This window comes from Fundulus heteroclitus, chromosome 2 (genome assembly GCF_011125445.2).
Source record: "Fundulus heteroclitus isolate FHET01 chromosome 2, MU-UCD_Fhet_4.1, whole genome shotgun sequence".
In the NCBI taxonomy this organism is placed as follows: Eukaryota; Metazoa; Chordata; class Actinopteri; order Cyprinodontiformes; family Fundulidae; genus Fundulus; species Fundulus heteroclitus.
The window spans coordinates 19,882,169-20,458,884 of record NC_046362.1 but is presented as its reverse complement, the minus strand read 5'-3'; the positions used below and the strand labels follow the sequence as shown (position 1 = coordinate 20,458,884).

The window sequence follows — 576,716 nt, the reverse complement described above, 5'->3', positions numbered from 1 at the left end:
CAACGGAATTAAAAGTAATACGAATTCAGGCGCATTGTGTAGTAACAATCCAAGTGGCTCAGATGCAGAGAGGTTTGCTCAGACTTGTAAACCTTTGACATAGTTGCCATTTTTGATAAGCATTACCTTAATAAAATATCATATTAGTTATTTGATACAAAAGTTATCAACAGGTTAATGTTGATGTGCTACCAGATTTATCTGAGTTGAGACTCATAAAACAGGTATATATCTCACATTGCATAAATGCACCCAGAAAAGTAAAGGAAAATCAAAGGATATGTAAAGTCTTTATTTAAATGCTCTAAAAAGTGACAAAATATGTTTTCATATATCAATGACAAAATATCCGTCAAAACCTCTAATTGTCATCATCTCTGAGAACATGACTGACTGACTGTTTGAACTTTAAGAAAGAATTATCCACTCTTTTTAATTTTAAATCCTTCTGAATTCATCCTGCCCAGGAAAATGTTTGTTTTTTTCTTCAGGTTATACTTAAGCAGCATACCTGCAGTTAAACAGCTCACTCAGATTTAGAAAGAAATTAGGTAATATTTATTTGTTATCATGTTGTCCAATGGTTATGTTTCTCTTTATGTTGAACAGCACACTGTTAAGAGTTTGCTGAAAAATACATAGGATGTAAAGTATAGACAAAGATTAAGCTGTAAAGTCACAGGAGAGGTGTACACATTTACATACAGATTAAATGCATTGTATTTTGAGTGAATGAGTGACTGACCGGGTGTTACTGCATCATCTGTTTAGGCCTCTCCTTCAGCTCATCCATGCACTCTTATTGTCAGAATGTTGCTGCAGATCGCCTCATATCATTAATCAATTATTCACCAGTAGGCTGTTAATGTTTAATGAGTGAGGCTGCTGCGGTCAATTACTAATGAATTGTGGGCGTGGTGAGAAAGCTCAGAGAAGAGGCCAAAAACATACTGTATGCAGAATGGGTACAAGTGCCCCTGTGTGAAATAGGTAAACACAGGACTCTAAACACAAATAGGTGATTCGTCCATTTAATGAAATTACATGTTTTGGACCACACATATGTTCTGCAGTTCAAACCCACTGTATTATATAGATTATATGTATTACTTAAATTAGCATAAGAACATCAAATGTCTCATAAGTTGGCAACAAAGAAAGTTCACGTTTAAAGCATCCTGGACAGAAGGTCGTTCACATGACTCTTTACAAAGTATTAATTTGTGTGTGCATGAGCGAGTGGATGTGTGTGTGTATATACATGCGTCTCTGTGCGGGGCCTGTGAGCAGATGAACAGTAGACAGGTCAGTGCTTGTCCTGTGAAGTGTGTGTGGCCTGCAGTCTGTTGGCCATGCCTCTGTGACCAAGATAATTAGACACCAGCCCCCTGTTAGGGGCTATAAACAGCTTAAACACAATGCACCATCTCAGGCACGGATTTTTTCACTTTGCCATCTAAACGGCATTATGGATATTTTTATTTCAATAGTGGCTTCAACATTGGTCTACTGCACATTCAAAGCTTGGGATAATGTTTTATGAGCAAACCCTGCTTTAAACTTCTCCGCAACAGCGTATCCACCTTGCTTTTGTTTTGTTTGTTTCTTAGTATTTATAATACTATTTGATCACTAATGCTCTTTAACACAACTCTGTGGACAAGATGTTGCACTGAAATCTTTCTAGGGGTGTCAGGATAAAGGAGCCTGAATACAAATGCACACCGCACTTTTAGGGTTTAAAAAAAGGATTTTAAAATCATGTATCCTTTCCCTTCTACTTTACGATTATTTGCTACTGTGTCTTGGTCATTCAAAATATCAATTATTGAAGTCCATGGTTGTGACATTACAAAATGTGAAAAAAGCAGTTTAACAACTTTTGTGAGGCACTTTTTGTTTCGTCTCCAAAATAACTATTAATTCCCATGCCAACAAAGAATTAAGGGAGAGGAATGCATTCCTTGCTGTTTGTCAGCAAGATTACCCAAAAATCCTCTTGCCAGATTTTGTGACACTTGATGGAGCCATGGGGCAGATAAAAGAGGAAGCTATTTAACTTTGGAGCTGGTCCAGATCATAGACATTATATAAGTAGACGCCCCATGGACTGACACTGCCTATTGGAGCTGACATTTCAGCTCAGCCGCCATCTTGGCTAGGTCTTTCACGCGCCCTCAATGCATTTACGTGTACTAAGGAAGCAGTTTACCCAACTAAGATAAATCCTAACTCCTTGAATCTTTACCGAATTTTCACATGGTTTGGGTTGTTACAAATGGCAGAGATGTGGTTATGGTACAGGACGCTGTCACACTTAAAAAAAAAACATGTTTTAATGCTGAAATACGTTGTTTAAACAACATATTTCATAAATTAATGCTCTTTAACAAACAGACATATGGTGTATTATTGCATATATACATGATTTCATACTGAAATACTTTGTTTTATGCTCTTAAACAAAGAGACATGGAGTATTACAAATTAATAAATGTATTAATTAATACATTTTAAGCAAGTTGGATTGCTCATTTAAATCTACAGTATTTCACTGTCTCTCACACATGTGCAATCCTGAGCCTCTAAACGGCAAAAATAATTAATTCATGATTTTGCATGCTATGCATCCACACAGTTTTTTTTAAGGACCTGGAAAAATGTTTCTTTAAATTTCCAGGTCATTCCAGTGTCTTACACTACCCTGCTTGTAAATAGGACTGGGGCTTAAGACCCTAGAAGAACAATTGTTTTGCACAGCTTCCTGCATGTGCTGGTACTCTGTAACTCTATGATACTTAATGTGGCAATGTGATTCCAACCTTAATTTGTGAAATACAGGAATAACAAATTAATAAACATAAAATTATGGTCCATCTGTTAGGTTTCTGCATTGTTCTCATTAAGAAAAAGCTCATCTTCAGAGCCAATCTCAGCCCAATATGGTGATCTGTACCATGGCTTAATGCAACCGTAAACTAACCCTAACATACATACAACCCTGATTTTTGGGACTAAGGTCTAAGTTCTGACAATGGCAGGACAACAATTAACTCCCATTCAAATGGTGGCACAACAGGTACAACAGAGAAATGAGATTGCAAGTTGAACTAGCACACATTTGAAGTAAACCCTATGTGAGGAAATTGCAGTTATGGCTGGCCCAAATAGTATGATCATGGCTGTACTGGTGTGTGTCAGTGCAAGGTGATAAAATCAATATGCGTCAGTGGTTGGTAGGCTACGGTCATATTCAATTCAGTTTATTTATAAAGCGCCAATTCACAACATGTCATCTCATGGCACTTTACACAGCCAATTCTATTAAATCATGCAGACAGATTGATTAAAAAGTCTTCTATCTAAGGAAACCCAGCAGATTACATAAAGTCATTAACTTGCAGCATACACTCCTCCCAGATGAGCATTCAGCGACAGCGGACAGTTGCCTGCCTGGTGTCATTAACTATGCACCAACCCCTCATACCGGGCATGCATGTAGTGACAATGGAGAGGAAAACTCCCCTTTAACCGGAAGAATCCTCCAGAAAAATCAGGCTCATGTGAACAGTTTGAGAAAAGAGAGCATACACACAAAACTACACATAAAAACTGATCCAGGGCCTCGTTTTAGAAAGAATGGCCGATCTACCCTGAGTAGAAAGCTGCTACTCTGAGTAGTTCTACCTCAATCTGTCATATTCCACGTTTTCGCCTTCAGAACTGATGATATCAATCAGGTAACTAAACTCACCATCCAATCAACTCTGAGTTAAGCGTGAGCACGAGCATGAAAGAAGCCCTCATCAATGGAACGCAGATAATGTGATTCACTATGGCAACGGCAGGAAATAAGAAGCTTCGAAGTGAACATTTCCCGCAAGTGAAATTAGAAATCTTTAATGAAGGCATATGGAGAATATTAAATCATAATTAACAAAAAAGAAACAATGCTGTTGCTGCAGAAATAGCGAGTTAATGGCAGAGAATTGCTGAAAAAGTCAATCCTTGATATAAGTGATTACATGTCTAGGTGGCAGCAAATCAAGATGATGTATGAAAATACAGTTTATTCAGGTAAGGTCCAGTTATAAGTTATTATTATGTTTAACCTTAATCAACTAAAACATTAATTGGCTTTATACCATGGTCTGAGTGAATACTCAATTCTGATTGGCTGAAGCAACCATTCTCAGCTTCATATCTGAGCGTTCACACCTCTGCATCGTCCATTAATTTCTGATAATTGTCCCTTACATAATCAACATTCGCAATTAGTGATGGCATGGTGTGAGTTATTGAAATATCTGATATCTGATTCATTAATTTTTTTGCCAGCATGGCTTCACCCATCCTTCTAAAACTGAGTTGACACTGATTTCCTTGTAGGCATATAATTTGAGTGAACCTCACTTTATATTAATCATAAAAGCCATATTTATATTTTAAGTTGAAGTAAATGTGGTGTTATTTAAAGGAAGAAATGTGCTGTAGCCCTAAGGGTGTTCGGGGAGGGGGGGTATATGAATGGAAAATTAGAGCTGGAAGTCTCAAAATTCGATACAGAAGAAATTATTGATTTGGTGTAGTACTTTGGTGAGAGAGTTAGGACTATTCTAAGGGCCCCTGACTGACAGGGTCCCAAAAACGAAAATGTTTTATATATGTATAAAGTTTAGGGATGATTTAGTTTTTTTTTTTTTTTTTTTTTTGTCATGGGCATGGGCGGCACCCCTGGCCCAAATAACTGTGCTCAGTTGTTTCAATGAGTAATTTGTTGGTTTAATTTCATTCAGGGTAAAGGCTTTTGAGTTGAGCTTTCTGAAACAGAAAAGCCTGGGTATGCAGGAATTTACCCCAGACATTACATTGAATAGCCAATAACCCAGCTTTCTGAAATGGGGCCCAGGAGTACTTTCTTTGTGAGAGAAAAGTAAAATGGTTGCTCTATCTAGGAATGAAATGCACCCAAGAACACAAGCTCTGAGTCAATTTTCAAGTCAAGAGGATGAAAGAGAGCAAATAGTAGGTAGTAAAAGTAAGCAGCAAACGCTCCGCCTCTTGCTGTCTATAAGAGGAAGAGAGATAAATGGTGAAAGACAAGGCCAACTGTATTATCTATGGGAGAACATGACCCTATTGGAAGCAGTAGCTCAGCCGATGCTACCTCCAGGACGGTGTCACAGCTTAACAAGTCAGATGTAGCTACTATGAAGAGAAAAAGCAGTCTTCTGTTTATATGAATAGATCATAGAACATAATATGACTAAGGTGATGTCATTAAAGAAAAAGGTGACTGGCTTTGGTGGCAATGACTTATGAAGTTAGCTTGTTGTATAGTTTATTAAAAACTATACAACAAGCAAACTTCTCATACGTAAAAGCTAAACTGTGGAAGCATTCACTCCATGTTTGCGGCTAATGTGTCATGTTGTATGCAAATGAGGACCCTGAAGCAGAAGGAAGCAGGGAACTGCAGCAGACATTCAGAGTGTGGTGAGTTTTGTATAATAAAGTGGAAACACGTGCAGAAAACAAGAAGCCGACGAGGACTGGCAGGGATCAAACCACCATGAATTGGGAAATCAAGGGGCTGAGGCACTGAGGGAAGTGATTGAAGGAGATGGCTGATAACAAAATTAAACATCACAAAGGAATGCAGGGGTAAAGGAAAGCACCCTTGTTATCAGCTGTGTATTTGTGTTCCCGGTTAAACAAAACGTAACTTCACCAACAGACGTAAATGCCTGTCACTAAACCCATTGTCTGAGCAATGCTCACCACACTTCTGAGGATGTTCGCTTTTCTGTTGCAAGGCTTTATCCGTCATAAGGCCAAGACAGGACAGAGGACCATGGGAAATGAAGCATGGCTAATTCTATTAACGCAAGGACACAAACAATCTGTGGGGAATCAAAGACGGAGGAAACAAAATCCCAGAGGACCTTCTTCCTGCTCCTTGGGCTAGAGCACCATGATGAGGCAAAATGTTAAATTCCTCCACATGCCCAAAAATATATAAAATCTCATCAGTGCAGCAAGCTTCAAATCATCGGGATGTCCTTGATTAGCATTTATCACACTGATTTCTTTCTTTCTTTCTTTCTTTCTCTCTTTCTTTCTTTTTATCTTTCTTTCTTTCTTTCTTTCTTTCTTTTTTTCTTTCTTTCTTTTGTGACCCTGATGGAACAAAGCTGGCTTTCTGGGCTTTTTGCATATATGCATGCCATACAGACAATGAGGTCTTTATTAGAGCGACCAGCATCTCCGAGCTGGAACGGCAGGATCCATGGATGAGGTCCTAGAAAGCCATGATTGACACAGGGAACAGTGGGAAGTGGGAAGTGTGCATGTCTGCGTGTCTGATTTCCACATCCACGTTATCATATGTGTGTGAGAAAGTGTGCCACAGAGGTGTGAAGTGGAAGCTCTTTCCCTTCCACTCCTTCAGTGAAGTTGTCAATATCTTTCCCCGCAGTGTTTTTCCATACTATATGGTGTCCTGCAAGACATATATGAAAAACACCTGAGCCAAAACCTCCTGTTACAAGACTTCTGCATACATAGCAGACAAAACAACACGTCGGGTTCTTTGGATGCAATCAAAAAGTGACTCCTAGCAAGTCCTTACATGGTGGATGTCCAAGCACTTGACAAACTTCCTACAATACATAAATCAGGCCTCTAGCCTAAGTGTGTGTGTGTGTGTTTGATTGTGATGTGCATTTGTGTTCAGCAGAGAGAGAGAGAGAGAGAGAGAGAGAGGGAGAGAAGACGGGGTTTGACTCAGTCATGCGTGAAGAGGATTTTCTGTTCAATAGGAGCTGCAAACTTGCATACTTGCATCCTAATGAATCTGTGTGCATAATCATACAAACAAGTACAGATGCAGCACTTACAAAGATCACTTAAACAACTTGTCTTTTTGGTTCTGATGTTACACCTTGCTTTTCCAAAAAATGTGTCAAATCACTTAAGCCATTCCACAATTTGGCATGTTAAAACCTTGTATTTTTAAAAAGAAATGTTAACTTTGCACTTCTTTATGTGCAAGGTGGTGCATAACTGTGAGGTTAAGGGAAATTCTACAAGGAATTCAACATTTAAAAAGTGTGGCATACTCAGATACCCTTACATGAAATACAATATAGCCAAATTGTTTTTAGAGGTCATATAATTGGCCCTATGATAACTACAGGAGAGCTTCAGAGATCCAGAGCTCAGGAGGAAAAATCGGTTAACAGAGCAATTGTTAGTCATAGACTTCATGAATCTGGCTTTTATGGAAGAGTGGCAAGAAGAAACTCATTGTTGAACGAAAGCCAAAAAAAAAAAAAAAATCATGTTTGCTGTGTGCCACACAGAAAAAAATGGAAGAATGTGATCTGCTCAGATGAGATCAAATTTGAACTCTTTTGGCTACTTGTATAACATGATGTACAGTGGAACACTAACACTGCACATCAGCCCTAGCCATGCTTATAAAACACGGTAGTGAAAGCATCATGCTTTCGGGGTGTGTCTGCATGAACACTGGTTTGAATTCAAAGAGTAGAAAGATTAAACTAAGCACATTACAGTCTCTAAAAACCTGTTCGATTACGCAAAAAAGAGTCGAGATAACGGAGGGGGCTTCCCTTTCAGGGACAACAATGCTAGTTATGCAGCTTGAGCTATGATGGAATGGTTTATATAAAAAACATTTTATATTTGGGGACAGTCCATGCAAAATTCTGATCTAAATACAATTTAGAATATGTGGCAAGATTTGACAACTGAGCATCACAAATCGTCTTCATTCAGTCTGATTGAGCTTCATCCATTTTTCAAAGAAACAATTTTAATCTTTCGAAGTGCAAACAATTTCAGCTATCATTTGCAGTGAAAGGTGTGTCTACAATACAATGAAAACAGATGTACAACAGTTTTCAAATTTTGATCAGTAAAAACTTTGAGAAACATGCAGGTCCTTCCGTTTTAGAATGTACACTATTCAGCATTGGATACCTCTGAACATAACCTTCAGTTATAGCTCTAAAGGTTCATATTCAGCACTGTGCCACACAGCAACCATTGCGTTCTTGAAATGTAGCTGACCAAGTTGGTGCATGGACAGCATGCTTAGTGTGGTTCTCTCACTTATATTTTTTTCACTGACCTCAAACAGTGTAATAATGTGTTAAAACATGAATGGCTCTAGCTTCAAGCCAAAAGAAAAACAATGAATTATTATTTTTGTTCTGCTAGATGTGCTTTGAGCCAGGTTGCAAGGACACAGATGCAGTCGGATTTTGCACCTCACACACGCGTGTAAGATATTCACCTGCGGGAGCATCTGTCTGCCCCCCTCCCCCTCTCCACCTCTCTTCTTTCGCACTACATCAGTTTTGGACCTTACTCACTAAGGCTTGAGTTGTTGTTTTGAGAAGTAAACATGTGCTATGGGAGGTGAATGGCTAAGTTATCTTTTTATCCAATAAAAATGTCTCCTCGCCAGATCGATTGTTGTTGCTAGGAGACTGAAGCATCCTTTGGCAAGGGGCTACATCTCTCCACGTCTGTTGTTTCCCTCCCATCTCTCCCTCTCGCTCGTTCTCTCTCTCTCTCTCTCTCTCTCTCTCTCTCTCTCTCTCTCTCTCTCTCTCTCTCTCTCTCTCTCTCTCTCTTTCGCCCTCTCACTCACTTTCTCTATGTCCCACGTGCACGCGCGCACGCGCACGTCAATGGAGCTTGCGCGCGGAGCAGTGGCGCCCATCCTCTCCCTCAGTGCGACTCCTCCGAGGGATCAGGAGTAGACTAAGTCAAACTTCCAGCGGCTCAAGATTTGTGCGCAACCCTTTAAAAAGGATTGAAGTCGCCAAGGTAGGTCCAAAAATTTCACACATTACTCACTAGCGGGTTATTGGGGAGCTATTTAAGATTACAGGTTAGGGGCGATAGAGTGCAGAGGAAAAATTGACAGTCTGAGAGCGTTCAAGTGCGCGTCAGCTAGCCGTTTGGTGGGGAGCAATTGCTTTGAACTTTGCGCAGGATTTGAACACCCAGTTGTGCTGCATGCACGTACTTCTTATGCCTTTCCTTTTACCAAATACAGACAGCGATCCAGGGGTTGTGATAAAGGGGTGGGGGGGAACAAGCCTCGCAGCTAATATCTGCAATAGATGGACGATAAAAATAAAAGGGGAGACTGGAGACAGAGTATCTGCAGTTGCGTATCTTTGTTACACCCAGAAGTTTATTTCGGTTCAGAGAAACAGCTTTAAGACATGTCCCTCGGCTTTAGGCGTCCCATGGGGAGACAGGAGAGGGGGGTGGGGGTGCGCTTCTAAAAGCAGGCGTACAGGTGGATCAGACAAGCGGATCTGTTTACTGGTTATTAGCAGCATTACTCTCCCAACAGCCAACCTACACCTTGCACCAGAAGACAGGCGCGTGGACTCGGGCTGCAAAATGTAGCTGCCCAAATGGGATTTTTTTTTTTTTCTGACTTTAGACAAGGACTCCTTCATGCACGAGCAATTTTATGCTTTCCATGTGCAAAATTATTAATGTTATTAAAAAAACACGAACTTATAGGCTAAAGGACATACAGTCCAAAGTGATTCTTCCCAGTTTTTTAAATCTAATGCTTTAACCAGTAAAATGCAAAAAAATAAAAATAAAAAAAATAGAAAAACAAATTGTGTAGTTGTTTTACCTGCAGTGAAGGTAAAGAACTGTTATTCTCAAATTTACCCACAAGAATGCAACTATTCTGCACAATAGTCTTTGTCCACCCATGACGACTTTAACGCTAATGTTTTGATCAGTTACAACTGTCCCTGAATCAAAGCGCTAGTTTAGACTGAAAACACACTTTTTTTTTTATTCAAGCAGTTTTGCAGTAAGACTTGCAGTGATCATGGGAGTGGCACGAAATAGTACAAATTAAGGAGGCTCCATCACAAATATTTTTTTTCCCATATTTTCTTTATGTATTTCTATAACAAAAGTGGGGAAAAACTTCTGAAGCTCATTTCAATTATAGTAATAATCAAAAAGAAACGTGACATAAGCCCACAGAGTGTATTTTGTAACAATTAAAATCAACATTTCTTATTATTTTTCTTATTATTTAAACTGCATTTAAGGGTGGGGTGAGAAAGTTGCGCTTGTGTTACATATCCATGTATTCCATAATTTTATTCACCTTTACCTTTAAAAATAGATTTAAGATACTTGCATTTCAAATTTTTCTGCATTTCAATATTAATTTATTGGTGTATGTCTGACTTTATGCTTTGAGTCAAGGCACTTAAATCTGTGCTTTCCTTGTTGTGTAACTTGTTAAATAATCCATTATTTATTTCTTACCTTAAAATATATTTTTGAGTGTCTTCAAGGGTCTTGGTGTGTGTTTGTCTATACTGGATGGTCAAACATGGTGTGACAGAGGAGAGTTAGAGCTATGGGTGGGAACCTTGTGGCCTTGTCACAACTTGACATCTTGGCAAGCTTAATGATACATGTTTCAGTGTGTGTGTGTGTGTGTGTGTGTGTGTGTGTGTGTGTGTGTGTGTGTGTGTGTGTGTGTGTGTGTGTGTGTGTGTGTGTGTGTGTGCGTGTGTGTGCATGCATGTATGCATGCATGCATATGTCAGTGTGCTTCAGCTTCTAAATTGGCTTCTAAATTAACAGGGCCTTGAGTTTCAGCATTTTTTATTGGTAGCTGTATGTGCATGGTTTTGTGATTGTTCATCACTGTGTCTGTGATTACATGAGCAGGAATGGCCTTGTAGCTTTGACACAGCTTCTTTCACTGGGCTCTGTACAGTACAGCACATCACCCAGAATTCTGCAGTAATATTACCACGCATTGAAAAATATGTTTCATAGGACTACTGCTATTATTATTTAAGCTATTTTGTGCAAAGAGAGTTTAAATATTATTTTGTTGGAAAAGCTGGTTAAGTGAGATGGCTTTACCTGAAAGGCTTTCTACAATTACAACTGGAATTGAAGCATATTTGCAATATCTTTAATTTACTGAGTATAATTAAATGTGTTCTGACTTTTGAGTTTGTTATATAATTTGAAAATCTTCCTCTAAAATGATGTGATCTCCTTTCTGCTGAACCTCATGCATGTCTAAAAGTATGTTTACACATGCTTAAGACGTAACAAGAAAAAAATATGTTTATTTTATTATTTATTAATTCACATTCACAATTCACAAGAACACATTATACATTCTTTACAGTTTTTAAATAAAAAAATGTGAATGGTCTAATTTTTAGAGTTAGTTTTCCTTTTAGTTCAGTCATCAGAGTTATGTCACCCACTGCAAACTCAAAAGTCAGACATTTTCATCTATTTAGTTGTATTTCTTTATATTAGGCTGTTTATCAATGAAAACCTAAAGAAGTGTGTTTTTTTGTTTGTTTGTTATACATTTATTTACTAAAGTGTGTTCCAAAAAAGTATTCAGAAATTTCAGTGCAGATGAATTGATTTTGTGTGATATGCAATGCCTTTTGTGCACCTGCTCTGGCAACTGTGACAAACAAAATACAAAAACTGTGAAAGCACACATGTAATCAAGCAGCACCTGGCTATTGTATGTATCATTCGGTATCAATCCAATTGAAAGTTTAAATGCCACTGAGAAGAACTGAAGCGCTACAGGTTTGGAGCTTCTTATGCCACTGTCCATGGTGCTGGATTCAATAAAATTTATTTTCTATTATTCACAAACACATTAACTGTCTAGAAATGTTTGTTGAAAATTATATATATTTTTTAAATGTTTTTATTTTTTATTTCTTGTTCTTTTCTTTCAAAGATTAAAATATGGGATCGCATCACAACCACTCCAACCGGAGTCAAACACAATAAGAAAAAAAAGGTAGGTGACTCAATTTATGTCTCCCATTTCATATAGACATGAACTTAGCCAAACCTGAAAGGGAAAAGTGTGCAAGGAATTTCATGCTCCCTTTAACAGACAGATTTACACAGATTTGTTAAAGACTTTCAGATCTACCATTTGAAGAGTGAATCGAATAGGATTGTTGTTTTAATTATAATTATGTTATTGACTGACTCCTTGCAACACACAAAGCTGCTAAATATTTTAAAAAAGGAAATTGAGGTTGAGGTGTCAAGCCTTTTAAAAATGTAATCTTTCTTTCACTTTAGTACAGAGAAAGATCATGTTCTTAAATATTAAAATTAACATTATTTAGCTGAATGTTAAGTTCCCTTCTAAAAAGCAGAAAGCAGTATAACATTTGTTATACTCAACTTTTTTACTGCAAAATCTTAATTTTCTTAATTTAAGCAATGCCTAACGCTAATTTGTGTTAATGCTGAAGAGCTGCCCAAAATGTCCATACCATGGCCGCTAGTACCAATACAGAAATATACCAGTTAAATTCAATCAATGTTGTGTGCACTTGTATTCATCCTTCTTTACGCAGGTACATCCCGACTACCCCCTCCCAAAAAAAATAAAATAAAAAAAAAGGCAAGAAGTTGCCTCCATATCTCACTAAATTAGTAACCAAAGTCCAGATGTGTGTAATTTCATTTATGTATAAATATAGCATAAAGACCTATGCTATAGAAGAATCAGAAAGCGCTTCTCAGCACTTTTGGAGACATTATCAATCAGAGAAGAACCTAAGAGGCCCCAGGCTACTCTGGAGGTATTGCAGAAATTTACAGCTGTTTCAGGTTATGTTCTGTTGAAAAAACACATACCTAATAGTCATTGACATAGTGGCAATTCAGTCAGTCCATCTGCATTGAATTAGAAGGTGGCATAAATAAACGTTTTGAAATAAATCCTGTTTATAGTTTTCACAAAATCACCTTGGGGACATATGGGCAAAGACATCGAAGAAAGTGCTGTGGTCAGATGAGACCAAAATTGTGCTTTTTACTGTACACTCAAAATATAATGTGTGCAGAAAACAATATCTGCCCAACACCCTAAACCCACCATCCTCTATGAATCACTGTGGTGGCAGCATCTGCCTGTGGGGACGCTATTGTTGAGCAGGAAAAGGGAAGCTGACCGGTGTTCATGAAAATATAGATGGAGGTGACTGCAGGGAAATCCTGGAATGAAACCTGCAAAACACTGTAAAAGACTTGAGATTGTGGCAAACGTTCACCTTCCAACATGACATTGTAACCAAATAACACAGCCAGACCTTTAAATCAAACCATATCTGTCTGTTAGAGTGGTCCTGTCAAAGTTCAGAGCTTAAAACAATTTAGAATTTGTGGTAAGACTCGAAGGGTGATTCTTACAAACACTCACCATGCAGTATGACGATTTGGGCTATTTTACAAAGAAAAAAATTGTCAAATTTCAGTCTTGAAAGGCAAAACTGGTAGAGACATCCAAAACAACAGCACAGGAGTGGATCTAAATGTATTTAAATTTTTAATTAAGTAAGACACCAATTATTGGAGTCATTAAATACAAGAAAACATTTGCACATTTTACACAGCTCAATTTAAGATTGTTTATTTTATTTATTGATTATAAATGTACACTATACAGTTTTAGATTTTTATTTGTAAAAACAAATTTGAAAAGCATGTGCAGTTTTTCATCTACTTTGACATTATAAGACACAAAATACATTGATTTATTGTAATTCTAAGGCTAAAGAGCAAGTGTACATACTTTTGAAAAGGCCTGAGATGATTACTTATTCTTAAGTGGAGGGGAAGGGATTTTTTTTTTTTTTTTACGAAAAATCCTTCTGAATGCTTTTGATTTGAAGACCTGTTGAAGTTCGTTGCATGCCAAGTTTTGATTAAAAAACTGTTGCTGCACTCTACATGTTCCTTACACTGTTCTGCTCCAGTGAGGAAACAAGGAGGTGTCTGGAAATGACTGCTGTTTCCCACAGCTCGCCTCTCATCCACTACAGTCACAACATACACTAAGGTGTGCACACACAAACCCACACGTACCATTCACACATCCTGGATTGTGTGTGCGCAGACACACACACAAACACACACACACACACACACACACACACACACACACACACACACACACACACAGCATACACATCACAATGTCTGTTCGCTGACACCCTCCTGTTCCCTACAAGTACAGACACTCACACATGCATACGTCCGCTCAGGGGATGAGGCAGTGAAAGGGCAGTGGGATGTACAGCTGTGATGGTGTGTGTCTACGGCAGATCAGACTCTTTAATAAATGATGATCTGGAGGAAGAAATATGTGTGAGTGTGTGCAAGAGTCTGTGTGATGGTGTGATGGATAGTGAAAGGTGCTTTTCGGGTCATGCTTTGTTTATTGTGGAAACAAAATCTACCCATAAAAGTTATGGTGTGCAGATGTCTTTCCGCCATAGTTTAATGCCCAGTTCTTAGGTGATGAGGCAGGAATTCCTATCCATGACCATCTAAAACTTAAAATTTGCTTTTGTGGAATTTCAATGATTTTTATTCTTCATAGCATGGTAGCTTGCAGCAGTGAAGAAATAATATTGTTCCTGTAAGCAAAACACCAACAGTGTGGGTATACACATCTTTCTCAGTAACGTCAGAGGTTTCACAGTTACGCATGACATGTTTGATTGTTTTATTTGTGGACTGAGTTGGTTTATTTATGTCATAACTGATGAAATGACTTTTAACACAAGCGATTACATTACACACCACTGTTCCCCTCATTTTAGATTTAAAAGAGAAACCAACCACTACAGCACACAAAACATGCTCCTGATCAACAAAGATAAAAGTAATGGCTACACATAAACTGGATTTTCCAGTGAAGTTAGGAAGCCTTTGCTGGCCATTTAAAATGTTTTCCAAAACAGTTTCTCCCTCAAATATGCATTCTCTCCCATGTTATTGATAGATTACAGGCAACAATTGCCCTTTTAGTCCCTCTTCCCTGTTGCATCTGCTATGGCAACTACCCTGGGCATTCACTGCTAATGAACGGGTCGAAGCATCTCCATCGGACCGCTCAGCTTTTCCTTGCTCACTGCTGTGTGGGCATCTGCCGCACACTCAGGAACTGCATGCGAGCTGCGAATGTCACTGAGAAGAAATCAATGTAGTTTACAGCATTTAGCAGAAATGCTTAAACTGTGATTCTAACTTTTTGTTAGGGCTGGGTAGTTAATAAAGTTTTATTAACTGCCCGCCCTCACTATAACAGATATGACACTGTGTTAAAATCAATACTATGATGGTCCATTAATGTGCATGGGTGCTTTTGCAGAGGCAACTCAAGGTTATTAGATGGGGATTTCAGTAGAAACTAGGATTTTACAATGATTTTATTTTGTAACAGAAAAAAAGCAGCCCAAACCTGCCTGGCCCTATGTGAAAAAGTATTTTTATTAGGGCTGCACAATATATCGCAAATATATTGTCTCAATATTAGTTTGTGCAATATTCATATTGTAAAAAAACTCTTTGGAGTGCAAAATCCGTCAACTAATTTATTCCAAGTGTTATAAACATATATTTGAATGCTAATATTTAGCCAGTTGGACAGAGTCTCACAGGTGCTCACACTGGACATGCATGAAATTGGCCAAAATGATAAATGTCAGACAATGTAGGAAGCACAGATGAGAAAGAGAGTAAAGAAGAAAATGGGGATAAAAAAAATTACTATTTACAGAAACAATATTCTACAGATAACCAATAGTAAGAATCACAGGGTGCAGGATCCCCAGGGGTTTGATTACTTGTTTTAACTCCCCGGGGATCCTGACAGAGCACCCCCCCTCCCCTTATGTCCTAGGGCAGAAAAAAATAAAACTACAAAAAACAACCCAACCAGGGTGAGCAGAGGGGGTCTCAGAAGGAGGCCAAGAATCAAAAAACCAGAAAACAACAAAACCAAACCAACCAGGGTGGATGGAGAGGACCTCAGAAGTAGGGCAAGAACCAAAAAACTAAGAAAAACATAGTTTAGGAGGGCGATGCAGAGTTCAGGAGCACAGTCATGAGGATGTCCCGATGAGGCAAGGAGTTCAGGAACATGGTGGTGAGGTTGTTCCAATGAGGCAAACAGTCCTAGATGTCGTTGATGGTCTAAAGGCCGGCAGCACATGAAATCACAATGCAGCAGACTGGAACCACAATGCTGCAAACTAGAACCAGGACCTTGATGCTGCTGGCTGGATACAGGACCTTGATCCTGCAGGCTGGAACCAGGACCTTGATGCTGCAGGCTGGGACCCGGACATTGATGCTTCAGGCTGGGAGCCAGCCGGATCATGATGTTGCAAGCTGCAGCTAGGGTCTGGGCTGTGAGGACAGGACCCAGGTGGTTGGAGAATAGATTCCTGGAACCCACAGCAGAGAGACTAGTGGTGGCTGGTGCACTGGAACCCAAGGCAAACTCAGCCTGCCGAAGGCCGAACTGTTGGAACCCATGGGAGAGGTCTGGAGGAAGGCAGTAACTGAACCACTGGAACCCCCAGGGGAACTCTGAAGGCCAGACAGGAAGCAGGAATACATGAAGCATGACCAGATAAGGAAGAATAACCTAACTAACTAAAATGAGAATGGGCAGGCGACAAACTAGGGATAAAACAGAAATATGAGTAAACTACTAACATAATGAACAGAAAACGTAACTAATAACATAAACAAGAATCTACAGATAATAACCAATACTAAGAAGTGCAAAACACAAACAGACTTCTGGATCCCCAGGGAGCTAAAAAAAAGTAATCAAACCCCCGGGAATCATGACATTCTGGAACCATGCTGTAGGCTAAAAGATCTCAAAAACCAAGCAAGACACATAGACCCAAATTAATGGAATTTATGAACAGATGGGCAGTTGTTGACATTAGTATGGAGTTGAAAAAGCAGTTTCTAACAATTTGGAATTTGAGTTAACCACAGAGAGCCACTGTTAACAAATTCAGAAAATATGGAACTGTGGAGAAACTTCCCAGGAGTGGCAAGCTTATCAAAATAATTGCAAAAGTGTAACGATAATTAGGTTAAACTAGGTTAAACATCAACAGCAAACAGGTTGGTGATCTTAACAGTTGAGCGGTTGACTTAGGTTGCAGGTGAACAGATGATTCCAGGGAGGTTGTGAGTCAGCACATGGAGAGCTGTGATTGGCAGTCTGAGTGGCAGTGTGTGTAATGGATTTTGGAAGGGAAATTTTTGGTGGTGGATGTAGTAAGGTGAATAGGCAGTTGATAGTTCAACGGAGCGACAGGATGAGTCTTTGTCAGTGCAGGAGCATGGATGAACAGGAGTTCTGGAAAGGCTTTTGAACAGCCTTACTTGGCAGCCTTACTTGATTTCTCTCAAGAACACAGCTGTAGCGGGGTGAAGGTCCAGCACCATAAAACAACTGTCCAGCCAAGGATCTCAGGAACAAGGATCAGGTCACCACTCTGGGTGCGCTAATGTGCTATAGTTTCCTCATGACTCCTGCCTTCTTTTAAGTCCATTAGATCCACCTTGGACTGAAGCCTGCCATTCGTGCACTACAGAGAGACAGAAGCAACACAAACCTCCAAATAGATCTACGTACCTGACATCAAGCTCCCATGGTTGCTTCCTGCCTGCTGTCCAGAGGAAGAAGCAACAGACTGTTCGTGGTTTCCCAGTCGGTTTATTGTTGACCCTTCACTCTGTACTGATCATGAACAGTCCTCTGAACCATACCCCTCCCAGTCAACAAGGTATTGGGTACCCCAACTTCTATGGTGAGAGTCCAAGATGCAGCGGACAGTGTAGACCAAGCCCCCTTCACCCGTCTGTTTATATCTTGGGCAGGTGGAGGGGGCCTGGTCGGAGGGTACAGGGTGCTGGAAATAATCAGATTAATCTGGAACACATGGAAGATGGGATGATCATGAAGATGGGCGGGTAACCTGAGGTGGACCCATGTGGGACTGATGATGGTGTTGATTTTGAATGGGCCAAGGAATCTGGGTGCTAACCTCTTGGAGTAGGCCTTGAGTGGAAAGTTCTTGGAGGACAGCCATATCTCCTGGCCAGGTGTGTAGATGGGTGCTGGTATTCTTTTCCAGTCGTCTTACTTCTTCTTCTGGACAGAAGTACACTGAAGAACCACTTTGGCTGACCCAACGCTCTTTTACAATTACTAAAGTGAGTCTTGGCTGATGGGAAGATGGTATCACGAAACGATCAAGGCATGAGTCTGAGCTGGTAACCAAGAATTCTTCAAATGGGGAGAAACTGTTGGCAATGGAAATGTTGCAGTTATCAGTGTAGGCAAGATGTTTGCATCAAGAAGTTGGGTTTGTGTTGCAGACAGCAAAAGGTCTTTTTTGAGCTCCTGGGTCATACACTCACACTGGCCATTGGTCTGTGGGTGAAAACCAGACGACAGCTTAACTCTGGCCCCAAGAGATGTGTAGAAGTCCCAACCTGGGAGATAAATTGTGGACCTCGATCAGAGACAATTTCGAAGGAGATTCCATGGAGTCTGAAGATGTGAGTGAAAAGAAGTCTGTCTGTTTCTGCAACAGAAGATCCGTCCATCCGTCCATTTTCTTCCGCTTATCCAGGGTCGGGTTGCGGGGGTAGCAGCTTCAGTAGGGAGGCCCAGACGTCCCTCTCCCCAGCCACTTGGGCCAGCTCTTCCAGGGGAATCCCAAGGCGTTTCCAGGCCAGCCGGGAGACATAGTCCCTACAGTGTGTCCTGGGTCTTCCCCTGGGCCTCCTCCCGGTGGGACATGCCCGGAACACCTCACCAGGGAGGCATCCAGGAGGCATCCTAACCAGATGCCCGAGCCACCTCAACTGGCTCCTCTCGACGTGGAGGAGCAGCGGCTCTACTCTGAGTACTCCCCGGATGACTGAGCTCCTCACCCTATCTCTAAGGGAGAGCCCAGACACACTACGGAGCAAACTCATTTCGGTCGCTTGTATCCGGGATGTCGTTCTTTCCGTCACGACCCAAAGTTTGTGAATATAGATGAGGGTAGGAACGTAGATCGACCGGTAAATTGAGAGCTTCGCCCCAACGGATCGGTACAGCGCCCGCTTCACAGCAGACGCCGCACCAAACCGCCTGTCGACCTCCCGTTCCATCTTCCCCTCATTTGTGAACACGACCCTAAGATACTTGAACTCCTCCATCCTCCCCAACCCGGAGAAGGCACTCTACCCTTTTCCGGTTCAAGACCATGGTCTCGGATTTGGAGGCACTGATTTTTATCCCGGCCGCTTCGCACTCGGCTGTGAACTGCTCTAGTGAGAGATGTAGATCATGCCCTGAAGAAGCCAATAGGACCACGTCACCCACAAATAGCAGAGATGCAATCCTAAGGCCACCAAAACGGATCCCCTCAACACCTTGGCTGCGCCTAGAAATTCTGTCCATAAAAGTTATGAACAGAATTGGTGACAAAGGGCAACCTTGGCGGAGTCCAACTCTCACCGGAAATGAGTCCGACTTACTGCCGGCAATGCAGACCAGACTCTGACACCGGTCATACAGAGACCTGACAGCCCTTGATAAAGGGCCCGGTACTCCATACTCACGGAGTACCCCCCACAGGATCCCTCGGGGGACACGGTCGAATGCCTTCTCCAGATCCACAAAGCACATGTAGACTGGTTGGGCAAACTCCCATGCCCCCTCCAGGATCGTGCTGAGGGTTTAGAGCTGATCCAGAGTTCAACGGCCAGGACGAAAACCACACTGCTCTTCCTGAATCCGAGATTCGACTATCCGACGGACCCTCCTTTCCAGAACCCCTGAATAGACCTTACCTCGGAGGCTTAAGAGTGTGATTCCTCTGTAGTTGGAACACACCCTCCGGTCCCCCTTTTTAAATAGGGGGACCACCACCCCAGCCTGCCAATCCAGGGGAACTGCCCCCGATGTCCACGCAATGCTGCAGAGCCTTGTTAACCAACACAGCCCCACAACATCCAGAGCCTTAAGGTATTCAGGGCGAATCTCATCCACCCCCGGAGCCTTGCCACCGAGAAGCTCATTAACAACCTCGGCAGCCTCAGCACCAGAGATGGGAGAACCCAACCCAGAGTCCTCAGGCTCTGCTTCCGCAATGGAAGACGTGTTGGTGGGATTAAGGAGGTCTTCGAGGTATTCCGCCCATCGACGCACGACGTCCCGAGTCGAGGTCAGCAGCACACCACCCCCACTATAAACAGTGTTGGTACTGCACTGCTTTCCCCTCCTGCTTTCCCCTCCTGAGACGCCGGATAGTGGACCAGAATTATGTCAAAAGCCACTATTGAGTATTAGGGAGAGCTGAAAGTGAGGAGGGGCAGAGACAGGGCAGACGCAGACTGTAACGGGACCGTGGGGTGCGATTACTTTCCATCTATGTGATCTCTGCTCTGTTTCTCAATAAAGTGCTGGAACTTGACCACTTCACCATTTCCTTATTCAATAACTCTGGGAGGTCAGTTATTGTTTAGAATTCCAACCGCAGTTGCCAACATCATAATTCCCCCCAAGTGGAGTGAAACGGCGAGAGAAGAAAGCACATAGGTGGAGATTGTTATCTGAGGTGGAGTGCTGGGACAGGATGGCGCCCACTTTGGTGTTTGAAGCATCCACCTCAAAAATGAAATGGTTCTTGGGGTCTGAATGAGTGAGAATGGGGGCTGTAGAGAACATCCTCTTGAGTTCCAGGAATGCTAGGTCGGCGTCAGGGGACCAAATGAGTGTTATTTTGGTGGATGTGAGAGCAATGAAAGGAGCGGCAGTCAAACTGAAGTTCTTGATGAAGCATCTCTAGAAATTGGCAAATCCTAGGCAATGGAGCTTTGCATGTGGACAGTGTGGGCCAGTTTACCAAAGCCTGGACCAGAGGTCTGACGTTGAAGGTCGTAAACAGTACGTGGAACATACACTTCTCTGCCTTGACGAAGATCTGGTTCTCCAGAAGCTGTCGAAACACCAACCTGACATGATATCAGTGTTTGTTAAGGTTTTTAGAAAAGATAAGGATGTTGTCAAGGTACAGAAAACAAATGTTAATGAAGTCCATAAGTATGTCGATGACCAGAGCCTGAAAAACTGTGGTTGCGTTAGTAAGACCTAAGGGCATGACTAAATACTCCAAGTGGCCAGTAGATGTCTTTAAATGTTATTTTCCATTCGCCTCTTCCATGGTCCGAACTAAATGGTAAGCGTTGCGGAAATCTAATTTGGAAAAAATGGAGGATCCTTGGTGGGTATTTGTTTTTAATGGTGATTTGATTTAACCCTCTGTAGTGCATGCATGGCCTCAAGGTTTAGTCTTAGTAACAAAGAAAATGCTGCACCGACCAGAGAGGAGGAGGGCCTGATCATGTCAACTTTAAGTGAATCATTGATGTCATTTTGCAAGATTTCATGTTCTGTACCAGAGTTGTTATACAGACGACCAGACAGAAGAGGAGTACCAGGGAGGAGATTATACGGGCGGTGAGGAGGAAGTGACAAGGCTAAATATTTTCTAAAGACCTTCTGATGGTTATGGCATTCTGGGGGAAAATCAGAAAGGTCAGGAGGTTTGGCCAGAGTGGTCGGATCAATGGTAGGGAACACTGGACTGAAGGCAGGTGGCTGGACAAAATGGACGCCAGGATTCAATATGTGCATCCATCCAATTAATAAAAAAAAGGATTGTGGGTGGCCAACTAGGGATACCCTATCACAAAATTCAGCTCATGAGTGGGAAAACTAAAAAATTTAATATTTTCATGATGATGAGCTGGATAGGAACAGTTCTATGAGTGATAGTTTGAATGGCATTACCGTCTAGAGCAGATACTCTAACTGCTAGAATGAGTTAAATGACAGGAATGTTAAGTTTCTTAACCAGACTGGGACATATTAAACTCTGCTTGGAATTGGAGTGAACTAATGCAGTGGTGGAGAATTATTGGATATGGTTAATCAGAGTGGTTAGTTGTCTATGTTTCTGCTATTAAGTGTGTTTTCCCTAGCTGCATGGGCTAAGGGGACTAGGAGGACTGATTTTCTTGCTGCAGTCTTTAATGGCACAATCACAATGAGGAGTGGATGTTCTTGCACTCCTTTGTTAATCCTCTCTTGCAGCGATAATGAACTCAGCCCAACGCAGAGAGCTTGCCCCCTAAGTAACCCGATGATGAAAGAGATTTTACTAGAATTGCTGTTAAAGGAGTGAGGAGCCTCAAAGAGGAAACTATCACACTGTCATGTTTTGAACGTGTGACTCTGAATGAGTGTAATAACTGAAGCCAGTTGTAAAGATGTAGGTGAACAAGAGTATCTGCTGGTCGGAGGTCTTGTGGCTCTGCTGGGAAGAAGGAGAGGACGGTGAATACTTGAGCTTGGGATAGAGAAAAGGATGTTTGGTAGTTGAACTCACAGAGGTGGTGGCTTGGGCTTGATCTAGGGAAGAGGTGCTGTTCAATAGTTCAGGTTGTTGGTGCAGGTCCAGTTCCTTTCTCTGTGTTGGTAGTTGGAGGGTGGACAGACAGGCGAGCGCAGGCAGGAGGGCTAAACAGAAGGGTCTGTAGTTCCTCTCTGGTTTGAGATAGTTTCCAGGTGTTCTTCTGATTCTGGTCCAAGGCTGAGGTTACCAGGTCTTTCACTGGTTGGCTTTGAGGTTCTAGGATGAAAAGGAGGTTAGGTTCAGGTGACATAGGTTCTAGGGTAGATAAGGAGTAAGGTCTGTACCGCACCAAAGTGTAAACGAACTGACGCCCTCCTCCTGGTTCCAGCTCCTTATGAAGGGTGGTAATTAGCTCTGATGGAACGCACCTGCCCGACAGATCGCTACAAGTGACCCCTAGCCTCCCGGAGATATAATTGCATTAATAAAATCGAGCGTTCTAGAGGTTTACTGAGAAAGTCTGTAAAATGTTATTTCATTAAATAATGTTTTGTTTAACTCAGGATTTGCATCATGAATGGGTTGAAACGCTTACCAAATGTTGTTCTGAATTAGCTAAGTTGAATTTTGGTTCTTTAACTGAGATCTGCAGTGAACCAGGATTCACTGAATTATTCTGATGATGCTGATGATGATGACAACCACTTTATTTTGTCTTTTGTTTCTTTTGTGTGTACATAGCTCCTTAGCTTCTTTTTATCTTAATTTTGCTTAGTAGTTGTACTTAAGTTTCACTAGCCTCGTAGAGGGGATATGCTTTGTTGATTGAAATATAGTGTTAATTTCATATAAACAGCATTCTATAGAGATGTTCTCTGGATGTTCATTTTATTTCTGTTAATAAATTCTTGAACTTGAAGAGAAGTTGTCTCTCATTTATTGTATATGTGTGCAGAGTTTGCTGTTAAAAGAATGGCAATGTTCAAATCATCCCTTTAAACTATTGTCCTGATATCAGCTCTTGGGCTGATATTCACCGGACAATACCTAAAAGACAGAGAATTATTTATTAAACATTAAATAACTTTAAAACAGTGTGTAATTGCACAACACCTGTCCAGGAGTCTTTGTCAATTCTGATGGCTCGCAATTAAGCAACCCATAGTTGGTCCAACTACATGTTGCTCAAGTGACATCCTCCTGACATCCTGTGCCACTGACCTCCAAAGTTCTTCCTGCGCCTCCAATGGCCTCCAAATCTTCTTCAATGTGCTCAACCTCCATGACTGGCTTCTTTGGGTTGACCTCCCCGTCACCCTCCTGAACTCTGGATATCATGCCTCTAATCCAGGAGCTCTCTCCATCTGCATATTGATCGATATCGATTATTATCAAAAAATGTATACCTATATTTTAAGTGCAGCCCTGGTCATTTTATGACATTGCTAAATGACTTAATTTTAATAAAGAATACACAAACACCTAATTTGAATCAAATCTTTTTTAACCAACTTTGTTTTAACCAAAAATGATTTTTATTTAAGAAAAAAATAACTCAAGAGACCTAAATGTTGTTAGTAAATACTGACATAGACTAAAGTGACAAGAAAAGTGACCAAAATAAAAATAACAAATAAATTAACTGAATAGCCTATTTAGGTGGGGATAACACACTACCAGTTAGTGGTAACAAAAAAATGGTAGGACTAGGCTACCATTTGTAGATGGTGATCGGTGATGGGCACCATCACCGATGTAGATGGTGCCCAAAACACTGGAGCCGAGTCCAGTGATTCAGTGCTGTTACTTTCACAACGTTACCACCACTATCAGTTGTGACGCATACAAGTTTGTCTTCATTCAGACCCGATGACTCCAATAATTCTGTCAAGCCTTTTGCAATACTTTCTGCTGTATGGTCGTCCGGAAAGTAAGCTATGTGATGAATTGAGAGGCTGAGGTAGGGCTCAGAAGTGCAACTTGACCAGAGGTCTGACGTTGTGGCATAGTAAGACACAGATTGCGTCTCATTTTGCACTGATTCCCTGCACTTATCCTTATTAATTAGGTAGCGCTGTGTTAGAGAAATACTTGTGGCCCAGCACTTCATATCACGACTCAAGAGTGGCAAAAAGCTGTTTGAAGCCAGGTTTTTCCAACTGCAGACAATGGCAGCATATCCATTGCTATGTTACTGCATGAGTGATGTCCTAATATCACTTGGACACTTTGTCATATTTGTCACAAAGCAGGAAGCCCAGTTCAGCTTGTTTTGCCTGCTTTGTTTTGGCAGAAGTTCCAGATGACTCCTCCGGCGACGTGGAGCAGCGCTGAGCAGTTTAAGTAATAAAACAAGTTGGTTGTGTTACCAGACTTTGTTTTTACCGATACCCTGCAAATTTAGAAATTACTGTGGTTGGCTTTTTGTCTGACTTGCTATAACCGAAATGTTGCCAAACTGGCAAACAACTAAAACCCTTTTTTGTGACAATCTCCTTTGCCTCTCCTTGCTGTGACATCTTCACATGCTCTGTGTTGTGGTTTGAGAGGGTGGTGCTTTGTGACTGTGTGCCTGGGTCTGCGATTGGTTGGGAGGAAGTTGTGACTGTAGCATCAACCTGCATGATAGGCTACACTGAAAAGGAAGGAAAACTGTGTTTCTATATCAAACTTTGATCAACCTTTTTTCTTTTATTGCGCCACACTTCTATCGATCGATATATATTGTTATTAAATTATCGTCCAGCCCTACTTTAACTCCTCCTCAGATCATATTTAGCATTGTCCCCTAGTCATTTGAGAGCACTAAGCAGCTGCTTAGTTTGTGTGTGAATGTCACTAAGGTTTTGAAGAGTGAATGTGGTGGAAAGCTGAAAAATCTATAGTAAAGTGCATTTAAAATAGGTCTGGCCTTTACTATATACAAGTTATAAACTATGAAATAATATCTTCCAAATTATCGCTTCATTTCTTTCTCTGCTTTTTGATTACTACTTGGGATTTTTGGATTGAATTTGCAGGGCACTGCCAATAAACTCTACAGCAGAAGGAGAATTTATAAGAAAGAATAGAGGAATTAATCCGGATCATTTGTGGGCAGAAGCTTTTAAAGCTAAGTTTCTTGTCTGCTTTGGAACCAATAAAATGTTCTCTCATTTAATTATAAGCATCCAAGGAAATATAAAATTATCTGTTATAAAAGAAGTCTTACAACTGGTTGTTTTTCAGGATTTATCTAGAGGAAGTAGAGATAGATTAGCAAGGTTTTCCAAAAAGAGCTGTTACCAGCAGTTGCACTCTGTCAGCTTGAAGGCGGCTGGTCACAACCTTTCTGTCAAGGGTGAAAATGATGCTGTCTTGGCTTCTAGTTGTCTTCTAAATTAATTCCCTACTCGTAGCTTTATTCTGTCTGGGATAGTCACGTTCTGCCAACATCACCTTATGTTTTCGATTACATCCTACTAAGAAGACGTTGCTAGGATAATATAAACCCTTTTTTTTGAAATGCACAATACAATTTTGATAAAAAATAACAGGGTCTTATTTTTTAAGTTTTTCACAAGGTGCCCTGCATTGTTATATGAATAAAAAAATCATATAGTGTTTGGATTGTAAACTCCTCTTAAACAGAAGAAAGTGTGGATTAAGCTAAAATATTTATTGCAAAAATTTCTCATGATTAATTTTAACATTTAAAACGGAAACTACAAAAAACCTTGTAATCCGAAAAACAAGAAAAATGTGTTTAACGAAAATGACAGTCATGTTGATTGAACATATTTAAAGAAACAAAATTATTTCTGCTTAACTTTGAGTCAACAGTAATTAATGTATGATTTTGTCTTCATTACCTTCTAAAGTGACACAGATGGAGAAAGGACCAAATTAATTAGCAAAATAGAAGGGAACTGATATAAATGAATAAAGGTTTATATCCCTCATATTACAAAATCCACATGATCCCTTTCATCATAAAAGAATAAATGTTTAGATAAATAAATAACTGTTCATACCGTTTTCATACAAATTATGTTCAAACCCAAAACTAAAGGCCATTGTGCTGCAGCTGAAATAATGAGTCTTACAACTTTATGAGAATGTAAAATAGTGAAATCCAAGAATAATATGGAGAGTTAATCAGGAAATACATTATTTAAATTTTAATAATTAGTGGGCAATGACGGCCGTAATTGGTTTTTACACATCACTACCTAACCTGAATCATCCACAACAACCAACATTATTTCTGTCTAAGAGGCTTTTGTGTTCACACAAGCGGATTATATGTATTTGTGTAACTGCCTCAGATGGCCGTGGTCACCATTGTCTTTTTTTCCACCTTCATAAGTGCTCACCCCTGTATATCAGTGTGAGAGATAACAGACCGGCGTGTGTGTGAACATGAATTAAGTAGTATTCAGTTAGACCTGTACCATGGCAAGGTTGACTGATGCCTCATGATAACCCCCAGGGTCATTACATGACAGTTAAGTTGACAGATTCCATCCACGGAGGGGTAATTCTCCATCTGACAGGCGTGCCGCCTTGTACCATGATTAAATGTGGACCTGATGAATGCTTTCACACATTTCTCCACCACTGGTCTGTTTTTAGGCTGAACAGACATTTCTATCCAAGTCATGTCAAATGAGCTGTGGATCATCAAAACTTAGGGAATACACAGTGTGAGCAAAATGAAGACAGAAACTGTTCTCACTCAGAGAATGTGCCAAACTGTTGTCAAGACTGCTCCTCGTTATGCCACTGTGGCTGCACTGTAGTTATTCTTACAGAAGCAAACATAGCCAATATCTGCTTTTAGATTACAGGTGTTGTGCAGAATTGCACCTCCTTTCAATGAAATAAGGAGAGTACCAGAATTAAAGGAGCAATAAGTAATACTGACACCTAGTGTTACAAATCAGATCAACACATACACAACACCTTTACAGAGAACCCCACTGAACTTTTAAGTGTATGATGTTGTATTCTGTTGTATTTCTGGTCCGCATCTTTTAATGGCTTCCATGTTTACAGGTTGCTGCTCTTTTGCCAAGATAAAATACCAAATGCTGCCCTCTGTTTTGAGAACCCTGGGACATCTCATATGATGAGCAGGAAGTAAACACGAGCTACATTCTGAACCAAAGCAGTTCCGGGCCGTACCTCTAGGTTTGAAAGGAGAAAAAATGTTTTTTGAAAGGAGAAAAAAAAGACATTGTTTTTTGTTGTTTTTGTTTGTGTGTGTCCTATCTGGCAATGTAGCTTTAAGAATTGCTGTCTTAATGCCAATGAGAACCCAACAGATTTTACTTTCACAAGTGGAGCATTACTGCTTTCGCAATAGTGCTATGCGTTATTTATATATGCAATAAGGACGTCCCGATAACTTCCTGTGGTAGAGACAGCGGGTTAGTGATCAGGATAGGAAGGGAAATGGTCGGGAGGGAGTGAAGCTGAATCACTAACCTGCTGAGAGCTGTAAGTCCGGCTGCAGACTGTGTCTGCGGGGCGTAAGCCGTGGGGGCGGCAGCCGGGCTGATGGTCTTCTGGGACTCTCCTGGTGTGATCCAGAGACGGTCCAGGAATAATCACTTGTTCACCGGGTGCACACAATGTTTCAAAAAAAGGGGAAATCCAAAGGCAGGTCCAGGTCCAATCCAAGGTTCGATATCTTGCGGGCTCAGATGTACAAAGGGAGAAGGCAGGCTCGGTAACTCAGACAGAATGGGGTTCAGGCTCACAGGCAAGCTTTCCAAGGTCAGACAAATCCAGGGTTCCAAAGACAGATCAGGGTCGGGAAACAGAACAGGCATGCAGAATCAAAAGGGCTTGAAAGTACTCGAGAGTTAGCTTGAGACGATCTGGCGCTGGTGGTTTGTTTGGCGGTGGTTTATAAGGGGGTGGAACCAGGTGAAAACGGTGAAGGTTCATTGCAGTTGGGGTGGAGCCGAGATAGGTGTACTGAGTGAAGAACAAACCAACCCCAGTGCCAGGATCATCACAGTTTTGAAATGGCCCATAAGTCCCGACTGAAGTATGTTGGGCATGGCCTTTTACAGGGTGTTAATGTTGAATGTGGTTTTCTTAAAACAATTCTATAAAAAAAGAGTGGACCATGCAGCACTCATCCACAGTGATGTACAACCCTGATAATCAGCTATTGCTTCTGTCTAATGGTGGCACGACTAGTTATTAGAGGGCAATTACTGTTCAAATTGGTTTGTGATCTGAAACAAACTTAAGTGTGACAAAAGAACAAAAACAGAAGAGAGATGGAGCAAAGCACTGTACAACACCGTATGTTCAAGTGTCATACACACGAACATTCAACAAGGCATAAATGTCATCATCTGAGAATATGCAGCCAGTATCTCAGATCTAATGGAAAATGTACTGATTTTTGAATAGAGGTGCACCATTGATGCTTTTCCAGATGAAATACTGATTTCCACTTTTCTTTGCAGTCAACATTACTGAATCCAATTTAGTCCGATTCCCGTTGTTATTTTTTCTAAGGATTACAACACATAAAAGAGAAAAGGTGTGCTGCAGATTCTTTAGTAGAGCCAGTGGTTTTCGATTGAACTAAGAATGTATGACTTTTTGTGCATAAAAGCATGTCTCTAACTTTTATATAGTGATTCTTAAACTCAAAAGGTGCATTACAGTAAAGTGGTTTATGTATTTTTGAATAGAAAATTGCGGGAATTCATAGTTTGTATGTGTTAAATGAATAGGGAAAAAAATAAGCGCCTGGCTTACCAATCAGAATTAGAAAAATCAGAATCAGCTTTATTAGCCATGGCTGTGTGCACATCAAGGAATTTGACTTTGTTTTCAAGTGCTCACTGTGCATAGACATTAAGTATAAATATATAAACTTTATATAAAACGGACTAAAAAATAAAAGGAACAGTATTTGCATGTAGTGTATGTGTATTTATGGATTTTGTATATAAAGAAAAGTAAAAAAAAAAAAAAAAAAGAATGCCAGGTTGCGGCAGTGCAAACATGCTTATGCTTTTCACAGCAGAGTTGCAGACTGCTAGGGCTGCAAGTTGTTCATTGTGTTCATCAGATAGCCAGCCTGGGGGAAGAAGTCTCTCTGGTGGCTGGTTTTTGCAAATAGCTCTCTGTAGCACCGACCTGAAGGTAAAAGTGTAAACAGTTTATGTGCAGGATGTGTTGGGTCTTCAGAGATCTTTAACCCAGACCTGTATAACTCTTAGATGGGAGACAGGTCTTCCCCGATTATCCTTTCTTAAAATCAAATAAAAAATTGTGGTTTGTGGCTGAGCCAACTCGCACAGTGATGGATGATTACAGGGCAGCCAGAATAATGACAGTGTATGACCAGCAGACCTATGGTATGTTGTACTTCTTGAGTTGCCTCAAAAAGTAGTCTCTGCAGGGCCTTTTGCGGAACAGTGTTTATTTGGAGGAACCAGCTCAGGTCCAGAGAAAGGATGGTTACAAGGAACTAGAAGTGATCCACTGCAGACATAGTGTTGTTGACGATGGTGGGTGGAACGATTCCGGGGGGTGTTCTCTGGAAGTCTACCAACATCGACACTGTCTTGAGTGGGTTAAGCTCCAGGTTGATCTGAATGCACCTATTGACCAATCAATCCACCTCCCTTACATATGGAGACTTGTCATTATCTTGACAGTGAACTTCTGTGAACTTTAGGAGTTTCACAAATGTGTCTGCTGAGTTGCAGTTATTTTTATACAGAAAGGAATGGGGAGGGGGAAAAAACACCCATGCAGGGGTGCAGTTGGTTCTTGTGTGGGGGAAGCTGCTAGTGCTGATGAGACAGGAAGTGGGTGATCCACTAACAGGTGGAGGCTGATAATGCAAGCTGGTCTAGTGGAGGATGTATGGGTTGAAGGCCAAGGTGAAGTCCACAAACAGGAGTCTGGCGTGTGCCCCCTGGGTGGTAGAGGTGGTGCTGGATGAGGTATAGTCCCAAGTTGACTGCATCATCTGCTGACCTGTTTGACCACTAAGCAAAAAAAAAAAAAAAATAGACCTGATGTGCTTCAAACGCTTCAGCACCAGTTGTTGAAAAGATTTCATGACCACAGAGGACATGGCTACAGTTTTGTATCCATTCAACCCTATGGTGGGGAGTTTCATGGGGACCGAGCTGCTGGTGGAACGCTTGAAGCAGGAGTGAACCTCAGACAGCTCGAGCGACTTGTTGAAGATTGGAGTGAAGATGGGAGCCAGTTGGTCAGGGCAGGCTTTCAGGCATATATGAGAAATATTATCAGGACCTGTGGTCCCTGGTCTTCTAACACTGAAAGAGCTTATTTACATCTTCCTCAGTGATCTGTAGTGAAAGGCAGGGGGTCAGAAGGAAAGGGGGGTTTAGAGTTGTTGGTGGTGGGTGTCAGTAGTCCTTTTGTGTGCATGTAGGGTGTGGGTGGATGGGTTGGAGGTGTGAATCGCTGTTTTTTTAAACCTGCAGAAGAGGCCGTTCAGTTCGTCCACCAGTCGGGGTGTGATCACTTCATTGGGGACAGGCTCCTGTAGTCAGGCCCCTCTGAACTGCTGCTGTTTATCAGGCCTGTGCAAATTCTTAGTTATCTGGGTCATGGCTCAAATTGGAGGCATCCGGACTTTTGTTCAGTTTGTTCGAAAACGTTCCAACACCTATCCAGCGGTCTTTGGGAATTCTGGCCACTCGAACTTGAGCGACCTGTAGTTGTAGTACTGCTGTTTTTAAGCATATGGAGGCCCATCCTTTATGTGCAAAGTGTAAATAGATCAGACATTATAATCTAGTCCAAACATGCCATATTAAATCATAATTATTCTTTTAGAATAATTCAAACAGAGATGTGTTTAAATTCAAAATCTTACCCATTATCTTTTCCTCTGATTCTTTCTAGATGAAATTATATACCCTACACCTGCTGATAAATAAAGCCCAAATCCTATCTCAAATGGGAATTAAACTTCTGCAGAGCACTGATTTTTTTAACATAGCATCATATATATTTGCTGCAATATGTCTGGACCTGCCAGCTCTTCTCTTCAACAGATACAATCTTTTTTTGGCAATATAAAGGCTTGACCCACATGCTGGATGGAAGTCATGCATCGACTTTCCTGTGCTGCAATAAAGTTGCGACTGTTTTATGATGGGATGGGTTAAAAATTTACAATAAATTCTGTGATTTACAAGTTATGTAAACCACAATGATAAAAAGACAAGGGTCTTGTAAGGGATTTTACAAGGCAAAAATAGCGTGTAAAATATCAGATTCACAATACAGAACATGTATGTACATAGCTGGAAATAGATCTTTGAAGATCAGTGAGAAAGTAAAGTTCAGTTTTATATTTCTAACAGGTTGTGGGCATTTCAAAGTTAATTGATCATTCTTGTGTTACAAATCACTTTGATCGTGTCTTTTGGTAAAAAGTGCTACAAAATAGTTCACACTGGATGCTGCCATGCGGTCTAGATTTTTCTGTAGTGCTCAAAAGTCCTTTATTGAAGAACCCTTCTGGAGCACAAACTGCACATGAGAGCACAGTTTAGCCTCAGTGCCCCTGAAGCACAACACTTCTTTGGACGGTTGATTATAATTAAATTTTAAAAGCCCTTCTTTCTCTGTCCCAGCATGTGGATTGCACAATCTGCAGTGCCAGGTTATCGCCATGCAAAGAAAAATACAAATGTGGGTTAATATTACACATTTCAAGGTTGTGCAAAACCAATGAGAGTCGATTTTTATGTTTCTAACATGGCATGGCTTTTAACCTTTGGACGTAATTCTGCTCACGAAGGAGACTGATTGATCAAAGCAGGACAGGCTGAGCTCGGAGTACCTGATTATTGACTTTGATTGGCAAATGAAAAGGGCTCCAACTCAAGTAAGCCAAGTGCTAAAACATCCCACACAAATTCACAAAGAGCAACTTGCCAGAGTAACTCGCTCTTTTTTTTGTTTGTTTGTTTCTTACTGGCATGTCTTGCTGGCCATTTGTTTTTTTTATAACTTGTTGTGTCTCTCTGTCCTATTTATGGATCATCAGGCTTTCCCCCCTTAAAATGTACTTTCTGAATAATTAATGACCACAGCCCATTGCACCCTTTAGTCTGAGTGAAGCCTAGGATACCATATAATTGTTTAGTGAGGGTAAAGTTAAAGTAGTCCATTTTTCACATATTTAACAAGGGGTAATGATAAGCTAATTTTAACACATAATAAAGAAAAACAATGAAGTGATCTAACATTTGTTTCTTTCATTTTCCAAAAACAAAGCTTTTGATATTCCACTCTCGCTTCTTTTTCCTTTAACACACATTTGCACATAGTGCCTTCCCTTTAGTGTGAGATTCACGCTACTGTTGCAGCTGTGAGTTCTGTTAGCTTCACAGTAGGCCGATAAACAAGCAAACAGCGCATGCACACACACACACACACACACACACACACACACACACACAGAGTGAAAACAGACCTAATACACGAACACACGTGAGTTGTGGGGCTATCTCTCCTCTCAGTACCGCGGTCCATCGACCCTGCATAGCTACTCACAGCTGGATACATGTCATCCACAGCAGCCGTGCCTGTAAGGGGGAAAGTGAGGGCTGTGGAGGGTGCAAGGGAAGTGGAAATAAATAGAATGAGTAAAAAAGAAGAGTGGATGGAAGAGAGAAGAACAAGGGGTGCAGGAAGAGTGCCTTGGAGAAAACAAAATATGAAAACCTAAAGATGAGTGCCTTGGCCTGTATGAAGCTGACTCACCGACGTAGGGAGGTCAGAAGGGAAATGGGGTTTTCTGTCAGATGTTACTCTGCATAATAACTCCCTGGCAGAAGGGTCAGTAGTACACCCTGCTCTTTTCTTTTTTTATTTACAGTCATCCCTGCAGATCTGTTGCTAACCCACCATGTGTGTCTTCAACATCTCTTTAAGGGGTCTGAGGTGATGCCATGCGCCAGCTGCAATCTTCTTCTAATCTTCTTAAATCAGGTAAGGCATCTACTCACTCTACGTGCAAATATGCAAAAGCAGAATTTCTAACAAATTGCTCCAACACATAACTGTCGTCTAAACTACAAAACAGTTAGATTAAAACTAGTTACATACAGAGTTCCATCTTTTTTTGGCATCTGATTTTGTTGACTTGTTTTTTTCTCAGGATTTATTAGGAACAAAAAAAGCACGCTACAGGTTTCTTAATAGAGGATGTAGTTTTGAATCAAACATAAAATAAGGAATTGTCCCAATTTATGCTTGAATGTAAGTCCTGAACCTTTAGATTATTTTTCAGTAAAGTGTATCAATTTGCACTCTGATTGATGTGTTTGTAGACCTAGAATGGTGGGTGTTCTTAATTTCAATGAATAGTGCAAAAATTTACATTTTTCAGTATCTGACCAGCCACTAACCAGTCAGAGGTGATTAATGAGAAAAAAATTGCCAATTGCGATCTAAGGTGGAGTGACCTTTGCGTTTCTAAATACAACTTGTAGTTAGAGAAAAAAAGTTGGGATGGGTTCAAAGTAAATTACAATAAATTCTGTGATTTAATGATAACAGGACAAGGGGGTTGTAAGGGATTTTCCATGGTAAAATACTGTGTAAAATATAAAAAATTCACAGTATGACAGTATTTTGACAACAATAAAAATAATTATCATGACCAAACTGTTTTTGTTTAATCAGAAAAGTGTTAAGAATGATAATTAATCTTGATTATCATGTTATATTTTCCATAACACTTACTCATTGCAATTTTCACTTTGATGCATTGACTTAAACAAAACCATAGAATTACCAGACTCAAAATTTAGGAGCAGTTTTCAAGTTCTTATGGGGCAAAATGTTGCAGCTGTGCTCTATATAGACTTTACTAAGAATCTAACAGTGTTATACTAGCTAACAGCTGGTAATCAGTCAGGCTATCTGCTCAGGTAGTCAGTCTGAAGTCAATTGCTGTAACAGACATGCTGCTCCAAGCTGTCAAACTGCAGTTTTAAACCAATTCATAGCTTCTTGCATGTGACCAAACGTCTCTCAGTGAGCCAGAGTAACGATTGCACTAACGAGCACCCTATTAATAGGGGATTCCATTCTGCATGTGATGTTAGATGTGCAGAACAGCAAACTCCAAACAGATTAAAAGCTGGGAACTTCCCCCCGCACTAGCTTTGAAATGATAAGGAATGAAATGTTTTCAACTACAGGAACTGAAGTACAATTGTTCTGCTTTTTAACACTTTTTGGATTTGCGATGTCCTGGATGACTGAATATCTTCACCAGCCTGGCGGTCAGTTACTCTACACAACATAGTTTGGTTATATTTTTTGTAAGTCAAGAGTTCATCATTTTTATAAAGCTGTCAAGACAATATATTTGAACTTGTTGAAAATGTCCAAATTTATTAATTCTGAATTTTAGTAATACATATAAATATATTCATAATATATTTGTTTATAATATATTTCAGTGATCCAGAAATCTTTCAAAGAGCAGAAAAGAAGACTGAAAAACAATATTTAGGCCCTAAGATATACATCTACAGATTTTCTGGTTTGTGAACTCAATTCTCCACTGCATCCATAAAAGAAAAATACCTATCAAACAAATAATGATTTTGAAATAGCGCCCCATTGACTGGCTCCAGAGTAACTTAGGAAGGACAAAGTCAGATTGGAAAATGATCCTGTGGTCTTACCAATCAAATTCTAAGGTATATTTAAAACTTAAATATGCTGTCTCTTCTGAGCTAACCTGGAGAGACATTGCTATTCAGAGAGCTAACAAGTCAGCAAATACCATTAGTCTTGTCTGCATTAGTGTAAATGGCATGTACAAAACACACTCTGGGGAATAGCATCGATTTGAGAGAAACATTAGTTCAGTCTGTGTCTGCTGAATTCCCAGAATTCACCTCCTTAGTTATTTCAATCTGACTTTGTCAAAACAATTAATGAATTTCTCAGATAATGCCAGGTTCACACAGCTAGATAATTAGCCCAATATTTTCCCTGATCTTTCCTTTCCAACATTCTTAAGGACATAATGATTATCTTGATGGTTCTTAAGATAATGTTATGCGATAGTCCTGCTGTTTGTGGTGTACTAAGAGGGATCTAGTCAGTTCGAAAGGACGTTGGAAATGCTCTGACATCAGAAATTGAAAAAAGAACAACTCACCCCCCTGTCTGACAACACGAACCCGCCTTTGTTCGTGTTGTCTCCACTCCTTTAACCAAAGGCTTTTTTTTTGTAATGCTTTTTTCTTTGTTAAAATTAGTCCACAAACTATTGCCATTGTTCTTCCTCGTCTGACATGTTTAGTTACTCTAAACTTATGTTTGATCTTGAGAGATTTTTCCATTTGATGTCTGCACGTTCTTAAAGGAAATCTGTTCTGTTCTGTTGTGGTGTGTTGTGCTTGGCAATTGATCGGAGATCAAACCTGTTGGATCTAAGATCATTTTATCGTTATGTGTGGGGTCTCTCAGTTTTTGAAAATCAACCGACAATTTTAAAAATCTTGCCGTGAGAAACAGGCATAAGTGATGTAGAAATCTTAACAGTTAGATTTTTTGTGCGAGCTTTCCTCCCCGCCTCCCCCGAAAAAAAATTCATCTTAAATCAATCTTCTCAAAACTGTCCTTCAACAGAAACCATTAGGCATACTGTTGTGTTTTTCTGCATTGTTTTTATTAACTTTTTTATAGAAGACTGATTGATCATATAGTGTCTTGTTTGCTCACATTTCCAGTCAGCAGTCGTCATGTGGGCTGTGACACGAGGATTTGTAGTTTAATAAAGAGGTTAGCACATGCCAAAACTACATTGATTTATAATCACCTATATTGTAGCCCGCACTCACACATCTTTAAACACAGGAATGAAATGGTTTTCGGTTTCATACCATGTGCTTTGCTTCCTTAGTTGCACTGTTTCTTGCACCTTCAACGAGGTAATAATGAAGCAAACATTCAATTTCCTTGAAAACCTTAGGGGCAATGAAAATAATAATACTGGCACATATTGTTTGGCAATTCTTTAGAACATCATTTGTTGTGGATGCCATTTTGAATAATAATCGTACTGTAAAAGTAAGGCATTAAATTAAACAGCTACTACAGATCCACCTTCAGAAAAGATCATGATTATCATCTAAAATCCATGCATGGATGGACCTGTGCTTATACACAAACAGACATAACCACAGAAAAATAAACAGCTTCAACCTTGTTGCAGTGTTGCCATCAATAAGCCCACTTTCATGTGTTTTTTTCTCAAAATGACCTCTGATAATGACTTTCTGCCATCTTCATTTTTTCCAGTGCTATTCGGTTCCTACTTTTTTTTATCTTCATTGGAAAAACACATAGCTTGCAGATATTAAAGCATTGAGAATGCACATAAATATATGGTTGAATTCAGAGCCCAAGACCGCATGAGGCACTAAGAAATTTATTCTGAGCCCCACCTCCGTTTAAGCCAGTCACCCACATGACAGAAATAAACACCAATAATATATTTTGAATAGACCAAGCTTTGCATGTTATGCATTTACCCCACCACCATATAACTGTAAGATACTTATTAAAACATAATTGGTTTCCCCTTACTAGTACATTTGTTTGCTTTTACACTTTAGAATAAGCATAATTTTTGTAAAGAACATTAATTAATAATTTAAAATTATCATATATTTGATAATCCAAACCTTTTAAAGATAATTCTAAACTAAGCTAATTCTTCATAAATGTGTATTTAAAATTGAAATAAATTGTCTGTCTAAAAAAAATAAGGTAGTTGTAGTTTTCTCTGTTTAAAGAAAGCAACATCTTTAAACTTAAGAATGTCATCTGCCTACCTGTTCAGTGTTTAATATTTAAACAGTTGCCATTCAGTGGGATACTGTGAATCAGGGAAAGAAGAAAGTCACAAACAAAGAAACTCCTTCACTTTAGGGAAACGCAGAAAAGCAAAGGTTAATTATTTGTGCAAGCATGTTTGTGTTTGTTTGCCATATTAGAGAGCATAGTGGTAAAGGTGTGGCTGCTGCCTGCAGAAAAAATATGAGCTGTGTGGATTTAGGAGATGCTGTAATCCTCCTACCTGTCCACCAAAGAGGGATTCTTCCGCTCTCCAAACACACACACACACACACACACACACTTCTAAAATACAACCGTGCTTTGACCGTGCTTTGACTTCCATTCATGTTCAAACCTTTACCAGTAAATATCCTAAACCTAACCTAAACCTTAGTCTTAAACCTAACCACTAACTCAGAAAAAAAGTGAGGACCATAACAGGGTCTTCACTTTACATCAAAGGCCTCAATTTACTAGTAAAAATGCACAAAATATTTTCTCACTCAGCTGCAAGTACAAGCACAAATATACACACACACACACACATACAGGCACACATTGTAATCAATCAACATGAATTTCCCTATGAGCTTGCTTCAATGATTTTCTTATTCTCAGAATCAGATTCTGCACAGTAAATTTGTCTGAGTAAAATGTACTCAAATTGAAGAAAATGTACACAGAAAAGAAAACACTTGGTCCCACTCAAAAAACATTTTTTCAATTTGGGTACATTTTACTCAGACAAAGTAAGACTGTGTGTGTCTGCGTTACTGTGTGTGACATTATTATTGTTAAGGATCAGAGAGAACCAAACAGGCAGAACACTTTAAAAGGAAAAAAATGAACATGTTGAATTATTTTAATGTGAACTTTTTATAATTGTTAATGTTATCAAAGATGAATACAGAGAGAGAGAGATGAGAACACTAGAAAGATTGGAGGTAAACTACAAGGTAAACCTGTAGACAATATGAATATAAACCTGGTTGGTCATGAAAATGTTGTACTCTAAGACCAACACAGTAGTTTACTATTGATAACCAAGTTCAAGTTCCAGAACCTACCCAAATTATTGTGGTGTTCCTCCTGAAATGGCATCTTGCTTGATTAGCATGTTAGCATTAAAATAAATCAAAGAGGGGGGAAATAGTTATATAATTCAATATTATTTGTAAATTACTGACTAATGGAAAATGAAATGTCTTGTCAATTGGTCCTCGTCTTGATCTTTGCTGGCAGACAAATTTTAAGACCTTTTTCATTTTTTTTTTTGCCAGATGCTTGTAGAATTGTTTGGTAGCATATTATTGCTTCGGTCTGTCAGCTACAAGAGGTTAACCTTTGCAATATCTCAGAGACACTGCAGTACTTCACTCTGAATGCATCAACAGTATAGAATATAATAGAATACCTTTATTCTATTCTATTTATTCTATTATATATTTTTGGCATGGGCAAAAACACATAGATAGAGGACATCGGGCTTACACACTAGATTAAATAATATTAATAAAAACCTAATTTAAAGTTAAGCTGTAGAGCAAAATACAAAGAATATCAGAAAGGGAAAAAAATATACCACGCAATTATCAATAGGCAATACGGCATAGTTCGAGAAAAATGTAATGTTCAAGTTGAAGTAGAAGAAAAACAACAATCGATATACAGAACGTTGTAAAAAATAAAACTGTGCAATATGCACTCCCAGAGAAGTTAAAAACTGTGCAAATAGACATTAGCATCTAGCATGCAGAAATATGTCACCAAAAGACCTCTGCAGTTCTGCAACAGCTCCATGCATGGGATGGGAGATCTTGTGCATCAGTGATGTTATTTTTCTTACATAGCATCACTGATGCCTAACATTCCACATTTGAACGCAGGAGGAAGGTTGCACTTTTTTGTAAAAGTTCATATAAAAAATACTACTTTATGCATAATTTTACAAGCGTATTTACCAAATTTTATGACTTTATTCATATAATCCCACCCACCCAAAAGAAAAAAAAACACCCTCCAAAAGGGGGTCATCAGTCTGCGACACTGTCATTTTGGGGGTCACAGGCTGAAAAGTTCGGGAACCCGTGCTGTTAAGAGCATCTGTGTTGTGAAACTAGTCCAGTTTATTGCTAAAGTGAACACCCAGATAAGAGTCCACCATCTCAACATCACTTTCCTAGATGTTAACTGGCATCAGTGGGGTGAGTCTGCACCTCCAAAAGTACACCACCAGCTGCTTAATTTTCCCTGCATTTAACCTGAGATGGTTCTGTTGGCACCAGTAATCCAGTATCCACTAGGACAGGTGTGTGGTCCACTCCTGACTGCTGCAGCTTCTCCATCAGAAGTCATGGTTGGGTGGTGCTGAAAGCACTGGAAAACTCAAAGAACATGATACTGACAGTGCTCCCAGGTCTCTCCAGATGGGCCAGAGCTTGGTGTTGTAGAAAGATGATGGCATCACCCACCCCGATGCCAGGCTGGTACGCAAACTGCAGTGGATCCAATGAAGACTCCACCAAGGGGTGACGATGGATGAGGACCAATCCCTTAAGGGTCTTCATCAAGTGTGATGTTAGTGCTACAGGCCTGTAGCTGCTGATGTCCTTTGGGTGTTTGGTCTTAGGCACTGGTACCACACAGGAGGCTTTCATCTGCTGTGGTACTCTCTCAGCCTTATTTGCTGTTCCTCATAAAAGAACTAACTGTCTTCTGTTGCTGTACCTCAGTCTCACTGTATATTTTGGAGTTTCCTACAACACAAAACGGCACAGTTAGCAGGACATAAAAGTAATCATAATCAACATTGTAATATTAGGCTCAGTCAGCCAGCATGCAGCACAACAAGAGACCGATCAAACAGCAAATGATACCAATCTGAGCTAAAAAAAAAACATCCTAAATTTGGTACGGCAAAATTATTATTATTATTATTATTATTATTATTATTATTATTATTATTATTATTATTATTATTATTATTATTATTATTAGTATTATTAGTATTATTATTATTAGAGATTATGGTTCTGATATTTACAGCTATCTTTCCAAGCCATCGAACTTCAAAAAAATCTAACAATGTCATATGAAGTAATGTCATATGAAGTGTTATGTCAATACACCACTTCCTGTTAGGATATTTTAGATTGTACAAACCAGGACCACGGACGAAGAACAGTGGGACTTCTAATAGCTCTCTTTCAACAATGGGTTTCTTCTTGCTATTTCTTCCAGAAAGGTCAGAGCATGTGGCTAACAATTGTCCAGTCAACTCAATTTCCCCACCTGAGAGCTGGATCTCTGCAGTACATTCAGAGTTTTTGATTACCATTACATTCTCAGAGAATGGCCATGTCTTACTATTTCTGATGTTGTGCTATATTCTCCCTAATATTGACAGCAATTTAACAGTGCCTTGTGATATGTTGAAAGCTCAGGATATTAATCATAACTTTATCCCTGGCCAGTCTGTTTCTTGGTCTTTATTATTCTTTATACTTTGTTAGCGTTCTCTAAGCAACTTCTGAGGCCTTCAGGGAACAGCTTTATTTATCCTAATATGAAATTACAAACAGGTGTACTCTGTTTATCTACTATGTAACCCTCTATGTAATACTGAATGTAAACAAACTCCCGTAGATATTTTAAAAACAAGTGAACAACTGAAAACATAAGCATTAAGTAATACTTTTTAAAGAAAGCAAGAATAGATTTTATTTCTGGGGAATAACAATGTACAGAGTTTTTTATTTTTTAAATAGTTTCTTAACGTCCGTTAAGCTCTTTGTGACTTTTTCATTGTGAAAAAAAAACTTTTGACCTCCCAAGTTTGACTTCATCTGTCGCAAAAAAAAAAAAAACATCTAAGGAGGCCATTAGAAGTAATCTTATTGGCTTTCAAAGGGAAATATATGCTATTTTGAACTGTCAAGAGTATTGCTATTTTTTTTCTGATGTTAATTTCTCAACAAAATAACAGTTACTTGAGTTTTCAAAGACATCAATATAATTTAATTATTTAATATCATTTTCAAAATGACCAATATGTGAAAATGGCCTTAAGTAACCCTATACTGGTCCATCAGCAAGTCCTCCCAGAAAACTACCACAGCTTATGATAAACCTTCTGTTGGAAAAAAAATCATGTTTGAGGTCTAGTTTAGGGAAATTGATCTAATCGTCCAGGAAAAGGCTTCCAGTTCTGAATTTTAATTTCTGTCCAAAGATTGTTGATGATATGTAGATGAAAAAAACTCTGAACATTATCTTAAAACTGTAAAAGCAGTCATCTTGATACACTGTAATATTTATATATTTCCTTGGTTTAGTGGTCTAGTTGAACATTTCTTCCTCTTAGTAAACTGCTTTTAAAGCCTCAAGATTCTACGCAAAACCAAAATATAGTCAGTCCCGCACATTGTTTAACAGTTTCTTTCCTTTTTTCTTTGAAGTTAACTTTACTCGGTGTGCACATTTTTTTTTCCACATGAATTTGTCAATCTGTATCATTAGCCTAGTCTATCGATTAAGTAGACCAGGCTTCTTTGTAGTGGTTCATGAACATCCTGTCATAACCTTCAATGTGGGGTAAATTACCAAAATACAGGTCTGGGAGACAGCTTGCAGTCAGGTACAACATCACTAGAACTGAAATTTACAGGAAAACAACTAAAGTATGCATGGACCCAGGGGAGTAATTACGATTGGCTGCAAGGGGGTTGATTGGAAACAGAAACCCACCCTGTGTTTGAATTGAAGTGATCCTCCTTTCACTATTTAGGGTGCTATGTGCAGATTTTATTGCCTCTCTAAATCAAGAAGTTTCAAGTCTATACAAAATGAAATAGGAGAACCATCTACAAGGGAATAAATGTGATAATCATTAAAATTAATGAAATAATGAAACAGGAATGAGGGACATTTTGCTCTTTTTCCAGGGTCTTTTTATGCCGATTTCTGCCTCGTCCACTCAACTCCCTAAGTCCTTCTAATGGTCTTTTGCAATCAGAGACGGCTCTAGTCAATTTGGTGCCGTAGGTGAAATTATGGCTTGGCTCCCCACCAATCCGGGAGGAGGGGGGAGGGGGGGGTGGCTAAGGCACAGTACAGATACATGGTTGATTCACCAGTTCCTGATTAGTACAAACACATCATGGAGCTGCAGAGGACAGATATGTTGAGCAGAACACTATTTAGTTGAGATTATACATTTTTAAAATGAAAGAGGTCACATTATATAGGGTTACAGTAATATTGTCTACAGTAGCATTACATAAAAGGAAAGCAAAACTGCAACATTTTCTACATTTAATATGCACAAATCACCTGAAAAAAAAATTCCTATCAAACAACATTTAGAGGAACCTCAGTGCTGTCCACCACCAATAAAGACATGGCCTGAAAATATAATCCATTGTCTTAAAAATTCTCAAATGGAGCAAAAAAAGTATATTCTTTTGAAGTTTCATGCAAAGCTTTATCAATTTATGTTTACACTAAGAACATGATAAATAAACAGTTTAAGATAACAGGTAAAAGAAAAGCTGAAAACTTCCTCTTGAGCAACTGATCTTTTACAATAATTTTAAACAGGGAACCAGTCATCCCATTTGTTACAGTGGCAATTGTTTCTGTTTAAAAGAAGGAACATTTAAGGGTGTCAACTGGCAGATAAAACTAATTAGAGACTCGTATTATGTTCATACTTAATTTAACGTTTAGCTTTTTGGCCAACAGAATGATGCAAACTATGAAACAATTAATGGGAGTGATATAGAGTAAAAAGATATTTATGTGTTGTTGTTTTTTTTATAAATATTAATTAATTGTCCACCTGGTGTGGTCTCTCCTGTTTTTATCCACAAAAGAAATTCTTTCCAACAACAAAGTAGTTGCTAAACTCATACAAAGCAGTTCTAACATCGGATCACAGCTACTTCAGGTGTAAAACACAGATATAAAATTATTCAGTCTAATTGTAACTTATGAAGCATATGAGACATGTTAGCGATCACTATCACATTACAAACTCATTTAAACATTTATTTGTACCTACTTACCTTTAATAAGCTGATTGTGGGGTAAGGAGGATTTGATTGAGATCGGTAGGAGGTCCATCAGAATAAGGAACTACAGCAGCGAGAGCGGAGAGGTTCTTGTTTATATTTTCAGAATTTTTATTTGCAACACAGAGCATGAGAATAGGGTGCCAGTCAGTTCTGCGCATTTCTGCTATTATTCATTTTATGTTTTCTCCTTCTTCTTTTTGGAGCTGTTACAGCAGCGCCCGCCTCAGTAGTTGGCGCCCTAGGCAGCCGCCTATGTGGCCCATGCCAAGAACCAGCCCTGTTTGCAATCAAATGTGTAGCTGTTTCATTAAATAAGATTTAATGACTTCTAGACCTCAGTTTAACCTACCTTTCCATTTTACCTCCTGTCTCTTAAAGGATTTAATAACAGAAACCTGTTGGTCCTTTTCAAGACGTTTTTCCTTTTCCTTCATAAAATGATTTTATTTGTAGTGTTAGACAATACAGTTATGAGTGATGTCAAGTAATGTAAAAAAAAATAACATGCACTGTTAATTTCGCAGTTCAGAAATATTCAAACCATCATTGTCTTGATTGAAAAGTTTTCAGTTTTATGCTATCTGTAATTATTTAAAAATGTCCACTTTTCCAAAGAATATTCCAGGCACTAAAGCTAGAAATTCAGCATTTGTGGTATCTGTTCAAAAGCAGAATAATCCAGTCCAAGTTTTATTAGTCTTAAATCAGTGGTCTTCAACCCTGGTCCTCAGGACCCACTGTACGTTATGCACCTGATTTAAAAATATGGATAGTTAATTGGCCTCTGCAGCCTTTGATGGCTGCTGAGGAGGTCATGCATTCATCTGATTCAGATGTAGTTGAGCAGAGACACATCTGAAAGATGCAGGACAGAGGGTCCTAAGGGCCAGGGTTGAAGACCCTGGTCTAAGTTTTTCAGACTATGATCAGGAGATGTAGCATGTGTGGCCTACAGGTTGTTAAATAAAATAAAATAGTCTTCACCACGGAATAGGAATTGGTGACTAACACCAACTTTGACATCATTTGCCATTTATGGTATTTAAGTATATTTTCTTTACACTGTACAACACAAGGAGGCACATGCAGACTGGCTCTGGCTATGCCAATTATTATTATTGTTGTTGTTACTACTGCTACTTTTACTAATACTACTTCTATTACTACTGTTGCATTGGTCTTACTGCTCTCTGGCAGAATGTTGCCATGTGCAGTGAGCTGAGTTGTCCATATCAACAACAGTGAATGTATTCCTGTCACAGGTTTCTTGGGGGAAAATGCATTAACGTAAAGATTCAGTGCAATTTGCTGACTTCCTTTTAGAGATGGCTCTTTATGCTCTTCTGAGTTTGAGTCTGTTGTTTCACAGTTAGATGTGCTTGAACTATACTGGAATGAATCGGATTAATTTGGATAAAATCACCTCAAGCCTCCAACCGGATGTGAAAAATCTGCATGATTTTGGCTTTTAAAGTTCCTAGGAATTACTTGTAGTATTGGAAAGTGGTTGCTATATAAATTAAGTAAACTCTTAATAAAAAAAACATGAAATCCCAGTTTGATTACTACTGTCAATGACATGTTAAAGTTAAAATACATCTGTGAAGATTGATCTTTATATTTAGGCTTACATTCATTAATATATTTTAGATTATCTTAGTAAAGGAGAGCCAGAGAATGATGGGCAGCAAAATTGTTGTAACTCAACTTTAATTGAGTCAGAAGCTGTGCTCAGCTGCATCAAATTTTGTTGGCCTTTTTGTTGTCAGATAGCATCTTTCACGATAAAATCCATTCAGTCCTCACACTCTAATTATGCATGGGAGAGTGGCAGTAATAAATATCACACACACACACACACACACAGAAACACAGAAACACACAGACTCTAAAGCATAAAAAACTCATGGGCAAGAAGAGAAATGTTGGGAGGGAGATCAGATTAGGGAATCTTCTCTGATCTGTGGAATGAGAAGACTGGGCTCATGTATCAACCAGCCATCTAAGCTGGCGTATCCTGGTACAACCAGAGGCACACACACACACAGCTAAAATACGCATCGACATACACACATGCACTGTGAAACAAAGTTTTGTGAGTGATGTAAGAGGGCAGGAGAGAGGAAAAATCTCCAGACGATTTAATATCCCTGTACGGCTGAGTTTCTGCAGTAAAGCAGAAATGTCTTTGAGCCGTTCTTAACAATATCTCCAAACACAACGAAAAAGTCTGATGCGTCATAGTACCAACACCATACTAGTTTATGTGATTTTTTTTAATCTTCTTTTCCTGTTCTCCATATTACCTTCAAGGAGAATTGATGCCCAGATGGTTCGCCCCTCCGTGCGTGGTCCAGCTCAACACTTCCTGAGCATTTCATGGGCCACAAGCAGACTCCGACATCCACGGCCGCAGCTTGACTCAACCCCTCTCTGTTCTCTGCTCCTCATTCTTCGCCCCTCACCCCTGACCTCAGCGACCGTCCCCCTTCCCTCCTCTCCCTCACCCTCTGCTTTGGCTCTCACCTCACATTTTGACAACCCAAGCCCTCGCTGAGCCCAACATGGTGCCCCGCCTTCCCTCTTTAGTTTTTGTCATGATGTGTCAAGGCGCCCTGCTGACAGAACCGCCTCCGTCCCGTCGTGAGATCCGCATCGAGGGCGACCTGGTGCTCGGCGGCCTGTTTCCTGTGCACGAGAAAGGGGCCGGGATGGAGGAGTGCGGACGTGTGAACGAGGACAGAGGGATCCAGAGGCTGGAGGCCATGCTGTTTGCCATAGACAGAATCAACATGGACAACACTATGCTGCCGGGTGTCTCACTCGGGGTGCACATTCTTGACACCTGCTCAAGAGATACTTACGCGCTAGAGCAGGTGGGTGAGCACTGCCACTTTTCTTAAAAATGCCGTCTTTATAAATTGTGTTTGATTGAACACAGTTTCTGCCTTTATGCTGATCATTACTCCGCACACATTGTGGCGTTTTGAGTTGCTTGCACATTTACGGCTGAAAGTAAACAAAAAAAAATTTGCACAACAGTGTGACAATTCCGACTTGAACCGAGAAAAACACTTAGGTCTAATTAGAACTACGTATTCGAGTACTTCCATGACACCCTGCTTTGTTCTTTTAACAAAAACGGGCCAAAGATCTTGTCTCTAACGATAAGAGTAAAGACAGACTGAACCCGTTTCCATTCAGGAAAATGAGCCAGATTAAAAGGAAAATCACACAGCTTCGCCTTCGGGGATTGTTATCTTTACAAAAAAATTAGAATATTATCAGACTCGTTCATGAAAACCATAGATTCTCAGCGTTTGATTGCTCCAAATCGATGATACATTCCCACATAAAGAAATATGTTGCACTACATTGCCTTGCAAAAGTATTCATAACTCTTGAACTTTTTTTTAAAAATTTGCAGCCTCAAAATTCAATGTTCTCAAGTAGGAATACTTAAGAGATACATAAACCTCGCCATTTACTGGGTTTTATCACACAAGGACAGCATAGTGATGCAGTAGCAAGCACTGTTTTTTTGGAAGAAGAGACTGAGTTTGAATCCCAGCTGGGACTCTGTGTATGGAGTGTGGATGTTTGCGTGGATGATTGTGTGTCCTGTGTGTTTCTGCTTGGCCCTGTGATGGACTGGCAAGATGGGCAGAAGCTATTCCACAACATTGCATGTATAAGCGAGTATATGTGATGGATGGACGGATGGACGGACAGATGGATGACTCTTGTGCTTTTCCCTGTTCCTACTGTAGAAAAGAATCCCCACAGCATGATGCTGCTTACACTGTGTTTCACAAGGGAGCGTTATGTTCAGGGTTGATTTACAGTTTTGTTTTACTATTTGAAGTGCAAACTTTAAATAGGACTTCTTATGTCTTTCTTTCCACAATTGGTTTCTTCTTTCCACTCTTGCATAAAGACCAGATGTGTGTAGTGTGTGACTAGTAGATGTCTTGATCACAGCTCCTTTTTTTTCTGCCTGATTTGTGGATCTCTGCTGCTCCTCCAGAGTCGGTTTGGGTGGGCAGCCTCTTCATTAAACAGTAGTCTGTGAGACATTCCTAGGGTGGGATACAGTTTTATAATCCTAATTCTGATTAATCTAGCTCTATCCCTGAACTGCATGCTGTGTCCCTTTTTCTTCATGTTCTCTAACACACCTTTGAGGTCTTCACAGAACAGCTGTATTTATACCGGGATTAAATCACACAGTGATGGATTCTATTTACCAATTATGTGACTTCTGAATGCCATTACTTGGTCGGGGTTTTATTTATGAGTTAAAGAATAACAAGGACTGATTAGAATATATGTGATAGTATGTTGTTATTAGACCACATTTTCATCACATTTATTTTTTACGTACCTAATCATCTTATCCAGATCATTTTTAGCTTCAGGATTTGAGCTTATATCCCTAATACTTTATCAGCGCCCTTGAAGGCAATCAACAGCCCTTTAAAGTTCATCCAATTTATCAAATATATTTTTGGCATAGAGGCTGTGAATGCCTGGCACTGGGAATAGAAAAGGATATATAATATCGCATCCCAGCTGTCCTTTGTATTTGTGATATTTCACACATAATGTAAAACAATTTGCAACTCTACCAAGCATCATTATCCTTTTGCTTCTCAATTATGCACAAAAATCCATTACATCTTTATAAAATACTAAGAAATCCATGGCTATATGATAAGATGTGAAAAGGTTCAAGGGGTGCTTTTGCAAGGCACTGGTTGTTTTACCTTGATTCCATGGAAAGCATTAAAAGCGCTATACATTGATGATGACTTTCAGGCTCTGGAGTTTGTGAGAGCCTCCCTCACCAAGGTGGATGACACAGAGTTCATCTGTCCTGATGGATCTTATGCTCTGCAAGATGACAGCCCACTTGCCATCGCTGGAGTCATCGGAGGATCTTATAGCAGTGTCTCCATACAGGTAAGACTAGTATTTGGCACAGCAAAGTATTAACAACAAAATCACCCCTGTCCCGCATTTTTGTCTTTGTGAGCAACGTTTTGTGTTTTAGAATTCCAACTTAAGTATTTTGAAGGTGACATGTTCCAATTCCAGTGGTTCGACATTTGTGTGATTGTCTGTTTGTTAGTGCGCACATGCATGTTTCTTAGAATCAATATCCGTCAACATGTTCGTCTGAGTTTTCCGGGTCTCTTGTTGCTCTTGTCACAGAGCTGGTTAATTTACATAGTTTAGCATAAAACCTCTTTCTCTCTTACTCCTCTGTGACTGCACAAAAGCCTCCTCCTATCAGTTCTTAAATCCCTAATCTGAGCAACTGTCTTTCAGTCTTCTCACCCTTTTCTTGTTCTGTCCCGCTCTCTCTCCTGTTTGATGCATTGGTCTTTTCATGTACTTCAAATCTTTGCTTTGCTCTGTTTCATTCAGGGCTGTCTTTATATGCATCCGGAGGCTTTGCCCATGGCTATTAGAGGAGAGATCAGTGTATGCTGACCTCAGCTCCCTTCTCCCCCTCAGTCCTGAGCCAGTTATTGTCAACACTTCTGCTCTGCCTCTTGTCCATCGTTACCCAATATCATCCTATGCCTCCTTTCATCTTATTCTTGTCGCCCTTTTTTTTTGCTTTTGCCATTTTTTCACCTCTGTTTTTAGGTGTTAGTGCGGTTCCCAGGACCTTAATGCTGCCCTACTTTCTGATCTCCATCCTTTAAAGCTTATCTAGCTACACCTCTCTACTTGGCCACTGTGTCTCTTGCTTCTTAATGAAGTCATAAGGAATTATTTTATGTCAAACCATGCCATTCGATGGCTTGAAGGCATTTACTGAGCAGTCATCATTATTTCCTTCCATTTATGTGTGTGAATGCGCCTCAGTTGATGTGTGCTTATGTGTGTACATGTGCTGGAGTCTGATCTAAGTATTACTCATGTTGTATTTCCTTAAAGGTATTTATACACAATCGCATCAAGTGTATTTTTAATTGCAGAAATAATTGGGCCTCCTTAGCCTACACACATCTAGTTTTTAGGATAAAAACATGACAAGTACTGAACTAGGTAATATCCCCTGAAATCATGATGCATGAGTTAGTGTACCAGTGTGTGTGTGTGTGTGTGTGTGTGTGTGTGTGTGTGTGTGTGTGTGTGTGTGTGTGTGTGTGTGTGTGTGTTTTCCATGCCTTCTCTTTCCTCCACTACACTATCTTTCTTATTTTCAGTTTTCCCATATTCAGCTTATTTCAACATTACTCCAATCTTCTCAACCTTCTCTCTCAGAAATAAAGACAGCTGAATTCTCCATGTCTCCTCAGACAAGCCTTGGTAGCTGCGGTCAATGTATGGTGGCACCTCACCAAGCAATCCAGTCAGATGTACTTTCAGTGTGACCTATAGTGACCATTAAGTTAACACTGTTACTTGCTATTAGAACCATCAGACCTGCCCAGATAGCTATAAGCAGACATCAGTGTGACTGTGCGAGTGTCTAAGAGTGTTTGTCTTGGTCTCAACTGCGTGCCTTCTACTGAGCTCTGTTATTAGTCTAATAGGATTTTGACATGTTGTCAAAACAGCTCATCAACTGCACTATGAATGAGATTTAGGGAAAAAAAATCAGAGCAACGCAGTCTGGAGGGATTAAACGTGGCATTTCTATGCAGTTTGTGTTGATTTGTGCATGCAGTTTGATTATGTTTATTTACGGGTCTGTCAGCATGAGTGTCTGCAACAGCTGTGTTTGCATTGTTTGCATGTGATCACGCTCTAGGATTTATGGAGAGAACATGCCTAGATTCCAATCATGAGGGTAGACAAATGTTATGGACACCATAGAATTCTTTATGGTGTCTGTGTCTATTTTATGGACGCTCTACAACTGGTTGTGACCCCCTCTAGTCCTCAAGAGCTGCTATAAGGACTCAGGTACCAGGACTCGCTGCCAGGACTCTGAGAGAGGGCCATTAATTTGATTCAGATGTGTTGGAGAAGGGAGGCTTCTAAAAGCCTGTACGGTTGTGTTTGAGTTTCTGCGTATGAGGGGTCTAGTATTGAACTTGTTCTGAACGATGTTCAGAAAGTAAGTTGGGGATCAACACAAAGCGTGGAAAAAAATGGAAAATGATCGAATAAAGTAAAAAGAATGAGCAAAATACACAACAATATAGTCTCAACTTCAGTTATTGAATTTGAAGGTTGAAAAAGAAGTGGGGAAAAAGCATACAGTAAAAAGTATACAGTTATTCACACACCTTGGCCAGAGGACGTCCCTCCATCATTCCATCTGTGAAGGGTCTTGGAGGTGGGGTGGGGTGCTGCTGCCTATCTCCAGCGATCATTGGACGAGAGGTACACCCTTGACAGGTCCCCAGTCCCTCACAGGGCAGCCAGAGGACATTGGTTGTTATATTGATTAAAGAAAATTAATTCCAAGATTTGAATAACAACTGACAGCAACATTTACTGAATACCTAACACCGTTCTCTTGTTTAAACGTCATTAAGAACACATTTATATCTTATACAGGGTTTTTTTGTGGCCATTGCCTTTAATTCAGACAAACTTTTCCACAGCTTTGACTCCTCACAAGAAGAGTCTTGAAGCCGGAAACACCTTTTCAATTAGAATTCTGTTCCTCTACAGAAGACACGCTTTGAATATTTCACAGCGATTGATTATTTTTTGCTCAGAGCAAAACTTGTGCTATTTTGAAGTTCACTAAATCAGGACATTTCAATATTACAATATTTACTGCAATGTTTGTTGATGCTTAAAGCTGCTGTCACACTATTACCTATCTTGCCATGCATGCAGGCATATTTAAAAACGTAGTTTAAATAGGTATAAACATGAGGAAAGGGGATTTTGTAGAACAGTGCCGTCACTTCTTTGAAGTATGTATGTCACTTTTTGAAATGCTCCTGTCAGCGGAGCATGTTTTCATATGAGTGAAATGGCTCATGGCTCAGGTCAGCACAACCAGGTGGGTGAGGCAAGGAGCCAAAAAAAAAGACATATTCATCAGTGGGGCTTTTCATTATTTTAGCAATTGTTTTATTATTTTGGATTTCATCATCTCTAGCACAGATCTGGATTTAAAAAATTTACGAAATAGATATTTCGTTTTCTTCAAATTAGGTAATTAAAAGTTACTGTTTTTTTTTTTTTTGGTTGTTGTTTTTTGCAGAATAGGTTTAGTTTGCTGCATCACCATGGAATAATCTGGCCATTACATAACAATTATTTTTTATATTTAGGGGTGAACTGACAATCTAGGAACAACATTTCAGAACTTTATGTGAGCCCCCAGGTGGTCAAATAAATATTACCTGAATTCATCGGAAAACAGGTCAAGTTATCACTTTCACGTTCCATTTTAAGTGTTCTTGATACGGTGAGAAAAGCTTCATCAGCGCAGAGAGAGCGTCTTCATTGTGTAATGTGAGATTGAGTGATGTTATTACTAGGTAGATTCTGCAGCATTTGAGCATCACATACTGAGGAATTTTACCAAAAGTGATGCTGAAGCATTATTTACCTACGGCAGCTTATCTTCATACATCAATGAATTGTATGGCAGAAATGTACTGGTGTGACAGAGATATTAGAATCAATTTCTTCAACATGATTCTGCAATCCATTATCAGCACCAGAAAGGGCCCGTTCATTTGAATCTGTGCAGGTGTATTTAATCTTCTATTCCTAAATATAATTGTTTTAGTGTAATCCTAATTTAATAGAAGTTTGTTCTCATCGTATCAACTCTTCAATTATTTTTCTTCTGATAATAGATATTTTTAATGTCTATTTTCCAAGATACACTCGGGCACCTTATCCGGTCAATCTGAATACATAAAAAGTAGCAATCATTTAACTTGATAAAAGTGTCCTCTGTTAATTCACTATTCCTCAGCCCAGTTGTTTTTCTTCTTTGTGAATACAACATGATGAATTTAATCAAATTTCATGAATAACTTAAATCTCTGAAGCATTCTACTGAGTCTAATAGTGGCAGTTGATTTGATCATTGTATCTGAACTCCTTCGCATTGTCAGTAACTGGATGATGTATGTTTAAAATATTTCCCTTTGGTCATTTGAGCTTTCAAGGATCTTTTTTTTTTTTTTATGGAGACAGTAAAGAAACACCCGTTGTTTTTTATGTTGGTCGCCAGATTGATACAAAGGCATATATTTAGCTATTTTCATTATTTCAGGAAACATACCAGTTTTGAAATAATAAATTACAAATGCATTGTTTTTTAGGTAATTTTAACCAATGTCATAGCACTATAAAACATCTAATCGATCAACACTATAAACACCAACCACAACTTTAAATTATGGTTGAGCTTGAGCAGATGTTCTGCAGTTGACAATTTTACCGCTTCAAAGCAAAACAACATCCCCCATAAACTTAGTCTGAAACATCTTTTGTGCTGCAGTCCCAGAATACACAACCTCAGGCTCTTTGTATAATAGACTTTTCAAGAATTCTCAAGTACAGTAAGTTATGCTGTGTTGGTCACCAGAGCAGGGAAACATTTAAAAAATGTATGCTCATAACCCAAATAAACCTTATATCATTAAATTGAGGATGTTGTTCACAAAGAAAAACAAAAAAAAAACAAATAAAGTATTTTTAAAGCCTTTGTGGAATTCAGTTAAATTATTTATTTAAATGCAGATGTTTGTTTCACAGAGACATAACTTCTCTTTTATTTTTAAAGGAATTATACTTTATTATTATTATTATTATTATTATTATTATTATTATTATTATTATTATTATTATTATATGATTTAAGCGTGCTTATAATACAGTATGTTGGCCCTCCGTGGAAACCAGCACAATAATGCATCAAAACTTTTACAGTTCTTTGTAATAATCAAAAAGTTCGGTAGAGGTAAATGTGAAAAAGACAATAGTTTGCATTTGCATCATTACTTCAGGAAATGTCTGGCCACATGCATGTAGAGACAGTGGAGAGGAAAATTCCCCCCTTAACAGGAAGAAACCTCCAGCAGAACCAGGCTCAGTGTGAACGGCCATCTGCCATAACGGACTGGCAGTTTGACAGGACAGAGCACACAATTAACATTAATGAAGCATTGGCCCAGCAGTATTTTCTATATACAGTATATGCACCATGTTGGCGAAGATCATGGTTCGTCCATTGTTCTCATTGATTTTAAGTATTTCAATCACTTTCACACAGGATCACATCTGTATAAAAGCAGGCACCTAGGCATGCTTACTGTCACTTGAAATTTTTTAAAAGCATATGTCATCTCCAGAAGCTGAGCAAATTCCAGGATGGCACTGTGCTGAGAGGCCACCTGTAGGATTAGCTCAGTTGAGATATTTCTTCATTATGAACTATTCCACAGTTGGCTGTTTTTGGTATTATCACAACAGAGAGAAGAACACTTTCAGTGGCCAAGCAGCTGCATCTCTACTGCTCTAGAGCCCAGAGCCTAACAGACAGGTGTCCTCTGGAGAGGTTAATCCCACTTCTACACTCTGGGCAGGTCACCAGTCCATCACCGGGCAAATCAGAGACACCACAAACAACCAAGCACGCACACTCTCATACCTAGATCTAACTTAGAGCAAACAGCTCATCTAACCGTAATACTTTAATTTTATTTCTTTATTGACTGTGGAAGGAGACCAGAGAGAGCCCACGCATGCACTGGGAGAACATGTACAACTCTCCATGCAGAAAGACCCCAGACTCAGATTCAAACCCAGGACTTTTTTGCTTCAATGCAAAAGTACTAACAACTGTGAATAAGCATACAGTATAAACTTCATTACATACGAAATACGTGATTTAGTTGTAATGTCATACCTTCCGGTTAGATGGCTGTCCTCCTTTTAAATGTGAAATGTTTAGAATTATTAGTGGTGCATTGTTACAGGTAAGGGGATGAAAGTGCAGAGTGATGTTGTTCTAGAATTTAGACAATTGGGGAAAAAAATCGCATCCCTCCAGCTCATGCTAAAATTACTTTAAACTACAGGGATAGTATGAAATTGTTTTTCATGTTTTGATATATAACTATGGTATATATCATATAACTATGGTATTTTTTGGCAAAATAAAACATCACTATTAGACAAGATTAGACAAGAATGACGCTGTTGCAGAGCTGGAGAGCTCCTTAAGTAACAGACTGCTGCTGTTAAGATGCATCCTTCCTCCCAGCAACTGTTAGACTTTGCTGCTTCCAACAAACTGAATTAGTGTTTACATTCCTGTTGTTTTAGCAGTTTTTTTCTCCCATTCTTGTGAATATTCCATTGGTTGGGCAGTAGTATAAAGCTTGGTACTGCACATTACTCCAGACTGGATGACTGAGAATCTTCACCAGCATATTCCATTGGTGTTTTTTTATGAATAAAAATATATATACGCATGTTGCACCTTTTTGCTATTCACCCTACTCACTTGTAACCTGACCCTTGCCAGATTGATATCGCTCCGCCTAGTTCCGCCTAGCTTTACTTACATCCATCTGGGACATCTCCCATAGAGAGTGATTTTTCCAAACAATTTTATTGTCCAGCCAATCAGGACGCAGGGCTGGAATTTCATAGATGTGACGTAGTGGATATGAGACGGCTCGCATCGAGGAAGCAAGCGTTAACATTGATGCTGCTATTTCTTCTGTGTTGTCCAATCTACCTAATATTGTTTCATTAAAAGAACATCAGAGAACGGCTCTGAAGGCTTTTGTTGGTGGAAACGATGTTTTCCCCCTTCTCCCGACCAGATTTGGCAAGTTTTGTTTTGCGGGGCACGCCCGTGGCGGAGCGGTTAGCGCAAACCATGTTAGGAGGCCTTTAGTCCTCAACTAAAGTTCCTGTCAGCTCACTGTCAATAAAGGGCGTGCCACTAGAGCCACAAACACATAAAAAAAAAAAGTTTAGTTTTTTCCTGCATCGCTCTCACAGTGTCACGGGTTAGCTTCAGTGTGAGTGGTTGAAATAGCACGTCGATAAAGATGACAAACAAGTGGCTTATCCAATCATATGCAAGGATTTTTGATAAGGCCCAGCCTTCAATAAAGGCAATTCCTATGGATCTGTTCCAGATGGATGAGTGGAGCTAGGCAGAGCGAAACCCATCTGGCTAGGGTCAGGTTAACTCACTTGTGCATGTCTTTAAATTTTTACTATGCAGAATATTTTTCTTCTGCTTTAAATTTGCCATTACTGTACAGTATCTTATTCTTATTATTTCATTTGCATTTCACTTTGCTAGTAGTACACCTAAATGTCTCCACTGTGGGGCAATAAAGGACATTTACATTCTATTTCTAATCTATTTTATAACTACTGGTGTACTGGTAACCAGCCCAAGTTGCCAAAAAAAAAAAAAAAAATGCTGAGAAATACATTGGCATATGCAGTTGGTCTTGGCATTAGCATTTTTTGCAATGAGCAATTGCAATTCCATGTGTTTGATCTTTGAAACGAAGTATGGTTAAATCTGTCTTTCCCAGATCCAAGTTTTAACTATAGAGTTACATTTCTACTAGGCCTTGGTCTTGGATCAATGTGGCTAGCTTCAGTTCAAAAGGGAATTTCTAGAAATGTTCTCTACTTTGGATCACTTTTGGGTAGTTTGTTTGAAGCAGAGACCAATTTGCTTGGACAACTCATCTCTAGCTCTACATCAGTGTGTATTTGTTCAGATCTGCCTTGCAAAAGATTACAACAAAAGCTTCTTCAAAAGTGTATGTTCCACTACCACTGCTTGTACCAGTCTGGGAGCCATGGTGTCTAGACTATCCAATCTTTGTTTCATGTCTATGAAAATAAATCACTGTATAATTGTAATGGAAAATATGAACTGCTGCTTTAGGTTAGCAGAACCAAATTCACTGGAAAGAAACTAGCACCATTGTTGACGCCTCACAAAATATATTTGATGTATCTGAAAAAATATTAAAAGAATCGGTTACTCTCATGCTCTTGTATGACCATGTGGTGAAAGATTATGGATACAGATGATGTCAACCCCTTGTGATTCATTTGGGAAATGTATATACTGTGTTAGGAATAGTTTCCTATGATTTATCTTTTATTTTACTGTATCTCGCCATGCAGGTCGCCAATCTTCTCAGGCTCTTTCAGATCCCTCAGATAAGCTATGCTTCAACGAGTGCCAAGCTCAGCGATAAGAGCCGCTATGATTACTTTGCCCGCACTGTCCCACCTGACTTCTACCAGGCCAAAGCCATGGCAGAGATTCTCCGGTTCTTTAACTGGACATACGTCTCCACCGTGGCATCAGAGGGCGATTACGGCGAAACCGGGATAGAGGCCTTTGAACAAGAAGCAAGAATGAGGAACATCTGTATTGCTACTTCAGAGAAGGTAATGAAAGAAACTGAAGTTGTTTTTAATCTGAAACTTTAATCATCATTGCACAAAAAAATCACTAAGGTGCTAGATTTATGAGTCTAATATTTAGCTTTCATGGCTTATCTTTTGTTTCTATGAATTGGGGTTAATATCACTGTGTTATCAGTGCTAAAGCAGAAAATAGAAGCTTATCTCTAAGAACTCTTTCTGACTGCTTCCACAGTCCTATTTTTCATATAATTTGCTGCAGAGGTGCATGTTGGTGTGAGACGGTTTCTTGCTTGTTTTTCTCCCATTAAATGATGATGATCACAGACTGCAAACAGCTCACATTAGAGTAGGAGAAGCTTTTGTGTTTTTTTTTTTCATTCCATAATCCCTCTTTTTACTCCAGGTGGGACGTACGAATGCTAAGAAGTCTTATGAGGCTGTGATCCGTCAGCTCCTCCAGAAGCCAAATGCCCACGTGGCTGTCCTTTTCCTGCGCAGCGATGATGCCAGAGAGCTGATTGCGGCTGCTGCCAGGCTTAACACCTCTTTCATTTGGGTGGCTAGTGACGGCTGGGGTGCTCAGGAGAGCATTGTAAAGGGAAATGAATTAACTGCGGAAGGAGCTATCACACTTGAACTGGCAGCGAACCCCATACCGGAATTCAACCGCTACTTCCTAAGCCTGGATCCTGTCAAAAACCACCGGAATCCCTGGTTCAGGGACTTCTGGGAGCAGCGGTTCCAGTGCTCTTTGGGAGCTGGAGGCTTAGGATTGGCGGGAACACCTCTCCCGCCGTGTGACAAGAACTTGTCGATCGACAAAAGGTATTTCGAACCAGAGTCCAAGATCATGTTTGTGGTGAATGCAGTGTATGCCATGGCCCGTGCCCTCCACAACATGCAGCGGAGCCTGTGCCTCAACACCACCAAACTGTGTGACAGCATGAAGGCCCTGGACGGGCGCAGACTCTACAGGGATTACATTCTTAATGTCAGCTTCACAGGTAAGTGAGCACAAGAAGAGACTGTTGAGCTCCAGATAAGGTGCTGAGAGTGGATGAAGCGCAAAGGGAGGTAAATGTTGGAGAGGAAGGGTACAAGATAAGCAGGAATAGACAGGAATTCGAGTGTCTTGTCTGCTTAGAAGTCTTCTAATGAACACATGGCTGTTGTCCATCTTGTATGCCAGTGAACATGAAAAGTACTGAAACAAATCCTCCTAATTGTTATGTATTGTCAGCGCCAGCTTGCCATTGACACCTTTACCCATGCGTAATTGACACGACACTACAAAGTTGCTTTGAGGAATGAGAGCTGCAGTTAATCCGCGATCCATATTCTTCTCTCTTGCGCTAATGAGATTGTGTGTGTGTGTTATAATAGCTCCTATAGCATGCTGCCTGCCTGTCTGTCAGTCTCAGAAGAGTTGAGAGAGAGCAGACAGAGGATTGGCTTGACTGACAGATCACGCACAAAGGAAGTGTTATAAATAAACTGCTGCATCTTGGGGACTGACACAGGTTTAGAGGTGCTTATTCCTCCGCCAACCGTGACCAGAAGCAGACTTCAAAACACCCTGGCAAACAACATTAACACAGCAGCTTTGCCATGGGACATTGGGGAGAGTGAGCAGGAGGGATGGAAAGAGGATGAGGGAATGGCATCATCCATGAAGGATGGAGGGAGAGAGAGGGAGCTTACAGATAAGACTGACAGGGAGACTAAAATGAGAAGACAGAGTTTTGGGTAAGGTGAAAAGTAGTAAGTGAGAAGAAAAGCGGTATGGAGAGGATTGAGGAGTAAACAAGCAGGAGTTGCAGCAGTTCCTGAGTGGGACAGCATACGCAGCAGAAAAAAAAGATATTTTCTTTGAATTTCCCATCCTGAATATTGGAATAGATCAAATAATTATCATTGACACATATAACATTTACCAAATTTTACCAATACAGAAATTGAAGGTTTCAGGCCCGATTAATCATGAAATCTCTTAGAAAGAAACCGTCTTACAACTTGAAGTAGGTTAAAGTATTTGGTTTTTGTTTTCATTTGTTTTTCAGACACACGTCATGCCTCAATCTAAAGAAATTCAATAGCATGAAAAAAAAAAGTAACTGATATCTATCCAACTGGAAACGGTTACAAAGCCATTCCTAAGGCTTCAGGACTCCAGTGAAACACAGTGAGAACCAGTATCCACATTTGAGAAAATCATGGAAACATGTATAACTTTGCCAGGATTGGCCAAACTACCAGGAATTAGTCAGGTGAAAACCACGATTGACCAAAAACAACAAAAAGCCCATTTCACATTTCCCCCAAATCCTCTTGAAGATCCCAAAAACTTTCGGCAAAGTTTTCAACCGTCTGATAAGAGAAAAGTGTGGGGAGTTGGAAGTTGTCTGCCCTTTTGCATCTGGCATAGATAGTATTCTGGGACTGCTTTTCAACTTCAAGACCTGAACAACTTTCTATTAATTGATGGCACTATCAGTTCTGCTCTACAAAGAAGGTTGTCCATCCATCAGTTGTGATGAGGACAATAATCAGAAACTCAGGAAAGATCTTAAACAGTTAAAAACCCTCCCAATGTGGCTGAATATGAAAATTCTGCAAAGAAGACTTGGCCAAAATTCCTAAACAGCAACTTAACTTCACAATTAGGGACAATTAGCTTTCACAGAGGCCACATTGATTTGCATAACTTTTTTCTCTTATGGCTGAAGACAGTATTTGTAACTCCTTTTGGTATTTACTCAGGTTATCATTATCTGAATTTAGGATTTATATGATGATGTGAAAGCATGTAAGTCTGATTTAAAAATAATAATCTGCTGCAAAAGACTTTTTCACAGCATAGAATTGTGCTTTTTATCGTCTCAATCTGAGGTGGTCCTGATGCAAAGATATAAACCATAAAAATGTCCATTTCATGTCTTTACAAATAAAACTAATATTTCAGAAATTGCTACAGTGACTGTTTTAAATAGTCTATGTTTGGTTTTAAATAATCTAGCTCATGTTTGACCAGTCTAAGGATATTACAGTTTGAACCAGAGATAATGCTTTGGTTTATGTCCCTGCTTGAGCCAGCTACGGTGCACAGCCCTATTTACCCCCAGTCCTCACAAAATAAATGTTATCATGTCTATTACCCTGTCACCATTACTTTTTTCACAACTGATACACAACATGATACCAGTTTAACAGTTGTTGAGGCTTCATCTGTGCTTATGTAGCCAAGTGTTTTAGCAGTTTCTGAGCAATCCTGTATTAGTTACATTTACCCAATAGGGTAACTCAAGAACTACTTCCTTTCATACTTCAAAATAAGAGTCTCAAAGATACATTTCAAGCTTTATTTCTTAATTTTTATATTGTATTCTTCTGATAAAGGCCTTACTGCACAGACATATGGGAACAACTTCACTTTGATAAGAACTAACAAAACTTTTCATTTATTATCTTGTTAAAAAAGAGTATTATCTAATTTTGAATTACCATTGAAAAACAAAAGCACAGGGCAAATGAACATTATTAAAACTTGATTTAGTAAAATCAAAAATAGGAGGTGGGATTTTTGCTACTTTTCCACCACTTTTCTCAGTAACTTTCCTATGATGTCCTATGATGTCTCTTCCTTTTGTTAACTTTCAGTACGTCAATGAGATGCATGTATTCATTCAGAGCATGTATAGTGATAAGAGCTTGATTATGATTCAGTTAACGTGAGTACAATAGAACAGCATTTATCTTCAGTTGTTGGTTGCCCCTGAATGACTCATTCCAACCGCTCTGTGTAGCTGATACAGTGAGTCAAGAAGAAGGTGAGGTGTGTTGAAGTTTAGCTGCAGCATCAATATCCGCAGTGCTCTCAGTCAGAACCGGAGAACCAAAACTCTTCAGTGCTCCATATATCTAATGCATACAAATATGCATGTTTATCAGACATTTTGTATATTACATCAAGGCTTGATTCTCCATATGCTGAAATGTTAGCTGCTTTTATTGCATTCACTCTCACGGCACAGCGGACGATGTCTTTTGCTGTAATGAGGTTGTTTTGTAGTGTTTCGCTAACAGTATATGTGACGCACTGATGCAGCATGTTGTTTGGTTAGGAGAGTGTTTTCATACGCAGCTCTCTTCATCTAGCCTCATCGAGCTAGTTGCTATGGTAATAAAGCCGACTCTATTGCCAATTGTTGAGGTGATCTGGTAGATCACGGGAAGCGCTCCGTAAGAACTAGCAGCAGACAGTGGGACAGATTTGTGCATTTTGTGCATTTTTTATGAGCACTTGTTACATGAGTCAACCACAAAAACATGGATGAAGATGCAACAAAAAAAGAGACATAGACAGGAATCTGCAAAACAGTCAGCTTTCTCTTTTTTTTTTTTTTTTTTTTTTTTTTTTACAGAGGCAACTTGAAATGCTTGCTTTTTCTGCCAGCATGAAATTGCAGACACCCCCAACCCACACACTTCTCAGAGCCATCATTCAACTCCCACCCACCTCCCCGATCTGCAGCAAACAGAGAGTATATACACACATGCATGCAGTCTCTGTTCAAATAGTGGTGATAGATGTGATATTCCCCCTTCTCTGCACCGTGTGTGTGTGTGTGTGTGTGTGTGTGTGTGTGTGTGTGTGTGTGTGTGTGTGTGTGTGTGTGTGTGTGTGTGTGTGTGTGAGATATGTCTGTGTTAGCAGAGGCGGTGTGCCTTCAGGGCCATATTGAGCACAGAGCTTACTGCAACGTTCAGATGCAAGTGAACAACCTTCACTCATTCTCTGCCTTGTTTTCACTTCACACTCTGTCTCTTAACCTCCATCTTTTTGTCACTCTTTCTCTGGCTGTATCCTTTCTTTTCTTTTTTTTTTCCTCTCTCTATCTCCTTTCCCATTTCTCACCCTGAAAACATCCCACTTTCTCTACATTCAGAAACAGCACATCCCACACAGATTTCACAAGGTTGATCTCCTTCTTTCAGCTGTCTCTCCACACCGGTATGTTCCTCCACCCCTTTTTTTTCTTTTACTCATCCGTCCATCCCTCCTTCACCTATTCTTTATTGATTCCTACCGCTAAAGAATTTCCTCCTTTCACCTGTATCTCTACTGGCATGACATTGGTTTCTTGTACTTCCACTGTTCTATTTCCTCTATTCTACACTTGTATTCACCTGCCTCTCCTCTCTTGTCACCTGCCTCCTTTTCTTGCGCTTATCTTGTCTCTTGGCCCATCCTCCATCCCAGTACCTCTTGTTTTTGGCCGGAGGTTTCTTTCTTTTGTCCAGTCTGTCTCACCCACCTTTGTTTCACTTAGGTCTCCTCTGCTTCCCTCCCTCTGCCTCCCTCCCTCATTCCAGACTTCCTTTTCTCCCTCCTATCTGTCCTCTGGCATTCCCATGTGGCCTTTTGCAGTGCGACCCAGGCAACGCCTCCATCCCCCTGGATTTAATCTGCTGGGAGAAGAAAAAGCTAATGCAATCTCTCTTTTGTGTTCATTTGTGACATACGAGTGCATTTTTGTGTATTTATCTACAAGGGTTTAGGGATCCGTCTGCTTTAGACGCACACTCTCTGACACAAAAGTGCAGACCTTTCCTCAATGGGTCTCTATAATTCTCTCTTCACCGCTTTTAAAGTGACTTGTGTTTACTTATTCCTCCTAAGACCATTGGTCTTCTCTCTGTCTCCCTGCCTTTAACGCCAACGTCCCCCTTGAGCCTTGTGTTAGCCCTTCATGGCTGAGGACATATTTAATTTCTCACCTTCTCAATAAAAAGCTTTCTTCGCCATGCTTCTAATTAAGTCAGAATAATAAGGGGTTTCTCAAGTTAGAAAAATTATTAAAGGTGCCATGACATCACTGCATAAACCGTCTCATGTGGTTGATATTACTGCGTATGTAAATTCTCCAAAGGATTTCATTTAAAAAAAATGTCAGCTTCTTGTTTTGTTAGGCCAAATGTTCTTCCTCATTAATACAGCTCTACCTAGTTGACTTCATTCTGATTGGCTACAACCATTTTTGGGAGACCTGTCAAACGTGCCCCCCCCCCCACACACACACACACACACACACACACACACACGTTAGTCCCCCTCTATCCACACCTCCTTTCTTGCCGCAACACTCTGTTACAAATCCATTATTATGGTTTTATGGCTAGTGGAAGTGTTTGTGTCGCAAGATGTCGGACAGGCAAGGTCGAGCTGACCAAAGGCTTTAACTTGGTGCCGCGATTCAACACAGTGGGGCCGCAATAAATTGCCAATAGAAAGCGGCGCAGCAGGGAGCTCACTGGGGCAGCACTGCCGCAACACAGGAATATGCAGCTGGGAGCCAGCTCTCCACAGCTGTGACTGCGGCGGAGATTGGATTTCGGTGGAGGAGGAAGGCTGTTTGCTTGATAGTGTGCTCTGATTGGAGAATATGAATTATGTAGAAAGACAACCAACGTAGAAAGATAACTCGTTTTCTGATCTGACCGTTTTTGAGCGAAGCCGACCCTGTGCAGGTCATTTGGTTTTCACTTTTGATATTCACTGGGCCTCATCAGTGCACAACAGATCATATTATACCCCCAAAACCTCAGAAAAATTTGATTTGTTGTCATGGCCTCTTCAAAGCATCAGAAACTTAGAGATCTTTTAATGCATACGTTTTCTGAATTAACTGAATTTGCTACTTTGTCCTGTTCTGTTTAGCTAACTTTGTCAAAGCAGTGACCCTGTAATGCTCTGTTTTGTTTATTAATTCATGTCTTGTAGGGTTGGTCTCGATTTTGTTAGCTCTTTCATGTGTTAGTCTTGTTTTTCATATTTTATAGAGTTTCTTTGCTATGCCGTCTTACCTGGTCTTTATTCTTTATTACCAATCAACGCGCCTGCCCTTCATTTTGTGATTTCCTGCCTATGCCTGTTGGTTTCTGTTGTGCAAGAGCTTTCATTGCTTTAACGTAAAGCTTTATATGGGTTGTATTTTGCTTTATATTCTTTGGTTTATGGACAAATATTTGCTTCTAGGTGCATTACATTCCTTGCATATTACCTCCATGTAATAAAACAGGAAAAAAAATGCATTTTTCCAGTCATAATGGTTGATATGGCTGGCGGCTAGTTGGCATTCACCAGCACTTTTTACTTTTTCTTTTTTGTTACAAAATAACACATTTCAACAACAGGCATGACTTGAATTTTGTGAACATTTAGTGAAATATATTAACTTTTTTCAAGATTAATAGTATACAGTAGATATGGCTGCCCTAGGTCGTTTGACTTTATGTTTTAAAAGATGACATTTAGCAAAGAAAAAAAAGTTTTTGAAAAAAAAACCTTGTATCTTTATTGCCTCCTGAATAAAACTTTACTATATGTTGAATTTACTGTATTTTGGAAGGGCTAGGGGAAATAAATTAGGGTGATGCAATAACCCTGTTGAAGTTTTTTTTATGTATATTTGCTCTATTATTCAACTACAGGCAATAGATATTAATTGTAGATGAATAGTCTGAGCCAGAGGCGCCCAACTCCCGTCCCCAAAGACTGATAACCTGCATGTGTTAAACATGTCCCTGCTCCAGCATAACTTTCTCAAAGGCATGAATCTACATTGGTGTTTTACCAAAAAGCCTCTCAAGTATCGATTGTTTTTAATTAATTACTGAATTTTCCAATTTGATATCAATGTCAGGAACAGAAACTGAGGGCTCAGTATTCAGTTAGACAACATCAGGTTTCGTAAAAGGCTGTTTATTTTGGAGGTAATGTGCAGGAAGAAGCGAAGCAAGCACAGAGCCAAAAACGGGATGACAGAGTCAGGCAGGAGGATTAGAGGGGATATCAGAGTCCAAAAACCGAGAGCAGTCCAGAGTCAGAGTCGGGAGATCCGAAATCCAAAACCTTACCAGAAATTGTTTGCCTAAATATTACATCACTTAATCAAGACAAAAATATTTAGATTTCTTAAAACCTATCTGCACATTATGATCCATATCTACATAAGCACACATATACATATCTGTAAGTACATAAGTACATAACTTTATTTTACACTGATCGTCACTGTAAAATAGATACCCTTTAGATGAATAAACTTATGTGAAGTATGTAAAGAGATCCTCAAAAAAAATTGGTTGTGATATATTTACAAATCTGAGTACACTAACGGCAATTAGTGGGTGAGCACACTTGACTGATAATTAGCAAGTATCATCACCTATATCAAAGAGATGCTTTTCATTTTGTTGGTTCCAAGCATTTGGCTTCATATCACCACAAGTCAAAGAAGGAAAAACTTCAATGACTCCAGAGAAGCAAGCATTGCTGCACTTCTGTCTACACATGATAATAAGTACATCAATAAACAATTTGGCAGCAAATATTGAGAACGGTTGCCAATTTTCTTTTTTTCGTACAGCGGATGTTTTAGTAGCTGGTTCACACCGGTGTCAGACTGCGATGCTAAAAGTAACTGCAAAATATCAACAGCTGCACCTCAAATATGTCTTTTTCTATTAAAGGAGTCTCAGCCTGTAGTCATAAAGAGTGGCCTGTAAGGAAAAAGAAGTAGCCAACAGATGCCTGTCCAGAAATGAGGACATATAGGGGAGTAAGTGTTTAAGTTCAAGCCTGAACCACGTATCAATATAGCAGCAGATAAAAGAAAGGCTTAATTGTTGGGTTGAGCCACAGGAGGGTACTTAGGAGGGGTAAGGAGTTTGTGCAGCAGTCTCATTTTAGGATTGTTTGCAGGCAGACACATAGGTAATCTTGATAAAAGCAAAACAAAGGACTTTCCCAACAGTCTCACTATGCCCAGGGTTATAGGCTGAGCCTCGCTCATGGCTAGTGTTAATGAGAGTGAGGTTTGCACATCTGATGTGGCGTTTTGTAAGTAAAGTTTACTTAATTGCCTTTCACAGACTAAACTGTCACAAAGCACTGTACAGAAAACCAATAAAAATATTAAAAAAATTAAGTGTCATAATAGCCAATTAAAAATATAAAATTACACATAATGATATTAAACACTCAATGGGAAGGTTGATTAAACAAAAGTCCACAGGGTCAACAAAACGTAGCTGCAGAACAACAAGAACATCCTGAGCCTTTGAGCCAAGAATGCGAGTATAGCTGGCCAAACTGTATATAACAGTAGCATATTTTGAGAGAACATGAGATAAATAATATGGGGCCTGGACTACAGGTAGGGACGTATACAGACACACACACACACACACACACACACACACACACACACACACACACACATAAGCAACCTCAATAAACAAGCTTAATTATGTCTGACAAGAGGTTTAGTCAAATATTACCTGTGCATCCAAATTTTGTTTGAAAATTCACTGAAGTTGTTTGTTCTATACTCAACAGTTCAAATAAATGTCTAAAAGCGCAAAGTGAATGACACTGATACAGGTGTTGAATGTAGGTAAGACAACAACATATGATTATTGTGATTACAGCACAAATAAGTATGTTGCCTCTTCACAGTGGTGACTGGGTTGAGATTCAAAGAGAAACCATCAGCCTCCAATGCATGCGTGTGCTCTCTCCACCCAGAAGAGTCGTAGAGAATTGCACAGGCTCAAACTTGCACTCGCAGACACTTTCTTAATAAGGCATTCAGTCAACTCAGCATATCCACCTCCATGCAGTCTATAAAAAGTCAGGAGTCCTCACAATCTATTTACTCCCTGAACTTGATTTTGAGGGAAATCAAGGACGACACGCACAAAAAAGAAAGCACCATCAGAGGCATCTGTAATCTTTTAGGCTGCTGTTATCTCTGCGTTACATGTAATTACCACCTACAGCTCATTAGGCTTCAGTACACAGCCATGGTCCTGGCAACATCATAATTGGCTGGTGGCAAAGTCTTTCTAGAAGTGTGTTTGTGTGTCTTACTGGCAAATAGCCTGGCTTACCTATTACTCAGTGTAATTTGGAGGACTTTATTATATGGCAGCTGCTGGGATAATGATTTATATCTCCTCTCCATCTTTTGATATTATCGCCACATTCTTATTGCAATAATTCAGCTGTCAACTAAGGATTTAGCCCCAAAATTCAAATAAGACTTGACGCTTTGAATTTCCTGTCACAGAGGGGAGGAAGGAGGAAGATAAAGGGTTTTGCTGTCTCTGTGATTTATGGATTTCATAAACGCTAACACCCTCTGCTGCCATCTGACACGCCATTCTTCTCCGAACACACCGGGCTTGCACAACAATAGGACGGCTTTAGCTGTTGTCAGTGCCACCCGTACATGCCCGCGTGCACGTGGAAACTAACAGCGGGGTCAAGGCTTTGGTTCTGTCAGCACCGCCTCCCACTGAGCTCAGAGCAATACCTCAGCCATCACGCAGGGAAGTACAACCTAATGAGGTTGCCACACGCATTTGTGTGAACATCCTCACGGGCAATCTGACAGCTTACTTGCAATCTGTGTTCTGATTTATCCTACTGATCTTGTCCTGTGTCTGTATGGTATAAAAAATTGAATTTGACCCGCAAATTCTTTTGCTAACCCGAGCACAGAAAGATACGAGGAAGGCGTCCCGGTGTTATCGGCGCGTCTCTCCGCTGAGGGGCTGAGACTCTTGTTATATGTTGGGGAATCAGAAACCTGGCATATCTCGCAGTATGCCCAGTCGCATCATCATTTGACAGGCGGCACTTTATAACACAGCGCTCCGTGTGTCAGCGGCACAGATTTGATTGCTCCGCTATAGGGGCAGATGTGGCATTGTAGGAGAGACACACTTTGTTCGAGTCAAAAGGACCAAGTGTCAGCACTATCGGGTCGGATCCTGCCAACAACGCGTCAGGTTACTGTTTTCCCAGTCCACGGTCATTTTCTCCTTCTTTTTATGGCTTCAGCATCGTGCCAATTTTACGATCTCCTTTCTTCCCACATCATCGGGGTAGATGGTAATCCTTTCATAACAATATGTATACAAACCAATTTGGCAGTTCCAGCCTGCGTGTCTCCCTCGCAGAGGAGACACGCGGGCTAATTCCATCAATGAGTGGGAACTTATTACATTGCCCAGGGTTTTTATTCCTGTGCCGTTATGACTATATGGTTTTATAGGCAGAGTCCTAACGAGGCCTTTGGTGATACACATGATCAGATGAGAAATTAGGCCAGCAATTTTATACCTATGGTACCTTTGAGAGAGATGAGAAGCCAGTGACATGCGTTTCATCAAGCAGCGCAGGCGCTCGCAGCTTATTTGCTAATATATGTGAAAGTGTCTGGCTCCCAACAATAAAAAGATAATTTGAATGGCCTTCATTTTGTTCTCAGCTCATAGGCCGAGATAGCCATTGTTTGTCATCTGGTCGCCCACAGCTGCGTTTGAAAAGCTTTGGTGTGCTGCTTGTTTCTGACTCCTATATCTTTTGTCTCCTTTTCCCCGCTGCAGCCCCTTTTTCCCCTCCAGGCAGTGAGACGGCTGTGAAGTTTGATGCCCAGGGGGACGGCATGGGCAGGTACAACATCTTCAGCTACCAGCGTTCTGGCGAACGTTATGGTTACGTCCCAGTAGGCGAGTGGGCAGAGACTCTGAGTCTGAACGGCGATCTAATCCGCTGGCCCAAGGAGGCAGCGCCGACCTCACAGTGCAGCGACCCCTGCGAGCGCAACGAGATGAAGAAAATGCAGGCAGGTAGGAAAGGGAAGTATAACTTGTCAAATCGAAGCCACGTTGACCTTATATGGATGTTCCCACATGTTGCTCATATCACCGTTTCCCAGGTGAGTACTGCTGCTGGATCTGCACGGCGTGCGAACCCCATGAATACCTGGCCGATGAGTTCACCTGCTCGCCCTGCGCTCCTGGTCAGTGGCCCACTGACGACCTTACATCATGTTACGACCTTCCTGAAGACTACATCATGTGGGAAGATGCTTGGGCCATTGGTCCCATTACCATTGCATGTGTAGGGTGAGTCAAAGAGCAGACTTTTTAATCAAGGAAGAGATGGATTATACAGTTTTATTTTGATAGATAAGTTTATCTGGGACTTGTGATTATAATTCGTATTGACTAAAGGTGAAAATAGAGGATCAGTTTCTTAGTTTGGAGTCAGTTATTTAAAACTATTATATAAGGGGTAGTGGATATGTTGGATGGGATGAAGATCAGAACTGCCAAGTTCTGAAGAAAAGGGAAAACCACAGAGGAGCTTCTTAGATGTAGGGCAGAATTCAGAGGGTTTGGTGTGACAGAGATGGCTCCTTTAATTAAAAACAGTTTGAGACCAATATCTCTTTTGTGAAAAACACTAGAATAAGTCCCTTCTGATCATACAAAAGAGACTAAATTATTTTTACTTAAAGTAAAATTTTAATGGAGTACTTTATTTTTTCTTGAGTAACAATTTACACTTTACCTAACTTTACCTATATTTAGGTCATATTTTATCAAAATAACTGTACTTTTACTTGAGTTCATTATTTTGGTACCCCAGGTAAGTCTGCCATTCCTATACTTTAAATAAATGCACATTTAAACTGAGGTTGAATACAACAATTAAGAATTGGTTACTGAAAATGTTCTTAGACCAATATATTGGATTTTTCTATTTACAAACCAATTTTTAAGTACAACCATACCTTTTTGGAACTCAAACCTAACAAGAGTAATTATATTTTATAAGATGTTTTTTTTTCCACTAAACCCATATTTAGGATTTTGTTATAACTTTAACTTTATACTTTATTTCTTAACTGAATGAACGTGATCATTTTACAGGCATGTGTATAAAGAAAAAGTTAAAGAAAGTCTTATGCCAGAATAAAGATCGACTACAAGCAGAAACTGCAAGACTGAAGATGAAAGATCTATCAGTTAATAGATTGAATAAAGTACATAAATATGGATAAAAAAAGAGGTTCCCCTTCCAGTAGGCCAACGACCCTAAACAAACATCCAGAGCAATAATGGTATGAATCATTAGAACAATTTGAAAATTGATGCTCCTTATCCAATCTGACTGAGCTTGTGCTATTTTGGATGAATGGAACGTGCATATATATTTACTCAAGATATACCTCCAAATTCTGCAAATACAGCATAAAGCAAGTTTCCAAAATAATGACTCAGGGGAGCTGAATCCAAATGCACGGCAAACTTTTGTTTTAAACACATTTTTGAAGCCTTGTATAATTTTCTATTCACCTCTCAACTGTGCACCACTTTGTGTTGGTCATTTTAAACTCCAATAAAAGGGATTAAAGTTATAACATGACAAAATGGGAAACAAATTATTATTTTAAATTAAGGGACAGCATTTGCTTGTATTTTTTTTTTTTTCAACATTTGTACTCAAACAAGACATATACAACACAAGCTGTACTGTAAGTTCACGGCATTGATCGTCGGATGCGTGCTCCTTCTCTGCAGCTTTGTGTGCACCGGTCTGGTGTTTTGGGTGTTCATCAGACATAACAACACACCGCTGGTGAAAGCATCGGGCAGGGAGCTCTGCTACATTCTCCTCTTAGGAGTCTTCATGTCCTATGCCATGACTTTCCTCTTCTTGGCCAAACCCTCTCCTGCCATATGTGCCCTGCGGCGCCTCGGCCTGGGTACGTCATTTGCTGTGTGCTATTCCGCCCTGCTGACCAAAACCAACAGAATCGCCAGAATTTTCAACGGCGTGAAAGACGGAGCAGGCGCAGTGAGGCCGCGCTTCATTAGCCCTTCCTCTCAAGTGAGTGAGCGCTGCATTTCGTCCATCAATCTGCATCAGCAAGACGGATGGACGGATTAATTGACTCACAGAGAAACTCAATTACATTAATTCTCCTTTCCTTCCTTTCTTTGTCAGGTGTTTATCTGTCTGAGTCTGATCTCTGTCCAGCTAGTGATGGTCTCAGTGTGGCTGCTGCTGGAGGTTCCTGGGACGCGGCGCTTTACGTTACCGGAACGACGACAGACTGTAATCCTAAAGTGTAATGTGCGAGACTCCAGCATGCTGCTGTCACTGGTATACGATGTGCTCCTGGTCATCTTGTGTACTGTGTAAGTTTATGCTGTGCTAGACTCTAAAAAACACAACCAGCGCCTACGATTTTTTTGTCAATCCTATCTGTCTGTGTTTCACACATTATATAACGTGCGTTTGTGTCTTTTTCTAGGTATGCCTTCAAGACCAGGAAATGCCCCGAGAACTTCAATGAGGCCAAATTTATTGGATTCACCATGTATACCACCTGCATAATTTGGCTGGCCTTTCTTCCCATCTTCTATGTCACATCCAGTGACTACAGGGTATTTTCTTACACACTGATTTGCATGAAAATACGTTAGAAATTACAGTGTTTTCAAAACAGGAAACAACTATTAATGTCCACATTCAAAGTTGGCTAACTGTAGTTTTATGTGAGCAACGTTCAAGATGAAAAGACTAATAAATCACGAAAGATTTAATTTAGAAATATTAAAAGATTCTGTAAATCTCTGCGGTATAATCCCTAAGGTATTTGTGGTGCTAAATGTGTGCAAACCTGGCATTGTGCATGTTTCTTATTCTTAGATCATATGCAAGGTCAATATTGGTCGTGAAACCCAGTTTTCCATTATTGAAATTAGGAATTATCTGTGCGTATACCCATTTTATTATTATTATTATTATATCTAAATAACAGCCAGAGAAAATTGCCTGTTATTTACAAAGACCAGAAGGTAGAATCTATCCGCTTTGCCAGTGATGCCTGCCAGATACTTTTGTCAATAATTTTTCTAATCAAATAAATTGCATAAATTGTATTTAAAATCATTTTACTTTCTTAATTTCAGAATACAACACCTAGTATTTGTGGAACATACCAGCAGATGCTTTGCATTAAAAAAGGACTGAAATAAATTAACTCTATAAAGAAGGTCTATGTGTGTTACATAACTGAGGCACAGTGAGAAAACTGTCTCACTTAGCAAACTTAGGTGTAATCGCACAACTATCCCTCTATTAAATTATTATTTAATCACAGGTTTGTGGTGTATATTTACTTAGAAACGTTGCAATTTTATAATCAGATGCAATTTTAACTTGAATCTGTAATCTCCAAACAAATTACTCAAAGCGATGCTCTTGAAATGTCTTTTCCAATCTGCAGAATCACTTTTGTTATAGAAACAAAATTCTAACATGATTCCATCAGTCAGATGCTGCTCTTAAAGTTGTGAGGAGTACCTCATCAAGTCAGAACCCGGACGTCTCTGTTAAAAAAAAAAAGTAAAATCTATTTTCTCTTTGACCACTTATGCACTTTTTTTACCTTTGCAGAAAGAGAGGGTAACAGTAACCTGGTGCAAAAGTGGGTGCAATAGGTTGCTCCCCTCGGCGTTTATGGCTTTAGTACACTGTTCTTCATCAATCCACAGAAAACAAACAAACAATGAAAGGAAGACAGTTGAAAAAATGAAGGCAATTATGTTGCCTTAGACTTCCCCCCTCAGAGAAGAGGGATTAATTGCAGTTCATGTACAAAAAGAATATATATATATATATACAAGTACCTGAATTCAAAATCCCCAAAATAACACTGGGTAATACTGAGATTGGTCAGATGTTGTTTTTTTACATTTGATCTTTTTTCTTATTTGTGCTTAATAAATAAAATTATTATTATTATTACTGTTTTGTATGATTTACAAATCTGTAGAAAAAAGGATACATTTAAAATTCAAACATCATTTAAAATTGAAAACATCCCTACTTTCCAGACTTCATTTTTAGAGCATCCTCTCCCTCAACTTCATTGACAAAAACTGTCAGAGAACACAGGAAATAAACCGGTGCGGTGGCGACTTTGACTTGTGGCTAATCCCAGTGGCAGATGTCCCAACTCTGCAGTTCTGAGGTGACAAACAGGCTCTGTTAAACTGCTGACACATGTCCAGACTTACCATCAAAGGCGAATCAGTGTTCTCCTGAACTGCAAAAATCCTAAGTGTACACTATACACCTTGAGCAGACAGGTTCACAAACACAGCCTGTGTTTCAAAGGGCATGAGAGAGAAGTGCTGATACCTGAGCTGCCCATTTGATCCCTGAAAAAAGTGCATAGATCTTAGTTTTGTTATTTCTTTATTTATTTTTTTCTCCTGTGCCTGTCTCTTTAAATGTGTCCCTCTCGTCTGGAAAAACATTTTTTAAAGAAATCTTTAAAAAAAAGATTAGTCTGGCACAGACATAATATCCTCCCACATTCATAAATATTTACATAAACAGAGGAGATGTTGAATTGTTGATTACTGACGAATGTGCTCAGCTGTGGTGTGAATTTTCTTGCTGTAACACTTAGAGCAGTGATTAGGAGAACCCGAACTGAGCATGCAACAGACAACTCTGCAGACCTGTGATCAAGAGAGTGGGGAAGCACTTAGCATTGATTTACACAATGAACTACATAGAACAAACCTAAAGTGAGCAGCGAGAGACTATTACGTTTGGCTTCTGTGTTCTCTGTTGATTGAGTCTTTATTGATCAAGTCAGTAATTGTTATTCTCCGGACTGTTATAAGGTAAGGAGATCTGAAAACAAGAGTTGTACTCTAGCTTTATGTGCCTCGTTGGCTGTATGCATGATTATAAATCAGCCACACCTGTATCTCTCTAATAGAAGTTTAATGTTTGGTTTTAGAGGTCAGTAAATCATGCAATTTATCTAAAGTACAACTGTAAACTTGCCTTGTAAAAAATTTCAAACCCTTGAACTTTTTTCACTTTGCAGCCAGAAACTTCATTGTATCTTTTGCAACAGGCCTGCACAAAATAGCGCATGATGGTGAAGTGGAAGGAACATAGTAGTTGGTTCTCCACTGTTATATCCCCTGACAAATTTCTACCACCAAGGTTCACCCTGGATGTGGTGTCTAGAGGGGATATGTTCGGCGTGAGTTCTTGACAGCAGATAGCGTCATTTAGGTGCTACACCATTCAGTGATTTATAGACTAACAGAAGTATTTTAAAGTCTATTCTCTGAGATACAGGGAGCCAGTGTAATGACTTTAAAACTGGGGTGATGTGCTCTACTTTCTTAGTCTTAGTGAGGACACGGGCCGGGCAGCAGTGCTCTGGATCAGCTGCAGCTGTCTGATCCACTTTTTAGGCAGGCCTGTGAAAACACCGTTGCAGTAATCAATTCGACTAAAGATGAATGCATGGATTAGCTTTTCCAGGTCATGCTGAGACATTAGTCCTTAAATCCTGGAAATATTCCTCAGGTGATAGAAAGCTGACCTTGTAATTGTCTTTAGATGCTTTTGGAGGTTCAGGTCTGAGTCCATCACTACACCCAGGTTTCGGGCCTGATCAGTGGTTTCTAGCTGAAGCGACTGAAGCTGTGTGCTAACTTTTGATCTCTCCTCAATTGGTCCAAAGATTATTACTTCAGTTATGTTTTTATTTAACTAAAGAAAGTTTTGACACATGCATGCATTGATTTCTTCTAGGCATTTACTCAGTGCCTGAACTGGTTTATAGTCACCTGGTGACATGGTGATGTAAAGCTGTGTGTCGTCTGCATAGTTATGATAGCTGATGTTGTTGTTTTTTATTATCTGAGCTAAAGGGAGCATGTAGATATTGAAGAGGAGGGGACCCAGTATGAACCCTTGGGGAACCCCACATGTGATTTTGGTCATCTTTGATTTAAAGTTACCAACTGATACAAAAAAGTCCCTGTCCTTTAAGTAGGATTTAAACCAGTTGAGAGCTGTACCAGAGAGGCCGACCCAGTTCTCCAGGCGCTCTAAGAGGATGGAGTGATCAACAGTATCAAATGCTGCACTGAGGTCCAATAGAACCAGCACGGTGGTTCTTCCACAGTCTGTATTTATATGGATGTCATTAAACACTTTGATAAGGGCGGTCTCTGTACTGTGGTGAGCACGGAAACCTGACTGGAAAACGTCAAAGCGGCTGGTCGTTGTTAAGAAGGTGTTTAATTGTTGAAACACAATGGCTAAACACAAATGCATGCCGCACTTTTCAGATTTTTAGCCCCTTCTCAATTATGCACTATCTTATATAGGTATTTCAACAATAAATCATAATGACACACTGAATTTTGAGATGACTTTTATGGTCTACTCTGCACATCCAGAACCAGAACCAAACACGGAGAAGCCGCATTCAACTTCTATGCCCGTCAGATCTGGAACAAACGTCCAGAAAACTGAGAAACAGCCGAAACTCTGAGTTCCTCTAAATCAAAACTGAAAACCCATTCGTTTAGAGTTGCTTTTGATCCACAAAAATAGGAACATTGACCAACACATTTCACGTGTATTGTTGTTTTCACTTGATACAATTTAATGTTTGTCACTTGCCTCACAGCCGGTGACCATTTTGATGTGTTTATGATGTTATGTTTTCATGATGTAAAGCCCTTTGAGCTGCCTTGCTGCTGAAATGTGCTATACAAATAAAACTTGACTTGACTTGTTACAATGTGAGAAAATATTGACAACTTTAAGGGGTACCAATACTTTTACAAGGCACTCTGCAGTCAACAGTGACTTTGAAATCATCAACTAAGTGAGCATAAACTTTATTAAGCAAACAAAAAAAAATCTAAACTTATCATTTATTTTCTTACAGGTTCAAACCACTACCATGTGCATCTCTGTCAGCCTAAGTGGCTTTGTAGTCCTGGGCTGTATGTTTGCTCCCAAGGTCCATATCATCATGTTTCAGCCCCAGAAGAACGTGACCAGCCACCGGCTTACCCTCAACCGCTTCAGTGTCAGCGGGGCTGCCACTACATACGCATCTCATGGTAGGTTATTTTTATTGCGATGGCATGTTTTCTCTGACAGATGGGCTTGTTTGGCATTTGGTGGTTACCACGATTCCTTGTGCTTAATCCTGAATTGCTGGAATCTTATGTTTAATTAAAGTTATGTGTTTATAACCAATGCTCTTGATCAAAATAGTGAAACCTAATGTTAAATGTAAATTAAAACAGATTTGTCACCATTTCCTATATTTTATTTCATAAAATAAATAAATATTTCCATTATATTCCCACAGAGGGGAAATTACTCTCTGCATCTGTGGTCCAGGCACCCAGAGTTTCAGACTGAGAATTGAACCCACAACCTCTGGGGCCTTTCCAAGAAACAAATGCCCAGCTCTCTAACCACTTGGTAACCACTTCCTTATATAGTGCAAAAATACAATAACATAGGACGAAAATTATATATTTTTTTTGTTAAATTTCATGTGGGGAAATGCTTTATAGTCAGGGGAGACAAAGATTTAGTTGTTTGGTCAAAATGACTAGAAATGTGGCGGAGGGAGTGAAGGGAAGGCTTTAAAACCAAAGAGCACAGGTGACAACTGTCTGTCGTGATAGAGGCAGCATTATACTGAGGGTCTAGTTCACAGACAATGATCCCAAAAACACATCAGAAGTTATTCTGAAATGGATAAAATAGGCAAACATTAAGCTTCTGACATGGCCCTGACCTCAATTTTTGAACAAGTCTGGTCGATACTTAAAAGGCAGATCTATTGAAACCCCAGATCTTTTAAATTAGATCTAAGATTTCTGATGAGAAGAATGTTAAAATGTTCAGCCACAATTATGCCAAGAACTTGTTGATGGCTACACAAAGTATTTGGCTTCTTCACAGCTTGTGAACGTACTTTTATTTTTAATTTTTTCAAATATTAGCCAATAAGTTTGCACTGTGGGGACTGTAAGTGCAAAAATACCCATGGCCCATGAGCGTGGCTTACAGCTTATTTTATGTATAAAATACATTTGAAGCTAACTCGATTTGTTTGAAAGATCTTGTTTGTCACGGTATGAGGTTGCATATTGAACGTGGCAGGGGTTGGGTGCAGAAATGTGAAGGCAGAAATGTTGGTCTGTGTGTCTTTCTTGCTTCAACAAGACGATTCCCAATCACAATATGGGTGTTTTACAACTGAGTGATTGAGCTAAGAATTTTTTACTGACTTCCCTAACCTCCACGCCTGCCACACGGCAAAACCATTTCATGCAAAAAAAAAACAACTTCATGTGAAAGAAAAAAACAACAACGGGGGAAACTGAGTTCTTGATCGATTTAAATTATATATTGGCCAAAAATAAACTACTGCAGTTGGGTTCCTCAAATCTTAAAAACAAACTAGTTGATCAAAATAACTGCATGTGACCCAACTTCATTCAAGTAATCACATCCTATTTTTTTTTTCAAAAACTATATTCTCCATGTGAACCAAGTTTCTGATTGGTTAGCCTCCCTTTCCCATATTTTATTGGTGATAATGGCAAATAAATGGAAAATATCATACAACATTTAAAAAGTGATTTGTAATATTGGGAATCAAACAAATCATTGAATAGGTTTTGTTAGAAACCTTAACAGATGAAAACCAAATGTCTGTGTCATGATCTGGGCTGACTGCTGTCTCCATTCCTGCCTTTCCTCCCATATTCAGTGATAATTAAGCCTCATGCGTTGCACCTGTGAGCCTGCAATCAACCTCATTCCACACACCTGCTTCAGGCTCTTTTTAAGTTCACCGCTGACAGCAAATCAGTGCCAAGTTATTGAAAGCCTTATGCCTGGTTCACACGGCAAGATTTTAAAATTGTTGCCTGATTTTCAAAGCCTGAGCGACACCACACGTAAAAATAAAAAAAAATAGAGATATAACAGGTTTGCTCGTACAATGTGTGGTGTCCGGTCAAACGGCAAGCACAACTCACACCACAACACACTCAGGAAAACCTCTCAAGATTAAACACGAGTTCAGAGTAAGTAAACATGGAAGACGAGGAAGAATAATGGCAATAGTTTGCGGACTAATTTTAACAGAAAATAACATTACAAAAAGAAAAGGCAATTGTTAAACGGGTTTTACGTTTGCTGCACTATGATATAGAGGTGAGTTTTTTCACTCACCTCCATGTCAGGGTGGAGGTGGGGGGAAACTGGGGGGGGGGGGGGGTTCCAGGTTTCCTTTCTCACTTTCTGATTGGCTACATGTCATATTTAACAGCTCATTTGTCCCCATGGAACACCACACACACTAGGATTTCAGGCCAATACAATCCAACATGTTGAATTTGAGTTCGGAGCGGTCCCGATGTCTTTCAGAGCAGACTACATCACTCTTAACACACCACACACAGCAGCAATATCTCTTAAGATTATCATAAGAGTGATCCCGATAATTGGGGCATGTCAGACGGGGAAGATTGGGGCAAAAATCTGAATTATAATCCTGCCATCTGAACCCGTCAATGTCCATCTTGAGGTTTCCTGTCTGCACTTGCTTCCTGATAATTAACCTTTTTAAATGCAACGCCCATGTTTGGTTCAACTATTGGGTTCCCTGCCTGTCCGTCACATTAAACTGTCTCAAAACGATGGTCTCATATTTTGATTTAATGCAATTTCCAGTTAACAGTGACGTTTCTTGTAAAACAGCAGGGCTAACTACCCTTTGAAGTGTATTCTATTTTACATAATTAGATCCTTTTTTGTGGGGGTTTTTACATTATGAATAGAGCACATAGGTATGGTTTGGACATTAACTTTGCATGTTACTAATTCAGCCAACAGTTCAAACCCAATTCATCCAGTCCAAGGTCTGGGAAAGTCATGCCTATTGAGCAAGAGAAATAGCCTTAAATAGTCTTTTTTGCACAAAGAGGTGCTATTCTATGTGCAGAGTTTGAGTCTTGACCGACTCTGTGATCTTTGAAGAAAGAATTTGCTATTTATTGGCATCATTTCTTGCCTATGTCCTTTTTGTTACCAACTCTAAATAGACTTCAAATACCTTGTTCTTTTTTTAAAAGTCCTTTTGTTGTTTCAATTAACATTTGTCATTCTAACCAAAACCTGTGGAGTCTGACAACTGTTTCTTAGCCCTTTTTGAAGATTCCTATCATATTTACCTTTATCCATCTGTTTATTATGCATATTCTCTTCTCACCCTTCCTAATACATGGGAAGTATCAAGTTAGCAACTGTGATATGGCAATTAGAATAGAATATTTGCAAATATTTTTACTGTCATTTTTACCACAAAAGAAGCAAGTGGCTGAGTTTTCTCATGCGACAGCAGTGAATAAATTGAGCTGATGTCCAGGTTGTCAGAGAGGAGAGAAGAGGTGGTGCTGTTTGCTGACCTGCTGTACCTGAGGATGGAATTGGCGCTTAAATTGATTGGCTCTGGTCTCACAAGCAGTTGACTTTTTTTTCTCCTGTGGGTGTTTGTCCTAGTTTCATTGTCAATCAGTCCGTCACACACTACAGACAGAATGCACAGGATGAAGTGCAGCTGATCAAACAGGAAAGGATAAAACAACATGGCCCATTGTAAAGTCAATGCCAAAAGTCTGAGGAATTCTTTTAAAAAGGTGAAAAAAGCTACGGATAGATTAAGAGACAAGAAAAAAACAGCATCAATGAGAAATTGTATGAGTTTAAACGCACAAATCAACATTTTGCAACATTTTCTTTTTAAACATCCAATATGCCAGAGGCCTCCGTTCTGGCACTTCCACATTTTTTGGCACATTAATTGTTTCCCGGTTCGCAGGCATTAATACTTCATAGCAGTTTTCTAAACAGTATCAAGGAGACAAAAAAAGATGAAAAAAGTCAGGAGCCATGTCTGCGTAACACTCAAAAATTGGATTAGAGGAGGCAAATGGAAATATTTACTCTAACCCCCAGATTCCACATCCTCCGCTCCTGTACTTGTTTGCTCCGTTCCAGACCGCCTCCGTGAGTCCATGGAAAGCAATGCCTGCTACATCCGATGTTACTGCGTCTTGCTCCGCTCTGAGTTCCTTGGAGCTAGAGAGCATGGGCAAGAGGGACGAGTTCACTCAATAAAAAAGGGTCTATAAAGGACCCAGAACACAAAACAAACTAGTCGTTCATCGTTTTAACAGTGTCCGAAAAGTTCTCTATTAGTGATTATACATCGATTCAGTGTATTTTTACTTCCATCAAGTATGGGTGAGTTTGCTTCCTTGGTCGGTGAAAAAAACTGTAGTTTGCATCCAACATTTAAATTAAACAGTCAGCTTTTTTGGGAACATTTCAAAAAGATGGTTTAATTTGTTGTTACCAATCTCTCATTAGCCTATTTAACTTTGACAAACCGATTATTGTTAGCGTTCTTTTTCCTGTTTGATGCGATTGCAATTGTGGAGCTTGGCCTGGCTGGAGTCCGATTGGCAGAGAATAGGCTTGCTCCGTATTTTGACGGTGAACGACGGAGAGCTTGTCCACTGATGGTAACGTTCGGAGAAGTCACGGGAATGTGGGACCGATTTCATTGATTAAAAAAAACAACGTAGTTTCTCCGTCAGACGGACTTGCACGTACGTGAACGGAGCAGTCACTGAGGATGTGGAATTTGGGGGTAACACGCAATATTAACACAAAACAGCAAAAGGTAAGACTGTCTTTTATGGCTTCATGAAATAAGACTTTGTTGTTTTTTTTTCTTCTGCTCCGGCTGCTTGTTCAGTGAATCTTTCATGTAGAGCGGTGATACTCATATCATTGGAAAGAGAAGAGTTTGGGCTTTAAATTAAATCACTGCTTGTCTGGTTTAGATTGTATTGCGCTGAGGTTGGCATTTGTTTTTCCAGGTATGCGTCTTTGGCGTCTTTTTACTGTTTTCATTCAGCTGCTTAGTGTTGGAACTGTGTCTTGTTTACGTAGAAAATACTGTTTCTATTATTCAGACGAGCCTCTCCCTGTTAGATGGATGTAGAATATGCATTTATGGATTAATGTGTAGCACGTGTTTGGAATGATTTATCTGGTCTGAGCCACTAGATGCTCGGGTTATACGGGTTGTATTTTGTCTATTTGATATAAACTGCAATATAAATATCAAGGATTTTTTTGTATAAAACTTGTGGACAAGTTGTGTTAAATGATTTCATACTCTGTGTGACACACAGTATTAGTGAGTGAGAGCTGTGAGTTTAGACTAAGTACTGTATGGTACATACTAGTCACTGGGCACACAAGAGAACTCAGCTGTAGTACCAGTAGTTCACAGGTGGTTTAACTTTTGAGTCTTTTTTTCATGATCTAACAGCTACCAGCCAAAACAATAGGGAGCAGGTGGCAACTGGAAGTGATCGACATGTCTTAAATTTAAACGGAAGTACGTCACTACTACTTGTGGCATACAGACTATTGTGTTCAGGTTTGAAGCCCATTGAACTTCTTTTTTTTTCATTCCCATGTCTATTTTTCAGTAATATCCAAGAACAAGAGCATAAATGAGAAACCTATGAGAAGGCAGTCATGAGAGCAGCTGAAACCTGCTGAAAATAAAATTTCAAAATTGCCAACGCAAAAGTTGTGATAGCAAAATCTCTAGTTTGAATGTAAAATTTTTTTGTAAGGCAAAGATCTTTATGAAGATCTTGTCCAGTAAGGAATGAATAAGTCAGGAGAAATGTTGAGCAGTAGCATGAGGCTGTAAAAAAAAAACAGCATCCAGGCCAGTTTTCCAGAAAATTCTATAATAATGAAAAGGACTACAGTCACATGAATATCATATGTATTTGGGTTTGAATCAAAAAGTTAACCATGATGTGTAGTTGTGGTTCCTTTTTTTTAAATCACTGAAATATAAAATAATAATGCTTGAAATTAGGTGGAAAGGCAGAGAAATGGAATCCAACAGATCAAAATAGGAGTATGGAGAGGGTCATGGAAAAAACAAGGTATTAATGATTCACTTATTTTTCTTCTTTGTTTTTGTTTGTTTGTTTGTTTGTTTTTTGCCAATGATTTTTAGGATTTGGTTCCTATCCAGTGAAATTGTTTGTTTTTTTGCCAATGATTTTTGTTGCAAAAATGACAATAAAGATGATTATTATTATTTATTATTATTTCAGGATTTGGTTCCTATCCAGAAAAAAATATTTCTCTTTACTTGCTAATGATCAATCTTCATGTTTTAATCATCCTGTATCCTCTTGTTCCTAGCTTCTGTCAGCGCCCACTTCGTCCCAACAGTGTGCAATGGGAGAGAAGTAGTTGATTCGACCACTTCCTCTCTGTGACGACATCCGGTCCGCTCTTCAAACCCGCCCCAGCGACTGTTAGCCAAATGACGAATATTTCTCATCCCAGCTCTGTTCTATACCCCCCTTTTACACACAAACACTCTTTTACATAAACACACAAGCAAACAAACACACACACACACACACAAACACACCGAATCCAAGCAAACGCCTTCCTTGTGGACTAGAACTGTATTGTTTTACAAATGTAGAAAGTGTGTAACTATAATTAAATTATTTTCTAGGGATGTATATACATGGAATCAACATTGTACGTAGAGAAACAAAAGAACAAAAAAAATGTTTTTAGGAGGAATTTTTTGGAACCTTTGTTTTTGATAGCTTTGTTTCAATGTAAATAGACATGAGCTTAAACATGGTAGGGGGACGGAGTCCTTCCATCTGGATGCACATTTGTGGCTCTGCTTGCCTCACTGCAATACCTACAAGACTTTTGATTCTCATGCTTTTTGTAGTACTTCATTGTAATAACTAACTGTGTATGCATTTCTAATGTGGATCTGTACATTTGTATATTATTCTACTGATGGTTCAAACAGCACAATGTTAAAGGTCTTGTGACACTAGAATGAATGTGGATTAAAAAAAAAAGCTAAAACTGGACAAACTAGAACAGCCAGATGAGAAATTGTAAAAGCGAGGGAGTGAAGAATGAAGAAAGGAGAGATCCATCTAATTTAGTGATATATTTCTGTTTGAGAGTATATCATATTGCATCTTAATAGATGTTTGTTGTGTTCTGGATCTTTGTAAAAGAAAAAAAAACTTCTGTGGCTGTTTTTGGCAGAAAAACATGTTTTACTTTTGATACAAATGTTCTTATTTTCTAATTATGGGATCCCTTTATCTAAATGGCCATAATTCCAGACGTGTGTTCAGCAAAGCATCGCTTTTACACTCCCACTCGTAAACTGCCATGTCTTTTATAGACTGCTGCGATGTATTACTAATAATAACGAATATCTGCGCTGACAAGACCGTACAGTTAACACTTTATTTAAGCCCCAAAAGAACAACAATAAATCAGTTTTTCACCCAGTAATTAAAGTGCCTTGCAAAAGAATTCAGACCCCTTGAACTTTTTCACAGTTTGTCATGTTACAACCACTGACTTCAGTGTGTTTTGGTTGGATTTTATTGGATAGAGCAAGAAAACGAATGATTTTCAATGCAAGAAAAATACTAGACGTTAACATTTTGTACAAGTAAAAACCTTTGATAAGAAGTGGGGCATGCATTTGTATTTAGCGATGCAGAGTCAATACTTTGCAAAACCACGTTTAGCTGTAATTAAAGCTCCAGGTTCTTTTGGTAAACGTGTCTACTGGCTCTGCTCATCTGAAAAGTGAAATTATTAGCCATTATTCTTTTCGATGCAGATCCAGTTCAGTCAGATTGGATGATTACCCTCTTTGAACTGCAATTATCAAGTCTTGATGGATTTTCAATTTTATTTGAGGTTTGGACTTTACCTGGATCATGTGAATAGGATTTGATCAGAACCATTCCAATGTAGAACCAGCCGCATGTCTAGTGTCGGTATCTGCTGGAAGTTGAAGCTCAAACTCAACCTGAAGTCTTTTGCTGCCTCTAACAGGTTGTTCTTCACGATTGCCCCGGACATTACTTATTCATTGTCCCATTATCTTGACTAGCTTCCCTGTCCCCGCTGAAGGAAAGCTTTCCCACAGCATAATGAAGCCACCACCTTATTTCAGTGTGCGGCTTGTTTGCACAGTGTGGTGTGGATGGTGTTAGTTTTTCACCACAAATAGAGTGCGGCGTGTAGGCCAGAAGTTTGATGTCGGTCTTGTTTGACCAGGAGCATACTTCATGCACATATTTACTGTTTCCTGGATGTCTGGTGGTAAATAGGACTTTTTGTGGCTTTCTATCGACAATTGGTTTTCTTCTTGTCATGCTTCGATAAGGGCTGGATAAGATACGTGCACGAGTAATGGTTCATCAGTTCATCTGATTCACCTACCTGAGGTATTACTCATCCAGGGTTGGTCACTTAAGGTGCAAGGATTAAACAATGCTCTGTTAGTTTTCCAAACTTTGGGACATTGTTCGATACCTTCACCCCTCCCCTGTCTGGTGTGTTCCTTGCTCTTTAAGATGCTGTTTGTTCACTAATGTTCTCTAACAAATATCTAAAGATGCTCCTGAAAAAGAACACCCGTATTTATACTGACACTGAATTACACATAAATGGTCTCCACTGACTGACTGACAACACTGAATTTTCACTGGTAGCATTTTAAGAGGACCGGATGTACATGCATGCCACAGTTTTCAGATTTGTATTAAAAAAAAAAAAAAAAAAAAACATTTTTAAACCCACATTTTTCCTTCCACTTCCCAATAATGTTCTTCTGATTGTTGCTCTATTACGTAAAATCCCAGTAAAATACATTTAGTTTATAAAATCACAAGAATACTTTTGCAAACCACTGAAGGAACGTTGTGTTCTTAAACTGCAAAAATATATATATATCAATAAAGGTAAATGGTATGTTTTGCTGAATACACGTTGAATTTTTCCACTTATAGGGGAGTAGTAGCTTATGATCCATGCCCCATAGATAACGTCTGTGGTGATATTTTGAATATGGCTATGTGCCTTAATGTGTGTTTGATAGGTTGATGTTGTTAGAGATCAGTTTTACTCTACCAGCTCCAAGTCTTCGTTTGGTAAATGTAAATAAGTGGCCTCAGTATGAAGACCATGCCACTAAGGCAGCAGATTTATTTCATGTGAAGCCCAGTGCCATTTATTGTTTACCTAAAGTAGTGGACGAGTGACTCTTGACAAATCGCAAACTTAAACTGGCTTCCTCCAGGTTGACGTAAAGAAAGACAGGAGTATTTTTTAAAACATATCCACTTCCGGGTATTATCTATCCCCTCCACCACCTCAGCAGATCCAGGTAAAGAAGGGAGGGGATGGGGAAACAGGCTACATCACTGGGAGGAATTCAGTGAGTATTTGACTTGTTGAAGTGTGCAGTTTACAAGCTCGTGTTAAAATGTGTTTACGTTGGGAAGCACAGTGGAGCAGCTGGCTTTGGCAGTCCCACGGAGGCTCAGGAGACGAAGCAGAGCACATTTTGTCAGCTGCTGGCTGATCCCTGCTAACAAAGGATGTTAGAGTAGAACAGATATGCATAACATAAAATGAAAAAAAGGATTAGGTCATTCATACAGATGCAAACGTGGCAAAAAAAGACTGCAGGCTCTCTGTTGAATGTGATTGATAAGATTGCTAAATAAATTCAATAAAAAAAACATGTTAAGTTCTTAGGAGGAAGTTTGAATAACTAAAGGCAGTGGAGTAATTTATTAAAATTTTTATTTCAATCGTTTGGCTTTCCTGCAAATATTTGTTGAATTTAGAGATAGTGGTAATTTATTACTAAACCGATCTTAATGTTTACATATAATATGCTGTCTAAAATAAAGTGTGACTGTTACATTTGATGTTTTCAACAAAATATGATCAGAATCACTTTTTCAGAGCCGTTTTCGTCAACAACAAACAAAAATGACAACGCAGACGTGGGCAGAACTTTTAGGGATTCCATCTTTTGACTGGTCAGCGTGTTTGCACAGCCTCCTGAGATTACTACACTGAATGATAGATGGAAAAGAAATTTCAAAGGATGTGTCAGGAGGAGGCGACCTACATTGGGGTGTGTTTGTTAGGTGCAGAGAGCAGCAGGAGAGAGCGATGTGGCAGAGAAGAGGGATGCTGCTACTGCTGCTGCTGCTGCTGCTGGATTATGTAAAGCACTCCCACAGCCCAGAAGTCAGCAGCGCCTCTATGGAAGCTCAAAGCATCTCAGAGATTCACAGTGTTTGTTAGAAGAAGGTTTACCCATTCACTCTGTGGTCCTGCTCCCACAAGATACACGCCGCATGACAGGTTGTTATGGACAACCACAACTAACGCATCCGATGCTGGAATGTCTTAGTTGTCAGCATGAAGAGAGGGGGTGAGGAGTGGCTGAGCAAAGAGGAACAGAAAGAGAGAGATGAGAAAACAAAATCAATGGTTCGGATCCAAGTTGGCAAGGACCGATGAGATCGGGCTCTGTAAGGCCCTGTACTCACGGCTTTTAATAGGCACACAAACAGAACACTTAACCCTGATTCTCCACTCATTTAGTCCCGAGACCAGTCCGAGACAACAGTCTCACACTCTTCTCTGACCCGCTCTCTCACAGTCCACCTCACCCTTCAACCTTTCCCTCACCACCTTTTGTGCACCCCATCTCCACTCGGTGTGTGAAACTTGTGACTGATTCGGTCTCAGCCAAGACCACCAAAGCCAGAGCGACAGACTGGTGGCTCACACTTGAACTGGAGCGCTCTCCTGGAGCACATGCCACGGAGGCTGCTTCGACGAGGTTAGAAAAGGGGATGGAGGCATGTCCGACAAAGGATTTGGGGAAATGAATGGAGTGGAAATGAAATTGAAAACTCAGATGTAAAGAAGCAGCATCGCTTTAATGCTCATTATCTCACGGAAATGATCATCTCATCTCCCCAATAAATGAATCTGGAAACTTCTTTAATTGGTTTTCCTCATGAATATCCTTTTCAAGCGGCCATCTATTAAGGACACTGTTCCTCTATTCAGGCTTTGCCAACCGTCATGTGCTTTTACAAAGGTCTCCATGCTGTAGCCCCCTTCTATATAACAGAATGTGTCCCTGGCCTCTGGGCTTTGAAACAAGAAGGGATCTCAGGAGACAAAATGAAGCGGATGCCGATCTGAACTCTGGAACTGGCTGGTCACAAAGCAATAGCTCCTGCGTTTATGAAATGTGCAATAAAGAGGCTGTGTTGACATCATAATAAAGACCATGAAGCAAACATCTGCTGTTGTTTCTTCATCCCTCCCTCTGCCGGGTACGGAAAAGCGGGCCCGTGTGCACGGTCAGCCACCATCTGAATGCCGAAGGGGGAAAAAAATGAAATAGTAGGTAGATTGGGCTCATCAGAGGCACCATCACCTACACACACAGACACACATCTATTCACAGTGTTTGTTGGAAAACGTTTAAAGATGGCTCTAACACTCTGCCTCATCTGTTCCCTCAAGTAATGGCACTCCAATTAAACCCTCTATTGGAGAGCTCCCTGCTTTAGGACAATGCGTGATAGTGTTGAATACCAGCCTTCTTCTAAAGAAAGGGTGACAGTGGTAAAAAAAGAAGAGGAACAGAAGATAAAAGACAAGGAAGGTTTTAATTTCCTTCCGTTGAGTTTTTGAAGAATCTGTGACTTTTTCAACATTAGAAAGGGAATTTTAAAAAAAAAGCAAGTGCAGGATGTTGAGTTAGTTTATTTTTTTATGTTAGTTTAATTATAGCCCTTTCCATATTAATCTCTTAGGGTTACATCATGATTTTTAAAGTTCCCATGAAGAGAGCAGGGTGAGGAGTCTGTCCTTTTACCTTCGCAATGATCCCCCTCTGGTGGTCGGCTCAGATCCCTGCAACGTGCATGCGTTTTTACAGGTCCCAGTTGCATTATAAAAACACAGGCGGCACATGCAGTGCCTTTCAAAACTCTCCCTCTCAAATTTTTACACGTTTCGTCACAACAACAAACTCCAGTGTATCATTATTTGGATCTTATGTGATAAACCTGAAGGACCATAACGTTTTCCACCCCAATTTAGCTCTGTCCATCTTCTCAGCTCCTCCTCTAACCGGTTTCCCTGTTCCTGCAGCAGAAAAGCATGGCCACAACCATTTGCTTTGAACAAAATGTTTGTTTCATGGTGAGGATGGGTTGTTCAAAGAGTCAGTGTTGTTGTTTTTTTTGCCACACAGAATTTTACACAAAGGTGAAAAAGTTCAATTCTGGTGTGATCAGACCGGTGCATCTTCTTCCACACGTTTTGCCACACATAGCGTGTGGCAGATGGGATGCTTTCAGGCTTTCAGTCAACAATTTAACAGTCTTGCTGCTCTCCCAGAAAGCCCTGAGCCGTAGAGGGCATGATTAGTAGTTGTCCTATTATATGCCGGGGATCTCCCACATGTTTGCAGGTTTCGTTTTATGGTTCTCACTTCAAACAGGACTTCCTTTTTTATTCTTTTAATGTCTTTTCTTTTCTTTGCCACCTGAGCTGTATGGTTCCTTGGTAGCTCTTCCAGAGTTACTGTGGACATTTTACTTGCTCTTTGATTAACGTTCTCCTAGCACAGCCTGCCAGTTTAGGTGCCGGTCCGGGTCTGTTTATGAATTTTCAAATAATGGAAGAAAAAGTGCTACATAATTTGCAGTAAAACATATTGGCAGATCATGGATGACTATGTCATGGCTTTGTAATTTTCTTTTAATACAATTCAAATTAAAGAAAAATGATTGTTAATCCCTTGTAGAAATTAAATGGAGGCAGATGTGTGGACTTATTTTGAGCCAAGACCATTAACTATCTGTTGTCTCTCGTGACATCATGGAAAAAAAATCAAAAAGCATCACAAAGATGGGGAAGAGAGCTGTGGACCTCCACAAATTCAGCTCATCCTTGAGTTAAATTTCCAAATAGGCCTTCAGAGGCATAAAGGGTGGTAAACACAGACACATCATACCATTCAGTAAAGAAAGAGGTTATTTGTCTCCGAGATAAATGTGTTTTCGGTGTGAAATGTATGAATTAACTCCAGGTCAAAAGCAAAAGAGACCCTGAGGATACTAGCTAAAGGAGCCACTCAAAGGCCAATATTCCAAAAAGCAACATAAAAAAGCATATTATACTTTGCAAACACATTAAGAAACAAAATAGTAGTTTTTGGTGACATCTTCAGTGGTTTGATGAGACTAAAATATAAGAGCTTGAGTGTAATGACCCTTGTAAAATCTTGAAGAAAAAGGGGAACGCTTGTAAGCCTGGGAGCAAAATCCCAACTATATAATAAGAGTAAGCCAGGAAGTTCAGTCTTGAGCGCAAATGGGTCTTCCTAATGGACAATGACCCCAATAATACAGAAGTTGCTTAAGAACCACAAAGTTCTTAAGAGCAGTCATGACAAAGCCCTGATCTCAGTCTCACACAGCATTCGCAGGCATGGCTGAAGAGGTGGTTCTACAAACCTGACTCAGGTACACCAGATTTGTCAGGAGGATTGGCTCTAAATTCTTGTAAATAATTTAGAGGCTTGTGGAGGGATGCCCAAAACAGTTTGAAAGATAATTCTGCAAAAATTTAAAGGAATGTAAGGCTTTAAATTTAATAAAAGTTCTCTAAAATGTTCTCTCCTCATTGTGGCATTTAGCAATTAGATTTTGGTAATCCTAACTGACCACAAAACGTATTAGTCTCACCTAATGTCAGGCAGAGAAATAAGGTTATGTATCCATTTAAACACTATATATAAATCTCAGATTTTGACAGTAATGTATGGCCCTTTTTACATTTTCTGGACGTTTTATGCTGCATTTATTCTTTAACCAGAATAAAATCTTCTGTGTAAACACTTATTTACATGTTTTTTTTTTCTGTGGAGCAGCAACCAAGTTTAAATTAAATTAGAATTTTCTTTCCATACTAGACCCGTGATGGATTAGTATGTCACAGTTATTTTTACTCTAAAGTAAGGCCTACCGCATTTTAAATGTAATATTGATCTTTTCATTTGGTGCAAATTGCTCACCAGTGTGACTTCACAGCTGAATCGTTATGAGGTCAAAACACACACACAAACGCACGCACGCACACAACCAAAGTCGCCTGATAGCCATTTCAGCAGCTGATTTCTTAAAACGACTTTTAAACTTGACAATTTAATCACACAGAGTCAATTTATACATAAATATGTCATTTATTTGAAGCACAATCTCAACAGCTTAATATAGCATGTTCATTTTCAGTCCTCCGTCTTATTTCCTCACTACAATGACTTCAACAAAGCGAAAGAATCAAACAAACAAATGACAAAACCATTATTATAGGCAAAAACAAACCAATCTGATAGTTGATCTATGGGATATGGAAAGACGCCAACAGTCATTGTGTGTCTTGACATCAGTATCTCCACAACCAAAGAAAAAAAAAAAAAGAACATGATACAGAATTAAATACATTTACACCAAACTTAACAAGAACTCACACGTTACCTTGTATTACCCTGAGCTCTCTAAGAACATTTTCCAACAAAAGATTGAGCCAGAAAATGTTAGAAGTGTCGTACACTCCTGTGTCACAGTACTATGGCTCTGTTGTACCAAGGTTTAAGGCCACCATGTTAGCGTGACTTCTTTGAACCTGGCTTTATATGCAGAACGCATATTTGGATGTATTTGTACACACAGGCGGTACTGCAGGTACCAAAGCTCATAACAGGGACAGTTTGTAAAGTGGATCACCCGGTGGAGAGTGTTTTTTTTCTCCTTCCAGCTCCTGCTCACACAGCTCTAACTCCACACCAATGCTTTCGAGTGGGACGAGTTCAGCTGCACATTTTCATAACGCTCCCCATTTCCCTGAAAGCAGAAGCAAAGGTGTTTATTCTGCAGCTGTCTGAAAGCTTTTATCACAGTCAGACATCTCTTTCTGTGATGGTGCTACGACTCTCACCTTGGACGCTATGGCTTTGAGTTTGCCAAGCAGCGAAGGTTTGGTGTATACAACTTCATCCTCCATGTCTCCCTCGTTCTCTCCCTCCATCACAGCACAGCTGTCAGCCACCGGCATTTCACAGTCCTTATTGGCAGACATAACCAGCCGGGAATACTTGTACTCCAGCCTTGCAAAGAGACGAGAAGGTGAATCGATAGCAGAAAGGCAAATGGGTCTAGTTGAAGACATGGACAACTGACGTGACAAGAAAGGGAAAATGAAGCAAGAAAAAAAAGGAAGCAGAAAAGGACACTAAAAGAGAAAAACGAGGAAATGCAAATGTAAAAACAAAGGAAAGAAAGAAGGAAAAAAATAAGCCAACTAAAAGGAGAAGAAAGCAAAGGAAATGAGAAAATAATGGTAAAATGGTAGGAAATTAAAAGAGAAAAGAAGAGGATCTAGGAAATGAGAGCAAGAAGACAAGAGAGAAGAAATGAGAGGAAGGGGAAAAGGAAAAAGGAAACAAGAAAATGGCAAATGAATTTAAAGCATAAAGGCATAATGAAAGGAAACGGAAGGAAGGAAGGAAGGAAGGAAGGAAGGAAGGAAGGAAGGAAGGAAGGAAGGAAGGAAGGAAGGAAGGAAGGAAGGAAGGAAGGAAGGAAGGAAGGAAGGAAGGAAGGAAGGAGAAATGGAAAAATAAAGGAAGGAATCAATAAAAGCACATAAAGAAAGGAAAGAGAAAATAAAATATAAAAATATGGGAAAAAATTTAAATAATAGGAAACAAAAAATTGAGAAAAGGGATGGGAAAAGGTAAAAAGATCAAAAAGGACAAAAAAAATCCAAAAGGGATGGTAGACAAAAAAAGGAAAAGACGAAAAGTAAAGTTAAAAACAATAAGAAAAAAAAGGTAATAGGAAAGAAGAAACAGATAACAGAAACTGAAAACTACAAGAAAATCTAAAAACAGATGAAGAAGAAAGGAGAAAATCTAAGAAAAGGGGTAAGTGCTAAGTGACGTTAAGCTAAATAAACCAAACAGGAGGGAACAACAACGACGGTGAATGACAAAAAGCCTTAGGAAGAGGAAAAACAGGGCAGCATGGATGAAAATACTGGAATATAAAGGAATCTTGGGGGGTGGGGGGTGGGAATGCAGAACGCAAAAGAGAAAAGATGGTGCGGTGTTGAGAGGTACCGTTTATTCTTCTTCCAAAAGTAGCAGGTAAGGCAGACGAGCAACACTGCAGTAAAAATGCCCATGCCCGCGCCAAGCCGAGTCCAGAACTCCATACCCTCACATGGCACAGTTTTCTTTTCAGGCAAGGTTACGCCCCCTATACACAGCTTCGGTTCGGTCCACACATACAGCATGTCCTGAGGAAGATCACACATATATCTATATATACACACAGACATATACACACACACCAAAATAAAAACTAATTGGACAGAACCATGAAAGGAACCGACCAGAATCAGAACTGTGGGTTTCCTGATTTTGACTCAGATCCTTTATTGTTTTAAAGCTTAAAGTCGGACCAAAGAGTCAAAAGAAAAGATCTTGACTAATTGATGCTATTTGCCAAACGCGCAAATGTACCTGATGTCCTCCTTTGCAGACTCCCTCTATCAGATGGTAGTCTCTCTCAGTGCAGGTAGGACAAGCCCCTGAGCTCTCCCAAAAGAAATGAAAGGTGCAGCCGTCGCACGTTCCCTCAGGACACTCACTAGAATAGCCAAAAGAAGACTGTATTACTTTATTGTCAACAACATAACAACAGCACTAACGTTTGTAACCTTAACAGCGATGAGAAAGCTAAATACATAGTTGGCGCCTAAAATGCAGCAGCAGAGAAATGCAACACCTGGGAACTGACACCACTCCTTTAGTGCTCATTTCGGGATTACAGCGTAGGGTCACCACTGTACTCCGACCGGACTCACAAGACGAAGTTCCCTCTAAAGATCTTTGACAAAAACAGAAGAAATAAATAGAAAAACAAAAATAGAAATGTGGGATGCAAAAGGTAAACAATGTCCATGTCTAACTTTGTTTTCTTTGCTAAAACTAAATTATGTGATAAAAAAAATACCTGTAGAAGAAATTGACATCAGGCACTTTTTTAGACTTCTTAGGAAACAAAGCCGGCCTTGCTTGTATTCCATCAAGATTATCATCTACAGTTGCACCTGAAGAAAACAGCATAAAATGAACCGTATTTATGTATCCAGAGCTTCACAATGGAGCGATGGTTAGCACCGTTGCCCTGCAGGAACAAGGTCAGGAGTCTAAAGGTCTAAAGGAGCCTTTCTTGCATGAGGCAGACACCCTGTCTACTTTCAAGACTAGGCTTAAAACTTTCCGTTTCCTTTTTAGGGTTAGGCTGCTGGAGGACATCAAGATCTATTTTTCTCACTCTGCTGAGTTTTCCAACTGCTCTCCAATTTGCATTGTTTGTTGTTGTTGTTTAAACTTTAAACTTTAAACTTTTTGCTCTGTCATTTTTTTGTTCATAGTGGGTGCGCCTGGTCTGGCGTTCTGTTAGATGTGACATCATCCAGGAGAGACAGATCATCCGCTATTACCATATAACATAGAAAAGATTCCTGGATTAATGTGTGCTTCTGTGCTTTTTGTCTCTCTGCTCTGTCTTCTCAAACCCCCAGTTGGTCAAGGCAGATGACTGTTCACAGTGAACCTGGTTCTGCTAGAGGTTTTCCTCCCTGTTAAAGGGGAGTTTTCCTCTCCACTGTCGCTTCATGCTTGCATCACTGCAAAAACGGATCTAAAAATAAGTCAAATGTTCTTAAAGTTAGTGTATTTGTCCTTGATTTGAACAGGTAAATAAGATGATCTGCCAATGTAATGAGTATTTTGACCCCTAAAATAAGATAATTAGATACCCTGCACTTAAAATAAGATGGAGATGAATTGTTCCTATTTTAAGTGGAAAAATCTTATTCCATTGGCAAATCATCTTATTTATGTGCTCAAATCAAGGACAAATACACTCATTTTAAAAGAACATTTTACTTATTTTTAGTTCCGTTTTTGCAGTGATCAGTATGAGGGATTGCTGCAAAGCCATCAACAATGCAGAGGACTGTCCCTGTGGCTCTACGCTCCTTCAGGACGAGTGAATGCTGCTTGTCAAGACTTGATGCAATCTACTAGGTTTCCTTAGATAGGAAACATTTTGACCCATCTGTCTAGATGATTTGATTGAATTTGACTTTGTAAAGTGCCTTGAGATGATATTTGCTGTGAATTGGCGCAATATAAATAAAATTGAATTGAATGTTGTCCCCAAGCATGTATGGGTTCTTTCTGGGAACTAGGATTTTTCCACACAGTCCAAAAACATGACTGCCGGGGTAACTGGTTAAACTACATAGCTCTTAGTTATGACCTTGGTTGTTTCTATGTGTTGCCCTGTGATGTACTGGCAGCCTGTCCAGAGTATAACCTAACTCTCACCAAATAACTGTAGGAGGTAGGCACCAGCTCCCCCAACGACCCTGCATGTCCAGTCACCGAGTTTTCAATAAGCTTTAGTCTTTAAATGAACCTATATTTGACGGCCTTTCTGTTGACTTTTAAAGCAAAAACATGGTTGAAGAAAAACAGAACAACAAATGTAGTTGAAGTCATCTCTCCCAGTGAGCGATCCGATGTTCACTTACCAAGAAAGGTGTCAGCCAGGTTAATGGACTGAGAAGAGAGCGCAGAGTGGAATCCCTGCCTGCTGGCTGGGATTATTGTTGACTGACATATGAAGGTCTTCACAGCGCTGGGTCCCTCGGCTTTCTCGCCCTGGGAACTGGAGACCGACACGTCTGTAACGTTGTCTGAGCATACAGCCATGTGATCCTTAAATACAGAGAAAAGGGATTCCATCTGTGCATAAAAAAAATCTTTAAATTTTAGTGTTGTTTACACTTAGGAGTGGGTGTTTCTCTGCGCGCACCTGTCCTCCGCAGAGGCTGATGTTGAACATGTGGAAATACTTGGTTCCCTTGGAGGTAAACTTTGGACCATTCATCAGCGATCCCGCTGAGCCCAGTAGACTGAAGTCAAAAGTTAGCGTGACATTGCCTTCTGTGTGGGTAAAGTGACAGTCACTGTAACACAGTTTGTGGTCCTGGAAAGCACAAACACAGTTTATACGGTGAGTCTTCCACCCAAGCATTCCTAAAATGAGAAACAGCTTGAGCCATCAATCTGCACCTTGTCTACAAACCTTGTCGCTCCTGCTGGCTGGCCCACAGGCTTTGCAGGCGTCAGAACCCGACGTCCCGTGAGGCTGGAGGTAACTGTTGCGTGGACACTCTAAGCACTTGCTGGTGACCGAGTCTATGTAATGTCCAGGTGGGCAGGGTACGCATCCCGAGCTGGAGGCCTGCGTGCTGAGGGCACAAGCCCGGCAGCTGGAGGACACGCCGTCAACAGCGTTGGTCACAGTGATGGAGAAGATGCGCGCCACATCATTGACGTACCGACGTACCTGAAGGAGGAAAACAGTGCCCAAGCTCTTCCATTAAAACTTACTTATAAGAGTAACATTATTATTATTACTATTACAAACTTTACTGTGAAAAAGCATAATAATAATAATAATAATAATAATAATAATAATAATAATAATAATAATAATAATAATAATAATAATAATAATATCCTTTTAAATGCAATCTCAATAATATTTTATTCAGAGTAATGAGAAAATTACAGAAGAGGATAAGGGCCATTCAAAAAATAAAAATAAAGTCTATTCAATTACTTACTTATGACGGTAGATTAATATTAAATGATATTATTTTAACGCAAGTTGACTATTTCAATTGCTCTTCAAATACCAAAATATTCTGCTATTTTTGCATACTTGGCTTCTAATGATTCAGACTTTCTAGTCATTTTAATCAATCTAAACGCATCACCTTTAAGAATAAAGTCAGAATTCTGACTTTAATCCTCTTCCCTAGAAAATAGGTGTTTAGCTCTTTATAAAAAAAAAAAAATTGTGTACCAGGTAACAAAACTCTGACATATTTCATCTCCTGATTTACACTCCCCTGGATGATCATGTAGCAACAGAGGTCAGTCACTCCTTTGCTTGTGTAATAACCATTCCCCAAATAGGCTCGGTGTAGGATCACATTTTAATGAATCCATTAAAAAAAACGGCAGTATCTCCCACTTGATCCTCGTACTGATGGCTGAAAACCCTTTTTAGACCTCCATTTAACTGCTACTTCAAGAGTTTTAATATCCGCAAGACTTTTATTCTTTCTGAGAAAGAATAGAATGGAAAGATCCTGTTTTGTCCCACGGTGGGGGGATTTCAGGTGTACCAGCAGGTGTACTTACATCTGAAGGTTGGTTTGTCCTCTGGAAAGCCCATGTGAAGGAAACCGGGGCATTTTTCGTCATGACATGCGTGTAGGTCTGTCTTTTTTGCGTTTTCTCCCATGACTGAACAACTGTTGTACTCTTTCTATTAATATCCTAAAAAAAAAATCCAATAAAAAACATTGGTCTACAAGTATTTTTATATTTATAAGCAGAGCGGCAAAGCTACGTGAGGAGGCGTTCTCACCATCATGAAGTAGAACTCACAGTCAGCCGTGCACGCCGTTTCAAACTCAAAGGTGATGCGGCCAAATTCTGTCACTGACTGGGTCGACACCGACGTTGGCAGCCTGATGTTCAGAATGAGGAGAAAAAGGATGGCATCAGTAACAGCAGAGAGAAACAGAGAGCTTAGAGACAACAAATGGAACGTGATGTGACTGCACTCACTTGAAGCCAGGAACATGGATGTTAAGGATGAGGTAATCATTATCGGAGCCGCCTGCTCCGCTGTGAATATGATCTCTCGCTGCTTCCCAACCTGAAAAAGTCAGCAACCAGAGATCAGCTAATCTCATCTGTTTTTGATCAACATTTCAGCCCTACATTCTTCTCACTGCAGCAGCAACGAGGAGAGACAGTTACTTTTTGTTTTAAATGGTTTGGCTTTCTTGCCTTTAGAGGTCTTCTTTTGGATTGTGTCAGTTTCTTTATTTGTCCTTGTACATGACCATGAAAACATTTTGCCTAGTGTGTGTGTGCATATGTGTGTGCGTGCGTGTGAGAGCGTAAACAAAAAAATAAAGAAAGTGGATTACAAAGGAAGTATCAACTATATCAGGTTACACCTGTTTATTTCTCTTGTTGGTAAACCAATTTTTGAGCAATTATTTAGACTAATCATTCAAAAAGTGGGTGATGGCACTTTCCTGTACCTTAGAAAGCCGGGCAGGTAATTATCAAAAGAGGAAAAGTATGAATTATAGATTTGAGCAGCACACCTCGGATACATAAATATTGTACGTCTATTTTTTAAATAAAAATTCAGAATGTAAAAATGGTAAGTAAAATAGGGGAAACACAACATAAACCAACTTTAAAAGGCCATGAGGGCAGCCGCGACACGTTCACATAATTCATTGGTTGACTATAACAAAACAGGTACTTCAATATTTTTACTGAACATATTATTATGGTTTTATTTCTTTTTAAGTGCGGTACCAAGAGGTGGGCAGGTGTTGCATTTCTTTTACTATATCCAGCATTTGAATCAGTTGCCACTGCTCAACCTCATGAATACTTCTGAGAGGTCTGTATTTAACCAGGTGGGGGCGCCAAAAATATGCAAAACCAGAAGTCAACTGCAGGAAATAATAAATGTAAAGGTGTTTAGCCTTCTGTTAACAATTAAATTAAAACATACATTATCAAGCTATTGAGCTCATTTTAATGAGATGGATGCAAACTAAATTCTTCATGCTTTTTAAAGGTTGTATTTTATTTTAACATGTTTAACAAAGTTTTAAAAGCTGCAGCTTATAATATGAAAAAAAAAAAACTAATAGTTTTTTTATGGGTAATATTTGCATAGGGTTTTATATTCCAATTGTACCTTTATATGTTCATATTTGCACCCTAGGTTACTTTCACAAAATCCAGATCAGTTCATTGAGGATGTTTGTGGTTTTACTGAAACAAACAACACATTTTTCAATTAAAATTTGATTATTTATGTGTAATTTTGACTTGATATGTTAATAAACTGTCCATCCATCCATTTTCCAAACCGCTTTATCCCTCATGGGGTCGCAGGGGTTGCTGGTGCCTATCTCCAGCGTTCACCGGGCGAGAGGCGGGGTACACCCTGGACAGGTCGCCAGTCTGTCGCAGGGCAACACAGAGACAGACAGGACAAACAACCATTCACGCACACACTCACACCTAAGGACAATTTGGAGAAGCCAATTAACCTAACAGTCATGTTTTTGGACTGTGGGAGGAAGCCGGAGTACCCGGAGAGAACCCACGCATGCACAGGGAGAACATGCAAACTCCATGCAGAAAGACCCAGGGTGTACTTGAACCCAGGACCTTCTTGCTGCAAGGCAACAGCACTACCCACTGCGCCACTGTACAGCCCTGTTAATAAACTGGTTTAATAAAAATAAATTTAAATGTAAATGCATTATGTTTGGAGTTGTGTATTTTTCTCAAAGTACCCTTCTTTTACATTTCAAATTTTTTCAAAAAGTTATGCCTTTTCTTTACCTTGAAATTACTTCTCTTACTTCAGTGTTGCTCTAAATGTGTGTAATTGTGTGTAATCCCCTTAATTTAAAATTACAATTTATGTTTTATAGCTTGATTAATCATGTTTGAAAATTTCGTATGTAAGATCTTCATTTGTGTAAACCTGGCTGTATTATACTAAGTCTGTCTTAATATCTACAATTAATTTTGGCTTTCCGTGTGGGGAGTTTATTGAATATTTTCTTCCAAATGGGTTTAGAAAGACCACAAATGTGATCAACAACGTTGGATAAGAGGAGACAAGCTGCAATATGGTTTTTGGATTTATGAAGATATCCATCAATCTACCAATGCAATATCAGATATTCTGCTTAGATTTATATTTGAACACCTGCTTTTGGTTGGACTTTTATTTGAGGCATCAAATAAAATTTTACTTTGGCTCTAAAAAAGCTAAAACTCCTTTTGTGTTTAGGAGGAAATCTTTTTTTTGTTTAGATTGCTCAAGATTACTAGAAAGTCTGAATCATCAGAGGCCAAGTATGTAAAAATAGCAGAATACTTGGGTATTTAAAAAGCAATTGTAATTGTCAACTTGCGTTAAAATAACATCATCTAACATTAATCTACCGTCATTAGTAAATAATTCAAACCAATCACTGCAATCAGTTAGGAAAGAGCACGTTTTTTGTTTTTTTTATTATTACTGTGTTGATAATATTATGGTATGTAGAAAAATAGAAGGTTTAACTAATGCCAGTAAATAAAAACATTTCTTTAACAGGACTAAAAAAGATTTTACTATTTTTCTGTGGTAGTAGTCACAGATCAGCTCAGCCATCACACTTAATCACTTTGGTGCTTTCAGCTTCCTCTAGCCCAATTATGGAATCGCCTTTTAACAAATTGGTCAAGGCCAATTTTATTTATATAGCACATTAAAAACAAGTGTTTTAAAGGCCAGACACAAAACTCATTTACAAGATAACTTGTAAGTCCTACAAGATTAGGAAGTTAAAAACAGACTCCTGGTTTTTAAAAAAGCCACTTAAAAATCAACTTGGACTAAAAGGTTTTGGGCATTCATAGAGGTAGGCTGTTCGACAGAAGGAGAAGGGGACTGCAAAATGCGCAGTCATCTTTATTCTCGTTCTGGGAACGTTTAATAAGATCTGCCCAGATGAACTCAGAGGTCTGCTGGGGGTGTGGAGACTGGCCAGTCAGCTAAATACTTCAGAAAAAAACACAAACATTTAAGACCTTGAAAGTGAGCAGTATGATTTTAAAGTCAATGCGAAAAGATGAGCGGAACCAGAAAGATATCAGATAAAACCAGTGCCAGTATCACCAAACACATAGAAAAGGCTAGAATTAAGACTACCCACCAGACATTCTGTCACATTTAGAGTTGCCCACATTGAAGCAGGAGGTCTTCATGTTAGATGGAAGAACATTCCACCATTTATACTCGTAGCCCAGGATGGGCTCTGTACCTGCTGGACACCTCTGACAAGCTGGAAAAAGAATATTAAAAAACACTATTAAGTTTACTGGCTAATACAGAACAGGATGATGGTGAAAATCAAAAAAATAATGATAAAGAGATCTTACGTTTTAACCCGTCAGAGTACGTCCCGGTTGGGCAAGGGGAGCAGGTGGCCGTGTCATTGTTATAGAAACCAGGGTTACACGGGGGGCATTCCTCCTGTTCGCCACTCTCAGGCAGCGTCTCTGCTCCAGAGACACCCTCCAGACAGATCTTGGGCTCAATCCACTTATACATGACCTGTGTCTAAAATTACACAATCATCAGAAACTGCGATAACGGAACACGTCTATTCAGCATGTTTGAATTGCCACCTTCTCCCTCACCTTGCCTTCCTGGTCACATGGTGCGTGGATCTGGAAATAGTCCTTTTTGGAACAAGGAGGTCGGTTCTTACACTCAGCCGATTCTTCCTCTGTCAGGCAAAACGGGATTATCCAAGGCACAAAAGAAGCATTAGTAAGGGGGAGGATTAAATAAAATGACCATTTTCTATAGGGAAATTTTACATAAATTCAAATTAAATCAAATGAGGATGTTTTTAGAGGTTTTTCCTAACACCTATCTTAGACAATACATCACATAAACTCAATTCCATTCAGAGGGGCACAAAAACTCAACACCTATTAGCAGCAACTAATTTTTCTGTGATTAAAACAACCTGTCTTTGATCAATTTTAAATAAAACAGATAAATTAGCATAAACCAACACACTAGACATGACATTTTATATAAGCTAAACGTAATAAAAATTTTATACATAAAATTACAAATAAAGGCTCACTAATAATGTTCATTTATTGAACAGAAAATATTCACATCGATCCATCAATGAGCCAGCAAGGTCAACTAACACCAGATTGTCCAACACTACCCGGCAGAACGTAAACGTAACGTGTGCATCTCCAGTATTTCAAGGCGCCTTAAGAGGAAGTAGCCTACCGAGCTTGTCAGTTTTCTGGCAGACTTAAAAATATAGACACGCGTGTTTCAAACAGAATTTTATTGTGAAGGGAATCTGTCTTTTTTTTTTTTTCTTTTTTATTATTCTATAAAGGCCGATCCTGTCCCATTGATTATGGTGAACATAGAGCTCCATAGCGACATCTGGTGGGGCCTGGCCCCACTGGCCCCAAATGCAGAGACGCCACAGATTACATTGCTCATCATTGACAAATAAATTAGTGTGAGTTTTTTTTTTTTTTTTTTTGGCTTATTGATAATAGAATAAACCAATAAGTATTGAGAATTCAGATACTTGTTTTAGTTTTATTTTCTCCTTACAGTGTTATTGGATCTGTATCCTGTACAGTAGAAAAGGAAAGTTAGGTGACATCCATGACCTAATTTTTACTTCCCAGTCTGCTTGACCAGGAAGCCTCTGTGAGGTACACCCACTAGGATGGGCAATAGGTAACTGGCCTTTTTTAAAATGCACGAATAACTGACATGGCTGCCTGTATTTTTCATAAAATGGGCATTGGAAAACAAAATGCAAGTAATACTGGCAATTTAGAAGAGTGACTGAAACTATAGTGTATACCCGTTTACGCAGGTCTGTAGAAAAAGACAGAGCAAAACCTTCATTTAAATTAATATCTTTAAAAGGCACAGGCCCCATAGATCACGGACGGATTTTTAAGGGACGAGGCGCTGCTGCTGAATTTCATTAAAGCTCTTTTGGAACGCAATTCTAAGAATTTATTTGTTAAATATTTGTGAATGTTCAAGCCTTCTCTAATTTGAAAGGGATTCTAGTAGTTTCACAGTATAAAGTATGAAGAGATGGCTAAAACCCTTTGTTTTAGTCCGGATCGCTGCAGTATCTTATAAGCTAGAGAACACAAATCTCTTTCAAGTTTGTTGCAGTTGCAGCTTTCCAGGGACTTTGTAATGTAACAACATTAGTTACAAAGTATAATCGCTTAATCCTTGTTTTAGCTTCATCGCTTAAAATCATAGCTTTTAATTCTGAGATTTCAATCGTTGGCATATCTTAGTCAATTAGACACAGTTGCATCTACTGATCTAAAAGGCCCTGGCCTAAAGTGAAAAACGGCCAGTGAAGAGAAATGTTTTGGGAAAAGAAGTCCCTGGAAAAATGTTCCTGATCCCATAGTCAAAATGTACCTTCAGGTATACTCTGTGTTTCAGAGTACAAACAGTAAGTAGTCTACTTGGCATACTACAATGCAGTAAATTTGGCAGTGGTTATTAAATTAATGAATGAAGCTATACAACCGCTTAGCCGTACCTGCGTACTGAGTGCTAGTGTTGCACGGAGTGCATGAACTGGCTCCGTGGCCAGAGTAGGTGTCCCGAGGACAGGATTCACATACAGACGAGCCTGGAACGCGGCTGAATGTCCCAGCCTTACAAGGGAAACACTCTGATGTGTAGGCAACACCTTGTAGAGAGAAAATACAAAATGAGAAAAGGGAACGAACATCGGATACGTTTCTAAAATGTCCTTTTGCCACACAAACAAATTGTAGCCAACAGGGAGAAAGTTGCTCGTCTCTGACCTTCTATTTGGATGTTTTTCAGCAGCACGGGCTTCACCACGTTGGACCCCATCACCACACCTCCTGTCCGCCAGTACAAGATGTTGGTGCCAGATTTCAAATCCACCTAAAAAAAAAAAAAAAAAAAAAAAAAAACCACACACACCGTGCATCATCAGCTCACAATAGATTTGCTTATTGGAGGATCCAACTGGTTTTTATTTGGCATCTGAAACTACCTGCAGAAATTCACTTAAAATTTCAGTTAAGCATTTCGCAACACAGACGAATCTCAATAAATTTAGAATCTCGCTGAAGGTAAAATATGATTCATTCATTGAATGTTTCAATGTTTCACTCGTTGCTGTTCATTTTTATCATTATTATTTACAGCTAACGAAAACATCAAATTGTTTCTCAGAAAATGACTACATTAATTAGATAAATTACGGAAGATTACTAAAATACTACATTACATAAACCCGACCAACAAATGAATTTGATACACAGATGTCTCTGCAACTAGACTTGCAGAGACATCTGTGTATGAAATTAATTTGTTTTGAAAGGTATGATCGCGTGCTGTATCGTCTTTGAACTCAATACTTGGTTAGGGCTCCTGTTGCATGAATCACGGCATCAACGTGATGTGGCTCTATTGTTAAGTTTCCTTTAATAACAGCCTTCAGATCATGTTTTTTTTTTAACTTTTATTTCACCAGAAAAGACTCATTGAGATTTAAATCTCTTTTCTAAGAGTGTCCTGGCCAAGACAGCAGCAAAGCATACAAGTTTCAAAGAACCAAACACATTCAAACAATCTCAATGTTAAACTACTTTAAAACCGTAAATTCAAAAATACATAATACATCAACTATATAAAATCCTCAAATCAAGAAAAACATGGAGAGTCTGGTGTCTCATCTTCCTCTTGACAATACCTCATAGATCCTCCATGAGCCAGGAGGACCTATGGCCAGCTTTGTGCCAGGCCAGCTTTCCAGTACATCCAGAACAGCAATACCATGTCTATTAAAGCCAGTACTGGTACTTTTGGCAGTGAAGTCTACTAAGTCAACAGATCAGCATCTCAAGCAAAGGTTGTCATCAGAAATGTAACATGTCCTAGTAATGACTGCACTGACATTGGACTTGTAACAGAGTGGTCCAACACCAACGGATGCATTGCTCCCTAAATCATCACAAACAGTGGAAATCTAACCGCACCTCAACCAACTTGGATTCTGTGCCTCTCCACTCTTCATCCAGACTCTAAAACCTTGATTCAAAATAAAATAAAATAAAATAAAAACCATTTTCATCTGAAAACAAACCTTTGGGCCACTAAGCAACACTCCAGTCCTGTGTGTGTTGCAGCTGTTGTGGAACTGAGTTCTGTCAGTCTGGGCCTTGTTAATCTCACGCAAACTCTTGAAATTACTAGACTTCAAAATCCTGTTTGTGCTGCAATCATCACTGATGCATGTGTATCGTTTTTAACCAAACTTTTTCCTTCCACCCAACTTTCCACTAATAAGATTAGATGCAGCATTCAGCGAACAGTCAGCCTCTTTACCAATGTGGCTCAACTCTCTGTGTAGGGGGCGTTCGGTCTGCCAGATATCTATTTACATATGGTCATGTACATGTGTATGTATGGTGATGTGTAATATAATTATCTGAAAATTATCTTACGGCATTTTATTAGCCGTAAGCCATAATTATCAAATAATGTTCAGAATCAAATAAACATTTAAAATATAACACTCTGTGTGTAACAGATATGAGCTTCCCTTTCTGTATGGAAATACTGCAATACACTGACTTTTATACTTGATGGCTGTGGTATACTGGAAGTACAGAGATCAAAGTTGAACAGTAAATAACACAAGCAAAAAAATTTAATAATTACGTGGTCAAATTCAATTAATGACATTCTATGCTACCTCATGGTGGTCTCTGTTATACATAAAGATTTATTGAAATTAGATGCCGTATTATAAAAAAAATGTTCAACAGAATTGGTTCATAAATGTTTAAAATATTTTAGCTCACCTACATACATACCAACTAAAGAAAAAAGGCATGGAACCTGTTTGTGAACACTATGATAAACCCAAATTAATTATCTGAGTTTATAATTTGGCAGGAAAATTACAGCAAACAGCCTTTCGTAACTTCAGTGTCCTCCTGTGTACTAAGCGGCTTCCTGCATGTATCCACCCACTGTTGCTGCTCAAAGCATTTATTTTAGAAGATCAGGGCAAGCTGCCAAAAATCTGTCCTTTGTTTGTGCTACTCATCACAGAATGTGAAACACCTACCGTGTGGGTTGCCCATTCCCCATGATTGGTGAGCTTGAGCCACTTGGTATCAGCTGACTGATCCATCTCCTGACACTGATCATTCTGGATCTAAACAAAAAATCAGCAGAAAATAATCAGATCTTTTTTTTTTTTTTGGACAAAAACAAATACATATATATTACCAACAAGATTTAGAACTGCTTGTAATGAAAACGAATGCCTGTGGGTTACTCACAAAGAATTCAAACAACAGGGTTTTATCCGGATACTGATACTCAAAGCTGACAGAGCCCTGCTTCTTCAAGTGAACGGCATAAATGAGGGAGACCGTACACTCGTCCCTGTTGGACTCCAGATAGTTTCCTTGAGGCACCCAGGAAGAACTGTAATAAAAATAATGAAGTGAATAAAAATATATGTTACAGATGCAAAACGATTCTCTTTTTTTTTTTTTTACTCATTAACCTGTTGCAGCTGAGTTGGGCATCTCTGTGGAGGTCATTCCCCAGGGAAGTTGCCAGGCTACTGAATCCAGATGGCATCGTATCCCATTGGTCGAACCGGATACCACTGCCGAGGGAGTAGCTTCCCGCTGCGCACTGGGTGCACTCCTGAGCAGACATCTCCAGGAACTCCCCGGCTTTGCATGAGAAGGCTAGGGGACGCAAAGGAGGACACAAAATGAGACGGAGAGGAAGAACTGCACAATAAATAAGTCATTCCTCATCCTACTTCCCCTCACATTTTGTTAAATTCAGATACGCTGAGAAAGGGTAAAGCTGGCAGACAAACAGCGGTGCAAATCACTGCTGCAGCACAGCCGTGGAGGAGCTTAATCCTTACATCCTGTTACACACTGTGTCTGTCTCTGGGCTTTTTTTTTTCTCTCCCCAGAGCCATCAAGTTGTGGTGTTAAGGGTTTGTTTGACAGTGTCAGCATTTCCTCATACCTGATCTGGCTTACTGACAAAACAAAGAAATCCAAAATCTTTTTTTGAGAAATGTAAGTAAAATAAATGTCAATAACAAGCAAGAGTGAATGAAAGTGCTTGTAGATGGCATCTGTTGATTTCAAGATGGTGATCCATCTGTGGATATACTAGGCGAGAATTATGCCAGCTAACAAGGACACACAAGAAATGGGTGTTCTCTCAGTGAAGTTAATTGAAGGCTGGGAAGGAAGAAGGAAACAAAAACAAAAACGAACGACAATGAGCCTTCCTACCCTGCACCAATTTTTGACTTTTTCACAGGTATACGGCATAGGAAATGTAAACAGATTCCGGTTGGAGACAACCCTTATGACTTTTCTTAGTTTCTATATTTCATGCCACCTATACAGTTGTGGATGTGAAAGGTAAGAACCTAGAAATGGTTCTCTATCTCCTTGTTTAAAATCTGTTAAATATAGAGTAACAAAAGATTAAGCTTGTGTTAAGACAACAGCAAATTCATGTAACAATAGTGTTACATCACTATGGGTAAAAGGATATAATCTGATCTCACATAAATGAACAAGTTTTTTTTTTAACTCAACAGGATAAACAGGTTCTAAGTGAGTCTAAAAGAATAATTGCATCAACACCTTGCAGAAGATCCGCATTCATTACATAGTTAAACTCCATCTTCCTGGATCCATTGTCAAAAGGTTTTTATGAGGGCAACTTCCCAAAAGCCAAAAAAGGATTCAAATATTTTTTGATACCTCCAGAGAAAATGTTTCTGTGACTTCTGTCTATAACTTGGAGCAATTCTAAGCCGAGTCGTTTGAAACACAATTCTAAGAGGTTACATGCTTCTGCAATTAAAGAATGTAGCTTTTTCTCCCTGCAACACGCTGCCTGGGTCAGTTGTAACATACCTAGAATTGAAATGCAACATTATGAGAGAACCATCACACAAAAAAATTTTTTTATGAAACAACATCTCGAGCTTCTAACATCTCGCAAGTCATCTGAAAATGTAAGGCACAGGTGTCAAACTTAAGGCCCGCTGGCCGAATCTGGCCCGTCAAGGTAAATTATCCGGCCCACAAGAGCCAAAAAAAAGGCATATCATGTCATAAAGTAGAGGTATATATCCTTTTAAAGTGTATAAAGTGGCTAAAACTGTGCCTCCTGTAAGGGTATCTCACCCCAATATCAACTTTTTTTGCAGACAAACTGGGCCTAAGGTTGCTACTTTTATGTTACTGTGCATTTTTTATACTTCTATGTGAACTGGAATGAAATTCTGAAAAGTATCGTCTATACACGTGCAACCGGCCCTTTTAATGACTTCATGACGCCAAAGGGGCCCCATATAGAAATGAGTTTGACACCCCTGATGTAAGGAGTACAGCCAAACACCAAACCCCAGCAAGACACGGTCTACAAGTACATCAGAAGGTGCGTCAGAAACTTAATATTGAAAAATCACCCTGAACACACCATCCCCACATTAAAACATGGTGTTTGCAGCATCATGCCAGAGAAAAGATACTTTATGTCAATTGTTTCTGCAAAGAAAAATGGGGAGCAGTTAAAAATATAAAATATGCAGAGTAAATCACATAGTGTGTGACTGGCATAGCTACTGGCAAACAGAAAACAATACAGTGATTTAATGCATTATTCTTGCTTTCCTATGTGTTAGACCAGGGGTCACCAACATGGGGCCCGCGGGCACCAAGTAGCCCCGAGGACCACATGCGGTGCACACGAGCCTGTTAAAAAAAAAAAAAAAAAAAAAAGCCCAATCCACCAGTGAGCTGTGTCTGTAACGTTACTTTATTCCATTATTCTTCCTGTTCATTCACACCTGCATTTATATAGATTTTAAAAATGACAATATCTATAACAAACTATGAAAAAAGATTCCAACTTACTGCACTCCGTGCCCCTCACTGGCTGCGGTAGTCCGGTGCAGGACCCGGGATGCTTCGGGATGGCCACTCTCCACCGAGATCCTGTGCTGTCACACTCCGTGTACTCATAGTAGTAGTCCATCTGTCAAAGATACACACAGCATCTGCATAAGACATCCAGCGCTACAACGGGATTGGCACTACACAAAAAGAACCAATGAGGGCCAGAGGCAGGTCATCACTGTGAGAGGTTACCCCCTCCAAAGCAGAGCGCTGAGTCATCTCAGTGGGAATATCCGGCCAAATCAAAGCAGACTGCATAAAAGCGCAACCGCAGTCGCAACAGACACCCATATCCCTTTCCATAACCACTTGACTCAAAAGAAGGCAAACAAGCCAAGGGTGCCTGCTCTGGCTGTTATCTCTTAAGCGCTGACCCCTCCCCGGGCCAGGGCGCATAACATACTATCACCATGGAGATGGCAGCGGGGACAACGGCAGCGGAGAAGGTTATTTTTAACATTTCCCCACTGAACGCAACTGTTTCAGTATTCAATACATGAAGAGAAATCTAGTCGATTCATTTTCTTGAATGGGGTTTTTCCTCGCTCCTTTTCCGTATGGAGACAGCAGGCCTAATATCTGGCTTGTTATTATTTACGACAGCAGATGCGTCCCGTTGTCTGTAAATGGAGCCAAAGCCAAATCGCAACGACTATAAAGCACATGCGGAACACATCTAAGGCGAGGTGACGAAACAGGATCATACTTGTATTCTACTGACTTGTGCTACTCTGAACCCTGACCATCTCTTTTTGCTCCCACAGAAATTGTTAACAATGACATAAATGGACGTTTTTCTGTATTTCTCAGAGCAACTAGTAAGAATGTTCTATGAAATAAATCAAACTGAATCAGATTGTTTTTTTCTCCTATGACACAATGCAATATAGTCAATATTTCTTTCTCTTTGCTATTTTATCATAAAATCAAGACAAAATCCCCCCTCCTAGACACGAGCTTGCATGTGGCTATGCCTCTAGTGAAATCATGTAAAATATCTCATCAGAGTACATCTAAGTTTATCAGCTTGTAATATTTTTCTTCATTTTTCCTAGGTTTTAAATCAAAGTGCTCCTTAAAAAAGGAGTTTATCTTGGTATGGCTGGAGACAGACATCCTGAAAACCATATGGTCAGCTAAGATTATTTTTGAGCACCAGTGATGTCTCCTGCAGAAATGCAGCATCACATGCAACGTCTGCCGAAAATGATCCACAAGCTGGCGATCAGATTCTGGCTAAAACTTGTGAAAGTTGAACCCCTTGCAACTCAGATGCTACAAGATATGTTAGAATTAGTCCAACTCTCATCCCCCATAGTGTTGACCAATTCCAGCTAATTAGCACAATTCATGTTGCGTCTTCTGATGTCATACACCCAAATACATACAAGAGCAGAATTAAACGTTGTTTTTTTCCTTCGGTTCACTTTAAAAAAAATCTATTTTGTAAAGTCCTGCTGAGTAAATCCATACTTTGTAATCCAGCTGAATTTTTGTTGTAGTATCCTTTTTATATACTATCCTTATATGCACTCATTTAGCAAAGTCAGACTTGGATCTGTTTTCCTGTCAAAAAGGCATTTGGATTGCGATGTCACACTTCATCATCCCTCAAAAACAATGTTGCTTCCAGAGAACCGAACGCCACAGATGAAAGGGTGCCACGACCTGCTGCATATATAACAGGAGAGCAACATTTGAGCCAGTAATTTAGAGGAATGTTGCCTCTATCTGCTGCTTGTATGTGTGACTGCGCTGCCAGCCTCTTCTGAGGAGGTGTTGAGGGAAACCAGAGTCACAGGGAAGGAAAGGCCAGTCCATGCAGGAAACTGATAACAGCCTGAACAGCTCTGAGTGGTGAAGTTCAACACTCCCCAGACCTCATCATAGACTCATGCTAACAAAATCATTACAAATCGGAGCGGCGGTTAAAGATGGCTCCCCATCTGTTGTCCGTTTATTATAGGGGCTTTAACATAAACACATTATCACTAACCAACCCGGAAATGTGTCTTCATCCATCTTAATCGTATTCAGGCTATCCACTTAATTTGTTTGCAGCCCCAACAACTAGCCGACGCGTCTTTGTTCCTAAATGTCAGCTTTGGCATCACTATAAACACAAGACATCTGCTGTATTCCCTCACCTCAGTGCACTGCTGCTGTCCTTTGGCTCCGTCCATCAAGCAGAGCGTGTGGAGGAGGATGAGAGCGCATCGGGCGACGAACCGAGCCGAAGACCGCATTGTGGATCGCGCAGAGGAGCATTCAATTTGATTTGGGGAAATCAAACCTCGATCCAGCAGGATTGCCTGTATAATAAATGAACCCGGCGAGATAAACCCTCTGTCCGACCACCGCTCGACACCTGCCTCTGTCGCCCCTGTGGCTGGCAGATATTCAGCCCGGCCTCTCCACCTGCGATTATCCCCAGATTGTGCGTGCGCTCCAGGCGCTGGCGCTCATCTGATCCGAGCCGGGCTCAGCAGAACACCACTTCCGCTCGAATGTCAGAATAAAAAAGCGGAGAAGTGCACGTAGGAAGGCCTGATCTTTCGTAGCAAACTAAAACCATACTGACCGGCCTCTTTGGATTAATGCTGACAGTATATGCATTGCTGTTGATGTTTCTCTCCTTACAAATTTTATGAAAGAGCAAAAAAATCTGGTGGTGTATTTTGAAAGGGAAAAGCTGAAATGCCTTTTAGGGAGGCGTGTCTACGCTGACTTGACGCCGCTGGGAGTGTTTGTGTTTTCACATTATGAGCGATCTTAATTGTTGTCTGTGACGCTGCTCTGTGGTGAAACTCTAAGCGCGTAGGAAAACTTAGCAGATTTGGCTCGGTAATCCTGGATAGGCCTGCTGACAAATAAAAAACGTTCTGTCCTGTGTGCGTTTTTCTGTACATGAGCGTCGGAAGTCCACAGTATAAAAATCGACGGTGCTGTAGTTCATCATAATGACCACCAGAGGGAGATAAAACTTCATATCAGTAAACATACGACCAGATTTGTGCAGATCTCACCTGGCGCCGCTTAAAACACAAACCAAATAAACGCAACCACTTAGGAAGTACAAAAAATGAATAAGCAATCAAGGTTTTAAAAGCAATATATATATATATATATATATATATATATATATATATATATATATATATATATATATATATATATATATATATATATAAATTTGGTATTTCTGTGCATATTTAGGATGGAAGCGTGGAATCACTAATACGGATATTGTGAGCGTTATAGTTTATTGCGCATGTCATGTTTTTAACGCTTCTTACTGTGTGCATTCAGTACTGCGATGGCTCGGGGAGAGAAACCGTCTTAGATCATTCCCCTGCTGCATGACCCAACTGGCTGCTGTTGTAGTTTTAACTGTGATGTAACAGGGACTTTATGTTCTGTTTGGTAAGCAGTGCTTTTCACCTTTTGGCTCTTCAATGGATGCCTTTTTGGCCCACTCTCTTTCTTACTGTTCAGTCATGAAGACTGGCCTAAAATTATGCAAGTGAAGCCTGCAGTACAATATATGTTGTTGTTGTAGGGAACAACAACATATATATATATTTATTTATTTATTTATTTATTGATAATGGATTTGTATTTGTAATGTGTCTTTTGGGGGCATGATGTGAAATATGTAAGCATGTCAAAAGCCAAAACAGTACAAAAGCTATTACCCATATAACCCTGCCACTATTGAAATGAAAAACCTTGCAATATACCAGAAAATGTTATTATTTTTATGGGATTAGAGAATATCTTCAGGTTTACCAGATCCTAGCTAGAAATATTTTTTTGTGTGTGTAACTACTGGGCCTAAACATGGCAAATATAAATCATATTTTAAATGTTGTAAATCAAGCCTTTAAAAATGTTTCTAAAAATTAAACAAGCAGTTTTCTGTCATTGTAGCTGTCTCCAAGATACTTACAAAGTGAGAGGAAACGATCTCTGTGTACATCCCAGGACAAAAGACAAGCTCATGTATGTTTCATACAAACACCACAGCTCGGTTTGTCAAGATGCACGACATTCACAACATCAAGTTACTTGAAGAAGTGGTAGAGGCTGGCAGAGACACGGTTTGTGCATTTTAATCATTCATGATCTGGTTGGCTACTAAGAGGGAACAGAGAACACAAGTAATGGAAATGTAACCTTGATGGACAAATTGAATGTACAGCTTCCTAACTAAGAAAAGTTGAGTTTCTCCAACCACTTTGCCCAAATTCATTGGATTTAAATCATGTTTTCACAAAACACTGTAAGGATGGTTAATATAAAATCTGGCCTTTTTGTGAACTCACACCGACCCTTTGGAAAGACATGGAGCTCTTTGGATCTTCCCCATGCTAAAGAGAAGAAAACAAGATATTTTGTGCAGATACTATGTGCAATATCTTCATAATAACGTGCCCTGCAAGAATATTAATACTTCGATTATGTCACAATTTACTCTTTTACAGCCACACAATCCATTGTATTTTTTGTAGAAGTGAGACCAACACAAAGTTGTGCATATTTTTGGAGTAGAAAAAAAAAAGTATGCATGGTTTTTTAAAACGTTTTACAATTAAAAATATAATCGATGTGTGACTTGCATTTTAGTTCAAGCCTCTTAAGTCTCTGCTTTGCAGAACCCGCTTTTAATGCAGTCTCAGTTCCAAGTCCTCTGGAGTACGTCTCTACCAGTTTTAGCATTAAAATGAGAAATTTTTCAGAGACAGTTTTCCTTTTCTTATTTGCAGAATAACTCAGGCTCAGTTAGTTTGGATGGACAGTGTCTGTGAACTGCTGTTTTTCCACCTAACCTCTATCGCACTGAGGACTAGGTTTTGACTTTGCCACTCTAACATCAACAATGTCAACATTAACCATTCTAGCATAGCTCAGAATGACGCTGTCAACGCCATGTTTAACTACGGGCTAGCCGTATTCAGGGTGATGTGCGTTATTTATCTCTGCAACACCTCACATTTTGGAAGCTCGTGAAAAAGCTTCATTTTGGTCAAGAACACAATAATTCATGTTTGCTTGGCAGGACTTGTGGCAAACTGTCTTTTTATTTTGCTCTGACTTTGTTATCGCCACTTTTCCATAAAGGCCAGATTACTGGAGTGTTTGGTTGTTGGTCAGGTCAGGTGGACGACAGTGTTTTGGCAGATTTCCTTTTCATTTTCAGATGAAGGATTGGGCAGTCCCCTGTGAGATGTTCAAAGCTTGTTATATTGTTTTATAAAGTAACACGGCTATAAATGTCTCCATATTGTTGACCTGTCTGGTGTGTTGCTTCTTCACGGTGCAGTTTGACACGGTTCTCCTCTAGCAAATGTCTGGGAACATCACACAACAGCTGTAGCTAGGCTATCAAGAAGTGACACACAAGTTAACTCTATTCACTAAGGATGACTTCTAAAGGTAGCTGGTTACATTTGATTTTATTTAGCAGTATTTGAGTAAAGAGGGGTTTAATACAAATGTGTTTTTCACTGTTATTCTTTTTTTTTGATACTGTAAACCATCCGTTTTTTATTATGATGTGATAAACTGTGAAAAACCCCAGAGTGTATTAATACTTTTGCCATGCACAGTAACCAAAGTAAGAAGAAGACCTCTGTATTGTACCATTATGATATATAGTCACATATCTTATAAAAAATAGATCTAAACCAGTGAGCCAGGCTTGATAAACAACTGATGCAGAGCATTTGTATGAATATTTAAGCAGCAGTCACCCAATGGCAGCCGAGTGTCTCCTCTCTCGCCCTTTCTGCGAGGAGTGATGCCAGTGGGCCTATCTGCCCCGTCTCTTTCCCCCATTCCCCCTTTCTCTTTTTCATCGCAGGCCTATCTCTTACAGCGTTTGACTGTAACCTGAGCTCTCAAATTCAGCCATCTGTAACTCTCCCATAATATATTCGATAGCCCAGGCCACAGCTCTGCGATCAGATGAGCTCATTAATTAATGCTGGTGAAGTGTGGGGCAAGTGTATTAGCAGCTGACCCTGAGTCAGATGGTAACCGGAGTCTAAGCCTGAACCGCGTGGGCCGACCCCAGCCTCCAAGCTCACAGCAGCCCAGGCACTACCCGGCAGGGTAATGAGACACCCAGCAGCTAACGCATAAAAAGTGTCAGAGAGTTCAAATGTGTGCAGGTTTCCGGGCCTGGACAAACAAGGGACGTTGGAGAGCTGAAGGGAATACTTGACAAGAGGATAGGATTGGAACATGGTTGTGCCTGGACAAGTCGGTAACCAAGGGTTGTTAGGGTATTAAGCCCACAAATTAATCTAAATTTAGATGTTTTCTATATTTGACTTTTACACATAACTTTACAAGTTTACATTGTATTTTGTTATGCAGATGAGATGGTTTAGGCTTGTTTTCATTGGACAGAAGCTATTCCCAGCTAACTAACTGTGGCTCTCCATCCAATGTCTCTTGTATCCGCCTCATGTCAGTGAAAGTAAGATTTGTGTTTTTGTCTCTCGCGGTCATTTCTCAATCTGCAAGCATGCGCGGGCTTCCTTGCTCATCTTTGGCCCTTTGTTTTGGCAACTCCTCTGATGTTAACACCGATTCTGCACCCTCTGCTGAATCGAACGGCTCCGTGAGCAATAGAAACAGCAACGGACTCTCAGCAGCCGGCCCTGTCACATCCCAACCTGCCGAAACCCCTCTCAGCAGCGCAGAGGAAGAGCAGCATAAACAGCTTCAGAGGACTTTCACGTGTATGTCATCTAACTCCAGAAGAAGCAGGGACCTCAAGGCAACCAAGTCAAACTCTGGCCGCCATGTGCAGGACAAAGGTGAAGACTCATGTTTTGAGTCTCCTCCACTTGGCAGGAACTTCTCTGGGAGCTCAGATGATGAGCTGGAGTTGGACCGTTGTCCAGAATTGGAGCACAGATACCCTCAGATCCCAAGACCCTCCATAATCATCAGATACCCAAAGGTAAGGAGGTCGTAAAAGGTTGAAAAAAAATAAACAAGTTAACTTACCGATCATGCTGTAAAATGAAACCCCCAGTTAACCTTCTCGCTTGCTGCAATACCACATATACCCACAGGGTGGCATTTGGACCCTAAGTAAAGTTGGAAATCTGCTTTTGACATAATGAAAGTCTGTGAAAAAGTGAAACGTGATCATTTTTATCAGTTAACTGTAAAACTTTTAGTCTCCATTCTGTGGTCAGAGTGACTGTAGACAAAATGTCACTGAAATGACTCTGAGCCCACATTCAGCATGACCTTAGCGTCTTGATCTCTCCAAGCATCTGTGTCTTATATGTGTGCCTGTGAGTTTCTAGTTGCCATTGCCATTTTTTAGCATTTGACATTCCATGCAATAATAGATATGATAAACAAATTTATAGCGAAAAATGACTGTAACATGCATTTATCACAACCTTATGGCAAACTAAACACTGCCGAAGTGAAAACACAATTTGAAAAATACAACAAAGCAGATAAAATGTAAAGAGTTTAGGAATTATGTTTTGAAAAGTACACATTTAAGTCAAAAATGAGGAATGAAAGACAGCTCTAGGGCAGTTTGATCCTCCATTTATCCATTATCTAACACGCCTATCCCTTGTGGGGTTTGTGAGGGTTCCTGGTGCCTATCTCCAGCTGTCAATGGGAGAGAGGCGGGGTACACCCTGGACAGCAGTTTGAACCTTTTTAATTAAAATTGTATGTGACAGACTACGACAAAGTAGCACAATACTGTGAATGGGGAGGGAAAATGTCAATTGATACATAGTTTGTTGATGTTTTTGTCAATTTTCCTTTAAAGAAAAAGTTCACCCTCAGATTGGATGAAGATGATCTGTGAACGCAAATATTTCCAGTCTTGCCACATATCTTCAATTGGATTTATGTCTGGACTTTGACTGGGGCATTCTTAGGCTTTGCCACTCAAAGCCTTTTGTGTTTAGGTTCTGTTTTGGTCTTATCTAAGCAGAGACATGATTTCCACATGACTTGTATGTCTACATGGCATGTGGCAAACAAACAAGATTTAAGGTTTTCTATCAATAAATGCACTCTTCTTATCACTCTTACATAAAGGCCACATGTGGGAAGTGCAACAATAATAGTTGTCTAGTCAACAGAGTTTCTTACCTGAGTGAGACATTTCTGCAGCTATTGCAGGCTTACCTTTGTAGAGCACCTCTATGTATACTAAAGTTTAATTACCTACAAGTTTACTTCACTAATTAGGTGACTTCTGTAGGCATTAGGTTGCACTGGATTTTATTGAGGGGTGTCAGGGTAAAAGGGGGTGAGTCCAAATACATTTCACAGTTTTAAGATTGTTCTTCGAAACTCGTGTTGTTCTGTCAGACAAAATCCTAATAAAATACATTGAGGTCTGTGGTTTTAACATGAAAAATTTGAAACATTTAAAAGAGGATGAATACTTTTGTAAGGCGCAGAAACTATTGACTTAAAACAAAAACAGCACTGCAAACCACATTGTTTTTTTTTTTATTGTTGTGCTTTTATAAAAATGCGACGTACAGTTTTATTGGCTATATCATTTGTATAAGTGTTGGTGTCACTTTAAAGGCTCGCATTTTGTGTGTGTGTGTGTGTGTAAGGTTGATGAATCCACGATGATGAAACCATGTTTGCTGTGAGTCACAACTCAGCACCAATTATCCTATTTGCACTGTAATTTCCTCATAATCCTAGAGGAGAATGACACACAGTGCAAGCTGTGTCCTCAAGCTATGATCAATATTGCTGATCAGCTTTGGAAACTCGCGGAGAATGAGACGTAGGAGGAGGGGCAGGTTTCAATTTGCATCCTGCTATTTAATCTGCAATCTTCTTAGTGCTTCTTCATTCAGAGGGACTGACTGTAACTCATCCGCTGATGCTTCGACGTGTTGGGCTCATAATCTCGTTAGGTTATTTTATATAGTCTACATTAAGAAATTTGCTGTAAACACAACATTCATTAAAGGTGCTAATAAGACAAAAGCTTTATAAAAGTTAGATTTTTTTCTTCATTCAGAAAACCTGGACTTATTTTAACCATTTAACCATGCTTACAAGCTTGAGGCGAACTCAGAAAGAAACTGTGGAGAAACTGCTTCGTTTAGCAACGATTGTGCTGAATCACAGTGACTTTTAACGATGTTATTTGAGCACTTTTGTCACTTTATATGGAAACATGAAAAAAAGGCTTCCCTTTTTGTTACTTTACCAAACAAATATTAATCATGTGCAACACCCACACTGGCTTCCTCTTGATCCTGACAGTAGTTTTGAAAGAAGGCAGATAAGCTGACTGTCAAGCAAACGTGATCCAACCAAATGCAGCACCCTTCTTTAGCTGAGTGACAACACACAGCCTAAAGCTAGACTGACTCCAACCCGAGGGCGAAAATTAATGTCCAATCTGTTGCAATGCTCAAGGGGGAGTGAATGTGACAACAATGGCATTCAAGACTAAAGGCTTTGTAAGAAAGAAATGTGTAGAAAACTCAGCAGTCATATTATGAGTGATATAGGTTATTCTAATTCATTTGTACAGTTTCTGATTCAATCATTGGAATTTGTTTTTCTAGACTTCCAGTTTATAGTATATAGCTTTCATCTGCAGGACTTGGAAACCTGTATCTCTGTGTATCTATATCAGTGAATCATAAATCTTCAGCATGCCCATCCTTTCATACCCACCTAGGTTTTATAGGTTACTTCCTCAATCCAGCTCCAGCTCTCACCTGATCAGTCAGATTATTTCAGAAACACGCTAACAATGGTTTTATTGTTCCTGAAAATGAAATGTTCCTCTTTCAAACAATCAAAAAAGTATTTTAACACTGCCCCCACAAAGCTGCACTGCTGTGACCATGTCATTAGCAGAAGAGAGGTGTTTTTTTTTTTATGATAGCGAACATCTGCTTTTAAAAACAGTCACAATCATCAAGTTTTAACATATGAAAGGAGAAGAGGGTGAACTAATTTTAAAAAGTGATTGGGGAAACATTTTAAAATGTCAAGCAAAATTCACACCAAAAAGGTACAGTTACAGAGAAAACAAAGAGGAATATACGAGCAAACTGAATACTGAGTATATGAGTAAACTGTTACTTCTAAAGGAAATGCATTAAGTAAATTTTCCCAAATTGAGCTGTTCATATGTGGAAAAACCTGAAAATGAAGAGGGCGCAGTCTTTGTGAGAAGCTATCGATAAATGCAAACAGTAAATGATAAACAGAACTGTCCTTGCTCAAACATTCAATGCATACTGACAGAAACCATGCAGAAGAGCAGGATAAGCAATGTGAAAATAAAGTTTTTAATGTACATTTTTGTTAAAAGTCGTCACATTCTGCTTTAGCTTTTTAAAATAACAGACATATGCTCATACTGTTGCAGCTAATGGAGTAGAGAGACAATATTAGACAATGCATGTTTAAACAGTAAAATTTAAAAACTATATATATATATATATATGTATGTGTGTGTGTGTGTGTGTGTGTGTGTGTGTGTGTGTGTGTGTGTGTGTGTGTGTGTGTGTGTGTGTGTGTGTGTGTGTGTGTGTGCGTGAGAATAGTTGTTTGTCCTGATTGTCTCTATGTTGCCATGCGACAGACTGGCGACCTGACCAGGGTGAACCCCGCCATACGCCCAGTGAACGCTGGAGATAGGCACCAGCAACCCCCATGTGGGATTAAGCAAGTCAGAAAATGGATGGATATATATATATATTATTTTTATTTTTTTATTTATTTATTTATTTATTCAGTAAGCTGTTTGTAGCCACAACATTTATCGATGTTTGTTGTTAGTAATGCCACTCATTGCGTACTATTGAAATTAGTTGTTGATTAGACTAGAAAAGTGAGTGTGACCTTTATAGGGAAACCTACTGGGTATTTCCCCTTTGCATCTGAATGATATCTTTACTCATGCCAGCTACCATCATTTTACAGAGTATTCTATATAAGTAAAACCAAGACAGTTCTTGTTTTTTCTGAAGTCCCTGCAAAGCCCTAAAAAGTCTCAGGAATTACGCAATTTGCTATTAGCATTTTCCAGGTCTAGATAAGTATAGGAAGAAAGACGAGTGAGAATGAAAAAATTTTGATTAATCTTATTTCATCTTCTACCGGACAAAAAGCATTGTGTAACAAAAGATCCAAAAATATTTTTTCCTTGATTAGAGAAAAGATTAATTTGAATCCAGGTATTATAGAACCTCTGGATCTACATTTTACAAATGGAATAAGGTCAACACAGTTTGCTAATTATGCTTTAAATGATCTGCATTTAGTTTATGATAATCTGTTTATTTCTGTTTAGGTCCACGAGTTATATATTTGTAAATAAAGGTGACCTAAGTTGGTTCATATTTTATTTGCTTTATTTAAAAAAAAAAAAAGCTCTTTGCCAGACTTCACAAACTGGAAGGAAATTTCAGAGTTGCACTGTTTCGTGAAATGTGAAACGTACATATCATAAGATTCCTGAGACTTTACAACTACTCAAACCATGGAAATGTTTTTTTTTTTACTCAAATGTCCAGAATTTTGTAAAAACCACAGTCAAAACTTCAAAAAAATTGAATCAGGAAAAATATGATATAATTTTAAAACTCAAAATGTGCAAGAATCATACTTTTTTCCGAACAATTAAAGTCCATGACTCTTTAAGGTGTCATGTCCATTAGATAAATGTGTTTGTTGTTCAGCTATGACCTTACAACGACTGACAGTATCCGTTTTTGTTCTCTTCCCACACACTCCCCTCAGGAATCAGAACTCCAGAAAACCGAGTCTGACAGGTCTGATAACAGAAAGACAGAGGATGGAGGGTTATCAGGTATGGAAAACAATACAAGCTTCTTCCTTTTTACTTCCCACTCTCTTATCCAACCCTACAGCTTTTACGTAGGAGCTGTGGGTTGCTGATCTGAAAATGGAAAAAAAGTTTTACCTTCCTGCTGACGGAAGGGCAACTTAGATTTTAATGTGGAGTGAAAAGATGGGGGAAATGATGAAGTTCACACAGTTATGCTCCCAGTGAGCCAACATATTATTATAGAGGAAGTTTTTTTTTTCACTCTACGACCAGACGTTTTATGAAGGATTGGGGAAATCTTTTTCTGTCAGTGTGTAAATCCCATTCAAGAGAAAAGAGCAGACACAAAGTGGGTGCAGCTTTGTACGTGTTTCTCTGTGGGTTTGCATGTGCATTCTCCCACCTTGCCTGAAAGTCTGGGAGGAGTTAAGTGCTGCCGGTTACCTTGGGAATGAGTCTCGCACCAGAGCAGTGGGAGGAATGGAGAACTATAAATGGGTAAAAAGATGGAGCTGAGTGGCTGATTATTAATCCGATTGAGTGTGTACATTGTGTGTCTGTGTAGGTCTTCATATTGTTAGTGTGAGTTTGAGGCTGTGCCCGAAGACCTCCAGTGTGTAGCGAAAGCTTTGCAGGCCTTTCAACTAAATCCATTTGACAAACATTACAATTAAGTGATGATTTAGGGAGATGTATACATCTGTGAAAATAAAGTCATCAACTTAAAATGTATTGTAAACTTAAAAAAAAACACTACAGCACAAACTTTCAGGTGCAGAAAATAATCTATTTCATTAGATTTAATAACATTTAGAATGTTCAAATGATTAGGAATTTATAAGCAAAGTGTGGATGACTGATGAATAGTTCTCAGACATCCAAAAATGGGTCATATAATAGGTTTTACCAACACTGAGACTCCAAAATTTGACATTTTACTGTGTTGATGCAATACTGAACACTCTGAGCTAGTTCACTGCTAGTAGAAAATGAATATTAAAGTAAACTTCAGCAGGTTTGTAAAATATATATATATAGTTTTTGCACATTTGTTAAAACTGTCACTATGTCCTGACATTAGAAAATGAGACAGATGATGTGTGGGGAAAAATATATCAAGCTTCTCTGGTTCCTCCCAGTGGTCCTACCGCCACTTGCAGAAATACACCGCTCCCGGTCATAAACAACCAATCAGGACCTGGAGGAATTTCTCAGCAGTGTCAATCACATTCTTGTACGCGCTGCTCACATCACTCCTCCAAACAGCGCATATTGTCATTCAAGCTCAATATTGCCAGTGTGCTGCAGCTGTGCTGCTGGCGGAGAAACATCTTGCTTTACAGGAAAACTGCCAATTTTTCTAGTGACACCTGCTTGGAGAACAAAGACGGGTAAACAGAAGAAAACCGAAGATGAAAAGCAAACTAAAAAGAAAGAATAAGGCAGAGGCCAAAATAAAACAAGGGTAAACATCGGAGCAGCACGGCAGGCTCTGCAGTGGGGGAGGAGCTGTGGGGTGTGGGCTGTAGCACAGCAGAGAGCAAGGGGGAAGGATCTGTAATGCTGGGTTCACACGGCAGGATAATTAGCCCGATTTTTGCCCCAATCTTCCCCTTCTGGCAGCCATCGGGATGGCTTTAAAATAATGTTATGGTAAATGGCTTGTACTCTTTTAACGCTTCATCAAGTCCAACGACCCCAAAGCTCTTTACACAACAATCCGTCATTCACCCATTCATGCACACATTCACACCCTGATGGTGGTGAGCTATGTTAGTGGCCACAGCTGCCCTGGGGTAACCTTGCCTGCAAGATGAAATTTTGTGGCATTTGTGCATTCACAAACACACAAGGATTCATCTTGTACCGCATCGGCTTCAACCCATTGTATCCAAACCAAAATCAGTTCGGGCCAATCACATTGCAGTATTGAGGTTTAAGGTGGGACGTCCCGGTGTCACGAAAGCAAGAGTGGCTGAGCCCACAACCAAACCAACACAAGCATGGCGGCGCAGGACGACGCACATGTAGCTGCTGCCATAACATCTGTTTTGTAACAATCCCCAATTTCTTCTTTGATAGTAAAACAGCAAGAAGTGCCTTGACTAGCCTACCTTCTAGTGGTTTCTCATTACGCTCATGGTTTAATTTGATACTAAAGAAACCTGAGGTGTGACATTTACTGGGAGGAAAAACACTGTCTCTTTGAAAAACACTAGGAAGGATGGAGTTGCCACTTCAGAGAAACTTGTTTGTAATAGCTGTAAACTCGACTAAGTGTGGATGTAGTCCAATGTTGGGTGTTTTGCATTGTCATCGTAATACTAAGAAGGTCCCTGGTTTAAGTTATTGTCACGGTTTTTTAAATGGTGTTGTCCTTGTTGTTGCTGTCTCAGTGCAGCTTTCTCTTACATTGCAGAAAAGCTGAAATACATTGTCCAAACTGAATTTAGAACTTATTGTGAGTGGACAGTACATACTTGCTTGCTTGTCTCCCTTTTGGTCTGTTATGGACTTAAAACGTGTCCAGGGTGTAACCTTGACTCGTGCCCCTTCCAATCCCGTGGGATCGAGAGGGGCAAGATAGAGTGAATTTTCAAACTTAATTAATACATATAAAAATGTTTTGTGAGCAGTCAATAAGTGTAACAATTTATCAGCATGAAGGAAGAAGGAGAAAACAACCAAAACGAAGCACAATGACTAAACCACACAACTGAGATTAGTGCCTTACTAACCTAGAACAGTGTTTTAGATGCTTTTAAAGGATTAACATCTCTAACTGTTCCTCTGTGGTGGGGGCATTCATACACAATGATGGGCACTGATAGACAAAGATAAAACAGTAGAGCATCTGTTACATCTTGCTGTCTAAGGGACGTTACAGTGACACAATGATCCCCTGGAACACTGACTACGGCTCCCTTTATTTCAGTGAGAGAATTTTAAACTATACAATCAGCGTTTCTGTCCCCCCACAACCTTCTGGGGATAAAGCAGAAGAGATTATGATGCACCGGGGGGAGCAGAAGAACAAAACCTCCTCTATGTCTCTCTCTCTCCCTCGCTTGCTCTCTGACACACATACACACACAGGGAAACACACACACAATTGTCACACTGACCTCGATTTCCTGCAGTCATGGTCTGGCCGTGTTGTTGGAGGGGTCTTCCTGCTCTCCTGTGTTGGAAATCCTGCTTTTTCAGCTTACTCACACAAACACGCTGAGAGGACAAGCACAGCGGGGTACAAAAGGTTTTGGGTCTTGCTCTCCACCATTACATGATCACCTGTATTATTTTCTGTCTAGACTCTGTTTATGGTTGATTTATGAGCTAGCAGTGCCTACCCAAGGAACCTGTTGGCTCACCTCAGGCAAGAAAAGGGCATGGCACATATTTTAACACCTAGAACACACGTGAAAGTAGCTACCTGTGACCTGTGGGATGAAATGAAGGACAGAATTGTTAAGAACAGATAAAGAACTAGCAATAATCTCCCAACCTGGTGGATTTTGCCCTATCTGTACAGCAACAGAGACCTCTACTTCCATTTCTGCTGCCAGTCATTGAGTTAAGTGGAACGTCTTTTCACAACAAAACAGAATAAGTCTGAGTGACTTGATGTGACTTGAACTTAATGACCGTCAAACCGACTGTATCCTGTTGTTTTTGCATATGATCACTGGCATGACATCCAAACACATGCAAACACGGACGGACAAGCAAGCATGCAAATGTAGGAAGTGGTATTTACTCATCCTTGACTGAAGACGTTTTTGCTTGAATCCATTGAAAATATGTTCATTCTTGTGTGACATAATAGATAAAAATGTGACAAAAAGAAAAAAAAAAGATTTTGCTGTAGAAATTCAATAGTAACACTGAAAGAACAAATTGAATTATTTTATTTATTTATTTGTAATTTTTGTGGCACTAGTGGTCTTTAATAAAAGTAAGCTGACAGGAGGGTGACTGAGAGTGAGGAGAAAGACATGCGGCAAGGGTCCAAGGGCCGGAGTCGAACTGCATCAAGGACGAAAGGTGGGTCGCAGGGGTACCCCTGCACCACCAGCACACTCCCATTTTGAATTATTTGATCTATAAAAATGCAGCACTATGCAGGAAATAGGTTGATATTGTTTTATACATTGACTTTACTAGGTGTGTTTCTTTAAATTCTTGTTAACACATGAAACATGGCAGGAATCATATGTTGAAGGATAACATGAAGTGAAAAGAATGATCAATAAAAGAAGAGCAATAAATAACAAACATGAGGTCGGCGTGAGTTTGGTAGTGGGGCTTTTTCATCCCTCAAACTGACAAAAGCAAATAGACAGGAAGGGAGTACTATCAGGGATACAAACATGCACAATAGTCCTAAGAGAGCGCTGTACTGCAGGCAAAATAGACACGTGCTGTTGGTTAATAATCATGTGATCAAAATGGATCAAACAGGAATGTGGTAACACCCAGATCGAGGCATTGTTTGCAATATGCAAGTAGGCTTTTCCATGTGCCCATTCGGGTTAAATGTGAAGATTTTGTTGAAAGCTAGTGAAAAACAGTTTTTAATAAATTGAGTTTGATGATGAGTTTACCAACTCACCCTCTTTTCGTAAAAAAAAAAAAAAAAAGAACCAAACAAGCTAGTTAGTGGATTGGTCACTCATGGAAGGAAGTTTCTGATTTTAGGCATCCAGACATGAGGAAGACGACTTGTTCACTTAAGGACAGGTCCAAGCTGTAACCAGCAATTACGTCTAGAGAAAGGATCATCAGACTGCTTTTCCTCTGTCTAGGGCTGGTACAAATCTGCAGTCAGGTAAAGGGGAGCTAACATCCTGCACACAATGTGTTTAGATTCTCCCCTCAGATTGGTACTACAAAACACTATTTATAAAAACCAGGAGTCACAGAGACAGTTTCTTTCCCCAGGATATATGTCTGAAGAACACAATGAACACCTTAGCCTGAGTACTCTGTTATACAACTGTAAAACAAAATACTCACAACTCACAACCTACCTCATTTTTCTTACTTTATATATTTATACCTAATGTTTGTGCGCTGTGAGGACAATAGTCACGGTAAAGTCTCTTGATTGTGCACGCTATCATGGCCAAATAAAGCTCATTGTGACTATGATTCTGATTAATTTTAAGCTGAGCACCAGAGCGGGGAATAAAACAGAGGATTTACATTACTTAGAATATGGTATGATTGTTGTTGCCAAACTTATTCCCTATGTTTTATATTAATATTTTAAATATTTTTGTTGTGAGTAAAGTGGAATCAAAGTAAAATTTCTGCCTTATGTGCACAAAATTTGAGGAGAAAGAAAAAGCTTCTTCTGATTCTGATCTCCCAACACAACACATCAAAACTGGAAGAAGAGCAACAGAAGCAAAGGACCACATAAGTTGCTAATGTTCAGATAGGAAAGGGAAGCTGTGGCTGCAGTTTGCACAGGTTCACCATAATCAGACAGTGACATATTGGAAAAATGTTGCCTGGTCGGAGGATCCTCGATTCCAGCAGCCAATTTCAGATGGTTACGTCAGAATGTAATGTAAAAAATACAAAAACAAGTATCTATTTGGCATTATGTCAACGGTTCAGACCAGTGAGGGTGGTGTGATGGTTTGGATGAAATTTATATGGGACCTTTTGTACAACTGTGTATATTCTAAAAGCCATACACCTACCTGATTATTGTTGCTTACAGTACCACCTACCTTCTGACGGCTTCTTCCAGCAGAATAATGCACCATGTAACAAAGCACCAATCATCCCAAACCGATTTCTTGAACACGACAATGCATCCATAGTACACTAAGGCTCTGTCAAACACAGAAGTTTGGAATATTTCTGGAATGGATGTACAGCCAAAACATCTGAACAATGTTTCTGACACCTTGAATCAAAACATGTCTGAGGGAAATAACAAGGTGTGATTGAAGGCATTCCTCCTCTTAGCCATCCTCATAAAGTCAACAACAGGGCTATGTTTGTGTACAGAACGAAACGGTAATGCAGTCAAGTGAGCTTCCAGAATGACAAAGCATGTATGCACATTAGTTTATAGAAGAGAAGCAGAGGGGAAGTGGCTAATGAATCTGGAGAAGAAATCATTTCACAAGTGTACTGGGAGGCTGACGCAGCACTGACCTCAAAAACCACTTGGAGCTGGCGATGCTGGGTGTGTAGGTTTGTATGTGTGTGTGTGTGTGTGTGCTAGTCTGTCCCTATCCCTCTGTGTATCTGTTGGGAAAGGGACATTGGTGTGAGTCATCCAGGGGTGATTGAATTAACTGAACTTTGGCTGAACACTCACGAGGAAGACAGGGGAAGGCAGGAACAGCTGAATACATTACCTCAAGCACTGGATAGACATGTAGATCTGAGATAAACAGACTAAGGGTGGGAGGCTCATCCAGTTTTATTTATTTATTTTACTTTATTGACTACACCCACTTCACAACAAACCCTCACAAGTCACTTCGAACGCACTAGTTGGACGTTTTTATTACACCATGTGGAGCATTACTTAAGTATCTTGTGATTTCCTCTTTTGTGTCTATGTTCCTTCGGCTGTTTTTCTGTCTGATGTGAGGGAGGTAATGGTGGAAAAAATGGATTACGTCTGGTTAGGACAGTGGAAAAAAAACAGACTATGTGGCAGATTTTTCTATCAGAGGCAGTTTAGATTCAGCAGAGAACTTTCAAACATAGCCTGCTTCTATCTATGGCGAGTGTATTGCTGCTATAAACCCCCAGTCGCGTGTAAGTAGGTCAAACAGGCCGGGGATGGTATTTACGCTCGCCACAATTACACGCAAATATTTACAACAGCTCCTTTGCTTTACTTCGTGCTTATCAGAATTGACTATCCCCAAACCTGTCTGAGATCATTTTCACTTTCAATGTTTCTGGGGCATTCTATATTAATTTCAATAGGTGTTATGGGGGGTGGAGGGGGGGAATAAAGCACAAATTAGTTCAGCTTTAAGACCTGCTCGTGTTTACAGAAAGATCTTTATTAGATAACGTCAATATCCCGTTTAAAGTCATAAAACACAGACCAAAAGAAAAATAAGGGCTCTTACGCACACACTGCGAACACAAACATTTGCGCAAACCATGGGAAAACATGGAGCGATGACAGAAATATCTGTCTCAGACAGCAGTCTAAAGACATCAGCACTGTCAGATAAGGAGGGAGCAATCAGAGCTTACACCGTTTTTTTTTTTGGTTTTTTTTGCTGCACAAGTTAAAAAAAAAGCACTCTCTGGAAATGCGTTTTGTCTACTTGTGTCTCCAATCAACTAGTAGGAACAGAGGTCCAAAAAGCCAGTCATAATACTAAAATAAATAGCTTACAGTAAAACCATTGTTTCCAGTACACAACACTTATACATAGGGGTTAAAGTGCTCAACACATGTACCTCCAATCAAAGAACAAGTTATTCCCCCCCCACTCAGATCAGTCTTTGGGTGTGTCACAGTCCTGCCGCTGTGGTTCAGAGAAAACACAGAGAAACTTCCCTGAAGTTTGAATGAAACCACCATGAAACTAGTAGCGGAAACTGACAAAAACGAAACACCTCTGATCAACTTGTTCCACTTTGCTTCACTTCAGATGAGCTTGTTGCCATAGCAGTGTGGAAGTGGTTTGCACCATCTTTGGCAATAGGTCTACTCAGTGTGATTGTGTTCTGCCATAGATTAAAAAAGAGATATGAAACTAAGACTAAAGTTATTGTCAGGTATTTGAAATAAAAGCTTACTTTTACATATTAGGATTAGGATATCGGTGCATCGAGTGCTTTGCAAAAAGTATTCACAACCCTCACACTTTCTCACATTTTGTCACAGTACAACCGCAAATCTTCATGTATGTTGTGTCATAGACCAGTACAAAGCAGTGCATGGTTCTCAAGAGGAAGGAAAAGGAGACCTGAGCCTTTTCTTTTACTAATAGATATTTGAAACTGTAAATTTTCTTTCAGCCCTCTTTCATTTGATACCCCTGAATAAAAATATGTGCCATCAATTGCCTTCAAAGGCCACATAACTAGTGAACACAGCTTACAGTTGTGCGATGTGATTTCAGTATAAATGCAGGCGTTCGGTGAAGGCCTCAGAGGTTTGTTAGAGAACATCGGGAGAACAATCTGAATCGGGAAGACCAAGGAAACTCACCAGGGAGGTCAGACTTGGATAATAAGACAACACCCCAAGCTTTGGTGGACAAAATATGACACAGCTGTGAACCTAAAAAACGTGGCCATCCACCTAAAGTGATAGTATTGGGCAAAGAAAATTGCTTAAAGATGTCGCTTAAGGTCCACTAGTTACTATGGAGGTAGATAATCTGTCAACAGGACAACTGTGAATGGTGCTATCCACAAATATGACCGTTATAGAAGAGCGGTAAAAAGAACAGCAAACATGTGGAAGAACATCCTTTTATTCAGATGAGACCAAAACAGAAATTCTTGGCCCACATGCAAAGCACTTTGTGTGACTAATCCCTTGCACCACGCATCACCCTGAGCACAAAATGCTCACAGTGATACACGGGGGTGGCAGCATTATGTTGTAGGGATGTTTTTCGTAAGAATGCAGGGCAAATATGGTAGAAAAACAGAAGGTCCAAAAGATTTTAAACTAGAGCGCAGGGTTCTCCTTGTGTAGGACAATCAGTTTAACCATGCAGCCAGAACTATAATAAAATGGATTAGTGTGTTGGTAGATCCACACTTAACTACTAGTTTGCTTCACTTTAGTTTACTTTGCAGTCAATACTTTAAATACATTTTCTCATCCATTATGTTTCTTTTATTTATTGAATTAGCTTATTTTTGTCATCACACCTTACAATGTTTATATGGAGTGCACACATATCAACACTGCTAGGTCAAAATTACCTTAATATTTTGTATTAATACTAGTGTTGCGCCGATGCCATTTTTGGCCCCGATACGATACCCGATACCTGGCTGTGCATTATTGGCCGATAACGATACCATACCGATACCATCTGTTTGAAATTGATGTGTGTGTGTGTATATATGAAGAACTGCATACTACTTAGGGTAGTAAAACTTTTTATTACCTACCTGGAATGGGTGACCATAGTTGAATAAACTTTTGGCTCTCAAAGGCCAAAATAGTTCAACATTCATGAAATTATAACATGTATAATAGTAGTGCAACAGTAAGACAGTAAAATTACATTAATAATTGTATAATCTCTTTTAAACCCTGAGTTTTGGCTCTCAAATGCCAAAATAGTGCAACTTTCATGAACTTATATAACATGTATAATACTAGTCGGGAGAGAGAAGGCTGCGTTCAAGTGACATACAAACATCAAAATGGTGTCGGTGCCCTATTTGTTTGTACTCGCCGATACCGATACCACCATTTTAGTGCTGGAACAGGGCCCTGTCCGATACTGGTATCGTTATCGGTGCAACACTAATTAATACATATTTCTTTGTTTGAGTTACCTGGGTGTTTGGCCAATGGCTGAAGGACCTGATGTACATCCAAAAAATAGGTTAAAAAATGAAACAACTGGACTTCTATTCTGAATCTAACGACGTTTCACTTCCCATCCTGGAAGTTTTCTCAATCCAAAATGTCTGGAGCAATGTTTTATAGACGTGCCGGAGAGGCCTCGTTGGAGCTTAGATTTGCATGTAGATTAACCTGGAACTGATAACCCTACTCGATTGAGAGTCGTTAGGCTCATCGTTTGCCTGGCTCCCAGGAGAAATTTTGTGATCACATGCATGAAGGTGTGAATTGGGGTGAAACTGTAATGAATACACTGGTGAACCCAATACTCAGCCGCACACAGAAACATATTTTTAAAAAGGTTTATTGTAAGGGATGAATAGTGACGGGTGAGGCAGACAAAAGAACCAGACTTGAACAGATGAGTTATGGCAGATGGTGTGGGCAGGCAGGGATGAGCAGGAGACCAGAAGATGTAGGTAGAGAAAAACCAGAACAGGCGATGTAGACTGAGGAACCATCAGAATGGGGAGAGCAAGTGGCTGGGACTCACAGAGAAACAGGCAACTTTAACTGAAAAGTCCAGCTGGCTGAGCACACAGGATTGATAGAGACATGGTACATCACACTGGAAGACGAGAAGAGGAGAACAGATGTTCTGGCAGGGATGAGTTGGCTGATGCAGGTATATGTAGACTGGCGCACAGGTGAGTTGAGTTGACAAATTAGTGGCAAAAGGTGGAGACAATCTTGAGTAGGGTGGTGGCTGGAGGGAGACTGAGCTGATTGGATAGTGGCTGGTGGCTGAGAGATGACAGGCTGATAGGAACTTAAATCATGACAGAAACATGGCAGGAATCAACCCTATCGCTGTGTTGGAAGTTTATGAAAGTTGAAACCTGAGCCTCCGGTTAAAGTTGTTTTTTTCTCAGTTTACGTAAATGGCTTCCTTCATCCCTCTCTCAAACCATCTGTCTTCTCTGTCCAAACTGTGAACACCTTGGTCCTCAAAAGAGTGTCCTTTGTCCTTGAGGTGCAAGTGGACGGCTGAGTCTTCTTCTGAGGAGGTACCTCTCCTGTGTTGAGCCATGCGTCTGTGGAGAGGTTGTTTGGTTTACACCACTCTGCTCATCTTAGGTTTGGGAGTTTTGTCCTTAGGATGGACCAGCCTCTGTCTGAGAGTCCTGTTGGGGTTAAAATGTACTGGGATCTTGTGTTTAGAGAAAATCCTCCTGAAGTTCTCAGAGACTCCAGCAACATATGGGATGACAGTGTTTCTACATTGCAATTTCTACATCCCTCACACACCAAAACTGGGAGTTGGTTCCACAGGAGAGGAGCCTGATCACTAAAAGATCTGCCTCCCATTCTACTCTCTCTACTCTGGAACCACCAGTAGACCTGCAGTCTGAGAGCCAAGTGCTAAGTGAGGAACATATTGGGTAATCAGATCTCTTATATATAATGGAGCTTGATTATTAAGGGCTTTAAATGTGAGAAGAATAATTTTAAATTATATTCTTGATTTAACAGGAAGCCAATTAATGTAAGCTAAAATTGGAGAAATATGATCCCTCTTGTTGATTTTCATCAGAACTCTTTCAGCAGCATTTTAGATCAGCTGAAGACTTTGAACTGCATTTTGTGGACTTCCTGATAGCAAAGAATTACAATAGTCCAGCCTTGAAGTAACAAATGCATGGACTAGTTTTTCAGCGTCACTCCTGGACAGACATTTCTAACTTTTGCAATATTTTGGAGGTGAAAAAAGGAAACCCTGGAAACCTGTATAAGGATACTAAGGATATATTAATCATGTATAAAATGGGGGTATTATTCAAATGGAATACTTCCTTAAATAGCTTGATGGGGATTGGGTCTAACGTACTGGTTGAAGGTTTAGATTAAGCTAAAATTTAGATAACTCATAAAGCTCTACTGCTTAACAAGCTCTACTAAACAGCTCAAACACAGATCAGGTTCTAAAGATTCCTCCAACGCTGCCTCACTTACTGAGGACGAGTTAATCATGTTTGAGAGAATGGCAATGTTTTTATTTTTAACAGAATCAATTTTATGTATATGAATTATCCCATATTTATTACTGTTGAGAGCTGAGGGAATGGATGGATGAACAAAGCTCCGACTAAATTTGGTAACCGTACTCAAGAGAAACTTGGATTATTTTTATTCTCCTCTATTAATGATGAAAAATATACTGCTCCAACTCTGCGAAGGGTCTCTTTAAACAACACTAGGCTGTTTTTCCAGAATAGATAGGATTCCTCTAGATGCGTAGATTGTGAATGGGCTATTTTGCAAAGAATGGAAAGAGATTTCAGTCTCCAAAAGACTGGTGAAAGAGGTTGCTTCCCCAAAGTATTCACTCAGGGAGCTTGAATGCAAATGCATACCACACTTTCCATATTTATAAAACCATCTATAGTTTTTCTTCCACTTGACCATTTTGACCCACCTTGGGCTTATCCCAAAATACAGTGAGGTTTGAAGCTGTAATGTGACAAAATCTTGGTGGGATAAGGCACAGCTTCCTCTCGATGTTGCTACACTCCTGAGGACAGCTCACAGAGCAAACATGTGCTATAGTTCAAACTTTTTAAAGTGGAAAATATCCACAGTTTTCCGGTTGCTGTGTAGCTGCTACTTTATTGTCCAGCAATAAAAGCAGTCGGAATCAATCTCTTTCCGAAACAATAAAACATGTGATCTTCTCCAAGTACATTCCCTATATATAATTTGATGTTTGTCCTTACCCATGCTCTTTGTGAAAATGCAACCCTTCTCCCGGGTTACACCATTTTATTAGAAGTACAGTGCAATAGTATGGAGAAACTGGCTTGTTGACAGTTGATTTGCTATAAGTTTTTACGTTTTTTTAGACAACTTTCACTCCCTGGAGTACAACCATCTGCATGCACACACTCTCCCACATGTTTTGCACATCTGTATCCTGCTTGTGAATATTTCTGAGTATAGTGGTCACTGTAGGGAGTATCCTCTGTGTCTGTGATAACTCTTCCCATGACTCATCCTATTGTTGAGCGCAGTTCTCTTAGTCAGCCCTCTCCTGAATAATGAGAACGTACATAGGAATGTCTTACGTCTGTCTTGCCTTCTCCCTCAAAGCTCAAGCAGACTATTTTTTTTCATGATTAGTTTTGTAATTTCCAGTAAACCTGCCAATTATGTTTGAGCAGAAACATCCTCCAACAGAGACTGAATAGGAAACAAATACTTTTTAGGTTGATATACAGGTCAATTTTCCCCCAAAACAAGATAAGCAATCTGAGGTGACAGGTCATGTTGAAACTAGGCGTTTTAGAGAGCTGATTTAACAGAAGGGTGGTGGGTAATCAGATCCACAGACCCCTAAGTGGTAAGAAGATTATTACTTATCACACAGAATGCTCAGGGTATTCCATGTGTGGCAACACAAAGCAGAATGCTGATCTGTTATAATCAAGAGAGGTGTGAGCAAATCACTTGAACGCAGAAACAATCTCAAACCAGGTCACCGAACAAATGAATGGGTGGTAGCTGAAATACCAGTTTGCTTCATTAACCCTTATAATGAAGAGCTTTAAACATTTCAGGTGATACCAAAATCATGATGAGAACTTTGGGAAGAAACTATCCCTGTTGAGTCATGTGAGACTATTTCAAATTGCAATGGGAAAAATAGAGAAATCTTGCTATGAAGCTTGCGCTTGTTTTTAGGTCATATTTTATTATCTTATTTAATCTGAGTTGAATGTTTAAATTCCTTGCGTTGTTACTGTAGTTGTAACTTATTTGTTGTTGTTTTTTTTCTTGTCAAAATCGGTCTCTGTTGGTAAATGAGGTCTTAGACATCAATGAGACAACCTGTGTAAATGAAAGGTTGAATACACAAATCTTTCAAAAGATGTTGCTTAGAACAGTGTGTAACCTAAAATTACTTTGCACGACAATATTCTTTCGTCAGCCTAAGTTTCAATCTAGGAGATTTGGTGATGTCAAGCATAAAATGTGCTGACCTTTTTTTAAGCTTTTATTTAATGTTTTAGTTAATGGTTGAATGAAAATATTTTCATCAAAGTTATTAGGGATTAGAGGGTTTTCTCCTGTTCTGGTCAGTAAATGTGGAAACAAGTGGAAACAATGTTTAGGTTCAATTTCAGATGTGGTCTACTAAATCTTAAACAACTTCAATAGACTGAGCGCTGCCTTAGCATGTTCTTGTATTGTAATGACAGCAGTTGTACAGTAAAACATTATTGTAACTTCAAAATTACCAATCGAGTTTGGACTCTCAAGATCCAGAATGTCCCGTCACTGTTTTGTTGTAATAGTGTAATAGCTTCCTAATGTTTACAAAGCATAATTTATTTCTGTAAAGTTAAGAAATTATGAGTAATTTTTATTCTTAGCCTGGTTGGGACCAATCCATCAAGAATAAGACATATTATCTAAATGAAGGAGGGCACTTCATATCTGCATTAACATCCAACTATATTATGTCATTTTTCATTTCCTCATTAAAGTCTTCTGGAAGGAAATGTGGTTAGATAACAAATCCAAGGAGATTGCTTATGGTTATTTTGGTTTGATTAGAGGCCATAATCTGCTATATTTTAAAGGTCTAAATGGGGATCAGATCCAAAATCAATGGCAATAGAGTATACATCTCTTTGAGAACACAAATATAATTCAGTTAAATCGTCTATGAGATTTGAGCCTGTATAGGACTATATATCAACAATAAATTAAAATACTGAATGACAGAGAATAATAAAAGGAATGGCACAACTGTTCAAAAACATGGCTTGTGTTGTTTACAGGTAAAAATGTAGGAAGTGATTAAATGGGTATGCAGACAGACAGAAAGACTACTGCAAGTAGTCTGTTTCTGGTTAAGTCCCCACAATAAAGAGCCTTTTCATGTCACTGTTCTTGCATAAACTTTTGGCAGGAATTAAGCTTTTACAAGAACATTTATCTAATCTAATATGTACAGTTATATGCCTCATAAAATCTATTATGTTACTTCTCTATTATTTCCCCTTTACCGGACATTTCATAGGAAACGCTGCTTTTTGGAGCTGCACGCGCTCCAAACCCGCCCCGCCCTGAGCTCGTGGGGTCTCCCCCCCCCCTCTCTCTGATCTAAACCCCGCGAGCAGATGAAAGAAAAGAAGCGGTTAAAGGAGGAGGGGTCAGCCGATTGCGTCACAGAGCCCCTCCCTTCCACTTTAAATTTACAATTTCTATGGCTCCTGGCTAAGTGTACGTGTGTGCGGTGCGGTGCGCGCTCGAGCTATTGAACAGTTTTTGCCCAAGGAGACACACCTCGAGCCGAAGAAGTGACCCGGAGAGGCGCTTATGGTGCTCGGACCACTTTGTCATTTTGAATAGTAAAAGAACAGAGTTGGAAAAGTCGCGTCGGGTTCTACTTTGAGGTAGGTCTATGTGTGTGTGTGCGTGTGTGTGTGTGTGTGGCTCTGTTTTTTTTTTTTTTTTTTTTTCGTTTTGCTCTATCGTGAGGGGTCGTTTCACAAGCGCACTAACAAAAGCAGCACGTTTCAGCTGTCTGTCCCACCCCGCCGCTATACAGTGTGTAGAGGCTGGGTAGGAAGGGGGTGTTTAAAAACTAAAAAAAAAGAAAAAAAAGTAACGAGTTTGGATGGAGCAGACAGAGAGAGAGAGAGAGAGAATGAGATGGCAAAACACAAACTCCTGCTTGCTTCATTGTCTGCTATTGTTGCGGCGCAGGACTGTAGGCACGGGACAGTGGAGAACAAACACGCTGGGCTTGTTATTGTTCACCACGTACAGACTGCAAGATCTCTCTCAGTCTAATCTTTTAGGGGTTGGGGGGGGATGAATGGAGGAAAATGGACTTTGTTTACTATCTCTGTTTGGCTGAGATTAACACTGATGAGCATAACGTGCAGAATCACCGTTGTTTAACTCACTCTCGCACGTTTAAACATTTGGGCTTTATGTCATAAAGCAAGTAATATCCTGAAAAAATATCCACGCATTAGAATTGGTGTATTTTTGAGTCGTGAGTCAGATATAGTGTGTGTATGTATGTGTGTGTGTGTGTGTGTGTGTGTGTGTGTGTGTGATCACCCAGCAATGACTACTGCTCTGTGTGTCAAAGAGCTGACAACCATGTGCTGTCATCGAGGCAGACTGGCCAGCTGTCATGTGAAGTGTTGTCTCTGCACAGTCTTGAGGTTGTGAAATTTCTGTGGGCTTTCTTGTCAAACTTTAACACCGAGCAAACAAGCCGGGGGGGGGGGGCCCGAGGACCCAGCCAGGGCCCTATATTATGTGTATTTACTGGGTGGAGGCTTTTGGAACATTGGCTTCTTGCGAAGAGGGGAAACGATAAGCTTACCTTCAGGTGGAGTAGATGAGATATGGGTCATGAGATGAGAAGTGGCAAAAGCAGATGGGAGGATCTGTAAGTTCTGAGCAGCGTGTTTGCACTTATGTGTGTTTAAAAAAAAAAAAAAAAAAGAAAGAAAAGGGGGGGTTCTAGCACATGTGTTAGTCATTTAGAGAGGAGCTTGCTGAACGATTTACATCTGTTTTCTGATCTTTGAACCCCCTCCTTCCTTCTCCTTTCTCTTGTTTCCCTCGGTGAGTGTCTCTTGCGTGTCCTCCGTTTCCAGTCAAGGCAGATGCTGTCACTGTGTGGTGGGTGGGTAGTTTTCTAAAAAAAAAAAAAAAAAAAAAATGAATTTTTTTGTCTGCTCCATTATTATTGCACTCAAAGGAATTTAAATATGTAGGGGGGCACTGAATAGTTTCCTAGCTAAAATTGGAAAGTGTTCATTTGTGGTTCTGGGAACTGTGTTTGCACAGAATTGGGGTCTATGTTAGGACGTGTGACCTCCAAAAAGAATCTTTTTGTCTTTTTTTTTTTTTTTTTTTTTTTTTTTAACACAGGGAATAGGTGTGTGTCTGCTTTAGAGGTGTAAAATTACCAGCCCCGTGTGCCATAGTCTGGCCGATCTGTCTGCGGGTACAACATTTTTATAGCTCAGCGGAAGGCCCTCATGCTTACAACCCACAAATCTAGACGCAGCTCTACTGGGTGAATGTTTCAGGGTGACGTTTGTCAGTTACATTTTGGCCACCGACAGTGAATACAACCTTTTTTTTTTTTTTTATCTTCTCTGATTAGAGAGCATGGAAATGCGGTTTTGGTTTTACCTCACGCATCTTCTGCCTGGCTAGAGTTTGCTCAGAACTATGTTGTGCGCAGAAATTTGTTCCCCTTTCAGCTGTTAAAACTGGGAACTACAAGACTGCTTTTTTTTTTTTTGATACTGTTACATAACACTTGCACTGTTGATGCCAAACTATTGCACTTTTTTTTTGCATAATAACAAGAATTTCAGCTTGTTTGCTGATCAACTAGGAGGCTCAGATTTTACAGACACAATGTGTCAGAACAGCACCATAAGTGTGTATTAAGTTATTTAGTTTTCTTAAACAGATCGCTCATCGTTGCCCCCCCCCCCCCCCCCCCCCAAACTATCATAAGCGGGGTTAGTTTAGCAAAAAAAAAAAAAAAAAAAAAACATCCTTTCCTTCTATCATATCAAGTTTTAAACTAAAGTTTAAAGGAAGTTTTTTTTTTTTTTTTTAATTTCTTCAGCTCTTCTAGCATCATTTTCACATGTTTTGCTAGTTTTCCCACTGTATTTGTGACCGGGCCCCACTTTTGTGACGCCTATCTTTTTCCGGTTTTCTTTGACATCTGACCTGTTATTGCATTTTTGTTTTTCTTCTGAAAACTTTAACGCATAAGAGAGAGAAAAAAATGGCCGCTACTTTCTTTGAGAGAGGTAGCTGTTTTGAATCAAGCGGAAAAGGCAACAAGCGCAAGATGGTCCCAATCTATAACCTGACAACAGCCAGCTGCATGTATCGCTCCGCCTAGCTCCACTCACATACATCTGGGACACGGCTGATTGAAAGTGATTTCCCCAACCAAATTTTTGGTCTGGCCAATCAGGACGCAGGGCGGGTGTTTCATGGATGTGACGTAGTGGAGAAGTGACCGTGAGATTCCAACAACAATGGCGGCTCGCATCGAGGAAGCAAGCGTTAGCATTGATGCTGCTATTTCTTCCGTGTTGTCCAATCTATCTGATATTGTTTCATTAAAAGAACATCAGAGAACGCCTCTGAAGGCTTTTGTTGGTGGAAACCATGTTTTCGCCCTTCTCCCGACCGGATTTGGCAAGTTTTGTTTTCCGGGGCGCGTACGCGGACGCGCAACGCGGACGCGCCCCGGAGCGGTTAGCGGTTAGCGCGAACCATATTAGGAGGCCTTTAGTCCTTGACGCGGTCAGCCCGGGATCGACTCCGACCCGCGGCGCTTTGCCGTCTGTCTTCCCCCCTCTTTCTGTCACCTCACTGTCAATAAAAGGTGTGCCACTACAGTGTTTCCCGCAGGAAGTTGCTTATGCGAGGCGGACCGACTCGCGGAACGGGGGGGGGGGGGTGGATGACTTTTTCTCCGCGGACCGGCTCGCGGAGCGGGGGGGTGGACGACACGTTTTTCGCGGACCGGCTCGCGGAGCGGAGGGGGGGGGTGGACGACACGTTTTCCGCGGCCGCCTCGCCAAGATAGCGCTGCGGGAAACCCTGCACTAGAGCCGCAAACACATAAAAAAAAAAAAAGTTTTTTTTTCCGGCGTCGGTCTCATCAGCGTCACGGGTTAGCTTCGGTGTGACTGGTTGAAATAGCACGTCGATAAAGATGACAGACAAGTGGCTTATCCAATCATATGCAAGGAGTTTTGATAAGGCCCAGCCTTCAGTAAAGGCAATTCCTATGGCGGTGTCCCAGATGTATGTGAGTGAAGCTAGGCGGAGCGATACATGCAGCTGGCTGTTGTCAGGTTACCCAATCTATGCATCAAAGCACACAACTTTTATCTGAGATGGACTGAACTAAGAAAAAACGTGCAACAAAGTAATATCCTGTGGACTCAGAATGGTGGGAGTTTTGATGTTTTCAACTTTTTTTTTAGTATTTTTACTTCTTGATCAGATCTGACCTAGAGAAACCTGTCCTTTTCAATCCCTGGCCGATTTAATGGTACATCCCTACTTTGTGTGGTAAGTTCCTGAGACGTGATGCAACCCAAACGCAAGTGATGCAATCACAGCATCCTCCAACAGGCCGAAGAATCTGTTTACTTTCGTGTAGTTTTGTTGCTATGGCGTTCGCCGATCTCAACCCAGGGACCGATTGTCAGTGTGGATGCCTTCACGGGGAGGGTGGGGGTGAAACAATTCATGTAAAAGCCAGGCATGCAGTGACTTGCTCAGTTGATTAACTTATAGAGAAGATACTCGGCATGCATACGAAATGCTGAGGCCCGAGCATCGACGTGCGCACCTAAAGAGAGTGATCTTTCCAAAAGAACCGCATTGATTTTCCTGCTCTTATGTCAGAGCTTCAATCACAATAAAGCGCCATTACTGCGCTGGCTGGTTTTGCGTCGTCTTGGAGAACGGATGGCACGCGTGGACTCTAAATGCTTCCCTCTTTGTGGCTTGTTAGGCGGAAGTAAAAGGAGGCCGGGGATGAATGCCGCTTGCATTGGAGAAAGACACTAAAACACAAGCAGGGACATGCAACCAGATAAGAAGGCAGGAATCCATGAGGTTTCCAGTATTTATTTTATGTTCTTAGCAAAAGAAGGTTCAGATTTTTTTTTAAACTATATCATTACCTTCTCTTTTAACGACCCTTTTAAACATGCCTTTGTGCTGTACTTTGTATCCTGTGAGACGTCAAATCTGAGTCAAACAAAGGGTCCTCAGTGTTTGGCTTCTTTGTTATCTCAAATGTTTTGTGCAAGTGCCCACTACTTGCACCCCTGTGGGGTGTCTGCCGGGTTTGTCTGGTTGTTCAAGGTAACAGTTGTTATTAGGGTTTTCTCTGCTGGCATGTAAACAAAGGAGAACCTCCCCAGCGCTCCCCGGTGTGGCCTGCAGCCAATGAGATTTGAGGTCCCAGCTGGGCTCAGCCAGTAGACTGCCAGGAGGGGCGGGACTCCGCTCCATGAGGAGAAAAACAGCAGTTGAGCACAAAGCTTTGAATCTGGACCTGGAAGAGACTGCACAGCCATAACAAAGACTGTTCCCATACAACCGAACAGCATTTCCCACTGCTAAGCTACACACAACGTCTCTGGAGCTGAAGAAAAGTACACTACCTGGCAAAAAAAAAAATAATATTCACACCCCTTGAATATTTGCTCATTTCGTTTTACATTACAACTACAAATACATCGGGATTCTTGGGATTTTATGTGCTAGACCATCACAGAATGGTGCATAGCTTTATTGACATCAAGTATTACCATAATGAAATTCTTTGAGGCAGACACCAGCTCTGAAGGGACATAATTACACATAACACACAGACACAATAAGACATAATCTTGCCATTTTTTATATATATAAAAAAAACAGTTGATTGCACTACCCAATAACACTCAAAGGGGTTTAAGTGTGCATACTGTATATATCTGCTCCTCCAAAATACATAATGTTCCACTTGTCTAGAAGGCAAATTATTAGTAAATAAAATCCATCTGTGTGGGAAGCATAGAGAAGAAGCAAAGAGGCATTGGTTGGGAGAATCACATTACAGGACCTGTATTAGTCGTGCACTAGAGATCTGGCCTCCATGAGAGGAGTGCATCGTGGAAAGAAAGCCTTAAGAAGTCCAGTTTTGCAGTGTGCCACAAACCATGCAGAGGATGCAGCAAACATGTGAAATTGGATGTTTTGGTCTGTGTTTAAAATGTGTGTATCCAAAAACTAACATAGCCAATTATCATAAAAAAACACCATCCCCTGGGCTGGCCATGGTGGTGGCAGCATCATGCTGTGGGGCTGTATTTCTTCATAGGGGACAGCAAGGCTCGCCTGAGTGGGTGGGAAGATAGATGGAGAAAACCTGTAACGGGTTGAAGGGGACTAGACACAATGAAATGGGTTTAGACCATTCTAGATTCCTGTGATTTGAATAACCTAAGTTCTGACCTAAGTCCAACTGGGAATCTGTGGCAAGACTTGATAATTGTTTTTCATAGATGATTGACCTTGAGCTAATCTGCTTGGTAAGTTGGGCCAAAAAATTGGTTTCTGTATACATGTGCAAAGCTGGTATTTCATGTTGTTCCTTCATGTGTAATCCAGATAAAATACATCAAAGTTTACGGTTGCAACGTGACAAAATTTGAAAAGTTCTAATAACTATTTCACAGCAATGTATTAAAGCTCCAACCAGAAGCCCGGCGTGCAATATTAGGCGTATGTTTACATCAAAAGTCCACCTGTCTTGTGAGCATTGGCCCTGCGCGTCACTCACGTCTGGACTCGAAGCAGTTGTCACGCTCATATGTCTTCTGATAAAACCACCTGTTCTCAACAGATCCAAGTGGACGTGCATACAGGAGCATGTGTCGGGGCCAGCTGTGAAATGCCACAGACCAGCTTTTTGTTTTAACCTGGCAGGTGTGACCCCCCCACCCCCTCCCCCACGCACACCAAACTGTGACCTTTCACCAGTTATTCAGGATAAGACGAGGATGTGCGCACACGTGCGTAGGTCTATGCGGGTGCCCCTGTTTTTGTCCACGCTTGCTGTTGTGGGTCCAAAGCAGTAATCGGTGTGCCGGTTCATCACATTCCCGCTGCATGACTCAAAGTCATGTCTGTGCCTTTTTTTGAATCCATCCCATTCTCTCCCTAATCTGCCTGACCCTGGGGCTTGTACAGTCTTTGCACAAGCCGTTCCATGAAGTGACTTCAGTCAACGCTGAGCGCACACTGTCAAGCCGCTTGTGTGTAATTTCCAAACAAGCTGAGAAATAACTTCTACGTGTCTGAGAAACATCTGAACAGTAGGAGATAAAGCCGTGGCGTGTGATGGCACCCGGATGCTACATCTGATGGAGCTGCGTACTTGCTTATCTAGCAATCAACTGATTAAAGCCTACATGTGCTTGAGGCCAGGCTAATCAGATGAGTCAATTTTTTTTTTCTAGAGTGGTTGCATCAGAGCTAAATGTCACAATGAGATGTGTGGAGTAAAGCTGGATCTCCTTTTCTGGTGTTACCATACACCTACATCCTTCCTACACCTGTCCCTTGACACTTGATGCAAATAGAGATTGAAGTTAGGGATGTCCTTACTGAGGTTGGAAACTTTAATGGGAATTAATGTTCACATATTTCCATTGTTCCCCAGATAAACTTCTCTTGGAACGTTTCTGAGAACCTTTGTGGACGATGACTGAACATTTTATCCCTAACAAACCTTATCAATATTTTTTTTGGCCACCAATATCAATTAGTCATTTACGAAAAGGCATTAGCAGATACCAACTCCAAGTCTGTTGCATTTTTACAAATACTGCAGTGGATATTCTTTAAAACGCATTAGCTGCAGAAACCTTGTGCAGAAAAATAGCACAACACACGGTCCTCAGTAGTAGACACGCAAATAGTGTTGTGATTATTGGAAATGTCTGGGTTTTCTGACAAGGATAGTTTTTAAAACATAGCTGATCCAATATGTACAGCCACAGTTTTCAGGGTGTGGTACAGACATAATTGCTAAAAACGTTAGATTTTCTGCTTCATAAACTTCGCACCTTTAAAGACATAGGATTTAGTGATTAATGCTCCAGCTGAACTCACCTCTGCTCGATCTAGGGACATCAGACTATAGAACAGAGCAGGTCACATGACAAAGGCAAATTGGAAACGGTAGGTATCTTTATAGTCTCTGTCAGTGTGAGCATCACTGATTGTTGGGGTGGGAATGATTTATAAGATGGACAACATGTTGACAGTTTTGTAAGCTGTACACACAAAACGATTTATGTGCAAATTGTGACCAAATACCTTACTTGGTTGGCAGTAGAGCAACAACAGGCATCAGTAGTTGAGTTTAGTCATTGTCATGGTTGAGTTTTGGTTTGGCTTTGTTTTTCTGTTATTTTCATTTTTTCATCTCTTTTGGGTTAGGTTTGACTTTATTTATTGTTAGTTTTCAGTCATCAGTTATTTTCTGTCAATTTTCACCTCACCTCCTCAGCAGTCAGTCACACCTGAGATCATTTGCTGGTTAATTAGTCAGACCCTGGTGTCACCTGTCAGTTCTCTATTTAAACCTCCCTCTGTCTTTAGTTCAGCACTGGGCCGTCATCATCATTCCACACCTCTCCATGCCAGTCCCCGTTTTGCCTTGGAAGCTTTGTTTTTTCTCCTGTTAAGGTTAGTCCAGTCAGTCACTCTAAGGACTGTTTGTTCACTGTTTGTTCCTGGAGAAGTTCTGCTCTGTGCCCTGTTGTCTCTCAAGTTCTGCTAACCTGACTAGCCGCCCTGGAGAAGTTCTGCTCTGTGCCCTGTTGTCTCTCAAGTTCTGCTAACCTGACTAGCCGCCCTGGAGAAGCTCAGCTCTGAGCCCTGGTGTCTCTCAAGTTCTGCTAACCTGACTAGCCGCACTGTAGAAGCTCAGCTCTGTGCCCTGGTGTCTACAATGAACTGCTAACCTGAGTGCTACGAGGCCTACTAGCCGAGCAACACCAAGCAAGTGTGGACTCTCTGTCTCCGGTCCGCCAGCTCCTGCCATCACCTTCTCTCCGTTCCTGTGCAACCAGCTCCTCTGGCCTCATCAAACCTCCACCCATCAACCTTGTAATAAAGACTCTCAAACTTTTAGTCCCGTGTGTGCATCCTGAGTTTATCGGTAAACAAAATCGTGACAGTACGGCCCAGTCACAAGGTGAACTCAGGCGCCATGCGGGACTTACCTGCAGGAGTTGACGACCCGGAAATCATCGCATATTTAAAGATGTGCCAACGTCAGATGAGGGAAAGGTACGCCAGGATGGCTTCTGCCCGGAATCCTGCGCCACCGATCCGGGTCAACTCTACTCCCCTGGTGGTCCAAGTGGGTGTGGTAACGGCTACTACAGAGCCCGGGGAAGGAAGCCGCTCAGCCTCTCGTCGTCTCGGTCATCATCTCCATGACTCACAGCTGGCCCCTCGAGTAAAGCACATCGTTCCACCTAGCAGACCCCCACGCATCAAGGAGAGCCAGTTGTGGGATTTCTTCTACGGTGACCGAGACGACCTTCTGCCCTGCTGGTCAACGGCCACCCCCGAGATTGCCTCGGATTCCACATCTGTCCCCTCCCGGCGAAGAAAGCAGAACCACCGGCGCGGAGGGTCCGTCGAGGTTCGTGAGGAGGATCCGCCTCCAACGGATGCCTCTCTGAAGCCTGTAGCCCGGCGCCGCTCTCCGAAGCCTGTAGCCCGGCGCCGCTCTCCGAAACCTGTTGCCTGTCACTGCCCGAAGTAGCCGAGGAGTCATTTCCGCCTCCAACCCCACTGCCCGCTGAAGCCTGTTGCCTGGCGCCGCTGCCCGCCGAAGCCTGTTGCTCGGCGCCGCTGCCCGCCGAAGCCTGTTGCCCGGCGCCGCTGCCCGCCAAAGCCTGTTGCCCGTCACAGCCCGAAGTAGCCGAAGAGTTGGTTCAGTCTCCGCCCGAAAGCTCCGTTCTGCTTGCCGCCGAAAGCTCCGTGCCGCCTAAAACAGACCCGTCGGCCGACGAGGGAGTTGTTTCGCCTCAAGCCGAGGCCTCCGAGGGAGCTGTTCCGCCTCAAGCCGAGGCCTCCGAGGGAGCTGTTCCGCCTCAAGCCGAGGCCTCCGAGGGAGTTGTTCCGCCTCAAGCCGAGGCCTCCGAGGGAGTTGTTCCGCCTCAAGCCGAGGCCTCCGAGGGAGTTGTTCCGCCTCAAGCCGAGGCCTCCGAGGGAGTTGTTCCGCCTCAAGCCGAGGCCTCCGAGGGAGTTGTTCCGCCTCAGCCCGAGGCCTCCGAGGGAGCCGCTTTGCCTCAGCCCGAGGCCTCCGAGGGAGCCGCTTTGCCTCAGCCCGAGGCCTCCGAGGGAGCCGCTTTGCCTCAGCCCGAGGCCTCCGAGGGAGCCGCTTTGCCTCAGCCCGAGGCCTCCGAGGGAGCCGCTTTGCCTCAGCCCGAGGCCTCCGAGGGAGCCGCTTTGCCTCTGTCCAAGTCCCGTGAGGAGGTCCAGGAGGACCTGCCTCCGCCAAAGTCTCGTGAGGAGGTCCAGGAGGACCTGCCTCCGCCCAAGCCTCGTGAGGAGGTCCAGGAGGACCTGCCTCCGCCCAAGCCTCGTGAGGAGGTCCAGGAGGACCCGCCTCTGGCCTCGGTTTCCACCGAGACCTGTAGCTTGGCATTGCCTCCAACTGATCTGTTTGGCCGGAGCCGCGGACTTCGAGCCGCTCGACTCTGCCTCATCGGGGCCGTCCACCACGGCGCCCGCCTCTGACTTCTCTGTTTGGCCGGAGCCGCAGACTGCGGACTTCGAGCCGCTCGACTCTGCCTCGTCGGGGCCGTCCACCACGGCGCCCGTCTCTGACTTTCCTGTTCGGCCGGAGCCGCCGACCGCGGTCTCCGGGCCGCTTGACTTTGCCTCGTCGGGGCCGCCCTCCTCGAGGATTTAGTCGGGCGATGCTGCTCCGCCGCCTGCCTCGTCCAGGACGACCTCCACGAAGACTTTTCTTTTTTGCTTAGCAGCCGTTTTTGCCTGAGCCCTTAAGGCCAGTGCCTTCTGTTATTTTTTGGGCTCGATTTCAGTTTTTGAATTACTTAGGATTTTTGGGGTTTTAGAGTTATTTAGGGGTTCTTGTTTTCTTAGAGTACTTGAGTTTCTATTTTCTTTTGTTTTTCCACCTCTGTTCTGGTGTTCCAGGTTTGCCTTTAGTCTTCCGGTTTTTGCTTTGGTCATTTGTTTGCTTTAGAATCCTAGTTTTTTTGCCTTGTTCTCTGTTTTTGTTTTTGTTCTAGCTTTAGTTGTCTAGTGTTACATTAGTTTACCCGTTCCTGCCCTAGTTTCTTTGTTTTGGTTTTGCATTAGTTTTATAGTTTTTCTTGAATGTCTTGATCTTTTTCCTAGTTTTTTGTTTTATTTTGATTTTCTAGTTTTTTGCTTCGGTTTTTCTTTTGTTATCCCTACCCTAGTTCTTCTGGTTTTTGTTCTATAGGTTAGTTCATGCCTGGTTTTCTAGTTTTTGGTTTAGATCTTTAGTTTCCCAGCACTCTTTAGGTCCCAGCGCTTCTTAGTTTTGTTTTGGCCCCCTAGCTCTTAGTCCCCTGGCGTGTTTGACGCCCTCCATTCTCCGGAATTTTGACGCCCTCAGTTCCTGGTATTTTTGTTTCCTGGCGTGTTAGGACGCCCTCTGACCCCTGTAGATTTCGTGTTTTTCTGGCGTGTTAGAACGCCCTTTGTCTCCTGGCGTATTAGGATGCCCTTTGTTCCTGGTTCCCTGGTGTTTAGATTTCTAGCGTTTAGATTTAGTGTTCCCGACGTGCTTAGACGCGCTCTGTTCTCGATTCCCCAGTGTGTTAGGACGCCCTCTGTTTTCGGTTCCCCGGCGTGTTAGGACGCCCTCTGTTTTCGGTTCCCCGGCGTGTTAGGACGCCCTCTGTTTTCGGTTCCCCGGCGTGTTAGGACGCCCTCTGTTTTCGGTTCCCCGGCGTGTTAGGACGCCCTCTGTTTTCGGTTCCCCGGCGTGTTAGGACGCCCTCTGTTTTCGGTTCCCCGGCGTGTTAGGACGCCCTCTGTTTTCGGTTCCCCGGCGTGTTAGGACGCCCTCTGTTCTCGGTTCCCCGGCGTGTAAGTACGCCCTCCGTTCTTGTTCCTAGGCGTTTTAGATGTTCCTGCTTCCCTCATATCCCGACGTTCTCTTCCCCAGCCCCGGCGTTTTCCTCACGCCCCGGCGGGTTTCCCTTTGGCGCTAAGTACACCCGTTCCTTCCCTTTGGCGCTGTCGTGCGCCCGTTCCTTCCCTTTGGCGCTGTCGTGCGCCCGTTCCTTCCCTTTGGAGCTGTCGTGCGCCCGTTCCTTCCCTTTGGCGCTGTCGTGCGCCCGTTCCTTCCCTTTGGCGTTGTCGTACGCCCGTTCCTTCCCTCTGGCGTTGTCGTACGCCCGGTTCTTCCCTCTGGCGTTGTCGTACGCCCGGTTCTTCCCTCTGGCGTTGTCGTACGCCCGGTTCTTCCCTCTGGCGTTGTCGTACGCCCGGTTCTTCCCTCTGGCGTTGTCGTACGCCTGTTCTTCCCTCTGGCGTTGTCGTACGCCTGTTCTTCCCTCTGGCGTTGTCGTACGCCTGTTCTGCCTTGTGGCGATTGTTCGCCTGTCAACGTCGGTTAGACATCTTTTGTTTTGCCTACCAGCATCTGTTAGACATCCTTTTTAGTTCGCCCTAGTGGGTAGTTTTGGTTTGATTTTAGCCCACCATCCTACCTTCCCTCCACCCACCCAGGTTAGATCAGCTTGGTTATGACTCTTGCCCGCCATCCTGCCGTCCCTCCACCCACCCTGGTTCGGTCACTTTGTAGTTTGTTTTGTTTGATTTTAGGCCGTCCGGAGTCCGGCCTTGAGGGGGGGGGTAATGTCATGGTTGAGTTTTGGTTTGGCTTTGTTTTTCTGTTATTTTCATTTTTTCATCTCTTTTGGGTTAGGTTTGACTTTATTTATTGTTAGTTTTCAGTCATCAGTTATTTTCTGTCAATTTTCACCTCACCTCCTCAGCAGTCAGTCACACCTGAGATCATTTGCTGGTTAATTAGTCAGACCCTGGTGTCACCTGTCAGTTCTCTATTTAAACCTCCCTCTGTCTTTAGTTCAGCACTGGGCCGTCATCATCATTCCACACCTCTCCATGCCAGTCCCCGTTTTGCCTTGGAAGCTTTGTTTTTTCTCCTGTTAAGGTTAGTCCAGTCAGTCACTCTAAGGACTGTTTGTTCACTGTTTGTTCCTGGAGAAGTTCTGCTCTGTGCCCTGTTGTCTCTCAAGTTCTGCTAACCTGACTAGCCGCCCTGGAGAAGTTCTGCTCTGTGCCCTGTTGTCTCTCAAGTTCTGCTAACCTGACTAGCCGCCCTGGAGAAGCTCAGCTCTGAGCCCTGGTGTCTCTCAAGTTCTGCTAACCTGACTAGCCGCACTGTAGAAGCTCAGCTCTGTGCCCTGGTGTCTACAATGAACTGCTAACCTGAGTGCTACGAGGCCTACTAGCCGAGCAACACCAAGCAAGTGTGGACTCTCTGTCTCCGGTCCGCCAGCTCCTGCCATCACCTTCTCTCCGTTCCTGTGCAACCAGCTCCTCTGGCCTCATCAAACCTCCACCCATCAACCTTGTAATAAAGACTCTCAAACTTTTAGTCCCGTGTGTGCATCCTGAGTTTATCGGTAAACAAAATCGTGACAGTCATGGAATCTGATCTGATCAATTCAAAATGCAGTGATTGTGAGTGGATACATGGAATTGAACCAATACTCAAAGAAGTTCCTGCATCATCAGGTGTTGCCGCTTCCTAAACGGATGCAATGGTTTGGCATGCCCTACTGCTGCGTAAACTCATAAAACATAGGTTTAGAGGTAAGCTTGAGATCAAACAGGTGAAATGGGATTGGGCTTAAGACAAATGCCAAATATGGGTTAATTTTTTTTTTTTAATGAAGATGAGCTTTTCCCCTACCATTATCCAGGGAGGGGCGCCCTGCTCCACCAACGACAAGTCTCCTGCCAAGTGCCGACACGCAGCGGTACAGTAGATTTAAGCGTGAAATGTGGAGAGACAGAAAAAACTAACAATAAAAGATAAAGAGGGAGACAGAAAGATGGGTAAATAAGAGAAAGATGGAGAGACGGCTAACAAACATAAAGAAAAGACAGAAATAAACGCATAAGACAGACTTTTCCTTTAGCAATGTTCTGTCCACCCCAAAGACCAAATTCCTTGGGGAAACAGTGAAGATCATACTGTCAATTCACTTATAGTTGAAATCCGACAATCCATGATTAAACATGAGAAGTAGTGTAAGATATGTTCAAATCAAGTGTGAAAGGTTGTTTTCATTCATTTTATTTGCGTGCAGTGTTTGAAGAGATCCAAAGTATAAAAGGCTCTTCTATCTGGGTCCATTATCATGTTACAGATTGTGATGAAGAACAGTGGAGTGTTTCTCTCGCTAGTTCTCATGGTATTCAAAGTTCTGTGACTTCTTTTAACAATGTTCTCAGAATAAAGATAACATGTGTCTACTTATGTCCACTTTGTAAAAGAACTGTATGCTGTTTATAGAAATCCTAGATAGTTATCATCTATTGTTTATAAAACTCAAAACACTCTCAACAGTGTCCTGTTGGCATTTTGGAACATATCATCTGCATAAATGAAGACTTGGTCAGGAACAGCACAAGTACAAAAATAAACAGCATTTTTTTTCTTTTTGCAACAAAAGAACAAGAATACTTTGGTGGACTAATGTGTTTAAAAAAGGCAAGTATGCAGACTTTTCTGGTTAGAATAAAACAGTGCTATTATTGACCTTCAAAAAAGGAAGCAGTTAAGAATAAAACAAGGGAACCAAAGAGCCACATTGAAGTCCCTGCAGAATATTCCACTGTTTTTCAATAACCCTTTGTGTTCATAAATGTGAAGTTCACCTTTTAGATAAAGATGTATATGTGTCTTAAACTGACCTAGCAGAAATTAAGTGTTTTGAAGCGAACAACGCATAAAACCAGACGCATTAAACATACTTATTATAAAAGACGCAAATTAAAAAAAATCGCACTAAGTTGATTTTGATTACAATATATTTAAAGGAGCATTAAGCAAAATTTCACCACAAGATGGGCTGTTGACCAAAACAACATGTGTGACTCGTATGCTCATATTTCCAAAGGATAAATAAACAGAAAAACAGCATCACCTTTCAGAGGAACATGTGTAGTGAAGAGGTAAGAAACTCATAACTTTATAATGCTGTTAGCAAGACAACATTTTGATCCACTGGGCATGTTCTCCGCCATTTTGTTCCTGCATTACATTGCTCTGACTGTGGCATTTTATGTGCAGGGAGCGGATAAGCTCTGAGTGGCAGCTGTTCACATGGACGCACTTGTACACGCGGCCGGCCCAGCTTTATAAACAAGACACTAAAGAACAGGAGAGATTGTGTGTGACGTCATACCATTTCCCATGTAAAAAGACACAGTTCTTCACATCGCTATTATTTTCTTTTTTTGTAAACTTTTTTTTTTTTACTTTCTCCAAATACAAAAACAAATTCAGAAGACTTGGATATGTAAGCTTCGACGTGAAAATTACAATCCAAACCTGAGCGACTGCCTATGCAGCAACCACAACTTTGAAGCCTCCGAATACAAGCCGCCATTAATGCGGTCAACTGGCTACAAGCCGAGGCAGCAGGCACTTTTGCCCAGAGCTATAAGTTCTTGGAGGCTAGTGTTGGTGGATAGCAGATGATGAAAATCAGAAACAGCGAGCAGGGCAACAGCTTATATCAAGAGAACCAAATTTTGCACAACACAATACCATCCACAACAGCTACCTACACATATTTACTTTACGAACGTTTGCTGTCTCTCATGTAGTGTGCTATGAACGTAATGAATAAAACACCCAACAAAGAACTACGACACCTCAATCCAAACATATTTAAAAACCTATGTTAGCATCTCTGTTCTAGGGACCATATGTCATGGGTGTAGTTTGTTCTTACCATTCTACAGTCTCAACTTCTTGTCGGCCATGACGGTTCTCATAAACAGAATCCCAGTCTGATATTTCACTTTATTTTGGAACTCCAGTTCAGGTTCCTACTGGTTTGCTTTAATACCAACTGCTCCCATGAAATCTTCTGGCATTTCTTGATATTCAAGAACGGGTTCTTATTCCATGGCTACTAGTTAGCTATTGGAGAGTAGTAGCGTTTAATGTCGCAACTTGGCCATCGAGCGCATCTTTTTGTTGGCCATGACAGTCTTCATAAACAGAAAATTTTACTTCATCCCAGTAAACAAATGGAAACTAATAATATCCTTGGTTCGTGTTGTAGCTGGCCATGGCTCACTACAAGAGAGGCGGCTCAGCCTACCAAAATAAGCCAACTTTCGCAGTAATTGACAAAAATGTTAAAAACTAGTTATTAAAGTTTGAAGTTAGAGAAGTCTGTCCCTTGAAGGTTTTGTGGAAGTTTTTTGAATTGCCTTGTTACTGAAAAGTGCTTTATAAATTGCTAACTTGCCTTGCCTTCACTGAATGACATTCCACCTATTTCAATATTGGCAGATTTTATATAATTTCTGCTTTAATGCTCCCCTATGACCTGCAGCAAAATTGTTTGCATCAAGTCCAGGCTTTGCACTGACAAGATAATTACAGTAAACATTTTTTTTTAGTTTTAGTTTGTTACTCTTACAGTCCAATTGATAACTATTCAATAAATGTGATCTCTGATATCTAATACAGGTGTTTCCCCACCCGTTGTACATTTAGGATTGGACGGATTAGAAAAGGTTTTTGTGGCAGTTTGTATAAAATGTATATAGATATTTTTTCACCCATAAATGGTTTTGGAGGCTAATGGTATAGTGTGTTGGTCAGAAACTTTTTAATGGCGTCGGAAACCTTAGCTAACTCAGGCCGATTTTTTTTTTTTTTTTTTTTTTTATAGGAAACGTTAGTTCCATCCTGGGTGACAAATGAGAATGATTTAGGTTGATTTTTTTACAGTAAATATCTTACTTATAGCTCCTTTAAATCTTGATTGACAAAGATTTTTATTTCAGTCATATACATTCCATCAAAAACACAGAATTGCTGGATATATAAAATCATTTTTCTTGAGTCTCATTTAAATCATAAACTTTATCTTTGTTTTTCAGAACATTTGAAAAAAAGTTGCTGTTGCTCCATTTAAAAATTAATTTTAGTTGCTTAAACGAGGTAATCCAACTTAGCTCTGCAATGTATTGTCTTCCTTTACTCCTCCGCAGGGTTCAATGTTTACCCCCCCCTAACAATCTAAAAAAAATAGAAGGAAAAAAGACTAATAGAAATAGTTTATCGGTAGTTAATGTCAAATTTTATGATGAATAGAAAGGAAGTGCTTTTATTTTGAAGTGTCTTTATATTTAGGCACAGATCATCTGTTGATCCAGGTGCTCAAATTGTCTTCAATGGGGTGTATATTTGTATTCGTCACATTAACCACACTCACAGACTTTACTCCCATGATCTCTTCATGAGACCCGAGTCCCACCACTTGCGTGAAACACGAGTTTGGAGTCTCTAGACGGCAAGTCTAAGTCAAGTCATACGACTTGAAGCAACTTAAGTCCCCAACTCTGGTAAGCTAATGTAATTGAACGCACTGACATGAAGATTTAAGCAGATCAAATAGAAAGTCATAAACTAGAATTGGATGTGAAGTCTGGAACAACAGTTTGTCGTCTGAGGTTACGAGTTGCACAACCTTGCTTTGACTGAATGCTGTTAACCAGCCGTAATGTGACCGGGATCCATAACACTCCATAGAGCTGCCTTGTTGTCCCTTTAATGTATTTTATGTATCTGCAGACAGAAACGTGCTGCATCGCTGAAAACTGAACTGTCACATGATGCGATGAATTATTCCCCCTCGTGGGTGTTGCCGCACGTTTGCTGCTCCGTGAACCCTAAAACATCGGACTGTAAATTTCCCACACACCCCCTACGTCGGTGCATTGTGGGAGCAGAGGTGGCTGTTCTGTGGAGGTCAGTGCGTGGTGAGGCCCACAGAATTCCCCCCGCTCTTCTGCTCCATTGCTACATACCCCCAGCTCTAAGGCAGGAAATGTAAAACAGATCTTAACCCCCAAACTCCCAACCACGCTTTTGAAGAGACATATTTTCCTCAGCACGCCAACCCGCTCCGTCACCCTCAATAGTTTTATACTCCACAGCCAAATTACAAAACAATATTGTTTTATTTTCTGTGGCATTTTTAATACATTAGAAAAAGATTTCCCTAAATTTTATTTGCAGCTCATCTCTATCAGCTAACTCGGATATTTTGAATAACCTCCCCAAAACTTAAAGCAATCTCTAACAGATTAGTTCTCACATCTCTACCAGCAACACAGGTGTCAGTGATTTACGTCTTATTTTTCTCTCCTCTGGTATGTGTTTTCCCAGGGCGAGCCTTTTAAACGGGCATGTGCGTACACAAAGAGGTTTCTTGGAAATGATCTCATTGTTGGAGCTCGCCCTTCTCTCTGGCTTCTCACAAGGGCCCTAACTTGCGTGCGCGCGCTCACGCTATTGCGCTCCTTCCCTGTGTCCCTCCCGAACTGTCAATTAAAAGGCCATCTATCTGCGCATTTTAACTAGGGCCTCGTCTGATTTATGGCTCATTGGCTGCTTCGTTAACAGAGAGGCTGGGAGAGCCGTGGCCAGATCAGTCCAGCTTGTAGCGCACAGCAAAGAGGGAGGGCAGTTTGTATGTGACACTTCAGGGAGAGAAGGAATAAGGAGGGGGGGTTCATGACGCATTTTTCACCCCGAGGGGTGGACCTCCCATCTGTGAGTGGGTAGACTGAAAGATCTGGCCAAGAAGGAAGAGATTAGAAGCGAGGGGTTGAGAAGGTTTAGCTAGAATAAAACATGTTATCCCCTGTCTTGTTTTGCCACTAGGAGCACTGTTACAGATGTGTGTTTCGGGCGGTTTGTTTATTTTTCCCTCCATAAAGCGTCTGTAAGTGGATGCTCCGGTTGTTAAAAATCCTCACGGTTGAGGACGTGGGCGTGGTCTCCCGTGTGTTCGCGACCAATGGAACAGCTGACTACCCGGCCCCACCCCGTGCGTTTTCTGTTTGTCCCTGTATCCTTGAGGACAACCGTGGGCTCAGATAGTGAAGGAGGGCGCGAGCTGCTCTCATTACCTTCATCCTCTCTGTTCTGGAAAGCTGTAGAAGGAAGAGGGGGCATTCGTGACTTAGGAAGCCCAGCAGAAGGTCAATGTTGAGGTTTTTCCTGTTTTCCAGGCTGCGTGTCCTGGCACAGATCCCAACATAAATCTGTCAAATAATTTATTTCCTCCGGCTTCTTGTTCCTAATGATCGACTTTCTAAAGTGTTTGTCTTTCCGTGCGTCTTGATAGCGTTTATTTGGCCGGTCTAGCTTCTCATCTGAATCCATTTTCATTAGCCATCCTTCCCATCTGGGATAATCGGTGAGAGCAGGAAAAGTGCTCCTCTGTATGTTTCATTCATAAATTTCAGAATGCACATATTAAGACCTAAATGAAAACGATGCCACGTGTCTCATTATAGCACTTTGTACTCTGTTTACCAGCTTGACATAGGCCTCAGTGCAAATCTAAACATATTAAGGCTACAAATACTGCCGCAGATACACTTTGCTCACTATTTGCACGATGCTTAACTAGCAGTTTACTTTCCAAAATGATTTAAAGTTTTACAACTAAGCATATCAGTATCTCGATTGGAGCTGCACAATATATTCAATTGCAGTTGTCATTTACCGGGAAGCGATGTTTGGGAAGCGGTACTATTTCTAAGACAAAGCATTAAAGCGCCGCTTTCCAATGTTATATTTTGCCACTTGTGTCAAGTCTCAGTGCCCCCCTTCACTTTGTGACCGAGACCCTACAGTGTGAGGAGAGTGTTGGAAACACTGCGATGATGGTGAAGAGCAGTGAGGAAAAGGTTGATTAATTGATTTCATCACAACACCATGACAATGTCATGTTTTGCTATTGCAAAACATGACATTGTCATGCAGCACTAGTGTCGGTGTACATGCAAAGCAAAAAATGGATCCAACAGCCTCTGCTTTCAGTGGGCATGCTCCGATCAGTCTAATGACGATTTCTGGTTTTCTTTGAGATGCGACTAACTGATTCCGGTTCTGACCGATTCTGCTTTTTTTTTTTTTTTTTTTTTTTTTTTTGTTTCCCTAAAAGCCAAAGCACACAATAAAAAAAGGTGGTGCTGTTGCTACTTTGATATAGGAAGTAGTTTTGAATCCAAGCGAAATTTAGGAAATTGCTGGTTGTTGGTTAACGCATCGGTAAACCGAAAATGTTGGGAGTTCTCAGTTTCGATGCAGCTAATAAATAGAAAAAGGAACAATTATTGACAATCGAAGGAATCAAAGTAAAGTCCTCCCATTCTAATCTCTCGTCAGTTTATTGCTGCCTCGCTTGTTTTTGCAGCATTGGTTAATGTAAAACCTGCACGGTGTTTGGTTTCTCTGTGGATGAGGAACCAATGAGATTCCCGTTCACTTACAAATCCGAACAGAAAATGAGATTCTTTGCTAATTTAGTTTAATTTTAATTCTTTAAGTCAAACATGATTTACAGAGAAAGAAAGGGAGAGGGTCAATTGTGACAGCAAAGCAGCATGTAAAAAATAAAAAACCACTTTAGTTTGTCGCCTCAGCAGTGAAATGATACAGAAATAGAAATAAAGTATTGATGCCTCCACACCACAGCGTGAGGTGGGGCCACTTTAGCAGATTTTAAACAAGTGTTTGCTTAGTTTCTTGGCCTTTGTGTCTCTGCACTGTTGTTTTCCTTGCAGCAGTTTAGAAACACGCTTTAACACAATTTACTCAACTATAGTGTGCTCCCCTTCCAGTGGAAACTGTGGTAACCTTTGTCGAAATCAATCTTTTGCCACATCTGCTAAAGTTTCCTGAGGCGTGTAACGGCTTCTTTTTTTTTTTTTTTGTCCAACTCAAAGAACCTAAAGGCTAACCTATCGGCTAAAAGTTAATATCAGCTCAGAGTCATTCGTCTTTTGCGCTGAAGTTTAATCTGTGGGGTAGATTAGGCAAATGAAGTGTTCCCTACAGTCCTCACTGAAGTGTTGGAGCTGCATTGATCAGACAGTCTGCGAAGGACTCAAAGCTGGGAGTGTTCCTCAAGGTTCACGCAAGGAAAAACCAGTTCATACGGCACGTCTTAAAAGCGCTGTGCAACAAACTGTGTTGTGCATTATTGTTCAGGACCACTTAGATTTCCCACCACACACATGTTGGTTCAAATGTTGTACCCTGTCCTCCATTCTGACGATTCAGGCACCGTGAGCTGACTTTGGATGTGGCTTGCAAACGTTGCACCGCTGAAAGTTAACACACTTTATGACCTGCTTTGCAGATTAAAAGCAGAGGCTCAACACTCACTAAAAAGTTTGGGTAAACTTTTTTTTTTCTTTTTTTAATCTCACTTGTATAGCCTTTTTTTATTTTTTTATTTTTTTAAACAAGGGCTAACTTTTTTTTTTTTTGTAGAATAACCACCTGAGGTTCCCCATTTGTAGCGACCGATTTAGCCACGATAAAGTTGTTTGTCAGGAAATGTATTTTAATTTGACATCTATAAATTGAGTCGTGGCATCAGAATCAGCTGCTAAGCATGCGTTCTCCTTCAGAGCCGTTTACCCAAATGAGACCGTTAACGGTGCCGTATTGCCGCTGCCACTTTGAGAAAAGCAGAAATCAGCTCGTGTGATCAATGCGAGCCTCTGCTGGCTCATGCAGCTGAGCTAACCACAAATGATGCAATCAGTTGGCACAACCTCGGGCACGTCGCCCCCGCCAAGATCCGTCCCTTCTATTAGCTCTAATGCAGCCTGCAATCATCGGGTACACTTTCACGCACGACCACGAGTGCAAACACGACCACTGAGTCACTTCTTTTATAATCAAGTAGCCTCGCTTTTATTATTTCAGTCTTATGCCGGCGGAGGAGTAGTATCCTGCAGTTCCAGCACTGTTTTTGTTTTTCCTTTTTACTCCTATTTGCAGAATTCTTCAAAGTAGGATGTTTTCCATCATTAAACTCTATAAAGTTTTAAGCGTGGTCAAACATTGGAAGGACTGAAGGGGAGGGGTGGAAATTAACCGAGGGTGAAACGGCCCTTTCCTGGCTCGGCGCTGACCCACTTTTTTGTTGTTTTTAACGCAAAAAGGACCTCGTTTTATCCCTGAGCACTCGAGCACTGCGAATAATCTGAACGCCAGAGGCTTCTTCGTGGACATCTTGCAGGATGTTTTCTTAAAAGGCTCGTTATCTGTGTTTGTCCGTTGTCTCTGTAGTGTAGGGCGTGTCTCCAAAACTAATAAACAATCTGTTGTAACAGGATTCCTGAAACTGAACAAATCTTTGGCCCACAACTCCTGCACCGTTATTGACGTCCTACATATATATATTTCTTTTGATGCACGGTTTGAATTTCCATGCGGGGGCTTAAGCTGTCATTAAGACATGATCTGCATGGACGTTGCCGTTTCTAGCTGTTAGAGAGCACCAAAAGGGACACGAAGTAAAACATGTTAAACGTCTAATTATAAGCGTGGCTTTAAGCTTTGCTCCAATTTGAGGGCGCAGGTTCCTTTTGAACTCCCTACGGTACTTCCTCTCTCTCCCCGGGGCACAGAGGAAGTAGGAGCAGATGTGTTGCGCTAACGGACACAGTGACAACACTGCCAGTCTTTAAGTTCCCTCTGCATTAACACCATCCACCCGGGAGGTACCACGCAGCTTAATGGACCGCTGCGCATCCACGCCATCTCAGAGGCAGCCGTGTTTTTTTTTAAATTCATTGCAAGAGGTTTCTCTCCACGAGTTTAAATGTCTGCTTTTTGGATGTTGATGTAAAATGTGCAAAACATGATGCTTTTAAACTGGGGAGCCATGATTTTTATGAGTCAAAGCTGTGGTACCCAAAAGCTTTTATTACAAGTACCGCCTTAGACACTTTTTAAACCATATCGCAACAGAATTTAGCGATTTGTGGTGTTGTTGTCATCTAAACAAATAAGAATGAGGCGGTGGGGGTGGTCTTATCCAGTTTATAATAGCTTTCTGGCTGAAACCAGAAAGTTGGATTATAATAAAATAATATACTGCCTTACCCTGCGATGCAAGAACACTGTTGTTCCTTTTATATGTTTGTTCTGCACGTGAATTATCAAGACGTGGGGTGGCTGGGCAGCAATGAACGGTGAGCCCTCGCTTCGATTTTTGTGTCCTCTTCATCAACATTAATTTGCTGACAAATGATGTCGTGATTCTATTTTTCATATATGCCTATTGCAGTCCTTTCTGTCTGGTCCTCTAAGACATTTCCAAGGCATTGCCCCAGAAATTTGAGACGATTTCACTGAAATCACTGTGAAATCCATGCATGCCGGGGGGCTATCAATGTTTGCCAGCCATAGCAACAGTAACCATGGGGGGCGGGCCTTAGCGAAGGATGAATTGGTTGAAGGATGTAGGTTTAATTTTGTGTTCCTTGCTGTTCCTGAGAAGTTGTTATGGCCATGTTTTTGTAGTTTGGGGTGGGGGGGAATCAGACTTCTGAGCAGCGGAGTCCAGAGTTTCTCACAAATACCCCAACCTCAAAATCCATGTGCTTACAAAACATAGTAACAGCTGCAGTAAAAAAAGAAGCTTATTTACTTTTCAGACTATTTTCCATCCCTTTAAGTTGCTTCCAAATACAGTTTTTTTTAAGAGCCTACTTTAAGGAACATGTTTCCATAGAGTTTGAAAGCACAAAATGCAGGAATAAACTGTTAACTTGCGTTACAGGTATAGACTCGTCACTAAGATTTTTCAATCAGAGATAAACGGATCACAAGTGGTTGCTCTCATATGTTCTTGGTTTGTCATCATCTGCTTTAGCACGCAGATGATTTGTACTCTGTCAAATAATTGACATAACCGATGAGTTGTAGACGTCTCTGTCACACTAGTTATTTATTTGTAAAAGTTAACATCAGTTGGCTTGAACGTCAGTTTCTTTTGATTTTTAGCGCTACATTAAAGCTGATATATAGTTTGAAAATAAGTAATGCCACTGCTGCTACTTGCAACAGTTTGAAAACCATAGTTCACTGAAAATGTATCGGGAGGTTTCTGACAGAGGCTTTTAAGACATTTCCCATCTAAACCGTGAAGGCATCACAACCGAAATGGGGAAAAAAAAAATAATGTACCCCCTCCCACTGAATACTTTGTGTTCAGAGTAATGATGTTACAATTTGTCTACATGCTGGTGTAACAGCCTCTTTGTTATGAAACTGTAGTCTGACATGGTTCGTGTGAACTAACATCGACCTCTAGTGGCGTCTTGTTGTCGTTACATTGGTCTTCCAAATCTAGGCCATGTTATGAATTTGTGCTTGTTGTCAGCACGTGCAGTGAAACGCGTTTCGGGGTGAAACTGGCTGTGATTGGCCCGCTCGCTGTTTGTCTTCAGTCCCAGACTCTGACCTATCCAGGATCCCCAACGACAAGATGACGCCTCAAAATCACAAGTGCTGGCAGCAGGATTGCTGATGGTTTTTTGAGGGAGTCCTCGGCCAGTCTGGGAACACAAATATGAGGGACTTTGTCTGCCAATGAAAGCCGTGGATCCACCTGATCCACAAATGCACTGTTACTGCTTAATTGTTCTTGTAAGAAGCAGTTTCCTTATTGCAACGCCCCCGGTACTGTGCTGGCAAACAAGTCATTGTTGTATAAGTCGATGGCCAAGTGCGGAAATAGCTTCCTTATTGATGAAGGGTTGGCTGTAATTGATTGGTAGAAATTTCTATTGGAAGTGAGAGGGATAGAAGGAAGGAGGGAGGGAGCAGAAAGGGAGAAAGTGTGTGTGTGAGAGAGAGAGAGAGAGCTAGCTATAAAACAGGCTGTGGGCTCCAAGCAGCTCAGTCAGAGCCAGCTGTGCAGGACCAAGCGCCGCTTCTACGTCAGACTCAGTGACATACTGACATACACGGCGAGCTTTAACTCCCTTTCCTGGGAAACAGACTCACAAACAGAATAGCCAGGATGGCAACTATGTTCAGATATCCCGTCTTTCCTCATCTGCAGGGTGAGTTCTTTCAAAAAGCAGTTCTGTACAGTTTGTACACTTTTTGTTTTTGCACTGTTAGTGGATTCCTTCTCTCTTTTTGTAATGGTATAAGACGTGTCTTCAATGAGGAAAAACTGCTAATAGACAGTTGCACTCATATCTTTGATCAATCTGTTTAGATGTAACGTGGCAACAATTTGCAAACAGTAGCTTGTATAAAAAGTTCATTATTGTGACGTTGAAAGAAACTCCGGACTACGGTAACGATCCAGCTAACCCTGGACTTTTATCATGCCCAGTTATATTATATTTGATCAATAAATGAATGAGAGGTATTTTTTGTGCAGGTAATAGTTAAACAGCATTTCTAACTCCCACCTGAACATGAAAAAAATAAAAAAAAATATATGCGCGTACACAAGGAATCTGTTCTTTATGGACCTTAGATGAACCATATGTGCGTTGATGTGTTTATGGGGAATGAATTGCCTTTATTTTGTAATGTTATTAGCCTCTGAGCCAAAAGTACATCAGCAACATCTTTTATTTTATGTTTTTAAAGCCTGCATCAAAATGTATTAATATCTGATGCTGTCTGGGTTAATCAGTTGTTTTCCAGAGGTTTCTTTTACCACATGGCAGAAAAACAACATGTTCCACTTCACTCAGTCTGGAACAATTATGTAATGTGAGCGCAGAGTTCCCCGATGTCGATTCAGAAACTTATGTCAGAGTTAGTTTGAGGGATGCTGGCTACTGTTGTTAAGAGCAGGGTTATTGATTTCTTTTGTATAAGTCAGTGTTTTGCATTAAATACAAAAACAATAAAGAATAAGACCAAAGATGAAGGCACAACTTTAAAATATCTGTACTTTTTTTGCCAGACTACCTAAAAACAACATATTTAAGATTTTTGAACATATACCAATGGACTTTAAAACCATAGTGCTGTTGCAGATAGTCAGACAAAGATGCAGGAATTTGAGTGCTTATTATTATTATTATTATAGGGTTTTTTTTATTTTATTTTTTTTTTAGTATTGTTAAGTATTAGTAGGATTCTAACTGAACTAAGCCCATATGTCCCAGATAGGCAAATATTGGCCTCCTTTATTATATGTCAGCATCCAAATCCATTTCTCAGCAGGACTTGACATTTTTCTCATTTTTCCCCTGTTTCTGCAGCTCCGTGTGATCCTGGGAGGAGAGTCATGGCAGAACCGGACTACCTGGAGGGAGACTGTGATGAGCTCATCCAACCCAAAAAGCTGATCAATCCAGTCAAGGGCTCCCGGAACCACCAGGACCTCCACAGAGAGCTTATTATGAACCAGAAGAGGTCAGGGGATGAATAAAATGTGCTCAGTCCGTCCTCATCATTGCTTCAAATTTTCTTTGATCTGTTTTGTAGTTGGCAATTATTATTATTTTTAATCAAACTAGGACCCAAATAACACAAATCAACAAAGGTTTATACATTCATGGAGCATTAAAACTCTTTAAATGATCATTGCCAGAGTATAATTATAGGCGTTAAATAAACTGGTTAGATGAAGGAAAAAAAAACATGGGTCTGTGTCCAGATCCACACTAATTTGGTTTCATCCTTACTAATAGAGGACGAGCGGATCCAGTCGTCCGTACAGACTGTACCGACGCTTCTGCTGCGTGTCATTTAACCTCATGGATTTAACCTCCAGCAGCATCATCACTTATGTTAATGTAGAAAACTTTCATCAGACGCATCACATTAAAAAAATAATAAAAAAAAAAAGTAAAGGAGTCTGCCAAACAAAAAAAAAAACGTTTATGTAAAAAAATCCTTACAAATGCAAATGCACCTGATTATGTGAGGCGGTGTGAATGCACATGTTCCAACGCCTGCGATCGTCCTTTCAGCCCTGAATGTTTGTTTTCTCTCACCGTGCAGCAGTGGCCACTTTGTGCCTGAGCTATAAATAGCAGTGCAAATACTCCCGATGCTGACAGCTGTTCCGAGACAGCATCCCTGCCCCGTCTTTAAACGGGTCAAAGACTTGGATCCCTTCGTAAAACCAACAGGAGATTTCATAAAAAAAAAATAAAATGAAAAAAGGAAAAAGTTGCGTTTCTAAATGCTCCATTTAGAAGTGTTTTATCGAGGGGTCCAGACAGGCTGAAGTGGGATTTCTGACGAGACGAAATTGGTTTTATCAGGCTTTTTATCACATACTGATATAAAAAAAAAAAAAAAAAATGTTGCTTGCTCAGTGGATTAGTCATAGCGATGATGGTGCGGAGGAGAGGCGGGCAGGCGGGCTGGCAGGGAGGGAGGGGTGGATGGATGGATAGATGGATAAAAAAAAATGTTATGTAATCAAGATTACAAAACCGTCTCCAGCTGAGGGCCTTTCTCTGCCTCTGCTACCTTGGCGACAGTGACCCTTCCCACGCACAAGCAGAACACCAGAGTGATGTGGAAGAATTTCAGAAAGACGGCCGCGTTCCTTTTCGTGAGAAGATGCAGATTACCCAGTCGCTTCCTCTCAGCGTTGCTGAGTGCTTTCATAAGACACGAAAAGGAAAACGGTAGTTTGACTGCAGCAGTGACTTTACAGGAAGCGACGTCTCGTGGTAAATGAACTCCCGCTGCATCTTGGAACAGTCTGAACTCGGTTACGTAAGCGACGGGATTTAATCATGCGTTTAATTAAGACGATGCTGGCGCTGCACCGTGGGCAGGTAGAAACGGCGTCCAGATTCGGCTCATTGTGCTCCAAAAGCAAGCCGTTCTGAGAAATTTTGATCATTTCTAATCGGAGGACTTTTTAAATCGAAATGATGGATGGCTTTTTATCAAGCGCAGCCTCTCTTAGAATAATGAGCAACGTTGCTACTTGGGTCGTGTGATGGATTTTTTTTTTTTTTCCTCTTTTACAGTCAGTTTCTTGTTGGCGTGATGTTCTGTTTAACAGTCTCAGCCCGCCCCCGCCTTTTCTCTTAATTTGGAGGAGTTTGGTAGATTATGTAACTAAACAGTCTCACGTTTGATGAGGGTGACTCTATGTTCTTTCTCAGTCATGCACTGTTCCCTCTGCTTTCCCTCTGGCTTATATGCCAGGAATCTATTTTAGGATAGTTTAGATATGCAAGCAGCCAACTACAGTGCCTCGCAAAAGTATTCACACCCCTGGAACCTTTGAGTGTTTTTGTTAGGTTGCAACCTTAAAACTTGGACGCGTTATGTCAGGATGTGCACAAACATGCCCCCCCCCCCACACACACACACACACACACACACAGATATGTAGCTCAAGCTCTGTGAGAAGCAATTCTTTGTCTTTCCACAGAGTCCCTATTGGATTTAGGTCAGGACTTCAGTAAATTTCAGTAAATCAGTAAGTTTACAGTTGTCTTGCCAGAAGGCCAGCCCCCGCCCCAATCTCATGTCTTTTGCCACATGTAGCAGGTTCTCTTCCAGGATTAGCCTGTATTAAGCTTCATTCATCTTTCCGGAAAGTCAGACCGGTTTCTTTTTAGGGGTCCTATGCAGTCTGGAAAAATATGGAAGTGTTGCACAGGCCTGGATAATTACTGGAAAAAGGATAATTATGAGCATGGAAGAAAAAAGTTCAGCCATTGCCTAAATGTTGAAATCTTCCTTAATTGTATCCTCCCTTTTCTTCCCCGTCTTCTTCCTTGATTCTTTTTTCACAGGTTCCACATATAAAACCTACACATTGCAGAACTTAAATCTGGTAAAACTTAAAAAAATGTTATCATTTAAGATTGACTTAAAGGGCTGGGAACTCTGGAAAGATGACTCTGGAAAAATATGAAGCTCTTACATGAAAAGGGTTTAAGAAGCCTGTTCCCCATTCCTGCTTAGGAAGAGCATCCCCACAGCTTGATAGTTATTCTCCACATGCTGTTTTGTGTGTAGCTCAGAGAGTTTAATTTTGTTCCATGTGAATTTAGATTCACCTTCTAGATTTGCAAAGCTGGTACGGCAAAAGTTCTGTACCAGTAATTGCAGCAAAAGGTCTTGATTCAGGGCCATAGACATGCACATCAGACTTCTCGTATTTTCATCTGTATTTTTATTTATTTATTTTTTTGAAAAGCCATTCATATAATCCTAATAAAACACATTGATGTTAATGTGAAAAAAAAATTGGAAAAAGTTCAAGGGGTGTGAACGTTTTTTCTTGTTCTTTGGCACAGCACTTTGCTGTTTTAAACTCTTTTTCGGACAAAATCTCCAGTTGGTTTAAAGTCGGAACTTTTTTTGATGCATGACTGTCATGTAATCCAGATGATGTAACACGGATATACCGTAGCAACCAGAAGGAGGTCATGATGTTCATCTGTTCTGAATAAATCTCTTGGAAAATTGTCCTCTAAATGCGTTCCGGAAATCTCATGAGCTTGTAGTAACACAGATTTGTTTTTTTCGCCTGGTTCTGGTGACATGTCTTACTGATTTCCTGCTCTTTATTTCTCTTTCTCTCTCTCTCTCTGGGTCCAAAAGGGGCCTTGCTCCTCAGAACAAACCAGAGCTCCAGAAGGTTCTGGAGAAGAGAAAGAGGGAACAAGTCATCAAGGCCCAAAAGGAGGAGCAGGAGGCACACAAGAAAAGAAGCGACTTGGAAATAGAGCTCATGAAAAGACAACAGAAACTAGAGCAGGTAAAGCTTTGTCTATTCTCGGTGCTTAGCTGACGCGTACATTTCTGAGCTAAAGACCCATTTATTCACCTTCGCTTCTCTCCGCCGTCCAGCTTGAACTGGAGCAGCAGAAAAACCAGGAGGAACAGGAGAACACCCCCGAGTTTGTGAAGATGAAGGGCAACCTGCGCCGGACCAAGCAGGAAGCAGACGGGGAGGAGCGAGCCACCTAAAATCCAGCCGGGGTGTCTGGGTCTGGCTGACTGAGATGCCATGGAGTGCGTGAGTTGTTGTCTGTGGTGACGCGGTGGTGACCGGACTCAAGATGAACCTCTTGGGCGTTCCCTTACCCAGCTGTTCCTTCCTGCAGCGAGGAGAGAGACTTTAGAGACTTAAAGACCCAGCCCTCTGTCTCCCTGCAAGCGGACCGCCAGCACTCGCACCTATCCAGCAGCACACAGCACCCCCCCCCCCCTCCTCCTCGCAGGAGGCACCCAACACGGACATGTTCCACGTTACACGCTTTTTCAACGCGGGCCAGCAAGCTTCCATTGAGCTCGAGTGGAGGAAATGAACCAAACCCCGATCTGTCTTTAGCTCTTTTTGCTGCTCTGCGAGCTGTCGTTTCAATTTACTGTCATCTGTGTTGTCATTGTTGTTTCTGTTCTCATATTCACGATCATAGCGAAGTCAAAAAAAGCGGACACTGGATGGACTCTTGAAGCTGTGTAAAATAAAAGCCAAACAAATGTGCTTTTTTTTTTGTTATTTATGTTGGTAGCTTTTAGCCCAGGTGTAGGGGAGGACACTTTTTTTTTTTTTTTTTAGTCATTCTGTGTTTTACTTTGTTTTACAGCATAGCATTTAAAGCCAGAACAAGACAAAGGGAGTGTGTGGTTGTATGGAAATATGCTTTTTGTTCTTTTTTTTTATTTCTGCACATGATATCTCCTCAGCTAATGCAATTTTAAGCAATAGTAGAACTCCCAGGCATGAGAGTGATTTCTTTTCTTTATATATTCTATTGTTTTGTATGGAAAAAATGTGTTCCTTAATAAATAATTTACATTTTATTTGGCTTTTTTTTCTTTTTTTCAGTGAAAGTCCCGGAAGTGAATGATCTAGGTTTGACCATTAGAGCACTCGTTATGTTTTTTTGTCACAATGTAAAAAATAAACAGCTAGAGGCACAGGGTGTAATTTATTTTGCTTGCTGTTTTGCTTGTTTGCAGATCTAATTCAATTCAGTTTTATTTATAGCAGTAATTATGTCATCTCAAGGCACTTTATCAAATGGTGCAGACCGATTGGTTAAAAACTCTTCAATCTAAGGAAACCCAGAAGATTGTATGGGGTCATTCACTTGCAGCATTCACTCTTCCTGGATGAGCATGTAGAAACAGTGGACGGTCGCTTGCATCGTTTACTTTGCAGCAATCCCTCATATCAAGCACGCATGTAACAGCGAAGAGGAGAACTCCCCTTTAAGGAAAAAAACCTCCTGCAGAACCGGGCTCAGTGTGAAGAATCTGCCACAACCTACTGGGGGTTACAGAAGACTGAGGGTAACTTTTTTTTTTTACTTTATTACCAGACGCCAATTTAATACCATCGAGATGAAGTTGAATGACATTAAACTTAATTGCTCCAAATAAGAGCCCTTTGTTCATCAGTGGATTGCTGGGCATTTGAACCAAAGTAGAAATCAGATTTAGATCTTTGAATAGATTAAAATCATGTAGATCCCCTAGAACTGAGTGATGTTCCCACCTGTGTGAAACGCTCCACCATCATCCCTGTCCCCATGAAACGGACCAAAGCTGGATTAAATGACTACAAGCCTACTGACCCGAGGTCCGTGGTCATAAAATCCTTTGAGAGACTGGTGCTGAAGCATCTGAAAGACATCACAGCCCCCCCTGCTGGACCCCCTGCAGTTTGCTTACCGGGGAAAACAGGTCGGCAGAGGATGCTGTCAACTAGGGCCAACACTTCACCTCGACCATCCAGGGGCATACGCCAGGATCCTGTTTGTACATTTCAGCTCGGCTTTAACACCATCATCCCTGACATCCTCTGCCAGAAGCTCACTCAGCTCACAGTGCCGCCCCCCGCCTGTCAGTGGAGGACCAGCTTCCGGACCGAACCGTCACCAGCAGGTGAGGCTGGGGAGCATCTTCTCCCACTCAGGAAGAATCAACACAGGAGACCCCGTTTGTGAAATTCTTGATGTTTGCAGACGATACCACTGGTATCCAGGACGGTGACGAGTCGGTGGATCGGCTGGTGCACTCAGAACCACCTAGAGCTAAACCTGCTAAAGACTGAAGATGACGGTGGACTTCCCCAACGCTCGCTATCCTCAACAACACTGTGTCTTCAACTATTACTCACTTCTGGTTCCAGAACCACCCTCTTTCAGGACCTGAGATGGTCCTCACCCATTGACGTCATCCGAAAGAAGTCCCAGCAGACACTGTGCTTTCCTGTGGCAACATAAGAGTTACAACCTTCCACAGGAGCTACTGATCACATTCTACACTGCCATCTTCCAGTCTGTCTTGTGCTCATGTATCTCTGTGTGATTCAGTTCATCTGCTAAACTAACTGGTCCAGACTTCAATGAACAATTAGAGCTGCAGAGAGGATCACCATGGCTGATCTTCCATCCATCCACAACCTGTGCAGATCCAGGGCCAGGAAAATGGCAGCTAACATAGCTGTTGACACAACTCCTCCTGGTCACAGGTTATTCAGACTTTTACCCTAAGGTCGGTGCTACAGTGCGCTAATAGCTAAACCAAGCCGACACTGAGCCAGCTTCTATCCCCAGGCGGTGTCTCTGAAGAACACCTTACAGTCAGTATATTTTCTTTAACTCGGCAGGTTTTTACCCCTTGTATGTACCCTCTACTGCCCTGTTCTGACCCCTTATTATAAAATGTTTTTTGGTACTTTGTATAGATTGTAGTTTGCTGTTCTGCTTGTTTGCCTGTTTTTTTTGTTTTGCTTTTTTTGGGGGGGGGGGGTTATGATGCACATTTTCTAAGTAAAAGTCCCTGTTTGTACCCACAAACTTGACAAATGAAAGTGATTTTTAATTCTGAAACAACTGCATTTTCAGCTGAATCGTTATTTTAAGCTCTAGGTCAGGTGTATGTACAGTTTCAAGCAAAAACACTCAACTGTGCTCAATGGATGGCAAATCATTGTAGCCAAAATGCACGTTTGTGTAAGGTGGAGGTAAAACCATGTGGATAGTGAGAGGACCTCCAAACCCAACACAGAAAGGCCAGCAAAGCCAAGGTTAGATCCAAAGACCTTTCTCTGAGCTGACAGTCCCACCTCTCACTTCTGACTGTTTGAGATAAGCCCCAATCCCTTGCAAGCTTGCAAGGAACAAGTTCTAAATCAGTATCTCTATCAGGTCAACAGCTCGAAAAACTTGGGGGACTGGCTTTGCATTTGATTTTACACACAGCTGTCCGTTTGTTTTACACATTGCAGCTATTTTTCAGACTTGAATTTATCAATTGTGTACACAGTAAAACACCATAGATTTTTTTAAATAACAACATTAAATATGAATTACACCAGTGATTTTGAAACAGTTTAAATTTACTTTAAAACAAGAGTAATTAATCAAATAGATAATTATAACAATGATGAAACAAAACAGATAAAAAAAATAAATAAAACTAACATCTCAAATCCGAATTGCAATAAAGCAGAACAGAAAGGAAAACTGAGCCTGGCTCTGCTGGGGGTTGTCTTCCCTGTTAAAGGGGAGTTTTCCTCTCCACTGTCGCTTCATTCATGCTCAGTATGAGGGATTACTGCAAAGCCATCAAGAATGCAGACAACTGTCCACTCTACGCTCTTTCATGACGAGTGAATGCTGCTTGTAAACAATGCAATCTGCTAGGTTTCTTTAGATAGGAAACTTTTTAACTAATCGGTCTGGATGATTAAATTGAATTTGACTGTGTAAAGTGCCTTGAGATGACATGTGGTGTGAATTGGTGCTCCATAAATAAAATTTAAATGAAAATTCTGAAATTGTTCAAGGTAAACAAAAGTTCAAAATGCTCCCATGGAAATGTTGTCATATTTCAGCGTTTAATGCAATAACAATCTAAACAAAAAATAAGTTTTTTTTTTTTGTTTTTGCTTTCTTTTTGTGTGTTTTAGATTGTCCAAATAATCTTTAGGTCTACTCTAGAAAAATGTCACACGAAAAAAATAGCAGCCAAAGCACCTAAATAAAACATGTCGTCTCATCGCGCTGTAGTCTCATCAACGGCCAGCAGATGGCAGCAAAGCGCCGCCGTCGTCTCTAAAGCCACCGTAGAACAAGCAGAGCCTCTCGCTCATCATCAGTTAGCGGCAGAGATGGCCGCCAGTGGCTTGCTCCGTTCATTTTCCTCCAACTTTTCCACAGCTTGGCCTTTACTCACCCGCTCCGCGCTGCTGCTCGCTCCACTGAGACTGTCACCCAAGCCTTATAATGGGAGAACGATCGCTTCTTCAAGCCGATTATCCGCAGGTAATTTGGCCCCCGGGTGTGTTCAGAGTAGCATGGTTAGCTCACACAGTTTTCACAGCAGCAGGAGGTGGAAAGGGCATTGGTAGAATGTCAGCGGCCGTCACATCCAACCAAGGACTACAGAGGCTGTTGTTTTATCTTGCAGCACTTAAGTTCACAGACAAGCACGAATGGGTTCGAGTAGACGATAACGGGACAGGCACGGTGGGCATCAGCAACTTTGCACAAGTAAGTGTCCGAGCTGTGGACCCTCATGCACTGGACGTCGATCCTTGCGGAGTTGACCTTTGACCTTGTTTTCGATGGTTTTGCAGGAGGCTTTGGGAGATGTAGTTTACTGCGGACTGCCAGAGGTGGGGACGCAGCTCGCCCAGCAGGGTATGAGAAGCTTCCTACGTGGGTTTGGTGGTCCATGATTTGTAAACAGTGAGCAGCTTAAACAGGGAGGCTTCTAACTGATTGAATAGAAGCGTGTGTGTTTTATTTAAATTATTTATGTGAATCAAAATGTAAAAAAAGAAAAAAAAAATCTTGATTCTTAACTCTAAGCAGATTTATTTTTATTTGTTTATTTGTAGTTTTAACTGTTTTTATTTGAGCGGTAGCATATGAATTTAATTTTTGACAAATAATTTATTTGCTGGCATTTCCACCCTCGATACTGGAAACTTATACGATACGGTCATCAATCCAAGGAGTTTAGGTTCAAATGAAAACATTTCAATGAGAGCTGATATAGTTCCGATTAGGCTTCGAGGTCAGACAGTCTGACGGCGTGGACCAGTTTTCACGGGTCACGGAGCTGCAGCAGAACCATCCTCACTGTCTGCATGGCAGATGCATGTTTGTCATATTTTAGTTTACCGTCTTTCCACTACTTGGGCATATATATATTATACATAGATCTCAATGTGCAATGACAGGGATTTGAAGGCAAAATAACTATTATGTGCAGATAATATTTCTAAGTAGACCAAACCATCAATGTACGTGTGTTGTTTCTCACAGATGAGTTTGGAGCTCTCGAAAGCGTCAAGGCAGCGAGTGAACTTTATTCGCCTCTGACTGGAGAAGTTGTGGAGGTCAATACACTACTGGCAGACAACCCTGGTTTGGTAAACAAATCCTGCTACAAGGATGGTGAGTACGCTCACTATCTGTTAGAGCCCTACGGTCTAGTTGTTTCCTTCAGGTATTGTTAAGAGAGGGAGATTAACTGAATAGCAAACATGTTCTCTCTCCTTTCAGAGACGCAGTTGTTTTGTTTATACCGTATTATTTAGACTTTAAGGCACACTTAAAATCCTTACATTTCTTAAAAATAGATGGTGTGACTTATATAAAATTACTGTACTGCTTACTGACTGATTTTATGTGGTACAACGCGCTCAAAAATCAGTTAAAATATGTCTACAAGACTGCCTGACTGTAATGTTTAAACTAGAAGGGCATTCATGTAAGGCAGCCCGGGCCCGGAGTACGAGCTAACAACAATACACCCAGTAAGTTAATTCAATATAAGAAGTTTATTTTGGCCTAATTTTAGAAACAGGGCAGTGTAGTCCAACTACTCTGTCCCCCCGACAGAGACGGATAGCTCTCCCTCTCAGGTAGGATGTGTGTACGCGGAGGGACGCAGTGATATTACAAAATTTGGGAAGAATATTGAATGCGTCCTATGTGTGAACATACCGTATTTTTCGGACCATAAGGCGCGCAGTGAATTAACGTGCTTTTGTACGTCTTTGTCCAAATTTAAACCGCATTAAATAAGTATGTAATATCACTCCGCGGGCACAGGCTGCCTAAAGGCTCCCACATGTGGGACTGTGAGCATGGAGGACTCCGCGGACGTTTTACCCTTCATAGTCGAGCGTACCATTGCCTACATTTCTTGGGGCAAATTCCTACAGTTCCCACACTTTCTGCCATTGGGACGAAACGGCGGAACGGATCGTAAAATCTGTGAGTAGCTAGCTGAGCACCTAGAGCTGTCTCTTTTCCAGCAGGCTCCCAGTGAGAACACAGAGGGACTGTGATGCTGCGTGTCCTTGCGGCCGCCTGTTTGGAGCAGCTCAGTGTATGAAGCATCAAAAACCATTCGACGTAAAGACTTCCTACTGCTGAGAAGTTTTAGTGTGACACACCGTACCTGTATCCTAGTTTCGACATTACAGTCAGGCAGTCTTGTAGACAGCTCAGGGGTCTGATCAGGTAGTGACACAGTGTACCGTAATGCTCCAAATATCCATTGAGCAGAGCGGCTTCGTTGCTTACCGAAGTCATATTTACACAGATTTTTGAGCACATTGTACCACATAAAATTGGTCAGTAAGCACAACGGTAATTTTATATATATATATATATATATATATATATATATATATATATACACACACATACATACATGGAACACTGGATTATAAGGCACAGTATCAATTTTTGAGAAAAATAAAGGATTTTAAGTGTGCCTTAAAGTCTGAAAAATACAGTAGGCGTGTTAATTCACAGTGCGCCTTATAATCGGAAAAATACAGTATATATCGTTACGTCTGGAATCACATCTTACTCCGATTTTCTTTAGGTTGGCTGATGAAGATGACAATTGCAAACCCTGCTGAGGTCGACGCTCTGATGGACGAGGCGGCATATGAGAAATACATCCGCTCCATCGAGGACTAACTCTAGGTTGTTTCAGCGATTACTTTTCTCGTGCGATTATTTCCAGCACCACTGGCAGGGAGATGCACTCGATGTGCCTCTCGGTTCCATCACGATGCTTAACATCCAGCAGCAAAGCTTTCCAGCTCTGGACTGCTGATCTGCCTGCGCTGTAGAAATGTGAACTTTAGTCTTTACCTACTGAACATGACTGAATTTAGGGGACCGGTCAGTCTGCACTGACTAACCAGCCTGGCTTCTTATAGCTTCAAAATCTTAAAACACGAGGAATGAAACCAAGCCAGTAGAAAAGCTTCCAAGTATTTCTGTGAAACCTGAAATTCTGCTCTAGTAAACATAGACTTAAAAAGCACTTTGGTCGTGATGGTGTTAATCAGGTTTGTCTACACTGTGGATATATGGGACCCGTGTAATAGAAAAATAAACTTTTCCTTACATATTGTTTTGTGTGACATTTATTTCCCAACTTTCAGACTTTATATTAAAAAAAATATAAAATGATCTGTTTACAGTTTGTGTGTCTATGTCATTATGGCTGCACTGAGTCCTACAAAGGAGCATCATCATATTCAGCTTCCACCATCAAATTATAACGCATGCAAAATGCAAAAAGACTAGAAACTGATAACCGCCTCCAACTAGGCTGAAGGTCTCCTGCACACCCAGACAAAAGACGACGGGTGGACAAGGCCAAGGCACCTTTGGCTTTAATAATTGATGCAACAGAATAAACTGTTATGGCTTTACCACCCAGCAGAGAAAATTGTTTATATAGGGACGTGTTTCTTTATTAAATAATAGCTTAGTCTTGGCTAACTTGACTTCAACCAGAACAGCTTTTCCCCCAATGCAGGCATTAAACAGGTTCTCCCTTAGATTATGCTGGAAATATGTCAGGAAAAAAAAAACAAGTCTGTACCTGCACCTTGGTCTCCCTTTTCAATGAGATTTTCTTTTAACAAGTTTAACCTTAAAACAGCAAGTTAAAAGCTGTTGAAATACCCTGAGAATGCCTACAGGATGCAGTGATGGAATTTCAAAGGTAGCCTTTGTAGGTGGTCATACTTTCCTCACCTGAATGTTGTCAAGATGGATTTTTACACTCAAAAGTTTTCAGTTGAAGTATCAGGAACTTTTTGAATTTCTTTAAAAACACAAACCTTTAAGGGATTTATGTGACAGACCAACAAAAAGTAGCAGAAATTTAAAAAATGGAAGGCAAATGATGCACGCTTCATTTTACAAGCCAAATCTATTACAATGGGGTCAATTTGTACATGATCCCTTTGTCATGCACTGCTAAAAGTGCAATAGATTTTCTTTGATATACATGTAATTGGTAAAGTTCACTTGTTTGTGATTTAACTTAAATATAGCTGTTTTGTGAGGGTTTCAGATGTTTGTTATAGAACAAGCAGCATCATGAAGACCAAGGAACATATCAGACAAGACAGATCAGGTTGCAGTGGGTTTAAAATTAGTCACAGAGCACTGTTCACACTCTGGCACAACGTCCAAAGCTACCCTGACATGGTCGTCCACCTGAACTGACTGGCCAGGTAGGGAAAACCTTAATCAGAGAGGCAACAAAGAGGCCGATGGTAACTGGAGGAGGTGAAAAGAACGGCACCACAAGTACAAACAGCAGGTGGAAGAAAAGTTAGATTTTGGTCACATCCAAAGTGTGGTGGCTAATTTAACACTGCACATCACCCTGAAGTTCTCATAGTGAAAAATGGTGGTGGTCGCTTCATGCCATAGAGATGTAGGGAACAGGGACGCTGGTTAAAGTTGCTGGGAAAGTTAATGAAGCCACAAATAGGTCAGTCTGGAAGGGGCAACTTCTGGGAAATTGCAAAAAACCTATGTGTGGAAAGGGGTTTACCAGGACAAAACAAAGTTTACATCATTGGCTATTAAAGCATATTTCTATGGTAAAGTGGCCCAGTCAAAGTCCAGACCTAAATTTAAATAAGAATCTATGGCAACTTCAAAATTGGTGTTCACGGACTCGCCCCACCCAGGTTGAGTTGTTCTGCAAAGAAGAAAGAGCTCATATTTCAGTTTATCAATGTGCAAAGTTGTTCGAGGCATCCCACACAGGACTTGAGCTTTAATTGCAGCAAAAGGTGGTTAAAAAAAAGTTTTGATTCGGGATGGATGAAACAATGTGTACAACACACTTTTGAGCTATTTCTGGAAAAAACTGAAAGCTACACCCGTTTCCACATAAACATCATGCGCTACTTTGTGTTGATCTGTTAAATAAAATCCCAATAAAGTACATTGAACTTTATGGTTTTAATTAATTTTGCAAGGCACTGCAAATACAGGATTTTGCCTTAGAATAGGCAGACTCACTGCTGTCTCAACATCTTAGTGTGCTCATGGAGTGACAGAAGCCCTACTTTGAGATCCAGCTGCTCAAAACAAAACCACCCAAGAAACCTTTTAAACCAAAACAAAGACAAATCCATCTCTAACTCAAGTTCTTTCAACATATTACAATATTGTCACTTTGATCCTTTAAGCTACTTCGTGCTGGTCTCTGGTTCAGTTCGTTGAAGCGATGGCACCACCGGGTACAATGGAGAATTTGTCCTTGGCTGTCGGAGTCCTTCTGGCCCTTCCACGGGGCGAGGGAGCTGGGGGTAGACCCTCCATTCTGCGGCGGTCCCTCTCTAGCCTCTCCTGTCTCTGTGCTCCCTCGTACATAACGCTCGCTGTAAAGTCCCTCTCGTTGAGGAAGGCTATGGTCTCGTCCCTCTTGCGGCTCACGTATCCTTTGAGGACAGCGTTGTAAGGGTTTGACGCTGCGTCAGCGTCCGGGTCCTCGAGCTGGTGTTTGAACTCCATGCGGGTGATGACGGGCAGCAGGAACTCCTTCCCTTCTGTCACCACAGCCCCGTCCCGGTGGGACAAACCCAGAGTCTTGGAGACCAGGCGTTTAGGCAAAGGCACCAAGTCGCAGCCCGAGCGCTTGTCGACATACTGCTGGAACTGCTTGCGCACCAGAGCCACATCTTGTAGGGATTTGCTCCTCCGCTCCTCCAGGTCGGTAACGATTCGTTCGGGGTACGTCTGGCCAAACGCCACACCTAAACAGGGCGGACAGGTGTGCAGCAAGGTGAGTCAGGGCTCCCGGATCAGAAGCTGTTGAAGCTGAAAACTGTTGTTGAATTCCTCACCCGCTCGCCGCAGCATGGACGCCGGACACGCCCAGGGTTTGTGGATGAGCTCATCTGGCAAACCTGCAAGCTCAGGGCACCATTTCCTGACGTAGCTGCCGTACGGGTCGCAGGTCATCGCCGCGTCGATTGGATGCATGACGAAGTTCCAGTGATCCAGGCCGCACATGCCGCCATTCTGCCACATCATAGCATCTATAGCAACATCTGCGTCCACCAGGGTGTCCTAAACGTAAATGAATATTCAGAACGGTTAAAAAGTCTTTGCTTTTCTGTAAGCACATACACTGGTTTCAACAAAGAATGTTCTTTAATTTGTTTTTTTTTTTCACAAAAAGCCCTCATAGTTCCCAAACTGTTTAGAACAATGGGTACCGTAGCATCTGTAGTTCAGAAGAGCTAATTCAAGGTTTGACTAGTCCCTGTCAGAGGTGGTCAGAATAAACGGTTCTCACATCCCAAACTGGGTTTTTAAAGGATTTATCTGTGTTAAATATGCTGGTGAAGATTCTCAGTCATCCAGGTCATGGTCATTCCAAAAAAAAAAAAAAAAGTAAAAAAACAAAGCAACTGGACTTGTTTTCCGTAGTTGAAGACGTTTCGCTTCCTCTCCAGGAAGCTTTCTCAATTCAAAAAGTCTGGAGTAATGTGAAGTATATATAAAAAGCTTGGCATTCCACATTACTCCAGACTTTTTGAATTGAGAAAGCTGTGTTTTTTATTTATTTTTTTTTTTATTCTCTGTGGTAAATTTAAATAAAAGCTGATCAAATGCAGTCCAAGCTCATTACAAACCAATTAAACGGTCCTTTAGGTGCTAAGTTGGAAGCTACAACACAGACACCAACTTCAGCATCATCAGCCGCCTCTAGTATGAACTGCTATATTTTTATTAGTGTGTGTTCACACTAATAAATATCCATTCCCCACTGCTAAAATATGCAAAACAGCAATGGGAAAGTTGATCCGGATCCCCCCTGACAGATTACCGTTTTCCAGAGTTTCTGTGACGTCTTCTACCAAGACCTTGGGCCATGTTGCCCAGAAACCGTCATTGGAAAAAAGAAAAGGCTTTTGTACCTCCTTAAAGTCTCACCTGGAACCAGCGATAGCCCTCTTGCCAAGGCAGATGGAGATACGCAATGAGAAAAGATGCCACCACATGTCGCATGTAGTTGTTCATCCAGCCTGTCAGCCACAGCTGCCTCATGGCTGCGTCCACCAGAGGGTAGCCGGTTTTACCCTTCTGCCAGGCCTTCAGGTGGCTGCGATTGGTGCTCCAACGCAACGCCTGCAAAGAACAGAAAATTAATAATTTTTTCTTATTTCAGAAACTTCTGCCATCCCATGGCTTCTATTATATGGAACTAAATTGAGGTTACACCTTGGCCCAGTTTGATAATGTGCTAAAATAACGATCCATCTAACCTTATATGGGGGTCTGAGGGATTCCCAGGGCAGGTCGGGAAACAGTGTTAGCTGCCAGTAAGCCAAATCCCTCCACGCCAGCTTGCGTTGGAACTTTGGAGGTCGACATCGCGCTCCTTTGGCGTCCCACAGGAGCCAGCGTGGACTGAGCTGACCGAAGTGCAGGTAGGGAGACAGGGAGCTGGTGTTCGGTGCATCCGCCCTGCCCGACTCTTTTTCATACCTATACACACCTGCAAGTTGAAGAAATAAAGAGCAGCTGTTGAATGCGTAAAATGCGCTTTCATGTGTTAAGTGCACTGAGATGTCTCACCGTCATGAAGAAAGGCTTCCAGGCGGGCATGTGCTCCATCTTCACTGAAATCCCAGGACTTGCGAATGTTTGCAGCCCAGTCAATCTGAATGCAACAATAAGCAAAAATGAAGGAAGGAAAATACTCCTTGAACCGTTCTACATGTTTTCAGATTAAACCATGACACAAACTTTATTTCATTGTTTATTTAGGTGATTAATCGAGACAAGGTAGTATGTACTTTTGAAGCAATAGAAAAATGGTACAGGTGTTCCCATTTTTATCCATGAATATAGGAAAATGTAGAAAGTGAAGCATTTGTTTCCACCCCTCTTACTCTAATATCCCGAAATAAAACCCAGCTGTTAAAAGTTGATGAAAACACTTGAAAGTGGTCATTTTTGGAGAAGGTAGCAAACAACTTGAGACTGGATCAAAGGGCCATGTTCCAGCAGGACGGAAGGGTTTGGATCAAAGAATATTTATGTATTAGAACGGTTTGGTCAATAATGCAGTCCTCAGCAAAACTGTCAGTCATCAGATGTGCAAAGCTGGTAGAGACATACTCTAAAACGCATGTGTCAAACTCAAGGCCTGTGGACCCAATCCGGCCAGTCAAAGCAATTCATCAAGAGCCAAAAAAGGCATATCATGTCATAAAGTAGAGGCATATCTATCTATACCTATATACCTCTATCTATATCTATACTTTTAAATTGTGTAAAGTTGCTAAAACTGGGCCTCCTGCAGCGAATGTTGATTTTCTTTACTATGTAGTTACGACATCCTGCCACTAGATGTCAGTTTTCCCACAACACATTAAAACAACCCAGAAATGTCAAAAAAAAGTGGAAAAAGTGATGGAGAATGATGAGAATTTAGAGTGTAACTCATCCCAATATCAACATTTTTGCAGATAAACAGTATAAACTGAGCCTAAGGGTGCTACTTTTATGTTACTGTGCTTTTTTTAAATATTTCAACGTGAACTGAAATGAAATTCTGAAATCAAAAGTATCATCTTTACACGTGCGACCAGCCCTTTTAATGACTTCATGAAGCCAAAGTGGCCCAGTATAGAAATGACTCTGACCCCCCAGCTCTAAAGCTTTTCCTGTTGTCAGAGCTGGTTCTAAAAATATTCGTCTGAAGGGCTGTAGACAAATATAAGCAACATTTTTCACATTTTCATTAGTAATAATAATAATAATAATAATAATAAAGCCATGGATAATTTTTCTTTCACTTAAAAGTCATGCACTACTTTGTGGTGGTCTATCACATAAAAACCCAATGAGAACACTGAAATTTCTGTTTGTAATAGGATAAAATGCGAAAAGTTCAAGGGATTAAATACGCTGCTCAGAACAGTTAAAGGAACACTTTTTATTCAGAGTATAATATTAAGTTGATTAAACTTCTGGAACATTGATCTGGTCAGTTCAGTAGTAGAGGGGGTTGTTGATCAGTGCCGGCTGCTGTGGTGTTGATGGAAACAGTTGAACTAAAGAGACATGAGGCAATAACTGGACCCTGCAAGTTGCACAGGCAGTCCAACTCCACTAGGATGGCACATCAGCACGTGCCATTGCCGGAATGTTTGCTTTGTCTCCCAGCACAGTTTCATGGAGGACATTCCAGGAGACCAACAGTCACTGTAGGAGAGCTGGACAAGACCACCGGGGGCCCTTAACCCATCAGAGGACCCGTATCTGTCCTTTTGTACAAAAAGGAAAAGGATGAGTACAGTCAGAGCTCTACAAAATGACCTCCAGGTGGTCACCAGAATTGGCAGGTTCAGCACCAGTGCCTTGTTCTTTTTACAGATGAGAAGCTGTGGTTGTGCTGGCTGCAGCATCGCTCAGCGTGATTGGTTGGTTGTTGGGTCGGTGTTGGTCTGGGGAGGTATAGCCATGAATGGAAGCACAGACCTGTACTAAAATCTAACTAACTGCCATTAGTTTTTGCAAAAACAAATCATTTGACCCATCGTTAGACCCTTCGCTATTGCAGTGGGTCCTGGGTTCCTCGGTGCCTGATGATGCCCGGACTCATGTGGAAAGAGGATGTAGGAAGCTCCTCAAGGGTGACGGGATCAATTTCATTGACTGGCCTCCATGCCTCCCCTGACCTAAACCCAACAGAACATCTCTAGGACATCATCTATTCGTTTCATTTCAGACTGACCAAAAGCCATGATGCCCTTGTCTGGATCTGGGAAGAGGCGAACCAGGAAGCCATCTGTCATCTCTTAAGGCGCATGCCCCAACGTTGTCAGGCATGCATACAAGTATACAGCATGTACGTCACATCAGTTTTTCTGCTTCACTTTCTCTGTGACTACAGACTGAACACCCTGTAGGTTGATCATTTTCATTCCCATCAAATGATGTGGCATCCTTTTGCTCCTAATACATTACCCATTCGTTATCAGTATGGACATAAAGTATGGCTTTGTTATTCGATTGTGATCTGATTTGTTTTCAGAATGTTCCTTTGATGTCTTTGAGCGGCGTACCTTGTATTTTTTTAGATAAAATGTCAACACACGTCATTTAGCTTTGGGCGACGTCTTTGCCGTGCCTACTTACGATTGTGCCGTCCTTCCTGCGTGGCATGCGTGCGAGGTCGAGTGAATCCATAGGGACCCCTTGTGGCCAAAGGGCAGGTGAGGGAAGAGACACTGGTGGGTCCAGGGGAACCCCTATGGCAGGACCCGGGTTCTGTCTGCAGCAGCTCATGAAATGAGACACTGAACCAATTCCTACGTCACAGAGCAAGAACAGCACAGCCTGATCAAAATGTTCCCATTTCATTTTAGCTTTCATTGAAAAGTGTTCAGTCACGACAAACCTCTGAGCCCCACACCCTCGGTGCTGACAGAAAACGGATCTCTGAGACAGTAGGAGTGGAACATCTCGCAATCAATGCCCTCTTTCCGAAGGGCCGACAGGACCACATCATCCCTCTCCTTCAGCCACGGTTCGTACAAAGCATTAGCCAACACAGTTTGTGCCCCGGTCTCCTTCACTAACGTTTTTAGAGTATGCAGAGAAGACCTGCGCTCATTTCCCTCTCCACCGGCCTTGAGGAAGATCAGACGGCTGCCGATCTGCTCCAGGGATGCACAAAAGCAAGACAACGCCTGATGAAGCCAGTATTTACCTGTTTAATAGAAGAACACCCAGTTAGTAAATATGTTTTTTTTTTGGTTTTTTTTAGCATTTAGCTGTATGAAGGTTTCCAAAAGACCATTTCTGAGTCTTAGGGCAACTTACAAGCTCCCCCCATAGCCACGGTGACCCCTGGACCCTCCTCCTCTTCAGGGCACCAAATAAAGACAGGGATGACAGGTGCACCCAGCTCCAGAGATCTGATGAGAGCAGGGTTGTCACAGAGTCTAAGATCTCTCCTGAACCACAGCAAAACAGGCGGCGGTGCTGATGGAGAGCAGGCTAAACCTACAATCTGCTGGGCCGCCGCTTTTCGCCGCTGCCGCCTACTTTTAGGACGTCTTGGTTTCTCCGACGGATTCACATCTCCCTCCTGCATCATTTGGTCACTTTTGGAGGTTGCGTTTGGAACGGAAAACGAGGCAGAGGACACTGGAACACGAAGATCCTGGCTCGTCCCAAGTGACTGGTGATCAGCGCTTTCAACATGCAAACCTTTATGAGTCTTGGTTTCTGGTAAGTTTTCCTTACTCTTGGAACTTGACTGTACTGGGAGGGCACTTTTTCCTCTGCAGTGTACATCCTGAGGTTGGGTGCAGGTCCTTCCCTGAGACTTTGGTTTTGAACTGAGGAGAACGGAGCTAGGATCGTCTCTGATTCCAGGCTGGAGGGGCGACTGGTTAGGGGTTGGCATCGGGTTATCTTTCATTTCCAGAAGAGAGAGCGCCAAAGCAAGTTCCAGCTCATCGTCCTCAGGCTAGAAGAAAATGAACAAAATAGGCCTTTTATTAAACTACCACTTTTGCAGTTTTTACAAAAAAAACATTTTTTTTCTAACAAATAACTGAAGTGGTAGCAGTAGGTTTATCCAACCTGAGCCGTTTTATGTTCTTTATGAAAGGTCTGCACTGTAGGCCTAAATACACAGTAGCTTATTTGAGCAAATCTAAACTGCTGATCTTTGCACAATCAGGGTTTTAATTTAGGCACGCTCCGCGCAGAGCCCAGACTTTTGTGTTGTCAAATCAAAAAGATGTTTAGATTCATCATTTTGGGAAAAAAAAGCAATAAGACAATAGCAGCTCACAAACAAAAATCCCCATAAAGATGTCACAATACACACATGTAAGCAAACACAAAATAAGTATGCCGTGTGAAATGATGTTTTTGATGAGCTGCTTGGCTTTCAACATAGACCAGCATTGTATAACTGCTGACTAAAAGAAAAACCACAAATATTATAGTTATTCACCGCTCTTTACTCTGATATCCCTAAATATTCAAGTGCAACCAGCTGTCTTCAGAGGTCACGTGTAGCTATAGCCAATAGAGTCAACCTGTGTGCAATTTAATCTCAGTATAAATCCAGCGGTTGTCCCCAGACCACAGAGGTTTGTTAGAGAACTTTTAGCATCAGGAAGACCAAGGAGCACAGCAGACCAGACAAAAATGAAGTGGTCAACCTCAGAAGAGACCTTTGAACAGGCGCACAACTCCAACTGCAAACCTATCAGGACACACAACACCTGTTAATGAGCTGCAGAGATCCACAGCTCATGTGGGAGAATCTGAATCATCCCTTGGTAGAAATGCGTGTCACAAAACAGGTTCTAGAAGCACTGACTGATTGGGCTGATTGGGCACGTCACATTTTTCAGATGTCTGAAAATAATATTTGTGTCGAAAGTAGTGACTTCCCTTCCACTTCACAATCATTCACTATTTTGTGTCAAAGAAGAAAGAAGTTAAAGAACACTTTCTTTCTTTTTTTTCTTGCCAGTGAGAGCATATGCGACAAAATCTCGCTCAGATGTTCATTGTGAATATGCACTTGAATATAATAATGCTGATGTACCAAACCGAAGCAAACAAACAGAAAAAAAAGAAAAAGAAAGAAGAACAAACAAAACAGCACGGTGACATTTAGGTACTTGTTTACTTGTAAGGTGTAGTTTGATGGTTTCGATCTTACCTGTTGCCATTTCCTCTGGTGATGCTGTTACTCAATCATAAACATGCCAATATGCCATCAACACAAGTGCCTTTTGATTATCAAAATAGTTTTTTTTTTTTTTTGTGCCTTTAAAGTTGCCATTATTATTTTATTTTATTTTATTATTATTATTATTTTTTTTTTTTTGAAGTAGTCTTTTTCCTCACTGACCTTTGAGAAGTATTGCTGGTAGAGGGCGCTGAGGACGGAGTGCAGCCGGATGTTGGCCGTGGACAGCGGCTTGATGATGGCCAGAAACTGGGAGCGGGTCTCTTGGTGGCCCAGGACGGACACGCACATCGCGAAGAAGCCCTCCGGATCTTCTCGGCCCACCAGCACCTCCCTCAACATCTGCCTCACCGCAGCTTGGTCCCCGGCGGCCGACGGAGGCATCCTAAATGCTACTTAAATGTGCCGGTAAATTACAGCCAAAAGTGTTTGATAGTGAAACGCCAAACACTACATTCACAGCCAACACGACCGGTTACACAACGCCAGCTGACTTTTACTTACAAAAGACATGTGTGCGTGTGTTTTATAACCTCTGTAATAAGTCAACCTCGCCAGCAGGGGGAGCAAGAGCTTAAGGAAAAGCAGAGAAAAGGAGACGAGTGAAACTGCTTCGCTGGCTTTAACCATGTGGGTAACAGATGGGAGTCCTTGTTTACATTTCATTAATTAGATAGAAGGTAGAGTGGAGCCGCGTGGATTAATCCATGCTTTGCAAATTTCGACGTCGGCAACACACCCAAGGCTTCTCTGTTCTTCGACGTTTTATCCAAGGTGTAAGTACTTGGATTTAAAGAATTTGACAGGAAGTTCATCTGGGGGCTCGAACAGAATCAAACACAGAGCTGATGGATGTGGAGGTGCTGTGAAGTCACTCGCTTTGTTTTTTTTTTTTGTTTTTTTCCAGTCGGTTATTTTAGCAAGGCTTTAATCTTTGACAAGAACCTGTTTCCTTTCCAATGTGCGCCCTGTGATGAGAGAGCGAGTGAAAAAAAACAAAAACCCCAAAGCCAGGAGACGGTGTGCCCAGCAGTGAATTTTTAATCATGGTTTGCATTCCCTGCTGTTTAAGGGTCGCTAAGTAATTGATTTTTCTAATGAGACAACGTGCAAATTTTGAACATACGCAGCAGGGGACGGTGCTTTGCGGCACCGGCGGGCCAAATTGCAACCGAATGCACGGATAAGATGATAAGCAGCATCAGAAAATGTGCCCTCAGACTTTGACGCCAAAGGGCCCGCCGTGTTTTTTTTTTTTTTTTTTTAACTTCCACGTGAAGAGCAGCGACGAAAGCTCCGGTATGCGAGGATGGCGATCCAGAAAGAGAGGAAGAAGGGAAGGAGATTGAGAGAGAGGGAGAATCAATAGTGTTTAGACAGAGAAGTGGAGTCTAAGTGTGTGATCAATAGAGAGCAGAGAGGAGAGATTAGCTGCTTTTCTCCCTCAAACTAACACTGACAAATTGGTGAATTGGTGTATCGGCCCTTGGGCTAAACGGATTGACCTGCTGTTTCCATGTTCCACCGTGTACTGTCAATAAAGATCTGTGTTCGTTGCGACTCTCAATGAAGAGAGCGAACGTAGCGCCAGAGAAGAGGGAACGGGCGTAGGGACAGAAGGTAACAAAAATGCAAGAAGTGCAACCGGCAGGTATAAGGCTGGATCCACGCAAAATGTCCTCACCTCTGTCTCATTAACAAACGCGCGCATTCACACACACGCGAATCCTCGTGCACGCCGTTATAAAACCATAATAACATCTCCAGGAAAATTAATGGAAAGACAGATTAAAAACTAAGTGAGGAGAAACGGGGCAGTGGTGTAGCTATTTGCAACTCATAAATCATCCTGACACACCCACGCGCATGTCGACACACACACATGTACACACACACGCACACACGTACTGTAATTAACCACAGGCTATTTACTCTCTCCTGCTGTAAATTAGACATGCAGACACAGTTATTACAGTAGGGAATCTGCCATGCAGAATGCTAACAGGAAGAGGAGGGTTGGGGGGGGGACACACTTGCGCACAACACAAGCAGCTCATATAACATAAACACACACGAGCGTGCGCGCGCTTACATGTACACAAGAAAGAAGCTATGGAAGAATCATAGACTGACAGGAGTGAAAATGAAGCTGCAGCACAGAGAATAGGGGCCCCCAGCTCTTTGTTCCCTGCTGCATTTCATTATCTGAAACGCCAGCCGACTCACACACACACACACACACACACACACACACACAGGCAAACACACTTCCCCCTCCCCTAAAGCTGTCTGCCTTCCACTCTATGCACACCGCATACACACATAAAAAAAAGAAGAGGAAAATAGAGATACTGCGTCAGTGCCATTCGCTGGCATCTGGAGTTGGTCATGAAAAGCGTGTCTGCATGGTCATCTTTAAATCAGCAAGCGCAAGAGCAGCCCCGAATCCCCCCCTTGTCTGCCCTTTACAGGAAAAACACAGTTCCATAACTTCCATTTTTAAATACAACAAAAGGATAGGTGGGCTTGATTGAGGCAAGTATCGATATTCTGTCTGGGGGAGCTTTTTGCAGTTTTTATTTTTTATTTTTCATTCTTGCAGTCTCCCCGTTTGTCCTCTTGTTTCCCCTGCCTTCCTCAACCCTCTCTGTCCCTCTGTTTTCCCACGGTGATCGATAGCTCATTACAATCATTGACTGCAGCTCATCAGCACCTGTTAGAACTGGGGAGACGGAAAAAGGTGCATGAGGCGTCTCAAGATTATCGATAAGCAGTCGGATCTGCGTTGAATTTGGCTTATGGTTTCAAATCGGGTGTTTTCACATGCACATCCGTCGCTGCAGGTGTCTAGTTCGTCTGTGCTTTATGGTCCGCGGTCTTGGGGAACATCTTATTATGCAACTCACGTGAGTACCGTGGTTTGTTGCTATGGTGATTGCCAGGGGAGCTGGAGTATTATAGGTGTTTATCCTAGACAGGAGAAGGCTAGTCTCCGTCTATCAGGACATGCCACACAGTTTGGACCACACAAAAAGATCAACACAGTCACGTACGGGCAAATGGGAGACCCATTCAAGAGCAGATGTGAGCTACGACACGGTTTTGTTGTTGTTTTCATTTCACACATTCATATTCCAAGGAAAATAGAACCTTGTTCAAACCCAAAGTTATTGGTTTGACGCATCACCCCGTGGTTTGTTTTTGCAGTGGATAGATTGTGAGCTAAAAGAGGAAAAACAGAAAATGGGTCGAGTCAGAGACACTATTAGAAACTACACATCCTAGTTAAAAGGATTGAGAAATGCTTTTTTTTTTTTAAAAGCAAAATAAAATCTCCAAAGATCCCCCATGGATTCCCTCTCAGGATGTGGTCTAAGAAAATTGGTGTAAGAGTGTGAATTTTTAAGGAAAACAGGATATAAATGGGGGAACACAATAGCGGTTGGAATAATGCAGAAGTGTCTCCCTTCGTGCATAAATTACACACATCATTTACATATTCATTATGTTTTGTGTTATAATGAGAGTATTTGCTTAATAGCTTCACCACCACTGGCAGCTTTTGTTTGACACCACAGAATTTAAGGGGGGGAAGGAAAAACAAAGCATTGTAGGTCATCTTGGCAAAGTGGGTGAGGTCAATGGTACACAATCAATTTTACTGATAATCGCATCAATCATAATGCTGTACAGTGGGAACAAGCACAACGTGCTCAGGGCTTTTAGAGATGTGAAACGAAGCACGGAGAGGGGGGTGGGTTGGTAAAAGTTAATTAAAACAACACAGCTTTCTCCTAACTCTGAGCTCTGGTCGTCCGTTTCTTGTCTCAGTGGAATAAGTAACCGCAGCTGTAATTACCTGCAGTGCAGCCACCAAGATCATTCCTTCAGGTGCTAAAATAGTCCTCCAGATGACAATCGAGGCTGACTATTTGTGTCGGTCCAATAAGGAAACAAAAGTTCCCGAATGTTTCAGTGAAGTGGGGTTGGCTGTGTGCGTGCCGATGCGTAATTAACTGAGAGTTAACGATTTAAAAAGTGAATAAATGAAATTAGCGGAAAAAAAGTGGGATGGAAATATAGAGACAGGGGGATGGGCAATGGAAGAATGAGCTACAAATGAGAGCGATGGCGGTGGCAGGTTGGCACGGTGCCATCCAGTCAGGACCGAAGCAGGGGCGGGCATGGGCATGGGCGAAGGGGCGAGGAGAATAAGAGTGAAAGACGAAGAGAAACAGACCTCCACATTGCTTCTATGATGCCACCTTGGCACAGGGAGAGCGGGGCGCCAAGAACGGAGAACCGGGCAGAGAAAAGGAGGATATGGAACAGACGCGGGTACAGCGGAGCGTTGAAGTAAGTGAGATACCATCTTACGGAGGATGACTCAGATGTGAGTGGATGACGAAGACATAAGAGGATGCTGAAGATGGATGAAGAAGTGATGATTCTCTAAAAGTGACCATCTGCTTCGAGATGTATACTGGATTCTTAAAACGCAATGATCTTTTCGACATTTTGTTCGCTCTCCCAACCAGTCGCAGCGTGCCAGCCAGCGGGCAGTGTGCCAGTTTGTCCTCGTGGCATACTCGAAGCCCTTAAACCAGATGGCGGAGAACTGTTACAGCCAAAGACAAAGGGACTCGTTTCAGAGGATTTGCCTCTAATCACTGTTTGTTTACTCGGACAAAGCCAGGAAGAAGTGCCCGGGCAGTGATTGCCAGCGGTTGCGATGGCATCTTTTGACGGGCGGCGAGGCAAAGGAAGAAAGGTGGCATGATGCCAAGGCAACGCGATTGTAAACAGAAACATCCATATGTTGAGCGGAATGTTTTGCAAAAAGCCTCAGACGTTTTTGCCAAAACATCCCCTCAAGGGAAAGGCTTAAAACAGAGATGGCATCATGCCAAACGGAAACCACGAGGCATTTACAGGCATCAAGGCTGTGCAAGCAGGTGGAGAATGGCAACCCCAAATAGTAACAACATGGAATAACGACACTTACAAATGCAGCTTTTTTGAGTGTTTGGGTCAAGAACCCTTGATGTCAACTCGACCTTGTGCCAGCTGCAGTACTGAGGGGAGGGTGGCTGGACATCACAAGGAATGAAGAGGTGTGACTGTACCATTGCCCGTAGAGAGGAAGAGAAATAATGAGCAAAAGAATTGAAGGATGTGGAAGAATTTTGTGCTTAACGAAGAACAGTGGGAATGGGTCGGCGGAGATGATGAAGAGCCTCTTTCCTGCATTCGCACACCTGGGATGTTCTTAAAGGGGAATCCCCCTCAGACTGCTATCTGTGTTAAAGGGAGGGACGTGTTGGCATCATCTCCAGGGTGTCAAGCTGTGTTCCTCTACTGCCATCCAGGGAGGGTGCTGCTGGAGTCGTCAGGGGCGGGCAACAGTCTGGGCATCTCATCTTCAGCTAATTAACAGCCACACACTAATTCTAACAGCCGATCATAATTAGCGATTTAATCGCTCGTCAACGCCACCCCACCCCCCCTTAAATTGCGCCTCCTATTTGGACACGTGCGGATAAGCCAAGGAACGCTTGATCCCAGCCCCCACCTTCCTCCACTCTTCCTCGATTCGTCTTTTCTTCATCCTTGGCTCCAGACTCCAGTGGGATCTTAATTAAGCCCGGGCTTCATTATGCAAATGGAGTACAATAAGCGACAGCAGAGCTGGAGGTGGATACAGACTGAAATGGAGTGATGGAAGTGGAAAGCTAGAAATGGAAAACAGGACGTGGAAGGCTGCTGAAATGTTCTTTTCATGTTACCGCGTTGTCATAACTGTGCATTGTTCTAACATTGGATGTGCTCAGTGCTTGTGCTACTACCACATGTTGTCTGAGAGCAAACACCTCACTCGATGATGCGCCGTAGCTGCTGCCAAGGGGGAAAACTTCCATGAAATAACACTGGATATTCAGAATGTCATCTCTCACAAAGAAAATTCTCAGGGGAATCATGACAATGAACCCTTTAATATCACCAGTTGGCTGGATGCAGAGAGAGATGGTAGCGATAGGGGGAAAGAAAAGGAGGCAGACAGAAACACTGACAGTGGCAGCAGCATGGCAGCTAATGTCATCTCAGTTTAATCATCGCATAGGATCATGGGGTTCATGAAAATTCATTTGCATATCATTAAGTGGAGAGAGGTTATTTGGTGCGGGCCAGCAAAATGGGATTGGAAGAACGAAGGGGGTGAAAAAAAAGGAAAATGGAGGGGCTCGTTATTAAACCGCAATGTTTTATAGTCTGCCAGGCGATTCATTTAATTTGGGCATAATTAAAATGTGTCAGGCTCAATCAATCATGCCAACAGGGATACTATCAATGTATCAGTTTGAAAAAGGACTAATCAGATGATATGCACTTGGACACTTTCCAATAACAGTCAATGAGAGTCAATCCTCTGGAAGCTTGGCCAGTCTTCTTCTTCCTCCGGGTGTGCAAAAGTGCAAATACAGTGCATTATGTAAAAGCTCTGACAAATGGTCACATTACACCGTTTCTTTCTGACCGTAGTGAGAAGACGTCCAAGTTAGGTTTGTATGCGGATGCCAGTGTGCAGTCCTCATTTGCATAAGTGATATAATTAGACCGCCCTTTTTGTATGGAGATCAGTTTGACAACATGGCAATCACCCTCACACACGTACAGTCCAGCCGTGGTGTTTACACACACGGCAACACGCGCCCACTGCCAAGACCACCCCCACACCCTATCCCCAATTTTATGGAGGGTCTGTTGTCTGTGAGCGGAGAGTGTAAAGATTAACATAATCCAGCTAATAAGTGTGAGTAATATTCACACAGAGACGCGTGGCATAGACACTCTCCCGCTGATGCGTATTTGTATCTCATTATAGATGTAAAGTTCTGTGGCTGCCCGCCAGTGGGGTAACGGGGGGGTTGGTTTAGAGGCAGCGTAGTGGGGGTTTCATGGCAAAAGGGTCACAAAGTGTGGGCCACAACAATAAGATGTAACAAGTTATCCTCCACCACTTTAAAAAAAAAGAACCTATGTAGTTTACAGATAAATGACAGTAAAAGAGGGCCAGAAATAAAATAAACTGATACTTTTTTTTAATATTTCTACAAAAGGCGCTGTGTCAATTTTTAAGCAGAATGGAGGAATTATAAATAGCGTATTTGCGCTCGCAGGCTAGCTCTACAACATGATTGATTAGGACGGTGTGACGACCATTAAAAAGTCATTTAAAAGATGGATAGGGACCACATTTCCAAATAAAAACCACTTTATACCTGATGAAGTGCTGAACAAACTCTTCTGCAGAGACATTTACTGATTACTATTGGGGTATGAGTGAGTGTAATGCGAGAAGCTATGTATCAGCTGTGGGGAGACGCCGAGGCGATAGTCCGCCATGCAGTCAGGCGGTGGGTGGTGACGGCGACTTTTACCAGTGCTCAAATTTGAATTTCGTTTTGATTAAAAAGGACAGATATGTACCAGAAAGCAGGGACTGGGGGGGGGGGGGGGGGGATTGCCACAAACAGCCTTACAGCTGCACGCTTGTTAAAATCTATCTAATAGCGCCATGTGGCTTCAAATGAAAGCTTATCCTCAGAAGCAGAAGGTGTGTCTCAATGAGCGACCGCATTTGAGCTCTGTCTCTTTAAATCGGGGCTCCACCACCGCAGCATGCTTCGGGATTCATGCATAAACATGAGCTGGCCTTTCAAGCTCTCTCCTCACATAACCAATCTAAATCTAAATGAGCCCCCACTACAGATATACCAGCAGGCAATGACATTACCCCCTCCCCACCCCGCCGCTTCCTCATCCCCATCCCCAACCCCCTACTTTACTCCACTACCCCCAGCGACACATATACACCAGCAGGCAATAATTTCACGCCGTCCCTCAAAGCCCCCCCTCCCCTTCCACCGACGCTCCACGCACACACAAATGCACTTGTACCCCCTTTTTTGCCGCAACCCCACCAGCTGCACAGTGCTCATTTGATTAAGAGGGGAGGACAGGGAGAAGGAGAAATGGTGGGGGATCACTTTATCACAATGACTTTCTAAGATGGCTATCAACCGATACGCAGCTATCTCAAAGCCCTCTCGTGTGTTTACTTTGCTTTTGTTCTCCACATGTATCTGTTTTTGTCTCCCCGTCCCTGCAGCCACAATCAGATCATAACATCTTCACGGTTACATTTTCCGCTGTTGCATTTCTGTGTCGAGGCTAAATGAACAGCCCTCTCGCAGGAGACTATGAGGCAGATGCCAGTTTGGGTTTTGACTTGTATGTGACTCTGAGAGAAAAGCCACATTCCAGCGCTGCCGCTTCAAGACGTTTTTTTTTCTTTTTCTTGAGAAAGAGCAAAAAAATAAAAGTCTTATTCACCGATCCTACGCTGTGCTCTTTTGAAATGTTTCACATGAATATCAGTTTGTCCAAAAGGTGCTGCAGTGTGCAGTTTTTCCTCCACTCTCTCCCAGAGCCGTAAAACACATTATCATCATCAGCAGCCGGAGCAGCAAAGTAATTCATCCGAGGTCGTTAATATTCATCATATCATTTAGTCACAAAGGAAACTCATCTGGCTGAATGTCAGAGATGTAATTAATGAAGTGACCCTAGAGGTCAAGGCTCCATTCACCAAACGCCTTCCACACTCAGCACACACACACACACACACACACAACTGCATGCAAAATGCTTTGCTGCCAGATGTACCCCAATACCAAACACAGAGCACGAAAGATCCACAAGAGAGCTGATCCCCTTACATAGAACATTCATAAAATTACTTTTCTAAGTTAGACCATAGGGATGACACCAGAGCGTGCACCAAAGCAGACTTTATTTAGCTCAGTGGAGTATGGGGGGAGGGCAAGGGGAGAAACGCACAACATTGGGGGGGGGGGGAACTGGGATGAGGATAGAGACACACTAAACCACTGGAGCAGGACATAAGGACAGGTGCACATCACAGGTATCTTTTTGGTCATCACTATGGCAACAACATATCCAGAAAAAAAATGAAAAACTGTTTTACCTACAGTAAGGTTAACAGAGTCCCTTTGTCGTTAAAGGACTCCAATATGTACATCTTACAGTCACTACAATCAAGAGAATACGAGAAAAATCAAATGTTAAATCATCGGTCTTGAACAGAAAACTGCCTTTGTGGTATTTGGAATGCACATTTCTGCACAGAACAAAGCTCATTGGTATTGTCGTAAACATTGGTTAGTTTAAAAAGAAAAAAAAAACATGACAGAGTTTCTCAGTCCATATCCTTTGGAAACTTGGCTGTGATGTCAGTCGGAGTCAGCAAAGCTGTTTGAGCTGGACTTACTGACCAGAGACATTGCAACACAGAAAGACACCGTACAAGTGGAAGGTTTGGGGCTTAACTCATTCAAACATCTTTGCAGTATCTTCAAATGCATTGAGAGGTTAATGCCCAAATAAGATTTTTTTGTTAAACTGGAGGCCTGAAAAAAATATTTCTAATAACATGAAATCCATTTTTTGTCTTGCGTTGTGGGATACTGATCAAGAAACCTGATGGAATTGAGCCCCACACATCTACAGTTGAAGCCAGATGTTTGCCTACACTGTATAAAAAGATATATTAGCTTTTTTTTCTCTCACTGTCTCACAATTAATCAGAATAAATGTGTGCTGTCTGAGGTCAGTTAGGATTACCAAAACTATTTGTATTTGACAAATGCCTGAGTGATAAGAAAGAGATTTTTTTGGGAGGAATTTGTTAACTGAGGGCACACCAGCAGATGTATTAAAGGCAACACTTTAAATACACAGGAAGAGAATTGTGGTCCAAGTCAGTTGCCTGAATGTGCCTTGTTTATCCGTTCAAATAATTACATTAGATAAAATGTCCTGTGGTATGATGAAATTAAAATGGTTTATGTGTTTAAACAGAGTGACCATCATTAAATTGGAAAGAAAAGGGGAGAGGCTTGAACGAATACCATTCTAATTGTGAAGTACAGAGGTGGCATCATCTTAATTATTGATCATGTTATGTGGGTATTTTGTTGCAGGGCAGACTGGTGCACTTCACAAAAAAATGTATGTATTAATTAGGAAAGAATACCGTGTGGAAATGTTAAGGCAACATCTCAAGACATCAGCCAGGAAGTTAAAGCTTGGGTACAAAAATGTGATCCAAATGGACAATGAGCTAATCATACGAACCAATAACTTACAAAGTGGTTTAAGGACAGGTCGGTCTTTTTACAGTGGCCATTACACAGCCCTGATTTCAGTCCTAGAAAAATTGTGGGCAGAGCTAAAAAGATACGAGAATGCAAAGTGGCCTATAAACTTGGCTCAGTTACAGCAGTTCTGTCAGGAGGGATGGACAAAAATTCCAGTAAACTGTTGTGAAAAGCTAGTGGAAATATGCCCAAAAGATTTGGCCCAGTTTAAATAGCAATTCTATGAAATAACTACAGATTTTTTTTTTTTTTTTTGTAAACTGACTTTGAAGAAAATAAAAAATGGGAAATAAAAATAATTTCAGTAATCCAAACTGAAATAAAATGGGAAAAGTTTAGTCTGATTCAGTGCCAGAAAGCGAGAAACAAGATATATAGTGCATGTAACCAGCTGGTTTCAACTGTGTAGCCTTTGAACACAATGACAGAGGAGCATTTTATCAACAGCATCACAGGTATCATTACAGTTTGTAGTCATTAAAGCCTAGTGGTAAAGCGATCAGAGCATGCATCTTTCTACAATATCATTAGAAACTACAGTACATTAGCAGCAAACTGGACATCCTTAAGGGCTGAAGTTCAACACTATGGTATAAAAGAAAAATAAATGCAACATTTCTCAGGAGAAGTAAAACTCTTCAACCGCTATATTACAGACTGCCATGGCTCTAGTTTGGGGTTTTGGTTACAGTCTCCAGTGTGCTTATGAGAGGCAGAAAACAGTAGCTTAGATACAGGGACTCCTTCCTTCTTTAAAAACAGCAGTACATCAAGTAAACAGTAGCGCTTATTTTTGTAGTTCATATTGTTAAAGTATTATCACGTCTTTGGATTTTTGTCTTAAAGCATTAACTATTGTTTAGCTATTATTGTTATATTATCATTATTACAGGTAGAATAAGGACTGGTATTAATCAAACTGAGAGTAAAAATCAAAAAAATCATGTGTGAAGGGAGAAGGAAAAAAATAAATTAAGAGTAGAAAAATAACATCAATAACATCCAAAGTGTTTTTTTCCCCCAACAACTTTGCAGAAAAGCTCAGTACATGTGGAAAAGAGAGCTACGCGTCAAACATCCAATGAAGTCTCGAGTCAACCATACAAAAGCTAAATACTGTACATTTACCCCTCACACTATTAAACACTTTAGTTTCAATAAGTTTTTTGTGACAATCACTCAGAGGTGAAAAGCTCAGATCTTTGAAATGCAGAGATGTTTGTGTAGGTTTCCTGAAATTCTTAGTTCAAGTTATAACTATAGGCATCTTTTCTTTTAGAAACAGATTGATGCAATTTGAAGATCACATCTGAAGAGGAGCCATGTTGATCCGAGCATAGAAAGCTTTACATTTATCACATAACATTGTTAAGCCATTGGTATATTCAAATAAAACGGAAAGGTAGCAATTTACCTTACCTGAACATATGAAAGCTTGTCTTAATCTTTTCATTTTCATGACACACTTATATTGAAGCAAGACCGTCTGTGTCAATCCATAAGATTTTATATTAAGAAACTATCACTAAACACACACAATGTAAATTTGAGTTTGGTTAGAGTTTTCATATACAGTATAATGGTTGAGTGCTATAAAAAATAGTTTACCCCCCTTTGGGACAAACTGGCCTTTACATACTGTGCTATTTGGACTTTTATCCACTAAAGGAACATACAAGGAGTCACATGTACAACAGAAGACTTATCATTGGCTTTTTGGGGGGTGAAGTGGTACTCTAGCACCACACCAGTCTGTTGGTACTCAGTTCACCTACGACAGCTGCAGATCTCACCCCCTCACCGTACAGACGTCCGCTCTGCAGTTTCTTACTGAAAACAAACACATTTAAACTAAATCAACAGACATAGAAAATTTTGGTTATGAGCTTTGGAATCTGAGACAGTCTTTACAAAAGCTCTACGCAAATACCCAAAGGTATTTCAAGGATATTATTCAGTTTTTTTTTCCTTCCGTTTCCACTGCTTTGTTTTCTTCAAGTTTCTTTTTTTCTTTTTTGGAGTTCTCTATTTACACTAAAATCTCTTTGACAATTTATTTTTCCAACTTTGACCAAACTGGAACTACATGCTACACAGCTAGTTGTCTAGCAATGTCTGGTGGAGGGCCCACTGTGAGTCTGTCATGCAGACTGAGAGGTAGACTGCAGGTCTAGCTGGGCAGTGAGGTCACATACTTGAAGAATGCTCTTTGGCCTCTGTGGCATGGTTTTTTTTCTATAAAGATGGAGTTTGGTGTAGTAAGGATTCTGGAGGAATTGGGAGAAGAGCTTGTTTCAAAAAGAAAGGACAGATCGGGAAATAGTTAAGGAGCAACATGAAAAGAGGAAAGCTCTTGTAAAAGAGGACTTTGTTTGGGCTCTCCCTCACCAGTTAAGAGAGTTTCTTCTTTGGGCCACTGTGGCTCTGCATCTTTGGGGTGTTCTGGTTATTGGTTTGGCAGCAAGTAGACAGGGTATGTGTGGAGTCAGACAGATGTTTGGGAACGGATTTTGGTGGGAACATGTCTGAAGGAAGCAGTCTGCCTTTCTAAGCTCTGTCTCTCTCCCCTGCCCTGGCTGAAAGCTCTGCTTGTTCCCTCTCAGCAGTGTCAGAGGTCAGGGTCTTGGCTCTCTTCTCCTTAGCTCTGGCATTCTGGAACCACACCTGTAAGAAGTATTTCCGTCACTATGCATCACACACTGACCTTGAAGAGGTGGATTGTTAATCTTTACTTGGTTTGGTTGCTTTTGACTCACCTGGACCACACGAGAGGGCAATCCCAACTCCTGGCCCAATGTCTCACATTCGAGGCGGTTTGGTGTACGGTGGCTCCTGTAGAAGTTTTTTAGCTGAAGTACCTGGAAGTGGCTCATCTGTGTCCTTTGGCGCTGCTGCTGATGGTGGTGGTGGTGGTGCTGCTGCTGACTTTGCGTCTCACTCCAATCTGAGCTTTGATCCCCTGATATTTCAGGACTTGGAGAACCTTGGTCAGCCATACTGGAACTCTCCTCACAAGGGTAGTCGTCATCATCTTCCTCATATTCATCATCGTCTTCTTCTGGGTTTTTCGGGTTGGTGGAGGAAGAGAAAGAACCAGCTGGTGGCTTCAAGCTAAACTCTTTGTTGCGCATGTCATAGCCAGGGTCGTGGATAGGATTAGAGGAGTTAGACGGACCTGGTCTCTCTGTGGCAGATGTCAACGCCATCACAGTCTGTCCACTGGATCCATTACCTATTGACAGATTGTAGCCTGTTCTTTCAGCCTCCGCCCAATGGCGTGATCTCATATGGGCATCAAGTGCACTCTTCACTTTGAAAAGAGCCCTGCAGAATGGGCAGCGCAGGTGGTTCAAACCCAAGGTGAAACTTGATCCTGGACCCACTGACCGAAACTGTCCTTTTCTTTCTCTTGCCCGCGTATTCTGAAACCAGACCTGTGATAAAACAAAAAAACAACAACAATGGATTTCTCAAAATTCAGCACAGACAGATAATAAAAACAATTTACTGCTCATCACATGAATAGTACCTGAACCACACGTCTTGTGAGACCTACATCTCGCGCAATACTCTCGAGGACTCCTCTGGTGGGGTTAGAGTCCAAACTGTACCGCTGATACAACACTTCAAGCTGTTCTGGCGTGATGGTGGTTCTTTGACGTTTATCCCTCCTGTGCTCCTCTTCAACCTCCCTATTGGCTCTTTGGCCTTCAAAACTAGTCTCTGATATATGCTTTGTAGTCTGCTTTGTGGGGGTCAAGGGATTGTTAAGGGTGTTACTAGAGTGATCAGAGAATGTGTTCTTAATTTGCATGCTGTCCAGGTGTGAAATCATGGGATGTGTGGGGTTGGGATGTATCTGGGACATGGCCCCTGAAAGCATTTGGCTTGCCATTAAAGTTGGGTTAGGGTGAAGCATCATGTAAGGCATGGGTAGGTCTGTGAATCCAGAGTGTAAAAGTTGTACCTGGGACTGAGCTGCCAGGAGATGCCTAGTCTGATGTTCTTGCCACATCTGAAAAGATGGCAAAGACACTGGGCAGACACTGCACTGGAATTGAGCCGGAGCTTGAGGCTGTGGCTGGGTTTCAGTGGATAGGCACGCTGTTGTGTCAGGTGTCCACGACTGAATTGTTTCTGAATCTGGAGCGGAGGAGGGGCTGGTCATTGGCTGAGCAACATTTTCAGAGAGTTGTTCTCTTAAAGGACTGCGTGCAATTGCCAGGTCTGATTTAGCCTTAGACAAGATTGGCGTTGAACTATTTTGCGAAGATGATTCAGCACAATGTTGGGGCTTATCTGCAGAACTTCTGGGTAGTGGATCAGATGGTGTCTTCAAGGTCTGAGATAACTCTTTCTGTTGCATATCCTCTTCTGAAATTGTATTTTGACTGTTCCCAGATGCTGAGCTAGTGGTAGCCTGAGCAGAGGTTATTTTATCTTCTCTGTTTTTTGCAGCAAATGTTTGCTCACCTTTGGCTGCTTGATGCTCACTTTCAGAGCAGTGAACAGAGGAATCAAGGGAAGGCGAATCAGGGTGGGTGTAATACTCATAAGTCAAATCCATGGAATTATCATTATGAGGGTCACCTTGTCCTTCATTATCATAGCTGTTATCCTGATGATCAACATCTGTCATGTAACAATCACTTCTCTGTCTGTTGATGTTGTCAAGATGGCTCTTCCCCTCTGTTCCGTCATCTGTTCCACGGTCTTGATTCTTGCGAGCTCTCTGTCTTGCATTTTGGAACCACACAACAATAACTCTGTTAGGAAGGGACAGGATAGCAGACAACCTGTCATATTCTTCCTCTCTGGGGTAAGGGGTGGCCTCAAACACACTCTGCAGAGTCTCCAGCTGTTTCTCTGTAAAACGAGTTCGGGAAGAGCGTCTGCCTCTCTGGGGCTCTTCTATCACCTGAGGTTGTGGGGAAGAGTTGGCAGAGAGGTCTGGGGAAAGTGAACATGGAGAAAGGGTCAAACACTGTTTTTTGATGTCCTCTCTGGACTCATCCAGGGCTGTGGTTGGGGGATTATTAAAATTGTAAGGAGAATCTTTGTCTCGTTGACGTTCTTTAAAAAGTGTGTTGCGAAACCAGTGTTTGATTACTTTGTGAGGCAGACCTGACATAGCAGACATCTTGTTGATCTCTTCATCACTTGGAAGACTATTAATATCAAAGTGTTTCCTTAGAACAGACAGCTGCTCCTCTGAGATTCTTGTCCTGGTTCTTTTAGCCTGTTGTTGTTCCAGTGTGTTTGGACTGACTTGGCTTTTCTGTCCGATTTGGCTATTTTGTGATGGTTGACCAAGCAAAGTTGTGTTTAGCTGTGGGGAATGACTTAACAAAGCTGAGCTGGCTTGAGGTTGCTGGGAGAGCAACGCTGGACTAAGCTGTGTTTGTTGCCCAAGAAGTGCTGGGTTAAGTTGAGACTGGTAAAGTTTTGCCAGCTCAGGGTTTATGCTTGAGTCTAACCATGGTTGAGTCTGGAGAGCCATAGACTTCATCACAACAGGTGGTAAGAGTGGCAGCTCCATGGAAAAAGGAATTGGTGGAAGTGGAAGCTTCGGTATGGATAATGGGGGTATGGAAAGCTGAGGCAAAGAAAGAGGGAGCATGGGTATTTTAGGCAATGGTAGAGTTACTGGGGTTGTAGTATGGGATGTGGCTGTACCAGATGTATCAGAGATTGACACCTCCTGATGTTTAGGCTCTAGTGACTGAGATGGGGAAGACTGGGATGATGCAGCAGGGACAGCTGTTTTCTGTTCTTTTGCTGTGACACTTGCTTTATTTATTGGATCCGAAATGGATGGCATTGGTGAAGATTCCATTTTTTTCACTTGAGTCTTAACAGAGTCTGTTGGGGGCTCTGATTCTTTGCATGTGCCTGGGGTAGAAGCTGCAGCTTGGGTGGAAACAGCTGAGTTCTCCACCGATTTATGCTCGGCGAGGGGGTACATCTGGTCATATTGTAGTCTGTATTCTTTAGAGAATTTCTCCAGTGCATCAGTGGGAAACAACATTCTATGCAGATACTCCTGGTGGCTTTTTAAAATCAAGGCATTAGAAAACAACTTGCCACAGTCTCTGCATTTCTCCCCAGTTTCACAGCATTTCTGCTTTGAGTTTGCAAATGCATTATCTTTAGTAATTGTTTTACAATCTATGTCTTTGTTGATTTCTGTTCCTTTACAATTGTTATTCCACCCTTCCATTTTTTCATTCTTTAGATGACCAAGTTCCTCTTTTTTGGTCTCTGAATACTCTGCCACCTTACTTATGTCAGTGTGTTGTAAAATCTGCAACTGGTGTCTGTGTCTGCTTTGTAAATACTGCAGAGCCATCTCATAGCCATAGCTCTGTAGCAAAGCTCTCAGAGGCTCCCCATTTGCAGCAGCATAGGGCACTCTTGGAGGGGGGCATTCTGATCCTGGATGAGTAAATGAAGAGCAAGCCACTTCCTGCTTCTGACTCTCCTTTTCAGCATGCATCTCCTCCGGTTCTTCCTTAACTATGGAATTGTTTTGCTCCATTTCAGTTTTATTCGGCTTGCTGGAGGACCCACTGCAGACCACATCGACATTGGCTTCCCTTTGTGAATGGTCAGTTGGCTGGCTAAAAGTAGAATTTGCACTTTGTTTGTGGGTGTGTTTTTCTTCCGACTGGGACTCCACTTTGAAATCTGTCTTAGCCTGTTCTTCTGAAATGAATTTGGAAGATGCTTCGAGGCCAAGGTCTTGGCTCTTCACCATAAATTCTGGGTTAAGCTTCACATCTCCTGACAAGTAAAATGGCAAGAGTAGTTGCTGTTGAAGGGAAAGTAGGTTATCCGGTGCCAGTGCGAAATGCTGTTTAAAGAGATTTTCTGGTCCTAAGGGAAGGTGGTGGATTGCTTGGGACTGAAGCAGTGCTGTTTGCTGTTGCAGTTGAGCCTGGACCTGTGCCTGAGCTAGCTGTTGCTGCTGTAGTAACATTAATTGATTTCTTGATGCAAGAAGCTCTGCCACTCTCTTTTTTGCTTGCTGGGACTCTGCTGGGTCAGAGAGGGTTGGTTGATTCTCAGCTAATAAACTAGAGCCCATTAAGGATGGGGTCAAACTGCTTATCCCATCTGTTTTTTTGGCAACAGGCAAACTTTTGGATGTTTCTTCACTGATGCTTGTAACCAGGGCAGTGGTAGGGGGGACTGACCCTGGAGAAGTCAAAGTTGACTCTGGAGTCTGCGGAGCTGAGTTTTGGGCGGCACGAGCTCGGGTCTGATGAAGAACAGAGCGAAGATGTATGTCGAGTGTAGAACTCTGGCTATAACCTACTCCACATAATCGGCAGCGGTAGGGTCTAGGATCTGGGCCACGTGGGGCCTCAGGGGTCAAAGAATTTGTACCAGAATCTTGCAAGGCTCTTCTGGCCCGATGCAGATGGGATACCGAATTATAGTGGACCAGAAGAATTGTTTTTTGAGTAAAAGACTCTGAGCATATGGTGCATTTATAAGGCCTGGAGGGATCTAGATAACGATCCATTGTAGGGTTTGAGCTTTTTTTGACATGAAGGCTAGAACTAGGTTCTGATACAACCTCCTCTGGTGGCCCTTTCTCAAACTCATTTGGATTCTCCTCAACTCCATCAGCTTCATGGACAACCTCCTTCTCTTTAGTTTTGTCTTGTTTTTGTTCCTCCCTCTCCTCCATGCCCAGTGCCTCTTCCTCTATCTTGTCATCATCACCCTCTCCTGCTTCTTGACCAACTTGAGGTGATAAACTGAAATCTTGCTCAACTGAGCTCTTATTGTGCTCCATGTATGGCACAGTGTGTGGTGCTAAGAGAGCATTCTGTTCCTGTGTGCTGTCCTGCTGTGAGTGCGTGTTTTGCATGTGTCTCTGCAGGGCCTCCTGACTGCGGCATTGTCTAGAACAAAGGGAACACTCTGTCGCCGCCCTCATGGCATGGTACTGCCAGTGCAGCTGGAGCTTCTCCTGAGTGGGAAACGCCAAGCTGCACCTGCTGCAACGAAAGCGGTAACCATGACGATCTGAAAGGGGAGAGGGGTCGCTGGGAGGGGAGGTAGGTGGAGAGGAAGGGGGTGTTTGAGTTGGGGACCGAGGAGCAAGTGTGCCATTGGAGGGGTGAGTGGTGTTGTCTTCTAGGGGTGGGGTGAGCAGTGCTGTGACATCTTTGGGTGCGGCAACATCTCCCTCAGTGTTCTCCACCAAGATGCCTGTGAAGTGCACCAAAAAGACAGCTGTGAAAATTTAGTTCAGAAGAAAGTTTTTTGGAAAAAAAACAGACATAGTTGTTTTTTCTACAAGATATAGGGTTCAGTTCTATATATATAATTTTTGTTACAAACCTTTATTTTTCTGTGAACCAATAATTGGCTCTGCAGTACGGGAGCCGTTTGCGTCATTGCTTGTCTTAGTTTTAGTGTTCTGAATATTATTAGTAATCGTATCCTGTAGGTCTGTCTCCAGCAGAGGCTCGATCTGTTCCATTGATGGTGTCACCTGCAAACAAAACATTGTCACACATTGTCCAATGTCTTCGTTTCTGATTTACAGTCATTCTAAGAGGCCATTTGACAACTCAAAATAAATGGAATCGCTGATATTCATAATGTTTTTCTTCCGTCTTCTATTTTTTTTTTTACTCGGACAATGCCTGGCAATGAAGTTTCGGGCAAATGTAAATTGTGAACGTGAGGTTGAATGACAATAAAATCGGTCTATGTCCATGTTTTCTTTAATCTATCAACATGAATAAAACATGTTTCCTTGCAGAGTAAAATAGTAAGCAAATACCAAAGGGTACAAAGACAGACACGCGATGATTTTAACAATGTTATAAAACATTCAAATGTATTAAGTCTTGCGTCTGCCTGTGTAGCAAGCAGCAAGGCACATCAGTTTGTTAAATACGCAGTTGAGATGCATTTCTGCCCTTCAGTTTCTACACCATATGCCCCAAGGGTTTAATAAAACTTTACTGAGGTGAATAATTAATTTATTTAAAATAATTCTTCATATAGGAAATCCCCACTGCTTCCAGCAGCAAGGGTAAATAGTATATCTATGCAAACAGCTAGCCACCCTGAGGAAAGGACAGAGAGCCAAAGATGAGATTTACATGACAAGAGTCTTCACTGCGTAACAGCTTCATAGCTGCAAAAGCGAAGAACAACCACACATACACACTGCAGGGAAAACTGAAGGTCATACTTAATCTAGAGAGCGTAATTGGAAAGCAAGGTACATAATGGCCATCATCACCTCAGTCTGAATTAATGAACCTCAATTACTATCAGAGAGAGTGAGGGAGGGGAAGGGTATGGAGGGACGGAAGATTTGGGAGGGGGGGGGCTAAAGGGTGTAGAATATGAAAAAGAGATAGAGCAAGAGAGAGAGGAAGTTAGGGGGCACAGAACAAAAAAAACTGCTTTGGAGAAAGACAGTGAGCAAGGGAGGGGGTAAGGTATAAGAAATTGAGACAGGGCTTGGGAGAGACAGCAGGAAAGGGGCAGGACAGAAATTGCAGAAAAAAAGAGTGATTTGAGAAGCCAGAGGGGGGGAGGGAGGGGCAGCAGAGGGGAGAAAGGGTGAAAAAAGCAGTCATGAAGAGGAGGGAAGAGAGCAAGAGACAAAGGCCACTTAGCATACAGGCCAGGGAGATGGGAGGATGGTGATGTGGATAGATGACCGGTCATTGTTAGTTGGAGAGACACAGTAAAAAGCATGGGGGCCCCTTTTTAGCTTGACTGCACTTCTGTTAATAGAGGGCTACTTAAACATGCATTATAGAAAGACTGGCTTTTCCTACACTCACTCACTCAAACCTACTCTCTTTCCACTATACAAGACGCGTCCACACACATCCACCGAGAACGCGCGGCTGCATCAAAGATGATAGCGAGGAGCTACTTAAACATGCATTAAAAAAAAAAGCGGCTGCCTTTCTCTCTGGTGCCTTCTTAATGGAATTGTCTCCCTACATTTCAATCGTCCCCCACCATCCCCCATTGCTTCGGCTTCTCGTTTTATTTTACTTCCTTATGAATGCACGCACAACACATACACAGTTGCACACACATACCGCGCTGATGAGCTTGTCCACGCAGTCTTGTGCCACACTGTGCACGTGCGTTAGATGCTGTCGAAGGTGTGAGCACGGGAGTCTGACCTGGCACAACGGGCATTGGACAGTCTGAAAGTGAAAAAGATTGGAAAATGCGACAAGAGTAAGAAAAAACCACATGTGCGTCATCAGAATTCATAAAACGAAAGGCAGCGCACGAAGTGCCCATGAATTCTAATGTAATACTGCAGTTATTGTGTACTTTATTACATCCCATATTGACATGAGCACTTTTGAATTATTAAAATGTATTTCAACTGCTTACCTGCTGGTTCTCATTTTGCTGGTGTGTTTTGGGGCGCTTGGTTGGGACTGAGGTTTCCATTTCTTCATGTATAGAGGATGGCCGCTTCGCCGTAGGCAATGAATCTCTTCTTTCTTGGTCTTCTTTCGTTTTTACTTCAAGTAAAAGCATACACATTTGAAAGTGTTTACATTCGCAATGCAATATATAAATATTTGATTTTATATTGTAGGATTTGTAAGAGCAACAGTACCTGTTTGCTCAGCGATTTTTGCCCCTAAATTACTTGTGTCTTTGGTTGTGTCCAAGGGATCAGTGCTGGTCTCACTAAAAGTCTCCATGTCCTCAATAAGCTCTCCTAGGACAGGACAATACAAGTAATTATGATATGCAAACACATTGCCTTATTTAATATACTCTAACAAACAGACTAATTGCCTTTTGTATTATTTTCTTGGCAGCATCTTTCAAAAAGAACAATGTATTTGAACCACACTTCATTCCTCTTGCTTGCCTGCAAACCCTATCGATCACACATTGATTCTGCATTAGATTCTCTCAGAGGTGGAGTAGACCTAAAATGGACTGGCAACACACAAGCTCCTCTTAATGTGTCTTAATTTGCAGCGAATCAAATCAAAGGAGAGATTCATTTTACAAATGAAGCGTTGAACTACTTATTCCAGGGGTTACGCTGTCCACACACTCCAGACAATATAAATACAGCATTTTATCTTGAGCAGTCTGTGGAGTAACGACTAATTTCCACCTCCCACAGTCTTTTTCCAGCTGATCTGCTTTAGTCCATTGATTAGCAGGTGCTAGTTAGCTGTTGTCAGGGGTGATTGGGAATATAACAAGGATGTGTATTGACTAATCGCTTTGTTTGATCAATATCCCAGCAACAGCCATTGCTCATTTTGTCTCTGTTTTCATCTCAATCCTCTGTCTACCCTCTGGAGTTAGCAACCGCTTGCCACGTGAAACCCACCACATAAAGCCACACATTCTTTTAGGCAGGTGGTTGGGATCAAAGTATACCAAGGATATAAAAAATTAGGGCTTCCAAAATTGCTAAAAATTTTCAATGATATGGTTCCCATGGGTAAAAAGGCTTTTTAATGAGAAGACAGAAGCGTTGGTATGACTGGAGTTTTCTTTGGCTGCATGGAGTATAGAGTAACAGTGTTGTTTAGCCCCCACTTGTTCCTGCACACTGTCTGTCAGCTGGCTGAAAGACTGCTACTGCACTTTTCCATTCCTTGCAAGAAAAACAAATTTGTCCTCGGAAATATTTCTATCCTAAAAAAATAAATAAAAATAGCTATTCATAACTGAAGAAGGGCTTCTAAACGAGCCTGTTAAGGTAGCACTGTTGTGGACATATCATGCTTTTAAATCCTCCCTTTTGACATTTAAATCATTCAGTTATGGTCTATATAAAGTGGAACTACAATGCTTTGGTCTGAATTTCTGGTTATTGTTGCCCCACAGCCCCTCTTTGTCCCCTGTCCTGAGGTTTGTCTGAGAGCAACTCGTTTTGGTGTGGTCTCTTTTGATGCAAGTGAAGCACTTCATACCCTGCACCCTTAAAGCTCGCAGAGTGTTCCACTCCACCCAGTTTGGCCATTTTTGTAGTCAGATAGCATGATTATGATTATCTAGCAGCGCAGAAAATTTTTGTTCCCAAATTGATTAAAGGATGTCAACAACTTGTCCATCCAACCTTACATGTTCATTGCTCATTTTGACTTTTCCACTTGCAGCTTCCGCATCCTTGACCTTGGGCTACAAAATTGTTGATAGATAATAAAAATGGCAGCATTACAAAATTGCTTAGCCGGAAACGCATGACTTTGTTTAGCAGATCCGCAGCAAATACTGTGAAATAATTATTGAAAAAAAACATAGTGGGTAATAGAGAAAACTGAACAGATTGAAAATTATGATCCAAACAGAATAAAAAGATATCCACGCAGCTCCTGGGGAGACTACATTCAACTTTACCTCGACTCCTCAGGACTCCAAGTACTCAACAAAATGTATTTAAAAAGGAAATGTAAATTTTTTTCAGTTCTTCCTTTTCTCATTAAAATCATTCAGTTGTAGGTTAAACTGTATAAAGTGGAACTGCAATGCTTTGGTCTGAGTTCCTCATAAATCAAGCTCAATATTCCCCCTGTTTTCCCTGTTCTGAGGTGCGTCTGAGAGCAACTCGTTTTGGTGCGGTCTCTTTAACTCTAAAGGAGGCACTTCACACCCCGCCCCCTTCCAGGTCGCACAACGTTCCCCTACACCGCGATTGGCCATTTTTGTAGTATGCTGGGTGACGGTGTAATGAACAACCAAACATTTTCACTTATCCACTTGCATCCTCCAGCGTGGACTACAAAATCGCTCTGAGAAATGAAAATGCCGGATTCACAAAATTGGTAAAACAGAAGTCAGTACCTTGTTTAGGCAAATAATGTGGCGCAATTCTCCAAAAAACGTCATAAAAAAACTAATAAAACTGAATGGTTTGAAAAATATGACCCAAAAAGAATATAAAAATATCTACGCAGCACCTGGACAGACCATATTAAGGTTTTCTGCATTCCTAGAGACTCCGAGTACACAATAAAGCGTGTTTATGGGCTAAGTGGATTTTGCATGATATGTCCCCTTTAAAGCTACCAGTGGCAATCTAAGAACATGTTTGAAGGTTCTAGCTGAGCCGATAACCTCAATAATTAACAAGATAATATCAGTCTATTAGGCTCCCAAAGTTACTCCACAAAGACCAGTATGGCAAGAAGGTAGAATATTCTACACACCATACACATGTTTACTTAAAAAAATACCATCAAGTTTACTGAGTGATCTTTTTGTTTTTCTGCTCGAGTCTATGTAGAAAAATAAAAATGACAATAGATCAATATTATACATAAATTATGATACCTTATTTTGATAAATATTTTTTCCAGAAGCAGGAGTAAATTTTGCTCTCCTGTTTTAAATAGAAGCAATAGAATGATGTAATATTTTTTTTCTGTTATGTTTGTAGGGTGGCAAATTAAATGAATTTAAAAGTAGAAAGCTTTCCAGGGAAATTCCTGCAAGTTAAAAGGAATTTCTGGGACTAAGTAGAAATACCCATTGGAATTTAAAATATTGAATGTTTGTCATTAACCGGGATTTTATATATTGTTGAGGAAAATATATTTTAGCATATATTTTACTAAAACAACTGGATTTAATGCCGCACATTTGTGAATATCTATGTGATAGATCCACCATTGTATACGCACATGAATAGATGATTTCCAGTACTCTAGGCTGAACTCAAATTGACTCGTTCATTGAGTGAAGTAAGTTTTGATACGTTTACTGTGTAAATGTTCACAAAGTATGAATGTTTAACCTGGACATATAATATGGAACCGTATTAATAAAGTAGTTCACTAAATGATAAGTTGCTACATGTGTGTCACGTGGTTATTTCTGTCTATTGTCATAAAATGTTATTTAATTTGCCTATATGTCCCATAATCCCTAAGGAAAGTTTCCAATTGTGAATATTTCCGCCTTTTGCCATTCTACCGGGAAACCACATTTTTACTGCAAGTTACAGAGAAAATCTCAGCATGGCTACCCACAAATTTCACATTCTCACCTGGGATGCCACTTTGGCATTTTCTGATGGTAAAAATGGCTGCCAGCTCTTCTCCACCCATTGGCTGCAATTGCAGGAGCCCTTCTCTTTGTTGATGGGCTGAAGTTTGACTGTGTTTCAGTACTTGCAGTTTAGAAGACGAGGAGTGGTTGCATAGAAGACAATGGAACAGCCACGAACCTCCATCAACCTCCCCATCATACTGCTGCAGGAACTGAAATTAAGGTAAAGGTAGAAAGAAAAGAAAATATGAAACTTCAAATTAATCATTACTATTGGAAAACGGCAAATTCTACCCCACACAGAGTTCAGTAGAAATATAATAAAAAGGTGTTTTTGTGCCTTACTTTGTACACTCTGAAGCTGGCCCCATGGTGCGGAGCAAGGGAATGTCCCTGTAGCTTCTCCAGACTGCTCGTTACAAAGTCACATAGGTTGCACCGTAGCTGGATGGGGTTGCCCTTAGCAATGAGGGAGGCTCCCTCCTGACCCCTGTCTCCACCCTCCTGGAGGTGAGCAGCTAGCTGGTAGCGGGTGCGGTGTCTGTCAGTCTGGCAGTGTAAGGAGAAGTTGGCCCTCAAAGGGGTGGTGTAGCCACACAGTCTGCAGTGGCAACCACCTGCAACAAGGGAGCACCACTCAGACTGAGGCAAGGAGCGGGGCGCATTCAGGTGTTTCTCTACAGACTCTAAGCTGTCGGAAGAAAAGCACAGGCAGACAAGGCATTGGAACACGCCCTGGGAGAGGGGTGTAGTCGGAGACATGGAGGGGGCTGGGGGAGGAGATGGGGAAGGGGAGGGAGACGGAGTGAGCGTAGACCCAAGGGTGACTGGTTGTTCCGGGACCTGCTGGCCAGTCAGTCGCATGTTCAAGGTAAGCTCGGCACCTAAAATGGAGTAAAACAATTAGCCCCACTTTAGTGCAATTGTTATTTAAGTAAGTGACGTTGAGCGACTCATCCCTCACCTGTGTTTTGTAGGTGTTTAAGATGTGGGGCCAGACCCCTGCAGTGAGACAGGTAGTAGCCTCTCTGGAGCCGCAGCATGTTGTGTGTGTGTTTCTCACTAGTGGTGTGTATGCGCAGGTTGCGGGCAATGCTGGTTTCGTAGTCGCATACGTCACATCGCCACCGCTTACCATGAGAGTGGGAGTGAGCAGGTGATGGGATTTTAGCAGGCTGGGCAGTGGGTGTCGGAATAGCGAGCGGGAGCTTGCTGTAAGGCTGTTCATCCACTGGGTGACTGCCAGAAGAGCTGCTGTTGTTGGTAATGAGAGCACTTTGTATGTGACTATTTGCATGTCCCCCATTTTGAACATTGTTCAGATGTTTGTCGGACTGCATGTGTATGCTGAGGTTGCCCTTTGACGAAGTAGCATAGTCACAGACCTCACAGCGGTAAGGCTTGTAGCCACAGGCGTATGTTTCACCCCGGGCCAATCGAGGATGGGGTTTTCCAGAGGAGCAGTACCCACACACACCTTGTGTTCCACCACCACAGACACACTTTCCCCCAGAGGTGCCACACACGCACTGGCCTCCCGTCTCTGGATGTTTGTCCTTCATGTGAACTTGCAGTGTATGCTGAGACTTGTAGTGCCAGTTGCACTTTGGGCATTTAAGAGTCTTGCAAGAATTGCGTGAGTGCATTATTGTCATGTGACTGGTCAGAGAGTTATTTGAAAGGTCTTGGTTGAGGCTTTTAGGGACCCCTTCTTTTTGTTCTTCTTTGTCTTTCTCGTCATCCCCCCCTGTGTCTAACTGACTGTCATTTGGTTCTGGAGCTTTGGCACCATTTCCATTGGAAATGGAAGAGTGAGGAACCCCGGCTCCCACATCATCCTCTGCAGGTGCGCTGGCAGGCTCCGTACCTGCCAGCGGAAAAGCCATAGAAGACTGCTGGGATCTAAAGCTCTGCGGAAACCCAGAAATCCAGCCCTGATCTCCTTTAATGTCTTTTACCTCTGTCTCGCTCAGCAGGGCAGAAGAGGATGATGGACCACTGAAGTGCTTTGGAGAGACTGAAGAAAAAGGGAAGGGCTTTGGACAAGAGGGGGGAGTGTGGGAGGGCTTTGGAGAGGCGGCTGTTTTGCTGTCGAGTGTGCCACTGGCCTTTGCAGTGCTGGAAGAAGAGCTGTACTGGCTCTGTTGAGGTAATAAAGAACATTTGGATTTTGTTTGACTTTGGTTTGAAATGGCCTCCTCCTCTTGCTTCCCCTCCTCTCTGCCTCTGCTGCCGAGGGCCGCTGACAGGCCCCCTGTATGTGAGGCGTCTGCCACACCTTCATGCGCCTGTCCTTCTTCTTTCCTCTGCCCTGACAGATACCCCTCCCCAAAGTCTTCTTTAAACCCATGGTTTTGAAGCAGTCCTTTCTCCGGCGGATGTTGGCTCCCTTCTTTCTGCTCACCTCCCTCTCCAGCCTTGGACCCCTCTGCGCCCTTCTTACCCTGCTGAGGCGGGGTCAGGGATTCTTTGGCAGGGGCCATGGCTGAGGTATGAGAGGACAGCCTCTGCTCAGGAATGACTGCCAGGGTCAAGAGAGGGAGAGTTAAAGCCTGGGGACTGAGGTCAGCATCTCTCTCCTCTCCTCCCCCTCCATCCCCTCCCCCTCCCTCACCGGTGTCCATACCAGAGGCTACAGCTGCCGCACATTACCAGACCACCTGTGTATTTTGGAGAGATAGAAGATAGACAGAGAGATAGCAAAAAGAAAATACATGAGTCATCTGAATAAAATTGCATAACAGCGGAATCATTGATTAGATTTCTTAGATAGCATCTGTTCAATACAACAGTCACAGCACGCAACCCAAAGGCTGGTTACCCAGGGGTTAGCGTTAGCCCTTAATGGGAAAATCAATAGCATGAGTGCTAAACTGGGTTGAGGAATGTGGGTAAAGGCTACACAGGAGGTCTGCAATATTCCTCAGGGAACAGGATTAAATGAAGAACGGTACGCTGCAGAGCTAGAGGGCTTCCATGGAATTGCCACACAGAAAATAGACGAATACTTTTTAAAGCCAGTATATTGGTCTTGGCATCTTTCACTGTGCATCAATGAAAACTTACTGTAAGCGATGCTGTAAAACAGCATCGCTTAGAATAAATTATTAAACCCTTAATACATTTCTTGCCCATATGTAAGCTTTTGCTAAATGTGGCCAGTTTTGTAATAGTCCTATATAACATCTGAGCAAAATATTGAAAACTATTTATGTCTGCAAGTCATGCAGTTTCTTTAGACTTCCTTGCAATTTCTTATGTCACATTCTTTTCGTCAAATACACTCATGCACATGAATATTGTGTCCTAAACCTCATTAGGAAAATTATAATTTTTCACCTTACTTTTTTATTTATTTATCTGTGACCCATAATAGAATATCACATGAATAAAGGTTAACGGTCAATTAAAGTAAAAGAAAAACTGCATAATGTCAAACAGCTTTTCTTGGAGTTAATAGCTGCCTCACATTTTTTTAATACCAGATGCTAAAGACGTTTTTACAAAATACAGCTATCTTTTTTATAAATATTTTTTAATTATTGAACTAAATTAGTATTTACTTCAGATGCCCTAAAAATAGAGGAGGCCTCCACCCTCTTAGGGTTCACTGACTGACAGGTGAAATGCCTTGCAGACAGATACGTCTCTGTTAGTCCATGTGTGACTCACAATCTCATCACTGACTTTTTTTTTTTTTTTTTAATCAAGGTGAGACCTTCATCTACCCTTTCACCTTCCGCTTCAACAAACCCTCCCCCTCTTCCTCCTTCTTAAACACCCCATCCCTCTCTTCTGTGTCCAGCCCCCACCCCTTCGTCTCTCTCTCTGCAGCTCCAAGATATATGGCTCATATCGGCACCATGATAGTGCTTTAATGCACTGTGTTTATGTCACAGGCCACAGACCCTTGCCCACTGCAGCTGTCCACTGTCGTGCCCAGCGATCGCCGAGGGGGCCGAGCCTGGCCTGCCAGAGGCTGAGAACAGCCTCTAATCTGATAAAGATTTTCATTTACACTGCAATCAATAACCCGGGGTCTATCGGCAATGTAACTATTTATACAAGCATTCCTGGCTCTGTATTGATCACAAGTGCGGGAAACCATCATTTAACGATGGGTGTGTTTGTGTGTGACTGTACGTTGGTGTGTGTTAATGAGTGCTCATCCTTTTGTGCTTCTGATTCTGATTATGTCAATTAGGTACACTCACCTGAAATTAAACATGCATGAGCTTATTACAGCCCCATTAGGGCTGTTTTATATCAGTGTTCAAATATTAATGCACATTGTTGTGTTTGCTGTTGCTTAATAACACAACAACGATGTAAAAACATGCAACAGAAATTATAAGTGTATGCCTGGATTTCCCAAACTGGTGTGTGTGTGTGTGTGTGTGTGTGTGTGTGTGTGTGTGTGTGTGTGTGTGTGTGTGTGTGTGTGTCCAGCATAGACAGGAGAGGCAGGGGTGTGCAGGGGGCTGAGAACCAGACAGACAAGAGTTGTATGGCTATACTTTTCTTTTTGTCATTATTATTATGGGATATGGACACGAAGCTGGAAAATTACTTTTATGAAGACCTTGTGGATGGCATTTAAGCTCCACCAGCCTCAAGGTAAACAACTAAAATGTATTTAGCATTTTCTTTTTTTACCGGAAACATGGTAGCAAAGGGGGGGTTGGAACAAAACCCGCACAGGCAGCAGCATGAATAGTTCACGGATCGACTATCCGAGTCTTCTACTTCTGCCTTTGTTTACACTGTGTCCTACACTACCGTAGCACTTTCTGGTTCGACCCAAACCGAGACTGATCGCGTTCAGTGGCCGGTAACAGGTGATTTGGTTCGCAATACCACCTAAAATCTCGGATCTGTGAGAATTACAGGCTGCACTAACCTAAACGCCTCCCCTCCTCTTCCCCACACCGCCGGCTTGCTCCCTTCAGCTACCCCGGAACATCGTAAACAAACGGCACACTTACATTTCTGCAGCTTCCCCGGCACAAAGCTCCACACGCTGAATGTCTAGTAGTCCAGAAAGCAGTCGCATGGAGTCTCCGCTCATTCCTTATGAATGATCCTTTGCTGTGTTTTAACGGAGCCAAGAAAAGGAGAAAAAAATGGGGAAAAAGAGAGGAGGGAGAGAGAGAGAGGGAGCAGCGGGGTCCAAGTTGTTTCCCAACAACTGTGTAATTAAAGCTACATACAGAGGCTGTAGTAAACAGAAGAGATGGGGACGGAGGGGTTTGTGCGAGCTCCAGAGGTAGAATGAGTTCTGATCACTGAGGGGAGGAAAAAACACTTGGCTCTTTATTCCTGCTAATTAGTTTCCTTCAAAAAATGGCTGAGATTATGCGCAGTGCGCATGTGCGTAATTGCGCAGACACCGCTAATTAGCCCGTTTGGATCAATAGGATTCCGCGAGAGAGAGAGAGAGAACGAGCGAGCGAGAGAGAGAGAGAGAGAGAGAGAGAGAGAGAGAGAGAGAGAGAGAGAGAGAGAGAGAGAGAGAGAGAGAGAGAGAGAGAGAGAGAGAGAGAGAGAGAGAGAGAGAAACGGAGAGTCTATACCGAAGAATGCTTATAAAGAATATATGAAAAAATATGGAAAAGTATGAGATTTTGCATCTTAAATCTGGACTTTTCATTTTGAAAATATATGGACGTAAGAATTGTCTTTTAGATTCCGCTAAGAAAATGACATACGATGAAATATGCTTTATTTTTCAAATATTTATTTCTGACAAAAATGAAGGAAAACAAAAGCAATGGAATAAAACGATATAATTTACAATGTAAAGTCGAGAAAGACGGACAAACTTAATATTCCTCTAAAGTGAAAAAAAGCGACCTCCAACAAAATGTGTCGTTGTCGCCGTGTTGTTCACACAAACATCCTCACACTCTCAGGCCCCGCAGGACGTTTTTTTTAGGATGTCATATTGACATTTGTACTCTAGACACGACGCAATGTTTAAATGAAGGTCCGGATTTTTAGACAGAATCTAGAAACCTCATTATTTTGCAGGAACAGTGATATCTGAATTTTTGTTGTTGTTGTTATTTTCTATCCAATTTAGAGCATTTCACATTAAAATAATTTGATTAAATTTGACAACGTTTTATTTAAAAAAAATTAAATTGCTGAATCAATATTAGAGAGTGGTTGCCTAAAACGTGCTTTTTAAATGAATTGCTGATTTTGAACTTGAGCTGATTGCGTAGGCTGCGTTTATATTTACATTTCCCTCAGCCTGAAAAAAAAATCAAAAATCTCAAACCCCAAAATGACGTGTCCATTCCAATGTTTGTCCTCAAACAAGACCTTTGGGCGTTTTTTTTTTTCATCCGTCTTCTCCGATCGTCCGTCAACTCAGCTCCATTGTTATGATAATGCTATTGTGAATTTCACGCTGGATATGCAATCTGTCGGTCATCCATATATTTAAATAGCATCAACTGCATTTGTTTTTAAGATCAGATTGCATATTACATAAAAAATAATATTAATATTATAAATAATATTGGCGTATAGTATGAGGTTAGAAATATTAATAAACCCAGGGCAATACAAGACCATACATACCTAATAAAGATGGCGATATTTTCCTTGTTTTTTATTTAGAAAAAACTTATTGTACAGCCACAAATGTAAAAACAAACCTCAAATCTTTTATTCTAGTTCTCCCCCAATTAATTAAGCGCCAAATGATTTGTCTTATGCGTCTGTGAAACATGATATAAATATTTTACGATTCGACCACGTTCGAAGTGATGATCTGGCAGAGGCCTCTATCAAAAGACTGCAGGTTATCAAAACCATAAATCACTGCCTGCTCTGTTGTCTTTAGGCATACATGGCTTTTTTTCCTCTCTTGTTATGGCTGCCGTTAAATCGGAGACAATTTGTCATTTCCCGAGACAGAAGATGGTGACACGAGTTTCAGCGTTTGTCGTCCAGACGTTGGCTATGTGCGTCTTTTCGGCGTGGTGGGGTTCACACGTGATATAGGGGGACATGTTATTTTACAGATTTGAACAAAAAGATAAAAAAAAAAAAAAAAAAACTGATGTTTGGAAGCATTTTGTTTATGTTTGCACGTGCATGATTTTACTGGTTGTGGTGCTTGTTCTTGTAAAATATTAGGCTTTAATAATTTGGTTTAATTTAATCAGCATATATTATCATCAGAACATATTACCATATATATCTTTGCAGAATGAATGTATTTATTTATTTATTACACCAAAATGCAGGTGGACACTATTAGCTGTGAGGGGATGTGGCAGACGTGTTTGTTACACGTAAATATACAGAGTAATGTATGCATTTCTATGCCTTTTTGGCGAAACCCTCTTCATTAGTTTGCTTTCGTGTTTGTAAATTCACCACACACACGCGAACAGAGACGCCATTTCCACAGAAATGCATGTACTGCTGTGGTATTCTACCTGAATGAAAGCTGACATGCAGCGCCTTGCAAAAGTATTCAAGCACCTGGAACTTTTTCTTATTTCGTCACCTTACATCAACAAATTTCAGTATTTTTCGTGAAGATTTAAGGCAACAACCAACACAAATTAATGCATACTGGTGGAGTGAAGGACGAATGTTACATTGTACTCCTCAATAAATTCGAAGTGGTGGCAGCATCATGCTGTGGGGAGGCTTTTCTTCTACAGAAAGGAAGGCAAGATGATTCAGAGTTAATGGGTAGGTGGATGGAACAAGATATAGGGCAATGATGGCATAAAACCTGGTTGAGATAGGAGCAGAAGTTCACCTTCCAGCAATTATTACAGCCTGAGCTAATAGTTTAGCATGGTGGTCAAAGTCTGGACCTAATTCCAAATGAGAAGCCATGAAAAGAATGTCCATCCTCAGACGCTCTCCAGCAAGCCTGTCTGAGCTTGAGCTATTTGGGAAAGAATGGGCTTAATTTTTGTCTTTAGACCATACAAATCTGGTAGATACATGTCCCCAAACAGGTGCCATATTTGCAGCAAAAGTTGAGTCTGCACAATATTGACTCAAGGGAACTGACTCAAGTGCACGGCACATGTGTTTTTCTTTCTCAGATTTTTATTTGTAAGGCAATTTTATTACCTTGCATAATTTGTCTACTAATTCACAATTACGCACTGCTTTGTGTTGGTCTACCACGCCACATCCCAACGAAATGCATTGAAGTCTGTGGTTGCAACGTGACACAAATGAGAAAAAGTTTTGGGTTTTCTGAATACGTTTTGCAAGGCGCTGTATTTGTACACACATTGCTCACACAAACATGGATAGGTTGTGCTGTAACAGGCACTGTGCTGCCATGCCCTAAGGTGTATGCCAGGGGTTTGTTGTTTTCACTGTAATATATAGTTAGCCCTTCCACCAATTTACCCTGTCAGTGCTAATGGGGCAATTAACCGCTGTGATACCCCCCAGGCAGAGAAGGAGTCCCAAAAAGCTTCCCAACTCCAAACTTGTCTTTATGACATTTATATGACAAAAAAAAGTGGGGGAAACTGGGGACTCATCTGACACCTTGGAGGGTCCTTAATGTCACTCCCTTCCTTGCTCCCCACCCCCCCTAACTGCCCCGGGGTATGGCACCAAGCTGGAAGTGTAATACATCATGTACAGTAAGAGGCACAGGCCGTGTCCAGCAGGGAGAAACTTCTGCACCACTGCAGACTTGCACGCTGCGTCCCGTTCCGCATTGTTCTAATTGTTAAAACCCAAACTCGCCCGGTAACATCCTCCTGCGTGACCTCTCCCTTCAGTTAACGCCTCGTCGGGTGTCTGTAAGTCCTTTTGTCTGAGCTCACATTCCACCTGTCCTTCTTGCTTCCCCAAGGAGGCAATAACCTCACTAGCAAGAGCTTCCCCTCGAGCCGTTGTCATAGTAACTTGTGGGCTGGTCGACATGACAACCCCACCATGGTCCAGAGATAGATGATAGGGCAGAAATGGGGAGGGAGCATGCACATGGGGGATTTGCACCCCCCTTTAATTTGGTTCGGCTGCTTTAAAATGTATTTTTTTTTCTCCTCCCTCGCTCTTCCGTCTTTAAAGACGATGTACTGCCTGCATCAGCCCGCGCTGCATTCACACAGGTATTTAGAGGCCGCAAAACGTACGCCTGCTGAGCTTTACGGCACCTTGATGGCCACTGCATGCGGAGAAATTGAAATTATTTCTGCCTTTTTATTACCCAGGATATCATAGAAAGGGCAAAATACTGTGTTTTATATATTTTTTTTATTTTTTTGTGCCTGTTACATTAAAGAAATGTGATGTTTTTCTTCAATAGCTAATAAACAGATACATCGTCTTGCATATTTGTTAACGCCTGTCTTTTAATATATTTTGTCTCATCATAAACACAAACTGCAGTGTATTTCATAGATATTTTATGTGACAAAGTGGTGTATAATTAAGAAGTGGAAAGAAAATGCTAGGATTATGTTTTTTTTTAGTTTCCGTTTGTGTACCAATTATTATCAAAATTATAGCTGCAAGTCTTTCGGGGTGTGTGTCTACCAGCTTTCCACATCTGGAGATGCTCTTGCTTCTTTAATAAATATCTCCAGCTCAGTCAGTCTGGAGGGGTGGAGACCCTTCATGGTGAAGAATATTTGACTTTCATTCAGGGGACCCATGTTGAAATCCTGGTTGTGTCAGGAAAGGCACCTGGTGTAAAAACTCAAAGTTGTCCCTGAATAAGGGAGCAGCTTAAAGGACTCTCTCAGTCAGTCAGTCTTCATGGGTAGTGTGTTTAAATAGCAGTTTTCAAGTCCCGTCGCACATTCTCAGTTTGATTTTGATCTGAACTTGACTGGGCCTTTCTAAAATATGAATATGCTGTGAACTAAACCTTTTCATTGTAGCTTTGGGCCTGGCTGGATCTTTAGGGTTGCGGTCCTCCTGGAAGTTAAACCTTTCCCCTTAGTCTCTAGGCTTTTACAGCGCTTCACATGTTCTCTATTTTCTGGGATATGTTCTGTATTGAGCCCAGTCTATCTTTTCATCAACTCTCTCGCCCAATAAGCAGCCCCATAGCATGATGCCGCCACTCCCATGTGCTCAGAGTGACCTGCATGTGTTAGTTTTCAGCTCCCGGCGTTTTGCTTGTCGGCCAAAAATGTTCTATTTTCCTCTCACCCTTGTTTGCTACGTCCTCCACATGGCTTGTAGCAAACTGAAAACGAGTGCGTTTGTACCTTAATTCAACAAAGGCTTTTTTTTTAAAAAACTCTCAGAGACCTTCACAGGAAAGCCATATTGCCACTGAGAACGAATTTAACACCTTTACACATCAAAACACATTTTTTTACACCTTAATTGGCTTATGATCCCCATTGTCTGCAGGTGTTGCCATGCCACACCTTTCAGAGTTTCATTTATATTAAAAACAATGAAATCCTGGTATCCTTTTTCTTCTCACTATTCTGTGTTGGTCTACCACATTCATCGTACTGGAAAAATTATAATGCTATACATTGAAGCTGGTGTTTGTAATGTGACAAAACAAAAGATTCCCAGGAAGTACGCGTTTTACAAGGCACCGTAGCTATTCTCCATTTTGGGTAATGAAAGCCGAGACTGTTTTTTTTTTTGCTGTTTCAAATAATTTCAGACGAGGAACGTGCAGCTGCATGCGGAGTGGGAGCAGAAGGGCTTCATTTGTTAAACCTCAGTGTCAGCACCTGGTGATGTGCTGACTTTGTCATAGCGTGTTTGAAGCAGGTCCACTGTTACCGCAGTCCGTTTGATCTTTATGTCAAGCTTGCTGCCTGTGAATGAAAATTCTGAAAGGAGACAGAAAATAGTAATGTCTGAAAAATATATCCAGAAGTGTCAGTTGGTTTGATTATTCATTGAATGCATCAAGTGTTAACGAAACATCAGAAGGCGTCATGGCAGTTGGGCTAACTGCTCCTTTTTCATCACAAAGGTGTTTCTGAGCACGTTTGTTATTGTACACTGTTTTTTTTTATCAGATGAAGGACGAAGAGGAGGCTTTCTAAAACCTATCATAAATAATAATCAGCCGATATCCACTGTCTTCTGAAACATGGTATCATAAATGGGGAATGTGTGCATTCTTTTTACTTTTAATTTCTTATTTACATTCAGGGAATCACTTTTAAAAACATTGAAATATATTAAAGAAAACAATAAATACAATATTCCATGACCATTTTTTCATAAGGTATTGGATTACATTTATTCACAAGAACAATTATCCCTGTTTGAACTTTGTTTCGGATTCAATTTTCTTCCTGATTAGACCTCTTCCTGTTTGCGTGACTGTTTCGCTTTTATTGTTGTTGGGATTCATTTGTTTATTTTTGAATATCTTTGATGTGTTATTCGTTTTATTTTATTTTTTTGTAGCCTCTGCCTTTGACAGACGAATTTCCCCTTGGGGATCAATAAGAAATATCATCTTATTTCGTTTCATCTCATCTCATATAATCTCATCACCACAGCTGTGGACTGCTGCAGTAGGACATTAATAATAGTAATGTTGGATGTACTTGGGAGTGCCTACAGCTAGCCAATATTTAGAATAAGACTTTAAGTCCTCTAGACGGACGAATGAACAGACAGATAGATTTCTTGTGATAGACCAACACAAAGTAACATATAAGTTGAAGTTTTGGCCTGTTAGAGTTGACAGAAAGACGGATGGAGCTTAATAAAGGGCAATCCTGGAAGTCGACGTGTCAAAGACTGCAAAAGACGAAACCGTGGGTCTCAAGCAGGACAGCAGCTTCATACATTGAGCCTCAGCTACAATAAATGGTTTAGATCAAAGCATATTCACCAGTTAGAATCGCTCAGTCAAAGTTCAGACCTAAATCCCAATGAGAATGTGTGGCAACACGTAAATATTGATGTTCACAGAAGGTCTACATACAATCTTGTTGAGCTTGAGCTGTTTTATAAAGAAGGGCAAACATTTTAATAACTAGATGTTGAAAGCTTGTTGAGACATACCTCAGTAGATTTGCAGCCAAAAATAACTGATACATAGCTATATATATTTAAAAAAAAGAAAGCATAAGACATGTATGATTTTTCTTTCACTTCACATGTATGTACTATTTCATGTTGATATGTCAAATAAAATCACACTAATGTACATTGATGTTTTTGGTTGCAACCTCGTGAAATGTGAAAAGGTTCGAGATATAAGGATACCGTTGCAAGACACTATGTACACAGACAAATTTTATGAAATTTGACTGTTGTGAGATATTCCTCAAAAGCTAAGCAACAGTGCCCTCTTGTGGATTAAAATGTACCTGGGAGACGCAAGCGTGCAAAAGCAGTCTTCTCCCGGCCACCGTACAATTGACAAAATTAAAATCGTGGTTGTGAATAATAATCGAAGCGAGTTATCTGCAATCTGCGATATCATTGCTCTATTTCAGGTGTTTGGAGATGGATGATGAATGGGAAGAAGAGGTATTAAAACACTAATTGTGCTCGCGTTTAGCTTAGATAGCCGTTGCGCTATTAGCTTGACGTAGCTAACAGTTAGCCAACGACTGGTTAAATATATCAGACTTCTGTGAATCATGTATGTTATTTATGGTATTTTGAGAAGGTTATACAGATCGGTGTAGTTAGAGCAGAAAGAGAGGGTTAGGTTTAGCTAAGCAGTAAACGTTTATTAGCATGTTTATTTGTTTGTTTTTTGTTGTGTTTTTACAATGTGATGCTGAAGTTGTCATCCTACTCGGAAGTTTCCCATTTGGCCCATGGTTAAAAGGATCATTTCACTGCAGCTATCAGCTCTGAACTACTTGTAATCTTCTCGAAATTTCACATACTTGTTTAAACCTGAATTGGATCTTTAAAAAACACTTGAAAATGACACCATCTTGGCAGGTCAAACGCAGACTGAATCACTCCACACTAATACCAGATCATGGAAGAATTTGTCTTTTTTTCCAGTTTTTTTTTTTAACTCAGTCTTTTTTTTATTTTTGCTCCTGTTTTTTAGCAGCCTAGTTGTTTTAGATTACAATCTGGATAGCATCCAATGTAAGGTGGCGAAGAAGCCAAACTATGCTTTGAAACTGCCATATTCTACGTTTCAGTAAATGTTTCGCAAATCATGAAGTGTTTTTATAGAAATTATGCAAAAAATAATGCAGTTTATGAGAGACAATTTCGGCTATTATAGATTTTAAATTAAAGCCAGGTAGTCCAGAGTTGTTGAATGCACTGAAACAACACTTTAATGAGTGCAAAATCAGACTACAACTTTAGTACATTGTTTGTTAGACTTGGATTACTAACTGGATGTCTCATAGGTTTTGTTCTATGTGTCGGATTTAAAAATGTGGACGTATTATTACCTAAAGCTTTCTGTTTTCCAGCATGAGTCATTATTTCTGTGTTGTGTTCAGGAGCAGCTTGTTGTGGTGGAGCTCTCTGGAATAATCAACAACGACTTTCTATCAAAGTGCCAGACATGTAAGATACTGGTGAGTTTTTGGGTATTAAAATGTATTTATGATGATTCTAAATACCAATTTCAACCCACTCTGGATAACTGTGCACTAGAGGTTTTCAATCTTGTTCTTTTTTACTTTTTTTTTTTTTTATTTAATTTAGGATATAGATAGCGAGAGGCCCATGATGCAAGTTGGACAGTATGTGTTTGCAGGGGAATATGATGGTAAGCACATAACATATGCACATATGATGGTAAACACATAACATATGCAATTCAAGTGACTTCAGCCTGTCAGTTTATTTAATTTTTTTACTTGGATTTCCTTTCGTGGATTAATTTGCAAAATCCACACTATTTCAGTAATGTTGAGTCTGTGTAAAAAAAAAAAAAAACTACAAAATAAAAAAATACACCTCTTACCATATTAATTAAAACTACCTCTAGTGTATAAAACATGAAACTGTTTCCTTATTTATAAAACCAAGATGGAGCCAAAATTGAAATACGAAGTGAGAAAAACTTAAGAATACCCCTGTTTCAGTGGCTTGTAGCTCCTTTAACAGCAGTAAGTTGAAGTAGTCATTTTATGTGTGACTTTATCATTTTGGAGAAAATTCATCTCTCCTTGGCTTCTATTTTTGATGAAATGCAGGGGTTTCCTTTCACTTTGTTGTTGAATGAAACAAATTACATGGTTGGACCTTATGTCTGTTTTTTAACCCGTGATCTTAGATGTAAGTAGCTTTAGACCCTGTTGGATCATGTTATCTCCTGACAGCTACAACTATAGAGTAAACCAGGCTGTGCTTTTTTTTTCCTGTGATTGTCTTTCTTTTTTCCTTTTTTTTCTTGCTTGGAGCTTAAATGCTAATATTGTCAAGAAATTATATTATTATTATTAATACGTAAGCAAAAAAGATTGACAAAGGGGAAAGTCAGTAAATTTAAGATAAAAGATGATTCTTAAACTTCTTAAATGATCCTAATCGTCATTTGTAGGTTCTTAAGCGCTGAGAATGTTAATAGCATATTTTTTGTAAAAAAAAAAAAAAAAAAATTCCAGCTGTCGTTTCAGTACGCTTTAGTTTACACCAGCATGCTAATCCCATTACCTGAAGCTGTTCATGGTTTGTGTATAACAGATTAAAAAAAATCATGATTTGTTTTTTTTGAAAGAGCATCTGTTGAGTCTTATCAGATATTTTGTCATTTAAAGGTATAAGATAAAGTAAAATAAACATAAAATCTTGCTATCTTGCTCTCTGCAGACGCTTTGGGAACGTGTGTGCTTTTTGAAGAGTTACCAAAAAAGGGTGAGGACCTTCTCCAATGATTCCATTGTTCATCAACTGTGCTGTGTTCTAAGTTCTTCTGGGTGTTTTTTTTTTTTGGTGCCTCCAGGAAAAGCAAAGGAGTCCCCTGGCCTCCGATACATGTGCCACACTGTTAAGAAGCTGACGATGCAGCGGATCTTTCTCACCGAGAAGAGGGAGGGTGAGATGATGGCAGGTCAGACAGAGTATCTTGTTTACAATGGGAGGGTGTTTAACATTTGATTGACCTAACTTGGTTTTCCATCTGCAACAAATCAAAGTATCATATTTGCGTAATATTGCTAAAACAAATTCAAGTATATCTGTTTTTGCTCCACCAGAGGGACAGGGTGACAAACAGCAGGACACAACCTGTTTGTCTAATCAAAGCAAGACCGACGACACACATGGCACGTTAGAAGAAAGTACAAACAACACAAACTTGGAGGACTCTGCAGTTGGCTGAGAGATAGACGTTTTATTATGACTTCCCTCTGCGAGGATAAGAAATCTTCCACCGATACACCGTCAAGGACTTGGATTGAGCGGTCTTTGCATATTTACAGCAGAACAGAGACAGGTTTTCTTTCTGTGAAATAAAATCTATTATTTTTGTTCGAAGATACAGTTATGCCTCCCCTTGACTGAGCCTGAAAAATATCTCAATTAGTAGTTATTACACAATGGTTGCATTGTCTTCAGTTGATACATGAGGTTTTGGATTTTATTTTTCTGACTTTTCTTTGCTGGTGTCAAGATCTGGTAATGCATGGCACAAGAAAACTTTGAGTCTCTCTGAATGGAATCTAAATAGCATTGCTGCTCTTATAAAGAAAGCCCAGTTCCAGGTACGCGAATTGTGACTCTCATAAGATGCACAGCGTGTTGACAAAAGTATTCAGCTAGTTCTCTCTTCTTTACATATCAAGGATAGTTTTATACAGTTTTAAGTTGAGTGAGAAAATACAGGTAGTTCCACAGGCATGTTATAAATGTGGATGAATTGTAACTTATATAACCAGCACAATAGTCCACAATGATGTAACACATGCAGGTTTTCCTAACATTAGGCAGCCCTCATTTGAATCGTGTTGGTCCAATTGAAAAGTGTTTTTAGCAGCAATGCACAATTTCACTATGTACAATGTACAATAATCATTCAATTTAGCCTATTCAAAAAATATAGTTGTTGTTTTTTGCCGTTTTTCTTGGAAAAGTGTGAGGAAAATCTTTTTTTTTTTTTTTTTTTAAAGAATGCTACTTCACCTACTTGGATCTAAGCACATTCATTGTGTAATTGATTGAAAACTCTTCTTGAAATTTTAATGCAAATCTTTTGGTTTATCTTTTATTGTATTTTTGTATTGATTTTTTTTTTTTTACACACTTTGAAGGTTTACAAATTTAATTGTTTTGGATTTGTATGTAAACCCTTGGAACTAGTAATATATTTTACATTTTTATAATTTTGTGTTCCCTTTGTATTTAATTATAAAGCAATAACAAGCTGTATCAAGCAATAAGTTTCTCTGTTCAGAGAATCGTCTCCTCCGTAGTGTCAGTTTATGAATGAACTATATGTTGTTGACTTTGAGGACGTGGCGGTTCTCGGCCAATCCAATCAACGGTGCTCCCCTGAAGTGGACCAATCAGCTGGCGACATCACACTCGCCTTCCATGAGCATGATTGGTCAGGTTCCCGATCGTCCACAGGAAGTGTACTGATGTGTTTCCTGTGGGCGGGCCTAAAGCGTCAACGACGAACTTCCTTGGGAGACACCGGTGAGTTTTCTGGTAAATTGTGGAATAAAATAAGAAAAGTGAGGCGGGGTTAAATTATGGAGTTGCAATTTCCGAAAGGTATATCATGTGTGATAGTATGGAGGTTAATTGTCATGAGTTTAAGAGGGAAATTGCAAGACAAAAGGCGAAATTGGCGGTGTTCTGCGTTAGCCAGACTGGGTCGACCTGTATTGGGTTGTAACTGTTGCTTTGACTGAAAATAACGGTCTGCTCTAAACCGTGGTTATGAAGACAAAAAAAGCGACCAAACGTGCACACATGAGAACTGTTTAAGTATTATGGTAGCAATGAAAATGAAACCATAGCCGTAACAATAAAAAAAACGGTTTCAGTGAAAACTAACGTTTCTTTATTTCGATAGGACGTTCATAGTTGGTGCTTGTATAAGTTTTCTGTACGAACATCGGGAGTCCTTTCGGCTGCTCCCTTATCCAGGTGTCGCCACAGCTAGTCATTACAATTTGCGCACAGAGATGGCAGAGATTTTACGTCGGATGCCCTTCTTGAGTCATCCGGGATTCGAACCTGGGCCCCCTGAATCAAGGACGCGGACCTAACCCGCTATACGACCAGCCTTTGTTGTTATAAGCCTGCGGATATGACACGTGCCATTGTTTGTTTGTGCGCTTAAGGTACCACGCATTGGGAATATTTTAGGAAGAAAGTCGATATATATCACATATATTTGTTGCTCTAGTTGCCTTTTTTATTCTCGCTTATACACTAGAAATATGTTAAATAGCTGAACGGACGGACGGACGGACGGACGGACGGACAAACTCAAGAGAAAATAGGAGTAAACAGTTAAATCCTCTAAATTGTTCTCGAAGGTTGATCTATGCTGACAATACGCCCAATTGTGTATATATATATATATATATATATATATATATATATATATATATAGTCCCCAAATCATTGTTTTATTTTAACCAACAGGCCTAGTATAATTTTCATCTCAGTCTAATCCTTGAAATAACTGAAATCTTTCACTATTGTCCTACATTTGCAGTGAAAACATTGCAGATGCTATTATTTCTTTGTTCGAATGTTGCATGCTTTGCAATGCTTAAAAGACAAATTGGATTGTTCAATATTAGACTTGGAAACGGAAAATGAGAGCAAAAACTCTTGAAGGAAGGTTGGAGGCATAGTGACTGTCAGCAGTATAATTTATTCTTTTTTTATTTATTAAAGGGCAATGCACTTTTCTAACCATGGTGGAACCCTCTAAATTTGTCTGATTTAGTCAACAGGATAATTTTCATCTGTAGTCCCTGGAGGTTTAATGGTTTACACTTTAACGAGAAATGGTTTAATGGTTAACACTTTAAAGAGAAAATTCAAAATGCATTGTACCAACAGACAGATTAAGTCTGAAACTCAATAATTCTCCCAATACTTTCCACTAAGGTATACTTTTGGAAGTTTTCTTGCAATTTATTAATGTTAATGTGTTTTTTGTTCACATCTACAGAACCTAATTAGTTTTTGAGCTTCTTTTTTAATTTTTCTGTTTTTAATTGTGACATTGTTTTTATGCTCTGATTTTTTTTTTATTTTTTTATTTTTTTTTTTTACTGGTCTAAAACATGCTTACCTTTGCTTATTTTCCAAAACCTTGACATATCTTCAAATCTATACAAAGCCTGAATCAGGCCGCTTACTCTCAACAACCGGTATTTTTCAGGTATAACACATCTACAGCAATCTTTAAAGCTACGAGCCATGCTTAAACAAAAACATTAAATCAATCACATTCACTTAGATATAGTTTGTCACCTATAGAACAACCCTCAATGTGTGTATTTGGTTTTAAATTGTTATTTAATATGTAGAAAATTAACTGCCCCCGGTCGCCGGTCTTCCCAATCCTTTACCCTGGAGAAGCGGTCTTCTTTTATTGATGACTTCTTGAGTAAGAAAAGACTCTTTGAGGCAGAAGCTATACTAAATATAAACTAAAAACAAGCTTCCACATACATGTATCTCTCGTGGCGTCACACAAGGCAGCTTCAATTTACCCGAACGCTTCAGAATCTGTCTTAAACTCTTGCTTGTCTGCCTTAATGTTTACTAGTCTCAGATGATCAGCTCGATTCCTGTGCCTGTTGTGATGATGCAGAGGCACAGGAAGCAACATTCTTAAATAAAATATATCAACCATAAGGCAGTTTTACTCAGCGGTTCCTGCATCGTGTGTCAGTGGTGAAACTAATTGGGGTTGTGCGTCTAAACTTGCTTCCTATACACACACAGGACTAAAACTGGGACAAATTGGGATTGCATCAGCTTCAAAGGACTTGCAATAGCTTTGGTATGAGTCATAATCTTCTGCCTTGTTCAGAGTTGGGCTAAAAGCTGCGATCAGCGCAGGCAGATTGTGTATTATCTTTGAAAAGTACGACGTACACCCAAAACAAGCAGGCGCGCAGATGCTTTTATCAGACTGACTGAGTTCGCCTTTACTTTCTGGCGCAGAGAGCGCTGGATCAAACTCAGAAATGGAGCTGCGGCCACTGGTGATGTGCTTCGCTCTCTGCGTGGTTTACGCCACCAGCAAACCCACGGAGAAGAAGGACCGCGTCCATCACGACGACCCTCTGAGCAACAAGGAGCACGACGACGCTGAGAACTTCGACTATGACCACGAAGCCTTTCTGGGACAAGAAGAGGCAAAGACCTTTGACCAACTCACACCCGAAGAAAGCAAAGAGCGGCTTGGGTAAGGTCATCACAAACTCGTATGTTTTGGTAGTCATAATGAACAACGTAAATCAAATATTAACCTTTTACACTGTTGCTTTAATGCAGGGGTGTCAAACTCATTTTGGGTGAGGGGCCGCACACAGCTTAATCTGATCTCAAGAGGGCCACAAGAGTAAACTCATTGCAAGATTAAATAGATCTAATAAAAGTGGACTTGTTGTTGATTTTTATATTAAATCAATTTCACTTTTACACAATAGATTATGAATAACCTCAGCATTTTTAAGAAAAGTATGTGCAATTTCAACAATACTTTTACTCAGTTAAACATTTACTTGTGCATTATGCATAAGAACTGATCACAGTGATTATACAATGTTGAAAAACATTTATTCACATTTTTTGGAACTTAAAAACACTGTCCTGCATGACAAAATACAAACAGATAAAAATTAAGAAATGATTTAAAATCAATTTTTCACATCTGAAGCTCAGTGCTACCATCTGCTGATTAAAACACAGCGCCCCTTGTGGACAATATAGAAACGGCAGATTTTCAATTAAACGAAGTACATGTTTTTTTTCAATAATTGTTTTATCATTCTCTTCCTTTTATCTCCTCTTTCTATCACCCTTTCTTTTGTTCTTCCTTTCCTCTCCTACTTTCCCATTGTAGTGTCCATATCATTTGAGATATTCTCCGCATGAATCATAATAAAACTATTCACATTCATAAATCAAGCGGAGCACTATGGCAAAAGCAGTTCTGCTCCGCTTGTGAAAGTCAAATCTGATGAGCTCTTTTTGGCATTAAGACAACAATTCTTATTTTTTTGACACCCCTGCTTTAATGTTTTGCTCTTGTTTTGTTTTTTTTGTTTTTGTTTTTTTAAACTCATTAAGGTGTAATTGTTTTGTTTGAAAAATGTCTCTCTGCAGAATGCTGGTAGAACGCATAGACGAGGATAAAGATGGCTTTGTGACAGCCGACGAGATGAAGAAGTGGATTAAGCACGCACAGAAGAGGTGGATCTATGACGATGTGGACCGACAGTGGAAGAGCCACGACCTCAACGGGGATGGAATGGTCTCCTGGGAGGAGTACAAGAACGCCACGTATGGATACGTTCTTGGTACGTCTCCAGAACGTATTCACTTCCTGTTGTTTTAGATTCCCCACATATTGTACATGGCAGCTCTTTCAGTTTAACGTTTGCTTTGCCAAGCTTGGGTGTTAATATATAAAAATAAACAAAAAATGCTGGCTTTCAACCTGCAGACGATTCCGATCCTGAAGACGGCTTCAGCTACAGGCAAATGATGGCTCGTGACGAAAGGAGATTCAAGATGGCCGACCTTGACAAAAATATGAAAGCCAACAAGGAGGAGTTCACCGCTTTCCTTCACCCCGAGGAGTATGATCACATGAAAGACATCGTGGTGTTGGTGAGTGATGCGCTAAAATGGGTTTTATTTTATCAGTAATGCTGGATTTTCTACATGCTCAGGTCTCCTCATTTTTCTTTAGGAAACTATGGAAGACATTGATAAGAATGGCGACGGTTTGATTGACCTGGATGAATACATAGGTGAGTTCTTACAGCCTGTTGACATTGCTGGGTTTTTATAGAGCCTTTAAAAAACATTTATAGCCTTTGAACTTTACCTCATTTTGTAATTTTACAACTGCAAATCTTCACATTTTTAAAAAAAAAACTTATGTAATAGATCAAGTTAAGTTAATACTTTGTAGAACAATCTTTCATCACTATTAAAGCTGTAAGGCTTTATGGGCATGTCTCTCCCAGCTTTGCACAATCAGAGACTAGTTTAAATTTCTATATCTTTCCTCTGCCCTTGCATAACTTGCGGCCAGGTTGAAACTAGGGCTGAGTATTAATTCAAATTTCAAGAATCGATTAAAATCTGATTCTCAAGATTTTTTTTAGCTGTTAACTGATTTACATTTTTTTTTGCTGTTACCTGATTTATACAACTGTGTGGTTATGCATCATATCGATACTAGGATTATGTTAACATTCAACAGCATGTTAGTAAAGTAACGATAGTTAGTGGCGGCTGTAAGAACCTAGCGCTCTCCCTGACCGTTGAGACGATTGTTTTCATAAACATGCTGTGGGGCAGAATACCCAAACCGGTCCAGGGTGGAAAAGAGAGGACCCGGGAATACCGGCTCACACATTTAAGTTTGCAGTGGAAATCTTTTATTATTATTATTGATCTTTAGGAATTAATCTGAGAATCCATTAAGAATTTATTTTATCTTTTTTGTAACACAGCCCTAGTTGAAACCAACCTTTTTGTGGCTTTCTTTCAACAATGTCACTACAACAAACCCCAGATTTATGGAGTACACGGCTAATAGTTGACACACACCCCCAGCTATGGTAGACTTCTACAGCTCCTCCAGAGTTACCATGAGCTTCTCTGATTAAAACTCTTTGCCCAGCCTGTCAGTTTACGTGGACAGCCATGTCTTGGTATATCTACAGATGCAACATTCTCTTTCCGGTTCTGGGATTGTAGATTGAACAATGTTCTGTATGGGATGTAGAAAGCTTGTGATATTGTTTTGAAACCTAGCCCTGCTTTGAAGTTCTTCACAACTTTATTCCTGACCCTTGATGCTTTTGGTTGCCGATATGTTCTCTAACACATTTCAGAGGTCCTCACAGAACTGCTGGATTTATACTGAGATTGAGTGTAAAGTTGACTTTAAAACACCACTGATTTAACAGGATTTTATTTAATTGTATCAGATTGTGAGCGATTGTGAACTGTAATCTCCCTCTGGGATTATTAAAGTATTTCTGATTCTGAATCAGTTGGGAGATCTTGCCTTGGTTTATGACTTCATTCACAATTAAATCAATTGAAATCTCCAATTGCAGGGGTTTGAATATTTTTCCAATTAGTTATTTATATTTTTTTTTATAGCAAATTCAGACTCAGTATTTACCGCGTTAGCACTTCTAATGTCCTTCGTTTGTCTCCTTTCTCTGTTGTCCCGTGTTCTAGGTGACATGTACAACCAGGATGGAGATAACACAGAACCCGAGTGGGTGAAGACCGAGAGGGAGCAGTTCACCGAGTTCAGGGACAAGAACAAAGATGGAAAAATGGACAAGGAGGAGACCAGAGACTGGATCCTACCAAGTGACTACGACCACGCTGAGGCCGAGGCCAAGCATCTCGTATACGAGTCAGACGCAGACAAAGTATGTAAAACAGAAGCTCTTCACAGTAAGACTGTCTCTTCTGCAAAAAATATTATCAACTGTAGAACGGGGAACGATTTTGTTTGGGTTTAACAAATAACTCCAAGGGCATACTGTGGAAATATAAAGTAAAATAAAGAAAGGGCTAACTGTGTAAACTGTTACTCCTCAGGATGGCCGACTGACGAAGGAAGAAATCGTCGACAAGTACGACCTGTTCGTCGGCAGCCAGGCCACCGACTTCGGGGAGGCGCTGACTCGGCACGACGAGTTCTAACACCCAGCCGTCTGTGTGCTCATCTTGTGTTTTTCACCACACCGATGAGTCCTTCCACAGAGCACAGAGCGTTAAAACAGGATGGGCTCATCCGATCCTGCGCCACGGACAATAATTTATTGAATTTCCTGAATGTGTCTCATCGTGCACACACTAACATTCTACATGTTCAAGCTTGGCCAGTATGTTGCGCTTCCTATTGGACTCTTTTCCGTTTGATCTGGTCCCGCAGACTTTGCCATTTCTCTAGAGACTTGGCAAGGAATAGTTCATTTTTTTTGTAAAACTTTTTTACAACCGGTTTGTCCTTTTTTTATATACCAATAAAGTTTAACGTTACAGTCTGAGGAAAACTTTATTTTCCTAATGCACCGAACTGTGTAATTTGGTTCCTAAAGGAAACACTAGTTTCTAGTTCAGTTGTGTTTCAAGTCATTATAAAACACGTGGTTATCGGGGGAAATGATCGCTTGGAAAGGAGAACAACATCTTAAATTCTAGTAACTGCGCTGACCATTTGGCGTTAGTGCTATAAAGCATCTTAGTGACACTTTATAGTTTTTTTTGTTTTCTGGTCCATATTGACACAAACTCTGTGCTCTAAACATAGACAAGAGGCTTTTGTAATAGATGAAGGATTGGAGTTGAATCTGAGGCACAGTTTGGTTCTGGGTTGGATCACCTCCGCTGTCTGACCTCCAAACCTAAAGACAGCAGGATGTACTCCAGGCTGATCCAGTCTAAAACTAGCCTATAGCACACTGCTGGTTCAATTGTCAAAGCTGCTTCCCTTCTTTTATTTGACTTCATCATAATCATTTCAATTGTGTGTGCATGTGAGTGTGTACATATGTTACTTGTATTATTGATAACTGATTTTACTGTATTTGTTTTACGTTTTATTTGATTTAACTGAATTACTAACTCACTTGTGTGCCAAGCAAAAATCGATGAACAGTTGAGGGGAATAAAATGCTCTTCCCTTTACATTTTTTCCTTATGTTTTGCTTATATCATCACTTTTATAACCACTCATAATAACTTTTATGTTTGCCTAATTTCTGTGATGTTTGGGTCTTTGTTTTATTTTTATTATTTTTTTCACATGCTCACTGCAGCCGCAGGCCATCGACTTGTGAGTTTACTGTAAATAAGTCAGTGGCCTTCAAACCGAGCACCCTAACTAGTTTTTTTTTTTTTTTTTTTCGACTGAGAAAGAGTCTCAATAAAAATATAAAGTTGATTGAATTTTATTTATTTATTTTTGTCCTGCTTAACTACACCTACTTACAAAAAGTTTTAGTAATTGCTTTTGCCTTTTCCATGACTTAAGTATAGAGAAAAAGACCATGTAAAAAAATAAGTGTTTCACTCAGTTCTATTATCTAAACACCTAAGGATAACTTTTGAATTTCTGTTAAGAAAATGCTTTTAATGTTTAATGTATAAATCAGGTCACCTTTGTGGTTTATCTTTGGCGTAAAATCTTGAGTTAAATATTTTACTCGTCAGTATCCTATTGAGTTACCGAGAGCAGCAAAGGTTTTAAATTTTGTGAATGAATAACAAATGATTAGCGGGCCTTGTTAAATTCAGAAATAAGTCGCACAAGTTCAGATAACTTTATGTTTTGTATACTTCTTGCAACTTGTCGGAAGTCATCATCTTTATTTTTCTACTCTAAATGGGAAGAGTTTTACAGAATAAGCATCATTTGATACAAATCCCCAGTTCTCTCACATCCCAAAAGCTGCTTTGTTCGACTGAGATCTAGTGGCTGTGGAGGCTGAAGGCTACAGTCGGCTTATCGTCGTCTTCTAGAAACCCGTTTGATACTATGTGAGCTTGGACACATGGTGAATTCTGCTGTTGGAAGGAGCCCTCATAAAATGAATCGCTGTGGCTGTAAAGGGAAGGATATGGGCGACATCGATACTCAGGTAGGCTGAGGTGTTGCATTGATGTTTAGTTGGTACTAAGGTGCTCAAAGCGTGCCAGGAAAATATTACCCGCACTGGTTACCCTGGCACCAGCCTAAAATGGTATTAGACGAGAAGATGGATCCACGCTTCTTGTTGTTTCAACCAAATTCTGGCTGCACCATCGGAACGTTGTAGCTGAAAATAGAGCCTTATTGGGCAGTGCAACATTGCTCAAATCTATTATTGTCCAACTAAATTGTTGCCTCGGATTCCTCTTCTTAGCCAGAGGTGGGTAGTAATTAGTTACATTTACTCAGTTACATTGACTTGAGTAACATTTTGAGCAAAGTCTACTTTTAGGAGTAGCTTTACTGCACTGTACTTTTTACTTTTGTCATATTATTACTCAATTATCGCTACTCTTGAGTAAAATTTCTGACTACTCTACCTACTGCGAGTAACTTCAGGAATGAAAAAAAAAAAAACATACTAGTTTTAGTCAAAAATGCACCAAAGACACGAAAACCTGGAGTTTATGTTAAAGTCAGACTTCTTATTTGTACACAAGCTTTGTTATTTTAATGTTATTTTCTATCTGCGGAGCTCATTGAGGCATTAGGATGTGAAATGAACGTAGAGTAAACGGTGGATATTGTCATTGGAAGGACTTTTCACTGTTCTAACACACTGTGTAGATTAACATCTGTAAGTACTGCTTTCAAGTTTAATGTTGAAAAACTTTATTTAGAAAAACGTTTTCCTCTGCCTGAATGTGTTTTGTAATTATGTCAGCTGTTGTATTTTACTTATTTTCTTTGTCTTTAAAATACCAGAATTTGAACATAATCTTATATTTTTTGTCTTTACCATTACATCATTTTTAAATATTAAATCATGAATTGTGGCGATTAGTTACTCAGTACTTGATTAGCCTTCTTACTGAATACTTTTTAACTCTTACTTAAGAAATTTCTTGGTTGACAACTTTTTACTTTTACTTGAGTAAAAGTATGCTGAAGTAGAGCTACTCTTACTTGAGAACAATTTTTGGCTACTCTGGCCATCTGCTTCACGTTGTATCGCGTGTTCTGAGCTGATACACAATTTTTGTTAAGCAGTTGAGCAGGTTTACACAATAAAGTGGCCAGTTATTGTGTTATTGCCTTACAGAGATCTTTAAATGTGTTTACTCTTATTTCTTTAACCTTTTCTTTTTCTTTACCATTTTGATGCCTTGCAATAAATTTAAACTGACATAATTTAGGGTTTGACTTAATGTGCCCACACACAATGACCTAAATCCAGGAGTTAATCAAATAAAAAGTTGCTGTTTATTTTTTTTTCAACATCAGCTGTTGCTTTGCACCTTCACACTTTACAGAAATGCCTAAATTAATTCTGGCTGTGCATTGTTGGAGACAGTGTTTACGTTAGCCAGTATCATGCAAATTTCAGATAAAAGTGCTAAATCTGATTTTGCTTTGGATTTAAGGCTTGCTTTGCGACAGCAAAACCCATCAAGCTTAAAGAAACGGGAACATTTTTGCTTTGAGGAATGGGTTGAATCTATCCAATATTAGCAAGACCCATTAAAGAGACATATCTGTAGACATTTACAACTGTTCATGCAAAATTTTACCTCCCTTTAATCGGGGTTAAAGAGAAACCCCCGCATGTGTTGATTAAAATCTCGAAATGAAACAAAATGCTTTTTGTACAATAAATACCCCCTTGGACTTCATGCTTTATTATTTTCCTGAAACTAAATGTATTTTACAAATCCTTTAACAGTAGTGGTGAACTAGTGGCCATAGGCTGCAGAGTAGATAAAACAATAGTTTCACTGTATGCAAAATGATAATCTCTTATTATAACCTTAGAACACCTAAATGCAGATGTTTGTAACTCATCTCTGTCAGAACATACTCCTCTTTCTTTAACCAGTGGAAATCTGTCATTTCTGCTTATTGTATGAGTAAAACCTTTAAAAAGAAAATTGGTACTACTGGTATTTCTTCATACTTTCTACACGTTTAAATTTTTGAATAACACAACACAGAGGAGGTTTGGCTTTACTTTCCCATGTGGCTATAAATGTAGAGCTATTTCTGACTGCTGCCATGTTACAGCAGGCAAACACAAAGGTTAGAAACTGGCCACCATGGAAACCAGTCAGTACTCTTTGAATGATGGGTACGGACGTTTGATGCAGTTTAAAAAAAAAAAAAAAAAGAAAATCTGTCACAATCAACGAATGATATTTATTTGAATAACTGATGTCAACTGCAATGAGTTTTCATTCGTATGTCCTATCTAAACCAACTGTGATCCGTGGACTCAGCATTGTGGGTATTCTCAACTTGGTTGTGTGTTGCTGAATGTTCTTTTCTTCTTCTTGTATTGACATGTTCTCTCACATGCGCAAGAGTGCCTCCTCATCCACGCCTCAGCAGAACCAGTCCAGTGTTTCTTTCTTGCTCGGTGTCGTCTCAGCTCTTAGCCATCCATGTTTATTTTAACTGCTCCATCTTCTGTACTCTGTCCGGTCGCTCTCAGTGTCTGTAATAAAATGAACGTGTGACTTAGAGACTGGGAATATAAACGGGACTACAATAGGCAGTCACTCTTAGCAGCTCCTCACCTTCACTGTTTCTGTCCACATCATCGTCACCAAGAAAGCCCTCCTCATCCTCATCCTCACCCTCACGACTGTTGGGGGTATTTCCTGAGTTTGTCGAGGTTCTCCTGTCCAGAGATGGGCTTTCAAAGTCCACCGGCCCTCCTCCTGACTCTGAAGGTTCTACATGATCCAGGGAGGTGAAAGGTTGGTCTGCCTCAGCAATAAGAGTCGGTCCTGATCCCGCTGGCGATTCGGGAGGGGTGTCCGTAGGGGTCGTGTCGATATGCACCAAAGTGGCTTTTAAAGGGCCGTGCTCCGGGGTGGGAGGTGGGGTTCCTGTTTCTCTGGCCGGCAGTGGGGACAGTGCTGGTGAATGCGAGAGGGTCTGCTCATTAGCTTTTGGGATTGAGGTGTCCATTTCTGCTGAAGTCAGTTCACCGCCAGACGGAGGAGAGGGGCTGCGGGCTGACTCGAGGTTGTTGGACGTGGTTGTCTGTAGATCTTGCTCGTTTAAAGGAGAAGGCTTGGTGTCGTGCTCAGTGGCTGGTTCTAGACCCGTGTTTGTCTGTTCTTCAGAAAGGTCTGGGGCCACATCCTGTGGTAAAACAGCATTTTCCTCAGGTAGCCTGCCGGCATCTGCCACATGGGTAGGGCTCGGATCCTCCTCGGCCGGGTGACAGTCAGGTGAGCTACAGGAAGTTTTAGTTGGTGTAGAAACATTGTTATTTAGGATCACGGGGCTTTGAACGCTTTCGTAAGTGGGGGTGGGGTTGGTCTCTGTAGCAGCAGGTGTTCTGGGTGAGGATGGTCCTGGGTTGAGGGGAATGTCCTTTGTGGCGTTAATGCCTGGTTTGTCTCGGAAGCTAAAGGATGGATTGCAGGTACCATATTCCTCATTTTGGAAGGATGCCTCCTCCATGTGCAGCATAGCGGTACGATGATTCACCTGAGGAGGAACCACAAAGGGGGCGTATCAGTAGACTTTGTTCACATTGAGCTGTTGAGCACATTCCCGCCAGCGGTACGATTAGTACCTGCTTTCATGACCAATTAAGGAATTTTCTGTTTTCTAAGCATAGACTGTTGAAAGAAACTGTGGTTTTCTGAGTCCAGTAATCAATATCTACCAGTGGGAGATGTCTTTTTTATATATGGTGAAATCTTTAATGTTTCATATGAAATCAAATGCCCAAATGTGGACCTGAACCAAAACAAATGGAATAGGGTATACATACTCAAGTTTTAGAAAACAATATGCTATTAAATTAAATTATGCACAATATTTGAGCATTTTAATGTTTTAATATTTATTGGCCTAAGTCATGAAAATACCTGACTAGAAAATAGATATGCTAATTTGTATGTTAATGGGTACAAAAATAAAAGTAGGAAGGGATAAAAAAAGGGCTACGAACTGATGAAGGGTTGAATTGACCCATAGCAAGGTATTATGAAACATATAGGCACAGGTATCAAAAAGGAAAGGAGTAGGATTGGCTTTAATCAAAAACTCACCAGTTGGAACCAACGTAAATTCTGTGGGAACATAATACAACAAATGTTTAGCGCATATTGAGATTAAACCAACAGTACGACATCATCATAGCTGTCAACTTAATTGAAAAGCTTGAACTTGCAGTTCTGTGATAAATTCTGTATTATTCCATAGACAGTTGTGGATTACCAATAGACTTGCAGGAGTCTTTCGCTCTGAATATCAGGGTAATCACCAGCCTCAGCTTCCACTGACCTTATGAAGGCCTTCCACGGTTTTATCTTTTCAAGTGTTTATTGTTTGGTCCTCCACAACAGTGAGAAAAAGTTGATAAAAGTTTGCTTTAATCAGCAGAGCATTTTTATCCTGCTGGGAGAGCGGCTCTTCCAGGATGTTGCTGAATTTGTTTGTGAACTTGTATTTTAACCCAGATTCTGAAGCCAGTGGAAGCTTTTTTAACCTTCATTACAATGCTTAATGAATGTGCAACGTGTGCAAGCTTGCCATCCTGTTACTCATCACTTGGGCAAAAAGGAAAATAAAATAACCTCACCACATTAGGGTGTTTGCCCTGGGCCACGCAGCCTCTCTCCAGCGGGTCTCTCATTCCTTTATGTTTCCTCTTTAGCCACATCAGCATGGACAAGACACATCCAAACGCACCCATGAACACCATAGTGAGGAAAAGCGCTTTGCCCACGGTGCAACCTGTCAGGCGTTCGTTTCCTGAAGGAGTGCGAGGGACTGCAGTGCACATAGAGAACCACCTGTAGTTTTTTTTCTCAGTGTTAAGCCACATTAGAAATGTTGGTAGTGTTGCTTTAGTATGGCCACTTACTTGGTTGTCCTTCAGGTAACACTTCCACCACTACAGTAGCACAAGTAGAGTCACCGGATTCTTGGTCTACAGCTGTGACCTGGAAAGGTGTTTTAAGTTTATAAAACATGAGTGATTTGGACTAGAAAGATATTCAAGCGTGTTTAACAGTTTTCTGTGCCAAAAGTTAAATGAAGACAACCTCCAGAATGTGCTTCTGCTGCGGCTTGAGACGACTGGTCCTTGCGATCAGGAGCCCCCCGTGTGTGACTTGATAGATGTCAGAGTGGTTGGATGCAGCACCAAAGGTAAAGTAGATCATTGGATTGAAGCCCTGTGAGATATACATACATACATACATATACACGTGTATATATATATATATATATATATATATATATATATATATATATATATATATATATATATATATATATATATATATATATATATATATATATATATATATATATATACATATATATATATATGCCCATTGGTCACAGGAGCAGAAATTCATCAGCCCTTTTTAGTTATGTGTGCATAGTTTGTACATTGTCTTGCAAAAGTATCAGAACCTCTGGAACACATTTTGTCCTGTAACAACCAAGGACTTTAATGTAATTAACTGGGATATTATGTAGTAAAGCACCCTAAAGGTATGTGTATTTGTGACCTTAGAGGTCCATAGTGGATTTAATAGTTTGCAGAACCACCTTCTGATTTAACTAAATCAGAAGGTGGTTTTATTTATTTTTTTATTTACTTTCCAATTTTGCTTTTAAAATTAGCCAGTGCTCATATTGGATGGAGAGCATCTGAGAAAAATCTCATATGGATTTAGATCAACGCCATTGTAACATAAATATTCTTTGACGTGAAACATTCCAGTGAAGCTCTGGCTGTATGATTTGAATCTTTGCCCTGCTGGGACGTGAATCTTTGGCTCAGTCTCAAGTCTTTTTCCACCTCTGACAGGTTTTCTACCAGCAGAGCCCTGTGTTTATCTTCATCCATCTTACTGTCATCTTTGACCAGCTTCCTTGTCCCTAGTGAGGAAAAGTGTCCCCACAGCATGATGCTGTCCCCCACACCATCATTTCACCATAGACAAGGCTGTGGATTGAGTTAGTTTGTTTTCTGCCACACGTCTTTTGGTTTTTGTTGTGTTTTGTTTTTCTTCTGTATTGCTTCTGGCACATTTTAAATGGTAATTTGTTGACAGCAATTGCTTTCTTCCTGTCACTTTCCCTTAGATGCTAGAGTTTTGGAGGGCAATGATCCTGTCGATAGATTCTCCCAAATGAACTGTGGATCTCTGCAGCTCCTCCAAAGTTCAAAGGGGCTTTTGGCTGCTTTTCTCGTTAGCGGTGTCCTTTTCCTACCTTAGATAACATATCTGTCTACAGTTCATGGCTTGGGGTAGTGTCTTAAACTATTCCAATACTTCATTCTTGGACCTGTCTGCTATTTTCTTAAGTTTTTACAAAGCTGTTTGTGCACTAATATTTTCTTAAAAAACATTTGAGGTCTGAAGTTATACTGAGATGTAATGATACACAGCTGTATTGCACGAAGACGGTTTACCTTGCTCTGGATTTTATTTAGGGGTAAAAGGGTCGTGTAAGCAGGCATGCATTGAATACATTGAGAGCCATTGATCATGAGCATTACCCTGTGTTGGTCTATCACAAAACCCCCTAAAGAAATCCAAAAGGTTTATCATTGTAACAAAATGTGGAAAAGATCAAGGGGTATGAGTACTTTTGCGAGGCATTGTGTGAATGCTTTAGAGCTCACATTAGCAAAGTCTTGGTCCCGGACATTTAAAATCAGCGCTCTGTTGTCGTACGTATTGACCAGAGAGGCTGCGCTCTTTCCAGCGGTAACGAAACCACAGTATTCAGGCAGCTCAAACTCCGGATGAAACTGGTTCACGGCCAGAACGCGGACCAACACTGTCGCAACAGAGTACTTCCTGGGATCATCGTCCTGGTATGCCTGCACAGAATATGGAAAATCATGGTATCAAGGTAGAGGGATGCGGGCAGCACTGAGAGAATCTTTCACAAACAGCCCATTTCCAGAGGACAGAAGTCTTACCATGACCTGAAGACGCAGCACTGGATTTACAAGTCTGTCTTTCACGCCCTTCGTCAGTCTCAGCTCACCGGTTTCTCTGTTGATACTGAAATGCCCGTCTTCATCTTCTAACATGAGCCCAAACAGAGTTAAAGAGGCGTTTATGTGACATCTGCATATCTCACAATTTTACATATTTTGTCATGCGTGTTGTACCAGAGAGAATGGCATAGCTGATGGAAGAACTGAGGCCTCTATCTCCATCCACCGCATGAATGGGTCCCGGAGAAAACTCCAGCACAATATCCTGTAGCATGGAGTACACTTGTTGCTCAGTGAAGCAGATACAGCTGAGATCTATCACTTGGTTTGAAAAGAATGAGTTCTGGATTGGTCCAGTCTGCCTGAAGTCTCAAACAACGATTAAAGGGTGTATCGTATTTCAAGGAGAGTAAAGGTGCTGACCTCCTCTCCCTCGGTGACATTGACCATGTACACAGGGCTGGTGCAAATTCTACTGGTCTCATCCTGGAATAGCAGGACACATGGCAGGAACTGTGGGTACTGGTCGTCTCCATCTTGGACCGTGATGGTGATGTTGGTGCTGATGTTGTAGTGCTCAGCAGTGTTCATTTCCTGGCACAGCAACAAGGCAGTGCAGTAAATCGTTCAAGGAAGACATAGATATTGAAACTTAAAGTGCAGGGTTGAATTAGCATACAATTATTATTGGCATGAATCTTGCTTTTAATGGTACATTCAAATAAAATAAAATGAATAAACCACAGATTTGGATGCACAGAAATTAATTTAATCTGGATTTTCCCTAATCTACACAGTATGTGGATGAGGAGAAACACCCGCAGGCTCAAATACACTTAGCATATGCCCATCATCAGGGGGGCAATCTCAGCGCAGAGAGATACCCAGACGTACGGAAGAGGATTAGGGTCATTCAAAAAAAACATATTTGAGAGAAAGGTCAGAATTGAATAGACTTCTTTTTTTTTAATGGTCCTTATCCTCTTCTGTGTAGATGAGAGCCGGTATTCTATTTTTCCACCCTTACGGGCAGAGCTCTGCCCATTAGGCTGTTGCTGCTCCGCAACACAGAGTGGGGTTAATCAGAGACTAGCTCCAGAATTTTGAAGAAGAGAGGGTGAAATGGGTACACCAAACACTTCTGAGATCAGCAAATAATAAATAAAACAGCATGGTAATAGCAATGTTACGAACAGAAGCACAGATGGTGACGGTGAGCTGAGTTTTGGTCTCGTAGTCCAGAGGTTTGGAAAGGATCACCTCCCCACTGTTTGGCAGATCAATCCGGAAGTACTCGGCATCAGGCTGTAACATAGAAAACATAATCTACAACCAACGACTGGTTTATCTTTTATTTATCCCATTTAGTGGTTTAAATGTCAAACTTACGGATGTTTGGTCAATTGAATAAAGGATCTTATCATTATCAGCGTCCAAGGCTTGCACGCTAAAAGCCACAGTATTTACTGGAGTCAGCTGAAAAAAACAGAGACAGACAGGCAGGAAAAACAAGCACGACCTTAGAGACGAGTTTGAATACAAGGTCAAATTTGTGTCACTGCATTTGTGAAATCGTCCTACCTCGCTCAAAGTAAACGACTGAGCACTCGTCTCTGAAAACATGGGCAAATTATCGTTCTCATTGAGAATCTCCACCATGATTCTGTAAACAGTCTTCGACAAAACCAAAATATACGCCCATTCAGGTTTTAATTTGGATTAACACGAAAGAGAACCACAGGAATTGGAAAAATGGTTTGAAATATACCTGAAACAAGTCTTCCTCATAACATGACAGCTCCGCCATTAAGATTGGACCAAGATTCTGGAAGACACAGGACAAACATGGATGCCTAAAATTTATTTTTACAGTACAATATCTTAGACACCTCCAACTTTTTAAAGGAGCTGGAAATGGAACATAACAACTTCAACCAGATGCAAAAATATTTAAAGAAATGTAAATAGACTGAGTGCCCGAGAAAGAAAAGGCAAATTTGGTTGACCTTCAACTGTGACCATTTCAAGGCAGCTGCCTGAGAACAATTTGACAAGATAAAGTGTGAGATATGAGGACAAGGGTGGAGGAGTTTGTTTTACCAAACATTTGATATAACGCGTCCGTTGTGATGCCAGACTATCACAAATGTTACTAGTTAGATTGCAATGATGAAACATTTTATCTTTTAATTGTATTTCCTGTCGAGGCGGTCCCCAAACTGCTCGAGCACTGTTAAAGGAACCGCCTCCTCGTTACCTCTCTATCAAGGATCCTTTCAAGTGACGTGTTCAGCCGGATGTTTCTTCCGTCTAAGTAGAACCAGTGAGCATCCCTTCCAGACAGACTCCACCGAACCCCTTTCAGGTCGGGGTTCGCCTCGAACTCAGCAACAATATCCCCATAGTGGCTGTTTTCTTTGATTTTCGCAAACACGTCCTGGCCATCCGAACATTCAGACCAGCCGGACATACCTGACAGAAAAAAAATAAAATAAAAAATAAAGGCAGTGTGTACGGAGATGCACTCTTATGACATGTTTACAGAAACATTTAAAAAGAGTACAAAATGGTTCTACCTGCAACCATGCGTAGGCATAAGAGGACCAGTGTCGTGTGGAACAGAGTTGAAAGATTCGTCTCAGCACGGGCCATTCCTTGGGAGCCAGATCTCGTTGAGCAAAAAGAAAGGAGGCTTCAGTGGCTTTAAAGTCTATTTCGCTCTGTCTTTACAACACTTGCCGCTTCTCCTTTCTCAGACCTTTTTAATTCTTGAATGCTAACCACAGCCACAGTAGTGTATATTGATCACTGACGACTGTAAGGATTGCATTGTGTCCTATCTCGGTAATAACTCTCTGTACTTCAAGAACCCAGGTTCATTGACATTATCAGAAGTTTCTGTGCTCTTTTTATCCAGCTTGTTTGAATATATTCCATCTGCAATCACATCCGGATCACCTTTAAAATTAAACCCCCTCAGCATTATGAGAGACACGTCCAGTTGCTTGCCGTTGCATGCCCGACTTATCTGACTGTGATGCGGTACGATCCACACGGTTTTACGACACTGACTGACCTGTTCTTGTCAAATCCCTCGCAACTTCCCTGTCAGCCTCCATCTTCCTCTGACTTGTGATGGATGCGACATGTTTGATTCCTGAAATGCCCCAAAAGAAAGCTCGTAAAAACCGGAGGAGCAAATGTAGGAAGAAGATTTAGGGAATAAACAATGACCCGTCGTAGATTAGACTCTGAGCCACAGGCAGGCTAGCTAAGCCCCCACTTTCCATCCAATCACCCTCCCACCCTCCCCACCTTCACGTTAAAGAGCAGACAACAGCTTATGCTGTGTGTCCTGGGATAAACGTCAGCTCAGAGGCTGAAAACTGAAGGTGGGGCTTTATCTGGTCAAGGCTCCAATCAGATTAGAGGTGGCAAGAACCTGACTGTAGGTTCAAAGACCAGGTCAGGGGTGAATGTAGGCGATATGTCTGCCACTTGACCTCTCAATCTTCACGTCTGGCTCACAAAGTTTTGTTTCTTTTCGTTCAGCAGCATTCCCCGTACAGTTAGTGGACCGTTCGTGTTACCGTTCAAGTTATAACTTGTAACAAGAGTCTAAGTACGTGCTTTACACAGCTTTTGCCTGCTGGACTTATTCAATTAGCAGTGTGTGACAAACTAATGGACTCTGACAAGGGATTAGCTATCAAATGGCGGCTGTTTATCTTCTGAAGATTAACCTACATGCCTTTACACTCTTGTCACAGCATGCACAGGTATGCAAACACAAAGAGAGAGAGAGCACACGTCTGTATAATCCTGCAGATTTGTGTGATAAATGGCCGTTGTCTGGCTCCATACAAATGTTTTGGTTAGTGGAAGCTTGTGGGGGGGGGGGGGGGGGGGACTCGAGTGTGTGTGTGTGTGTGTGTGTGTGTGTGTGTGTGTGTGTGTGTGTGTGTGTGTGTGTTATTTCCTAGATTGGTCTTTTTTCATGTTAATAACAGTTGTCGCATGCATATTGATCTACTGTGAGCCGACACGACCACTGGATGTCAGCAGAGATGTGGCTAAAAGATGAGCTAGATGGTTGACCCCTTGAACTTGTTTGTATTTTATCACATAAACGCAACATTTTAACGGATTTATTGTTGATCTAATTTAACAGGCCATTACTAAAAAAAAGAAAAAAAAATACCATGAAGACAAAGGAACACACCTGACAGGTCAAGGATAAAGTTGTGGAGAAGATTAAAGCAGAGATTGTTTTATAAAACACTATCTTGCGCTTTGAACATCTCGAGAAGCATTTTGTATTGTATCATTTTAAAAAAGCCCAGGTAAAATGTTATTTTTACAGTCTACCTATTAGTTGTGCACTCTAAAAAGCTGGCTTTTGTGGAAGGATGGCAAAAAAAGAAAGCCTGCTGTTGAAAGAAAGCATTTACAGTTTACAGCTTACAAAATGTGCTCTTATCAGACTACACCAGAAACGTGTTTTTTTTTAAACCTGTTAGTTGTAAAAAAAAAAAAAAAAACTAACATTACACTTTTTCAAACCTTTTTAACTCCTACTTCTTTGAAAGCCTGCACCGTCTTCTGAAATGACCTTAAACATCAAATAACAGACTCCAGAAGTGTTACCCAAAATGTGCAGATGTGTTACCTTTAAAACATCTACCGATTGGATGAAAATGCATGCTTCTTACATTTTGTTACACCCTGACTGTCATGATTTAGGTTTTGGTTTATTTGTTTTGGACTTTTCTGGACTAATTAGTTTTTACTCCCCTCAGCCAAGAGCCATCTGCCCCCATCCAATCAGCTCAGTCCACTCATCTGTCCCCATCCAATCAGCTCAGTCCACTCATCTGTCCCCACCCAATCAGTTCAGTCCACTCCACAGTCATCAGTCATCAGCCAATCACCTCAGATCTGCTCCACCTGCTGCCAATAATTGCTGTCAACTCTGCTCACCTGTTCACCTGCCTACATATACCCGCCTCTTTCATCCACTCACTGCCAGAATGGCTCATCTTGCCTCATGTGGACTGCTGTCTTGTCACGCTCAGGTTCTGTGTGCGCAGCCTGTTGGACTCTGAATCTTTGCCCATGTTCAGCCCTCACTGATGCAGGTTCCAGTGCCTGCGTGCTGCTCGGTTTATGCCCTGTTTTCTGTGAGGTCCAGCTGCTTTCTCTGCCCGTTCTGTTCTGGTCAGCTCCTGCAGCTCCTGTTCAGTTTTGGTTCTGCCATTCACCCCCACCTGCATCCTCTGGTCTTCTGCCAATTACTGTCTGCCTCATCTGCCATTATTCACATTCTGCAATAAACTTAAAAAACAAGCTCTGTGTCCGGCCGGTCAGAACGTATCGTTATTAGTGAAAACGTATTAGTCCAGAAAAGTCCCAAAACAAATAAACAAAAACCTAAATCATGGCACTGACCATAAATGTCAATGTATTTCATTCGACTTTGTGTGCCAGACCAACATGAAGTAGCAAAGTCATCTTTTTTTTTTATTGGATGAAAATCTGAAATAAGTCACGTCCATTTGAATTCTACTGCTTTTTTTTTTTTTTTTTTGATGCCCCTAAGTAAAACCCATTGCCTCCTGTTGGATTCTGTAGTCACCATTATTAGTAAATATAACCCACGTGTGTTTAATGCAAACCAATTACAAAGGCAGATGTTCTGTCAAGGTCGCCGACGCTTGTTAAAAGAAAATTCTCAATTTGCCGATGACCATGTAGAAAACATAGCAAACGTGTGATAGATGAGGCCAAAATTCAACTTTTAGACCTTAAGTGGAACATGCTTTCTGTGGCAGAATACAAACCTGACATCACAACACATTGTCCCTGCAGTAAAACAGGGTGGTGGCAGCATCATGCCATGGGAAACACTTTTCTTAAGGAAAGGGTCAGGAAAGCTGGTCAGAAAGACGTATCAACTGCAGCAGAAGTGGTTCCGTGAAGTAAGGACTACAACTATGTATAATTCTCCCTTATGTTGGTCACTTTTAAGAATTTGAGGTCTACGGGTGAACGGGTTCAAGGGAATGAATGAAGTTTGTTTCCCTGACAGTGGGCTTTCTGGGGGCCATGGGCCTATTGTAGATTCCGAGTCCCTCATCTTTCCGCATTATATCTAGTCTTCTGCCTCTTATCTAAACACTCAATCAGCCCAAGTAGCGTGAAAGCTGTAAGATCTTCAAAGGATGTTGTATATCATACAACCTCCAGAGCCCGTGGGGGCAGGGGGGGAGGGGGGATTGTGTTATGTGTTATTACAGACAAAGTGAGATGAGTCACAGATGAGGTTTTGTTTGGTATGTGGAACAGCAGTGGAAAGATCTAACATCACCTTAAACTATCTTGCATGGATCTCCTGCTTTGGACGGTGTGGAAGAGCAATCTTTTTGAATCCAAAAGGAACAACCCGGGTGTTTTCAAAGTGTTATCCTCACACAATACCTATTCAAGACATGTGGGTACATTTTTTTGCATGTCTTTTTTCTTTTCTTTTCTTTTTTGACTGTAAGTATCAGATCAGATCCACAAAAGGTCAAAGCCCTTAGGATGAAGCCAGAAACGTTATGAACTACAAGACCTGAGGTCCGGTTGTTTTATTGTTTAAGCTGTCATTGGATTTGCCATTGTCCTAGATAACTGAGACCCTTCCCCAGCAGAACGTCTGAGAGTTGCTGCTTGGGACTCTCTAATTTAACATTTTAAGATCAGGAAGACCTGGGAGAATCGTTGTGGAGACAGAGGGGGTTTAGTGCACAGTGAGATGCACTGGTGGACTGTTTCCAAGAGCAGTGAAACCAGGCTGTATTTATCTCCACCCGCCGTCTTTTGTCTGCCTGTGCACACAGTCACTCCACACATATTCTACGCAGCTTCAGCATGGCTCCCCTCCAGTCTCCAGACCAGATTTTAGCTGATTTCCGTAACTGGGGTCTTATAGGAAATCAACACCACTGGATAGTGCAGACTGAAGTTGTCTTTCTCTCTAGCAAAAAAAAAAAAAGGGGGGGGGGAACAAAGAAAACAAACAAGGAAAGAAGAAAAATGCACTGGGAGACATCCCTGTCGGTGCCCTCCCACAGACTAAGCACATGAACTTTTAATCTAAATGCCTGCCTTTCCGTTCCCCTCTTTGGCTTTATTAGAACATGTGTACAGAAAGTTGCTAATGTGTTTCAATTTAGGCCTACTGCAAAGGGGCGAAGCAGGGCCCTGAGGGGGCTCCAGAGAGTGAGACTGCAGAGAAGTGACGCCCTGCCTGTATCCAGATGTTTCATGTTTCCCTCGGCGCGCTCTCTGGAGAGGTCTGACCGCCGTGGAGGAGCGCTGGGAAGTGGCGAGCCTGCAAGTCTCGTCTGTGGCAACAGATTAAAATGACAACGGGCCGCAGAACCTTCATATAAACTGTTTGGATTTTGATCCATGCCATTGGTCCTGAAGCATGGAAAGCAGCAAACTGAGGACGTCGCCGCCGCCGCTGCTGCTGCTGCTCTACTTGCCTTTGCTTTGGTCCCTCGAGATGCCTCTGCACGGACGCTCTGCCTCGAACCAGGAGAATGGTGAGATCACTGAGTTACCGGCTGAGTCACTGACAGACTGCGACGCTTCATCAGGCTATATATCTAAGTCAGGAGTCTCGTGCAAAGTTACCTGAACTGTTTAAACTGAAGCTTTAACATTTAAATGAACAATAAGAGTCACCTAAAGCATGAGCTCTAAAAAATATGCGAAACTAATAACTTTTTTGCTTGCACACATATAAGAAGTATGTTACCTTTATAATCCATGTTAGAATAAGCTGAGAATGCACAGCAATTTCAGGCAAAGAAAGGATCACCTTAGTCAATATATTTATTTCAAATAAACCATTGAGGGAATATGTAATAATATGCCTCATGTGTTCATATATAAGTTGATCCATCTGTTCAGTATTTTCACCTATTTATCCGTGCATATCTCCAGCGGTCTATGGGCGAGAGGCGAGAGTACATAGCTGGAAATGTCTACATATTCTATTGAGCCGGTAATATTTTACAGTAAGACGATAATGAGCAATAACCTTCAGTAACGCTGCTCCACGGGACCGACTGCTGCCAGTCACTTATACAGGTGCATCTCGGTCCATTAAGAAAATCCTCACATTGCTGATTTATTTCCGTGATTCAATCCAATCTTTGTAGACCTGAATCGCAAACACATGGATTTCTGTGAATTTTAATGACGAGCACGTACAAGTACTGAAAATCCCAAATTAAGTTTATCGGACCATTAGAATATTAAATGATCGCAGTTGAAACGGATTTCAAACACAGAAATTTTGTTTCCACCAGGAAGACAGCCGATTTGATAGCTGATTCTCAACACCTTCCAGTGCACAGATTATCTATTGTATGTATTTTCACCTGTTCATTAAGTAGGAACGCCTATTGGCAGGGAAATGTTTTCCTGCATGATTTTTACTATTGTGTAAGTCTCTGCAGGCATATCAGACTGATAGCATATTAGTTGCCTGCTGATGTCTGTGAAGCAACCATGAGTAAATGACTGCACTTGCTAACATCCTGATCCAGGATCCACTGGATCATCCTTCTGCCCTGATGCTGCACATTTTTTTACGTTTTCCTTCTTTTGCTCTTTTTGTAGCGATTGACCTTCTGGCAGCTCTAAACTTATCTCAGCACCGAAGTGGTGTTTCTAGACTGCACAGTCCAAGTGGCGTAACGTATAAAATACGTTCCAGAGCAGCGTACCTGATCCTTTCCCAGGAACACTCCACATTCCTGCACTCCAACTTTCACGGCAGCATTGGCGTGCATCTGGTTGGACGCCAGGCCTCCGGATCCAGGGCTACCCTCTTTTCTCTCTCCTCAGCATCCTCGCCTATCCTCCAAATCATCTCCTCCACCGTCAATAACTCTCTGCGGTTGGACTTCCACTCTGCTGGAGTATCGCGCGCCAGCTTTCATTTTCCAAGGGGAAACCCCGTCGCTCAGGGTGAATGGGTAGAGCTGGCCGTGAGCCTGGAGCCGGACAGATTGGTGTTTTATGCCGATTGCCAAGACGCTGTAGTCACGGGAATAAAAAGTGAAGACAGGATCGATTTGGACGTTCCGCATGACGTCGTCATCGCTCTTGGAAGCACACCAGGGAGACAAGACAGCAAATTTAACGTGAGTTTCTTGCACATGAAGTAGAGAGGCCTCCAAACGTGCGCCCCTCAGAGATTGGCTTTTTTTTTTTTTTTTTTCGTCACAACCACACACATTGTATGTATTGTATGTGATAGAGCAACACAAAGTAGAGGATGTTACTTAGGTCTGGACTTTGATTGAGCCAGTTCAAGACATGGATCTGTTTTTTATATCTAGATAATTCTGTTGCATGTTCAGTGTCATTGTCCTGCACCCCCCACCCAACCACTCTGAGCTGTGGAGCAGCCACATCAGAGCTACCATGGGTTACCATCCTGGTTACCTCTCTGGTTGATGCTCTCCTCCTCTCCATCTACTCTCCATGGGGCAGCTGCTTGTTTATCACCGTTCTCTATCAAATCCCCTTGACACAAGAGTTCGGTAAAAAAACAAAAAAACAAAAAAAAAGTCCTCTAACTTTCCAATGAATTGCTACTTTGTGTTTGATTATCACATACAATCCCATGAAAAGACATTGAAGTTTGTGGTTGTGACAACATCTGGAAAAGCTGAAGGCGTAGGAATGCTTCTCTGTGGCTTTATTTTAAAAGGAAATAAAAGAGGGTTGCATTACAATCATCTGGTATTTTAAAAAAAAATTATTTGAACTTTATTGGTTTGTCTCCCATGTTCCAGGACTCGTGATATTAAATGACTAAAGACGCAAACATAAATATCAAACATTGTTTTAAAAGTGGGAAAAAAAACACAGGAATGGGTTGTAAAATAAAACATTTCCAAATTGTTTCTGTTTCTGTGCAGGGATATCTGAAGAAAGCAGAATTATCACTGAAAGCATACACGAGGCGTCCGTGGCACTGTGACAACATTACGGGTGAAACTTTTTTTAAAAATCCTTGATGTATATCTGATACCTTACAGGATTTGGGGCATAGGTTGCCTTGCTACCATAGGATCCCCTGTTTATTTATTTATTTATTTATTTATTTATGTATATAGCTTCCTTTTTTTCTCTCACTTGTTCAGCCTGTTCGTTTTCTCTGCTTGTGTTATCGTATCAGGGTTACAACGAGAAATTTGCCCGAGCAGATTGTTATTCCCCAGTGTGGGTCTTCATTCCGTGATCCACAGGATGTTTGTTTAAGCTGTCCTACATTTAAAAAAAAAAAAAAAAAAAAAAAAAAACAACAACTCTGTATTGCGTTGCTTTCCTTTTCTTCCACAAACGGCCTGTTTCCTCTCCCAGATGACCTGCCCCTGTCTCATTACAAAGACACACATGGTCCAAATTTCCCGGCTGACACCAGTCAAACGTTCCACCGTGATGCTCCACCCAGTAAACATCAAACGGACCGCAGGCCGCAGGAGCAATCTGACGAGCATCCCAAGGATGTCCAGGGAGACCATCAGCAGAGGGCCGCGGTGCTGGGGCCTCCAGGATCTCCTCACGGGGTTCAGTCTGTCTCTCAGGAGCAGACAACCCTCAGCTTGGACAGGAGACTGGAGGAGTTGGCTCGTATGCTAGACATGGTCAAAGCTCAGGTGATGAGTGCTGCCAAAATAGTTGACTTTGAAAAAAAAAAAAAAAAGTTAAACTAATACAGTTTCCTCATTCCGGTCTGTAAAAAGAACGCAGATCTACAATCCCGTGTGAAATACCTCGAAGAATGTGAGTGCGTGAGGCGACAGTGCGTGTGGGAGGGACGCAGGATGGAGGAAGGCGAGCGCTGGCAGACCGACCACGACACCGCGTGCTTGTGTTCATCTGGAAAGGTCACGTGCGAACCCCTCAGCAGAAATCAAGGTGACTTTCATCTATTTATCTCGCTGTTGGTTTCCTTTATCTGTCGTCTCCTGCCAAAGAGACACATTTGAACGTTTTTGGTTTTGGCCCTGCTCAACCCCAACCTCTGTTTCATTGCACCTATACCCCCAGTCCCAGCACACTAAAACCTGAAATAGCTGTTCCTTCTTTTTGCCCGATTTATTAAATTAGCAGTCTTTGGTCAGTGGCTTTATTTATACTGCTTTTCTCCCACACCAAAGCAGTATTTAAACAAGTATTTCCAGATTGGATCGTTTATTTGGTTTATGACTAAAATCTTATTTAAATACTCTTGTCCCGATCTCCAGGTGCTTGGATTTAGATCTTCCTTTGTGTTTGTATTTCGACTATTTGTGTGCTTTATATGTTTCCTAGATTGTTTTTTTTTTATTATTTCCTTATGCTTATTCTTAGGAGTTTGAGCTTTTGGGTTTATGTTTGGAGCCATTCATTTGAGTTCATTTGTGGATTATGTTCTTAGTTTGTTCTTTGTACTTTTTGTATAATTTCTGTTAGGTTCCTTCCGCGTGTTTCTTCCCTTCAGTTCTTGTTCTCCTCACCTCAGCTCCTCTGTTCTCAATAATTCTAGCTGTTCCTCCTAATTAGCTCCTCAGTTTACCTGCCATTCCTCCTCGCTGCCTCAATATATATTCTCTCTGGTTCTCTCTGTTCCTTGCTGGTTTTCTTTCGTTGACGTTATGCTTCCTGTTGCTCCTTTGCTCTGCCTTCATGTTCCCAGTTGCTCTCTGTACCTTGTCTGTCTGGGGGGGGGGGGGGGGTTCTCAACTATTCCATGTTTCCTGCATGATGTCCATTTGTGAGACTTTTTTTTGTGGTTTTCTCTCCTGTTTTGCCTCAACAAAGAAACCACTGGGATATTAACTTTGGCTAAGCTCTGTTCCCCATGGAGGTGCTTAAGTGTCTCCAAGATTTAGTTGCGGGAGTGGCATCCTCTGCTTCCGTCTTTGGGCCTGGTGGAGCAGTTGGAGGAAGAGGGATCGGACCACCAAAGTGGTGGAGATTTTTCACAAGCCACTTCTGCTTCGCTCATGGCGCCAAGTCGCCTGCATCTTATCTGTCCCCATCTCTGTCCCGGGGGTTCGGGTCCACACCTCAGCTCCTAGCTCTCAGGGTCTGGCTGACGCCTCTGCTCCAGTCGTTGAGGGTTCGACGCTGTCTTTCCCATAACCCCTCACCACAGACGAAGGCATCATCACAAAGTTTCCACTCTTGTCTTGGAAAGTCCAGCTAATGCCCTCAGTACAGTCCCGGAGGGTCCGCCCTCAGTGCCCCAGTTGCACCATTTCAGAGCTCCTATACCAGCTCCTTGCTGCCAGAGAGCCCTAGAGCCCGATCCTGATCTCCTCTGCATAGGCTTGGCCATCTTCTGTCTCCACTTCCTGAGTTCTCCAACGGGGGTTCAGGTGGACCCGATTCCAACTCCAGTGTCTGAGTTCTTCGATGAGGTTGTTCAAGTGGATCTGCCACCGTTTCCTTCTCCAGGACTCCCTCTTCCTGCTTGCAGTCCCCTCTCTTTGTTGAGGGCTTTGTTGAAGGTTCCAGCGGTCCAGGCTCCATTCTCCACAGCTCCTTCATGAGTGCCAGAGTCCAGCCCCAATGTTCAAGTGTCCAGAGTCTAGTGCCAGGTTCCTGTCCTCTGAATTTTAATTGCCAAGAAGCATTCACGTCACCTGACGAGATCCAGATCTGCACTGCTGCCCACCGACCTCCAGATCTCCTTCACCATGGTCAAGCTCCAGACTGCTGATGCCACCAGCCTCCTGACCTCATGTAGTGCCATTTCCATTGCCCATTCCATTGCAACCCTTTTTCCTGTTCATATTCTATAGTGGATGCAATTTTAGTTCATTTATAGATTAGATTCTTAAAGAAGCTCTGCATTTGGGTCCTCCTTGAACCAAAAGGTGACTCCTCTGGATAATCAAAAACATTACTTGGCAAAAAAGGAGGATGTATTTCCCCGCTTCAGTCTGTTATAAAGGTTATTGTAAACAAGTTTGCTATGTGCGAGCAGAACCCATCTGGGTTTGATTGAGAATAAAGCTGGGATGATGCAGAACTGCTCAAAGCTACTTGTGGCTGTACACCCACACTGGGAGTATGTTATGTTCAAATGTGCATTTTCCACAAATGATTTTAAAAAGCTGCTTGAGAAAATGACTTAATGTCTCATTAAATTTAAAGTGCAGAACCGCAGGGCACAGTTCAGTCTAAAATGAAAAGTTTGAAAACAGAAAAACGTTCTCCAGTGATGCTTTAACCATTAAAGGCGAAGAGGGTTGTCAGAGTAACTAACTGTAACTTTGCTATTCTGCCAGCTATGAATGATTATTGAGGGGTAGGCAGGACATTTGACCGTACTGCTGCAGTTCTGCTGAGGGTTTACTGTCACATTGTAATTGTCACTAAGCAAAATGCATTACCAGAGGGGGTAACTCATCGTTTATGCCTGGCAACAATGCAGAGTTCAAAGGACAAATATACAGTGATAATTGTGACATCTCAAACATATTTGCTTAGTAGCATAAAAAACATATTGCTATTTTTCTGTGATATTGTGAATGAGATGTAAAGTACAATAAATGATGGTCATTTTTATTTATTTTTTATTTTGACAACACCAAAGGCACGGCTACCAAAGTAGGATTTTTTAGATTTTTATTTTAGTTTTTTTTTTTTTTTTTTTTTTTGGGGGAGGGGTATCTTGGTTGCATGGTATATAATAAAACAATATTGCTTTGTCACCAATACTTTTAGCTCAGCATAAGTTGTTTTTAAAACTATAGCAACTGTTTAAGATTTTAGCATTTCAGTGAACATAAAAATGTATTTAAAGCATGTTTCCATGATAAAACACTGTTCAAATTTCTAAAAACCTAAGTTCCATCTGAGGATACAGATAAGAAAAACGAAACCTTTAAACTTTAATGAACAGTTTGCCTAGACACTCCAAAATTGCCTTCATAGACATTTAACCACGCAGCATAAAGTTTGATCGCTGTTTCAGCCAGGCTGCAGGAGATTTTATGGGACAAGTTGAAACATGTTGCCACGTGAAAGCCAGGGCTCTCACATACAATGTATACCACACATACAGTTATATTCCATAATCTAGAATATGTGTTCCAATAGAGCTGATTTGTTAAATTAAAAGTACCTTTTCAAAATAATAAACTTTTATAAGATAATAAACTCAATTTTCCTTTTATCTAATAAGATTGCTTAACTGGTCTGAACACAATGCGACTATCACAGGAATGACCTAATGGTAGCGTTGGTTAACCTCACACTATGTTTTACAGCTTCACTCACCCCAACATGCCAGATGCTTGAAACTGAATGTGAAATTGCAGTGAATATTCATCTGACCACTTCAGGGCACTGTAAGCGCATTGAACTTTAGTCCAAGATGATTAGACAGCCCTGTGCTATGGAAAAACCAAATAAATAAAATAAGAGCTACCCTAACCCAGGGGCATCAAGGCAAAAATAACATGCCAAGTCCAAATACAGCCAACAATGAATTCCACACTTTTTATCCCAGTACACATGCAACTATTCAGATGAGAGCACATTAGAAATTACACACACACACCGGTGCAGTATTTCAAACAGGTCTCCTTGTTTTTAGACCCATGGTGTTTTTCAAATCTCCAGGCTCATTGCAATATAAGAGTAGTGCAACAGTAGCTTAAATATGTACGTACCAATGATGTCCTGATCCAAAGTGTGCACCAAGAATCTGCTCATGGTAGTTAAAAAAATCTTGACTTTTTTTCAACCGCTATATAAAATGTAACTCAAATATAATTTTTCTAGCTGAGCTGGTTGTGTGGAGATTTGGATCTGGGTGGGAGATGGTCACGATTCTATGGAGTTAAACAGCTTCTCTGTCTCCAGCTCCCACCACTTATCCTTTTCCTAAATTTCCTCTGCCTGGAGGACTCCAGTGGCTGATAGAACTGGTAGAAGACACGAGGACTCGCACTCACATTCTCTTTGATCTTGTGCATGTTTGTGTCAAGGGATTGCCCGTTGGCTACTGGCACAGTGGGCAGTCCCCCTAGCCCATGTCTCGCTCTGTGATTACTGCCCCCTCACATACACAAAAACATTGTCTCAGTCGTCTGGAGGGCTGTCATTATAGTCACTGAAGGCTGCAAAGCCCATGCTAAATGAAAATGACATTTGATCAGGGATGTAACGTGCTGCGATAATTTGCTTCGCAAGATAGACTTTTTTTTTTTCAACCCACTTATTAGAGTGGTGTTCTTTTTATTGTACAGGCAATCCTGTAGAAATGTCTCCTTTGACCTGTTTCACCTCCATCAAACCTACAGTATTTAAGGCCAAGTATAAGGTTTGTAGCAAACCTCATACTTGGATATAAGGTGAAGAAAAGCACCGGTAGGCTATACTATTTTCCACAGTTCTTCCTCATTTATTTACCTTTGCATTATCCAACAGCTGGAACATTCAGATGGGATATGACTGCTAAATTAAAAGCACTAAAAGAGTGTGTGTCATCTTTAGGCTGTGAGCCGGACCCTGTGGTTCACAACGTCTCCTATGAAGTTCTAGATGGCTGCCAGACATGCGGGTGTAAGGTGAGACTTTCACACCGGACAAAGAAATGCGCAGATCCGTATAGTCCGTACACTTTTTTGCTTATTGTCTTTTTGTGTGTTTATTCTCTGGTTTCAGGGAGGTGACAGGGAGTGCCCCTCACCGCCATGCCCCTCAGTAGACGGCGCAGTGCAGGAGACGGTACCTGACGACTGTTGCCAACAATGCAGAGGTGGGGGCACAAAAACTAAATACAGAAATGCAGTCATTTTTATTTTATTACAAGTTGAAGTTTTAGTTCTGTTGAAGCATATCTATGGTACCAAATACATACAGAAGCAGTGTTTGTTTTTATCTTGTAACATGTTCTACATTACTGTCTTAAGAATAATTGTTTTGTTTTTAACAGAATTAGTTTTATTAAACATAATCCTTGGAAGCAGAAGAGCGATAACCTGAGTTGTGTCCTTGCAGGTTGTACCCATTCTGGTGTCGGCTATGATCATGGAGCCAAATGGAGGTCAGCCGAGAATCCCTGTGAAGTGTGCTCTTGTTTGGTGAGGTTAAAAACAAGTATCTGCCCTGGAGCAAGCTTAGATCCCGTCTTTGGCTTGATCTTTAGTAACTCTGCTTCCTTCTGGGATCAGGAGGGTCACGTTCGCTGTGAGAGGGAGCAGTGCAGCGCCCCCTGCCAACACCCTGCTGCCCCTCCCCCTGGTAGCTGCTGTCCAGTTTGTCAAGGTGGGTTTTCTCCGTTTACCTTTAGGCTGGAAACTAAGAAAGGATGCATACATGTGTATGTGTGTTTGTGCCATGCAGGCTGTGGTGTAAATGGACGTGACTTCCCTAATGGAGCTGTGATTCCTACTGGAGACAGCTGTCAGGAGTGTTCATGTGTGGTACGTGTATTCCCATTCATAATGGGCTTTTTTTCTTTTTTTTTTACATGAATATATTAAATTATGAGCATAATCTTAAGGTATGCATGTGTTCTCTATCTGCTAGAATGGAAATGTCGTGTGCACAGAACTTCGGTGCCCCGCCTTGTCTTGTCGCAGCCCCGTGCATCGTGCTGGTGACTGTTGCCCTCGGTAACAAGCATTTATAAACTCCTACACGTTACTTAAATCTGACTTTGGTATTGGTTCTCTTGTTTTTAAATGTTCAGGTAATAGATTTTGTGAAAATTCGTCGCAGATTTCTTTTTTTTTTTTTGGTCATGTTTTATATCTAAGCATGACTGTTGTGTAATTTGCAGATGCGAAGAGTGTGAATATGAGTCAGAGGTCTATGTGAATGGTCAGAAGTTCTCATCATTGACCGACCCCTGCCTGCACTGCCGCTGCTCTGTGAGTGGGAGGAGGTTTTTTTTTTTTCTGTTATCTGATGTTTATGAAACTGGATTACAGCTCTTTCCAAAAAAAGAAGTGAAGCTCTAGAACGGTGATTGCTGCTTCTGAACAACTAAATGAGCAAAGGTAGAGACCAGAGTCTCTGCTACTGTTTAAACTTTGCTAATAAGCTATCTTAGAGGACATGATATATACAACCTCAAAAACTCGTGTAATGTTTTAATGAATTCATGATGACGGTTTCGTCTGTTGTAGTAGTGATTAGGGCAAAAAATGCTTTTAGCACTAAAAGAAAATGTTTTTCTGAACGGAATTTTTCCTAATTTTTATTTAAATTCTAGTTCGAGTAAAGTTATTGTTATTGTTTTATCCTTTTATATGATTGCTTTATAGCACAAATTTATGGGAGCAAGAAAATAAAACACTGAAATTAGTTTTCTGTGAAGTGAGTTCCTTTTATTCATCCTTAATGTTCTGCATAGTGGCAAAGACAGCAGCAACAGTTGTGTGGCCAAATTCTTCAATCAAGATTCTCGATATCTTTTGATTATATGTTTTATTTTAATATAAAATCCTTAAATTCTTTGTCATCTTATAATTAGAATAATTTTTTTTCCAAATTTTTGCTTAAATCCACCACATTTTATTACGCTTGTAGTTTTATTACTCACATGAATGTCCGGTTGCTATAGAAAAAAATTAGATGTAAGCTTTTAAAACTTTTTTTCCTCAATCTCAGTAAGAAGGAGTTTTCAAAACCATCGATTGTTTCCTCAGATTTATATTATATATATATCATTATTCCTATTGTCATTTTAACGTATGTTTAAATAATTTACTAATCATTGGACTTAGGCTTTGTTTACCTTTGGCAGAGCATTTTATCTTTTTATATGTTTAAGTGAAAGCCAGTCAAAACCTATTTAAAAAGGTAGTAATCTTATCTGTCCTGCAGGTTTAGATCATTGATATATCCAGGATACTGCCGCATGTGCAGCATTTAATAGCATCTCAAATGTGTTTCTTAGGAAGGCCAGGTGTCTTGTGAGCGAATGGAGGCCTCTTGTCCCACACTGCAGTGCAGTCATCCAGCTAAGAGGAAAGGAGAATGCTGTCCCACGTGCAAAGGTCAGTATAAAACTTTTTCTGTGATTTTTCTTCTTTCTCTGTATGTAAGATCTCAGTTTCTCTGGTTTGGCCTGAGTAAAAACAGCCAAGGGTTTGTGTTTGTTCCTGCAGAGTGTGAGTTTGACAGGAGAGTGTATGCTGATGGAAACGTGTTTGTTCCCCCTGGGAATGGACCGTGCCTGCAGTGCAGGTGTAAGGCAAGTCTGTGCAGTGTGCATCAGAGGGGATACAGTTTTGAATTCTGTCCAAAAAGTGTTTTCTAAGAAAAACTTTTTGAATCTTTTTTCATGGGTATTCACTTGAAAAGATTTTTTTTTTTTTTTATGTTTTGTATTGTATACGTACATTTATTATGTATATTTTACTGTTTGCCCATATTTAGAAGATTCCCATTGGAGGTTTATATGTAACCATCAACAAGTTTTTATTATAACTCTAGCTAGATGTTTGTTTACTCTTCTTATCAGAAAAGATATAGTTAAATTAAATAGGTCTGTTTCCAGGCAAGGACCTGGCTTTAAAACTCAGCCTATACAACCTCTACAACATTTCTTCTCATATTGAGTCTGTATGTATAAAATTCACTCAAAGTTCAAACTTCATTAAAAATCCTTAAAGTCGAATGTCACATTTTATCTCCAATAAACACAAATGTAATGCATTAAAAGCCCCAAATCCACCTGACATTCATGCTGATTTATGAGTGCATGTGAATTCCTGACAGGACAGGAAGTGTACAAATATATTTCACATATTTTTCTCAATAAGGTTCAAAGAAAACATTTATCCAAAGTATCTGAAGTATTGCTTCCAGAAATGCATGTACCATATAAAAATACCATACATAGATTTTTTTTTTTTTAATCTAGGCTGGGAATGTAGCTTGTTATGAAGAAAAATGCTCTCCTGTCCGGTGCTCCAATCCAGTCATTGATCCTCATCTGTGTTGTCCAGTCTGCAAGGGTAATTATGCACAAACACACACAACAGCAGCACATCAACCAGGGAGTTTGTCTTTTGCCTATTGGGGAAGTCCAGAGTGTCTGGTGGTGTTGATGCATGGCAGCCTTTCTTCTGTTAGTCTGTCCCAGGGCAACTGTGGCTGGAAAATGTAACTCACCACCACCAGCATGAATGGGTGAATGACTGAATGTAGTTGTGAAGTTGTGAAGACATTTACCATTTACACATAAATACACACAAAAACAGCCTGTATGACAGTACTTCTCCCTTCTTGTAGCATGTGTGCACGAGGGAGTTGAATATGAAGACAGCTCCACTTGGCAACCAGACGGTCCGTGCTCCAGTTGCACCTGCGTGAATGGGGAGACCGTATGCGCACCCGTGCAATGCCCACCCACTGAGTGTTTGCATCCCACCAAGATCACAGGTGAGACTTGGCATGATAGAGATTTCTTCGGCTGACCGGTGTGTGTAAAACCTTCCAACATTTCTTTCTCTCAGGTTCCTGCTGTGAAATATGTGATAGCTGCACCTACAACCATCGGATTTACAGCAACGGACAGAGATTTACGACCCCCGACCAGCCCTGCCACTTATGCAGCTGTTTGGTAAGTGTTTGACCACAGAACAGGACGATTTGCACGCTTACTCCGGCTGACGCATTTCCGCCGTCTCCTCAGAGCGGTAACGTTCACTGTGAGAGACGATCCTGTCCTCCACTAAACTGCACCAATTCCTACACCCCTCCCGGAGAGTGCTGTCCCAAATGTCCAGGTCTTCCTTCTTGGATGGTGATAAATATTTAAAGAAGTCTGATCTGCAGCTGTTTCTCAGTTATTGAAAAAAAACAAATGTCATTTTGGCAGACTGCTCCCTCGACAACCGTGTGTTTGTGAATGGAGAGGCTATTCCTAACCCTGTGAGTGAGTGTGAGGAGTGTACGTGTGTGAGCGGAAGGGTGGACTGCCATCAAACGCACTGCCCCCATCCTCGATGTAATGCCCCTGTGCCTGGACCGTGCTGCCAGAATAACTGCAATGGTAAGAAAATGGAAAATTGTTGTTCTCGAAATTAAAAAAAAAAATAAAAACCTTACACGATTTAATTCAGTTTTCTTTTACTCCTCAGGCTGCAGCTATGCTGGGAAAGAGTATCCCAATGGAGAGGACTTTCCTCATCCGACAGATCAATGCAGGACATGCAGCTGCGTGGTAAAACATCAACACACACACACACACACTTTTGTTGTTTTGGTTTGTAACGTGCCCTGTCTGGCTGTGTAGCACTAAGAATGGCTTTCCTAATGCCAAAGAGAGCCCAAAAGATTTACTTTCACAAGTGGAGCATTACTGCTTTCGCTATAGTGCTCCGCTTGATGTGTATGCAAAAAAAAAAAAAAACGTTATTGGATATCATTTTGGGATTATTTCAAGTTCAATGGACACAGAAACCGAAAGGTGAAAGAGAAAGAAAGGAAGAGAGCAAGGAAGAGAGAAAGGTGACGGAAAACGTGAAAGGGGAGAAACGGGGCCAAAAATAGAGAAGAGGAGAAAGAGGGTACAAGACAACATCCTAAGAGTCTGCTTCTACGTCTATAGAAAGAGATCTAGAAAGAACAACAAAACCAAACAAAAATATATCACTGGTATAAACAACCATTGCTTCACCATTGTCACTGAAAAATATGCAGTATTGTTTAATAGAAGATGTATTTAGTGACAGTAAAAGCTAATTATAGGGTTTATCTGTATAGAAGTGTATCTGTAAGCACCTGGATCTAGCAAGTGTGCTTGTAGTTATCCATACAAAACATGCTCAATAATGGTTGTGAGGAGCAAAAGACCCTCCCCCCCATCCCCCCCCAGAGCATACCTAACCCTAAACCTAACCGATGTTTACCAGTATACACCTAAGCCCAACCAAACTTAAAACTAATTGACACCTTAGTACTAAATCTAACCACTAGCCCAGAAAAAAGGTGAGGATCAAAAAAGGATCCTCACTTTACATTAGTCCTCACTTTACTAGTGAAATCTGAAAGAAGATATTCTTACTCGGCTGCAAGTACAAGTACACCCACACACAAACCAGGAACCGAGCTTTCTATTTTGTGTTTCAGAATGGGAATGTCCAATGTCTAATGAGGAGGTGTCCACCATTGCAATGCTCTAATCCTAACATGATCCCTGGAGACTGCTGCCCCCAGTGTCCAGGTAAGGATGTGGAACAAACAGAGACGTGAAACTCTCACAACCAAAGACTGAATTTTACTTAGTAATCTGACAGAAAAGTTAAGCTCTTATTTTAGGCACATTATTAATCAAAGAATTAGCTAAGGTTGATTGGTTCGGAGATAGAGTTAGAGAGGTTAGGTTGTTCTGGGAAAAGATAGTAAATACCTTGGCCAGAGGATGTAGGAAATGGAGCTGCTGGGCAGGAAGACCCCCTCTGGGGAACATGGGGATAGTTGGTTTAACAGTTAAAGAGGGTTTGGTTGAGATGGAGACAGGTGATCTGCTGTGGAAAGCTTGCAATTAGAGAACTGTAGCAAACATCTTGAGGTTACCGAGTCTCTGTAAAATCTATTAATGCAGCTTGTTAATGGAAGATTTTCTTGTATTTCAAAAAAACAGAAAGAAAAGAAAACCTTTCACTTCTACTGTCAGGGACATGAACATGTGGAATTTGTCAAACTCTACTGGGACTTTAGCTGTCCCTGAGGATGAAAAAAGCACTTCATGCCCGCTGTTAAGCAGGGTGGAGGATTTATGATGCTGTGAGTCTGTTTTTCTTCCCAAGGTCACTGGAAACCTTGTTAGAGACTTTGGCCAGGATAACGATTCTAAACAGCCAAATCAACCAGAAAAAGGTCACTCGAGCCAACAACAGAATTCCTCCAGCTATACCTTTCTCCAGACCCAATCTCTACAGAGATACTAGAGAAGTCAGGAGATTGTGATCCAAGTTCCCTCTCTCTGTTAGCTCTAAACATGTGATATGTTTTAAGTGAAGAGTGCGGTCCGGCTTATCAAAGAGTTTGCATGAAACACAACCTCAGGGTGTTTCAATAAGTGTAGTGTTGTTTGAAAAAAAAAAACAATTTCTTAATATTGTACTTTTTTTCTGGCATTATAATTGTAAAGGTCAAATTAAAGGTTTGATCAGTTGATTTTAAATTACTTTAATACAGCTTCACCAGCATAGCTTGTAATTGGAGAGGACAGCTCACTGAACAATCACGACCACATTAAAACATGACAAGAAAGTCCGTTGCTTCGCACTGATAGCGCAAAGCAAGACATTTTGCGTGGCTTAAAACGTTTGCCCAATACTTTACACACCAAGTGGATTTGTTTTTTGTGGCTGATCGGTTTTTGCGTAAATGCTTTAATTGCATCATAATTCCCTTTATTTGGATATATCGTAACATATTGTCATTTGCTATAAATATTGGTGAGTGATTTCTTTGTCGTTAATGTCGCTTCAGACCCTCCATCAGATTGCATATTAGAGCAAAGGTCCTACAGACACACTGAGCGTTTCCACCACCCGGCTGACAGCTGCCAAACGTGCGCCTGCAACGACGGGACGGTCCGCTGTCACCGTAAACCCTGCCCCTTCGCCGCCTGCTCTCACCCCATCACGCAGGACTGCTGCCGCACCTGCGAAGGTACATGTGCACTGCACACCTCCCGGAACCCCAACATAGAAGGAAGGCGCCGTGGACGTCGGGTTCGTTCACATGCGACCTCTTTCCTGCAGGCTGCTTATACCAGGATCGAGAGCGAGCCAACGGAGAGACGTGGGATGATCCCTCAGACCCGTGCGCTGTCTGCGTTTGTCGCCAAGGTTCTGTGCAGTGTGAGAGGAAACGTTGTCCACCGTCCAACTGCAACCATCCAGTCAGGAGGGATTGCTGCATGTCGTGTGAGGGTGAGGGAACAAAGCCCCTAACAGTAAAAAGAAACCACTTGTAGAGCAGCTCCAAAAATGCTCTGTGTCCTTCCTGCAGGATGTACATTTAATGGTAAAGAATATCCGGATGGCACCGAGTTTGCTGATGGCCAAGACCCGTGCGGTGTGTGTTACTGCTATGGAGGAGATATCACCTGCACCAAGTTACCCTGTTACGGAGATTGTAGCCACCCGTACAAACCACCTGGGCAATGCTGTGGAGAATGTGAACGTATGTATTTTTCAATCAAAGGTGCCAATTTTTTGTTCGGAACTGTGTTCCCTTGGTCATAAATGTGACCGAATCCATTTGTTTTTACTTGTCAGGTTGCTTCTATAACAGTATGGTCCTTGATAACGGACAATCCATTGCTGACCCAGGAAACCCTTGCTCTGAATGTACATGCCAGGTAACGGCAACACGAACAGAAGGTCTTGTGGTTGTTGTTTTCTTCCTATTAATGAGCTTTTTATTTAATCTAAAGAGTGGTACGGTGAGATGTTCGAAGAAGCCATGTCCAGCGGTTCTCTGTGCTTATCCAGTCACCAGCCCATGCGGATGCCCCATCTGTGACGGTAACCAGCCTTTAAGAAAATCAGAGCTCGTGTTGTGCTGCGCTGCTCGGTGACTGATGTGTCGCTATCTGTTCGTGGAGGTTGTCATTACGAGGGCGTTACGTACTCTGACAAGCAGAGTTTCCCAGGGGGAGCACAAGGCTGCCAGGACTGCACATGCTCAGTGAGTGGGAGAACGACACTTGTCAGACTTGCCGGGTAACAATCCGGGCTATATTTATGTGTTTTCCTTTTTTTTGCAGAGAGGGGAGGTAGTGTGCACTTCCCGAAGATGCCCTTCTCCACAATGTGCACACCCGGCGCTGGATGGCTGTGCATGTGGAGTGTGTGACGGATGTAGCTTCAATGGGCGGGACTGTCAAAATGGAGAGCGATTCTCCCATCCTGAAGACCCCTGTCAGACCTGCTCCTGTCTGGTACTATCGCACACACATGCTTCCAGTTGCCCTTACACCTTGGACTAGACTTGGACAGGTGGAACTCAGCCAAAGCTCATTGATATAATTTCAGCCATGTTTTTTTTTTTTACATTAAACTAAAAAAACGTTGACCGTGTATATTTTGTCACACCCGTGTTAGGGAGGTTTCTGCTTGGCACACCTCAACTACATGAGTGTAAAAGTAATAGTATTGCGAGAGAGAAACAGGGACAGTGCCCTGCACAGTACCAATGAGCTTCGCCAATGTTCAGCGTTGGTGGTGGTCTTGGGCCATGTCTTCTGTGCCCTCCAGATTAATGCTCTCATGTTTTAAGTCGTCCTTTGAAGATGTTTAGCCATTTGGTTAAGGGTTCACCATCAGGGTCCTTTTCAGTCTGCAGCTTTCAAATTTACTGAGAGGGTGGCACTTGCGAGTATTCACGAAGAAATCCTCAAGGTGTGCCCAAAACCATTGGATGCAGTGCTGGCAGGGATGCAGGAAGTTGGTGGGGATGCTGTGATAGCATCTTTTCTTCTGAGGTCCCTGCTGTCAGTCATCAATTCTCTTGGCCAGTGTGTTGTTCAAAAGTCATGGTTAGTAGGGGAACACATGGCGGACCGCGACTTTATACATTCACAGCTTTGTTTTGGAGAAGACAAGGTGGTCTGAGACCTTTGTGGAAAATTTTATTGACGTATGTAACTCTGATCATATGTTGACTAGATGCACCAGCATAACTTTCCCATGTGAAAGAATCTCACATGCTTACGGATTTATTATTGTGTTCTTTAACCAAGGACACAGAGAAAAAAAAACTGCATCGTACCAGTGTGTGCTATTTTCTCAGCTAAAGGCTACTCCCACTTGCTATGTTAACCCAGAATATAATAAAAGTGTAGTGTGCCCTTTTCCCCTCGCTCTGTTTCCTGACTGCGTAGGAACGGAGACATTCAAACGCTCTATGCCTTTGAATAAAATTGCCAAGACAAAGACGCATCTTTCTCTTAATTAATGAGTAGTGTGCTTTCCTCCTTGATAATGATTAATATCCACCACACACCAAATAAAGGCCGTTGTAGGGCGACATGTGCCGTCAGTCTCCGGGTTGTGGATGATGTTGTGAGTGGTGGAGCCGAGTTTCTGGATGTTCCTTGTTGCACTGCGTGTCTTCTGTTAAGCTGATCCTCTGCTTGATAGGCGGATGATGGGACTGCCACCCAAGCAACATACTGACTTGCCTACAAATCCCTCCACTCATAGGGGCAGATTAAAATCTTTTACATGGCCCTTTTAAGTCTGCTGTGCTTTAACTTGTGAGATTTTTCCTCCAAGCATACCAAAGCTTGTTGTAGATTTTTCTTTTGTCAAGCTAAAGAGAAAAAAAACAAACTCAGACACCTGGGAACAAAGAAATGCATGCACGGTTTCTAAATTTGAATGTATTAAAATTAGGAATGTTTATTTTATTTTTACAGAACGGTGGTGTGGTGTGCGCCCAAGTCTCGTGTCCTAGCGTTGCTTGCAGGCACCCAGTGATGCTTCCAGGGGGGTGCTGCCCTGTCTGCACGGGAAGGTGTTTCCATCAGGGTGCAGAGTATCAGTCCGGCTCCACCTTCACGTCACCCTCTGATCCCTGCTCGACATGTTCCTGTCTGGTCAGTCTGATATTTTCTGAAAAACAAAAATATAAATAAATAAATTAGCCATCTTGTTTATTTATAAATCCCACTTTCTGTCTTCCCTCCTCATCCTTCCTTCCTTTCTCCTGATCAGAATGAAGTGGTGACCTGTCAGAGGAGATCCTGTCCAGTTCAATGCTTGCATCCCACCCGTTCTGATGCTTGTTGTCCTGTTTGTGATTCCTGCCTCTATGAGGGCGTTGAGCATCTTCATGGTCACACCTTCCAATCCCTATCCAATCCCTGTGAGCGCTGCACTTGTGTCAGAGGAACAGTTTCCTGTGTCTCTCCCAGCTGTCCGTCAACACCGTGCGATAACCCAGTTATCCAGCCAGGAAGGTGTTGCCCTGAGTGCACAGGTGATTTCAGATCATGTTATTTGAAACAAAACACACTGTTTCTGCATGTTAAATTCTTATATGTCCTTTCAGCCTGAATAAAAAACAGGAAATTGATGACATAAGGAGAGAATTTTGCAATTTACCTGAGAAAACTTTAGAAGTTTCAGAACCGTGTATATATGTTTTCATATCCCTTGAGGTTTTTGAAATTGACTCATTACAATTAAAATTGTTTTTAGGTTTTATGTAGTAAATAGAGGAACTCAAAATACAAGAAAGATCATACAGTCAGATTTCTATGGCTAAGAAATTGGACAGGTTTGGCGTGTATTTGTGTTCAACTTACTGTGATACTGTTTTGGTGTCCCTCCATGTGCCTTTGTGATGACGACTCCAAAACGATAACTTACCTATCCTTAAACCATTTTGTAACTAATTTGGTATCTTAGTGTCGTAATATTTCTACATAATGTTGTTTCCTTACTTGGCCATGGACTTTATGAAATGTCAATGTCTTGTTGATTAAGGGTATTGGCTTCTTCCTCTCTGAGTAACCTTTTAGCCCATGTTGGTACAGGATCCCCTTAAGTGTAGATAATGAGACTAGCTTACCAGCTAATATACATCTTACATAAAAACATTTTCATCTCCAGGACACAAAATTCCTATATATTCTTAACACGATGATAGCTGGGAATTCCCATACTGTTTATTTACTGTAAACGAGAGTTGTGTCAACAGTTCTCTTCTTGATGTCTTAGCTGTTTTCTTTTTCAATGATTTCGAACAAGAAAGCGGTGTTTTTGATATGTTGCTCTGTAACATATCCATGCATACCTCCATTTAACTCATTTAATCTTGTAAATTAAGATATAAGAAGCTTGCAAAGACATCATCATCTGCGCTTACAACATTTTTTTAAAGGCATAGTTGTCTTATTTTATGTACAAGTCAGACCTTCAGGAAAGTTATATACATTGAAATGTATCTTTAGGTTTTTTTCAGAATCCACCTGCTCTAAATCTAAATCAGGAAAAACAGTGAGAAGGTTGGTGTCTTTTATACATTGTATGGGTATATCTGGTTTCAGCTGTATGCACTACTTTGTTTTGGTCTAATACAAAAAAAATGTATCCCAAAAATACTTTGAAGGTTCTGGGTGTAATGTAACAAAAGGTGACAAACTTCAAGGGATATTATTACATTTGCATGTTTTTCTGAATATTCACAAAGAAAAGCAAGGAATTCGCAATGCTACTATAAATAACTGCTCGCAGTTTTTATAATTTGCTTTAAACACGGGGGAATAAGTCCCATGTTTTCTGTATTGATTTAATGACTTGATTTGGACACTGTTGCAGGCCAGAAACAAATGTATTTTCTATTTAACTCCAAAGCATTTCGTAATAATTTTGCTTACATTTTTAAAAGTGATTTTAAAATCTCAGTCCTAAAGTGTATGTCTTTGTCTTCTCTTCATCTGTGGTCTCAGAGTGCGTGGTTAATGGACACAAGTATAATGATGGACAGACAATGACCCTAAGTTCAAACACCTGCTCCACCTGCACTTGCCAGGTTCCTGTTTACAGTTTTGCTCCTAATTCTTTATCCACCTCGTATATGTTGATATATTTGCATTTAAATGTCCTTCTGTGTTAATCACGTAGAAAGGTACGGTGCAGTGTGAACCTCAGGAGTGTCCCGAGCTGCCCTGCCCTCACCTGGTGACAGATGCAGGTTCCTGCTGTCCCCACTGTAGAGGTAAACAAACCCGTGTGAATAATAAAGACCATGGGTGTTGTAAGTTAAAAAGAAATAGTTGTCGGTAAAATGACGGTCTGGGCTTTGCCAGAGCTTAGTGGTCACTCTCCCAGAATTTGCCAGGTAATTTCCTGGTCCTAATCAGATACCTTTCAAGACCTAATCAGGTTATTTCCCGTAAGTTAAAAGCTGGTTTCTATAACTCACAAGGCATTTTCTGCAACCTAACTGGTATTTTCTGGAATCATAAGGTTACCTTCCAAAACTTACCAGATATTTTCTGGACTTTAGAGGTTGCTTTCTGGATCTTACCAGGTACTTCCTCTCATCTTTAAAGACTAATGTCTAGATTTTATCAAATACTCTATCATGAAACATACTGATTACTTTACCAGAATTTAGCAGGTACTTTCCTGAAAATTTAAGGGATTTTTTCTAGAGATTTTTTGGAATTTAATAGTTAATTTCTCAGAATGTATCATGTGCTTTCTTTCACATAATCTGTGACTTTTATCAGGGTTTTTTTGTTGGGTATACTTTCCCAGAACCTAGAGGTTGCTTTCTGAAGCTTACCATTAACTTTCCAGACAGTTTCATGCTCTCAAGAAGGTTACTTTATTACCTACTGTGTGCTTTTCAGAATTAACTTGTTGTCTTCCTGGAAATATCACCTAACCAGGCTGGTACTTTCCAGGAGTTATTTGGAGCTTTCCTTAATCTTAGAGATTTCTTTTCAAAGCGTCCTAAAAGTACCTAATAAAAAAGCAGCCTCTATGTTCAAGGAAAATAACCAGTGAACGTTCAAGGTGGGTACCTAGTGAGCTTCAGAAGGTGCCTGGTACTATTTTTTTAAAGTGATTTCTAAGTTCCTGGAACGGATGGGCTGTATTGTTCAGTATTACCATGTTTTTTATTTTTCAGGTTGTGTCTACGATGGAGAGGAACATCCAGAAGGCAGCAGCTGGTTTGCAGATTCCACCCCGTGCATGACTTGTACGTGTGTAAATGGGGTGACTACCTGCTCTGAAGTGCGTTGTGCATCTCCGTGTGCCAACTTACGTACGGTGCCCGGGGAGTGCTGCCCAGTGTGTGCTGGTGAGCAAATGTATTTCCTTTCTTCCTGATCCAGGCATTTGTTTCAGTTTAAGTTTATGTGTTTGTTTGTTTTTGTTTGCGGTAATGTTAGCTTGTTGTTTGTTTGCGGGCAGATTGCATATTTGAGGGCAGAGTGTACGGTCCAGGGGACAGTTTCCATCCAGCCAATGATCCCTGTCAGACCTGCACATGTGAGGTATGAAACATTTATGGGATGTTTTAGTAACTGTCACTTCTGTCCGTCCATCCATCCATCCATCCATCCATCCATCCATCCATCCATCTATTTGTGATCCAATCAATCTGTCCTTTAGGTGACGCCAGATGGAGAGCAACACTTGAAGTGTTATAGGAAGCAATGTCCCTGCCTGGTAGACTGTCCCAAGAGCAATATCTTATTTTCCGGACCAGATTCCTGCTGTCCCGTCTGTGCACGTTAGTACTGAAGTCATGTAACAAAACATGTAATTTCCACACTGTCGCTCAGTACTTCTGACGATGTTTTCTATGTGTGTTCAGAGCCTCTCACTAACTGTACAAGCACACTCACTGGCAATGAGGTGTCGGCAACAGATGACCCCTGCTTTACCTGTCAGTGCAAGGTAAAGAAAGCACCTGTCACATTTTTAATCTACTGTGTTACAGATACAGTGTGTGAAGAAAAAGTAGTCTTTAGACATTCATTTATGTCTTGGATTTAAAAAAAAAAAACAACTTACTGCTTAACATCAGACAAGTTTCCACATTTTAGCATGTTACAACCATAAACATTTATTTATTTATTTGGAATTATATGTGAAAGACCAACACAAAGTAACATGAAACTACATATGCTTTAAATCACATTGGTTCACAATCATTTTTAGCTGTGAAAGCTTGTTTCAAGATCTCCCAGTAACAATTCACACATGTAGATCTATGTTGTAGATCTACATGTGCAACATAGATCATGTAGATCTATGTTGTAGATCTACATGTGCAACATAGATCATGTAGATCTATGTTGTAGATCTACATGTGCAACATAGATCATGTAGATCTATGTTGTAGATCTACATGTGCAACATAGATCATGTAGATATATGTTGTAGATCTACATGTGCAACATAGATCATGTAGATCTATGTTGTACCAACATTATCCCATATTTTTTTATTACATTGGCAATGCTGCAGTGTAGCATCATATGTGGTATCAATGTATCCAGTGTTTGAGAGTAAAGTGGGGTGAATAATACAAATGCACACTCTCATGATTTTTATTTATAAAAAACTGTAGAATTTGCATGGGTTCATAAAAACCCCAATAAAATATGTTTAAATTTGAGTTTGCAATCTGACCCAGTGGGAAAAATTTCCAGGGGGGTGGGGGGAATGCTTTTGCAAGTTACTGTAATTGGCTTGAACATATGGTAAGATACAATAATGAAATTCTCTGTTAAACCTGTAGAGGGAGTTTTCCTTTCACTTAGTGATTTCTTTAGAAATGAGCTGGAAAGTTGTGACAGTTTAAGGTCTTACAGCAACACTGAATCTGTGTTTATTACAAAGGACCTGACGTGGACGTGCCTGCAACAAACATGTCCAGAGCTCAGTTGCCCTCATAATGAACAGCACACTCCCCCGGATTCATGCTGCCCTGTGTGCAACGGTGAGATCCCTTGGTCACATCAGACATTATAACTGTACACAGAAATGTTTTTGTTATCCTGCAGGTATCTAATCGTCGCTCTGTCTCTTGTTTTCCTCCAGAATGCGTGATTGAGGGTCAGGGTCGGCGCATCGCTAGCGGCGCCAGCTGGAAAGACAGCGATGATGATTGTGTCACATGTACATGTTATGTGAGTCAATCCCAATACTTAAACTTCTCATGGTATGTCAACGTCTGCTTAGAAATAAAATGTGTGGCAGAGCACAACAGGTAATATAATTGATTCGGGTAATTTTGAAGATCGTGGCTCTCAAAGGACTAGAGTTGGAGACCCCCAGGCCGGAGACTAATAGATCAATTAACTTAGGGTTGAGCAACTCTTAAGTTACTTGCTTCCAGAACTTCAGAGGATGAATTCAACAGATAAAAAAGCTCCATCACAACGATTTATAAATAAACCATATATAACCGTATAGATTTATAAATGTAGAGAAACAGTTTCATCTTAAATGTCGCTGTGATGTATTTAAGTTTTCAGGGAGTTTATAAGGAATGATTTGATACACCAATGTCACAGTTGTCATAAGTAACTTCCTATTTGACATGCTTTGTCAGTTGGGCCACATTGAGTGCAGCGTTGAAGAGTGCCCTGCCGCACTGTGCAGAACCGGGCAAACATCAGTAAAGCTTCCAGGAAAATGCTGCAACGAATGCCAAGGTATCTGAGACAGGAAACAAAATGAGACATCGCACGCTGAACGAATCTTAGTTTGTTTGTTTTCGTGTGGGCCTATTTTACAGATTCGAAGGAGTCTTGCTTGTACCAAGGAACCGTGTATCACTCTGACGAACAGTGGGAGCTGGATGAATGTACCAGCTGTACGTGTGTGTCCGGAGACGTCCACTGTCGGAGTGAACGCTGTCCTCCTCTCACCTGCGCAGCAGTGAGTATACAGCATCACCCAGTCGGTCTGCACACAGCACACATTGCTGCCCCAAACGTTGCCGCGATGCCTGTTCGGACTAACCCGGCAATTTTGTTTTTCACAGTGTACGAGGTTTTCATGTGTTTGCAAGTGCTTCAAAAGTGCTTGGATTTTTTTGATAAAGTGCTTAAAAGTGCCTGAAGCTGCTGCTAAATCTTCTGTCGCCATCCTGACCTGCCAACTTGTCATTTTGTGTACCTGTACTGGTACAACCAACTGTTATTGCAGGAATGTAACTGCATACATTTTTATCTAAGGTTAACGGCGGGAAAAAAAACTAATAAATGTGTGATGAATTAGGAGGAATCCTATAAGAGCCAGACACGGAGCTGATGCCAAAGATTTATTAAAGGAGAAGATGGGTAGTCCAGGCAAAAACAAAAAGGTATGGAATGGGCATCCAAGTTGACAAGAAAAGCTTGGGCAGACACAAAAAACAGAAACAGATCAGAACAGGTGACGGACAGGTAAACAGACTGACTAAAAAACGCTGGAGGACTCTTACCACTGACGGAGTAAGTGGAGGCAAAGCAAGACATTCTGGCAACAAACAGAAAACTAAGGCGGGCTTAAATAGGCGAACGGAACAGGAGAGCAGGGTGGGACTAATTAACCAAAACAGGTGGAGGTGATAAAAGGAGCATTGAGACTAATAAACAATAAACCTAAGGTAGAAAACAAGACAAAGACTAAACAGACAAGAGCTGAAATAAAAACTAATAATAAAGACCAGATAACTAAAACAGGCTAAGCATAAATCCAATATAAAACAAGAAACAGAAATAAATCCTAAGGCACAAAAGTGGCTAAACTGAAAAAATAACCTGAACCACAACAGAACGTTATAAAATGAGTCAAATTTCAATAGGTTTTTTTACATTTCAAGTTGTGCTCACAATAAATAGGATTTTAAAGCCCCTGTATCTGTGTCTGCTGACAGGATGAGATGCCTGCAGTCATTCCAGGTTTGTGCTGCCCACACTGCCTTTCTCGTCCAGCTACCTGTACCGCCTTTGGGGATCCTCACTACCGCACCTTCGATGGGCGCATGTTTCACTTCCAGGGGACGTGCACGTATATCCTGGCGATGGATTGTAAAGGTGAAGACTTCAGGTGAGAGGGTCACATTTTCATAAATCCATATCCTAAGCTTTGAGCATCTCACAGAGCACTTGTAACTCTGGAGGAGCTGCAGTAATCCACAGCTTATGTGGTAATGTCTGTTAACAGGACAACTTTTAGTCACACACCCTACAAATCCAGCTTCTATGGAAGAGTAGCTAGAAGGCAGCCATTGCTTAAAGAAAGCAGCGAGAGGCCATGTCACCAACAATCCCAAACATACAATCGGAGCTGCAATGTAATAGTTTAGGTCAAAGGATATCTAAATGTTAGAATGAACCAATCAAAAGCCAAACCCTAAATCCCATCTATATTCTGTAGGAAGATTTGAAAATTGATCATCCCAAACGCCCTCCGTCCAATCTGAGTTGGATTACTTTTGTTAGTCACTGTCTATGCTTTTTTATATGTGTTTTTATTTTGTGGTTCTAGTGGACCTTATTGAATGTAACCAGACAGGAAATGTGCAAAGAGAGAATGGAGGAAAGATTGCAGCGAAGGTTTCAAGATTGCAAATCAAAACCCAGATAGCAGCCTGAAGGACTAATAGCCTTCTCCATAAATGTCGTGCCTGCTCTACTGTTATGCTGAGCAACGCAGTTTCTTTGTTTTTTACACTGTTTTGGATTAGTGAAATGACATCAGCATGAGCGCCAAGGCTTTGGCCTTTCTCTCCATTACATGCACGGCAAAGTACAAAACAATGCATTAAGAGAATTATGAAAACCTCAATGACTCATCTTTGTTGTTGCAGAGTTCTTGTGACAAATGATGATCGCGGGCGTAAAGGAGTGTCCTGGACCAAGGAGGTGACCGTCTTAATAGGAGATGTCGCAGTACAGCTGCTCCAAGAATTTGTTGTGAAGGTTTGTGTGTTTAAAGAGCTGAAAATGAACTTGAACGGTTTGGTGTAACGTGCCCAACTAAGCTGTTTTTTCTGTTCGTCAGGTGAATGAAGAGGTTATCACTTTGCCTTTTCTAAGAGAGCCTTACATTTATATAGAGCAGCAGGCCAACACTGTCCTACTCAACACTAACATTGGATTAAAGGTACGGTACGACGTCAAATCTGTTGTGAAGTTCATTAAAAAGACCCGGTTACATATATCTTTGTTCCCCTAAAGGTGCTGTGGAGTCCCCGCTCACACCTGGAAGTGAGCGTGCCAGGCTCCTACAGGGGCCACACTTGTGGTCTTTGTGGAAACTTCAACAAGTATCCCCAAGATGACCTCCAGATGTCCACTGGCCAACTCACCCAATCAGAGTCTGAGTTTGGCAACAGTTGGAGGGTATGTTTTAAGGAGCGGGTGAACAGAGCAAACTAACAAAGGATTGTCCTGTAAAAGCAGGCCGTCTAACTTCATGCTTATATACCAACCTCTCATTAAAGATGACGAGTGGATCCTATTCGGTTTCATCTTGTCGTCCCGGCGAAGATGTTGATCCCTGTAAAAGTGCAGGATACCAGGCTAGGAAAGGGGCCAACGCCCGGTGTAAAGTTCTCAAGTCTGCTGCCTTCAAGCCGTGTCACCGCGTTGTTCCACCTGAACCGTGGTACGGCGCCTGCGTCTATGACCTGTGTGCCTGTGGGGCCAATAGTGACGAGTGTCTGTGTGACACGCTGGAGGCCTATGCCAGCCAGTGCAGAGAAGCAGGAGTCAACCTGCAGTGGAGGAGCACATCACTGTGTGGTGAGTAAAATCAATTAATGTAAGAACATTTAATAATAATAATAATTGAACTTTATTGATCTCAAAATGGAGAAATTCACTTCTGCATCTTAACCCATCACCCTTGGGGAGCAGTGGGCAGCCACTGTGCGGCGCCTGGGGAGCAATTGGGGGTTAAGGGTCTTGCTCAGGGATCCAGAATGGCACCATGTGGGAGTTGAACTCAGAACCTCTGGGACTGATGCTCTGTGCTCTAACCACTAGGCCACCACTCCCCTTTTCTCTGCTTTTAACCCATCACCCTTGGGGAGCAGCGGGCTGCCATGTGCGGCGCCCGGGGAGCAATCTGGGGTTAAGGGTCTTGCTCAGGGACTCAGAGTGCAGGCACTGGGGATCTAACCGGGTACTTGCATCCTTCTCTGAGTGCAAGCGCGCTGCTCTAACCACTAGGCCACCACTCCCCTTTCCAAGGTCACAATGAAAATGGTTTGGGACCGCTTTATGGAATCAGAAAATAAGGTGTGCACAACAGATAGTGTCGTTCAAAATGTATGTCCATACTGACAATCAAAGTCAGTGTGATGGTCTGGAGATGCTTTGCTCATCATTTCTTTACGTCGATTTAAAAGACTCACTGCGAATCGTGAAAAAGGTTGCATTACAGTTGTTAATTTGGTTTGTTTGGCAACATTTTTAACATAGAAACAGGCTGGTTTAAATAATTTTTCCCTAGATGAGATAAATTACCCTCTGAAATGTGCTTTTTGTATTTAGTGGAGTTATCTGTTCTGATATAAAAAAAATTTGATGATCTAAAACAACTGGGAATAAAAAAAGCCGGTACAATTTTGAAGACGCCCTGCTCAAAACCACTTAAAAGGGATAATAATAAGTCTGATTCATTGGAAATAATATCTGAATAATTATAGCATATTTTCTGTGCATCCTGTTTTATTTTTATTTAAACTTTATTTTCTCTGGAAAGGAATCCAATGAGATTATTAATCTCTTTTACAACCCTTCCACTTTAAGCAACAAAACCGACATTTCTGCTCGGCTTTTGCGCAGCCCCTTAAAACAACAGACAACACAATGTTCCCTGTTTCTCAAATTTTGTTGTTTGTTTTTTTTTTCTTTTTTTTTTTCACCAGCTGTGGGCTGTCCTGTGGAGAGGGGCTTCGTGTTTGACGAGTGTGGTCCACCTTGCCCCGTAACATGCTATAATGCTCACGTACCACTGGGGGTGATAGAGAGCCACTGCTTTAAACCCTGCGTCCCGGGATGCCAGTGTCCTGCTGGTCTGGTTCTCCACGACCACTACTGCATTCAGCCAGAGAAGTGTCCCAAGGTCATACACGACAGCGCTTCGTGATGCTCGAACTGCTCGGTTGCAGATCAGGGACCACTCACATGCACAAAGGCATGCTTTTTTTTTAAAAGATGTATACATAATGGCTTAAGAGAAATATGTTTTTATAACTAGCACTGAGTATTTAAACAGCACATGTTGTTTCCTACTTGTATTTTTTAATAAATATGCAAAAGTGTTATCAACCATAATAAAAGCACTTGTTTTACTATGCAGGTTAAAAATGTGCAATGTCTGACTGTATGTACAAAAGGCAGCATGATCTCAGGTTCCCTTCATTTTATAATTTTCAAATAAACTAAATTTTAATGTTGTCTTTGTTTCATTTACTTTTGCAACACAAATCAATTTGCTGTTTAATGATTAATATTCTCCTGATACTGCAGTTTTTATTATGAAAATATCCCATTCAGAGATTAGGAATAAAATGTACTTATTTATTTTTTAAGTGGTGTTCAGAGGTTGCTACATTAACGAGGGAACCAAGCATTGGGTTAATGATTGCAAAAGGGTTTATTTGTTTCCTTCGAAAGAGAACAGACCTAAATGTTCGTGGCATTTCAGGCATATGTAGAGAAGTTGGATGCCTACACGAGCCAAGGCTCTACAAAAAGGATGGAATTCTCTTTGCGGGATTACCTTTTATTGAAATGAAATTATTTAAACTCTGACAGAAATGTGCTTCTCTTCTGGACGCTGCAGCATAGAAACGATCAGACAGCACAGAAGAGGCAGCAGAATTACACAAGCTTAATTTGTTTTCATTCATTATTTTCTGTATGATTCGATTGAATTTGACTTTGTAAAGTGCCTTGAGATGATGTGTTGTGAATTGGTGCTATATAAATAAAAATTAATTGAACATGCAGAAGAGTATTTATAACCTGCAACATAATGTGGAAACTTTAGTATTTACATCTTCAAGGGAAGAAGTAGAAGTCTAAACTCATTTATATATATATATATATATATATATATATATATATATATATATATATATATATAGATATATATATATATAGATAGATAGATAGATAGATAGATAGATAGATAGATATAGATAACACTCATTATTCCTTGAAATTTAATAAAAACACCACACTAGCAGTAACAATAACACCAATAATCATCTTTGTTGTTATTATCATCACAGCTTTACACATTACATCCAGTAATTACCGTATACGCGATGATTTGGGTTTTATGGTTGCTTTATTTCAATATTGAAATTTTTGAAAGTTAATCTCCATATGCTGATACACAAAATTGTTTTCTGGTAGTTCCGGATTTGCATGTTCTAAACTTTTAGAATCACTCCCTAGTCTTGAACAGTGTTTTAACTCTTGTTTGTTTTTGTCTTTGTACAGAATTACAGCTGTCTGTGGTTTCACTATATCAGGAAATGCTTATAATTTAGATTTTACAAATAATATGTTGATCTGATCCAGATATCCCACCTTTTGAATTATTGCCCTTGTTTGTAGTATTCATAATGACTGCAGTGTAGTTTTATAATTGTTGCCCCATGTCACAGCACCTCAAATAAAGTATGATTAGTGAACAGTAGAGTAGATGCAATGCTTTTCCTTCTATGTCCAACTTCACTTTCTGTTGTTGTGTTAAATTTCACTCCCACCTGTCTCCCTCTGCCATACGCTCCAACACTTTTGTTTCTTGGTAAACTGATCCGGCTGCTGCAACCTTAGCCATATTTTGTATAATTCATCAGCCCAGAGTGGGGAAAAACATGGAGCAGGTAGGACAGTGTGCTGACAATACGTTTGTTTTTACCTGCCAATGTCTTAAGCGTAAATGTGCGCGCTCTTGCAGGATTTTATTGCTGCACTTTACCAGTGTCTGGGCATGTCCGCCGGAGCAGAGTTTTCCACTGAAGATGTGAGTCTGCTCTTCTCCAAAGTGTTTCATGCTTCCTCCAACAGATGTGAAGCTGAAGCAGCCATGAAAAAGGTAACAATATGTACATTTAGTGATCAACCAGTTTATTTCTCCATTTATCTCAACAGAATATTTTAAATCGTGAAAATCATCATTTACTGTGTGGAAAAATCATTCAAGCCGTTCATTTTGCATCATAAAATGAGTAAAGAGAACAATATGGAATTGCTTATTGATGAGGAATGATTTCAGAGATTAACCCTCTCAGGCATGAATTATAATAACTTTACTAACACCCCCACCCTACCCCACACACCCCATTTTACCATTCGTTTTTATATATATATGCTCTTTGTATAGGACTGTATATTCCATCAATGGCAGTTCTATAGAAACAACAAATGTACATTTTGTAGCCCCAAAGAAGTAAATAAGTCATTAAGGAGGTCAAAGATATATAAAACTAGTTAACAGTACAACTAAGAAACACCATAACAAGGCTCCCACATGAAAATGGGTTCTTTTGTTGCCTTAATTATTTGCTCTTTGTCTTGCTTCGTCCTCATTTGACTTTTATGGTGGCTCAGCAACACCACCTGTAGGTCATTCTGTCATGTGCTGCACTTAATTTTGATGAAATAAAAAGCTTCAGCTCATACAATGAATTCAACCGTAAACACACATTGTGTTTGGTTAATATCTGTAAGTTACACTCTGAAAACAAAAACGCATTTGGTTCTGTTGAAAGCTGCCTCTGATGGAGGAACAAAAAAGGGGTAGTATCGGTAAAGTTGTAAGGTAAAATGCAGACAATGATGCACGGTTTTCACTTTTCCCTGCATAAAATCAGTACATTATTATTTTAACAATTAACTGAGTCCTTATTTGTTAATTCATTTAACTAACATCATTAACCTGTAGAAGGTCCATTCCACAGGAGGAAGGATACCCCTGACGTGTGTTGCGTTTATGTGTTGCAAAATCTTACAAACTACAGCAGCTGCCTGAACAATAGTAAATATAATCATAGCAACAACAAAAAAAAAGCTTTCACTTGAAATAGTGGAAATGATAATGCAACACATATCAATGGGAAATTTAACACTTTTTTCTAACTAGGACATAACACAGGTGGAACGGTGGGAGAAAATAAATCCATGACTGGACTTTATCAAATCTGCCCAGTGACCAATTGAGCAAAAAAAACTTAAAGCTGTAAACAAAGCCAGAAGTGGGTGGATCAAACTTGTATTTAGATTTTGTGTATCAGTTAAACAAACTCGAAATTATTTTGCCATTAACTTCAACACTTGTGTTTCTTTATTGTACAAATAGTCTGACTGTGTAGTTCCTGCACTAAAAACTGTAGCTCTCATAAGTATTGCTTCACTCTTTTGTATTTTATAACACAAACAAGGCTACACAACATAATTAATTTGGTAGCAGTAGCTGCGATACTTTTTTTTTTCAGAACTTATTGTGTTTCAGGTTGCAGGAGGTGATGGACGCTGGTCCTGTGCTGGTACAAATGTGCTGGATGTGCTCCTGGAAATGGAGATGGAAAAGGAAAGGAAAGAAATGGTACAATAATTCTGTTTTCTTTGTATCAAATTCATTCTTTATATTTTGCACATAATGGTAAGAATGGGTGCTATTTTTTCAGCTTTACTGGGACTGCCAGCTTCTAAACAGTGGCAGTCTTCATCACTCGTTGCGGAATGCGCTCCAAGAAAAAGACTCTGAGTTTTTTAGAAACGCTTTCGACTCTGAGTCAGGACTCTTGCAGCAACAGTCAGCTGAAACACACATTTTCCTGGTAAATGGTTGGATGTAACCAGGGAAACAAAGCTTATCTGGTTCTTTTTGGGGGGGGTTTGTCAAGTTTTATCTCCTTCACACAGAACGAGAACGCGCTGGGAAAACAGCAGCTCTGCAACGTAACAACAAGCATGAAGAGGCTCCAGAAAGCAGCCAAGCAGAGCTGGGCAAGGTAAGCATGTTTCAGCATGTTGTAAAAAGTATTCCTTTTGGCAATAACAGTATAACAATATATTGTAAATTGTACCTTTAGTCCCCACTTTAGGGAATTTGCTGAGTAATCTACTTTGAGCAACAAGGTCTAAGTACCATCAGTCTTTTGAGGATACTAAAGTATTTTCTCTACGGTGGAATTCATAGAAACAGTCTGTATAGTGACCTTAGTCCTTTTATGTATTTGTGACATTTAAGTGCCTTTGTTCCTCCTCAGACTGGCATCAGAAGGTGTTCACAGCGTTTTGCCCGCCGCCTCGTGTAGACGAAGTTTGGGCCTCAAGGGTCAGGCATGGGGCTCCATCTCCGTGTCGGATGTCCTCTTTCTATTGGAGGGGAAATATGACGTGGTCACTCAGTTGCTTTATACAGAAATGCTTCAGGAGCACCACAGTAAGGGCATGTCACTCTGACCTGTGCTCACAACAGCACCATATAATGTTATGTTAACCTTCCAGTGCTGACAGCAGCTTATTTAGCATGGTGCAGGCTGCTCCAGATGTGTTCCTGTCTCACATGTGGTTCTGGTGATTCCCCAGCACAGAGTGTTTGGGAGACGCTGCTTCCCTGGCAACAGATAAAGGAAGTGGAGGCCCTGGAAACTGTGGCAGAGGAAGCTTTGCAGTCTGCTGACATGCTGGCCTTGTCTTTCCTGCCTGGAGCGTTCAGGATATACAAGTAACACACACACACACGCACACACACACACACAAATACAGGCCAAGTTTGCATGTACACCATGCCCCTCATGTGAACAAATGATTTGGTATTTTACGTGTATTCCTCAGTGTTATTATGCCCAAATCTCAGAAAAAAAACACAAAATGTTTTATAACCTCATGAAGCCTCTTTCTGTTGAGAATATTGTCAGTTTTACAGCTGAAAATACATACAAAAACTAAAGGAACACTCTGAAAACACATCAGATCAGCTTCTTGGATCTCCATACTGATATGAGATAGGTAATGTGTTTAGAACAAATGAATACCGCATAATTTAATAAAGATCCACATTATTAACCCCTTAGAGGGCTTAATCCAAAGTTACAGGAAAAAGTAAAACTGAAAGATTTATGGAACAGGCTAATCCAGTTGGCTGAAATGTCATTGCAGCAACTTAAAATGGTCCTCAGTATTGTGTATGACGCACACATATTCATATGCATGTCTGACGACGTCTGGGCATGATTCTTGTGAGAGGAAAGATGGTGACGAAATTCTGACCAGGGCATCATTGAGATCCTGGACAGTCTCAGGTGAAACCTGGTGCCGTCAGATGGATCTAAACATAATGTCCCAGAGATGTTCTATTGGATTTAGGTCAGAGGCGTGTGGAGGCCAATCAATGGTATCGATTCCTTAATCATCAAAGGAACTGCCTGCATACTATAGCCACATGAGGCCGGTCATTATCATAAACCAAGAGGAACCCAGGACCCAGTCCATCAGTAAACGGTCTAACGGTTTCATCCTGGTACCTAATGGCAGTCAGGGTGCCGTTGTTTATCCTGTACAGGTCTCTGCGCCCTTCCATGGATATTCCCTCCCAAACTAACGCTGACCCACCACCGATTCATGCCGAACAATGTTGTAGGCAGCACAGCGTTCACCACAGCTTCTTCTGACCCTTTCACATCTGTCGCATGAGCTCAAAGCAAACCTGATGTGCTCTGTGGAAAGAACAGGACACCAGTGTTGAACCTGCCAATTCTGGTGTTCTCTGGCAAACGCCAGTCGAGCTCCGTGGTGCCAGGAAGTGAACACAGGGCCTACTAGAGCACGTTGACCCTCAGGCCACCCTCATTAAGTTTTGGTCAGAGCCAACCTCTGTAGGGTCCATGTATCGCCTCATGGTACCAGTAGTGACACTGACCCTGGTCGAATCCAAATCTACTGAAATGCAGCATACGTTTGTTTATATATTGGTTTGTTTATATAATATTTTTTATTATTTTTGCAGGGAGGTATTTTACTATTATTTGACCAGGAAATGTGTTAAAATCTGAAGTATTTCATGTAACAAAGCATATTTAGGGTTGTCTTTTAGATCATTAAAACAGAATAGAAGCTGGTAAAAATCAAAGTAAAAACATGCTTGATACATTTTTAGGTGGTATCTTTTCGGTAACATAGATAATATGTTTTCTCCTGCAGATCGAGCTGTTTCAAGTGGAAGGAGCAGTCCTGGTCTGCTGTTGCTCTCCTGATCGAGTTACACGCTTTTTGTCAACAAGAACGAAATGAGCTGATGGTCCTGGGTCAAAGGTAAGTACAGACCAAGTATCCATAATCTTCTATTTTGAGAAGGAGCTGCTTTAAAATTGACTCGCTTTTTCCAAAGCACTTTATTCACGAGTAGTGCATTGCAAAATTCTTCATACACCTTATTTTTCTCACATTTTGTCATAACAACCATTGGGCAACACAAAAAAGAAAACATGGTTCTCTACATTTTGTATAAATAAAAAAATGAAGAAGTGAACCTGTATGTGTATTTAACAAGAGTCCATACTATGGACCGGTTTTGCTGGCTGCAAGTCATTCCCGTACATCTTTGTCATCTTTGCACATCTAGAGGCAGAAATGTTTGTCCATTCTTCAATGCAAAACACCTCAGTGTCATTGAGGATGGTCAATCGCATTGCGGTCGAAGCTTTGACTGGACCATTCTGACACATGATTATGTGATTTGATCTAAACCGACCTCTGCCCTGGCCTAAAACCTTTTGCTGCCTCTAACAGGGTTTCTTCTTGGATTGCCTAAATTTTAACTCCACCCATTCTGACCAACCCCCCTGTCTCTGCTGAAGCAAGGGATCACCGCAGCATAACACTGTTTTGGTTTCATCTGGCCCCTCCTTCCCCACGTTTGCTGTATCTCTGATTATCGACGACTTTCTATCAACTTTGGCTTCTTCCTGCTCTGTACACCTCTATACACGTGTGGTTCATGGGTTCCACAACTAATTGTCGTGTGGACAAACTCCCCCACCCGAGCTGAGCAGCTCCCCCAGAGGTCCCATGGACCTTTCGGCTGCTGCTCAGATTAATGCTCTCCTTGTCAGTTCCAGTGGGCAGCCATGTTTGTTTTGGCATGTTTGCAGTTGTGCCATACTCTTTCCATTTTCAGATGATGGGTTGAACTCTGAGATGTTCTAAGTTTAGGATATTGTTCGGGAACCCCGCTTGAGACAATATCTTAATCTCAGACTTGCTGCTGCGTTCCTAGGTCTTCACGATGCTGTTTGTTCTCTGATGTTCTCAAATGGACCTCTAACGCCTTCACAGAACAGCTAGATCTATAATGAGTTTAAATTAAACATGTGTTTACTAATTTAGTATTTTCTGAAGTACTTGCACTGGATCTTATTTTGGGGTTTTTTAGAGTAACTTACAAAATGTGAAAAAAATACTTTTTAATTATAAAGATGATGGTAATGCACTGTACACTGCTCATAGTCTTGGGCATGCATAGCTCCAAGCAGGAAATGAGTTAATTAACTTATTCTATTTTTTTCCAGGCTGTCTTGTGAAAGTTTGAGATTGCTGTGTCTCCACATCATTCTGGCAATTTATAGAGCTCGGAGAGAGAAAATGTCCTACAGCGCTCTGCTGGCATCTCGTCAATCCTGGGAGTCATGGTGAGTTCGCAAAAGACCAGACCAGAAAAATAGGTGAAACTACTGCCTTTATCAGGCAAGATGTATTTTTCACCTGATGAAAGTCTGTGACCGAAACGTTGCAAATTAATTCATTTTGCAACGTTCAACAGTGTACCAGAAACTAACTTAGAACTGGAAAGGATTTGATTTTCCAACTGGTTTCCTTATATAGGAACATTTTTGACCAATCTGTATAATCTGACCCAATCTGTATAATATGATTGAACTTGACTTTGTAAAGTTCCTTGAGATGACATGTTTCATGATTTGGCGCTATATAAATAAAATTGAATGGAATTGAATTGAATTGAACAGCATATCCACATTCACACTTCAGATTTATCCTGACTTTTAGGCCGCAGGTTGTCAGCCCTTGCGGAGCAGAACGGGTCAATCTGTGGCTACAAAACGAAGACAAGGGAGAGGAGGGAAGGGAGGACTTTGAGGCACTACAGCAGGTATCGAAAACATAACTAACTATAGACAGCTGATATTTAACCCATAGAAGACATTTGTTACGTCATTTGCAAATTTTTTTATAATTTAAAGATCTATGATTTAGGGTTTTGTTCAACGTTGATGGTAAATACGAGTAGTAGACGTATTTTCTGGACTTTGGAAGACTTTAATTCTGGTCATCAGACACCCGTTGTGTTTTTTTTTTATGTGGTTTAAGATCTTTGTAATAGAATACCACAGAATGTTATCAGTAACCAAATTAAGGCTTTGTCAGATGACAGAGCTGCAGCTACTCGTGCTGACTCAAGAAGAGGAGAGGAAGCACCTGCTCAAGTTGGTGCATGGGATCGCCCTGGAGGATTTACAAGAATCAGGTCGCACGATATCGGCAAAAGACAGTAAGCATCATTGGATCCAGCATTTTCTTTCACTCTGATAGTTTGCTATAGTTCTAGTCAAATGTTTGCATACACCTCTCATCGACCAGAATTTTGTAACAAATTTAGGATTTTGATGACTCATGTTATCAAGACCAACTTTCATAATAATTTGGTGGCCAACTATAAATGTTTTGAGGCTTTTCTCTAATTCATGTGGGGCCAGAATTATACATACTGGCTCAAATATACACACCAACACTAACATGAAAACACAATATGTCTTCTTTGGCACGCTTCAAAGAAGCCATACAATTTTGTAATCCTGGCATGATTCTTTGCAGCATATTATCATTTCTCTTTAAGGAAATTCAGGAGCTCACTTCAATACACTGGTCTCCTGCCACAGGCCTAATCCACTAACCTTACATACGGGTGAAGTTGGTGACTTATGGCTCAACCATAAAACCAGACAGCATTTGCAGTTTTCATGAATTTAGCTGCACATTTCAATCATGTTTGAAGGAGTTGTTTTATGAACAGCTCTTCTTTCAAGGCTGAAATCCTTTCAGTTCACTTTGACGTGCTTCAGCGTCTTCCGGTCTGTACCTGGCTTGAGCCTTTACAGTTACTGGGTTGCTCCTGAACGGCAAAATTAATTTCTTTTTTTTTTATGGTAATAATTTGGGTCTGATATTGGACAGTTGGACGCAGCTGGGTGTTCTGGCAAGATGATCCCATTGAAAAATGTTAAAACTAGTTCCTAACGCCCTAGTCTTAACTTGTGTATTTTCTTAGCCGTCGGGTCCCTACTAAGAGTGTGACTAAGTGAAAATTTAAATCCTGCATCTGATTTTTGTTCTGAAAAAACACTGGATGTAATGTAATCATTTCAACCTGGAAGAATAACAGTTCATGTTTAATTAGAAGTCGGAAATGAAATGCCATGCCTTCATGATTATATAATGTCCATGATTACAGTATATAGCCTACACGTTTGACCAGGACGTCTTGTTCATGGTTTCTAGGTGGCGGTGTTGATGCTGACCAAACCTCCTTGAGGGCCGGCTGTATAAAAAGGCTAAAACAAATCCAAGCTCGGCTCCAGAGACAAAATGGGAGCGAGGACAGCTCAGAGCAAACCAGGATTCAGATCGAAATGCAGGAAAACTGGTCACAACCCGTGGTGGCAGACTGCACCCTGCAACTTCTGACGCGTCTGACGGAACTCCAGGAGGTCCAAGCTTTAGCGTTACTGCAAGTGCTCCAACATCGGGTGAGGGGAATCTTCCTTTCAGAGCAGCGTTAAGTAAATTGGCATGGGTGTATCGATAATAACAATACGTGCCTTTTTGTTAGGATTCACAGGCTGCCCATGCGCTCAGAGAAAGATATGAAGCTGAACTAAAAACCCAGTGCTTCACCAACTTGCTCCATCTCCTAAACCCAGACGACCCATGTCAAACCCCTGGCTCTCTGTTGGCTGAAAACGCCGGCAGTGAGCAGATCGGACCTGAGCTGTCTTGCACGGCAGAGGTTGAAAACATCTGTGAGCGGTCAGTTCCCGCTGCAGCTGCTGACCTGATCAACAGAGCCGGCGGGGAAAGTGTCGAAGCCCGAACTGCTGATGGTTCTGTTCAGCAAGAAGTCTGCTCAGGTACCTGCACTGCAAGCACAAGCGCAAACAGAAAGCCCACTCCTGAAGCTGAGGCTGTAACCTAATTTGGGTCCTCTTAGGTTGTGGGGCAGTCATGGAGGAGCTGCCCTACTTGGAGATCCTGTGTGTGCCAGAAGCACAGGCCCAAGCTGCCGCTCCAGAGGCTGGAGCCTGTAGGGAAGAAGACAGCAGTGAAACAAAGAGCCTCGAGAGCTTTGAGAAACAGGGGTCCTTGATCCCCCTTGCTTGGAGCAAACCCCCCGAGGAAGACGCAGACTATAGTGCGGAGGATGAAGCAGAGGAAGCAGACCAGTATCAGGATTTCCCGAGGAGTACAGCAATCCAGGTCCAGTCCACACAATGTGAGGAGACGGCTCAGGTGAGAGACTAAAAAGAGGTGGATGCCTCAGCTCACCAGAAGTTTGCAGATCGGCAGTGGAAGGACCACTGCATTAGCAGTACATTACATTTTCGCTGTCATTTATCTGATTTTTCTCCTCCTTTGTTAATTGGTCGGCCTTGAACCAGCAGCCAATCCCAGAACAATCACGCGCAGGAGAAGCTGCGTCTGAAAAGGATCCAAGCTCCCTTGAAGAAGACCTGCTGGACCCACGGCCGCATGTCTCCAGTAACTCCTTCGAGCAGAGTGCCGATGGCGGATCCAATCCCACGCCCAGCGCCAGCAGAGAGATGACCGAGTCCGAACTCTGGGACCTCAGAGGTTCTGAACTCTCCGGGCCCGAGGACCTGATTCGTTCTCAAGAATCAACAGTAAAGACAAATTGTTTCGTTTTCGCCAACAGAACCAGTCAGATGTTTACGTACGCTCATCATCGGCAGGAGTAGCATGTTAGAACCATTACTTTTTAGGGTGGATTGCTGGAACATCTAACATATTCAATTATCTTTTTAAAGATTTTTTGTCACTAGTGGCCTTTTATTTATTGATAAATAATCAAAAGGGGGTTGAAGAGAGAAGGCGGAGACTTGCGGCACAGGAATCCAACTCAGGAGAGCTACGTTGAGGACCAAAGCCTCTGCAACTTGTGCGCCTGCTTTATAGACTTAGCCACACCGTGCTCCATTAATGTGTTTTTCAAAACATAATTTGGGTATTTTCTCTAATCCACACAGGATAAAATTGCTAAATACAGGTTGAAATACTGTCTATACGTACACCACACTAATATTTTGTTAAAAGATCCCTTGGCGAGCTGCAGATAAAGCACACATACAGACTCATTCAGTACATTAGAACATTATTCAAAAGTTCATTTCTTTCAGTAACTCAATTCACCAAGTGCAACACATCATAGAATTACACACAGACTGATGATTTCATGCCTTTATTTCTGTTTTGATGATTTTTGCCTTACAGCTCATAAAAACAGGACATTTAACAACAGAATATTACGTCTTACCAAGAATTTGTTTTGTTGGTGTTTCATCATGAAAAGCAGGTTTAAAGGTTATTTTCAAGAGGTACTTTTAGTCCGACAAACGAGTCTCAACAGAACACGTCTTCTGATTTGTTGAATAGGATTGCACGCTGTTATCAGCAAGCTTCTTGTTCAATATTTAAATGCTTTTCATGGATGCTTTATATTGGTTGGCTTCCTGGCAAGCCCCGTTTTTTAAGACATAGCTCACACATTATCAGCAGGAGGAATGTTCGGTTCTGGTTATTCCAGATAGCTAATGTTGGCTTGTTTTCTCCATTCCAGAACCACTTTTGATGAGGGTTTAAGGTCGTTTTAGAGATGAAACACCCAATTTGGTCCAAGTCTTTGTCACCTACCTGTCGCTTTGGGAAGATGAAGATTTTCACCCACTTTATGCAATCCACTGCTACCGGTATAATTAAAAAGCCCCCTCAGCATGACCCTTCCACCACCATGCACTTTAAAGCCTGATTGCTTCCTTCAAACATGGGCCTTGTCACTGTGGGTAAACGGCTCCACCTTTGTCTCATCTGTAGATATCACTTTTCCTCTTAAAACGCAGTGTTTTCCCTCATATTTGGAGGTGTACATTTTGGAGTCACTGTTTATTTTTTTGCTCGAAACCCTCTAAGTACACCGTGAAGTAAAACTTTCTTCACAGCGGACAGCGACTGTTTTTTTTTCTGTTGTGTTTTCTGGAATTATAGATATTGAAAATTATAACCTATTTTAAATCATCTGAAGCTTAAAAACTTGTAGTTTGAACACAGTTGGCTGCTCCAGCATGACAATAAGCCTACAAACGTGTGACTGGGCTTGGAATGGATAGAGCAAGCCAACGTCAGGCTTTTCAGATGGCCTTCCCAAAGCCTTAATGTAGATTGTAGACTTTAGTCTACAGCTTAGTCAGGACTTGCCAAACTTAAAATCTAAATGACTACCAGCTGTGCCACTAAAGGGATCATACGTCTACTATGAGAAGTATGAGAGGATGTTGTTGATGCCCACAGACAGGTTTGGTTTCCCTGCAGCTTGCTAAGAGACGTATGTGTGGGGGCCGTGTTTTGCTCTATGCACAAAATTCTGGTTTTGTTTTTGGACCAGGAAAAAGAAATGCTCAAATCCATAATTTACAGGCCAAATATTAACTTGACACCTATGCCCATGATAAGTGTGAGTAAATTTCTGACGTTACTTATCCCTTACATAAACCTATACCTTTATTTATTCGTGTAGCAGATTGACTCCAGTCTCTCCGGGAGAACCACGACGTTGGAGACTAATCAGTTGGAGAGGGAAGAAATAATAAGAGAGCAAGCAGTGGAAAGAGAGAGAACAATGCGCAACCTGGTGGACATGCAACGAAGATTTGAAGAGAGGCATCAAAGAGACAAAGAGAGACAAAGGTTTAGGGTGAGAACGTCAAAACAGAAGGACACCGAAGGTGTTTGCAGACATAGGCGTGCACTGACTTTTTATTTATTTACTTTTCCAGGTTCAGGAGCGTCTTTCGATCATCCAGAACAGGAAGGCAGAAGAGGACCTGCTTGGCCTTAAGCACACAGACAGGCTGAAGCATCTCACACAAGATCTACCTCTGGTAACGAAATTAATCCAAGCCTGCGTTACGTTCCGCTGCGTTCTGTGAAAATGACAACGTAACGAACTGTGTTGCAGGAGGACAAGGCCCAGCAGAAGACTGTGGTTAGAGAGCGACTGGAGCAGCTCAGAAGAGAGCGCTCCTATATCATGCAGTCAAAGAGAGACAGGTAAACGGCACTACTTTGACGTGCAGATAAAGCGACACGAGCGGTTATTAGAATGCTGTGCTCTTGTGTCCTTTTAGGAACACGGCAGGATTTAAGGAACTTCTAGCTCCAGTCGCTCTGCACAACAATGAGGCGGAAGATGGAGCAAACTGAGATGAAACTGGTTCAAGTTGTGCGGTGTTGTTACACCTGTTCAAGCGACACATGAAAACACTCTCAGTGCTGTGAAAAAGTGGTCGTCAGTCCTCACGAAATTCTGGTTTTTGCTTTCATATCCAATTTTAACACCAAAGATAACCTGAGTAAAATAAAGTTCAGGGGGAAAAGCAGATTTAACCAATCTGAGATAGCAACACGGGGGTCTTGGGTTGGATCTAGGGTCTTTCTGCATGGAGTTTGCATGTTCTCCCTGTGCATTCATGGGTATTCTTCCAGTTAAGTTGATTATTACTCTAAATTACCCTTAGGTGTTTTTCCTGTATGTCTGTGATAGACTGGCAACCTGTCCAGAGTGTACCCTGCCCATTGACTGCTGGACATAGGCACCAGTGAACCCTGCATGAATAAGTGGAGATAAAAAAAATGGACGGATTGTTGTGAAAAAGGTCTTATCTGAGGTCTGCAGCCTTCACAATCTAAAAAGCTGTTATTAGCCTCCGTCCAGCTAAATAAAACTTGTTCAAGAGTGCTAATGTTATATGAAAAATCTATACTTTTTGATAAATGCCTGGTTAGCCTTTTTAAAAGAACCATTTTTTTTTAGGTGTTGGGGGGGGGGGGAGCATTTAGTCTAAGTTTTAAATAAAGTCATAAACTGTTTTCAAAAGAGGATTCTGCTACAGATGTTATTTGTATAATAAATAATTTAAAGCATTTCCTGTTAAGAAAAAAAAAAAGATCTAAAAAAAAAATTCTAGTTAATTTTTGTGTCATTCTGCTGCTGGGGGAAAAAAACTAAAACTTTAGATTTTTTTGCATCTATATATTTTTTCCCTGGACCTAAAAACTGCTTCTGCCACCCTTGACAGAAACAACTCCCATCAAATGTTAGTCAGAACTAGCATTTAGTCTGTCAATTCTTTTAAAGAAATGTCTTCTTAGCCGAATTGGTATTTTTACGCCACACTGAAGGCTTTTTGAGTATGCTTCCAGCCACTTACCATTACCGTCCTTTATTTTTGAGCAATTCGGATTTGGACCGGCTGGTGTGCTTTGGATCATTGTCCTGACTCCTGCTTCATAACCTAACCTGAGTGAGGTCGAGCTTAGGCTCACAGTGGGATGCCCAGACTTTCAGGGTTTTCTGGTCAAGAGCAGAAACCATTATTCTACGGTTACGGCAACTCCTCCAGGTCCAGAAACAGACCATCACACTTCCTCCACCGTGTTTAACTACTGGGATGCAATTTTTCTAAAATCCTGACATAAGCGGACACCCACATTCCAAAAGGCTCCACTTTTGTCTTGTTGGTCCAAAGAATATTTTCCCCCACAAGCCTCGGGGAACTTAAAAACATCTTTTGGTCAATGTGACACGGTGCTTTGTATCGTTTTTGGCCAGCAGTGACGTACACCATTTCACCCCCCCCCCCCAAAATTAAATTTCGTTTAGCATTTAGTCAGATTATCTTGCGTTTGAAGATCTGAAACATTTAAGTCTCAAAGAAAAAAAGCCTTTTCATGACACTGTGTATACCACAACATAGTTTTTAGGCAAAAGCTTACATTTGGGTGTAACATTATTGTTTTTACTCTAGTTTTGTTCCCTTTTCTTTCCGGAGCTAAGTTGATAGGTCATCACTGAATAGACTGAGATTCACATATGCTGTTGTTTAATATACATTTTAATTACCATCTTGACAACCATAAGCATTTAACAATTATGAAATTTCACTAGAACCCCCTTTAAACTGTGCACATTATCCCGAGAAGCCAAAGTTACATACACAATGAGTCACAGAGGTGCATGTAAACATCCAAGAGTGGCTCCTGTTAAAACTTCATGTGAACATTTACATGTATATGCCGACCATTTGCGCGAGTGTTTCAGGGAAGTGTAGTAATTGCAGAATGAGGGCCTCCGTAAACGTTGAATGCACGCATCGACCGGTACGGTTTCTATTTACAGACATGAGGATGGAAATGGCGTAACATGTGAAGGGAAGTGGGTTTGGTTAATAACCATACAATAGGAGGATATCTATACAGAAAGCTCGAGTGTGTGTTTGTGCCTTAGCAGTTTTTCCTACAATACGGTTTAAGTAAGAAGAGAGGGAATAAAGGTAGATCTGAGATTCTCTCAAACATTTAGGTTTTTCATCGTCATTTCACTTTATTTGGTATCCAATCTCACTGCAGTTTACCACAAAGCAGCAACACCAACCAGCCTAATAAACTAGAACATTCAACAACAGCTCCCACACACAGAGACAGCGCGGCTTTCCAAACAAACAAAGTGTGTCATCAACTCTTAAAATCCGTAACTGCAAGGCTTGTGGTTTCAAAAGACACAAATATTCACACCAACAAGATAAAGAAGTTTATATTCCAGACTAAGGAAGAAGAAAAAAACAAAACAAAAAACAATATCAGGTCTGTGAGGTGTTCAGAGCTTTTAAATAGTTTGAAACAGCTAGAAACTTAAAAAAAAAAAAACACAAAAAAAAAACACGCAAATTACATGTTCAGTATATGGTCACTCAACTTTAGCTTGTACATCATGTTGTAAATTAGGAGGCTGGTTAAATATTTGGGGAGCTACGTAAAAAAAAAAAAATCTAATCAGATTATCTTATGTGGCAGCGGGCCACTTCAATATAAACTTTCTAAAAGTACGCCGGTCTCTTTTTGTCACTCTGGGAATCCACAGCCAAGACCTTTGGCAAGAAGCAGCATGCGTTCCTTTTTGTGACCGAATTAATTACACCTCAACTCAAAAATAAATCACCTGTATTCGCCGCCTTGTAGACTAGCCTGTTTTTACACAGAAAAGGATAAAAGCTTAGGATGAATACAGACTTCCTTGCTGGAGACATTTACAAACTTAAACTTTCATCATTCAACCACGATCTCTCTGAGTAGGTGTTGCAACCATGGAACTGAGGAGGGAGACTTGTTTACTTTGTTTTTTTATTAGGATTTTGTGCATTAGCTTGTCACTGGAGGCATGAAAAGAGAAATATGTATGTGTGTGTGTGTGTGTGTGTGTCTGCATCAGGTCTCGAGTAGTGCTAGCAATGGAACTTGAAGGGCGTTTATGTGAAAGTCTATGTATGAGTCTTTCTACTGGTGCGCGCACTGCACCCCTGGGCCGTGATGGCCCCCTTCATCATCAGAGCTATCGTTGTACGCCTCTCTCCTGCCTCCACTGCCAGACCCTTGACTTCTGTCAAACTCTGCCAGGTCGACTTCTTCAGCGTCTGCAGCGATGTCCGGATTGTCGGCACGGGCCGGAAGAAGGTTCTCCAAGTCCTTAAAGAGATACCGAAAACAAAATAAAAACTCTTAACGCCCATTTCATTATACATTGCAAAGATGTAAAGGTTCTTCAGTGGAAGCTCACGTTCAGTTTTTCAGGACTAATCCAGTTGCTTTCAGGGAATTGAACATCAAACTTGATGTAAAGATCTCCTTTTTCAAATGGATTTCTGTACTGAGGCATTCCCTCTCCTTTCACCACTCGAACGCAACCTGCCGCAAAAAAAAATTGATTTAAAGTCAAGCAAAGAGTAAAAATATAAAGATTTTAAAAATTGGATACTATATACTCTTATTAAGTGTTAATTTAACAACTTTACAATACATGCAAAGCTGTCGGTTACAGTTTGAATACATGTGAAACAAAATGTTCTCGCAAAAGTTGCCAAAACAGCAGATGTAACTGAATGCAACTTTCCAATAAAACCTTGTTGTTGTTGACATGAAAATAGTACATTTCTTTTATTTTATTCCCCCTCCCAGCCGTTGGACGGTCTACTCACTAGAGTCTTTGTTTAGCAGGAAACTCAAAACAGAAAGATTTTTCCCCTCACCGTTTTAGTAAGAGTTTCATTAATCATCCCAAGTCTCAGGGTTTCCTGTTGTGCAGATCCTATTCTCTATCAGATTTAGGACTTAAATTTGATTGAGCCATTCTGACACATGAATATGCTCTGATCTAAACACTTTCATTATATCTCTGGCAGTATATCTAGTCATCGTTGGGCTGGAAGGTCTTTTTTATAACTCCCCTCCATCTTTCAGAGCATCTTCCCCTTCCCTGCTGAAGAAAAGTATCCCCAAAGCGTGACAGAAACCTCACCAGGCCTGACCCTGGGTATAGTGTGTTCAGTGTTACACGCAGAGTTATGGACAAGAGCTTAAAATTTTTTTTTTTTACCTGGCTCAATGACCTTGCCCGGTGGGTATTTGACCAGCAGCTGACGTCCATCCAAGTGTGTGATGGTGATCTGGAAACCACACAGAGCCTCGACGAGGCCGATGCGCTGGACCATGTGAAGGTCACTGCCATCGCGTCGGAACTCCTGTTCGCATAAAAACCCAAAGTTCTTCACTTTTGATTTATTGTCAAAGATTTGCCGACAGAGCAACAAATACTTCATTGAAAAACATTCAGCGAGAAAAAAAACGAAAAAGGAAATCAGCTTTTATTTTGTTCTGGATCACCTCGTGGTCTTTCTCTTGCAGCACCAGAACTATGTCCCCCGGTTCGACACCTGGTGCTTGGTCAGCTTCCCCAGAGAACGTGATCTTCTGTCCGTGCTTCATGCCTTTGTCCACATGAACCTCCAGAAGCTTCGTCTCCTTACAAACCTTCTGACCCTCGCACTTCCTGCAGCGGTCCTTCTCGTTTATCACCTCACCTGGACAAACAGAAGCACAAAACCGTTCACAAAAAAAAAAATTTTTGTCGCCTTGTTATTGGGATGTGCGCGGTGGCATGAAAGCATTACCCTCTCCGTTGCAGTCGGTGCAGACGGACTGCATCTGCTGTACCATCCCTGGGGCCAGCTGTCTGATCATGATTTTCATCCCTCTTCCTCTGCATGTCACACATTTCTGTACCGCTCCAGCCTTACCCCCTTGACTACAAGTCAACAGGTACGAATAAACATCATCATCAGAACTCCACTCATTACACGCTCTTAATAAAAAGTTACTGTAAGAAAACTGAAGTTATGATTTATTTTTGACCACAGGGGGAAAAAAAATAATAATAATTGTATCTGCTTATTAACTCTATACCTGCAATAGCTAGAAAGACACTATCATAAAGGGTTATTAATGACAGAAAAAGAGTTAGGTATTCACTATCCAATTTGTCCACGGCTCTAAAACATAGAAGAGCATCTGTCTTTAATTATAAAATAAAGTCTCTACTGCAAACTAGAAAAGGCCAGAGGGGTGTGTCTGCTCCATCAGCTGACTGCTGGTTGGCTGCTAGCCCAACTAAAAATGCAGCTAAAAAAAATCTGCTTTTTAACACTAATGTTACTCTATAAAGAAGAAAATGCCTAATATTTAGATTGTTCTTTGGAGGTAGCAGAGTTTTTTTGCTTTAGTCTAAGTATCAAAATAACATACAAATACAATCATAGGAGTAATAATGTTATACCAACAAAAAAAAGCAATGGCAATTGATAAAATTCTATTACACATTTGACCTTAAACGCGTTTAATAACGCTGTTTTGTTTTCCTCTAGACTAAAACGCTTGCATTGCACTGGCCAATGTTATCATAATGACAGCATTTGAAAAATAAGTGAAGACGTGGAGGAACGTTTTAAGTTATTCTACCCAAAAGATAAGATAAACCCAGAAAGACCCTGATTTAAAAAAAAAAAAAAAAAAAAAAAAAAAAAAAAAAAAAAAAAAACCACACACACACAAAAAAAACAACCCCTATGGAGTTTAAACTCATCAGAAATGTTTAGAGGTTTTACACTCAACCAAACTCACAACCAAAATAAAAGTGGACTCACCCGTTGCAGGCACCGCACAACACATTCTTACTAAGCTGCAGTTTTGTAGTTTTGCCGTTGTACAGGTCTTCAAGGGAAACTCTGGAGACAAAAAGAGTTTTCAGAAAAAGAAAAAAAGGTTATCACCGAACCTCCTGCAGCTGTGAAAAATACTCGGGGGGGAAAATCTGACATACGTACTTCAGAGGGTGCACCATATCCTCTCCTCTCCTCTTGCCGCCATTGCTTCGATTACCCCGACCACCCATGAACCCAAAGAGTCCTCCACCAAAAATGTGGGAGAAGATATCATCCATGCCGGGCCCTCCTCCTCCTCCCTCCCGGAGCCCCTGCTCTCCATAGCGATCATAAAGCTCCTTCTTCTCTGGGTTTGTCAACACATCATAAGCAAAACTTATTTCCTTGAACTGCAAAAGGAAGATTAACAAAGAGCAATCAAGAACGTGTGTCGATTTTATTACAACAATATCACAAAGGAACAACACGAGTTAATATTTTATAATGATCTGCATCTCAAATTGACATCCTGTATAATCTGGAAAACTTTACATCTTTAAGTGACTACTTTACAAATGGCAGTATGTTTCTTCTTCTTCTTCCAACCCCATCTTCTGCATCTTTTTCCGTCACTCCAACTACCTTCATTATGTTATTGACTCGCATTGTAAATTTGGCAAAAACTTAGCGGCCGGATGCGCTTCCTGACGCAAGCCTCTGCATTTATCCCGGCCCAGAATAGGACTCGGGACACGGTGCCCCCTTTGGGGCTGCATCGCTAACGGCAGCATGCAATTACACAAAGACATCATCTTGACTCTGCGAAATGCTTTGAAGGCTCATACCTTGTCGCCAGCATCGGGATTCTTGTCAGGATGGTACTCTTTGGCCAATTTGCGGTAGGCCTGTAACAAGGACAAAGTTCTAAATTAAGAACATTTACAATATACCTAGACTGAATTATGTTTTTTTTTCAAATACGAGAGCCTGAAGGTAAACATTGTATGTATTATAGATAGATGTAGATATATAAAAACGTTTTCTCTTCATTAATCTGCACCATTTATGCTCTGGCTGATTTTCCTGGAGGTCCGATCTGCCAATTCTGACACTCCCTCCACTAAGACACATCCCGACTACACTGTGTAACCTTTAGTTTAGAACAACGCGCTTTTCACTAGCTGGAGAAACTCACCAGAGTAAATGTCTGCCATGAACCCAGCACAGAAATCAACATCACTAAGCATCTTTCTTTTTTTTTTTTTTTTTTTTATGATGAGTCCCATCGTTATTGCTGCACTCTCCAACGTAATATCACGGCGCATGTTCTCCAGATATAATCGTGTGCGCCTCTACTTAGTCACTGCAGTGGAGAGGTGTAATTATCGTAGTTAGTTGAATATGAAAGATACGCTCAGAGTGGAGGAAGCTAACAAGCTAGACAGGTGTACGCCGACTGTGGCAAAGAGAAAATGCCCACATGGAGGCTATGATTGAGAAATATCAACAGTCTAAAAATTTAACATGTGACCAATGCAGTTTAGTTTCACTGAACGGTGTCAGAGTTCCTACGCCGATTGGGCCGGCTATATAAACTCGCCAGGTCAGCTCTGACTCGTCAAACTGCTCTTGCTCCTCCAATAATCAGTTACACTTTTGCATTTTGTGCCAGACTGCCAGTTGTGCAGCGAGATATACGTCCTTGAGTTTTCCCAGTTACGGTAGTTGCTTAAATTATCAGGGCACTCAAGCTCAGTTGATCTGCCAAGTTGAAAACTGTCAGCTGACGAGGGTGGACTGAAAACATAATTACTCATTTCAACGGTCGTGCTGAGTAATAAATCAACAGTCATACCGAATGTAATATATTGTAATACTTCAAACTACAGCCGGACAATAATAATATAATAACAATATATATGTATCGATCTATAGATGTGTTGTCTATACAGACAAAAAAAAAGGTAAATAAAAAGTTCAACAGAACAGTTGTCCTTCCTTTTACATCTTTTATCCTATCACGCAGGTTAATACTACAGTCATTACACCCTCCCAACCAATCAGAAGCACAGACCCTGGACCACGCAGTCACTAAGCTCCGCCCCTTTCAAAGAGTTCAGAGAGCAGACCTTCTTTCTTAAAAACTTGCAGTTTTGGTAAAAAAAAAAAAAATAATAATAATAAAAAAATAAAAATAAATGTAAAGGGTTGCATCTGAAAGGGTCATTAAGCAACAGCATAAAACAAGCAGGGCTGCACTTAAAACATGTTTTGAATTTTTGATGATAATTATCGATATCAATATGATTTTTACTTTAGCGATATTCTTTTTTTTTTTTTACTTTGTCGTCCTGTCAGAATTGAAAGCTAGAAGTCATTGTGCCATTAAAACATTTGCCCGCAATAAAATAAAATAAAAAATAAATAACGTAAAGCATATCTGAATTGAACAGGTGTCAATCAAAAAGAGGAGGCCATTTTGGCTCGATGACGTTAATTATTTTTGTTTTCCCCACCCTGAAGATATTTGAGGTTAAGAAGGACCAAGAATGAGGGGTACGGGCTGGAATGGGATTCAGCCAATGTGAACACATTTGTACCCAACTTTTTTCCTCTTCTTTTTGGGGAATTTTAGTCAACTTAAAGCAAAATTCAGCTACTTTTTGAGGCATTTAACTTTTAAGGACTGAGAAAATTGGAAGTTTTTCAATTCTGACGCATATTAGTGAACAGTTTTAAAAAATATATATACACATTAGTGAAAAGGCTGGAAAATGCATATATTTCAGTAACTGACTTGACTTTCACCATCCAGACTGGATCAACTGAAAGCCGGCCGACTTTGAATTTCGGCCAACTGGAAAAGGCAAACTCAAAGTCCCCATCTTCAAATATATTTGTCTGTCATACCCGTCAAGAGAAAAATACAATAAATTTCGAAATGGCTCCGTCTACAGTTCTCATTTATTTTATCAAAAATGCATATCCATTGGCAGATAGCTACCAAACCACAAGCGCGTGAGAGGAAAAAGTACACAATGTATGTTTTGGTTGCTACAGTTACACGAGGTTTTCTAGAAGGCCGAGAAGTATCCACAGCTTTATGTTCATTCCCATTCGCACAACCGGCAATATAGTCACCGCGCAAGTTTTTCTACTGCGTTTACTTACGATAACCGTCAGTCAAACCAACGGAAATAAAGATTATTTATACACAACTGCCTAATTAGGCCAACCAAATGTCGCTACCCAGCAGCCACTAGCAGCCCAGGGTATTTTTCCTTTCTTCGTTACCACAAAATGATCCCATGGCCTTAAAAAAATGCAGGTGTAATAGACGAAATAAGCTGTTTTAATTGTGATTCTTCAGCGTCGCCGTGATGGTTCATGGTTTTTAAAAACGCGACGCAGACGAGTATTTCAACTGGCTAGCATGCTAGGAAGCTTCGAGACTAGCTAGAACGCCAGTAAAGTAACTAGCTTAACCCCCCACACTGGTTTTTGTTCTTTTTTTTCTCAGGCCTAACTACACCCCAAACTCGACAGCCTCGCCTTTCCTCTTGGGTTTCGGTTATTTTCTTTTCGTGTCAGAAGAAATATACCTTCTTCAGCTCGTTTTCCGAGGCGGAGGGTGAAACTCCGAGGATGTCGTACAGCCTGGTGTCCGCAACGTTCGCCATAGTGCTAGCCGGCTACCAGAGAGAGAGAGAGAGCTTTAGCGGAGAATCAGGTGAGCTACGCAGCGTTCGCCGGTCGGGGCTTTCCGTCCATTCTGATCCACAAGCTCCGCTCCCGAGCTGCTTTATCCGGAGGTGGAAACCATTTTAACCCATTCATGTACGAATTTTACGACAAATCTCACCGGGACTTTTAAATGTTTTTCGATTATATTTCGCCCACGAAAAAAAAAAAAAAAAAAAAAAAAAATTAGATTGTTATTTTCTAAACGTGGAGCCCTACTTTTAAAAGATGCAAACAGTTCTAGGCGCTTCTGAATCAAAATGGCAAGTTTATTATATTATGTAAAAAAAAAAAATAACAATAAAATAAAATAAAAACGTGAGCAAGATGAACCATTCAAGAGCTTTTTTTTTTGCACTTTACTTGTGATCAATAACCTTTACTTTATGTGTAAATTTCCTCTACTACTCGCAGAAATGTATTTTTAATCAATAATTTAAAGTGTAAAAAAACAATAACTCTGAACTGTTATCTTTTATGAGAAATATATATATATATATATATATATATATATATATATATATATATATATATATATATATATATATATATATATATATATATATATATAAAAATTCAGCTGGCAACACTTTTTGTCATGTCATGGCCGGAAGAAAGAATTGTTGTTGTTGAAAAAAGTTTTATATAAACCGAAACATTTATTTGTGCAATCAATTTTTTGTGATTTTAATTTTTTTTTTTTCAGATTAACTGTTCTGTACATTTTTATTCTCTACCAGGGTAACATCTCAGTCCCATTACACAAATGATTCTCCCCTATAAATACAATGGTATGATCCATAATAGCGCGTACATCTGGAAGTGACGTCACTCAAGTCTAAACGAGTCATTACGCCCCTGCCTCTGGTAAAGGTAGAAGCGTGTTCAAAAAAGAACAGGGTTGATAGAAGAGGTATAGTCGTTGTTGCAGAGTTATTTGATGAAAATGGTAACCTTTATAACTATGAGAGTTTTCTGAAGTCGAAGAACTTTCCGCTATTCTAAAAGCCATTCCCCTAAGTATGGCCGAGCTAATGAAATCACATCTTAAATATCAGAAATCTAGTCTGCAGAAACCTTCTCTAGAAATTGGCAGAATTCCCATAATGGGCAATAAATGCTCAAATCAGCACACAAGGAATGTCTGAAATAGTTCAAGTTATGATTTAGCAAAAAATATAGTTTTTCTAGAATGTGTAGTTGATAAGCTGGAAGAAGGCATGGATGACTCACTTTCATTACTGTATTTCAAATAAAATAAGAGAGCTCAGTTTCAACATTGCGCACAATATTAACCCTTGGAAGCAAAAACTTTCAATGTTTAAAGATTTGGATTAAAAGTTGTACCTTTTGTCATGTTGAGTCAGAGACTGTAATGCATTTGTTTTTCAGTCGTGTCCTCTCTTTTGAGTTTTGAGGGGGGACATGGATGAACTTCTCAATGTAAAATCTAAGCACACTATTAAAATAGGTCCTAAAGATGTTTTTGTCAAGTTTGAATCTTGTGATAAAAGTTGTTTCTTCATAATTAACCTAATGTTCCTGTTAAATTTCACATACCTAGGGCAGGGTTCTCTGGGTCCCTCCTAAACGTTTACATATTCTTAGTCGAGTTTCATTCATATGTAAATATTCTAGAACTAACTAGAAACAAGAGGCCAGACTACACTTCTGCATCTTCAAAGTTTACTACCCTGTATAACTAGATCCACGATGTGCCTTAGTTAATGTGTAATGTTATTTGCTATATTCTCTTTGTGGAGTATTGTTTATGTTTGTGCTGATGTCAGTCTGTTCTTATTTGTCTCTGTATGTAAAAAAAGAAGAAGATAAAACTGTTGCCAAAAAAAACAACAACTGCTTCTGGGTAACTCCACATGAAGGTTTCTTGGTTCTTGGCATCGCAGTGAAAACCATTTTCTGCAGAGATCTGCAAAGCATTAGAACTCATTGCCAAAAAGGTATCAGTCAGGAAAAGAATACAAACATCATTTTCCATGGAACTGAGTTAAAACAGTCACTAGCAGCAAGTGATGAAAACATGGCACAACAATAACATGACCAACAACAGGATGCCCGTCCAAAATGTACGGAAAGATGAGCAGAAAACTGATGAGGGAGGCTGCAACAGTTCTACATTTAAGGAGTCGCAAGCATTTCTGGCTAGTGATTTCTCTAGTACTCATGATAGTGTACATATGTATAGCCAGTGGCAAAAAGGAAGCCTTCTCGTACAAAAAACATCCAAGCCTGGCTGAATTTAACCATAACCATATTTGAAGCCTCCCAAAAGTATGGTTAAAATGTTTTATGATCTGATAAAACTGTCAGGATCCTGGTGTATAATTTTTTTTTGTGGATGTGAGTCACCTCTCTTCTCCAGTGGCAGGTGGCACACCTGTGTGTCATTCCAGTCATCCCCTGCAGTGCTTTTAAGGAGCAGTGTTGCAGTCATTCTTTGCCTGATCCTGCCCCACACAGTTGGTACATTAAAGCCTCCTGAATATCTTTGTGATCAAGACCTATGCTTGTGGCGCTCTGAAAAATCCCTCGTTTCCAGCTCATTCAACTATTCTCTGTCTCCAGCTTGGTCTCTGTCAGATTCCTTTCCAGTCAACTTCAAAGAACTCCATTGCTGACATAGCCTTTGGCGGTTATCGCCCACGGCAGTGAACGCTTGCTCCTCCTGCTTGCCCACTCTCAATCGCCTCTGTGAATCCCCAGCATTCACCCCAGGATCTCAATACTTCCCTCCTGGCCATGCCTGCATCTTTTCACAGTAAGCCAACTGTGCTCTTCCACCTGTAAGATTCTACACTGTGTGTAAACCCACCTCTGATTCTCTTCTCGATTCCAGATCACTAAAAACCTACACGTCTGTACCTGATCTGCTCCACCTTCCAGAAACAACTCATATTTAAATAAGTATATGTAACTGTTTGCTGTGTCTCACCGGTTTTCTGCACGTGGGTCAAGCAAATTCCCCAATTCATGTCATAAACCAAGTTGCTTTGGCCATAATTCTAAAGGTAGTCTATGTTTGGTGCAATAATGCCACCACACTTCAACAAAAGAACACAATACCCACAGATAGGCCAGCTGACAGCTGTGCCAGTGCCCGAAATAAGGCATTTTTGGTGCTGCTATTTATCATTCAATCTCTATCACTTCTTCCTGCCCATTGTGGGAGGTAGAATAAGTCAAATACCTTGGGAATTATTGTCCTCTGCATCTGCTGCCAGTTCATTTGCCCTCTCTGCGGAAGACATCTGTTTTGTCAGTACACTTATAATGTTCAATTGATCAGAATTGTTCATTTAAATTGACCATAATCCAGGATCACTGAAATTAAGTGGGTGATCACGGTCTCTGATCCATTTTGCTCAGACTCTTCCACTAGGCACGAGGCCCCTCCATCTTTACTGTGACTGTGGTGGGCAGGCAAGAGTGTAACTTTGGGTCTGCCGTTTCAGTGGTAAAGCCCTGTCTTTGCTTAGAATTCCATCCACAAGCCCTCGGCCAATTTATTAATTTATTGAATCATTTCAGTTTGTAAAAGGATTCTGGCAAATTCAATGTTCCTTTAATGATAATACATTTTATTTGTATAGCGCTTTTCTAAAAACTCAGACACTTTACAAGAATCTAGTAAAATAAAAAGGACAGTTAAGTACATCAAACAATATAAAATAAAAAAGACACTTAAAATATACATTACTAGATAGCACAAAAACAGGACATTAATGATACATTAAAAGCTATTATAAGAAGTTGCGTTTTGAGATCTGAGTTGAATGTGGATAGGTCTGTACAGTCACAGATGTGTTTGGGAAGAGAGTTCCAGAGGGTGGGAGCAACTGTGAAGAAGGGCTCTATCACCCCAAGAACAGTGCTGGGTTCTGTTTGGTGGAGACAGGAAGTTAGCTTCAGATGACCGAAGGCTGCAGGAAGGACTGTGACGGAGGAGCAGGTTGGAGAGGTAGCATGGGGCTTGGTTAAGGAGGACTTTGAAATGGATGCGTTGAGGCACAGGGAGCCAATGGAGGTTCTGGAGAACTGGGGTGATGTGATCACAGGAGCAGGTGTGGGTGAGCAGGCAAGGAACAGAATGTTGTATATGCTGGAGTTTATTGAGGATTTTGGATGATGAATCATAAAGAACACTGTTACACTAATCAAGTCTGGAGGAAAAGGCATGGATGAGAGTTTCAGCAACCGACAAGGAAAGTGACATAGAAATATGTCGTAATCTTTTTCACTTAACTTTCCTGTTTTCTTTGTATTTACTCTAAAATAAGTAAATAGACAAGAGCGGACTGAAACAAAAACTGTTTAAATGGAGAGTTTCTATGTACAGGTCTGTTATCTCTCTCTCTCAAACTTCCAAAGGTACTGCTGATCATCTTCTACATGATAATCATTCAGTCTGTTTTGTGCTCATCCATCACTGTGTGGTTTGGTTCATCCAGGAAACAGCATCTTTTCCTTCCCTTCGCCTCTCTATTAATGTGCTTGGACACAGAGCTCTGTGAACAGCCAGTCTCTTCAGCAATGACCTTTTGTGTCTTGCCCTCATTATGCAATGGTTGTCTTTTGGACAACTGTCCAGTCAGCTGTCTTCCCCATTATTGTGCAGCCGATGGAGCCAGTCTGAGAGACCATTTAAAGGCCTATGCAGGTGTTGTGAGTTAATTAGCAGATTAGAGTGTCGCACCAGGTGTCTTCAATATTGGACCGTTTCACAATAATCACATTTTCTGAGATACTGAATTTGGGGTTTTCATTACTTGTCAGTTATAATCATCAAAATCAAAAGAAATACTTAAAATATATCAGTCTGTGTGTAATAAATGAATATAATATACAAGTGTTTCTACGTATATAAGTGTCCCTTTTTCAATGGAATTACTGAAAATGATATCATGATATTTTAATTATATGACCAGCACCTGTGAACTACTATCTTCAGGTAAGCACTACGGAGCGCTATTTACAAAAAAACAGCACATACACAGAGACAGTTTCTTCCCCCTGGCACATATAAGACATTTTAACATCAGTTATTAACCACATCACTGCAAGACAGACTAACCATGATGCAAAACTAATACGATCAACGGAGCAAAAAGATTTGGTTTTTTTAAGCAACTTGTTGGAACCACTGAGCTATACTATACACTGGAGTGCTAATAGCCCGCTGTTAGAACGAGTAGCTTTGAAGCCACCAGCCGCCATATTGGTACTCCCTATTTTCCTCCAGTAACTAGAGAATATGTGCGCTACAGCATCGAATAACGAGGATTTTCTCATGTTCAGGAGGGGGGCTTGAAACTTTTAAAATGTCAAATGCCATATACTTTATGTTATGTTCTAAAACTATACTGTACTGAGAAAGTCATGTGCTGAAATATTTTGCATTTTATTTTTTTAAAATATATATATATAACATTTATAAATATATAAATAACAAAATACAAAAACATATTTTACATATATGTATACATATATATACATATATACATGTACACATACTTATATATATACACACATATATATGTGTGTATATATATATATATATATATATATATATATATATATATATATATATATATATATATATATATATATATATATATATTTAATATGAATAACATGTAAAATATTTCAGCACCTAATTTCCTAGTAGTTGATAGTGTTAGTACATCCACTGACTGTAGAATTACCTATGAAACGTTTTCACAAAGCCAGAAAACTGCTTGTTGTTGCAACCAAATCCTATGGGATTCTGTGAGAGTAGGGAGTAGCAAGATGGCGGCCAGTGACTTCAGTTTTTCAGCAAAATCAGCACTCCAGCGTATAATATAGCTCAGTGGTTGGAACAGGCAACCTGGCAAGCTGGATAGATAATATGTAGCACAATTCATATCATCAATCTGGGCCTGCTTCTATTGAATCTGTTTGGAAGAGGGAAGGACGTTTAGAAGAACTTTCTGAGCTGATTGGGTGAAGCACCTAATGCCCGCCTACCAGAGGTTGGTTTTAGCCAATTACGGTATCAAATGAAAATGTAAGCAGCAGGTGCCATGAGAAACCACAAGTTACTCTGGTCGAGGCACTTCTTCCTGTTCTTTCAAAGAAGAAATTATGGATTTTAACAAAACAGATGTGATATCAGCAGCTACGGGTGCATCCTCCTGCCCTGCCATGTTTATTTCGGTTCGGCTGTGGGTTTGGCAGCTATTGCTTTCGTCACAGCTGTATGTCTCACCTTAAACCATAATACTCCAATGTGATTGGCCTGAACCATTTTTGGTTTGCTCCTGAATGATTGAGGCGGGAACGGGAGTACATGAATTGTTGTGTGTTTGTGAACACACAAATACCACGTGCTGTCAGCTTGCAGGCAAAGTTATGAAACAGGAGCATGTTAAAGAAAATGAACACTTCAGGTAGGTCTAATGCACTGTAGCAGAAGACAATGATCCAGGAACAGGTGCAGAAAAACTGAAAATTGGATGTCAACTTCTAAATAAAAATAGAATACATGATTAAACCCAGTCTTTCAACAAAGGTTGTGGGAGATTAGACCATTCAAGGTCAAGGCCAAAAGGATTTCGCACCATCAAATATGTTGCATTTTGCAAACTTTGCAGCTTTGGTTAATAGGGTTTTTAGATTGCAAATAGCCTAATTAGCAAGAACAATGCATTTTTTGCCCTGACACAAAACTGTCAGCTAACTTTTTTTTAGAATATCAGAACCACAAGTGAAGCTGGGAAATGCCACTATTATGGCGCGTTCCTTTTGCCTCAGAGGTCGGAACTCACAAGTACGCCTTTTTGCGTTCCAGTTTCTCTCCGTTGGACAATAGGAAAAACATGGACGCTTGCAGTGTTGTTAAAACAATAACAATGACAATAACACTGTTCTTGATGGCATTTTGTGCAAATAAACAGAGCTGGAACATCCCGTCTGATGAACACTGAACGGTAGCACCTGTACGACTGACTAAGGCTGCGTTCACTGCAGGCCTTAATGCTCAATTCCGATTTTTTTGTGAAATCAGATTTTTTTTTTTGCGTGGTCGTTCACATTTCCAAATATATGCGACTTGTATGTGATCTCCTGTGTGCATGCGCAGTTGAGGACGCGATGACGTCACACGTAGCAAGCATGCTCAGTGTTTGCCGAGGTAAACATGGATAATAACGCTGGCGCGCATTTTGCGATCTTTCATTTCTCTTCTAACCGGAGCTTTCTCTCCATTGACTGCTCTCCTCATTGTTGTCTGCCATGGGTGTTGTTTTTCTTCCCGCTTCTGCATAGCAGGATGCAGAATAGTGACATTTGTCGAGTATCAATGACGTGCAGGTCGGATGAATGCGACACGGCCGTACAGACACAGGTCGCATTTGAAAACATCACATAGGTATCGGATATCCAAGTGGCCTGGGTCGCATTTGAAAAAATCCGATCTGTGTTGTTCAGACTGTCATCAAAAGATCACATCCAGGTCGCATATGGGCAAAAAAAATCAGAATTGGGTCACTTCAGGCTGCAGTGTGAACGTAGCCTTAATGTTACATAAATAATAGAGAACTACTACAAACAGTCAACGTATGAGATTCTACTTAATGTTGCTGCGAGACGCAGCCATCATGAATGCCAATGTTGGTTACCATGCTGTTGCACCAATCTTCTTTCTCGTAATACCGACTTTAGGGGCCGTTCCAGTTAAATTTCCCACCCGGAGGTCGAGAATCCCGACTACCGAGGACAAATGGGACGCACTAATGTCCTCAGGCAGGCAGGTGGGTCAGTCTGATGGTAATGACACGATAAGTTTCTTGTTTCAAATGGGAAAAAAAAATTAATTAAAAAATGTATTTCCATCTATTTTTGAACACAAGAAGAAATGTGACTTGCATTTCAAAAATTTGTATTTTAAAATAAAAATTAAAGAACTTTTTAAAGTTTTTTGTTTCTGCATTGGAGCTTCAAAAGGAAAAAGGGGGGGGGGCTTTCTCCGTTGCGGGTAACTACTAGCAGCGCCTCTGGAGATAGCAAAATATGAAGAATTAAAAAAAAAAAAAAAAAAAAAACACTTATGTTTACACAGTTGACTTACAGCCAGCCGTTTGATAACACGCCGGGCAGTCGCCATTTTTAAATTTCAAACAACAGATTTTCGTGCTTCGCTCTCTGCCTCGCGCGTGTCAACACATCCCATCGGCCGCCGCTCATCCGCCGTGTAACGGGGCAACGCAAATGACATTGCAGCCAGGAAAAGAGGTAGTAGTATGTTAGGCTAACAGCGCAGTCACAAACAGCCTGCTATGGGCCTCCGGGTGACCTGACAGCTCTGAAGTCGCCAACCCCCGTTGTTCAGCCTGCATATAAGGACCGGTGAAAGGATGAGGCAGAGGTAAGAGCCGCTTTCGTTGTCGGAAGCAACCCGCGGGTCCGCTGCAATAAAGAGGCTGTTCGAGCTGCCTCGCCGCGCTAACTTGGCGGCGGAAGACACCGAAGCTAGGTCTGGATGAGGACGTTTTCTCACAATATAATGCAGCCCGCAGCTGTGATAAACAACAGCTCTAGCTTAGCCGTGGGTCTAAAAAAATGCACAGTGTCTCCACCGTATTAACTCGGTTTGTGGCGTCAGCAGAGCGAACAGGGCTGTGCTAGCGGGCTGCTTTATTGTTTGCGTGAAAGGTAAGTGTGAAAGGCACCGCGGCTAGGCGCACGGGTCATGCTGAAAAAAAAATAAAAAAATCAAGTTGCATGATTAGCTGGTGAACATTTTCCCCCTGGTGTTGTTGCTACTCGGATTTAGTTACGTCTATTCGGCAAACATTAACCGTATACTGCTGCACTCGAGACGCCTGAAAGGCCTCTGAAAGCTGACCATGATCGGGCTTTTTGTCGTCTTGGCTGCAAATAATAATAATAATAATTAAAGAAAAGCCTTTTGCACCTACAGGAAGAACTTGATTTGTCATGTCGGGTCACACAAGCACCTACAACTATCAGGCCGGCCTCCCTCTGAAATCAATCAGACCCACTTGAGATAGAGTTTTATTTTTCACCCATAGAACAGCATGTCCAACAGCATGTCCAATTTTACTATTTGTTTTGGCGTGCTGGAACTGGACTTGTTTTGCTATTAAGCAAACAAACAAAAACAAAAAAAAAAACATACCCCCTAAACAACGTGAGCGTGCATCTGTGACGTCACATAAGGGAACTGTTCAGTTGTTTTGAGTGCATCCGTTTGTGTTTTTCTCTGCATTTTGTGCTTTTTTTTTTTGAACCAAAGACCCGAAGTTAGAAAAATGTGTTACAAACATACACGTAGAAACAAAACAAAGTTAAGTGAAACTCTTTATCCTGTTTAAGTTTGCAGCACTTTGCAAAACATGGCATTAGTGTATGAGACGGAATGAACCAGTTTTATGCTGTTAGTGAGGAGTTTTACGGCTGATGGCCACAGGTAGGAAGGATTTTCTGATATGTTGTGCATCATAGTGGAATCAATCTTTCTCCTGAGAAGCTCCTGTGCTTGGTCGGTACATCATCCTGATAATGTATCTATTGTCCTTAGCTTGGACAATTGGATTTCCCTCCGACACCACCACCAGAGCATCCATCTCAGTACCCACAACTCTGACCCACAACCTTGACTTAAATGCATAAAGATTAACCCTTGCTTCACAAATCCCACCCAGGTGCTTCAAAATCCATGTTGGAATGTGTTAAGAGCCTCTTCTGCCATGCTGTTCGCTAATGCCTGCTGGTTGGCCTGATTCTTGCTGCCGTTTTGTGATTCTTTTTTATCAACTCAAATGCAAATGTTACAGAATTAGCTTTTTGTTTCCTTTGGAGTACTTTTTAAAATCTCTGCATTTGGTGAAATCCAGCAGTGTAAATCCATACCTCATTCTATAGCTCTGGTTGTATTATTACTGTAAAGCAAAATGCAGCACCGGATAGTAAATTCAAGCTCATTTTGGTCAAGGGACTTGTGCTCTTGGTGTGTGTAGTCAGAAATCTCCTATAGTAGACAATTACATTTTTTGTAATAAGTATTTTTTAACAGTAGACTGATGGTAACATTTTTGCTGTATACACCAAATTATTGTCAGTTTTGTTGAGAACAACCAAAAAGGTGAAGAAGTCAGGAGCCATTAAACCCTGTTCCTCATTTCGTTTTTAGCTAAGATCTGCAAGTTTGCACTTTGTAACAGCAAACGTCTCCCCAAACCATCTATGTCAGTCTCGAGCCCAGTTAGTATTTGCTGTTGTACCTACAGGTCTCAGACAAACCTCAAAACTAGCTGTGGAATACACAAATGGGCTCCAATAATTCAATTACAGACTTATTACTTCCTGCTCCTCCCTCAGAAGAATGCTCAGCCTTGATTCAGCATCTGCTAGAAGACAAGAGAGAACATCTTTCTGATCTTTTATGGTATTTCTTGTCTCTTAGATTTTTCTCTCTCCTCGCCAGGTGAAAGGCCGTCTCCCGGGTTTGTGCGTTTGCTGTGGATGTGCGTGACTTGGAACGTGTGAATCTGCTAGTTGCTGATTGACGTCCGGGCTCTGATAATAAGGCAGATGGCTGTTTAGCGAGGGCGCTTCCGTATTCATCTGTAAGGCATTTATCCTTTCTATTTATCCGTCTCTAAAACGTATTGTAGGACTGTTCTCCTAGCCAATGAACAATGTTTCTGAGCTTCATACCTTGTCCCTCTCTGGCTGACAGCTACGTAATAGATCTGCTGACGTCAACAATGTTTTGGAAGTTTGACTTGCACACATCCTCTCATCTGGAGGCTTTGCTCGACAAGGAGGATGTCACCCTCGCCGAGCTCATGGACGAGGAAGACGTGCTGCAGGAGTGCAAGGCCCAAAACAGGAGGTATATACATTATGTACATGCATTAGCACTCTTTAATGGCTTATAAGCATACACTTTATTGGCAAAAGTATTCGGTCACTCATCCAAATCAGGTGTTCCAATCCCTTCCGTGGCTACATGTATAAAATCAAGCGCCTAGGCATGCAGACTGTTTCTAAAAACATTTGTGAACTAATTGGTCGCTCTCAGGAGCTCAGTGAAGTCAATCGTTGGTACTGGGATAGGATGGCACCGTGTGCAACAAGTTCATTTGTGACATTTACTCAGTCCTCGATATTCCAGTCAACCGTCAATGGTATGGCAAAGCAGAAATGATTTGGAAGGACATTAACACAACCACGAAGAGGTAAACTGCCCAAGAGTGGGGCAACGGATGTTGAGGCATTGTTTGCAGAGGTCATCAACTTTCTGCAGACTCAATCACTACAGGCTTCATGTGGCCTTCAGCTTAGCTCAAGAACAGTACCTAGAGAGCTTCATGGAATGGGTTTCTATGGCTGAGCAGCTGCAACCAAGCCTTACATCACCAAGTGTAATGTGACTCATCGAATGCGGTGGTGTAAAGCACGCCGCCATTGGACTCCAGAGCTGAAGGGAGTTCTTTGCAGCGGTGAATTACGCCACTCCGTTTGGTAATGTGATGGATGAGTCTGGGTTTGCCGGTTGCCAGGAGAACGGTACTTGTCTGGCTGTCTTGTGTAAAGTCTGGTGGACGGGGGATTCTGGTGTGGGGTTGTTTTTCAGGAGCTGGGCTTGGCCTCTCAGTTCCAGTGAAAGTGATTCAGCATGTCAACAGACTTTGGATAATTCCATGCTTCCAACTTTGTGGGAACAGTTTGGAGATGTCTCCTTCTTCTTCTGCACAGAGCAAGGTCTATTAAGACATGGATCCGAGCGTTTGGCATGGATGACCTTCACTGGCCTGCCCGATAGAACACATTTGGAAAGAATTGGAGCATACATTGAGAGCCCGGCTTTCTCGTCCAGCATCAGTGTACAACCTCACACAAGCGCTTCTGGAAGAATGGTCAAAGGTTCTAATTTACACACTCCAGTTCCTTGTGGACGGCTTTCCCATAAGAGTTGAAGCTGTTGAAGCAGCAAAGGGTGGTCCAACGTCATATTGGACCCGATGGATTAAGAATGGGAGGTCTGTTAAGTTCATATGCGAGTCAAGGCACGCGAGTGAATACTTTTGGCAATATAGTGTATGTTTAGCCTCTGCTTAACTGAGCTTATTGTTCTCTGATGGATTTACAGACTCCTCCAGTTCTTTTGCCAGGACCAGTGCATGCAGGAGCTAGTTCGCCTGATTACCACAGAGCCCCCTGCTGGCGCAGAGGAGACCAAGCGCTTCAAGTGAGTGTTTTTATGTAAAGAAGGGGTTGAGTTGGCTGTGCACAATAATATATTGCTTACCTTCTACGTTTTAGATGATCCTAGAGTTTAATAAACTGAATTAAAACAAAATCTCCATGCAGATTACATTTTTGCACACATAAAGGCAAAATTGTTTAATTCATCAAAGCCAATTTGTTAAAACCAGTTTCTTTAGCCACACTAAGCCAGCTGTGGTGCTGAATGTGCTAATTGACTTTCTTCCTGATTGGTTTTACTTCAATTTTATTTCCAGGTATCCAAACATAGCATGCGAGCTGCTGACATGTGATGTAGGGGTGATCAATGACAAGCTTGGCAATGAGGAGCCTCTGCTCGAAAATCTGTACGCTTTCCTGGAGCAGCCGTCCCCGCTTAACCCCCTCCTCGCCTCCTTCTTCAGCAAGACGATTGGGAATCTAATAGCACGGAAGACTGAGCAGGTAATACACTCCCACTGCAACAATAACGCAGAAAATCACAGAACGGGGGCGGCTACATTTCTGTGTTCATGTGGTTGGCTTTAGATTGGATTTAAAGTTAAATGCTCACAAAGGGGGATGGCTTTAAAGATTTCTGCTGTTGAAATGTTAACATCCAACAATTTTCAGGCTTGCCTACAAATTATCGTTTATACTTTTTGTAAAAGCCAAGATATCTAAAGGCCTGCGGGGTAAAATATCCAGCAGGACCATATAAACAGCTGTTTGGAAAGTCGCAATAGTTGGCGTGGAAATTTGTGATTACGTGAATTAAATTAGTTTGGAAATGCCTGATGTCTGGATTGGCTGTAGTATTTAATAAGATCAGTAATACACCTGCATTGCTAATAGGTCAGTGAAGTCACCGAGTTAATCATTTGCTTCTGTGGACTTTCACTGCAAGGCCTTATTAAAACCCATTGAACCTTTTCCGAGTTTGTCACGTTGCAACCACGAGTAAAGCATGGCCACCCGCCAGGCTTATAATACGGTGGGGGAAACCCTGCACACACTTTAATATATTTGATCAGGATCTTATATTATAGACCAACACACTGTAGCACATAGTTTTGAAGCGGGAATAAAGAATACCAAATATGGTTCACAAATAAAAACAGAAACTTTTGGATCAGCCCATGTTTCTGCCCATGAGGGTTATTACTCTGCTAGGCTATATTTATCGGATGATTGTTCAAGGTAATTTGTTGCTGTGAATTTTATTTGGTGGTATCAAAGGAAGGGGGTTAAATGCAAATGCTTAGCGCAGTGAGACATTTTATTTGTTTAAAAAAACTAAAATTTCCTCCATATTTCAAATTATACCTTACTTTGCTCTAATAAAAAAATAACAGGGTTTTTTTCCCCCAGTGTCCTGTCTAGCAATGTAGCAATAAGAATTGATGTCTTAATGCCAAATAGAGCTCGACAGATTTTACTTTCACAAGTGGAGCAAACAGCTTTCGCCATAGTGCTCCGCTTGATTTGTGCATGTAAATAGCTTTATTGTGATTCCTGCAGGGAGAATTTCAAATTATATGGACACTACAATGGGAAAGTAGGAGAGTAAAGGAAGAACAAGAGAAAAAAAAGAAAGAAAGAAGAGATAAAAGGGAGAGAATGATAAAACGTTCTCCGTCTGCTCCATCACCTGGAAAGAGACGCAAAAAGAACAGCACAACCAACGGACATAAAGCAACAGATACAATCGAGTAACACCTTGATGCCATTGCTAAATCATGTATTATTATTTAAGCTGACATGTGTAAAGTGAAACCTGAAGAAAGAAAGGTGAAAGAAAGTAAATAAATAAATTACAGGCTTTCTGTATATAAGTGAACACTTAATAAAAGTATTCAAAATAACAGGGTTTAAATATCAACAGTCGTACTATAAAAAATGTTGGGGGTAATGCAGTTTAAACTTCTTTCAGGAAACAGTCTTGCATCAATGCAGCTCGTTTGTATTTTTACATGTTTAGAGCAACCCTGCACATCTGTGTCCCTTATTTAAAATTTAACCTCACGTCCGTTTCTGTGATGTCTGCGCTGCACAGGTGATTAGTTTCCTGCGAAAAAAGGAGGGATTCCTTTCACTGGTCCTGAAGCATATAGACACGTCGGCCATGATGGATGTGCTGCTGCGCCTTATCAGCTGTGTGGAGCCGCCTCCTCTTCGACTTGAGACTCTTACTGTAGGCAATACCTTCCCGTCACTCAAATTCTTTTTTTTTTTTATGCACTTTTTCTCTGATGTCAAATTTATGATATTTGTCGTCATTAGTGGCTGAACGAACAGAAACTGGCTCAGAGACTCATAGAGCTCATTCACCCTGAGAGAGATGAAGAGGTATATGACAAAAGTTGTTTATATGATGTTTATGGGTACAACTTTAAATCATTTGTTGGGAGACCAAAGTTTTAAAAACCTAATGTGTTTGCCTTTTTTTTTTTTTTTTTTTTACTCTACGCAGAGGCAGACAAATGCCTCTCAGACTTTGTGTGACATCATCCGTCTCAGCAGAGATCAGGGCAGTCAGCTGCAAGAGATTTCCCAGCCCGACCCTCTGCTGGCTGTGCTGGAATCGTAAGTCGCAGACTTTCGGCTGGATGTGCTTTCGCTCCCGCTGACCCGGCTGTAGAGACGTTGACATGCTCTGGTGTGGTTCTTTTTTTTTCTTTTTTTTACAGGCAGGAGTGTGTGGAGCAGCTACTTCAGAATATGTTTTCAGGAGAGAGGACTGAAAGCTGCATCGTCAGCGGCATTCAGGTTCTTCTGACTCTGTTGGAAATCCGCAGGCCAGTGTGAGTGAGAGGCTCCGATTTCATTTTCAAGTAGAATAACTCAAGCAGAATTATGCTCTTTTTTTTTTTCAAGTGATTACTTATCTTCTGACTATAATGTTTTCTGGTGGCGATTGTTTCATCTGCGTTTTGTCTTTGGTTTCCACTAATCTGTTTGCGCTTCTGTTTTTATCACAGGGTGGATGGCGTAATGGATGCTCAGGGGTTCGAGAGAAGTTACACCGTTAACAGCAGCATTTTGTTGGCTATTCAACCACATCTGACACACTTCCACCAGCTTCTCCTGGAGCCACCCAAGGTACAGAAGCAAAGACAATCTAATTCACAAGGCATATAGATCACTAAAAATGATATGTAATGTATAATATCTGAAGGTTTCTGCTGTTTATCTGTGCATGATGTAGCGAGATCCCATGCTGACTACTCTGGGCGTGCTGGAGGAACCACTGGGGAACACGCGTCTGCATGTGGCCAGACTCGTGGCCTCTCTGCTCTACACCAGCTCTGCCAGCCATGCAGTCGTAGCACAGGAGCTCTGCAGGCTCAATACAATGGACCTCCTTCTGGTGATACACATATTTGTTGTATTTGATTATTTATTTTTATCTAATTTTTGTTTGAAATTGTAAAGACTAGGAATGAGCTGGTAGGAGATTCCTACAGTTTGACAACCTCCTGTAAAAACCGAAGGCCACGGCACCATGACATAGGCACACACATTTAAAATCAAATTCTACCTGATCTGGTACGATTTATTTAAAACTGAAAGCCAACAACTATCCACACTTTTGTTAAAATAATATAATTACTGCATTTAGATTAATGCCATTCATAACATTTATTTATTTACTGTTATTTTGTTCAAAACAAACCATAGCTTGTATAATTAGACCGGCTACCTGCTCAGGTCGCCAGCCCGCATTTGGCTGTTTTAACGCGTGAAGCAACAGGTGGGGTAGGAGGTGCTCTGCACGGAGGAAACCCTGGTAGCTCCGGCACATTTTCTGGTATTTCCTTAAAAGAACCGACAATCAACCGTTTTGAAAATGCCCATATTGCATTTTTTATATAATGGTAACCGGCAACAAATGTTAATCTGAATTGACGTTTTTGGACACAACCAGGTCCCATTTCATGTCCAGTTATATAGCGACAATTAATTTCCCATTCAATCATATAGTCACATTTTGTTCCATTTATATACAGTAAAATGTGACCCTAATTTTAACATAGTACAATTAAAGGCAGATGTCAAAATGCGTAAAATGTCTGTCCTTTTAAGGATTTGTTTTTCAAGTACATCTGGAACAACTTTCTGCACCTCCAAGTGGAGCTTTGTGTCGCCGCCATCGTCCGGCCCTGTGCCCACGAAATGAGGCTGCAGCCTGGCTTTGATTCCCAGGATGCATCCAAGCCTTCTCAAGACGTACTGCAAGATCAGAATACAAGCGAGGCCCCGACTTCTGAGCCTTCACTCTCCTCTGAAAACTCTGCCCACAACTTAATGGTGACTCATGTAAGTTTATTTATTTCCAGATTTTACTTACGCCTAAGTTTTTTTGGATTGTATTAACGGAACGATTGTCTCTCTTAAAAGTTGTTCCAACACTGCCACCTTGTCCAGAGGATTTTGGAGGCTTGGGAAGAGAATGATAAAATCCAGTAAGGACCTTTGGGATCCTAATGCAATATAATGTAAGTTTAAAATAACATTTTGTTAAAAGTGTGATGTTTTTGGTCAGGTCGGAAGGCGGCATGAGAAGAGGCTACATGGGACATTTGACCAGGATTGCCAACACTGTGGTGCACAACCTGGAAAAAGGCCCAGTTCACACCCAAATCAGCAACCTCATCTCAGGTACATTTGGCAGTACTGTAAAGAAAAATAAAGAAAGCTTTAATTAGAACCGTTTAAAATGGCGTGTGCTTTTGGATGCAGAGCTGCCAGATGATGATAGAGGGCGCTGGGAAACCTTTGTGGAACACATACTGTCAGAGACTAATAGAAAAAACACCATAGACCTGGTAATTTCATGTACCTCAATATCAAAGTTTTTTTTTTTTTTTTAATACAAACACAAATTCAACTCCAGAAAGTTCAGTCACTGATGTCGATGTATTTAGGTTGGATCTGGAAACCCTCGATCTTCTTCAGAGGATGACATGGAGAGCCCCTTCCCTAAGGAGCTGACAATGCAGCAGGTATGAATGAATGAACTAAATTAATTTTGGTTCTGTTTCATACGCCGATGTATTCTCATTGTTGTGGTTCTGCGTTTTAAGGCCTTTTCAGACTATCAGATCCAGCAGATGACGGCTAACTTTGTGGATCAGTTTGGCTTTAACGACGACGAGTTTACGGATCATGACGACAGCATCGGGTGAGTTGACGGACACTGATCTCTTTAGCCTGATGGGCTCACTGGTTTCTGTGCTGACTGGGCGACTCTTGCTCTTGTTACAGTGCAACGTTTGACCGGATTGCAGAGATCAATATCAACATTGATGCAGGCCATGACACAGTGGGTTTAATTATTTCTCATGTGTTTTATCTTTTGGTTGTTTATCTTCTCTTATTTCCACGAAGGACCACTAATGTGGCTTTTTTTTTTTTTTTTTTTTTTAAGCATCTTGCAGTGAAAGGAGAATTCCTGAGCCTATATTTGATATATAGCCATGTCTTTTCCAGGCTAACACAGCTGCGTTTGAGGCCTGTTCTAAGGAGAGGATCCAGCCATTTGATGATGATGATGAGGACATATGGGAGGAAAAGGAAACCAACTATGCAACCCAAACCAAGTCAAGGAACAGGTATACAGAATCCGGTTAATTTGAGTATTTAGCTTGTAATATGGAAACCCTTGCAAAAGTATTCCTGCCCCTTTGGATTCTTTTCCAATTGCTGTAAAAAATCACACTGGTTCCTGTGTTATTGTGCCCTTACTCCTAGTAAAAACATAACAAAATACTTCTGCAAGTCGGATGTATTTGCAAGTATAAACACATTAAAGTATATTGTTTTGTTTTTGATAAGGTTTGGTGGCTCCCCTTCCTCCCAAAGCCAAGCAGCCAGTCAGACATGTGACAGGACAGCAGATTCCAGCACCGAGGTTTCTGACAGACCCGCAGACTCTGATTCGGAGGAGGAAGACAATAAAAATGAATTTGATCCGTTTTCGAGCCAGGGCCAGACAGACGCACCTCCAAGTAAGATATGTGTGCACGTTTCAACAGCTGTACAGTTTTCCTTCAAAACCAGAATTATTGGTTTTTTTTTAAGGTTTCACTCCACGGTTTGCTTGATGTTGTCATCCTTAGGCTCTGACTGGGTTGCAGACTTTGGAGAGGTGAACTCAACAGCTCCCGCGGCTGGAGCAGCGTTTTCTCCCTGGGATGCTCCGGTCTCCCAGCCGGCTGCAGCTGAGACGGAGGATAAGGGCTGGGCAAAGTTCACCGATTTTCAGCCTTTCTGTTGGTGAGTCTTTTCAACACTCTATCTTTCTATTGCGGATACAAGCAAATGCATAGCGACAGGGTTATGTAGGACACCAATTGACTCTTACAGACAAATGTCTAAGTGATTTTGCATGTAAGTTAGGTTTTCATTTCTGTACGATTTAAATGTCCAGCAGCTCGGAAACAGGCCCCAGATGCAGCTCTCCTGTTGACTCTGAGCTCAGTGGGTCGGACGGCACCAAACCAAACCCAAACCGTAAGTAGATGCAGAATGGCTGTTCTAATGATATATTCAATTCTCTAATCCCTGACACAAGTACCTGGCATGTGCAGAAAATCTACATGTGGTTATACATCTAATGGTTCACACATTTCTGCATCTGGAGGTCTGCTACCTACACAACCACCCAGCCTAGTGCCTACTCCAAATGTGACTCCTAGGAAACTTCATCAACCTTTTTACTGTTTCAAGCTCGCTCCAGCAACCCTCTGTCACTCTGCAGTTGTGGCCAGAGGTTTAGAGACAAAAAAACACCTGGTGGCATCATTTCAGGCCTCATTATCCTCAGATTAGAGGCAAGTGTTAGCGAGGACACGGCAGCCGATATCACTCTGTTATTCTGACTGAATTAGGAAAGCAGAATAGTCGCTTTAAAAGGGAGCGGCGCTTGAAAGCCGTCTTTTTTTTTTTTTGTCCATCATGTACGGCTTCAAACAGCATTTGAAAGCCAGGTCAAGGCCCTTGATCTGGACCTAGACCATACTTGCATTTCCTTTTTTTTAAATCCTCAACTAGTCCTTGGTGGGTGTTCTGTTATGTTTTGGGTCATTGTCATGTTGCAAGGACGAGTGTAGCTTCAGCTTTAATGGTTTTTGTTTTTCTCAAGCACTTTACAGTAGAAGTCATTGTGGGATTTATAAACGTGACCTCGCCACGTCATGCTGTAGGTAAAGCATCCCCCAAACCATGACACTTCCAGCTCCATGCTTCACAGTTAGCATGAGGTTATTTTTGAGAAACACTATTTGGTCAAAGCCAAACATGTGCTCTGTTCTGGGGTCCAAATAATTAAATTTCAGACTCATTTGTCCAAAGAACATTACTTCCTGAAGGCCTGGCCCTTCTCTACATTTTCTCTGGCCTTCATGATTTATTTACAATTCAAAGGTTTCCTCCTGCAAAGATAACATGAAGATTAACGTTGTGCAGGCATCTTTCTGATTGTGCAGGTTTGCACTTCCATATTGACAGTAGCAAAGACATAAAGAGAGTATGTTTATTGAGACTTATGTTAGCCTCTGCTTTCAAGTTGAATGTGCTCGGATGGCACGTTGGCAGTTGTTTTGAATCGCTTTCACTTGTATAATGTTTTCAGTACATTGAGATGGCTGATATCAAATTCTTTTGAGATCTTTTTAAATCCTTTACCAGACTCCTAAGGTGCTGCCCTCTTCTTCTTTCTGAAGCCTTCAGATAGCTCTTTGAATCTCAACCACGAAGTTCAGTCTCACTTCAGTAGACAAAAACACACCAAACTAAATGTTTATACCTGAGGTGTAAACATGGCGGACCTCCTTCACAATTTTGTGCATTTATCTTCTGATCGTGTGCGTCTGATTTCATACATCTCTGCCTAATTTTAGCCAAGGAACACTTTTAGCTGGAAAAAGCTTCAAGTAATGTATCAGTAGGACCCATAAAGTGTTTGCTATTACATTTTGTTGAAGACTGTGGGTTGTTTTTTAATTTGTTTTTCCCCCTTCCATCTTCCCCAGCATGTGTGTGGAGCGCTTGTGTGGCAAGAAAAGCTCCACTTGTGGCATCAGACAGTTCCTCCTCCAGCAGCTCAGGCAGTGATGAAGAGGAAGGAAAGACGGAGTCCACCTCCAGCGAGACTGTCACCACAGAGACCATCACCACAGGTGCAGGGAAGGAGACTATCCGGCTGACTGTGGATGCCAAAAACGAGAGGGCAGTCTTTACAAGGTACTCATTCTCGTGCTTAAAGAAGAAGCAGACACTGTCCGGTGTGTCCAGTCTGTGTTGCTGTTTTTTTTTTATCCCCCCCCAGAGACCTTCTTTCCATCTTGTCTAAGCGTTTTTCTCTTTAAAATTTTACCTCTTTGTCCTCCACTTTTACCCTGTTATCATTCTCCCACCTTGTGCTCCCTCCTTTCTCGTGTCCCCTTGGTTGCAGAGTTTTCCGACCTGCAGTCAGACGGTATGTTGTACCTGTGCGACGTGTGGAATGTCGTTCCTGACTGATTCAAAACGCTCTTGTTTGCTCGTTGCATTTCGCAGGTTGCGGAGCAATATTTCCATTTTGACATTATAACGTATTAATTCTAGTTCATGAAATACATGCACTAACCTACGACTTCTTTTTTCTTATTTGAGGATTTCACCAGAACATGATAGACGCTTACTGCTGCAAGAGGTTCTGAGATTGTGTTAGACTTAATAGAAACTTTGTTTTTTGTGTCGGTCTGCACACAACTAACAGTCTGTCAGATAGCATGCTATGAACAACGATTACCACCATTTCAACTGATTGACATTCTAACAGATTGGTCCATTAGTAAATGACTAACAGTGCACCGAAGAGCATGCTGCAGTTTATTAGGCTCTACTTTAAACTCAGGAACATCAGTAAAACCCTTTCTTAGTTGACTGACTGATCAAGTGTGAGCCCTCTCTCTTTTGCTTAATTATACTTTGGTGGATGAAAAGGTTGCTATAAGCACATGAGAGGATAATACGGTGTTTCAAGCATTCTTGACTGTTTTACATATTTTGTCAGGTTACAACCACAAACCTTAAATGCATTTTATGTGAAAGACCAACACAAAGTAACACATAATTGTGGAGTGGAAGGAGAAGTTGCATTTTTTTTTAAATGCTTTACAAATACAGCTCAAAAGTATCACATACATTTGTAGTCATCCCACTTTACGCTGACACGCCTAAATAAAATCTAGTGTATGAGTCCCCTTCAGGAGTAAATTTATTAGGAAATGGACTCTACTTGTGTGTAATTTATTCTCATTATTAATAGATGTGTTGTGAGAATGCCTTGGTTGTTTGAACAAACAGCGTCACAGACCTTGGAACACAGCAAACAGGTCAGGGATGAAGTTTAAAGCAGGGATTAGATTATAAATCCAAATTTTGAGCATCCGTCCAAACAGGAAGGGCAAGGACGGCAGTTATACAAGATTCAGCCAAGAGGGTCCATGAGGATGAACTGCAGTGATCCACAGCTCAGGGAGAACCTGTCGGCAGGAGAGTCATGTGGTCACATGGCCAACAGGGGGAAAAAAAGTTCTGTTTACTACAGTGAAACGGTTTAGATGAAAGCACATTGATGTTAGAATGGTCCAGTCAAAGACTTGATGATTCTCTCCATCCATTTTGACTGAGCACAGGTTGTTTTGCAAAGAAAAATTGGAGGATTATTTACATCTTTTGGTGTGTAAAGCTGGCAGACTCGCAGCTCAAAAGCCTTGCCACTGGAACTGCTCCGAAAGGTGCTTTTTAAAAAGTATCAATTTAGGAGGGGGAATACGAATGCACACCACTGTTGAGCAACAGTAGGTTGGGTTTTGACTATGAATAACTATTAAAGGCAATTATTAACAAAGTTGGTAATTTTGTTAAAAATTACCATGGTGGGGCACCACTTCAGTCATTGTTTTATGAATACCAGCCGGTGAGGTGTGGTATTATAGAACCATAGATGGAGGGAAATTGTACACTGGCGTTCTCAAACAGGAAGTACTGGACACATACGCAATAAACACAAACAACTTCTCTCAAAATACAAAAGATTCTTAACAAAATACTTCAACTTCCAGTTAAAATGCTTCAGTCAACAGACTAGAGTAAAAACATTCAAATAAATGCATATGTGAAAATAAATGAATAAGGAAAACTAATGAATCATAAAAAAGTAAAAAACAAAAAGTGAAACCAATAAAACGATGCAATGATATCACAGTTAAGTGTGAAAATTAATGTTTAAGAACCAAGGTTTGATTTGAGGAATTAGATTGAGGCCAAATTAGCTTGAAAATTAATTAAGGTTGTTGGTATTAGATCAAACAACCGAGTCACAATGCAAAGCAGAAAGGAAAATAATTAAATGTTTCTAAAATTTTCTGAATTAGAAATCCTTAACCTTTTGGACTATTGATTCTCAATGATGCGTTAACTAGCCATCACGGTGCCTTTTTTGGAGTGGACGACCAAGATGGCGGATTAAAACTAAGGACTCTCAATTTGGTCAACGACAACGGCAGGCGTAACGTTGTCACATCTGGAATTAATGACTCAGCTAACAACAAAGAAAATGGCCGCTGCGGCACTATTTACCAACCCCTCCTAGCCCCACATGTACATTTAAATACCATAATGCAAATATGAATATCTGTGTGTGTGAGCGCTTGTGGCGTACTATGATGTGATATTATGAATGAGCCACGAAGTAAACACAGCAGAGCCAATGGTGACGACAGTACTGTCTTAGCATTAGCAGAGTTTTAGCTTTAGCGTTAGCAACTGAAACTACAGGGACACAATTTAAAATGTTTACATGGACTATGTGGACGTATTCTGTGCTGCTTTGTGAGAGGAGGTGAATGGAAAACAACTGAAACGGAACAAGCTCGTGTTACTCAAACCACTCATTAAGATGAAGTTTGAATCACAGATTGCTTCAGCTCCAACCTGCTCTAGACCTGCTCTGGCCCGACACAGTTCAAGCATCATAACCCAGTAAAATAACTTTTTTTATTTTTTGATCCTGATCTGAGTGTTTGCTTGTATAGTTTTCTCACATCATTCTGTAAATCTTTATCGGAATATCACTGCGTAGTATTTACTTTTTTGCCTTTCTTGTTATGCATTACCAATATAGTATAACTCTGTTTTGCCATTGTCATGCCCAAATTTTCCCACTATGGGACAATAAATGTACATCTTATCATGTCTTGCTTTCATTTTCTGTGCCCAAACAAAACCTCTTACTTGAAATGACTCTGTCTCTGTAGCGTACTCAGAATATGGAGTCCAGGAGGTCCAAGGGACCGGATAATGCTGCGTGGCACTTAACAGTCGCTCTCAGTCAGCAGCTGGCTGGCTCACTGAAGCCCTGGTACCTGTACCATCCTCTTTTCAGCAATGGAGGCAAAATCGCTTCTTCCATATAACAACAGACACAGTCTCTCTTCTTGGCGAATCTGTAATTATCTCAGATTATTCTCGGCAGTAGCTCAGGTGACCAGGTTCAGAGTTGTCGGTCAGGGTACGGTCACTAGGTACACAAACAGCAGACCATACTTTACTTTAGAAGGTTTCCTCACAGATGCCATCTTTGTCTCAGCCAGCGATTTAAGACGTTTATGCACAGCTTGAAGAGCTCCGGGAAAAGAATAAGAAACGTTACTGAGAGCAGAGGGGTTTTTTTTTTGGCTCTAATGCCACTCCTCCTTCTTGGTAGCTGTCATTAAAATGGGTTAATGCAGTGCATTCTGGGATTGAGAGTTGTTGTTGTTGTTTTTTTCCAGGCTCTGTTTTCTGTATGCAGTTCAATCATTGTTCTCCCTGGGCCCAACAGCACACTTTGCTTTTTATTTTAAAAATTCAGAAAGCTGTGGATCATTTTCCTTCCAGGTCACAATTATGCATTGCTTTCTTATCATCTTTCACATAAAATCCTGATAAAGCACATCCAACTTTGTGATTGCAACACTGACAAAATACTAAAAAGTTCAAGTTTAATGAGGCACTGTAAGCTATCAGCAAAAGCAAAACATTTCTGGTTTAAGAGGTACAACAAGGATTTTCTTGACAGTGTTCTGATCGCTTCCTTTTCACTTTTATTTGCACTAATGATTTTGTTGTTTTCTTTTCAGTGAGGCAGATAAGGTGCCTATAGATGGACTCTCAATCAAGGAAAAGGAGAAAGACGGAGACAAAGAAGATGAAAAAGAAAAGAAACATGGAAACGGTTCCAGCACAGTCACAGCCAGCCCAGCTAATCAGTCGGCTGCTGTCGCACAGTGAGTGTGTTTGCTGTTTGTTTGGGAGTTTTGTACACGGGTCCCTCAGGTAGCGATGGGATCAACAAACACAAGGTCAAAACCTGTTAAAGGGGCACATTTTAGAAAGGTCACCCTGTGTCATGCCAAACACAGTTTTATCTTGATGTGGAAGAATTTCAACTTGCATGCAGGGCAGGTAATCAGTTTGCCTCATGTAGTCCTTGACACAACTTTACAATAGCAGGCTATTGACAAGTTGCAGTCAACGTTAACAAAATGCTGATGAAAAACAATACTGGAAATTCAGCTTTGAGGTACTTGTCAGCTTGAATTAATATAAACAGTAACTGGACTTTTATTTTAAGTGAAAGCTTTGTGAACACGGTAGCTGCCAAACTCCCTGTTCGAACCAGCTACTGTCCTGTTGTGAAACACGGATCTGCAATGCTTGGTGAAACACAGCAATGCACAAACCTCTGGGAGCGCAGTCCTTCAGGAACAGCTGAGGTGCATATTTCCAGAATCTGTAGTCGCTTGTCTCAACAGGTGGATGATTGTTAGTGATTTAATCATTATGATCTGGCAACATTTCTTAGCACTTCTGCCTACGATAGATGAGAAATCACTGTACTTGTAATGTGACCTTCTCAAAGATAAAAGCTTAATCTTTTAATTCATTAGTTTCTATGAAAGGCCATCCATTTCACTATTCTATGAACAATGTTAGGTCTTGATCTTATTTTGATCCTATAGAGTGATTTGACCTCCTCTTGTTTTTAAAAGGTGTTCTGTTATGGGTCTTGTAAGCATTTTTTTCTCTCTCCTTGCACCACGAACCAGCTGCATGTCCTCCACCTGTACACACTCCTTCTTACAGGACTATAAAGAATAACTGATCAATTTATCATTCCCTAGTAATTTGTATGTACCAGATAATTCTTAATTGCAAAATAAATCATTACTAGCTACATTCCATAACTCGTATCAGAAATCAGATGACATATATGTGTAGTGTGTTTGTTTTTCATTTGAAATTTAGCTTAGTAAATGACTTTAAAACCCTGTATTTTGTCAGTAAGGACATGTCAGCTTGTTGTAAAACCGAAAGATTTCCATCATCAAGCCTCTGGAAGACTTTTCTCCCACCCTTAAACAGATTGAATGCTGGGAAAGTTCATCGCAGCTGGGGCTTTCTTTTGTCCTCCTATGATGAAATATTAAAAAGTGGACACTCCTGATTCCTTTGATTTGATAGCTTTGTGAAAATAGGACTTTATATGCTCTTGGACTTTTAATCATGCCTTATTGCTCCAAATAGGATATTTTTTTCACCACTGTGCTTTAGTATAACCCTAAGGCTTGATGCTTGATCCGATCTGCACTTCGGCCTCATTGTAAATAATGAATAGGTCTACAGGGAATGTTGTTTCTGTTAAAAACTAGGGTTTTCATGATAGTAAAATTTGAAACTTAATAAGCAAACCAAAACTAAGAAAATTACTTTATACCATTTTGGATACCACAGCAACATCTTTTGAAGGCACTGGATTGTTTTTGCTTAGGAACAACGACTCTCAGCCATTTTCAAAGTATACGGTGAGAACAGTGGCGCTACAATGAACAGCTGAAACCGAAGCTAACTGGATACATAAACACTAGGACTGTGCATGCGCAGCAACAGGAAACTAGCAAGGAGCGTGCACGCACATTGGCTTTACTAGAGCGCGTTATAATGATTGGCTTGAGGGACAACCAGTAGATAAGATGATCCCTGTAACTCGAAACCGAAAAACATCGTCCACTATACCTTTTAATTTACTTGTTGGCAAAACCAACAAGTAAGGGGACAATCTGCACTTATTTATGGGGCGTGTATGGTTTAAGTGTCACTTCCTTGTTTGGGAAACAGTGGACAAGATAACACTCAGTATCAGTGTTAATATCCTTTATGGATGTGTGTGCCTTTGATTCAGTCATGCAGTATTATTTTTTTTAAGTAAATGTACATGATAATAGCTGGTTTTTAGTGTGCTACTGTGTGCTTAATTTTGGTGATGATACAGTTAAATGTTACTACTAATTAATAGACCAAAAGAAGTTGTTTCAAAACAAACTTGGAGGTTGTTCATGCAAAACATACTTTTAAAGTGTAAACAGGGGAGGTCAATAGAGGTTTTCCTGCTCTAATTGTCAGCTTAAGCCTGCCGCCCCCACATAACCTGTGTTGTTATTAACCACGTTAGCCTCCAATGACTCTACAACTAAACACATAAGTAACCCTCATGTGACCCTCTGTATCTTGTCAATAAAGAGGGTTGGATATGTTTTCCTCGCTTTGCTCGACAAGTTAGGAGAGTTTAAACTTCCAGCAGCAGTTTTGTTACGGGGTGACCTGGCTAAAATGGCATGGCCAAAATCAAAATGTATTTAATAACAATTTTAATGGTGATATTAATTATTGCAATTTGTCACTCAAAGGCTTGTCACCACAGGGTTATTACAATCAGAGTAAGAACCTGATTTGGTAGATAACAGATTATATGTATGTGTAAATAGGCCTCTATTTTTTTCTAGCTAAAGCAGCACCGTGTAAGTTTTGATCCAAGTATTAGCTTAATTTGAGACGTATTAAATGATTTTTCAGGTCTGTGTTCATGACTTGGCTCGTATCGATGCTCCGTGTCGTCTCCCCTTCTCAGAAACTCGCCTACATAACTTGATTGGTGGATAAATTAAAATAAACTCTACCTTTGCAAAGTCATTTTTCTTCATCCACAATCTAAAGAAAGGCCACCACAGATAAAGATAAAGATAATTTAATTTTTTGGATCTTGAAAGACCAGTTTAGATCACATTTACTCCATCTGGTTGATACCAGAAAGAGTCAATGAACCGTTAAAGAAAAGATTTCTGAATTCCTGTCCTCTTTGCTTTCTGTGTTACAGCGAGATGCAGTCTCCTGCAAACGGACCGGCCTAACGACGCGGCACAGGCTCACTTTTTCCAGATTTTCATTTTGACGCGCAGCCATGCCCCCTTTTTGCTTCCGGTTAGCAGCACCCCTTTTGTTGTGTCTGAAGACATGTAAGTGAATAAAGATCCTCTGTTTAGGGGGTCAAACAACATTTATGCTGGAAAGCAGGCATCCACACATGGGTAATATCGATGTCTCCTGTGCGCCTTCATGACATAATTACAGCTGAAGAGCTTTGAGGCAAAAATGTGTTTTGTAGAGCATTTCATTGTGCCAGAAAACCCAATTCAACTACTTTTAATTCAGAATCTCAGATTAGTTGGGTCTGTCTATTTTTCTGCTCATAAAATCAAGCCACAATGACTTTCTTTTTCTAGCACAGTATTTGACTGTTTACATTTTAGTAATGAGAGCTGCAGCGTAATAATCAGCCAAGAAGCTTGGCTAGTTGCCATTTTCATCACCACTGACTTTAGCAAATCATGCACAGACATTTTATTAGAAGAAATGTAAGTGGTAATTATTATTTTTCTTTTTCTGCTGCTTCAATTGTCCTCAGTCTGTTTTCATTAGCTGGTATCACTCTGGGAAAGAAATGGTCTTTGTTTGCATTTGGAGTATTGGATTTTGAGAGAACCATGATTCACTTCTGAAAGACCCATTATTGAGTTTTGTGTGTGTGCGTGTGTGTGTGTGTGTGTGTGTGTGTGCGTGTGTGCTTTGCATACATGTGTTTGTAGACATGTGTTTTTGTGTGTGTCGAGCTCTGTCTACGTTACAGAGTGTATTCTCAGGTTTTAAGGAGAGGTATGCAGATACAAAGAAAGCACACCTGTGTAACACACACTTACACACAGCTCCATACACACATGTATAAACAAACGTATTCACTAACACATGCAAAAAAACAAAAAAAAAAGATTTAAAACTAAAAAAAAGAACACATGGCGATGATGTGCACATACCCGTTCATGCCACCCCTCAGAGGTGTTTCAATGTAATATTGTGAATTTTGAACCTGTATTAGGTTGTGGCTATTCTTGGTAACATGTAAACGTAACATAAATGTAAACATTATATATACACATTATTATATCTATTTTTGGAATAAATCCGATGTATGGAGCCGAGGTCGTTTTTGCTGGATGCCGCGTGTGCGAGAGTGTATTTATGTGTGCGTGTTCTGTTGAAAGGCAATAATGACGTCCGTTTCCTCTGTTGACGCGCCAGCATCAGTTCCCGTTTCTTTGCTACTTGCTTCCTATGTGGGGAAGTATAGGACTGAGCATGTGAACGCATGTCAGTAGTCTGCAGGATGTCTTCCGCTAAAACTCTTACATAAAATAGGATTCTGGTTGATTACAACTCGGGTTCTTTGCGTTATCACGTCTCTGACTGAAACTTAGTTACTCTGTACTCCAAAACAAAAAATCTAACCAATGCTCAATTTGACCTGCTTCTCCCTATTTGAATATCTTTGGTTCAGGTTCTGGTCTCTTCTGCCATTTAGTAATTCTGTACCAGACTGTTTCTTTGTTAATTCTTGCCTTCTCTGGCGGGAGAATTTATACCCACTTTGACAACTATTTCAAATAGTTTTCAATGTTGTACTCATAAGCTACAGCAAGGAGAAGGAGGGTTATATGGCTCAAAATAAATCAAGTTTCTGTTTAGATGCATAATGTCATAATCTGTCATATAACTCAACCAATAAAATTTACAATTGAATACAAAAGTTTTTTTTATGTATTATACAGTTGAATTAAAATTATTGATGAGATTTGAGCATTTTTTAAAAATAATTTATCTTCAAATTACTTCCAGAAACTAAGCTAATTCAACCCGAACAGCCCCAGTTTAAACACCTGTGCAATAATGGCTTTATTTACTGCTACGAAATGGTAACATATGGTTGCATAAAGGGAGGAAATTACACTTTATCTGTTCAGAATGGGGATATGAATTGGCAATCAAGCACTTTACCTGGAGCGAAGGAAATCATTTGCAAGTTTCTGAAGTTTGTTTTGAAAGGCTTATGAGTGTAACAGACAGTTCAAGACGAGTGACAGTCCAAAGCTATATATATATATATATATATATATATATATATATATATATATATATATATATATATATATATATATATATATATATATATATATATATCTTTGCCTGAGTTGTTCTAAACCAGAATCACCTATTAAATTAGCCATTCTTCAGTTTCTTCTTGTTTTTCCTCTTTCTCAGGGCAGGAGTTGACTTTAACTGCTTACAGTGTCTCCAGGGTGATATACACAGACTGTGGTATTTATTTATTTGTAAAAAATCACTCTTTTAAGGGGCATATCTGAGTTGTATTTGCTGGTTATCCCACCCCCCTCGAAGAGGCAGGGTAAGGTGGACTTGGAATAAGCCAACCATGTAGATACCGTAGTTGTTGTCGTCTTTGTTTTTTTTTTTTTAAATGCTTTCTGCCAAAGTGTGTCTTCCCTCCAGTGTCACAGCTGGGCCTCATATCTGTGAAGTAGCCTGCTTTCTTGCAGTGGTCTTACACGTCTAGATTAATGAAACAGCGCCTCTTTTTGATCTTCCTCTGGGTTTTTTTTTTCCTGTTTTTCCCCTCCTAAGTCATGTGGTGAAGTTAAGAGCAGTAAAAGAGGGATAGACTGAGTCAGAACGAAAGTCTTTGAAGAATCGCCTTCGATTGCAGCTTTTCGCTTTTATCTGTCCTAGACTTTTGAGCTGTTTGAAGTTCTCAGACAGAGTGAGGTTTGCTTCATGTCAGGGTTGAAAAGAAAGGGTTGTGTACAGGGTCGGAATATTTCAAAGCGTCTTTAATCAAACTTCGGCTCTCAGCGACGGATCCAAAGTTTCTGTATGGGTGTTGGGAGTATAACGGGTACGTTGCAATGTTATGCATAAAGGCGCTTGGTACGATGCGGTTAGGTTTGCACATCAGCCTCCTTCCCCTTCATGGGTAGGTGTCCTAAAGTTTAATTGAAGAAAAGAAAATCAAAGAGGTTGTTTTTGTTTTGGATCTACCCGTTGTCCAGTATTAACAGTGCCTTGCAAGGCGTTCATACGCGTTGATCTTTTTCATAATCACATCTTACAAACTTCAATGTATGTAGTTAAGATTTCATAACAGACAAGTATCCAACACGTTGCGTAAAGCGAAAATGAAGATTCTGCATAAGTAAATTTTTGTCCCGTTTACCAAAAAATGAACTGAAAAGTGTGGTGTACATTTATGTTCAGCCCATCTGAACCATTACTTTGCAGAGCCTGGTCCTTTAGCCGCCATTACAGGTCCTCAAGTTAGCTAAAAAGGTTTTCTTTTGCGATTACTCTGCATTTAGATCCGCCCATCTTATCCCCTCTGACCCGCTTCCCTGTCACCGATTGAGACGAGCATCTCCCCAGCATGACGCTGCCACCACCGTTGGTTGGGGATGGTGATGTGCTCATTGTTCGTATCTATCACACATATAAAGGACCTGACCAGAGCACCGTTTTTCACGTTTGCTGTGTGGCTTGTAGCAAACTAGAAAACAGCGGTTTTCTGTAAGCCACCATTTGTGGATTGCAAAGCCAATAGCTGTCCTGTCAACACATTTCTCAAGTTGGAAAAAAGGTATCAAAGGGGAGAGTACGCACAAATCCACACTGCAGCTCTCAGATTCTTGTTTGCTGACTATATTTTGAGCCCTGCGTCGTTTTTCCCTGCAATTTACAGTTATGCAACGCTTTGTGTTGATCTGTCAGACAAAGTAATCCTACAAAATGCCCAGAAGGTTGTGGCTATGACATTGTAACAGTTCAAGCAGTATGAACGCTTTTGCAAGGCATTAAACATTGAGGCCATTTTAGAAAATTTTTTCTTGCACTCTAACTTTATTTTTGAGTGAGTTTGTGTGTAAATGAGAGGGAAAGTGTTCGGAAAGACTGCGGTGTTGCTAAATGCCTTTTTTTTTTTTTGTCTGATAAAGTGAACTGATGCTGGTGTTTTGTTATTTTTTTCCCCTTTGTTTTCCTTTGAAAGTAATGTGTCTGTTACCTGTCGTCCATTTAGCTTGTACATTCAGATATGAACCTAATAAACATGTCAAAAAAGAAAAAGAAGAAACTCGAGTGTCTGTTTGTCCTCCGCTCGCCAATCGGTACCGCTTGGAAGACAGAGCAAACAAAGCGGGCGATATGGAGAACACGGCTCCGGTATTCTTGTTTACCTCTGGGCCGGGTGGATTGGGTTGCTTGTCGTCCGTGTCGGTGCTACACCCTCGTGTCACCTCCAGCGTAAAAAGCTGCCTTCTCACTTATCTGAAGCTGTGCTTTGGGAGGAGGCGATCAGGACCCCCTTTTTTCTGAGCCCCTACACGTCTCATATTGGCTATTTTCATCTTGTAATCTTATCTAGATATCACCCTCAGGCGTGTGTCTCCATTCCACTGCCTACCAGCGTGTCATCGCATTCCTACATAGCTCCAGCACATACGCTGAACACACCTTCAGCTGCTCCAGGCTCTTCTGTTTTCCAAATTTCTTTCCTTTTTGGTTTATTTGTTGTTGTTTTACCAAACTTTTGCACCTTTTTTTTCGGACGACATCCGTACCTGCCTGCGCCTTCTGTGAAGCATCCACACATGTGAAGAGAGCAAGCGGAGCGGAGCGGGTGGATGGGTGGGAGGAAAAAAGAGAGGAAGGCGGAGTTGTTTTGTACTTTTATGGGTTGTAGAGAAACCTGCCTGTCTGCTTGGAACGGAGAAGGGAAGAGGGAGAAGGAGGAGCCTGCTGGGTGTGGGACTCCAGACAAAGGAGACATAAACACACTGACACTGGATCAGTGGCGCAAAGAAAAAAAGCAGAGAGGACAGCTGGGAAGCTTCATTTTTGCCTGAACTCCGACTATAATTTGGGAAAACCTCTTGGGAGGGGAAAAGGCGATTTGTTGAGAGAGTGTGTGTGTCAGAGAGGGAGAGAAAGCTGTGTGAGCTTGTTTGCAAACTGCTGAGGTATGTTTGTGTTGGAGCTGGGCTTCACATATGCTGCCCACAGCGTTCAGAAGTGTGTGGGTTAGTGTGTTTTGGGATGGAAAAGTGGGGCCGGCCCAGCAAACAGCTCTGCTCGTAGCTTTACGCCATGGGGGGATGCCACAGTTACCCCTCAGCCGCGAAGGTGGACACCAAGACTCCTCAGCCGTCTGACATCCACAATGATAAACTGTAAGTTGCATTATTACTTCTTTACTGTTTTTTTTGTTTTTTGTTTTTTTTTGTTTTTTAACAGTCTTGAGAAAGAAATGTCCTCATATGCTTTGCCTCTTTCTACTGGCTGTCTAGATCCTCCTTTAATGAACTGAAATGTTGAACAGGAAACTGAAACCATTACTATTAATGGTGCAGAAACTCGGCTGCACATGGCTCAGAGGAATGTCCTCCAGATAAAAACTAAATGTGTGTGTGTTGCATATTTGTCCGATGCCTTCGGTGATTGCGGGTTTCTCCTACCCCAGTAACACATGTCGGCTCATTTTTTTCCAGCCTGGCGCTTGAAGAGCGGCGTTTATTTCAGACACCACGGCCGAGGTAAAGGTGGCCAGATGGGCCAGAAGCGAGAGGGCGCAGCGTTTGCAAAGGGGGGGGGGGGGGGGTGTGTATGTGTTTACACACAAACATAACATTACGAATGGCCTCCAGGTCCATTGCGTCTGTGTGCACTGATGACCGGTAGCCTGGACAGGAGGCTGGTAATTGAGTTAACACCGTGAAGCCGCGGAGGAACAGGATGTTAGTAGAAGTAGTTCCTGTGGACATTGGGGAAGTTTGACATGGATTTGCGCTACTGTACAAATGTTTACCCTTCTTCCCCCGTCACTATCCATCCCCGTGTGTGTCTTCCGTGAGCTGGACCTTTTTAGACAAAGACCTCCTGTTTTAAACCATTAAACAAATTTTCCCCTGCCCAGCCGCCTCTCTCTCTCTCTCTCACACACATATTTACACCGAGGTGGGGCTGAAACCTCATACAGAGAACAGAGTTTTCCTTATCACAACAGGCAAGGTCACTCTGTGTAAACCTTCAGCTGCTGCGTGTGCGTGTGTGTGTGTGTGTGTGTGTGTGTGTGTGGCAGCTGCATTATCCGCTGTACTTTGAAATACAACGTCCTACAAAAGTGTTTTGTCACATTGTTTGTGGTTATAAAGTATTTTTTATCAGAATTTAATGTGAGAGACCAAAACAAAATGATGCTTAACTGTGAGTCTGTAAAGCCTAGCGTGTAGTTATTTATCCACCGTTGCTCTGATTCCTTTTAGATAAAAGCCATTGGAATAATTCGCCTGCAGGAGTCATAGGATTGATAAATAAAGTCCACGTGCTTGTAAAAGCTGGAATTTTATTTTCATAAATTTTCAGGTCTGGATAAGTAAGGGGGGGAAAAAAGGGTATGGTGAAAAATTCATATTTACAGACTGTCATTGTCTGTTTCTCCCTCCTGTATCCATTCCTCCATCCTTTTTTAGTGGCCTTCTTCCTTCCTGCGGATTGTCCGTCCTACCTACCTTGAGCCCTTCCTTCCTATGTTTTTTTTTCCGTCCAACATTGCTTTCCTTCTTTACTACCTACTTTGTGGTGTTTCCTTTCCTTTTTGATATCCTTACTTCTTTCTGCCTTCATTTCCTACACCCTATTTTTTCCTTCAGTGTGTCATCTCTTCCTTATTTGTGTGCTTTCCTTCCTCCTTATGTCTCCTTCTTTTTTTTCCTCCCTAATGTTGTTTCTTTCCTTTTTTTTGTGTCCTGCCTTCTTCTCTTACTACCTTGCTCCATTCCTTCCTTTCAGTTTCTGATTTTGGCAGATTTGACAGAAGCCTGTCCATAGCAGAAATATCTCCCAAACATTCGTGGCAAATTTTAGTATTTTATATTTCAATACGAACATAAAATGTCTGAGAACTGGAGACCTTAGTCAGGAAAAGTACGGAATATTTATAAGAAAAATGTGTAGGAACCCTGGTAATCTATAATTACTGAGATTGTTTGTGAAGGTTGTTTTATTTTATTCAGCACATTTGTGGAAAAAAAAAAACAGCCTTATGAGCACCAAGGAATAAAGTGGTGTACCACTTTAAACCGGGGTTAGGTTAAGAAAATGTAAATCACACCGAGCACTGTCCGCGCATCTTCTGAAAAATGACACAAATGCAAAACAGCTCTGGTGGAAGAATCATCCACTTCAAAAAACCTGCCCTTTATTGGAAGAATGGTGAGAAAAAAGCCATTTGTTAAAGGAAGCCAGAATGTGGCTTTCTGATAACACTATTTGATGGAAAACCTAACATCTCCGTGAACACACCATACTGTGAGTGAAACATGGTGGTGGCAGCATCATCCTGTGTGAAGGCTTTTCCTCACCAGGGACAGGAAAGCTGGTCTTAGTTGGAAGATCATAGTTGCTAAACACAGAAAAATCCTTGAGGAACGGCAGCCATAAAGAAACAGACAAGACGACAATGCAACGGTTTGCCCAACATGTCAGAATGGCCTAGTTAAAGTCCAGCTCTAAATCCGTCTGTAGTTTTTCAAGTGTTGCCAAAGATTCTGAATTTACAGTCACTCTCTGCCCAATCTAACTCGGCTTGAGCCGAATTATATCACAAAATGTAAACGTACTAAATCGTTAAAAAATACTTTGGGATCGCGCTGCAAGTCTTTCAGAAAGCGTCGAGCGGCCGTTCTCAACATAAAAAGTCAGACCTACCCACCTGCTACTTTAAATAGTCAAATTGCGTCACCGTGTCGGCTGTCCAGGATAAGTTGGCATTTGCATGAGGCGTCCTCTGCAGACTCTCCAAACATGTCCTATCATTCCAGACACATGGACGCTTCTACCTTTTTATAAGTAGGAGGTGATGCATGGTGCAAAGTCTCACAGCGTTTCTCCTTCCAATCATTTTGCTCTGCAGCAGTAAGCCTCATTAACATTAATTACCTCAGCCCTGAATAGACTGGCTATATTGCATTAACCGCTGAAGTAGTGTTGTTATTGCAGTATTTTTTTTTTTTAAAGTGTTCCTCATGATATGTGAGCCAGCTATAAAAGGCACAAGACAGATGAGTACGTTATCTCCAAACTGCAGTAGGAGTAATCAATTCCCCCGGTCCACTGATTGTTTTAAAGGGCTATATTTTCCCTATTCTGCAGCCCTTCTATTTTTGTTCCTTCGCTTCGTTAACTTTATGCCGTCTTCCCAAGCGGAATCAACAACAATAACCAGGAGGAGCCTCCGTATTTGCAGCAGCAAAACGCTTGCCAGAGGATCACAAACGCAGACATGTTGTCCCTCACATCGCTGCCGCCTGGCATGGACAGGGCAGAGTGGCTGGCCAGCAACAGTGAGTATTATCAGCTGATGTTGGTGCTCTGCGATGGACACCTGGGAAAAAAAAGAAACCCACTGGCATTCACGTCTCATCTGTTTCAGCTGTGGCTTTTTTCAAGCACATAAACCTGTTCTCCAGCGCCCTGTCAGACTTCTGCACTCCCAGCACCTGTCCAACCTCCTGTGGACCAGGCAACACGTAAGTTACTGAGCCTCACACTGCAACCAAGCAGGAGGTGGGTAGAGTAGCATTCAGCATGTTAAGTAGAAGTGAAATCGATCATAACTGTATGATGTAGTATGTAAAAATGATTTAATTAGACAAAAACACTAAATTACATGCAAATTATTGGATTGAAAGGAGAAAAATTAGTAAAAATAACAAAACATCTAACTGGACAAAAGAGACATTTCCAAATTGCTCTTATTCACAGCATAAAGTTTTTGAAACCAATTATCACAGTGGGTAATGTATATCAGAACATTACACTGCAAAAAGGGAACTCAAAGTAAGTAAAATTTTCTTGAAATGTGTGTTTTTTATCCTTGATTTGAGCAGGTAAATAAGACTATTTGCCAATGGAATAATATTTTTGCACTCAAAATAAGAACAATTTATCTCCACCGTCTTATTTCAAGTGCAGGATATCTAATTATCTTATTTTAGGGGTAGAGATACTCATCCCATTGGCAAATAGTCTTATTTAGCTGCTCAAATCAAAGAAAATGTACACTAATTTCAAGAAAATTGTACTTACTTTTAGGTCCTTTTTGTAGTGTATAAAGTGCTTTCACTGAAAATATTCACTTAACCATGAAAAGGTATGACAAATTGACATGGCCCCTGCTGTTAAAACATAACCGGTTTCTCACACCTGGGTTCTCCTTCTCCGGCCACACCTGTTCTCAATAAAGGGGGGAAAAAATTAAATAGGACCTCCCTGACAAAGTAAGTTACGGGAAAAGATCATCAATACCTCGACATTATGCTGAGAAATTCAGGTACAATTGAGAAAGAAAGCAGTTGAGATCCATCAGCCTGGAAAGGTTACAAAGCCATTTCTAAAGCTTTGGGACTCCAGCGAACCACAGTGAGATCCGTTGTCTACAAGCGACAAAAACATGGAGCTGCTGTGAACCTTACCAGGAGTGGCTTCCTGACCAAAATCACTCCAAGATAACGGTGAGGACTCATCCAACCGGTCACAAAAAGACCCCACAACAACATCCGAAGAACTGCAGGGCTCACCTTCGTTAAGGTCAGAGTCCATGTCTGCACCATCAGAAAGAGGCGGGGCAAAAATGGCCTGCATGGTAGAAGTCCAGGACAGAACCATCGCCAAGCAAAAACACTCGTCTCAGTTTTTCCAGAACACATCTGGATGATCCCCAAGACCATTGGGGAAATATTTGTTGAACCGAGAAGACAAAAGTGGAACTTTTCAGAATGTGTGTGTGTTCCATTAAATATGGCATTAAAGTAACGCCACATTTCAGGAAAAAGAACATCTTACCAAGAGTAAAACATGGTGGTGGTAGTGTGATGGTCTGAGGCTGGTTTGCTGCTACAGGACCTGGAAGACGTGCTGCGATCAATGAAACCATGAATTCTGTCGTCTACTAAAACACCAGAAAGTCCGGCCATCTGTTTGTGACCTCAAGCTCAAATGAAATTGGGTTCTGCAGCAGGACATTGATCCAAAATGCACCATCAAGTCCCACGTCTGAATGAGTGAAGAAAAACTAGATAAAGAGTTTGGAATGGCCTAGTCAAAGTCCAGACCTGTCTCCTATTGAGATGCATGACCTTATAAAAGGCCGATCATGCTAGAAAACCCAACAATGTGTCAAAATTCTCCCACCGCTCTGGAGGAGACCCTTGCAGGTGTTGAAGCTGAGGGTGGCCCCAACCAGTTACTGGGTTTAGGGGGCAATCACTCTTTTCACACAGGGCAATGTAGGTTTGGATTTTTTTCTCACTTAATAATAAAAACCCTTAATTAAAAAAGCATTTTATATTTACCTGTGTTGTAACTGACTACAAACACAAGTATTCAGGAAGGGTGCAAACTCCTCTTCACACCACTGTGTTGTGGCGCTCAGCGTCACGCCAATGAAGAGACGTCTGAATAAATGTGTCGTTTCATCGCTGAGGGTCTGTCTTCCCGTTTCCAGGATCTACTTTTGGACTGACGACCACGGCAGAAAGCTGAAGTGCTCCGCTCCGCTTTACGTCGACTACGCCATGTCGTACATCCAGGACCTCCTGACTGATGAAGACGTGTTCCCCACAAAAGCAGGTCGATTTATCTTTTGCGTTGCTCTGGCGCACGCCCTCATCCAGCCGAAACCTAAAAATCTCTGCTTCTTCTCCTTCCCCCCCCCCCCCAGGTGTAGCATTTCCGACGGGATTCTTCTTCCTGGTCCAGAAAGTCTTTTTGCTGTTGTTCAGGACTCTGGCTCACATTTACTGGTCTCACTACAGTGAGGTACTGGTCGTGGGCCTGCACCCACACCTGAACACGCTCTTCTCCCACCTGCTGCTCTTCTGCCAGCAGCACTCGCTGCTGGAGCCTGAAGACACGAAGCCTCTGCAGGACCTCATCACCGCTCTGGAGCGGCACGGATGAAGCGCTCATATTCCCCTTCTCTTGCTTATTTATTGGTTACGGTCTAATTTCTGGCTTTTCCTGGCGAAGCTGCAATTAATATTCTAGTTTGGGGTTTTTAAAGACGAGTCTGGGAGATGGAAAACGCCAAAGATGATATGGGAGCTTCTGCTTCCTGTTACGAGCTCTGCTTTTGACTTTTTTTTTTAATCTTTAAACTTTTATTGCATGTCTGTTTTTTAAGCATAAACGTATGTTGTTTTACTGTAGATGACATCATCCATGTCTTCTTCCATGTAAGACTCAATTAAAATGTTACTTCAAGAACATGTCTAGGCCAAACAAACAGAGCTGCTACTGTAGTGGGAGTCTGGAGGTCCCACAGTAGTAAAGTGTGAATGCAGTTCCTGTAAAAGCTCATCTGCTCCGTCTTTGTATAAAGATTTGTGACAAACAGTTATAGCATGATGAGAGACTGAAGGCTTCTTTTTTTTTTTATGTAATTTGTATGTGAAACTCTGGAATTATAGCAAGAGTTTGGTGCAGTCTTTAAGTTGAGCAACAGCACTACCTGCTGTACCCAGGGAAGTTCAGAATATCGTATATTTTTTCTGCTCTCTTTCTGTTTCTTTTATTATGAGATGTTGGATGTTGAAGTGGTGCATTCATTCATTCATTTATGTAACTGCACAAACCACTTTAGCCTTGCTTTATTGAGACATTTCAGTACGCAACAAACAAAAGGCAGCTCACGCCTTCTCGTTAAAGTGCTGTGATCTGGCAAAGGTTGTCTGTAAATGCCTGTCTTTAGACTTCGTGAGATACTGATTGCCTGGTTTGACTTTTTAAAACCAAAATGTTTTCGATCATTAAAAGTATACAAGAAAATTGTTCCCATTCCTGGAAGCAAACGCAACACCTTAGCCATTCCAGTTATGACGGTGACTGTAGTTCAGAAAGAAGAAGGTATGAGAGGCAGAAGACCAAACCCAGTGCCACTCCTGTCAGCTAAGAGCAGGAAACAGACAATTTGTACAGGTTCACCACAGTTGGACAATAAAGTGTATAAAACATTACCTTGCTCCAATGAGTGTCCATTTCATCCTTCAGAGGTGGGGGATCAGAGTTAGTCAAAGTAAAAAAAATAAATAAAAAAAATGTGTCGTCAGATAATTTTGAACTCCATATCAGAAATTACAAACGTATTGACAAATACCTTTTTTTTTTTTTTTTTTTTTTTACTAAGGTTTGAGGGTTTACTTTGCTTTTTTTTTTTTTACAAACTTTTCCATCTTGGCTTCATTTTTGTTTATTAAATCAAGACAGTAAGATTTGTGGTGGGTTTTTTTTATAACACTTGATGGGTTTAAAGGGGACATATGCAAATTCCACTTTTTAGCCCTTAAATATATTTTGTGCTGTACTCAGAGCCTCTATGAGTTCAGGAAAGTTGAATATAGTCTTTCCAGGAGCTGCTTAGATATCTTTATTCTGTTTGGGTCATATTTCTCACTTTGTTCAGTTTTCTCTATTTTCTGTTATGTTTTCTGAACAGTTGCATCGTAGTATTTGCTACAGAGCTGCTAAACAAGGTCATGGAGATTGTGATTAACAAGTTTTGTAGTCCAAGCTGAAGGAAGCCGAAGTTGCAAGTGGAAATGAAGTAATTGGCTGTTCATTACACTGTCCCCCAGCATACTACAAAATTGGCCGATTGGGGTGGAGGGCAATGCTTTGTTACCTGGAGGGGCGGGGGATATTAAGTGCCTCCTTTAGATTTAAAAAGACCGCAGCAAAATGAGTCGCTCTCAGACGCACTTCATAACAGGGGTAAAAAGGAGGGACTTGAGGCTGAATTAACGAAGAATTCAGAACCAAAACGTTGCAGTTCGACTTTTTATAGACCACAACTGAGGGATTTCAATGTGAAAAGTAAGGATTTAAAATCATATGTCCCCTTTAAAATCAGATAAAACTAGAACTGAAAGAGGGTTACTTTCTTTTTATACCATGACTTGTTCTGATAGTTGCAAAGTAGCAGATCTCTGTAAATCCCCAACATTATACCCACATACTGCAGCAGCCAATAACCTTTAGGGACCCTTCAAGGAATATTCCCTCAAGAGCAGAAAAAGATTAAAATCCTCGGAGGGTTTTCCCTGAATCTCCTCTTGTCTCCCTGGAACATCAGTTCTTTGTACTGGAGCAAATTTGCTTCACAGCAGACAGATAAGACGACGTGCACACACCTGAAACAATATTCCAAGAAGTATTAGTAAAGTACCACAACTCCTCCCTGCGGTCGTGTGGTCAGGTTCACTCTGGCAGACTTTAGTATGTACGCCTCTTTTGAATTTGCCCCAAAGGTGTCACAATTTAATTCCTAAATTACAAAAGAGTAATTTATGTGAGACTATAAAAAGTGCAAATGAAGTTAAATAAGTACAATTATTCATTAATATTGAACTGCATTACAAACTGCAGATGTTGATTTAAATTTTAAATACATTTTTGCTTAAAATCCTAAACAAAAAATCCAATATTTATTTCATGGCTTCTCTTCAGTTAAAATAAAAAAAAATAATCTGCCGCCGTGGATCCTTAAATAGACTCTTGGATATGAAAGATTAAATAAATGAATAAATGTGAGCGATTAGGAAACAATCTGTAAACTAATGATCAATTATGTATTTATAATTTCAATGAAAAGTGGTTTAAAAGGGAATTTTATATCTGCGTTTTAGTGAAAACTGTTATAACAGTTGATCATCCAATAAATAACAATGCATCAGTTTTCTTATTAGCGTAAGTTCATGAATAAAAACACTGTAAAACACAGTAAAAGAGGAAAAAAATAATACAAAGTATATACATGAATTTAACTGTGTTTATACCTATGGAAGACAGCAGTTGTGCACATCTTTCCCTCTTATTACGTTGCAGTTCCTTATGTGACCACAGAGAGGCGACAAAAACCACACAGTCGCAACTTCAACCAAGACACGTCATCACTGAAACTGGGTCAATTAAAAGCAAGGCATAACACCTATAAGGAATCTTTATTGTCCCCAGAAGGAAATTGTTTTACAGCTCGCAGTAGCAAGCAAACAACCAACAATCACTCGGACAAAAAATAAATATAAAAAAAAACTGGTCAATCACTTATTCAAGGGAGCAATACCTACAGGGACAAATTAATATTTTAGTCCTACATATAGGAGTTCTGAGCTGGTAAGGGGCAGTGAGGTCATTTACGTGAATACCTGCAAGTCTGCTACACACCCTTACTATGCCCTGCAGTCTATAGCTATTTGTTTCTGACGGAAATAGAGCCACCCAACAAATAAAGGAAAAGTCGGGGATGGATTCTATAAAACATCCGTATAAAAGTGCTATCAGCATTAAAATTGCACATCTTCCTGTCAAAATACATGCGCTGGTGGGACTTTTTTACACACAGCATCAGTTTGGGTCTCAAAGGTCAGCTTGTGGTCTACATAAGTCCCCAAGGTACTTGTAGTTGTTGACAAGCTCCACTGCTTCATGCTCAATGCTGACAGGAGGGATGACTGAAGGGTTTTTTCTGAAAGTCGATCGACATCTCTTTCGTTTTTTCCACATTGATTTGTAGGAAGGACGAGCTGCTCCAATCCATAAATTCCTTCACTACAGGACCATGCTCCAGGTCATCACTGCTCAGCAGGGCCACGATGACAGAATAATCTGCAAATTTGACTCCGGCATTCATCGCTGTATAAAACAAATCATGAAGGTGAAAGAGTGCAGCCCAGTGGTGATCCAGCAGAGGAGGAAAGAGTGTCTGATAAAACACCATTAACCCGCACACATTTTGGTCTTACTGTGAAAACGTCTACAACCCAGGCTATAAGACCAGGATCAATGTTATGGGAGTCCCCTAGTCTCCTAAAACGGTGAGAAAATCACATTTCAACATCAAACATATTTTTCAGAACCCCAAACATCATTCAGACATCACTGTGAATTTCTTTCAGCATGTTCTGATTGTTTCTGCTTCACTCAGCACGCAGTCTGATCCAGTACCTTTGACATGTATGCAAGACAATTGTAGTTGTGTCTCAATCTAATGTTTACAGGGTGTGACTCGTCTTGTGGTGGCCATTTTTGTTGCCACCCCTGTTAAAGGTGCATAAAAAGCTGCACGATTAAGTTATCTTTTATTACAGCAATCAAGCCTTTAATTTAAGCACAAAAAAAAATCTCACATTTAGATTTTTTTTCTCAACAAAATTCCCAGTTGCCCAATTAATGGCCCCAACAACCTCTTTGAAATAAATGGAACGTAATCAGTTTTATTGATACTTTATGTTGTTGTTTATTTAAACTCATCAGCATTTTCAGGAAATATGTAGCCTATGTAGTACATATAAACGTAATAAATCTCTGAGGTATCCAACACACTGTTGCCCTCATAAAAATGTGACGATTCCATAGTACGGTTTTCCTTTCAAAGTATTGCATTAAACCAATGTATGTTTTAATCAATTAATTCCTTTTTTTTTATGTCTCACACGTAATGGCAAAACGGCTAGCACACAGTTTAAGATTGACAAGTACATCTCTCTGACTTTTTAAAGACATACGTTGTCCAAAAACTGGCATGAAACTTGTTTTGTTTTTTCCAGCACTCACAACTGACGTGGAAGCCACAGGCTCGTTTTTCAGTCATTCTCCTTGCATGTTTTGTGGTTGAAAGATGCTTTAAAAGTGTTGATTTTCAGCAATGTTCTGTTACTAGTGTTCAGTGGTGTCTCTGGCATGATAAATTAAATGAGGCACAAAATCTCAGCACCTACTAGCAGCAAAAAAAGTGTGATGCATACAACCTGACTTTGATTAATTTTAAATTAAACAGATACATTGGCATAAACCAACACACTAGAAATGCCATTTTATGTAAGCTAAAAGTAATAAAAATTTTATACATGAAATTACAAATAAAGGCTACCTCATATTGTTCATTTATTGAACAGCAAATATTCACATTGATCCTTCAATGAGCCAGCAAGGACAACCAATACTAGATTAATATTTGCTTTTAGTTTCCATTTTCCTATGTTTTATTTTGTTTAGGATTTCCTACATTTTATTCCAACTGTTTTTTTTTCACTTGCTTTTATTCTGTTTTTATTTTCCAATGTTTTAATCATGTAAAGCACTTTGCATTGTCCTTGCCCTGAAATGTACTATACAAATAGATTTACCTTGCCTTGCCTACATTGTCGCACACTATCCGGCAGAACGTAACATGTGCAAGTATTTTGATTGGATGATCCGAGCTTGGGGCCAGAGGATTTGTGCCCCATGGCTGTCGTCTGAGAGCGTGTTGGGTATGCGCATTGCAATTTCAGATGTCCATTATTTAAACAAACGTTGGTGGGCTGGCCCCAATATCAAGGTGCCTCAGGAGGATTTAGCGTACTGAGCTTGTCAGTATTCTGGCAGACTTGGATATATCGACACACATTTTTCTGACAGAATTTTATTGGTAAGGCAATCTGTCTTTTTTCCAATGTTACTCTATAAAGAGCGATCCTGTCCCACTGATTGTTGTGAACATAGAGCTCCACAGCGACATCTGGTGGGGCCTGGCCCCAAATGCAGAGACACCACAGCTAGTGTTGCAGAGCTGCACTAGCAGCACTTTCGTGTAACGCTTCAGGATACTGACTTCGCCATATTTTAAATGTAATATTTGATGGCAAATGGGACTGTTCAGCATCACAAATATTTTCATCTTGCAGGTTCGGCTTCCAAGACTGGAAACCGAGAAAACAGAAAGTGAAATAACATAGAGGATAGGAGTTTGTTGAGAGAAGAGGAAAAATATGGCTTGGTGATTGGTAAGATTTGCAAAAAAGTTGCAGCAAATTGTGAAAACTAGCATTAATGGTTGTGATTGCGAATAAACAAACTTCCTGAAGTAAGTTTAAGACTTTTTGATCAAACACGCACACCTTCTGCATAGAAGAAAAACACACAGCAACGTGCATCTGTTCCCCAATGTTGCAATAGGGCTCAGCTCTGCCACCTATCAGTGCAGCACAGTACTTTTCGCCTCACACATTGAATTGTAACTGCAGACTTGTGGCCAATTAGATAAAAACGAAATGTGTCACATATATTAATGAAAGACATTAGACCGACTGTGGAACATCAGCATGTGTAGTATATGTGTAATAAACGTTTACAAGCCATTCTAGAGCGAGACAACAATGGGCCTCAGGGAATGTGTGCTGCACGGCGCCATAAGAGGGGAGCAAAGCTCATGGGCTCCAACCGAATACGACTAATTATAACTCCTAGCTCCTGTTCCTTGACCTTTCATTGGGTCAACGGTAAGAACTCTGTTGTGGGTAGGAAAGGAGCTTCGGACCGCTGTGCCAATTTTGGACAGCCTTAACTCCACTGTCATTATGCACTGGAAACAAGCATGGATGATGCGAGTCAATTCCGGCTTTCCGAAAAAGAACTCTTCTCTAACCCCCAGTCGGTCGAGGCAGATGACCGTTCATACTGAGCCTGGTTCTGCTGGAGGTTTTTCCTTCCCGTTAAAGGGGAGTTTTTCTTTCCACTGTCGCTTCATGCTCTATGCTTCTTCAGGAGGAGTGAATGCTGCTTGTCAAGACTTGATGCAATCTACTGGGTTTCCTTAGATAGGACATTATTTTGACCAATCTGTATAATCTGATTGAATTTTGACTTTGTAAAGTGCCTTGAGATGACATGTTTCATGAATTGCCGCTATATAAATAACACTGAATTGAATTGAATTCTCTCTGGACATTTTTGTTCATTTCCTTGAGGTGGGTTGTACTTATATGTAATGTCATGCAAAGTATTGTGCGATTCCTTAAAGCTCCTTGGCACCGGTAAGGGACGTCACAAGGTTCCTATGCTAAAGTAGCGGTGAGAGGAAGTATACAAGTTATTTTTTCCTACCTACCTCCTTCCTTACTGACTGCACCTGTCCAATGTGTATCCTGCCTGTCGCCCACTGACCTGCAGATAGTTCACCGCCCATGTTTTGCATCAAAAGCGTTTTGGCGTCATCTAGTGGTCAGACTTATTCCTAATTATTCCTCTTTCAAATACTGTAACGAATATGTTGCTGTGGAATTGACTTTAAATTTTACTTAAGTTAGCATCATGAAGAGGTTTAAACATGCCAGCACTTGTTCCATCGGTAATTGTGTTAAAAAAAATTGTAGTATTTGTTTTATTATTTGTTAATGAATTAAAATTCAAGATTGATTTTTTTTTGTGAAATTTTAGGGTGAGATGGATCAACTGAACTAAAAGATGCAATCATTGATTTTTTTTTTCTCTCTCCACATCTTTACCAGGGATGCCAATAACTGTGGGCTGCACAATACTCTGCATGATAATGAAACCAGAGCTAAATGAATCCCAAATTGTTAGGGCAACAGAAACATTGAGAGAAAATTAAACATCTATAAAATGTTCTCTGACTTCAGTCTGAGGTGTCCAGCAGACACAGAGACTGAAACCCAATCTATGCAACGTGTGTTTCACCTGCAAAGGACTCAGAGGTGGAGAGAGGATAAGTGTGGGTAGTCTGGAAATGTACGCGCGCACACCTGCAGTCTCACACACACACACACACACACACACACACACACACACACCAAGGTTTGTCCTCTAGGCAGGGTGAAGATGTGATAATGCACATGCTGGACTGAGTCGAGGCTCGAGGTGCTGCAAACTGAGCTTAGACCTTAATACCTCAAACTGCTGAGTCACAGGCAAGAGCTCACTCATCGCGCAGCCCTTCAATTGAGAACTGAAGCCACCTCCAACTACAGAAGGGTCCTTTAATTAAGACTCAGACTCTCAGCTTCACATCAGTGTCCACCTTCGCAGAAAAGAAAAGTTCTTTCATGGCTGGAAAAAAGAAACTGAGAACAGAATCGCTGCAGTGAATGCTTAGACTATTGTAATACCTTCGTGTATCTTTTACTTTCTTTGCTGCTTCATGTTCTCCGGAGTTCTTTATTAAAAAACATAAAACAAAAGGCACAGGCTGGTCGTAGCTTAAATGAACTCTAGGTTTATCATGTTTAGATAATGTAAAGCTAAAAGGTTCTCTGCTCTTGTGATCTATGTCAGCACTTGCTATTTTTTTTTCTTGAACAGTCCCATGTGACATGGGGGCAAACAGGTCATCTGGTGACATCATCAGCTGAGTGCCGGTCTTACCACGCTAAATCCTAATGCTGCTTTGCTTGAGTTGATTAAAATAAGGAAGTTACACAGCAGAAAACAAAATGTTCTTCAGAACATTTAAGATGTTTTAAATGAAGCATTTAAGTTGCAAGAAGATAAATGTCAGTTTTAGCATCTGACCTTATTAATGTATAAAAACCTATATCCCTTTGAGGCAAAACGTTATAAAAAGGCCACATCTTACTTACTTACTATCTTATTTTTACACTTGTGGAACGACATGTCTTTCCAGATTTCCCCATTTTAAAAAAATTAAGTTTGCTTTTAGTTATAGATCACTGAAAAATCTGTCTCAGCACTCATTTGAACATTTTAAGCATTTCCTTCTCTAATTGAAAGCTTTTATTTGTACCTCTGCCCTCCTGCAGCCCCTTTTTTGTTTTGGCGTGTTTTTGGTTCAGTTTTGACAAAGTTCTGCATTTCTTCACTTGTCAAACTACACTCATTAAACCAGGAAATATGAGCATTAGGCTTTGCTTCAGACATCATTTTAGCTGTAGTTACTTAAAGGGCCTAAAATGATGTAAAATATAAAAAATTATGTGGTGTAGGGAAAAAAGTATTTAAACATTTTGAAACGTATCAGACTCAAACTTCAACGTACTTTATTCAGATTTTGTGAGCTAATAAAAGCGGTGCATAGTTGTAAAGTGGAAGAAAAATGATAAAATCTGAAAAATGTGGCACGAATTTGCAGAACCATCTTTCACTGCAGTTCCAGCAACCAAGTCTTTTGGGGGATGTCTCTCCCCTCTTTGCACATCTCCCATTTTTTCCCGATTTTCCCATCGTCTTTGATTAATTATCACTAGCTCTTACAGCTCAATATAAGTATTCCCACGCCCTGATACTGCCACCATTTATACGATGAGTGCTGTGCCTCTGTGTATAAAATATGATCCGTTAAAAAGAGGAGGTTTCATTACATTTCTGTGTTAATGATAGGTTGAGCAGCTCCTTAAACCAAGCTATTCTGTTTCCCTGTGGGAGGCAATACATTCATTGGGAAAAACTAAATCTAGAACAACCTTTAGGGGTTCTATTGTTCACATTTATACAATTATAATCAACACAAAGCGCCATACAAACAAACAGAAAATAGTCTTCCACGCCATCCAGTATCACGTGAGAAAATGGAGACGTTTAATTAGGTTATTGGAGGTTTTGGTTGTTAAGGAGGAAAGAGAATAAGCCTTCCTCCTCCCTCCTCCTCCTCCTCCTGAGTGGGTTTATAAGCGAGAAACCCTCCAGTTGTTCCCAAAGAGCACTCCAATAAAGGTCTGAGCTCTCCCGTCAGACAGCAGGTCAGTGTTCAGGGGGATGCAGCGGACACGCCTGATGATGCCGCCGTTCATCGAGGCCCATCTGGGCCTCTTCGTCTGTTAGGGAGAACGTATTATTCAGTTTTACTTTAAAACTTTATTTTCAAACTTTAAAAGTTTACTAGGTGTAGTTTGGGGTAGTGTTTGGCTCTACTGAGATCTGCCTCCTCCAGGAAGGTTCGCCTCCTCCCTGCTGCCATGAGCGGCCTCCTCGCGGTGTGGCTGTGCTCGCTGCTCTGCCTCCTGCCTCTGGAGATCCAGTCCCGGGATCTGAGAGCTCACAGACACAGGTAAAGCCCTGCTTTCTGAATACGTAAGCTATCTCAACATTTCAGATCCGCGTTTGCACTCGAAAGCACACGCGCATGATTGATCGTCTTGATTTGCTAAAGGCTTTTCGTGTTTTCCACGTCATGATAGAATTTGAATTGGGGAAACAACAGACGGCATGTTACAGGCTGACCCTGTACTTTTACCATGTGACAACATCAGTAAAAAAATAGCAGGGATTGTAGTTTAGAGCAGCAGCTGGCGAAAAGTTAAGTCTATTTGTGTTTTTCTTTGGCCTTCATTTATGTGGGAAAAGGGTCCTCCAGTCAAACGAGGCGATTCGTCTTTACAGCAGGAGGTTGAGATGGAGGCGAGGGTGATTTAGTGGGATCTGGGACACATTCGCACACCGAGGGGGCAAGCTTTGGCCAGACAGCAACAATGAGGGAAACAACAAGAATATAAAAGTAAAGAGCAAAATGTGGAAGGCAGATACGAGAGGTGAGAGCAAGTTAGTTTAACCCTTAAAAGAAAATCCCAGATGTGAAGGAGAAAGACCATCTAACAGTTGTTCAACTCAATCAGGTGTTGCATCACTCTGCCGCTTTGTCCAAAATGCCAAAAGGGAACAGGAAATTAGGAATGAGAGAATGAGAGAAGAAGAGGACCTTGTGGTGAGACTGCGGGGATCTGATGGGGACTAGAAGTTTTGTCTGTTTGAAAAAGTTTCAAGGACTTGAGGAAGGAAGGTGTGTGAATGTCTGGATGTGTGTTCGTTTTGTCCGCGGACAACCCCTTGCAGCGCCGGACCATGGGAGGAATGTTGGAGAAGCTCCTTCTGATGTCAGGCTCTGCACTGACTCACATTATTAATTATACAACACACACACACACACACACACAGCAGAGGGAAAAAGGTCATATTTGACGGTGCTGAGCGGTGGGCCGTAGCTTAACCTACTTTTATTATGCAGTGTTCCTTGTTAATAATATTTCTAAACAAACAAGCTACTTTTAGGATCCTACCCTACAGAATATGACTTGAACTCTGTGAATGGTCAGTATGATATTCCCAGGTTTCCATTAGGTGTCAAATTACTATCCTTTGATGTTATACCACTATGCGTACCGATCACAATTCATAAACATTGTCTTAAAACTTGTTTAAAGGTGCCAAGTCATGTATTTTGACCATAAGAAGAAAACACACAAAAAAACGTATATTTATCTAGAAAAAAACAACAACAATAGACTCGTTCGTCCTGACAGTGTTTATTCAGTCCTTTTTGGGCCTGAGAAGAACTTTGCTTTGGCCGCTATCAGTAGACATAAACATTGTTGTGCCATCTTCTGGCGGTACTGCAGAACTATCAGAAAGCAAGATGGCGACAATTGCCGCTGCTACTGTAAGAGCCAATAGACTGTCCTGCATTGCCTCTCAGTTAAAGTGACATATCGGAGTGGTCAAAAACCAACCCGATCCACAGGTCAGGGTTACTTAACCTCTCTCTTTTCGTGCCTCCGCTCAGTGTTGCTGACTCGCTCAGCTCCATTGCTTATCCTTGTTTACTCATTGGGCACCTACGCAATACCGTACTTCTGGTCAGGTGGTCTTGTTATGATAAATATACACAAAGGCAAAAATAAATTGTAAACCGCAGAAATAAAATATAATAAGCCAATGGGGTGCCATACTTTAATCGGAAAACATTTATGTGCAACCAGAGTTAGCTACTGCCATAGAAATTGGTAAAGTTATACAGGGTGACTACTGACTAGGCCCCTTCAAGGTATTTTTACCCATTTATTCAGTCTTTAGGTGTTCTTGTATTGCACTAGATTTGGAGGACAGAAACCATGCATAAACATTTGGCTTCCTCCTATAGATTTTGCAATTTGCAATCAGACAGCTGATCTCAGATTTGACTTAATAATAATCTAATTTACAGAGAAGATCGTCAGCCCTCTAACATCGTGCTTGAAAGTTAGCATCAGGTACTTGTTGTTTATTGATGTTGTTTATTTTTCTCAATGTTTGTGCCCCTCTAGTCTTCTTTGTGTGAAGGAAAATATTCCAAAAGAGACACGATCCATGTTGACATTACTTTAACAGAGAAGAGGATATTTCCTTACAAGTTTTCCCAACAAGCCAAACTTATTCAGTAATTGTCTAGCTGTCATTAAACATTTAATTTGCTGACACCTCCCTGCAGAGTCTTAAACATATCCATGTGTTTCTGTCAGCTTCTCTTACCATGCTATGACCTGAGAGGAAATGTGCTTTGGCATAAAGTACTAGAAACAATTGGCAACAGGCTTGAATGTTTACCACCACAATGTGCTGAATGATGTAATTTTCAGGCTTTTCTAAGATCAATGTGTATCAAACTTAAAAATGTTTCTTCAAGATCTTTGCTGACACCCTTTATTCTTGGAAATCTATATCTCAGCATGTTATTTGCAAGATTATTGAAAAATAATTAGACAAAATAATTAGGGTTTCTTAAAGAAAATGACTAAAGACAGTCGTTTTCTATCAGCACTATTTATACAGCACTATTTAGGCCTTAGCATTGGCCCAATGGCTGAATGTTGCAAATATGCAACAAACTAAAATATTTTGATAACTTAAAAAAAACTTGTTGCACAGAGTTCATCTCATAAGCTGTAGAAGCACTCAATAAGCAAGTGAGTATTTTTATGTTGGCGGAACTTACAAAAAAGCTTTTTATTTCCAGCCTGGTTCTCTCTGGTTGTCTCTTTGTTAGCCCTCTTGTGTTAACAGAATATATGTTCATCAGGTACAAGTCATACCAGAAACAAGTGCTTGCCAAAGGCTCCTAGGTCCGCACTAAATATTTAATAACTGGCATTGAGGGAACGCACACGCTGTCTTTGTTGTTTGTGTAATACAAACAGTTTGTTGCATATTAATGACAATAGCCATCAAGGGGTTAAAATAATTTGTCATGGTAAACCCAGTCTACCTGTGATTTCCCAACACCATAGTGAATGGCTGCAATTGTGACAACAATATTATCCAAAAAATTAAAAATTCTGACATTTGTACTGACACAAAACACATAGAAATAGAGAATCTCTGTTAAAAAAATATATATATATATATATATATATATATATATATATATATATATATATATATATATATATATATATATATATATATTATTTATTTATTTATTTTTTTTTTAACAGATAAACTTTATGCTCACAAACAACAAAGTTGGTCTCTTCTGTGGTCTGGTTGTTGACTCTATGTTCGTTGTCACAACAGAGTTCACTCAATACTTTCCCAGTGTTGATAATAAGTGGCCGCACATCCATTTGTCATATTTCTAATAAAATTAGTCTTCACCCTATATACAGTCACAGTCCGCAAGACACTGCAGATCCATATGTTACAATGCTCACTTCCTGTTTATTTATTTTTTTCAGAGCTGTGGCTACAAACTATTTTTTTCTGTTTTAAATTACTGTTTAATTAAAAAAAACAATGGAGGGGACACTTCCGTTTCACCATTTCAATACAAGTTGTATAGTTATAAAATATGCTGACATTTAAGTTGCAAGTTGTAAAATGAACATTTGACGTCTTGAACGCTTGCACCAATAAATCCATTCAATTGATCCTGTGTAGCTTGTTTTGCCTAAATTTCTCAGCAGATCGAGTTTACCTATAAATTCAACTCAGTTTGCTGTTTAATTAAAACTAAATGTTTTCTCTGGGTCAAGAACAGAGAAACAAAGCATATACTTAGATCAAATGATCAAGAGCAATGAGCTCATGGTCATGATTTTAATGACACCTTACCCTTCCAGGAGAACACAATGTTTCCCACAAACTTAAAGTGGTGAACATTTAGAAACTAAGGTTTATTTATTTCATTAGTTTGTAGTGAAATCATAGTCTTTCATGTCTTCTGACAAACAAATTTAGATTTATTTTATCGATTAATTTTTATAACTTACAAAAGCCCAGTAACTATAATACATTCAAGCCAGCTTTGTTTGATTTTAGCTTACATAAATCTTGCAACGCTCAAACAGACAAATGTAGCTCCATATTGCACAGACACAAATTTTTAAACCTCACCACAACTAGTCATTTAATCACGTAATGCTGTGGATGGATGGTTTTAGTAGGGAGGAAGAAAAGTATACATCTTTCTGGTATGAGCATGTGAAACATTGCAATAATACAGAACAAAACTCTGAAAAAAAAACTGTTTTTATGTGAAGATTAAATTACACAGATTCTACAATTTTTACTGAAAAGCCCCTCCTTAAGGCACACTAGAGTAAGAGGGGTAAATACAGAAGCATACCACGCTTTTCTGATATTTATTTGTTAAGAAAATTAAACCTTCAATTATTACCTTAGAAAATTAAACTAAAATAAAATGAAGGTTGATGTGGTTATGACAAAATGTGTAAAAGCTCACGGGGGCAAAGCAGTGTACATGAATTCTACCATCCTGATTCAAACACAAATACATTTTTCTAATAATTGTAAACACGGCACAGAAGCAAAACTTTACCATGTCATCATTAAGAGTTGTGCTCTGCTTTTTTCCCCCTTGTGTATACTCAATGTTGCATAACCTCTGAAGGGTCATTTGAGTTTCAGTGTGTGAACTCTTCAACGTCTAAAGGAGAAGAATTTTACAAAAAATGAACAAAAGAGGTATTGTGATGACCGAAGACAAAAACTCTGCAAGTCAGCAGGGAGGTGGGAAAGAGAGTGCTTTAAACACACTGACGGGGAACGATGCAGGAGCCTCTCAGCAACATCAATGTCCACTCGTGGCTGTAACTTCCCGGTTCCCTCCCTCCGTGCTCCCCTGAGACGCACCGGTTGACATGTTGTTGCTGATTAACTCGAAATAATATTTTTCTTTAAGATGTGCTGATGACCGAGCAAACAGAAGCGTCAGCTGCTTCCCAGCTCTGTCGGTCTGAGCCACTCCAGTCTGGTTGGGTGCGGAAAGGAGCGAAAACCTCAGGGGGGTGCAGGCCTATATTTGGGACGCTGATAAATGTCAATTATTAACTGAGAAACTGTCAAAGGAAACGAGTCATTGCTATTTAGCTGTGTGTGAGCATTGAAATTGTTTCAAAGAACACACACACACACACACACACACACAAACATCACACACAGATTATTCAATAACATAAGTCTGAAACATTTCAATTATTCTTTTTTTACACTTCCTCTGTGCTTGGAGAAGAAGATAAAATCCACAGTCTCACAATGTGGACTAATACTCTTTCATCATTATTGTAACTTTTGCTTTTAATGGTGGTCCAGCTTGTAGTTCGTGGTAATATCGATAATTAGATTGATTTACAAACATAAGTTAATAAAACACCACACGGTGTGAAGTTGAGCACTTACAGAAGACTGAACTATATTATTATTAAAGTGCACATTTATATGGACACCTGTCCAGTGATGAGGGAGAAGTCAGAAGAAATGTTGCCTTTAAGCGGTTTGGAGACCTAGTAGACCGGCACACTACCATAGGATTTAAAAGTCCTTTATGACAATTCTTGTCAACCTGTAATTCTGCAATAGGGGTTATTGACTACTTAGAACAAAATTAGGTAGCATTCAGGTAAAAGTTGTGATTTCTGCTCTTTCCAGTCGAAATCTAACCTGACCCTAGCCATATGGATTTCCCTCCGCCTAGCTCCACTCATCCATCTGGGACAGATCCATAGGAATGGCGTTTCAGAAGGCTGGGCCTTATCAAAAATCCTTGCATATGATTGGATAAGCCACTTGTCTGTCATCTTTATTGACGTGCTATTTCAACCACTCACACTGAAGCCAACCCTTGATGTTGATGAGAGCGACGCAGGAAAAACCAAAACTTTTTTTTATTTATTTATGTGTTTGTGGCTCTAGTGGCACGCGTTTTATTGACAGTGAGCTGACAGGTAGAGTAGAGGGGGGAAGACAGGCGGCAAAGCGCCGTGGGTCGGAGTCGATCCCGGGCCGACCGCGTCCAGGACTAAAGGCCTCCTAACATGGTTCACGCTAACCGCTAACCGCTAACCGCAAACCATGCCCCGGAAAACAAAACTTGCCAAATCCGGTCGGGAGAAGGGCGAAAACATGTTTTCCACCAACAAAAGCCTTCAGAGCCGTTCTCTGATGTTTTTTTAATGAAACAATATTAGGTAGATTGGACAACACGGAAGAAATAGCAGCATCAATGTTAACACTTGCTTCCTCAATGCGAGCCGCCATTGTCTGAATCAAAACAGTCTCACGTCACGGTCGTTTCTCCACTACGTCACATCTATGAAACTCCAGCCCTGCGTCCTGATTGGTTGGACAATAAAATTGGTTGGAGAAATCACTCTCTATGGGAGATGTCCCAGATGGATTTGAGTGGAACTAGGCAGAGCGATATCAATCTGGCTAGGGTCAGGTTAGTCGAAACCAGCGTTTTCTTCTTATTGTCCGACATTAAGACAAACTGAACTATTTTCTTTTAAGTTTGCTAATTGTCAGAATGATGATCGTGTTTTAGAGAATTTCTGTTTGTACTTTCTAAAAATTTAGCAAATATGAATACATTTCCGAATTTATTTGTCAAAACACAAAATACCTCAACCTTCTTTGTGTAATATGTCCTCTTTTTTTCAGGTTGAGTGCATCCAGAAACCACAAAGAGTCGTCTCACCCCGGCTTCCCATCTACTGTGTCTGATCTCTCTGCAGCCATCAGTAACCAAATCCCCCAGGAAGACACACCAAACATCTGGAGGGCCCCACCACACAGAGATCCATCGTCAAAGTTGTCAGACATGTTGCTTCATGGAGGCAACAACGTGCAGCCAGAGGTGCCGGTGCGGCAGCGGTGGTCGAGGGGTCGTCGTCATGCCAACAGTGGTGGCGCAAGGGGCCATGGTCACCTGATGAGGGTGGGGTGCGTCCTCGGCACCTGTCAGGTGCAGAACCTCAGCCACCGTCTCTACCAGCTCGTTGGGCAGAACGGGAGGGAGGACTCCTCCCCCATTAACCCCCGCAGCCCCCACAGCTACGGTTAACGTCACACCCCTAATCCAGCCAGACGAGTTTCACTGGAACGTTAATTTTTTTACCGGATCGTTCATTTCAGCTGGACCAGAGATAGAGAAATCAACAAATCGACGATAGTTTGTAAAAATGGGTAGTGTGTTTACTTCATGCCTTTGGTTTGCTTTTTGTTTTGTTTTTTCTAGATGTGACAGTAATTTATATTACTTTTTGATAGCAGTGTTCTAACTGAGAGAGTTTTTTTTTTATCTGTGAGTGTTGCGGCATTTATAAAAAAAAAAGAAAACAGAAAAAAATGCTGGCATAGATTTCGGTGTCCAATAAATAATGTCCAACGAACCCAATCTGCAACTTTCTAAAATGTTCTTGAGAAGAGCAGTTGGTGCCGTATTTGTCGCAAATAGTTTTCATCCTTTCTCTTTGGTGATGAGAGGTGGCAAATCAGTAATGCGATGACAAAAAAAAACAACCTCATTTTTTTTAAAAGAAGAAAACGGAGAAAGGTACAGAGTACTGACCGGTCAAACTGGGTGTTTTCAGGCTTGGACAAGAGAACAGGTCTATTTATTTAGGTAGTCTGTTAAAGACAGTTAAAAGAGCCAACTAGATGTATAACATTGCCAAACCATCATGTAACTCTCACTAAATGTAGCGGAACATGTAACATATCAACATCTCACAAATACTAAATCTTGATCAAATTTTACTAGCTTGATGTCAGAATCTGTCTCTGGACACGACTGTCAATCTTGTTCCAAAGCGGAAATATTCAAAGGGATGAAGTGTGATGTTTATTGTACGGCAATAATAAGAACGACTCCATGGCATGCACTTAACACTCTGACTCTGATTGTGTGTCCATGAAGATGTCCCCTTCAGGGCTTTTTGTCCGTGATACCAGTCAGAGTCAATTAGGACGAGGCATTCACAGAAATTGATTATATAAAATATGTATTAGATTGCATCTATATTTTTTAAACTCATTTTTTAAAGTCAAAAAAGTTTGGCCTGCCAATTTATTTTTTTATATTTTTATTTTTTATTTATGACAGGGACATTGTACATAAATTAGCATTCCTGCAAATGCACCAGAATTAGCCAAAAGGCTATTTTTCATCTCTTGTCCCTGGATAGATGTTAAAATGGTCTACCTAAAAACACAACAGTAAGAGTTTTACAGTGAACAATACAAATATAAAAAGAAATAAAAACAGCTATAACTCTTCAAAAGTTGTTTAAAAATGCAGACCAATGTTCAGCTGGAGAACATTTAGCTGCTTGCGTGGTTTATCCCACAGTAGATGGACACAGTTTTAACCCCCAGAGACAAAGCCAGAGCAGATTTCCCTTTAAACATGGGTTGCATCAACGGTCTGGCAGGGACCGACTTTCCTCCAAACAAAAAGAACGCTGATTGTTTGGAGGTTCAAGAGGAAAAAAAAATGTCCACAATGTGTTAAGGAATTATCTCTTATTGTGGCAAAATGTTTGAATGGCAAAGCATTGTTCCAATTACAGATACTATCCAAGTCACTAGTAACGACTCAAATTAACTGTGTCCAACAGATTCCACAAAGAAATGAGTGAATTGTTCATTCTGAACATTTTTTATGGGTTCATAGATTTAGTTTTACTGCTCTTTTTTTTTTTTTTAAAACGGTCGAGTTACAGTGACACTGACCTTGTAGTTGAACTTTGACAAATAATGACTCCACAGACTTGATCAGGTTTTCACAATCATTAACTATCTCTGCAGCAGAGACAACACCATGAACATACATTTCAATCAATTCGAAATGACAAATAACAGCTATGTTGACGATGACCGATCACTGGAGTGAAGCTTGAATTCTGAGAGTTTTTGCACAAACAGTAAAACAAACATATTGACTGCAGCATGTCTCAAACTTAGCTGCCTACCTAAGGTCGGCTTTCAGCATCAGTGTTGTTTCTGCTGTCTGAACCTAACTGAGTTCAGTGCTAATCTCCAAAAAGCACATTAATCCCTATGTGCAAACAAGCAGCTTTAAGGCACAGAGCTACAGACAACCAAGGACAACAAACTAACCCCCCCCCCCCCCATCCAAACTCAACCAGCCAATATGAAAGCTGACGCTGATCCATGAGGTCTGCACACTTCTTAACAGAGAAAAGGGAACAGTGGATGTATAAAAGTGCAACAGAGTGGGATTTTTTTTTCTTTTTAGTAAATGCAATATTTTCTAGGTGCCATAGAGTTTTTAGAATTAACCTGAACGTTACTGCTGACTACTGAGTTTTTTTTCCCTCCCTTTCTGTTTCTTCATAGGAGTTCAGTCACTTTGGTTTTTAGGAAGCACTTTACTAAACTGTAACACGGCATGAAAACACTTTGACTTTTATTTTAAAGGTTTGATTTTTCCTTCTATGTAAATAAACTACTGGACTAAATCTTCTCTCTTTTTTTGAGCCATCTTTGCTCAGTTTTTGCAGAACTGTGTAATACATACCTCTAATATCGGTTAAGGTTTACTATATTAATCCCTAAGGGGGAAATTGAGTTGCCATTGTCATGTCAAAAATACATATATACAGGCAAAAAAACAAACAAAACACTCACACTGGACTCTGCTGTAGAGCACAACAAAGATGCCACATCATTATAATATATAACAAGAACAGTGTTAACGTCATTATCAAGAATAAGATCAGACAAAGTGCTCATTATAAAAGTGCGATATGTTCTCATCAAACCAACAGGATGCTGATGGATTGTTAGGCCTTGTGGTTTGTTATAATTCCTTGTATTAAAATTAGGAAGAGAAGCATATTCTGTAGACGCCATATAAGATGAATGATTTGACCCAGTTTGCATTAGAAACCTTCTCAGGGACTGAAAAACTGCCTTCACAGATGAATATTGCTAACCAGACGGCACGCTGTAAACCGGAACATACCGGGTCAGGGTTAAAGTGGATACAGTTAAAGCAAGCTCCAGCGTCTCACAGAACACCTTTCAATCGATCATTCAAAGATAAAGAGACTATGGCTGAATAATAAAAATATAAAAAAATATAAAGTGATGAGTCGATCTGGATGAAATTTAATCAGCAAAGCAGCCATGAAGCCCATGGTAACTTTGGAGGAGCTGCAGAGATTTACAGTTCAACGGCACCATTACATAGGTATTCCACATGTCTGGTTGTTTCTGAAAGAATGTTATATATATATATATATATATATATATATATATATATATATATATATATATATATATATATATATATATATATATACTTTAAAGCAAGTCTAAAAGATTTGCCTCTGTAGTTTGGCACAAGCGATGCAGCAAAGGCAGAAAATAATGGCCTACGTGGAAAATACAGTTTATAAAGAATGCTATTCACAACACCCCTCCACCATAAAACATGGTGATGGAAGCATCATGCTGTGGGGGTGCTTTTCTTCAGCAAGGCCAGGGATGTTGGTCAGAGTTAATGAGCAATAAGCAATACTTTGTCAGTGGTTTTATGAAGAATCCAATCAGCCCTGACAGAGTTTATTTGTTCAAACCTTTAACACACCCACATTTTCAAAAAACAGAAAATCTTTGATTTTAGGAAGCTCTCCTGGTCATATATTTCCTTGTCACCATCTGTTTGGTGTTTGATAGATCCTAATGTCCAGAAACAACATTCAGTTTCCATGATAACTGGTAAATAGTGTATGATTGTGATGTATGAATTACTGGTTTACAGAAACACGATCTGTGGATTGACAGGCCGGTGTGCGTGCGTGCACGCATGAGTTCTTCCCTCTGCGTGTTGGACCGGTGACCTGTCCTGAGTGAACCTCGCTGTCCCCAAGGACAGGCTCCAGTCCACATTGACCCTGAAAACAGAACTTTTTTTTTTTTTTCCCCCAATCAGGAGCAGGCGACACACAAAACGATACCAAACTTCAAATATTTGCCGACGCTGTTTGCATATCTGATCGGACCCCTAAAAGAAGAGCAGAGAAGCAGCGGTTCTGGCTCTATAGATCCACATCCACATCAGTCTATCAGCACAAAGTTCCTCACACTCGTTCAAGCATTTGCTTAAAAGCGTCTGATGGAGACCCTTGGTGATCAACATGGACTGGAGCCAAACAGGATGTTTTGGGGGCCTTGACTGTTAGGAGCAGACAACTAAATGCAAACACTGAGGGACATTGACTTGCACCTGTTTGAACTCTTTGGTCCACTTTATCTGTCCTCCTATTGCTTTTAAAACCGCGCAGCGAGATAACTCGGACATCTCATACGGAGAAATGTCGTCACTGGCCTCTATGTGCGTATTTGGATCAATACGCAGAAATTAAAGTGGGTCTTTCTGTTATTTAAGTCCTTTTTTCTTTTCATCATTATATTGCAGACAGGGTTGATTCTTACAAACAGAATCAAGATAAACCAACTAATTTAAGTGAAACAGTATTTTATTGTTAAACGTGTGTATGTTCTGTCAACCACCATCACAACAAAAGAGTATGTGCATCCGAAGAATTGCTGATTCATTCCGCATTTGTCCAAACACGTACTCTGCTGATTCCTGAAAAACTCTTCCTGCGATGGACGCCGAGTTGAACGCACAAACAAGGCCAACGTTCAGCACGCAGGGTACCCCGTTAGGTAAGGCTTGGTTAAATTGTGACTGGACAGGGGTGGACACTTCATGTGCGTTTGAAGAAAAAAAAAAAAATCATAGGTCATTATAGGTCGGAAGCAGGAGGATATAAATGAGCAAGTGTAGGTTGCCATCTCCAGAGAAACCAACACAACCCAACACATCTGCTGAGATTACCGTTCATCCGTGAGCCATGAGGGTGGTCAACATTGTGAGTGTTATTTTTTTTAATGTATTTACACGTCCCTCCTGAAGTATTCACGGGTTAAAAAGTTATTTGAAAGCGTCTATTTTGTTGTTTCAAATGCAGGGACCAGATCCATCCCTGGCATATCGGCCAAACTTGGAAGACTCCAAGGAGAAAGAAGATTACAGAAACTTTGTGGTGGGTTTATTTAACGCTGCATCCATGAAAGGGAGATCACATCTTTTTTTTCTGATTTGATATTTCTGCCATTAGCTGTATATTGCAAGTAAATTACTTAGCTGCAGTTAGTGTTGCTGTAATACAGATTTTGGCTCAGATCCAAACAATCTAAGTTGTATTTCTATGTAGCAGTATGAAAAATATATCAAAGAATAAATCTGGTTCTTAATTTAGGATAAAGAAAATATTGCAAAAATAAGAATACACCATATGGATTTTTATATTAAAAAACTTGTTTATAGCCTTCTACAATTAATCAACAAACAACTTTTAAAATGTAACAAAACTTAAGATTTGCAATAGATGTTGAATGGAAGTTGAGACAAGAAGAGTTTAGCTGTGTTTCCCTGCCTGAATTTCCCCTATTGTGGAACAATAAAGGAAATCTCTATTCTTTGATCATCTTTTCTATTTTATTTCATAAATATCCAGCGTGAAGTAACGTGAAATTCAGATGAATTTAAATGATCTGCCCTCAATTAAGAAATGGTTTCAGGAATAGTTTTAAAAAAGAAGAAAAATAATTATCATTTTTAATTATGGGTTGAACTGTCAGCCAATTAACAGCTTGCAGATTGCAAGGTCTATAAATTAATCTAGAAGTGTTTCATTTTCTTAAACATCATGTTTGATATTTTTACTTTTCTGAAGAACAAAATAAAAAATGTTCATCAGTTATTCAGGATATAAAAAAAATATATTTTTCTCATAAACATTTCAACTCAATATGTATTTGCTTGAGAGGCTGAATATTATATTTAGAACTTTTTTTTACAAGGAAACAATAAAGGGTATCATATTTTCACAACTTTTCATTTTCTGTTGTGTTCAGACTCTGAGCTGATGTTGGTTAAGTTTATTCTCAGGTCTATAGTTTTGAAATATGTAAAAATCTATGAGAGACAGCAAGTGATTACAGAAGCGTGATGCCGTTTCAAACAGACCATCAAACCCAGCCGTGAATGCATGACTCAACATGAGTTCATAAGGACTGTCGTCTGAGAAGAATTAGCTGTGAAATCTAACAAACGAGCACCCTGTCTTGGGATTTAAAAGCCCTATGCAGTGAACTCAGTTGCCCCTATAATTCACCACAGCAGTAAATGATCACCGGCATTTTTGACTTGTTCATCTGCATAAAAAATAAATAAATAATAAATAAAAAACGATCTACCTATTGTTCTGTCTTCATCCCTCAGCTTTGGATCGTTCCCTTCCTTTAATCCAAGGTTCAGATTGTGTCATAATCCAGAGGCCAAAAAAAAAAGGGAAAGAAAAGCATTCTACTCAGCCATGAGAGCCATGCTTGATCCTTTTCTGCTTTGTCAAAAAGCGAAAGTCCATTCAACACATTCATGTTCCAAAGGTCTTTTTCTGTATTGTTTCCAAAAATAGGCTGTGGCACTGTGTGGTAGTTAATGGAGAGAAAGTATTTAAATTACAGATATGGTTAGAACAATAGAAAGGCTGATCATAACTTCTTCATGTTTTATAAATTCAAGAGTTTTCTTGCTTTAAAATCTGCAACATGTGATTAAAGCTGACAAGAACATGGATTTACTTTAAAAAAGAAAATCAAAACGTTTCTTTTAATTGGGCTTCTTGGTAAATATAAAAACAATATTTCTATACTTTGTTTTGACCAGCAACATATCTTATTTGTCATATAAACTAGCAATTTAAGAGCTTTAACAAAACTGAGGTGTTTTGCTATTGAAGTTGTTTCAGTTTACGAACTAAAAACGATAACATTGCATTTCTCTACAAAATAGCTTAATCTGCCAAACAGGAACTTCCCTTTTCTTTTCCTTCGATCCCTGTTATCGCAATAGTTGATGGTGCATTGGTGCTGTAAAATATGCTGAGGGGTTGTCTCCTTGCTTTCTAGGATGGAAGTCTCTTCAACAGAGTCTTTAAAACGTACAGCGTGATGCACACCAACCAGACGGTGGACTTCGTACAACGAAAGGTGAGAAAATCAGGACCAAGCACTAAGTTATTCAGCTTGCAGGTGTGGAATAAAAGGATCATATTTTCTATTTGGCACTCTTGATTTTTTTTCATTAGTGCTTCCTGGAGATTGCAAACCTTCTCTTAGTCACTCTGTGTTGTCGTATTTGCTTATTGTGACTAAATCCCTACCACGCTATTTAATGCATCTGATCTAATATCTGGAAATTAAGACCAAGCTGTAGAACCAGTGAATGCTGTTCCTGTATCCTGTATTAAACCTCATTTAACATTTTATTCATGGATCGTATTTTCCATGTCATTTATCCTTTTCTGCTTTGTCAAAAGTCCATTCGATACATTCACGTTACAAAGGTATTTCTCTGTATTGTTTCCAAAAATAGAACAAATCTGATTTCTATGTTCCTGAAAAGCCAAACGTGCAAAAAAAAAATAGCTTTAAGCAGTTTAAGCGTGCTCTGACGCCCCCCCCCCCTCTCTCTCTGCAGCACACCGAATGGACCCCCTGCAACCACCTTCAGATGGGAATGATGGACGCCATCATGTCTCTGGACCAGCTGGTGGACGAGTCGGATCCTGACGTCGACTTTCCCAACTCCTTCCACGCCTTCCAGACCGCCGAGGGCATCCGCAAAGAACACCCAGACAAAGGTAGCCTCTGGCGAGACACTGATGGAGAATAATGACATCCTGGAGACCTGTAAATAACTTCTAAAAATGACCGTGTGTCACCCCAGACTGGTTCCAGCTAGTGGGGCTGATCCATGATGTTGGGAAGATCTTGGCCTTGTGGGATGAGCCGCAGGTACGATACACGCACTCTATGGACTTTGCTCTCGTTTTCAAGATGAACGTATTATAATTTACTAAAACCTCCTTCTTGAGTACTCTGTATAGAAAAATGGCATTTTATTTGAATTTATAACAAGATACATCGTAAATGTTTTCCGTTTTTTGTGAAATTGCAACCCCAAACTTCAACATATTTATTAAGATTTTTCATAAAACTGTGTTATAATCATATATAGTGGAAGAAAAATGATGAACAGCTTTCACGGTTTTTCACAAATGAGAATCTGACAAAAATAGTTGACCCCTTTTATTTTGACACCCTTATCCCGTTACTCCAATCTGTGAACATCTCCCAAAGCTCTTTTCAGTCCAACACCCTTAAATGAAACCAAGACCGGCCAGGAAGGAGAGACATTACTGCTGAGATTCACAGTCTAGATGGAAGAATCTGTCAGCAAGACAACTACTAGACGTGCATGTCATAATCTGGCCTTTATCAAAGTTTGGCAGAAATAAATCGGATTTTGCCACATGTCAAATAGGAGATACAGCAAACGTGCTAGCATGTGATCGGGTAGGATGGCAAACCCCCCCCCCCCCCCAAAAAAAAACACGGAGGAAAACACTGCACTGCACCCTCGACTCAACGTCATCATAAAACACGGTGTTGGCAGCATCATGCTTTGGGGAGCCGCAATGGAAAGGTTCCGATTTGTTTAGTAAACGTTAAGAATGAGTTACACGTTTTGTGGCTTTTAGCAGTGTGAATGTGTGTTTCACAGTGGGCTGTAGTGGGAGACACGTTCCCTGTGGGTTGCAAGTTCCAAACCTCCATAGTGTTCAGAGACAGCACCTTCCAGGACAACCCAGATGAGAAAAACCCGAGATACAAGTAAGTATTTCTCAGCTCTGAGGCTCACTGCTTTATGAAGTGTTACTGTGTTTGATGCAAAGAGTCATGTCACATTTTCAATGTTATTTTTCAGTGCAACTATGTTTAACTTTAAGGAGTGACTGTCATCTGGGTGGTCTACACCACAGAAGCCCCCTGAGACTTACCCCCCTAGAAACACAAAATTAGCTCTAAGAATGAGAGAAGGGGATTAAATGTTAAAAGAATCAGCATTTTCTTTCCTATTCATATTTTTTTTTAGGACTGAATATGGGATCTATGAACCCAACTGTGGTCTCGACAACGTGCTGATGTCCTGGGGTCATGACGGTAAGCAAAATGATCATATTTAGCCCAGTAAAAGTGAATGGATGGTGAATTAAGGCTGCACGTTATACTGCAACCACCATTAAATGCAGGATAAATATCGCAAAGAACAGCTTGGACTCCAGGATATAGATACTTAGATAAGGGCCACGCATCTGTGCTTTTTATGCCCAAATAGCAGCTATAGCCAAAAACAAGTCCCCACCTCACCATGCAAGTCTTGCATTTGTATTTACATCGCGTTTTATTCCTTCAGAATATCTCTACAGGGTCATGAAGTTCAACAAGTGCCCCATCCCCGAGGAGGTGCGTAAATCTTTCCATGAAGCGGTTTAAATGCACCTTTTCCCTCACATTTTAGCGGGCCAGATCAGGGCTTGCATCAGTTCAGAGCTCGATTTGTTATGTCTTGCCGTTGTAAGATGCGCCTTTCCGTTTCTCCGCAGGGGCTGTACATGATCCGCTTCCATTCCTTCTACCCCTGGCACTCTCACGGAGACTACACCCACCTGTGCAACGACAAAGACCTGCAGATGCTGCCCTGGGTCAAAGAGTTCAAGTTGGTATCTTCCTCCATTAGCTCCACTGCAACACACACACACACAAACACACACAGAAAACAGCACCGGGTATCTAACCCTCAACTCTTGTGTCGCTGCAGCAAGTTCGACCTGTACACAAAGACCACCGAGCTGCCCAACGTGGACGAGCTGAGGCCTTACTACCAGTCTCTGATCGACAAATACTGCCCGGGAGTGCTGCAGTGGTGAACCGCGGACGTCTGCAATATGATTACCAAGTGTAAATATGAGTGACTCAATGTTTTATCAACACTTAAGCTGGACTTAGTGCTTTTTGGACACGCAAGATTATCGCCGCTTGCTTCAAGGGACTCTTAAACCCCCGCAGGACGCGTCAAAAGGAAACTCTTCAAATCTCACACAATGATTGCAGTTATAGACCGACGCATGTACAAACCTTTTTTTGTTTTATTGTATTTTCACAATTAAAAAAATCCATATAAAACTTCCACAATGACTCCTGTGCTTTTTTTTCCCTCTCTCTCTAATAATACCTAAATATTTACAGAACAAAAACGAAAAGTGCTAGATATAGCTCAGTACAGAGTGAGCTGGAAGCGCAGAAACACACAGAAGTCATCAGTGATATACATTTACTCCCTTGATAAACAAACCTGAGCTCAACACTTTGAATCCCATGTTCTGGTTTCCTCAACCAGGAATGTTTTCTCTCCCAACATTAGTGGATCTACAGACGAAGTAAAGTGTAGGCAGAAGACATGGTGGCTGATGAGGAAGCAGAAATGTCCTTTGGCTTTTTTTTTTTTTTTTTTTTTTTAAGGCAGGCGGTGATTAGAGTCTGAAACTTCTTCAAAAACTTTCATCAAGAATCTCATCTTTCTTCATCTCCTCCTCTCCATCCTCATCGTTCTCACTGACCGCCTCTTCCTCCTCCTCCTCTTCTTCAGTGTTCCTTTCATCTTCCTCCTCCTCCTCCTCCTGCTTGTGTTTCTCCTCTGGAGGATCTGACAAGTCTTCAGCCACTCCTTCAGAGTGATCGCTCGCCTTCTCAGCCATCTTACGGGCGACTGCGGTCTGTTCGGGAGGCTTGCTCTTGCTGCGCAAACCTTGAAGCAGACAGAAGGTGGCGCTGCAGGCAATGAGAGTCCAGATCAGCGTGTGGGCAGGAACGCCTCTGACCTGAGAGCGCAGCCACCTCACCGCCTGGGCAACAGCGGTGTTGGAAACCCGACGTGGGGCCGATTTGTCCTGCAGAACAGAGAGGAGACAGATTATGACCCATAAAGATATGCCTTTTATTTGTGAAATTTGTTTATTTTTTAACTAAACAGCACCTTGAAACCTTGAATATTTACACCTGAAGAGTAAGAAGCTTGTTTTAAATGGAAATAAATAGATCCAAAATAACTAGACGCTTGTTACTAGGCAAGTTCCAGTAAGTAAAATTGAACAAATTCTGAAAAATAATGTTTCTAGTTCCTTCAAAAGCTAACATTTTACCTACTTAACAGCATGGGGAATATACACTTTCCCCATGATGAACTAACAGGAAGTGGATAACGTAACCAGAAGGTTTTAATTCTCCAAACATTTTTTTTCCCCCCGAAGCTGGATTTCTAGCCACGTTTGCAGGCAAAGCTGAATGTTTTGAGACAAATTCCTTTAAAAAATTGGCTTTTTGAGGGTTTCTTCGTATCATCTCTGCCCTCACATTATGAATCATTTAGTTTTGTTTCCATACACTCCGAATTTATGGCTCGTGTTTACAAAGCAGACGGGCTATAAATATGAAATCTGAGAAAAACTGATGGGTACAAGGAAGGACACAAGACATGATGCAAGGAAGGAGGAAATGAAAGTAGGACACAAGGAATGAAGATATGATACAAGGTAGGACACAATGGAGGTAGGACATAAGGAAAGAAAGAAGCCAGAAAAAACAGGAAGGACTGAAATAAAGGAAGAAAGGAAACAGTGTACAATGAAAGGGAAGCAGGAAGAATCGCGAGTCAAAAGGACAAACGAAAAGAAAGAACACATTTTGGAGAGTAGGATAAGGAATAGTCTGGAAATACTCTTGTCAAGACACGGAAAAACACTAAAATCCATTTCCATATTTGCGCCGACTTGGCAGGAACGCTGTACATGCTTCCCTGAATTACGGGGGTCGGTAGTTCTTGCCGTGGTGATAAAAGCAGAACTCCTCAGACAGAACTTCACTTAGATCAAGACTGCTTAGTGACTGAAATCACTTGTCCTTAAATTCAATGCATTTTAAAAGATAAATATCACACGTATCTTTTCTCAGAACTGTAAAAAACATAAAAATGGAGATGGAAAAGAATGAGCATGTTGAAATCCAAGATGGCATTAATCTAGCATCAATGAGCCAGAAAACATTGTGACAGGCACATTTGCCTGAGAATACAGAGAGAAGGATCTTTGATGATCCCTTTTAACATGATTTTTCTAGATCGTCTCGGGTCTCCTCTTCTGCTCACCTCAAAGATTTTCTAAAAAAGGATTTTAATGTCTGTGAGCCATTTCAAATATTTTTAACCACTATCCTCCTGAAAGACCTCACAACCGTTTCCTGGGGTCCATTTTTTTCTGTGACCTGCAAGCGTTACAGTAGCTGAACAAAAGGTTTGGAAACTTTCTGCAAGAAAGGAACCAGTGTGTTTATTCTCGTCTGATGGTGACCTTTATTGTTTTTTTTAAACATGCAGGGCAAAAGGTTAATTTTAATGAGTGGCGTAGTCACAAAAAGTGTCCTCAAGTTTAAATGTTTCTGCAGACAATGATAGCCTTACCAAAGAAGGTCAAGAAGGACCTCCTACATTGTCTACATTTCAATTGTTCACTTTTAAAATCAATGCTGCACCTTATACTGTAATTTAATTTTACTGCGATTTACAAGCTTTATGCAAAGAAATTTAGTTTTGTACGCACTCTGTGCATTCAAAATGACAAAGTTGTCTAAGTCTCCAAGTCTAAAACGCGTTTGTAGTTAAAGCAGAAAAATTAAACTGCATAATGCATAAGGATACATAACAGATCTCATCACCAAGTTCCACCACAAACAAAATGACTGAGAACAGCAGTGGTGGAAATAAACTGTTTTGTCATTTTATTAGCACCAACTCTGTTGTAATGAAAGGACAGATTTACCTTTAGACCGAACTGACTGAGCATGCCGTCCAGGAAGGCGTTACCCAGGTGCACTCTGGGATAGAACTCCTCATCATAGACCCTCCTCCACCAACGCTCTGGGTAAGAGCTGCAGGGATCCACACAAGAAAAGCACGGATCAACCTTCGTTAAGCTACTTTATACACGACAGACAAAGATTGCATTTCTAATTTTCTAATCTTCTGGACAATAAAAAGTTGGCATACAAACCATTTACAATAAACTGCTTTTTTTGTATGAGAATCTTCAATTACAATTTAAAGTTTTCAACGCTGCCAATTCAGACGCGGCAGGTATGCATATCTGAGGCAAAGGACATTTTTAGGTTTCCGCAACTGCTTAAAGGCAAGAACTGAAATAAAATGCATCACAAAAGTATTCATACCGCTTGAATTTTTGCCCATTTTGTCACAACCACAAACTTCAGAGTATTTTAATGAGACAGGCCAACACAAACTAGCCCAAAACTGCACTGGATTTCAGTTTGCCGTAAAGTGACGGAGTTCAAGGGGTTCAATTGCTTCTTGTAAGAAACTGCATCTGGCACAAAACGTGGCTGTAAAGTTTCGGCGCTGGCGGAGGGGAGTCACAGAAACGGCGAGCACTGACCCGTCGGCCTTCGGTTCAGTGAACCAGTATCTGTAGCGGTGAGCTCGGAGGTAGGCGGGCGGCTCCTGGTGAAATGGATACTTTGAGACGTCCGTCTGGATCAGCTCAATCACTGCAGGAGCACAACGCAAACTTTAAGGGAACCATTTGTTTCTTGACCTTGTTAAATAATTAAATTAAAAAATCTGATTCAAACGTGGTTTTCAGCTTTCAGTAGCTTGATGTGATTTGTGGATTTCTTTAGAGCAGGGGTGTCAAACATACGGCCCGGTCCCGTCCCGCTGAACAATTTAGTCCAGTCCAGTGGCTAAATGCATTATTATTATTCAACAATGATTTTTAATTTTTTTTCCAGTTTCCTGTCTGGCAATAAGAATTGTTGTCTTAATGCCAAAAAGAGCTCATCAGATTTGACTTTCACAAGTGGAGCAGTACAGCTTTTGCCATAGTGCTCCGCTTGATTTATGAATGTGAATAGTTTTATTATGATTCATGCGGGGAATATCTCAAATGATATGGACACTACAACGGGAAAGTATGAGAGGAAAGGAAGAACAAGAAGAAAAGAAGAAAAGGTGAAAGAAAGAGGAGATAAAAGGAAGAGAATGATAAAACAATTATTGAAAAAAAACATGTACTTTGTTTAATTGAAAATCTGCAGTTCCTATATTGTCCACGATGGGCGCTGTGTTTTAATCAGCAGATGGTAGCACTGAGCTTCAGATGTGGAAAATTGATTTTAAATAATTTCTTAATTTGTATCTGTTTGATGTATTTTGTCATGTAGGACAGTGTTTTGAAGTTCCAAAAAATGTGAATAAATGTTTTTCAACATTGTACAATCACTGTGATCAGTTCTTATGCATAACGCACAAGTAAATGTTTAAATGAGTAAAAGTATTGTTGAAATTGCACACACTTTTCTTAAAAACCCTGAGGTTATTCATAATATATTGTGTAAAATGGAAATTCCTTTAATATAAAAAAAATAAATGAATAAAAAATAAAAAAAAATAAAAAAAATAAACAAGTCCACTTTTATTAGTTCTATTTAATCTTGCAATGAGTTTACTGGTGTGGCCCTCTTGAGACCAGATTAAGCTGTAGGCGGCCCCTAAACCAAAATGAGTTTGACACCCCTGCTTTAGAGGATAAAAACTACAGGACGAGACAGAAGCTCAGGATCTGATCCGGGTTTAAATAAAAATAAAATAAAAAAATAAAAGTTTCTGGCTTAATTTGTAATAAAAACTCAAGTTCCTCACCGTCCTTTTTGCCTTGCAGGAGTCGGTACATCAGACTGGTAAACCACGGGCTCTGGGTTTGAGGGCCCAGAGCTGCAAACCACATCTGCCAGTCCAACCGCGGCTGATGTGGCGTCACCACAGGAGGAGACGCGCTTACGTTCCCCGGCTTGTACGTGAACTCGATCTCCTGCGGAGGGCAAAAAACAGAATCATGCAGCGTGGTGTGAACAACCAGGAGGGAGCGAACAGAGCCGTCGTCTCACCGTCCACGTGTCCCCATCGTTGCTCCCTTCAATGACCACCTCCGGCCTCCCGCCGACCCCGGTCATCCTTCTGAACAGGCCGTAGGAGTTGACCAGCTGGTAGCGATCCACCAGGCCGTGCGCCTGCCGCACCCCCGGCCACAGCCTGGCGTGAGAGTCGATCTCTACGTAGCTAAACGGCACCTAAACAAAAAAAAAAAAAAAGGAGGAGAAAACTGCGATGAGGTGCTGCTGGTCATTTTATGAAAAATTGGATCATGCAGCTCTCTGATTTCCCCCCCCAACACCCACCAGACTGATTGCAAACATGGATACGGCTGCAGCAGCGAACACCGACCACTGGACCATCACCCAGAGTCTCTGCAGGAAGCCAGAGACGCACGCACACCTGCGTGTGAATTCACATTAAAAAAGGGAGATTAACAGCTTAAATAATGTGCATCTGAAACAGGGAACACTTTTATTTAACCTTCATTTAAGCAGATAAAACCCCACTGAGATCAAGACCTCTTTCACAGGGGTGACCTGGCCAAGAAAGGCAGCGGGACACGCCGTTGTTGGCAAAAAATAAAATTAGAGAAAACAACATTAAAAACACAAAATGTGGAGCATTTAAAAAGCAGGAGATTTAATTACAGTAAAAGCAAGGACACTGTTCAAAGGATTTCCGTTGTCGGTTTCTTAAGATCATGGAATGGGAAACTTTCAGTGAAAACAAGAAAAAGGAGCAGAGAAACTGAAATCTTTCTTTGCTTAGTTTGAACCCGTGGAACAGAGGAGGACAAAATGTCTTGAGCGTAGGGCAAAATGGCTTTGAGCTCTCCTTAGAAAAGGACATAAATACGTTGGAACCAAACCAATAAGAGACTTGTAAATAGGACTGGGCGATAAATCGATTAATGCGAATTTACAATTCTTTAAGATTTCATTTTTGGAAAATCTGGATTTTATTTTGCCAATACACTCATTGGGTTTACATGAAGAGAACAGCATGTGATGCTGAATATATGTTTAGGCAAATATATTGTCAAAATATTGTTAAGTAGAAACTTTTTTTTTTACCATAATACGAGGTACTTCATTTACTTATTTACTACTTTTTTTTTTTTACTTAGTTTGAAGTTCACAAGTGCAGTGAAGCCTGTTCTTAGCTCAATGTGTAATACCACTAGCAGCAAATGTTTTGTTATATTTTCATTGTTTATAATGGCACGGCTGCCATCTTGTTTTACAAGCATGTTTCACAGCTTGTTTTTAGTTGCACTTTGAATTCAGGTCAACTCCCTGACGAAATGCTTGACATAAAAGCAAGGTTTTAAAATAATTTCTTTTTATGAAACAAAAAGGAGGAAAAAAAAAAAAAAAAATCGATTAATTGGATTTGGTATGATAAAATCGGAGATTTATTTTTTAATCCACTGATTGAAGCAAAAAATTCACAAAATGTCTATAATCAATTAGATTTAAAAAAAGGAAGTAGTTATCAGAATCTTCCAAGCTCTAAAAAGGGAAAAACACAAGTTGCTGTGGTTATAGATCCCAGGCTTCACCCCAAAGCTTACAAATCAAATGTTTATATTAAAAGAAAACTCTGAATCAATACTTATTCCCAGGTTCTCGTAATTGGTAACTAGCTCTAGAGTTTTACCTTGAGCAGTTTTGATTAAGGGTATGTTCTCTGAAGGCAAAGTCAATAAAAAAAAGTAAATAATGAAATAAACATCTGGGATTTTTCTGCATTTTACACCAAAATCCTAATGCTTGTGCAATTGAATGAGAACAGCGATAAATTATTGCATCATCAGCATAAAAATGATAAGAGACATTGGATAAGTTTGCACACAAATCAATAATGTCCATTTTAAACAGTGTCTGTCCTAAGACTGAGCCTAGAGGTACACCTTTCGTGACTTCAAGAAAGGTGCAACCAACTCCGGTTGTGTCCGACCGGCCAAATAATCTGCAAACCAAGGATTGTTTGGCAATGCCGTTTTAGATACCTGAACATGGAGGTGACCATCTCCCAGGTGAGCGAGAGGACGCCGATCCAGATGCAGGGGATGGTGACGGTCTTCAGAAACTGATTAAACTGGTGGTACGTGAATGCTGCAAAAGTTAGAAACCAAAGCAGTGAAGAGCAAATCCTCCCCGGACGTTTCTTTGTTGAGAACCGAAGTGGAGTCACCGAACCTGTGCGAGAGGAGATGCCGTTCTTGGCCGAATTCACCTGCAGATCGAAGCAGATGATTGTTCCAAAGATCATGAGAGCCCACACCACCAGCTCCAGTAAGTAGCTGAGCCACGCCAACGGCCTGGAGCCTAAGGAGACAGAAACAAAATCCACTGAAGTGAGAATTCAGATTTTTTTTTTAGACTTTCTGATCACAGGAGAGACAAAATTTCAAGACTTTATGCCTTGTGCCAAAGTATCCAAAAAGACTGCGCTGCTGTTCTTTAAAACAGCGCTGTGGTTTGCCAAGATTTTCTGGGGAGATTTTGCAAAACATTCAGAAAATTTCAATACATAATATTGACCTGTTTAACTGCTTGAATAGCAATTAAGTCTCATCTGTATGTTCCACAAATAATAAAAAACAAAACAATCCTGCTATTAGCTTCCAGTTTTGTGAGTTGATGAGGTTGACCGTGTGACAGTGATAGCGAGGGGTTATTTAACTAAGGCAGAGAAGAGTGGGGTCGTTTTTTTTCATGGTATCAAAAGGGGTAGGGAAAAGTATATAATATCATGAAATATCAGTTATCAGCCCAAACAGGCGTAATTAATATCAGATATCGGCCCGAATTTAATCCTTGGTGCATCCCTAGTGTGTATTAATTCAGTCAACAACCAAACTATAAATGGGTAAAATGCAAACAATAAGCTGTGTTGAAGCAAATCAAACAGAAACCATGCAGTTTAGATATAAATTAATGGTAAGATTTACTATATTCATTAACCATTGTTACACTTTTGGAAAAACAGAAAAATGTTAAAAGAGTGTGGAAAACCAAAAATGTTTCCATACTCCATGTATTTTTTTTCCAGACTTGGAAAAAGTGTGGCAACATCTCTGGAATATTGTTTGTTTTTAAACTAATTAAGCCAATATTTAATCTAAAAAGGCTGTTAATTTCAATTCCTTGTCTGGCAAGTTCGCCGCAAGTCATGTCATAAATCCTATTTTATCCATCTTGTTCAGTACTCATTTACTAGCCTGCATGTGTTTGAACAGCAGACTTTTCCAGACTGCATAGGAACCTTGCATTATCATTTTCTAGAATGTGTAAAAAGCTTGGCTATAAAATTTGAAGATGCGTACAAAGATGCACCTACAGGAAATTATTTCTCTCCATATGCTCGACATCTACTCAAAGTAGAAAATAAAAACTGTTCTGCAGCTTAACCGTACTCCTGCAGTAGCAGGAACCCCCACACACAAATGGATTTACTGGATCGTACCGCTGTTGTCGTCTGCGGACTTGTCTGCCCTGCGGAGCCAAAAGTTGATGTGCCGGTCGTCCAGAAGGGACAGACAGAGGGTCAGCGTCAGCAGGTTGAAGAAGTTGTAGTTGCCGGACAGAATGATGAGCACCTGAAGCAGCACCTACACAAAGAACCAACACAATCCGATTTACAAACCAAAGGTTAGCTTCAAATAGAGCTGCGGGTGATCGGAACAGGCCGATTTTCAGCTGGAGCGGTCTGAGCCAGCCAGAAACCCAACAATCTGATCTTTGTCTTAGTAGTAAACAAACCATCACACACTGTTTGGTGTGGAAGTTGGTGTTACTGTGTGAAGAAGTGAGATATTTTCTGTATCACTGCAAAAAAAAAAAAAAAGGAAGGGCAGAAGCTGTAGTTCAACTGAGAGCCAGACTTCAGTGGCTTATTTTATGCCTTCGTCGTGTAGCACCAACCGTTTTTCCAGCATTGAAAAATAGATGTCTGCTAAAGGAGTTCAATTCGTACCCGTTTTGGGAACATTTTTGTAACACAAGAAGCAAATTGACCACAGCTGACTGCAGACACAGGGAAGGTGGAACTTATCACAGCAAAGTTGCTCTGTTTTATTTTTGTTGATTTTTTTTATATATCTTTTTATATATCTTTTTTTATATATAGCTTCTGAGAAACCCAATTTCATAGACATTTACAAAAAACAAAAACAAAACTGGAATCATATAATCTCTGACTGTTGCAATTTCTAATACGTTCCATCAATTCTTTTAATTGAAGGACGACTTTTTATCTGCCAAGCAATTGTTCTGGCCTGACATTTCTTTACTGTTATCCCACCTTATTTTAATTTTTTTTTGTTTTTTTTTTATAAACACAGGTTGTCTCATCCAAGATGAGACCAAATCTCCTATACAAGAGAGACCTCTGGGGAAGGGAAGAAAAAAAGAAATAAATAAAAACAGTAACAATACAAATAATTAAAACATTCAACTAAAACTAGAAAAAAGGTAATAAAAATGTTACTTTAAAGCAGCACTGAGTCCATGTGATGATAATCTAAGTGATTATGAGACGACTGAGGGGCCTGTCATCTCCCCCTACGTCTATGGCCAAAAAAGAAAAAAAAAAACAAACACTTGCAACTTTCGGCCTCGACCCGATAGTCTGGTGGCTGTGTTCTCCTGTAGGGAGCACCAGTAGACAACGACCTACTGCTGCTTTAAAACAAGGAGTTTCTTGTCTTAAGTTTGCCTAATTTCCAAGCACATGATGGCCAAACATGCGGTCACAGACAACGACAAAAACTGCAACAACAAAAAAAAGAGAAAAAGTTAAAAAAGGAGCCTAAAGAACCGCTGATTAATGATCAGAAGATCTGGGTCCTTGGAGAGCATTCAAGGATCATGGTTCCAAAATTCTATCGCACACCTGAAATAAGATGCTCAGTTAGATTACTTCCCATCCTAATGGGCGATTTCTTCTCACCTGCAAATAAAAGGCACCGAGTCGCAGCCGTCGCACGGGACTGAAGAAGAGCAACGGCACGGGAATCTCTATGACGAACGCGGCGACAACGCTGAGCTTCTGCCACCAGACTGGCAGCTGGTGGGCGAACCAGGCCAGCGGCGTGGGGATGCACTGCGTTTCGTAGTGATAGGTCAGCGCTGCTCAACACAGACGGAGGAAAACGTAAAGCGGTCAGAGGAACGGGTCTCAGGGCTCTTCGCGCCACCGGGGCTGTGCTTCCTGTACCTGTGAGGCCCCACCATGTCGGGCAACGCGAGGTGAGCTTCACCACGCCAGAGGCAAACATCAGCCTGAAGAGCAGCCAGCGAATGAGCCAGAAGGTCACGCCGTCGTGCTCCCTGACCGCTCGAGGTCCTCTGAACAGCGTCAGGGGGGCGACGAGGATGCAGAGGAACCCGGTCTCCAGCAACAAGTTGTCCCTGAGGGGCAGCAGACAAAAGAATGGGACTTAGAGGATCTCATCATAACAGTTATCTGCAATGCTGTTGCACAGCGACAAAGCCAAACATCACAACGACGACAAAGCAGCGTCCAGCTGCTGATTGTAGAAAGCGTGTGAAAATTAAAACTGCAGCTACTTATACTCCTACAGGTTTTGCACAGTTTGTCACGTTAGAACCCCAAGCTTCAGTGTATGTTTTTTGGGGATTTTTAACACACAGAAATCTAAATAATAATTTAAAAAAAAGGGAGCATGCATTTGTGTTCCTTCTGGTACCCCTTAAATATTTTTGCATCGAAGAGGCAGCAGAAAAAAACCTCGACTCAGGCAGAGGTTCACCTCCCATACTGCCAGAAGGACAACGCCAATTTGATCGATTAAAGTCAAAGTCTTTATTTGTAAGGCTTGAAAACGGATGTTTTAAAAGACGCTCTCAATCAGGGGCGGTTCTAGATGGGGGCCAACAGGGGCCTGTGCCCCCTGTAGAACTGTTCCTGGCCCCTGTACTAAAAACATGATGTTAAATTTCTTAGGATGATAAATGCTGACAAAGATAACATGACTGACTGGTCATTTGGATCAGTTGTATTTTTTTTTTTGTTTATGTTTTTACCCAATAATAAATTAACGAAATAATTAAAAAAATATAAAAAAAAAATTAAACTGTTTCACATTAAGCTCCCGCTGTATTGAGAAAAGATCAGGGGTCCGCAACCTGCAGTTCCAGAGCCATAATTGGTTCTTTGGCTTAATATATTAAACGATGAAATGTTGACCTGTTAAGTTTTTTTTCCCCCTCCAATATTTTGTTCTGTGCCCCTGTGAAAAAAAAAAAAAAACACTGGCCACACTCTGGCCCTCCTGCTAAATTTCGTCAACACTGATCGGTGCTGATCTACAAGCATAAATAATAAAAAAAATATAAAAATAAGGCAACTTCAACGGGGAAGGAACACGTCTGCGTTCAGAATCTTATTCGCACAATGACGAAAGCGCTTACCACTGGAAGTAGAGGAACACCTGGCCTACCTGTAACAGGAAAATGTTTTCAATAAATGCACATTTTAAAAAAACAGAACATTTTTCCAAATTGCAGGGGAGGGGGTTGTAGTGGTTAAGGCCATCACAAACCCACTTGGTACATGGACAGGTACAAGGCCCAGAGGCAGAAGAAGACCAGGCCGTCTCTGAGAGCCTCCACCAGCGTGGCCGCCAGGCTTAGGGCGGCCCCCGTGAGACACAGCAGCTCCATGGCAGTCTGCGTGTCCAGGCCCAGCTGTGGCCCCAGCCACAGGAGAGTGGGAGAGGACAGCAGCTGATCCAGCAGAGGCTTCCCGGTGTAGCGCAGCTGCCGGCGGGCAGGCAGCAGCCCATCGTTCCCATACAGACCTGGGTCACAAAGAATGAGAGGAATGCGCAAAGATAATGTGCAAACAGGGGATGCGGGTTAGCGGCTGAGCTGAAAATGCATGTAGACCTAGAGGCGTGGAGGACATTGTGTGGCTCCATCTACTTTCTTAGTAAAAAAAAAAAATAGCTTTAGATGTTCTTAGAGACACAGAAACATCTATATATCTATAGAACTGGTGCAAAAATATTCTCCAGCACGCTGTATTTCTCCAAGCAGCTCAGAAAGTTAGCTCAGTGCGCAGCAAAGCCGGAGTTTCCCGGCGCTTCCTTCAGCACGTAAACGCAGCAGCGCAGGAAGGCTGGGTGAGCAGCTAACGGAGCTAACGCCGAGCAGATAAGGGGGAAGAGGGCTGGCCTGTTTCAGACTCACCTGGTACCTGCACGTAGAGAGAGACAAAGGCCACCATGTAGATGAGCGCCATGCACCAGAGGAACAGGCGGCGAGGCAGCGTTACGTCCCCCATGTCTGACCGCCGGCCACCCCGGGAGCTGTCTTTGGCAAACGCCGCTGCTGCTGCTGCTGGTCCCTGTGCAGAAGGAAGGAAGGGATGGGAGTGAGGAAGCTGTAAGCGGGGCTTTGACGCGGACGAAGCGGGAGACACGTAATGACGGGGGAAAAAAAAGGTTGCCACGTCTCCCGCCCCCGAGCGGCCACGAGGTGTCGCTGCTGCTCCTTTCGAACACGTGCTGCGTTTAAAGACCGCTGGGGGAAATCGGTTTGCTAGCGTTCACGGTGCTCTGACGGACCATTTGTGGAAATATGACTCAAAAGAGGTTTGATGAAATAATTTAAAAAAAAAAAATTGATGTTAGGATGTGGTGGTGAATGCAGATGCAAAAAGAGGAGTGCGGCAAACAGATACCTCCTCCCAGATGTTCCCTGGGATGACATCCCCATGGAAAACCCAGGACTCGCTGCAGGGATTTTGTTTCGTCTGGCCTGGGAATGCCTTGGGATCCCCCAGGGGAGACGGGGTGGCTGGGTTTCCCTCCTTGTCCTGTTACCCCTCCCCTATGGAGCCAGATCTGTCTCGATATTAACAAATGTACATATGTGATTCATACTTGCACAGGACAAGATCCATGCATGCACAGCCCATTTCATGCAAGCACAAAAAAATCCACAAATGCACAAAAAATCCACGCACACACAGGACAAGATCCATGCATGCACAGCCTGTTTCATGCAAGCACAAAAAATAAATGAATCACATATGTACATTTGTGAATATCGAGATCGATCTGGCTCCATACTCCCCTGCGACCTGCTCTTGGATAAGCGGCAGACAATGGGTGGATGGATGTCCTTTTTTGGCTTTTATGACCGCAACAGAACTAAGACTAGGCCAAATGAAACTTTCATTATTAATCTGATTATTCTCTTGGCAAAATTTTACATTCATAAATGTAAGTTTGCGCATTCCAAAACATCTTTTATTGCTTTTAACAATGAGGTCAAGCGATATATCAACACAATTAAGTATTCTCTTAATCAAAAGGCAATTAAAACTGTGAATGTGTGTACACAATTTAATATCTTTTTGTAATTTTGTACTTACCCTGGCAAAATGTGATGATATGATGTAAATCTTCATTTAAGTTTCATGTTAAAACACCTGCAATGTTGGATACTGCACAATGAATTATTTTTACAAAGGAGAGGAATGTTCATGTAAACTGTGCAATTGTTGAATAAAAAAAATAAAAAAAAGACAATGGATGGATGGATGGATGGACACCCAGCAGCGGGCTCCTGACTCCAGTTTTAAGAACGACCAGTTTGTTATTTATAATATTTAGTTCCCTTTTGTGATTAGTACAGGGCCTGCACAGTGGCGCAGCATTGCTTCCTTGCAGCAACACGCTTCTAAGTTCAAATGCCAGATATTTCCACATAAACTGAGCGGCAGAAAGCTGCAGAATTTTTAGACTTGGTAACGTTTTAGATTACGTCTCAAAATGTAGAAACATGCTCACTGATAATAAAAAAAAAAATAGTAAAATAAACAGCTAAGAATTGATTTTATATGAATTACAAGACAACAATTTTAGGGAATTTATCAAGTTGCATTAGTAGAGCAGATGTTCTTTGGTCATTACAACCCAAGTGTAAAATGTTATGTGTGATGGAAACATGCCACTCCCACTGTAAAACATGGTGGTGGCAGCATCATGGTGTGAGGATGTTTTGGATAAAAAAAATTCAAAAATCCCTGACCACACTATTTGAGTTTGAGCTATTTTGACAACATTCTGCCTCTTCGTGTGCAAAGCTAGTAGAAAAATACGTTTAAAAAAAAAACAATGTGGAGCAGTAACTGCAGTGGAAGATGGTTCCACAAATCTAAAATAAAAAAAGACTGGGTGTGCTGAATACAAAATGAAAGACTTTTGCAAAAAAAAAAAAAAAATACTGTATATTAAGAAAAAACGGACATATTTGGTTTGACATGAGTTTATTGTTCAACTTACCAGGCAAGCATACAGATTCATGGCAGTAAAAAGATGCTCTGCATGCTGCTAATCCAAGACCAAAAAGCATCCATGTATATACATTCAAGTTTTAGCCACAAACACAGGAAAATAAACTACTGATTACACAGATTAGAGTACCACTAAACCTCTGACAGAAGTTAAAATCAGGAATGCCCCGCACATCGGGATCAGGATTCATTCTTTGATGCTATAAAAAAATAAAAAAACAGATCTGATTGTACACGGCATTTACATTTAACTTTTAGGTGGCACCTACACCGGACGATGCTTTTCCAGGGTGCTGGACACATCAGCAACGAGACTCTTAAACCACAAAGTGCCCAAGCAGCCGCGACGAAGCTTGGCAATGTGAAATTTGACACGGGTGCTACAGGAAGAGGACATGATCTAAGATCCGCAAACCTCACGGTTTATTTATATCTCTGTGAAACTAACCTGGTAGATCCCAACTGCCCACTTCATATTAATTCATTTAATGCAAATCTCAATTTGCCCAATGGGAAGTCAATCTGGAACTACATGAAAAGAATCATACTTTCTGTGCTACTTAATTTTTCAATTTAAATAATAAAAAATAGCAGGCCTACTTTTTAAATCATAAAACGGTTGTTAGAATAGATGTTCTGCAAGGAACTCTTTGCTAAAACATTTGCATATTACACCTTAGATCTAGACATTTGTTTCTACTATTGAAATTAGCTTGAACCCTTCCCAGAAACCAGAAACCAAAACCAAACTGGTTTGTGACGCCATCATTTGACACTTACAGACGAAACAAAAATATAAAATACTGTGACAGCAATTATCAATACCGGTACAAATTTAGACATATTAAAAACAGGGAACCGGAGAACTTTCCCATTTAAAAAAAAAAATAAAAAAAAAAATGTTACATGTTTTAAATCTTGGCTCCAAATGCCTATTGTAGGCTGGATCGCGTTTTTTTTTCCACTACAGGCACCGCTCTATTGAAATGGAAACACTTGACTTGCATGACAAGTTATATAAAAACAGGCCGTAACACTGCAAGGATCCGACTGCATATAAATGGTTTGCTTGGAAATGTTTGCATCCCTTTTTTTTTTTTTTTTTTTTGTTAAGCATGGCTACAGAAATTCAGTGGTTCGCAGATGGACAAATTAATTATAGCTGCCTCATGTGTGCAAAACACAAGGAGATGGCCGATACAGTGTAGCTGTGGTCGTAGCCCAGAACGGACGGCTTTAGTAAAAAGAAACGCTTCAAATTTACAGAGCCCCTGCGGCTGGTCTCAACCCATAAGGCTCACATCAGTTTCTCTTCAAACATAAAGACATTGCACTCCTATGTTACACATAATACACAGTTTTCCGCACGACTAATTTTTTATTTTTATTTTAAATAATTACATGTCCAGACCTTTGGATCTTTGAGAATTTTAAGGCAAAATATTTATTCACACAGATTTGGATGACTAGACTTTTAGGAGAGCGTGTTCGGTCAGACAGTGCCTCCAGCTGGTGGAATGTGAGCCGGACGTCCACGAGTCATGTAGCGCCGTCAGCTGCACACAGACTCTGACCCATGTTAGTCATGGAGGCCGTGGGCTCCTGGTCCGTTTCCCTGACGTAGATCACCGCATCGCCGCTCACGTTAATGAGGCACTGAGCCTAAAAAAGGGGGGATCAAACCGAGACTCAGCGTTATATGTACAGATGCATCTCAGCGAATCACAATATCAAAAAGGTACTGTAGCTGACGCAGAAAAAGGGTGTTTTATTTTGTTATTTGTTTATTTTGTGTGTTTACTAAGACAACAAGATTTGTCATGTTACTGGCATCTATTGGTGAATTTGAGTACCGCGCCAAGAGCTGAACTGGTACGGAGCACATGTTCAAATAAGAGCTTGCTGCATATACAGACGGAAGACAAAGACGGCTAGCTGGACATTTTTTGATGCAAAACACAGACATATGGTTGGAAAACTTCTCCTAAGTGTTTGGTCAGAAGGCGCGCACGGTATGTTTATATGTTTTATTGTGTAAGGTTTGTTTTGTTGTAAATGCTATTAAGCTAACACCTGTGTTTTATAATGTTCATTCATTATAGTTTTTCCCGGCGTTTGCTGGAGAAAAAGAAGATTTGCTGTGTGGCTAAGAAAATAAAAGCTGGTCAAACATCAGTTGGAGCGTGGCTTTAATCTGAACCAGACGAAAAACCTTTGGGAGCGGTTACAGGTACTTCAACTCCGAATGTAAGACTTATTAATTATAAAACCATTAAAACACAAAGTGATATGTTTTTAGTGTTTATTTCTGTTTATCACAGAAACTGACAAACACCATCACTGACGGTGGAAACTTCACACTAGACCTGAAGCAACTTGGATTCAGTGCCTCTCCATTTTTTTCTCCAGACCCTGTGAGCTTGATTCCCAAAAGAAAATACAAATGTACCTTTATTAGTCCTTTGTCTCCTTAGACCAGGTAGGATGCTAATTAGGGGTGGGTGTTGCCAAAGAAGTCACGATTCGATTCGAATCGCGATTCACATGCCACGATCCGATTCTATCACAATGCATCACGATACTTGAATTATTGCGATGTATTGCAATGCATTGGGATATTTTCACTGAAAACTGTTAGAAAAAAAATGCTGTGTATGATCTTGATCGTGTATTCAATGATACATAACTGAAAGAAACTGAATTCATACATAGCTGTATTTATTGAAAAGACCTTTGGAGGTATTGCCATGAAAACAAATATTACTATTACTGGAGTGGACACACTGACAAAAAGTGCTTAGGATTTATAAAACTTAAAATAACAAAAAAAGGATAATCAGTGCTGTTTACATGGCCTCAGTGGACCTTTAAACCAATGAAGTTGTATTCCACTTGTTTTTGGCTGATGTTCGGCAACCATTCATGCAAATTTATTTATTCGTTTTTTTAATTAGTAATCGATACTTGGCGTCAAGAATCGATGCAGTAGATCGCGAAAATCAGAATTGCGATGCATCGTCATTACGATTATTTTGCACACCCCTAATGCTAATGAGGTCTCTGGGCCAGAAGTGGTTTAATATTTATAGCTCAGGTCCTGGATGTGTTTCAGTGTTTCAGTCTGGCTGCTCTTGAAGCACTGACTCCAGTGCACACCTCGTGAAATCTCCCCAAACTTTGCTTCACAGTCCTCTCAATGTTGCATTTATCCTTACTTGTGAAGCTTTTTTTTTTTCCTGCCAGATTTTTTTCCTTTCTCTTAATATGCACTCAGAACAGCCAGCTTCTCTGGCAATAACTAAATCACTGAGATGAACCTGCAAAACATAGAGCTTTTCAGCATGTGCACGCAGCAAACCACGCGTATTAGTGTACTCGTGTGGGTACCTGGTTCTTGTTTGGATTTTCCATTAAAACGCAGTCTTTCATGCTGTAGGACACCACAGCGTTGCCGCCCAGAGCTGCCACGTGGGCTCGAACCATCGCAAACACCTCGGCGATGAACGAATGGAGGAAGCCGCTAACCCCGCCTTCCTGGAGGGAGCACACCATGTTTCGTGTCACAGAAAGCACACCTGGGTGAAAGACAACACGGCGACTTCCTGTAACCTAAACCGCACCTCTCGTAGAGATGTCGTCTCTCTGATGAAGAACATGTTGATGATGCCCAGGTATTTGATGTTGCGCGTCCCAGGGAGGAAGGAGAGCGGCGTCATCTTCACCATGGTCACCGGACTGCCTCCGAAGGAGCGGCTGGAGCGCACCGAACGGCTGCGTCCCTCCGTCAGCGGACTGCAGTGCTCCAGAGACGAGACTGAAGGTCCGGAGGGAGAGAGAAAGAGGCCAAAACAGAGGTGCGAGAAGAGGATGTGAAAAGACAACAAGAGGAGGAGACAGAAGGGCAAAAAAAAAAAAAAAAAAAAAGACAATAGGGGAACTGAGACACCAGCAACAACTTAAAAACAATGGACAAAAATATAAAAGCAGTTGTGACCTCTGAAGCACAAATGATGGATGTCATGCAAAAAATGCAATTAGTGATACAAAGTAGAGCAGAAAAAGGTTCAAACCCATGTCAAGATTCTGATTCATATTTAATACTTTATGTCAACATGAGAATACTTTAGGATGAAAATAGCAATCAGAGATTTCCTTTCTTATGAATAAATAACGGGCCTTTCTTTGGCAGCACAGCGGTGTTTGTGTAATTGTCTCCAGACATTTGAGGCTGAACGACATAATTGACAACTCTTTGGACGTTCTGGATCAGATTCTGTTTTGGACCCTGGAAAGACCACCCTGAAATTTAGACGTGTTCCCCATTTCAGCCGAGTGTTTTCCTTTGCCATTTATAATTTTGGTCGTCTCGCACCGATAATGAAGCAGTCGGCCACACTGCTGCTGATACCGACAACGTGTCAAATCAGTACCCGCCAGGGTGTGTTGGACCCATTTTGGCATCTGATGGCGTGAAGTAATTTAGTCATAGTAAATGTTAAAGGAATGTTGTTCTGCGATTCCGGTGAACCCTATTTTTCCAGCTGGTGATGGGTTTGAGTAATTTTTGTTTGATCAGGACTCCTAATCTGTCATTTTCTTAACTCAACTGGTCCGAATGAGGATCAGAAACTAAATAAATGGAAACAGGCTGGGATTAAAAATTTGGGAAATCATACAATTGCATTTAATGTGACATTTGAACATTTGTATTATTATATTTTCAGAATTTCTGAAAATACTGTGGATCTCAAAAGTGGCCTCTTGAGCTCACAGCTTCCTTCAAATATAGTTTGTCTGATAAACCTGAATCCGGAGAACTCAACTGTCACAGTAAAAGTCTCAGAGTAAAATCTCAGGGAGTCTGTAGGAACAACCAGACCTGTCGACCCACTGGACCCTCCAACAGGACGCTGATCCAAAACGCTAGAGAGGTCAATATTTTCAATCCAAAGCTAGAACTAAATAACTTAAGACTGCCAATAAGGCTGGAAGACCTGAAAATAAACGCAGAAGTAGAAACAAGCCAAGGTCTATGTGCAAAGCACCTTGCCCGTAATTGTAACTTCGCGGGAGAGCAAAGTGGTAAACAGAGAACAAATCACAACTTTGCATGGGTGTGAACCATTTTGAGCTCGCCTGCACTGCTAGAATGACATGGCTTTAAATGCACTTTTCTGTGTGTGTTCGGTGGACGGTGTCAAAGACAAATCACTTGGAGAAAGCGTGCGCTGCCGTGCAGGTCATGCGACGAGGGGGGGGGGGGGGGGGGAAAAAAACAGACGGAAAATGTCTGCAGACAGACGGACAGACCTGGGCACAGCTGTTTACAGGTGTGAATACGGCGCTTACAGTGAAAATACATGAGAGAATTTCTGGTTGTTTTGGCAGCTGTGAACGAGGCTTGAGACATGGAAACGGACAGAGACAGCTGTGAGCTGAGCTGGGCACACGTACACAAACCAGAGAGTGAAAGGCGCTTCACTGTGCAGCGCAGTTACCTGATGCAGTTTCCATCCGTCAAACCAGGAACCTTCAGAGCCAAACATTACACATACTGTGCACAGGACTGAAAATCAAGCTAGCTCTCCATCCACCCTACCAAGATGATTTGTTCAAAAAGTAATGATTCAAACGGGGGTTGTTCTTTTTTTCACCCACGGATGCATCTCAATAAATTCCAATATCCTCGAAAGTTCATTTTATTTAAGTGAAACTCATAACATAGATTCATTACACACAGAGCGATACATATGTCTGTTCATTGTGAATGTTTTGGCTTGCAGCTGAAGAAAAAAAAAAAAGGTTTCTCAGACAATTTGAATATGGTCCAGTAGATAAGCCACATTCCTAAAGAAGCAGGCTCTTCACTGCAAATAACTAACGGAACTACAAATAAGTAAAATATTTTTTAAAATAAGTGTATTTGCCCTTGATTTGAGCAGGTAAATAAGATGATTTGCCAATGGAATAAGATTTTTGCACTTAAAAAATAGGAACAGTTCATCTCCATCATCTTATTTCAAGTGCAGGATGTCTAAATATCTTATTTTAGGGGTCAAAATACTCATTCCATTGGCAGATAGTATTATTTACCTGCTCAAATCAAGGATAAATACACTAACTTTAAGAACATTTTAGTTATTTTTAGATCTGTTGTTGCAGTGTTCAGAGTGCTGTATCAATGCATTTTCATGGAAAGTTGAGTGGAAGGAAAACGTGCTGTAGAAAAAAAAAAGAGACAATCAGCAGCCTTGAGAGGATTGTAAGGCAAAGCCCATTCAAGAGTTTGGGGAAGACTCTCCAAGAGCCACCACAGATAGACAGACCTAAGACAATTTCTGCTTTCACTCACTTTTCCAATAGTATACAGCGTTCTGTGAACAACCACCTTTATCATCAATGACCTTTGTCTTACTTGTATAGGGTGTCCGTGACTTTTAGCGGAGAACTGTCAAGTCAGCACTCTTCTCCGTGACCGCGCAAACCAAAACTTTATTACAACATAACGTTTTACTATCCAGAATAACTTTTTAATTAAACCGGATTTTAGGTCTTCCTGAGTTGTAGCTTATAATCACCGAAGTTAACAAATACATTCTCTGTATGTAATGATTTTTTTTTTTTTTTTATAATTTATTAAAATAAACACTTTAAACCAAATTACTGAACACACAGTCATTTTGGACGATATCATAATTTATTGAGATGCCCCTATCTATCCAATAAAGCAGGTTTCCTCGAGTTCAGAAGATTCGCTTGTGCAAAAATGCAGAGTGAAAATCAAAAGGAAATTTTCATGCAGATTTTACACGAGTGCAAAGAGGAGGGGGGGGGGGGATAAAGCTGCATACTGTGTGCAAAAAGATAACTGCCCTCTGATTTGTGAAAGCTTCACATGGCCACAGCCATTTTTTTTAAGCTACACTGCTGACTGTGATCCCTCCAAAGGGGCCAGGTGTGACTTTTAAACTCTAATCTAAATAGCCAGTGGTTGATTTGGGGAAAAAAATAAAAATAAATAAATAAAACAATGCTACGTCTCCCCCACCGGCATGCATCGAGGGGTGTGTGTGCGAGTCGGGCATGTGCGAGACTGCTCGTGAAAAACTGTGTTCTGTGTTTGTGGGTATGATCACCAGAGTGTGCTAGAGACTGTGTCCTCCTACTTGTCTTAACTGATCCTCGTCTTATGGTGTGCGCTTTCAGCCTAAGCAGCTCTAGCCAGGTGCTGCATCTGTCTGCAAAGGAACCGTAATCAACGGAGGCAGCTGGAGAAAACAGGCACACAACACACACGCACACGCACGCACGAAAAAAAAATTAAAAATCACGCACGCGCGCACGCCACCCACACCCGAAGATACACAAAAACAACAACAACAAGAAAAGAGAACAAAAAGAAAGCAACATACAAGACAAAAACAGAAAAGAATAAAACTGAATGAGTTTTTTTTTTTTTTTTTTTTTTTTTTTTTGAGAGCGGCTCAAGATAACTGTCCGAGACAAGAGGATGAAAAGTCAAAACATGACAGTGTCGTAGTTTCGGTAGCAGGGAGGTGGGGTGGGGGAGGGGGAAGAAAACAAGATGGCGGCTTACCTCTGGATGAGACAATGGTATTTTCTGGGACACCTGTCACACACACACACACACACACACATACAGATACACACACAGACACACACACAAACAAAAACTAGTACTTGGTAGAAAACAATCAAACTTCAGCATCTTTCCTTCTCCTCTTACCATCCGCTCAAGTTCACCAACATCTACCTCTACAGCTCAGATCTTGACGCTGGGACCGTTTGGTGTAAATTACAAGCCACAATTGTTCCACAGCTCTGACACATTCTCTACAAAAACCTCAACGCTGCCATCTAGGCTCACGGCAAAAACAAAGGACGGTGGGGTGCTACTGTTCGATTACCTGTCGAATGAACCACAACCAGCTGACTTTGGCAAAGTTTTGCAGCTGGGGTGAATAAAGAGACTGTCCCTGAAGTGTTAATGAGGCACGGTAGAGGAGGAGCTCAGAGAGAAGCAATAATAATATATAGTTAAAAAAACAAAATCTCAAAAAAAGGATTAAATAATACCTGAAATTCTGGAAGAAGGCTGAGAGTTGGTGGATGACGAGTCGGCGCACAGCTCCAGGGAAAACTGCAGCTGCTCATCGGTCTCACTCCCACCTAACAACATAAGCGGGACACACATCTAAATTAGGGCTGGGCGATATGGATTAAAAAATAAATCTCCGATTTTATCATACCAAATCCGATTAATCGATTTTTTTCCTCCTTTTTGTTTCATAAAAAGATATGAAAGAAATTATTTTAAAACCTTGTTTTTATGTGAATTATTTTGTCAGGGAGTTGACCAGAATTCAAAGTGCAACTAAAATCAAGCTGTGAAACATGCTTGTAAAACAATATGGCAGCCGTGCCATTATAAACAATGAAAATATAACAAAACATTTGCTGCTAGTGGTATTACACATTGAGCTAAGAACAGGCTTCACTGCACTTGTGAACTTCAAACTAAGTTAAAAAAAAAAAGTAAATAAGTAAATGAAGTACCTCGTATTATGGTAAAAAAAAGTTTCTACTTAACAATATTTTGACAATACATTTGCCTAAACATATATTCAGCATCACACGCTGTTCTCTTCATGGAAACCCAACGAGTGTATTGGCAAAATAAAATCCAGATTTTCCAAAAATGAAATCTTAAAGAATTGTAAATTCGATTTTAATCGATTAAATCGATTTATCCCCCAGCCCTAATCTGAATACATGGCAGAAACGGCTTAGTGTCCTTGGGTTGTCAATGTAAGCCTGTTATCTTCCTGTGACACTTCAAAATGTGGACATGGTTGTTTAAAACCAAACGAGACAATAAAAAAACACTCCATCATCCGTTTCCCCATCTTGTCATTTATGTGGAGATATTGAAGGACGTGTTCCTCCAAACTAAACGTGGGGAAAATGAACCGCGTGGTGTGGAACATCAAGACATGCCTTTTCTGCAGCTCCTCCTGAGTTAATATTCAAATTCACCCCCTGACATTTTCCAGATCTTAAAACGCGAAAACCATGGATACAACCATGCGTACTTTAGGCGTGTCACAAAAACCCAGATGAAACGCATGGAGACGGGTGGTTCTGGTTTCATAAAATCTGGAGAATTCAAGGGACGTAAATACTTTTACAAGGCGCTGCAGGCTTAATGGGACGGACCTTTGGTGATAAACCTCTCGGCCGGCCTCTCCTGCGTCTGGTCCTTGTCAAACGTCATGGCCACTGCTGTCACTGAAACCTATCAGAGGAGGACAGGAACAGCCGTTTTCATATCGGTTCAGTTTGGAAACTAAGGCAGTTTGGAAACTTATTTTCACCTGAATGAGCTCTTCTTCCGGCACCGCCACATTGAAGTTGAGATGACAGAGGCAGCAGGGAACCATGGAGCGTAACTTGAAGTAAAAACTCTGAAACATGCCGGAGATGAGCAAAGAGTTAACACAACTCACAATACAAGCACAGCCGCGGCTCTTCAGACCCTCCACCGTGGCTCCTAATAACGTGACGTCTTAAAATATTTTTAAAATGTAAAGCAAAATAAAATAACACCCTAGCTCTAGCAGTTTTTCAAGCGGTTTTCATGCAATATACGTTTAACATTTACACAGAGAATGTCACATATAGGGAAAGGAATAATCTCTTTTTTTCCCACAATTTGGTTGTCTGTGCTCTATTGACGTCAATATTCTATAAACTTTGAATGTCCCTTTGAAGAAATTGCAGTACATCTAAAATACTAAAAATGAATTTCTGTAGCAGGTGTTAGAAAAACAAGAGCTTTCATTTCTGAAGAGTCGTGTTGCTTTTGTGGCTCTAAAGAGTTTTTTTCTTTAGCTGGACCAAAGGCGTTGTAAAGGTTGCTGGTCTAGATCAATAAAGGTTGTTTACCTTTAGCAGATTCTCACACAGGTCAGTGAAGATCTTGTTCAGGCTTTGGTTAGACAGGTTGGCATTGCTCAACCTCAAGACCCTAACCGATGTAAACATCTGTAAAATAATTTGAAAAGAAGCGTTGCAATCTTACAAAAAACCGGTTACATCATGATCAGAGTCACTTTAAATCGGTTTCATCGGCCGCTTAACCTGCACCGCTGTCGTCCAGTTATAAATCCCAGGCATGGTCTCGGTGTTGCAGCTGTGGAAACCTGAGAATCAGAGTGGAGACAAGCATGCATATGAATCAGAAACCCTTTCTGGGTGCGAACAAGATGCCGCTGCAACAGAAACTAAAAGGGCCAAACCTGCTGGCGGAGATGCGTCGGTGAGGAGAGAGTGGATGTCCTCCACGGCATCGGTGTCATCGATCTACGAGTAAAACCCACACAGTTAGCGTTTCCTACAGCAATGCGTCCACTCACGGGTCCCGATTGCTAGATGTACTCACCTCCAGAACAAAGGCGTCCTTTTTGCCGTGCGACAGATCCAATTCGGACACCTCGTCTGAGCTTTCCGAGTGGGAGCGAAAAAGCCTGGACCTGTGCCTGGGCTCGGGGATCGGCGATCCCACCCCTTCCTCCGTCAGCTCCTGTAAGCGGACGGACAGGATGTTGGTGAGCAACGGGCCACTATCAGCAGGACACATCTGCTCTGACTGTACACTTACTATAAACCCTGTTAGTGACGTTTTACATGCTTACCATATGAAGCTTTGCTGACACAAACACACATACACACACAGACCTGGTGTAAAATATCACCGATCCAAAGAAAAAGTGAGCGGTGGGAGTTGCTCATCATTTGGTTTCCCAAATCCCTTGTTAAGAGTTGTTATCCAGTTATTACAGCACAGGTGCTCTATTATTGTGATTAACCGAGTGAAATGTTGCTCATGCTTTGCTGCAAATCAGAGCATGCTCAGTACCATGTTTGTGCCGCAGAACACCTCAGGGTCCAGGGCAAATAATTTCTTTGATGATCAGAGAGAGACAAGAAGTTTATCATGATTTGACAAAAAAAAAATATTGATAAAAGTCCAGAGCACACACACACATAGATGCTTAATGTTTAGCACAAAATTGACAGAAAAGATAAGCATTACCTCAAATTTTAGATCTGGTGTTTATCATTTATCCTTTCCAGATTTTTTTATCAGTTTTTTTTTTTTTTATCAGTATAGAGGATTTCATGCTCCACGTTCGAGCTAAATTTGGTTGCAGCGTTTTAAAATACTGCTGGAAATCTACTTTGCCGTAACAAAGGAGAATTTGCACTTCTACACACACAGGCCACGTTCCATAAACTCCCAGAACATGAAGATGGTGCCGTCTTACCGGCGGGTTGATCTGATAGAGCTCTTTGTTCCTGGCGATGGTGTCGTTGATCCTTTTCTGGATCGTCAGGATGTGCTGCTCGTTGCTCATGTCGCCGGTGGTCTTCCCAGCTATCTGGATACCTCCTGGTGCGGGCAGAGCCGTCAGGTACACTCCCGTAGCGGACTGAATAAAGAAATTAAAAATAAAACGTATTCTGAAACGGACTGAGCTCAACCATGAGGATAATTGGCTTTTAAAACGTCGTCTTACAGCAAGACCCAGCAGCATGTTCTCGCCAACACTGATCTGTATGTGCAGGCCAAACAGAGCATTCATGCTCCGCAGCTTCAGCTTGTTCATCAGCTGAGTGTGCAGCTCGTATTCCATGAAAGGCAGCAGGTTGGAGATGACGGTCGCGTTCACTTCTCCCTGAGCTTTCTTTTTCAGACGACACAGTCTGGAGGGTGAGAATCAAAAGACAATTAAGGTGCCCTTATAGACTTATCATTCACTTATATTATTATTATACAACATTTTTTTCATGTATGTTTTTCCACTTTCTCTATAGAACTAAGAACCAGTAAATATAAATGTAAAAAAAGTGGTCAGTTTCACGCCTACATACATCATCTTTAATATGATTTAGCGCTAATATCCTGCTTTTGGGTTTAATCAGTCTGCCACTCTAGAACTGGTATTTTGGAGTAAACCTGGATCAACTTAAAATGGATCGAATAAAAAATAAGAACAATTTGCATTTATGTACGGCTTAAAGAAATATAGATCAGAAATAGTGAAAAGGTGTTGCAGTCTGGCCCTCAGAAATGAAAAGGATTTGTCTCTTTTCTTCTCATGTTGGACCCAAATAAAACACTGGATCACAGGGTTAATTTAACAGCAAAAGACAGAACCAGGTGTGGGTCCCTGTTCTGGGAGTTCTTGGACTAACGAGCAGCAGTCCAGTCTTTTTTTCACTTCTTATTTGATTTTAGGCACTGCTGACGTCGTCTCTGGTTCAGGAGTGGCTTAACACAAGGGAAGTGAACGTTGTAGCCCAAGTCCTGCAAATATCTCTGCATGCTGCCTCTTGCCGCTCTGGTTCCAGCTATAGTCCATAAGTAATTCAATGAATAGGCGTTGCTTCACCAACATCTCAAGGCTGTGATTCTTCCACTTAACTTTCTACTTACATGCTTGGACAGAGCCCTTGTGATCTGTCGGTGACTGTCTGCTGGGAAGCTGCAGCAATCTTCCAAAATTTTTGTATCAAAAATAATTTTTGTTTCAGTTTTATTCAATATTACAATTTCCTGAGAATTTGACTTGTAGGTTTTCATTTTCTGCGAGCCATAATCACCATAATTAACAGAAATAAATGCTTAAAATGCATAGTGATGTGCACAATAAATCCATATAATGAACAGACTAAATATAAATTACAATACCTTTCTGAAAATATTCCAATTTATGCAGATGTATACCGTACATTTTGAATACCTGGATTTTAGAAAAAACTAAGGTTAAAAAATATATTTTTATTCGACTGAGTCCATTTTCCCTCATCAATGTTTCAATAAAAGCATTTGACTCCTTTAAAAGGGTCAAAGTGGAACTAATTTGTCTTTTTATTATAAAAAATCAAGCATTGCTTTTATAAATACTTATTCTGGGAAAGTCTAATAACATCACATCAAAAATGAAACCGTTCTCATCACTCAGAATTAGTAGTTTATAAATACATAGGTGGCGGTGCACCCACTGGGAGGCGCCATGTTGCTTTGCTATTTCTGAATTCAGAAGCCGAAAGGAGCCAAATATCTGTCAATATCTGTCTTCTATATGAGGACGTGCTGCCGGTGGTGGAGGAGTATAAAACAAGCAAAGACGGCCGTAGCTCATTCTATTTGCCATTTTCTGTTGAAATGGGACGATCACCCAGCGGGAGGGAAGAGAAAGTAACCAAGAAAAGAAAAGGTAACAAAAAAGACGAGAGTCTATATCGGTGCAGCTATTATTATATCGGTGGAGCGGAGATAATTCTGAGGGAGCGCAGACTCAGAACTGGTGTGGTGGTGGCAGGTTTTCTGTTGGAAAGGTAAGTTAATTTAATATAACAGTGAAGATTATTTTGCCATTGTGTTAGAAACAGGGCAGTGTAGTCCAGCAGCTAGTCTGTCCTTCTGGCTGAAACAGGTCATTTTGTTCGCCTCTCTCTCCCGAGAGTACATCTAGTACGTGGAGGGATATCGGCCGGCCCGTTCACTGTCTGTTGTGCAGCAAGACCGGCGGGGTCTCTTTACTGGTGTTTATAGTCGCTTATTTTAGATTTTAGATTCCAAATAAGCGACTGCACGTTCAGAAAACGAGCCCAAAAAACAAGCCGTAGCTATTAGCAGTATTTAATACATTAAAAGACATGTTTACATTTTCACATTTATGATACACCGAGGCTTTTGTATTAGCTATTGCGGTGAAGTTGTAATAGCGCACTAGATGCTGCGCCAGTGTGAAAATCTCACACACTGGGGCTTTAAGAAATAAAAATGAGAAGTGTTGGCAGTTTCTCTGCCGTTTTACCTGGCCTGGATGAGGCAGCCTTTCCCTGTGACAGCTGCCTCTGCTGGCAAGTCAATCGTTGTGAATAAAACATCAGGGACCTTAAAAGCACAGGATTGTTTAATGCTTTATCCGTTTTTCATTCTTTAACCAGGTTAAACACAACAAACTTTTTTTTGGAAACAAGAAGGAACGCGTTTGCTACCTTTTGCCGTCTACAGTTGTAACAATAGGTGAGCTGGGCAGGAAATGGCATGTTGAGCTCATCGTACGGGATGTGACAGAAGCCGCAGCTTGGAGGTGATGGATCCTCGAACCTGCCAAGCAACCACACCCTCAGTTTATCAAACTTGGAAAAGGTCACAGAGTTTGTTTTTAACGAAAACAACACAGAGGAACTAAGAATCAACCTTTGGTCGGTGCTGCCGATGTCAAGGCAGCCTTCACGCATATACCGATGATTCAGGATGGCGGCTGTGCCCGATGCTGACAGAATACAGACCTCTTCGCTGTAATAGGAGAGAAATCAGTAAAAATGTGAACTATGGCAGATATGATCAATAAAATTACAGCACTTTTCTAATTTCATGCATGTACAGGCGTACAACACACCAGATGCTCGTGTTCTCGCTGTACCCTACAACAGCATGGCAACCAAGAGCTTTGGCGTGGGATTTGATTTCCTGGCGAATCTCTTCCCACCAGGCATCACGGGTCTCAGGTTCATCTGCCAAAACACAAAATTGTGACTCAGTGAGCTTTGGTAGAACATGTAAAATTTGCATGATTTGATTTTCAAAACCTAACCAGAAGCACAGACTGAGTTTGCATCTAATGCTTTAATTTACAGACAATATTCATACACCTAAAAGAAATTGAGCCTTTCTTTCTACTGATTTATGAGTTAAATGGAGCATCAAAGCAAGCAAAAACCAATTATCGATTTGGAAGACAAAGTGAAAGTGAAAATGGCGAGAATTTGGGGATGACGAAGCGATTGTCAATGACTAGGACTAGGAATCAATAGTGCTTCACATCATGTGTGGAATTTACACTTGATCTAAAAACCTTACTGCCCTCGTCTACGTTTCAGGAAAAAAGCGGGGATAAAAACTTGAGAGGTGCTAGACCTCTGCCTGGAAACAGAATGGTTTTCTGGGTTTTCAGATTGTCCGGTTAGAAAGTGACCCTAGACCAGCCTAGTAGTGGTGTAGCGCTTCGGTATTACCCTGAACCTTCGGGACAGAGCTTTGTGGAGGGAAGGTGCGAAGGTTATCTGTATCAAGGTCTACAAAAGGTTTGAGGAAGCGACGTTTTTAGAAATCTTTTTAAAATTGATGTCACCCTGTTCCTAAGGCTTAAAGTACATTTTTATAAGATGCCATAGAAAGTGGTGAATTTTCTTTGGGAGGCCAGGTGACCACACAATGCCGGTCATCTGGCAGCAAGAAGACCACATCACTTCTTTCTCACCTAAAAATTTAGCTATTTGTAAATATTTGTTTGAAAAAACCCAGTCATGGCATGGGAAACTAAAGAATTGCTAGGGCTCTAACAATACATCGATAAACATCCATATATATTGATTTAATTATTAATAATTAATTACAAAAATAAAAATATTGATCCATATCGTAATTTTTAAGATGCAGCTTTATTTTGAAATTCAGGTATGAGACTATAGTGAGCAGGTGATCTTTTATTATTCTTTTTAGTGTGTTAAAATTAGACGAATGCTGTTTTTGAGTCAAATGCCCGATACTCATAAGAGCTTAAAAATAAAATGGTCAAATCATATTTGATTTTGTTTTTTGTGTTTGAGTTGATATCGATGTAAACAATAGTGTTAGATGGGCAGATGGCATTGCATCATATCGATCACGTCGATTGGAAGTTCTAACAATATGTATCGTATCGTCATCCAAACAAATCAACATCATATCACGATAAAGTTCTATGAATTGTAATGAATCTGTAATTTACTACTGATTTATCAGGTGATTTTTCTATTTTTTGCTAAAGTGTGTGTATTATTCTTTTAGACACAGCATAGAATATTAGTAAAGTATGAAGACTGGAACTATTATTCTATTATGTTAAAAGCATTAGAACATAAAAAAAAAATCAGCTGCTAGATGGTGTTTTACATTTTTACTTGAAATTTTGTGTGGATGCCATCAAGGTATCTGTAAATACCTTGCTGAAATGGAAAAAACAAACAGCCCAGGTCAGACCAAAGGTTCAGGGTAAGTTTGTTTCTGGGAGAAAGCTTTAGGGGAGCCTTAAAGAAATACAACTTTAATAATCGTATTTTTCGGACTATAAGTCACACTTTTTTCATAGTTTGGCCGAACCTGCAACTTATTGTCAGGTGCGACTTATATGTGTCATGATTCAGTTTTGGCCTGGCTTTTTTTCCCTGTTATTTTGCAGTTCCTCCCCCTCTTACTCAGCTCTCCCTCCACTCCCTCAGCAATCAGTCACACCTGTTAGGCACTAATTAGTCAGAACTCACTCCACCTGCCAGCCTCCCTACTAAAGCCTCCCTCAGTCTTCTCTTCCCAGCCGGTTCGTCTTCAGTCTCTACCAACACCACGCCTGTCAAGTCCTGTTCTCATCAAGTCTCCACTCACTCCACGTCTGTCAGCCTAGTTTGCTCCTTGTTTAGCTGTTGGATCACCTGCTACCTCTGTGCTTTAAGTAAGGCCTCTGCTAGCTGCTGGATTTCCTGCTACCTCTGTGCTTCAAGTAAGGCCTCTGCTAGCTGCTGGATTTCCTGCTACCTCTGTGCTTCAAGTAAGGCCTATGCTAGCTGCTGGATATTCTGCTACCTCTGTGCTTTAAGTAAGGCCTCTGCTAGCTGCTGGATTTCCTGCTACCTCTGTGCTTCAAGTAAGGCCTCTGCTAGCTGCTGGATTTCCTGCTACCTCTGTGCTTCAAGTAAGGCCTCTGCTAGCTGCTGGATTTCCTGCTACCTCTGTGCTTCAAGTAAGGCCTATGCTAGCTGCTGGATATTCTGCTACCTCTGTGCTTCAAGTAAGGCCTCTGCTAGCTGCTGGATTTCCTGCACCTCTGTGCTTCAAGTAAGGCCTCTGCTAGCTGCTGGATTTCCTGCTACCTCTGTGCTTCAAGTAAGGCCTCTGCTAGCTGCTGGATTTCCTGCTACCTCTGTGCTTCAAGTAAGGCCTCTGCTAGCTGCTGGATTTCCTGCTACCTCTGTGCTTCAAGTAAGGCCTCTGCTAGCTGCTGGATTCCCTGCTACCTCTGTGCTTCAAGTAAGGCCTCTGCTAGCTGCTGGACTTTTTGCTACCCTGTGCCCCAAGTTTGCTCTCTGCTCTGTCGCTGGATTGCCTGCTACCCTATGCTCCAACAGTCCTGCATCCCAAAAACTGTCTCGCTCTACATCTCTGGTCTGACAGCAGCCCTGCATCTCCTAGAACTCTCTCCAAGAGGGCTCGCTAGGCTTGTGAAAACTATATCCTGCTGAACACACGTTTGTATATTGTTTCGCTGTATCCGTATGCATTCACGCAGCGAAGCTACCGTGAAGCTACTAACAGCTAGCGCTAGCTTACATGTCTGTTGTCCGGGTGGCTTCTTAAACATCCGTGTCGTACTGTTAGCTTAGCACGTAGCACCGTTACACTCACGGTCTAACGGACTGAAATGCGGTGGATAAAACCTTGCTGGTTGGAGTGCCTAATTTACCCCATTAATCCTCCTTAGTATGTTCCATATTATTCATCCAGTTGTGGATGCAGCTGTGTAAATTAATAAATTGGCTTATCAGATTAAATGTCAGTTTTTAGTCTCGGATTGTGTGAAATAAATGTATAAATAAATACATATAGTCTGGTGTGGCTTTGTTTTTTCCCCTCTTGATGACAGATTTTTTTGACTGATGCAATTTATATTCCAGAGCGACTTATAGTCTAAAAAATACGGTATATTATTTGGCAGAAGAAAAATAAAACACTGCCAGATGATGCTGGTGCCTCAGAATTAACTTAATAAATTTGGGTAAGCTTTCTTGATTTAGGTAACAATCATATAAATCATGTATAAAGTAGTCTTTGTAATGGTCTCATAAGGTTTTCCTTCACCTATGTGCTAGAGTTTTAAGTAGAGAGACAGGTTTTACACGCATTTTCTGCATGAACACAGATGACATGAAGAAACCTAGGTTAAAAGTACCGAGCCATACAACATCACTCCCTGAGGGTGGGGCAACATGCTGATGAAACTTAACTGCTTGGTGAGATGGAGGAGGGGAGTGAGTGAGGGCAGAGATGAACGGGTGATCAAACTAAAACTTATGAAGAATAATGACTGATGGTCAGGCATCAGACCCACGCTGTGGGTTCTTTCAAACCAGCAGCAGCAGCATGTCATACAGGAGCAGGCTCACCAACGTGCACGCTCATGGCCATGTGCACGTTCATGGCCAGAGAAGGGCCATATTCATTCACTGGAGTCCATCAAATCTGCTCTAGTTTGCCTCAAGCTCGCAGCTTTTTGCCATCATACATATTGGATTCAGTAGATATTATCCTCATATACCCCTGCCACCCAATCCAGTCAATCTGTCATTCATCCCTCCATCCGTCTATCCATCCTCCTTTCCATCCATCCATCCATCCATCCTCACTCTTCAGTATGAATACGGCCCAGAGAGTTAGGGATGCGCATGCCCAGTAGACTTAGTCACAGAGTAAACCTCCTAAACCTTCTTGGGTCTAGACAGGTTTGACCACAATGCCGATTCACGAAGCACCACAAACAGCGCCAGGCAAAAGAAAAACAGAGGCGGGGAAGAGCTCTAATGTGCAGCATGATAGTTGTGTGTGTGTGTGTGTGTGTGTGTGTGTGTGTGTGTTTTGCGCATGTGGAGTGGCGAAGCCAGGCCAGGCTGGATGGTGTGGGGTGACTACATGGAGCATGCTCAGCTCAGCACACACTCACACAGACTCAAGAGGGGAGGAGGGCAGCTCAGTGAATTCAATTTTTAGCCGTCAGGCAACGGTTTTTAATCGATTCGTTTGTAGATAGTTAAGCTAACGCGTCTAGAATGAAAGAATTTCGGTGTTCAATGGTTGCTTAGAGAGCACCACAAGGCTAACTTCACTGAGCTACCATCACTCTGGTGGGGTGAGAGCAGTAAAAGGGGAGGGGGGGGGGGGAAATACCTGCAGTGACACTATTCCAGTCTAGCAGTTTGTATGAGCGCGTGTTACCCAAGGCTGGGCCAGAATACACCGTTAGTACGGAAGAGGGAGAGAAAGAGAGATAAAGAGAGAGAAAGAGAGAGAACAGGAGAGACAGTCTAACAAACAAGCACAGCACAACAGCAGCACTCCACAATCACTAATGCAAAGACAAACTAACGACAGGCCTGCTGAAACTACCTCAAGGGAGACTCGTGAGGAACGGAGATGTTACAAAGCTTCAGGACTGGCTAAAATCATAAGGAGACGGAGAACAGAAGCAATACAAAACGAAAAACAAAGCATGCAACACGGGTCAGCAATAGTACAGGTCACGTTCCACAGCTTAGGTGCCATGGGGTGTTTTTCTTATTAAAAAAATAAATAAAGGGATGTTTTTTACGAAAAGAATTTTTCACTTAAGTGAAATGTGTCTTGAGAGACCAATGGAAACTCATCACACCAATGGGGGAGAAAGATCAGAGCCTCATTGGAGAAGCAGGTGAGCTCGTCAACAATGTGGACGTAAGCTCAACTGACCTTACTTTTATTTCTCATCAACTTAAGAGTTATAAACTAAATATATCAAACACTTTAAAACACTCACCAGCCACTTATAGGCACACCTGTTTATTTATTAACGCAAATGTCGATTTCTAACCTGGCAAGCCAGATTAAGAATGTGTAACACTCACTTTTTCAAGCCGCTACGACCGTTTAATCCGTTATTTACAGGTGGTGACATCTTTTTTCCGAGCCATTCCTAAACGCACCGTAAGGGAACGCTGCCGTGGATCACAGATGGGTGTGTGTGTGGGCGTGCGCTTGTCAGTAAACGAGCCAGAGCCAGCAAAAGGCAAAAAACCTTAAACATATTTTTCCAAATAAACTGTGTAGGTTGAGCAATGCTGTTGCATGCATGACACAGATAATGTTAGCTTAATGATAATTTGGTAACACATACCACTATATCATGTTAAGCTAATTGAAAAGAATACTTCTGTTACATCCCTGGCGAGAATAAACACAACCCTCTTTAATTCCTGTGTAGAACTCTATTCACTACGGTTTTCCACATATTTAAAATAAATATTTACTGCCAGAACAGCAAAGTCAGGGAGAGCAGAAGCCAGAAGCAATAGATGATGATGCCGAGTCTTCCCAGGTAAGGAGAGGCTACAACTTACTGGGTAAAATACATTTATCTGCAAGGAGGAGCTAAGCAATTATAAAGAGAGGGCTTATACAGATATTTTAGAATAACTCTCATTCACAGTCTAAAATATTTTTTATGTGTATTAAGTAGCCAAGGGAGAAAGTCATGAGTCAGGGCAGAGACCAGGCGGCAGCAGGGAGAGCAGTGACATACCTGGAGTTGGATCTTTGTTTGATTCTTTAAATATTTATTTTCAGATGTTATTTGACATCTGCATTATTTACATTCTTAAAGGAAGCAGGAACATGTCATGCCATTTTTTCTTGATCTTGATTAATTTTGCACATCTGTTACATCTGACTGTAATGTGGAAAGTGTTTCAATGCTCATGCCAATGAATTAAATTATGTGGCTTATTACGGTTACCTTGTCACTCCCATTCCATAGCGTGTGATAAGTTTATGCCATGTTCAGTTGCTTTATACCATTTCCTTACAATTCCTTTAAGGAATATTTTTTTTTTACCAAACATCTCATGTTCGGTGTTTTTATTTGGCACCTTATGATCCGGCTACGTGCCCTGCAGATGTCATTATGTCAACTCAACCAGAGGTTGTGAGCTAAAACTTCAGAATTTGTTAGTTTAAGGAACTAAAGTCGGTCCCCCGGTGCTGTACTGTGGCTGTTGGTGATTATGTGGTTCCTTAGCCACTGGAGAGGTGCAAAGAGATGATAAATCACTCAATAGGCTTCTGGAAAAAAAATGTCCCCCTCACTTGTGAGATTTGTGCCAGTGTTTATTTGTCCCTGTCAGGGTTCATTTAAAACAGTCGTTATATGAATCATAATACTATAACTATGGATCATTTAACAAACTTTCGGTCAGATTGCCGTTTTAGCTGTAAAAGAAAGACAGCGGAGTCTGCTGCTAAATGCTTTCTCCATAAAAAAGTCAGCATGAATTTCGAAGGCTTGCCTTTTGGTCACTGATTACACGCCGTTGTTTTGGTGCCTGGCTACATTAACTGTCACGTTTTCAACTGTTTTCAGTGTGTTTGGCAGGTATTTCTGGGGTCTTGTCATGGTTTAGCATCTGTGTGGCCTGATTATTGGTCAGAGGGATTTACATTTGTCTTAGATTACGACTTATGGCTTGTTTTTGAAGATATGGTTGTCAGTCTAGCTTAGTTTCTTTTAATTTACCAGAACAACAGTTTTGTTTACAGAACTGAACTTGTTAAAGATCACATTTACTGTTAAGTTGTGGAAAAACCTAACTGAAAGGATCAGAGTCTCACTTAGTGTTTAAAGCTGCATTAGAATTTATCATCATTATAGTGATGAAGAACTGATTTCCAAAATACATTGTGGTATAAATACAACCCAACCAAGGTACAAAGAATATCATTGCTGAATAATGGCCTGTCGGACCTTGAAGCAGATGGGCTAAAGCAGCAGGGGACAACATTGGGTAAAACTTGGGTTGGCTAAGAGTGGAAATCTGAGGCCGTTTGCACAGGCTCAACAAAATACAACAAAAGCGGATTGGAGAGTGCATTTGCTGACCCTGTCCCCGTCTTTACGACCCCAGTGTGCTCATCTTTTTAATGGCTACTTCCAGCAGGATAGTGCAGCATTTCACAAAGCGTAGATAATCTAAATCAGTTTTGCTGAACATGACAATGAGTTCACTGTTCTTCAATAACCTCCACAATCACCAGATTTTAATTGAATAGAGCAGGTTTATAATGTGGCGGGTTGGGGGTGAAGCATCATAGATGTGCAGTTTACAAATCAGCCGCCATCAAGTCAATATGAACTACAATCTGTAACCAGTGTTTTGTCAGCTGGTTGAATCTGTGCTACAAAGAGTTAAGGCAGTTCACAGGGCAGAGAGGGTCCAACCCAGCATTGTCAAGGTATACCTAATGAAGTGGCTGATGAGAGTATATGTGAGAACGATGAGGCATTGCATGTATTTATAATGACTGAATCGACGCGGAGTCACCAACCATAAAACTTCCTGTGCTTTTTCTTTGGTTTTAAAATAAACAAATCACACTGCATTACATAATTTAAAAGTTTATCCCAAGTGTTACAAACCACATTTTAAGACCTGGTCAGGACCAGAATGTTTTTTGTAAGTTTTGCTTTGTGAATAACTACAACTAAATGAGTATGCTCCAATTTACTTTAATTGACTTTGTAAAGTGCCTTGAGATGACATGTGTCGTGAATTGGCGCTATATAAATAAAATTTAACTGAACTGAACTAAAATCTACTGCATTCAGGAAACCTATTTAAACACTTAAGGAGGCACAGCATCTTAAAGAGACAGCGTCACTTGACTCTATTGCAGCTTGCAGCCAACACCACCAACACAACACAGACTCTGGAGCCATGCACCACTGCTGTATGTCAACCCAGCTAAAAAAGGTACAGCCACTAGAGCAGATGGACACACACAAACACACCCGTTCGACCACAGAAACATACATGTCTGATCAATCAAAAAAAAAAATAAAAAAATAAAAATGAGGTGAAAGTTGTCCACGTACACAAACTGTGACACACACTGCTTTACACTCATATGTATTTTCATCAAAGTACTCATACTCATAGCATTCACGCCCAGAGGAGCAACTTTCACCTGTTTCAGAGCTCAAACATTTCCTTTTCTTTAAACACTTTTTTTTTTTCCTTCTGGCACAAGGACCATACACGGGAAAACTGCAAAACATAGGAGGATTACGTGGGCAGCATTGACTATCAGCCAGGTAAAACAAGACCAGACACTCAACACACCCGGTCAACGGAGGAGTGCACTCACATCCTGCCGGAGGACAACGGACAAGCCACGTTAGGGTCACTGTGTGTTCTTGTGGACTCACCGGGGTTGTGTATGCGGTCCAGTAATTTAACCGAACGAGCACTGACCACTCCGCCCACATGAACCAGAAAACCCGGCGGGAAAGAGGTCAAGGTGAAGAAGGGGAACTCCTGTTGGGTCAAGGCAAAAACAAACAGGTCTGTCAGTGTGCGAAAGGGAAAATATGCAGAGTTTTGCTAACACCCAACGTTGGCTTCATTGTTTCATATCTCAAGGTAATGTTATAAGGCTGAGACACATTTAAACCCCATAGAGAAAATAGAACAAAAAACATGACTGTTGCTTTAAAAAACACCCCTGACATAGTATTTGGCAACACTAAGATCAATTGATAATGACAAGTTCAATGTAGCTCATTGACAATTAGCTGACAATATTCTGCAGAAATCACGATTCTATAGACCAGGAGTGTCCAAAGTGGGCTTATTTTGTGAGCCCCCAAATGCAATTTAAGAATGATTTAGCCTAGACATTTGAGGGGCAAAATTATTGCAGACAAGTTAAAATCTTACAAAAAAAGAAGTACAAAACAAAGTAAATGTCTTTTAATAACCCCACATTTTGCACCATCTTTAATTTCATAGTAAATATCGACACATCAATGACCCAAACCATGTTTTTATTGCTAAGAACAGACACAAAGGATTAACATTTTTGTTAAGCAAGCCCAGACGAATTTGCAAACTGGATGAGCATCTTTTAATAAGGCAAATGTGCTAAAAGCCTTTTCTAGTTCCAGTTCAAGAATCTTTGTTAACCCTCTTGGGGCAATTGATTGCACAGCCAGTAGTAAAACACAAGGGAAGACATGCAGCACATCTTGTCACTGTAGGGATAAATTAATGTCTTAGTCTGTTAGTTCTACATTTTGGAAGGTTTGGCTCTACAATGATTTACACATCCCTTTCCTACAGAAAATATGAATAATTTGTTTAAAGAAAAAATCTCATGCTCAGATTTTATGCAACACTCAAAAAATTTTCTAAATATAATTTATCGGTAATTTTTTTGGTATTCTTTAGCCCTTGACGACTTTTGAATGAACAATTTTGGCCCACGTAACAAAAAGTTTGGACACCCCTGCTATAGACCATTAACAGGAAAAACACAGGTTTTGTTGTGAAGACTAACAATATACTACTACAACTATACGAACAACACCATTCAGAAACATTGCCCATCTTCTCTGGATCGTCTGGGGTTAAAGATGGACCGATACAATGCGGTTCAAACGCTAAATAATTTCGACTCAGATGCCGAATCTTCATGCCTTTAATGCTCTATGAACTAAAATTCAAATATAAAACATCTTTATCAAACTAATCCTCATCTGGGATTGAACATCTGATCATTTTTGTTCCATTTTCAACTCAGAATAGGGTTTAAATTGTCAACAAATCATGTCCCCAAGTTTTCACTTCTGTTCTTTGCAGCTTAGCTTTTATTTACCTCGGTGAAAACAGAGCTGGTTCATGTGTGAACATGCAGAGTGTAACGAAATCCCACATGCAAAGTTTAAACCAGAGGATTCAACACCTGCTCAATATCATTTTGCAGCCATGAAGACAAATAGAAGGGACTTGAAAAGAGAAACCGTGTTAAGAAAGTCAAGAAACCTTAAAAGTTTCGAGTGGAGAGAAAAACACACCGTGTTGTTTTTGGCTGAGGATCAGTATTACTGATGGCATGCTTGATTCTAACCATCACCAAGGCATCTTGTGCTCTGCCTCCAGTTAAAGACGATGCAAATTCATGCACTTAAACACAAGGAAGCTGGAAAATCTGACTTCCCATTGGCATTCAGTTTTATTAAAAATGGGTAAAGTTTTCATTTCCAACCATGCGGGATTGGTATGAGATGAATAGCTTTGGCGGGGAGGTATCAGGCAGGACTACAATTAATTGATTTTGGAAAAAAATATTTTAAATGGCAAGAAATTGTCTGATGTTTTCTCCCACTCAGAGCAACAGGTTAAGTATGAGGTGAATAGTAGAGATGCACCGAGAAAAGTGCTGATGACCAGAATTAGCCGTCTTTCACCCTGATCGGCCCTGACCAGAGGACCATTCGGTTGGAAACCAAAAAAAAAAAAAAAAATTCTATATTTTTTCCCTGACCAGTGAAAGCAACTTAATGCTAACAGATAGCAGCAACACTCTTTAGTGTGGATGCAGGCATTTAAGGGAAGTGGGCTGGAAGTTAGCATGTAATCAGTAGGGCTGGGCCTTTATCGTATTGCGTTATCTTTATCGTGAAAAATTTCTTATAAGAATTTGGTTTTAACGATAATTTCCAATTAGTAAAGTCTCAAAATATGTTGGCAGTTGTTTTGGATTTATTCCACCTGTAAACTACTTTCTGTACTGAGTGTTGATCAATACAATATATTTTGTTTAACCTTTATTATTTTAATGTTTTTTTTTATATCACTTGCATTTTTCTGGTTGTTAAAATTGCTATTAAATATCCATACGAACAAAACTGTCTTAAGGTCTTCTAATCTTTTCAGGACTATACATCGTTTAGGAAACAGAAATGGAGACTGCTGTTAGTAATGCTAGCCAAAAATACATAAATAAATAAATCAGTAAGCCAGTTTGAAATGTCAACCCTGTAATGACTTTTTCATCCTCTCAGACACGGCATGACCTTTCCTCCGCACTGAATTTAAATTTTAATGAGCACGTCAGAAATAAATACAAATATTTGGAATACTGTTCTTATAGCTTCATATATTCTTAATATATTCTTAAGAAAGTATTGGAAACGATGTTCTCTGCAAAAACGGAACTAAAAATAAGTAAAATGTTCTTAAAATGAGTATTTGTCGTTGATTTGAGCAGGTAAAGAAGATGATTTGCCAATGGAATAATATTTTTTGCACTTAAAACAGGAACAATTAATCTTCATCTTATTTCAAGTGCAGGATGTCTAATTATCTTATTTTATGGGTCAAAATACTCATTCCATTGGCGGATAATCTTATTTACCTGCTCAGATCAAGCATAAACACACTAACTTTAAGAACATTTCACTTATTTTTAGGTTCTTTTTGCAGTGTTGGCAGTCAAACCGGCCACAGGATTCTGATCGGTGCATCTCAGTAGTTTGGGTTAGTGATGTCACTCTTTTTGCCAACAAAAATAAATCAATTAATGAGACTCAGGATGATTCAAAAAAGTCAAAAAAGGTGGGACGTGTTTAACATAAAAGACTGTAAAAGTGACAAACACACACACACAGTCAGACACACCCCATCAGACATAAAGAAAAGGCAACTCCTCGCTTCTGGCCCTCTGCCCCAACCTGTTTGTGACTAGCTGGGTCTGTTGGGAGCAAAACGCTAAAAATAGGACAAACTCAGGTTTTTGCCAAACCAACAAGTACCCCAGCAATATCTACAAACAGCAGAGGAGGGTCAGGCCAGGAGTTGATGGAGACCGGTTGGTTGGTGGACAACCGCTTAGTTCCGGGTGTTTGGGAGGGAGGAAGAAAAAGGTGCAGAGTGAGCAAGCGTCACACTGATCGGACATACCCTGGCGTTTAACAATAACCCAGAGGAGGATGCTCCCTGAGATGCACCAGCAGTCAAGAGGACAGAAAAGGGAACGTTATGTGGTTGGAAACAGGGCACACCACTTACTTCACCGGTGCAAATTAGAAATCTTTCACATAGAACGCAAAGTGTCGTGTGACCCGGCATCTGAAGCAGATTTGCAACACAAATGATTAAAGCATCAACTGTCCAAAGGGATCATGCTTAGCTTGCTGCAAGTATACGGGGACGTGTCAGCCGTTCCGCAACGTGGAATAAGTCAGTACTGTGAATACATGTGAGAGGGAGCGTGAGTGATTCTGTACCCTCTGTTCCAGAGCGGTCTGCGTCTGCTGTCTGAGGAGGGTCTTCAACGGCCCGGCCTCCTTCCCGGCGCTGCCTCCGCTGCCCATTCCTGACCACACAAAAGCAAACCGGATTCAGCGTTCACACGGCGCGCGCCGACACACAGCACAAAGCAAAACCAAGCTGTCAGATGGTGACTGCGTCACAGCTGGGCTGATTTTAAAAGGCAAAAGTAACTGCGTTTGTTTAACTTTCTTTTACAGAATGTTCTTGGCATGCTGGGGTATTGCAACGCCCGCTCGAGAGAGATCGGACGGTGCCCCGTAGCTGCTGCTGACCCATTTTCTGTAAGTGACTGGATGACACACAGCGGTCCTACTATACCGGAGGCCGCCAGCAGCAGGTCCTCGGTGAAGGACACGCTCTTTCTCAGCAAGGCAGAGTCTGAGTAGGTGAAGGAGGGGAGGGCCGGGCTGGTCGCTCTGGGCCCAGAGCCATGACCACAGCCCGCAGAGCCCAAACCAGGAAGGGACAATGAGTCTGCAGAGAGGACGGGGGAGCTGGGGCAGAGGAAGATCCCTGGCCTGCGTCTCCCTGACTGGGGCTCCTCTATCCAGCAGAAAACAAAAAGATGGAGGGGTGCACAGAGAGAGAAAAAACAGATACAGTGAGAATGGACAGGCAGAGATGAATGATAGCGGGTGGAAGCGCAGCGACCGGAGCGGGGCGGGCAAAAGTCAACGTAAGCAGAAACAGAAAGGGAGGGAGAGATGAAACGCAAAACGTAGGGACGGCGCAGGTCCTGAACCGGGGCCGCTAGACTGGAACCACTGACCTGATTAGGTGGATGAGTAAAAATCATCACTGGGCTGATCCAGCTTTTTAGAAATCAATGGGTGCTTTTGTTGTTTTATAACAATTATAAATGAAAGATTACAATTCAATCTTTTGGGACATCTGGAATTAAATGTGCTTTAACAATATTACTTTACTGCAATGAAACATGTTCATAAAAGGTGATAATGGATTCATTTGGATTCATTCAGTAAACTTAGTCTCTCTGTGTTCAGGCAGTGGTACTCAGAAGACAAAAGGATGAAACTGGAAGGATGGCCCTGAAATATTTGGACACCGACTAAAGTTGACAGGAATAATCTCTGAGGACAATGAATAGAGACTTTAAAATTTAGATTACAGCTTTAATTTAGGACTACGCATAACTAATATAAACAACCGGCTGAGAACACAAAACTATTCCAATCAAGATCAAGTACTAAAATCTACTGGAGACAATTGTCTCTATTGCCCTATTTAAAAGTTAGCATAACAGTGCTGCAGAACAGAAACCTTGCATCTCCAAAAAAAATGCCACTTTTTCTAAAGTAATAACAAAAAACAAAACATCTTGAGGTAGTAAGAGGTATTTTGGTGATACTGCAGTTCACTGTGTGTGGAGAGAATCAAACACGGGCCTGTCAGGACGAACACCACCGTTAGAAATGGTGGCGGAGATGGAGAGAGCCAAAAGATCTAGGGACGGAGCGGATTCAATTCAATGGTATTTATTTAGCGCCAATTCATGAAACATGTCATCTCGAGGCACTTTACAAAGTCAAATCAATCATATTCTACAATGATCAGCGCAGTTATTATTGCATCTTCACGCATAAAACCCTTGACATGAGGTGTACAACCTTTTTTCCCCTAACTTAAAGGAAATATACTTAATCCTTTGGATGTTTTGCCCTTTGTATGTCTGGATCTTTCAGAAGAAAAATATAATTACCAGGCAGAAAATGATTATAAGATAGGAAAATGTGCAAAGAAAAACATTTTATAGCTAAGCAGCACATTCAGTTGTACTCATTACAATAAATGGTGACCTAACACTATTGCAAAGCCGTCTAAAAAGCTAAATATTTGGGTGTCCAGATATATCTGGGCCAAAGTGAACACTAAATGAGCACAGGAGGGAAAATGAGCATCAAAGAGGAACAGATGAGAGAGGAGAAAGAAGAATGAAGGGATTGAAAACAAATAATGAAAAGATGGAGAAAATGAGGAGGAATGAAGGTTCAAGGACTGCTGGCCCACTCCTGAAGGGTCTGGAGGCAGCTGTGGCGAGAGGGTCCTTGAGACCAAATGCTGCTCATCATTCAATTATTTCTCTAACTGAGACTGCACCAGCGTCTGAGCTGCTAAAACATGATTACCTTCTGCAAAAATACCGAGGTCTTTTCAGCTTTAGTTTTATTTAAAAAAAATACTGCAACCATTATTTCTATCGTTACTGATGAATTTCTCGTATTATAATTCTTACAGTTTTATAATAATATTTAGAGTAGCATGGTCATTTTTTTTATTTTGACAGAAACAAAAAGGAATGGCTGAATGTGTCAAAAGTCACTTTATCTAAATTCATATTTATCCATTTCATGTTTTTGTAATTCAGATTTTAAAGCCACAGATACTCTTAAATATCGAGGTAATAGCTAGATTATCACTACATAAGTACATAATTACTGTAGACATAACTATAGGTGACCATACAATGGCAGCCCAGCACAGGCTGTCCACTTTTTGCAACTAAAACATCTTTCCAAACCCCAAAGGTTTTGTTTTGTTGTTGTTGTTTTTTTGTAAGAAAAAAAAAAGACAGACTTTGGCGGATTCCTCACCTTCATTGATAAAGAGCTGACTGACAGCTCCCAGCAACAGGTGGGGGAAGGGCAGTACTACTCTGACCCTGCTCCCACCTAGCACAAGCATCTGTCCAGAGCAATCTGATCGTGTAAAATCAGAGCGCTAAATCAAGGCCTTCTAAAAGAACGGAGGATAATTTCCTGTCGACGTGCTCTGGTGACCAACCGATGTATCGGCAGCTGTTTAAGCAGACCGAATGCAATCCGTCCTGGGATTGCCCACCACCCTGATGTGACTCCTCCCCCCCAAAGCAGCATTGTTCCAACTTTTAATCCCAGGTAAATAAAAAAACTAAAAAAACATCAGTGAAGACCAAAATCTGTCTTAAGCAACTAAACATATATATGTAGATTATAGAGCCTGAATGCCTGATACGTAAATAATTAGCTAATATTTATTGCTGTCTGTGCAGATCTTTGCGGTATCGACATTCGTACAATAATATCACAATAACGGTACGTTGGCAATATATCTTGAAGCCTTAGATTGGACTTTGTTTTTATTTCCATGAGCAACTTTGATCCAATTATCTGATCTGATTTTTAGACCAAGGGTAGCCTGGTAGCCGTTGGGTTTGTTTACCCACATCCATGATTAGCAAGGATGTACATGAACACCAGGTCTGAAGGGGGCCCAGGCTACGTAGAAATGCGTCGGCCTCTGGTATTTCCTCAAAGCGGTTTAACGACACAGAATTCAAGTGCTTTTGAGATTCTGGCCGTGGCATACCCTTGAAACTGGAATCAGACCAGAGCCTAATGATCGCTGGTGAGAAGGTTACCTCAGAGCAAAAACAGCCCTCTCTTGAGACACAGTGCTTCTAACACCACAAAATAAGTGGGTGGGTGTGGGGGAGGAGCTAAAAACAGAGATCTGGTGTATCTTCACGCGGCAAATCCATTTCTCTTAAACATAAAGATACACCAGGCCGCTGCGGACAAGTGGGAAGCGGGGTATGGCTAAACCAATATTCACAACATAATTCACAGCAAAAGTGTTATAACAAAAAAAAACAAGTGTAAAATAAAAAAAGGAAGAAATGAAACATGAATGAACAAAATAAACACCGTAGCAGCACCAGAAGTTGGTGTCAGGGGTACAGCGTGATGAGAATGAAGGAAGGGGTATGGGCAGAGTGTTCTTACCCGTTTTGGGCGTCAAACTGAGGTCTGTGTCTGATGATGAGGACTGACGGCTGCATGGCTTGCAGGGAGAGAAGGGGGGAGGAGAGGAGGAGGAGGTGGGGAGGGCTCGGAAAGGGGTGGGCGGGCCGGAGGACGAGGGCAGATCCTCACCAAATACCGGCCTGCCAGGAGAACATGACACACACGCACACTCGTCAGTCACCGCCTCGAACCCTCGGAGGGTCCCTCCTGTGTGTGGTCACATGTGCGATGTTGCTCCCGAGCGGGGAAAAGGTGACGTTTTTTAATGTGTGACATGTCTGCGTTGGGTGAGGTGTGTTTTTTCCATGTGCCATGGATGGGCTGGGGTAACTGAGGAAGAAAACAAAAAAAAAAAGCAAGCATAGAAAGCAAAAAAAAAAAAAAAGGGGGAGGCGGAAACTCGCGAAAAGAAAAGGCGCGCAAACACAACAACAACAAAAGCAAGGTGGCAAAACACACAAAAAGGTCAAAAATCAACAGGATGATAAGCTGAAGCATGTGTCCCATTAGAGTGGAGCAAAGGCCAGGAGAAGGTGGAGACACAGCAGGCCTTAGATGCTGCTGTTCATGATGAACATCTGGAAAAAAAAAAAGACACTACTATCTCCATTTAGTATTGGATCTAATGAGGGCCTTGCATTCTGGTGTTTGGGGTTTGATCTGCCCTGCAAACTAACCCTCAATCCAAATATAACCCCCCCCTTTCTTTTTCTTAAACATTCAGTAAACACTTTTTTATTTTATTTCCCGCCCCATTTCAAATTTTGCCGTGTTCCTGTGCACCGCTTTCCTTCGCTGCCTCTGCGTACCAGTGAAGATGAGTGTGGGGACAGAGACAGAGAAATTCTGGGACAGTCTCTGGGAGCTGCAGGCTGAATGCACTGGACTGTTGTGGGTGGAGCGACATCCGTGGGCAAGGGGAGACCTGGGCCGATCAGCACACAGACAGAGAGAGAGAGGGAAAAAAGAGAAAGAAGGACGCAAGACCGATTTGGACATAGGTGAGACATGTCCTAATCCAAATGTGGGCAGACAGGAATAAAAAAATAAATAAATAAAAAGAGAAAAAAAAATGTAAAAAAAGCGCACACGAGAACCAAGACAACATTGCAGTTAAGTTCAAATAAAAAAAAAAGAAGAAGAAGGCTTAAAGGAAATGAAAAGCAAGAGATCATCTTACCCTGCTGACAAAAACAAAGCACAAAGTGTCTGTAAGTTAAAGACATGTTAAAAGCAACAACAAAAAAAACACTCATGCACAGCCTTCATCTTCACTTCTCAGTCGTACAGAGCTGGGATTGCAAACAACAACGACAAAAAATGGCCAAAACAAACTCTTCTTATAAGGCTTTTTTAAAAAAAAAAAAACTATCCCATTAACACCAATCTCAAGTCAAATAAAGGGCAGATTTCATCGTATTTTAGAACCAGAAAACCTAAAAATAACCGTCCACCATCAGCCTCCTTATTGCTTTTGAACGTAGAAGCAGGACAAAACAGAAAGGCGCAACCATAAATAGATTTCTTGCCCAAAAAAAAAAAAAAAAAAAAAACCTGCCTAAAAGGACTATGTCGAATTGATGCGCGGCTGCTAACAGGCAACGCAGAAAAGGATGGAGTGCCTTTCTGATGCGGTAAAGGTTGGAGCTATTCATCAAAATAAATAGGTGGGTATTTCTCCACATCTATTGAATATATACTACTGCGTGTTGTAAAGGCTTTTTGTCCCAGAGTAATCCGATAACTGGAAACCTGAACTCCGGGGCAGAAACAAGCCCCAAAACGATGGGAGGATGCAACAGTGACTACAAACAGCTCCAGCACTGCAGCTACACTGGGGCCCGGAGCCACAAACGGCCCTTTAGACCTTCAATTGAGGCTTTTTATAACTTAAGAATCAACTAATCTTTTTAAATATAGATTTAATAGCAATTGCTATTTTTTTCCTGAATTACCACAACAGAATGAAACTAAAAGAACTTGTAACATCTCTTAGATCCATTTTTCTTGTCATAATTTCCCGTAAAAATATCAACATACCAAAAAGGAGAAAACTTATTCATCTTCTTTTGGTAAAAGGTTTTATGCATTTCTTTACTTTAAAGACAGAGATGAAATGGCGGTTCTTTGAAAATAACCACTTTTTCAACAGCGAGTGATAAAGTGGCTCTTTTGGAATACAATGGGTGCAGACCCCTGAGCCAGAGCATTAGGGCAACAGCGGGTGTTGTTTGTGAGCATAAAGTTACTGACGGTAAGAAAAGGTGTCGCATTCAATTTTATGTATCCTTTTGGGGGGGGAAAAAAATAAAATAAATCACTGCCGCATGTTGATTGCTTTATGAAAATCAAACCAATCAAATGTTCTTGGTCCATGTTTATCCACTACAATTAGCTCCAGAAGCAACTGGACGTTTCCTGCCATTATCACATATCACATATACACGCTCTTTGGCAACTTCCAGCTGCATTGTCAGCTGCCTTGTTCATTCTTTCCTTTATGCCCCTGTTTGTTTTTTTTAATGCATTTTCCAACTTTGATTATGAAAATGAACATTGCTATAGTGAGCTACAAGCCTGAACACAGTTGGAAAGAAGAAAAACGATGATATTTGCCCTTTAAAGTGTATTAGATTTAAGACATGTTTGTTTTATCGTTGTCAGATATGTAAACCAAGTCTTGGATAATCTTACATTAGCCTTTTGAAGAGCTTGTTTTTACCTTTGGATTTGTAAAAAAAACTTGGTATATTTTTTAGCATTACTTTTTTGCTCTTTTTTAAGTCAAGGCAGGGAAATCCTGCCGAAACCATTCTAAGTAGAGATGCACCAATCTGGATTTTGCCTGGCCGACAACAAATGTCCATTTTTATTCCAGATCTGGCCGATTCTGATTTTGAAAGGAGTACAAAATAAGCTCGATTGTCTTTGACCTTTAGCTGATTTTGAACCTACTTTTCTTTCTTTCTTTTTTTTTTAAGCATCAAAAATAACAACTCCGATGGAAGTTCTTGATTTTGATGCACTTTAATTGATTTTTCAGTTCACCAGTCAGAACTGATCAAATAAAAAATGTCCGATTCCAATAAAAATCCAGCTGGTAGGAACATCTCCAACTTTAAACAGAAGAAACTTGATCTAACCTGCTACGTGTTTGCTCCCAAACAGAGAAACTCTTAGAGCTAAACTAAAAGAAGATAAACAGTAAGACAAACAAACAAACTAACATGTTTGACTGGATAAACTAAATAAAAAAATATATATATTTTTGTATTTGTCACCAAAGATTTTAAAAAAGGATGTTTTTAATGTATTAATTTTCTTAAATAAATGTTGTCATTGTAATCAACACTTAAAAGAACCGTAAGCGAAGGCTTATGGCAAAAAGAAAATTGCATGAATATTTCTTTTTCTTTCATTTAAGATTTAAATGATGTTGGTATACTGAAACATAATTAACAACAACGTCTATTTTACTAAATCTAGCACACCAACAAGGCAGTAAATGAAAAAAAATAGGCTTTACATTTTTTTTGTTTCGTTTTTAACTCCCCCCATCTCAATTAAACACACAAGAAGCAAAAATTAAGCTGATTCTCAAAGCAGGAACAATGGATTCGTTACAACAATCTTTTACTCTGCCTTCTTGTCGTTCCTCGGACTCCGGCCAATCACCAAAAATGGTTTTCGGAAATCTGTACATTAAAATGATCACCTAAAGATATTCTTATCCCTGATGACTGCATTCTCAGAAGTACACATGCATTCGTAGCCAGTTGTAACTAAAAAAAAAAAAAACCCACTAACCAGCCAATTATAACAGGCAGAGCCGAACATGCGGAGCGTTCGAAGCAGAGTTGAAGACATGCGCTAAATACGGCGGGCAACGTGCAGAAGCAGAGCAGAGGGCCAGGCAAGTGCAGTTTAAAGGAGAGGACCAGGTAAGAGGGAGAGGGGCTGAGGATGGCTTTATGTGTACTGTATGTATGTGTGTGTGTGTGTGTGTGTGTGTGTCTCAGGTTTCCTGTGCCACTATTCCCATGATGCAACGCAAAAGACAACGACGTACACATAAAATACACGGAGGGATCCTCAACACTGAGACACACACAGGGCTGTGAAAAGAATGGTGAAAAAAGAAAAAAAAAAACAGCATACAGTACATTTTGTCCACGCTTTCTCCCTCTCATGCACGCACAGCTCTCCTCCTCATTCTCGCGAACCGGACCTGCACGTAAAACAGGGGTGCGGGTCCCATGCCTGTGTTCTCCGCTTATACTCACTCCTTTCCATCTTTAGACGGGGAATTGCAGGCGTTAGAAGCAGGCGCCGTGTTAGGGTGCGTGTGTGCGCTCGCGAGGCTTCCCGAGGTGAGCTTTTCCAGAGTGCAGGCGGTGCCGATGGCCCGGACCACCAGGCCCGACTCTCCCTCCAAGTCGAAGCACTGCAGGTAGCCCACCACTGCGTTCCCACCCATCTCCAGAACTTTGAGCCCTATTTTCCTCTGCAGCTCCCCTGAATAAGGAGAAACACGGCATTAACGTTCGCAGGTCAGAACTTGTCCGCCCTCCAAATCAGAAGGAGCGGCATCCGTGGCGGGCTTTCATACCGGACATGAGAGAGATGAGCCTCTGGCGTGCTTCGTTGGAAGCCCGGGGAGTTCTAATGCGGTCTATCCACTGGTACTCTGGGTCCTCGTTCACCACCAGCTCCTCTAAAAACCCGTGGACCATGGCTGCCCGGTAGCCCCGCGGGATGGACGTGGCTGCGGGAGAAATTCAGACAAGACAGCCGGCCGAGTGACAATGCGTTTCAGTTCGACGCTATGGCAGGTTTCTAAAGGCCCATTCATACCCTACGTTTGGCCCACAAGTCCGTATTTCTGTCCGTACGTTCTATCCGTTGACTCCTTCATACATCCGTCCGTTGAGGTGCGCAATAACCAATATGTCCTCTAGGTGGCAGTGCTGAGCGCCAATGATTCGTCAGTGATCAAACATGGCGACGGTCCAAGACGTGATTTTGTTGTATTTGCTCCGTAAGTAAACTTTTTGTTTGTCCCTGTGCCCCGGACACGACACATCATATGTGTGGGTAGTTGCGGACAAGCTACGCAAGTCGTTCCTCGAATCCCGCCATTGTTTAAAGCCCAAAATTACAACCTTCTTCGTGATTTTGTTGACATTTTGTACTACAAACTCAATAGCGCCCCCACCGTTTCCGGTAGTATTGCTCCGTATTGATCCGTTTCGTCCGTAATCGTAAGCTCCCAATTTTCGTGTCAAAGTACGGACGAAATCGACGGTTAGAAAGTATGAAACACTCCACACGTATCCGTCTTTTACGTGAGGTATGAATGGGCCTTAAAACCGTCTGAGGTCTCGCTGGATAAAGAAATCTACGGAGCCCTCTAGGGGACATGGGGATTTTTTTCACCTCGCAATACTTTTGCGTTCCCTCGCAAAAACATCTGTGTTCCCTCGCAAAAGTTTTTGTGTTCCCTCGCAAAGTGCATGTTTCGGAAAAGTACACGCCTGCCACCATAGCTTTCTGACGCTCGCGAATGCATTCAGGAGCATGGGACATTTGAATTTTCAGAATAAAAAGCTAGCAGATGTGCGTAATCAAAAATTAACAGAAATACAATTATAGAGCATTCAGTGGTGTAAGAAAGCCCACACTTTTTCTGGATAAACACAAATACTGTATGAGTTAAGTTCTGTTCCCTTTTATGCCTCTTTCCTTGTAAATTTGAAATGTCCCATGCTCCTGAATGCACCATAGCTTTCTGAGCTGTGTAGATGCACGTTTGATCTTCTGCTTGAGACAAAGCTTTGCAGTTTCAAAACTCACGTTGGCTCTCACGGTTTATTGTTGTGTGTGAATGACAAGAGACAACTAATAAATTAGCCATACCTCGAGTTAACGCAAAAACCTTTGCGAGGTAACGCAAAAAAAAAAAAAAAAAAAAATTCCCCATCTCCCCTAGAGGGCTCCGTAGAAATCAAAATTTTCTATGCATTGTAAAAAAAATAAAAAGACATACTGCAGAAAAACTTGACCCCGCAAGACGACTGCCTGAATCGGTTCAAGTCGTTGAAGAGCTCCACTTTTACAAGGACGTTGATCTCTCCTCTGATGCCTGCCGAAAAAAAAACGACACGCACATCGTAACCAGGTAGCTCACGTCACAGTTCTGCACACGTCGGTCACGCAAGTCGAGTGTTCTACCGTGGATGGTGTCGTAGATAGGAAACCAGCCAGAGATGACGGAGGCGGCCTCAGTGCAGAGCAAAGGGTCGATGTCGATGTAAACTTTCCCTATGGCGTCGTTGGCGCTGTACGTGTCGTGGTCCAACACTGTGATCTGCAAGGGTTCGTCCTGCAAGTCCTCGTCGTCGACCTGCACAGCAACACGACAAGTCAAGATACGTACGGATCATTTAGATCTACAGAAGCTGCGCTGAGGCGGAGATATGCGTGAACTATACCACCAAAGCCGCTTAAATTACAAATTCCCCTTTACCTCAAACTTGAACCATTCTGAGTTCCACTGTGGATTAAGGGACTTGGGAAAAACGTCTGTTTTGAAGGTTGTGTTTCCAAACTTCACCTGTGAAATTAAAGAAAGAATACCTTTTAGAAGTCCAGTTCACGTGTAAAATTATAGAGGCATTCTGGCAAGCAGTAAGTCGAGAAATTAGCTCTGCTGTAGGACAAACACTTCTCCCTAGCCCAGTCCTGTGCCTCCTTGGGTTCATACCCAATCAGCTGGATACTCACAAAGAGACTGTGCAATTCCTATTGATGTTGGCCAGAAAATGGATAATGCTTAAATGGGTTAGTTGTGATGCCCCTTCGATCCAGCTAAGGAAAAACTTACTTTCTGAAGTTATTGTATTAGAAAGATTAAGATACTGTCTGAATGGGAAATTGTAAGCTTTCCAAAAAGAAAGATGGGAAGGTACTCTCGAATACTTTAAAATTTCAAAATTAAAAGACCAGTAATGTGAATCCGAATGATGTACTGTACATGTTCAAGTTTATGTATAAGCTGGTTACTTTTCTCAAATGATTGCTATAATTTATGTACATGCCTCCGGTTTTGTTTTCTTTATCAGTGCTGTATAAGGTTTGTCCTGTTGTTGTTTCTTTTTTCTTCCCTTCCATTTTCTTTCTCTCTTCGTATAAATGTTCAAAATACTTAATAAACATAATACTAAAACAAAAAAAAGGAAAAATGGCAGGATAGATGGAACATGAAAAAAACGAACGAACAAACGAAGAAAGAAAGAAAGAAAGAAAGAAAAAAATGGCAGGATAGATGGAACATGGAAAGAAAAAAAAAAGCCCGTTGGTTAAAAGTTATCTGTCTAGAGAAGACCAACCAACGGTGTCGAGTCATTGGCTTTGCAGCTTTTCTTTAATCCGGAGCAAACCTTTTCATTTAAGATTTTAAATCAACATAGCGCTGCACAGATGTCCTGACATCTCAACCGCTTTGCAACATATTGAAGAAATTAAACGTTGATTAAACTACACTAAAATAAAAAAAATAATAATAATTTATTATTACGTTATTGTTATCAAAAATAATTACCACTATATTCTGTTATGATATATAAAGTAAACTTTTCTTTTTTTTTTTTTTTTACAATAAATAGGGACGTCATAAAAAGCAAACGTGAATTAAACTATCGTTACAGAAAAGTGATACATATAAGAAAATATATGTTTAATCAAATGAAATAATTTAACTGCTGCTGTTATTGTTACACGTACTATTGCAATAAATGAAAATAAATAACGCCCTGATGTTTTTAATCATGTGAGGATAAAAACCTAATATACAAAGGGCTCTAGGGAAGCATTTTGGAGAAGTCCTTGTGTTGCTCTAATGATGTTATTGAGCCAAATGCTAATGACGTTACGGCTGCTCTCCTAGCTAATGTCAATTAGGCAGCTGCATGATGATGTTATCCTGATGGTGATATATTAAAAACACATCTTATTTAACAACTATTTCTTCAAATTAATCTCTATGTTGATTTTACAACGATGTTTCAATGCCATCAAAGTTTTACAATTGGGGCTGCAAATGTTGAAGGACAAAACTAATTCTGTCACCTATGGGAAACAAAGCGACCGGAAAAACTAGAAACATCATCAGCAACTTAAACATCTCTAACAGACCATAAAAAAAGGGATTTACAATACCACGCCATACCAAAAATTAACCTTATACAAAGAAATGATGTGAACAAATCTTAAAAGATCGGCATGTCTTCTCTTAGGCATCACCTGATGTGAAAGTAAACTGAATCTGAACACACATTTTGTCATTTGACTGCTGTCTGGTACACGCTTTATAAACAACACACACCTGAAAAAAAAAGAAAGAAAAGAAAAGCCACAGTTTATGAGTGTATGTGATCTGGAGCCATCTTTAAAGAAAATACTTTTGCTGCAATCCAGGTTAGCTTTCTGTTCCCCAGGGTAGGCAATTTAAAGGAGTAAGTGTAATTTCCTTATGTGTTATACACTAAGATTTGTCCAGAAACAAACAACTATCAGTTTCAGGAAGGTGTATGTTGCCTAATTCCTGATTTAAATTTTCTAATGCATGCTAAACTTAATGGCGAGTGTTCAGTGTACACATTTTAGGTTGTGTTAAGGTTTACAAACAGAAAGATCGCTGCAGTGAACGCATCATCACTTACCTCTACGAAGGCATCCGTCAGGTCACTTGCTCTGTCCATTACAGGCAAGTGGCGCCCTGCCACAATTTTGGCCTTTAGTTTCCCAGGCATGGTTTAATAGTGGATCTGTGAACGTATATGTAACAACAACAAATAAATCATAACCCAAGCCTACAGCTGACAAGTAACGCAATGCTGCGCTCATCAAGGTAACGACGGTAGAGCTGAAGGCTAGCTAGGACAAAATACTTCCTGAGACCTGACCTCAATTTATAATCCCATCACTGAATAAGCTAACTTTCCTTGTCTATTTAGAGAATGCAGTGTTTAACTCGGTCTGAACGCGAAAACAAAAGCCACACGTAACCATGACAGCGCCAACAAGTTAGCTAGATTATGTTAGCAAACAAGGCTAGGCTGAAAAGCCACTTAGGTTGGAGCTGCATTGCAGTCACAATCTCGTTAGCTCTGGTTACCTGATCGGCCATGTTTCCACGACCGCTCTCTGTTTTAATAAAACACGCTCCACACTCCCACTCCGAAACACGAATATCCTTACCCGGTGCTACAATATGGAGAAGCGGCCGTTGGGGCAGCAGCAGGGTCGTTTCACGCGGACATTATTGCTGTTGTTGACAGTCCACCGTTCGCCCGACCTCCGTGTTTCTCCCATAACACGAGACGTTAGTTCCCATTTCCTCGCGCAGGAAAGGGTCAGGAGATATATCCACAAGCGGATAAAAAAAACAACAACGATTTACACGTGAACGAGTCCCATTACATTTCAGGAGTCGGGAACAATTTTACGTCAGCACGTGATGACAGCGGCCTAGCTTGATAGTGATCGCGATGATGAATGAGTTTTCAGGGGGCTTCGGTGTGGTGCTTTCAGGTACGCCTCGTAAAATAGGTATTGCAGACGTCACAATGGCGCAAAGGAAGAATTATAATAGAATTAATAATAGAATAATAGAATTGTTGTCGATGGAGGTATTTCGTCTGAAAATATGTGTGTGAAATATGTGATTACAACTAAAAAAAAAAGCAAATATATATTTGCTAAATAGGCTACACTTCTAAATGCACACACACACACAGTCAAATATGATAAACTTTGTAATAATCTGTTAAAATTACAAGACATTAAGAAATTGGAAAAAGAAAAATGAGAGGACTCTTATAAATTCTCAGGAAAAAGATTTGTTGCGTATTTACATTGGGTTCCATCTTTAACAGCTGATATAGCCGGGTTATAACAAAACAAATGTTGTCCTGCAGGGCACATCAGGAAACTCACTCTCACTGAAATAATCTTTTTGAGGAGGCAGAAAAAAATAAAGGTTGACATATCCAAGCAAGGGTTGTGGCATAAAAAAGTGGAAAAATTATCATAATAGAGAGGTTAATTCAAATGTTAAATAGCATTTTATACATTTTGATGACTTCAAAAGAACTTGGGGGGGGGGGGGGGGATTCTCACCTGCAGTAGTTTTGTTCCCCAAATGTGGCCTGTGGGACATGCTGCCCTGTGTGTTTTCTGTGTGTTCTCTTGCTCCAACTCACCTGTTTCACAGGAAAGAAATACCTTAATAACTTGTCACTGAGTCCAGCAGAGGCCTGTTAAAGACCTGTTCATTCAAATCAGGTATGCTGGAGCAGGAACCTATTTAAAGCCAAGAGAATGTGCCCTGAGGACCTAAGAAGCAGTGCCTTAGGCTTGTAACTAAGAATATGTTCATTTTGCTAGATGAGAAAGAAAATCTGGAATAATTCTTTTGGACATTTGGGCTTTTCCTTCAAAATGTGTTATAAGGTACAATAAAATCATGTACAGCACTTTTGCACCATTACCTTTACACTATATACATGGTGGAACATTCTTTGCACACTTTTTAAAAAACTGTTTTTTTCCTGCGCTGGACATTCTTATCACTGTTGCACTTTACTATATTGTAATGTTAGTTTATTTCAATTGCAATCTCATTACACTGTCGTAAGCTGTATGCAACGAAATTTTGTTTTGTATGCACTTTGTACATACAAAATGACAATAAAGTTTGTCTAAGTCTAAGTATACGCAATGGCTGGCGTGTGATTGGTTACTGTAAATCAGTTACAACTGCCTCATAACTTGCCCTGTTTAAAAGTGTTGCTTTAGCACTTAACCAGGATTCCAACATGCATGTTCTTTCTACATGGCACACACAGATGCATTGCAGCAAATTAGGATAATATTTCAAACTACATTTATTTCAGTAAGTCATTTCACCAAGTGAAACACATTGTATAGATTAATTACACGGACAGTGATGATTTCTATTCCTTATTTCTGTTAATTGTGATGATTTACAGTCAGTGAAGACACAACATTTAATTTCTTGGAAGATTAGAATATTAGATCAGAACAACTGGAAAACACAATTTTTAATACAGAAATGTGCATTTAATGAAAAGCATGTTTGATACCTGTTTAGAGGTTGTTATTTTTGTAAAACAAATTACTTCTAAGCAGACAAACGAGCGTCATTGCAATGCAAACTCTAATTTACTGAGATCAGAAGCTGCTTTAATTGCTGAGTTTGTCCATACAAACAGGGAATTTAACCTTGGTTCAAATTTGCTCTCACTGACAACATTTTAAATACAAATATACAAAACATTTAAAAGGGTTATTGCAAATATGTATAATGCAATGTTCTATAAAAGAGGAAGACAAGGTTGGATTGCTCTGTCTGTAAAATGTTCTTCAGAGAGAAAGCCTAAGGGAAGAAAGTGTCTGTGTGGCGGCTGGTTTTTGTAAATAGTGCTCTGCAGTGCAGACCTGAAGGTAAAGGTCTAAACAGTTACTTTCCAGAATGTGTGGGGCCTGCAGAGATGTCAACTGCTCTTTTTCTGACCTTATATCTGTACAAGTGCTGGACAGAGGCAAGGCCCTCAGCCCCAGACTTACCTTTATATCCTTTAAAAAAAAAAAAAAAAAAAAGCTATTAACTCATATGCATGAGTCTGCTCTTTTTCTTGGAGCTTTGTCTGACAGGTTTGTCAGACTACATACAAAGAGGGTGTGACACGTTGCATGAATGGCAGGCATTGCTTTAAAAAGCCTTCTGTACGCGGGTAAATATGACATTTAATTTTGGTCACTTTGCAAATGAAGAGCCGCCCTTGTTTGGTGTTTAAGATATACAAACATGTGCATTTTTTTTTCTTTAAGTAAAATACATGTAGGACCCTATTTTTTTTTTAAGAAACAACATGATCAAAAATAAATCTCCATTTAGGAACCAAATCTAAACCTTCATTGGCTGCACAGTGGCACAATGGGTAGCGCTGTTGCCTTTCCAGCAGCAATAAGGTCTTGGGTTTGAGTCCCACCCTTGCTTTGGTTCTTACTGTATAGAGTTTGCATGATCTCCCTGTGCATGCGTGGGTTCTCTCCGGGTACTCCGGGTTTCTCCCACGGTCCAAAAACACGACTGTCTCGCCCATTGACAGCTGGAGATAGGCACCAGCACCCCTTGCGACCAAATGGGGGTCTGGACCCCCCGGGGGGCAACGAGATGATCCAAATTTCTGACATTACAATGTCAGCGATATACTTTTTATTTTATTTTTTTAAATATAGCACATTTTTTGCCTTTAATTATGGAAAAAAAATTCCACATGGGGTAAATTACGAGATAAAGCAATATTAGGTGTAGAACAGTAAAGATTTCTAGAATTAACTCATGGTATTACTAGGGCAAAATAATAATAATATGAGAATAAATTTGGAATATTACAAGAATAACGTCACACAGTCATTTGCGCAATAGTTTGTGTCAAAAGTCTTGACACTAATAATAATTGGATGGTGATGTGCCAAAAAGATTTAGCATTTCCTTATTTGTGAAACCGATACTAAAGTATAACTTTACATTGTAAAATTAAAATGAGGAATGTTCAGCCTCTTGTAAAGTTTACAAGATGCCGAACATTCCTCATTCTAATACAGTGCAGAAGACTGCACAGAGTTCTAATGAAATTATTCTCTACTTTATTTATCACTTTATTTGCGTAAAAAGCCTGTGCCAAAAAGGAGCCGCCAGTCTCTGGCTCTGTTATTTTGGAGGTTGTGGTTGAAAAGTTTGGGAATCAATGTTTTAATACATCGTTCTGCAACCGGTCCTATAGGATAACATGAAATAGAAACAACTCACCTTTATCATCTTATTTCAAGTGCAGTATATCTAATTATTTTATTTTAGGGGTAAGAATATTCATTCAATGGGCAGATAATCTTATTTACCTGCTCAAATCAAAGACAAATCATTGTCACACATCACTGTCATTTTAAGACCGTGATAATTACTTTAAGTTCCCTTTTTGCAGTGTTAAACCTTCAGCAGTCGGTGTGTTAGATGAAGCAAGTAGCTTTAGAATAGGGAAAGCCCAGAGCTAGCGATTAACTTAAAAACAATAAATGGAGCTTGGGCCACCAGCAAACAGAGGAGAATGCGTTACAGCTTAGAGGGATGACGGATTGGGGAAGGTGAAGGGGTTTAAATCATGGCCTCAAAACAACCCCCCCAAAAGTTTACCTTAGCGTTAAAAAGTTTTAAAAAAAAATATGATGACACCGAGCTAACTGAAACATTCTTCTTTATTTTGTAAAAATTTCCCCTTGGGTTTGTAAAGGCAGTGTGACACGTCCCTGAGAGAAGAGACCGTAGAAAAAAAAAACAAAAAAAAAAAAAAAAAAAAAACATTAAGGCAGGATTTCCAGCATAGAGAATTAAGTACATCTAAACGTTGAACTTTTACAACAGTGAACCACGAGCAGCAACAAGAAGGAAAATGTCAACCTTTAAGGCTGAGACAACTTTAAAAGCAAAAGATGACAGTACCATCAGTGTTATACACAAAGAAAAAGAAGACTATTTCTGGCCTCAGTCGATAAAAAAAACCTCAACTAATCCAAATTACAGGCTTAACAGTTTGATGCCCATCAGATTTAAGTGACAGACGAGAATGGCACAAAGATTTATTTAAATTGGAATGTTTACCAAAAAGGAATTGCAGTCATTTGCCTGATTTTACACATTATAAAAAAAGGTTCCCATGTGTTTTTCTATACCAGAAATTCCATACTGTTCCTGAATCAAATTGTGGACAATACAAAAGCTTCTAAAAAAAAAAAAATAAAAAAAATCTCTGACAGCTATTTCCATGCTGATCAGGTTCTAAAGATGGATGGTGGATGTTGGAGTAATGAATAGCTGGATGTTAGTAAAATGGACGGATGGACAATTCAGTGGGATAGGAGACAATACAAAGATGTTTCCATTTTCTTCTTCCATGCTCATCCAGACCAGGGAAACACCTAATACAAATTCCAACATTTTTCAGATGGGATAAAAACTTGATATTATAATAAATATAGTTTCTTTAATAGCCTGCCTGAGTACCAGCTGTGTTTATATAAAATAAACTGATTAAATTATACAACAGAATGAATAATAAAAGAATACCATGTCATCACAAATATAAATAAATCTGCAGTTTTTTCCACTGTGTTTTTTAATAGACTCTCTACTGGCTGTCGAACTGAACATCAAATGCTACTTCTTAATAAATGTTTAAAAATAAATATTGGTCCTCCAACCAAGTTTTCTCTCAGATGTCATCTTTGGTGAGATGCAGTGTACATAAAGTAATCAGAAATGCTTTTACAACCAAGGATCAGATAAATAACCTCTGCTTTTCTTTGTCGAAAAAACAATGGGACTTCCACATTTCAAGAATGAAATAATAAAATAACATAACCTTGGAATTTAAATACATAAATGATTTGTCCCCTAGTTGAATCTTAGTCACAGCTGGTTAGACACCACATAATAAAAAGAGGCCACCGAACAGGGCACTTCACTTAATAAACAAACTGAGGTATACGGCTCAGGCCGGAAATAAAACGTAATGCAAAGACAGGCGCAAATTAAGAATTATTTCTTAAATATTAACTAAAATATTAACTCATTTTCAAAACAACGGTTGTATTTCAGATCTACACAAAGCAAATATGAATTCCCACCATTTTTCTCAGTTCGGACGCATGTGCAAGGCTGATCAACCCCCCCCAAAAAAAAGGACACTTGTGTGTTCTTGCATACATTCCAGGAGTGCGGATTTAGGTTCGGTTTCATCTTTGGACCAAGTCACTTTCTTTCTTGCAGCCTGGGCGCTCCAGCAGGTGAACAGCAGGCGAACAGCAGGAGCTTAAATCAGTACCATTCATCACCTGCTTCAGTCGTAGTAGTCAGCAGCAAATCCAGTGAATAAAGTCGGAGCAGCAGCAATCTCGGTAACACTAAGCTCATCCGTCACCACATTCATCATACAGCCTGAGTGAATGAAGTCAGCCACTGGTCTGAGGTCCCTTTTCTCTGCTGGTCAGCAGGTTTAACACAGCGTGGTCCAGCCATAAAGTGCTTCGGCGTCCACCGCTGTACGCGTGGCAAAGTCGAGGTGGGGTGGCAACTTGGCGAGGTCACATTTGGCCACTTGACATCTTCCGGTTCCACATGCCTCGTTTGGAGTGATAGTGGTGGAAAAAGTTCCTCAAATAGATGCGCTCCACTTCCAGCCCACCTTGGAGGATCCTGGAGCAGACAGCAGCAGAGTGGGAGCTTTAAAATAGGTTATTACTGTATGTAAATACAAATGATGTCAGGTAGGAAAAGTGGCTTAGGGTTAGTTATCTAAAGTGTCCCTTATTTCAACTAGAAATCAACTTAGTTCTGCACGCACAGAATAATTTAGTCGCCTGTGAGAAAAAGAAATAATTATATTCTTTTTTTAATGTATTATATATGTATAATACAGTCTCATTACACTGTCGTAAGCTGTATGCAACGAAATCTTGTTTTGTATGCACTTTGTACATACAAAATGACATTAAAGTTTGTCGAAGTCTAAGTATACGCACTATATATATGTATATATGTATATATATGTATACACATATGTAAATATATGTTTTTGTATATTGCTATTTATATATTTATAAATGTTAAACATATATATTTAAATGAATAAAATGCAAAATATTTCAGCACATGACTTTCTCAGTACATGATATTTTTAGAACATAACATAAAACTATATGGCATTTGACATTTTAAAAGTTTTAAGCTCCCCCTGAACATGAGAAAATCCTCGTTATTCGATGCTGTAGCGCACATATTCCCTAGTTACTGGGGGGAAATAGGGAGTACCAATATGGCGGCTGGTGGCTTCAAAGCGACTCGTTCAAACAGACGGTGATTAGCACTCCAGTGTATTATATAGCTCAGTGTTCCAACTTCATATTTCTACAAAACGGTTCATAACTGCAAAAGGGCAGGGCAAGAGATACCCGATTCTTAAAAATATTTCTACAAAAGAAAATCTGAAAAGTTTGGTTTGATTCACTCAGTGCTTTATAGAACCGCCTTGCACTGTGATTACAGGTGCGCTTTTGATGTCCATCTCTTCCAGCTTTAAATTCCTGGAGAGCAGACATCAAATGGAGAGCACGTGATTACAAAATTAAAAGGATTCTAAATTGATTCCAAAAAAAAGGTAAAAAACAAAGCAACTGGACTTGTTTTCCGTAGTTGAAGACGTTTCGCTTCCTCTCCAGGAAGCTTTCTCAATTCAAAAAGTCTGAAGTAATGTGGAGTAACAAGCTTTATACAACTGGCAAACAAAGGCCTTGTAATGACTTAGATAATATGCAAATTCACCAGCATATTGCACGCCAATTTGGGAAAGACACCCTGGGAGTAGTGCGTGAGTATGAGAAATTACTTAGAAAACTTGCAGATTATAAGAACTGTTGAATTTGCATGTTATCTAAGTCATTACAAGGCCTTTGTTTGCCAATTGTATAAAGCTTGTTACTCCACATTACTCCAGACTTTTTGAATTGAGAAAGCTTCCTGGGGAGGAAGCGAAACGTCTTTAACTACGGATAACAAGTCCAGTTGCTTTGTTTTTTACCTTTTTTTGGAATGACCATGACCTGGATGACTGAGAATCTTCACCAGCAGATTCTAAATTGAATTCAGTTGTGAACTTTGAAGATGCTTCAAAGTTGACCACAATCTTTGATATATGACTTTTAAGGAAAGATTGCTGCAAAGCCATGGACAATGCAGACAACTCTCCCTGTGGCTCTATACTTCTTCAGGAGGAGTGAATGCTGCTTGTCAAGACTTGATGCAATCAACTGGGTTCCCTTATAGAGGAATTTTTTTGACCAATCTCTATAATCTGATTGAATTTGACTTTGTAAAGTGCCTCAAGATGACATGTTTCATGAATTGGCGCTATATAAATAAAATTGAATTGAATTTCATCCAACCATTCCATTGGTTAGTCTTTTGCAACCTTTAACAGGATCACACTAGAAATGCTTTTCCACTTTCTAGCCAAAGTTATACCCAACTGTGCCAAATTGCCGTAATCTCCATACTGAATATCTATTGTGGGTGCTATATTCAAAGTAGCATTCTCTGTTTAATCTAGAGTCAGGCAACAAAAACACAAACATAGAAAAGAAGTTAAAAAAGGACAAAAAATAAAATAAAATAACTTCAAACTTGAATCAAAACAACCCTAGTGAATAACTATAATAGTTATTATTAATTGTCCAGCAAAATGCAATCATCAGACAGTGAAGAAGAGACCTGTCAAGGAGCTCCCAGTCTTCTCCTCCCCATCGTTCTCTGAACTCCCTGGTGTTCATTCCTCCGATGGCATCCAGGTCAGATTTATAGATTCCCAGCAAACCGAAGCCGTTCACTTCCCAGTAACCTGCATGAACAGAAACTGCGTTCATTAGTGGATAGGGCTTCAGTTTTCCAGAAAAGATCAGTAGGATCCCGATATCATTAGCTACAATCACTCACAAGAGGTGATAGCACTTTATGGTACGAAGAAATAACGAGACTGACAAGAACGGTGTCAGGGAGAGATGAACATGAAAGTTGGAAATGCAACACCTAAAAAAAGAGGTTTGCTTTTGGTTTCGGCTTGCTTTATATCAGAAGTGACATCGGGAACATCAACGGCTCATGTTTTGATAAGACTGACAAGATGCCAGGATCATGATTCTGAAACCGAACGATACATTCTCTTTAAAACCGTAGGTTTTCGTTATTGGGGGTCTAAAAAAAATAGTCGTTGTTAATTAGTCCCTAAAATCAGGTGAAACCAATGTTCATAAGAGAAACACACATAATGCCACACTGTTTAAATGCAAGTGTTACATAAAAACCATAACAAAATGTGAAATGAGTAAAATAAACACCAGTCCATTCTTACTACTCCAGTAGTAATGGGCAGGAATAGTAATGTTTGATCATAAAGTGAAGCCTGTGCAAATTCTCAGTTGTCCAGGTTGTTGCGTCAACCCACTGGCTTAAGTCGGAGGCCACCGGACCTTTGCTCAGGTCTATCTGAAAACGTTTCAACACCTGTCCAGGAGTCTTTGTCAATTCTGGTGGTTCGCACTTGAGCAACCTGCAGTTGGAGCGCTGCTGTTTTTAAAGGAGATGGAGGCCCATCCTCCTAGGTGCATTCTAAGTCAGATGCAAATCAATGAGGCACCCACCACTGTCCTGGGTCATTAGAAGCTATTGCTAGGTGTGAGTTGAGTACTTGGTCACCTGAATCATGATAAGACTGCTGAAGTAATCTCTTTGGAATATGTTGGAGGACTGAGCTGTAAACACTGGGGAGTTGGAAGCACAATCCTTTCCCTCTGTTTAGTGATGGCTTTTCTCTTTTGTCCAAAATGGCTTCTTTCACCCCTCTTTCAAACCATCTGTTCTCCCTATCCAAGATCTGGACATCATTGTCATCAAAAGAGTGCCCTTTGTTCTTAAATTGCAAGTGGACGGCTGAATCTTGCCCCGAGCTGTTGGCCCTCCTATGCTGTGCCATGCATTTATGTAGCTGTTGTTTAGTTTCTTCGATGTAGAAGTCTGAGCAGTCTGAGCTGCACATGACCACAGACACAACGCCACTCAGCTGTGCTTTGGGTGTTCTGTCTTTGGGATGAACCAGTTTTGTCTGACAGTATTATTAGGTTTGAAATTTACTGGTATGTTGTGTTTGGAGAAAAAAATTCTCCTGAGTTTCTCAGAAACTCCTGACACATATGGAATGACAAGGTTTTCGCATCTCTGTTTTCTCCCCCGTGTTCGACGTAGTCGCCTAGTCCCATTTCATCAGAATCAAGTATGTTGCTCTTAAAATGTGTACATACAGTTCTATGAGTTTCTAGGAAAATATCTGGAGACTAAGCAATTGCCTGATTCAAGAGGCAGACACGTTATTCTTCAAAACTAGACTTTGTGATTAGGCTTATGGCTAGAGCTGACTCATTATCTCATATTTGCATATCCAGCTGTATACTGAGATACTGTGCAGTGAGAGCGCTGAGCTCTATTCCCATGCTTGTGCATAACGTTTACAAATCAGTACATGATAATAACTCTGCTGACTGCCTATTATTCCAATTATTCACACCCCTGGCACATGTAGACTTAGAGAAATATTTAAATTTTACCAACATTACCTAAACTCCGAGGGTTTAAGTTATATTAAACCCGCGGAGTGGCCCAGCAAGAGTCCAGACTTGAATCTACAGACTTTAAAGATTCAGCTCAAGTAACAAGGGTTAGGGTGATGCCAAGGAGACCTACATTTCTAGAAGAAACATGAAAAAAGCTGCCCAGTGATTACAAAAAGGGTGTGATTGCTGCAATGCCAATAAATGTTCTTTTATTCATCATGAATGATACAAAAGTGATGCAATATCAATTTTCTTTATAAAAATGCAAATAAAGAAATTATTTCTTCAAAAATGATTTTGTATAAAAGAGAACAAAATAAATATGTAAATAAATAAGTGTAAAAAACCCAACCTATTAGATTACGCCAAGGCTTAGGAATAGTTGGGTATCAGGTGTAAAAGAACCATGTTTTGTTTAAATATTGTTTTCAGTAAATTTGTAAGTGTGTGTTATTATAAGTTTCAAATACACCAAAACAAAAACAAAATCTAAATACAATTGTTTTAATTAAACATATTGCCTTTTTAATTGCATCATGTGGCTTATGTGCATAATACATTCGTGCAAATTTATGCTCTGTGTACCTTAACACAAACTAAAGAACAAATATCAAATGTTAATTAAAATTTCATAGAAAATCGCCAATAAGCCACCTAGAAAGTCCCCCTGTTTCTTTTTTTTATTTTCATTTTTTTTATTATTTGCTCAATGTCAGAATTTGCAGTACGTACGCATGTAAGATCCTTTTTACTGACAGGTCGAACATCTGCAGCAATTTAGAGTTTGAAAGTCTGTACCATCTCACTGCAGCAAAGCTGCAGGCGCAGGTGAAGATTCACTGTAAAAAGCAAAGTTATTGCTCACCTCTGGCCTCTGATGGTGTGCTGCCACAGTTCAGTCTGAGCACTATAGGTGCAAAAGCCATGTGTCCCTCCACACAGTGCTTCCTGATTACATCAGTAATGGAGGAAGGGAAGTGGATGTGGAGATCACAAAGAAACACAATGCTGTGGTCATCCTGAGAAAGAAACACAGGAGGTAAATTACAATCATACAAATTATATTTAGAGAGTTAAAGTTGTGCTTCATTTGCTGTATTGTTGTAATTCTCACATCTATTAGATCGATTCCTGCTTGCAGACCAGCTGAGCGTTCAAAGTTCCCAGTCAGCTTGACATACTTGTACCTGTTAAACCCGTAATAGCATGTTACGCCTGCTGCCAAACAGGTTTCGTGCAGAATAAAACAACAGCCCCCAAAACACAGACAAGCGCAGACCTTGGGAGTGAGGATTTCTGCAGAGCCTGCTCTACGTCCATATCGGTGCTGCCGTAGTCTGTGATGATCAGGTTGAAGTTAGAATCTCCGCTTTCTCTGAACACTTTCTCCATATCTGTAATCAGCTGCTGCACCCACCGAGCTTGATTTTTAACTGGAAAAAAAAAAAAAAAAAAAAAAAAAAATCACATCCACAAAAATGATATGACCATCTCTAAATAAACATGCAGCATGTGCTCTAAAATTGACTATAATTACAATAACGGGACATTATTTTAAAAACCGGAATATTAGCAATAATGTCTGAAACCGATTCACTCCAAGTTTGTTGTTCACAAATACGTGAATCCACACAAATGTGTGAAAAGCATCCTATTGACAATAAAAAAAAAAAAATACCCTGCTCTTATCATTACAGACCATATGCTACCCCTGGAGCAACAGTCTTAGTTATGCCAATACTTTCAGCCATATATTTATTTGTATTTCGAGGCGATTTATGCAGCTGAAAAAAAACTGTGCTTTTATGGTAAAGATGACACACTCCTGCCCATGGCACTAGATCTATATTCGGCTATCTCCAAATGTTTCTCTTTGCAGGCATAAGAAGATTATTATTATTATTATTATTATTATTATTATTATTATTATTATTATTATTATTATTATTATTATTATTATTATTATTATTATTATTATTATTATTATTTTAATAATAACAATAATAATAATAATAATAATATCAGCATCATTTTCATTGAGTGGCAGCAGCGGCTCGTTCTTTTCATTAGTCGCTGAGCAAATTGGAAAAGAGAGCATTTGTCTACAGTTGCTTTTTGATTGTATATCAGTATTTTGATTTCCAGCCACTAACAGTGTAACATTAGTTTGAAGAAACCTTTTAGAGCCAAACGACATGCTAGAAAACGGCTTGAACTAATTGATTTTGAGTTGCAGGATGGCCAGATTTCTGTAGTGAAAGTAAACCCTCAGAAGTTTGTAGAAACGTGAGACTTTCGGCTGCTTCCGTTCACTGCCGCCATGTTTTAGACAATCCTGCCAAGCTGGCAAATATGACTTATTTTGGTGAAAAGGCTGGGAGAAATGAAAGTGCTGACGTATACTCAGAGTATCAATGCCGGTCAGAATTGGAGCAGAAATGATTGAAGTGAATAATGCTAGAAATTTTGTTTTTTTAAATTCCAATTTTTGCCACAAACAGTAATTCACCACGATGAGGAACTTACACTTTAACTGAAGATTTTTCTGTCACTGTTGTGGTTTGGATTGATGCTTGAGTTATTAGAAATATTTATTGAAGGCTTATGGAGAATATCAAAACATAAGAAACAATGCTGTTGCTGCTGAAAAGAGAGCTGGCGACAGAGAATAGCTGAAAAGGTCAATGCATGAGTGATATAAGAGTTATTTGATGGAGAATTACAGCTGTTTTCTCACACTTCACTCATTCAGCACAAAAGGGGGAGTGGGGGGCGGCGCATTGATTACAAAAAGCATTGAAAGGACATGGCAGCAAATCATGATGAAGTGTGAAAATACAGTCTAATCAGGTAAGGTTAAGTTTTAAGTTTTTCTTATGTTTAACAGTACTCAAGTAAAGCATTAATTGGCTATATTCAACATATGCAAGTAATGATCGGATGGTGTGAGTTATTGAAATAACTGATATGTTCATTCATCTTTTTGCCAGCATTGTTCACCCATCATTCTAAAAATGAGTTGACACTGATTGTCTTGTAGGTGTTTAATCTGTGCCAACCTCACTTTATATTAATCATATAGGCTATATGTATATTTTCAGCTGAAGTAAAGGTGGTGTTATTTAAGTGAAGAAATGTGCAGTAGCCCTAACGGTGTTGGGGGGAAAAAATATATGAATAGAAACTAAAATATATGAATGGAAAATTAGAGCTGGAAGTGCCAAAATTTGATACAGAATAAATTATTGCTTTCATTCTGTGTAGTTCTGTTATTAATCTTGTGGGTCTCTGACTATGGAACAGTGCAACAGTACAACATTCCTGACAGCCCGACATACAGCTGCTTCTGAAAGATTTTCTGTGTCTCCTACGTTATCAAAAAGCTGCCGTTGGCATAAAAACGCAGAGCAGCACAACGTAAATTGTTCAGAACTGAGAGCGTTCCCTCATTGTGTTAGAAAAGCGATGTGTGGCTGAGAATATTGAAATGAATCATCTGACGGCCCCAAAGCGCTTTACACTGGTCACTCATTTAGCCATTCATCCACGCATTCACACCCTGATGGTGATGAGCTACACTGTAGTCACAGCTGCCCTGGAGGAGACTGACAGAAGAGAGTCTGCACAATACCACATGCTTGTGCTAAATCTCACTGCAGAAAATGTAAATAGTTTAATGGCAATAAAATTCAAACTCTGAACGATGTGCACATCTCTCAGTTCTTCCTTAGCAGGAACGCTACTCTGGAATAAAAATATGCTATACAGCTATACAGCTCTTTAGAAAATCCAAGACTTTTGTCATTTTTATGTAATCTGGCTAAATCAGTTTTATCTAAATTAAGTAATTTAAAATAAATTATTGCTGTAACTTCATTCTTGTAGTAAACCATGTAGTTTGTTATAATCTCAGGTTTTGGACAGGCGTAATGTAGCCTCAGTGTGCACGTGCAATGTTGCTCCCAGAGGTCAAGTGAACGCTAAGGCAGTCTGTATGTTTGCTCAGACACATGAAAGAATTAGGGGGAACATTGCCTAAAGGTTATTGATTTTTATTTAGCAGGACAACATCTAACAGACCAAGGGTTATTTAATAAATCATTAAATAACGTAATACATGTGTAATAGCACAACAATGACATAATCTCTTTTGTCGCTTTACATGTTTTCAGTTGACTTGTGCTAAAAATATTTAAAATATATTTGTTTAAAATTTCAGACTGGGAAGTAAGTATAACTACTATGAGCTTAAAGAACAACCCCATCTACAAGTTGACCACAATCTTTGATATATGACTTTTAAGGAAATAAGTCTTATAATTGGCAATCAATATTCATTAATATTGCTTTTTCCCCCCTAACTAAAAGCAGAATGAGTCAACATTACTAAAAGGCAGCTCTTACGAGTCTTGGAATAAGAGGAAGACGAGACTTACCAGGCACTATGAAATGAACGGTGGCGTCGGGATTCCAGCGGAACCCCACTGGGTTGCACAGAAGCAGCTGAGGTTGCGAGCGCTGGAAGGCGAAGTCCCGGCTGCGCTGCGCACTGTTGCGGATCAGAGCGTAGATGTAGTGCGTCAGACGCAGCAGCTGGCCATTGGCATCCTTCAGCTCCAGCTCCAGGAGGTAGCGGCTGCCCCTGTACCCGTCCACGCGCCTCACTATGTTGACCACGCGAACCAACGTGAATCGCCTGCAAGCACGATCAAACACGAACTAATAATGAATACGTTAATGAAATAAATGCACAAAACAAAGTTTGATCATTTCAAATGAATGGTATCAAATAAGTTGTAAAATAGAAGAGAATTGCACGCTACATGCACACCGACTATTTCACGTAATTTGTTTTATTAGATCTAGGATTAATCTCACTTGTGGTTTTTAATGCCTTCCTTTTTACATTTAAATCATTCAGTTGTGGTCAATATGAAGTGGATCCACAATGCTTTGGTGTGACTTCCTCATTGTTGCCCCTTTGTCACCCCTGTTCTGAGGTGCATCTGAGAGGAACTCGTCTTGGTGCGTTCTCTAGATGAAAATGCAGCACTTCACATCTCACCCCCCTTCTAGGTGACGGAGCGTTCCACTCCACACCGTTCAGCCAATTCCGTAGTACGCTGGATGGTGTAATGAATTATGTGGGTTTTATACAACAACCGAACATTTTGACTTATCCACTTGTAGCTTTGGCATCCTTAAGGTCGGACTACAAAAATTGCAGCGAGAAATTAAGATGGTGGATTCACGAAATCGATAGGCCGGAAGTCAATGACTTTGTTTAGCAGCTCCGCAGGACATACTGTAAGGTTATTGTTCAAAACACAAAGTAATAGAAAACAGAGAAAGCTGAACGGAATGAAAAAAATATGAATCTGGAGATATCTATACAGCACTTTTCTGCACTCCTAGAGACTCAAAGTACACAAAACAAATGTGTTTAAGGGTTTAAAAAAGTGGATCTTGCACATGTCCCTGGTAAAGAGTCATAAAAACATATAACCAAACTCCGACAACTGTTTACAGATGACTGAAAATGAAAAAGCCTGTATATGCCATATATATGTTTGCCTTATGAAGCAAGCTGGCTCCTGTCAGAGTAACGTTACAAGGCACTGATTTACTTATTCAGCATCACTGTTTTTAAGTAAATTAGTATATAAACCATAAAGTTAATCCATGTTAGTATTTCAGCTAAAGAATAGACACTCATTCATTAAGCTAAGAATTTTAAACTAAACCCCAAGCATCCTTTCCATTTTTTCCTCCAGACTCTGGGACCTTCATTTACAAATGAAAAGTAAAATTTGACCGTGGACTACAGTAAGAGTTCTCCATAACCCAGATAAGATGCTTCCAATATGTTTGCTTCAGGAGTGGCTTAACACAAAGGACTGCAACAGCTATAATCCATGTTCAGGATACAAATGTGTGTCTTGGGTCGTTAAGCACAGACTCCAGCTGGAGTCCACACCTTGTTAATCTTCCACAAACTCTTGAGAAGGAATTACTTTACAGTCTTCTCAAAGCTGAAGTTATCATCTCTGCTTGTGCATTTTATAAACCAAGTTTTGCTTCCAGTCAATTTACCATTAATGTGACTGCATACAGCGCTCCTGTAGCGATGACCTGTAATGGTTTACCCTCCTACTGGAGGCTCCAATAGGCATCAGCTGGAAAACTGTCAAGACAGCATTGTTCCCCACACTTGTACAGTTGTAGGCCATAATCATCAAAATGATACCTGACATATACCACTCAATGAGTGAAGCATCGGGTTTAATTTAAGTTTTCAATGCATCTCATTTAGAGCTGGGCTACACAAATATCTTTAGTTTCTTGTTCTGTAGTTTGTTTGAAATGTTGACAAAGGCAAAGCATGTGTCCGCATGTACACAGACTCAAACCAGTGCTCACCCATTGTGCTTGGCATTGAGGCGATCCATGAAGGCGTAAACCACAGTCAGAGCGTCGCTGGGGCTCAGAAGCAGGTTCCCGGAGACGTTGCACTGCAGGTCGATCCAGTCGGAACGCTGCGACTGGAGGTCTAGCTGGTTCACCTGGAAGGTTTGGTTCCAGTTGACCTGAGTGTCGAATACTGGCGCTGGAGTCAGGTCCTCCTCGTCGGGGTCCATCGGCAGGTTTCCTTGTGGCCCCCAGAGGGACTCTGAATCTCCCTGGGTTGCATTTGCTCTGCTCTCATTCCCGTTGTGACCTCTGTCGTCTTCTCCCTTCAAATATGACAATTTTTGATCCTTTTTTCCCCGGGCATTCATTTCATTTCTATCAATGTGATTATCCAGGTCTGTTTGTAGAGGCTTATTCAGCTCTATCTCCTTTACCCTGAGGGCTTTTCTAGGATCCGTTTCCACTTCATTTGATTTTACGAACAAATGGTTGCCACCTCTGCTTGGCATAGTAAGACGACTGTTGTTGGCCGGATGGAGCACATTTTCTCTCTCTGGAGGCTTCTGCCTTTTTTTGGCCACCCTGGCTTTCTGAGGCAGAGCAGCAGTCCTGTTCTGGTTTTCGAACTGAGAATTTTTGACTGCCTGGATTTGAGTATTGTTTGTTTTCTGCTTTCTCCAGACTGGACCTTGGTTGGAGCCGTGTTTCTGAGGCAGGAAAGCTGGTGGTTGCTTTGCATTAACTTCCTCTTTACCAGCAAGCAGTGATGAATTAGTTTGCTCTGGTTTGATATTGGCTTTTAATTTCTGTCTCTTTGCGTGTCTAACCTTTTTTATTTGGTCAGCTTTTTTAATTGAGCCTTCTTGTTTTACCTCCGTCCTGTTTTGGTGCGGATTTTGGTTTAACACCTGCTTAGCCGCTTTTTCTTGCTCCTTTTGAGTTTGTGGAATGCCACCCTTGTCTTTTCCATCCTGAAACTCCTTTATGTGTCCTCTTTCATCAGGGGATTTCTCCAGTTTACGGCCAGGGTCCCATGCATCAAAGGCGAAGAGTTTACGCCTGTGGTTCTGTACATAATCATCTCCATAGTCTGAGTACACCTCGTAATTCCTCTGGTCAGCCATTTGTTCTTTCCCTCTCTTGTTGGCATAATTTCCAAAGTAGTAGTCCTCCTCCTCCTGGGCGGACTTCATATTCTGCAAACCAAAATCTGGCATTCACCAAAAGCAAGGTCAGATATTAAGAATAAAATATTCAGATTCTGCAAGCAAGTTGATGGAAAGTAAAAAAAAAAAAAAAAAAAAAAAAAAAAGACAGTACCTTTTCCTGCGTTTCCTTTTTTGTGTGCATCAGGACGGTCAAATCTCATGTATCTAGAGAAACCATACCTGGTGGAAACAAAACAATTATCTAAACAAGCATTATCTGCTTTTAGGTTAGACTGAATGAAATAACACCATATACTGTACATGGACTTAATGATGAGGTTTACATTTTTCTCCTAGTAACAGAATTTTGCTGTAGAAAGCACAGGACCAGGTGTGTTTCACAAAATGACTGAAAAGCCCACTTATTTCAGTATACAATGTTTCAATCGATCCATAGATACAAGAAATTAAAATATTATTGAAAAGTTAATTTATTTCAGCAACTCAATTCATTAAGCGTTCTAAAGCCTCCAGCTAATACAAACAGCATTTAACATTAGAACGTTGCATCAGATCAACAAAAAAAGGGACATGTTTTTCCAGAAGTGGGGGCCAAGTGAAAAATATGTTTAACACTGTTGTTTGTCTTTTGGAAAAAAACAACAACGTTTAAGCCAGTTAGATCAGATCTATCTGATAGATGGGTCCTGTACCCAAGGTCACTTCCTGTTTACGTTAAGGTGTATTGTGTCACGTCCTGTTGTCACGGTGTGAATTGCGGTGTGTTTGATTCAGACTCTCTCGCTTGTATCTTTAATCTCTTTGCTGTAACATCTATCTGTTTCTAACACATAAGCACTTTTAAATATGCTCTGTTGTTGCACCACACATTTGGGAACTCCTCATGTTCACACGGTTTGCCTTTTCTCGGCGTGGTAAGAGGTTGCTAGCCTAGCTTTAGCCTCACAATGGCTTTCTCCCCTATCCGTCCATCAGCTTCTCTGTCTCTGTCTAAGTCTACCCCTCTCTCCTGCTCTGTGTGTCCTCTGCCTCCTTTAGTGATAATGGTACATGTAATAAATGCAGTGTTTTTGTAGCTTTGGAGGTGAGGGTGTCAGAATTAAAGACCCGGCTCCGTGCTGTTGAAAAACCAGCTGATAGCCGCCCCTTAGCTAGCGCGGAGCCACATAGATTAACTTCACGTAGCGGTCCTCCAGCAGCAGCCAGGTAACCAGGCCCAACTCCTCCGTAATTTTCTCTGGTCCCCTGCCTGATCTGACCAGTGATGACATGTTTAGCCGCATGTCATCATTCAACCGCTGGTTGTCTAGGTGGTGTCCTGAAAACGACGTGAGCTACATTGATAACTGGCGAACTTTCTGGGGAAAACCTGGTCTGATCCGGAGAGACGGCATCCATCCTACTTTGGATGGTGCAGCTCTTCATTCTAGGAATCTGGCCGGATTTATTAGTTCTCCTAAATGCTGACAACCCAGGGTCCAGAACAGGAAGCAGAGTCGTAGTTTAACACGCCTCACTGCAGCTTCTGTACTGTTACCCACCCATTACCTTATTGAAACGGTGTCTTTCCCACGGCCAAAACTGAACAGATCAAAACGGATCTAAAAGGAGCAAATCATAAAAAATCTAATAAAAATCAATATGGCTCACCTTGAACCAAAAAAGAAAACAATTAAATGTGGTCTATTAAATATAAGGTCTCTCCCTTCAAAGACTTTGTTAGTCAATACATTGATTTCTGATAGTCAGATTGATTTATTACGTCTCACAGAAACCTGGCTACAAGAGGACTACGTTAGTATAAATGAGTCAACTCCCTCCAATTATTTAAATTTCCCAGATCTACGGGAAGAGGAGGAGGAGTAGCAACCATCTTTCAGTCTGATTTATTAATTAGCCCCAGGCCAACTAATAATTACAGTTCTTTTGAACATTTAACCCTCAGTTTCCCTCATCCAAACTGCAAAGCAATAAAACCTCTTCTGTTTGTTGTTTTGGATCATCCACCAGGCCCTTACTCTCAGTTTTTAGATCAGTTGTCAGACTTCTTATCTTATTTGGTGTTAAATACTGACAAGGTTATTATAGTGGGGGATTTTAACATTCATGTTGACACAGAATGTGATAAGCTTATCAGAGCACTTAAACAGCTCTGATGAAGGTTACTAATGATATTCTTATGGCCTCAGATAATGGACTTGTGTCTGTACTTGTCCTGTTAGATCTCAGTGCTGCATTTGATACAGTTGATCACAATATTCTCCTACAAAGACTTGAACATACTGTAGGGATTAAGGGAAAAGCATTAGGCTGGTTTAAATCTTATCTGTCGGACAGATTCCAGTTTGTTCATGTTAATAATAAATCTTCTTCAAACTCTAGGGTCACTTGTGGAGTACCACAGGCTTCTAGAGTTTCCTTTTTTCACCTCCGGAATATTGCCAAAATTAGAAATATTCTGTCCAGGGGTGATGCTGAGAAACTAGTCCATGCATTTGTTACTTCAAGGCTGGACTATTGTAATTATTTACTATAAGTCCACAAAATGCAGTTTGAAGTCTTCAGCTGATCCAAAATGCTGCAGCAAGAGTTCTGATGAAAATCAACAAGAGGGATCATATTTCTCCAATTTTAGCTTCCCTTCATTGGCTTCCTGTTAAATCAAGAATATAATTTAAAATTCTTCTTCTAACATATAAAGCCCTTAATAATCAAGCTCCACCATATATCAGAGCTCTGATTACCCCGTATGTTCCTAACAGAGCACTTCGCTCTCAGACTGCAGGTCTGCTGGTGGTTCCTAGAGTCTCTAAAAGTAGAATGGGAGGCAGATCCTTTAGCTATCAGGCTCCTCTCCTGTGGAACCAACTCCCAGTTTTGGTCCGTGAGGCAGACACCCCGTCTACTTTTAAGACTAATCTTAAAACTTTCCTTTTTGACAAAGCTTATATTTAGAGCGGCTCATGTTACCCTGAGCTACCTCTATAGTTATGCTGCTATAGGCTTAGGCTAATGGAGGACATCAGGGTCTATTTTTCTCACTCTCACCCTACTGTTCTCCAGTTTGCATTGTTTGTCGTCATTTCGGCTTTTAAACTTTTTGTTCTCTCTCTTTTTGTTCAGTATGAGGGATTGCTGCAAAGACATGGACAATGCAGATGACTCTCTAATGGTTTGGTCAGAGACATTCATACCAGTGGCCCACTGGAGCTCCTTTTGAAGGTCTCTGGCAGTGCTCCTCCTTGCAGAAAGGAACAAATACTGGTCCTGCTAATGAGTTACTTTGATGCAATCAACTGGATTCCTTATATAGGACATTTTTGACCACTCTGTATAATATGATTGAATTTGACTTTGTAAAGTGCCTTGAGATGACATGTTTCATGAATTGGAGCTATATAAATAAAATTTTGTTGAAATTTAATTGAGTTAAGGACCTCCAGCTGCCCTGTACAGCTCTCCAAGAGTAACTAGTGGTCTCATGAAATCTCCTCCATGAGACTGAGCTAATGGCACGTAATGATGTGACACCCTGGTGGAGTTGGGCTGCCGGTGGAACCCCTGTAGGGTCCAGGTATCTCCTCATGGTACCAGTAGTGACGTTGACTCTGGTCAAATGGAAAACTACTGAAAAGCAGTCAACAAAAATGAGCTGGGAATAAATGTCTGTGGCCTCCACCTGTACAACCACTGCTGTTTTTGGGGTTGTCCCTTTAGTGCTCCTGTTGTTAATTTCATCAACACCAGAACAGCCAACACTGGTTAACAATCATGGGCCATGGGGGTCACTGCTGACTTGACAGCTGTGCAGCAGACACTCACTGACACCATCCAAAAGGAGATTAAGTGAGAAAAGCACATTATTTAAGAAGCTAGGTCTTTACAGTTTACAGCATAACGTGGGAAAGGTTAGTTGCAGGACAAAGTGAGGTACAAAAGGGTGCATAAGCAACGGGGATAATCACTGCCTTGAGAGGATCATGAACCAAAGTCCATTCAAGACTTCGGGGGAAAGATTCACTAGGTCAAGAGTGCAGCTAGAGCCAGAGCTTCAAGAGCGACCACAGACACAGATGTATTCAGGACATGGGTTACCACTGTCACACTCCTTGTGTTAAGGCTGTCCTGGACCAGACTGAACATCAGACTTGGGCTAAAGAAAAAAAATTCACAGACTTTTTGGACCACTGAAAGAAAACGTGGCATTTCATTTGGAAACTCAGGTCCCAGAGTCCTGAGTGGAGAGGCAGAGAATCAAACTGTGGGATATACGATGCAAAGTTTCCAAAGGCAGAAATGATTTGGGGGTGCCATTTCAGCTGCTAGTGCTGGTCCACTGAGTTTTATCACATTTAAAGTCAGTACGGTGGTCTAATAGGATGTTTTAGAGCACTTTGCGCTTCCCTCTGCTGACAAGCTTTATGGAGTTGTTGATTTCATTATTGGGCAGGACTTGGCACCTGTCCACACTGCCAGCGGTTGCAACACCTGATGTAATGACCCTGGTGTCACTATGGTTGACTAACCAGCAAACTGGCCTGACCAAAATAAAAATAAAATCTATGGATCATTGTCCAGAGGAAGATAAGACACAACACTTAATGTAGATGAACTGAGGGCTACTACTAAAGCAACATGGGCTTCTGTAATCCAGGCTGATTGCCTCCCTGCTCTGCCACACTGGTGCACCAAATAATGACAAAGACGTGCTGGCTAATTAATCTTGAGAGTGCATTAAATTTTGGGGTTTCATTTGCTGTAAGGCATAACCATAAAAATTAACAACAATAAGCATTTGCAATATGGCACTCTGTGCATAATGCATCTTTATCGGTTTCACTCTTTGAATTGAGTTACTGAAATTAACACACTGCAAAAACAGAACTAAAAATAAGTAAAAATTTCTTGAAATGAGTGTATTTTTCCTTGATTAGAGCAGGTAAATAAGACTATTTGCCAATGAAATAAGATTTTTGCACTTAAAATAGGAACAATTCATCTCCATCATCTTATTTCAAGTGCAGGATGTCTAATTATTTTATTTTAGAGATGAATTGTTCCTGTTTTAAGTACAAAAATCTCATTCTATTGGCAAATAGTCTAATCAAGGAAAAATGCACAAATTTCAAGAAATTTTTTACTTAATTTTAGTTCCCTTTTTGCAGTGCAGAGCCTTTTGTTGACATTCTGATTAAATGTGTCATGATTTTGTTTTTTTATGAGGGTCTCACATCCTCTTGTAGTAGGGGCTCTCATGGTAGAAGCAGGTGTTTTCTCTCTCCATGTGTGTGAGCCGGGTGTAGTCGTTTGGGTAGATGTAAGACAGCTGGACCTATGGAGATGAATGTAAATCGCTTTATAAACTTTAAAAAAGGTAAGAGAGCACAGTTTATGATCACAAAGACAGAAATGATGCGGTTCTGAAAACGTTATACAGTTGCACAGTCTTGATTAAACATGAAGGAGAAGAAAAAGTTTAGTAGTTTCAAATGCCGAATAGACTTCAGAAGGGATGTGAACTAAGCTTGGGTTTAGTATTAGAAATAGAAATCTCAAAATATAGCCAATAAGAATAAAATCTGTAGTGGAGCCAAACATCGGATTGACAGTTTTATTAATAAAGCACAGAGCCAGGTTAAAAGAGAAAACTTTAAAATGTGCCTCAGCAAGGGTTTGCTGAATGATTAAGATCTTAACCCCAATAGAGTTGTTGAACCTTGTGGCAGAACTGGCAATTATACTGATTATTTCCAATTTTACACACAAATCACTATATTTCCATTGTGTATTCTTCACCTTCAGATGTGAATAATAGAGAAATATTTTTGAGAAAGTATTCATACCCCTTGAACTTTTTCCACAGTGTTTTCCAAGATACAAACACCAATTTTAATGTACTGTACTGGGATTTTATGCAAATTACCTAAACAGGGTCTGGAATCTGGAAGGTAAACCTGCTCAAAGGTGAATATCCCCGCTCACATTGAAGTCGTTATCATCTTCTAAAGTGGAGATCACAGTCGGGAAAGCAAATGCCCGGTGTGGAGCTCCATCAAGCAGTTTTAAAACATTTTCTGGGTGATTGCTGCTGCACCAGAAGCCTGATTCTTGACCTTTTTTTTTGCCCAAGCATTAGGTCTTGCATATTATATTTTTCCCTCCGCTTCCCAACTCTTATCACATAAAAACCCAATAAATACATCAAAACTTCTGCTTGTGACATGAAAAACGGTCGCAAACGCATTTCGAGAGTACCAATACATGGAGTATAACGTCCACATCTCTACCAGAGACCAAATAAAAACGTACAAACTGCAGTCCTTGGTAACGCAGCAGGGGGAAGTCTTTAATAGTGTAGGTGGGGTTGTAGTTGCAGTCAGGAAGAAGGCCTTGCAGGAACTTGCCGTTTATCAGATGGACTGCAAAATAAACAACACACAGATCTGCGTCACGATTGTGTTGGGCTTTGTTGGCGAGAGGAAACGACTCGTTCGACGCCGACATCCGGGGACGATAGGAAACGCGTTCTCTCACCTTGGTGGAGCGTGTCTCTCGGGTCTTCCCTCAGCATGTCGGCTGCAGCGCTGCGCCGCTTTTCGGGGGGGCGTTCGTGGCTCGCAGCCGTCTGTGGGATGTGGGCAACGTGGCTCATCATCAGGTCCGACTCATCTGCAGGACGCAGCGTTAGAATGAGAGAAGTGTGTGTGTGTGTGTCACGTTCAGGACGCACAGACATCATGCGACTAAAGGTTTGGGGGCCCTTACCAACATAAAGGGAGAGGTGCTTGGATTCAATAAGCACGAATTTGAAGCTGTGGTCCAACAGCTGCCACTTAAAGAAAAGAGAGAGAGGAAAAATGTCTTTCTACTTTAACACCCAAAGAGAAAAAGGAATCATCTCAGCTTGATTGTTGAAGAAACATCACTTGATCTGAGTGTGGTGTACTTACAGCCACCTCCACATGGTCAGTCCCCTCGTCATTTTGCTTGTGAATAACTTCAAAAAAGTATCTCTTTTGAGCAGAAAGCCTGTAAGACAGTTAGGATTGTATTAAGGGAAAAAAAAAATAAAAAATAAAAAAACTTTTCCATTTTCTACTAAAATGAGACCGCAGTTTTATGGTCAGATTAAAATCTGTCATGACTTCTTGGAACCTATTTAACAACCGTCAACCATTCAGTTTTCTGAATGACTCAAGCCACTTGAATAATAAATGTAAAAAAAACTTTTGAGATCAGTTTTACAACTACATTTTCCTAAACTAAAAGCATTTTCTTTTTTATCTTAAGATCAAGAATGCTTCTGTGGGATCAATTGTCATTTTTTTAGTCAGGAAACAAACAACTACATTCTATGAGTCAACAGTTTGTCAATCATCTTTAGCAGAAATAGCTTGAAGTGGTTTCTGTATGACAATGAGTCTCATCACTGTGGAGGAATGCTTCAGTTCATTGGCGGTTTTAGGTCACTTGTTTCTGCACAGTTCTCTACAGTTTTTCAATCGTGTTGATGTCTGGACCACAGCAACACCTTGGTCGTTTTTGCCATTCTGTTGTGGACTTCTCTTATTTTGGGATGGTGGCCCCCTTTGGACCAACTTAACTTGTTGAGCTGATAGCTTCACATAATGACTCTATAATGCTTTTGACTTACAGACAGGTGTGTGCTTGACTCATTAACGGTAAGAGCGCAGGTCCCGTGGCATGCAAAAAAAAAAAGTCCTAATCCCTATCCCACTACCACCGTGCATTACAATTGGTATAGGATGTTTGTGCAGATGCGCCGAGCTTGGTTTTTATCAAATATGAGACTGCATTAGGGCCAAACACCTCCAAACATTGCATTTTGGGCCTCAAATGTAGCTTTTTGGTTTTTGCTTTGCAATTCTCTGAACACTTCACGGTCTGGAGTTAAATTTGCTGAGATGGTTACTTCTGAGAAGATTATCAAATGTCTCAAATGTTTTCCGTTTATGTACTACAGATTGTTCAGAAATTGTCTTGTAACACTCCCCAGACTGATGGGCAGCGACATGATTACTCCATGGAATACGGAGGTTTTTACTCAGACGAGTATTGGTTGCCTTTATTGTGACACATGAATTATCGTGTTTCTCACTGCTTGTTTGAGCCCATTAGTGGCTTTAAGCCTTCTTTGGAAGAGGATGGTTTATTTTCAAGACTATTTGTCATCTTTAATGTGGAAGTCCATTATAAACCTTCTCCTGAGCGGCCCACTCAGTAGTTTCAGCATGGGTGCATTGCTCTCTATTCACTGCTACGACAAGGAACAGTTAAAAACACTCCCCGCCCCCGCTTGACCGTATACAGAAAACAAAATTAAAAACAGACCCTGACTCATCAAAACCTTTGTGCAATTTTCGTCCGGTTATATTTACCCGTGATTATTATCTTTAGTCTAGGTGAACACCCAGTATAAAATGCTAAAAATTTGCCATCTCTGTGCACATTTTTTTAAAAAGGGTTCCACTCACACCGCTACTAGGCTTCTGTTGTAGCTGTACTGTGGGAATAATAGTTTACTTAATTAGTTTCACTGAGGCCTCGGTGCTAGACATATATGACTCATATCTAAACTCTGACAAGGCAGTCAGACCATGCGCAGCTTGAAAGACAAACCACAAAGCCGTGATTTCCAGTACAGCAAAATTAACAATGATAATAAATAAAAAAAACGTCCTTGTGTGCTTTATCAGTAACAGGCAGCGTTATCGTTTGAGTAATGCAAAAGAATTTGATAACCATAGATTTCACACTTGTGGATTTGCCGTGAGAATTGTAATAGCACTCATTCAGAGTCGATTTTGTGAACGGTCTGGATAGCTGTGTGGTTATTGCTAACTTTTATGTTCTCGTCATCGGTGTCAAGCCACCAAACTGGTCCAGATTGTGCATTTCCTGCACAGACACACTACACCTACACTCTGTGACACATCTCCAGCAAACTGCTGTGTCAGCAACAGTCTAGGTACCAGAAAGGTTAAACTTTTGCCACACACAGAAAGAGACCGGGAAACTGTTTGCTGGTCTCTCAAAGTATAGCCAGACAACATCTCATATTTAATAACATTCAAAATTTATTTTTCAAGAACGGAGAGTTTCCATCATCTTCTTATTTTGGAAAGTATTTGGTTGCAATGCCTTTAAATTATTTGACTTTATATATTTTCAACTTTCGTTATATATTAGTGTTGCAAAAAACATGCTCTTTATTAGATTCAACAATTGCTTGTATTTATTTTTCTATGCACCGATTCTGTATTTGGCATTGTTTTGCAACATAAATCATGGCATACACTAAAAGATTATGCGCTATTGTTGATTTGCAGTTACTTTGATTTAGGCTTGGTAACGATCAGCGGCTTATGCCACTCTTTAATAAGTCAATCCTTAAAATGGGGAAGTGCGCTTTGATTTTGCATGACTGCACTTGCTTTTATGGTATTTGCAGGAAGTGTTAGGTTTATCCTTGCTCTAACTGGTTTCATATGATAACATGCAGTTATTCATTCATTTCCGATCTTAGTGCCATTATAGTAACCTGACCCTAGCCATATGGATTTCGCTCCGCCTAGCTTCACTCATCCATCTGGGACAGATCCATAGGAATGGTGTTTCAGAAGGCTGGGCCTTATCAACAATCCTTGCATATGATTGGATAAGCCACTTGTCTGTCATCTTTATCGACGTGCTATTTCAACCACTCACACCGAAGCTAACCCGTGTGACGCTGATGAGAGGAAAAAACAAAACTTTTTTTTTTTTTAAATGTGTTTGCAGCTCTAGTGGCACGCGTTTTATTGACAGTGAGCTGACAGGAAGAGGGGGGAAGACAGGCGGCAAAGCACCGCGGGTCGGAGTCGATCCCGGGCCGACCGCGTCGAGGACTAAAGGCCTCCTAACATGGTTCGCGCCAACCGCTCCGTCACAGGCGCGTCCACCACGGGCGCGCCCCGGAAAACAAAACTTGCCAAATCCGGTCGGGAGAAGGGCAAAAACATCGTTTCCACCAACAAAAGCCTTCAGAACCGTTCTCTGATGTTCTTTTAATGAAACAGTATTAGGTAGATTGGACAACACGGGAGAAATAGCAGCGTCAATGTAAACGCTTGCTTCCTCGATGCGAGCCGCCATTGTTGTCTGAATCAAAACAGTCTCACGGTCGCTTCTCCACTACGTCACATCTATGAAACTCCAGCCCTGCGTCCTGATTGGCTGGACAATACAATTGGTTGGAGAAATCACTCTCAGTTGGAGAGATGCTCCATCCCATCCATCCTAGATGGATGTGAGTGAAGCTAGGCGGAGCGATATCAATCTGGCTAGGGTCAGGTTACCAATATAGTCCCAATAAAAAAAAAAAAATAAAAAAAAAAAGACTGGGTTATGAGTAGGTAACCGACCATCAGTGCCAACAGGGCAAGCCAAACTGATAATGTGTCACACTCTCTGTTGTGCACATTATCAACCCGGGGCCTGCTCCTACCAAATCCGTTTGGGGAAAGGAGAGACATTCAGCAGTACTTTCAGAGCTGATTGGGCGAAGCGACACCTAATGCCCGCCTACCAAAGTTTGGTTTTAGCCAAACACGGTATCAAATGAAAATGAAAGCAGCAGGTGCCATGAGAAACCACAATCAGTTATGCTGGTCAAGGCACTTCTTGATATTCTTGATGAATATATAATATCTGACAAAAAACGTGCGTCCTCTTGCGCTGCCGTGTTTATCTTGGCTCGGCAGCTCTTGCTTTCGTCACAGCTGTATGTCTCGCCTTAAACCCCAATACAGCGACGAGATTGGCCGACCCAAAATGGGTCGGTTCTCGAACGGCGGAGGCGGCAGCGGGACAAGATAGATTCTTGTGTGTTTGTGAACGCACAAGCGTGGGAATTCAGCTTGCAGGCAAGTTTACATCAATCCTGGCACAAAAAGACAAAATTGCACACAAAAAAAATTTAAAAATCCTTTTAGGATGTTTTTTGTAAATTGTTAAAATCAGAAAAGGAGTTCAACAAAGTCTGGAAGTTAAACCAGTGGAAAGAGTCTGAAGGGAATTAGTCTTTTCTTTTATCGTGTCGTAGTTCAGAGCTCACCTAACCGGTCTGGAGGTCTGACTGGCGTATTTCTCAAACTCCCCCGGGGCTGTCCACTCCGCGCCGGTCTGATAAAAACAAAGGCACATGTGCAAACACGTGTCACAGAGACTACTGTGTTAAAAAAGCACCGTAAAAACCAGGAGGTATCAAACAAGCGTACCTTTCCAACCCAGGCCAGCAACTGAACGTTGAGCGGGGAGTTGTCTGTGCTGAGCCAGAACTCAGAGTTGTCATCAGAGCTCACTGCAAACACGAAGTCTCCTGACAGAGGAAGAAAAATGTAGCGATGGAGGGTGGTGTTAATGAAGTATGTCTGCATGGGTTGTAAAAGGAAAGAGAAAATGTTCATGTAAAGGCTGTACCATCAGCAAATGGATGCAAATAACCAAATATCCTGAGCCCATAGTTGGTCCACTGAGGAGAAACGGCAAGTTTCTGGACTGTAGTCCTGGACTAAAACAGAAAGAGAATGACAAGTAAACAATAAATCAGGCTTGGTGTTGGCTCAAAGTAGGATGAGAAGGCCAGGATCAGGAAGGCTTCGCATGTAGATGTAGAATGCACCCCTGAAGGACAACGTGCATGTTTGCCCACACTTGTGTGTTCAGGAATCTCCACATAAACACCGAGGAAAACACATTGAGGGAGTGCACTAAAGAGCCTTGTAATCTTTTACAATGACCTTATTTCTTCAGGTTTTCCGATCTTTAATAGTTTTTTTTTGAGAACTTTTGTTTCTTTTCACTATTCTTCTGCTAGAGATGCAACTATTAAGCTTCTACTGGCCGATCCCGAGCTTCCTTTTTCTTTTGAGGTCCTATTGCCTAACTAACTTATTTGCAAAAACTTGGTTTTTAATTCAATGATAAAATGTAACAAATCTTGACCAGAAAAGACCAAAATGTATAACTGGGAAATTAGACTGCATCATAGGTCGAGTAATTGGTGCATAACTGTTTTCTATACTGCCATTGTACATTGATATAATGAAATATTGCGCAGTGTCCTTTTAAAAAAATAGCAAAGTGGCAAACAAAAAAGTATCAAATCTACCAAAAACAGGTATATCCAGCAGATGAACCAACATACAGTGCCTTGCTGTATTAATTTCCCTTCAACTCCAATGTACTTTATTTAGAGTCAATATGACATTCCAACACAAAGAGGTGCAAGATTGCGAAATGAAGTGAAATTCTCTGCGGTTACAGCGGCAACTCTTTTGTTGTTTGCCTCAACCAGCTTTACACAACTAGAGACATTTTTCCCTCGTTCTTCCTTGCGATACAAAACCTGTTTTTCTTATTTTTAGATTTTAGAGTAAAAAAATAAAGCAAACGTTAAAAAAAAGAAGAAAATTTATGACAAATAAAGCTAAAAAAAAAAAAAAGTACTGTGAGGTACAAAATAAAAAAACAAATATATGAGGGAACATGATGAAATATGAATTATTCATTGCACCACTAGTCTAATTCTGCTGTAAAGATTGTCAGAAAACACAGGAGGAAAAAACAGGATAAAACTACCCCTTCGTATTTAGAAATTCTACTCAGTACCTAATTATTTTTGGCCAATGTTATTAAGAACCACTAGGGAGCGACACATGTGGCTCTAGAGCTGCAGGTTGCAGACTCCTGGACCATCGGATCCCAATAAAACATAATGAGGTCTGAAGTATCAATAGCTTTGGAAAGCACCTGAGCAGTGACTCTGTATTTTTTGGCCCAGCGCTGTGCATGTAAGAAAGCAGCACTGATCTGCCTTATACCTTGAGAGATATCCAACACAGAAATACATCATCAGAACTACAGGCACATTAAACAGAAAGGTTAACAGGAACAAAAAAAGGATAGCGTGAAATCGCACATTACACGTCAGAGGGAAAAAAAAAAACATGTTTAGGAGGTTTTACTGGTGTAGTCACACAGCATTCCTACCATCTCCTGGTAAATGTGAAATATAGACTCCTGAATGATTTAAAGGGCCAAAGACAGGTCGACTCACGTGTGGATACAACGGGTAGTGCTGGTTGTTGCGCAGGTCTCCGGTAGAAGTGCCGCACCAGTCCTCAAACACGTGCAGGTTGGCCTGTCCCTTAAACTGCAGGGCGAGAGGAGAGAGTGATGTGAGCGGATCGTTGTGTTTGCTGCAGCGGGAAATATCTCCATCCAGCCTTGGCGCTGCAACAAACTAAAACCCAACAAGTGCACGCTTTCCTTAGATGGTGCTCGGCAGCACAATGGCGGCGGATTTCCGCACGCCCCATTCTGCGTATAAACACGAATTATTCAAAAGGATAAGCCAGAGCAAATTATTAAAAACAGGACGTGAGACATCTATTGTTTGAAATTCTCTAGAAAAAAAAAACAAAAAAAAACACAAGGCTATGGATGTAGACGCGTTTTAATGTTACACTGAGAAATCCAGCCATTCAGTGAGATTTATTAATGCACGACCGGGAAGAATAGACAATAGCAGTTAGCAGAAAGGTGATAGTTCAATTTCTATTTTCGACGTCTCTATTCAAAGTGAGTGGGAAGGAAAAATACTACACGCCCATAATAAAGCTGCCGGGTTTCAGCAGAGACCCAGATGTCCGGTAAACATACACCACTGTGACATCTGCCGAAGGGGCCGTGTTATATGATCTGCGTGCGTGTTGATCACACACACACACACACACACACACATACACAGGCACAAGAGGATGGAACTCTGGAGCCAAACCAGACTACGTGGTTAATCCGGTTTCATCAGTGGTCAAGCCAAACAGTTTCGTTGCCACCTGCAGAGTTAGATGAAGGTTGGGTTTTAAACTCATCGGCAGAACTAATGCAGATCGCCACACGCGCGCTCAGCGTGAGGGATCGCTGCAAAGTCAGCGACACTGAGCAAGCAACTGTCCACTGTTCATGCATACATGCCCATTCAGCAGGCGTGAACTCTGCAATGCAATGACTTTTTTTTTTTTTTGTAGCACTAGTGGCTCATTTTTTCAAAGTGGGCTGACAGGAAAGGGTTTTTTTTTTTTAAGGGAGGGGGGAAGACACGCAGTAAAGGACTAAGGCTGACGTACATGGGTCGTGCATACTACCCCTGCGCCATGGGAGCACGCCCCTGCTGCGTTTCCTTAATAAGTAAAAAAACCTTTTAACCAATCTGTTTGTATGATGTGATAGAATTGACTTTGTAAAATGCCTTAAGATGACACATGCTGCAAATTGGCCATTATATACAGTACATAAACCGGAATAGGTTGTTCTTAGTCTCCTATTGTGTGTTAAGGATAAAAGGACTATGTGCTCACAGTATGGGAGGCACATTCATTGAAGCGTGAAGCTCAGCATTAAAGTTTGTTTGCTAGGACTCTGGTAGAGCCCTTCTTCTGATCAGTAATCTGCAAACTGTTGTTTTGATCTCACCGCAAGCTCCTCTACATGGACCGAAGGCACGACGTCCTGTTTGATGGAACTTCTGAATCGGCAGAGTTTACAATAAGGACTTAAAGTAAACAGGCTAAGATTTTCCGACTCGATGCGAGGCATGTTTAATATAAAGCCCGGGACGTATGTCTATTTTTGTTGTGAAAGGCATGATGGAGTGGACATTTGTTTAGAGATAGGCTCCACTGTGACCCATATTAGGACAAAGGCTTGGAAAATACATTCTGTGTTGGCTTTAGTGGTCTATTTCATTTTTTTAAAACACACTTTTCTATTTTTAAGTAATGTTTTCCCCCCAATAAATAATTACGTTGTAGAATCTGTGTTTTATGATTTTAAACATGCAGTTAAGTTCCAATACTTTTAGATCCTGGTACAGACCAGCTCACGAATATGTTAACCACCTAGAATTAGCAGAAGGTTTCACCCAATTGTCTCCGACATTCTTTGTAATCTTTCGGACACTGAAAATATATAACCGGTGTGGGCTTAAACCTAACACCTGTAGCCACATCCTCGTCACAATGCCTTTTTGTTAATGTTAAACACTGAAGACATTCCTTTTTTTACTTTACATATAGGCTTGTACAAACCACTGAAGTGGAAACAAGGGCAAATGAGCATTAAGCTATCACAGCCACTTGTGTGTGTGTGTGTGTGTGTGGGGGGGGGGGGGGGGTGGGGTTACGCTTATTTAGAAAGCTAAATAGCAATTTAAGAAAAAAAAAAAAAAATTCTCAGGAAAAAAAAGAAAAACAGAAATGACACGATCAAACACCCCACAGTACATTTCATTAGTTTACCCTCAACAATTATTATGACACAAGGTTCTCAAAGGGCAGGAGTTTGCTTCGCTAAAATACTAGTTCTGCTTTATCTGAATACATTTTAGAATAACATGCCGCTGGCCTTTCCAAGAATAAAAAAATACAAGATCTTGTTCAAGTAGTTAATAAAACTCAAACTAACTTTGAGCCTCTTCTGTTCAATCGAATGCCGTGAGACATTTTACAGTACCAGTGAGTTGCAACATGTAAAAATGGTTCATTTGTTTAAACACTGAAGCCACTGTGGCAAAAGTGGGAACAGTGATTACTTAAGATTTTGAATCTGTTGTAATGTAGGACTGTCACTATTTAAAGATCAAAGACTTGATGTCATAACATCCCCGGAAACAAATGCCACCAAAGCGGAATCACAGCTGAGTGCACAAACCAAATACCTGACAATGTCTAAGATATTTATTTTGCTAATCAACACCATATGTAGAGTAGTTAAAACCCCAATGTGAATGATGCTGCAAATTCAATAAAAAATATATGTGAATAAATTGTATGTATGCATGTTTGATTTATGCAGCTTTTTTTAAATAAAAACAACATTTGTATTTTTGCTGAGCCAAACATTCAAAATTAACTGCTTTTGTCCAAAAGTTTTTTTTTAGTTTGTGTATGAAATCGCAAATGCAAAAAATGGAATACGTCCAAAAACATGATAAAAGACAATAAACTGAGGTTACGTTGGCAAGTAAACCCAGAAACGACAACAAGTGCCATCTGACGTGAAACATGAGGTGAAGCAGCTGGCTAAAGCTCAGTCCTGCTTAAAATAGGGGAAATCTGATAAGCGTGATAATACAAAGCGGTGGAAGCTGCTGCACACTGTCGCAGGAACAACGTTGTAAACAGGGAAATGCACCGAGCTGGGAGTAAAGCGGGCAAGTCCTGGCAGGTGACTCAGAGTTCAAAGGAGTTGAAGTGGAACACAGAAGCATGCAAGCAGTATGCAGACGTGTATGCGCGCGTGCACACACACACACACACACACACACACACACACACACAGACACACACACACCTCTGGTTTCCACGCTTGCAGGGTGAAGCTGGACTTCCAAGCGGCTGGGTCCTCCACCCATTCTGGCTGATCGTCTGCTCTCCTCTAGAAAAACACATTAAGCCTTATTTAACTTCAGCTTGCTTTCTTTGATTCCCCTCTTTAGACAAACATTCAGTCTTGCATCACTTTTATTTCTGTGACCGCCACTCCCCCGTTCATTCATTCCACTTACCCTCTGGTTTAGGCTGGCGCTCCTCCAGTTGCTGCTGTCGGGATTCACACCTTACAAAAGAGCAAGGAAGACAGTCAGACCAAGGAAGGTTTGGAGGGCAGACATTACGTCAGATGATTTATTCTTATTTAAAAAAAAAAGAGGTTTGAGAATTGTGGATCTTATGAGCCAATTTGTTTATTGTTTTTTTTTTTATATTACAGCAAAGCCCCGAAATAATCCATACATAAAGTACGCTTATCAGAAACTGTTAAGAGATACAGGGGGGAAAACCCTGCACCAGTCACAGAAAGCAAGCTTGACTTAAAGTAGATTTACATTTCAAGTCTGTTTCATAATTTAAGCTCCATGTGTTGAGTATTAAATCTGTAATGGGGTCTTGGGCGAGTTTTGCCCTGTTCATATTTACAGCTAGGGACGTCTGAATGTCACTCATTTTAGTCCCAAACAAAAATTTCACGTCGTGGCAAAAGTATATGGTACTTTTGGCAAGTTGGATGCCAAGATCCCCACTGACCTCCTACATCATTTCTGAAATTATAGGGCAGGGCATTTAAAGAAAAAAAAAAAAAGGGACCTCACTGTTTGGTTTTTTTACGACTTTGTGGTAACAGAGAGTGAACTGAGATTAAAGTCCCTGTGAAGGCCTGTCATTATCACCAGGGTGGAGATCTCCAAATACACATCCTTAAAATGTGGAGGCCAATTGTGACATCATAAGTAACCCTGGAATGTTGGTTAGGCAAAAAAAAAGTATTTTCACATAGACTTATACTGACCTAAAGCTGAATGATAAACAGTGATACTCCATGATGCAGTCTTTTAGAGCAGTAAAATATAAGTTCCTGTTAAACATTCAGTGAAACTCAAAAGGCTATTGGCACGTGTTGTCTCTGTGAATGGTTTTAAAAGGTGTGGTTATGCAAAACACACAGAAGATAGTAAAAAACACTGCTTGCAAAATGAAAAAAGTTCACCTCCCTTGTACTTTCACTGTTTTACATGCTTAGCTCTTTAGTTTGAGTTTTATCACATTCAATTTAAAATATTTGTTTAAAATGCCATGTCTCCACTGTAGTTCTATCTATTATACATCTCCATTTTATTTATTAGAACCTCTGGTAAAAATTTATACATGTCCTAAATGCATTCATTTTTGCATTGCAGCAATGTATGCAATACTATAACAGGGAATTCTGGAAAAATTCTTTCACCAAGTGTTGTGGTTGAAACATTTTTAAACTTTTTAATTATTGCTCTAACTGTAGATATTGGTGAGTTAAGGCAAATGACTATTTTCATGTGGCAATTTCCTGACAAAAAAAAAAAAAAAAAAAAAAAAAAAAAAAAAAAAAGCCAAACCAACATTTGCCTTTATTAAATACCATCTTAAAGTTGCACCATATTTATACCACAGGAAAAAAGTCACTACTCACTAATTAAAAGATTATTTTTTACAGTTACTTAAATGCACACATTAGGTGAAATAAACAAAGAGCATTTTGTTTGTTTGTTTTAATACAAGAGTAGAAAAAGCTGATGTCGTTTTAAATATGCTAGCATTAGCAAAGTTTATCTTACACCAATATTAGCATGTTCGCTCAAATTAGCTTACACTAGCTGATATGGTAAAGGTAGCTTATGTACTAACATTGGCCCAAATGTTAACTTTAACTAAAATGCTAACATTAGCATGCTAGCTCGGAATAGCTTACAACAGCTAAAGCAAGGCAAGTCTATTTAAAAAGCACTTTTCAGTAACAAGACAATTCAAAGTGCTGATGTGGTAAAGGTAGCCAATGGGCTAACATAAGCCAAAATGTGAATGTTAACCAACAAGCTAAAATTGGCATGTTAGCTATCAGTGACATGAAATTCTGCTGTGCTCCATTTGCCTTTGAACTCGAAACTAGCAAGTCAGATAACGTCATTGTGGCCTTTTTACGTTTCAGTTTCTGTCTTGTCGGACAGTAGGAAAATCATGCAAGCTCGCTCCATTGTTAAATGTCCAAAATACAGCCAACATGAGTGTCAAAATAAGTTTTAAAGTCATATTTTATAGCAAAATCTTTGTATTTTTGTAAGCTGAGCTGTTCAACTGAACATAAAGTGTTAAACAACAATAGGTGGCGATCCTTCATTAATCGATTAGCCACTATAGCCACTGTTGTTAAAACAATAATACCTTTCTGCATGGTATTTTGTGCATATAAACAGTGCTGAAACGTCCTGTCTAATGATCAAAAGTAGTACTTGTATGACTCACAAAATGTTACTGGAGAACTGCTAAAAACAGTCAAAATATGAAGTTTGTAGTTCTGACTTTATGCACCGTTCTATTTGAAATTTCTCACTCTGAGCTCTAATATACTGACTTTCAAAGACAAATGGAACGCAGCATTAAACAATATGCACAGTATGCATTTAGCTAACATTAGCTGATATGCCAACACCAACACATTAGAATATAGGTTTTATTAAACTAGGATTCTATAGAAATGGCACAAAATACAAAACTACAATATGTATTAAAAAGCTGTAGGATTTGGAAATAGTCCAATGTCTTTTGACTCGTTTAAAGTCTGGAAAGGTGTTACAAGCTGAAAGCAGGGGGAAGAGTTTACAATAACGTATAGGTTTATGAATGATTTGACAGCTGTCCCAATTAGTATTAATGATACACAAAATAATTACTAACCCTATAAAAATAACAAAATAAATAAATAACGGAAGTCACAGCCATTCTATCTTTAAACAGATTAGTGTTTTTTGTATAGTTCCCCATCCAGGGCAGCCAAAAAATGTGACAGGTGCTGTACATCATTTCTAAAAATGAATTAGGTGTGAATGCCAGAGAGTCGAGCTGCTGCTGGCTACAAATTATTTCTGGAAACAGTGTATTCCATGCCCTCTTTTGCAGAGGAAAACTGGCTATACCTTTGTTGGAGTAGACGAGCCTTATGGAAAATTCTCTGCATGGTGAAGAATAAAACCCTGTTTCTCAATGCACAGGAAGTCAAGTGAGCTGTAATGCTAGTGGGCACGTTGCTGGTTAATGATCATACCCACAGCCTCAAAGCATTAACCACAAGAGGCAAATCTCTGGTAAGCCTCAGGAACAGAACAAAAACAGAAACACACAGATGAAGCAGCAACTTAGTAAGGATGTGTCAAAAGCCTTAAAAAAAAACCCACATGTCTTTGATTACAGTAGTATGAAGTCAACAGACAGATTTTAGAAAACTTTTAACCTGCAATTAAATAAATGTATTTACTGAGGGAAAGAAATAGCTGTGTTGTTGCAAAATTGCCCACGTCACAATTATGAGCAGACCACAAAATATCTGTAAAATCAATGTACTTGAATTTACTAATTGGGAATTAATAATCAAGTCAAGAAACTGCTATTTGACTATCCACATGTTGCAAAGCAAGTTCAACACTACACACCTTTATTCTCCACATCTTTCAATAAAAAAAAAAGGAGAGAAGCATCAACTGGTGCCATTAGTTACACAGAAGTGCCTGTTTCACTGAGGTATACATATGATGTAACACAGAGCTCCTTTCAATCTGCCACTCTTCAAAATGGAGAAAGTAGGGCTGGACAATTTATCGCATTTGCATTATCATCGCAATTTAAATGCAATTTCCAAATTGCAGAGGTCTGCAATTATTGGCTATGTAACAATTAATGAATAAGACGCGTCATTTAGGTGTCAGTAATATGTTTAAAGTGGGTTCGCCTCCACATGGAAGTTAAGAGTGTTGCAGCAGTGAGATAATCTAACTGTATTATTTGTTAAAGAGTTTATATAATCAATTTTTTTTAAAACTGTCAGGAATCTCACCATACCAGTCAAACCATTTAATATAGACTTGGTTGTTGGTTGCACTTTGCACTATATGTTCAACAAGGGTTGATGTCCAATTCAACAAGCTATTCTCTTGAATAATCGTATAATGATTTATAAGAACAGTAAAAATATTTTTTTAAATAGTCCTTGTTTACAAACATCTTTATCTACGGGCTGTTTTTGTTGCTTGTGGTTAATGCAAAGAAAAGTCTAAAATAAATCGCAATTATCATTGAGATTTATAACAATTTTAGGTTTTGCCAAAATCATACAGCCCTAGCGGAAAGACAAAAGTCCATGGGACTCAAAAAAAGATGGGTATTGATCTCCATTGCTAAACGAAACTAGCCACTTGCCTAAACTGGTCCATTTTAATGTTAAAAAACTATTAGAAAAGTTTAATAATAATAATAAAAAAAAGAGCCAAAGAGTTTGACCTTTTCTGTGAAAAATGTTGAATTTTGTTTAATTGCTTGGATAACTAGTGAAACTAGCTTACTTGTAGTTATTAATACCTTGAGGGCAGAGACACTATAAAGCAAAACTCCATGTATAGAAATTCTGCTGAAAGGGCTTTGAAAACAATATATATTCCAGAAAAAAGGTTAGACATGAGAAGATGCTTAAAAAAAATAAAATAAAAAAAAAAAAAATGGATGACTAGGGGAAAAAAATTACATGAAGCTGACATCAAATTGCTGATATTATTGAATTTGACTTAGTTAAGGGCCTTGAGATGATGTGTTGTGAATTGCCGCTATATAAATAAAACTGAATTGAAAAAAAAATAATGACTTGAAAATGAATAGATTGCAACTGTTTTGAACTATATTTTATTTTTACATTACTGCTGAGTATCCATTTACTTTAGAGCCCCAAGGTGTTCACTGTCTTTTACTCAAACCTCTAAATCTGCATCAGAAACTTCTACATTTCCAGAAGCTCAGCTCCTAAAATAGTCTGAAACTGTGTACTGCACTGTTCCCACGTTTCCTTTTATCTACAGAATATTATAAAAGACAGTCAGTGTCAAAATATTCTCCAAGGAAAGAGCAAATACCAAAATGATAAATGACACTGGAGACAGACTGGCGCAATGTTTTTTTTTTTTACATAACCTTCACTATGACCTTCCCTATTTATCAAATACCAACGAAAAAATAAAAACAGGAAAGTTGCATACAGACTTGCCACATAGAACTCCACCGTTTTCCCACTTACAGTTTCCTTATCAGGACATTTATTAACCTTAGCGCTGTTAACTTATCTGCGCTAAGCGCCTGTATGACCCACATGAGGGAAAAACAATGTATTCCTTAAAGACCCGTATCTTAAACCCTGAGCATGTGCGTGATCCCGGAGCGACCTGCGTTGCCAGCCTGCATCCGTTTGTTTTCTGGGGTAGAGGTGATGAACATGTGATTGGCCGGCTGCACGGGGAAAACAATAACAGCCCTGTACCCTCCATGTGCTCGTGTTAGGAATAAAGCCTCTTTTATTAGAACTGTATGACAGATTCATGTAAAGTAGTTTTAGAAAAAGTCTTTCTGACTTCAGGATACGGTTATGTTTCTACTCGGTAAAGGATGCCCGTTCTGTTTGTGAAAACGCAGGACTGAGTGGGAAAAGATTGCTGCTCATACAGTGATAACTTGGGTTTCTGAATCAATTCTGTATTAATATGAGCTTGAGGAAAAAATTTTGCACAGGTATGAATAAGCCATCCTCAGATCTGGTCAGGTGTTTGCATACGCTGGTCACTGGCACGAATTGTCAGTGACTGTTTGCTTTCCATGAGGCATTTGAAACCATTTTTTTTTTTCAGCTTGGACTCAGACTTATGCACAGTCCATAAATATTCATGTAGGCCCACATTATCCATTCCAGAAGGTGTTATCTCCGATGTTTAGCAGGTGCAATGTGAGTTTTAATATTGTGAATTTCAAATTTTAGGATTCATACTTTAATTTGGTTCTAAAGGCTATGTTGGCATTCTTGCAGTCAAGAAACCTTGAGTTATCAAAAGTCAAGCTAAGCAATCTTATCAATGTTAAAAACCAAGGGCCTTTGATAAGAAGTTCATTCTGACTTTTAAATATTATTGCCGCCTTCCCGCTGTTGCAATGCAGCAAGAAGGTCCTGGGTTCGAGTACACCCCTGGGTCTTTCTGCATGGAGTTTGCATGTTCTTCCTGTACATGAGTGGGTTCTCTCCGGGTACTCCAGCTTCCTCACACAGTCTAAAAACATGACTGTTAGGTTAATTGGCTTCTCTAAATTGTCCTTAGGTGTGAGTGTGTGTGTGAATGGTTGTTTGTCCTGTCTGTCTCTGTGTTGCCCTGTGACAGACTGGCGACCTGTCCAGGGTGTACCCCGCCTCTCGCCCAGTGAACGCTGGAGATAGGCACCAGCACCCCTCAGGACCCCGCAAGGGATAGACGTGTTAGAAGATGGATGGATCCCTTCTTGCCTGGTAATCCAGGGCCAGAAGGTATGTATGTATAAAGCTAATTTCACCTGCTTTTAGACTGAATACAGAAATTCTATTCAATTCAAAGATGCAGGTACCAGTTAACAACAAGAAACACACAATCAGTACTTCACTTTACCAGTTGTCTGCCTCAAAGACCCAACTTGTTCCATCCATCCATCCATTTTCCAACCCGCTTAATCCCTCATGGGGTCGAGGGGGGTGCTGGTGCCTATCTCCAGCATCCACTGGGCGAGAGGTGGGGTACACACTGGACAGGTCGCCAGTCTGTCGCAGAGCAACACAGAGACAAACAACCATTCACGCACACACTCACACCTAAGGACAATTTGGAAAAACCAATCAACCTAACAGTCACGTTTTTGGACTGTGGGAGGAAGCCGGAGTACCAACTTGTTCCTTTTATAATAATCCTATAAAAATTATATTTACCGTTTATTTAAGTTAGTTGTTGGATGGTCGTCCGAAGGATGACGCGTTTCTCGGGTTTTGTTTTAAAATCCTCTTTTTTGATTTGAACCAACTTTCTTTGTTTTCCTTTTTTTGGTTTTGCTCTCCTCATTTTAAGCAGATAGGATTCGATAGCCTATCATGTTCAGGTGTAAGGTCTAGGCAGCAATTATAAAAAATGTTTTTTAAAAGAGACCTTCAGAAGGCCTGGAGGACTACAGGTCAAGACCACTTTAAATCCATGCAACAAAGAGCACTGAACGAGTTTTAAATTACAAAGGAGGACGTGCTTAACCAAATTACGGGTTTACATTCTAACTGCCCCGTAAACGAGAAGTATAGGACTGTAATTCAAAACATCACTTCTAGGAGAAAAAGTTAAGATGGTTTTAAAGATGGATTGCTAGAGGAATGAATGAGCATCAACAGCTATAATGTATGATTAAATCCAAATGAATCCGGCTTCCGATAAAAAAAAAAAGAGTGCTTTGCCAAATTTTGATCAATTAAAAAGAGTTATAGCTTCACAACCCGCAAAACTGAAAGAGCTGCCTTGCCTTCATCTTGAAGCATTAAAGATAATTACCAACACTGTCCTCATAGCAGATGATTCAGCTTCGGCAGACTCAAGAGAATTTCCATCACGCTTCCCCTAGACAGAACCATGACCGTGTTTCTGTTAGGGAACATACGAAACATACCACCCGAACCCCACAGACGCTTTGTTGAGAACACTAGCATAATGCGTTTGTTTCTTTTACTGTGGGCAGACGTCAGAATGACAACTCTGGCTGTTTTTATCTCAATCCACTGCGAGCAGCCGCAGCCACATCCTTGAGTCAAGTTTGTGACAGCGTGGCAAAAAAAACTGGTGACAGGAGGTGTGAATAAAGCAGAGACGGCAGGAAGTGTGGTTACTTCGAGAGACATTTCCTTCTGAGCTTCGACCGACCTTCTGACCTCTCCACTCCTCCCTCCTCCATGCTCCTAACCGTCTATGACGCTGCCAAACACACACTTCTTTGTAATCCGAATTGCTTCACCTGCCTTAGGCTTCGGTTTCCTTCGCATACCCATGACAGGTTTGAGTTGCTGTGAGCAGTATTTTTGATGAAAGCAAACTTCTTCCATTTAAAAAAAAAAAAAGTTACCAAGCACTGATCGGCAAACTCAAAGTATAAAAGCTTTAACCTTAAGAAAAGCCTCTAAAAGTTCTGTGAATGTGGACATTCGGTCTTATCAGTCGCTGCAGTTCATTGGGGACTGAGAAAAACTTGGACCACAAAACACAAGTTGAAGAAAATTTATATATGGTTTTAAACACTTTTTTTCACCTCACTTCCAGCTGCAGGTTCTGTGGGGTGTGTGTGTGTGTGTGTGTAGCTTTGGCAGCACAGCTCTGAGACTATGTACAGGGTCACTGTGTTCTACTGGAGGTCACATGTTAGCCCCAGCCTTAAGTCTTATCAGCTCTGACCAGCTTTACCTGTCACTGAACAAAAGAAGCATCCCCACACCATGATGACGCCACCACCATGCATCACCACGTGGGTGTTTTTTTGGCTCTGGTCGAGGCGTACTAATATTTTTCAGTCACACAGAACTTTGCATGTAGGCCATGTTTTGGTCACCATTGACCAAAGCGCTTTCATGGTTCCTGGGACCCTTCTGGCAAACTTCAAACAGAAGATTTTCTTCCTGCCACTTCCTACAGGCCAGATTTGTGTAGTGCACAGCCAACGGTAGTCCTCTTGACTGATTTTCCCACATGGACTGTGGATCTCAGCAGCTCCTCCAGAGTCACTGTGGCCCTTGTTCCTGATCAGTGCTCTTCCTTCCACTTTTGTTTCAAACCTTAGGATACTGATTTATAAGCTAACCTGCTATAAACCTCTCTACCTGTATGCCTTGGTTTTCATGATGCCACTTGTTCACCATTGTTTTCTAACAAACCTCCGAGGGCAAAACAGATGTATTTACAGTATAATGAGATTAAGTTATATGGCCAAGTGGACTGTCTTCACTAATCAGGTGACTTCTGAATGCAATTAGTTTCAGTGGACTTTATATAGGGGTATTAGAGTAAAAGGGGGTTGAATACAAAATGCTCGCTTGCCTTTTTCTGATTTGTATTGGGGGGTGGGGGGGTATCAAAATTAAAACACATCATTTGTCACATCAAAGCTGCACACTACTCTGATGCTCTGCACATAAAGTCACCAAATGTGCGGTTGACAAAAGATGGAACTGTGCATGGGTAGTTTTCCAAAGCGCTGTATTTTAGCTTCTTTTTTTGCAATTAATCAAGCTGCTTATCATTCTTCAAAATCACGCCAGAAACGAGGTGACTCGACGCTAAAGAGCTCCAGAAACGCGCAGTGGCGACGAAAAAAAAGCGCAAACTCACTCTTCTGTGACTCTTTTTGCAGCAAACTCTTTGCACACCATTTGTATTGACTTCAAATGCATGTAAGACTTATAGGTGGTATTTTAAACGCGTTGGAATATTTCTGTGAAACCAAAAAGAACAAAAAAAAAAAAAAAAAAAAAGTTTAAAGGGACCGACACTTGTTGAGTCCCAACTTACCAACATCACCGCTCCACGCTCCCGCAGCAACCATCTCATGGTAAACAGCCAAAGCTCCGACCAGGAGAATCGCCGCAAACAGAACGTATTTGCCATTCCGCCGCAGCTTCTTCAAGGGGAAAAACTCCGTGATCATGTTGGCTGCGTGGACGAGATCGGCTCGTTCGTCGGATCACCTGCTTTGTTATTCACGGGGAGAGCCCGGGACACGCCGCGCGTCCCGCCCGCCTGAGAGAGGGAGGGAGAGAGAGAGCCAGCAGCTCCCGCTGGGTGCGCGGCGACTTCACTGCTACCGAGAGCCCCCCGTCAGCTCTCATCCAAGAAAAAAACCCATCCTGACCTGTGCCACCCGAAAATCTGCACGGATCTCTCCTGATCATCTAAATATTTCAAAGTTGTTTTTCCCCCCCTCGTGGGTCTTGATCACAGAGGGCGTCCCGCTGGCGAGCTGACCTCTGCTCCCTCCGCGCACTGGAGCGCACGAAGAGACAAACGAAGGGTGAAATCTCACACCAGCTTCATCCCCCGGCTCAATTTAAACAAGCCAGACAGAACGCGGCCGGGGAGGCGGACCGGTGCGGCTTCCGCGTAAAGCGAGGCGCGTAAAAATGGCCCGTCAACGTGAGTGGACCCGGGTTCTTGCGCGCCTCGTTTGGCCAGACTGTGCATATAGTTTCTTCTTTAAAGCAGTGCGCTGACGGAATGTCACATCTGTAGGTTAATTTCTAATTTTCCGACGCCCGTGTCTAAAATTGTGTTATTCTGAAATGCCAAATCGGAAGTGACACGTCCTTGCTTAACGTTAACTTGACTCCGGTGCCCGAAGGGAGGCGTAAACGCGAGTAGTTCCAGACAGGTAGAAACCTCCACTCTTTACCTTGGGATCTACCTGTTACAGGTACAGCCACACGTAGCCCTTTCGGCGGCTGTGTTCCTGTCAGGATCCACGCCTTCACCTCTCATACTTCCTCATACCGACTTGTTTCCACTAACGCAGGCAGCAATAATGAGAGACCGTGAAACTTTGCCTTTGAATGGATCATCTTCCCATCAATCTATTGACAAAACTTTGAGCTAGATCATTTTATTAAAGCACAGTGAAGATCTGTAGTTTGGGATCTTGTACTCAGAGTACAAGATCCTGTTTGAAAGGTTTGAAGAAAGCGATTATATTTGGCAATTCAATTCAATAAGCTGAAACGAGTATATTTTGTACATTCAGTACACAGAGAAGTGAATGTTGCTTACAGACACTGAAAACCCAAAGTTTAGCTTCTCAGACAAATAGAATAAATAAAATCAATTAATGAATCATTTGAGGTATAGAGATTCAATTCAATTCAATTTTATTTATATAGCGCCAATTCATGAAGCATGTCATCTCGAGGCACTTTACAAAGTCAAATTCAATCAGATTATACAGATTGGTCAAAAATTTCCAATATAAGGTAACCAGTTGATTGCTTCAAAGTCCCGACAAGCAGCATTCACTCCTGAAAGAGCGTAGAGCCACAGGAAGAGTCGTCTGCATTTTCCATGGCTTTGCAGCAATCTCTCATACTGAGCAAGCAAGATGTCCCGCTATAGCTACACGTGCTACGGGCTACTGACTTGACAGTTGTCCATTAGTCATGGACACCTACGTCCTCAAGGAGGATAAGTCACAAATTGGAGCTTTTCCCCCGACAGTGTATCTGTGCATGTCAAAGGAAAGTTGAGTGGAAGGAAAAAGTGTGCTAGTTGTAGCAGATGTCCTGAATATGGGGTTACAACTAGCAGACTGTCACATTCCTTGTGTTAGACCACTCCTGATCACTAAAAAGTGCCTTACATTGCCAAGGAGAATAAGGATTGCATTGTCAGTAAGTGGTTCAAAGTCCTCCTCCCAGATAAAAGTCAAATCCAGAGTCTGGAGGTAGATTGGAGGGGCACACAATCCAGGCTCAGTGTGAAGTTACCACAGTCAGGGCAGCCATCTACCAGGAAGTTGCAAAGCACTTCACGCTTCCCCCAGCGGGCAAGCTTTATGGAGATGCCGTTTTTATTCCCCAGGGCTTGGCACCTGCCCACAACAGTACGAGTTCCTGCTTTAATGCAATAGTATCACTATTCTTGATTGGCCAGCAAATTCCTCAAGCAAACGAGAGACAAAAGAGCCAAGAATGCAAAAGAGCCGAAGGCAGAAGGCAATTTAGGCTTCCTTAACACGTCAGCAGAGCCACAGGCTGATCATCTTAATGCCGATTAATGCAGTAATTCATGTGTGAGGAGCACCGATAAATTACTGAAAGCATAGCTGGCTAGACATCAGAGGTGGATAAAGTTGCCAAAAATTTAACTCATGTAACTGTAGCATTGCTTCAGTTTATATTTTCACTCAAATAGAAGTAAAAAAGTGGTCATCCATAACTACTCAAGAGTACAAAAGAATCCATTAGAAAAGGCTATGCAAGTGTGGTTTGATCACATATTGTGTGTATATACAGAACTGTGCACATCTTATAGGCTGGTATGAAACAAATGCTGTAAACCAGGGGTGTCAAACATACGGCCCGTGGGCCGGATCCGGCCCGCCGAACAATTTAGTCCGGCCCTGTGGCTAAATGCATTATCATTATAAAAAAAAAAAAAAAAAACATTTTTTTTTCTCCAGTGTCCTGTCTGGCAATGTGGCAATAAGATGCCACAAAGAGCTCATCAGATTTGACTTTCACAAGTGGACAAGATAAAAGGAAGAGAATGATAAAACAATTATTGAAAAAAACATGTACTTTATTTAATTGAAAATATACAGTTCCTATATTGTCCACGAGGGGCGCTGTGTTTTAATTATCAGATTAAGCTTCAGGTGTGGAAAAATTCAAATCATTTCTTAATTTTTATCTGTTTGATGTATTTTGTCATGCAGGACAGTGTTTTTAAGTTCCAAAAAATGTGAATAAATGTTTTTCAACATTGTATAATCACTGTGATCAGTTCTTATGCATAATGCACAAGTAAAGGTTTAACTGTATTGTTGAAATTGCACATACTTTTCTTAAAAACGTTGAGGTTATTCATAATATATTGTGTAAAAGTGAAATTAACTTAATATAAAAATGAACAAGTCCACATTTATTAGTTCTATTTAATCTTGCAATAAGTTAATTCGTGTGGCCCTCTTGAGATCAGATTAAGCTGTATGCGGCCCCTCAACCAAAATGAGTTTGACACCCCTGCTGTAAACTGAGAATGATTTCAACAACAGAAGGGTTAATTGTTTCTTTTCAGTAAATAACAAAATGCAGAGAACAAACAGAAGAAAGATCTACATCAAATCAGTATTTTGTGTGAACACCATTCACCTCCAATACAGCACCAATTGTTATAAGTACGCCTGCAGACACAGTTTCTGAAGGAACTCGGCTGGTAGGATGGAGAAAGAACCCCGGATCTTGATTGGATGTGTGATTCCGGAGATCTTTTTGTCTCTTCACGTAACTCCAGACACACTTGATGGCGTTGAGATCAGGGCTCTGCGGGGCCATACCATCACTTCCACGACTTCTTGTTCTTCTTTACGCCGATAATAGTTCTTAGTGACATGGGCTGTCTGGTTGGGGGTCATTGTCCTGCAGCATGATAAATTTGGGGCCAGTCATACCTCCGCCTCCCGGATTTTATTTCATTTTATTCAAAATTCTCAATGGCAATATTAAAAGTCTCACCACTGAGATTAAAAATCTCTTTTTCAAGGGAGATCTGGGTTTGATGATACTGAATGACAGATGACTCTGGTATTTACTTTTTTATCTTTTACTCTTGGTGTTTCGTTAGAGCTAATTTTAGATAAGACTTGTTTTTTCTTCTTTTTCATAGCTAACAATTGTGTGTAACTGTCTCTGTGTATGCCGCTGTCACGCCCGAATTTCCCCATTCCGGGACAAAAAAAGGAATTCTTATTCTTATCATAAGTATTTCTCGTATTTCTTCCGCTATTTCTCACTCAGCTATATATATATATATATATATATATATATATATATATATATATATATATATATATATATATATATGTATATATATATATATATATATGTATATATAGAGTGTATATATACTGTATATATGTGTGTATATATAGAGTGTGTATATATATATATATATATATATATATATATATATATATATATATATATATATATATATATATATAGAGAGAGAGAGAGAGAGAGAGAGAGAGAGAGAGAGAGGCTTATCTATCCTTTGGCTCTAAGTATAAATAAAACCTAAATGATTGGAATCCGTCACTCTGTCAGAGGTTCACTATTTGAATAGAATCACTAAAATGAATGGACTTTTTTCAAAGATATTCCATATTTTCTAAGACGCACCAGTACAATGAATGCAACATTCCTTTCAATACTTTGCATATTGTTCGCTATGAAAGAGGAGAGTGTTCAACATGCAAAGATTTTGGTGACTGTGTCCTTCTTCTTATTTGTCCTGATGTGAAGCTAAATATGAAACATGGGAGAAATCAGACTCTCCCAGCTGGGCCAGTGTTTTTTATATATATATATATATATATATATATATATATATATATATATATATATATATATATATATATATATATATATATATACCTTCATTAAGTAATGAACAAAGCACATCCATCTTATTTAATCATCAGCAGGCAGGGAGAGATAAAGAACGCTTCCGTAAGATGACACCAGCAGCCCTGAGAGAAAGCTGGTGTATCTGATGAGTTCTTGCACGTCCGTGGAAAAGAAGGTACCGACCTGCCAACTAAAGCAGGTGCAACCTTGGAAAGCTTCCTTAACCCCCCCATCTGGATTTAACAAAAGCAAACAGGTTAAAGCCTGGTGCCGGTAAAAAACAACAACACCAGAGTGATTAATGGCAGCGATTTAAGAACTCTCACTGACCAGGGCATTAGGAGGGTTTTACTAAATAATGAGGGCTTGAGCCAATACAACCTAATATATTAACAGCAGTTTTTTTAAATAAACACTGGGGTACTGGTGAGGATTCATGTTCTAGAGAGAAACACGGCAAGAACAAACTCTCAAGCGGTCGAGTTCACAGATCACCTGAATGTGTGAAATCTAACAAAGAAAATCAACACTGTGCTGTGTGCACAATGCAAAACAGTCCCCTGCTGCACACTAAGCATCTTTTGTTTCTTATTTGCTTATGCGCTAAGCCTCCCCGCTTTTATGAAATTAGACAAAATTGGTGTCAATCACCTCGGCTATGTTTGTGCAGCAGAAATTTTCATTTGTGCTCCTATCATTCTAAAGATATAAAGAAAAATGTTCTCCAGGGGTCATCAGATGTCAAACACTGCTGACATTTGCAAAAATAAATAAATTTTAAATAAAACAAACTATTATCATTAAAATGATAGCAGTACAAAAAATGTATATATTTTAAAATATGCATTTTAAAATATATATATTTTAAATATTTTATATTTTAAATATTTATATTTAAAATATATATTTTAAAATTTTATATTTTTGTATAGCAAAAATGTTAATTTGTACTGCTATCATTTTAATGATAATAGTTTGTAGAGGTCATCAAGGGTCGGTGAACATATATGTTCATGCTGGAGCTGTGAATTTCATATAAATTATAAGTTGCTAACCTATGAATATGAATTTAATTTTAACCTGGAATAAAAATTATAGCGGCACAAACCAGCACACACATTTGACACCAATTTTGTCTGATTTGAAGAAGGCGGGGGGGCAAATTCACTCAGGTTTGCCGGATGGATGGGAGAGAACTCCCTGGATTTGGTGTTCTGACAACAGGAGCGAAGCATAGTTTAGTGCTGACTTGCAGAAAATAAGTGCACCACTGCTGTCCTCCAACCATTCATTTCCTGCAGATCAGTATGTTGTTGTTTTTTTCACCACCAGATGCAAATGCACAGGATGAAATCTGTAAATAAGACTGTGCAGTTTTTGGTTTCGACCAACTATGGATCCATTGGGATATTATGATAGATGGCTAAACATCCTCCGTCCTGATGCTGTGGTGAATGAATTAAACCCCTTGTAGGGAGGAAAGCGTCGGACACTTCCGGCTCCAGTCTGTATGAGTCCCCATCCAGGTAGAACACACCTCACCAACTTCATGGACCTGTTTTTAACACCTAGGCCCGTCTTCAAGGGTCCAGTCGAGTCCTTGTTTTGACAAGCCGGGGCCGTTTAGGTAACAAAAGTGGGACCCCAGCATTGTATTAGCTCACTGGTCATAAAGTTATGCCAACTGTGTTTATGAAATTACTGGTTAAAGCAATTCCAGATGGGAACAACTGCTGACATTCAACACAGGGTTCCCACACCTTGGTGAACATCAAATTCAAGGACCTTTCAATGACTTTCCAGGACCAATTTCCTCAAATTCAAGGACCACACGTGGCGGCATTTACCTACTGTGACCGCTGAATAGGTTATCATATTTTAATACAATGCAAATTCAATAAAAGACTAGACGGCATGGAAGTTGTTGGGTCAGAAGCAATGCAAGAAAGTGGACTTAATTTATAGCCTACATTGATATTGATCATTATCATAGCCTACATTGATATCCACAGTACATGGCTATGCCATACTACATTACATATAAGATGTACATTAGCCTACCGTTTCATGGAATTTTATGGAAAAAAGTGCAGCATTGAGATGTTCAGAATTCTATCAATTTGTTTCACTTACTTTCATCTTTGATTAAGCTAGTTTTCGACTTTGACTCTGAAAAGTCGCTAAGTATAGCGACAAAGTCGCTGAGTTGGCAACACTGCGGGAATGTAACCTATTGGACGCATGTAGGCCTAAACCGTAGCCTACCAACTAACGAAGAAGAGCGAACGTACTTTTGCAAATTAAAAGTCTGCGGAATCAACATAATTTTAAAAAATCGTGTGGTAGTAAAATAATGACACGAGTCGTCATCCGTGTGAACTTTCAACCCCACAAAAAAATTCAAGGACTTTCAAGGACAAGTTTTTTTTTTGGCTACTTTCAAGGGCCTTGATTTTTTTTGAGATTCACAAACTTTCAAGGATTTCAAGGACCCGTGGGAACCCTGCCAACAGGTTTAAGGGCACAGCATCTGTGGCCCCACACTTGAAGCTAAAACCTGTCATCTCAGCTAACCTGCAGTCCTGATTTCACCGTAAACCATCTCCTCTGGGTCACATGTACACCATATCGTATATGCATTAGTAAAATCCTCTCATTTTAAGCTGTGAGAAAGAGCACCCCAGTGACCGGCTTCAAAAGCGCTGTCCGGCGTTGCTGCTTTAACAGCTTCGCGTGGTTCTTTTTAGGGAGGCGAGAGATCAGTCAAGCACCACAGGAAACCTCAAAACTCAGACGGGAAGATTAAAGAAAGACACAAATACAATGAGTTTGTAGTGAACAGTTTATTATAAGTCTGTCAGGACACACCACGCAGTGACCTCCCAACAAAAGAAACTCAAAAAAAAGAAAAAAAGAAGCCCGTCTTATATTTAGCCGATTACTTTAGCTTTTTGTCCCTGTAGGCACTGCTGACTAAGATGCAAAGGCTCTTATGCACAGATTCCAGTTGCTTAATCAGTTCTACTTTATACATTTTTTTGTTGAGAACAACACAGTGAATCACGAGACCAACACTAGAAAGAAAGAAAGTACAAAGTCAATATTTCCAAAAGGAGAAGTGAACAGTCCAACAGTCCTGTACCCTAGGGCTCTTAAAGGAAAACCCCCACAGTTATGCTGAGAGAAGATCAAAGCCTGGCGACTCTTCCAGACTAACATGTTATAACGTCATGCTGATCCACAGTGCTGCTACGTACACACACAGGCCAGTCACATTCGAAACACGCCAGCTCCGCGCACGCAATCATCCGCGCTCCGACAATTGATCAGTAGGCCCACGAGGAGGCTCGGGTGGACAGCGACGATAAAGAACACGGGACAGAAAACGGTGCAGGCTAAAATGGCAGAGCCCTTGAACGATTGTGATGCTCTGCACGCACACCCCCACCACCCGCAACATCCCATGCACGGTTCAAAGCTGTGGGCTGAATATGTTCAGAGCCGAAGGCCAGGGCGCTGAATTCATTCATTAGATCCGTTTCTCCCACAGTGCCGTCAGCCGAGGAAGCCCCACTCACTCACTCAGCTAGCTGCCACACCGAGGAGCCTGGACGCGGCCAAGCGCCGGGGACACGCCCCACGTCGGTGCTCTCAGTGACACTCATTCTCGCATATACATATATACACAATCACGCCTTAAAACACAGATGGCCGGTTACAAAAAGTCAAAGTACAATTTGAACCGTTAACAGTCGAATCGCCCAACTACGCTTTCGCTTCACTCTGAGCTTCCTTTTCGCCGTTTTCGACCTCCATGGCCTCCTCGCCGTTCTCCTTGCCGTCAGGTTTCACCTTCTCTGCATCTTTCTGCTTGAAAAAAAATAAATAAAAACGCCAAATCAGCACCTCTTCAAGTTGCTCTCTGTGTTGATTGAGGTCGCCCTCTAGCGGCTGCTGTATAAATAAACTCACCTTTGAATCCCTTTCTGCAAATTTCTGGAACATGTTGGCATAGATGCGTTTGTCCTTCTCGTGCTGCTCCTTAATGCGTTTCTGACACAGGACCACCTAAATGGACGAGTAGATAATCAGACTGGTTAACGTAATGCATGTTAAAACAGTAAAAAAAGAAGAAGCTAGTTACATCTGAAGGAAACTTTTTCTCAAGTATTTATTTGACTGCAAAAACAGAACTAAAATTAAGTTACATTTTCTTAAAATAAGTGTATTTGTCCTTGATTTGAGCAGGTAAATAAGATTATTTGCCAATGGAATAAGATTTTTCCTCCTAAAATAGGAACAATTCATCTCCATCATCTTATTTCAAGTGCAGGATGTCTAATTATCTTATTTTAGGGGTAAAGATACTCATTCCATTGAGCCCAGAGTCCCCCCCCCCAACAGGGTCTCCTCCCAGTAGGAAGTGCTGGAAAACCTCCAAAATGAAGGCGCCCAAGCAGGACCGGGCGATATGGACCAAAAATAATACATCGATATTAGGCTGAATGCAGATATACGGTGTTTATCTCAATATATTTTTCTTTCCATAAAGTAACTATAAAAAGGGCATCTCTGAATCAAAGCTTTATCCCAAATGTTACACAGGCATCTGTTTCAACAAACAGCTGTAGATAAATATGGGAAACAGCTGAAATATAACCTACTAAAACACATAAAAGTATAATTACAAAGCAACATAGACCAATCTCAATATAAACCGTATAGTCTTATTCTGCATCTCTTTTGGAAATCTCCATATATTGCCCAGGCCTAGCATCCTGATCAGATGCCTGAACCATGTCCACTGACTCCTTTTGGTGCGGAGAAGGGACGCTCAAGCTCAAAGCCGGCGCTGCCATGAAATGTTTTTTATCAAAGTATATTTAAATGTCCCAGTTAAAGCCCAAACCATAAAGCCTACCGAGAAGCTTTGAGAAGTCTTGGAAACTGATCCTCACAGAAACTCTCTGAGCAATAGAACCAAGGTTATTTCCCAAATAATGGGGGTAAGTGATACCGGTAGAGACGCGCCCTAAAAGCCTTGCAGGTGCGAATCCACTGAAAGCCGCTTTTACAAAGCGTTCATTCGGGGCGTCTGAATACAAATCCACATCACGCTGTACTTCAACTTCGTGGAGCTAAAAAAAAAAAACAAAAAAAAAAAAACTAGAGGCAGAAACAACCATGGGGATCAGAGAGTTAGAATTACAGAGTGGAAAATTCAGCTGCTTCCCATATTTCATGAGGCTGACATCTAATTTGGGGATCTTTGCGCTGGCATTAAATTGGCCGAAGGAGGTGCGGGTTAACAGGAGAAGACCCAGGAAGCTTGTTCTATCTACGCTTCCGGCTGATGAAAGCTCGTCGTATGATCGATTTCACTGAAGGCGTTTAAAAGCGGTATGCCTGAGCGAGTGTTGCCATTTACCTCAACCAGAAAAGGTCTATGGGATATTTTCTCCCGTCACGCAGCAGTGGAAAACAAAAAGCTTTAATCCACGGCGGTATACCTGACTCTTGGCGGCTTTGTTGGAAGGATACAGCTGAACGACGCGCTGGAAATCGTCTCTTGCTCTCTCGAACTCATTGATCCCGTACAGAGCCTCCGCCCGTCGGAACAGAGCCTTCTCGTTCGCAGAATCCATTTCCAGCGCCTGGAAACAGGAAAAGACGAGCTCCTTTTCACATTTAAAAGAAACGCTCCTCTTTATTAAGGGGACGTCGTCTGAGAGACATCTGTCCGGTTCGCTTGAAGAGTCGCAGAAGAGAAATACCTTGTCGCAGTTTTCCAGGGCTTTGGCTGGCTCGTGCATTTTAAGGTAGCACATGGCCAGGTTCAGGTGGGCGGCCAGCCGCAGGGCTTTGGCCTTCTTCTCGTCCTCGTCCGACAGGCCCGACTCGTGCTCCAGCCACGAAACTATCTTTTTGTACTGCACAGACGCCTGCTTGTACTTTCCGTCCTGCAACAGAGAATCCGTGGGATCAGAAAACGCGACGAGGAAACGGCGGGCGTTTCCATCCAGAGCAAAACGCCTTTTCCCCTCCGTGCACCTTAAAACACTGCGTTCCTTTCTCTTTGACGATACCGCTTTGCTCCAGCTTTTCAACCGTGTTCATTTCCCAGGACTCCTTAGCCTGTTGGATAAAAGCAAATAAGCAAGTAAACTATAAGGAAAGTTCATTTATCAACTAGCTGTCACGGAGCTTTGTGCTGCGCTTACCTTCTCAAAGGCCGTCAGCTTAATCTTGTACTGCAGCGTTGCTCCCCCAGGAATATTATACTTCTCATTTCCAGCGATCCCAAAGCCGTATCTACAGATCAAAACACAAGTTTTCACCTTTAGTGCAGGAAGAAGCGTTGCTGTCTCGCCATCGACACCGCAGTAGCAAAAACCTTCTGTGAAAACTTGGGAGAAGATTTCTTAGCCGTTCATGTCAGACGCACAAACTGATATCTGGGTACGGATTCAGCACTTTTTTTTTTTTTTTTTTTTTTTTTTTTTTTTTTAGGCACCGACCCAATCCCGACAGTACTACTAATTGACGAAAACCATGTTTCGGTACCTAAACGCATCACTGTGACACTGAGGGAGCGGAACCGATTTTTCCGTGCCGAACATGAACACACCATTGCACAACAATGTCACTGTTCCCTCAGTGCAAGCGTTCCCCGCTTTTTGATTTACAAAGCAGGATAAAATATGTTTATATATATTTTTTTCCTTCTTCTCTGAAACTGTTGAACTTAAATCCCTGAATTTTATTCACACACAGCTTCAGTGCCGTATTCGCCTGGTTCACTCTGTGCCTCTGATAACTGCTGTTTAGGTAAAAAAAAAAAAGTTTAATGTGCTGTGGATACAGACAATGTATTAAAATTCATAAGTTATTTAATAAGGTACATTTCTAGAACCAAACAAGTTTAGATACTGAGTTGTTAAAGTAAAAATGTTTAACGTATTAATAAACTAACATTTATTAATACATAAACACACAAAAGTATGGAAAACAGCTACAGTTAAGCACCGGTATTGATTCCCAGGTACCGGGTATCGGTACCGTATCGCTTCAAGTGCGAAAAGGTACCCCTCCCTGTACCTAGGGGCAATTTAGAGAGACCAATTAACTTATGGTCATGTTTATGGACTGTGGGAGGAAGTACCCCCCCCATGCATGGAAAGAACATGCATACTCCATTCAGACTGCTCTCCAGGCCAGGGTTCCTACTGTAAGGCAGTAGCATTAACCCCTGATCCACCACGCGGTCCATACATGAAGCCGCTTTGCTTTTTTCAGTTGCATAAATAACCTTTCGTCACAATTATAGCAAAAAAAGAGACAGGACTGAGTAAAACATTATCGTACTTAGGCTTCACAGTGAAGAGTGCCTCCTCTCCTTGCTCCATGGCCATGATGGCTTTCTCCACACCGCCGGGCAAGCCAAAACTCTCTCCGTCCCCGATCTCAAACTTCAGCTCCCTCTCGTCAAACACGCGTCCGTCGCAGGTTCCCTGCACAACGACTGAGAGAAACACCGCGGTTAGCTGGAGCAGCAGTTCAGCGTATTCACTATAAAACGGGGTTTAGTTTAAGGGATTGACAAGAAAAGCTGCGTTTAGGTGGCGCTACGAAGCTGGTCATCAAGCCAGAGTTCCTCGCTGATTATGTGCGTTTTTTTTGTTGAAATAAACTGAGAAGATGAAGAAAATTGTCAACATGAAAAACAAAATCGTGAATCTAGCCAGCATTTACTCAATTCTGTTTTACCGTATTAAATCCTGCAGCTGTTTACCATCTACAGTCTGTAAACATCCTGATCGATACAAAACCCTCTTGGTAATAAACTATTTACAGAGTTAAAAATAATTCAGCCCAGCAGGAGAGGATATAGCAAATGTCTGAAATGTCTGAATCAGTTGGGTCTCAATATGTTGCCAAGCAGGCCACCAAGGTGAAAGTACTGGCTCAACATTAAACACTAAATATCTATTGACACAAACACTAAAAATCTATTTACTCTGATTTCTAAAAGAACCTGAAAAAAAGGACCTCACACGTTTGTCTCAGTAAAACAAAGGCATCAAAACTTCCTAAATTTTTAGGGTTGATTGCTTCCCAACGTCTCGCTCCGACATTTTTTTTTAAATCCATTGTCAGAAACTAGAACAGGATATCTTGGTAAACGCTGCTGTATTTGGCTAAATGTAATGAAAAACGCTTCTATTTAAAAAAGACACTTATGTGTTACATCTATTTTTGTTCTGAAGAAATTTAATCTGAGGAAATCCGTCTTCAAAAACAATAAAAAAAAGCTCACCAGCTGCATAAACAGGGTACTGCTGTTGAGTTCTTGAACTGCAGCGCATCATTCAGAGGGCTCCACTTAGTCTAAGCTCAACGTCTGCCATTCAGAATTTTATATATTAATGCATAAAATTGTGCTGAGGTTGGTTTGGATTTTAAACAGTAAAATAAACACAAAATGCAAGGATAAACACATTTATAGAAAAAAAGTCTGATCAGCTCTGCACTTAGACACTCTTGACAATTAATTAGTGTCTAATCTACAACTTCAGCCTCGTCTTGGCCAGGACTTCGTTACTGAAGTATTTTATCTCAATGTGATTAACCTGGTTAAACAATTGCTGTTAAAAAAAAAAAAAAAAAAAAAAAATTGAATTAATTTTAAGTTGTCGCTTCATTGCTCAGTTCAACTCTGTGGTTCCTGAAATATGTTCCACTCAGAGCACTTCTCACTGGTCTTGAAAGTGTAGCTGAACCTGTTTAACAGCCGACTGGTTGGAGCGTTTTGGCATTCAGGTAAACCCTGGGGAGTTTTTTTTTTTAACTGAGCTATCATCTAACCTTTAAAATATGCACCTGCACACTTGTTCACTTCAACAAGCGGTAAAACTGTTGCCATGGTTCATCATTTAGATCAACTCTAGCACCTTACATCCACCTCAAGCACAATTAGTGCACTCCTAAAAATCTGATGACATCTCAGAGACGTCATAAAAAAAAGTTTTCATGTGACATGGTTTTAGTCAATATATGAAGAATAACCCTGTTAGAACAAAGCTATTTAGCCTAATAGCTGAATTACATTAAAATGACTCACACACTTAGATTTGAAGCAAATTAACACACTAATCAGTGTCTTTAAAGGATTCTGATCAAGGTTTCTTGAACTTTTTAACTAAAACATTACCAAATACTGCCTCCCCCTATAAGATGGTTGATCGCTGTGACTCAACAGGATACCTTCTACAACAGCTCCCTCGTTGGGCTTGGAATAACCTTCTCCTTTAGTGACGATGCGCCGGATGATCCCTCCGTCTTCGTCATCCGTTATGTCTTCCCCTCGGAACTCAAACAGCTCCACCTACATTTATGCCAACAAATAAATTACCGTCTTGATGTTCCAGGCTGACAATAAGCATTTGCATACATTTATACACACACACATACATAAACCACCAAAGTTTTCCAGCATGCACTTCCTACAGTTTAAGGTCCCTCTAGTGAGATGTGAGGCGTATCCAGAGTTTTCTCTAGCTGCAAAGAGTCCAGAAGTAATAAGGTGCTGCTGTGCACTGCTGGCCAGGGGGCTGAAAGAAGAGTGCTGCACATTTCTATTACTTACACTTAAAAGTGTTTGAATGTTTCGAGTTGGGACAAACATGAGCAGTGATTATGTGAGGAATAGAGGAGTGCCACCCATCATTCTTATTCAGATTACACTGTCAAACTAATACACCAACAATGCCCTGATTATACTCCCAGTGTTACTGGATAGACAGTAGTGGTAGCATTTTAGGTTTAATACCATAACAGCAACAGTTGGGTAATCCAGGCAACAAGCTCTAACAAAACAACACAAATGTAAGATTATTCAATTTGGGACAAAGACTACAAGCAAAGTGAGTGAGACTGTACACTGTGAAATTGCACACTGTCCATTTCCCCTGCATTGTTTACATTTCAATTGTTTACATAAATTACTGCTGCACCTTATCCTGTAATTTACTGCAACTCACTGTGATTTCTCAAGCTGTAGGTAAAACGAAATTTCGTTCAGTACGCACTCTGTGCATACAAAATGACAAAGAGTTGTCTAAGTCTAAGTCTAAATATATGGTTCAAAATACTGATCTTTATGCGGGTGTAGCGCTTTGAAATGCATTGTTTATGACCGATTTCTGAATGAGGCCCTGTCAACACGATGAAGAATGCTATAAATTTTCACAAATGATCCAAAAAAATAAATAAAATAAAAAGTGAGTCCATCAGAGAGGACCACTGAAAATGCTGCAGTGGGTAAAGCCGGGCCCATTGGTGGCGCGGAGACACTGCCACAGAAACAGGCATACTCAGACAACTCATGTGAAGTGAATTCAGTAACCTGGCGGGGGATCAGGCACAAAAATTACGCCTGTTCAACCTGATCTTTGTGTTGGGTAGCAGGTGACACGTCGTGTAGAGCCGGCCCGGCAGAAAGGAAGAGTCCGAGGACAACAACAGGCATTAAATGGAATGCGACAACAGACGCCGCCATCTTTGTTGTCATTCGGAAGAGTGAGGCACGTGCACGTAACGCAGAGAGGCGCAGCTATGACGTTGTCGTTTCAGAAGAGATGCGGCTGGTATGTACACATGGAAACGCGAAACCAACGTGCAATCTGTTGTTATTTATTTAATATATGATAATAGAGGCGGTCGGCTGAAGAGATCGTTAAGAACTCTCTAAGAAAGCATCGCCTGCTTTCCCATTACAAGGAATGAACATGCGCACTGGGAGCGAACACAAGTTAATATTTAAACTCTTCAGTAGGGCTGGACGACATATATCGAAAAAAGCATATCAATAAAATAGAAGTCATATTGATCGATGTCGATAATTATCAACGAGTTTAAAACATATTTTAAGTGCAGCCCTGACCCATTTTATAGTGTAGCTGGACAACGTGCTGGAAATCGTCTCTTGCCCTCTCCAATAAATTTTTTAGACACAGAACACACAAACGCTGAATTCTAACTCAACCCTTTATTGAATCAAAACTGCAAGTTTTAAAAAAAGAAAAAAGGAAAAAAAAAAGTGCTCTCTGAACTCTTTGAAGGGGGCGGAGCTCAGTTCCTGGGTCTGCGTTTGTGATTGGTCAGGAGGATGCAACTACTGTAGTATTAACCTACATGGCTAGAATGCATATGGAAGGAAAATTGTTATTCTATTGAACTTTTTATTGACCCTTTTTTTTCTCCTATCATCGATATACTTTGTCGATCGATATATATCGTTATTGAATTATCGCCTTTTCAGGTTTAAAAACACTCCACAGCTGTAAAAGAAAAAGAAAGAAAAGGATGCAACGCTGCTGCAACAGGCAGCGGAAATCTCTTAAATGAGTTTAGTCGCCGTTTATTTTACTTTTCACCCCTTAAACGCCACAAACGTGTTACGGGTGACTTGGAGCATGGTTTATATTTTGATTTTAAACCTTTGTCACCATGTTTTTTTTGTATGTTTTACTCAAAATGATCAGACAAAGAGGATCTCACCCCGGCCCATGCCCAGGTTATAGAATGGTGGACTTAAAGAGGCTTAAAACGTACCTCAAAAATCAGCGTGGCGTTGGGGGGGATCTTGGGCGGGTTGCCTGCAGACCCATAGGCATACTCGGGCTTGCAGATGAGCTGACACAGCTCTCCCACTCTCATTGTGGCCACGCCGACATCCCATGCCTTAATCACTTGTCCTGAAAGGGAGAGAGAGAGAGACGAAATAACCCTGATCGTTCAAGTCCTCACACCTTTTTTCCCCAGATAGGAGACCAACCTTTGCCCAGCTCGAAGGAAAACTTCTCTCCTCTGTCCCTGCTGGAGTCGAAATGTGTGCCGTCCAGCAGAGTTCCCACATAATGGACAAACACTTTGTCTCCGGTCATGGGGAACTCGGCGCCCGTGCCTTCCCTTTTCACCAGCTGTAAGGAGAGATGTTTGCAAGAAGTTAGGGGAATACGTAATGAAAGGCCACCGCGCGTCCACACCCCCCCTGCACGGGGGGGCACAGCCGGCTCTGATAGCCGTTTCTCTACAGATCTTTCTGGAAACGCAGGCTGTTGCGCTGCAAGTATTGCATTTCACCCTCAGCCGAGACTCAAATGGCATTATAAAAACACACTAAAAAAAGGCAAATGCAACACACACAAAAAAACAAGAGCATACGATGCCGCTGTCATCGTTTCATGCAGCTCGTCTCTCCTGCTCACGCTGAAATCCCGTGCGTCATTCAAGCTAAGAAGCTGCTAGCTGTTAGCCTAGCACCGACTAGCAGGAGTGCGGAGAGAATTTACCTTTAAAACCCCTCCATCTTTCTTCGCTGTGATGTCTTCTCCCTCCATGGGGAAGGTGTGTTGCCCCTCGCTGTTCTGCTCCTCTGCAGTCATGGCTTCTTTTTATTATTATTTTTAATGGGTCAGATTCACTCCTATCCCTACAGCGCGGCACGGACTGACACTTGCTACCAACCACGCCAAGTCCTGCAAAGCGACAACTAACGACAACACATGTAGCAGCACGGCGCCGTTCAACTCTTCGCAACCCCACTTCTTTCTTCTTTCTTTGCAGCTAGAAACGAAATGCACGGCCTCGGATTTCCGGCGACTGCCCCCTATAACTCTGTTATCTGCGGTCTCGGAGAAACAGCTTCCACTTGGGGCAGCTGAGCTGACAGGCGCTTAAAGAAGAGCAGAGAACTTTCCAGACAGTCGGAGCTGGATCGACAGCTGCGACTGCGCGGCGGTGGCGTTTCAGACTTGTACCGGCACGCACCGAACAGGCGGTGCAAAGCTACCGGAAACGAATAATCGGATGTTTTAGAGAAATAAAACGAGGGTAGCATTACTAATAACTGATATGCTATAGCAGTACAATAATGCTTACGGAAATAGCAGCGTAAAGCTTAATTTATAATAGCCCCGCCCACACAAATAGTTGAACATAGCAAAACACGTGCCTCCCTCTCTATCCTCCTTCCTATTGGCCAGACTTTGTCACCGCCTTTGCTAGTTGGCGCGGTTGTTGAAAACCCGGGAGTTGAACGGAGGACGCATTAAACGCTTCATCCCTGGGGTGAGTTCACTGCTTTACATCCACGTGTCTAACGTGTAGGAGAAGGTAAAGCGATTCAGGCATCAATATATTAGTTAACCGGAGTTTTGCCTTTAAGGTGATTGTTTTTCTCTGGGACAGCGGGACAGCTCCAAGTGACAACTTCCGGGGAATGAACTGCTAGTGGCGTAACCGGCCAGGGAGTCCCTTCATTACCAGTAGATCTATTTTTCTTTTAGCGAGTGTGTGAACCGGGGGGTTGTTAGCTATGAAGCCGTTCCAACACTCAGATATAAAACGTCTTAATATTTTAACCTACAGCTGTGCAATAAATTAGAATAAACAAGGTGTAGATGGATTGATAAAAATCCATTATTGGAAAAGTTGTGTGGAAGGAAAAGCTGCACAACAGTATCTGCGGCCCTGAGAGGACTGCAACCGGGCTCTGTGCTTCAAGAGAAAGCCCACTGAGATGTTTCCAGTGTATAATTCCTTCCAGACCCAGAGGCCATGTCAGAAGCGTCTTACCTGGGCTAAGGAGAAAAAGGCTGGACTGTCGCTCAGTTGGCCGAAGTCCTTCTTTACGCGTGAAAGTACATTCAGCGGTTTATTTGGAAATCTAGGTCCCAGAGTCTGGAGGAAGTGTGAGGGAGAATCGCTGCTTACTGTATTGCAAGTCTCCAGTCAGTGCAGTGTTATCATTGCAAAAGTGAGTGTTTGGATTGCAGTAATTGTTGGCAGTGTGATGTTAAGCCTGTGTGATGTAGTCATGTTGCCAAGATCTTAAATGAGGTCTGAGAGCAAAGATGAACCACAGAAGAAAACGTGAGGTTGTCGCAGAGATGTTTACCGACGGTGTTGTCGTTGTGCGCCCTCCAAAAGTATGACTGCCTGCTTTAATGATTATGGCATCGCTGTGCTGGACCCAGCAACACAGAGGGCTGGAAGGCCATCGCAGTAATTCACACAGCAATAAGAGCCCCGACATGGTGCTGAGTGCCTACACTGTACAGTAAATAAACATACTCTTCAGTGGGCTGACATTTTTTGTACTAAAAATCCTTGTTTTATTGGTGTTATGTACAGTTCTGATATATTTAAACTGATTTTTTTAAATAGCTTTTCATCACCTGTAATCCATTAGCATAAAAAAAAAATACCTGAAATAAATACTTGAAGTACATGCCCGTGTTCAGTCGAATTGGACATCAGAACTAGATTAACTTGGGGGAATTATGTTGTCAAAGCCGTTGGAAAATAATATTAATCAAACTGTGAGATTTGAGAATTGGTTTTCTTTCATCTCTGTCCGATTCATCCCCATAATTCATCAAAGTACTGTACCAAGAGCAGGGGTCACCAACATGGAGTCTGCCGGCACCAAATAACCCCCGAGGACCACATGTGGTGCCCAAGAGCCTGTTCTAAAAAATAAAATAAAGGCCAATCCACCAGTGAGCTGCATCTAAAACTTTATTTTTACTTTAGTTTATTTGCATTCATATAGATTTAAAAATGACAATATCTATAACAAAGCATTGAAAATGTGTATATTATACATAAAGTTAAGGTGAATTCTGACTCTTCTAGTTCAAAGGTCAGTACAGGTAGCCCTTCTTATGACACAACATTAATGAAGTAGCTCTCTGTTTCAAAAAAGGTTGGCGAGCTGTGCTACACAGAGTTGGGCGTACGACGGGATGGAGGTACGCACTGTGAGACACGGGTCAGCTCACGCGTTTCTTTCTTTCCGCCCCTTGCAGGAGCATGGAAAACGGCAGGCACTCGTTTCCCTTTCCCTACGAGCCCTACGGCATCCAGGAGCAGTTCATGAAAGCTCTCTACAGCGCCCTGGACCGAGGCAAAGTGGGCATCTTTGAGAGCCCCACTGGAACGGTGAGGATGCGCGAGGGAGCCTTAAAAGAGGGAAATCCGGTCCGAATCCTCGGCGAAGCGCCGGGAACTAACTGGTGCGTGTGTTTTGCTACTCCAGGGCAAGTCGCTGAGTCTCATATGCGGAGCCCTGAGCTGGCTGACGGACTACGAGGAGAAGAGGAGACGGGAGGCGGCGGCTCTGCTGCAGGAGGGGGAGGCGTCGCTCTCCGCCTCCGCCGCGCCGTCCTCCGCCACCAGCTCGGCGTCGGCCGAGCCGGACTGGATCGCCGACTTTGTCCAGAAGAAGGCGGAACGTGACCTGGTGTCAAAGTTAAAGGTGAGCGCCGGAGGGGGACCTTCAGATGGGAGCTGTGGTTTCGCTTCTTGGAGAACGCCTCTGAGGCCTTTTCCTTCCAGGAGGAAGAGCTGAAGAGGAGGAAAAGAGAAGAGCGACTGGAGACGATTAGAAAAAACATCCATCTAAAGTACGCAGGCAAGCGAAAGGTAAGGAGAACCATATGCAGACCATGGATCCCCTTCATACGGGCAGATGGGAGTATTTTTAACTCCGACCGCTCCTCAGAGCTGCGAAGAGGAGGAGGCGATCAAGCTGCTTCAGCTCAGTAAAGGGGGAGAAACGGAGACGCCAGGAGACCAGGAGGACGAGGAGCTCGTCGTGGCGGAGTACGAGAGCGATGACGAGTCAAAGAGCAAGAGCAGGTGAGTGCTTTCCTCAGCTGGAAAAAAAAAAAAAACGTCTCCGTCAAACGAAACAGCCCGGGAGAAGCTGGGCTAGAGCAAGCCGTGTCCGCTAACCCGCTCAGGTTCTTAACATGCTGTGCCTTCTGTGAATCTCCGGATGAATCCCCTAATCATCTCTTTTTTTTTTCTGTCCTTTTTCTTTTAAACTATGGAGAGACATTAAAAAATTGGTTGTCCCTTTTAAAATTGAGGACATCCCAGAAATAACCATCACCCACATATTGTATTATGACCTTGATGGTAAAATATCAGATATGGTTAATATTGTATTCCTGCTTGTCAAATATCATATGCATTGCTGTAAATGGAGAGGTTCTACTCCATGTTTTGAATTTTTTTTTCTTAACCAATTTAAACTGTATTACACCTCATTGAAACATTTGAAATCTGTTTCTGCCAAAAAAGTAACTGCCAGTACTGCGACTTTTCTTTTGTTTTAAATTCTTGCTCTATAATCGTTCATTGGCCTTATTGTTTATGTATCTGTTCTTATTTTTTTAGCCCCGTTGTTTGTGAATTTTTCTTTACCCATGTTGTAATGTTTGTACCTCAACGAGTCTTTGTACACTATTTGTTTGATATATTAATAAAAAAAATTTTTTTTAAAAAAAAAAAGGTTCCTCGGAGGCGAGGAAGAGGACGACGAGGACGAGCTGGCCGAAGAGCACGTGACCAAGGTGCGCCCGCATCGACCAAGTGAACATAGCCGTAAATCTTAAAACACGCGGCGATGGCGTCCCTTGATTCTGGTCTCACGTCCGCTTGTAGATCTACTACTGCAGTCGCACCCACTCCCAGCTGGCCCAGTTTGTCCACGAGGTCCAGAAGAGCCCCTTCGGTCAGAACGTCAGCCTGGTCACGCTGGGCTCTCGGCAGGTATGGGCTCGCCGCACACGTTCTTATAAAAACAGCAGTAAAAAAACAAAACAAATCAGCCTGTTTTGATGCGAGTTTATCCTGCTAAATAAAGCCGTGTTACAATACGAGAGGATCGGATCTCCAGGCAGGATCAGGTGAACGTCCAGATCTTCCTGTAGGAGGTCATGGCCGAGTGATTACACTGCAAAAAGCGATCTAAAAATAAGTAAAATGTTCTTAAAGTTAGTGTATTTATCCTTGATTTGGGCAGGTAAATAAGATTATCTACCAATGGAGTGAGTATCTTGACCCCTAAAATAAGATAATTAGACATCCTTCACTTGAAATAAGATGATGGAGATGAGTTGTTCCTATTTTAAGTGCAAAAATCTCATTCCATTGGCAAATCATCTTATTCACCTCCTCAAATCAATGGCAAACACACTCATTTTTAGAACATTTTACTTATTTCTAGTTCCGTTTTTGCAGTGTAGAGCAGCGCGCTTGCACTCAGAGAAGGTTGCAAGTACCCGGTTCGATCCCCGGTGCCGGCACTCTGGGTCCCTGAGCAAGACCCTTAACCCCAGAAAGCTCCCCAGGCGCCGCACAGTGGCAGCCCACTGCTCCCCAAGGGGATGGGTTAAGATGCAGAAGTGAATTTCTCCATTGTGAGATCAATAAAGTTCAATTATTATTATTATTAGACTGGGGGTGGAGACAACATGAAATATCTCGCATTTTTGCCCTTAAAGCACACGCGTGGCTTCCATCCCGCTGCACACGAAGACGAGACCGTTTAGGGCAGCTATTTGTAGGGCGGCCTTTTTTTTAATTCTTTACTGTAACCGATCCTGCTGCTTGTTATAGTCTGACATTTGAGGACAGTTACTGTTGGAGTCACGGCGCCGCGAACACTGAGCCTTGCAAAAAACTATAAACACAAACCTAAACGTGCTCTATCGGCCCATTGTGTAGCTGCGCGACACAAAACGCTGCGTTATTGTGAAGCAGAAGGAAAATAATTCACATTCTCACCTTTTTTTTTTTTTTTTTTTTGGTTCTGGCAAATAAGAATCTGAAACGTGAGGTTTCCCTTGTTGCCCGGCGCCGCCTGCAGTTAACGCTGAACTAGGGGTGTCTCTACCAGCTGTTTGCATCCAGAGGTTGAACGTTGTGCTCCATCTCACTCAGACTGGATGGAGAACATCTGTGAGGGAGTAAATTTGGAGTCTCATCACAGATTCTCTGTTGGGTTTAAGTCTGGACCGAAAGGGAAGCTTCCCTTCCCAGTCTCAAGGCTTTTGCAGCCTCTAAGAGGTTTTCTTCCAGGATTTAGCTCCAGGAATCTTTCCAGCAGCTGCCCTGTCCCCACAGCATAATGCTGCCTGCGTCGTGCTAACTGTGGGGACGGTGTGTTCAGGGTGATGTGTGCCAGGTTTTTTTTTTTTTTTTTGGCCACACATGATAAATAGGGTTCCGCAGGTAGGCTGGTCTTTCGACAATGCTCTCTAACAAACCTCTGAGACCTTCACAGGACACCTGAATTTATACTGACATCAAATAAAACACAGTGGGGACTCTGTTTACTAATGCAACGATTCATGGAGGCAATTATTGCACCGGGTTTCATTTGGCGATATCAGAAAGTAAGGGGCCTGAACAAGAATTTGTGGAAAACAAACGTCCTTCCACTTCTTTGCACAGTTTTGCCTTTTTAATTTATTGGTCAGTCACAAAAATCGCTTTAAACTTCGGTGTGTAATGGTTCTGATTTGAAAAAAATGTCAAATAAATCCATCATGTTTTCTTTTTGTATGAAAGTCAACAACAAGGAGGTCTTTTTTTTTTTTTTTTTTTTTGTCTGTTTAATTCGAGCCGACTGCTTTCTTTAATCGTGATCACTAAAAAGGAACTAGAGGGATACATACAGTATGTTTAAAAAAAAAAAAACACAAGACTGTATCAGAGACACCCTATTAGACACCATTCACAAATTCATACGGCCAACAATGAAGATAAAAATAAAAAAGTCCAGTCAGCTTAACACTAAGTCCGGTCCTGTTTCCCCTGCCGCTGCCTTCTTCTGTACTTTGCAGAATCTGTGCGTTAACGACGAGGTACGGCGGCTGGGCAGCATCCAGCGCATCAACGACCGCTGCCTGGAGATGCAGAAAAACAAGCACGGTGAGAGCCGTTTAACCGCAAACGGCCCGTTTCCCTGGGCTTCATGGCTGCCGGCTCACCCGGTTGTCCGTTTCCAGAGAAGCAGAACCACGAAGACGGTGCCAAACGAAAGCGAGGTCCGGCGAAAAGCGTGTGCCCTTACAACAAAGCTGTGGCACTGCAGCAGATGAGGGACGAAGTCCTGGGGACGGTCCGGGACATAGAGCAGCTGCTGACGCTGGGCAAGGAGTCGCACGCGTGTCCTTATTATTCCACACGCCTCGCTGTCCCACCTGCACAGGTAAAGCCGTCCAATAAGACACGTTTTACACTATTTTCTAGTATTTTAACGCCGCTAAAGGGAGAACTGTATTTAATAGTATTGCCCGCAGCGTTTTAGGTGATTCAATTTCTTCCAGTTGAACAAGTTTCTCTTTTGTCTTCATTGTTTGTTTTTATGTGTTTTTTTTTTTTTCTGTAGCTGGTTGTTTTGCCCTATCAGATGGTTCTTCACGAGGGTACAAGAAGGGCAGCAGGCATCCAGCTAAAGGGACAGGTACATTTATACATAATTTCTGATCCATACTTTAAGGGTTTTTACCTATTTCAATGTAAATGGCATTTCAAATAATCAAGTTGCTGTTAAAATTGGATCAAAATCTTAAAGTGTTCGTATTATGAGTCAGAGATATATGGGAAACATGAATTAGTTGCTCAGATTTGATATTTGTGGCCTCTTTCAAAGATTATCCCCTGGTAGAGACGTGCCGAAGTAAATCTTTTATTGCTGCAGCAAAAAGTCACACTTAAAAAACAAACAAACAATTAAATCAAATAAAAAAAAGTCAAAATTCACAATTTAATTAACTACATTTATTCAGTGAGGGGAATGTTTTAAACCCACTATCCAGCTGGAGAACCCGGTGGTGACCCATTCTCAGTGCACTGGTATTTGATGTGGCGTGCCAGACAAGGTCATGGACTTCCAGCTAACCGATTTTGCTTATACACCATTTTTATAGTCCAAACTGAAAGCTTGGACTATAAAAACTACACCGTCCCCCAGCATACTACAAAAATGGCCGAACAGGGTGGAGTGGAGCGCTCTGTGCCCTGGAGGGGGGGGGGGGTGTTAAGTGCCTCATTTGCATTTAAAGAGACGGCACCAAAACGAGTTGTTCTTTGACAAAACCTCAGAACAGGGGCAGAAGAGGGGCTGTGGGGCAACAATAACGAGGAATTCAGACCAAAACATTGCAGTTCCACTTTATATAGACCACAATCGAAGGATTTCAATGTGTAAAGGAAGGTATTAAAAAGCATGATACATCCCCTTTAAAGCCATTTGCTAATTTGTGAAAATCAGCATACATCATTGTTAATCTAGCAATTTATTATATGCTTCCCATTTTGAGGAGTCCTTCATAATTATACTCTAGGGAAAAAAACGTAATGGATTACTAGTTGGCAGGACCTGGACCTTCTGATTATTTGAAGAAGTAAAATATGAAAAAAAAAAAAAAAAAAGAGCAGTTAGGGATGGGCGATATGGACCAACAATAATATCTATATACTTATAGGCTGGATGCTGATATACGACATTTATCTCGACATGTTTTTCTTCCCATAAAGTAATTATAAAAAGGCATCTCTGAATCTGAGCGTTATCCCAAAGGTCGCACTTAAAGAAACAGCTGTAAAATAACCTACTGTCTGGAATAAATAAAAGTTTAATTATAACGCAACATGGGCCACAAAATATAAACAATATAAATATGGTATAATATAATCAATATAGTCTCATCTTATATCTCTTTTGAAAAAAAAAGAGATATACCTGCATAAATTATAATAAAGCTTCTTGCATATAAATCAAGCGGAGCACTATGACGAAAGCAGTAAGGCTCCGCTTGTGAAAGTAAAATCTATTGGGCTCTTTTTGGCATTAAGACAACAATTCTTAATGCTACACTGCAAAAACGTTGGGCTCTTTTTAGCATTAAGAGAACAATTCTTAATGCCACATTGCCAGACAGGACACAAAGGAAATTAAAAATATAATAAAAATCTTGACATTTTTAAAATCTCGACATAGTGCCCAGCCCTGTGAGCAGTTATATTTTGAAAGATCTGTCAGGTGTCACACCTGTGATGTTATAAAATACCAAAAAGACTGAAGTTTTCCCCCCCTGACTCACTTTACGCAGATACAAGCTTACACCCTCAGTTTGAGGGTTAGGATAATGCCATTACTCATTTATTTTAAGGGTTAATAAGGTTTCGGGGGGATGCTGCATCTGGGATGTAACGGACGTCTAACCTCACCTTTCAAACAGGTGCTGATCATAGACGAGGCGCACAATCTCAGCGACACTCTCTCCTGCATCTACAGCGCGGAGCTCAACGGAGCGCAGGTAAAGCTCTTCTCCTCCCTGCGTCTGAATTGCCTTCGCTCCCGTCGGCTCTGCTCTCCTGACGTCTGAACTCTCTGCAGCTTTGCCGCGCCCAGTCCCAGCTCACGCAGTACGCCGACCGCTACAGGTGAGCGTCGGAAAAAGAACCTCGCGTCAAAAAAAATTCAGCCCGCAGCCGCCGTTGTTCTTATTTAGCACGCGCGCGTGTCTCAAACACCAGGAGCAGACTGAAGGCAAAGAACCTGATGTACATCAAGCAGATTCTGTTTGTCATAGAGGGACTGATCCGTGTGCTGGGAGGTGAGTGTTCTGCTGGAAGGATACTCAACGCTTATACCTTTTCAGCAGGTTAAAAGTGTTCCCGGCCTTTCACCGTTTTCCTTTTCCAGGTAAAGTCGGACAGAATCCACAGAGCCAGACCACGCCGTCAGGTTAGTCAGGGGTGGAAACGTCCAGCGGCACGCCTCAGGAACATGCTAACCAGTAACCAGTTTTCTATTTTCCTCCTCCCAGGGACGGAGATGTACACCATAAACAATTTTCTCTTCAAGGCTCAGATTGACAACATCAACTTGTTTAAGGTAGTTCTTCTCGTGATTTAGTCAAAATCATGTCTAGCTGCTCTGTTTTTTCCCGGAGTGATGCACGTTTGTGTCTAAAGGTCGCTGTTTTTCCCCCCGCCTTGTAGCTACAAAGGTACTTTGAAAAGAGCCTGATCAGCAGGAAGGTGAGTATTTCATTCAATTCAATTCAATTCAATTTTATTTATATAGCGCCAAATCATGAAACATGTCATCTCAAGGCACTTTACAAAGTCAAATTCAATCATATTATACAGATTGGGTCAGATTATACAGATTGGTCAAAAATGTCCTATATAAGGAAACCAGTTGATTGCATCAAAGTCCCGACAAGCAGCATTCACTCCTGGGGAAGCGTAGAGCCACAGGAAGAGTCATCTGCATTGTACATGGCTTTGCTGCAATCCCTCATACTGAGCAAGCATGAAGCGACAGTGGGAAGAAAACCCACCCATTAACGGGAAGGAAAAACCTCCGGCAGAACCGGGCTCAGTATAAACGGTCATCTGCCTCGACCGACTGGGGTTACAGAAGACAGAACAGAGACACAACAAGAGAGACAAACAAGCACAGAAGCACACATTGATCCAGTAATCTGTTCTACATTAGATGGTAGTAGCGGGTGAGCCGTCTTCTCTGAATGATGTCACAGTTAACAGAACGCCAGACCAGGTGTACCTACTATGAAGAGAAAAGAGAGAGAACAGAAAGTTAAAGCAGAAATGACAACACATAATGCATAATTGAAGAACAGTAGAACTCAATAGAGTGAGAAAATTAGATCCTGATATACTCCAGTAGCCTAAGCCTATAGCAGTAAAACTATAAAGGTAGCTGAGAGTAACATGAGCCACTAGTTATTTCATGCATCTGCATGGTTAGTATGATGGATATAAAACACAGTCCCCCCTTTTTTATTCATATTTTGTACACTGCAAAAACAGAACTAAATATAAGTTACATTTTCTTAAAATAAGTGTATTTGTCCTTGATTTGAGCAGGTAAATAATACTATGTGCCAATGGAATAAGATTTTTGTACTTAAAATAGCAACAATTCATCTCCATCATCTTATTTCAAGTGCAGGATGTCCGATTATCTTATTTTAGGGGTAAATATACTCATTCCATCGGCAGATAATCTTATTTACCTGCTCAAATCGAGGACAGATAGACTAACTTTAAGAAAATTTTTCTTGTTTTTAGATCTGTTTTGCAGTGTAGCCATGTGATCACAAAGATGATGACATTTTATTGGGATTTTATGTGATAGACAAAGAGCGAATGCTGCTTGTCGGGACTTTGATGCAATCAACTGGTTCCCTTTATAAAGGAAATTTTTGACCAATCTCTATAATCTAATTGAATTTGACTTTGTAAAGTGCCTTGAGATGACATGTTTCATGAATTGGCGCTATATAAATAACATTGAATTGAATTATACAAGTACAGGCCATTTATAGAGAACACACAGAGACCTAAGTGCTGTACAGACAAAGGCAATATATAAAATCAGAAAATACACAAACATACAGTAACATAAAACCAGCAAACATACTATGTTTTGCTGCAATTACAGTTGCCTTTTTAGGGTAGATCTCTGTCAGCTGTTCACATCTGGAGACGAAAACTTGTGCCAAGTCTCTTTTTTTAAAGCAGCTCAAGCTCAGTCTGATTGGATGGAGAACGGATGGGAACCTCTGCTCAGGCCTGAAGCCTTCTAGCTGTTATCACAGCTTTTCCGTCAATATTTCTCTCTATTTATCTCCATAATTTCTTTCCATCACATGTAATGTTTGGCCCAAAATGTTAAATCTGGTCTCATCTGACCGGAGCACCTTCCGCATGTTGCCCCAACAGGCGATAGTAGCAGTGTAAAGGAAGCCTGAACAACATGAATGCAGGCTGCATTTTTCAGGTCTTTTGTAAAATAATTTGAAACCATCTGTTATTTTGCGACCACTTTACAGCCGTGCGCTAGATTATAGGTTGGTGGTTGTAACGTGGCAGAAATGCGAAACATTGTTTGTTTGTTTTTGCGAGGCGTTGTATTTCTGAATGTGACGTGCCCGCCTCTGTCGGCAGCTGGGTGGATTCGTGGAGAAGTACGCCGGCTCTGGTGTAACGCCGCACGCCCAGAGCAGCTCCAACAAGGAGAACCGTCGCACGGAAGGCTTAAGTCGTTACCTTCAGGGCTTGAAGAGCAACCCCACTTCCGCAGCAGGTCAGTCCCAATTTTTTTTCTTTTTGCTGTCATTCTATGGACATTAAGAAACATTTTGACTCTTATTTTTCTCTTCTGGAGGGGGGATTGCTAAATAATCATAGCTTGTATTTTACATCTGACTCCTGCACCCAGATCAGACTGTGATATGGCAAAGATAAAAGCTGCAAGCGCACCAATTTTGATTAATTGTCTTATACCGTAAACTCTCCTGGGTGCAGTTCCGTCACCAGACCAGCAGGGGGCTGCGGAAGCGGACAAAGTGCTGTCAGCATCTCCTATGACTCAGGTGGAGGGTTTCTTCCAGGCTCTCACCAACAGCAACACTGACGGCAGAGTGGTGTTACAGAAACAAGGTGCCTTTTTTTAATTTTATTTTTATTTTAGTCTTAAAAGAACTAGATCAAGGGCAAACGACCCGCTGCTCTTGTGTGAGACGGTCCGTTTGTCTTGCAGGCACGTTGTCTGAGAGCAGCGTCAAGTTCCTGCTCCTGAACCCAGCGGTCCATTTTGCCCAGGTGTTAGAGGAGTGCAGAGCAGTCGTCATTGCCGGGGGGACAATGCAGCCTGTGAGTTGATCCTGAAGGAATTTGATGAGTATGAGATATAAATTCTAAATAATAATCCAAATATATACATATATATATAGGTGTCAGACTTCAAACAGGAGCTACTGTTTTCTGCTGGAGTGAAGGAGGAGCGTATCACAGAGTTTTCCTGCGGTGAGGGACCCACTTTCTCACTCTACTTATGGAGTCTTCCTTCATGATGCTCTTTATGTTAGGGTTTTTAATATATGTGATAAATGTATAATACATGGAGCTGACTCCTACCAAGAAGTACCATGTTCTTGCATTGTATAATGTAGATTAATCAGCTCATGCGTGTTTGATTTAAAAAAAAAAAAACATTATGGACTGGTGTAGACGAAAGGAGAAATAAATATAAAACATGTTGCAAGTGCATATTTTCAAGATGTAGTACTTAGATGTGTTTTAAAGCGTACGGGGGGATGGGGGGGTCTATGGTTTAGAAGGCAGAGCTGAGAGATTGCTGCTTAAATCCTCGTTTTATAACAAAATCAGAGGTGCCAATTTATAACACAGGATATATAGACGAAAACTCGCTATTAGATTCAATCTATTCATTTCCTTCTGTCTATTATACTGGCAAATACAAAACCTGCATTTGACCGTTTGAATAACCTTTATACGCAAATGTCTTTTATGTTACGTCGACTTAAACAAAAGGCTCAGCAGCGTTTTAAGAATATGTATTATCATGACCAAGCGTCTGAACCACCTCACCTGACTCCAGGGCTGCCACCAACAATTATTTTATTTACTTTGTTTTTTTTGTTGATTAATTGATCATGCTAAACAATTCATTCTATATATGTCTATATCGATAGATAGATAGATATGGAGTAGTTTTAAACCACTACCAGCATGACCGTAAATAAACTCCAGCCCTATTATTATTTATTTAAAAAAAAAACAGTCATTATTCATGAAATTATATCGCGGATGTAGAATGTTGACACAGAGAGATTATTATAATCAACAGATGATGGCTGCCCTACTTTAGATGCAGACGAGCAGCAGCTCTACTCCCACATGACGGCACTTCTCTACCTCTAAAGTTGTTTCTACTGCAGGAAACTGGATATATATATATATATATATATATATATATATATATATATATATATATATATATATATATATATATATATATATATATATATATATATATATAGCCTGCCTCTACATTACAGGAACCAGGACCAAATTAGACAAAAGCGGGTAGGAAACTACTCTACAACAGAGCTGGTGGGGAAGTGAGGCTCTTAAGGCTGATCCCGGCCACCGTCTAGAGGAAGCTCATTTCAGCCCCTTGCATCAGCCATCTGGCTCTTTAGGTCTTGATCCATATCTCTACTACTGGCGAGGCTTCAGAACATGGATGGTTCGGTAAATCCAGGAGCTACACTTTATGGCTCAGCCTTATTTTTCTTCTTTTTAAAACCCAGAATTAAAGGTTGAGGACAGTGGCCCCCAGATTTCAATCCTTATTCAGCTGTGACAGATGCCACAGCTCTGGTTTATAACTAGTGCCTTTAGGGGAGATGACAATGGATAGAAATCGGGTGAAATAATAGGTTTTCATTTTATATTTAAAGGGGATTTATATCACAAAAACCTTTTTTTTTTTCATGGCAAATAATGATTCTCTTTTACTAAAAGGGTCAGTTACCTATCACGCTACTGACAATGGTGGATGTAAATAGAATTAACTATTTAATTATATGTTTGACCTGTATCCTGTATTTCATGCTTTTATTTCACCTCTGATGAAATCCACAGGCCACGTGATTCCCCCAGAGAACATCCTTCCTCTGGTCCTATGCGCCGGTCCTTCTGGTCAGGAGCTGGATTTTACCTTTCAGAAAAGAGACTCTCCTCAAATGGTACAATTATTTATTAACCTTTTAATAGTTTCAGTTGTTTCTTATTCTCTGCAGTCACCTTAAAGCAAGGGGTGTCCAGACTTTTGTCACGTGGGCCGAAATCGTCGTCAGAAACTGGTTGGCCGAGAAAATAAAAAACAATACGTTTTTTTTTTCTCCACCTGCTGAATGATAATCTAAGGATTCAATATTTTAATTGAACAAATAAAGATGTCAGATGTTATGTAAAACAGGACTAGAAACATTATTGTAGATCCAAGACTTTTAAAAGGGCTTTGTAACATTGAAAGAAAGCAATCTAGTGGGAAATTATTTTGGACTTGACTGTAAAAACAAATTAATATCATTACAGAAGTTCAGTCCAGGGGCCACTTTTGGACCCTGGGCCACACTTTGGACACCCCTGCTCTAAAGCAGGGATGTCCAAACTTTTCTTTGCGTGGACCAAAATTGTTAAGTACTGGAGAGCCAAAAATGCACTGACCAAACAAAAATTACCCAAACAGTATGTTGGGATTTAAAATTGTTTTTGACATGCTCCACAAAAAAAGGGCATGCGATAATTTGATTAAACAAATTAGTCAGATTTTCTGTAGAAAGGGGATGTGTAAATTATCGTAAACTTGAAAAGGGTTTTTCACGTTTGCCTCATTAAAAGACGGTCATACAGTTTGCAAATTCTTTTCGACTCCATTGAAAACAAAATCGTCTATTTTCAACACTAAAAACAGGATTTGGGTCAGTCTTTCAAAAAAAAAAAACACTTCCTGTATTCAGCCAATTTTTCTCAATTATATTTCAATGAAGGCTTTAATGCACCAAAGTCAATCAATGGGCCGCAAATGGCCCCCGGGCCCTACTTTGGACACCCATGCTTTAAAGGTTATAGTACATAAAATAAAAATAAAACTGTGCTGCAGGTTTATTTATGGGTAGAGGACAGTGGTTCTGAATCCATCAGAAAACGAAGGCACCGTTAAAGTATCCAACTTTGATTAAACTCAGAAATTCACAAAATATATGCTGTTGGTTTATGCAGTTATAGACCTGAAATGACGAAAGCTTTTTGTGTTGATGAATTTAATGAAAGTGAAGGGTGGGGTGGGGGGGAAGATGGTTTAGCATTTGTCTTTTGGTATAATTCGCCGATTGGCCCATCTCTTCTATCAAAGTACGACTAGACCTGCGTTAGTTCGTCGGCTCTTCTGCCCACAGATGGATGAAACGGGCCGCATCCTCTCCAACATCTGCAACGTGGTCCCAGGCGGGGTCGTCTGCTTCTTCCCCTCTTACGAGTACTCGAGGAGAATCGTTTCTCACTGGGAGGCCAGCGGCGCGATTGCCCGGCTGGGGAGCAAGAAAAAGGTGAAACCCGGCGGGCGCCACCATGCACCTTTAAACTTAGGAGCGCTTTTCTAAAAAAAAAAAGAGGTCTGACTCCGTCCCGCGTCACCGTCGCTCCTCCTCAGATCTTCCAGGAGCCAAAGAAGGCCAACCAGGTGGAGCAGGTGTTGAGCGACTTCTCCCGTTGCATCCAGGTGACGCCGACGCTGCCGACCCCCATCCTGCCATGGCTCGTTGGCGGCTACAGCTAACTTTTGTCGCCCCTTTGTGTTGTTTTTTTTTTCAGAGGTGTGCCGTGGACAGCAGCGGGGGAGTGACGGGAGCGATACTGTTCTCTGTGGTGGGTGGAAAGATGAGCGAGGGCATCAATTTCTCCGACGACCTGGGCAGGTGGGCGTCAGTTAAAAAAACTCATTGAAAGAAAAGCCACGGCTCACCGGCTCCTCGGTACGTTAGAAGCTATACGTGTCTGTGCCATTCCAGGTGCGTGGTGATGGTAGGAATGCCGTATCCCAACATCAAGTCTCCAGAGCTGCAGGAAAAGATGTCGTATCTGGACAAACACCTGGTCAGACTCCTCCTCGAACATCTGAGCGGCTTGGTCCGAAGTGTAAAAGTTGAGCTTTTTTTTTTACTTTCTCTCTGTTGCAGCCTCACAGTCACGGCAGAAGCCCCGGACAAGCGCTGGTAGAAAACCTGTGCATGAAGGCCGTCAACCAGTCCATAGGTGGTGATTACAGAGGATCGCTTTAAGATGACATTTGTTGATCAGGAGGCGTTGACGCCATTGAGCTATATTATACACTGGAGTGCTAATCGCCGGCTGTTAGAACCAGTCGCTTTGAAGCCACCAGCCGCCATATTGGTACTCCCTATTTCCCCTCAGTAACTAGGGAATATGTGCGCTGCAGCATCGAATAACGATGATTTTCTCATGTTCAGGGGGGGCTTAAAACTTTTAAAATGTCAAATGCCATATACTTTTCTGCTATGTTCTAAAACTATCAAGTACTGAGAAAGTCATGTGCTGATACATTTTGCATTTTATCTATTTAAACACATACATATATATATATATATATATATATATATATATATATATATATATATATATATATATATATATATATATATATATATATATATATATATATATATATATATATATATATATATATATATTAGGGCTGGGCAAGTTAACGCGTTAATTTCGCGTTAATTCATTAGACTATTAACGGCGATATTTATTTTATCGCGCATTAACGCATGTTGCTCACATCATGCTTTCAGTCAGTGTCAGTCAGCACGCGCGCTGACTGCAGCGCGCTGTCACGGCAGCACTCTCCCGCCCCCCCTCCCCTCTCGTACATGGCTCAGCGGCGCCAGCCAATCAGCACGCAGGCTCAGCCTGGCCCGCGCACTCAGCTCTCACACAAACTTAATACACAAACAGCTGAGAGAGAACGCAGCAGCGAAAAAACATGAACAGAGGAAGTAGCACCGTTCGGCTTTATTTTAATACCGTAAATGAAATCAAGCTGTATGTTTTGTAAAAAGCCGGTTCATTTAAGTGGAAACACAACAAATTTATCTAAGCACGTGAAAAAACATGAAAACGTCGAGCCCCAGAAACGGAGAGAGGAGACGAAACTTCTCTCATTGCCCCGACAGACGTCTCTGACTGAGGCGTTTCAGTCCTCCAGGGAACATCCAGGTAGATCAGTGGATGGATGGATGGATGGATGGATGTTACTGGAGCCCACACATAACATGTAATTAAGACCTTGAAAGAACCTAGTACATATATTAAAAAGTGTTATTTAAGATAAGATAACATTAGCTAATCCTTTTTTTATCCCACGACGGGGAAATTTATAGGATTAAAGCAACAGGCAGGTGCACACAACACAGACAAAATTACATAAGGATTGAAATATATAAGAGGTGGATTAGCGAAAAAACACTGAACATAACATTATTATTATTATTATTATTATTAATAAATTGTAATAATAAAATAAAAACCACAAAACCCAAAAGGTCAACAGTTTCATGATACATCAAGCTTAGGGACTGGCTAATATACAGCAGGTCAAAAAAGGCCATATTTTGGCTGCAGTGCTTGTTCTCTTATGAAGAAAAGATCAACTAGTGCACTAAATTCAATAGATGGGTTGAAAATATCCAGTATAAAATAAGTGGTACAAATGTTACAACACTTTTGTTCATATGGCAGCAGAACATTAAAATAAAAGTGCTCTTTACACTACTTTTGAATTCATTCTTGGAGTTTGTAAATACAATGCGATTAATCGCGATTAATCAGGGCGATTAATCGCGATTAAATATTTTAATCGTTGCCCAGCCCTAATATATATATATATATATATATATATATATAGCATTTATAAATATATTTAATATGATTAACGTAAAATATTTCAGCACCTAATTTTCTAGTAGTTGATAGTGTTAGTACATCCACTGACTGTAGAATTACCTGTAAAACGTTTTCACTCAGCCAGAAAACTGCTTGTTGCAACCAAATCCTATGGGGTTCTGTGAGAGAAGGGAGTAGCAAGATGGCGGCCAGTGACTTCAGTTTTTCGGCAAAATCAGCACTCCAGTGTATAATATAGCTCAGTGGTTGACGCGCGTTCGTCGTTCTCTCCCTAGGAAGAGCCATCAGACACAGAGGCGACTACTCCTCCATCGTCCTCTGCGACAGGCGCTACGCTCGGCCCGCTACGCTCTCCAAGCTCCCTGCTTGGATCAAGGCTCGCACCAGCACACACTCCGGCTTCGGCCCCGCGTTCGCCGCCCTGCGGAAGGTGAGAAGCAGGTGTGCGAAATTCAGTTCCCCCCCCCGTGTCGGGAGCGCGCATTGCAGCCAGAGAGGCGGGTCTGACCGTTTTCACGGCACTTCAAATCGATTTCTCGGTAAAACAACTCGTATAATCATGTCAAGGTTGTAACATTCAGTTTAATCGGCAGCTTTTGTTTACAAAATTGTGAAATGAAAATAAATAAATGAGGTCTTCTTACGCTCTTTCGTGTTATTTTAAAACGCCAAGACAAGAGAATCGGTCTTTTTCCAACTTTTGTCACTTAAGCCTGTCAAATAAAAGTAAGCCGCCAAACAGAGTATTCCAACACGTAGTGTGTATTTAGGATTTTCCATCACTGAAATAAAGAGGATGGAAACTGGCTGATAGCAGGGCACAGAAATTAAGACTTCCCGAAAAGACGAGAGTGTAGACTTCCTGGTAAATTCCGTTGTAATGTAAAATACGGCAGATTACTGGATTAAGGAAATTTCTAGTGTACTACATGCTAATACACAACAATTTTTGAGAATCTGGAAACAGATGATCTTTGTTTCCCAAGGTTATGGAGGAGAGAATGGATATTTCAGCTGCCTGAGAGACCGCATTTATTCATTTTTATTTTACAATTTTGTAAACAAAAGCTGGTGTTGCGCCGATGCCATTTTTTTGGCCCCGATACCTGACTGTGCAGTATTGGCCGATACCGATACCATCTGTTTGAAATCGATGTGTGTGTATATATGAAGAACTGCATACTACTTAGGGTAGTAGAACTTTTTATTGCCTACCTGGAATGGTTGACAATAGTTGAATAAACGTTTGGCTCTCAGAGGCCAAAATAGTGCAACATTCGTGAAATTATAACATGTATAATAGTAGTGCAACAGTAAGACAGTAAAATTACATTAATAATTGTATAATCTCTTTTAAACCCTGAGTTTTGGCTCTCAAATGCCAAAATAGTGCAACTTTCATGAGCTTATATAACATGTATAATACTAGTCGGGTGAGAGAAGGCTGCATTCAAGTGACATACAAACATCAAAGTGGTATCAGTGCCCTATTTGTTTGTACTATCCGATACCAATACCACCATTTTAGTGCTGGATAAAAGCCCTGTCCGATAATGGTATCGGTGCAACACTAGTTACAACCTTGACATGATTATATAAGTTGTTTTACCGAGAAATCAATTAGAAGCGCTGTGAAAACGGTCAGACCCGCCTCTCTGGCTGCAATGTGTGCTCCTGACACAGGGGGGGGGGGCGTAACAGATTTTCACAGGGGAACTGAATTTCGCACAACACCGGCACAGTAACGCCTCCCCGCCGAAAAGCAATTTGCATTACGTCTGAAAGAAGAGGAGTTGATGACGTCATTTCTTTTTCTGCTTTCCCAGTTCTTCCAGGAGAAGAAGCAGAAGCAAGAGTAAATTCTTCCTCCAAAAGAGGATAAATCTCCGCCATCATCATCATCATCATTACTACCACACGCTTTTTTTGTGTTCTCATATCATCTTTATTTTACATGTTAAAAATTATTTTATGACATGTTCTGGGTTGTCAACGGGTTTTAGTCAGGATGTTAGTGGTTTTAAAAAGTGATTAAAAGCTATTTTCTATGTTAAATGTAACTGAAATAGTTGTCAGGCACAGCGCTGATGGAGAAATATCCGACTTCATAACAGAAATGTTAACATTTCATGAAATTCATTATGTAATTCTGCTTGCTAAATGCTTTTTATTTCTACAAGGTTCTGTACAAATTTGGGATTTATTAAACATTTCGTTTTATTTAAGTTTGTATTCATGTTATTTAATTTCTACTCCATTGTATTAAGTGGCATTATTTAGCCAGCCAGTTTTTTTCCCCACTCCTGGCTATTGACTTCTTTTGTATTATGTAAAGAAAATACAACTTCTGCAATACAAAAACGATCTCCGTTGTCGTTCATTGTCCGTCATGTTACGCTTCCCAGTCGTCATCGTCGGCTGCCGAGTGTGGGCCGGGAGGGGGTGGGATGACGTCTGACATCCTGGCGAACGCGCCTCCAGTACCGGCTGGAGCTTCTCCTGACTCGCCTCCTGCTGGGCCCTTCCCTGATATTCCTGGACAGAGAGAGAGAGAGGACAAAAGACATGAGCCCCAAGACGCAAAAGCTATTTCAAAGTTGTCCGTTGTGCTGCTAAAATATTTGAATCTCATAATGAAGAAGTTAAATGATATTTAGGAAATTTTAAGCCATGAATTAGGTTTACATTAGACCACAGCATAATATTTGGCATCAGAGCGGCTACAAATAACGTTCTTACCAGTGTTGTATAGTAACAAAGTAAAAATACTTCACTACTGTACTTAAGTATATTTTGGAGTACTTTAAACTTTTCTCGAGTATAAAATATTTTGATAACTTTTACTTTTACTTCACTATATTTTCAATGTTTGCTTTAGTTACTCGTTACAAAAAGAGTAACTAAACCATGTTCTTAGTATACACCCCCTGGTCTAAATCTTGCCTGCACTTGATTGTGTACAATTTTAAAGTATATAGCACTGACCTTATTTGAAGAAGGAAAACTGAAAGCTTACAAAAAGGTTGTATTTTCTATTTAAACTTGGTCTAAATTTCTCCTGCACTTGGTTCTTTATGTTATTTTAAGTGAATTTGACTTTCTAAGTTTACCAAAATCTAAAAAATGTCATTCAAACTGCATTTGCTTTGTTTTACTTTTTACTTATACTTTTTATTATATTACTTGAGTACATCTATTTTTACAGTAATTATCATACTTGAGTACAAGACATTTCAGATACTTTAAGACTTTTACTCAAGTAACATTTCAGTCAGTGACTTGGACTTTTACCAAAGTGATATTTTAGAGAGGTACTTATACTTTTACTTGACTCTGAGATTTCAGTACTTTATACAACACTGGTTCTTACTAGATTAAAAGAATGCTTTTTGTGGATGTAAAACATTTATGATATATTTATCATAGATAAAGTCTAAAACATTAATTTGGTTTTCAAACTGATATAATTTCAGTTTTGCAGCTTCTCAGGTGACAAGTGGTGTTCCTCAAGGAGGACTTTTGTTGTGTGCCTGTAGCGGCTAAAATCCTCTATTTTAGGCTACTGATTGTTATTGAAAGGTGTTGGTTTTACGTGCGCTCGATTAAGATTCGCAAGGCCGATCTTCAGTTTGACTTAATATAAAGTAATTTATTGTTAGCACAATGTCCATATTTTCAATATTTCCATTTAGATCCACAAACATTCCCCTTCAATCTAAACCAAGCTCAGTAGAAAAAACTGTTGCCTCTTCCCATTAACAACACCTGAACACAATCACGGTTGACCTTAAATAACCCCATCAGACACTCAGAACTCAAAATGAAATACGCCCCCTGGTGGCGATAAACACAGGAAAGGAAAAATGGCTCATACATGCCTGTTGGTATTTAATAATCCTGGGAAAGGCGTTTTTACAGGGAATGATCTCCAGGTGCTTTTCTTGTCAGACTGACCGTTCGAAGCGGCGGTGCACTAAAGTCAACCGGCCAAACTTACAATACTCACATGAGCGCCGATCGGTAAACAACTTGGGCTAAAGTCGACTAAGGAGCATCGTTACGTGGTCCGTGAGGCTGGATTTGGATTCACAAGCTTCCCATTACTCCTCCACTGGGCCACAGCCACCCTAAGCTTTACTTTTATTGCCAAATAATATAACTTTGTACATTTGGATAATATTTACAAATGACAATAATATGTAAAAGAAGAGTTTTGTTGCTAGCAAAAGATAAGTCCAGAACTTATTCTTCTAAAGACGTTTTTGATTACGGTGACATCGTTTCCATAAATCCACCTATATTATGTTTAAAAAAGTGCATGTGGTATACCATGGTATGTTACAGCAACGACTCACCATTGCAAACTTTATGAGTTGGTAGATCAGACATCGTATCGCTTAGAAGAAAAGCTTGTGTTTTAATTTTCATGGTTGATGTTTTATTGGGCCATTGCACTTTTATCTTGATCAGAACCTCTTGGCAGAATAAATATTGTTTCTCCATGGGACATTCCTGAGTAAATGAAGTGACTTGGTCTGATTGTGATTTCTCACCTTTCCTGCGCATGGCAAGTTTATTGAAGAGATCGGACATAAAGTCTCCGCCACTAGATGCCGCTCCAACTGCTGAAGAACAAAAAAAAAAAGCAGGAGATGAGTGAAAGTCAATGCAGTCGAGCATTTAAGCAAAAATACAATATATTTTTAGAAACTCATTAAAAAAAAAAAGTTAACTGGGACAAAATTAAGGTCACACACAGATAAGCCGAAAGTTATTCATAACCCTGGTAGCACTGGCTTTAAAATAATCCTTTAATTTGCAAACTGAAAGCAGTATTAACAACTTTGAGCGGTCCGGCCAGAGTCCTCCAACAGAGAATCTGTGGAGGGATCTACAGATTAGGGTGATGGCAAGGAGCGCTTCCAAACATTTCATTACTTCAATGTAAATACAGGCTTTTTCACAGGTAACTGAGCAGGGAATAAATCATTTTATCATGTCATTTTTTTGGTAAAATCAAAATGTATCAAATTTTCTATCAGAAAAAAACTCCTTGGTTGAATAAAAATACCTTCAAATCCAAATCTGCCGGGACAATGAACAATCCAGGGCTCAGCTGCCACGTTGAACCATGACAGTACAGGAGCGTCCTATCCCAGGGCTGCGTCTGGAAACCCTTAATAAATCACGCACACTTCCCCCCCCCTCAGTCCCTCACCTTGCTCTTGCTCTTTTTGTTTCTTCTTCTCCATTTTGCGTTCTTTAACGTTGCGTAACTTGGCTTTGCCGATGCCCCCGGCGTTGCGGATGGACTCCAGCAGGCTGGCGCGGCCGTCCGAGGGCTGCACCACCTCGCTCGGAGCGCCGGATACGGGGCCTGGGATCAGAGGCGGAGGTCAGGACAGGTGAGTTAGATTTAGAGAACAAACTGAGATTCTTCTCTTGCGGAAGACGTGGAGGGCTTCGGCACCTTAAAACGGCGGTCGGAAACTACTCGGCGTGAAGGGTTAAGGATGTGACGAACCTGAACTTGGTGTCGGAGCAGCCTCTGTGGTAGGAGGCGGCGGCGGAGGGGGAGAAGTGAGAGGAGCTCCTGCAGGTGTAACGGGAGGGAGGGCAGGCTCAGGGGGAGGGGGTGGGGGAGGAGGCGGGGGCGGTGGTGGGAGATTATTTTGGAGCTCAGGGCCTGAAACAAAAAACACAAAATGTGCCTGTTATCTTTGACGAATGATGCCAACAGAGAAACTAAAGACGGAGCTGAGCGGTTCTGCACCTGGGGCGACGCTCTCCTCAGTGAAGGAGGGCAGCTCCGGGATGTTGAGGGTGGGTCCCGACGGGGCGAACCCAGGTCCGAGATCGGCGCTGTACGACAGATCGTCTGCGATGCCTGGAAGGTCGGGCAGGTAGGACGGCACATCTATCTCCGGCACCTGACCCAGGTCTGGCACGTAGAAATAACTTTCTGCCGTCTGGTAGAGAGGACAGAATCGCTGAGATTAGGCAACCCTGCATACAAAGACGTCAAACTAACACCTGGGGAGGGATTTATGTCGCATTACAACCAGAAACCTCAAAGCTTTCTGCTGAGGTTTCCGTCAATGATTAAAACAAAGTTGTGCATAATTGTGAGTTCAGTCCCGCTGAATACAGACTTTGAAGAATCATCTTTCCCTGTGATTACTGCTGCATGTATTTGAGTTACACCTTAGAATGTTGCATCAGCAGATGGACATCATCTGCCCATTTCTCTTAATAAAAGAGCTCCGGCTCCATCAGACCGAATGGGGGCCGCAGGTCTCGCCTCGTATTCCCCATCTGGTCTTTTAACTGAGCACTTCTGACACAGAAATGTGCCGTGATCTAAACCCTTCTGCTGTAGCTCCAGCTGCACATTTACAGTTTGCTGTCCTGTGGGAAGGCTGACCTCGGCCCCACTCTTAAGCCTTTTACGGTCTCTGGCAGGTTTTCTTCCGAGACCGCCCTGTAATTAGCTGCATTCAACTTCCCACCGGCTCTGACCGGCCTCTCTGTATCTGCTGGATCAGGTATGTGGATTGTAAGTTTTCCACCTTATGCAAAGCTTTGCACGGAGAACAGAAAGTTTGACTTTAGACCAGGGGTGTCAAACTCATTTTGGTTTACGGGCCGCATACAGCTTAATCTGATCTCAAGAGGGCCACACGAGTTAACTCATTGCAAGATTAAATAGAACTAATAAAGGTGGACTTGTTGATTTTTATATTAAGCTAATTTCACTTTTACACAATATATTATGAATAACCTCAGCGTTTTTAAGAAAAGTATGTGCAATTTCAACAATACTTTTACTCAGTTAAACATTTACTTGTGCATTATGCATAAGAACTGATCACAGGGATTATACAATGTTAAAAAACATTTATTCACATTTTTTGGAACTTAAAAACACTGTCCTGCATGATAAAATACATCAAACAGATAAAAATTAAGAAATGATTTGAATTTTTCCACACCTGAAGCTTAATCTGCTAATTAAAACACAGCGCCCCTCGTGGACAATATAGGAACTGCATATTTTCAATTAAACAAAGTACATGTTTTTTTTCAATAATTGTTTTATCATTCTCTTCCTTTTATCTTGTCCACTTGTGAAAGTCAAATCTGATTAGCTCTTTGTGGCATCTTATTGCCACATTGTCAGACAGGACAATGGAAAAAAAAAACTTTTTTTTTTTTTTTTTTTTTTTTTTTATAATGATAATGCATTTAGCCACAGGGCCGGACTAAATTGTTCGGCGGGCCGAAAACACCCCTGCTTTAGACCAATTTGATCAGGTTCCCTTTGTGCTGCGTACCCCCCACGTCGCTTGTGCCAAAATGCAAATGGGAACTCTTTTCCAACATAGATTTTTTAAGTTTTATTGAACCGTTAAATCCCAACTTGTTGATTGCTGGATTGACAGCTGCCCTGCACTGCAAGAACGGAACTAAAAGTGAGTAAAATGTCGTTGAATTTAGTGTGTTTTTCTTTGATTTGAGTGGGTAAATAAGATTATTTGCCAGTGAAATAAGATTGTGGCACTTACAATAGGAACAATTCATCTCCATCATCTTATTTCAAGTGCAGGATATCTAATTATCTTATTTTAGGGGTAAAAATACTCATTCCATTAGCAAATAATCTTATTTTGCTGCCCAAATCAAAGAAAAATATACACTCATTTCAAGACAACTTTACTTACTTTTAGTTCCCTTTTTGCAGTGTGTGGACAGATTCTCCCACCCGAGCTGTGGATGTCTGCAGCTTTCTCAGAGTAACACTGGCCCAGAACAACCTTAAGAGGCCTTTTTCCAGTACAACTGTATTCATATTGAGATTACATCGCACATAACTGGCCTTCATCTATAAAATAAGTAATCACCATATACCTGTCTCTCCAGCTGCTCCCTCGTCGTGATGGACAGAGGGGCATCAAACGGTTTCTGCTCCTTTTCTGTCTCCAGGGTGTGGTGCGTTTTGGTCACTGCTCCGGCCAGAGGGTCCAGGAACACATACTTTTTATACCTTTGAGGAAGAAAAACACAGAGAAGCGGGAAAAAAAAAAAAAAAGAGTTAAATCTGCACGGCTGTTGCAGCGGGAAGCATCCGAGGCCGGTCCGCGGTCACTCACAGGTTCTCCGTGGTGTTAAAGAGCAACAGGGAGCTGACGGACGAGATGTTTCGCGGCAGGCTGCCCAATCCTTCTTCCGTCTCGTCCTCAGACTTCTTCTTGTTGCTCACGCACACCGGGAAATACGTTAACTTCTCCTGGAGGGGGACAGACGGATACAAAGTGTGTGCGTACGGGCGAAGAATCTGTAAATCTTGCTTTTTTTGGAGAACGTTAAATAAAGCATCTCTGCACCGGGAACAACTGCCGGCGTTTTTCTTTCAGTCTGACAAACACACAGATATCGCTCACACCAACAAAAATCCACACTCCTGCGAGAGCGAGCGCACAGAGCAGAAAATATGCACTTTTTTTTTTTTTTCCCCCTTTTTGCAAAGGTTGCTGAGATGGTTGCAGGAAAAAACTGGTGCGGCTCGCTATAAATTATTCAGGAGCTTTCTACAGAGCGGAGAGCGCGCAGACACGCGGGCTCTCATGCATTTACAGTGGATCTTTCCCCGTCGACACGCACACGGCCTCTGATGTACAGCGCGTGACAAATTTAAACGCCGCGGTATGCGGAATGAGCTGCGTCAGAGGCCCTGGCGAGGAAAGAATGATACCTGTGATCAGCCTTTAGATGGGGATGTCAAATAGAAGACATTTCAGGTGTTTCTCTCCTCACCCCCCCCCAAAACCTTCTGATCAGACGTCACTTATAACATGCAGAAATGACACATGCATAAATACGGAAAATTTGCATTAGAGGAGGAAGGAATGATACCAGAATGAAGTCAAACACATTTGGGGAAATATGCAGGTTAAATTTAAACACCCAAAGAAATTAGTGAGCAATATTTCTAATTTCTTTATGTTTTCTTAGACAGCAGGGAAATAAGGAAGACATAATAAATATGGATCTATAGACATTAACAATCCTGTATTTGTGGCTGTTGGTGTTTTCTTGTCTGTTTTAAGGAAAAGGTGTGGTGTTCCTTCTGCACAATACTAAAGGCATGGAAATGTTATTCTGAAGGGAAAGAAATAACAGAATATTTAATTTTCATCAAACACAGAATTTGTTTAATTCATCAAACGGGGGGATTAAAATGAGGCAGAAGGAGGGTTAGAAGGGTCGGCTTATCGAAACAAGCATTTGCAGATCGGCGTGACCGTATTTTAACTGGTGTCACACAAAACAACATCAACCAAAGTGGCAGAAATCTAGATACGCTTCTCTTAACGATCAACGTGTGGCTCGTGTCTGTTGTCGTTTCTGCCCAAACATCGGCAGCAGATTTGCTGAAGGACTCAGAGAAGATTCCAGCTCGTTGATTCGATCTAACTTGGCAGCAGTGAAGCTGCTTCCAGGGTCAGCATACTGCCTCTCCCCAGATGTTGCCAGACTTCTCACTCCGGATGTTCTGAACTCCAGATGTGTGCCTGTCGTACCAGCGGCTTCGTTCTTCTGGTCATTGCGCCGCTTGCGGAGCGCCCCTTTAGCCGACCCAGGTAGGAGCTGCATCTTTCCTGGTTGGCCACAGTGGGTGTGGGTGAGCAGCATAAACGATCTGAGGGAACAACATGGTGCTTCCCCTACACACCATCAGAAGAGCTGAGACATCAGTGCACAGAGGGCTGAAAAGCCTCAGGACTGTGAATCAAATCTGCGTTTGTTTTGTAGTTATGAGCTTTCTGCACGCTCTGGCCCATTTCACTGGGTTTTGACAGTATCTGGGCCGACGGTAAAACATTCCCCAATCTCACATTTTTTGAATCCTGATTAGGAGTCAGAGACGTTTTGCCCTGCAGCCTGCATAACTACGAGAAGGTGGGATGCTCTTCTGTCTCCATGAGGCCAGAACAGAACTGTCAGGATTAAATCTGCAAACATAACGGCATTTATACCCCTCATTCCCGGTTTATAAGGATATTTTGTGGTAAACTCCAGGTCTTAATTGGTCACATGCTCCAAACGACCATTTCCGGCAGTAAGATGTTAATAATACTGTATATTTCTGCACTGTATAAAGTCGATATGTTAAAGACAGAAAGAAATGGGCGAGCGGTGCTCCAGATTACACTATGAAACAGCCGAGGTGAAGACATCAACACAAGCACAGCTCTTGTGGCTCAGGAAGAGTCCCTACAGATTTTTCATTAGAACGATGTTATGCTTAAATTTCTTTATTTTTTCTGGCATTTTACAGCATTTTGGGCATTTACTTGGTTGGGTTGGTTTTCAATTTGGCAAAGTGGGCTTTTTTTGGTATTTGGACATATTAAGTGATTTATTTTTGTCACACCTTACACTGGATTATTCTACACAGTAAAAGGGGAACTAAAAGTAAGTACAATTTTCTTGAAATGAAAAATGTGTGTATTTTTCCTTGATTTGAGCATGTAAATAAGAGGATCTGCTAATAGAATAAGATTTTTGCACTTAAAATTGGAACAACTCATCTCCATCATCTTATTTCAAGTGCAGGATATCGAATTAGCTCATTTTAGGCGTGAAAATGCTCGTCCCATTGGCAAATAGTCTTATTTACCTGCTCAAATAAAGGGAATTTATTTACACTACTTTCAAGAAAGAATTACTTACTTTTAGTTCCCTTTTTGCACAAAATACAAATTCTTTAAAGCACATTTCTGTGCTTCATTTTATAAACGGTTTGGTTTGGATATGAACTAGCAATGCAGTTAAAAACATTAACCTAAGAGGGTCTCCAGGCTATAAAAAGCAGTATAATGGCCTTCTTTTTTGATGATTATGAATGTCAGAAACTCAAAAAACAAAACTATCAATAAACAAAGCTTCAGTTTCAAGGGAAATCTCATCTGCATCCAAAAGATATAAATAAAGAGCCTTTATTTTCGTAAAAGTCTGACTTATATTTTAAATACTTGAATAAATATTATAACACTTAAAATTGAAGACATTTTTTCCAATTTATTTCAATTATTTAGGGGATGTTTCATAAGTGATTTTTTTCCCCCTCACCTGCCAGACCTTCTCATCAAAAGGTCGAAGTTTATTCTGTATCTTGCGGCGAGGACGGGTTTGAGAGGAAGGGTCTGTGGCCCCGGTAAAGATGGACGAGTAGTCCTGAAGCCGGTCGGGAGCCGGGTACTTGGCACTGGAGAAAACCTTCACACACACACACACACACACACACACACACACACACACACACACACACACACACACAAGGTTTTTATCTTTGTGTTTTCCCACATTAATCTGGGTATAAAACTTGTAATGTTGCCTTTAAGCGCCGTGTTACCTTTGTAGCCTTCTTACTTCCTTTAATCTTGTCGACGCGGGCCTGAGCTAGTCTGATCCGGTCAGAGACGCTCTGCAGCTGCCGCCGGTTTTTCTCTACGCTTTCCGAGACCCTGGAAGCACCATTAACACAAATATGGCGATATGCACATTAAAGCAACAGAGAAATGTCGTGTAAAAGGTTAGGGTTACTTCAGGCGACCATTCTTAGAACGGTTCTGGTAGCCGAATATTTTTGCACATTTTCTGTTTCACACTTTGCAGAGTTAGACGCCGTCTGCGCTAACACCGATATTATCTCAAAGGAACATTTTCTGCTCCATTTGCACGTCTCGTCCATATTCAACCTAGAGACGCACCAATCATGTGGTCAGATTTCAAAATTGGCCAATTTTCCCTTGATCAGCTCCAACTGGTGATCGGTTGGTCAAATACTGAAAAAAATAAGATGTCTTCCTAATACTTAAAGGCATCAAAAGTAAGAGCACCCCTTAGTTTCATGCTATAAATGTATCAATCAACTCTATTTTAAGTAAAAAAAAGAAAGAAAAAAAAAGGTTAGAGATATTTATGCTTGATGCATAAATTGGGTTAACTTCGTAATCCTTTCCTTTCCTGTTCAATTAAAAACTATAATCTCTGTCACAAGAACAACACGTTTTCTCTTTTCTGTGTGATCATCCTTAAAATTGTAATTAACCCAAACCGGATTGGCAGGTCTAACTTCAAACAAAACCAAAAATCGGTATTGGACGGGAAGTAGCCTGGCTGTAGCTATTGGTGCCCATCTGTCTCACTTTGGCTGTTGAAATTTCAGAGCCTGTGCGGACTCAAATATTTTATAAAGAAAACAGAAATATCCACAAAACATACATAGAGTAAGGACTTTTTTCTTGTTAGGACAATTTAGTCATTATCCTGGTAATGTCTGTGCTATTTTAACACCTAAATTTGAAATATTTACTGTAATTTCTAATTGCATGTTTGCACAGAGTTACTGCCTTACGCCTCTGTCCGAAAGAAAACCAAAATCCCAAAACCCAATCCAAAATCCCTTCAGGTTGGTTCTTGGTATTTAGAAAAAAAGCAAAGCTACTCAAACTTTAAACCCGAAGCGGAATGTGAATCCACATCCAGGCAGCATGACTGGATTCATATTCAAAGTGACGATCATTTTAACAAAACACGATTTTTCTTTGAGAAGACGGAACGCGGAAGAACATCTGGAGACCCAAATGTGTTCCCATACTTAGACAGACCTGGTGTTTGTCAAACAAAAATAAATTCAGTACTATCCCATAACTTTCAAGATGGTGTAAGAACGCAAGCAGTGGTAATACAATGATAATAATAATAATAATATCATCATCAAACTGCCATTGGTCGGGTTTTAACAGATGCTCCAGTTTCAAGACTGTTCCGTGCTATTAATGTCTGTTTGCACATAATTACATGAGAAACCTTTAGTTGCAGTATGCCAAACAGCACCGTCTGGTATAAACCATATGCTGCCTAATAACTGTAATCTGGTAAAAATGACAACTTGATGCATTGCAGCTTACTCTCAGCAGATGCTGTGATGTTCGTATCAGTCCATTCAGAGCGCTGATTAACCTTTCTGAGAGCCGTTTTTGTTTTTTTTTTTCGCTTAAAATGTTTCCACCGTATATCTTCAATATTTTTTTACTACTTTAAATAAATTCTCCCTCTAAAAATCTAGTAAACGAAAACAAAAAAAAACCTGCCCTCAGAAGCTAACCTCAGGTGTCCCCCTTCCCACCGTCCTCCCAATTCAACTGTTGTCCCTCATTTTTACTGCATTCATCAAAACAAACAATAAAAAAATGCTTCGTGTTGAAAGTGACATTAAAAGAGAAGGACTAATTATTACGTAATCGAGGAAGAAGTGTCTGAAAACATATCTGGAAAAAAAACTATGACACTGTAGACATGTACTGCAGAAATGGCAGCTATATTTGTTGTGTGTGTGTTCTGCTTGCCTTCTGAAAATGTCTGTAGAAATAACCTCCAAGTACAGCAGTGCATCTGCGATCTGAAGAACGGCCTCCTCCCGCCTCAGCTCCGGCTGAATGAGAGGCACCGAGTACACCTGGCCCTCCAGGCAGTGCCTCTGTGTCATCCTACAAAACAGCAGCACACAGCGAGACTCGGTCACTTCCAAGGAAAATCAAACCGCGCATTGTTACTGTTACTGATTCCCATTTTAAGAGCTATTAAACTAGACAGATTTGTTAGGGGCAAAACAACCAAACTGCTTCAACAAGAGGAGTGTCAATCAAAGCAGTAGAAAGAGATTATAAAACTGCTTCAGGGCTGCGGAATCGACGAATCGTTGTTCTGTTAGCTGAGTGTAAAACCCGTAGCAGCTAAAAACATAAATAAATAAAAAAAAAAAAACGGCATGAAAAAGTCGCAAAAAATAAATAAATAAATAAATATATCCAAGCAACACTGGCAGTCGAAGCCGGTGAATGAACTAGGGCTGGACGATATATTTTAAAAAAGCATATTGATAAAATAGAAATCATATTCCTCGATATTGATAATTATCAACAAGTCCAAAACATATATTTTAAGTGCAGCCCTGGCCATTTTACTCTGTTGCTTAGCGACCTATTTTTAGATACAGAAAACACAAACATTGAATTCAAACTCAACCCTTTGTGTAACCAACTTTTTTACCAAAACTTCAGGTTTGTAAAAAAGAAAAAAAAAAACAACATGTGCTCTCTGAACCCTTTGAAGGGGGCGGAGCTTGGTGATGCAGCGTGCCTGGGACTGCGATTGGTTGGGAGGATGTAATGACTGTAATATTAACCTACATGGCTAGAATGCAAAAGTAAGGAAAACTGTTATCCTGTTGAACTTTTTATTGACCCTTGTTTTTTCTATTATCGATACATCTATCGATCAATATATATTGTTATTGAATTATCGTCAAGCCCTAGAATGAACTGTAAGAAACTAGCCAATGGAGGGAGGATTCACATAAATAAAAAAAATACACAAATACACATATATTGTGTATATATACACAAACCAACATTAAGAAAAGACAATAAAAGACCCAGAGAAGCAGACTTGGAGGAAAAAAAAAACATGTCATTGTGCAGCCTGAAGAAAAAAGCTAATATCCAGAGTCATCGATGAGATGGGAACGCACAGCAGCTACTCTCTTTACAGCAAATGCACAGCCCAGCATGCCCCTCAAAGCAGGTTTGATCATACTGAACGGCCCCCGGTAGGAAGAAAATATGTCCATATTTCCCTTTTGTGTTATCTATTTGGTTATTAATATACTAATCTTGCATTGATAACACTGAATCACTCATTATTCTTCCACTAATCTGTTGGGTGACAATGTCTTATGTGGACCATGGTTCTGTGTATGATGCAATCTGACCTTCATCGAGATACACATCCGTTAGTTCATTCCCTAATTTGCTGACCCTTCGTGTCTGTTTGATAAACCCATGAAGCGCGACATTAAGAAAACATGACTTTGCAGTTTTACTGTTGATTACTGTGGCGGTGATATCGATTGGGATTAACACAGATTTTTTCAACCACTCTCTTTCTTTTCCCTCCTCGGTATGTTTCATCCCCTCTCCCTGAGATTTATGATGTCAGCCAGGAGGATCAGATGCGGGGGCTTTAAAGGCAAGTGGCCAGATACGGTATGGCGACGCAGAGTTTTCAAAGCACAGGGCCTGAAATATTACAGGCAATGAAACACCGCATGCAGCTGTTGCTTTACGACTGCGATATTGCACCCGCGGATCCTGCGAATCGGGATGCCGAGTGCAGCTTGAAATATTGTGGAGCCAGGATATACGGAGCACACTTTTGTGTGGATTATATCTGGTATGATGAGACTTTTTTTTTAGCTGTTTTTACAGGAATGCATCATTGCAGAGAGTGGGTGAGGGAGAGAGAGAAAAGCCTCCTTTTAAAGGTCTGCAATCACACTTTTCCATCATGCAAAATTGACGTTATTGCAACAGAAAGCTGGAGCCTGTTTTTTTTTTTTCATTACTGAATTTTGTCCTGCTGATTGCAAGTGTTTCTGCTAAGTAATATTTACATTGTCTCTCAACTTCGGTTCAGGATTTTGTTTTCATTGTTTTAACTAGTAAGAGAAATCACATTGTAATCCTTTTCTTTAAGTTTGCTGAGTTGTTTTTTTGTACAGACATAATCAAAAGGTCCTTAATGTACAGTGCTTTCTTTGTATACGTATTTATAACCCTTGAAATTTTTGTCACATTACCGTGTCAAACTGCATTGTACCTTATTTGGATCCAAAGTGACAGGGATTTTATGCCATTGCTTTTTCCCCCATTTGTTTGTTTTCCAGAAGGGACTGGGGAAACGGATCAGAACAGGACAGCGGTGCAGCCCGAAGTCCAATGGGATGTTTTTTTGATAAAAAGCATACCCTTGTGTGAGAATACCCCAACAAAAGTCCAGACCTACAACCAACAGAGTCTCTGTGGCAAGACCTAACAAAATTAGATTCTGGCACCTTCTCTTCATGCAGTCTGGCTGAGCTCCAGTTTTATGTAAAAATGTATGGGAGACACAAATAAATCTATATAGTACTGATTTATATTGGTTAATTACATACAATCCTAATAAGGTTTCCAGTTAAAACGTGAATAAAAACGTGAGGAAGGCACCTGGATTCTGTGTTTTCTTCAATGAAAACACATGAACGAGTTATCTGAATCCATATAGATTGTAATTAGATGTAATTTGACCACCAAAACAACACCGGGCACTTTTAGGTCAAGAGGAATAAATGAAGTCCCACTGTAACGTGGTGAGGATCTTTAGCTGTCAGTCGGTCACTGGACTTTCTGCTCACTGGTTGCATCCAGCTGATTTTTCTGCTGACTCTCACATGACATCTACAACAAAGAGGTACCCAAAGCCGATTCGGTGCCGCTACATTCCACGTCTGTCTTGTAATTTACTATTTCAGTCGCCCAACAAGAGTCCATCAACAGTGTTTCGTAGCAAATGACCCCAGAGTGTTGGCAACTGTTGACACAGTTACCAACTGAATAAAGATAACCGTTGTTTTGCCAAAGCAACAGGAGCCATGAGCAACACCGTGGCCGTTTAATGGCGTCAATTCTGTCCTGTAAATAACTTTCTTACCTGACCATGTGTTGCCTGAACGGTGACCAAAGAGAGATTTAATAATTAGCTATAATAATTAGCTTCAGGTTTCGTTTATTCTTGCGCAGCTTCTTGTTTAGCAAGACGTATTTTCTGGACTTCCGTAACATCGTATCACATGACCACGTCAAGCCGTGGTGCTGCCTTCGCGGTAACTCGGATTTTATTATTTTTTTTCTTTTTCTTTTTTCAAAAACAATACTTTGATTGCTTTTATCTCGGTCGACTTAGATTATATCTTTTAGATTTTATATTCTTTTAAAATTTTTAACAGTTTTTTGTTTTTTTGCTCTTAAGTCAGAAGGTAAAAATATTATCTTTTAGACCACAAATGGATGTAACAATGTTGGTTCCATGAACAAAACATATCGTGACGTTTTAACATAGTTAAAGCAAATACATTTTGCGTTTGCATTTTTATATAAATACATCGATTTCTTGCCCGTACAATTGTCACATTTAACTAAATCAAGTATGGCCGCACTATGTTAGACAAGACTGTGTAGTTAACTTCTTTGTATTTTTCCTTTTTGTTTAGGCTTTCATTATTGCATTCAGTTAAAGACCAAATTAGAAACCTCGAAGTTGTCCTACAATATGTAAATTGTTTTAATGCTCAAAATAAAATTCTATAAAAAATACGTCCATGATTTACAAATCTGTCCTTACTAAAATACAAAAAATGACAATTAGTCTATATGTCACAGGCAACCGTGAAAGAAAGAAATATATCATACATTTTCACATGTAGGCTTATATTGTTGATTTTGATCTGCCATAGTTGTTGCAAAAACATCCACTCATTGTATACCTGGAAGGTCGTGGGGATCTGGTGACTATCACCAGCCAGACAGGTAACCCTGGACAGGCTACTAATTCATCACACGGCAGCACAGACACAAGACAATTTAGAGTGACCAATTAAAGATAACATTTTTGGACTGTGAGTACGTGGAGAGAACCTACACATCCTCAAAGGAGAACATACAAGCTCCAAATAGAATGACCCCAGGCCAGGATTTGAACCCAGAACCTTCCTCCTAAGATTTTTCCATTATTCAGTTCCACCAAGGACACTTTTTAAATCTGGTTTATAAGGTCTGCTCAATTTATGCAACATGTTGTTGTCACTATTCAGCTCTTGTATAGGACACTAGAAAATAACTAGCCTTAGTGAAAACTTTGACCAAATTATAGCACAGACATTTTTTTTTTTGTATAGCTTGTTGTGTTTAATACATTTGCAATATAAAAAAACAAATGTAATAAACCAAAGGCTATGTTGATATTAGTCACAAAAACAAGCAAGAAAAGAAAAAAATAAATAAATAAAATATATATATATATATATATATATATATATATATATATATATATATATATATATGGAAAACCAATTCATATGTTTAGACTGTTACAATATTCAAAAATGAATACAATAGAACAGAGAATGATATTATTAAACTATATATATATATATATATATATATATATATATATATATATATATATATATATATATATATATAATATCATATTACATCATATAATATTATATTTATTATATTATATTATATTATATTATATATATTATATTATATTATATTATATTATATTATATTATATTATATTATATTATATTATATTATATTATATTAAGCGTAATTGCAATGTATAACTTGTTTCCTTGCACCTACAGGGTGCGTCCTTGCTCTGGCTTGTTCTCCTCTCTTCGTGCGTAATGACGCATCCGCCTTCCAGCGCCACCCCTCCCTCCTGTCACATCTGGATCTGGCTCCTCTCATCAGCACCTCTCAGCGCAGTGGGAGAGAGTCGGAGTGAGGGAGGGAGGGAAACGACCGGAGAAGAGGAGATTGACTCGGTCGGTACATCCTCATCTACAACCGAGCAGAAGAAGAGAGGAAGGGCATTCACCTTTTCATTCGCACACAATAATATATACCTCCCTCTCCTCCGTCCCTTCATCTGCCAGTCCAGGTTCTCTTTTTCTTCTCTTTCTCCCACTTACCTCGGATATTATGAGCTCCAGCTTGCTCGAAAACCCGGTGCAGGCAATTCTGTACCTTCGGGAGCTGACCACGATCGTGCAGAACCAGCAGAGTCTCATCCAGACCCAGCGCGCAAGGATAGAGGAGCTGGACAGGCGGGTGGACGAGCTCATCGGCGAGAACAGGCACCTGCGGGACGTCAGGGTGCAACAGCAGATCCCTTACCTTCACCATCATCCCCATCATACTCTGCCGGACCCCAGCTGCCTTCATCATCACCACCACCCGCAGGACCCCCAGCTCAAGACTACGCCGGGGTCTCTGGCAGAACATGCGGCAACACCAGCGCAGGTCGAGGTGGCTCCGGGCGTCCAGCCCCCGCCTGCCCAGCCTATGGACCCAGGGGACATGCAATTGGTCCCCGCGGACCCGTCTACGATTTCCCCCGTTGAGAGCGAGTCAGAAAACGGTGGAAGTTGCCCCAGTTGCAGATCTTTGGTCACGATGACCCCGACAACTCTTTGTCGATCCCTGACCCTGGCGAGGAAATCCGAGTAAGTCAACAATATGGTTTGCCTTTATCTCCCTGTTCCATAGGGATCATGAATAATAATAATAATAATAATAATAAAAAACAGACCAGAGTGCAGGTGCGTTAACTTTGAATATCTTGAAATGTTCCTTAGTTGTCTCTGAAATAAATGTCCTGTGTTGCAAGGAGTATTTTACAAACGTGTGTGTGTGTGTGTGCGCGCGCATCGTCCGCTTTAAACTATGCAACCGGGAGCGTGCGTGTATGCGCGTGCAAACTAGATTGAGAGGCGTTTAATTAACGAAGGTTTCCGTTTCTCGCCTGTGTCTCGGTCAAGGACTGCACCACGAAGAGGAAATACGTGGATTATTTAAATGAGAAACTGGATCACGATCGCTGAATCATTACATAACAAACAGCTGTGGGCCTTGATGCGTGCGCGCGCGTGCCCACGTACATGTCAACGTGAGTGTGTGTGTGTGTCTGTGTGTGTGCGTGCGCGCGCGCGTGTATCTGTGTGCCAAACGAAGTGGCTGCTGTCAGTTTGAGACAGGAGCGGAAAGGGTGATGAGACACCTCGAGTCACCACTGTCCGCGGTGCTGCTGCCTCTCCGTTAATTACGGCACGGGATCTGGGAACTCTCACGGGATCTTGACGGGGTTCCTCTGATGTCGCTGAAACACATGTGCGCCGAGCAAGGCACGCACGCACGCACGCACACACACACACACACACACACACACACACACACACACACACACACACACACACACACACACACACACACACACACACACACACACACACACACACACTCATCCTGCTTGGCACCAGAGCTTCAGAGAGCATCAGCACATCATCTAATGAGATAAAACACATGTTTCTTTTTTCCCCCCTTTCTTTTATGGATGTTTATGTGTGCTGCTGGTATCCCACCAGGAGCCCTGATTGGCCTCTCTGGGACATCGCCCACATTGAGGGAGACCAAGCAAAATCCGATCAGGGTAGTGTGTGAGGGGACAAACTTTAAAAAATAATTTAGCGATTTTATGCACAGTTGTTTACAACGACACCCTTAAACTCTGTAATCTGCCCTATAATCCACTGTCTGAACCACGAGTTGTGTCTTCTTCAGCTGTGGTATCCAGACTTGGAGTCAGGACTCATCTACTAGTCAAAAAAAAAAAAAAAAAGAAAAATAAACAAAAAAGTGGCGGATGTTCAGATGAAAATCAAATATGCATAGATGAGAACATATTTTTTGGTAACCCTGGCAATTATGTGTTACAAGCTTTAAAAATAAATGGAGATTTTTTTTTTTTGCAGCTCCTGGTGTTTTAATTGCCTTTCACTCAAACAAGGTTCCTAGGGTCTTTGGAAGTGAAATAGGCCCACAGGATAACTAATCCTCCACCATACCTAACAGTAGCCTGCAGTTGCTTTCCCTTATATTCGTCCTTTCTTTCATGTGAGACTTAGCGTTGTTTCCGAAAAGCTCAATCTTACTCTCACTGCAAAATGCACCATTCCAGTTAAAATCACAGTAGGGTTGAGCAAGCTTCATATATTTACATTTTTGTTGGTGCATGGGACAAAACAGACGATTTTCCTGAAATTCCTCCCAAACAGCTGCTTTGCACTCTGTGTTTCTTGGAGACTTGATAACTCCAAGATGTCAGTCTTTGCTGAAGCTCTCAGAGACCTTTGGGAATTCTCTCTCTTTTATTTTTTTTTTACCTCCTTTACCACCTCACTGTGCATGGTGACAGGGTACGTATGGGAACTTGATAAGCCAAGTGGCCATGCGGTGCCTAATAGAAGCAGGCCTCTGTGTCATACATGTTTTATACCACAAACAGAAAGTTGATAATTCATTAGTATTTAGAAATTCCTACAGACATTCAAGGATTTCTGTACACATTTACAGACTGCTTCTTCTGTTAAATTCTTTAAAAGAGAGCCTTAATTGTACCATGGATAATTTCGACCAATTATTTCTCAACATTTTGTCACTAGCGACTAAATGTACTCAAGCTGTCCCTGTCTGCTGTGTAAAAGGGTACGTCTACTTCTTTGGTGTGTGGGGGGGTCCCGGGTTTGAATCCCGGTTAGCTCCGCTAAGTCTGTGTTTAAGCTGTAGTTACGGTGGTGACTGCTGAATAAGGTAGCAGCCGAAAGGACTTTGACTGAACGCACTCAGACTTAAGGTTGGATTTTTCAGATTTTTTTATTTATTTTTTTTAGTTTGAGATTATACCACTGCAATAAAAGGTAGATCCATCCCAAGGCTTTTTTTTTAACACAGATTTACCACGGGTGCCAACAAATTTGTGAACATCTATGTTCAAAAATGCATAATGATACATTAATTCTTGCCGTAACGTTTCAAAGGTACCAGCTGTCCTCAGAAATAAAATAAATAAATAAATAAGGAAGCTGCAAATGAGGCCTTTGAGCGTATTATGCCCTTGTTTAGTCAGAATATTTAGCAATGACTGTGCATTTCAGCCAGTGTAGCAAAGTGTGGGTCTGAAGCTCAAATGTTCAGATGATGTTCAGGCTACAACTTTTCCTGTAGGCACTGGCAGTTTTTTGAGACGGTCACACAGGCAGATGCCCAGGGCGGAATTTGGACGGGGTGCCCAATTACCGGATAGCGCTGTGCCCTGAAGAGGTTTCCCCTTGCTTTTGTGCACATGGAGTGCAGCACGCTTCCCCCTGCTTGCTGCAGATAACTGGGAGGCAAGGTTATGTGTTTTCTGTAAGACTGTACCGCATAACCCTCCCCAGAATCTCAGATCATTGCTCGGATTTTAATTAGTCGCGGGTGTCAGAAGGAGGGGCTCACCATTCATGCGAGAACCCCTGCTGACTGTAGGTTCTCCACACACCACCCGCTCTTTGAATTTGAGTCCTTTTTTTGCATCGTAGCAGCGGCTACATGTCTGGCTTTTCCTCTGCGCAGGCCATCAGGTGAGGGGTAGGGAGGCGGGGGTGGCGGCGTTCCTTTCACCTCCCCGTCCTTGCCAGCTGTATCCTGCCTGCAAATGACCGAGGATCAGATTTAGCCGCCTGCATTTATTTTATTTCCCCCTGTTGTCAGTTCGTCTCAGCATGTTCCTCTTGCAACTCCCGTATGTGTCAGGGAGCTTTTGTACACAACCCGATGTAGGAGCATACCTCAGTCAGACATCTTACTGTATCTGTTTATTTGATATTTTCTGTCCCTATAGATTGTAGTGTTTTTCAGTATTACAGGGAGATGACATGCAGAGTGGTGAACGGTGTTCGGGCCGGGTAGTGAGTGCGCTTTGCATCTTTGTCAGTGCTGTCAGCGCACGTGAATGTAAGGAAGGGAGAGTGATGCTCACGCTCTCTCTCTCTCTCTCTCTCTCTCTCTCTCCAGCTGAGCCTTCTATCTGCCCCACTTAGCCTATGGAGCGAACAGTAATCAGCCATTCTCAGGAGGAAAAAAAAAGGCAGAGAGATTGAAAGAGAAAGAGTGAAAGGGAAGGAGCGATGCACGCTCAGCCGTTGTCTTTGATGGATCCCTTGGAGGTGTCTACGAGAGGAAGCTCGAGGCCAAAGCTGGGGTGGACCGATGCAAGACAAAAAGCAACTGAGAGAGAGAGATGGATGAATAAAAGCTAGAATGAGGGGGTGGGGTGAGGGTGGGGGGTTACTCACTACACAGGGAGGGAGACAGGTACCAGGGGAGACCTAACCACAAGGAAGTGAATTTTTTAAAAAGGGTGCGTTTGGGGTGACCGTCTCCTCTGGCTGCAACGCCGACACACAGGCAGTGTGGACAATGTAGGTTGCGGCAGCCTGTGGCACTATAAAAAGGGCACATAACCTTTCTTTCAGTACAAACATAGCTAGTCTTTTTCACAAAACCACTCTTTTTTTCTTTAACTTCCCTCGCTCTCTCTCTCTCTCTCTTTCTCTCTTTGGTAAAAGCATTGTGTCCAAAGCTTAGCGACAAAACAGCAGAGGAAAGCGATGTAGCAGGCAAGATGCGGCTATGAGAGGGAGAGGACATTGGCCCGGCTGTTGGATGCGTGTAGTGTTAAAATATTCACCTGTTCTCCTTGTAGTTGTTTGAGGTGAACGTGCTGTGTGTGTGTGTGTGTGTGTGTGTGTGTTTGTGTTTCTAATGCAGCGTGAAAGTGTGTGTCCGTGGGTTCGGCTTGGCGTCTTTAGAAAGAGTTGTCATATAGGTGGCGAACATCAGCTCACTCCTGGAGTTTTTTTTTTTTTTTGGTCTTTTTTTCTGTCCAATCTGGTGTTCAAACATGTTTTTTTTTAAAAAATACAGCTTAACAGGACAGTTTAGTTTACCGCCCATAATTTGTTGAAAAGAAAGACGCGAGTCTGGCGACTTGCACGTCTGTCTGCTCTGCCTTGCAAAGGCTGTCAAAGCCTTTTTTTTTGTCATGACACAAACACAAACTTCAATATATTTAATTTAAATTCTAGTGGAAGGAAATATGCAGGTACATCTCAACAAATTAAAAAAAAAAGTTCAATATATTTTGTACCTCAATTCAGAAGGTGAAATTTGCATATTATACAGATTCGCTAGAGTTCGGACAGTGGCGCTGTTGGTAGTGGTGTTGCCTTGCAGTAAGAAGGTCCTGGGTTTGAAGTGAGTTGGCAGGACCTGCCTGTGCATGCATGGGTTCCCTTTGGGTACCCACAGTCCAGAAACATGACTGTTAGGTTAACCAGTGTCTTCAAATTGTCCTCATGTGTGAGCACGATTGTCCTTTGTGTGTCTGTGTTTCCCTGTGATGGACTGGCGACCTGTCCAGGGTGTGCCTCTTGCTCTATGACCGCGGAGATTCACAGAATGAAATATGTTAAGTCTCATTTTCTTATAAGTGTGATGATCACGGCATCCAGAAAATCCCAAATTCAGTGTTTTGTAAAATCTAAATATCACATTTTATAAGATCAATAAAAAAGGACATGTTCTATACACAAATGGCAGGCTTCTAAAAAGTGTGTTCATTTCTATGTACTCAATATCTGGTTTGCCCTGCTTTTGTATGAATAGCTGCACTGATGCAGCGTGGCATGGAGGTGTTCAGCCTCCATCGCACATAACATTTCCTGGTAGATGACTCCATTAACTGTGGACTTCACAAAACACAGTGGACCAACACCAGGAGATGGCATGGCGCCCCAAACCCTCACTGACTGCTGAAGCTTCACTGCTGCACATTAACCAATGCGGATTCTGCGCCTCTTCGCTCTTCCTCCAGACTCTGGGACCTTGATTTCTTAATGAAATGAAATCATCTGAAAACGGGACTTTGAACCACTGAGCAACAGACTTTCGTTCACTCCTTAGCCCAGGTAAGATGCTTCTGGCGTCATCTTTGGTCGGGTGGTAGCTTCCTAGGAATCCAACATGTGTAGCCCATGTGTAGGACTCATCCATGCATGGTGGCTCTTGATCTGCTGACTCCAGCCTCTGTCCATTCCTTATGAAGCTTCCCAAAATTTCCTCTTGAATGGATTTTACTCGGCAATCCTCTGAAGGCTGTGGTTATCCCTGTTGCTGGGGCACTCTCTCCTAACACACTTTTTCCTTTCACTCAACTTTCTACGTGGAAACCGCACTCTGTGAACAACCAGCTTGTTTAGCAAACCTTTTGGGTTTTACCCTCGTTATGACGGATGTCAATGACTCCTGGAACTCTGTGAAGCCAGCAGCTTTCCTCGTGATTGTTTAGGCCCTAATATGGCCATAACATAACATTGATAGTTGAAAAGGGCTTTTGTTAAATTGGTTTTATGCAATATTCACCTTTTCTGAGACACCGAATTCTGGGTTGTCATGATTTGTAACCCATAATCATCAAAATTACAAGAAATAAAGGCATGCTGTGTAATAAATCCATGTAATACAGGAGTTCAACTTTCTGAAATGAACATATTTTTATGATATAATTTTTTTAGATCTACCTTTTCATAAATGATTTTTCACATTATTTGAGATATAGCAATTGGAGAAGAGTGGGGTTTATTGTTTTCAACTCTTTTTACCCTTCGTTTGTGCACCACTAATGATCTGCCCTCAGTGGATTAAAGCCGTTGAAGCCTAATTTCGAGATGGTCACGACCCATGAAAGGGGAGACAGCAAGCATCTCTGGTCAGATAATACCAAAATGAAAGCTTTTCGCTTACAAACAAAATGCTACGTCAGGCAGAAAACGGACATTTTGCATCACCCTGAACACACCTTCCCCGCTCTGAAACACAATGATGGCAGTATCATGCTCTGGGGACTTTCGTTAGCAACGACACAGAAGCTTGTCAGAGCTGATGGAGGCGAACAATGACTCTAACCATGAGCTTGACTGATTTCATGCTAAAGTAAGAAACTTTGCCTGGCAGCAGTTTTTAAAGCAAACAAATTACAATGATCTCTTTAATCTGCATAGCAAGAAAAAAATTTTTTCCCCTAAATTTTGCCTAGTTTTACTTTATTATTTTTGTACATTGACAATAATTCAGTTGTTTGTCTTTTACCGGCACCACTGATGGGTTACAGAGTCTTGCCTTAGGAGACTTGGCCACATTATAGGGTTTAAGGATTTCTTCGCCACACTGCGTTTCCACAGGAAAAACATTCAAGAGGGTAAATGATAAATTTTTTTTTCAACACCTACACCATTATTAGGGTGTCTCTGGCATAAACGCCCCGTGTTTGCAGGGGTGGCGACGATAAGTAATCATAAGGTCTGTTGTGAGTTTCCACTTGAAAGAGCAAAAGTGAGACTGGGTGCACAAATGAAATAAAAAAAAAATGCAAACCTCGTTAACTTAATGCACTCTGTCTCTGCTTGAGAAGCGGCAGAAAAAAACCAAAACCCAGAATACCTGTGTAGAAACAAAACTCTACAAGCTAGTCTGTAGCCTTGGATCTCCTTGCCCTTTGACACATCTCTCTCCAAATTAGCAAGTTTACACGTAGGACTAAAATAGCTCTCTGCGACAAAGAGAAGAAAAAAGAAAAAAAAGAAAAGAAGAGGAAACATCCACAGGAAACAAAGCAAGTGTGCAGTACTTCAAGAAAAATATGTCGGCCTTTCTTCTGTGCAGAAACATGAAGCCAATTCCTTTATTTTCGTCTGAACCGTCACAATGACGACGCGTCGGCACCCCTTGAAGAGCTTTAAAAAAATGAAACCCACACAGCAAAGAGGTGCAGGAAGTTTGGATCTTTTCAGATGAAAGCATTTGCTGCAAACAAACTTCCACTTGTGCAGTACAATGCCTATTTTTTTTTTTCAACCGGCGCTGCGCAAAAAATGTCATACTGCAACATGTAAAGGCAGCCGTCAAAATCCAGCTTTAAAGGGAAATAATTCCTTTTTAGCCACCAAACTGTGAGACTCACATCAGTCTCATCCATCGCTAATGTGACGGAGGCTCTTTTAGGTTGCAGCGTGCGGCTTTACCATAAAAAAACATCACCTCAGCAAAGGCTATTATGTGGCTGATGCTGTTTGTTTGTGAGCAGTTGAAGAAAAACGGAGGGATTTGTTGTAAAGTATCGCCCAGGGCAGGGATTGGCTGAGCAGGGAGTTAATTAGCTTGTGGATCTGAGTAGCTGACGTGTTGCCAGACTAGGTGAAAATGTTCAATCTTGGACTTGATCTTGATGTCTGGCTTGGCTGCATGCCTTTGATGCTCTCACAAAAAAAAGAAAAAAAAAAAAGATTTGTTTTTGCACAATCTGAACAACGGAAAACAAGCACACATACAAGTATTCCCACCTCATCAACCTGTCCACATTCTATTGTGTAACGACGACAACACGTTTCACAGTACGACTGGGATGTTGTGTGATAGAACAAAAGCCAAGTAAGGCACAATTGTGAAGAGGAAGGCAAACGATACCAGGTTACAAGCATCTGTGAGTGTTTATTTTCAGGTTCTGAGGTTTGACTGGGCCGTTCTACCACGTGGATACGTCTTGATGTAAACCATTTCATCGCAGCTCTTACTGTATGTTTAGGAACCTCTACACCTGCTTCAAGTCTCTTGAAGCTCATAAAAGGTTTTCTTTCACAATGGCCCAGTAATCAGCTCCATGAATCTTCCTGTCAACACTGATTAACGCTCTCGTGCCTGCTGAAGAATAGCCTCCCCACAGCATAATGCTCTTACCCCCGTGTTTCATCATGGGCATAGTGTCTTCAGGGTAATGTGTGGTGTTACGTGAAAAAGTTACATTTAGGCCTCATCTGACCAGAGTGCAATTTCCACTTTTTTTTTCTGTGTGGCTTGTGCTAAATTGAAAAAAAAGAAGGGACTTCCTATAGCATTTTTTCAACAGTGACATTTTTCTCGCCTCTCCCTCATATAAGCCACATTTGATAGTCGTCCTGTCGACAGATTTTCTCTCGTGAGCTGTGGATCTCTAAGGCTCCCCCAGACTTAGCATGGGCCACTGCTTCCCTGAATAATCCTAAAACGTTCTCCAGCCTTTCAGTTTAGGTGGGCGGCTTGCGGTGCTTTACTCTTTCCATTTTCCGATGATGGATTGTGATATTTCAAGCTTGGGGTACATTTTCTTTTTATATAACCTAACCCCTGTGTTAAACCTCTCTACAACTTTATCCCTGACCGGTCTGTTATGTCCTTATGACCCACAATGATGATTTCTGAGTCCTTCACAGAACAAAAACAATCAATCACCTGTTCTGCTTTATACAGGTGGACAGTGTTTACTAAAATGTGTTGGTGACTTTGGAAGTTGCGCCGGGGTTTTCCAGCGCAACTTCCAAAGTGAGACACCCTGATCAGACTTTTATTTGTCACATGAGAACCATGTGTATACTTTTTCCCTGTATTATCCACAAGTTGTTGGGTTATAAAATACATTGAAGTGCATGGTTATAAAGTAAGAACATTAAAAAAAAAGTTCAAGGGGTATGGTTACTTACACAGGGCACTCTAATTAATGTATTTAACCTTGTAAATATTACCCAGAATAGCAGCTGCATGTGACGTGAGGAAGTAAAACATCAGTGAACGTGCCTTTGTTTTGTAAATGTGTCAAAGCAAGCCTGCTTAAGAAGGTTTTATTTTGGATCGATGAAAAATGAGGGACTAATTTCGTACCTGGAATAATAGCGGGCAGTTTATCAGGTTTTTCTGGAGGTTTTTAGGCGAGGATCAATACTACGTTTAAAAGCAACGGTGCCGGAAAGCGAGCCTTGAGATGCAGCATAAATTGTTCTGGAGATTTCTGTAAGCTCTCAGGCGGGAAGCTGATGGCAGAAGGGAAACGCTTTAGGAAAATTACAAAATGAGTTTGGCATTACGGATGGAAGTTTACGAAAGCGTTTGGTGATGTTGTATCAGGTCGCTGTTGACCAAAGACTTTTAGGAAAAAAAACTAATCTGGTTTTTTTTTTTTTTCTCGGTGTGTGGAAGTCGCTGTGAAAAGGTGGCTTTTTATAGCTCAGACTGTCACTCCTGGTTTTGCGCCGACTCTGACTGCCTGTCACTGTGACTCTGTGTCATGAGCTTTAATCTGAACCCGGGTCAGGAAACCAACTGTAGTGTAGCCAAGAATGTCCTTCTATGCCTCATTCGTTGAGCTCAGTGCAGAAGTACCTAATGTTCTTGACACTCAGACAGACACCTATGAAAAAGCCATAAATGCCTATCATCACGGTCATTTTTATGTCTGAAGAAATGGAAACTGTATGGCATTCAGAATTTAGAGGATGTCAATCCATGCAGCGGCTCGTGAGTGCATTTTTTTCCCCCTCCCTTCTTTCATTCTTGTTCCAGATAAGAGCTCCAGCATAATGCCTAAAATATGAATGCCAATGTAAAATGTATGAGAGACAAATGAGAAAGGCCAGCCGAAGAGGAGGAAGCAGGAAGCAGAGCTGGAGCATGCATCTTTTCAGATTGGGTTCAGGGGATTTCTGCTAAATCGCAGCTGATCTGACACATACACACAAACATATAAATACACCCGTTCTAAGCTTTCTCAGCCTAGAATTGACCTACATAGGACATTTGCCCTGGGATCAGCCTCAAACTGTAAAATGTAATGATACAATAATCCAAAGAGCAAGAAGAGAGACTCTCTAGGATCTTCTTTTTTTTTGTTTTTTTGTTTATTTGTTTATGAAAAGTGATCATCGTGTGCGGCACGGAGGCATGTTAAACAGGCGTCATCAGCAGACAGGATGACAACTTGTCATGTTAGCTGTTTGTTGAGATGCGCGATTGGCATCTTTGTTGGACTGACAAGGGATTTCATGATGGTCAAACTTAAAGAAAGCAAGGAGCTAAAATACTGTGGAGATGCGAGTATAATCAACACAACACAATGAATGGCAGCTGGGCGGGGAGCAAGGCGGGCGAACCGGGGAGGTTAGACCAATTATATCACAGGAACTTCGAATAACTAGAAGAACAACGAACACTAGGCAAACAGCGCCAACTATAGAAAAGACAGACATAACTCAAAATTCAAAATACGACAAACGTAAATCAGAAAGCCAGCAGGATCCCTACAGAACCTGTCCTTTCAGACCTGTCTGCCCTGCTCATTTTCTTCCTCCTGTGCTGACCTCTGCTTTTTTTCCCCCCTTCTCTCTGTCCTTCTGCAGGAGTGAGACCGTGCTGCATCAGTTTTGCTGCCCCGCCCCTGAACATCCGGAGACCGATCCCTCTGGTTCATCTAGGTGAGATCAGCTGCCTATAACAGACACTTTTACATTTCTTTTTTTTAGGAGGAGTGTTTATTCCACCATCGTATGTAAACCGACAGTCACAACACAGCTGGGTAAAGAAGTAGGCATGCCTACAGAGAGACTTGCAAAGCACAACTGTGTTAAAGCAGGTTGAAACGCGTACGATGTGCCAGACGGTGGTGGGACCAGCAATGTTGTCTGGTTCGGAGACAGTGGCGCGGAGGAAGAGACGGGAGGCGGAGCTGGAGGTAGCAGAGACGAAGATGTTGAGATTCTCTTTGGGAGCGTTGAGGAGGTATAGGATCAGGAATGAGAACGTCAGAGAGACAGCTCATGTTCGATGTGTCGGAGATAAAGCCAGACGGAGCTCTGTTGGACACGTACAGAGGAGGGAGAGAGATTGCATCGATAGACAGATGCTGAGGCTGGAACTGCCAGGCAGGAGCATTTAAGTTTTATTTGAGGTGAAGGGGTTTAATTACCAACTGAGGCACAAACAATTGATTTGGACATATGTTGTTATTATGGCTGAAAAATCTATTTAAGCTTTGGTTTCTTCCCCCAGAAGTACTTGAACTTGGTTCAAGAACTTGGAATCCTTAACATCCAGTTAAGGATTATAGCATATTATACTAGTGTTTACAAACATTATACTGGTTTCCTATGTTCTTGGTCTGATAAAGCATAATTTACATTGTCGCTCAGATGATAATAATCCATTTGCCCACGTTTTAGTTTCTCAGAGGTGTTTGCTTGTACAGTCATGCATATTGCAGCGTTTTCTCACATCATTCTGCAAAATCGGCTGCTGTGTTTTCTCTACATAACAATAAGTAATAAAGACACCTAGTGGTTAAAACGGGAACAACACGTACACAATGCCTTTCACGAACACCCGCCATTTACTCAACGGTCCGTTGTTGCACTGAATTTTTACTTCCACAGGATAGGTATATGATGTATTCTGTTTTATTTCTGGTCCGCTTCTCTTACTGGCTTCCATGTTAGCAGGCTGCTGCTCTTTTGCCAAAATAAAATACCAAATGCTGTGCTCTGCTTTGGGAACCCTGGGAGCTCTCATATGATTGGCTCAGGAACCAGGAAGTAAACACGGGCTACACTCTGAACCGAAGTAGTTCCGGACCGTACCTCTAGGTTTGAAAGGAGAAAAACTTTACTAAGACATTGTTGATGGAGAGGATCGATTGTTTATAGGGAATGTTACTTCCATCCCAGGTGACAAATGAGCATGATTTAGGTTGATTTTACAGTAAATATCTCACTTATTGCTTCTTTAAATATTGCATTTTTTATGCGAACATATGCATTTTCACCTGAGTATGTCATATTATCAATTAATAATAGTGTATTTTCCCCTTTCTGACAAGTTCATTCTCTTTTGCTTTACAACATAACTTCAAAGTAGCTTTTTTTATTCACATGACTTAATCGCGTGTGTAAATCTGGTGTATTCTGTCTATGTGTTTTGCCACTGTTAGCCCACATTTCCCCTATTGTGGGACAATAAAGGTATTTCTATTTTATTGAACTGTAATCCATATAAAAGAAGAAGAAAAAAGGGATTTGCTTTTTCATGGCTTTCGTGAGAATAAATATTATTGCTTATGAAGTTTTGATTTGACATTTGAAATATGAACTTATACATATTCAGAATAACCAACAGTAAATTTTTGAGTCTAGGACTCCAGATGTGCAAAGAATAGTGCAAAAATGCAAACGTGAACTTTATGTGTAGGCGAAAGATGACTGCAAACAACAATGCCAAAGTATAAAAAACATTAATTCTCAAAATTCTCAGGTTTATTTGTTATTGCACATGAACTTTTGATGTGACACCTGGAATGTCAACCTATGTTCAAAAAAGCAATGCAAACGGGAACTGCATACATACTCAGAAAAAAATATAAACATGTTCAAGTCAGATATGAAAACTATAACAACATCACAACAATGCCATAATCATAACAATATAACTGTATACCACTACAATAAACTTAACTGATTGCTCAATATTTAACTGCACTCTGGAACCACTCTAGGGGGAGTAGGAGCTGGCTCACCAGGGTCATCCTGTGTTTTCCAGCTCTAATGTAGTGGTAAGTGGTGAGCACAGCCTTGAGGACCTCTGCATCTGCATCTTCCTCGTGAAGGGATGACTGGAACCACTGCAGGAAGGCTGCTTATTACCATAGAGAATCCTGATAGAGATGGGAGAAATCGTTGAGTTCCACACTCACATGTACCTCTATGAAGCGTAGCGCCCAGGTTGACATGCTGGATGGTCTATATATTGACAGGAAGCACAGATTCTGAGCTCTCTGTTGGCATTAAAAGTTTTCAGATTGAGCAAATTTTGGCAAAGTTGCAGTAATACCGCTTGGGACAAAGAAAACGAAGCGCTGGCGCTTTAGCTTTAGCCAGAGCTTGACTCTAATGGATGCAAAGCCATGATGGATACTGCCATGGATGATGAAGCTGATTGTCTTCAGAGCTTTAACTTTTGTTCATATTCATTTTAGAAGTTTTTCTTCTTACTGGTTGTGGTGGTTATCCACTACTCATATAAATGAGTTTAATGCTGTATTCGACTAACATCACATTGCAAAGTTGCGTGATTTGCCGGCACACTGCCACCTCATGCAGTCTGAATTGAAACTGCTTCAGCTTATCTAAGCAGCTTCTCTACTTCTGACAGATGAACATTATGATTTTTATCTTAATTTTTCACTTTGGTTTTCACTTAGTTGAGCGTGATAATATGAACTGTACTGAAGGCACATGATGGCGTTAACTGGAAGGATTGGACCAATAGAAATCTGTCCGGGGTCATTTTGGAGGAGGCAACGGCTGATTCTTCAGGTTCCGAAAACCTCACAGGGACCTGAAAATCAACTTAATGGACCGCATCGATCGGAGCTTATTTCATTTTTAGAGCAGCTCGATTAAAAATGGTTGCTGGAGATCTTGATGATGAGATCTGGACATTCCAGTCAGCCTTGGTCCTTTCCCCAAACCACTTCCACGTGTTTAATTGGTGTCAGATTTCCCTGAAATCCATGCAGCTCTCTTGCACAAGGCTCAAACATTTGGCTGAACCCAAACAGAACGCAAAATCAACCACTTCTGAAGGACACGTTTTAATATACAAAAAAAAAAAAAAAAAAAAAAAAAAAACAACAACAAAAAAGATGGAAATGGTATGCCTTTTGTTACTCAGTTCAGGGGGCTCTGGTCGGGGACACTGTAATGCCAAAGAAACTGTAACCTGTTTTGCACATGTGTGCAATAACAACACACAGTGCAGGTTGATCACAGGTCTAGAGGAATGTTTGTTAGCATCAAACCCTGCCTTAACAGATACGGTTACCTATTGCCCAGTGTGTTTATAAAATTAGAAAGATATCAAAAATAAATAAAGATGATAAAATAACTGGTTTCAGGTGCATTTATGACAATGACAGCTGACAATAAATCACTATCTACTCAGCTCACTGTGCGCCCTTGACGGTGGGGAGTGGGTCACGGCTTTAATGTGGTGGAAGAAGAAAGGCTTTCAGGAAGAACGTCGGCGAGCTCTGCCATTATGTGACGTCACCAGAGACATTCTTATGAGAAATCTTGTTTTCCAGAGGATGGGTTTTATTTTGATTTGACAACCGTTTTACAACTAAATAGCAAATAAATAAATAAATTAAAAACCATCATCATAACTTGTTCTATAGATAGTAAACTATATTTAAAGGTAGTCTGAGTAATATATGCAGGAAAGTCTGCCTTTTGCCTTTTAATAACCCCTTTGAACAACATCCAACACCAACCAGCTGGTGAGTGTGCGCGGCGCTGAACTGGTCCATGCGTCGGTGTAGAGCGGTGTAAATTCAAGGTTAAGCAATGCAGCTGGATGACTAAACGTGTGGCAAACCTATAGCTCCGTTTTGCCTTCAAGAGCAACCCGTAAAAAAGACAACAGCACTATCAAAGCGGCCATAGCAACCCTGAAGTGACGCAACCGTTATCTCCACCATAGTAACTGGAGAAACTACAGTAGCCATTTTAACAGCATGTTTCCTGAGTGGGCTATGTATGGAGGGTGTGAACGCGCAAACCTTCGCCTGAAGGCGCGATCGAGTCGTGTCTTTTCCTTTTTAAGTCCCCTACGCGTTGCTGCATCTTCATCTGCAGCGGAATCTACTTGATGCTTATTCCTTCTCATTTTTTTTTTTTTAATTTTCTTTTTGGCCTGCTTTTTGGAAGACCGCGTCTTGTGCACTCGTCGCACCGCGGTTATTTCCACCTCATCCCACCCCATTAAGTTTATTTCTTTCCTTAATACCACCATCTGTCAGTCTGCCTGGAATCCCTCTCTCTTCTGTGACGATCCGAGGACTTAACTCCCACACCCCCGCGGCCCCGATCGCACGGGCTAATGGCACAGAGGCAGCGGGCGTCCAGCTGAGATGATGAGACCTGGCGTGGATCTGTAATGCCAACGGAGCTCATTATCATCGCCACCCTCATCGCTATCATCATCACATGAAGCCGCGTGTCGGTTGCGGCCCTTCGCCGCCTCTACGTTGTCTACACACTCTGGATCCATCAGCGCACATTTACCACCCAAGAAACGCCCGAGATCTGCCCACGGCCTAACCCGCCGTACCCCTTCCCTCTCGGGCCCCCGAGCTTTAACTGTGTAGGTGTGCGTTCCCCTTCGGGGGGGGCGCGCGGGCCTCAAAACAACACGACTTGACAAGCGCTCTCTCCTCTCGTCCCCCTGACGACGACGCCCGTGCGGGCATTTGTACTCGCTGCGTTTGTTGCTGCTTCATATGCTTCGCGAGAGACAGCGAACGCAATGCCCCTATCATCGCGGAGGCTCTCGCCTGGCCAGATGCATTAATAGCTCAGGTCTTGCTTTAAAACCCCTCTAATGTATTCTAATGTACTCTAATGTATTCCGATGCAAAGCTGGGCATGGTAGTGTTTTAATAGAGGTTTTGATAGAGACAGCCTCCAGCGGGCGCACACCAACACCCAGCCTGTAACTATCTCCCTGCTCTCCCCATCTTCCATGTGGTTATCTCCCCCTCTCCTCTTTTCTGGCTCTCTTCGCCGACCCACATCTCAGCCAACCTATCCTCTCTGGCCCCCCCCCGTCTCTGACTTCTTCAGCGAGCCACGCCACAGTATACTTCGTTTCACAGCAAGTCAGGGAGGAAACAAAGAGGGACTTAAGTGATGCACTCATTATTTAAGCATGAGCTGGCTCTTAATTCTCCCCCTGTTGTTTTTAGCTCTTGTTTCCGTTTGTGTAAAAATGATCAGAGTAAGCAGTATCCGGTCAGCACACAGAGATTCCACAAGCATTATACGCGCGCACGCGGGAGTGCACACAGTTCTGAGACCTTCAGGGTGTGATCGTAAATGTGTCTACTGTAGTGCTGCTTTGTGCTAAAAGTTCGTTTTTCACCCACCCTTTGTTCAGTTGTGGTAAGAATTTTGTGAACAGGAAGGCGAAGCTTTATGCGTGTTAGAAAATCTGGATTACTGGAAGGCCTAAGAGAATAAGGGCGTTTGTTGTGTTATGTCGGCAAATTACTTAAGCCCTACATGGCTTTCGCAGAATTTTGATAATGCTACCATGTAAAAGAACGTTGTACCATCTGTGTCTGGGATTAAAAATGGAGGATGGGACTCTGACCTCTGGGAACATCCTCCTCCACCCTTGACACTGTTGATTTCTAAGGGCTTATTTGGCCTGTTATGACATTTTTTGATGGTGTTCAGCTTCTGGTTTACATCATTGAGATGATTTTACATAAACAGAGCCTTGATAAAGTATTCATGCTGCTCAATGCTTTTTTGAAAGTCATAAGGCAAAAACAAATCATCATTTGGGGATTATTTTGGTGATAGAATAAAAAAAAAGAGCTTTATCGTGAGGCAAAGGACAGTAATACATGTCCCTCTCTTTTCTTTTTACATATTACTAATGGAAATCAGAAAGTGTGTTGTGCCTCACTGAGTCCATAATTTGCAGAAATGTCTGCTGTTTCAACTACAGCTCCAAAGCCTTTTCGGTGTGTTTCTGCGTTACAAAACAGAGTAGCTCAAGCTCAGTCAGATTGCATGAATCATGCTTATGAACTATTTTAATGTTGTGCCACAATTGCTCAACTGCATTTGTGTCTGCACTTTGACCGGACCATTCTAACACGTACATACATGTCCAGAATTATTCATACCGCTGTCAGATTTGAAGTTTAAAGTCATCTTCTATATTTGTCAACATTTTCCATCCTACTGGAAGTAGTATTTATGTTTTAGAGTAACTCACACAGAGTTCTGACTTGAGACGTGAGCTCATTTTCAAAGATAAAATGTCCAGTGGAAACCAAAGATAAGAAGGGTTTCATTGCTGTAACCTCAATGAAGATTTTTCCATTGACTCATTAGAAGGTATAAACAGTTTCTAAGATGCCATGTTTTTTTTTCAAATAGTATCTTGAATAAAATGTAGATAAAAACAGACCATTTTTTCAATATTTGTACTTTAGTTTATTTTTTATTATGTTTTGAGAGATGCATTCCCCATTTCCTTTCAAAAACAAGCTTGTTTGTTAACTGAAAAGGAGTTTATATCTATATCTGCCAGGGGTTGTATCCCTTGAACTAACCCCCCACCCTCCCCATTATAGCTCTGATTATATGTTTAGTGTTGTTGTCCTGCTGGATGGTGAACCTTTACCACAATCATCATCAGTCTTGTTTTTCTTCCAGGATTTCCCTGCATTTTAGCTCATCCATCTTTCCAACTCCGATTAGCATCAGTGTCATTGCTCGAGATAAGCATTCCTACTTATCTTATGTTTTCTTCTATCATTAAATCTTAATAAAACTTAATGTGACTTCCTGTTGCTCAGCTTAGCTGAGACAGAAAGCTTAGCACAAGCAGCGGTTCAGTTCAAAAGTTTGCTCTGAGGCAGGCAGGTGGTACTGACGTCTTCTTGTGGTAGTCGTATGAAGGTTCCCCACTCACGAGGAACTGGGTTGCTGAAATAAAAAGGGTATGAATGCAAAGTACCAGTATCAGTGGAGTCATAGTGGGGTTTCCCTTAACTTGTTCTCTGAGTCACGGCTGACTGGATTGGCATGACATTTCAGTTAGCAGTATTTTTGAAAGCTTAATCCCAACAGCGGAACGCGGAGAAAAGCCTACCTAATAATCTTTTTATTTCCACGCAGCACACAGACAACGAAATGCTCATCCAAATGATGTCATTGCCATGGAAACACATTAGCTTTCAGAGCGTCATATATGAATTCAGCCTTGATCTTAATAGTGAAAAACTGAGAGTGGAGCAATGCGGGTATTGCAACAGTGCAAAAAAAAAAAAAAAGGGGGGGGGGGAATTCATAGCTCCTCCAGTATTTGTCCTATACAGTATTTGTCTAAGCTTTTTTTTTTTTTAAATGAGATACCGTAAGACTTTCAATTCGGTTTGATTTGATGGTGGAGCAGACTGACACTGGATGCTTGTTGCATAGTGTTGGCAAAATGTGAAAGAGATCCAGTTCCTAAGCATAAGAATGCTGTGAGAATGAAAAAAAAAAAAACAAGTTGAAAATCTTTTTATTGCAGCAAAATGCAGCATGTGGTTCTGCTTGTGCAATGCTCCCTTTTTTTCTGCAGCGTCTCTAAGCTTTTAAATCACCCTGGCACAATGCAAGAATATACAGGGAAACATCAGAAGAAACACAGGGAGTTTTGCACGGCTAAATAGAAGATTTACTATTCTATTTGTGCAAGCCAGTATCACGGAACAAAGATGGGATCCTTGGTCCAGTTGTTACAAGCGAGCAGAAAGCGTATGCAACCCCATAGAAATCTGACATGAACTATGTAAGCCTCCCTTTTCACAGCAACAAACTTTCTGATGAACCACAACACGGTTATGATTTAACAGCGTGTGAAGCTGTGAGTTGTACTTGTGTCATGAGGAATAATGAGAGAAAAACAAAAGCTCAGTTTCAACATTTCCCCCTTGCACAAAAGATTGCTGAAAGACGGCTAGGGGATCAGTTTAGGACTAAGGTGTCAATGAGGTTTAGGTTAGGTATGTACTGGTAATGGTTAGGTTTAGGGGTAGGGTTAGGCAATAGAAACAGTTTAAAATGAATGCAAGTCAATGGAAGTGAAGGCTAGGTCCTTAATGACTATTTAAAACAAGTGTGTGTGTGTGTGTGCGTGTGCGTGCATGCCTAGTTGTTTGTATGGCTGGACGATATAGAAAAAAAGCGTATCGATAAAATAGAAAACATATTGATCGATATCAATAATTATAAAAAATTTCAAAACATAGATTTAAATGCAGGCCTGGCCATTTAATGCTGTTGCTTTATGACTTATATTAAATAAAGAACTCTGACTTCAAACACAACCCTCTTATTCAACCGACTCTTTACCAAACTGTAAATCTTAAAAAAAGGAACTCTGAAGGTTTGGGACGCAGCATTCCTGTGTCTGTGTTTGTGATTGGTTGGGAGGATATAATTGCTGCAGTATTAACCTACATGGCTAGAAAGCAAAAGAAAGGAAAACTGTTCTTGTATTGAAGTTTTTGTTGACCTCTACTTTGTATTGAACCACACGTCTATCGATCAATATATATTGTCATTGAATTATCGTCCATGCCTAGATGTTTGTCCTCTGTGTCTCTGCGTTGCCCTGTGTGGCGGACTGGCATGCTGCCCAGGATGGACCCCGCCTCTCGACCAATCACCGTTGGAGATGACCACAGCCTCCCTTGACCTTGCAGGATGAGCAGGGATGGACAGTTAATGGATGCATGGATTTAGCAAAGATGTTGTTTCACTTGGTCGAAGAAAACGTGTAAATGTTTCTGGAAAGTGAAAAGCTGGTCCCATAAATGTAATAGAATAGGACAGCCAACCCTGAATTTGAATATGTTTGTACAGGCTAAACTGGAACAGAGTACAATGTTCCAATTTAGCCTGTTTTCAATGCAAAAAAAAATATTGATACATCTGGTATCATTGACTCATTTCACAATCACAAACCCCAATGTACCTTGTAATGTTGGCGATGTAGGCGGATGGCCCCCACCCCAACAATGTAAAAATAAGATTCAAAAAAGGAAAAGAATGGTTTAGTCCATTGTACGAACAGCTAACACTCGGAAACAGACCCATCAGTGCCGTCAGAGGAGCAGCGAAGTTGTCTCTATAAAGCACAAATAACTGACCTCCAGTAAGTAGCCACTTAAAACGAAAGACATATGGAACACATCAGCATTTGGAATGGGACCGCATTTTTATTCTCCTCATTCCTTCAGCTAAATCATGTGACAGACTGAGGTGTAATACCTGGAAAATAAAAACTTAAATTCTTTTGAAATATTTGAGCTTTTTTTTATGGTAACGACAATTTTTTTAATATCTAAACCTCAGAAGAAGAGTTTAAAATGGGAAGGAGGGTTTTCACACTGAGCACCACTGAGACTGAGAGGAGAGAAAAGAAAAAAGAGCAGAGCAAGTGACAACAGACAGAGCAAGAAAGAGCAAACAAACAAAATAAAAAATACCGAAAACACAGACATTTATTTGACTATGGTGGAGTCAACCAGTTGGATATTTGCCAATTCCAAATCAAATGATAAGAATGACCATCTGGTAATGTGCAGTTTTTCTTTGGCACCCCCTACAAAAATTGCTCTTGAGAAGTCTTTTTGTTTATTGTCCCTCCTAACAATGAAATTAGACTTCTTGCCCTTGGTTATCGATCACCACAAGGTAGTGCACAGAAGAAAGAAAGAAAGAAAGAAAGAAAGAAAGAAAGAAAGAAAGAAAGAAAGAAAGAAAGAAAGAAAGAAAGAAAGAAAGATGATATAATGATACAGGGTTTTCAAATATAAGAAACAAAAGAGCGACGAGTCAATACTGTATAAAACCACCTTTGAGAGTATTTTTCTATCAGCTTTCCACATTAAGAAACTGATTTTATTGTTTATTGTACTTTATAAATGACCCAAATTTCATTCAAAAATATGTGAACTTCCATTGTGAACTCTTTCCTTGGATTTTCAATTGGATTGTGGTCTGGATGCTCGGACATTCAAGCACTATGAACTTTATTCTAAGCCAAACCATTTTAGCTCTGGCTATATGCTATTGCGGGAATATAAAGCTCCATTCAAACTACCAATAATCTTTTGAAATCTCTTGGAGGTTTTCTTCCAGGATTGCCTTGGATAAAGCTTTACCATTTACCAATGAGAGGCTTCTCCGCCCCGGCTGAAGTAAAGTATCCCCACAGTATGATGCTGCCACCACCATGTATCACCATGGGTGTGGTGTGATGTGGGGCGTCACTTTTCCTCTGTACATATTGTTTTGCATGTAGGCCAAGGAATTCATTTTGGTCTCATCCAACCAGAGCCATTTTTCTGACATGTTTGCCAAGCCTCCTACATGGTTGCAAACTTTACACACTGAACTTCATATGGCTTTCTTTCAACAATGGCTTTCTTCTTTCAACGGCTTTCTTCAAAGGCCAGATTTGTGGAATGCACTGGGTGCTTTTAGTTTTCCTGTCAACAGATTCACCACCTGGTATCTGTAGCTCCTCCACAGTTAACATGGCTTTTTTTGATGGGTTAGGACCAGCGCTCTGTATGGGAAAAGCTTGGATAATTTAACTCTTGGATGCACAACTTACCAATACCTACATTCTTCCACGAGCGGGGTCAAAAATGACCCCAATTAAAATCAATGTGTTTTTGCATTAAAATAAAGATATTTCTCTCGTTTTGTTTAAGATGATGTATTTCGTTCAAGCAAAAGAGTAATTTCGTTTTTTTACATGTACATATTTTTACATTTCATTGGAATTTTAGCAGTTAATCAACAAATCATGGTTAGTCCGGTGTCAAAACAAGTTTGTGTGTCCCTATGTGAAAAAAAAAATAGGCATTCTGAGCGGCGACATGAATCCTGTTGTACCAAAGCACCATGGGCCACCTCTGCATCTGGCGTTTGCAGGTGTATTTGCCAATCATCTGGTCCATAGTATCTACTCCTCCATTGGTCTGGTTGTAGAAGAGGATCGCTTCTGCTTTTTTCTTTGGGCTGTTTTCATCCACCAATCTTGCTGTGGTGCATTGTGCTAAGCAGCAGAACAGCCTTTCTGTTTTTTTTCTCATATAGCTGATCATGGACATGCTGCCATTGAACCCAAGTTCAGTGCTGTGGACCATATGGGGTGCATGCATCATAAACCCAGAAGATCTTCATGCCGTACTTGGCGGGCTTGCTCAGCATATACTGCAGAAGCCGGGTCCTTGCTCTGAAAGTCACAAGTTGTTCATCCACTGTTACACAATCATTGGGAACGAATTTATGCCTCCAGTTGACCAGGAACAGGTCCCATATGTAGTCAAAGTTGCATCAGATGTGAGAGATGACATCAGATGTGTAAATGGGACATTCAGAGTTTCTAAGAATTAAATGTTCATAGAAGATTCCAAAGGAAATGATTGGTGTCATTTTTGACCCCATGTGTGGAAGAGTGATACAAAAACTGCAATTTCTTAAAATTAATGAAAAAGAAAATGCAAATGGCCTCATGTTGCAAACATGTTTTATGAGGAACACCTGGAATATGAATATATTACAACTTTTCAGTTTAAATACTTTGAAGAATAACAACCCTTATGGTCACAAACGACCCCATGGGTTGTTAAGTTGTTAAATCTCTACACAACTGTATCTCTGACCTGTCTGCTGCGTACATTCATGATGCTGTTTGTTCACTAATGTCATCTAACAAACCTCTGAGGCCTTCGCAGAACCACTGCATTCATAACGTGATCAAGGTTCTGTTTATACAACAATATTTTTTAAGTCAAAATTGAAAAGTTTTGTTGCATTTCTACTGTTTGTATTCACCAGAACAGTCCGCGTAATTGTGCCGTTTTCTCGGCAAACACCACAATTCGAAAACGGTTTCAAGAGTGTAGCCTGTTGAAAACATTCCGGCCTCAGTTTTTGTACACAAAGGGAAAGCAAAGCCTGCCTTTACGGGGAAGGCCTGACACATCCACAGTAAAACTTTATTGTGGTACCATTTTAAAGCAGGGAGTGTTTGGCTCCATTCAAATACCCTTACAGAGTAAGAACTCTTTAGCCAAAGAGGAAGTTTGAATAAGTGATGTCCAAATAGTGCAGTGAATAAGGAAGGAGGAAGGAAAAGTAGCCTGTATGCTCCCTCCTGCGGTTAGTTTTTCCTAGGAAAAACTCTTACTGGCGCTAAGAACCCTATAGGTATCCCACAATTCTTTGCGTCACGTGACGTATCAGCATAGCCCCCTCACGGAAATCAACAAAGGTCTCCAGAGAGAAGAGAGCACGCACTTTGTAGTTCATTTTTGGAAGGCTGTAGGCCTGGATTGGACTCACATCATCCATGTGCATTTCCGTCATGTAATGACATCTGAGTTAAAGGCGGTCCGAATTAGAGTTCTTACGGTTGACCCCAGGAAAGGCCAAGGAACAGGAGCTAGAAGATATTATCAAGGATATTCAGATGGAGCCTAAGTATGCATGTGCTTGTTGTTGGGTTTTAAAGAACCTACCGTCTACTAGTGGCATGGCAGGAAAAGTTCACCATTTTAACGTTTGTACCAGTGTTGTGTCGACAATTGGAATCAAAACATTGTCATAAAGATGTGTTGATATACACAGAACAAAAGTCCTGTTTTAATCGTGTTGACAGGGTCAAAGTTACACAGAGGTGTACTCATTTAACTAATTGAGTGACATCTCTTGTCATTCGGGAGTATCAGACTAAAGTGTGCGGTATCTGAACATGCCACACATTTCACATTTTTATTTGTAAAAACACAGGAAGACCAAGCAAAGGTTTTCTTCCAATTTGTAATTATGCTGCATTTCATCAAATCCCTATAAATTACATTGACGTTTGGGGTTATAATGTGACAAAAGTGTGGAAAGGTTCGAGGAATAGGTTTGTAAACTACTGCATATGGGCTAAAAAAAGTCATATTTACTATGTGTTTTTCTGAGCTTAATATCAACTATGACAAAGGGACCCATAGGTATGCAGTGTTTTGCTGTTTCCCCAAGTGGTAGCATAAATTATTTAACATTAAATATAGAGAATGATCATAGTTATAGGATATAGAACTGGTTTCATTCCAAGTAAAAGCTGCCTTTTTACTGTTTTCTGGAGCTTTGACACACATAGATCTGTCCATTTTCTACTTTGGATCTTGTTTTTGTTACTCTCCACAAATGTGTTTGAGTTGCCAGCCAAGAAAACTGCTGTAGCCATTCTTGTTTGTAGTGCTGTTTGTTTCTAACCAGAAGACTGGGACGTGCACTTCTACTTCACACTTACATAAAACAAATTTAGGTTAGCTACCACCTCCTTTTCAACTGTGCCAAGAGTTTGTCCTAATTTGGAAAACTGCTGTTTAGTACAAGCTGCAGTCATCTGGAAACTAAGGTAAATGAGCATCTCAGTAGGCCTTACTTTTGGTTAAATTAAGTATAAACCATTTCTTAAACGCTATTCTTTTTTTTTTTATAGCACTAAGTTGACAATGCACCTTAAAGTGAGGTTACTTTACTTTACTCCCTAAGACTGAGATTCCTTTGGTGGTTAGTAATGTTAGGTCAACTTAATAAATGCACTTTGAATGAATATATCAGCATATAAATTAAAGAATATATGGCATTTTAGCTTCAAGATAGTGCAGGTTATTTTCTTGTCTGTTATCCCATTGTGTATTATATTTAAGAAATCTGAGCCTTTTTACCTCACAACTTGTTTACATCATTATTTTTGACTATGTAAAAGAAATACTAATAAGCACACACATCATCATGCATAATAGCTGCCTCCCTTTAAAGATGTATTTAACAACACACACACACACACACACACGTATATATATATATATATATATATATATATATATATATATATATACATATATGTGTGTGTGTGTATGTGAAAACAAAAAAAGGTGTTACATCATATCTGTATAAGCAATGGAGTTCTTTATACCCTGCTACAAAATAAAGGTATGCAAGTTAAAGATTGAATATTTAAACATACTGCTGCATTAGAAAAGGAATTCCATGCTTTTATTTGTTTTAAGGCTTTTGCACACATGCTTGTGTAAATAAAAAAAAGGGTAATCCAGACTTTTTACACTAGTTTGTGTGTAATAGCCTAATTCTATCAGTTTAAACCTCTTCAAACATCCAATTATTTGAACCATGCATGTTAAGTACGTTCAGCGAGTGAAGAAAATCGGGCTTCTGGACGTTATGTACTGTCAACCTTTTTTGTATTCCGCTGTTGCATCCAGTGCTTCATTCCTGCGATTTGGAGCCAAAACTCTGACCAAATAAGAGTGGACACGGAAAGTCAGTCATCTGCCCCTCAGGCCATCACAGTCCACATTCTGCCGCATTTATAAACCTCTTCCCACTCTGCAGAGCTCATGGCCAGGCCCCTGATATGAGTGCAGAGTTTTGGTCATTGGCAGCGGGAGGTCGAGGAACTGACATCTCTCTGCTGATATGTCTCTTGCAGTGGACAGATCCTGAGCCTGGAGGACGGGACGTCCTCCGGCGGAGGACCGGAGGTGAAGGGGATCAAGAGGGAGGGACCCAGCGAGTATGAGATCAATCTGGAGAACAAAAACAAACAGGTACGCCTGGTTTCCCAGTGGATTCGGCGTGCACAACAGCGGCCGGGGTGGAGCAAAGCCTGCTGGCAGCTCTACCTTGTTTAGCGCGAGCAGGTGTGTGTGTGTGTGTGTGTGAGGGAAGATTGCTTGACAAAAAAGATTTCCATTTAGATCTATTTCCGTCTCTGTTGACATGAAAAAGAACACCCAGGATACCGAGTGCCACAGCAACAGGAACAGAGGAGAGGGAGATGCTAGGTTGTCATGGTAACAGCTAATAACTGCTCGCGGTGGCTGAAGATGTCTTTATTCCTCGTAGCAAAGCGACTCAAGGGTCTGCTGTTGCATCTCGCCGGTGCGGCTGCAGTGCTCGAGTGCGTGGCATCCACTCTTGGCGAGACCGGACACGCAGCAGACGCACGAGAGGCTGTCCCACGTCTCCCCCCCCCCCTTCCCCTGCCACTCCTCCTCTGGAAATATTTGAAGGGTGAAATTCTGAGAGATAATAAGATTTGGGAATGGAGCTGGCAACAAATAGGCTTACTTCTCTTTTGATTTATTCAACAGCACCTGTGTCATGCTCCGTCTATGCTTCCCCACTTTGCAGTATTTGCAGTGGTACGATGATGGAGGATTTTCTTCTTTTTTTGTGATATACCTCTAACCCTCACCACTTGAGCTAGAGCCAACAGATAATTAAGAAGGATACCTCTAAGAAGTGTGTCAGTGTGTGTATTTCAGGACTCCTCCTGGCTCTTTTGATCTTTCTTTGCTCAAAAATGACAGCGTGCGTGATTGCCGATGAATGATTGAAATATGTTTCAGTGGACTTAACCCTCTCAGAGTGTTTTCTTTTAGTGACTCTCGACAAATTTACAGGCGTTTGATGTGCTCACTCCCACTCACCGCCTTCCTGTGCCCTCAGATAGAGGAGCTGGAGCAGAAGTACGGCGGCCATCTGATCGCCAGGCGGGCGGCGCGCCGCATCCAGACGGCCTTCCGCCAGTACCAGCTCAGCAAGAACTTCCAGAAGATCCGCAACTCGCTGTCGGAGAGCAAGCTGCCGCGCCGGATCTCGCTGCGCCATCCCAGCCCCTCGTCCCGGACCAGGAACGCGGCCCAGAGGCACAGCTACAGTCTGCATCCGGGAGGGGGACAGATACCCTTGCGCTCGAAAACTCCCCCGCCGCCTCCGTGTCGCTCCACATCTCTTCCCCCGTCGCCCGCGTCGGCCCCGGCTAACGCCCCCTCATCAGCTCCGAGCCAGGCTCCGCCGCAGGCACCTGGACCCACACTCACCCAGCTGGAAGACTGCTTCTCTGAACAGGTCAGCGTAATTCAAACCTCAGGCAGCGGCGCTACAGACAGAACCTAATGAGGTGAACCTTTAGGAGTGACAGTGCAGTGTCAGACATTTGTGGCTCACGAGGAAATGATCTCATTATATTGGAAATATTTTAACCGGAATGTTACGGAGCGAAATTAAAAGAGGACGCTTAAGTCTGACGACCCATCAGAATAAGCAAACTCGTCTCCATCAAAGTTGGGTTTGTGCTTGAAATGTATTTAGGCCCGTTAACTATAGCAGGCAAAGCCTAAAGTAGCCTTTTGCCTAGATACTTGCCCACATTAATCTAAGATAAGACTTGAGGTTGCTTGTATATGTGTCCCAGAGTGCTCTTCTGTTCAACCCCGTTTACTCTGATACCTCCAAATAAAACCCAGCGCTCTACATTGCCTTTAGAAGTCATCTGTTAAACAGAGTCCACAGCTGTTCTGCTTTGCTATCCCCAAATCTCGCCTTTATGGAAGAATGGCAAGAAAAACGAAATGCACACCAACCAGGACAACCATCCCTAGGCAAGGCAAGGCAAATTTATTTATATAGCACAATTCAGTACAAGACAATACAAAGTGCTTTACATGATTAAGATATACCAAAATAATAAAATGTAGATAGAAAATAGAATAAAAGCAAGTAGGGATAGAATGTAGTAACAAAAAAGAACATTAAAAACAGTAAAACTGTTTAACTAGAACAGTCAAAGGCAATTTTAAACAGATGTGTTTTTAATCTTGATTTAAAAGAACTCAGGCTTTCCACACTTTTACAGTTTTCTGGAAGTTTGTTCCAGATAAGCGGAGCATATAGGAACTAAATGCTGCTTCTCCATGTTTAGTTCTGGTTCTAGGTATGTGGAGTAGACTGGAGCCAGAAGACCTGAGTGGTCTGGAGGGTTGATACACTGATAACAAGTCTGTGATGTATTTAGGTGCTAAACCATTTAAGGATTTATAGACTAACAGAAGTATTTTAAAGTCTATTCTCTGAGATACAGGGAGCCAGTGTAAGGACTTTAGAACTGGGGTGATGTGCTATACTTTCTTAGTCTTAGTGAGGACGCGGGCAGCAGCGTTCTGGATCAGCTGCAGCTGTCTGCAGCTGTCTGACCCACTTTTTAGGAAGTCCTGTGAAAACACCGTTGCAGTAATCAATTCTACTAAATATAAACGTTTCTACAAAGAAACATGTTCGTGGTGGTGGTGGCATCACGCTTTGGGCATGATTTCTTCTGCTGATGGGAAGATGGATGAAGCTGAATACAGGCAAGCTTAGGAGAAGACTAGTCGAAAACGGCAAAAAAGCCAACAAGCCTAAAAATGCAGGGAAACTGTTAAGATCAAAGCGTGTTTTTATGTTGTTAGAAAGAACCAGTCCAAGTCCAGACATTAATCCATTAGACCAGGGGTCCCCAACCTTTTTGAAACTGGAAGCTACTTCATCGATACTGTGTCACATGAAGGGCTACTGAACTAGAAGAGTCAGCACTCACCAATAAACATATATATATATATATATATATATATATACATATATTATATATATATTTATATATATATTTATATATATATTTATATATATATATTTTAGATATTGTCATTTTTAAATACAAAAATAGAGCAATAGACTAAAATAACATGGTAGATGCAGCTCACTGGAGGGTTGTGCTAGTTTTAGAACGGGCTTGCGGGCACCGTGTTGGTGAACCCTGCTTTAGAGGATCTGAAAATGGATTAAACCCAGTGATCTCCGTTCAGTGTGGAGCCATTTTGCAAAGAGGAACAGGTGAAAACGTTTGTCTCTAGATGCGCAAAGCCGGTGGAGACACCAAAAGATATAAAACGGCGTGGTGGCAGCATCATGGCGTGGGAAACAATACATGTACACGTCACCTTTATGTATTCATCACAATATATGTTGAAGTTTGTGGTTGTAATACGACAAAATGTAGAAAATAAATGTAACGGAACAGATACTTTTTTAAAGTGCATTATCTGATCATTGTTGCTTGCTCTTTAAAATTTTAAGCAGCGCTTTGGGACCCGTTCCTTGAAATTCTTACCGTGTTTCAGCCTCGAAAGCTGAACAGTAGGTGGCCCACTGAAACACGTGAAGCTCCTCAAATGCAGATCCAAGCTGTTTCAACACATGCAGGCGGTTTGTGGTAAAACCTTACTTTTTGCTCCAAAGCTTGCATGTGACTTAGGCTTAGACAACTTTATTTGTCATTTTGTATGCACAGATTGCAGAACGAAATTTCGTTTGCATACAGCTTGAAAATTTCAGTGAAGTGCAGTATGTGTTGCTCAGCCATAAAGACGGCATCACATCGTGCATCTCATGTGCAGCAATGCACCCTGGGCTGAGAGACCGGCAGCCTCCTGGGTTTCCCTTTCGCACGTTTTTTTTTATTCTAGGTCTTTTGTGCTTTGTGCAGGTGCGTTCCAGTGTGTTTAAAGATGCATCAAAACTAAACAATGAAGCAATGTCAAGTTCACCAAACTACAAATTTCTCTTTTTTAAGACCAGGAGCCTGGGTTGTATCGGAGCAATGTCTGTCACCGGGGATGTAATCAGACATGTCTTGCAGTAGTCATTAATTATGAGCCTGAACTTATGAACTTTTCTGCAGTGCAACACAGACAGCCTCACACTGACCTAATTTAGTTGCTAATTTAACCAGCTATTTTTTTTGTTTTGTTTTTTTATTATTGCACTTGCAGCTTCACTCCTTGGCTCAGTCCATCGACGAGGCCCTTCGTGGCTGGAGCTTGTCCGAGGGAGGAGAGGGGAAGGGGCTGCTGATGGACCCCGGGGCCCTTCGCGCAGCAGCAGAAAGCGCCGGCCTGCCCCGCAGCGCCAGCTCCCTGCTCATGGCTTTCAGGGACGTCACTGTTCACATCGACAGCAATAGCTCCTACACCATCTCGTCGGCAACCACGACGACCACCACGTCTCTGGGAAATGCAAGCGGAGGCGAGCCTGGCAGCAGGAAACCCTCCGTCAGCGGGACAGGCGGAGGAGGAGACGGGCAGTCCACGGAGGAACCGGAGTTTCCCGCGCCGCCTCCCAGCGAGGAGCTGGAAATGGTCGATCCGGGGTCCAGGAGGGGCTCGGCGGCGCCGGCTGCGGCGGGGGCTGGACTGGAGGGAGAGAACAGCTCAGACAGACTGGGATCCTCCAATTCCACCTCTACCTCCACTTCGGTCTCCGCCTCAGTCCAGTCAAACCAGCAGCCTGCTCAGATTTACACACAGTACCAGCAATATCACTACACTCATCCTCCACAGGTCCCCGGGGGCCCGTCCCCCGAGGCCCTGCAAGCCCTGGTCGTGTCCCTGCCAAGGGACCGCTGCCAGGATCCCGCCTCCTGCCGCTCCCCGACCCTGTCCACCGACACCCATCGCAAACGCCTCTACAGGATCGGGCTCAACCTGTTCAACGTGTGAGTGGGCCGGCAGTTCATATAAAGCTCTGTGACAAAACGAAAACACGTTCAATATTTCCGCATCCTCTGGCGGAGACTTCAAAGCGTCGATGTTTGTTTTGAATAAACTCCCAACAAGCCTTTAAAATACTTATAAGCAGCGGCTTATTACGGCTTGTAATCGCCGGGAGGGAGGCGTCTGTTTTTGGTGCCGTCTTGTGATTTTGTGATGTCCATGAAAAAAAAAAAGATCAAGAGGAGGGTGGGGAGGAAGAGGAGAGTGCAGAAGAGTGGAGGAGGCCGCGAACAATTGCGAGAGCTGCTCAGGTTCTATAAATAGAGTCCACGGTTGGCCTTCATTTAATATTCGTTAATACGAATTAAAGTAAATGAACTCAGTGACAGGCGAGCTGATCCCAAAGTCTTGAGCTAACAGCTTTTCCGCATGAGTGCACGCTTCTTTCCCCATTTGTACTACTGTATACTCACACTCTATAATGCTCACACATCTCAAGCTCATTTACTCCCAAACACAGAGCAACACATCTTCTGTCTCACCCACCCACCCACCCACCCACACACACACACACACACACACACACACACCCACACATATGTACTGGTAAGCCCAAAATGAAAGCAGACGGTGCCAACTCTAATGCTCTGCTGCGTCTCTGTGTTTGCCGGGGCCAGGAACCCAGAGAGAGGCATCCACTTTCTGATCACGCGTGGTTTCGTCCCGGACACGGCCATAGGGGTGGCACACTTCCTGCTGCAGAGGAAGGGCCTCAGCCGACAGATGATTGGAGAGTTCCTGGGCAACAGCAAGCTGCAGTTCAACAGGGATGTCCTGGAGTGAGTGAGCTGTGTTCATTTAAAGCTTCTGGGCTCTTAGGAGATCATGCACGGTGTCTCGCAAAAAAAAAAAAAAAAGCATTCATACAATCGGCAATCTGTTACCACCAAATGTCAACAACTGCTCCGCGAAGGCCTCCTTCAAAGCAGAATCAGCTTTGTCGGCCTGGTTTGTGTGCACAAACAAGGAATCTGACCTCGGCTTCACACGCTCGCGCTGTACAGACATCAAATGTAAATATGCAAACTTTAGAAGAGATAACAAAGAAATGACAACAACTAATATGAACATAAGTGCGGCTAATAAATCCACGTAGAAAAAGACAAAGAAACGCTTTGGATGAATCGAGTAAAAACTTAAAGCAGGGTTAGGTTATAAAACAACATGAAGGTCATCGCATAGCTGCCCGTATAAACTGACAAGACAGATTAGAAGAACTTTAATCAAGGAGACAGCTAGCGGGCCGTGTCAACTCTGGGGGAGCTGCACAGATCCACGGCTCAGGTTGGCCAATCTGTTGAGAGGGCAACTGTTAGCTGCGCATTGCTTAAATCTGGCTTTCTTTAGCCGTAATGAACCCATTGTTGAAAGAGAGGTGCGTGAAATCCCATTGGCACTTTGTCACTGGCCATGTAAACAACATGTTTGAAAAAGTGCTCTGACCGGATGAGACCAAAGCATGATCGTTTGGCCTACATACAAAAACGATGTGCGGTGGAAAACTAATTGCACTTCACTCTGAGCACACCATCCGGACCTTAAGACATGGTGGTGGCAGCATCATGCTGTGGGGGATGCCTTTCTTCAGCAGGGACAAAGCTAAATACAGGCCAAGGAAAGCTGTTAGACGCGAAGCTGCAAAAGAGTGACATGCAAATATAAAATTTACTGTGAAATGGAAGGGAAACTGCATTGTGCTATATTGTGTTGTTCTGTCACATAACCCCCCCCCCCCCCCCCCCGCCTAATATCCATAGAAGTTTATGTTGTAATGTGACAAAATGTGGAAAGGTTCTTGGAAATTTGAAATGTATCAAACTTTCCATCATTCAGGGGTTTACATCATTTATTCAGTCAAATTCCAGCTACAAATATGCTAATTAAATTTCAGTTGCGTTCATATTATCAATACAATTATTTGAGTTTTACATCGTCTTGATTTAAAGTCCGCTCATTGGCTACCTCTGCAGATTACTGCTGCAGTTCACAGCTCGCAGTGAAAGGACACTACTCTGCTATTCCTTATAGAACGTTAGGAATGGATTTTTAACAAAGGATTTAATAGACAGTGCCAGTTTGTAATAGGCTCTAATGTTTGGGGGGGGGGGGGGGTAAATTATATCAATGCATGGTGCTCTATTCTCAAAGCACCAAAGGACAAGTTATTCTGCGACTTTCAAAGTAAGTACTGCCAGGAAGAAGTGAAGGTTTTTTTTTAATTGATGATGATATTTTTCACCTTTAGGGCAGCAATGTATTTTTCTGAACCAAAAATGTTTCACAGAATAAAAGGACTGTTCAGTGGTTAGGACACTAATTCAAGGACGTTTTCTTTAAGCTTCCAAGTGATAAGAGATTCAGACTGTCAGCTTTGTCCTATTGTGGATCTAAATGCAAATCCATTGTGTTTTCTTTGAATTTTCAAGACCAAGTACTGCATAATAGTGAAGTGAAAGAAAATGTTTAAAAAACCCTTTAACTAATAAAACAAATCCGAAATCACTTGGTATTTAATCTCAGAATAACTCTGATTGTTTTGTGAAGGTTTGTTAGCGAATATAGTAAAGAAATAGCATCATGCAGACGGAAGAGCTCAGACAGGTCAGAGATAAAGTTGTGGATGTTTAAAGCAGGGTTGAGGTAAACAACAATATCCCGAGTGGTGAATATCCCACAAAGCTGGGTTAAATATATCATCCACAAAGGAAAAGACTGGCACTGCTGCAAGCCTACCAAAACATGGCCGCCCACCTAAACTGAGCATTAATCAAAGAAGACGCCAATTTTAACTGCAGAGCTGCAGAGAGAGACACAGAAAAATAAAACAGGAACTCGGGCTCAAACCCTCAACCAAACCTAAAGAGACGAGCGTAAATTACAGCGCAAAATCACAAACGACCGAAGCAAAGTCCTACGAAACTCGTTAGAGGCCATGAAAGACTTGAGACTGGAGGTTCATCTCCCAGCAGGACAATTACCCTAAACATACATGTGTTAGAACGGCCCAGTCAAAGTTCAGCCCTGAATCTATGTGAAATATGATGTTCACAGATGCCTTCCATCCAGTCTGACTGATGATGTTATTATGTGAAGAAAAAGAAGAAAAAAATCATCCGAGTGTCATTTCCTCCCGCTTCAAAATTTGGTGCAATTTTGAGCTGAACTGTCGCATAAATTCCAAATAAAATACATCAAAGTTTGTGGACATAGAGTGAAAAAATGTTTGAAATATGGATACTTTTGCAAGAGACTGTAAGTGATGAACAGCGCTGATTTTTAATGAATGCAAGAACAAAGATGAACAGAGGAGTGTATGTGGATGCATTTGAAGAGGGGGGGACAAACCCAGCTGTATCCCAAACCCCAGTCTGAGCAACTATGGTGAGCAACCACAGCGTTTTGACATTAAGCTCCATCAAAGTCTCAGCTCCTCCATAATCTGGGAAACAACAGCAGATAAAATCCAACCCACCTTTCGGCACCTTCAGAGGTGTTTTGGCTTTCGCGTCACATCAAAAGGTAAAAGAAAGATTTTTTTCTTTTATCTTTTTTTTTTTATTATTCTTGACCCGGTTTCAACTGGGTAAAAAAAAAAAAAAAAGATTCCTTAAAAGATGTGTTTCTCTGAGACTTTGATTAAGCAACGTTGTAAATCATTAAAAGCGTCACCCGGTGATGGACGCAACTTCAGCCGACACGCGGCGCATCGGCGAACGCGTGTACGTCGGTGTTTGCTCACCCACCCTCTCTGCATCCAATCGGTGCTCAGAGATCCGGGATGGAGGGGGGCTTTTTGCTGAGGTTGTTGTACAGATTGCAAAAAAAATAGGTCACCGCATCGAACACACTCGCAAGTACCCAGCCTCACTTTTCGTTCGCCGAGAACAAACAGACACGCGCGACGTGCACAAAAAAAAAAGCTCCCAAATGTACACTTGGAGTCTCCGGCATTCTGTGTGCCTTCCCCATTTGTCCCCTCGCTGTTTGGCTTCCTTTATTTTCCTCCCTGTCGCTTATCTCCAGGCTGTCACCCGAGACTTTCCTCTCCATTTCCATTACGCGTCTGTTGACATTTGCATCTTCCAGGTCAGAAGCTCCGTAATTGAAATATGACTCTAAAAGAGGGAGATATTGGCGTCGACGCCGACACACAGTTCGCCGCAAATTCAAAAAACACTTCTTTCACTCACAACAGCAACTTAACCCAGCATCCTTCTGCTTTTTTTTTCCTCCCTCTCTCTCTGTCTCTCTCCTGCTTTCCTCTCGATAGCTGCGTAGTGGATGAGATGGATTTCTCAGGGATGGAGCTCGACGAAGCCCTGAGAAAGTTCCAGGCTCACGTTCGAGTTCAAGGGGAAGCACAGAAAGTGGAGAGGCTCATCGAAGCCTTCAGGTAAGAGCTGCCAGGCCCCTCTCGCCGTCGAGGGCTTCTCTCCCAAACAGGTCGCAGCTTTTTTAGATCCACGAGGAGATTCGCCACGTGACCAACCGAGCGGGGCTTTTTTGAAGGGCTCGCCGAGCTTCACATAATGAATCCACCACGTCGCGCCCGCAGCAGCGTATGCGGAAACAAAGAAAGCAATGACATGTAACACGGCTCCCTTATTTTTGCAACACAGCGTGGCGGCCTCGAGGGTGCCTCGAGTTTCCCGGGCTGACAGACTAATAGGCCCGACTGCTCAGACTTACAAAGTACTTAACTAGTTGTGCTGTCTCATTACGGCGAGCTCTGATGACACCAAATCAGCGTATCATTAGCAAATTACGATTGCCCGTAACCTTTGAATAAACGCGGCAGTGTTTTCTGATTGTGAGCCAATCACGACAGAGACCAGCACTGCAGGCAATCAGTGTGTGTGTGTGTGTGTGTGTGTGTGTGTGTGTGTGTGTCTTTGTGCGTGCGTTTCCATCAGGACAGAAATAGACGCTCCGTTTTAACAGCTTTCTCTCCTGGATCACACCTCCGGTCCAAAACCCGCATTGTTAGCAGATGGTTTTAGAAAACGCGCATTCATTGACATGTTGTTACACCGTCGTGCAAATGTCTTCCGTTGGGATTTCATGCCACGGACCAACACAAACTATTGCACGATTGTGAAGCATTTGTGTTCATTTTCCCCCTGACTTAATATGCTGCAGAACAACATTTTGCTGCAGTTCCAGCTGGAGATCATTTTGGGGTTTATTTAAACCAAATTCTGTAGATGATTCCCCTCCATTATTCTCTGCAAAGTAGCCCAAGCTTTAGGTCTGGACTTTGACTGAGCCCTTCTGACACACGAGTTTGCTTTGACCTAAAAGATTTGAGTTTAGCTCTGGCTGTATATTTAGGGTCACTGCCCTGTTAGAATTGGATCTTCAGCCATAGTCTCACGTCCTTTGTAGCCTCCTACTGGCTTGACTTGTATTTGACCGCATCCATCTTCCCATAAAATCATCATCTTCTCTATCTCCGCTGAAGAAAAGCGCCACCACAACAGAATGCTGCCACCACAATAGTCATTTTGCCCCACATTTTGGATGAAATGTTACATTTTTGGTCTGTTTTGCTTACATGCTTTGTGGCACACATTATAGCAGCACTGTTTTGACCCTAGTATTAGCTTAATTTTACATATAATAAATGATTTTTCAGGTCAATATACAGCACTTAGGGTGTATCGATGCTCTGTGCCGGCTGCCCTACTCAAAAACTCACCTGCGTAACTTGAGAGGGTTGGACGCGTTGTTGAATGGGTCATGTGACCTGGAGCCCTGACCCCAACAGTGCTTAGATGTTAAAAGCTGAGGAAACTGTTGCATAACCTAATGCCTTAAAGCTCTCCACAACTTCATCCCTGATCCGTCCGTCTGCTGTGTTCCTGCTGTTTGTTCATCTATGATCTCTGGTAAAAACGTCTGAGGCCTTGAATGAACAGCTGGATTTATATAGAGTTTTTACATAGTCTTGATATAAATTTCTGGAATAGAGGCAATCGGGATACTATTGCTAAACGCTGAACACATCTCAGCCTCTAAAAGTCTACATCATGTAGACAGTGAATGTCACCCACAGAGACCAAAAATATTAAGGGTATGCAGAATTTGCAAACGTGGCTTTGGAAATATTTCCTACACTGCAAAAACGGATCTAAAAATTAGTAAAATGTTCTTAAAGTTAGTATATTTGTCCTTGATTTGAGCAGGTAAATAAAATTATCTGCCAATGGAATAAGTATTTTGACACCTAAAATAAGATAATTAGACATCCTGCACTTGATATAAGATGATGGAGATGAGTTGTTCCTGTTTTAAGTGCAAAAATCTGACTCCATTGGCAAATCATCTTATTTACCTGCTCAAATCAAGGACAAATACACTAACTTTAAGAACATTTGACTTATTTTTAGTTCTGTTTTTACAGTGTACTAAATATTCCATGCGAGCAGTCCGTTGTGCTAGCGACTTTGCACTCGCTTGTATTCCGATGACGACCGTGATTTGATTTTTATAGTGGAGCTCTATTTTATGCCAGGATGAAATCACACACAAGGATTTTATCGAGTCATTCAGTGACTTCTGGAGGTAGTTTGTTCTTTGATTTTATTTAGAGGCGTCTGAGTAAAGAGTTGAAGAGTCTAGATGCCCACCCTGTTTTTTTTAGATTATTAGCAGAAGATGTTAACAACCACATATCCTTTACTTTTCACTTTTCAATAATTGGTCTTGGTCTTCTGTCACATGAGTTGGTCTTCTGTCACATAAAAAAAGCCCAGTCAACAACATGGAAGTTTAAAGTGCCAAGTTAAAGAAGCATCAATACATTAGCAAGACATTGTAGGGCAAGGAGTTTTGGTTTTGCTTGATTTGGCTCTCCGCTTCCTTCGTCACTCCTGACTCCAGCCCTGCAGTCCTAAAAAAAAAAAAAAAGAGCGTTTCAACCGAGGTGACTCATGGATGACCATCAGAGACCTACACCACACTGTCCTCTTTTCCCTTTTCCCCTTTAACGAACTCCTGAGTGAAAATATATTTATTTTTTTGACGTCTGCGTGCCATTTAGCCGAAAACTAATTTGGGAGCAAAACAGATAAGCGTAAACTGCGATGGGTGCTTCATCCCCTGGCTTCACCTGTCCTTGAAGCGCTCCTGAGATATCCAAAGATTGGAAAAGGCAACGGAAAGCCGGCAGTTGTTTTCTCTTGCAGAGTAATAGCTTAGCGTTGCTGTGAACAATTAAAGTGTCTCTGCTGACGTGCTGCTGTTTTCCCTCAGGAATGTGTCACCGGCGTGACATGACTTGAGTCACTGTTCCTTTGATCTCAGTTACTAAGATGTCCTTTTCCATGACAGAGGCATATGATCACCGTCACAGCTGCCCTGCCCTTTGGTACACTGCCTACACCTGTCTCCGCTAACGTCGAGCTGTCCTTGCTTGCCTTGATTCCCCCCCCCCCCCCCGCATAAAAACAAAAGTGCCTGTGTTTCCAGTTTTTACTTTTTTTTGTTGTTGTTGCTGTGTCTACTTACTGCCAATGCAGTTCTTATTCTTTAGGAGTTGAAGTCATGTGATTTTTTTTGTCTTTGAATATAAGTGTGTAGATTTGTCCATTTAATGAGAGGCTGGTAGCAGGATGCTTTTGCGGATATATATATATATATATATATATATATATATATATATATATTTTTTTTTTTTTATCAAGTTACCACCTTAGTTTGTACAGCCAATTATCTAATAATAGTTTTTTTTAAAAAAAACAACAGATGGAAGAGTAGGTGGTAAATGTCATTAGTTTTGCAGATATTCGTTTGCTTCAGAATGATGAAAAAAAAAAAAGCTGTGATTTTACGCTGCGGTTTCCTCTCGATCCCTGAGTCCATCATGCACTCAGGCTTTTCGGTCGTCAGGCCAATTATAACTGTTTGACAAATTAGGGTCACGGAGGATAGCATGATGTATCGTGACCTTTAGAGTCTATTTCCTTTTCTCTGACACTATTGTGAAAATTAATTGAGCGCCTTCTCTTCTTCTGTCAATTTTGTCCCAATCAAATGCTTCGGATGATCAAACTAATTTGAACTAAATTGATTAGGGTGCAGCTTTCTAATCATTATTTCATTCGTTAGGGGATGAGAGCGACCGAAGCCAGCCTGGCCCTTTGTGAAAAAAAAATAATTCATCCCCTTGTTAAATTATGAATTCATTGTGATTAACCTTTGTAAATGGTAAATGGAGTGAATTTATAGAGCGCTTTTCTAGTCATACTGACCACTCAAAGCACTTTACAATAGAGCCACATTCACCCAGTGGCACTTACTAATGAGGACACATTAATTCACCGATATGCAAATCAGTAGGCAATTTGGGATTAAGTGCCTTGCTCAGGAGCACATTGAGATGTGGCAGGAGGAAGCTGTAATCAAATCAAAAAAATATTCTTCCCACTGAGCCGCGTCACTTCTTTCACTAACCACATCCAGGCCTGATTACAGCCAGACCCGCATAATAAAGAGATGGCTTTATCAGAACCTGTCTGACAAAATGAAGAAGGCCAAAAGATCTCAAGACCAGCACATTAGGCCTCGATCTAAAGGACTTCAGGAACAAGTGAGAAACATCTCTGACATCTATCAGCTTAGAAATGGTTCCAAAACCTTTTCAAAGGCTTTCGGGACCACAGCAGATTCCCTGTGGGAGCCAGTATCCACAAATGCGGAAAACAATGCCGAAATTCAAACGAGCGGGTGACGAACCAAAATTACTCAAAGAGCAAATAAACAACTCATCCAGGAGGTCACAACATAACACAGAGCAACATTTTTAAGTATTTTAAGTCCTTATTTCCTCAGCTGAGATCAGCGTTTGTGATTTAACAACAGGAAAGAGAATGGGCAAAAATGGCATCCATGGTAGAGTTCCAAGTTAAAAACAACATCTGATAGAAAAAGACCAAGAGCCCGGCTTACATTTACCAAAATAAAAAGAGTTCAAGGCTTAAGCAGCAGGATGACGAGCAAAATCACACCGACAGGTCCACCACTTTAAGATAAAAAACCCCCAAAACAAAAACAACTTAAATCTGATGGAGATGCTGAAGTGGGACCTTAAACAGATCTAAAGATCTAAAAGCCTCCAAACCTGCTCAATTGAAACAACTCTGCCACGAGGAATGGGTCAAAGTTAGTGATGTAAAAGAATTATTGCTTGATGGCAGTTATTAGCCATGTTTCCATCCAGCTGTCATGCGAATTTTTAACTTTTAACTTTTAAAATGTTGCAAAAAAGAAAACGTGAAGTAGGCATGCTTCCATCCACTGGTTTAGAGCGAACCAACCAGGCTATGCAAACTGTAACTCCGTTAGAAGTTGATGTGATGCATGGCCATAAGAAACAGGAAGTAGAGGTTGCAAACTAGCATGGACCACACGTCTAAGAAAAGGATAATATCACATGTTTCACATCCCAGCTCTCCAAAAGATGATTTGATGATTTAGAAATGCAAGACGTGCAACTGGTTTAATGGTTTAACATGCAAAAAAATAAATAAAAATTAAACATCCTTCAATCTGAATTGTTCAAAATGATGTATATTTAGGACCTTTATTTATGAGGAAAGTTCCCTGTGTTATGGATGATAGCAGAGGAAAAAAAAGTTGTCTTCTTTTGGGGAAAATTCCTTCAGGATTTTTCTAGTTTGCACCAAATCATTTCTCAGCTGGAAAATGCTTCTTTCTGGGAGTCATCTTTTTATTTCAGCATTTGTGTGAAAAAGCATGAATTTATAGAAGCATCTCTAAATGTCATCTCTGCATCCCTGTGCGCTGGAGCCCTCGCTAATCAGCGCACGCCCACCTCCTCGTTTCACAGTCTGCATTGTGCAGAACACACTCAAACCCAGCTGATCCACGCAAATTTGCCGATTTTAGGTCTTAACTAACCAAATAAAAAGCTTTTAATGTTCACCAGGCCAATTTTCATGTTCTCCGGCAAAGATTGATTTGCAGCTTAGTGCTGTTTTGCAACCACAGATTGGTTTTCCTCATAAATGAGTTTGAGCAGGATCTGCTGTGCTCTGCGAGGATGGCATGCATGTGTGCATAGCATCATGTCTGGAGGAGTGTGTATCTGTTTTCCTTTGGTCGTGTGGCTCCTTCTGTGCCTCTTACCCACTGCTGCCTTTGTGTTTCAGATTAATGTACAATCAAGTAAGTAGTAAGTAAGTAAAGTCGCTTTTTGCAAAGACAACAGCTAAAGAAAGGCCATTGTTTCCTTGCACGTGTATAGTTAGAGTTTTTAATGTAGTCTAAGCAAATCTACAGAAAAAATAAGTTTAAATGCACTTTCTTAAGGTGCACAATGTTGGGTATGGTAGTTTTTAAGCATGGACCGTAAAATTGTTCGGTCGCTCATTTCTAGCTTCAGAGCTAATCCAATATGGTGAACTGCACTGCAAAAACGGAACTAAAAATTAGTAATATTTTCTTAAAATGAGTGTATCTGTCCTTGATTTGAGCAGGTAAATAAGATGATCTGCCAGTGGAATAAGACCTTTGCAATTAAAATAGGAACAACTCATCTCCATCATCTTATTTAAAGTGAATGATGTCTAATTATCTTATTTTAGGGGTCAAAAATAGTCATCCCATTGGCAGATAATATTATTTACCTGCTCAAATCTAGGACAAAACACAAAGTTTAAGAACATTTTACTTTATTTTTAGATCCGTTTTTGCAGTGCGGGAAGTTTCTTAGCAACATGATTGTATGTAGCAGAGCCTTGCGTAGTAATTAATGCTCATCTAGGAAGAGTGAATGCTGCAAGACAATGGCTCAATATGAATACCCTTATAGAGCAAGGACTCTTTAGCCAAAGTGGAAGAGCGTCAGCGGTCGCCATAATAAGTGCTGTCCGAATAGTGCAGTCAGTAAGGAAGGAGGTAGGAAAAGTAGCCGGTATGCTCCCTCCTGCGGTTGGTTTTGCCTTGGAACCCCACAGCGTCCCTTACCGGCACTAAGAACCCTTAAGGTATCCCACAATTCTTTGCGTGACATGACATATCAGCCCAGTCCCCTCACGGAAATCAAAGAAAATGTCTGGAGAGAAGAGAGCATGCACTTTGTAGTTCATTTTCGGAAGGCTGTAGGCCCGGATTTGACTCACATCATTCATATGCGTTTCCGCCACGTAATGATGTCGGAGTTCAAGGTTGTCCGAATTCAGCACAGCGGTCCGAAGTTCCTTTCCTTCACACGATAGAGTTCTGACTGTTGACCCTGTGAAAGGTCAAGGAAAAGGAGCTAGAAGCTATTATTAAGGGTATTTGGATGGAGCCGGCTGTACACTTAAATTGGCAGCTGATCAGTGAAGATGCCAAGAGGCCCATGGTACCTCTGAAGGAGCTGCAGAGATCTAGAGCTCGGGTGGAAGAAAGGTCTTTGGTTGGATGCGGCCGAAACGTAAATGGTTGTGTATTAAATAAAAAAACGCTGCATATCAACTTCTACAAGCCATCCCCATAGTGAAGCTTGGTGGTGGCAGCCTGATGCTTTAAGGATGCCATTCCTTAGTAGGGCCTGGGAAGCTCCTCAAAGTATTTGCAGAGAAGGATAGAGATAACTAGATTTTCACATTTTAAAGCACATTCATCTGTTTGAATAGTCCGATCGAAGCCCAGACAGGACATGAATTATGTGCAGCAAAACGTTTCATTCCGTCTGACTACATCTTTGATATTTAGCAACAAGAATGGACAAAAGAAAAAAAATCCATCTTTAGATGTGCAGTCCTTATACAGAAGGCAAAAGACTTGCAGCTGTAATTGCTGAGAGATGTGCTTCTACACAGTAATGTTCACATTTGTACTTCGTTATTCTCAACTTTATGTTGATCTAGCGAACAAAATAAGTTATAGTTTATAATTGCAACGTGACAAAGTACTGTACTTGCAGTGAACCCAATGCTAATGTTTGCCAATGTCTAAAAATAAGATTAATTATAAGATAGTAAAAAAAAAAAAAAGAAGACCCACATAAAACACTGTAGCAGCACCCAGCATCCTAAAAGCTCTTGAACTGGGACTTTAGGGACATTGATTTGTCACAGAGGTGTCGGCGTGAACTAAAACTTGATGGAGGAATCAATTAATTGTTGGTCTGGTACTTTTCCTCTGCTGTAATCAGAACACACTAACCGCTCGTATTTATTCTGTAAAGTGAATTCTCCCTCCAGGAAGTGAAGGAAATGATCTCCGATTCCCATTTGATGGCCAATCAGAACACCCACTGCGGTCATCAGTTAATCACATCGCACTCAATCATATGCCCCGAGCCTCTTGGCGCAAATTACAAAGCCATCAGCGATGCAAAACCGCACTCTCCAGGCTGCAGCTGGGAGTCGTGAGTTCAGGTCAGAAACAGAGCTGGCTGCTTTTTTTTTTTTTTTTTTTTTTTTTTTAAATCGGCAAAGCCAGACATCCGAAAGCCACGTCGGTTACGTAACTCTTGTTATGTCATCTGTTTGCGGCGCGTTGTGCTCTCGTCGGGAGTAGTTCCTTTATGCCGAGTGGTATCTGAGCCAGCTGGCATGAAACTTTTAAATGCAGATATGAAGCTAGGAGAGATCAGGGGGCTAGAGTTTAAATCAGCTGGTTACATAAGACGGAGAACTGCGTGAATGAAACACAACTCTGTGCACACACTGCAGTTCCCACTTCGTTTATCTTCACGCTCGCTCTCACACATGCTCCCACACGTCTGTGCACATGTCTTTTTGCACACTGCACGCTCATCCAGAATTGCGGCACAATTACATCAACTTGGCAAATCAAGGGGGGGTTGTTTGCGGCTCTGCACGCACGTTTGTTATAACTGCAGGGCTGCTTGAGCCTGGCAACTGCTCCCTTAAAACAAAGGGGATGGGGGGGTGGAGGGAGAGCAAGACTGGTTGATTGATATCCTATAAGTTCCCTGGCCTTAGATCTAGCATAGGATGTGGGAAATTGTTTTGTGGTTATAGAGGTCTCAGATGCAGGCTTTTAGCCGCACATGCGTTGACAAGTACATAGTTCTTTGGAGCAGAGCGGCTTTCTCCGTGTCTGCATCCTGTCTGCCTGCAAAGATAAAAGCCTCCCACTACTGAGATGGCCCGCTGTGTAAGTTATTGTGACAGTAAGGAGAGGGAGCTATGGGGGGGGAGCGGGGGCTGCGGTGGTGGGGATAGGGGGGGAAGGGGTGTCGAGAGGTGGAAATGAGAGTTTCTGAAGCCTGTGGGCAGCGGTGGGGGTAAAGAAAGTCCAAATGCGGCCTCGGCGCCTCCAAACGGCGTTGCCTAACCCGGGGCACATCTCTTCTGCACTGTCAAATGCCTCCTCTGTCCTGTCAGTCTCACTCACGACTGCTCCTTCCCGGCGAGCAGACGCTACAGTCAGTCCTTCCACATACACAGAAGACACAGTGTTCTTTTAAATGTGGAGTTTAGCACTTCTCATAGAGTGTGCAACTTGTTAATGCATTTGATGAATACCAGCGAAACCCAGCTGAAAGCTAAAGCGGCACACTGTGTTGACGATCGTGCGACTCAATGCAGGCCTGATGTTTTATACGGGTTATTGCTGAGTGTTTGTCGGTGAAGGGAACACGCTTCTTGCCAGAGCAAAATGGTTGCATACATTTTCCGAATAGATATTCTCTAAATAATTAAAAACTTATTCTGTTTTGACGTAAATGTAAGGAAGCAAACAAGGTGCCAGTTTAAATGTTTTTGTTGGTTGGATGTGTGTCCAAGATTTAAAAAAGCTTGTTAATAATTTGTGATGATGAACAGTGACTAAGCTTGTTTACTTTTTTTAATCATTTTATAGTTACAATAAAAAGAACGTGCCCTGCTTTATTTTTATGGTTCTTGCCATACCCTTACTTATATTTTTAATACAGACTTGTGCATTGTAACTTCATACTTGTATGATCAATGATGGGGGCTGAACTCTGTGGTGTGTGGTTTTGAACATTTGAGCCTGCATTTATAAAGTTTAGTCCCTGCCATACATCGGCCCATTCTTTATACCAGCTTCACCTCGGGGACCAGGGGCAGCGTGGTACCCACCTCCAGCGCTCAATGGGTCACTCAGTGGGTGCTGGAGCAACCACTCCCCCAACAAAACCTTACTGCCTCTGGAAACGGCAGTAACTTTATATCATGTGGTTTATCAGACACATTAAGAACAATAACAATAATAAAAAAATATGATTGATAATATAATTGCACTTTACAGAAAGAAAGACCTTTGGGCCATTTTTTTAAGAAAAAACTATTTTCCTAAATATTATCAATCAGAATTAATATTTTTAAGAATGTGTGGTCAGTGCCGTATGATTCAATCCATGTCTGACAGGTCTGTGTCGTGTGTTTTTTATGCATTTATTAGCCTTACAAAAATCACATAAAAGTTTTACTGATATAAAAAAAGTGTTTGAGATCAATAAAGAGTCACTTTTTATGGTAGAATAATCCAGTTCAGGTTCGTCAAGCCTAATTATTTTAAGCTCTGAGCTAAAGATGCAATCCATATTCCAATAAAACACCAAAACAGCCTTTCAATTCACAGCCTTCTTTCAGAACCACAAATCAGACACTATGTTTAGCTTCACTAGCCATCTGTGGTGTATAGTAATATTTCTCACAATGCCTACGCTGTGCACAACACAGGCTTTACCTGTATGCTATTGAAATCCCATGCAAATAAGCAAAAAACAAACTTGTTCAGGGCATCCCTCAGGCCATACCACCCAGGGCCGCAAGGCACAACATCCATCTGATACCAAGGGAGCTTAAAGTGTATACATCCCACCACAAGCCTGCGCATCAGAGGCTGAGAAACAGCTTGCTACCTTGATAATGAACGTGGAGAAAAAAAAAACACCCGGACTCTCTCGTCATTGTTCTTGGGGATTCTAAACTTCCAAATGAACTTTCAAAATACAGACACAACAATTAGGGTCCCACCGGGGATAATAACACACCGGATCACTGCTAAACAGCTTTAAATGGTTCTTATTCGACGGTCTTCCCTCCGTCCAGGTCTTGCACAGATTCAGGGTCAGGGAAAGGGCAGCTAACATACTGTATCCACAGATCCCACACATCCTGCACACAAACTGTTTGTGTTTTTACCCACAGAGCAGCGCTATTTGCAAAAACCCACCGCTACGGACAGTTTCTCCCCCCTGGCTTTCTCTCTGATGATGAACGCAATGAATACCTCACAGCCTGAGTAGTCAACTACACTGCTTTTAAACAAAATAAGTACCAATGCACAATCACCACTGATAACCTTCATTTTTCCCTTTTTCTTAAATATTAAAAAACAACAACAAAAAACATGCGCTTTTAGATCATGACACAAACACAAGGTCCATTTTTATTTCCCTTTTTAACTATTGAGAGGAAACTCATTCAAACCAAGCTATACATATTAAACTACAAAGATAAACACTTAGCAAAGAATAATGAATTGAATGCATTCCAGCCTTGGTAAATCTTCTTAATGTTGCTGTCTGATACAGTGCATTGTTAGGATGTTTAAGGTTCCAGCAACATCGTCGCTTTACGCTCAAATGATTGTGTGGGAAAGACTGCCAACGTTTAAATGTTCATTCATCAAGTTGTTTTGTTAGTCTTCTTTGTTCCTTTAATTAGGAAAATGTAATGCAGCTTGATGAAGCAAAACAATGTAATATTTACAGAATGCAATAAATGTCCAACTCTACGTTTGAGCCAGTAATTATCCTTCAGGTTTTCGTTCTGAACATCAGTCAGATTTCTCTGACGCATGTCGGTGTGTGCCTTCCTTCCTCCGCCTACGCTTGTGATGAACAGAACCTTAAGATGATTCTGTAACTTTTCTAATGGTACCAAGACTACAAACCTTTCCTCTGTCCTTTGTGCTCCACAGTCAGAGGTACTGCATGTGCAATCCTGATGTGGTGCAGCAGTTTCACAACCCAGACACCATCTTCATCCTGGCCTTCGCCGTGGTCCTCCTAAACACAGACATGTACTCGCCCAACATCAAGCCCCACCGCAAGATGGGCCTTGACGACTTCATACGCAACCTGAGAGGTCAGTGTTAGATTTTACTGTCTGCACCTGTGTGTGTATGTGCGCATGCATACTTGTGTGAAAGATGATGTGTTTTAAATATATGTTGTTGTGTACTTGGACTCTCTAGGAGTGCCTAAAAGTTTCATTTAGTCTCTCCAGGTGCTGGTTATATATATTTATATTCCTTTTGGGTTATAGTTTTAAAACTGTTTGGCTTTCTTTGTTTTCTATTACGTTTTTTGAGCCATTATGACACATTTGCTTTGGAGCTGCCAAACAACGTCATAGACTTCTGGTCAACTAATTTAGAAAATGCACCATTTTTTCTTCTTGTTGCCATTTCGTAGTTCAAGCTGAAACATGCCGAAGTTACAAGTGGATAAGTGAAAACTTACGGTTGGTGCGAGTGTTAACCCACACGATTCATTACACCGCCCCCAGCATACTGCAAAATGGCCGAACGGACTGAAGTGGAACGATCTGCGACCTGGAGGGGGGCGGGGGTTAAATTCCTCATTTGCATTTAAAGAGACAGCACCAAAACGAGTTGTTCTCAGGGGCACCTCAGAACAGGGGCAAAAGAGGGGCTGTGGGGCAGCAATACTAAGGAATTCAGACCAAAACATTGCTGTTTCACTTTATATAGACCATGACTGAACGATTTCAATGTTAAAAGGAAGAACTTATAAAGGCATGATTTGTCCTCTTTAAAGGACCTCGTGGACAGAGATGGTATGATGAGCAATGTGTAAGTTTCACTCTTAATGACTGGTATTATGAGACATATACATATATATACAGTATCTATCTATCTATCTATCTATCTATCTATCTATCTATCTATCTATCTATCTATCTATCTATCTATCTATCTATCTATATAAATCTATATCTATATCTATATCTATATCTATATATATATATATATATATATAAACCAGACATGTACAGATAGCGGAAATACTCTACTGCTCATGTGGAGGAGATTCATTGGGCTGAAATGCCAGGAAGAATGATGAGGAAGATGAAGAAAAGAGGAGAGGGCAGGGCAAGTCAAAGCTTTACGACAAGCTGCCTCATATCATCCTCACTATCAGTTTTCTGAGTGACGGCCTCTTGAACTGAAGTAAATTACTCAAAGAGGCTGTGGATGCCTGCCTCTCCTTGCTATCATCAGAAAAACATCAGCATTGCGGGATGAGTTTTCTGGTATCCTCGACTCTGCTCCAAAGGTTTTGGCGTCAGTTAATTGAGGCTCGCTATGTGTCAGATTTGATGATTTTGATCCTTTGTCCTCCAGAAACGTCCTATCTTAACTTTTGTTGAGTTACCAGCAAGTCATGATGCTGCCTACCCACAAGTGAATGAATGCACATATATTTAACTTTTGCCTCGCCAAAATAAAAATACAATAAAAAAATATAAAATAAAAATAATATATAATATATATATATATATATATATATATATATATATATATATATATATATATATATATATATACTTGCAGAGTAATTACATTGATAGAAATCACTTTCGTTATACTATTCAACAAATTTATGATGTTCCATTAGTCTTCAGTAACAAAATTATTAATATTTAAAATAGTCTTCTTTTAGATTGAACAATAAACCACATGGATTTTTGAAAATTGCACAATTGCACAACTTTAAAATTTTATGGGCATCCTCCATTTCCCCGAGAGTCTCAGTTACAAGTACAAGCACAGCTCCAAAAGTTTTGTGAAAAAGTTCAATATTTTTGGTCAATCGCTTCAGAAAGGAAAACCTCGTTATATAGATTAATTACACATACAGGGAAATATTTCAAGATTGTATCTCTTGTAATGTGGATGATAACAAAAACAACAATTTTCTCAGAAAATTGGAATATTACACAACATCAATTGAAAAAGGTAACTGTAAAGAGAAATGTCAATTCTGAAAAGTGTTCATCTCTTGGTGCCGACTAATTTGTTGGGCTCCTTTTGCATGAAATACTGCATCGATGCAGCGTGGCATGGAGGCGATCAGCCTGTGGCTCTGCTGAGGTTTAATGGAAGCTCAGGTTGCTTTGATAGCAACTTCCAGGTTATCTGTACTGTTGGGTCTTGTGTCGCTTATTTTCCTCTTGACAATAACCCATAGATTCTCTATCGGGTTCAGGTGAAGCTAGTTTGCTGGGCAATCTATCACAGTAACATCCCAACCACTGAATCAGCTTGTAGTAGTTTTGGCATGATGGGCAGGTTTCAAGTCCTGCTGGAAAATTAAATCTCTAAAAAAATATATCAGCAAAAGGATGCATGACGTGCTTTTTCTGGTAGATACTGACTGCATTGACTGTATTTGCTAAAAACCTACTGGACCAACACCAATAGAAGACATGGTGCCCCAATACATCAGTGACTCTAGAAATGTTACACTGGACTTCAAGAAACATTGAGTGTTTGCCTCTCCACTCTTCTTCCAGACTCTGGGATTGTGATTTCCAAATTAAATGCAAACTTTATTTTCATCTGAAAAGAGGACGTTGAACCACTAAGAAACAGTTCCGTTCTTTTCTTCTTTTGCGCCGGTAAGCCCGAGACAAACCGGATCCGAATTAGCATCCGATCTGTCGGAAAACCTGATGGTACGAAGTCGTAGCAACTACATCCGGTTGAAGTGAATGGGGCCAGGTCGACTGCTTGCAGTTTTTCTGCAACTGTGTCTGCGTAGATCCGATCAACTGCGTAGCTGTAGATCCTATTTTGGTCGGAACTACGCAACAATGAGCCATGAGTCAGACAGAAAGAGAGACATGGTGGCAAAGTAAAGCACATCGATTTTGAGGAAAATGCAAAATAAAATCTCTGAATCCTTAGGTAAACTGTACGCAAATCTACAGGTTCATCCCTGTATAGGTTTGTCCGGAAACACACAGCTCAATGAATAATCAATAAAACATTTCTACAAGCAGTGTACTTACCCATGGTAGGAGCTAAGAAGTACGGAAAGCAAGTAAGAAAGTAAAACAGTGATCTTGTTTGAGCTTGTTCAGTCGTAACTTTATGTTTACCGCCCAACTTGCTTATGCTGGTGGAAATACTCTCGCATAAATACTTGAGGTCGTGAGTTTGCTAGTCCGTAGAGGGACCCTCTACACAGCCAGTATGTCAGGAAAGAAAAGCGGATCGGAGCATGAAGGATCGGGCACAAGCAGTGTGTCCTGAGATGCAGACGCTTCTGACGTTTCTGGTTCAGGAGTGGATTGGCACGAAGCATGCAACATTTATAAGCTCATGTGTTACATGTGAAGTTTTGGCTGGACATTCGAAAACCCGTCTTAACAAAAGTCAGTTCTTATAAATAGTTTGGTTTCCTGGGAGGCTTTTAAGTTTAATCTATACATTTTTATTAAGGAGAGCCATTTCAGAACCTCCTCCTCTACGGACTAGCAAACTCATGATTTTTATTGTTGAGCCATATGGTTCTAAATAGTTTTGGTTTTCTTGTAGTGTGCATGTTCCCTATTGGAAGTGGAAAAATAGAAAACTGCAAATTAGTTAAATGTAATCATGACCACACCCTGATCCGCAGCTTTTAGTAGAAATTCGATGGAAAATATAAAGAAATTATTGAAATTAAGCAAACAGGGGTTCAAATAATTTGATATAAAGAAAAATATTTCTTCAGATGTAAGGAGCTGTAAGCTGTTAATCAAATGATACTAAATTGAAATGCATGACACATGGCGGTCGATGGCACTGTCTGCAGGAACTGTGGCGCTGAACAATGGCTTTCGCTGTTTGTTTTCTGCTTCCCTGTTCCGTGTTATTATCTCCTGTTCAACTTCGTTTAATCTTGCTTTTGTTCCCACGATTGCTTTTGTCTTACCTTTCTTCTCCGTTCATTTGATTTAACTGCTGCCCTTCACACACCTGGCTGTTGTTTGCTGATTGCCACTCAGCCGTTCATCATTTGCTTTTAATTCTCTCTGTGCAAATTGTGGCCAAATTCCTGGGCTCACTGCCAAATAGTTGTAATTGTTTCTTTCCCTGTTTTATTCCCGACACATTTTGGATTAGCTGTCTTTAGAAGATTCAATTGATTATTCGTTAGCAGGACTGTTGATTTCCTAGTTATTTTTAACAGAATAAAGTTAAATGTTTTTTCTCCCCTATTCTTCATCCTCCCCACTCTCCATCTCAGTATAAATTTTTGCAAAACACTGTGAGTTCCAATATTCATAAATGTTGCCTGTGAATCACTTTGGAATCGTTGACTCACAGGAAGCAACAGACACAATGACACTTTATAATCTGAATTTGAGACTCGCTTTCGCTGTCTACCCTCTTTTAAAGTGACCAAGGACAAATTAACTCTTTTTTTGTAGCTATGTTTGCAAATAGTCCTAATACCAGAAAGAGTGTTGCCATTTTATCTAGTTTGTGGCTTTTAAAGATTTATTTGAATTGATCCTTGTTTTGTGAAGAATGGTGGTACAAAAACAAAAAGTAGATTTAAAACAAGAATTGGGTGCACATGTTTGAATCTATTGTGTATATTTCCAAATTCACATAAGTCAAAATTAAATACACAGTTTAAATATTCCTGTAATATTTCGTTAAATGCCCTCATTCAAGTTGCACCTTAACACCACACATCTTGCAGTCATTACCAAGCTGGTGACTTACTTCCAACTAAATATTTAACTTCTGCTCTTGGCATAATCACTATTTTAAATTGATTGCTTTCCTGAAACAGACCCACTTTCAATGTTTCAATGTTAACCTGCTTTGTCCATTCCAAAACTAGACCGGACACCCCAAACATAAACTTCAGATGTTCAGGAACCAGGACGGATCAAATCGGCCATAAACTGGACCCTACTGGGTCCAGAAGTTCACTAGTAACACTCCAAACTTAGCAAGGTTTCCATTGCCATGGGCTGAGAGACAGCTGACCAACAAATAAAGCTCCTGATCTAATAAGGGATTCCTTAAAGTTTGACCAAAGAAATGTCTTTTGGAGAACGTTTCTATGGTGAGAAAACACAAAGAACAAGCCATTTGGGTGCTATGACAGGAGGTGTGTTTGAAGGTGTAGTTTTCTTCTTTAATAGATGCTGACTCATGAAATAAGCCATGGGTTAGGAAGAGATAATGTATTTCTTTGTGATACTTAAAGGAGCAATAAGTAATAATGACACCTAGTGTTTCAAATCGGAACAACACACAACCCCCCTCCTCCCCTTCAGAGGGTGTCGCGCAGGTTGCCAAGTCAAGAGAGAGGAGGATGTTGTGCAGCTAAATTCAGCATGAGTTAAAACTAGTCAGCCAAAGTAAGGTGTTATTTTTGAATAAACAACTTGCCCACAGAGATTTGGAAATCCAAAATGGCCAACAGCCTGCCACTGACAAAAACCTATGGCGTTTTCTCAACAGTCTGTCACTGCTGTGAAACGCACCCAAATACACTTCCCACCGACCCTACTGAACTTGTACTTACATAGGACAGGTATATAATGTTGTAGTCTGTTCTATTTCTGGTTCACTTCTCATACTGGCTTCCGTGTTTGCAGGCTGCTGCTCTTTTGCCAATGTAAAATACTAAATGCTGCGCTCTGTTTTGGCAACCCTGGGAGCTCACGTATGATTGACTCAGAAACCAGGAAGAAAACACGGGCTACACATTGCACCGAAGTTGCTCCGCACCGTACCTCTAATTTTGAAAGGAGAAAAACTTGACTAGGACATTGTTGATGGAGAGGACCAATTGTTTATAGGCAGTGTTGTATACTAATGAAGTAAAAATACTTCACTACTGTACTTAAGTATATTTTGGAGTACTTTATACTTTTCTCGAGTATAACATTTTTTGATAACTTTTACTTCACTATATTTCTGAACTTAATTGCATACTTTTACTCCAATACATTTTCAATGTTTGGTTTAGTTACTCGTTACAAAAAGAGAGAGAGAGACTCACGCACGCAATTGTTTTGACCCCACCTACTGATTGACTGCGACAAAGTGGGGGCTTGCCTGGTCTTGTTCATCACCACCAACAGGATAAGAAGCTGGTTCAGTGGTAAAGCAAGTTAAATTAACCTTGTGGTATAGGTAAAGCATCTAATAGCAGAGAGTCCTAATTTTACTAACTAACTAACTAACTAACTAACTAAATGATACCTGCAGGTGTATCTATTAGCAGGTTTACCACTTCCTGTAGGTTGGCTGGACCTGGTTTATCAATTAACCATGTTCTTAGTATACACCCCCTGGTCTAAATTTTGCCTGCACTTGATTGTGTACAATTTTAAAGTGCATAGTACTGACCTTACTTGAAGAAGGAAAACTGAAAGCTCACAAAAATGTTGTATTTTCTGTCTAAATTTGGTCTAAATTTCTCCTGTATTGGCTGTTTATATTATTTCAAGTGAATTTGACTTTCAAAGTTTACCAAAATCGAAAAAATGTCATTCAAACTGCATTTGCTTTGTTTTACTTTTTACTTATACTTTTTATTACATTACTTGAGTACATCTATTTTTACAGTAATTTTCATACTTAAGTACAAGACATTTCAGATACTTTAAGACTTTAACTCAAGTAACATTTCAGTCAGTGACTTGGACTTTTACCAAAGTCATATTTTGGAGAGGTACCTATACTTTTACTTGACTCCGAGATTTCAGTACTTTATACAACACTGTTTATAGGGAATGTGACTTCCATCCCAGGTAACAAATGAGAAGTTGGGTTAATTTTATGGCAAATTTCTTACTTGTTGCTCCTTTAAAGCACTAAGTAATTTTCAAGATGTGCTCCCCCTGCAGGACCTTTTGAAAATAGCACTGTCGTAAACACGAGCTGCCCTCCTCTGACCAGAGAGATGTGAGTGTATGCGGGCGGTCTGTAATGCAACAGCTTGAGAGGGTCTATTTATATCTCTTGTTCATTGTTGCTTATTTTGCAGCTTAAATAAGCGACTTCATGGTACAAAACAAGCCCAATAAAGCTTCGACTCACAAAATTTACAAGCGACTTAAGAAAAAAAGTCAATAGTCGCTTATAATAAGCACATTTGGTAACACTGCTGTTTATGCCATTGGCCTTACAATGGGCTGCCGTAAAGCTGTATGCCTTACCTCTCACATTAAAATAGAGACGCTAGACGGCCACCGGGTTGGTGCGTAGAAAGTTGCAAGTGTGGTTTTTTGGTCAGAGACGTAGAGCTGGGTATCATCTAGGATGAGCCGATTCGATACGATTCTCGATACATAGCTCAGCTTGCTTTGATTCCAATATCGATATTTATTACTTTGAATTAATGCTCAGTGATTCAATCACCAAAATCAGCCAAATATTATGTTTATGTTCTATTTATTGATCACAGACATATTAACAGGAAAATAAAGTGCATTTGCTTCAATGCATTTAACGTGTCACAGAAACCAAAAATGTGCCCAAACATCTGATTTTAGGGACAAAGGAGCTTCTAAAATCCTGTTGGCCGTTCCACAAATTCGTCTCACTTGCTCTCCTTCGCTGTGAACTGTAATGGTTGCGCTGTAATAACGCCCCCTAGAGGTTGGGAGGTATATCGATATTGAAAGCCAGAATATCGATATTAAATCGTTTTTAAAAATATCGATATTAATCTTTCTATCGATTTTTATGCACAGCCCTACAGAGACGGTAGGGGGAGATGAAAGACCCCTCAATCATCTCATAAACACTTAGATTACTATTGCAGGGACTTAGCAAAGGATATATTAAGGTAAAAATGTTACTTAGTGCTGCTTTAAAATGTTCTTTTTTGCTAATCCATTTTTTGATCTTCTTTACCTTTTGCTTCTTTATTGACCTCTAAAGCAGATCTGGCCTCGGCTTTTATAAACTATTGTTTATAATAATTCTTCAGTAAAACCCTAAAATGTGCGGTAGGAACAGAAAACGGTGCAGCGGCAACTGGAGGTTTGAGGGAGGCACAGCATTGTCCTACAGTTAGCAACAGGATAATCATTTATGTCTTAAGAAGGCTTCAGAAGATCTAAAATACCTTTAAAAGGCTATAATTCGTATTTAATAGTTCTTCTTTGATCCTTTGAAGCTTTTGTGCTCCAGAGCAGAGGTGTGTGTGTGTTTATTTTTATGACAGCCGCTCAAGCATTGAATGAACCTTTGAATTTTCTCAGGTGTGGATGATGGAGCAGACATCCCCAGAGAGATGGTGGCAGGCATTTATGAAAGAATTCAGCAGAGAGAGCTGCGCTCTAACGAAGACCACGTCACCTACGTGAGTCGTGTGGAGCAGTCCATCCTGGGCCTGAAAACGGTGGGTTACGGACTTTCTTTTTTTTTCTCCTCAGTTTAATCCCGTCTCGTTTTGACACGCGCTGCCTCACAGCAGTCTCGTGCTGTTTTAGATTAGCTACCATCTCCGTCCCTTTGACCTTGTTCTCGCAGGTCCTCGCTGTGCCTCACAGACGGCTGGTGTGCTGCTGCCGTCTGTTTGAGGTTCCCGATGCCAACAAACCTCACAAACAGAAGCTCTCTGCTCTCCAAAGGGAGGTGTTCCTCTTTAATGACCTGCTGCTGGTAAGGACTAACCTTTAAATAGATACGCCGGTGTGCGTTGACATGCATGCTGTCACAGGCACAACAGGAAATGATGTTTGATAGCCGGCACGTGGCTCAGGAGAGTTTACCGTCATTGTGTCTGCAGATTCTGAAGCTGTGTCCCAAGAAGAAAAGCTCCGCTTCATACACTTTCTGTAAAGCTATGGGTCTTCTGGGAATGCAGTTTCACCTCTTCAGCAATGAGTGTAAGATGCTACTTTACTTTGCAGCAATTTATTCCCATTACAAGCCCCAGCTTTGTGCTCAAAAAGTGCTGAGCTGGCCAAGTCTTCCATATTACTGTTGTTCTGTCAGGTCAGTGTCTGCACTCAGACTGCGAGGGTTCACTGCAATACCTAATAGCACATATTGCTATGAAGTAAATGTACTTTGCTGCAACTTATTTAAAAAATTGCAAACAAAGATTAGTTCAACAACCCAGTCTGGAGCTGTGAAAACCTTCCCAATACCGTTTATTGATTCTAACGGAGCAAAGGAAAGCGACCAAAATGTCCCGACTGCTTTGTTTTAATCTCCTTTTGTTCTAATTTCTGATTGAAAGAATAAACGATCCGATTAACATGGTAACGTGTTAATCCATGTAGCACAGAAAGTGGCAATCTCAATAACCATAGTAATACGATAGACAGAGTAGTAGAACGCGCTTATGGCAACAGGGTTATAATAGGGAAGACAAGATCCAAACACATCCGGGTAATGAGTGACAGAAGGTGATCAGAACCACAGGCTATCATTTGTATTTAACCTTTGAATTTTAACCTTTTTGTTGTTTTATTGTTGTTCCTGTGGCGATGCTTTAGAGTTTATGCCTGACAAAAACAAGCTTTCCTTTTCCTTAGCACTATTTAAACGACCTAAATATTTCTTAGCTTTCAGTTTTAGGCACTTATATACAAATAAATAAATAGATAAATAAAAATTCACTGACTTTATACATTAGCAAATTTTTTTTAGTCCCTGCAAAATTTGGTGTCCATGACTTTGAAAGATATTGACTACACACATTCTTATTCTAGATTTGAAAATGCACTTTAAGCTTTTGTAATTAAATCTATTTGCCATCTTACAAACACGCTTTAAATCTAGGGATATGCAACAACCTGCAAAACATTAGATTTGTTCGAGGTGCCACAGCATCAGTCCCCTCCAGCGCCGTCCCAGTATTAAACTGGAACTAATGGGCTATCCCGCTGAAAGGTGAAGCGAAACTTACTAGGTTTTCTTCCAGGGTTACCCTGTATTTAGCTCCATCCATCAACTCTGAACGTTTTTGTTTTGATTGACCAGAGAAGCTTCTTTCACGTTTCCTGTCTCTTTCTACGTGATTTGAGGCAAAACATATATGAGACTTCTCATAGCTTTCTTTCAATGGTGACTGGCTTTTTGCCACTCTTCCATAGAAACCAGATTTGTGGATTACGCAGCTAATAGTTTTCCTCTCAGGAGATTTTTTTTCACCTGAGTTATAGATCTCTGCAGATCCTCCGGATTTGACACGGGCGTCTTGGCTTCTTCTCTGATTAATCCTCTCCTTGCCTGGTTGGTCGGTTTAGGTGGACGACATTGTGTTATAGTCTCCCTATTTTTTTTTTTTTTGGAAACACTGACAGCTTGGATTTCATTTTTTTTCCTTTGTAGAACCCTGCTTTAAACAGTGCTATCTTGGGCATTTTGGTGTTTCTTGGTCTTCTTGATGCTGTTTGTGCATAGTTTTTCTCTCAAGGCTGGCTGACACGGCAGGATTTTTGGTCGATTTTCAAAGCCACACGTAACGATAAAAACATTATAGGTAAAACATGTACAGTGTGTGGTGTCCGGTCACACGGCGAGCACAACGGATCACACACAAACAACTTTCACTCGGGGACCCTTCAGATATCAGACGAGAAATCTTGCGAAACCTCTCAAGATCAAACACCAGTTCAGAGTAAATAAACATGGATGACAAAATCAGTTTGTGGACCGATTTTAACAGAGAAAAATCATGAAAAGAATAGCTGTTGGTTAAAGGAGTGGAGAGAGCGTGAACGGGTTGTTCTACGTTTGCTGCACTATATGATATGGAGATGAGCTGTTTTTCTTCTTCTTGGGGTTTCCCTTAACGTGCTTTCTGATTGGCTACACTTCAGGCTGCGTGCTTGTTTGTCCTCGGGGGACACCACACACGCTAGGATATAGGGGCAAGACAATCTAAAATGTTGAACGTCCCCAAAGGGACCAGATCGCTCCTAACACCCCACACACATAGCAGCAATATCTCTTAAAATTATCTTAAGAGCCACACCGATAGTCGGGGCTTCTCGGAAGGGATAAAAACCGGGATAAAAATCCTGCTGTGTGAACCAGCCTTAAACATCTAAGGCCCTCAAATAGAAAAGCTGAGAACAAATTCCACACAGGTGGGATGTATTTCTTTTTTTTTTTTTTCACAGGCCTTTTTAGGGGGGTTTCAGAGTTAAGCTTGGTATATGCATATATAAATAAATGATTAAGAAAATGACAGGGAGGATCAGGTTTCGAACATGTCAAGTGCCCTCGCACTGTGAATAGATGCGCAGAAAGAACTATTGCTTTGAAGTGAGGTTGAGCAGGCAACCCAGTGAGTGGCTGTCACACTGAAAAATCTCAGTCATCCACACAAAAGTGTCCCATGACGAGGTTTCCAGATTGGCAAAGATAAAAAAAAAAAACCCAAAAAAAACAGCATACCAACATCTTTCTAACATAGGGTCCAATACAGTAAGGTTAAGAGAACCGCAAATTTTAAAGCAAGTATGTCACTGCATAGTTTATGTAGTTTAAGATGAGTTTTAAAGCCTGAGTTAATTTTCCTCTATTAAAACAATTACTATTCTACCATTGGATAATCAGGAGTAAAAGGGAAGTTATTATTTGGATTCAGGACTAGTGATCGACAGTCACTTATGTTCCATAAGATACGGCCATCAGTTCAGCATCTGTTACTACTGTAGCTTTGACCGGGATGCAACAGAGCTGAATTTAGTATTAAAGATTCACCGGATGCATATAACGTCACCCTCAAAGATATAATTAAAATTCTACTTCTTTTTTTCTCTCTCTCTTTGGATATTTACTCAGACTACGCTCACGGCGTTACCATGATGAGCCCCTTCACCTCAGAGAAGAAGCAGCTGGTTAGTTTCTGCTCTCCAAGCGGAGAGGAGCTCAGGAAGTTTGCGGAGGAGCTCAGAGAAGCCATTGCAGAGGTTAACGAGATGGAGCAGATACACATTCAGTGTAAGGACACGCGCGCACGCCGCCCTTGATACATGCAAATTTGATAAAAAGAAAACGTGCCGCGCCGTCGAGAGCTGAGAGCGGTATCGCCTGTTTTGTCTTGCAGGGGAACTGGAGAGGCAGCAAGGCATCCAGTCACATGGTTTACACACCAACGGAGGGCAAATGGACACGCACACAGGACATGGCTCTCCCTCAGGTGCCGTCTTTGCTCGTGTAGCACAATCAAGCGCACATTAACGACACTGCAGGCCCCTGTATGATATCCTGTCTCCGGTTTTCAGCACGCATACATGCCCGGTGACTGACGGCGATGTGTTTCTTCCCACAGGCCAACAGGATGTATACGATAAAACTGGCAACAACAACACAGTAGAGGTGAGTGCCTAAGCTACTCTCGTCTCCCTCAGGTAAGTATCTGCATATTCAGCTCTGTGGATGTTGCGTGCGTTTGTGTGTGCGCGCGCGTGTGTGTGTATATGCAGTTAGACAGGGACTGTGCTTCATCCTGAAAAGAAAGTGCTTTTTTGCTTTGCTTTAAAAGAGCACCGCCTGCAGCACATCCCTACTACGCAGTACAAAGGCGGCTAAGAGGTGGCTCTGTAGTAGCGCTGCAAACAGCCTCATTCTGTATCTCATAAGTGGACCAGCAGCCACTCCGTACAAAACATCCCTTCAAACATCCCAGCTAAAGCCTGCCAGATTTAACATTTGAGCCGGCATAATGCTGGCTGGCTCCTAGAATACCATCTACAAAGCTAGATAAGCTTGATGCTGTTAACAGTCAAAAGGTGCATGCGTTGATTTGTTGTTGGGTCTCTGTGAAACCAGCCCCTCCTTTAAAGTGATAGTCCTGGATTTTGGAAGTGAGGTTCTGTTAAAAAGTTATAAGCAGCAAATATCTGTAGATAACTGTCTTAGTGTCTTAATTGAACTAAAATCCAGATCAGTTTGTCTTGGAGTGTGAAGCTAATAGAGCTGGACGATAATTCAAAAAAATATATATAGATCGATAGACGTATATCGATGATAGAAAAAAAAGGGGTCAACAAAAAGTTCAATAGAATAACAGTTTTCCTTCCGTTTGCATTCTAGCCATGTAGGTTAATACTACAGACGCTATATCTTCCCAACCAATCACAAACGCAGACCCAGGAATGCTCTGTCACCAAGCTATGCCCCCTCCAAAGAGTTCAGAGAGCCCACGTTCTTTTTTTCTTCTTCAAAAACTTGCAGTTTTGGCAAAAAGTTGGTTGAATAAATGAGTTTGAATTCAGGGTTTGTGTGTTCTGTATCTAAAAATAGATCGCTAAGCAACAGCATAACATGGCCAAGGCTCCACTTAAAATTAAAATTATCGATATCGATCAACAAGATTTCTATTTTATCAACATGCTTTTTTCCCACATAGTTCAGCCCTAGAAGCTAATGGATACTGCAACAGTTGCCGTGACCAAAAGAGACCTCCGACGTTCTAAAGCTATTCCAATCTCAAAATCGTCAGCGCGTTTTGTGATAATGATATTTTAATGACCTTTAAGCTGCTGTCATGTTGTTGTCGAGGGATTATTCACACAGAAGGTGAAGATAACTCATAAAGGAACTGGAAGTTGAAGGAGGTGCATCACCAGTCGTTGTCCTGTGAGAAACACGTGCCGAGAATAGAAGATTGAATGTATTTCTGGTCAGAGTAACTATCAAACAGAAAAGTGAACCCTCAAAATTGATTTGACTTAAGGAGCTTCAATATCTTTATTTTTATACACAGCTTTACTGTTGCATGAGATGGTTAATTTGCACAATCAGTCACACATTTTGTTCTCAGTATGTGCTCCACATAGTGACGTACCGCCTCCAACCCCAATTTTCTCTATAAAATAGCCATCAGCCAATTCAGTGCAAATGACAACAGTTTACAAAACAGAATTATCATAAACCTATTCGACATTTTCAAAACAGATGTTTGTCTTTAGGGGATTACTTGATGCTAGTGGCTTTTAATCACAGTAAACAGACAGCAGATGTGGAGAGATGGGAGACGTGCAGAAAAATTCCCAAAGTCGGGAATTGAACCCCAGACGGCAGTGTCAAGTACTAACGGCCTTTTTCCTGCAATTTATTTTTCAAACAGGATTTTCTGAACCTTTAAACCTGATCTGCAAATTTCCTGCGTGAAACACATACTAAAAAGCGAAAAAAAGGAAACTTTTTCTGGTTAGACTTACTCTCTGGCATGACATTAAAGCAGCATAAAAAGCCAAATAAAATACTATCATGGTTTCTATACATTTTTGTGGCATTGTTTGGCAGATCTGGCTTATTTTGCGATTGTAGAAGTCTCTTGGTCTTTACGCCTTTCCGATTGTGAGTTAGCTTGGGCCTCAGGTGCTAGCTAATCTGGATTTATACCACATAAAGATGCTAAGAGAGTCATCTACTGCAGGGAAGATATTAACAGTGCATGACCTTTTAACAGAACCCCATTTTAAAAAATCCTTCACCATCTCTTTAAATACAGGGCTAGAGATGAATCTGTCCTTTTGTTTTGCAGTTCTCTTCTCATTTGACTTGTTTTTAATCATTTCCCCCCACTTCCCCCCCTGCCTTTCGCTTAGCCCCTTAGAGTTGTAATTTATTGTGTTAGGGAGACACCACGCCCTCGGTGTCACCTCTCTCCTCTCCCGATGCTCCTTTATCTTTAAGCCTATCATTCTGCCACTCATTTTCTACTACGGCACACCCACGTGAATAAAACCCGCTAAGATTTCAGCCTAAAATCTCTTCTTACCCTACAACCCCCTCTTTTTTTTTTTTTTTTTCTCCTCCTGGGCTGGTGTTTGCATAAGTTCTGCCTGGAAATTTAACGTGACTGTAGATTTAGCGCAGAGAGATGAGGGACAGCAAGAGACAGAGCGTGTGAAACTTTGCCTGCGCTCGCACCGCATGCCACCACCTGCATGCCTGCATGCCCGTGTGCGTTAACTCACCAGAGGGCTGCGTAGAGGCTGCGTTCAGGCTGGTAACTCCTCGTGCGTTCTCTGACTGTTCCTAAACTAGGTGTCAATTCACAACAGGCTGCAGACCTATCAGCTGAGCCAGCCCAGCATTGAGTCGGCGCCGCTGGCCCTGGCCGCGCCGCCCGCCCTGCTCAGCCCCGTCCCGGCCGGGGAGCTCCGCCCGGAGACCCTCATCCAGTGCCAGCAGATTGTCAAAGTAATCGTCGTGGACCAGAGCGGACGAGGGAGGATGGAGGCCTTTCTCAGCCAGGGCCCGGCCGCCCATCAGCTAATCCAGTCTGCCATGTCAACGCCCGTGCGGGTCAGAGAGGGAGACGGACCCCAGCCGCCCCTGCCTCCCCCTCCTCCACCGTACAACCACCCCCACCAGTTCTGTCCGCCCGACTCGCCCATGCCCTTCCACCACACCATGCCTCTCACCCGCCGGCGCAACTCCAGCGGCTCCCGCAGCATTGTTTGAAAAAGAAGAAGAAGAAAAAAAAAAAAATGACCCTCACACACTTGCACAAAGTTGGTGTAGCACAAGTCAACGCAAAAAAAAAAAAAAAAAAAAAGTTACGCAGATACTTGGTAGGTGGAAGGAAAGAGAAATCAAGAATCTGTTCATAAGACTTGACTCAGCTGCTGGTTTTTTTTTGAATGTGGACGAGCTTTGATGTCGGTTCTGAAAGAAATCTCTTCCTTCTTTTTGTCTCCAAAATGTCACCCAGTATTAATTGATGTAGCCTGTCTACATTTCACAGTTTTCAAGAAGTATGGTTTGTTTGCACTTTTTAAATGTCAGCCATCCAGCAAATGCCTCCGCAAGCTCGGCCCCAGAAATCAAGTGGCGGTGAAAGAAAATCAGCCGTAAAAAGGGACGCGGACGCGGGACTCTACCGTCTTCTGCTCTGGATGTCGATGTCGGTGGTTTTCATCGGTGGGGCTGTTTTCTAGAGTGAATGTCAGCAACAATGCACAATGTGAGGCAAAACAACAACGATGGAGCCTTGGAGAAGCATTTATAGCACTTGAACCTTTTCACATTTGATTTGGTTACAACCACAAACTATAATTAGTTGTATTGGGTGACCAATCAGCGATCGCAATTTGTCCCAAAGTGAAGCGCAGCTTACCTGCAGAAGCTGCTCCCTCTTTCCCTCTGACAACATCCCAGGGTGTTACATTACAAATGCATTGCAGCCAGAGTGGTTTTGTTAAAAATGCATTGGTAAAAATAATTAAATGATATTAGTAGGGGAAAGTAAAATTCAGACACGCGTCCTCCCAAACAGTTAGAGGGTGTTTATTCCTTTCCCGAAAGCGGTAAAAGTCAGTTTTTGTTCATAAACACTGTATGGTTAATGGATAAAAGAAGGGGTAATGCTTGACTCTAGTTCTGCTGTGTTTTATGGATATCCGTACGGTGCAACTTCTGGTTGCCCGAGTCTTTTGTTGTCATCTATGACCAGTAAACCAAAACTCCGACATTGCACAAAGCGTTTAATATGTAAAGTAAAATTTGCACTCCTAATGCAGACTTTCTCTGTAACTTCTTGCCCTGGATAGTTTAATGGCAGCATGAATACATCGACTGCAGTCTGCAGTAAGCGTTTTAAGTTACTATAAAATATATTTTAAGTTGGGTATAAGCTTGCTATTTTAACTTGGGCTTTAACATCGGTTTATCCTTGGTTACCTTGACATGATTTCACTGACATGATTCACAACACATTGTTAAGTAGAAGGAAATGTTACATCATTTGGAAAAAAAAAGTTTTACATATAAAACTCTGAGAGCGTTGGGTATTTGTATGCAGTCTTCTGGGTCAATACTTAGCTAAACAGCCATTTGCTGCAATCAAAACTGTAGGATTTCAGAAGTACAGTACAGAAAACAGTCCAAACTCATTCACATTGGAGGGAAGAGCTCTATACATCAGGTTTAAAGCTTTGCCAAAGATTCCCAACTGGATTAAGGTCTGAACTTTGATTCTATTCTAAAACACAGATGGTTCTGGCTGTGTGTTAGGGTGGAGATGAACCTCTAACCAAGACTCAAGCCTTTTGCAGCATCTAATAAGTTTGTCTTCTAGCATTACCATGCGTTTGGCCACATCCATCATCCTATCAATACAGACCAGCTTCTCTGCCGCTGATAAAACAAAGCATCCCCACAGCATAATGCTGCCACTACCGTACTTCATTATGAGGATGCTGTTTTGGGAGTGAAGCACCATGTTAGCGTCACATATGTAATTTGGTATGACGGCCAAAAAGCCGTTTTGGTTTCATCCAATAGGACACATTAACTTTATTTGCAGTTTTTCTGATTTGTATCTGTAAAACATTTTAAAATCCATTTTTAATTTCCCTTCACAATTATGCAGTACTTTGTGTTCTTCCGCAATGCAAAATCCTAATAAAATACGCAGAGGTTTGTGGTTGTAGTGGGAACAAAATGTGAAAAAAAGTTCAGGCATGAGTACTTTGGCAATGTGCTGTGCCAGAGTTATTTTTTTTTTTTATATCCTTGATTTTCTAGGAAACTGAGCAGGTTCATGAAAAACAGTAGGGAACGTGATGAAAGAAAATCCAATGTCACCCGAGGTCCAGTGTCAGAAGCGAAGGTGTTCCCGCTCACCAGAAGAACAACACCGAACAAACCGAAAGTATTTCCCAACGACAATCATGTCTCCGTGCTTCGCCGTGTGTTCTCGCTTAAACCGTCTCGTCTCTCGCCGCTCTGATTCGGCGGATTGTTGCTCTGACAGAGCTCAGGAAAGACTGCCGCGCTGCATACATGTGATCCTGCATCCGCACCTCACAGAGAGCAAAGTGTGTGTGCACCGTGTGTGTTCAGACTGC

General features: G+C 40.9%; 23 protein-coding genes and 1 long non-coding RNA gene across 61 annotated transcripts; 14 read left to right on the top strand and 10 right to left on the bottom strand.

Moving 5' to 3' along the window:
* Positions 1–8,708: 8,708 nt before the first annotated feature.
* grm3 (glutamate receptor, metabotropic 3) lies at positions 8,709–87,111 on the top strand. The gene is made up of 14 exons (XM_021308431.2): positions 8,709–8,862; positions 11,822–11,884; positions 33,282–33,338; positions 45,602–46,164; positions 48,107–48,250; positions 56,405–56,674; positions 57,057–57,657; positions 68,111–68,353; positions 68,443–68,632; positions 70,094–70,403; positions 70,521–70,714; positions 70,831–70,963; positions 75,301–75,478; positions 81,693–87,111. The coding sequence occupies exons 4-14, from the start codon at positions 45,853–45,855 to the stop codon at positions 81,767–81,769; spliced, it is 2,652 nt and encodes an 883-aa protein (XP_021164106.2). The 5' UTR covers positions 8,709–8,862; positions 11,822–11,884; positions 33,282–33,338; positions 45,602–45,852; the 3' UTR covers positions 81,770–87,111.
* Positions 87,112–89,610: 2,499 nt separating this feature from the next.
* Positions 89,611–109,712, bottom strand: si:ch211-233h19.2 (uncharacterized protein LOC565175 homolog). Its single transcript, XM_012882110.3, has 22 exons — positions 109,389–109,712; positions 107,200–107,320; positions 104,799–104,988; positions 104,569–104,716; positions 104,352–104,441; positions 102,049–102,154; positions 101,778–101,930; positions 99,850–99,938; positions 99,589–99,769; positions 99,363–99,491; positions 96,178–96,268; positions 95,975–96,077; positions 95,746–95,883; positions 94,619–94,882; positions 94,346–94,519; positions 94,062–94,248; positions 92,471–92,567; positions 92,243–92,344; positions 91,978–92,104; positions 91,573–91,751; positions 90,390–90,558; positions 89,611–90,295 (listed from the first exon to the last, which is right to left on the bottom strand). The coding sequence occupies exons 1-22, from the start codon at positions 109,485–109,487 to the stop codon at positions 90,227–90,229; spliced, it is 3,006 nt and encodes a 1,001-aa protein (XP_012737564.2). The 5' UTR covers positions 109,488–109,712; the 3' UTR covers positions 89,611–90,226.
* Positions 109,713–133,876: 24,164 nt separating this feature from the next.
* fam107b (family with sequence similarity 107 member B) lies at positions 133,877–164,142 on the top strand. 2 transcript variants are annotated; one of them, XM_012882116.3, is made up of 4 exons: positions 133,877–134,071; positions 159,609–159,762; positions 162,934–163,090; positions 163,183–164,142. In XM_012882116.3, the coding sequence occupies exons 2-4, from the start codon at positions 159,635–159,637 to the stop codon at positions 163,300–163,302; spliced, it is 405 nt and encodes a 134-aa protein (XP_012737570.1). In that variant the 5' UTR covers positions 133,877–134,071; positions 159,609–159,634; the 3' UTR covers positions 163,303–164,142. The 2 variants fall into 2 exon arrangements, with proteins under 2 accessions (XP_012737570.1, XP_021164097.1); XM_021308422.2 differs by lacking the exon at positions 133,877–134,071 and adding an exon at positions 158,280–158,441.
* Positions 164,143–167,430: 3,288 nt separating this feature from the next.
* Positions 167,431–170,739, top strand: LOC105939809 (glycine cleavage system H protein, mitochondrial). Its single transcript, XM_012882114.3, has 5 exons — positions 167,431–167,615; positions 167,761–167,843; positions 167,930–167,993; positions 168,624–168,755; positions 170,200–170,739. The coding sequence occupies exons 1-5, from the start codon at positions 167,462–167,464 to the stop codon at positions 170,295–170,297; spliced, it is 531 nt and encodes a 176-aa protein (XP_012737568.3). The 5' UTR covers positions 167,431–167,461; the 3' UTR covers positions 170,298–170,739.
* Positions 170,740–172,583: 1,844 nt separating this feature from the next.
* Positions 172,584–184,712, bottom strand: si:ch1073-390k14.1 (deoxyribodipyrimidine photo-lyase). 3 transcript variants are annotated; one of them, XM_036150411.1, is made up of 10 exons: positions 184,241–184,712; positions 180,544–183,103; positions 178,485–179,136; positions 178,060–178,371; positions 177,798–177,970; positions 175,227–175,311; positions 174,914–175,146; positions 174,582–174,776; positions 173,486–173,711; positions 172,584–173,395 (listed from the first exon to the last, which is right to left on the bottom strand). In XM_036150411.1, the coding sequence occupies exons 2-10, from the start codon at positions 180,763–180,765 to the stop codon at positions 172,851–172,853; spliced, it is 2,643 nt and encodes an 880-aa protein (XP_036006304.1). In that variant the 5' UTR covers positions 180,766–183,103; positions 184,241–184,712; the 3' UTR covers positions 172,584–172,850. The 3 variants fall into 3 exon arrangements, with proteins under 3 accessions (XP_036006304.1, XP_036006299.1, XP_012737566.2); XM_036150406.1 differs by lacking the exon at positions 184,241–184,712 and adding an exon at positions 183,288–184,220; XM_012882112.3 differs by lacking the exon at positions 184,241–184,712 and having other exon boundaries at positions 180,544–184,220.
* Positions 184,713–187,484: 2,772 nt separating this feature from the next.
* Positions 187,485–210,064, bottom strand: LOC105939806 (zinc finger homeobox protein 4). Its single transcript, XM_021308420.2, has 11 exons — positions 209,642–210,064; positions 205,621–207,316; positions 205,002–205,540; positions 204,655–204,868; positions 201,253–201,357; positions 201,021–201,154; positions 200,714–200,824; positions 198,978–199,131; positions 194,152–198,845; positions 193,379–194,056; positions 187,485–193,286 (listed from the first exon to the last, which is right to left on the bottom strand). The coding sequence occupies exons 2-11, from the start codon at positions 207,278–207,280 to the stop codon at positions 193,170–193,172; spliced, it is 8,406 nt and encodes a 2,801-aa protein (XP_021164095.2). The 5' UTR covers positions 207,281–207,316; positions 209,642–210,064; the 3' UTR covers positions 187,485–193,169.
* Positions 210,065–216,980: 6,916 nt separating this feature from the next.
* Positions 216,981–220,689, top strand: gtf3c6 (general transcription factor IIIC, polypeptide 6, alpha). Its single transcript, XM_012882124.3, has 6 exons — positions 216,981–217,130; positions 218,081–218,158; positions 218,289–218,352; positions 219,399–219,443; positions 219,532–219,639; positions 219,785–220,689. Exons 1-6 carry the CDS (start codon positions 217,107–217,109, stop codon positions 219,907–219,909), a joined length of 444 nt encoding a protein of 147 aa, XP_012737578.2. The 5' UTR covers positions 216,981–217,106; the 3' UTR covers positions 219,910–220,689.
* Positions 220,690–221,137: 448 nt separating this feature from the next.
* calub (calumenin b) lies at positions 221,138–228,458 on the top strand. Its single transcript, XM_012882126.3, has 7 exons — positions 221,138–221,225; positions 223,728–223,971; positions 224,895–225,088; positions 225,235–225,401; positions 225,484–225,544; positions 226,995–227,194; positions 227,367–228,458. Exons 1-7 carry the CDS (start codon positions 221,168–221,170, stop codon positions 227,469–227,471), a joined length of 1,029 nt encoding a protein of 342 aa, XP_012737580.2. The 5' UTR covers positions 221,138–221,167; the 3' UTR covers positions 227,472–228,458.
* Positions 228,459–231,634: 3,176 nt separating this feature from the next.
* LOC110366576 (cadherin-related family member 5) lies at positions 231,635–239,750 on the bottom strand. 3 transcript variants are annotated; one of them, XM_036150386.1, is made up of 17 exons: positions 239,526–239,750; positions 239,026–239,117; positions 238,707–238,921; positions 238,218–238,274; positions 238,031–238,123; positions 237,839–237,925; positions 237,644–237,754; positions 236,873–237,043; positions 236,624–236,714; positions 236,429–236,535; positions 236,126–236,326; positions 234,528–234,659; positions 234,347–234,425; positions 234,062–234,252; positions 233,529–233,549; positions 232,035–232,959; positions 231,635–231,952 (listed from the first exon to the last, which is right to left on the bottom strand). In XM_036150386.1, exons 2-17 carry the CDS (start codon positions 239,099–239,101, stop codon positions 231,909–231,911), a joined length of 2,601 nt encoding a protein of 866 aa, XP_036006279.1. In that variant the 5' UTR covers positions 239,102–239,117; positions 239,526–239,750; the 3' UTR covers positions 231,635–231,908. The 3 variants fall into 3 exon arrangements, with proteins under 3 accessions (XP_036006279.1, XP_021164107.2, XP_036006284.1); XM_021308432.2 differs by having other exon boundaries at positions 239,026–239,750; XM_036150391.1 differs by having other exon boundaries at positions 236,429–236,532; positions 239,026–239,750.
* A 3,760-nt stretch (positions 239,751–243,510) lies between these two features.
* Positions 243,511–272,723, top strand: LOC105933961 (kielin cysteine rich BMP regulator). Its single transcript, XM_012873755.3, has 46 exons — positions 243,511–244,041; positions 245,126–245,652; positions 246,436–246,508; positions 246,881–247,176; positions 247,264–247,438; positions 252,014–252,087; positions 252,185–252,278; positions 252,521–252,603; positions 252,694–252,787; positions 252,866–252,945; positions 253,052–253,137; positions 253,305–253,395; positions 254,427–254,526; positions 254,638–254,723; positions 255,396–255,489; positions 255,767–255,916; positions 255,991–256,097; positions 256,170–256,263; positions 256,356–256,529; positions 256,618–256,700; positions 257,609–257,702; positions 258,977–259,159; positions 259,252–259,422; positions 259,502–259,675; positions 259,771–259,853; positions 259,929–260,019; positions 260,100–260,182; positions 260,262–260,435; positions 261,915–262,094; positions 262,213–262,477; positions 263,952–264,034; positions 264,127–264,220; positions 265,142–265,315; positions 265,429–265,511; positions 265,630–265,750; positions 265,835–265,917; positions 266,866–266,965; positions 267,067–267,155; positions 267,581–267,683; positions 267,767–267,909; positions 268,892–269,064; positions 269,828–269,939; positions 270,022–270,123; positions 270,198–270,362; positions 270,464–270,764; positions 271,895–272,723. The coding sequence occupies exons 1-46, from the start codon at positions 243,924–243,926 to the stop codon at positions 272,113–272,115; spliced, it is 6,324 nt and encodes a 2,107-aa protein (XP_012729209.2). The 5' UTR covers positions 243,511–243,923; the 3' UTR covers positions 272,116–272,723.
* A 5,474-nt stretch (positions 272,724–278,197) lies between these two features.
* Positions 278,198–285,658, top strand: LOC110369234. Its single transcript, XM_036145035.1, has 12 exons — positions 278,198–278,303; positions 279,560–279,679; positions 280,056–280,158; positions 280,434–280,557; positions 281,565–281,812; positions 281,896–282,193; positions 282,274–282,572; positions 282,725–282,964; positions 284,872–285,048; positions 285,131–285,235; positions 285,313–285,404; positions 285,482–285,658. The coding sequence occupies exons 1-12, from the start codon at positions 278,287–278,289 to the stop codon at positions 285,555–285,557; spliced, it is 1,899 nt and encodes a 632-aa protein (XP_036000928.1). The 5' UTR covers positions 278,198–278,286; the 3' UTR covers positions 285,558–285,658.
* Positions 285,659–287,227: 1,569 nt separating this feature from the next.
* On the bottom strand, positions 287,228–295,062 carry dnaja2b (DnaJ heat shock protein family (Hsp40) member A2b). The gene is made up of 9 exons (XM_012873745.3): positions 294,985–295,062; positions 292,228–292,287; positions 291,566–291,792; positions 291,386–291,466; positions 290,357–290,490; positions 290,070–290,266; positions 289,783–289,927; positions 288,967–289,094; positions 287,228–288,875 (listed from the first exon to the last, which is right to left on the bottom strand). The coding sequence occupies exons 1-9, from the start codon at positions 295,060–295,062 to the stop codon at positions 288,687–288,689; spliced, it is 1,239 nt and encodes a 412-aa protein (XP_012729199.2). The 3' UTR covers positions 287,228–288,686.
* A 2,449-nt stretch (positions 295,063–297,511) lies between these two features.
* LOC110369233 lies at positions 297,512–298,163 on the top strand. Its single transcript, XR_002428829.2, has 3 exons — positions 297,512–297,607; positions 297,710–297,902; positions 297,981–298,163. It is a non-coding gene; the product is annotated as an uncharacterized LOC110369233 (long non-coding RNA).
* A 5,065-nt stretch (positions 298,164–303,228) lies between these two features.
* Positions 303,229–324,440, top strand: ppp6r2b (protein phosphatase 6, regulatory subunit 2b). 5 transcript variants are annotated; one of them, XM_021322152.2, is made up of 26 exons: positions 303,229–303,548; positions 305,631–305,772; positions 305,886–306,041; positions 307,302–307,400; positions 307,675–307,861; positions 309,453–309,590; positions 309,680–309,745; positions 309,870–309,982; positions 310,087–310,200; positions 310,378–310,498; positions 310,605–310,766; positions 311,483–311,716; positions 311,798–311,862; positions 311,943–312,058; positions 312,140–312,225; positions 312,325–312,402; positions 312,484–312,581; positions 312,665–312,722; positions 312,890–313,011; positions 313,235–313,407; positions 313,519–313,675; positions 313,833–313,912; positions 315,433–315,643; positions 315,855–315,878; positions 319,570–319,716; positions 322,644–324,440. In XM_021322152.2, exons 3-26 carry the CDS (start codon positions 305,914–305,916, stop codon positions 322,675–322,677), a joined length of 2,811 nt encoding a protein of 936 aa, XP_021177827.2. In that variant the 5' UTR covers positions 303,229–303,548; positions 305,631–305,772; positions 305,886–305,913; the 3' UTR covers positions 322,678–324,440. The 5 variants fall into 5 exon arrangements, with proteins under 5 accessions (XP_021177827.2, XP_021177824.2, XP_021177825.2 ...); XM_021322149.2 differs by having other exon boundaries at positions 313,830–313,912; XM_021322150.2 differs by having other exon boundaries at positions 305,610–305,772; positions 313,830–313,912.
* A 2,955-nt stretch (positions 324,441–327,395) lies between these two features.
* Positions 327,396–334,748, top strand: LOC105933954 (MOB kinase activator 2). Its single transcript, XM_012873742.3, has 5 exons — positions 327,396–327,894; positions 330,926–331,065; positions 331,155–331,251; positions 333,228–333,352; positions 333,444–334,748. The coding sequence occupies exons 1-5, from the start codon at positions 327,812–327,814 to the stop codon at positions 333,680–333,682; spliced, it is 684 nt and encodes a 227-aa protein (XP_012729196.2). The 5' UTR covers positions 327,396–327,811; the 3' UTR covers positions 333,683–334,748.
* An 8,485-nt stretch (positions 334,749–343,233) lies between these two features.
* adm2b (adrenomedullin 2b) lies at positions 343,234–350,734 on the top strand. The gene is made up of 2 exons (XM_012873717.3): positions 343,234–343,559; positions 350,219–350,734. Exons 1-2 carry the CDS (start codon positions 343,468–343,470, stop codon positions 350,619–350,621), a joined length of 495 nt encoding a protein of 164 aa, XP_012729171.2. The 5' UTR covers positions 343,234–343,467; the 3' UTR covers positions 350,622–350,734.
* Positions 350,735–355,356: 4,622 nt separating this feature from the next.
* miox (myo-inositol oxygenase) lies at positions 355,357–360,692 on the top strand. The gene is made up of 10 exons (XM_012873720.3): positions 355,357–355,464; positions 355,564–355,638; positions 357,569–357,649; positions 358,140–358,302; positions 358,389–358,456; positions 359,226–359,335; positions 359,598–359,665; positions 359,919–359,968; positions 360,109–360,221; positions 360,324–360,692. Exons 1-10 carry the CDS (start codon positions 355,447–355,449, stop codon positions 360,430–360,432), a joined length of 855 nt encoding a protein of 284 aa, XP_012729174.2. The 5' UTR covers positions 355,357–355,446; the 3' UTR covers positions 360,433–360,692.
* A 127-nt stretch (positions 360,693–360,819) lies between these two features.
* lmf2a (lipase maturation factor 2a) lies at positions 360,820–372,913 on the bottom strand. The gene is made up of 14 exons (XM_021322166.2): positions 372,725–372,913; positions 372,080–372,333; positions 371,945–371,973; positions 370,728–370,921; positions 370,461–370,639; positions 368,976–369,120; positions 367,706–367,834; positions 367,516–367,621; positions 365,807–365,903; positions 365,516–365,698; positions 365,271–365,439; positions 364,006–364,117; positions 363,376–363,484; positions 360,820–361,452 (listed from the first exon to the last, which is right to left on the bottom strand). Exons 1-14 carry the CDS (start codon positions 372,816–372,818, stop codon positions 361,054–361,056), a joined length of 2,199 nt encoding a protein of 732 aa, XP_021177841.2. The 5' UTR covers positions 372,819–372,913; the 3' UTR covers positions 360,820–361,053.
* A 3,006-nt stretch (positions 372,914–375,919) lies between these two features.
* On the bottom strand, positions 375,920–415,273 carry c2cd5 (C2 calcium dependent domain containing 5). Of its 25 annotated transcripts, none has more exons than XM_036150264.1 (32): positions 414,944–415,273; positions 414,406–414,510; positions 412,212–412,298; positions 411,917–412,088; positions 411,732–411,827; positions 410,295–410,450; positions 409,969–410,200; positions 406,495–406,610; positions 402,201–402,425; positions 401,837–401,925; positions 401,511–401,546; positions 397,976–398,084; positions 389,336–389,450; positions 389,134–389,232; positions 388,929–389,040; positions 388,745–388,824; positions 386,438–386,624; positions 386,186–386,350; positions 385,777–385,821; positions 385,300–385,440; positions 385,157–385,220; positions 384,999–385,060; positions 384,804–384,902; positions 384,233–384,322; positions 384,075–384,153; positions 382,935–383,027; positions 382,766–382,834; positions 382,435–382,467; positions 381,974–382,105; positions 378,458–378,651; positions 378,225–378,371; positions 375,920–376,499 (listed from the first exon to the last, which is right to left on the bottom strand). In XM_036150264.1, exons 2-32 carry the CDS (start codon positions 414,493–414,495, stop codon positions 376,377–376,379), a joined length of 3,537 nt encoding a protein of 1,178 aa, XP_036006157.1. In that variant the 5' UTR covers positions 414,496–414,510; positions 414,944–415,273; the 3' UTR covers positions 375,920–376,376. The 25 variants fall into 25 exon arrangements, with proteins under 25 accessions (XP_036006157.1, XP_036006128.1, XP_036006138.1 ...); XM_036150235.1 differs by lacking the exon at positions 406,495–406,610 and adding an exon at positions 405,665–405,825; XM_036150245.1 differs by lacking the exon at positions 406,495–406,610 and adding an exon at positions 405,665–405,825 and having other exon boundaries at positions 382,004–382,105.
* A 5,120-nt stretch (positions 415,274–420,393) lies between these two features.
* Positions 420,394–459,117, bottom strand: b4galnt3b (beta-1,4-N-acetyl-galactosaminyl transferase 3b). Its single transcript, XM_036150197.1, has 20 exons — positions 458,579–459,117; positions 449,195–449,244; positions 448,981–449,064; positions 445,685–445,780; positions 444,046–444,136; positions 443,844–443,944; positions 443,681–443,748; positions 439,515–439,593; positions 439,330–439,396; positions 439,099–439,233; positions 438,874–438,983; positions 437,796–437,896; positions 432,716–432,783; positions 431,405–432,605; positions 429,421–429,680; positions 426,264–426,417; positions 426,099–426,171; positions 425,850–426,003; positions 423,093–423,219; positions 420,394–421,022 (listed from the first exon to the last, which is right to left on the bottom strand). Exons 1-20 carry the CDS (start codon positions 458,712–458,714, stop codon positions 420,911–420,913), a joined length of 3,267 nt encoding a protein of 1,088 aa, XP_036006090.1. The 5' UTR covers positions 458,715–459,117; the 3' UTR covers positions 420,394–420,910.
* Positions 459,118–466,007: 6,890 nt separating this feature from the next.
* On the bottom strand, positions 466,008–475,944 carry fkbp4 (FKBP prolyl isomerase 4). 2 transcript variants are annotated; one of them, XM_012873741.3, is made up of 11 exons: positions 475,533–475,944; positions 475,016–475,160; positions 474,793–474,935; positions 472,444–472,564; positions 470,545–470,701; positions 469,401–469,491; positions 469,231–469,314; positions 468,954–469,139; positions 468,690–468,833; positions 467,152–467,247; positions 466,008–467,046 (listed from the first exon to the last, which is right to left on the bottom strand). In XM_012873741.3, the coding sequence occupies exons 1-11, from the start codon at positions 475,623–475,625 to the stop codon at positions 466,945–466,947; spliced, it is 1,362 nt and encodes a 453-aa protein (XP_012729195.2). In that variant the 5' UTR covers positions 475,626–475,944; the 3' UTR covers positions 466,008–466,944. The 2 variants fall into 2 exon arrangements, with proteins under 2 accessions (XP_012729195.2, XP_012729194.2); XM_012873740.3 differs by having other exon boundaries at positions 466,008–467,049; positions 475,533–475,943.
* A 253-nt stretch (positions 475,945–476,197) lies between these two features.
* On the top strand, positions 476,198–495,741 carry ddx11 (DEAD/H (Asp-Glu-Ala-Asp/His) box helicase 11). Of its 2 annotated transcripts, XM_012873739.3 has the most exons (28): positions 476,198–476,310; positions 478,053–478,185; positions 478,283–478,501; positions 478,582–478,668; positions 478,748–478,884; positions 479,543–479,603; positions 479,695–479,802; positions 481,881–481,968; positions 482,046–482,248; positions 482,429–482,503; positions 484,284–484,361; positions 484,442–484,488; positions 484,582–484,661; positions 484,751–484,792; positions 484,875–484,942; positions 485,050–485,088; positions 487,027–487,165; positions 487,387–487,521; positions 487,622–487,734; positions 487,815–487,887; positions 489,532–489,635; positions 490,851–491,000; positions 491,105–491,173; positions 491,266–491,369; positions 491,463–491,547; positions 491,631–491,706; positions 493,656–493,810; positions 495,207–495,741. In XM_012873739.3, exons 2-28 carry the CDS (start codon positions 478,057–478,059, stop codon positions 495,237–495,239), a joined length of 2,697 nt encoding a protein of 898 aa, XP_012729193.2. In that variant the 5' UTR covers positions 476,198–476,310; positions 478,053–478,056; the 3' UTR covers positions 495,240–495,741. The 2 variants fall into 2 exon arrangements, with proteins under 2 accessions (XP_012729193.2, XP_036006103.1); XM_036150210.1 differs by lacking the exon at positions 495,207–495,741 and having other exon boundaries at positions 491,631–491,756; positions 493,626–493,692.
* wash1 (WAS protein family homolog 1) lies at positions 495,302–510,130 on the bottom strand. Of its 2 annotated transcripts, none has more exons than XM_036150216.1 (11): positions 509,980–510,130; positions 506,796–506,936; positions 504,797–504,908; positions 504,514–504,660; positions 501,531–501,667; positions 501,289–501,424; positions 499,154–499,349; positions 498,905–499,066; positions 498,599–498,757; positions 497,934–498,005; positions 495,302–495,915 (listed from the first exon to the last, which is right to left on the bottom strand). In XM_036150216.1, exons 1-11 carry the CDS (start codon positions 509,985–509,987, stop codon positions 495,773–495,775), a joined length of 1,413 nt encoding a protein of 470 aa, XP_036006109.1. In that variant the 5' UTR covers positions 509,988–510,130; the 3' UTR covers positions 495,302–495,772. The 2 variants fall into 2 exon arrangements, with proteins under 2 accessions (XP_036006109.1, XP_036006115.1); XM_036150222.1 differs by having other exon boundaries at positions 497,934–498,002.
* A 1,631-nt stretch (positions 510,131–511,761) lies between these two features.
* iqsec3b (IQ motif and Sec7 domain ArfGEF 3b) lies at positions 511,762–574,333 on the top strand. Of its 2 annotated transcripts, none has more exons than XM_021322174.2 (15): positions 511,762–512,563; positions 523,196–523,270; positions 537,942–538,059; positions 538,964–539,365; positions 542,104–542,825; positions 543,501–543,662; positions 547,154–547,276; positions 558,817–558,983; positions 567,150–567,289; positions 567,421–567,552; positions 567,680–567,779; positions 570,694–570,852; positions 570,959–571,051; positions 571,184–571,230; positions 573,910–574,333. In XM_021322174.2, the coding sequence occupies exons 1-15, from the start codon at positions 512,040–512,042 to the stop codon at positions 574,327–574,329; spliced, it is 3,384 nt and encodes a 1,127-aa protein (XP_021177849.2). In that variant the 5' UTR covers positions 511,762–512,039; the 3' UTR covers positions 574,330–574,333. The 2 variants fall into 2 exon arrangements, with proteins under 2 accessions (XP_021177849.2, XP_012729212.2); XM_012873758.3 differs by having other exon boundaries at positions 573,927–574,068.
* The last annotated feature ends 2,383 nt before the right edge of the window (positions 574,334–576,716 follow it).

Excerpts from the sequence above, each read along its gene's own strand:
- si:ch1073-390k14.1 (XM_036150411.1), bottom strand. The coding sequence starts at position 180,765 with ATGCCTCCGTCGGCCGCCGGGGACCAAGCTGCGGTGAGGCAGATGTTG. Across the intron at positions 175,312-177,797 it reads GCAGGAAGGACGGCACAATC|ATTGACTGGGCTGCAAACAT; the intron begins GTAAGTAGGCAC and ends TGTTGCATTCAG. Across the intron at positions 174,777-174,913 it reads CCCTCAGACCCCCATATAAG|GCGTTGCGTTGGAGCACCAA; the intron begins GTTAGATGGATC and ends TGTTCTTTGCAG.
- grm3 (XM_021308431.2), top strand. The coding sequence starts at position 45,853 with ATGGTGCCCCGCCTTCCCTCTTTAGTTTTTGTCATGATGTGTCAAGGC. Across the intron at positions 46,165-48,106 it reads ATACTTACGCGCTAGAGCAG|GCTCTGGAGTTTGTGAGAGC; the intron begins GTGGGTGAGCAC and ends GATGACTTTCAG. Across the intron at positions 75,479-81,692 it reads CACTACATACGCATCTCATG|CTTCTGTCAGCGCCCACTTC; the intron begins GTAGGTTATTTT and ends TCTTGTTCCTAG.
- miox (XM_012873720.3), top strand. Across the intron at positions 359,666-359,918 it reads GATGTCCTGGGGTCATGACG|AATATCTCTACAGGGTCATG; the intron begins GTAAGCAAAATG and ends TTATTCCTTCAG. Across the intron at positions 360,222-360,323 it reads CCCTGGGTCAAAGAGTTCAA|CAAGTTCGACCTGTACACAA; the intron begins GTTGGTATCTTC and ends GTGTCGCTGCAG.
- LOC105933961 (XM_012873755.3), top strand. The coding sequence starts at position 243,924 with ATGGAAAGCAGCAAACTGAGGACGTCGCCGCCGCCGCTGCTGCTGCTG. Across the intron at positions 262,478-263,951 it reads GTGTTGCCCTGAGTGCACAG|AGTGCGTGGTTAATGGACAC; the intron begins GTGATTTCAGAT and ends CTGTGGTCTCAG. Across the intron at positions 270,363-270,463 it reads AGTTTGGCAACAGTTGGAGG|ATGACGAGTGGATCCTATTC; the intron begins GTATGTTTTAAG and ends CTCTCATTAAAG.
- wash1 (XM_036150216.1), bottom strand. Across the intron at positions 498,758-498,904 it reads TGCTCCGACACCAAGTTCAG|GCCCCGTATCCGGCGCTCCG; the intron begins GTTCGTCACATC and ends CTCTGATCCCAG. Across the intron at positions 495,916-497,933 it reads ACTTGCCATGCGCAGGAAAG|GAATATCAGGGAAGGGCCCA; the intron begins GTGAGAAATCAC and ends CTCTCTGTCCAG.
- b4galnt3b (XM_036150197.1), bottom strand. The coding sequence starts at position 458,714 with ATGATCACGGAGTTTTTCCCCTTGAAGAAGCTGCGGCGGAATGGCAAA. Across the intron at positions 444,137-445,684 it reads ACTACCCGTTGTATCCACAC|TCCAGGACTACAGTCCAGAA; the intron begins GTGAGTCGACCT and ends TTTCTGTTTTAG. Across the intron at positions 443,749-443,843 it reads TGCTGGCCTGGGTTGGAAAG|ACCGGCGCGGAGTGGACAGC; the intron begins GTACGCTTGTTT and ends TGTTTTTATCAG.
- ddx11 (XM_012873739.3), top strand. The coding sequence starts at position 478,057 with ATGGAAAACGGCAGGCACTCGTTTCCCTTTCCCTACGAGCCCTACGGC. Across the intron at positions 482,504-484,283 it reads GCATCCAGCTAAAGGGACAG|GTGCTGATCATAGACGAGGC; the intron begins GTACATTTATAC and ends CCTTTCAAACAG. Across the intron at positions 484,793-484,874 it reads GAGCCAGACCACGCCGTCAG|GGACGGAGATGTACACCATA; the intron begins GTTAGTCAGGGG and ends TCCTCCTCCCAG.
- gtf3c6 (XM_012882124.3), top strand. The coding sequence starts at position 217,107 with ATGGATGATGAATGGGAAGAAGAG. Across the intron at positions 218,353-219,398 it reads GTTTGCAGGGGAATATGATG|ACGCTTTGGGAACGTGTGTG; the intron begins GTAAGCACATAA and ends TGCTCTCTGCAG. Across the intron at positions 219,444-219,531 it reads TGAAGAGTTACCAAAAAAGG|GAAAAGCAAAGGAGTCCCCT; the intron begins GTGAGGACCTTC and ends TGGTGCCTCCAG.
- LOC105933954 (XM_012873742.3), top strand. The coding sequence starts at position 327,812 with ATGGGGGGATGCCACAGTTACCCCTCAGCCGCGAAGGTGGACACCAAG. Across the intron at positions 327,895-330,925 it reads GACATCCACAATGATAAACT|CGGAATCAACAACAATAACC; the intron begins GTAAGTTGCATT and ends CGTCTTCCCAAG. Across the intron at positions 331,066-331,154 it reads AGAGTGGCTGGCCAGCAACA|CTGTGGCTTTTTTCAAGCAC; the intron begins GTGAGTATTATC and ends CATCTGTTTCAG.
- calub (XM_012882126.3), top strand. The coding sequence starts at position 221,168 with ATGTGTTTCCTGTGGGCGGGCCTAAAGCGTCAACGACGAACTTCCTTG. Across the intron at positions 221,226-223,727 it reads AACTTCCTTGGGAGACACCG|AGAGCGCTGGATCAAACTCA; the intron begins GTGAGTTTTCTG and ends TTTCTGGCGCAG. Across the intron at positions 227,195-227,366 it reads ACGAGTCAGACGCAGACAAA|GATGGCCGACTGACGAAGGA; the intron begins GTATGTAAAACA and ends GTTACTCCTCAG.
- fkbp4 (XM_012873740.3), bottom strand. The coding sequence starts at position 475,625 with ATGACTGCAGAGGAGCAGAACAGCGAGGGGCAACACACCTTCCCCATG. Across the intron at positions 469,315-469,400 it reads AGCTGACGGCCTTTGAGAAG|GCTAAGGAGTCCTGGGAAAT; the intron begins GTAAGCGCAGCA and ends TTTATCCAACAG. Across the intron at positions 469,140-469,230 it reads AAGGAACGCAGTGTTTTAAG|GACGGAAAGTACAAGCAGGC; the intron begins GTGCACGGAGGG and ends TCTCTGTTGCAG.
- lmf2a (XM_021322166.2), bottom strand. The coding sequence starts at position 372,818 with ATGGGGGACGTAACGCTGCCTCGCCGCCTGTTCCTCTGGTGCATGGCG. Across the intron at positions 370,922-371,944 it reads GTGTTCCTCTACTTCCAGTG|GGACAACTTGTTGCTGGAGA; the intron begins GTAAGCGCTTTC and ends GCTGCCCCTCAG. Across the intron at positions 365,440-365,515 it reads ACGATGGGGACACGTGGACG|GAGATCGAGTTCACGTACAA; the intron begins GTGAGACGACGG and ends TGCCCTCCGCAG.
- si:ch211-233h19.2 (XM_012882110.3), bottom strand. The coding sequence starts at position 109,487 with ATGCGGTCTTCGGCTCGGTTCGTCGCCCGATGCGCTCTCATCCTCCTC. Across the intron at positions 101,931-102,048 it reads GAAAAACATCCAAATAGAAG|GTGTTGCCTACACATCAGAG; the intron begins GTCAGAGACGAG and ends TCTCTCTACAAG. Across the intron at positions 96,078-96,177 it reads ATCCATGTTCCTGGCTTCAA|GCTGCCAACGTCGGTGTCGA; the intron begins GTGAGTGCAGTC and ends TCTGAACATCAG.
- adm2b (XM_012873717.3), top strand. The coding sequence starts at position 343,468 with ATGAGCGGCCTCCTCGCGGTGTGGCTGTGCTCGCTGCTCTGCCTCCTG. Across the intron at positions 343,560-350,218 it reads CTGAGAGCTCACAGACACAG|GTTGAGTGCATCCAGAAACC; the intron begins GTAAAGCCCTGC and ends TCTTTTTTTCAG.
- LOC105939809 (XM_012882114.3), top strand. The coding sequence starts at position 167,462 with ATGGCCGCCAGTGGCTTGCTCCGTTCATTTTCCTCCAACTTTTCCACA. Across the intron at positions 167,844-167,929 it reads GCATCAGCAACTTTGCACAA|GAGGCTTTGGGAGATGTAGT; the intron begins GTAAGTGTCCGA and ends ATGGTTTTGCAG. Across the intron at positions 168,756-170,199 it reads CAAATCCTGCTACAAGGATG|GTTGGCTGATGAAGATGACA; the intron begins GTGAGTACGCTC and ends GATTTTCTTTAG.
- LOC110369234 (XM_036145035.1), top strand. Across the intron at positions 282,573-282,724 it reads AATGTGAGGAGACGGCTCAG|CCAATCCCAGAACAATCACG; the intron begins GTGAGAGACTAA and ends TTGAACCAGCAG. Across the intron at positions 285,405-285,481 it reads ATGCAGTCAAAGAGAGACAG|GAACACGGCAGGATTTAAGG; the intron begins GTAAACGGCACT and ends GTGTCCTTTTAG.
- dnaja2b (XM_012873745.3), bottom strand. The coding sequence starts at position 295,062 with ATGGCGAACGTTGCGGACACCAGGCTGTACGACATCCTCGGAGTTTCA. Across the intron at positions 292,288-294,984 it reads CGGAAAACGAGCTGAAGAAG|GCCTACCGCAAATTGGCCAA; the intron begins GTATATTTCTTC and ends TCCTTGTTACAG. Across the intron at positions 288,876-288,966 it reads TTAGTCCTGAAAAACTGAAC|GACTTGGAGAACCTTCTTCC; the intron begins GTGAGCTTCCAC and ends TATCTCTTTAAG.
- fam107b (XM_021308422.2), top strand. The coding sequence starts at position 158,399 with ATGGCAACTATGTTCAGATATCCCGTCTTTCCTCATCTGCAGG. Across the intron at positions 158,442-159,608 it reads CGTCTTTCCTCATCTGCAGG|CTCCGTGTGATCCTGGGAGG; the intron begins GTGAGTTCTTTC and ends CTGTTTCTGCAG. Across the intron at positions 163,091-163,182 it reads GACAACAGAAACTAGAGCAG|CTTGAACTGGAGCAGCAGAA; the intron begins GTAAAGCTTTGT and ends TCCGCCGTCCAG.
- c2cd5 (XM_036150235.1), bottom strand. The coding sequence starts at position 414,495 with ATGCCTGGGAAACTAAAGGCCAAAATTGTGGCAGGGCGCCACTTGCCT. Across the intron at positions 389,041-389,133 it reads ATCGGCAGCACCGACCAAAG|GTTCGAGGATCCATCACCTC; the intron begins GTTGATTCTTAG and ends GTTGCTTGGCAG. Across the intron at positions 384,903-384,998 it reads ACTGGACGACAGCGGTGCAG|ATGTTTACATCGGTTAGGGT; the intron begins GTTAAGCGGCCG and ends ATTATTTTACAG.
- LOC110366576 (XM_021308432.2), bottom strand. The coding sequence starts at position 239,101 with ATGGCCCGTGCTGAGACGAATCTTTCAACTCTGTTCCACACGACACTG. Across the intron at positions 237,755-237,838 it reads ATTCAATTGACCAAACATCC|CCTGATGCCGAGTACTTCCG; the intron begins GTAAGTTTGACA and ends TCTATGTTACAG. Across the intron at positions 236,536-236,623 it reads CAGCTATGCCATTCTCTCTG|AAGATGAAGACGGGCATTTC; the intron begins GTACAACACGCA and ends GGCTCATGTTAG.
- ppp6r2b (XM_021322149.2), top strand. The coding sequence starts at position 305,914 with ATGTTTTGGAAGTTTGACTTGCACACATCCTCTCATCTGGAGGCTTTG. Across the intron at positions 309,591-309,679 it reads TTCGACTTGAGACTCTTACT|TGGCTGAACGAACAGAAACT; the intron begins GTAGGCAATACC and ends TGTCGTCATTAG. Across the intron at positions 312,723-312,889 it reads TTGATGCAGGCCATGACACA|GCTAACACAGCTGCGTTTGA; the intron begins GTGGGTTTAATT and ends TGTCTTTTCCAG.
- LOC105939806 (XM_021308420.2), bottom strand. The coding sequence starts at position 207,280 with ATGGACACCGGTGAGGGAGGGGGAGGGGATGGAGGGGGAGGAGAGGAG. Across the intron at positions 204,869-205,001 it reads CCAGCTTCAGAGTGTACAAA|TTCCTGCAGCAGTATGATGG; the intron begins GTAAGGCACAAA and ends CCTTAATTTCAG. Across the intron at positions 198,846-198,977 it reads TGGTTCACAGAAAAATAAAG|GCATCTTGGTGGAGAACACT; the intron begins GTTTGTAACAAA and ends TGCACTTCACAG.
- iqsec3b (XM_021322174.2), top strand. The coding sequence starts at position 512,040 with ATGAGCTCCAGCTTGCTCGAAAACCCGGTGCAGGCAATTCTGTACCTT. Across the intron at positions 523,271-537,941 it reads GATCCCTCTGGTTCATCTAG|TGGACAGATCCTGAGCCTGG; the intron begins GTGAGATCAGCT and ends TGTCTCTTGCAG. Across the intron at positions 571,231-573,909 it reads GCAACAACAACACAGTAGAG|GTGTCAATTCACAACAGGCT; the intron begins GTGAGTGCCTAA and ends TTCCTAAACTAG.